We start from the raw sequence: 504,866 nt of genomic DNA on the forward strand, positions 1-504,866 counted from the left end.
AGTTCTAAGTCTAGGGGACTGATGACCACAGATGTTAAGTCCCATAGTGCTCAGAGCCATTTGTACCATTTTCGTCGAATTGGACGCAGAGGACATGAACTTTGGCCGGCCCATTCCCCGGATTTAACGACTGTAGAGCTCTTTCCGTTGGGAAAGCTGAAAGACATTATCTACAAGGACATACCAATTACAACCGCTGATATTCGACGATGAAGATCGCAGCCTGCTCTAACATCTCCGCTGAAATGCTAGCACATGTGCAGCAGTCGTTCCATACCAGACTGGAAGGGTATATTGCAGCTGCTGGTGATCAGTTTGAACACGACTTGTGATGGTTTAACTATTTCGTTACTGGTCAGAATCCACATAAATAGTGTACGCACTTATATTGTTCTTTAGCTTGTGCTATCGCAAGTACTGTAGAAGTATCGGTGTGGTAACTTTTCAAAGTACAATACCTCGTAAACGACTCTCAGTAGAATTTTGCAACAAACCGCACTGACATTCTAATTTACCCTACTTTTAGCGTTTTATTGTCAATAGGCATTGTTCCATTCCAAAAGTGTGTGTTTACACACCTTCTAAGTATTATTGCTATCTGTTGATTGGGCAACAATACGAGTGCTTGACTACCCGGACATTATGTGAAAACCGCACACATTTAGTGCTTTCCTTTTACACAATATTTGCGTTGTAAGTGTAAGTGATGAACCTTGTGTGTGTGTCTGTATGTGGGCGGGTGGGTGGGTGGCTGGGTGTGAGGTAATGAACAGAAAAGGCGATTTAAATATCTACGGTTTGTTTGTGAATGACGCAAATAGGACTGCGTGAGACGTTAATTTCATATAAATAATTTAGCAAATAGGATAGTGAGTAATATTGGTTCGTGGTCTAGCGATTGTCGTTTACCTACAGTATACAGTTTCTAATACATAAAACTTGTAAAAGCGAATTTTGGATATCACGAAAAGATCTAATAGCAATGAAGTGAATTTTAAATTCTTAGTGTGAATAGAAGGACACCTTCCTCGAAAGTATCACATGCAGGGTCCAGGTTCTGCTGGCCTCCCCATGAGGAAAATCTCCAGTGTCAATAAAAATGGAACGCCAATTACTTTGGTAATTTTCGCTTTATTACATCCTACGGCGTCATATCTTTGGGGCACCTCCGTGTATTCCCAGAGGGTATTCTTAGGCCAGAAGAAGCTAAAGGAACTATCTATGGAGTCAGATCTTTAACTTCGTTTTAGCCAACATTCAAGACATTTATAACTCCACCTCTGTCATCGGCCCATACACACAAACACACACCCAGATAGGAGTTGAGTTTCATAAAATGGACACGTTCGGAAGGATCTACAGCATTCAGCTAATAAATACCAGCTCATTTTGCACATAGATAACATTTCCTACTCACTATAAAGAATCAAGAACGCTGTTCTTGGGTTGTATTTCCAATAAACTTCGGACATAAATGAGTAAAGTCTAAAGTTTATAATTAACACTTTCAACTAGCTTGAAAGACTACCTTTTGAATGTTCTTTTATTGCTTACGAACTTTTCTCATAACTGAGACTTGCTCTGTATTGTGTTCCTTGTTTGCATCGACTATTACAACCTCTTCCTTTCTTGCGCTTTTCACATTTTTAAACAGCTTTCTGTGGGTGGAGTATTTAGCTACTCGGCCGAGCGACTGTGGCTCAGATGCTCCCTCGGAACTTGAGAAAAATTAAATAAACGAGGTATTGGTCCCGCACCTGGTGTGACTCTGAAGACCCTGGGGTTGACGATTGGTCTTGTGTTAGACACTGGAAGGGAATCCAGTGACTGGAGCATCCGAGTTACTATGGTGAGAACATGTAATACGATATTAAATACATTTTAATTTATACAGAGCCCCGTCCAAGACAGATTCATAGGTACTGAGTATCGCGTTCATCTACAAAGAATCGGAGCATAATACATGCAATCGAACCTTGTCGTTATATTTTCTAGAGAAGTATGATTGCTGCTTAACATTCCGTTGGCGACGATGTCATTAGACACTGAATATAAGCTCCAATGGGAAAAAGATAGGGAAGGAAATCGGTCGTGTCGTTTTCAAGGTAACTATATAGGCACTGACCTTAACCGATCTAGTGATACCACGGAATACCTAAATGTGTGTGATCAGGTGGGAATTTCAACACCACTTCTTCCGAATGTCAGTCTGTATTATTGACCACAACGCCAACTTGCTCGGAGTCATTCAGGGCTTACTTAACATCGTTATAGAATAATTGTGGAGCTGGTTAGATGGACTCCCCAAAAACATTGACTATACATTCTTGTCTCCAAAGAGAAACACTGCTACTAAACAGTGATCCTAAATGCTGTAAAAGATGTGTCACATTAGTCGGCGGTACAAGTATTCAGTTATACCGTGGATTAAAATACAAGATAGTAAAAGTGTTTTGCTTGGTAGTTGCTGAGGCAAACACAGCTTCTCATAACAAATGTAACATTCTAAGTTAAATAATTTTTTTAATCCAACAATATTCTACACCGGTGACCTTTAATGCTGAATAATTATGGCAGCATAATTGTCGTAATACGAATTTTTAGGCACTGATTTCACAGCCATGACATAGCGTAGAAATATCCAATAGTTTCATAAGGAAATTACTTCGTTTGGCAGCCTCCAGGAGCTGTTGTGTGAGGTTGGTGCGTAAGTTTGTAGTAGTGTTTTTGTTTTGCATGTTGGTATTCCGGTTGCTGTTTGTTTATTTGACGATTGTGTTGTTTTAATTTGTAGTTCACTGGTGGTATTTGAGATTACTGAGTGGAATTGTGGATGCTAGGAAATTGAGTACCAAGTGGAGAAATAGGAACATTTCCGACATAATCTTCTGTTTGAGTTCAAAAGAGCGGTGAAAGCAGCTGAGGCAGCCAGGAACACATGCGCCATGTATGGGGATAATGCTATCGGACAGAGCACGGCACGGCAAAGAAAATTATTTTTTCGTTTTAAGGAGGGTCGTTTTGACATTAGTGACTCTCCACGATTTAGGATGTCCTTTGATGAAGATCGTTTAAACGCATTAATCCACAGTGATCCACGTCAATGTACTCGAGAAATGACAATTGTTCAAAATGGTTCAAATGGCTCTGAGCACTATAGGGCTTAACTTCTGAGGTCATCAGTCCCCTAGAACTTAGAACTACTTAAACCTAACTAACCTAAGGACATCACACACATCCATGCCCGAGGCAGGATTCGAACCTGCGACCGTAGCGGTCGCGCGGTTCCAGACTGTAACGCCTAGAACCGCTCGGCCACTCCGGCCGGCAATGACAATTGTGATGAACTGTGGTCATTCCATCATCGTGCGACATTTGCATGCGGTGGGGAAGGTTAAAAAATCGGGAATATGGGTAACGCATCCTCTAAGCGAAAATAGCCAAAAAATCAGCGAGTGGCGGTTCGGTGTGGGGCGGCGATGAGGTGAGTGGACTGCTGTGTCCTGTTGTGGGGTTGTGAACCACTGATGGCTACGGCGGGACAAAGCCTCTCCGTCGTTCTAGGTCCCCGGTTTAATACACAATACAACGGTACACCAGTTGCTTTCGTAAAGGAGACATCGTGGTTGACAAGCCGGTCATACCAACTTGGTTTTGATCTCTCATACAAGGTGGCTGGTAGTGTTCTCATCTGAACAGTTACGTGTAGGTACCTCAGCACGTGGTCGCTCACGCAATTTGCTTTCGTGTGAAAGTGGTCTTAAGGTAATTGACGTTCGGAGCGATTTTTCAAGATTAAACATTAATGTGCGCGTACATGCGCACGCGCGCGCGCCTCTCTCTCTCTCTCTCTCTCTCTCTCTCTCTCTGTGTGTGTGTGTTGTGTGTGTGTGTGTGTGTGTGTGTGTGTGTGTGTGTGTGTGTGTGTGTGCGTGTGCGTGTTTGTGCGTGCCCATATTTTCTACGCCATTATTGAAATGTTATATTCAGATGTACACCATTATTCATCTTTAGAAGGATTTTTATCACAAACTCTGTGCGACGGCTGGCAGTTGTGAATAATTTACGGAACCTCACACGACGGGACAAACTCTGAAGAGATGGAGAATGAGTATATTAAAAATGAAAAGAAATCTACAGCGCTGTAAGAAACGAACTATGTTAAGAAGTACGGCAAACAAAATTCTTAACATAGCTTTAACTTCAAACACTATAAGGGATACTATTTAAACAAAAAATGTATATATGGAAGGTATTTCGACAGAAACCGAACTTATTACGAGGTATTTAGTGGTCGATTAACGACAAGATATGTTGGCCTGGAAGGTAGCTGTAAATAAATAAAAGGAAAACAGGATACAGGAAATCAATGATATTTTTTACCGCCCCTCTCTTAATTTTCAAGATAATGGGATGATATTTACATAGCACGTAGTCACAATCTGCGTGAGATAATTTTCAGTTTTCTCTGTCGTTTTCAACTGTTTTTATTCACTTCTGAACAAGGGGCGCGTTTTCGCGCAGTAGAAATCACTGATTTTGTTCAACAGCCGTACGGGGTGCTGCTCGCTTCGTTTAATAGGACAAAATGCTTTAGGATTGTCCGTGTGACGTACGAGGCAAGACTACCCATTCAAGGTTTACGATGTCAGTAGCTGTCGACACACTCAAATGTAATTTTTTAGTATCATATAAAAGAGCAGGGTTTTTGGTCAGTGAACATGTTTCAAGTATCTTCTTGTAGATGAAGTCATTGTTTGCTACTTCCACAAAATATTCACGTGGGTCATATCATCGAACCCAAAAGACATTCGTCAACACCTCTCTACGGCTTTCAGAGTCAAAGTTCTGTCTTCTTCGGCAACAGTGTGTGAAGTCATTCTATTTACCTTCTTTTCCATTCAGGCTTAACAAAATGAACCCAATCTCACCGTAACTAACTCTGTGTGGTAATAACATCACTCATTCCATTCTGAAGTAATGCAGCAAGATGTTCGCTGCTGTTTCCTTTGCCATTTTACTATAGTCGATCAACATTCGTGGTACACAATGAATGCGAACGTTTGTGTAGTCGAGCGTATCGATACTGCTAATAACTGCCGTTAGCTCTGAAAAGCTAGAAATATGTCAGCCTCCGCACCTGTCGGCACAAACGGCGGTATCGATGCCACGGGTCCAGAGTGTAGTCACCGCGTTAATGAGTCTAACCCTACAGATGGATCACTCTATGATGATCACATTAAGCTTCCATGTAGCTACAAAACCAGCATCAGAATTTGCTGATATCTTCCGTAGCATCCTCCAAACACATATATCTTTTTACTCGAATGTAAATAAGGATTTCACCTTCTGCAGTCGGGAATTCCATCACATCACGTTGGCTTAGTATGCACACCAATGCTCATAATGTCCTCCACGCTACAGTGAAGTAGTGCTGTGTCATTTTGGAGACGCACATTTTTTTATCGCCTTCCCTTACTTTCTGAGTTCCCCTAACATACGTATGAAGTGATCTGAGGAGATTACGCGGACTCGGAAACCATGATCTGCCATACTCCCTTCCACCCCCGCCCCGCTCAACAATTAATACACATATTGTTCTCCATGAAAATGGCGATGTTTATCGCCTGTGTCCCGGTGTCTGTGCTCTATCGTGTGCCTCAAGTAATTTGATGCCAATCGATCTTTTAAGTGCTTCCGTTGTGTCTTGGACAGCAGAGGTACGTTATTAGGAAGGCGGTGGGTAAGGTAACCGCCAAGTGCCCTATTCTGGGGCAATCGTGGAAGCCGCGGTTTCGCCAGGTGAGCGCTCCTGAGATTACTGTTACGGATGTGGACGCGGCTCGCCACCTGTTTATCGACCGGACCGGCCGGCTGCCTGCAGAAATTCCTGTTTGCCGGAAACTGTTTGGTCCGCTGCTGCGGGATCGGAAGTGGGCGCCGTGGCCGACGGCGGAAGCAATTAAGTGGCCCGCCGCGCCGCCTCGCTTTACGCAACGAAACGCGTAAGCATCCGCTGTCGTGGCGACCCGAACGTTCGGCTGATTTGCTAGGACCGAATCTCTGACGTGCACGTATTACGCGTTTGTAAACAAAGTCTCTAGATGTGTTTATTACCTCATCGCAGCTACCGTACACTGCCTCCTGCGGGATAGACCAGAACTCTAAGGGCCAATTTTCAGAGTCTACGTGGGAGTTTCCTGAACGTTTCAATATAACGAATCCTTGTATTCCAGTGGCTTGTTACAGAGAGTAATTCATTCAGTTTTTTATCTAGATTACCCGGCACTAGACAACATTCCATTAGAACTACTGACAGCCTTGGGGGAGCCAGGCCTAACAAAACTCTGCCATCTAGTAAGCAAGACGTATGAGGCAGGGGAAATACCCTCAGACTTCAAGAAGAATATAATAATTCCAATACCAAAGAAAGCAGGTGTTGACAGATGTGAAAATTACCAAACTATCAGTTTGTAAGTGGCTGTTTAGGTGCTCTGTATGAAAATCACTGGCTGTGCTGTGTGCAGTCTGTGGCTAGTTTGCATTGTTGTCTGCCATTGTAGTGTTGTGCAGCTGGATGTTAACAGCGCGTAGCGTTGCGCAGTTGGTGAACCGCCAGCAGTAGTGGATGTGGGGAGAGAAATGGCGAAGTTTTGAGAGCGGATGATCTGGACGTGTGTCCATCAGAGATAGTAAATTTGTAAGACTGTATGTCATGAACTGCTATATATATTATGACTTTTGAACACTATTAAGGTAAATACATTGTTTGTTCTCTATCAAAATCTTTCATTTGCTAACTATGCCTATCAGTAGTTAGTGCCTTCAGTAGTTTGAATCTTTTATTTAGCTGGCAGTAGTGGCGCTCGCTGTATTGCAGTAGTTCGTGTAACGAAGATTTTTGTGAGGTAAGTGATTTGTGAAACGTATAGGTTAATGTTAGTCAGGGCCATTCTTTTGTAGGGATTTTTGAAAGTCAGATTGCGTTGCGCTAAAAATATTGTGTATCAGTTTAAACACAGTCATGTATAATTTTTCTAAGGGGACGTTTCATAAGTTTAATAAGTCACGGCTGCAAAATACTAACACGAATGCTTTACAGATGAATGGAAAAACTGGTAGAAGCCGACCTCGGGGAAGATCAGTTTGGATTCCGTAGAAATATTGGAACACGTGCGGCAATACTGACCCTACGACTTATCTTAGAAAATAGATTAAGGAAAGGCAAACCTACGTTTCTAGCATTTGTAGACTTAGAAAAAGCTTTTGACAATGTTGACTGGAATACTCTCTTTCACATTCTAAAGATGGCAGGGGTAAAATACAATGAGCGAAAGGCTATTTACAATTTGTACAGAAACCAGATGGCAGTTATAAGAGTCGAGGGGCATGAAAGGGAGTGGTTGGGAAGGGAGTAAGACAGGGTTGTAGCCTATCCCCGACGCTATTCAATCTGTATATTGAGCAAGCAGTAAAGGAAACAAAAAAATGGTTCAAATGGCTCTGAGCACTATGGGACTCAACTGCTGAGGTCATTAGTCCCCTAGAACTTAGAACTAGTTAAACCTAACTAACCTAAGGACATCACAAATATCCATGCCCGAGGCAGGATTCGAACCTGCGACCGTAGCGGTCTTGCGGTTCCAGACTGCAGCGCCTTTAACCGCACGGCCACTTAGGCCGGCAAAGGAAACAAAAGAAAAATTCGGAGTAGGTATTAAAATCCATGGAGAAGAAATAAAAACTTTGAGGTTCGCCGATGACATTGTAATTCGGTCAGAGACAGCAAAGGACTTGGAAGAGCAGTTAAACGGAATGGATAGTGTCTTGAAAGGAGGATATAAGATGAACATCAACAAAAGCAAAACGAGGATAATGGAATGTAGTCGAATTAAATCGGGTGTTGCTGGGGGAATTAGATTAGGAAAGGAGACGCTTAAAGTAGTAAATGAGTTTTGCTATTTGGGGAGCAAAATAACTGATGATGGTCGAAGTAGAGAGGATATAAAATGTAGACTGGCAATGGCAAGGAAAGCGTTTCTGAAGAAGAGAAATTTGTTAACGTCGAGTATAGATTTAAGTGTCAGGAAGTCGTTCCTGATAGTATTTGTTTGGAGTGTTGCCATGTGTGGAAGTGAAACGCGGACGATAAATAGTTTAGACAAGAAGAGAATAGAAGCTTTCGAAATGTGGTGCTACAAAAGAATGCTGAAGATTAGATGGGTAGATCACATAACTAATGAGGAGCTACTGAATAGAATTGGAGAGAAGAGAAATTTGTGGCACAACTTGACTAGAAGAGGGGATCGGTTGGTAGGGCATTTTCTGAGGCATCAAGGGATCACCAATTTAGTATTGGAGGGCAGCGTGGAGAGTAAAAATCGTAGAGGGAGACCAAGAGATGAGTACACTAAACAGATTCAGAAGGATGTTGGTTGTAGTAGGTACTGGGAGATGAGGAAGCTTGCACAGGATAGAGTAGCATGGAGAGCTGCATCAAACCAGTCTCGGGACTGAAGACCACAGCAACAACAACACCATTGCACGGCATTGAAGATACCTCCTTGGCGGTACAGTGCCGTGTAGTACATGATTAAAATTGGGAAACGGTGCTCAGAAATGTCTGACTGTGGACGCGTCAGGACTCCCGAATATGTAGAAATACGTTCTCCATTTGTGGTAAATGTTAGGGAGCAAGTTTTTTCAGAAACTTTGCATAGTCATCAAAGAGACGCAGAAGTGCCTCAGTGGACACGACTGCACACAGAGTTTCGAAAATAATGTTTCGTAACTTCCTTGGACGTCCTTTTGCCAGTGATAAATGTTAACTAATATTAAATGTTATATGTACATATATTGTTGTTTGCAAACAGTGTCATTATTAATAGCGTGTTGAATTTTATCATTAGAATTATAATAGCTGCAAACCGCGCGAAGAATCGAGTGGTGAAGAGACGCGTAACAGCTGGATGGTACCGAGTGGATTAGACTTACGTTAGGGTCCACGACAAGAGAATGGCAACACGAAATCTTTCCGATATACCCACGAGCCTTGCACGAGTGTTGTATAAAAATAGAACGGACGTTCATAGATGCGAATTACTTTCCTCTCTTTATGTGTTGGTAGGTTTACACAAATTTCATTTCGTTTCATTTTGTACTACACGTTACGTTACATTAAACTTTTTCTTTTGTTACAAATAATTTTATGATTTTAATTTGAACAATAACAGTGTGAAATATAGCCCCATTTGTGTGTTTAACGACCTCCGACATGAATTTAGTATGGCAGGTGTTAATGAAATTGCAACAAAAAAATTAACAAATGCAGTATGTGATGTACAGGGTGGTTCAAAAAGAGTGCCAGTTTTGATATATCAAAGTAAGAAGTTTATTTTTACAAAATACACCAACAAAACACATAAACACGTTCATCTAACCTTCCCATTTCACGTCTGCAAAATGCGAGGCATATGATCTCTTCTGCGCTGGCAAGCAAGAACTCCGTCCATGAAATTAACTACACAGCAAGTTTCCACATCCATTTCGCTGACAACTCGTCAAATTTTCTTCTTCAAGTCATGGATGTTTCGGAGTTTCTTGGCATACGCCATTGACTTAAGATGACTCCAAAGAAAAAAAGTCACAAAGAGTTAACTCCCATGACCTTGGTGACCATTGATGATCAGCATTGCGCGAAATGAGGCGATCGGGTAATCGCTCATTGAGTAAGTCAATTCTTTTGCAGGAAGTACGGCAGGTGGCCCCATCCTGCTGAAACCGCAGCTCTTCAGTGTCCATTCCATCAAAATAAGAACACAAAAACCCCATTGTCATCGTAGGGTATCCGTCTCCATTGTTTGTCACAGCTTGTCCTGCCTCATCTTAAAAAAAAAATAAGGCCCGATGACGCCGTCTGACCAAAATCCGCACCAAACTGTCACTCGTTGTGGATGCGTTTCCCTTTCCTTGATCGTGCAAGGATTTTCTGACCCAGAGGTACGGCAGTTCTGTTTATCCACAAAACTGTTTGTGTGGAAATACCCTGCTTCACTGAAGATGATTTTTCTTCGAAGCTGTCGTCCTCTGGCGTCCTCTCAGAAGCCAGTCAACAAATAGTTGTCTCTGCTTGTGATCCACCTCTTTCAGCTGGTGTGTCAACTGAATTTTATAGGGGTGGTAATGGAGATCATGCCGGAGAATTCTCCACACTGAAGAACGGCTTAAGCCCAACTGTTGGGAACGGTTCAAATGTTCAAATGTGTGTGAATTTCTAAGGGACCAAGCTGCTAAGGTCATCAGTCCCTAGACATACACACTATTTAAACTAACTTAAACCAACCACACTGTCACGAAGCACCACAATGCTCTGCTCAATTCGGCCAGAACGATGACGCTAAGGACTTTTAAGGTTTTAAGACAACTCCGATCTCTCGGCTTGATTTGAAATGATACAGGCTATTGTAAGTTTACACCCTGACACCAGTCACTTTAACTTCTAAGCCTTTCAGTTGTCCACCCAGCCATGTGGCTGCTAAATTTATTCTGCCCCCTGACACTGGTTTTGTTACTACTCTGCGTTGGAGGTTATCACTTTTATATGAATCTTAAATTAAACTTAAGTACTGAAATAATTTAATGAAATGGTGACCGTGTCATTATCGTCGTCAATTATATACGAATGATTAATATATCAACATGGGATTAATCTTCTATAAAAATGGCAACAGTTTATTGATCATAAAATACGACAAACAATACAAGTTAATCGAGGTGACAAATAAGTCACACAGATAGAAGCAACAAATAATTAGCATTCCACTGGGTGGCGTTTGGTTGGCAGAGACTAAGGTTTATCTGTTTAATCTATTTACCATGGCTCAAAACATGGATAATGCAATCTGAAATTATCTAGTGCTGAATAGAATTTCATGGATTTATTCCACACAGAAGTTGTACTGCGTTGGTGCAGCTGGGAACAAGTGGTGAGACTGAGATGCACCAGGATGGAGGAGTGTTCAGGAAATCAGTCACTTATTCTCCTAGTGCGATGAACTTCGTTGTCGTCACCTTTATGTGCCTGTATGAGTAATGGCCTTTTGCGAGCGGACCGATTCCAAACGTTCATCGCATGCAATTCCCATCGCAATTTTCTCTCCCTGACAGGTTGTTATGGACCTTCGTTCACTGCCTGCAGCAATTCCTGTCAGGTTTGGTAGCGATTTTGATTAATAGATCGAGAAACACCTCTCCAGTCCCTCCCAGTCAGGATGTTTTCCCGACCACAATTCTGACGTCGTGTTTCAATGCCACGTGTGTTCCACCAATGCTTGCGAACACGTTCAACAGTTCATGGCGGAACATCAACCTATCCAGCAACTTCACACAACTTGTGGCCACGGGCACAGCCAAACACAATTGCCCCTTTGCGCCACTCTCTGACGCCCTTACAACAAATGTCTCACTGATCGCTACAGCCTTATGCTCACTTGAGCACGTGACTCGATATGTGCACCATCTGTATGAGCTCAACGATTCATCTGCGCATCTGCACTGGGGTGACTAATTTTTTGTCTGGCGAGATCATGATTATAAGAACGGTAACAGCAATCCAAATCGTTTTTGTGATAAGTTCACGAATGTTTCTACATATACATCTACACGGATACTTCGCAAATCACATTTAAGTTCCTGGCAGAGGGTTCATCGAACCACCCTCACAATAATTCTCTATTATTCCTGTCTCGTACAGCGCGCGGAAAAAACGAACAGCTTTATCTTTCATTGTGAGATCTGATTTCTCTTATTTTATTATGATGATCGTTTCTGCCTTTCTAGGTCGGCGCCAACAAAATATTTTCACATTCGGAGAAGAAAATTAGTGATTCAAATTTTGTGAGAAGATTCTGCCGCAACGAAAAACGCCTTTGTTTTAATTATGCCCACCCCAAATCCTGTATCATTTCAGTGACACTCTCCCCCTATTTCGCGATAATACAAAACGTGATCCTTTCTTTGAACTTTCTTGGTGTACTCCGTCAGTCCTGGATGGTAAGGATCCCACACCGCGCAGCAGTATTCCAAAAGAGGACGGACAAGCGTAGTGTAGGCAATCTCTTTAGTAGATCTGTTACATTTTCTAAGTGTCCTTCCAATGAAGCGCAGTCTTTGTTTAGTCTTCCCCACAATATTTTCTATGTGTTCCCTCCAACTTAAGTTGTTCGTTAGTGTAATTCCTAGATATTTAGTTGAATTTACGGCCTTTAGATTTGCTGATTTATCGTGTAACCGAAGTTTAGCGGATTCCTTTTAGCACTCGTGTGGATGACCACACACTTTTCGTTATGTAGGGTCAATTGCCAATTTTTTCACCCTACAGATATCTTTTCCAAATCGTTTTGCAATTTAATTTGTTTTCATCTTCTGATGACTTTACTAGTTTATAAACGACAGCTTCATCTGCAAACAACCTAAGACGGCTGCTCAGATTGTCTCCTAAATCGTTTATGTACGTAAAGGAGCAGCAAAGGACCTATAACACCACCTTGGGGAAAGCCAGAAATCACTTCTGGTTTGCTCAATGACTTCCCGTCAGTTATTACGAACTCTGATCTCTCTGACAGAAAAACACGAATGCGGTCACATAACTGAGACGATATTCCACAAGCAAGCAATTCCACTAATGCGTGAACCGTTAGTCACACGGCACACATCTAGTTTGTAGTCCAATCTGGCCCACACTAAGGTGCCAAGCCACACGTGAACCATATGTGCGGGCGGTGTGCAGTCCGAGGTTCTCAGAAGTGTACGGTACAGCGCAACATTTCATTCGGTATTGCGGTGTGACGTTTTCTGTCGGCACAACTCTCGTCAGTTTAGCAGAACAGTGCTATCAGAGCTGTTTATCCTTTGATATTCGTTCGTGTTATGAAAGACGTTCACAGGTCCAGTGGCTCTTTGCACAAAAAGTGGCACTGTACCGTTCTGTCATCAGAATCCTTTAAAATGAATGGGAATAACAGGAGACAGGAATGAGAATTCTCAGTTCACATAAGTGACGGGAAGTGCTTATTTTCTATGAAATGACATTACGGTATCATGCAGAGAGAATTTAAACATTTAGATGGCAATAAAAGAGCAAAAAATTACAACTATCATCAGATGGGATTCATTGTTCTGCACATCAAGCAGCACTTTGCGGTAACCTGCAGGCGTGGAACACATGAAGAAATTGCTGATAGGAATAGCAAATTTTCTGAATTTGCATGCATTATTTCACTGTCAGCTGCAACAGTTTTCGATCGAACAGAACGACGAGTATGGAGACTTCATATTGCAAAGTATGTTGGTTAGCTCAGGGGGCATGCCTGGAACAATTTTTCGATTTAAATCCGACACTGTCAAATTTATGAAGAAAAAAGGAGTGCCGAACATAATTAGAACATCGGGAATCAATTGCAGACCTCACATTTTAAGTGGAATTGACTTCACACTGTCCAGCGTTTGGCATTGCAAGTTGATTTTATGGAGCGCATTTAAAAAGGAAATTGCATTGTAGAAGGGACAAATCCAGTTCCTTAAGCTCACTGGTGTTAAAGAAAACGCGAGGACTGAAGAATTCATTGTGGTCTTGAAAGAATAATTTTTCCATAAGTTTTGAGGACACTGTCAGCCTTACATCAGTTTTCGAGCTGTTTTCAAGACCGTTTGCCATTTCAGATGAAAGCACTTCTGTGTATGTGCAAATGTAACTGAGTCTGAAGCAGATGCCAGTGTATAAACTTTTTATACACATTTTATGTGTTGAAGGTAGCCCCGTTTAGCGGTTATATTCCATAGTTCTTGCCTGTCTGTCTTATCGAAGGCCTTCTCTAGATCTACAAACGTCATTCAGGGGGGTAAACTGCATTTCCTTCTTTTCTCTATTAGCTGTTTCATTGTAAATACGAGTACGTTGTCAATACAAACTCTCCCTTTTCGAAAACCATGCTGTTCTTCTTACATGAGTTACTCTACCATTGGCTTTTAATCAGTTATTTAATATATAGTTGAATTTAATATACTTATACCTCTGTTATTTTTGGGTTTATTTCTATCCCCTTTCATAAATATGGAAGAAACAGTTGCCATTGATCATGTAGCGGGAACCTAATTGTAAGGCAACAGGTGTTTAACAGATGAAGAAGGAAGAGTCTGAGCAAAAGTCCCTCATTCCTTCTGAGTTCTGTATTTGATACCCTATGTTTCTCACGATTTTTTATTCTTTTATGTTTCGACATCGTCCACTAGATCATTTATGTATGCTGTAAACAGTAGCGGCCTTATAGCAGTTTCTTGAGATACTCTCGAAATTACCTTTATCCCTATCAGTTTTTTCCTGTCAAGAAAACGACATGTTGATTTCAGTGTGCAAGGAAATCCTGAACCAAGTCACAAATCTAGTCCGACTTCCAGTAAGCTCGAATTTTGTTCACCAAACGACATTACGGAACTGTATGGAATGCCTGCCAGAGGTCATGTAACACGGTATCAACTGGGCGCTTTTGTTTACGGTGCTCAGAATTTCATGGGAAAACATAACGAGCCGAGTTTCGCAAAACCTCTATTTACGGAATGCTGATTTTCATAGAGTTTATTTTCGTTCTCCAATAATGTCAGAATGCGTAACATAAAATATTTTTCATAATTCTAGAACAGATTAACGTCAGCGATATAGGCCTATAATTGCAATCAACTGTCCAACAACCCTTCTTGAAAAACGAAATAACGTCGGCTTTTTTCCAGCCGCTTCCCTTCGTCACTTCAGCGACCTACGATAAACTGGTGCTGGGAGAGCGGGTCGTTTCGTATAATCTCATCCGATCCGTGTGTCTTTATACAGGGTGCGGCGCGAAATCTGGACAAATTTCAATTCGAATTTCTCGCCATATCGCAGTTCCGCCAGAGGCTGCGATTGGCGTTCGTAAAAGCCATAGGCATCTAGCAAACAGTAAGAACCTCAAAATGGGATAGATGTTATGGGCCGGCCATGGTAGCCGAGCGGTTCTAGGCGCTTCAGTGTGGAACTGCTACGGTAGCAGGTTCGAATCCTGCCTCGGGCATGGATGTGTGTGATGTCCTTAGGTTAGTTAGGTTTAAGTAGTTCTAAGTTCTAGGGGACTGATGACCTCAGATTAAGTCCCATAGTGCCCAGAGTCATTTTTGATGTTATAGACAAGTGCGGAGTACACTGGAATAGTTCAATTCTTCCGGTAACCGAGATCAACTGTTTACGAGACTGTGGCCAAGGATAATGCTTCGCAGAAGTCTGTGGTTCACGTCCTAGGTGTTGTGTCCAGTGAAGGTGGTATCATGCCGCCACATTTCTTTGAAAAGTGACAAACTGTCACAAAAGAAGTTTATTTGGAAGTTTTGGCGAACATCGTGAAACCGTAATTGTGGCCTCGGGGAGACAATATGTCTTTGAACATGATGGTGCACTGGCTCATACGAGCCAATCAGTCCAAAACTGGCTGTCGGATGACGTTGACATGTTTTGGTCAAAGGAGTTTGGCCACCGAATAGCCCAGATTTGAACCCCCCTCCTCTGACTATTATGTTTGGAGCGTAGTCGAAAGAGTTGCCAATAAGACGAGGCACCATAATGTCGTGTCTCTACGAATCGCTGGCGAAGCAGCATTCGCGAACATGGACAGCGCTGTTTTAAAGAGAGCATGCGATCGCTTCATGACAAGTTTGGAAGCGCTCATTGCGGCTAAAGGGATTACATCGAGTAATGTTGCTGTTGAGATACCACTACTTATATGTAAAAGAATTTTCATTTTCATTTGTATTTTGTTTTAAAAAATTTGCTTCATTTGGCCGGATTTAAGCGCCGCACCTTGTATTGTTGATCGGTTTTTGTTGATTTTCTACTTCTCTCCTATCTCGGTTCGCCATTTCGGCGATCATGAAATGATTTAAAGGAGGAACCTTATTACGACCTTGCATGGTGAATCAGTTTCGGAAGGCTTAATTCAATATTTCGTCATCTCTCTGCCGTCCTCCATTTCGGTGCCGATATTGTAACTGCGCATTTGAACAGACTATTTCGATCCATAGGACCAAAATTGCTTTTTGCTCAGGTCAGCTGGCAAAATTTTACTTTTGATTTCTTCGAATGCTTCTCACATTGCTTCCCTTACGCCCTTTTTGGCTCCTATCAACTTTTATTTGGCAACAAGACTTTCATTTCGGTTAAACGTCTACTTTCTAACGGAGCTACTGAACCACAGTGAACATATCACATCCCTCGGAACCTTGGTCGTATGTGCTGCACTCAGATGCATTGTAAAACGCTAATGAATTTTATCCATTTGTGCTGCACATGTTCGTCCTCAGAACCGAGTATTTCATGCTAGCTACTCAGATATTGTACAATTTGTTTACTGTCACTTCTCCTAAACAAAATTATTTTTCTACTTCCTTTAATGTTCCTTGTAATATCTGCAGTCATTTATGCTGCAACAGCCTAATGGACACTGAGACCCCCACAGCGTTAACTGAATTAAAAATTTCAGGGCTACTAGTTACTAGCAGGTTTGAGACGTTGCCCTCACGAGTCGGTTCGTTAAGCGTCTGGTCGAAGTAATTTTCAGATAAGGCATTCGAAACATTGGCGCCAGTTTTACTCAGATGACTCCCTCTTCTACAGCTGGTAAACTGAAGTCCCCACCTATTATAGTTGCATGATCAGGAAACTTACTGGCAATATTCTCCAAATTTTTTTCTGAAGCCCTCTGCCACTAGAGATGCTGAGGCATGCAGTCGCTAAAAGCAAGCGATTACGATTATTCACGCATTTTGATGCTTACTTTCAACCAGATTATTTCACATTTGGATTCTGTAATAACCTCACTAGATATTATCGAATTCTATACGGCAATAAATACACACCCATACATCCTTGCTGTAAATTGTGAATTTAGGCTCAGTGTCGCTGGACGCTGTGCGCGTGCGTAGCTGAGGGGCCAGCGCGGCTGACTACCTTGTGGAGGACTCGGGTTAGACACCCGGCACTGCCAGGGATTTTTCCCTGGTGTGCACTCAGCCCCTTGAGACCAGCATAGGGGCAGAGTGCTGTTTCCAGTCAAAAAACAGAACGACAGAGAGCGGAGTGCTGACCACATGCCCCTCTGTACTACATCCAGTGACGTCATCGCAGAGGATGACACAGCGGTCGGTCGGACCGAACTGGCACGTCTAGGGCCAGAACCGGAACTTTTTACTTTATCCATGGACACTCTTGCAGTTTAGTAATATCACATTAGAATTTTCTCTTACTGTTCTGAAGGTAGCAAGATCTTCTCCGAGAGTAACGTGAATGATCTTTCTCCGATTACAAAGGTAATTCAACATTTGCGTTGTGGGAAGGTTCCAACAATCCGAAAAAAAATTTGCGCTCGTGACATGTGCTAACTGAGTAGCCTCTCCCTCTTGTGGAAGGATCCCAAAATTCTCCATCCTACAATCGATAAATTCGTATCCAAGAATCGTCTGAGCCACTAATTTAGACCTTCCACGCGGCTCCACATCAGAGAACTACAGTCGATTCTGAGAGCAATACTACGAACAATGAGCCCTACTTCCGCTGTAGTTGCGAGGCTAGCTGTCTTCATCAATTCGGCAAACCTTCTAAGAAAATCGAGGATGCCACCACCTTCATCCACGAAAGAAGTGGCTTACAATACACTTGCTCGACCGCTTATTGAGAATTACCATGCTGGATTAATAGAAGAGATAGACATCCAAAATGAGCGGCCCGTTTCGACACGGGGTTGTTTACTCGGCTCTACAAACTCCTGTGGCAGACGCCACGAGACAAGCGTTGTGCTCCACAGACAGGTATACCACTGAAATTACGAGAGAATTCGTTCCGCAAAGAATCGACAAACAAATTATTTCCTTCCAAATACGTCTCGTGAAATGACCACAAAGAGAAAATCCGGGAAATTCGCAAGTGGATCAGTGAAGGGTTAATCAGGTATTTGAATAGTAACCTTCCTTCCCAAAACCTCCGCTATACACTGAAATCGGCCATGACTATGGGTACTTACGTTAACGGAAGGGCATCGATTCCGAAGAAAATAAATTAAAAACATGTACACTACTGGCCATTAAAATTGCTACACCACGAAGATGACGTGCTACAGACGCGAAATTTAACCGACAGCAAGAAGATGCTGTGATATGCAAATGATTAGCTTTTCAGAGCATTCACACAAGGTTGACTCCGGTGGCGACACCTACAACGTGCTGACATGAGGATAGTTTCCAACCGATTTCTCAAAAAATGGTTCAGATGGCTCTGAGCACTATGGGACTTAACTTCTGTGGTCATCAGTCCCCTAGAACTTACAACTACTTAAACCTAACTAACCTAAAGACATCACACACATCCATGCCCGAGGCAGGATTCGAACCTGCGACCGTAGCAGTCGCGCGGTTCCGAATTGAGCGCCTAGAACCGCGAGACCACCGCGGCCGGCACCGATTTCTCATACACAAACTGCATTTGACCGACGTTGCCTGGTGAAACGTTGTTGTGATGCCTCGTGTAACGAGGAGAAATGCGTACCATTACGTTTCCGACTTTGATAAAGGTCGGGTTGTAGCCTACCGCGATTGCGGTTTATCGTATCTCGACATTGCTGCTCTCGTTGGTCGATATCCAATGACTGTTAGCAAAATATGGAATCGGTGGGTTCAGGAGGATAATACGGAACGCCGTGCTGGATCCCAGCGGCCTCGTATCGTTAGCAGTCGAGATGACAGGCATCTTATCCGCATGGCTATAACGGATCGTGCAGCCACGTCTCGATACCTGTGTCAACATATGGGGACGTTTGCAAGACAACAACCATCTGCACGAACAGTTCGACGACGTTTGCAGCAGCATGGACTATCAGCTCGGAGACCATGGCTGCGGCTACCCTTGACGCTGCATCACAGACAGGAGCGCCTGCGATGGTGTACTCAACGACGAACCTGGGTGCACGAATGGCAAAACGTCATTTTTTCGGATGAACCCAGGTTCTGTTTACAGCATCATGATGGTCGCATCCGTGTTTGGCGACATCGCTGTGGACGCACATTGGAAGCGTGTATTCGTCATCGCCATATTGGCGTATCACCCGGCGTGATGGTATGGGTGCCATTGGTTACACGTCTCGGTCATCTCTTGTTCGCTTGACGGCACTTTGAACAGTGGACGTTACATTTCAGACGTGTTACTACCCGTGACTCTACCCTTCATTCGATCCCTGCGAAACCCTACATTTCAGCAGGATGATGCAAGACCGCATGTTGCAGGTCCTGTACAGGCCTTTCTGGATACAGGTAAGCCGGCCGCGGTGGCCATGCGGTTCTGGCGCTGCAGTCCGGAACCGCGGAACTGCTTCGGTCGCAGGTTCGAATCCTGCCTCGGGCATCGGTGTGTGTGATGCCCTTAGGTTAGTTAGGTTTAAGTAGTTCTAAGTTCTAGGGGACTTATGACCTAAGATGTTGAGTCCCATAGTGCTCAGAGCCATTTGAACCATTTGATACAGTTAATGTTCGACTGCTGCCCTGGCCAGCACATTCTCCAGATCTCTCACCAATTGAAAACGCCTGGTCAATGGTGGCCTAGCAACTGGCTCGTCACAGTACGCCAGTCACTACCCTTGATGAACTGTGGTATCGTGTTAAAGCTTCATGGGCAGCTGTACTTGTACACGCCATCTGTTTGACTCAATGCCCAGGCGTATCAAGGCCGTTATTACGGCCAGAGTTGGTTGTTCTGCGTACTGATTTCTCAGGATCTATGCACCCGAATTGTCAGTTCTACTATAATATATTTGTCCAATGAATACTCTTTTATCATCTGCATTTCTTCTTGTTGTAGCAATTTTAATGGCCAGTGTTGTAGAAAAGTGTACAGCTAATGGCTATTATGACGAGTGGATACATTGCCCTGGTAACGACTGGTAGCAAATATGTGTAACTACAAAGATTAGTTTTGAAATATTACCTGAATTTGTCGACAATGAAGAGAAGCCGCGCGGGGTAGCCATGCGGTGTGAGGTGCTTTGCCACTGTCCGCGCGCCTCCACCCGTCGGAGGTTCGAGTCCTCCCTCGGGCGTGGCTGTGTGTTCTTCTTAGCGTAAGTTAAAGTTAGATTTAGTAGTGTGTAAGCCTAGGGACCGATGACCTCAGGAGTTCGGGCCCCTAGGGACTCACCACTAATTTCCAATGAAAAGAACTGCAGGTTAATGAAATTTTAATGCCGTAATTAAAAGACGGTAGCTACTCCTAAAGTGGGCAATTTATTCTTCAGTTCAATTGGATTTGACTCAGTTTAAGCTCATGTGGCAACTAGTATTACGTATATGGGCGACAACATTCATGACCACGCAGGAGCTAATTTGTATAGGCTAGAGATTACAAAATTAGTCAAATCCAAGACTGTATTGGAAACTTTAAAATTCATTTAAGTACTTCTAGAAAAAATCGAAACTGAATGAATTATTGCATTACGTGATGCTGTAATAATTAGGCAGCGTAACCTTATGGTATCTTTACTGTTACTAATTATGATTGGTTGGCCCTAACAAATAATTATAATTTACTTCCGAAAATATAACAATTAAATGTGAACAATTTCAAAACAACAATAATATACCAAAGCAACGCTAAAATACGATACCCAAGACACCGATACACAAATTTACCAAAACACATTAAAGTAATTACAATAAACGAACATAAGTTAAAATTCACGGTCTTTTGCCAGGTTCAATCATTTCAAAAGTTACAAAACATTGCTTTCAAAAGTTTCGGTAATTAATATAGTTGTAGTACAAAAATTTCGTAACGACTTTCATTCTATCGCTTGCGCCTTGTCCTGCGGTTACGCAGGGACGGCCATGGTTAACCGGATTTGGCATGTTAATTGTAAGGAGTGGCCGGATGCTCTTCCTGCCGCCACCCCATACCCCCCCCCCACCCCAGGACGGAATTAGTGTGCCCCAGCTGTCTGCATCGAGTGTAAATCGTGAAATAGTGTGAATGTGTTTCAAATGTCTGTGGGTCGTGTAACTGAGGCGGGAAGTGGGGACCAGCCCGGTATTAACCCAGTAGGATGTGGAAAACCGCCTAAAAACCACATCCCTGCTGGCCGGCACACCGGCCGTCGTCGTTAATCCGCTGGGCGGATTCGATCCGCGGCCGGCACGCCTACGCGAGTCGAGGAAGCAGCGCGTTAGCGCTCTCGGCTATCCTGGCGGGTTCGCAACGACTTTGGTTAATACATACGAAAGGAACTTTCAGTTTAAGACAAAATTTAGCTGTACTGTCTCCCAAAACTATAATCTGTTTTGTTACTGTATTGTATTCATAAGGTGATTCTTGGAAATTAGGATAAGAAGATAAGGACCATGTTTATGGTGACGACGACTTGGGTCAATGACCACTATATGATGATCATTAAAGTTAATACAAGTAATGTATTGTGCAAAAAAAAAGCTCTAAGATACTGACAAGTCTTATACAGAACTGAATGTCTAAAATGGTTCAGTCTTACTTACTCTACTGTAGCCAGCGGAAGCTGCTTTGCATCTTAAAGCAACAAGGCACTGCTACACGCGTAGCCATTGAGCAGTAACTACACCCTGATGTGTCCTCTTTCATCCGCAGCTAAATCACGTACATTTTCTGTCTCTGCTCGTTACTGGCTCGTGCTCTCCGCTCCTTCTTCAAGAGTCTCTTTTACTATTGAGACAATATCATGGCCTATGTAAAATTATATCCCTGACATTGCCAGTGTGTATACTTCGCGAAAGTTACAGCATTATCTCCAGTCGTTTACAAGAAACTAACAAAACTGAAATGGAACGCATATAACAAATAAGTTCCGAAAACATTTATATTTGTGTAAAGGAATGGCGTTTAGTAACACAAAAGCATTTCTGTATCACAGTGGTACATACCGTCACACTCCCAGAATTACCCTCCACCTCTGCCGTAAGGTGTCTTGAGGAGTATAGACGTAGATGTATTTTCTTTATCTACCTGACTTTGGTGCTCCCACTGACTAATAGAGTGTTCTTCTGTGTTTATCTGAGTTTGGCAGGAAAATCGGCCACTTGCCCAGCAAACGAGGTAGTCCATTTTGCCCCAAATTTATTATCAACAATGTGGAGCCCCTCAAAACTGTTGCTGAGGTGTAAAGGGACAACTGTGTAGCCAGTTCCAGCATTCGTCTCCACTCAGAGATATGCAAACCTACCATTGTTGCCACTCGCCCTCGCGAGAGAGGAGACCGGTCTCATTTTGTGTGTAGGAAGACGCACTGACATCGGGCTTTCTAGGACATTCCAGAGCACCAGAGATGCTTTCACCACCAGCGCTCCACTTCAGTGTAAGAGACGTGCTTAGGTGCCTGAATCTGGTTAATTATAGAATAATCAAGATATTACTAGGGGACTTTCGATCAAAAATTGCTAACCAGTTGATAAGCGACGAAGGCGTTAGGGATAAGATTTCAACACAATAGAAAAGGTGATTGTGAAATATCGTTGGGATGGGATAAAGGATTTTCAGGGAATGTGCAGTGTAGAATAATGCCGCTTTACCATATTTGTTTCGCGCCATCGTGTGGCGTGATGCGTGGTCACTAGGGGGGGGGGGGGGGGGGGGAGAGGAGCACCATTGACAGATACATTGAGTAAAACGACAGCAAAGGGTCCTTCTTAAACCGTAACCCCCCCCCCCCCCCCCAATCACCCTCTCCACTCTAAGTTCGACAACAGCCTCGGTGCCACTCAACCACCTTTATAGAGAATTTTAAAAATGTACCTGTACTGAGACAACCTGTGAAGTAGTCCTAAGCACCTGCAATCAGGCAACCCCTCGACATCCCTTCGATGCCAGATGCCTGCCAGCAGGTGCCTTGGACTACTTCACAGGTTGTCGCAGTATAGGTAAATATGTAAAATTATCTTAGAAGGATCCTATGTCGTCATTTTATTCATGCATCTCTCAATCTACATCTACATATACACTCCGCTGGCCACCAAGCGGTGTGTAGCGGAGGGCACAATTCGCGCCAAAGTCATATTTCTCCCCTCTGTTCCACTCGCGGATCGCGCGAGGAAAAAACGACTGTCTGAACGCCTCAGTACGAGCTCTTATTTCCCTTATCTTTGAATGGTCATCATTGCGCGATTTGAAAGTGGGTGGTAATAATATATTTCGGAATTTAGTGAGCAGCCCCTTCTGTTTAGCGCGCCGTCTATCTGCAAGTGTGTCCCACTTCAAACTTGCTATGAGATTTGTAACGCTCTCGCGATGGCTAAAAGTACCAGTCACGAATCTTGCCGCTCTTCTTTGGACATTCTCAATCTTTTGAATTAGACCCAACTGGTAAGGGTGCCATACAGACGAACAATACTTCAAGACTGGACGAACTAACGTATCGTAAGCTATTTCCTTTGTTGAAGGACTGCATCGCCTCAGGATTCTACCAATAACCCGCAATCTAGAGTTCGCCTTACCCGTTACTTGTGTAATCTGATCATTCCATTTGAGATCATTTCGAATAGTCACACCCAGATACTTGACGAACGTTACCACTTCCGAAGACTCGGCATTTATGTTATACTCGTACATTAACGGGGATTTTCGCCTTGTTATACGCAGTAGGTTACACTTACTAATATTAAGAGATCGCCGGCCGTAGTGGCCGTGCGGTTAAAGGCGCTGCAGTCTGGAACAGCAAGGCCGCTACGGTCGCAGGTTCGAATCCTGCCTCGGGCATGGATGTTTGTGATGTCCTTAGGTTAGTTAGGTTTAACTAGTTCTAAGTTCTAGGGGACTAATAACCTCAGCAGTTGAGTCCCATAGTGCTCAGAGCCATTTGAACCATATTAAGAGATCCTCATTGATTTGCTCACAACTTCTGTGTGATACTACTTTCCTGTAGACTACAGCATCATCGGCAAACAGTCTAATGCCGCTGTCAATACCATCAACCAGATCGTTTATGTAAATCGTAAAAAGCAGAGGACCTATTACGCTGCCCTGGGGCACACCTGAAGTTATGCTTGTTTCTGTTGAAGTCACGCCGTTCAGGACGACATACTGCTCCCTGTCTGTTAGAAAACTTTCTATCCAACCGCATATGTCATCGGATAGACCGTAAGCGCGCACTTTTTGTAGCAAGCGACAGTCGAGAAATTGGCATCAACCTGGGAGCCGGTATCTAGAGCCTGTTGTATATCATGCACAAAGAGGGCCAGCTGTGTCTCGCATGACCGCTGTTTCCTACAACCGTGCTGGTTTCTGCAGATGAGCTTCTCAGTCTAGAAAGGTCATTACGTCTGAACACAAAATAGGTTCCATGATTCTACAACAAATCGATGTCAGTGAAATTAGCCAGTAATTGTGTGCTTCCGAGCAAAATCGCACTCCCTCGTGATCATGCCACAGTGGGACGCAAAACAGGACGGCTAAAAATGCGTAAGTACCTTTTGCAGCATCGGATCTCGTTCATATTTCGTAGAATGGTTTTGAACTGTTCATAGTGCTTCCAGCGTGTGTACTAGAGCAAAATTTGTTGTCATGCTGCACATCAAACTGGTGTGATCGCATTCAATGGAGATGTAGCCACACGGTGTCAGAGAAGTGTTGAAACGTCCGCTGGTGTCAAAAACGTCGTCCTGCTTCTCATGACACTGCGAGCTGTCGTTTTCAAGAGCGAAATGTGTGGGAATCAACGTCCCAGGAAAAGCGATGGTTTGACTGACTCACTGACGCCCTTTACGCCACCCCTTGAGGCCTTTTCGTGTCTACTCGGAGCGGCGGTGTCTGAAATGTTTTCTCGGCCACTCACAAGAAAACCGCGTAATTTCGACCATGGGCGTCGCCGTTCTGACTATCATAGAGGCGTCAAAATAAGTGGTGGAATGTATATAACATGTGACGACCCTCCCATAATGTGACACGTACACGGAAGCGTTGGGCAGAATTGTGGTGAAATTTGGTGCCATTGTGATATGATTAACCTACTTTACATGAAATATGAAATACTGGAATCTGGCTTTTTTTTTTTTTTTTTTTATGTGTCCACACCTTGTTCTCTGAAGTTTCGTCGAGCTCAAGGAGGCGTCACAGGATGACATATTTTTGTATCATTACAGAGGAAAGTTGTAGGCACGTTTGAGCCAAATTTCAAATTTCTGCATGACTATGGGAGATAATTACGGGGTTTCGAATAAATGATCCTTTAATTTTGTTGCGCAGTGTAATTTGTGTGGGATTTCAGAGACAGCCCGCGGCATCGCCAGTGCCTGTGCGATCTGCTTTGCTTTGGGAAGATGTGCTTGCACGACGAAGGAGATGCACGGGTTGGAAATTGCTGCCAATAACGGTTACGAGACAGAGACGGAACAAAAGACAGGGAAAATAACAGCGACGACACTGCATGAAGACTGTCGTATCCAGCCTCATTGATTCTGAGGCGTCATCTACGTCACCTGCTACGTCCCATGACCCCTTTCAATGAACCCAATAAGTTAACGTAGTTTGTAGAAATACTTGACGCCGTTGGAAATGAGGGAAGTAATTACAGGTAATAGAGATGATGTGAGCAAAAAATTAGTAATGTTGTACCGACCATACAGTTCGGAGATGAGAATACGTGTTCTTTAAAATACTGCATTGATGTAACATTCCTTCGTACGAGTCAGGGATGCCGTGGGCGTGTTGTGGTAGCCATCGAGTACCTGTCCTGTGGCTAGACGTTCACATGTATACAGGATGGTCCATTGATAGTGACCGGGCCAAATATCTCACGAAAAAAGCATCAAACGAAAAAATTACATAAAACGAAACTCGTCTAGCTTGAAGAGGGTAACCAGATGGCGCTATGGTTGTCCCGCTAGATGGCGCTGCCATAGGTCAAACAGATATCAACTGCGTTTTTTTTAAATAGGAGCCCCCATTTTTTATTACATATTCGTGTAGTACGTAAGGAAATATGAGTGTTTTAGTTAGACCACTTTTTCGCTTTGTGATAGATGGCGCTGTAATAGTTACAAACGTATAAGTACATGGTATCACGTAACATTCCGCCAGTACGGACGGTATTTGCTTCGTGATACATTACCCGTGTCGTGTTAAAATGGACCGTTTACCAATTGCGGAAGAGGTCGATATCGTGTTGATGTATGGCTATTGTGATCAAAATGTCCAACGGGCGTGTGCAATGTATGCTGCTCGGTGTCCTGGACGACATCATCCAAGTGTCCGGACCGTTCGCCGGATGGTTACGTTATGTAAGGAAACAGGAAGTGTTCAGCCGTAAGTGAAACGTTAACTACGACCTGCAACAAATGATGATGCCGAAGTAGGTGTTCTAGCTGCTGTCGCGGCTGATCCGCACATCAGTAGCAGACAAATTGCGCGAGAATCGGGAATCTCGAAAACGTCGGTGTTGAGAATGATACATCAACATCGATTGCACCCGTACCATATTTCTAGGCACCAGGAATTGCATGGCGACGACTTTGAACGTGCCACTGGACACAAGAGAAATTACGGGACGATGACAGATTTTTTGCACGCGTTCTATTTAGCGACGAAGCGTCATTCACCAACAGCGGTGAAGTAAACCGACATAAGGCGCACTATTGGGCAACGGAAAATCCATGATGGCTGTGACAAGTGGAACCTCAGCGACCTTGGCGGGTTAATGTATTTTGCGGCATTATGGGAGGAAAGATAATTTGCCCCCATTTTATCGATGGCAATCTAAACGGTGCAACGTATGCTGATTTCCTACGTAATGTTCTACCGATGTTACTACAAGATGTTTCGTTGCATGACAGAATGGCGATATACTTCCAACATGGTGGATGTCCGGCACATAGCTCGCGTGCGGTTGAAGCGGTATTGAATAGCATATTACATGACAGGTGGACTGGTCGTCGAAGCACCATACTATGGCCCAAACGTTCACCGGATCTGACGTCCCCGGATTTCTTTCTGTGGGGAAAGTTGAAGGACATTTGCTGTCGTGATCCACCGACAACGCCTGACAACATGCGTCAGCGGATTGTCAATGCATGTGCGAACATTACGGAAGGCGAACTACTCGCTGTTGAGAGGAATGTCGTTACATGTATTGCCAAGTGCATTGAGGTTGATGGACATCATTTTGACCATTTATTGCATTAATGTGGTATTTACAGGCCTCTGATGCATTTGCCTGAAGTCAAACTTCTCGTCAACTAACAGATCCTTAATTCCCATTACTCACGCTGTAACAGCATGCGTTCTCAGAAATGATAAGTTCACAAAGGTACGTGTATCACATTGGAACAACCGAAATAAAATGTTCAAACGTACCTACGTTCTGTATTTTAATTTAAAAACCTACCTGTTACCAACTATTCGTCTAACATTTTGAGTCATATGTTTGTGACTATTACAGCGCCATCTATCACAAACCGAAAAAAGTGGTCCAACTAGAACACTCATATTTCCTTACGTACTACACGAATATGTAATAAAAATGGGGGTTCCTATTTAAAAAAACGCAGTTGATATCCGTTTGACAGCGCCATGTAGCGGGCCAACCATAGCGCCATCTGGTTCCCCCTTCAAGCTAGACAAGTTTCGTTCTTTGTAGTTTGTTCGTTTGACGCTTATTTCGTGAGATATTTGGCCCGATCACGATCAATGGACCACCCTGTATATTTGATCCACTTAATGAATGTTCGTCTCATATCGAGCAACCAGCCGACACAGGACCGAAAACCGCCATTATTAACAAAATAACCAGAGTGCTCCTTTTGTCTGGTCATTTCTGGATTTTGTGACAGATTCAAAGAGAAATAAATGCGTATGTGCGGGAATAGTATGAAGAATATTCATTGAATATTCATGATCATTATAAACACAATTATATCGAGTTTCCCGCCAAAGTTTAGGTCATGAAGACGTTTGAAGCAATAAACATGGAAATCCAGGAAAAAGAAGGAAAATGTATAGCTGTCACTCGTCTCTGCTAGAGTCCCTTTGAAAATTGCCATAAGTATTTCTTACTGATCACTGATAAAACCAATCCCGTGAGGCAACATTACCGCATGATCAAAAGCCGGTGTCAACTCATATCCTCCCAATTGCTTGCACATTATGGAAAATCACATCTGTCTTTGTGGCCACTGGACGTTTTCACTAATGCAAATTTGTTGGTCAACTAAAATTACGACATGTGTCGATATATCAAGTGATGGGATCATTTTTTTAAAGTTTGCGGACCTTACACAAAGGACGGGCATTGTTCAAAACCAGTGCTAACACCAGTTTCCGTCACGTTATCGAAGTTAAGCGCTGTCGCGCACAGCTAGGATTTGGGTGGGTGACCATGCGGTCTGCCGAGCGCCATTATCAAGCGGGGTGCACTCAGCCCTTGGGAGGCAAACTGAGGAACTACTTGACTGAGAAGTAGTGGCTCAGGTCTCGTAAACTGACATACGCCAGGGAGAGCGGTGTGCTGACTACATGCCCCTCCATATCCGCTTCCAGTGACGCCTGTGGGCCGAGGATGACACGGCGGCCAGTTGGTACCGTTGGCATTTCATGGCCTATTCGGGCGGAGTTTATTTTTTAGCCAGGTTCTTTAGGTGACCTAATGCCTCACACATTGCCCTCACATATCGGTATCATTTGACGCTATGTTTCAAATATTTTTCTAATGTTATTCAAACTGCTATAATTTCGAATCATATTGCAGCGAGAATTCCATGATGATTGCACTCTGGCCAACTTGGAATGGAATTTGACTACTTGTAAGATGTTTCATTACTATATAATAATCAGGTACGGACAGATAAGTAGGGAGACATCCACACGTATAGGGTCTAAAATGGTTTCTGGGGAAGCTAGGCCGTTTAAGGATGCTGTCGTGAAAAGCGTTGTACAGCATTAAGTTGGATACGACTAGTACTGAAGCAACGAGAATGGGCAACCAGGCATATGGTGACGAGAGACTACAAAGAATAGCCTAGCTAGGCAGTGGTCGTCAGGAGGAGACTTAGGCCTAACAAGAATGCACATTTAACACGGATGGTTTATTAAGAAAGAGGTGCTTGAGTCCTTCATAGGGGAAGCCTAACGGAAGACTACAATCTCTAGAAAGTCAGGATTTAGGATCGGTCTGTCGTGGGTCATGGCTAAGAACAGAGACGTCCTGTAGCCTCCCAGGCCCGCTACAGATAAACCTCAAAGGTTTTTTTTTTTGGGGGGGGGGGGGGGAGAATGAATGTTCGCCTTGTAGCACCGCACTATCAGCGCTGACACCGCAGCATCAGAACTGACTGCACGGTACGTGGATCCCCGCAACAATGCCCTGATCTGAGTGGAAGGTCTTGAGACTGTTAAAAGTTTATTATCAACAGATATGCTTTGTACGTTCCTCCCCCTTCACAAAGGTCCACGCGACGTTACGGTTTTGCCTGTGATTGGGAGCTTGGGTAATGGAGGAAGGACAAAAGAACAATTAAAATGTTTGACCGTATCACTTTCGGGTAGGAGAGAGCGTTGTACATAGAGGATAGTGTACCTAGGAACACATGATGTTTTCTAATGGGTGTTTCAATCTAGAGACTGATACTACTTTAGGGTAACTATGGGTCTCACAGAAAATTGTCATAAATGCTCATTGCTCTGGTCTATAACATTCTTCACGACCTTTCAATGATTCATTGTGTTGTACCCACTTCTAAAAACCTCCTTTGTCCGATTAAAATATAATCATTTTGCTTCTGTAGCAATGTAATAATTTTGTCGACTATCTTCTCTATTGCGCAAAAGGAGGTTGATAGGTCTATAGTTTTTTTATCTCTCGTCTACCTCTATTCTTGTGAAGGATAATAATTATGATTTGACGTGAAAGACAGACCTAGTCAGTGAAGACTGGCAACTGAAATTTTACTGTTCAATAAATAAGAAATCCTTAGCGTATAAATAAATGTATATTGATCATTTTCTTCACGGCGGGCACCACAAATTTGAAAAGAGACGTCATTCCGTCGGGCTGTATTTTAAAACTGCATTTCATTCAGCACCACTATAGTGAGCAATCAAATGGAGATGAGCAAGATAAAAAGAAGTAAAGTGTTAACTATTTCCGCCCACTTGTTTGTCAAGGTGATTTCGACTACGCTGCATAAGTTTCTCTGGGAAGCACTCACATATCCTCCACACAGCCCCCATCTCTCTCCTAGCGATTTTCATACATTTGGAGCCCTGCAAAAAAAAAATCGTGGTCATAGATTATTTTCCGACGAAGAGGTGCACGTCTGGGCACAATCATTGTTCCGTAGGCAACAGTACACATTTTTCTATGAAGACAATGACCGTCTTGTCTCACAGTGGGATTAACGTATTAACAATTATAGCTATTACCCTGAAATAATAAACAATTTACGTACTTTTTTTCTATTAGACTGCCCCTTATAGAAGGGAATAGGCCGTTCCTGGGTGTTAGACAGCATATTCTACTATTGCTCATAGTGTGTGAATTTGTATTTCGGCTAATGTTCCTCTTCTAAATCAACAGGATGGGGAAATTGAGGAATTACTGCTTTTTTCTGACATGGCAAGTAGAGGCGAGGTTTGTTGCCCATTATTGCAACACTTGTTTGAAATGCGGAATTTTATTCGCTAAAGACAAACATGGAGTGAATCAATAAGGAACCGACAGGCATATCTCTTATATATGAAGGATTGATGTGGAAGATATCAGACGAACGCTGTTGATGATGGCACACTTCGAACACATAACCAAGTAACCGTTCCCTATTCACAGTAATGTAAGTAAAGTAGAAATACTGGAAATCTTATTAGATTTATCGTCCATCCCGCACCGCCACCAATTAATCAGAGATTAATTACCTGCACACAGATCAAAACATAAGTGTGGTTGTCGGTTACTCACGACTCCAGCACGGCGACGTACGCGAACCGCGCGGCAGTAGTGTGGACTGCCTAAGTACCAGGTAATTGTGCAATTCTTTTCCAACCAAGAAATGTTATTTCTGCGTTAACGGTGAGGGTTAGAATGTACTACGAAGATAGTCGTATTTATTGCTGTTTCCTAACACATCGTGTAAACATGAAGCAAGTATAGGATTAAAAAGTTACAAGCAATTTCAGGTGGTGAACAGAGCTTCAACACACGAATGGGTATAGTCTCTGTGACGCCCTGCGGTGTGGTATTGTGAACATTTGGTTGGTTGTTAATTTTGATTGTTGCACCATAATTTACCACCTATTTGTTGAATAACTTTTTGTGGTACCTAGTTTCCTCATATAAAATTCCGTGGGCTGCGTATGTTGTGATCTGCAGCTAGCAGATATTGAACTTATTTTCAATATAAACATCGTAAAGGTGCTTAAAAAAATCAAACACGATTTACAAAATAAAACAGAGTGCACATCCCTGGCAATATAATTTATTGACGAATAGTTGTGCGACCGCTACGGTCGCAGGTTCGAATCCTGCCTCGGGCATGGATGTGTGTGATGTCCTTAGGTTAGTTAGGTTTAAGTAGTTCTAAGTTCTAGGGGACTTATGACCACAGCAGTTGAGTCCCATAGTGCTCAGAGCCATTTGAACCTTTTTTTTTTTTTTTTTTTTTAACGAATAGTTATCACGTTATGCTTTCGATCCACAACTGTCCACCACTGACAGCTCTACACACATACTGTGCATATAGAGACTATGCATGCATATTACCAATTGCAAAGTCACGATTTCTACCTCTTGTACATTATTTTCGACAGTGCTATAGCCCCACAGATAGCAAAAAACTCTTCACACAACGATCCTGTTGGGGATGTAAGCACATTTAAATTCATCCAGCTAAACAGCATTACATCATCAATCCAATTTATATTACCGATATTTCGCAACAATATTGTCTAGATTCTCTAGTAATAACAACAAAACATGACATCCTGGTGTACCTATCATGCCTCCTTTAATACTCTTAAAGAGCCACAATGACGGCACTTAATCATTCCAGTTCCGCTGTTTTGTGTGCCAGATGTCCACCAGAAGGATGGAGACAGTCCTTCGTGACTATAGTGTACAAAACAGCAATGCCCTCTTGAATTATAGTTTCTTGTTCTCGAATGTAAAATGACTATGTTTTGTTCGACATGTGACCTAATGGCATGAGATTGTATTCTCTAATGGTATTTCACATGTCTGACATGTTTGTAATACTCCCGTGCATTGTAGTTTATTTACAGACTCTGATTTGAACACAAGAGATGCTCTCGGCTCGTGTAAAATTGTCCATCAACCTGAAAGGAATCGTTTAATTTAGATGTTTTTTATTCCTTTGGAGTTTAAATTCTAGCTTTTTATTTGCTCTGATGACGATTTCGAAATAACAAAGACATACTGCGGTGATCGATAGTTTTCGCGGAAAAATAGTGAAAGTTTTTTTCCAAATTTTACGCAGCACAAATGTGTATATGGGGTGTACAGCATGACCTCTGAATTTTGGTGAGATGTAATCGGCGGCGGTGCTCTTCGTTGGATGTCTCAAAATAATTAGATGCAAGCCTTATCCTGCAGTTGAACGCAAAATCTGTACCAACTTTGCTCATAAAACAAAAAGAAAATGGACTGGGCCTTTTTCCACGGGAAGAGGACATTTATTATCATCACGATTGTGTTCTCCTTTTTAGTAGATACTCGATTATAAGAGATGTATTGACATTAAATGCAATTGTTATAGTGAATTGTTTTCAGGATGGGAGATGGTCAAGTATGTGTGTGTGTGTGTGTGTGTGTGTGTGTGTCTGTGAGTGGGCGGGTGGGTGGGTTTTTGCTCCAGGCACATGCGCCCGACGAGGGGGCGGCATGTAGGGTAGGGGGCTACCGCTAAATTTCCCTTTGGTGTTAGCAAAGAACTGCCGAATTGAGCATTCAGCCACGTGCCCTATCTTCGGGAGTGCTCCATCCAGAGCTGGGGAAGATTCTGCTCTCAGATACAGCAGGGGCTGTGGCTGGCATAGGTGGCGGAGGCAGTCTGTGAGCACATTATCTTCACTTTAAAAGATTTATTTCTTGGTGTTGCGTATGTGTTTTTATTAATAAATTTATCAAATTGTAATTTTGCACATTATTCACGCAGACCTCACCCCCATTTGGTACACGTTGAAAGCCCTAAAATCAACACAATGTCGGTAAGTACCGTCTTTTTTACTCAACAAATGAAGCGGAGACAACCATGGGCTGCCCGATCAACGTACAATTCCTGCATCCAACCACTTGCTGAAATGCTATTTCACTGCCATGTGACGTTCCAGAGTTGAGTTGTCAGCGTGGGTGGAGACAGGTAGTCCAAGTACTGTCAAAATGTAATATACTATCAAATGCCATGCTTCCTTTCGGGGTGTGGTTGGTGTGAATAAGTCTGGATATTCTCACAGGAGCTGCTGAAATGGATCTTCGTTCTCACTGCCAGCGGCGGTTATATTTAAACTAGTTGCTATAGTGGCATGAATCTTATGCTGAAAATCAATTATAATCAGCTAATATTGTATACATCAACTAAAAGATAAAAGTAGTTTAAAAAATCCACTGCTAAGATAGGGTGAGACACTGTGGTAGCTCTGAAGCTCCGTTACCATGCATTTAGGGGTTGAGGTTTACTGAAGGGCGATTTGCTCCGAAGGTAAGAAGGACTGTAATATTTGATGCTTTTAATATGCACTCCTATTGACGATGTTCTGGCTCTGCACACTGCAAGGAAAATGTGCTGGTACCTGAATTACTGTGAGTTACGTATTTGATGCAATTCGCGCACGCGCGCGCGCGCGCGCGTGTGTGTGTGTCTGTGTGTGTGTGTGTGTGTGTGTGTGTGTGTGTGTGTGTGTGTGTGGAGGGGGGGGGGGGGTGTTCTCTAGGTACCTGCTGCGTGTAGGGTAGCACGACGCCACTAAATTTACATCTTGCGTTAGCAAAGAACTACCGAATTGGGCATTCAGACAAGTGCCCCACTCTGGAGAGTGCTCCAGCCACAGCTGGGGAAGGTTCTGTTCCTGATACAGCAAGGTTTTGGCCGGCAGAGGCAGCGGAGGCAGTCTGCCTGTTCTCCAAGCAGCGGACGTTTGAAAAAGCGATTTGGAGATTTCTCTGGAATTTCGTTGTTGTTCCAAGGGCGCCCAGTCTCTAGAGAAATACGTTTAACAGGTTACAAGAAACAGCCTCTTCTTGCCTTTTGTCTATCTGTGAACGATTTCCACAGACTGTAGACAGTATATCAATGCCACCAGATAGGTCTCTTTGTGGATCACCATCAGCAAGATAGAACAGGTCTCTATCCCTACCTACGGTGAGGAGCGAGGGAAGAGGGTGGTCGGTGGGAGGGGGGGGGGGATGTAAGACTGCCACCAAGTTGGTTAGCTCGGGAGAACTATTGCCCACTCTGCAGTCTTTTGGGATGACGATTCTCCCCAATACATGAGTTGCATTATGACCATTCATTATGAGTGTTGGTTTTTTCACAACAATTTCGATGTGCAATGAGAACAGTGATGAATCTTTCATCAGTTGCAGTAGTGTGTATTGGCTTTGATAATCTGGGCTGCAGGGTGATTGTCGAGCAGGCGTCTGTAGCGAACTCTGGCATCAAACAGCGATAGATACAGCCCCCAGCTGTATGCTTACACATAATACACTTACTAAACTCCTCTCTGTCCAGCACCACCATCTTGCCTGTTGAATATATTTCCTGCCAAAAAAATAAAGATAGTTCCTTACACCTCAGTCTTTTTGCTGCTAGCTTGTAGTTGAAGGGTAGAGTATAAGTGAATCTGCCACTAGTTTTGAGTGGTATTGCAAAATTTTTCCCAGCAGGATAACACCACTTGTATGGCATCGGCAATTTTTGAGCTGTATTGCGATTTTAGGCAGTCCTTGTGTAGCGCTGTGCATATAGTTGTGTAACTAGGACCAATCTCTTTGATTCATTATGTAATTAGAACCGATCTCTGCTTCAGTTTCCCAATCAAAATAAATAAAGTACACTAAGCTAACCTTCCTCTCTTTTATCTGCACTGTGTCCATGTGTTGTGGGAGCACTTAGTCTTTCTGTCCCAGAGGACCAGGGTTCGAGTCTTGGAAAGGGCATCGCCATTTTTAATTTCCCGCCAATTCCAGGGTGGGGGCTGGAGCACAGCACTGCGATAAATAAATTCCCGCTATAATACGAAATTTCCGCCAATAGGGTAGGTGTAGAGGAGTGGAGACGAGGGTGGGGAGGGGATGAGGGCTGGGATCCCACGTGCAGGCAGAGAAAAACACATGACATCAAAAAATGGTTCAAATGGCTCTGAGCACTATGGGACTTAACTTCTGAGGTCATCAGTCCCCTAGAACTTAGAACTACTTAAACCTAACTAACCTAAGTACGTCACACACATCCATGTCCGAGGCAGGATTCGAACCTGCGACCGGAGCGGTAGCGCCTAGAACCGCTCGGCCACCCGGCCGGCCACATGACATCATCCAGGAGTTGGTGGAGGTGGGTAGGGGTGCTTTGGACTTGGTTGGGGTAATTAATTGATAAATTTAATTAATTTGCATATCAATTCGATGTCAAAAGTGTCCTAGCACCGCCCTTACCTATCACTAACATCTTTTCAGTATTTATTAACTACTTACCACACTACACCGAAGTATGCAGAATGCAGCATTCTTAAGGACAGGACGATGTGGAGTCTAGGCAGTGAATACACATAACATCACGAGTCGCAACACCTGAAGAAGATATAACTCCGTAGCTTGGTATATTCCCCGCAGCACAAAAATGTTTCTTGGTGTTTGACATTATATTTAATTTCACTGTGTACAAAATTAGGTTTAACTTTGTAAGTAGGCTGTTTAGGTTTTCATGTTGGTAACGCCATGCAGCGCTCTAGATGAAAATCACTGACTGTGCTGTGTGCAGTCTGAGGCTGGTCGGCATTGTAGTGTTGGGCAGTTGGATGTGAACAGCGCGTAGCGTTGCGCAGTTGGAGGTGAGCCGCCAGCAGTGGGGGATGTGAGGAGAGAGATGGCGGAGTTTTGAGAGCGGATGATCTGGACGTGTGTCCATCAGAAACTGTACATTTGTAATACTGGATGTCATGAACTGATATATATATATTATGACTTTTGAACACTATTGAGGTAAATACATTGTTTGTTCTCTATCAAAACCTTTCATTTGCTAACTATGCCTATCAGTAGTTAATGCCTTCAGTAGTTAGAATCTTTTATTCAGCTGGCAGTATTGGCGCTCGCTGTATTGCAGTAGTTTGAGTAACGAAGAATTTTGTGAGGTAAGTGATTCATGAAATGTATAGGTTATTGTTAGCCAGGGCCATTCTTTTGTAGGGATTTTTGAAAGTCAGATTGCGTTGGGCTAAAAATATTATGTTTCAGTTTAAGCACAGTCATTTATAATTTTTCTAAGGGGACGTTTCATATGTCGACCATTAGCCGAGGATACCTCAATGGAATCTTCTGATTTTTTCTTGTAGTTTGTGTAATTAGTGTAGCTTTTGTTTATTGCTAGCGCGTAATTATAGAGAGAATTTCCTTTGTAGTTGTAGTTTTTCATTGTTGTACAGTAAAACAGTTGTGACATGCATGTAGATTTGCACCAAGTATTTTGCAGCTGCGCTTGCAATTAACTAGGTATTATTTTCAGTGCTATGTTAATGTGTTTTCTTATTTTTGCTCTTTAAATTCTGCTTTTCTTGTTATCGTGTGAAATACGTGATAATTATGGCGTGTAAAAAACGTAACACTAGGCTCCAAAGTAAACTAAGAAATGACAGTGAAGACGAAAGCAGTGTGTTAGCGCCACCGTGTGATGAATTAACTAATGTTCAAAGTAGTAATTTGGAAATTGTGCATAGGGAAATGGAGCGGGCTGCATATAATGGTGTAGACAGTGAAACAATTGGTGAACAGGGAAGCATTATCGATCGATCGGTCGGCAACAGCTCGCCTCAGGAATCCGAAATGACAGGACACAATCTTGCAAATACTGTATATTCAGGTTTTGCTTCCTCGCCGTTTTCTCAAATAAGTCAAGACACATTTTCTGCTTTTCAAAATGCGAATATTGGCGGTTCAAATACACTGCCGAATAGCACTGAGGAACATGTTTCAGACACCAGTGCATTGTTATTACAATTAATGCAACAAATGGGAAAAAAGCTTCAAAAGTTAGACACAATGGAACAAAATCAGAGACAAACACAGCAACAGCTTCAAAAGTTAGACTCAATGGAACAAACGCTTGAACAAACACGTGAAGGTTTAACTGCTGAATTACTTAAAATCGAATCGAAATGTCAAAAAGTCTGTAATGACGTAAAAACACAAATTTGTGAGCATTTTCAACCTATTTTTTCGTCTCATGAAAATGCATTACAGAATCACGAAGCAGCCATAAAAGAACTGCAAACTATTGTTCATGAAAATCACGACACCTTGCAAGCTAAAATTGACTCAGTTGCATCTACCGATTCGGTTACGCAACTTGCAAAAACTCAGGAAAACTTAAAGGACACAGTAGATACGATTTCAACACAAATGGACACTCTGAAACTTGGTTCAGGAAAACACACTGAGGAAATCTGTTCACTATTGGAGAAAGTAGCCGAACTTTCGGATCAGTTCATTAACTTATCTACAAAGGTAGATGATGATCTGAATGACACAAGACCCGTAGCCTTCACTGACACAGAAGAGTATGAACAAATTAGAAAATTCAAACAAAATCAAAATCAAATCAATACACAGTACAAAAGAGAAATCTGGAAAGTACAAGATCAGTTGACGCAGGTAATACAAGAATTACATATTTCAGAGGACACTCGCGCTCCAATACGGGAAGAGGGACATAGAAATACGGAACAGCCACAAAATAATAACAATGGGCACTTCGGAAATTATGAAAGAAATTGGCAAGGTACACCGAATTTTGAGATGGAACCGCCGAAGAGAAGTAACAATGACCGATATGCGACTCGCCGACATGATGATTTTGACTATAAGCTGTTCATTACTACACGTAAATTCAAAACATTTAAGAATTCTGGCAACGACATTCATCCACAAGCATGGCTCCATCAATTCTCTCATTGTTTTCCTCCCAACTGGTCATTGGAGCACAGGTTAGAATTTATGTGTGGCTACTTAGAGAATGAACCAGCTGTAAGAATGCGGTCGGTCATTCACGATTGTCACAGTGAAGGAGAACGCCGGCCGCGGTGGCCGTGCGGTTCTAGGCGCTGCAGTCCGGAACCGCGGGACTGCTACGGTCGCAGGTTCGAATCCTGCCTCGGGCATGGATGTGTGTGATGTCCTTAGGTTAGTTAGGTTTAAGTAGTTCTAAGTTCTAGGGGACTGATGACCTAATATGTTAAGTCCCATAGTGCTCAGAGCCATTTGAACCATTTGAAGGAGAATTTTATCATGCCTTCCTCTCAGCATATTGGTCTGAAGCTACTCAAGACCGAGTAAAACATAGCATCATAATGATGAAACATTTCGAACAATCTGAATTTTCCAATCTTGTCAAATATTTCGAAGACATGTTACATAAGAATCAGTATCTTTCAAACCCATACAGCCCCTCGGAACTCATCCGCATTTGCTTAATCAAATTGCCTGAACATTTACGACATATTATTTTGGCAGGACATTGCAAAGACGACATTGAAGCTTTTCAGGGACTGTTACAAGAATTGGAAATTGACACTGACAATCGCGGATCGCGAAAACAGGAGCACAACAATTACAGGTCACACCCGTCACAATTCTGCGATGACATAAATAACTGGACACGACAAGGCTATTCTTACAGCATAAATCGTGACCAAAACAGACACCACCCGTATGACAACCGTTGGCAGAGTAGTAATAATTACAGGAAAAGATCACCTCTCCGCGATAATGACTGTCACAGAGACAGAGAAACAGACAATATGGGAACCAAAATAATTATTACCAAGGGAGACAGAATAACTTCAGACGCAACGGTCCACCGTGCAGTTCCGTTTCCAGGACAAATTCTTCACCACATTACCGACAAAAAAGAAACTATGTAAATTACCGACAAAACGACAGACCTGAATTTCATCAGAACTGGCGGTATTCAAACAGGGCAGGGCCCTCTCGACAAGGTGAATTTGTAGAAGTTAGATCTCCAAATCCCAATAACGACGCGCGCCAACAAAGAGACAATGGGCAATGACTCACACAGCTGGCAGCCACAAAACGTACTTATGAAGCTGACGACGTAGCTGCCATGGCTAGTAATTAGGTAAAAATGGAAGACATTAGGGACATCTTACTCCAGGAACACGACATAAAACAAAACATTACATATCCTGTAATTCACATTACAGTAAATGACGTAAAATTTACGGCAGTACTTGACTCTGACAGTCTCATTTCAGTAATTAGTGAAACAGCCTTTAACAAATGCAACAAATCAAACGATTGCCACACACTTCCGTTACGTAAGATTAAATAACAAGGTGCAGTCGTTGGAAAAAGTGTAGATGTACGCTAACAAACCAACTTAGAATTCTTTTGTCAAAGCCACAGCTTCTCTATGAACTTCCTTATTGTTCCATTATTGTCGACAGAAATTATATTGGGAGTAGACTTTTTGAATGAATACGAAGCGATCTTAAACTTTCACGATGCTGAAATAAGTTTAGAGAAAGAAGGTAAGTCAATAGCTTTGAAATTTGAAGATTGGCTCTCAAACCATGACGAAAAAATTAATCGGCTTTACCTCCTGTTAGACAACAATTCGGAATTTTCGACACTAACAATCACTCTGCAAGTACTGACAGGGATGATATCGACGGCGTATTTGACACTATTGAGTTATTTCAGAATAAAATTCAAACAATTGAGAAATGTAATGACACTGATAGGCAGGACCTTTTTGAGATTTTACAAGCACATTCCACAACTTTTACTCACAAAACAGGAACAATCAAGGGATTTCAATACCCATTTCGTGTTCGTGAGCATACTAAATTTTGTGTTAGACCATACGTAATTTGCCCGCATCTCGTGGTCGTGCGGTAGCGTTCTCGCTTCCCACGCCCGGGTTCCCGGGTTCGATTCCCGGCGGGGTCAGGGATTTTCTCTGCCTCGTGATGGCTGGGTGTTGTGTGCTGTCCTTAGGTTAGTTAGGTTTAAGTAGTTCTAAGTTCTAGGGGACTTATGACCACAGCAGTTGAGTCCCATAGTGCTCAGAGCCATTTGAACCATACGTAATTCCGGCACATTATAGGGACTGTGTTAGAACAGAAATACAATCTATGCTTGATGAGGGCATTATTGAGTCTGCAGTAAGCTCATACAACAATCCATTACATGTTGTTGAGAAGAAAAATGGATCGATCAGGCTTGTCTTAGATTCGAGACAAATCAATACTATCATCATTCCTGAAACAGACAGGCCGCAAACGTTGGAAGAACTTCTTCAAAATTTTAATGGTGTAAAAGTGCTGTCTTCTATTGATCTCAGATCCAGCTTTTATCAGATCGAACTTCATCCAGAATGAAGAAAATACACAGCTTTCCTTTGTTTCGGCGTTTGTTATCAGTTTCGGAAACTTCCTTTCGGATTGAACATTTCTTCGGCAGCATTCATTCGCGGACTAACTTCCATATTACCTGAGTTCTTAAAACGTCACATCACCTTATATGTGGACGATATTCTAATAGCAGAAGCCTCATGGGAACAACGTAATCGCATCCTCAACCGTGTGTTACGTATTTTTGCAGAATCTGGAATTACAGTTAACTTGGAACAGTCTGAATTCGTAGGTCAAAGGTGAGGTTTTTGGGACATATTTCTTCTGAAGGCATTCAGCCGGATCCTGAAAAGTTAGAAGCAATCAGAGCCATTCCAGTTTCATCCACAAAAAAACTAGTCCGCAGTTTTCTAGGTCTCGTAAATTTTTACTATGGTTTTCTGAACATGCAAATTATAATTACGCCAAAACTTTGTTCTCTCACTGGAAAAAATACTATTTGGAACTGGGACGAACAGACACAGCTGAAATTCAATTCTTTGAAAGAAGCGCTACTTAACGCGCCAATACTAGCTCATCTAGATCTGTCACAAGAATTCTGCCTTAGCACGGATTCTTCTAAAGTTGGTCTTGGTGCCCATTTATTTCAAGATGCTATAGAAAATGACACTACTGTTCAGAAAACCATTGTTTTTGCTAACCGAGTGCTAACAAAATCTGAAAAAATTATTCAATTACTGAATTAGAAGCTTTAGCTATCGTTTGGGCATTTAAAAAATTCCGTTTCTTTCTAGTAAGCACGTAAAAGTATACAGTGATCATCGTGCATTACAATTTCTTATGTCTTCAAAATTAAATCATGACAGGTTAAAACGTTGGGCATTGTTTCTGCAAGTATTCCACTTCCAAATAGTCTACATTCCCGGCAAGGAGAACATTGTTGCGGACGCACTGTCACGCGCACTGGGTGGGCTTGAGAAAAGTAACACAGAAGGCAACATTGAGAAAAGTTTCTGTATTCTTTACATTCAGAAAGTCGCCTTTGAAAACTTCGTCACCACATCTTTAAAGGACATTGCTCATGAACAAGATAAAGATCCGATTTGGAAAGACATCAAAAGTAAATGGTATGAAAAGATACATACAAAGATTCGGCATTATTATCTGGTTAGAAACAACATACTCTTCAAACGCTGCATGTTGATGACAAGCTATGGGTACTTTGCATTCCTGACGATTTTGTTAAAAGGCTTAGTTGGTACATTCATTTCAGCTATGCACATTTTGGTCCAAGAAAATATCATATTCTTCGGATGACTTGTTATTTTAACAATATGGAAAAGAGAATTCGAAGAGTCTTGTCTATTAGTAAACTTTGTCAAAAAGCTAAACCATCTACCATCTCACATCGTGATCCGTTATTTCCTAAAATTCCTTCTAAATTAAAAGAATTTGCTGCTGTTGATCTCTTGGGACCCCTTGTCAGAACATCGAATGGATATTCGTACGTTCTAGTCGTTGTTGAACTTACTTCAAAATTTGTTTATTTCACATGGTGACGTAAAGCCACTGGACGGTCTGTATCCAACGCCTTTGTTAAAAATTTCTTACGTGAAGTTGGACACGTTAGTAAAGTCATTTCAGATAACGGACCGCAATTCAGGTCTGCTGTTTGGTCACGCATGCTTCGGAATCATAAAATCAAACCTGTTTTTATTTCATTGTACTCACCACATTGTAACCCGTCTGAACGGATTGTGAAACAAATCAATAAGCTTTGCAGACTTTATTGTCACAGAAAGCATCAATATTGGGACAGATATTTACACTTATTTCAAAACGTGCTGAACGAAATGCCTCATGACTCCACCGCTTTACCACCTATTCTTGTACTGATGAATGAAGAACCACCGAACAGAATCAGAGAGATTGTACCATTTCCGAATACACGTAAACTTCGACACAAAGACATAATTGATTTGGCTATTAAAAATATAAAATCTGTAGTATACAAAAGTAGAAAACTACACGGTAAAGCAAATGCAAAGAAATTATATTAAAGCTCATTCATTGTCCATAAGAAGAAACACTTGATTCACAAATTCTTTCTGATTTACAATGGACCTTACAGAATCCGATGTATACCACATGATAATTGCGTTGAAGTTGAAACTCTGCGTACTAGGACGAGTAAAGGATTGCACCACATTTCACATGTGAAACCATTTATTGAGAGATAATCTGTTTTCTTTAACTTAGTATTTGCTACAAAATTTTTCACTTCACGTTACTAGTACTCTTTGTCACACTTAGAAACTGTTAACATGCAACTATGTTTTAAAGTTAACTATCCAGTCAGTAACCTAGGGAACTTATTTAGACAAGTAATTACAAATGCATTGTTATAGTGAACAGAGAACACAGTGTTACTGTGTGTGTGTACATTCTTGCTTGTTAGTTGCATGATTACGTAACGACTATAAGGCTTACATACTTAGAACATATACTGCTAATGAGATTTTAATGCAACATTTTGGTTTACTTGAAAAGACATTCTTTATTTGAAGTACTTTCTTTGAGATTAAAGATGACTTAGTATTTGATTTCTTTGGCAGCTACACGATTATATCATGACACTACTAATGTGTGACACAATTTACATTGTTGATTTTGTGCTGTATCTGTTTTATATCTGCACATTTTTTCTGAATTCTTCTGGAAAGTAAAACATGTTTTAGTAGTAACTTTTGTGGTATAGCTACAATGAGATAGCCTTTTTCGTAGCACAACAATACGTTACAGTATAGTACTTTCTTGATCACGGTACTGTACGTAATAACTACGATAGCTACACCCACAGCATTTCACTTTTGTTTATTACGAGATAAGTACATTGACTTCTACAGAACTTTGCTTACCGACTACGATAATTACACTTGCTACATTTTTACCCTTAAGTAATGACAGACACTTCCACAGAATTATCTTACAACAAGACGCTCAGTTTAACGCTACGGTACACGTATTTGAGTGATTAATTTTGTATTTAAAACATTTATTTTTTAAAATTTTTGAATTACAAGGATACAAAGGTTTCCCGTGATACATTTCATTCCATAGCTGTAATCTGTAACACCCGAGGGTATAATTACATTAATCCTCAGGGGGTACACGCCTACTTTGTGTACCATGTGTTTGGCAAGCACAAGGAGCCCTAGCTAATATGGTATTTGCTTATACAACTTTACACATCGGTATCATGTTTCTCTAACAGATAAATTACACAGCTATCTGATCATTTAACTGAGAGAGACAAACATTTTTTTTACTACGTCACTGACACGTTTACGTAATTACACAGCTGGATAACTTCACACTAGTATAACTTCACAATAGTATTTTGTCTGTACTGTGTGAACTGTTCATATTTTTTCAGAACAATTGTGATACTATGAGAGCTTTGAATGATGTGTTTGGTATGGGATCATGATTTTAAAGTACGATTGAGGTAGATGACACTATTGAAATGAGCAAAGATTTTTTTTAGGTTTTGAAATTATTGCAGAAAGCTACGACGTTTTTGAGATTTGGCTGAGTTTTTATGATATTATTACGATGACAGTGTGTATTATGCTGTTGAGGTATGTTCATGATCAATAAGCTGATGCTATATGAGGAATTAAGTCGGGTGATGCTGAGGGAATTAGACTAGGAAATGAGATACTTAAAGTAGTAAAGGAGTTTTGCTATTTAGGGAGTAAAATAACCGATGATGGTCGAAGTAGAGAGGACATAAAATGTAGACTGGCAATGGCAAGGAAAGCGTTTCTGAAGAAGAGAAATTTGTTAACATCGAGTATAGATTTAGGTGTCAGGAAGTCGTTTCTGAAAGTATTTGTATGGAGTGTAGCCATGTATGGAAGTGAGACATGGACGATAACTAGTTTGGACAAGAAGAGAATAGAAGCTTTCGAAATGTGGTGCTACAGAAGAATGCTGAAGATAAGGTGGGTAGATCACGTAACTAATGAGGAGGTATTGAATAGGATTGGGGAGAAGAGAAGTTTGTGGCACAACTTGACTAGAAGAAGGGATCGGTTGGTAGGACATGTTTTGAGGCATCAAGGGATCACAAATTTAGCATTGGAGGGCAGCGTGGAGGGTAAAAATCGTAGAGGGAGACCAAGAGATCAATACACTAAGCAGATTCAGAAGGATGTAGGTTGCAGTAGGTACTGGGAGATGAAGAAGCTTGCACAGGATAGAGTAGCATGGAGAGCTGCATCAAACCAGTCTCAGGACTGAAGACCACAACAACAACATATGAGGAATTTGATTATGCTATGTATTTATTATGATGAAATATTGAAGAAGTGTCTATGAATATGTATATGTGTAATAAATTAAGGAATAATGAGTAGTGGTTAGGGACTCTGGTTTATGAACAAGGATGTTAGAAGCCAAGAATCGTACTTTAAGAGTTATGAAATGTGTGTATATGCGTGAATGTATCACAATGCCGGCGTAAATTTTTTGGACGCTGTTATATTTGCAGGATTTTGTTTCTACACATTTGTAACGCAAATTCTCGACCTGTGAAATTTTTTTATATGGGACTGTCACTGTAGCGCAAACTGCTGTTGTAAATATTTTGGTAAGAAAGCTAAGTGACCTTGGGCGCCCAGCTGCGCCAGCTGCCTGGAGAAAAAGCCATTAGGTGGAGAAAAAAGAGGCCATTAACCCCGCTATTGACATTCCTTTGTAGAAAGCATCGCAAATACGACACGCTCATAACTTGGAAACATACAATTACTCATACTTTGTGCTACTTACTGAAATGTTTATGAATTGATGGGAAATATTCTTACATCTGCACACCTGATTATGACAAGTGTCTTTCTACGAGAGTTGAGAGAATTTCTACTGACTTATGAAATGCCACATAGCTATTGAATGATGTTTTATGCTTTGCTTAACATAGTTGCTTATTTCATTTGATATCTGGTTTCCAGCTGTATTGCAGCATTGGTTTTATAAAATAAAATTAAATACATTTGCTAATGTGAACACTTTCTGTCAACAAATCTATTAAATAATAATTTTATGATCCACATTCTTCGAAAAAGGAGCACTTGGAAAGGAAAGAACAATAGGGACTAATAACAGTAAGTGCATACATAGTTTTCTTTTCAAGTACTTGGTAATTTTTTTGTAGAATAAGTTGTGGTGCACCACTCTAATGACATAGACATTAAGATGTGACTAGACATTTCCCTTATCTGCATTGTTGTCTTTAGTGTACTATTTTTTCTGCTTGTGGGTTTGTCATGATTAGATATAAGTTATTGCATTTGCTGCTGCTGTTTGCCAGGCATAGTGCTACTGAATTTCACTTTGTATTACTCTGTTAAGCCAGTTTTACTACTGATTAATTTTTTTTTGTTTGCTGCACATTGCCTTATATTAGTTGTAATATCGCATTTGCTTTGATAATTTAGATTTGCTGCTGCTAGCTTTGCCAATTTGCATCTTTTTGTCATTACTGTTTGTGTTAATTGTTTTGTGCTGCTGCATTGCCTCGACCCTTAGTTTATGCATCTTTGCCCAGTAGATTTAAGTTAGCTTAAGAGGGGGTAGACTATATAAGAGAATGAGTTGCAATGAATTGGAAGAAATGCATTGAGAAGTTATATGAAAAAAGTGTAGAAAGCAGGTATAGATAGGACTTTTTGGAAATAATGAAGAATGAAGGGAGATCTCCAAGAAGTAAAGAAAGTTTTGTTTGCAAAATACTGCAGTAAAACAAACACTGTCCTTTCCGTTTGTGTTATTCCGCTATGTGTTTGTGTACCCTTGTGTATTTGTGTTCTTCCTGTCTTTATGTGTTAACCTGATGAGAGTTATGTTGTAGAATTTTTTTAATACTATGTTATTTACTTTGTAAAGATGTTTAGACATTATTTTCAAAAGCTATTCTGATCTTTTATGTATTAACTTATGTAATAATTCCTGTAACACTGATGTATATGTTTATTTCTATTCTTTTGTAAAGCCTGTATTACTACAAATTTTACCTGTATTGCTATGTTCTTTAATGATGTATATTCTACCTTTGTAATTGTATTCTTATGTTGTAAATTTATAATTGTATAGACACCAGTTCTTCAAATTAAGTTCCCTTTCACTGAACACGTTTCTGTTGGTCATAGTATATGCACAATATGTGAGACGTTGGGACTGTTAGTGTTTGCACGTGTGTTAATAATTCAGCAAGGGACTGGTTAACAGCATTCCTGGTTCTAAGGACATTTCAAAACAAATTTTTGTGAGTGCACAAGTGGTGGTTCATGGACTTGCTATATTATACGCAAGACTCTTCGATGGTGATTGTGCACCTGCACAGTTGCAACAGATGGCTGTGGGCCGTCTCTATAAGGACTGCAGTGGGTCTGTACCTTTGATGGCCCACCAATACCATACTCTTTACCAGGACTACAGTGGGTCTGCTCTACCTACCTACCAATAGTCTTCAAAACTTCGAATGACCCTGTTGTGGGTTTGCTCTGTTGTGGCCCATTACCTGTCTGCATGTCAAGAGTCAGCACTGTCTTTCCATTGGAAGGACAACACTACGTCTTCAAGACTGCATGGAAATCCACTACTTCCATGTGCATTTTCTTTTACTGTTCAGACTTTGAGGGAAAAAAAACACTGCAATTTTACTGTGATGAATGATCAGGACTGTCTTTATGGACTGTGAGAAAATATAGCTTTTGACGAACAGTGTATCAATAAATATGTGCATTTGATTTCTTTGTTATTGTAATTATGAAAAATTTTAACAAATATGTATTGGCCACTACCCAAAACAATTCGTAAAAGTTTTTTGTGGGGAGCATGGGGGCTATGTAAGTAGGCTGTTTATGTTTTTATGTTGGTAACGCCATGTAGCGCTCTATATGAAAATCACTGACTGTGCTGTGTGCAGTCTGAGGCTGGTCAGCATTGTTGCAATATTTGCTATTGTAGTGTTGGGCAGTTGGCTGTTAACAGCATGTGGCGTTGCGCAGTTGGAGGTGAGCCGCCAGCAGTGGTGGATGTGGGGAAGTGAGATGGTGGATTTTTGAGAGCAGATGATCTGGACGTGTGTCCATCAGAAACTGTACATTTGTAAGACTGGATGTCATGAACTGCTATATATATTATGACTTTTGAACACTATCAAGGTAAATACATTGTTTGTTCTCTATCAAAATCTTTCATTTGCTAACTATGTATATCAGTAGTTAATGTGTTCAGTAGTTAGAATCTTTTATTCAGCTGGCAGTATTGATGCACACTGTATTACAGTAGTTTGAGTAACGAAGATTTTTGTGAGGTAAGTGATTCATGAAATGTATAGGTTATTGTTAGCCAGGGCCATTCTTTTGTAGGGATTTTTGAAAGTCAGATTGCGTTGCGCTAAAAATATTATGTTTCAGTTTAAGCACAGTCATTTATAATTTTTCTAAGGGGACGTTTCAACTTTACCTGGATACTATAAGAATAGGTCTGGAAATTTTGTATTCTGACTCATGATACTTACATTTTCCTCATAGATTAACACAACTTTCCCTCAAAGCTGATCTTGATTTCACATCATCTATTAATCTCGTATCATGAACAGCTACTAATAATAGGAATTTATTCAATAAAGCGGTTCCCAATATAACTTTATTGATTTTCGCAACAATAAATGGCCACTGAAATTGATATCACAGCCCCAGATCGATGCCATGAAGTTCGATCCCTAATGTAGGAATTTCGGTACCATTAGCAGCAAAAAATTTATATGGTGATTGAACATTAACTTAGTTGGAATTACAGAAACATCCGTCCCACTGTCAACTAAAAACTGGATTCCCAGCTTTCTGTCAGTTACAAATATATGGATTTTGCGGCAATTGCATGGGGCAGCAGAACTTGCCGCTAATTCAGTTGGTGGGTCGCGTTTCCGTGTTTGGACCAGCTACATGGATGTGTGCATTTTTTTGGAACGCTGTCTAAAAAATAACAGTGCTTGCCCTTCGGGTTGTATTAATTTCGCGAGTTACTACGGCTATTATTGTATCAGCGATCGAAGTTTCTGTGACAAGACCTACCCCTATAAGCAACTGACAATGCAGCTAGTTGATTCTTTAGCCCCGAAATTCTTGTCATTATGTCACTTATTGTTACCGGAACATCCTGTTAGTTACAAGCACCAATTTGAATGATGAACAATTCGTTACAGGCATTCATTTCTATTACTCTATAAGTCATTAATTTAAAGGGCCTAAATGTCATCTCTGCTCCTAATATCGTCCCCTATGATTTCCATAGTTGCAAAGAAATATTTTATTGTGTGTGTTTGCGTGACCTCAGTCCATAGATTTGTTGAGAGAGTCCACTATAGTCAACTGTTTGGCCTGTGTTCTGTAGCGGCCATTGTAATGATTCCCTGAGATGTTCGTAACTTCGCCCTCCTTTCAATTCCTATTTTCGTCCAGAGGACGAAAATTGGAACTATTAACAAAAATTCGTTTTATTTTTTACTTTTTCCTATTGAAAAAGACAAGCGGAGAGGTATCGACTCGTTGTATAAAATGCTTGGTTTGTTGTCACTAGACATGCATATAACTTGACATGCAACACGTGTTTGGAAGACTGAAAATAACTTGAAAACATTGTTCATTCATGCCATTCAAGTGATTTATAAGAGTGAAAGAGCTTCGCAATGTTATAAAGGGTAAAACATTTAAATTAATTGTATTTCTGAGAAGTTTTATGGCGGAAAAATAGCGAACACTTTTTTGTATTTCTGTTTTTGCAGCGTTAACGTTTGTGTTAAAGACTGTCTTTAATATGTTATAACAATTTAATCATAAGTTACATACAAGTGAAGAATAAATTCAGGAGTATATATACCAATTTGTAGTCTTTTCCATAACCTTTCAGTGCTTATAAAGGTCCAAACCTACCAAAGTGACGAAATTTGGGCACCGTACGTTATAGCCACCTTTTCGAGTCCCTCTTCACTGACAATTAAAATGTTCTTTATAGAGCCCAGAAGTTTTTCTAGCCAGAATGACTTGAGGACTTCTTGCAACACATCTACTCCTGGCAAGGTTTGCCTAACGACTGGCTAGGCTTTCGGTCTCCCAAGTCAGTTCCAGTGACTAGTCTCTTAATGTGCTTTTCTTCGCTTTCTTGTAATATATTACGTCCAAAATATTATCGATATATTTTGGTTCTAATTGCGACACTACAAGGCTATGTTTAATCTCTTCTGTGACAATTTTACAAATGCTGAAGTGTGCCTGTGCTTGATAAAAACAAATTTGGGGTTTTTCACTCCAAAAACGTGGAATTTTGCTGCTAATCGTATTTGCCTCCAGTCGATTCTCGGACTTACTTCCTCTTGTCGTCATGTCTTCTTATTATCAGGTCGGCATCACCAGTTATAACTGCCATAGCGTGCTATATTTGGTGGAGCTCAAAAATATTGCTTAACAATGAATATTTAACAGTTTCCAATATACAACGCTAATTGCACAACGTCACTTACTTTTTTTTCAACATAGATCTCACAGAGCTTTTAAAAAAATCAAACATATTTCGTGATAGCATGAAACAGCATGTAGTGACAGTGAACTCTCAATTGTTTTTCCTGTTTTTACGACGAATAACTTTTCCGAAATTTCTCCCCGAATCACTGTGGTCTTTGCAAATGCAACTGGGTCACACCTCAAAACATTGTGCGTGAAATGGAAACTACAGCTCAGCTGACAATCTGGCAGCACATTATTAATCAGTCGCGGTGAAAACATCTGAGAGATAACGTGTACAGAGATAAATGAATAAATGTAAGATGGCTATCAGATTTGCGATGAACTTGCTGATAAGAAAACCCTGCAGAAATAAATTTAGAGAACCCAGTGTATACATTGCGCCCTCATTACTGGTACACGAAACAATTTCGTACATAAAATTAGATGTTCTGTATTTTTGCAGGAAGACGCTTATAGTTACAACACACAACGCACAATTATGATCTGAAGCGAAATAATTCAAATGGAATTGACAACATTTCATAAAACCTTGATGCATTCTATACAACAAATCCCTGCATTGTTCAAAAATCATAGAAAGGGCAGCCATACTCAAAAATAAAATTGAAGGTCACGTTCTCTCAGCCTGTGATACAGGATAAAAGAATTTTTAGAAGCTTGTCAGTAGAGAGGAACATTTTCAATCCAAAAAGTCTTAATTTCGTAGACAAAATATACAGGGCGTTTCAAAATTAATATAAGAGTTTTAAGGCTTTGTACATCTATTACATTCGGCTTACAGTTACAAACAATACATCAGATGTGTGAGCAACTGAAACAGTTTTCCTTACGAGTGTTCAATGTGAGCACAATTCGTCACCCATCGAGTCGGTAGGAGAGATCTTCTCAAACCTTGATCAGTGCGTCTGGAGTACTTATTGCAACAGTGCTGTTTCTAAAGTCGGGTAGATCAGCTGGTATCGGAGGCACGTTCACGTGATCGTTTACGAGCCCCCAAAGATAAAAATCGCATTGTGTCACATAGTATGTAACGTGGAAGTCATGCAAAACAGGCCCTGTTGCGGTCAGTCCAGCGATCTGGTACAACGTCGTTTAAGCAATCGCATACTGATTTAGGCCAGTGAGTCTGCGCACCATCTTGGTGCCAGGTGAAGTTCTTTGATTCGTCTTCTTCCAATTGAGGAAAGATCCGTAGTTCTATCGCATCAAGTTAAGAAACTCCATTACAGTTGCTTCACCGAAACAGAGAGGCCCATAAAATTTTCTCCGGTATATGGCGCAAAAAAATATTAAATTTAGGTGAGTCTCGTTGCAACTGTATCAACTTGTGTGGACTTCATGACCCCCAGATGTACACATTATGTGTGTTTACATTATGTGTGAAATGTCATATCATCACTGCAGACGGCACAGTCCAGAAAATCTTCATCGTTAAGCAGCGGCTTCTCGTTTGCAAAGTCGGCACGTGAACCGTAGTCTAAAGGCTTCAAAGCTTGTAACAACTGCACACCATAAGGATGTAGTTGTAAGCGTCTTCTTAAAAATCTCCGTACAGACGACACTGGAATTGCTAATTCACGACTAGCCTTCCGAACTGGCTTCTTGAGGCTGTGTTTGAAAGACTCTGACTCGGTCAACACGTCTTCAGTCACTCTTCGTCTTTTCAAACTCTTCCCTTTGCAGACATTTATACAAACACAACTATTTGAATTGTTCTTTCATTAGATGTATAATTTAAATTGTAAGTTGAATGTAATGAATGCTACAAAGTTTTAAAACAGTATATTCATTTTGAAACACAGTGTACAGTATATGAACAATATATGTTTCCTGTGCAAAAATACTTTTGTTGTTTTCTTCTTTATCTGTTTCAGTTATCGTTAAGAATGCAACAGACTTCTTAAATGAGCCCTGCACAGGAAGAATAAAGTGGCGTATAATGTGACAGAGTGTTAATGAAGTTTTGCGGAAAAATATGTACGGATTGAGAGCCAAAATAGAATAACGTTATACAACAAGGTGCATTCAAAAAGAAACTAACGGGAGGCTGTAAAATGAAAACAGCTGAAGGGATGGTAATGCCACTGCCTATGGAAGATAATGTGATATCTATTAGAGCGCTAATATCCCAAACTCACCGCTAGAGGGACATGGGCCCACATCCACATGACGAAAGGGCGAGCACGCATATGCGTCGACCATCCATTGCTCCCAATGGAGTTGAAAATCTACATGGGAGAGCAAAGAGGTGAATTGCGTTTCCTTATGGCGGAAGAAGTGCGGAGTACAGAAATTCATCGGAGAATGGCACAAATGTACGAAGATCACTTCATGTCCATTGCAATTCCGACGGTCAATTCGACCTCTGGGACGATGGCTGTTACTGTAACTCGCTGGTCTTCAATAACAAGGGAACCCACCAGCTGGACAATAGTATCGGTAGTGTGATGTGGCATTCCAGACACAGTGTATTCGGGCAACGACATCCGTTTTTCCTTGAGCTGCTTGTGTCGGGTTTTCCTTGAACTGCTTGTATCTCGCCTTGGTACACAAAGACCTATTGACAGATCACGTCAGCTCCCCCCTGAGATATTGCAGGCCATTTCGGATAAAAACAGGCTTTTCCGCCAGTGGAAAATTACACGCCATCCTGCCAACAAACGCCACCTAAACCGGCTGCGACGCGAGATAAAAGTGTCCGTGGAAAACCACAGAAATCAAACCTGGGCAGCAAAATAGCCACGCTTCGCACTGAAGATGGCCCTGCCTGGCGAATAACCAAGCAATTCTTAAGAGTAGGGCACCGTATTGCTCCTCTGCAAGTCGGCAGAGAGGTTCTCTGCGAGCCTGACGCCGAGGCTAATGTCTTGGCTGACAGCTTTGTAAATAACTTCACACCGATAGAGGATAAATGGTTCAAATGGCTCTGAGCACTATGGGACTTTTCTGAGGTCATCAGTCCCATAGAACTTAGAACTACTTAAACCTAACCAACCTAAGGACATCACACACATCCATGCCCGAGGCAGGATTCGAACCTGCGACCGTAGCGGTCGCGCGGTTCCAGACTGGAGCGCCTAGAACCGCTCGGCCACCCCGGCCGGCGATGATAACATAGACGAAGAGCACACACAAACTGTGCAACAGCGGTTGCCAACTTTCCTTGCAGAAGACGCAGGCGACGCTACTGAACCCATCACTGAGGAGGAAGTAGACGACCAGCTTCGCTCCATGAATAACAGGAAGACCTGCGGCTGTGACCAGGTGGAAGCTCTTACGCTGAAACAAGTGCCACCTGTGGCACTGCCCCCTATCACAAATGCCTTCAACTATGTTTTGCGGACTGGTGACTACCCTTCTGCGTAGAAACACGCCATTCCCAAACAAGGCAAAGACGCAAGGTTTCCATAAAACTATCGGCTGATAAGTCTACTCGCTGTTCTATGCAAAGTTTTCGAAAGAATCTATATAACACGGCTCAAGGAGCACGTGAACAGGGAGGGGCTGATTCCTGCAGAGCAGTTCGGTTTCCGGCACGGCCACAGCATGCAACACCAACTACTGTGTGTTGTAGAGGACGCGATGGGAGCTCTGGAGCGTTGAGACTGCTCAGGGGCGGTATTTCTTGACGTCTCCAAGGCCTTTGACTGCCTGTGGCCCGAGGACCTCCTCTATAAGCTTTTTGTACTTGAGGTTCCGACGCCACATGTCAGACTCATTGCATCATACCTGTGTGACCAGACATTTCATGTTCGTGCCAAAGAAGGCATCTCAACAAATAGGCCTATACGAGCGGGAGTGCCGCAGGGGTCGGTTCTCGGCCCCCTGCTGTACCCCCTGTATACATCCAACGCGCCACGCACCAACAGGGTATCCCCCACATTATACGCGGATGACACTGCACTCTACGCGCATTACCTAAGGATTGACGTCGTTCGCAGCCGCTTATAGGAGGCATGCGACCCTCTGGGGGGCCTCGGCTATGAAATGGCGGCTTATGTTCAATGCCACCAAAAGCCAGGCCGTCGTAATAACGAGACGTAGAGTACCCATGTACCTTCAGCCGCTGCGGATCATTGGAGGCCCCATCCTCTGGACTCGCACGGCTAGGGGTAATTTTCTATAGGTCCCTCATCTGGAAACCGCACACCCGAGAGGTCTAGGGGAAAGCGAATGGAATTTGTGTGCACTATATCCCCTACTAAACCCACAATCGACGCTTCCTGCTCACTGCAATATTACTCTCTATCTGTCACTGATGCGACCAGTACTAGAACACATGTCTTCAGTGTGGGTGAACGCAACTCCAAGTGGTGCAAGGGAGAGTTCTGCGACTCTCCTTGCACCTACCCCGAGACTACTCGACCAGGCCCTTGCATGAGGATACCGGGATCCCCATGATATGGGATCGCATGAAACGACTGCCCGACGGTTCCATGAAGCGTCGCGGCAGTCTGACAATCGGCTCATTTCACGTCTGAGAAACCAGGAGCACCGACGACGGACCACCACGTGGCCGACCTGCTTAGCAGTGAGACAGAAGGTACACAAACGCGTCACTGCTCCTGACGCCATGAGGAAACACACAAACGTTAGAGTAATAAAACACACGTAGAAGGAACACAGGAATAGCTAGAAAGAAAAACTTAGCCTGCACAAAAACAGACAGTAAGGGCTGTTCTTTAGGAAAAGACCGGGTGCCCCTTGCAACGGATGTTCAGTGCTCTCCTTACTCTTGTGCCATCCCTTGATGAACTTCCATCCCGCGCACTCCTTCCGCACTACATCTTTCCTGTTGTGATGAAGCCTCCATTTCATAGTTTTCAGCACGACTGAGTGCGGAGGGCGGTCGACACATATAAACGTTCAAAAAATCAAATGGCTCTCAGCACTATGCGACTTAACTTCTGAGGTCATCAGTTCCCTAGAACTTAGAACTACTTAAACCTAACTAACCTAAGGACATCACACACATCTATGCCCGAGGCAGGATTCGAACCTGCGACCGTAGCGGTCACGCGGTTCCAGACTGTAGCGGCTAGAACCGCTCGGCCACCCCGGCCGGCACGTATAAACGTGCACGCTCTGTCGTCACATGGGTATGCGCACTTTTCCCTACAGCTGTCAATCTGGGGCCTCAGCACTCTTATACGGACTGTTCCTTCTCCCATACTCAGTGACATTGCAATCCCTTCAGCGGTCTTTATTTTATCTTAAGCTCACTATTAGCAGAACTTTAAGACATTTATTAAATAGTGTTGTATTGTCTTTGCTTTGACTGTAAATCTGTGAGTTGCAATTTCTTTTCATTTAAATTCAAGCTCCTATTTCATATTGCAGTTCGTTCTTAACTACTTGTATGTTTCGACTGGAATAAAGCATTAAGCTGATATGTGGCCACATTTAAATTTACTATAAACAAGTGGCCGTTGAACTAAATCTTTTATCGTGTTTGTTTTCCTAAAATTGTTTCTTAACGAAGTAAATCTTTATCATGGTATCAGTTTTTTTAAAATCATACCCTGACGAGTTGTGCAGCTGATTGATCAAACTTGACTTGGAATGTGAGCACATTCTCTTCACTATAAAAGATTTATTTCTTGGTGTAGTGTATGTGTTATTATTAATAAATGTATCAAATTGTCATTATGCACATTATTCACGCAGGCCTCACACCTCACCCCCATTTGGTACACGTTGAAGGCCCTAAAATCAACACAATGTCGGTAAGTACCGTCTTTTTGACTCAACAAATGAAGCGCAGACAACCACGGGCTACCCAATCAGCGTACAATTCCTGCATCGAACCACTTGGTGAAATGCTATTTGGCTGCCGCGTGACGTTCCGGAGTTAAGATGTGGCCACGGATGGAGATAGGTGGTCCACGTATTGTCAAAATGTAATACTCTGTCGAATGCCGTGCTTCCTTTCGGGGTGTGGTTGGTCTGGATAATCTCACAGTGGTTACTGAAATGGATCGTCGTTCTCACTGATAGCGGCGGTTGTAATTAAACTAGTTGTCACAACAGCACGAATCTTTTGCTAAATATCCATCATATTCAGCTGATATTGTATACGACAACTAATTTAAAAATGATTTTAAAAATCCACTTCTAAGACAGAGTGAGACATTGTGGCAGCTGTGAAGCTCCTTTAACATATACACACATCAAAAAAGTTCCGGAACCTGTACTGAAAATTGGAATAGAGATCAACATAAACATCTTTTTCACCCTTTTTATTACTCAAGAAAACGACACATTGCATGTTGTACCACAATACAGCGAGGCCTTCAGAGGTGCTGATTTAGATTGCTGTACACACCAGTACCTCTAATACGCAGTAGCACGTCCTCTTGCATTGATGGATGCCTGTATTTGTCGTGGCATACTATCCACAAGTTCATCAAGGCACTGTTGGTCCACATTGTCCCACTCCTCAACGGCGATTCGGCGTAGATCCCTCAGAGTGGTTTGTGGGTCACGTCGTCCATAAACAGCCCTTTTTAATCTATCCCAGCCATGTTCGATAAGGTTCATGTCTGGAGAACATGCTGGCCACTCTAATCGAGCGATGTCGTTATCCTGAAGGAAGTCATTCACAAGATGTGCACCATAGGGGCGCGAATTGTCGTCCATGAAGACGAATACCTCGCCAATATGTTACCAGTATGGTTGCACTATCGGTCGGAGGATGGCATTCACGTATCGTACAGCCGTTACGGCGCGTTCCATGACCATCAGTGGCGTACGTCGGCCCCACATAATGCCACCCCAAAACGGCAGTGAACCTCCACCTTGCTGCACTCGCTGGACAATGTGCCTAAGGCGCTCGGCCTGACCGGGTTGCCTCCAAACACGTCTCCGACGATTGTCTGGTTGAAGGTATGTGCGACACTCACCGTTGAAGAGAACGTGATACCAATCCTGAGCTATCCATTCGGCATGTTGTTGTGCCCATCTGTACCGCGCTACATGGTGTCGTGGTTGCAAAGATGGACCTCGCCATTGACGTCGGGAGTGAATTGCAGTCAATTGCGCACAGTTTGAGTCGTAGCACGACGTCCTATGGTTGCACGAAAAGCATTATTCAACATGATGGCGTTGCTGTCAGGGTTCCTCCGAGCCATAATCCGTAGGTAGCGGTCATCCACTGCAGTAGTAGCCCTTGGGCGGTCAGCGAGGCATGTCATCGACAGTTCCTGTCCCTCTGTATCTCCTACATGCCCGATCAAAATATCTCCTACATGCCCGATCAAAATCGCTGTGGTTTACTGCCTTGCTGGGAGCCCTTCCTGGCACAAAGTAACAATGCTGACGCGATCGAACCGCGGTACTGACCGTCTAGGCATGGCTGAACTACAGACAACACAATCCGTGTACCTCCTTCCTGGCGGAATGACTGAAACTGATCGGCTGTCGGACCCCCTCCGTCTAATAGGCGCTGCTCATTCATGGGTGTTTACATCTTTGAGCGGGTTTAGTGACATCTCTGAACAGTCAAAGGGACTTTGTCTGTGATACAATATCCACAGTCAACGTCTTCAGGAGTTCTGGGAACCGGGTGATTCAAAACCTTTTTTGGTGTGTGGATTTAGGAGTTGACGTTTACTGAAAGGTGAGTTGCACCAAACGCAGAATTACTGTGTTGTTTGATGCTTTTAATGCTCGTATGCACTCCTATTGACGATGTTTTGGCTCTGCCCACTGAAAGGACAATGTTCCAAGGGCGCCCAGTCTCTAGAGAAATACGTTTAACAGGTTACAAGAAACAGCCTCTTCTTGCCTTTTGTCTATCTGTGAACGATTTCCACAGACTGTAGACAGTATATCAATGCCACCAGATAGGTCTCTTTGTGGATCACCATCAGCAAGATAGAACAGGTCTCTATCCCTACCTACGGTGAGGAGCGAGGGAAGAGGGTGGTCGGAGGGAGGGGGGGGGGATGTAAGACTGCCACCAAGTTGGTTAGCTCGGGAGAACTATTGCCCACTCTGCAGTCTTTTGGGATGACGATTCTCCCCAATACATGAGTTGCATTATGACCATTCATTATGAGTGTTGGTTTTTTCACAACAATTTCGATGTGCAATGAGAACAGTGATGAATCTTTCATCAGTTGCAGTAGTGTGTATTGGCTTTGATAATCTGGGCTGCAGGGTGATTGTCGAGCAGGCGTCTGTAGCGAACTCTGGCATCAAACAGCGATAGATACAGCCCCCAGCTGTATGCTTACACATAATACACTTACTAAACTCCTCTCTGTCCAGCACCACCATCTTGCCTGTTGAATATATTTCCTGCCAAAAAAATAAAGATAGTTCCTTACACCTCAGTCTTTTTGCTGCTAGCTTGTAGTTGAAGGGTAGAGTATAAGTGAATCTGCCACTAGTTTTGAGTGGTATTGCAAAATTTTTCCCAGCAGGATAACACCACTTGTATGGCATCGGCAATTTTTGAGCTGTATTGCGATTTTAGGCAGTCCTTGTGTAGCGCTGTGCATATAGTTGTGTAACTAGGACCAATCTCTTTGATTCATTATGTAATTAGAACCGATCTCTGCTTCAGTTTCCCAATCAAAATAAATAAAGTACACTAAGCTAACCTTCCTCTCTTTTATCTGCACTGTGTCCATGTGTTGTGGGAGCACTTAGTCTTTCTGTCCCAGAGGACCAGGGTTCGAGTCTTGGAAAGGGCATCGCCATTTTTAATTTCCCGCCAATTCCAGGGTGGGGGCTGGAGCACAGCACTGCGATAAATAAATTCCCGCTATAATACGAAATTTCCGCCAATAGGGTAGGTGTAGAGGAGTGGAGACGAGGGTGGGGAGGGGATGAGGGCTGGGATCCCACGTGCAGGCAGAGAAAAACACATGACATCAAAAAATGGTTCAAATGGCTCTGAGCACTATGGGACTTAACTTCTGAGGTCATCAGTCCCCTAGAACTTAGAACTACTTAAACCTAACTAACCTAAGTACGTCACACACATCCATGTCCGAGGCAGGATTCGAACCTGCGACCGGAGCGGTAGCGCCTAGAACCGCTCGGCCACCCGGCCGGCCACATGACATCATCCAGGAGTTGGTGGAGGTGGGTAGGGGTGCTTTGGACTTGGTTGGGGTAATTAATTGATAAATTTAATTAATTTGCATATCAATTCGATGTCAAAAGTGTCCTAGCACCGCCCTTACCTATCACTAACATCTTTTCAGTATTTATTAACTACTTACCACACTACACCGAAGTATGCAGAATGCAGCATTCTTAAGGACAGGACGATGTGGAGTCTAGGCAGTGAATACACATAACATCACGAGTCGCAACACCTGAAGAAGATATAACTCCGTAGCTTGGTATATTCCCCGCAGCACAAAAATGTTTCTTGGTGTTTGACATTATATTTAATTTCACTGTGTACAAAATTAGGTTTAACTTTGTAAGTAGGCTGTTTAGGTTTTCATGTTGGTAACGCCATGCAGCGCTCTAGATGAAAATCACTGACTGTGCTGTGTGCAGTCTGAGGCTGGTCGGCATTGTAGTGTTGGGCAGTTGGATGTGAACAGCGCGTAGCGTTGCGCAGTTGGAGGTGAGCCGCCAGCAGTGGGGGATGTGAGGAGAGAGATGGCGGAGTTTTGAGAGCGGATGATCTGGACGTGTGTCCATCAGAAACTGTACATTTGTAATACTGGATGTCATGAACTGATATATATATATTATGACTTTTGAACACTATTGAGGTAAATACATTGTTTGTTCTCTATCAAAATCTTTCATTTGCTAACTATGCCTATCAGTAGTTAATGCCTTCAGTAGTTAGAATCTTTTATTCAGCTGGCAGTATTGGCGCTCGCTGTATTGCAGTAGTTTGAGTAACGAAGAATTTTGTGAGGTAAGTGATTCATGAAATGTATAGGTTATTGTTAGCCAGGGCCATTCTTTTGTAGGGATTTTTGAAAGTCAGATTGCGTTGGGCTAAAAATATTATGTTTCAGTTTAAGCACAGTCATTTATAATTTTTCTAAGGGGACGTTTCATATGTCGACCATTAGCCGAGGATACCTCAATGGAATCTTCTGATTTTTTCTTGTAGTTTGTGTAATTAGTGTAGCTTTTGTTTATTGCTAGCGCGTAATTATAGAGAGAATTTCCTTTGTAGTTGTAGTTTTTCATTGTTGTACAGTAAAACAGTTGTGACATGCATGTAGATTTGCACCAAGTATTTTGCAGCTGCGCTTGCAATTAACTAGGTATTATTTTCAGTGCTATGTTAATGTGTTTTCTTATTTTTGCTCTTTAAATTCTGCTTTTCTTGTTATCGTGTGAAATACGTGATAATTATGGCGTGTAAAAAACGTAACACTAGGCTCCAAAGTAAACTAAGAAATGACAGTGAAGACGAAAGCAGTGTGTTAGCGCCACCGTGTGATGAATTAACTAATGTTCAAAGTAGTAATTTGGAAATTGTGCATAGGGAAATGGAGCGGGCTGCATATAATGGTGTAGACAGTGAAACAATTGGTGAACAGGGAAGCATTATCGATCGATCGGTCGGCAACAGCTCGCCTCAGGAATCCGAAATGACAGGACACAATCTTGCAAATACTGTATATTCAGGTTTTGCTTCCTCGCCGTTTTCTCAAATAAGTCAAGACACATTTTCTGCTTTTCAAAATGCGAATATTGGCGGTTCAAATACACTGCCGAATAGCACTGAGGAACATGTTTCAGACACCAGTGCATTGTTATTACAATTAATGCAACAAATGGGAAAAAAGCTTCAAAAGTTAGACACAATGGAACAAAATCAGAGACAAACACAGCAACAGCTTCAAAAGTTAGACTCAATGGAACAAACGCTTGAACAAACACGTGAAGGTTTAACTGCTGAATTACTTAAAATCGAATCGAAATGTCAAAAAGTCTGTAATGACGTAAAAACACAAATTTGTGAGCATTTTCAACCTATTTTTTCGTCTCATGAAAATGCATTACAGAATCACGAAGCAGCCATAAAAGAACTGCAAACTATTGTTCATGAAAATCACGACACCTTGCAAGCTAAAATTGACTCAGTTGCATCTACCGATTCGGTTACGCAACTTGCAAAAACTCAGGAAAACTTAAAGGACACAGTAGATACGATTTCAACACAAATGGACACTCTGAAACTTGGTTCAGGAAAACACACTGAGGAAATCTGTTCACTATTGGAGAAAGTAGCCGAACTTTCGGATCAGTTCATTAACTTATCTACAAAGGTAGATGATGATCTGAATGACACAAGACCCGTAGCCTTCACTGACACAGAAGAGTATGAACAAATTAGAAAATTCAAACAAAATCAAAATCAAATCAATACACAGTACAAAAGAGAAATCTGGAAAGTACAAGATCAGTTGACGCAGGTAATACAAGAATTACATATTTCAGAGGACACTCGCGCTCCAATACGGGAAGAGGGACATAGAAATACGGAACAGCCACAAAATAATAACAATGGGCACTTCGGAAATTATGAAAGAAATTGGCAAGGTACACCGAATTTTGAGATGGAACCGCCGAAGAGAAGTAACAATGACCGATATGCGACTCGCCGACATGATGATTTTGACTATAAGCTGTTCATTACTACACGTAAATTCAAAACATTTAAGAATTCTGGCAACGACATTCATCCACAAGCATGGCTCCATCAATTCTCTCATTGTTTTCCTCCCAACTGGTCATTGGAGCACAGGTTAGAATTTATGTGTGGCTACTTAGAGAATGAACCAGCTGTAAGAATGCGGTCGGTCATTCACGATTGTCACAGTGAAGGAGAACGCCGGCCGCGGTGGCCGTGCGGTTCTAGGCGCTGCAGTCCGGAACCGCGGGACTGCTACGGTCGCAGGTTCGAATCCTGCCTCGGGCATGGATGTGTGTGATGTCCTTAGGTTAGTTAGGTTTAAGTAGTTCTAAGTTCTAGGGGACTGAGGACCTAATATGTTAAGTCCCATAGTGCTCAGAGCCATTTGAACCATTTGAAGGAGAATTTTATCATGCCTTCCTCTCAGCATATTGGTCTGAAGCTACTCAAGACCGAGTAAAACATAGCATCATAATGATGAAACATTTCGAACAATCTGAATTTTCCAATCTTGTCAAATATTTCGAAGACATGTTACATAAGAATCAGTATCTTTCAAACCCATACAGCCCCTCGGAACTCATCCGCATTTGCTTAATCAAATTGCCTGAACATTTACGACATATTATTTTGGCAGGACGTTGCAAAGACGACATTGAAGCTTTTCAGGGACTGTTACAAGAATTGGAAATTGACACTGACAATCGCGGATCGCGAAAACAGGAGCACAACAATTACAGGTCACACCCGTCACAATTCTGCGATGACATAAATAACTGGACACGACAAGGCTATTCTTACAGCATAAATCGTGACCAAAACAGACACCACCCGTATGACAACCGTTGGCAGAGTAGTAATAATTACAGGAAAAGATCACCTCTCCGCGATAATGACTGTCACAGAGACAGAGAAACAGACAATATGGGAACCAAAATAATTATTACCAAGGGAGACAGAATAACTTCAGACGCAACGGTCCACCGTGCAGTTCCGTTTCCAGGACAAATTCTTCACCACATTACCGACAAAAAAGAAACTATGTAAATTACCGACAAAACGACAGACCTGAATTTCATCAGAACTGGCGGTATTCAAACAGGGCAGGGCCCTCTCGACAAGGTGAATTTGTAGAAGTTAGATCTCCAAATCCCAATAACGACGCGCGCCAACAAAGAGACAATGGGCAATGACTCACACAGCTGGCAGCCACAAAACGTACTTATGAAGTTGACGACGTAGCTGCCATGGCTAGTAATTAGGTAAAAATGGAAGACATTAGGGACATCTTACTCCAGGAACACGACGTAAAACATAACATTACATATCCTGTAATTCACATTACAGTAAATGACGTAAAATTTACGGCAGTACTTGACTCTGACAGTCTCATTTCAGTAATTAGTGAAACAGCCTTTAACAAATGCAACAAATCAAACGATTGCCACACACTTCCGTTACGTAAGATTAAATAACAAGGTGCAGTCGTTGGAAAAAGTGTAGATGTACGCTAACAAACCAACTTAGAATTCTTTTGTCAAAGCCACAGCTTCTCTATGAACTTCCTTATTGTTCCATTATTGTCGACAGAAATTATATTGGGAGTAGACTTTTTGAATGAATACGAAGCGATCTTAAACTTTCACAATGCTGAAATAAGTTTAGAGAAAGAAGGTAAGTCAATAGCTTTGAAATTTGAAGATTGGCTCTCAAACCATGACGAAAAAATTAATCGGCTTTACCTCCTGTTAGACAACAATTCGGAATTTTCGACACTAACAATCACTCTGCAAGTACTGACAGGGATGATATCGACGGCGTATTTGACACTATTGAGTTATTTCAGAATAAAATTCAAACAATTGAGAAATGTAATGACACTGATAGGCAGGACCTTTTTGAGATTTTACAAGCACATTCCACAACTTTTACTCACAAAACAGGAACAATCAAGGGATTTCAATACCAATTTCGTGTTCGTGAGCATACTAAATTTTGTGTTAGACCATACGTAATTTGCCCGCATCTCGTGGTCGTGCGGTAGCGTTCTCGCTTCCCACGCCCGGGTTCCCGGGTTCGATTCCCGGCGGGGTCAGGGATTTTCTCTGCCTCGTGATGGCTGGGTGTTGTGTGCTGTCCTTAGGTTAGTTAGGTTTAAGTAGTTCTAAGTTCTAGGGGACTTATGACCACAGCAGTTGAGTCCCATAGTGCTCAGAGCCATTTGAACCATACGTAATTCCGGCACATTATAGGGACTGTGTTAGAACAGAAATACAATCTATGCTTGATGAGGGCATTATTGAGTCTGCAGTAAGCTCATACAACAATCCATTACATGTTGTTGAGAAGAAAAATGGATCGATCAGGCTTGTCTTAGATTCGAGACAAATCAATACTATCATCATTCCTGAAACAGACAGGCCGCAAACGTTGGAAGAACTTCTTCAAAATTTTAATGGTGTAAAAGTGCTGTCTTCTATTGATCTCAGATCCAGCTTTTATCAGATCGAACTTCATCCAGAATGAAGAAAATACACAGCTTTCCTTTGTTTCGGCGTTTGTTATCAGTTTCGGAAACTTCCTTTCGGATTGAACATTTCTTCGGCAGCATTCATTCGCGGACTAACTTCCATATTACCTGAGTTCTTAAAACGTCACATCACCTTATATGTGGACGATATTCTAATAGCAGAAGCCTCATGGGAACAACGTAATCGCATCCTCAACCGTGTGTTACGTATTTTTGCAGAATCTGGAATTACAGTTAACTTGGAACAGTCTGAATTCGTAGGTCAAAGGTGAGGTTTTTGGGACATATTTCTTCTGAAGGCATTCAGCCGGATCCTGAAAAGTTAGAAGCAATCAGAGCCATTCCAGTTTCATCCACAAAAAAACTAGTCCGCAGTTTTCTAGGTCTCGTAAATTTTTACTATGGTTTTCTGAACATGCAAATTATAATTACGCCAAAACTTTGTTCTCTCACTGGAAAAAATACTATTTGGAACTGGGACGAACAGACACAGCTGAAATTCAATTCTTTGAAAGAAGCGCTACTTAACGCGCCAATACTAGCTCATCTAGATCTGTCACAAGAATTCTGCCTTAGCACGGATTCTTCTAAAGTTGGTCTTGGTGCCCATTTATTTCAAGATGCTATAGAAAATGACACTACTGTTCAGAAAACCATTGTTTTTGCTAACCGAGTGCTAACAAAATCTGAAAAAATTATTCAGTTACTGAATTAGAAGCTTTAGCTATCGTTTGGGCATTTAAAAAATTCCGTTTCTTTCTTGTAAGCACGTAAAAGTATACAGTGATCATCGTGCATTACAATTTCTTATGTCTTCAAAATTAAATCATGACAGGTTAAAACGTTGGGCATTGTTTCTGCAAGTATTCCACTTCCAAATAGTCTACATTCCCGGCAAGGAGAACATTGTTGCGGACGCACTGTCACGCGCACTGGGTGGGCTTGAGAAAAGTAACACAGAAGGCAACCTCGAGAAAAATTTCAGTATTCTTTACATTCAGAAAGTCGCCTTCGGAAACTTCATCACCACATCTTTAAAGGACATTGCTCATGAACAAGATAAAGATCCGATTTGGAAAGACATCAAAAGTAAATGGTATGAAAAGATACATACAAAGATTCGGCATTATTATCTGGTTAGAAACAACATACTCTTCAAACGCTGCATGTTGATGACAAGCTATGGGTACTTTGCATTCCTGACGATTTTGTTAAAAGGCTTAGTTGGTACATTCATTTCAGCTATGCACATTTTGGTCCAAGAAAATATCATATTCTTCGGATGACTTGTTATTTTAACAATATGGAAAAGAGAATTCGAAGAGTCTTGTCTATTAGTAAACTTTGTCAAAAAGCTAAACCATCTACCATCTCACATCGTGATCCGTTATTTCCTAAAATTCCTTCTAAATTAAAAGAATTTGCTGCTGTTGATCTCTTGGGACCCCTTGTCAGAACATCGAATGGATATTCGTACGTTCTAGTCGTTGTTGAACTTGCTTCAAAATTTGTTTATTTCACATGGTGACGTAAAGCCATTGGACGGTCTGTATCCAACGCCTTTGTTAAAAATTTCTTACGTGAAGTTGGACACGTTAGTAAAGTCATTTCAGATAACGGACCGCAATTCAGGTCTGCTGTTTGGTCACGCATGCTTCGGAATCATAAAATCAAACCTGTTTTTATTTCATTGTACTCACCACATTGTAACCCGTCTGAACGGATTGTGAAACAAATCAATAAGCTTTGCAGACTTTATTGTCACAGAAAGCATCAGTATTGGGACAGATATTTACACTTATTTCAAAACGTGCTGAACGAAATGCCTCATGACTCCACCGCTTTACCACCTATCCTTGTACTGATGAATGAAGAACCACCGAACAGAATCAGAGAGATTGTACCATTTCCGAATACACGTAAACTTCGACACAAAGACATAATTGATTTGGCTATTAAAAATATAAAATCTGTAGAATACAAAAGTAGAAAACTACACGGTAAAGCAAATGCAAAGAAATTATATTAAAGCTCATTCATTGTCACATAAGAAGAAACACTTGATTCACAAATTCTTTCTGATTTACAATGGACCTTACAGAATCCAATGTATACCACATGATAATTGCGTTGAAGTTGAAACTCTGCGTACTAGGACGAGTAAAGGATTGCACCACATTTCACATGTAAAACCATTTATTGAGAGATAATCTGTTTTCTTTAACTTAGTATTTGCTACAAAATTTTTCACTTCACGTTACTAGTACTCTTTGTCACACTTAGAAACTGTTAACATGCAACTATGTTTTAAAGTTAACTATCCAGTCAGTAACCTAGGGAACTTATTTAGACAAGTAATTACAAATGCATTGTTATAGTGAACAGAGAACACAGTGTTACTGTGTGTGTGTACATTCTTGCTTGTTAGTTGCATGATTATGTAACGACTATAAGGCTTACATACTTAGAACATATACTGCTAATGAGATTTTAATGCAACATTTTGGTTTACTTGAAAAGACATTCTTTATTTGAAGTACTTTCTTTGAGATTAAAGATGACTTAGTATTTGATTTCTTTGGCAGCTACACGATTATATCATGACACTACTAATGTGTGACACAATTTACATTGTTGATTTTGTGCTGTATCTGTTTTATATCTGCACATTTTTTCTGAATTCTTCTGGAAAGTAAAACATGTTTTAGTAGTAACTTTTGTGGTATAGCTACAATGAGATAGCCTTTTTCGTAGCACAACAATACGTTACAGTATAGTACTTTCTTGATCACGGTACTGTACGTAATAACTACGATAGCTACACCCACAGCATTTCACTTTTGTTTATTACGAGATAAGTACATTGACTTCTACAGAACTTTGCTTACCGACTACGATAATTACACTTGCTACATTTTTACCCTTAAGTAATGACAGACACTTCCACAGAATTATCTTACAACAAGACGCTCAGTTTAACGCTACGGTACACGTATTTGAGTGATTAATTTTGTATTTAAAACATTTATTTTTTAAAATTTTTGAATTACAAGGATACAAAGGTTTCCCGTGATACATTTCATTCCATAGCTGTAATCTGTAACACCCGAGGGTATAATTACATTAATCCTCAGGGGGTACACGCCTACTTTGTGTACCATGTGTTTGGCAAGCACAAGGAGCCCTAGCTAATATGGTATTTGCTTATACAACTTTACACATCGGTATCATGTTTCTCTAACAGATAAATTACACAGCTATCTGATCATTTAACTGAGAGAGACAAACATTTTTTTTACTACGTCACTGACACGTTTACGTAATTACACAGCTGGATAACTTCACACTAGTATAACTTCACAATAGTATTTTGTCTGTACTGTGTGAACTGTTCATATTTTTTCAGAACAATTGTGATACTATGAGAGCTTTGAATGATGTGTTTGGTATGGGATCATGATTTTAAAGTACGATTGAGGTAGATGACACTATTGAAATGAGCAAAGATTTTTTTTAGGTTTTGAAATTATTGCAGAAAGCTACGACGTTTTTGAGATTTGGCTGAGTTTTTATGATATTATTACGATGACAGTGTGTATTATGCTGTTGAGGTATGTTCATGATCAATAAGCTGACGCTATATGAGGAATTTGATTATGCTATGTATTTATTATGATGAAATAGTGAAGAAGTGTCTATGAATATGTATATGTGTAATAAATTAAGGAATAATGAGTAGTGGTTAGGGACTCTGGTTTATGAACAAGGATGTTAGAAGCCAAGAATCGTACTTTAAGAGTTATGAAATGTGTGTATATGCGTGAATGTATCACAATGCCGGCGTAAATTTTTTGGACGCTGTTATATTTGCAGGATTTTGTTTCTACACATTTGTAACGCAAATTCTCGACCTGTGAAATTTTTTTATATGGGACTGTCACTGTAGCGCAAACTGCTGTTGTAAATATTTTGGTAAGAAAGCTAAGTGACCTTGGGCGCCCAGCTGCGCCAGCTGCCTGGAGAAAAAGCCATTAGGTGGAGAAAAAAGAGGCCATTAACCCCGCTATTGACATTCCTTTGTAGAAAGCATCGCAAATACGACACGCTCATAACTTGGAAACATACAATTACTCATACTTTGTGCTACTTACTGAAATGTTTATGAATTGATGGGAAATATTCTTACATCTGCACACCTGATTATGACAAGTGTCTTTCTACGAGAGTTGAGAGAATTTCTACTGACTTATGAAATGCCACATAGCTATTGAATGATGTTTTATGCTTTGCTTAACATAGTTGCTTATTTCATTTGATATCTGGTTTCCAGCTGTATTGCAGCATTGGTTTTATAAAATAAAATTAAATACATTTGCTAATGTGAACACTTTCTGTCAACAAATCTATTAAATAATAATTTTATGATCCACATTCTTCGAAAAAGGAGCACTTGGAAAGGAAAGAACAATAGGGACTAATAACAGTAAGTGCATACATAGTTTTCTTTTCAAGTACTTGGTAATTTTTTTGTAGAATAAGTTGTGGTGCACCACTCTAATGACATAGACATTAAGATGTGACTAGACATTTCCCTTATCTGCATTGTTGTCTTTAGTGTACTATTTTTTCTGCTTGTGGGTTTGTCATGATTAGATATAAGTTATTGCATTTGCTGCTGCTGTTTGCCAGGCATAGTGCTACTGAATTTCACTTTGTATTACTCTGTTAAGCCAGTTTTACTACTGATTAATTTTTTTTTGTTTGCTGCACATTGCCTTATATTAGTTGTAATATCGCATTTGCTTTGATAATTTAGATTTGCTGCTGCTAGCTTTGCCAATTTGCATCTTTTTGTCATTACTGTTTGTGTTAATTGTTTTGTGCTGCTGCATTGCCTCGACCCTTAGTTTATGCATCTTTGCCCAGTAGATTTAAGTTAGCTTAAGAGGGGGTAGACTATATAAGAGAATGAGTTGCAATGAATTGGAAGAAATGCATTGAGAAGTTATATGAAAAAAGTGTAGAAAGCAGGTATAGATAGGACTTTTTGGAAATAATGAAGAATGAAGGGAGATCTCCAAGAAGTAAAGAAAGTTTTGTTTGCAAAATACTGCAGTAAAACAAACACTGTCCTTTCCGTTTGTGTTATTCCGCTATGTGTTTGTGTACCCTTGTGTATTTGTGTTCTTCCTGTCTTTATGCGTTAACCTGATGAGAGTTATGTTGTAGAATTTTTTTAATACTATGTTATTTACTTTGTAAAGATGTTTAGACATTATTTTCAAAAGCTATTCTGATCTTTTATGTATTAACTTATGTAATAATTCCTGTAACACTGATGTATATGTTTATTTCTATTCTTTTGTAAAGCCTGTATTACTACAAATTTTACCTGTATTGCTATGTTCTTTAATGATGTATATTCTACCTTTGTAATTGTATTCTTATGTTGTAAATTTATAATTGTATAGACACCAGTTCTTCAAATTAAGTTCCCTTTCACTGAACACGTTTCTGTTGGTCATAGTATATGCACAATATGTGAGACGTTGGGACTGTTAGTGTTTGCACGTGTGTTAATAATTCAGCAAGGGACTGGTTAACAGCATTCCTGGTTCTAAGGACATTTCAAAACAAATTTTTGTGAGTGCACAAGTGGTGGTTCATGGACTTGCTATATTATACGCAAGACTCTTCGATGGTGATTGTGCACCTGCACAGTTGCAACAGATGGCTGTGGGCCGTCTCTATAAGGACTGCAGTGGGTCTGTACCTTTGATGGCCCACCAATACCATACTCTTTACCAGGACTACAGTGGGTCTGCTCTACCTACCTACCAATAGTCTTCAAAACTTCGAATGACCCTGTTGTGGGTTTGCTCTGTTGTGGCCCATTACCTGTCTGCATGTCAAGAGTCAGCACTGTCTTTCCATTGGAAGGACAACACTACGTCTTCAAGACTGCATGGAAATCCACTACTTCCATGTGCATTTTCTTTTACTGTTCAGACTTTGAGGGAAAAAAAACACTGCAATTTTACTGTGATGAATGATCAGGACTGTCTTTATGGACTGTGAGAAAATATAGCTTTTGACGAACAGTGTATCAATAAATATGTGCATTTGATTTCTTTGTTATTGTAATTATGAAAAATTTTAACAAATATGTATTGGCCACTACCCAAAACAATTCGTAAAAGTTTTTTGTGGGGAGCATGGGGGCTATGTAAGTAGGCTGTTTATGTTTTTATGTTGGTAACGCCATGTAGCGCTCTATATGAAAATCACTGACTGTGCTGTGTGCAGTCTGAGGCTGGTCAGCATTGTTGCAATATTTGCTATTGTAGTGTTGGGCAGTTGGCTGTTAACAGCATGTGGCGTTGCGCAGTTGGAGGTGAGCCGCCAGCAGTGGTGGATGTGGGGAAGTGAGATGGTGGATTTTTGAGAGCAGATGATCTGGACGTGTGTCCATCAGAAACTGTACATTTGTAAGACTGGATGTCATGAACTGCTATATATATTATGACTTTTGAACACTATCAAGGTAAATACATTGTTTGTTCTCTATCAAAATCTTTCATTTGCTAACTATGTATATCAGTAGTTAATGTGTTCAGTAGTTAGAATCTTTTATTCAGCTGGCAGTATTGATGCACACTGTATTACAGTAGTTTGAGTAACGAAGATTTTTGTGAGGTAAGTGATTCATGAAATGTATAGGTTATTGTTAGCCAGGGCCATTCTTTTGTAGGGATTTTTGAAAGTCAGATTGCGTTGCGCTAAAAATATTATGTTTCAGTTTAAGCACAGTCATTTATAATTTTTCTAAGGGGACGTTTCAACTTTACCTGGATACTATAAGAATAGGTCTGGAAATTTTGTATTCTGACTCATGATACTTACATTTTCCTCATAGATTAACACAACTTTCCCTCAAAGCTGATCTTGATTTCACATCATCTATTAATCTCGTATCATGAACAGCTACTAATAATAGGAATTTATTCAATAAAGCGGTTCCCAATATAACTTTATTGATTTTCGCAACAATAAATGGCCACTGAAATTGATATCACAGCCCCAGATCGATGCCATGAAGTTCGATCCCTAATGTAGGAATTTCGGTACCATTAGCAGCAAAAAATTTATATGGTGATTGAACATTAACTTAGTTGGAATTACAGAAACATCCGTCCCACTGTCAACTAAAAACTGGATTCCCAGCTTTCTGTCAGTTACAAATATATGGATTTTGCGGCAATTGCATGGGGCAGCAGAACTTGCCGCTAATTCAGTTGGTGGGTCGCGTTTCCGTGTTTGGACAAGCTACATGGATGTGTGCATTTTTTTGGAACGCTGTCTAAAAAATAACAGTGCTTGCCCTTCGGGTTGTATTAATTTCGCGAGTTACTACGGCTATTATTGTATCAGCGATCGAAGTTTCTGTGACAAGACCTACCCCTATAAGCAACTGACAATGCAGCTAGTTGATTCTTTAGCCCCGAAATTCTTGTCATTATGTCACTTATTGTTACCGGAACATCCTGTTAGTTACAAGCACCAATTTGAATGATGAACAATTCGTTACAGGCATTCATTTCTATTACTCTATAAGTCATTAATTTAAAGGGCCTAAATGTCATCTCTGCTCCTAATATCGTCCCCTATGATTTCCATAGTTGCAAAGAAATATTTTATTGTGTGTGTTTGCGTGACCTCAGTCCATAGATTTGTTGAGAGAGTCCACTATAGTCAACTGTTTGGCCTGTGTTCTGTAGCGGCCATTGTAATGATTCCCTGAGATGTTCGTAACTTCGCCCTCCTTTCAATTCCTATTTTCGTCCAGAGGACGAAAATTGGAACTATTAACAAAAATTCGTTTTATTTTTTACTTTTTCCTATTGAAAAAGACAAGCGGAGAGGTATCGACTCGTTGTATAAAATGCTTGGTTTGTTGTCACTAGACATGCATATAACTTGACATGCAACACGTGTTTGGAAGACTGAAAATAACTTGAAAACATTGTTCATTCATGCCATTCAAGTGATTTATAAGAGTGAAAGAGCTTCGCAATGTTATAAAGGGTAAAACATTTAAATTAATTGTATTTCTGAGAAGTTTTATGGCGGAAAAATAGCGAACACTTTTTTGTATTTCTGTTTTTGTAGCGTTAACGTTTGTGTTAAAGACTGTCTTTAATATGTTATAACAATTTAATCATAAGTTACATACAAGTGAAGAATAAATTCAGGAGTATATATACCAATTTGTAGTCTTTTCCATAACCTTTCAGTGCTTATAAAGGTCCAAACCTACCAAAGTGACGAAATTTGGGCACCGTACGTTATAGCCACCTTTTCGAGTCCCTCTTCACTGACAATTAAAATGTTCTTTATAGAGCCCAGAAGTTTTTCTAGCCAGAATGACTTGAGGACTTCTTGCAACACATCTACTCCTGGCAAGGTTTGCCTAACGACTGGCTAGGCTTTCGGTCTCCCAAGTCAGTTCCAGTGACTAGTCTCTTAATGTGCTTTTCTTCGCTTTCTTGTAATATATTACGTCCAAAATATTATCGATATATTTTGGTTCTAATTGCGACACTACAAGGCTATGTTTAATCTCTTCTGTGACAATTTTACAAATGCTGAAGTGTGCCTGTGCTTGATAAAAACAAATTTGGGGTTTTTCACTCCAAAAACGTGGAATTTTGCTGCTAATCGTATTTGCCTCCAGTCGATTCTCGGACTTACTTCCTCTTGTCGTCATGTCTTCTTATTATCAGGTCGGCATCACCAGTTATAACTGCCATAGCGTGCTATATTTGGTGGAGCTCAAAAATATTGCTTAACAATGAATATTTAACAGTTTCCAATATACAACGCTAATTGCACAACGTCACTTACTTTTTTTTCAACATAGATCTCACAGAGCTTTTAAAAAAATCAAACATATTTCGTGATAGCATGAAACAGCATGTAGTGACAGTGAACTCTCAATTGTTTTTCCTGTTTTTACGACGAATAACTTTTCCGAAATTTCTCCCCGAATCACTGTGGTCTTTGCAAATGCAACTGGGTCACACCTCAAAACATTGTGCGTGAAATGGAAACTACAGCTCAGCTGACAATCTGGCAGCACATTATTAATCAGTCGCGGTGAAAACATCTGAGAGATAACGTGTACAGAGATAAATGAATAAATGTAAGATGGCTATCATATTTGCGATGAACTTGCTGATAAGAAAACCCTGCAGAAATAAATTTAGAGAACCCAGTGTATACATTGCGCCCTCATTACTGGTACACGAAACAATTTCGTACATAAAATTAGATGTTCTGTATTTTTGCAGGAAGACGCTTATAGTTACAACACACAACGCACAATTATGATCTGAAGCGAAATAATTCAAATGGAATTGACAACATTTCATAAAACCTTGATGCATTCTATACAACAAATCCCTGCATTGTTCAAAAATCATAGAAAGGGCAGCCATACTCAAAAATAAAATTGAAGGTCACGTTCTCTCAGCCTGTGATACAGGATAAAAGAATTTTTAGAAGCTTGTCAGTAGAGAGGAACATTTTCAATCCAAAAAGTCTTAATTTCGTAGACAAAATATACAGGGCGTTTCAAAATTAATATAAGAGTTTTAAGGCTTTGTACATCTATTACATTCGGCTTACAGTTACAAACAATACATCAGATGTGTGAGCAACTGAAACAGTTTTCCTTACGAGTGTTCAATGTGAGCACAATTCGTCACCCATCGAGTCGGTAGGAGAGATCTTCTCAAACCTTGATCAGTGCGTCTGGAGTACTTATTGCAACAGTGCTGTTTCTAAAGTCGGGTAGATCAGCTGGTATCGGAGGCACGTTCACGTGATCGTTTACGAGCCCCCAAAGATAAAAATCGCATTGTGTCACATAGTATGTAACGTGGAAGTCATGCAAAACAGGCCCTGTTGCGGTCAGTCCAGCGATCTGGTACAACGTCGTTTAAGCAATCGCATACTGATTTAGGCCAGTGAGTCTGCGCACCATCTTGGTGCCAGGTGAAGTTCTTTGATTCGTCTTCTTCCAATTGAGGAAAGATCCGTAGTTCTATCGCATCAAGTTAAGAAACTCCATTACAGTTGCTTCACCGAAACAGAGAGGCCCATAAAATTTTCTCCGGTATATGGCGCAAAAAAATATTAAATTTAGGTGAGTCTCGTTGCAACTGTATCAACTTGTGTGGACTTCATGACCCCCAGATGTACACATTATGTGTGTTTACATTATGTGTGAAATGTCATATCATCACTGCAGACGGCACAGTCCAGAAAATCTTCATCGTTAAGCAGCGGCTTCTCGTTTGCAAAGTCGGCACGTGAACCGTAGTCTAAAGGCTTCAAAGCTTGTAACAACTGCACACCATAAGGATGTAGTTGTAAGCGTCTTCTTAAAAATCTCCGTACAGACGACACTGGAATTGCTAATTCACGACTAGCCTTCCGAACTGGCTTCTTGAGGCTGTGTTTGAAAGACTCTGACTCGGTCAACACGTCTTCAGTCACTCTTCGTCTTTTCAAACTCTTCCCTTTGCAGACATTTATACAAACACAACTATTTGAATTGTTCTTTCATTAGATGTATAATTTAAATTGTAAGTTGAATGTAATGAATGCTACAAAGTTTTAAAACAGTATATTCATTTTGAAACACAGTGTACAGTATATGAACAATATATGTTTCCTGTGCAAAAATACTTTTGTTGTTTTCTTCTTTATCTGTTTCAGTTATCGTTAAGAATGCAACAGACTTCTTAAATGAGCCCTGCACAGGAAGAATAAAGTGGCGTATAATGTGACAGAGTGTTAATGAAGTTTTGCGGAAAAATATGTACGGATTGAGAGCCAAAATAGAATAACGTTATACAACAAGGTGCATTCAAAAAGAAACTAACGGGAGGCTGTAAAATGAAAACAGCTGAAGGGATGGTAATGCCACTGCCTATGGAAGATAATGTGATATCTATTAGAGCGCTAATATCCCAAACTCACCGCTAGAGGGACATGGGCCCACATCCACATGACGAAAGGGCGAGCACGCATATGCGTCGACCATCCATTGCTCCCAATGGAGTTGAAAATCTACATGGGAGAGCAAAGAGGTGAATTGCGTTTCCTTATGGCGGAAGAAGTGCGGAGTACAGAAATTCATCGGAGAATGGCACAAATGTACGAAGATCACTTCATGTCCATTGCAATTCCGACGGTCAATTCGACCTCTGGGACGATGGCTGTTACTGTAACTCGCTGGTCTTCAATAACAAGGGAACCCACCAGCTGGACAATAGTATCGGTAGTGTGATGTGGCATTCCAGACACAGTGTATTCGGGCAACGACATCCGTTTTTCCTTGAGCTGCTTGTGTCGGGTTTTCCTTGAACTGCTTGTATCTCGCCTTGGTACACAAAGACCTATTGACAGATCACGTCAGCTCCCCCCTGAGATATTGCAGGCCATTTCGGATAAAAACAGGCTTTTCCGCCAGTGGAAAATTACACGCCATCCTGCCAACAAACGCCACCTAAACCGGCTGCGACGCGAGATAAAAGTGTCCGTGGAAAACCACAGAAATCAAACCTGGGCAGCAAAATAGCCACGCTTCGCACTGAAGATGGCCCTGCCTGGCGAATAACCAAGCAATTCTTAAGAGTAGGGCACCGTATTGCTCCTCTGCAAGTCGGCAGAGAGGTTCTCTGCGAGCCTGACGCCGAGGCTAATGTCTTGGCTGACAGCTTTGTAAATAACTTCACACCGATAGAGGATAAATGGTTCAAATGGCTCTGAGCACTATGGGACTTTTCTGAGGTCATCAGTCCCATAGAACTTAGAACTACTTAAACCTAACCAACCTAAGGACATCACACACATCCATGCCCGAGGCAGGATTCGAACCTGCGACCGTAGCGGTCGCGCGGTTCCAGACTGGAGCGCCTAGAACCGCTCGGCCACCCCGGCCGGCGATGATAACATAGACGAAGAGCACACACAAACTGTGCAACAGCGGTTGCCAACTTTCCTTGCAGAAGACGCAGGCGACGCTACTGAACCCATCACTGAGGAGGAAGTAGACGACCAGCTTCGCTCCATGAATAACAGGAAGACCTGCGGCTGTGACCAGGTGGAAGCTCTTACGCTGAAACAAGTGCCACCTGTGGCACTGCCCCCTATCACAAATGCCTTCAACTATGTTTTGCGGACTGGTGACTACCCTTCTGCGTAGAAACACGCCATTCCCAAACAAGGCAAAGACGCAAGGTTTCCATAAAACTATCGGCTGATAAGTCTACTCGCTGTTCTATGCAAAGTTTTCGAAAGAATCTATATAACACGGCTCAAGGAGCACGTGAACAGGGAGGGGCTGATTCCTGCAGAGCAGTTCGGTTTCCGGCACGGCCACAGCATGCAACACCAACTACTGTGTGTTGTAGAGGACGCGATGGGAGCTCTGGAGCGTTGAGACTGCTCAGGGGCGGTATTTCTTGACGTCTCCAAGGCCTTTGACTGCCTGTGGCCCGAGGACCTCCTCTATAAGCTTTTTGTACTTGAGGTTCCGACGCCACATGTCAGACTCATTGCATCATTCCTGTGTGACCAGACATTTCATGTTCGTGCCAAAGAAGGCATCTCAACAAATAGGCCTATACGAGCGGGAGTGCCGCAGGGGTCGGTTCTCGGCCCCCTGCTGTACCCCCTGTATACATCCAACGCGCCACGCACCAACAGGGTATCCCCCACATTATACGCGGATGACACTGCACTCTACGCGCATTACCTAAGGATTGACGTCGTTCGCAGCCGCTTATAGGAGGCATGCGACCCTCTGGGGGGCCTCGGCTATGAAATGGCGGCTTATGTTCAATGCCACCAAAAGCCAGGCCGTCGTAATAACGAGACGTAGAGTACCCATGTACCTTCAGCCGCTGCGGATCATTGGAGGCCCCATCCTCTGGACTCGCACGGCTAGGGGTAATTTTCTATAGGTCCCTCATCTGGAAACCGCACACCCGAGAGGTCTAGGGGAAAGCGAATGGAATTTGTGTGCACTATATCCCCTACTAAACCCACAATCGACGCTTCCTGCTCACTGCAATATTACTCTCTATCTGTCACTGATGCGACCAGTACTAGAACACATGTCTTCAGTGTGGGTGAACGCAACTCCAAGTGGTGCAAGGGAGAGTTCTGCGACTCTCCTTGCACCTACCCCGAGACTACTCGACCAGGCCCTTGCATGAGGATACCGGGATCCCCATGATATGGGATCGCATGAAACGACTGCCCGACGGTTCCATGAAGCGTCGCGGCAGTCTGACAATCGGCTCATTTCACGTCTGAGAAACCAGGAGCACCGACGACGGACCACCACGTGGCCGACCTGCTTAGCAGTGAGACAGAAGGTACACAAACGCGTCACTGCTCCTGACGCCATGAGGAAACACACAAACGTTAGAGTAATAAAACACACGTAGAAGGAACACAGGAATAGCTAGAAAGAAAAACTTAGCCTGCACAAAAACAGACAGTAAGGGCTGTTCTTTAGGAAAAGACCGGGTGCCCCTTGCAACGGATGTTCAGTGCTCTCCTTACTCTTGTGCCATCCCTTGATGAACTTCCATCCCGCGCACTCCTTCCGCACTACATCTTTCCTGTTGTGATGAAGCCTCCATTTCATAGTTTTCAGCACGACTGAGTGCGGAGGGCGGTCGACACATATAAACGTTCAAAAAATCAAATGGCTCTCAGCACTATGCGACTTAACTTCTGAGGTCATCAGTTCCCTAGAACTTAGAACTACTTAAACCTAACTAACCTAAGGACATCACACACATCTATGCCCGAGGCAGGATTCGAACCTGCGACCGTAGCGGTCACGCGGTTCCAGACTGTAGCGGCTAGAACCGCTCGGCCACCCCGGCCGGCACGTATAAACGTGCACGCTCTGTCGTCACATGGGTATGCGCACTTTTCCCTACAGCTGTCAATCTGGGGCCTCAGCACTCTTATACGGACTGTTCCTTCTCCCATACTCAGTGACATTGCAATCCCTTCAGCGGTCTTTATTTTATCTTAAGCTCACTATTAGCAGAACTTTAAGACATTTATTAAATAGTGTTGTATTGTCTTTGCTTTGACTGTAAATCTGTGAGTTGCAATTTCTTTTCATTTAAATTCAAGCTCCTATTTCATATTGCAGTTCGTTCTTAACTACTTGTATGTTTCGACTGGAATAAAGCATTAAGCTGATATGTGGCCACATTTAAATTTACTATAAACAAGTGGCCGTTGAACTAAATCTTTTATCGTGTTTGTTTTCCTAAAATTGTTTCTTAACGAAGTAAATCTTTATCATGGTATCAGTTTTTTTTTAAATCATACCCTGACGAGTTGTGCAGCTGATTGATCAAACTTGACTTGGAATGTGAGCACATTCTCTTCACTATAAAAGATTTATTTCTTGGTGTAGTGTATGTGTTATTATTAATAAATGTATCAAATTGTCATTATGCACATTATTCACGCAGGCCTCACACCTCACCCCCATTTGGTACACGTTGAAGGCCCTAAAATCAACACAATGTCGGTAAGTACCGTCTTTTTGACTCAACAAATGAAGCGCAGACAACCACGGGCTACCCAATCAGCGTACAATTCCTGCATCGAACCACTTGGTGAAATGCTATTTGGCTGCCGCGTGACGTTCCGGAGTTAAGATGTGGCCACGGATGGAGATAGGTGGTCCACGTATTGTCAAAATGTAATACTCTGTCGAATGCCGTGCTTCCTTTCGGGGTGTGGTTGGTCTGGATAATCTCACAGTGGTTACTGAAATGGATCGTCGTTCTCACTGATAGCGGCGGTTGTAATTAAACTAGTTGTCACAACAGCACGAATCTTTTGCTAAATATCCATCATATTCAGCTGATATTGTATACGACAACTAATTTAAAAATGATTTTAAAAATCCACTTCTAAGACAGAGTGAGACATTGTGGCAGCTGTGAAGCTCCTTCAACATATACACACATCAAAAAAGTTCCGGAACCTGTACTGAAAATTGGAATAGAGATCAACATAAACATCTTTTTCACCCTTTTTATTACTCAAGAAAACGACACATTGCATGTTGTACCACAATACAGCGAGGCCTTCAGAGGTGCTGATTTAGATTGCTGTACACACCAGTACCTCTAATACGCAGTAGCACGTCCTCTTGCATTGATGGATGCCTGTATTTGTCGTGGCATACTATCCACAAGTTCATCAAGGCACTGTTGGTCCACATTGTCCCACTCCTCAACGGCGATTCGGCGTAGATCCCTCAGAGTGGTTTGTGGGTCACGTCGTCCATAAACAGCCCTTTTCAATCTATCCCAGCCAAGTTCGATAAGGTTCATGTCTGGAGAACATGCTGGCCACTCTAATCGAGCGATGTCGTTATCCTGAAGGAAGTCATTCACAAGATGTGCACCATAGGGGCGCGAATTGTCGTCCATGAAGACGAATACCTCGCCAATATGTTGCCAGTATGGTTGCACTATCGGTCGGAGGATGGCATTCACGTATCGTACAGCCGTTACGGCGCGTTCCATGACCATCAGTGGCGTACGTCGGCCCCACATAATGCCACCCCAAAACAGCAGTGAACCTCCACCTTGCTGCACTCGCTGGACAATGTGCCTAAGGCGCTCGGCCTGACCGGGTTGCCTCCAAACACGTCTCCGACGATTGTCTGGTTGAAGGTATGTGCGACACTCACCGTTGAAGATAACGTGATGCCAATCCTGAGCTATCCATTCGGCATGTTGTTGTGCCCATCTGTACCGCGCTACATGGTGTCGTGGTTGCAAAGATGGACCTCGCCATTGACGTCGGGAGTGAATTGCAGTCAATTGCGCACAGTTTGAGTCGTAGCACGACGTCCTATGGTTGCACGAAAAGCATTATTCAACATGATGGCGTTGCTGTCAGGGTTCCTCAGAGCCATAATCCGTAGGTAGCGGTCATCCACTGCAGTAGTAGCCCTTGGGCGGTCAGCGAGGCATGTCATCGACAGTTCCTGTCCCTCTGTATCTCCTACATGCCCGATCAAAATATCTCCTACATGCCCGATCAAAATCGCTGTGGTTTACTGCCTTGCTGGGAGCCCTTCCTGGCACAAAGTAACAATGCTGACGCGATCGAACCGCGGTACTGACCGTCTAGGCATGGCTGAACTACAGACAACACAATCCGTGTACCTCCTTCCTGGCGGAATGACTGAAACTGATCGGCTGTCGGACCCCCTCCGTCTAATAGGCGCTGCTCATTCATGGGTGTTTACATCTTTGAGCGGGTTTAGTGACATCTCTGAACAGTCAAAGGGACTTTGTCTGTGATACAATATCCACAGTCAACGTCTTCAGGAGTTCTGGGAACCGGGTGATTCAAAACCTTTTTTGGTGTGTGGATTTAGGAGCTGACGTTTACTGAAAGGTGAGTTGCACCAAACGCAGAATTACTGTGTTGTTTGATGCTTTTAACGCTCGTATGCACTCCTATTGACGATGTTTTGGCTCTGCCCACTGAAAGGACAATGTGCTGGTATTTGAATTACTATGAGTTAAGTATCTGATGCCGTTTGCTGAGTCTTTTACAAACATACGTTTCATTTAAGCACTGGACTTTTGCAGATATGCAATCCTTGAGGAAGAGGAATTGCGATTCACTTACTTTTGTGCAACGTATGTGGTATCCTTGATCCGTTGGTTGCGCTTTTGGTGTTTGGGTAACGGCGTGGTTGTTCGCACTTCGTAGTTCGCTTCCCGAATTTAACATAATACCAGCACCACGTGTAAGTGTGAGTTTTGTTGATCTCCGACTTCCAGCTACGCTCTTGAGGAGGTTGAACCACATTTCCCGACCTGCTTCAGCGTGGGTGGCTTCAGTCTGATGTTCCCGTGTGCTGTTATCTGTAACATCCCTGTGCACGAAAGAGTCTAGCTCTATGTTTGTTGCATGGCAATTATGTTGAGCAAGTGCCACAGGGGGAAAAAAAGCTGATTCGTCTTTTCTGCCAAAGCAGATAACGGTAAACGAATAGTTTGAGCGTTAAATGTTCCTTGGCAAAGAGAAGGATGTATGCCATATGCGCAGAGGTGGGGGGAGACAATACAGCTGCTTTATTCTGCTCGAGTGCTTGGAAACATTTTCTACCTAAACATGGCAAGTGTTGATACAACTGAATCTGATGTTTTAGATAGGCCTAGATAACGCAAACGAAACTTTGATAATTGGAAGAGAAATGTTGCTAAAGAACAATGGCGAAAATCATATAAGTGACAAAACCAAGAAACATGTGCCACGAAAAATTCTGTGATATGGATGTGACTGCATTATGAAAAATGAAAACGCCAAACAAGGTTGGTGCCAGTTTCATACACTGACAGACAGGGAGAAAAACAATCGTTTCACAGGACTTTATAAATTAGGTGAAGATAATTTGCAAAATGCTGTTTTATGGGGTCTCATTAGGAAAAGTGCACGTAAAAGGGCCTATAAGAATAAAAAGAAGTAATGATAAGGATGAGAGAAGGATAAAAGTAGCATATATTTATTCTTTGAAAAATGGAGACGATGAGGATAAATGTGAGCGTCTGAAATCGTTTTTAGACACGTTTTCTATCTCTAAGAATCGTGTAGCAGTTGCAAGGAATGGAGATGGGCCCACAGGAACCACAAGTCCTGCATGCTTCAATGATGAAGAGAATGCAGATGATAAACGTCAAAAAGTTTAGTGACTCTCAAACTGCTTCTGCAAACAATCATATTAAAATGTTTCCTCGGCGTACCCTAACAGAAGTTTCATTAGAAGTGTGTCATCTGTAAGGGAGATGTACCGACTTTACATAAAAGAACTTGAAAATAGATTTGGAGATAATCTAGGCCCACGTGTGAAATATGAAAAAGACTGGATATTTTCAACAAAAAGTTTAATATTGGGCTTAAACTACCAGTATCAGACTCTTGTTCATTAGGTGATGAATGGAAAATTAAGGGTGGAAGGCCACATCCTTATATCATTCGCTTACACCAAAGGAAGGCATATCAAAGTTACACGCTGCTTTCAGAAATTAAACGTGAATCACAATGTCCTTCTTTTGAATATAGCATCATAACATATGACCTACAACAAACAATGCCACTACCTAAAATACACACTTAAAAGTACTTTATTTCAGACAATTATGGTTTTATAGCCTCGGATTTCATGTATGTATGTAATAATAACAAAGGGTTTAAGTGTGTGTGAGCAAAAAACATAGTCTCTCATGGCTCCTATGACACCGTGTCTTGTGTGTACAAAATGCTAATACACACCATTATGGTGCAAGATAAAAAGAAATCGTGATTCTGTTCAGAGTCTTGCAGTGACCAAAATAAGAATATTGTAGGTTTTACATTATATTGCATACTGGTCCAAATCGGATTATTTAAAGAATTTAATCATTCTTTTCTCATACCTGGGCACACTTTCACATCAAGTGACAGTGGTTTGGTTGTAAACGAGAAAAATCTCGATAACAAGACTACTTTTATTATTGTGGATAACTGGAAGAAAATGTTAGAGAGTGTAGGATGAAAGTTTGACTTATATTAGTTGACATGGACAGTTCAGATGCTTTGAACCCAAAAGTACTGTTAAGTATAGTGATAAAAGCCAGTATGAGTGTAGGTAAAGGGAAAGTTCGCATCAGAGATGCTACATCGGTAAAAGAGTCTAAGGATGCTCTCGTATGTTCAAAAAACAACCAGGAAATCGTACAAAAAATCAAAAGCACGAATCTCTGACTGCAACAATGTTAAAAGAGGCTTTGACCAATATGCCACTATTTTATTGTGCTGGAAGAGAAGCCAATTCCCTGATGCACTGTGGCTTTACTGTCTCTTTTGCGTTTCATACCACCTGTTCACCGTAACATATACAGCAACTTGAAACCAGCAAAGGTGAAGGGACAAGAAGTGGATAGAAATTAATGAAGTGGCAGTCGAATTTTGTAAAACTGGTAGTCAGACATTTGTTTTATTCAAACTCTCCTAAAATGTTCGTAATAAGATTATATACACTAGGCTCCCTGATTGTATAACCCAATGTTGTAAACTTTAAGAGTAGCTTACTTTTGTAAAATGATATTCAAATTAATTTGGTCTTCAACAATTTCTCCAACTGCCATATTATTTTGAAGAGGGAATTTCTCCAAACTTTATTTTTGTAGCATAGCCCTTTCTCTCTCTCTCTCTCTCTCTCTCTCTCTCTCTCAGCATTGACATTTACTTTGTTTCCATCTGCAGTCATTGCATCAGAGTTGTTGGAAGAAAGAAAATTTTTTCAAAATGTCAACGAGGTTTGTTTTTCCATAGAAACTCCGAAGATTCCTTGTGTGCGCAGGGAAACCGTATTCATTCGAAATAGTAGATGCCGTTTTAATTCATGTTCTCCATGGGTGTAGGAAAAATATCATCCTACAACTTGTAATGACACAAGGTAGATTGCGCTCCTCTGGTTTGGAGCAGAGTGGAAGGTCTAAACACGAGACTCAGATGCCTCTGCAAGGGTATCGGATGCGAATTTCTCGATCTCTGCTATCGAGTGCAGAATTGTAGGGTTAGCCTTAAAAAGTCAGACCTGCACTACACACATGAAGCAGCTACAAGGGTAGCGGAATACATGTGGCATGCATATGGGTTTTTTTTTAGATTAGAGAAACCCCCTTGGGATCAGAGACGAACTGTCTGCCAAAATCGAAGTTACATCAGCCACAATGTTCTCAGATAAGGCTCGTTTCGCAGATAAGATCACAGTCTAACATAACAGTCGCGACACTTCGCCTCGATTTTGTTGCTCACTGGCCAGCAGTGGCACCAAGTGGCCACTAATTTAAACTGTTGAGTTCGGCGCGACTGTGAAAACGAAAGCGAATAGTAGTCGTTTGTTTTGGTTTGTACAATGGATTTTACAAATCGGAATGTAGTGTAGCGCAACAAATAGCAACAACAAGAAGAAGATACCATATTTGTCTTTTTTTAGGTTTCCTAAGGACCCTAAGAGGTATATACCATCATTTTACTAAACTGTGTCACAGTCTATGTTAGACTGTGAGTGTATCGTCAGGATTCACTTGCAAACTACATGTATACTGATTATTAACGTTCCATTTTAGGAGTAGAAAACGGATAATGAATAGCAGACGAGAACACTTATGAAAAATGACCTTTTTTACCTTTATAATAATGTTAAGTTTTGTCCGCTACACGTCGAACAAAACCAGCCATGAATACAGACAATAATAAACTCGCATGGAATGCAGGTAACCACATTCCAAATAAGACACCTCAACTGATGATCAAGAGGACACTGCCACAAAGGTTCGACATTCCGTCTAAAACTGCAAAACACTCCTACGGCACAGAAGTACCCAGTTCAACTCTCCATATATCAGTGCCAGATTCATGTGAATCGTCAACACAGATCTGCTTTGACGATGAAGTGGTAAAATTAAGTGCAGTTATTTGTGTTTAGAAAAATCGTGTGGAGTATCAGAATGTGCAGATCGCAAGACTTCGTGCAAAACTATTATGGGACAAGGAAAGTGTGTATCATTTAAAGTACAGACAGTAGCAGAAACACTATCAGAAGGATCAAATGAAGAAGGACAAACAAATTTTGAGGACTATAGGATCCCAATATGTAAAAAAAAAAGATGCCCTTGACTTGCTGTTAAGCCAGATTAGCATGCCATCTACAAGATGGAAAGACAAAAATAAGCTGTTTGCCGTTTTATGTTTCCATCAGTGTGTACCTCACAGAAGTACGTGGAAGACATAAAAATTAGATGTGGGATAAGTGACAAGATGTTCCACCTTCTAGTGTAGAAGGTACAGCATTTCTCCGATACTGATAAACTAGTGCATATGTCATTGGATGAAAAGTCTCTAATGGCAAATTTAACATACGACAGCACTTCTAACAGCGTTATTGGCTTTCAGGACTTGAGGTTTACACTCACAGTATATTTCTCCCACTATTTGGCAGTTGCTTGACCCACTTAGAATAATATAAAGATGTAGGTCGTACTTGTGGCAACAGGCGACAATGAGTAAAACACAGTAGACCTACAGAACAACAAATTGGACGTCGATCCCTTTTGCATGTACAGTAGAGGTACATGCCTGTGCTTCTTATGTGTGACTCTATGAGTTTACATCCAATTGATATCAACGTGGTACGCTGCAGTTCTAACCAACATCACAGTTGTTTCTTCACGAATCTGTTGTAGCTTGTCATTGGATTCATGATTTTTATACCTACTTGCGCTTATTTTAGAATCATTTTTAGAAATATCTATGTCTTTTGATTATACACAAACTCTTGAAGGCAAAAATAATTCAAATATTTCGTAAATCACTTAGGAAAGGAATGCAAAACAAACATTATGCTTACGATGCATCTGAACTCCTTTCTCGCCGCTTGGAATGCTATGTTCGCTCCAGCTGTCAAACGGTAACAACTTTTACTGCCACACAGGGTAGCCATGCAATCTCAGGCGCCTTGTCACGGTCCGCGCACCGCCCCCTGTCTGAGGTTCGAGTCCTCCATCAGGCGCGCGCGCGCGCGCGCGCGCGCGCGTGTGTGTGTGTGTGTGTGTGTGTGTCGAACTTAGCGTAAGTTAGTTAAATTTCGATTAAATAGTGTATAAGCTTAGGGACCGATCACCTCAGTAGTTTGGTCCCATAAGACCTTACCACAAACTTCCAATTTCCAACTTCTACAGCAGTGGGTGTCTCGACTGTTATGTTAGACTGTGGATAAGATATAGAAAAGGTTAATGTGATACCAGTTAATTGCAGGAGTATCCAAGGAAATATCCCAGAATTAGTATCGCTTATTGAAGGTGTTGTGTACATAGTTCCGCGTAGTCAGCAGGTACACAACTCTCCTACTAGAGTGCGCTCCGCTAAGCACAACAGCGCAGGCGCAGCGCTCGTCCGTCTCCGCACTACGATATGGCGCTGCCATAGCAACGGACCAAATTCTGCTTCCGCCGATCTGCGTATTAATATGTAACGCAGCCAATGAGATTGCTGCTAACATAGAACCTTTTCTCCTCGCGGATCACACTCATGCAGTGATACATGAACGCGCGAGGTATTACAATGAGTGTACAGACCTCCGATCAGTCAATCTGCATTTGTCTGCACCGGTCTGTACCAGTCTATAGTCAAGTTTCAGTCTGCGCCTAATAAGATTACCATACTCCTGTACATAGCCATGAAGATAACTGTATAGACACTTTTGTCAAGTATCAGAGATATATGTGAGAATAAGATTGAAGTACCAATACCAAAGGAACTTCAGATTGTCAATTGCAAATAGCATTCAGAACCAAGTTAAGTAATTTTTATGCTTGTTATTATTTTAATAAATGTGTGCAAAAATTAATCAAGTTCTGTTTAAAGTTGATCACCTTCAATCTGCCACTCTAAGCCTGCAAGTGGCATTTCTATCGTCTGACCTAACGGCAGAAGATAAACACGCCATGATAAGACCATGAGACATATTGCTGACACTCGCCTACTTCGTTAGAGCGACAAGTCAAATAATCTGATGGTGTGTGTACTGAAAGTCTTACAGTACGCACACCACAGAAGGTTATAGTACCCAGATAGTATTAGGAACAGAAAGATGGTTGAAACCGGAAGAGAAGAGCTACGAAATTCTAACTTTAGATTAGGATATTTATCATACGGATAGGTTAGTTGCCAATAGTGGTGGCGTATTTATTACAGCAAAGAATTCGATAGTATCTATCGACACTATCACAGTTTCCGCATGTGAATTAATCTGAGTGAAGTTAAGCATCAAAGGTCGGTCAAAAATGGTAATCAGATGTTTTTATAGACTGCCTGGGTCTGGAGCTCTAGTGGTAGAGTGCTTCGGGGAGAACTTGCAGAATATCATTAATAATTTTTCTGGGCATGCCACTGTAATAGGAGGTGACCTCAGCTTGCCAGGTATAGAATGGGAGGGCCATCAAAATTGTTGCCAGAAACAGGGATTTGAGTGATATTATTCTCCATGTGTTGCCTGAAAATTACTTGGAGCAGATAAGTAGGGAATCAACTCTTGAAGGTAACATCCTATTGAATTAGTTAACGTAGAGGAAGGTATCAGTGATCATAAGGATATGACAGCTATTATGATGACAGATTTTACAAGGAACCTTAAGGAAGGTAGGAAAATATTTTTGCTTAGCAAGAGTAACAGGATACAAATTGCACAGTTCTGAATGGTCAGCATCAAATATTCAGTGATGAGAATGAAGTTGTGAAACACAAACGGAAGAAATGCAAAAGCATAATTCAAAATTCCTTTGTCAAGTGTGTTTTGAGCAAGATCTTAAAGGGTAAGACACACCGTGGTTTAATAACCATATTAGAAATCTGCTACGTAAACAAATAGAGCTCTATCACAAGTTGAAGAGAAGTCAAAACCTGGCTGACAAACAACAGGCGAAAAAGCGAAAATAGGTATAAGGAAAGCAGTGAGAAAGCTGTTCAGTGACTCTGAAAGCAAAAGTTTGTCAACCAATCAGAGTAAAACCCTAGAGGCTTTGGTTTTACATAAAATCGGTAGTAGTAGTAGTAGTAGTAGTAGTAGATTTATTCATCCATACATCTCTTTTTGCAATGGCCTTGCCGCAGTGGATACACCGGTTCCTGTGAGATAACCGAAGTTAAGCGCTCTAGGGCGTGGGCGGCACTTGGTTGGGTCACCATCCAGGCCACCATGTGCTGTTGCCATTTTTTGGGGTGCAATCAACCTCGTGATGCCAACTGAGGAGCTACTCGACCGAATAGTAGAGGCTTCGGTCAAGAATACCACCTTATGACCGGGAGAGCGGTGTGCTGACCCCACGCCCCTCTTATCCACATCCTCCACCGAGGATGACACGGCGGTCGGATGGTCCCGGTAGGCCACTCGTGGCCTGAAGACGGAGTAGATCTCTTTTTACAAGGATACAGGACATCTCAAAGTATTTACAAATTTAGATCAATTTAAAATAAGCTAATTCGTATGCACATATATTTCCAGACTTCTAGTTAGAGGCAATCATTAGATTTACTCCTGGTATACGATACTTTTTTTTACAAATAACTTATTAAATAATGTAATGCCTCATTGTTCACTCATATCTCACTATCAGTCACTGCACACACTATCCACACAAACACTTCACTCACTACACACACACACACACACACACACACACACACACACACACACACACACACTGGTGATCTCTGGGCCATTTTCTGTACTGCCCATTTGCAATCCTGAAAAACTGAGTCAGCATCCATTTATAATGAGTGAGATATTGAGCTCAGAAAGAGGAAGAGGTATTAGTATTGTGCTATGCACAGCTTGGGGGTAAGTATTTCTAGAAAGGAAAGAAAGAAGGGAAAAAAACAAACAGTGAAGGTGTTATGTGGAATTTTGGATATTTTATAATAATTATTAATATTATTTATTTGTACAACATTTTTTTATCAAACCCATACTCTGTTTTAGCTAAGTAATCCTTCAATGCATAAAGTGTATTGCATAACAGCTACTTTTTAGCTGCCTTTTTAAATAAGTGTATTTTTGCAATTTCTTTAACCTCTTTTGGTAATTTATTATTCAGTTTTATTCTTTGGTAGAAAATGCTGTTTTGAGTTTCATGTTTATTTTTTCTTGGTAAATGTAAGTTTAGTCTATCTCTTGTTGCATGGTCGTGGACAGAGCTTGTAACCTCCCCACAGAAAAATAATAATGACAGTGGACCATGAACCAAGCGTAAACTCCCCACAAAAATAATAACTAAATGAATTTGTTAATATTGTAACCTCAGAACAAAATTGATTTTAATGTAACCTCTGAACAAAATCGGCTCCCATTTGTAATCTGTGTGCAGAAATGCATTCACATTTAATGTAACCTCAAAATTCAATTCGTAAATCCGGAAACAATAATAAAGAAACAAATTAGTAACCTGATAAATTTTATGAGGACAGCAGCGCTGCCCTTCGGCCCTGTATTCTGAATAAAAAAACAAAAATTCTTACCTCAATAAAAAACTGCAAATATATCTGCTCTTATGTAGAAATTTTTTGACACAGCAATGCTGGCGTGTATATATATATATATATATATATATATATATATATATATATATATATATATATATATATATATATATATATATTCTTGGAAGGAATGATCATGCATTGGAAATATTCTTTAAATTGAAATGAATGCTTTTCTTTAAAAAAGTTACTTTATATTATAAAAATTATTATTGGGGCATTTTTTGGAACAAATTAAATGACAATTAACATACATTATTAGATATGCGCAAGGCTGCTTCTTTACCTTCTACAACAATACCCATCCTGCGGAGTCCTGACCAGAGTCCCGAGCAGAGTAGACAGCCGACACGCGCCGACTCCTGCCGACTAAAGACTACTCAAGACTACTGTTGACTCGCGCAGACAAGCGCATACTAGCGACAAGCAACAGCTAACGACATACTACTCTCTGGTCAGAGACTCTGCCATGCCTCGCCCATTGCTGGCAAAGCATACGTCTTACATAACCCTCCACTGGGGTGGGGGGCAAAAATTTGGCAGCGATGGTGACTCAATTGGACTTGCAATGAGCAACAAATTTTTCTTAATTAACTATGTTTACAATCACAGAAAATATATATATATATATATATATATATATATATATATATATATATATATATGTGTGTGTGTGTGTGTGAGTGTGTGTGTGTGTGTGTGTGTATGTGTGTGTGTGTGTGTGTGCAGAACATGAAATAAAATATAGTGCACATGTACTAAGTACAGAACATATCAAGCAATGACAAAATGTATACACAATGAGTACAAAACATACACTCCTGGAAATTGAAATAAGAACACCGTGAATTCATTGTCCCAGGAAGGGGAAACTTTATTGACACATTCCTGTTGTCAGATACATCACATGATCACACTGACAGAACCACAGGCACATAGACACAGGCAACAGAGCATGCACAATGTCGGCACTAGTACAGTGTATATCCACCTTTCGCAGCAATGCAGGCTGCTATTCTCCCATGCGGACGATCGTAGAGATGCTGGATGTAGTCCTGTGGAATGGCTTGCCATGCCATTTCCACCTGGCGCCTCAGTTGGACCAGCGTTCATGCTGGACGTGCAGACCGCGTGAGACGACGCTTCATCCAGTCCCAAACGTGCTCAATGGGGGACAGATCCGGAGATCTTGCTGGCCAGGGTAGTTGACTTACACCTTCTAGAGCACGTTGGGTGGCACGGGATACATGCGGACGTGCATTGTCCTGTTCGAACAGCAAGTTCCCTTGCCGGTCTAGGAATGGTAGAACGATGGGTTTGATGACGGTTTGGATGTACCGTGCACTATTCAGTGTCCCCTCAACGATCACCAGTGGTGTATGGCCAGTGTAGGAGATCGCTCCCCACACCATGATGCTGGGTGTTGGCCCTGTGTGCCTCGGTCGTATGCAGTCCTGATTGTGGCGCTCACCTGCACGGCGCCAAACACGCATACGACCATCATTGGCACCAAGGCAGAAGCGACTCTCATCGCTGAAGACGACACGTCTCCATTCGTCCCTCCATTCACGCCTGTCGCGACACCACTGGAGGTGGGCTGCACGATGTTGGGGCGTGAGCGGAAGACGGCCTAACGGTGTGCGGGACCGTAGCCCAGCTTCATGGAGACGGTTGCGAATGGTCCTCGCCGATACCCCAGGAGCAACAGTGTCCCTAATTTGCTGGGAAGTGGCGGTGCGGTCCCCTACGGCACTGCGTAGGATCCTACGGTCTTGGCGTGCATCCGTGCGTCGCTGCGGTCCGGTCCCAGGTCGACGGGCACGTGCACCTTCCGCCGACCACTGGCGACAACATCGATGTACTGTAGAGACCTCACGCCCCACGTGTTGAGCAATTCGGCGGTACGTCCACCCGGCCTCCCGCATGCCCACTATACGCCCTCGCTCAAAGTCCGTCAACTGCACATACGGTTAACGTCCACGCTGTCGCGGCATGCTACCAGTGTTAAAGACTGCGATGGAGCTCCGTATGCTACGGCAAAATGGCTGACACTGACGGCGGCGGTGCACAAATGCTGCGCAGCTAGCGCCATTCGACGGCCAACACCGCGGTTCCTGGTGTGTCCGCTGTGCCGTGCGTGTGATCATTGCTTGTACAGCCCTCTCGCAGTGTCCGGAGCAAGTATGGTGGATCTGACACACCGGTGTCAATGTGTATTAACAAAGGCAGAAGTGCACACGCACTGTAGTAGTGAACATATCAGGAAATCACAAATGTATAGGCAATGAGTACAAATCATATTGACAAATGACAAAAGTGCACACGCACTGTAGTTCAGAACATATCAGCAAATCACAAAATGTACATGCAATGAATACAAATCATGTTAACAAAATGACGAAAGTGCACACGCACTGTAGTACAGAACATATCAGGAAATCACAAAATGTATACGTAATGAGTACAAATCATATTAACAAATGGCATAAAGTGCACACGCACTGTAAAACTCTTTACCATTTTTACAACAAATAAACATATCAAGGAGTGAAATAAAGTGCACACGCACTGTATAAGTCTTTAGCATATTTAGGACAACTGATCATATTAACAAATGAAAATGAAGTGCACACGCACTGTATATGTCATTATCATTTTACAAGAACTAGGAAAGGAATGGGAAGGATTGCATCATGGTTGTAGCACATTAGGTTGCACACAGCTGCACTGAAAGTCCATATCTTTCTACAGAAGCACAACACCAAGTGAGACAATGTGAAGTTCTTTTCCTTGAAGTATTAATCAGTGCAGCCAAGACAATGAAATGTCGTAATAATATTCCATGTTATCATTTTGGTAGTACATTAGGTACACCAAACAGTGGGACCATAATAATATTTCCATCGCTCAAGGTGGTGGACAGCATGTCGTGTCAACACCATGTTCTTGTAAAGTACACCAACGTAGAATTAGTGCAAAAACCAAATATTGTGCTCCATGATCATGAGGATAGACAGGACAAACGGATATTGCAGTAATTTCTGGTAATTAGGTCAGAAGGTGAAGGACATTAAGTCACATACTAGTCTTCATTGAGAATTACACTAGTCTAACAACTGATTTGAGTAATTGGTGGCATTCATCGCCCAGTTACTGAACATTTCTGTACCATGTATGAAGTATTACAGAATAATGTTCAGAAATTATCTGTTTACAGAGAACATTGGCACTCATTGGCCAGTTACAAACCATCAGAAGTCATCATTCAAAACAGGAGCTAATGAATGGCATGGTATTAACATAATTCACTTAGTTACAGTAATCATTGGCACTCATTGTCCAGTTACAAAACATATAGCAAGTATTGAATAGTACAAAACATTTTTCATCATTCAAGTGACATACGACATATTTAAAATAATTATTGGCACTCATTGGCCAGTTACGAAACATATAGCAAGTATTGAATAGTACAAAACATTTTTCCTCATTCAAGTGTCATACAACATATTTAAAATAATTATTGGCACTCATTGACCAGTTACAAACCATCAGAAGTCATCATTCAAAACAGGAGCTAATGAATGGCATAGTATTAACATAATTCACTTAGTTATAGTAATCATTGGCACTCATTGTCCAGTTACAAAACATGTAGCAAGTATTGAATAGTACAAAACATTTTTCATCATTCAAGTGACATACAACATATTTAAAATAATTATTGGCACTCACTGACCAGTTACAAAGTATTCTTATATTTTTATAAAACCTTATTCAGTGTTATTCAGAAGTTATCATTAAAAATGAGAGTCAATTATTGGCACAGCATTTATAGAGGATAACAAAATATTATTTACAGAAATTATTGGCATAGTATTTATGCATCATTACAAAATATCATTCAGTATTACTCAGAACTGATCATTCCAGTGACATAGAACATATTGAAAATGTAACATACTGTAACTATTATTCAACATCTGTGACTAGAAAATATTATTCAGTATTACTGAGAATTCATCATTCAAATGACATATTACTCAGAACTGATCATTCCAATGACATAGAACATATTGAAAATGTAACATACGGTAACTATTATTCAATGTCTGTGACTAGAAACATTACTCAGAATTACTCAGAACTCCCTTTTTGTGCTAGCAATGCATTGCGTTGAGATCGATAATTAATTACTGGGGCATAACAATATTTGCTTTTGAGTTATTGCTGCAAATGAAGATGTGTAACATCATTCGTCATGAGTCAGCTGTAGCAAGGTTATGAAACAAGTAGAGTATATGTGATCACATTCATAAATGACACAGGTTTAATGACCAACTGCTTATAGCACATTAATTTCATGAATAATTTCTCCTGCAATAAATACAAAATGGATCATTAAACTGAAAGAAGAAACGCATATTATGCTGAAAAGTAGTGAACTTCGAATTAACAGGTAGTGAAATGTGTATAAAATATATATGTTCTCTAGCTGTCCTTTCCAAAACCTTCAGTCATCATACCATGCGACATAAGACATACTGTCAAAACGAACTGCAACAAATACTTAAATAACTACATAGCATAAATACATAAACTTCAACATTATCCTCATCTGCAAAGAAAAACTTCATTATCCATATCATCATAACTCCATTATTATCATCACCTGTAAAGAAAAACTTCATTATCCATATTAGCACATTCTTCATCATTATTCATCACCATTCATTATCATCTGCAAAAAAGTCACTTCATTATTCATTATACAACTATTCCTTATTTCTACCATATTTCATCACTAAAACTAAGATGTGTAGTTCTGTCTGACAGCCTGCATCAATCGCCTCATATTCTGAAAGAAAAAATTAGTTAAGACTGCTATTCTACGATGTATATAGTATATTCTTGTTAATGCTTGTTAATTCTGATCCATTTACTCTTCGTGACGAGGTATTGCAGCTTCTTACGTTCATTCCGAAGGTGAAATTCCCATTTCTGCTTAATTTATTTCTTTTACACGTTATTTCTTTCTGAAAATGATGAACAAAGATTAATGTCTTGCATTTAAATCATATACCCACTAAATAAAAACTGGTTTATAGTAACATAATTGAGCATACAGCATAGCACGACAGAAAACGTAATGTGTCAAAAACATAGACAGTGTGCAGGTGCAAAAAAAATGTACAGAGTATCACAATGTAGCAGCAAAAAAAAAAAAAGTGTAAAATAGTCACGATGTTGAGATAACATAAGGCAAAATGTCAAAGTCAACTGGTATTTGATATATCTTAAATATTTGATGGTGCAAACAAACAAAACAGGAAAACAATCATACATACATGAAAAATGGAAAATATGCACGGTCTGATATATAACAACAAGGAATGTGACTTACTTTGTGTTCAGCTTGTATGTTGTGTAGTTAATAGAGGCGAGAATTGTAGACTTTAATGGAGAGAGAATTTAATAAAATTAATATGTCACTAGATAGAATTGCATAATTATTCACAAGACGTAAGTTTATCTGGAAAAATGTGCACGGTCTGATGTGTAACGACAAGAAAAGCGACCTGCTAACCTTACCTTGCCGGGCACTTGCCAAGAAAAAATATGATAATCATCAGTAAGTAGTCACATAAATATAATTGCATAAGTGGTCATAAAATGTGTTAGTTCATCTGAAAAAATATGCACGGTCTGATGTGTAACGACAAGAAAAGCGACCTGCTAACCTTACCTTGCCGGGCACTTGCCAAGAAGAAATACGATAATCATCAGTAAGTGTTCATGTGAATATAATTGCATAAGTGGTCATAAAAATTAGGAAATGGCATTACAGTGTGATAAATCATAAAGTATGTTCATTCAATAAAAGGTTTGATGTTGGAGACGTGGTGGTTCCCTTTGTTTTTTCTGGTTCTCAAAGTTTCGACGTGTACTACATTTGGGTGAGGAATGCTGCGAATTCGATATGGACCTGCGTGTAGAAGCTCAAATTTACTGCATCTACTCTTTCCTCTGTTGGATAAATAGTGTGTACGTGCTAATATCTTCTGTCCAATGTGAAAGTCACGGCGTGTACAAACCTGTTTTTTCTGTCTTCTCCAGCGCTCTGCAGCACGTTTGATGTTGTTCAGCGCAATTTCAATTATTTCATGGTGTCGTAGTCGACGAGATGTAGGAAAGGTTACTAATTCTTTAATTTTGTTAGGTGGTTCAACATTTTTCGGTATAACAGACGGAGATAGCATAGTAGATTCATTTGGTATGGAGTTAATTACATCCTGGAATGAGAGTATGTATGTGTCCCAATCAATATGTCTTTTATGGCAGTATATTCTACACAGTTTACCAATTTCTTTCATTAATCGTTCACAAGGGTTCGAAGAAGCATGGTACCTGGATATATAGATCGGAGAAATGTTTCTAGCTCGCAACATACGTATCCATATAGCAGATCGAAACTGTGATCCATTGTCGGAAATTACTTTCAACACATGCCCTACATGAAATAAAAAATGTTTTACAAATGCTTTCGAAACAGTTTTAGCAGCAGCTTTGCGTAACGGAGTGAAGGTAACAAATTTTGAAGTGAGTTCAACAGCGACAAAGATGTAGCAAAAACCTCTATTAGTTCTGGGAATCGGACCAAAAATGTCTACAGCGGCCATGTGTCTCAATTTAATCGGTACAATAGGATGTAACGGAGGAATATGTGAAGTCGTGTCTGATTTAGCTTTCTGGCAGATTTTACATGGCTCCAAAACTCGTCGTATACGTTTCTCAAAAAAAATGGTTCAAATTGCTCTGAGCACTATGGGACTCAACTGCTGAGGTCATTAGTCCCCTAGAACTTAGAACTAGTTAAACCTAACTAACCTAAGGACATCACAAACATCCATGCCCGAGGCAGGATTCGAACCTGCGACCGTAGCGGTCTTGCAGTTCCAGACTGCAGCGCCTTTAACCGCACGGCCACTTCGGCCGGCTATACGTTTCTCCATGTTGGTAAAATAACAGTTCTGTCTCAGTATAAGAAAACATTTTCTGGCTCCATAATGTGCGTAACTTAAATGAGTATACCAGACTAATTTGTTAACAAGTTCGTCAGGAATGCATAATAACCAATTTTTGCTGTCAGGATGAGAGCGGCGAAACAGAATATTATTGCATACAGTGTAATGGTTTCTAATGGTAACGTTATTCCAATCTTGCCAAAGGTGTTTAATTTCTTTCCACACGTTGTCTTTACTCTGCTCTTGTGCTATGTCTTGTAATGACGACGAAATGAAATTTTCAAATGCAACTTGTTGAACGTACATGACGCTGAAATTTGCTTTGCAGAAGTTGGTTGCGATGTCTTGCTGATTGTTGCTAAGAGAACGGGATAGTGCGTCTGCTACAATATTTTGTGTGCCGGGAATGTGAACAATTGTAAAATTAAATTCTTGTAAATAAAGTTTCCATCTACTTAATCTGTCGTGTGTAAATTTAGCCGAAAGTAAAAACTGTATCGCTCTATGGTCAGTGTAAACGGTAGTATGTCTTCCATAAAGAAAATGCCTAAATCTGGTAAATGCCCATACAACACATAATGTTTCAAGTTAAGTAACAGAATAATTGCGTTCAGCAGGTGACAGAATGCGACTTGCAAAAGCGATGTTTTTAATTACTGTACAACCATCTTCTTCAATTTCCTGAAAAATGTGTACGCCTAAAGCGGTGTTAGAACTGTCGGTAGCAATGGAAAAATTCCTAGTAAGATCTGGGTGTGATAAAAGTGGTGCATTCAACAAGGCATGTTTCAAATAACATTTTCGTGAACAAGATTCTGTGTATCTGAAGTATTGCTTACGTTGCTGGTAGATGCAACCTGTACTGTATCTAATCAAATTCTATCTGACGTGCTATTATTTGCAGGAGGATACTGTGGCATTTCAACTATTTGTACTGTTCTGTTATTTCTTCCTGACGTATTACGTTCGGGATGATACCTACTGTCTGGTTCATTCATGATAATATGTTGTTGCGGATGTTCTTGCTGCTGATAAGACCGACTGTTATTAAACGTACGCTGAAAATTGTGCTCATTATTTTTACGTCTGTCATGATAGTCATTTCTATACGGTGCACTGCGATAGGAATTGAAATAGTGTGTTTTCTGTAAGTAGTTATTTCCTTGTTGCTGTGCGTTACTATTTGTTGGAGCTGATGCTATACGTGCACGCGGGGAAACATTAAATCTTGGTTGACCTTGTACATTACATTGTTGGTTAGGTATGCTAACCGGCTGGCTTTCATGCTGTTGCGGTGAAAAACGTCTATTGTTACCAAAATGTGGTTCCTATTGCTGATAATTTTGTCGATACTGATGATTAAATTTTTGTCTGTTCTTAAAATTACGACGATAGTTGTCATTTCGGGAGTGTCTAAAGAGTACTGTCACTTTCGGTAAAATTTGTCATATCAGGTTTTCTTTAGTCTTTTAATCCTAGATAGAGCGATAGTTAAAGAGCTGTTTTAATAGATATAAAGGATAGTAGAAGAGAAGGCAGCAGTGCAGAAAACTAAAGATGAAACAGCACTACTACGGCTCGGGGCCCTGTGCACGCTACGACACATATTCATCGAAGCGTAATGAATCCCCTGAGGTCTATTACGCACTACAAATAAATTTTAGCTTCTGCGTTACAGGCAATGCCGGTGAAAATTCAAAAGCAAATTGTCGTATCCAGTCGAAAACGTGTACCTGTGCTCTGTCATTTTTAAATACCTTAGATTTTTTTACAGATACAAAGTGCTTATAATCAACGTTATCGTCACTGAATGTGTGAACAGGTTCACGATTGCATAAGAATCTGTTTGTCTGTGTCACTTCGTATTCTAAGTCACGTAGTCTCTGTAAATTACCTAAATTATACTGGCTGAGTGAGTCTGACAAATGTTCGCAAAGTGGCGTCTGCTGTGATGTATTAAACGCTGAAACAGTTTTCATCTCTGTTACCTCTTGCTGTAAAGTTGACAATTTTCTACATAATGTATTATTAGACGAATCTATCTCACTGATCGTCTGCTGTAAATTTTGGAATTCAGGTGTTTGATTAAACGAAATCGGTGAAGTATCGACTGATTTGCTGTCATTATTACTTTCAATAACATCAATACGACTGGCCAATTCATCATATTTTTCAGTCAGTATTTTTACCTGATCATCGTTTTTAGTGTCACAAGCATTAATCAGTTTTTGTATTTTACGTGTGGTTTCGTTCAATTTTTTAACGTCTGCTTTGATGGCATCGGAATTCTGTATTAGTTCTAATTGATCAAGTCCGTCGGTCATTGTCTGAAAATCTACTGTGTGTGTGTGTCTGTTTTTGTTTTAAGATCGGAAATTTCATCACGCAATTCGGTGTTCAACTGTTTGATAGTATTAATTTTGTCCGATACTGTAGCAATATTGTTGTCTACATACGTTTTTGCTTTCGTAAACAATTTACGTTTATCTTCCTCTGTCTGTGCGGTAATTGTTTCCATGACTTGTCGCTTTACTTTATTCTGTTCCTGTATGAATTTACGGAAACGCGTTTCACTGTTTTGTAGGTGGTGATTAAAACGTTCGTCAATTTGACTGTTCTGTTGGTCGAATTTCGCGTCTACTTTTGCATCCAGTGTGCGCGAAAGTTCTGCTGACATTAATTTAAACTCCTCGCGTAACTGTGTTGTGTTTTCAGAGCATTGTTTAGCGACTGCACTAATTTCGTGTCTAAGTGATTCTGTTATAGCTGTTTGCATATTCCTTAATTCTTGAGCAACAGATCTAATTTCTTCACTACTTTTCCTAGCACAAGCCTCAATTTCCACACGTAATTGTTCTTTAGTATCATGACATTGCGCGGCAACGGCTGTAATCTGTTCGCTAAGCTGTTTGGAATAGTTGTCTAATTTTTCATTAAGGTTGTCTTGTTTTTCATTAAGTTGTTTGTTCTGTTCACTAAGTTGTTTGAAATTTTTATTAAGGTTGTCATAGTTTTCCTTAAGTTGTTTGTTCTGTTCACTAAGTTGTTTGAAATTGTTGTCTTGTCTTTCATTCTGCTGTTTGAAATTTTCATTCTGTTGTAGCAATATTGCCATAATTTGATCCAAGCCAATATTACCTACTCTATTCTCAGTGCTGTTTAATGGCGTACCTGCAATTGTCACTTTTTGTGTAACCATTCGGTCGTTTTGTGATTCTTGAAAATGTTTTCCAGTCGGATGTGCACTGTTAGTCACTACCTCGGAATCAAATAAATCTGTCGTATTTTGAGTACACTGTTCATTTTCGTTAGAAAAAATTATCTGTTCATTACGTAAATTTTGCAAACCGGGTGTGTCAAGCTGGGCAGCGTTCATTGTAACAGAACGTCCTGCATCATCAATTGTCGTTAAATTAACAGAGGACACAATTGAATTTGTTTGCTCATCATTAGCATTAAAATCATTACTAGTGGTCGGTAGGCACTGATTGTCTACAATTAGGGGATTATCATCATTACACTGAGTGTCGCAAGTATTATCGGTCAAATTATTCGAGTCGGCTATTTCACTCATTGCACATCGCAATGTACTGTTAACAGTTTTTCGCGGCATTTTTACACAAATCAAAATTAAGCACAAAAGAAACAATGACAATGCAAAATGCAACAAACACAATTACAAGAAAGAGCAACAAATTGCCGATGATCTGTGAAAGAAAGAGTGACAAATTAGTAAATGCGTTGCGCCAGATGCAAACTACATTTAAGTAAATAAGAGCAGATATATGACTACTTATCAGAAGATTCACAAAGAAATACGATCCTAGCCGGATGTCGCCAAGTGTAACCTACCCACAGAAAAATAATGATGACAGTGGACCATGAACCAAGCGTAAACTCCCCACAAAAATAATAACTAAATGAATTTGTTAATATTGTAACCTCAGAACAAAATTGATTTTAATGTAACCTCTGAACAAAATCGGCTCCCATTTGTAATCTGTGTGCAGAAATGCATTCACATTTAATGTAACCTCAAAATTCAATTAGTAAATCCGGAAACAATAATAAAGAAACAAATTAGTAACCTGATAAATTTTATGAGGACAGCAGCGATGCCCTCCGGCCCTGTATTCTGAATAAAAAAGCAAAAATTTTTACCTCAATAAAAAACTGCAAATATATCTGCTCTTATGTAGAAATTTTTTGACACAGCAATGCTGGCGTATATATATATATATATATATATATATATATATATATATATATATATATATATATATATATATATATAAAATTATTATTGGGGCATTTTTTTGGAACAAATTAAATGACAATTAACATACATTATTAGATATGCGCAAGGCTGCTTCTTTACCTTCTACAACAATACCCATCCTGCGGAGTCCTGACCAGAGTCCCGAGCAGAGCAGACAGCCGACACGCGCCAACTCCCGCTGACTAAAGACTACTCAAGACTACTGTCGACTCGCGCAGACTAGCGACAAGCAACAACTAACGATATACTACTCTCTGGTCAGAGACTCTGCCATGCCTCGCCCATCGCCGGCAAAGCATACGTCTTACAAGCTATTTGTATAGTAATTACCAATGTCATTTTTGATGTGTACAACTGACTGGTAAATATATTCACATGTAGCAGTTAAAATCCCCAATGTTCTGAACAGATCTTTACAAAGAGCTCGACTAGTATTTTTGGTTATTATTCTTATGGCTCTTTTCTGGCGTTTGAAAATTGTGTTCATATTTTGTGCATTTGTTCCCCAAAAAAGAATGCCATAACAAAGAACTGAGTATAAATATGAATAATATGTAACTAAAAGCAGTTCGACATCCTCTGCTCATTCACTCGATGATCATATTGGCACTGAAACTAGAAATAACAGAGATAAGGCCGAAATACTGAATTCTGTCTGCCGAAATTGTTTCACCATGGAAGATCGTGGCATGGTCCTTCCTTTCAGTCAACATACTAACGCCGAAATGGCAGGTATTCGGATAACCGATCGCAGAATAGAAAAGCAACTACAATCGCTCAATAGTGGAAAGGTGTCAGGGACCAGAAGAGATACCTATAAGATTGTAGAAAGATATGTGAAAGAACTTACACTCCTTCTAGCAGCAGCTTATCGCAGAGCGCTGGAGCAATGAAAGTTACCCAGCCACTGCAAGAAACTGCAGATCGTTCTCATTTTCAAGAAGGGTCGTAGAACAGGTGCATATAATTATAGGTTTATATAGTTCATGCCAATTTAGGGTAGAATAACTGAACATGTTCTAAGCTCAAGAATCATGATGGTTTTGGAGAATGAAAAACCTCTTTTATAAAATCTACATGCATTCTGCAAACACAGATCTTGCGAAATTCATTATGCTCTCTGTTCCATGAGATCCATAGCGCTGTAGACAACGGTGCTCAAGCTGACGCCGAGTTTCTTGACTATAGGAAGGCATTTGACACTGTCCCACACTGCCATCTAGGGAAAAACATACGATTTTATCGAATAGCAGACCATATTTGCGATTGGATTCAGGACTTCCTTGCAGATAGCACTCAGCACGTCGCTCTTAACGGAACAAAATCGAGAGATGTAAAGCATATCTCCAGAGCACCCCAAACAAATGTGATAGGACCATTACTTCTACAATGTATATAAATGACCTAGTAGAAAACGTCAGAAGCTTTTAAAGATTTCTCAGATGATGTGATTGTCTATAAGAAAATATCAACGCCGGAAGGCAGTATCGATTCACAGAACGACCTGCAGAGGATTGATGAATGGATTACATTCTGGCATTTGACCCTGAACGTAAATAAATGTAGCATGCTGAGCATCCATAGAAAAAGAAATCTACTAACATCCAGCTATACTATTATCCACAAATTGCTGGCAATCAGTATCTACCATAAAATATCTAGGTGTAACAATCCAGGGTGACTTTAAGTGGAATGACCACATAAAGCACATAGCAAGAAAAGCATAGTAAAAGGGTTGAAGATGCATAGCTACTGTGGTGGTGATGTTTTTTAATTTTTGTAACTAATAAACATCTTTCATTATCATTATCTTTACAGAGAATTGATCACTGGCTGAAAATATATTTTTACACTGATATTTCTTGATAATTTTCAACATGAAGAATTTTTGAACTGATAGTACTTCAATGCAACATAACAAAAACACTTTCCTATACTTTTGTTGAAACATAAATTTAGGTTCTCACATTCCACAAATCAGTAAAATTGTATATTCTGAACACCACAGTAATAATCTTTTTTGTAGTAATAAAAATGTGCACAATACCATTTCTTCTGCAGCCGCCTTTATTATGCTTGTCAATGTAATAAAATAGCTGGTACTATGTACACAATCTGATCCTTTGCTTAATATGGCAATAATAATTTTAAGCAGTTTATATAGGCCTATGTATAACCAGCTTAATTCTGAAAATGTTGCTGATTAAATATCATAGTATGTGAAAAGGACACATTAAACATCCACTGAAATAACAACAGTGTGATAAAATGTGTTACTTTTGAACACTTGACTTGTATTAATTGGTACAAAAGGACAACAAATCATCATTTTCACAATATACCCGTCAGTATGAAAAATAGAATATGTTAAACTTCACCATAGAAATAAATACTTAAGTCCTTTTGTGGTGTTGAGGAATGTATTGCAGCCTCTGATGAGATTTTGCTACCGATGGATGGTTTAGCGGCTTTTACACAGTGGCTTCCAAGTCATAATTCCCATCGTAATATTTGGCTAGTACAATGGGTAATCCTGCAATATAATGTCTGCCTCCTTCACTCCCACTTCCCACTAGCTCCAAAATAATATTGCCACTTCTGCTTTGTTGACAAGTAGCTGCTTAATACTGTAGAATTATGTGTAGCCATAATTTCCCATCCAGCCACAGCTGTTTAACAATGATTGTGCTCATTTCAATCACCACAAAATACAGTATGTGGGCATCACATCACACAATGCTTCACAACCCTTCTGACTCACAAAGAAGACTGTTCTGCAACTTTTTCTCGCAACGTTTCTCCCCCTTACCCTTTGACAGGGGAAGTCCCTTTAGATTTTAACGCAGACCTAAAGCCATGACTTGTTACAGCTTTAAATACAAAGGTTCATTATACTTTTAAAACTAAGATCTACTTAACAACATATAAAGATTAATAAAAAAACTTATTTACAGCTATACATTTAAAACTTAGTTACAGATTATTGGTTGCATATTTTGCAGGTCGGTGGCAGCACCTCAGTGACTTACTGTACCCTGCCTTACTTTACCCTGCTGCTGTCATATGGCGTATGTGCCCTCAGTGCTATATCATCTCACTGCTTGCTTTATACCGGTTTTTACAATTGCTCTGATACTGCACGTATGACAGTGAATAATAAAATAATTTCTCTGAAATGAAATGGAACAAGTCCTACACCATGTGATACATACTTGTGTCATTACACATGCTCATTTCAACACAGATTGCCCAACTACAACACCAGATAGAATGCTATAGACCAGTGTATAATTGTTATATCATGTGGTTGAGTAATTGTTTGTGCAGTATTCTGATTTTACACTCATCATTATCAACCAAATGAAAAAACATGTTTCATCTAACATTTTTATACACCAAATGCTATAATAAAAATCACTTGCCAATTTATATCAATAACCAATTTAGTACAATATTACTCCATAACTTATCCATCATGCTACTTACATCATAAGCAAAGGTGTAAACTTATTGGTACAATTGTTTTTTTCCGTGAACATATAATTCACTGAATGTCTTTAAACACACACATCATACCCAGAATTCCCCTAATACATAGAAATGTTTCATGACATTACAATAACCTAAACCACATACTACTTTAAATCTTATTTTAGGAATCTGAAAGTAAGAAAATTTAGTATTGGCTTGGTTTCAACTCTTTATCCTTACAGTTGAGTAACTCAAAACATTTACTATTAACATCACTATTACTATAACCAGTACCACCACAACATCAAACTAATCTTATTATCAACCTAGTCCTATTTGTACTTAAATCTACACCAAATATATTATTCAATGAACCAATTTAAAATCTATTTTAACTAATATATAGATAGTGTTCATCATTACTCTACATCTGTCTCACAATTCATAATTACTAGACTGTCCATAATATTTGAAATATTTTGCTTTATGAAAGTCCTATCCTTCACTCATACTCGGTTATGTATATATCATTTACAGTACTATTTATGACTTTGAATTAATCTTTTTCTCTTTTCTTATACAATTTTAATGTCCATAATATTACTCACTCCATACTTCTTTCTTGATTTGGGAAATATCAAACAATATGCATTGGGATGTGGTATACTGGCCACATCAAAGGGTTCTTTACATATCCAGAAAAATTTGGATCTCAGCAGTAGTTTCTTTAGATTTTTCATGTGATTTTACCAAAACCAGTCACCTATTTGTATTTTGGTCAATCTACCCTGTGCATCATGCCTATTCTTAGGCTTAACCATTTGCTTTTTTTAAACACTCTCTAACCAACTTCTTTTCATCCACATCCATGTCCTTTCTAGTTGTAAATAGAATATTCTCAATGATATTTGCCTCTCTCATTCCCTTCATAATTTCAGTAGGACTAAACCCATTACTCTCATGACCTAAATTGTTTAACACATTCTCCATGCCAGACATATATTTTCCCTAAGTACTGTGTTTATTGGCACATAATCTCTGGCACAGCCTACCTATTACTCTCATAGAATGTTTGGCTGGATTACTTCCTGCATGGTAAGTTGCTATATACAGGGTGATTCAAAAAGAATACCACAACTTTAAAAATGTGTATTTAAAGAAACATAATATAACCTTCTGTTATACATCATTACAAAGAGTATTTAAAAAGGTTTTTTTTCACTCAAAAACAAGTTCAGAGATGTTCAATATGGCCCCCTCCAGACACACGAGCAATATCAACCCGATACTCCAACTCGTTCCACACTCTCTGTAGCATATCAGGCGTAACAGTTTGGATAGCTGCTGTTATTTCTCGTTTCAAATCATCAATGGTGGCTGGGAGAGGTGGCCGAAACACCATATCCTTAACATACCCCCATCAGAAAAAATCGCAGGGGGTAAGATCAGGGCTTCTTGGAGGCCAGTGATGATGTGCTCTGTCACGGGCTGCCTGGTGGCCGATCCATCGCCTCGGGTAGTTGACGTTCAGGTTTCATAACTAACCTTTTTCGTAGGACTCTCCATACAGTTGATTGCGGAATTTGCAGCTCTCTGCTAGCTCTGCGAGTCGATTTTCCTGGGCTGCGAACAAATGCTTACTGGATGCGAGCTACATTTTCATCACTCGTTCTCGGCCGTCCAGAACTTTTCCCTTTGCACAAACACCCATTCTCTGTAAACTGTTTATACCAACGTTTAATACACCACCTATCAGGAGGTTTAACACCATACTTCGTTCGAAATGCACGCTGAACAACTGTCGTCGATTCACTTCTGCCGTACTCAATAACACAAAAAGCTTTCTGTTGAGCGGTCGCCATCTTAGCATCAACTGACGCTGACGCCTAGTCAACAGCGCCTCAAGCGAACAAATGTACAACTAAATGAAACTTTATAGCTCCCTTAATTCGCTGACAGATAGTGCTTAGCTCTGCCTTTTGTCGTTGCAGAGTTTTAAATTCCTAAAGTTGTGGTATTCTTTTTGAATCACCCCGTATTTTAACTCTACTCCATGATCTTGCACACTACTTTTCCATTTCTTAGAGATAAAATGTGATCCATTATCCATTAAAATGGTTTTAGGTTTGCCTATTTGTATAAAATAGTCCTTGACCATCTAACCACTTACTGCTTTTCCAGTGGATTTCCCCAAGGGGTACAACCTGATAAATTTAGCGAACACATCCACTGCTACTAAAATGTAACAGAAACTTCCTGTTGCTCTTGGTAGTGGACCAAAGTAATCCAAAGCAACTAATTCTAACACATCAATGGACAATATAGGTTGCATAGGACCCCTGTTCTTTTGATTGGTCACCTTAGTTTCTTGTCATAAGTCGCTAGTCTGTATTCCCTCATGTAATCTCCTAGCCATGTTATTAAAATATACTGATTCCATTAACTTTTCTGCACTTTTTTACTACCACAATGCCCATAACTCTCATGGATCCAATCAGTTAAAGTGATCACATGTTCATCTGGCCAGCACACCTTCTGTACACCAGCTGTCTCAGATTTCCTTCTGAACAGTATGCCATTAAAAATACAGTAATATTGGGATACATAATCATTCCCCTTTTTACTAATTTCAGATTTTACGAATTTAAGAAATGGATCATTGTTCTGCCCCTTCTCAAGTTGCTACAGATGTTTTTGATTTCCTTCTGTGGCTTAGCTCCTTTTATTTAATGCATCCATTTATGCCCTTCAGTTCCCAAACCATCCTCATCGTCTTCCCTACCTGTTGGTAACCTTGATGATGTATCTGATACAATATTCCGTTCACCCTTTATATAATGTATTTCAGAATCGAACTGTTATAAATATAATACTCATCTGGTTAACCTTGAGAGATTGCAGGGCACTCTCATTTCTGATTAGGTGTCATGCCACTTAATGTTCTTAAGGAAGATGATCTTTATTACGATCTGACTTCATACATCATGATGAAATGGTGGGTAGTAGTTAATGCCCTTGTTTGTGTGCTCCAGTGAAGGAATAGGGGTAAGCTTTACCTGCATTCAAAGGAATAAGGTTGTAACCTCCCAACATATGCGCGCATTGCTTTTACCTTATACTACATCTCTCTCCACGACCGGCCCACCCTCCCGACTGCCCACTACTACTTCTACTACTAACACAGCTCCTACTGCAGCCCACACTGCTCTCTGGCCTGCGATTCTATTGTTGCTTACATATCGCAGGCAGCCCGTGAGGAATCCATCGAAGTTACATCTGCTCGATTGCGTTAGCAATAAATTTCTTAATCATGGACCTCTTACAAGGTGCCGTTTTAAACGACTACAGTAGAAGCGTACGGCAACTGAGGGCCGAGGGAAGCGCGTTTTCTCTGTGGAACCTGGGTGAAAACATTTCCAGACTGCCGAGTTCTGCAGTCTCATTGTGCAGACACGTTTGGATGGCGCCAGTCGGTCACCGGTCGCATCCAGGTAGGCTGACTAGCGCTGAGGATACTGCTGCAATGGCCAAAGCATTGAAGACCAGCAATAAAACAGAGGATGGGCCCTTGTTAGGCTGGAAGTCGATGAGACGACTGTGAGCGTTTCCATGGGACAGGTCACTGGTTCTCAGACGTCCAGACTATGCTACAAAAACATATTTGTGAAGCATGAGGCTTTTAGCGAGTTTATGTCCGCTCTTTGGAAACTTCGAAATGGACGCAACAGGGGAGATAACGATCTTTTTATGGAGGGCTGTGGTTCCATCCTGGTCATGTTGTTAGCAAAAGACATGGCATAAACGTGCGAGAAAGAGGCCGCGAAGCTGAATCATTTTTCTTTTCTCCCAATTAACTTTAAAGTCTCAGATTGGTCAAATAGGTGCATGCAGAGCAAGGAGCAGTCTCCCATCTTCGAATGCAGCGCTCCAGCTCATTATTCGCTTGTGCTAAAGTGGGAGTAGTCTAAGATGTAAATGTGCTTTGCTACCGAGCTGGCGAGAAAAGCAGACAGAAAGAGAAGAGACTCTTGTATTGGCGCTTCGCTAGTAAAGAACTGCAAGTCTCTACCTAAATGGTGAGACTTGTCTCCTTTGCTAGTGTGCCACTTAGAGCCTGTGCCAGTCACCTTCTGAACCGTCAGAGGTACTGCTTCTAGCATCGTGCACACAACGAGTGATGTGTGGGTGTACTTATTTGTCTTGAGTCAGTCGTCTGAACATTGGACATATTCCATCACGAATAGTCATGGGACGGAGTCAAATTGATTTGGCAGACCAGCAAACAGGTCCACCTACACAGGAATCCACTGGGGTTTCAGAGACTCATAGGGAAGTACCTGCATTGCGAATTAGCCGAATGCAAGACTGTGTTCTTGCATTTTTCGGGCGTACACCACTAATAAAACAATTGCTCCTGTCCATGACTTCAGCCGCCGAACGCATCATGGTGTGCCGCCCTGACCAGCAGTAGGGTAACGTATTTTCTGCTACGGTTTAGGGTTCCAATATACGTATGTGTCTCAGCACCCTGTTCTTTCGAACAATATTTTTATTTTTTGAATAGTAGAGTGTAGATGCTTGTTGGTGGTGTAGTTTTTGTGCGATACTCTGGATTCACGTGTATCAAGTCAGAGAAAGCGATTAGTGTTCTGGTTAGTGTCGTCTGTCGATCCTCAGCTGATCACTTTGTCCACCATAGATCCTATATTAGTGAAAGCATTTGCCAAATGAAAATGTTTGTGTAACATTTCTTTAGCCATTTTTTTTGTCTTGTGATGTTAAGAAAGAATAAATCTACTGCTATTTAGATCACAGCTCCTCCCTGTGTTCTGATTAACATTACCTTTCCATTTTTATTAAAGTCCAGATTATAAAAGAAAGTATCAAGCTTGCAATCTCTCATGTGTAAGTTTACATTTCGTTGGAAATGTCAGTGCCTGAAGATCAGTATATATTACCATTTTATGTCCCCATAAAACGTTTTAACATTTCTTACATGCCCATGTAATTGCTAACAGCTCTCTTTCTGATATAGTGTAGCTGTGCTCGCATTTACTTAACTTTCTACTAGCAATTGCTATAGATTTCCTTTCTTCTTTCCCATCTTTGTTCCATATTTGAAACACATGTGCTGCTCAGCCATAGGAACTGCTATCTGTCTTCAGGCAAAATGGTAGTACTAAATCTGGAAGATTCAAAATTCTTTCCTCACTCAGTTTAGCTTTAAGTTGGTCAAATGCTCCCTGACATTCTTCCATCCACTCAAAGACTTTATCTTTAGTTAACAAGCTATTGAGTGCTGGGCTGTTAAAACCTTGCTCAGACTTAAACTTCCTATAGAAACTGCATAATTCTGAAAATGATTTTAGCTGTTTCCTACGCCTTGGAACTGGGAATTCTTTTATAGCCTTCATTTTCTCTGGGTCTTTCCTGATTTCTTCACTCGACATCAAGTACCTACAGAGATAAAAATGGTTCAAATGGCTCTGAACACTATGGGACTTAACAGCTGTGGTCATCAGTCCCCTAGAACTTAGAACTACTTAAACCTAACTAACCTAAGGACATCACACACATCCATGCCCGAGGCAGGAAACGAACCTGCGACCGTAGCAGTCGCACGGTTCCGGACTGCGCGCCTAGAACCGCGAGACCACCGCGGCCGGCCCTACAGAGATAATCTCACTTCTAACAACCTCAGCTTTCTTTAACCTCAAAGTCATTCCACCTTTCCACAAAGCTTGGAACACTTCCCTTAGTAATATACCATGTTCCTCCCAACTCTTGGTAGCTATTAAAATATCATTCACATGTAATATAATTTTACTACACAGATCTTTTCCTAATACTCTGTCTAACCCTCGTGTGAATATGAATGCAGATATATTCAATCCAAATGGCACTACACAATAGTGACAGCATTTTCCACCAAACAAGTTAGAAATACACTTCCTATGTTCCTTATATAACAGGATCTACCAGTACCTGGCAGTAGGTCAAGATAGCTCAAATACTTAATTCTATTAAAATTTTGAATTATTTCATCCAAACTGTCAGGTTTGTCACATTTCGGTTCAATACTACCATTCAGCTTCCTAGCATCTAACACCACTCTCATTCCACCATGTTTCTTTCCAGCACACATGATTGGGTTACTATGGTTGTTATTACTTTTTTCTATCACTCCTAGTCTCTCCATCCTATCCGATTCCTCAGCTACAGCTTTCCTTTTGGTTATTGGGATCTCAAAAGTTTTCCTATAAAAATGTTCATGTGGTTTGATGGTCAACTTCCACTCAAATCTAATCAATCTGCCTGGTTCCTCTGAAAATACTTCCTTATTTTCCATCAGTACTTGAAATCATTCTGACTTTTGCTCATTATTAATTTCAGGTATTTCACTAACCTTTTCCCTGAACGTTTACTCTTTGGTTTTTAAATCATCCTTGCTTTTACATGCTGCTGATATTCTACATTGTCATAGTAATCTCCACGTGGTGCTTCTATAACCCTCAAAGAGCCTAATGGTTCTGTATCATCAACAACTTGTCCCATGAAATATACCTTCTATTCTTTACCTAGATATTTGAGAAACATTAATGCTTGTTCACAGTTAATAGTTACATTGTTGTCACTCATACAATCTGAGCCAAGAATCACATTCATGTTCAGATTAGGGATTACTAAGCATACACTTTCTGTCATACACATTCCAATTTTGAATGACAAATACACTTGTTTCGTAATGGGCTTACTCAATTTTCCTGTAGCACTAATTATCTTTAAACCAGACACAGACATCTACATCTACATCTACATTCATACTCCGCAAGCCACCCAACGGCGTGTGGCGGAGGGCACTTTACGTGCCACTGTCATTACCTCCCTTTCCTGTTCCAGTCGCGTATGGTTCGCGGGAAGAACGACTGTCTGAAAGCCTCCGTGCGCGCTCTAATCTCTCTAATTTTACATTCGTGATCTCCTCGGGAGGTATAAGTAGGGGGAAGCAATATACTCGATACCTCATCCAGAAACGCACCCTCTCGAAACCTGGCGAGCAAGCTACACCGCGATGCAGAGCGCCTCTCTTGCAGAGTCTGCCACTTGAGTTTATTAAACATCTCCGTAACGCTATCACGGTTACCAAATAACACTGTGACGAAACGCGCCGCTCTTCCTTGGATCTTCTCTATCTCCTCCGTCAACCCGATCTGGCACGGATCCCACACTGATGAGCAATACTCAAGTATAGGTCGAACGAGTGTTTTGTAAGCCACCTCCTTTGTTGCTGGACTACATTTTCTAAGCACTCTCCCAATGAATCTCAACCTGGTACCCGCCTTACCAACAATTAATTTTATATGATCATTCCACTTCAAATCGTTCCGCACGCATACTCCCAGATATTTACAGAAGTAACTGCTACCAGTGTTTGTTCCGCTATCATATAATCATACAATAAAGGATCCTTCTTTCTATGTATTCGCAATACGTCACATTTGTCTATGTTAAGGGACAGTTGCCACTCCCTGCACCAAGTGCCTATCCGCTGCAGATCTTCCTGCATTTCGCTACAATTTTCTAATGCTGCAACTTCTCTGTATACTACAGCATCATCCGCGAAAAGCCGCATGGAACTTCCGACACTATCTACTAGGTCATTTATATATATTGTGAAAAGCAATGGTCCCATAACACTCCCCTGTGGCACGCCAGAGGTTACCTTAACGTCTGTAGACGTCTCTCCATTGATAACAACATGCTGTGTTCTGTTTGCTAAAAAATCTTCAATCCAGCCACACAGCTGGTCTGATATTCCGTAGGCTCTTACTTTGTTTATCAGGCGACAGTGCGGAACTGTATCGAACGCCTTCCGGAAGTCAAGAAAAATAGCATCTACCTGGGAGCCTGTATCTAATATTTTCTGGGTCTCATGAACAAATAACGCGATTTGGGTCTCACACGATCGCTGTTTCCGGAATCCATGTTGATTCCTACATAGTAGATTCTAGGTTTCCAAAAACGACATGATACTCGAGCAAAAAACATGTTCTAAAATTCTACAACAGATCGACGTCAGAGATATAGGTCTATAGTTTTGCGCATCTGCTCGACGACCCTTCTTGAAGACTGGGACTACCTGTGCTCTTTTCCAATCATTTGGAACCCTCCGTTCCTCTAGAGACTTGCGGTACACGGCTGTTAGAAGGGGGGCAAGTTCTTTCGCGTACTCTGTGTAGAATCGAATTGGTATCCCGTCAGGTCCAGTGGACTTTCCTCTGTTGAGTGATTCCAGTTGCTTTTCTATTCCTTGGACACTTATTTCGATGTCAGCCTTTTTTTCGTTTGTGCGAGGATTTAGAGAAGGAACTGCAGTGCGGTCTTCCTCTGTGAAACAGCTTTGGAAAAAGGTGTTTAGTATTTCAGCTTTACGCGTGTCATCCTCTGTTTCAATGCCATCATCATCCCGGAGTGTCTGGATATGCTGTTTCGAGCCACTTACTGATTTAACGTAAGACCAGAACTTCCTAGGATTTTCTGTCAAGTCTGTACATAGAATTTTACTTTCGAATTCACTGAACGCTTCTCGCATAGCCCTCCTTACGCTAACTTTGACATCGCTTAGCTTCTGTTTGTCTGAGAGGTTTTGGCTGCGTTTAAACTTGGAGTGAAGCTCTCTTTGCTTTCGCAGTAGTTTCCTAACTTTGTTGTTGTACCACGGTGGGTTTTTCCCGTCCCTCACAGTTTTACTCGGCACGTACCTGTCTAAAACGCATTTTACGATTGCCTTGAACTTTTTCCATAAACACTCAACATTGTCAGTGTCGGAACAGAAATTTTCGTTTTGATCTGTTAGGTGGTCTGAAATCTGCCTTCTATTACTCTTGCTAAACAGATAAACCTTCCTCCCTTTTTTTATATTCCTATTAACTTCCATATTCAGCGATGCTACAACGGCCTTATGATCACCGATTCCCTGTTCTGCACTTACAGAGTCGAAAAGTTCGGGTCTGTTTGTTATCAGTAGGTCCAAGATGTTATCTCCACGAGTTGGTTCTCTGTTTAATTGCTCGAGGTAATTTTCGGATAGTGCACTCAGTATAATGTCACTCGATGCTCTGTCCCTACCACCCGTCCTAAACATCTGAGTGTCCCAGTCTATATCTGGTAAATTGAAATCTCCACCTAAGACTATAACATGCTGAGGAAATTTATGCGAAATGTATTCCAAATTTTCTCTCAGTTGTTCTGCCACTAACGCTGCTGAGTCGGGAGGTCGGTAAAAGGAGCCAATTATTAACCCAGCTCGGTTGTTGAGTGTAACCTCCACCCATAATAATTCACAGGAACTATCCACTTCTACTTCACTACAGGATAAACTACTACTAACAGCGACAAACACTCCACCACCGGTTGCATGCAATCTATCCTTCCTAAACACCGTCTGTACCTCTGTAAAAATTTCGGCAGAATTTATCTCTGGCTTAAGCCAGCTCTCTGTACCTATAACGATTTCAGCTTCGGTGCTTTCTATCAGCGCTTGAAGTTCCGGTACTTTACCAATGCAGCTTCGACAGTTTACAATTACAATACCGATTGCTGCTTGGTCCCCGCATGTCCTGACTTTGCTCCGCACCCTTTGAGGCTGTTGCCCTTTCTGTACTTGCCCGAGGCCATCTAACCTAAAAAACCGCCCAGTCCACGCCACACAACCCCTGCTACCCGTGTAGCCGCTTGCTGCGTGTAGTGGACTCCTGACCTATCCAGCGGAACCCGAAACCCCACCACCCTATGGCGCAAGTCGAGGAATCTGCAGCCCACATGGTCGCAGAACCGTCTCAGCCTCTGATTCAGACCCTCCACTCGGCTCTGTACCAAAGGTCCGCAGTTAGTCCTGTCGACGATGCTGCAGATGGTGAGCTCTGCTTTCATCCCGCTAGCGAGACTGGCAGTCTTCACCAAATCAGATAGCCGCCGGAAGCCAGAGAGGATTTCCTCCGATCCATAGCGACACACATCATTGGTGCCGACATGAGCGACCACCTGCAGATGGGTGCACCCTGTACCCTTCATGGCATCCGGAAGGACCCCTTCCACATCTGGAATGACTCCCCCCGGTATGCACACGGAGTGCACATTGGTTTTCTTCCCCTCTCTTGCTGCCATTTCCCTAAGGGGCCCCATTACGCGCCTGACGTTGGAGCTCCCAACTACGAGTAAGCCCACCCTCTGCGACTGCCCGGATCTTGCAGACTGAGGGGCAACCTCTGGAACAGGACAAGCAGCCATGTCAGGCCGAAGATCAGTATCAGCCTGAGACAGAACCTGAAACCGGTTCGTCAGACAAACTGGAGAGGCCTTCTGTTCAGCCCTCCGGAATGTCTTTCGCCCCCTGCCACACCTTGAGACTACCTCCCACTCTACCACAGGTGAGGGATCAGCCTCAATGCGGGCAGTATCCCGGGCAACCACAGTCTTAGTCCGATCGGGGGATGCGTGGGACGAGCTGGCCGTCCCCGACAAACCCCCATCCGGACCCCCACAGTGATGCCCATTGGCAACAGCCTCAAGCTGTGTGACCGAAGCCAACACTGCCTGAAGCTGGGAGCGAAGGGATGCCAACTCAGCCTGCATCCGAACACAGCAGTTGCAGTCCCTATCCATGCTAAAAACTGTTTTGCAAAGAACGTCTGAACTAATCTACAGAGAGCGCAAACAAATCGACAAAATTTAAACGGTTATTAGAATACAAGATTGCCTAGTAAATGCAGTAATGCTGCTACTAACGCACTGCTGACACACTGCTCGGCAGCGGAAGGAGACTACGCGATTTTACACTATTCAGGTACTAAAACGCGATGCTACAACTCGCAAATACTATAATACGCCCGAAATTTATGTATCAAACAATGCAAGTACCAAAAACACTCAAAGAAATTAAGAATTAAACTATGTAAGAAATGAGTGAGCTAGGAGTATACGACTTGCTGCTGCAGCTGCTTATCCAACGGCGGCAGGGAGCACACTGACTGACCAACCGACACTGGCCGTTCAAAACAAAAACAAAAGACAAACGACTACGCGAATTTACACTATTCAGGTACTAAAACGCGATGCTACAACTCTCAAATACTATAATACGCCCGAAATATCTGCAATATTATTATTCTGAGCCAAATATTTCCACAATCTCTCTACAATACCTGTTACTTCACTCCCTGTGTCTAGCAATAACTGGTTGTCCTAGTTTAGTTGACATATTTACTTCCTCTTCCCTCAATAAATCTTGTTCTATCGCTTCATCAGTCCATTCGGTCAACATACTGTGAACTATTTTATTAGTCTTATTGGTGATTTCTTCCTTCTGTCTAACTGATATCCATTTGGAGGTATCTGATTTCCGCTAACATCTGATTCAGCTGACCTCCCCTGAACTAAATCGTAACTCTTATCTAGGGGCTTCTTTCTTTTCTTACCTACATACTTATTTTGTGGTATGCACTGGTTTTTCCTTTCTTTCTGAAATTCATCTATGGCAGATCTCTCATCTTCCTTTATATATTTCCTCATCATTATCACTTTCATTTTACCTGCCCCTTTAGATTAAAAATATGTCTACTTGGTGTTCTGGGGTTTTTCGGTCTGTAGCTTCTACACAGTCTGATTCCTGGACTTTTTCCAACGTTCCCTGTTCAATATATGGTGGATGTCCTATTCTTCCTTGCCTACGAAATTCACTGATCGTATCTTGCTGACTATTTTCTCACTCTTTGCCTCATTTGCATCATATTTCAATAAATCATCACCTAGAAGTTCCCCATTGTCCATTACATTTATATTACATAGCTCAATTTCATTTACAGTAGCACATATACTAATAATCTCCTCATCCTTATCCTCCCTATCACTTTCACTGCCTTCACTATGATCGCTGGAACTGTCAATATCCTCTGACTCCTAACTATAATTCACAGTGGCAATATTACTCTGAATATTGTCTGCTGTATTCACATTACACCTTTCCTCCATTTTCTCTTGCCTATTCTTCACATTCTCTCCCTTTTACTTCCCATATTCAATTACATTTGCACCTAAATTGCATAATGTATCTATCCAGTGATCATATTCCTCAGTGTCTACATTACCAGTAGTGTCACTGGTTCCTATTATAACACTTCCTACTGTTTCATCAGTGGTACTGTTCACTGCTTGCTTTATGTATCTGCAGGCATCACATACTATCTCTCTGAGAACTCTACTTGGATTTTGAAATATTCTTTCCTTAGTTTTGTATTCCTCTAGTGGCAAAATATCATCATGTCTACCGGATAAGCCTTCCTTATTTTATGATACATCTGCAGCTCCTGTTCTCTAAAGCATTTCAGGCAAACCCTGTACCCACTTTAATGTAGGTTCCCTTTCTCTCTTTCCCCATTGCTTTATTTCTTTGTCAAACCAAGTGTAGTATTTATCATTTCTATTTTCAAATACACAATTAATTTTTGACTTTTCAATCTGCCTTTCACAATAAGATCTGTTCGTCTTGAACACTCTTTTATTAGTCTGCCTTTGCTGCTGTGGGGCCCTATCCTCTCTATCTGCTTCAGTTCGGCCCATCGCTGTTGCAGCCAGTTGTTTCCCTGATCATCATCTAAGTAATAGGTCCTGGAACTGTAACTACTTCTATATCCTCGCCTTCTTCCATCTCTCCTATCTCTGTCTGAGATCACTGCTCTTACAGTATATTGCACCACTTCATAAATGTCACTAGATGAATTTTACTTTTTGGGTCAAAGTTTTCTATTTCCATTCTTAACTGATTTTGGCTTGATATATGGGAGCTAACATACTTCTGTTCTATACAATGTAAAACCTTTTCTACTGATGATTTACTTTTATTATCTACTTCAGTATTTATTTTGGTAACAGTTTCATTTAATCTCTCAGCTACAGATTCTCCAAAGTCCTGAATTTTAATGTCAGTTTGTGTTTATATTTCCTGGACAGTAGTTTCTACATTGCATATTCTTTCCTGACAACTATGTGTCCTCTCACTAACTACCTTCACCTGTTTGTTACTTATTCATTTTCTTTCTGGTCAACAAACTCCGTTACCGCTTCCTCCAATTTTTCTTTTTAATGATTTGTAAATTAAACCCACCTTTTCGTCTAACTTCCTGTCCAGTAGTGTAAACTACCTGTTAGTCTTTGTACGGCCTGTTTGTGACTGTTCCTGCTTCAATAGGATATATAACTGCCTTGTCTACTTCTTTTTGGTCTGAACCTATTTTTTCCTGCTTTATATTCAAAAGTGGATACATAATTGAATCCTCTTAACTTCCATGGTCGATGTGTATTGGCACTTGCTTCACTGTTATAGATTCTATGCCCTCTGTACTTCATGCACTATCTTCTACACTGTTAATGTTTCCATTCCCACCAACTGCATCCAATATGTCTACCCCTCCTAATAGTTTATACTACTCTCCTATTGACTGCTTCTCCACTGTATTGAAAAACTTTCTAATATTATTTAAACAAAACAAGAAATTAATTTTTAAAATTTTTCGTACTCACATCTTCAAATTAATGTCCGAACACTTCCTATACACTGTTCTTACCGCTTTACCTCTTTAAAATTTTGAAAATGGTTCCCAGTTTTGTTTCCTAACTTCTGCAAAATAGTTGCAAGACTCGCCAACACATTCACTACATGCGATCTCCATGTACGAGAGTCCTGTCAGCAGGAAGCCATGTGCGATGCCTCACCCAAATCTACCCTTGTATGGATTAGTTTTCTCCTATAAATGGCCTTGGTTGGCGATCAGACTTGTAATAATAATGAGCGGACACTTGCATGCAGTAAGACCTCAGTGTTGATTTCACTAATCGCTCCACACACTGCAGAGCTAAGCTCTTACCACACAACCCTTAATTTTGAATACCTGTAAGTGATATAGTAAGTTGACAAGCAAACAAGGGGGAGGAGAGCACACAATGTAAGCTATAACCTCTGTGAAAAAGCGACATACACTGCATATGGACAATATGGATCCTACACATGTATTACTTTCGTTACTGCAGCAAAATACACTTTCATCAATACAGAATAAATCTATTTTAAACTTCAGACACTTTTATGTACAAAACTGTTGAGCAAAAAGATCCTGCTAAGGACTGAAGATGCATGGTTACTATGGTGGTGTTACTTTTTTGTGTACAATAAACATCTTTCTTTAACATTATCTTCACACATGATTGACCACTGACTGAAAATGAGTTTTTCCACTGATGTTTCCCAATAATTTTCAACATGAAGAAATTTTGAACGGTTAGTACTTCAATGTAACATAACAAAAACACTTTCCTGCACTTTTGTTGAAACATAAATTTAGTCTGTCACACGCCATGAATAAGTAAAATCGTATATTCCGAATACCACAGTAATAATCTTTTTGTAGTAATAAAAATGAGCACAATACATTGTCTTCTGCAGCTGCCTTTATTATGCTTGTCAATGTAATAAAATAGCTGGTACTTTGTACACAATCTGATCCTTTGCTTAATATGGCAATAATAATTTTAAGCACCTTATATAGGCCTATGTATAACCAGCTTAAGTTCTGAAAATGTTGCTGGTTAAATATCACAGTATGTGAAAAGGACACACTAAACATCTACTGAAATAACAGCAGTGTGATAAAATTTGTTACTTTTTAACACTTGACTTGTATTAACTAGTACAAGAGGACAACGAATCACCACTTTTCCAATATATCCGTCACTATGAAAAATAGAATATGTTAAACTTCACCATAGAAATAATCCTTTTGTGATGTTGACGTCTTTCCACTGGCCCTCATAATAACATTACCACTTCTGAAGCTTCGTTGACAAATAGCTGCTTAATACTGTAAAATTATGTGTAGCAATAATTTCCCGTCCATCCAAGGCCATTTAACAATGATTGCACTCATTTAAATCAGAATATAATATGTGGGAATCACACAACACGCTACTTCACAACCCTTCCGACTCACAAAGAAGTCTGTTCTGGAACTTTTTGTTGCACTGTTTTCCTGCTTTACCCTTCCATGGGGGAGTCCTTTTAGATTTTAACTTAAGCCTAAAGCCATGACTCGCTACAGCTTTAATTACAATGGTTCATTATACTTTTAAAACTAAGATCTATTTAACAATATCTAGAGATTAATGCAAAAAACGTTATTTACAGCTGAAAATTTAAAACATAGTTACAGATTATTGGTTGAAGACTTTGCGAGTTGGTGGCAGCACCTGAGTGACGAGCTGCCTTACTTTACCCTGCTACCGTCAGATGCCATATGCATCCTCAGTGATATATCACCTCACTGCTTGCTTTATACAGGTTTTTACAACTGCCCTACTACTGATCGTATTTTTTAAGCTATGATAGAGAATAACGAGATAACTTCCATAAAATGAAATGGAACAATTCCTACAGTTTGACGGATGCGTGTGTCGTTACATGCTACACACCATTAGGTGGCTTGCGAAGTATGCTGTCGATGTAGATGTGGAATGTCGGAATCTCAAGTGACAATTAATCATACATTAACCTTATGTTCTAGCATACTGTAACTCATTGCATTGCTGAATTAAAATATTTACGCTTTTATTTAACGATGATTGACTTGGACTTTCCAATCCTGTTCCTTGTCCTTGAGACCTATGTCTGCAGGTCGAAGTGTCCAGTGCAAAGCAGTTCCAGATACCTTACCCAGTTACAAGAACCTGGTGGTTATAACAAAAGTGCAGCTACCCACACGGACCATTGTGGGGTTTAATTATTGCCTGGCCAGCCAGAGTGGCCGTGCGTTTCTAGGCGCCTCAGTCTGGAACAGGCGACCGCTACGGTCGGAGGTTCGAATCCTGCCTCAGGCATGGATGTGTGTGATGTCCTTAGGTTAGTTAGGTTTAATTAGTTCTAAGTTATAGGCGACTGATAACCTCTGAAGTTAAGTCGCACATTGCTCAGAGCCATTTGAGCCAATTATAGAAATTTTTCCATATGTTATGGATTAGAAACGGGATGTGGGCAGAAAAGTTCAAACAAGCAATAAAGGCATAATATTGATTTTATTGTTAATCACCACTTACACAATTTGTTCAATTGTGCACCCGAGACATCAACGAGATTCTGCATCTGTAAAACGATGTGATCAACAATTGTTCATGGCATTTCAGGTGGGAGCTGAGCAAAGTTTTCCTCTACACTGGCCTTCAGTTCAGGCAGAGACTGAATGTATCCCTGGTAACCATGTTCCTTTAGATATCTCCAGAGCAAAATTTATATCGATTCAGATCAAGTGAGTTTGCAGGCCTTGCATCAGGAAAACTCTGGACATAATACGTTTGTGGAAGGTTGCATCAAGCAGATCTCTCAATGGGCAAGCGACATGAGGCATTGCTCCACTTTGCATGAAAACACTGGTTACCACCACAGTTGTGCTCTTCCAAAGCAGGAATCACAAGCTGTACAAGGAGGTCTTGATAACATGCAGATGTCATGGTACACCTGACAGGCCCTTTGGGTGTGTTCTATTCAAAGAAGAATGGTTGAGAATAAGTGTACTTGTGACTCTACACCTTACGGCCACATACCGCAAGGGCAATAGCTCTTCATGCACAACACAAAGTTTAACAATACCCGAAATTCATCAGTTCTGAATACTCACTGCATCCTGTAGTGTAAAATGTACCTTGTCACTCCATAGACCAGCCACATCTAATCATCATTGATCCATGCCAGAAACAAAATACCAAATTCAGAATGTTGTTGGAGATCGTGAGGTTTCAGTTGCTGCACTGTCTGTGTCTTGTATGGGTATAGTACAATAGACTACAAAACTTTCCCTTCAGTTGACCATAGGAAAGACGACTCTAGTGACACTGAACAGATGCAGACATACCCTGGGCATGCGCTGCATGGTGACAGGGGCGATTCTAGAAGTCGATCATGGGGGGGGGGGGCTAATGGGGGGGGAGAGACTTTGGGGGAATGGAATATCCCTTAACAAAAGGAGAGTTGGGGTCCTCCACCGACAAATTGGTAAAATTCGGTGTTGCTTAAAGTAGTTTTTGGTAAATGTTGTGTTCAGGGTAAAAGCGTGTCTACAGAATGTGTGTACCCAGAAAAATAATACAATTTGACCCAGGTGTCTGGCGATTTCGAAGTTTTTGTCTGGGGTCAACAATTTAAGTGTTGGTAGGCACATCCAGCATATTTAGCATTCTTGATATTCTAAGTGGTACTCATACATTAACATACATCCAATGTATATTAATAAATAATAATGTAACGTCTAGTAAGAAACAAAAACAACATATTATGTAGTAATGAGAAAATTATATGTATCATATTGTGTTATTGTATGAAATTATGTATTTTTTTTATCTATTTTTGAGCACATCTGCGTCGGCGAGTAATGAAACCGCCACAGACGATAAATGTCGAACAAAGATTAAAATAAGTAACTAGTATATAATACGTGATGAACATTAATTTCTTTGTCTTCTTCATCTGGGAGTCGAGCGAGTAAGATATCCTGTGTCGTAGTAGCGAACGCTAGTGTAGCATTCTTTTGTCGAGACTAAGAGATGTACGCCATTACGTGTGAATTCATAAAGGTGTGTAACAATTGAAATATTTAAATGTTTTAATAGAGTTATTTAAATGAAAACTTGCATTATTAATTGTTAAAGCTTGCTTGCCTATTATCCCATCCTGTTGAGACATTTTTCAGTTATACAAATATTATCTGTGGTTCTGAGCTGCGTGGCGAACGAAAGAGCCGCTGCCGCGGCGTATTCAAACGACTTCCAATATAGTCTATCGTACCGCAAGGAAGCGGTAAAGTAATAGTAAAATAATATTATTTCTTTTAGCTTCCAGACTTGCAGTGCAGATCAGCAGATTTTATGATGTGTTGCAGGTTGACGCGGGCTGCTGATAGTATATAATTCACAGTACAAATAAGTTAATGTACCTTCAAAATCTAATAGGAATCTTGCTGTGCTCCGTTCTGGTCTGGCAAACTTTATAGTGAAAACGTATTTTTTCAATAAGAGTCTCATGTTCTTGTGCTAGTCTTGGTATTGAATGGTGTTTTACCGAGAACAAAATCCACTGCAAAATTTTGTTGTTGAACGATCATACGAACTGTAACATCAGTGTTCATAACCAAGTAATTTCAATTTCAATAACTATAAAGTAGGGAAGATATGTTGATTTTAGAATGAGTTACAGTCACGAAAAAACGTTCCTTTAACTGTAGGCCAGATACAGAACAATAAGATCTCAATATATATATTTTGTTTTGTTAAAAGGTAATGATGATAGAGAAATTCAAAGCACAGCATTGCTAAAAAGTATTTCGCGGCTCTTTTCATATATGCATTGTTACGCTAATAATAATAATAATCAAAATAAATAGAAACGAACAATTACGACAGAGACGCGAAACTGGCGCCCAAAAACGCGGGGCCCGAATTTGCAGTGGCCACAAATATAAAATTTTTATGTATTTTCCTTTCAGTGTCTATTGTTATATGTATATATATATATATATATGTATGTATTTAGTGATAAATGTATGTATGTGTATCATGATTAATGCAATGTATTAATGAATGTGCAACCACTCTTTCATGAAATAACGTACTACTGCAAGCGAGTCAGAGAAGACGATCCTGATAGTACTGAGAAACTGTAACGACTACGTAATCCGGGGGCAGCCGAACCCCGAGATCAGATAAACTAAAGGTAAGACTACAGTGTAGTTGTCCTGTTTGTAGAAGCTGAACTCCAGTGAAGTGATCTCATATCGCTAGTGGTGTGCATATTGTGCGTAGTTTGATGTTAGTGTTATGACAGGACAAAGTTGATGGTAGATAGTAATTTTTAGTGTGCAGTGTAGTATAGATAAATTAACGTATTTTGTGTGCAAGTGGCAAAACTGTCAGATTTTGTGTTTGAGTAGGCAATTTAGGAATATGGTTAAATTGCGTAGTCAACGTCCGAGCAATATGGATACTGAGGAACAACAGTTAGTGCAGGAAATGTAGAACCGGGTACCTTAAGCAGTACAAGTACTCTCTTTGAGGATATAACATGCAAAAATGTGGGGGCAGGGGCACGGGAAGTGGTGCCACCGCCCACTAGTGCTCAAGGAGATGTAGAAAAAGAAATAGTACCACCACCAGAAAAGCAGGAACCAGAGAGTGGTAATCTGCCTGGTGGGTATTCACTTCAGGCTATATTAGAGCGTGTGTTAGATTACCAGGCAAAATTTGCGCAACAACAAGCTGAAAAGGACGAGAAAATTGAGATTTTACTCGCACAGCAAGCTGAGCGAGATCGTCAGCAAGCTGAGCGAGATCGCAGGCTAGAGGAAAATTTACTTGCTCAGCAAGCTGAGCGAGATCGTCAGCAAGCTGAGCGAGATCGTCAGCAAGCTGAGCGTGACCAGCAACTTGTGCAGACGTTAGAAAATATGAAAAAAGAGATTGCAGATATGAAACAGAATTATGAGTCGATACCTAAGGCCGTGCAGGAGTTGACGATACAGGTCAACAACCTGCAAGTAGCAAACGCTAACAGGGTAGACGAAATAGGTGTATTAGCCAACCGAGTAGAAAAGCTAGAAATAGATTCCACACAGCTTGTAGAGCAGAAGTGGAACGAACAAGCAACTAAAATTGAAACAGAATTCAACTCATGGCTAGAAGTGAAGGAGAGTGAGATTGACAAAAATATTAATTCTAAAGTACAAGCAGCCATAGCAGATAGAAATTCCGAATCGTTCAGTATCGCAGTAAATAGTCAGGTACAGAACGACGTGCAAACCATCAAACAAATACTCAGTGAGGATATTCCGCAGTGGCAAGTGAATGTTAACAAACGGATAGCCGACTTGGAAAAGGGTTTAGCACAAAGCAGAAAACATCTGGAACATGAAACTATGTCGCCAACAGCCAATGTTTTTGGCAACGCACAAACTTATACGCGACACAACAATGGTGAATCTGTAGTCGATAATGCGAAGAGCTGTAGCTTCGGTTCGGAGCACACAGCATATGTCCCAGGAGCAAACCCATGTAGTTCAAAAATATTAGTTGAAGAAAGTTTAATCAAAAATAGGCAGTTTCAAACGTTTACTACTGAACGGAAGTCAGTACACCCAGTAGTATTCATACAAAGCTTTAAAAATATCATGCCTAGTGTGTGGAACGAAGCACAGAAAATTCAATACGTAATGTCATACATTCAGGGTGATGCAGCGTTGTGGGCTACGGAAGTAGCGGACAGCTGCATGACATAAGAACAGTTCGAAAGAGCGTTTCTGTCGAAATATTGGTCGCCTTGTATACAAGAGCGGCTAAGAAAAGAAGTATACAATCCCGAACCGTACTCACCCCGTCTTGGGAATTTGAGACGGTATTTTGAAAAGTATATAAACAAAACGCGCTACTGGGACGAGCCTATATCACCAAGAGACATAATAAGACTACTAAAATCACATTTACCCATTCATATTAAAGAGAAATTAATACACGTACCAGAAAGCGACATGGAACACTTCCTGTCTGTTCTAGATTCAATAGACTTGATCCAGGAAGACGCAAAATCAGCGTGCGATCACTCGCGGAATAATGGATCAGGGTGTAAACATGACAGAAATAATAGTGCACAAAACCACAACCATGGAAATGGTGGGGGTGGTAACAAGCGGCAAGAGCATTCGCAAAATGGTAGTAATGGTAGAAGCCAGAACGGGTATGGGCAACCAACTTACAACAAAAAGCGTCGATTTGACGACCGGTACGAATCCGGAATGTCAGGGACCAACCGCTGGAAAAATGCGCGAGGTCAGTGGCATAGCAATTATAGTGATAGTAATCGAAATTGGCATCAGAATCAGAGAACAAGCCCAGAGCGACAGGGTAATGACCGGTATGACAACAATAGACCACCACCGCAAAACGCGCCTATTGCGCAGCCGTGGCGGCCTACAAATCAGAATGTACATATAGTGGAGGTCGCGGACAATAGCCGTCCAAGTACCTCACAAGTAAGCAATCCAACGAACTAGAATCGGCCTCGATATGCTCTCCATCGCTGGCCGAGGGGTGGAGTGAGAGCAACACGAATGATAATAATATACCTGGAATATGTATGCTGCGATACAACGACGGTATCAGTATGGATAAAGATCTACTGAACGAACCGCACGAATGTAAGAAAGATAACAACGAAAATGTGCAAGCCATAATAGAAGCGAAAATCAATGATGTTGCAGTGAATATAATCATCGATACAGGTGCCTCAGTAAGTGTAATGAGTATAGAGTTATTTAAAGCACTGGGAAAAGGACGTAGCATACCGACTTTCCCGGTTAATAACTGTAAGGTGTCTGGAGCCATAAGTGCACAGAGCCAATTAGTTAAATACCAGGTGCAGGTGGAGATTTGTAAGGAGGGCGAAGCCATAGTGAGCTCGTTCCTCGTTGTTAAAGGATTAAAGGTGGCCTGCATTCTGGGAGTAGATTTTCTCCGTGAGAGGGACGCAGTGATCGACCTCTCCTTGGGGAAACTAAGCATAGTTAATAAAGGTAGGGGGATTGAGTTGTCTATGATGAAATCGAAGGAGGTACTTGTGCCCTGTTGTAATCGGATTAATATCAAAGGTAGGAACCCCTGGGTACTACACCTCGATGATTTTTCACATGTAGCAGACCTTTATTACCCGAATTTAGAGGATCGAAATTTTGAAACAAATGTTGAGGCATTTCAAACCAAAGTGCAGGAATCCGAAGGTTTAAGCGATACACAAAAGCAACAGTTGACGCAGCTGCTATCGGAATATACTATGGTATTTACCGACCGACCAGGAATAGTCAAAGGGTACCACTATCACATAGAGGTGATGCCCCACAAAACATACTGTCGCGCAACTTACTCCATCCCTTGGTCGAGGAGGGAAGTAGTGGCCAAAGAGAAAAAAAGAAATACGACCGAGGTATAACTAATGAACAGAAATATAATGTAGGGGACCTGGTACTTATTCGTAACCACCCAAAATCCTCAGCCACCTTAAAACAGAATAGTAAGTGGCAATTGCTATATTCAGGGCCCTTTGAAGTAATAAGCGTGCCACATGAATGTAGCTATTTATTAGCGCATCCCCATACGGGGAAGATAAAAGGATTGTATCCACGTAAAGATGTAAAGTTATTTATTCAGTGACATGCCACTTATAAGGAGTAATAGTTGTAAGAAGATTTTCAATTGTGTTTTAGAGTATAAGTATGTTAGTATTAAGAAAGAAATTTGTATGTAATTAAACTTGGAGGAAGTGGAATCAGGAAAGCGAGCAATAGCATACACAGGGAAGATTTTGTTTAAAGACAATTAGAGTCATTAAAGTACTATATGCTCATCAAGCAACGAACAATCTTCTTGTTGATAAAGTGAGGATCCTTGAATCATTTTACAAAGGATTAATTTCTTGAATCATTTTCTATGTGTAGTATGTAAGTACAATTAATGATGCAATCTTATATAGTAAGGTAACAGTTGTAATTGTATTAGAATTAAGGAACCCTGAGAGAGAGAGTCAAATGGTTCAAATGGCTCTGAGCACTATGGGACTCAACTGCTGTGGTTATCAGTCCCCTAGAACTTAGAACTACTTAAACCTAACTAACCTAAGGACATCACACACATCCATGCCCGAGGCAGGATTCGAACCTGCAACCGTAGCAGTCGCACGGTTCCGGACTGCGCGCCTAGAAGAGAGAGAGTCTCTACTAGCCAAAAATTGACTTTGTAATATGGAACAATTATGTGATGTGATGTTTGCTGCCAGTAGTGATCTGAGAACGACACTGGAGCAGAAGCCATTCAAAAAACAAGCCCGTTCCGTGTAAACTGTAAACTCCGCTTTGTATGTATCGAAGCTTCAATTGAAGCCTGTGTACTTGGTACACGCCCTTGAATATTTAGTACGCGATACGCGAATTAAGTCAGTCAACACGGAACCTACACTGTAGTCATGTAGGAAAAATCATTAAAAATAATGTTAGTACTAAATGAAGTATTTATTGAGCAATATGCCCAAGTCAAGCTGTCATGCACATGGTAAAATCTGTTTGCTAGATGGGTGATAACCAGGCAAGCTACACTGAAATAAGGAAAGGAAAACTATGTAAAAAAAATCACACACCTTTAAAAAATTTACAAAAGGGCCATGTACGCCTAGTAATAGCATTAAAAGTGTGTTGTGACAAGGTAAAAACAATGGACGCAATGTAGATGAGAGTAATTATGCTAAGAACAGTTAAAATGCATTAAAAATAAACCGTGTGCATAAATAATTGAGGAAAGGACGGAATATTGTGTGTAGTAGGGACAGAAAATGACTGTTGTATCTGCACCAATATATACGTCGATATAGGTCAAGTGTTGAGTGACAGACTGTCATAGTGCAGTGCTCAACGAACAATAGACAGTGTATAAAACCAGTAGTTATTGATCCGTTCGGAGACGATTCAAACAAACATCGCTCGACGGACACATTTGGTATGTGTGTACCGAAACATTTTCGCGTGTTGAAAGACGCTCTGGCAGTGTATCAACCGTGAGAGTGAGTGAAAGTGTGTAGTACAATGTGCGTGTGACGAACCCTGAATACCAGTGTCACAATGCCACAAGAAACCTGTTATCACGCCAAAACATCCTGTGCATACCAGTGAAGCGACGGCTTACTGAACAATAAACACTTTTAAACAAGTTGCATTTTCTTCCACAGCTAGTAATCTGTGTCCTTAAAGACAGTACACCGTTGTGGAATGTTTGTTTCATGCGCTACGACGGGGAGCCATGCGGAGAAGCAGAGACGAGTGCCGTGCCGCCAGCCAGCCGGTCGCGGTAAACCACTGCAACTCGCCGACATCGGCGAATGGTTCGGCGCGGTTCGCGACTGCTTGGGCGCCACGTCAGCACGACGTCGCTGTTACTGAGAGCCGGTCGCCGACCCCAGCGACCGTCGGCACGCGGCGTTCCAGACGACGCTACTCAACAATTGCGTCGCGCCGCCTGCTCCGTACAACATTGTTGTCATTCAAATGAACTATCAACTATGTGGTTAATGCACTAATATGAACATGGCTTATTGGACACGAAATGACGTGACAAACATTTGTGTTTTTTCTTTAGTTACTCGATGCAGACTCAAAGTATTCATTGTTTCAATGATGTATAGATATAATATGTTTTCGTCATGTTAATGAAGTAAACTCGCACGAATGCTAGAACATTTTAAAACAATTGTCGTGAGTAAGTGCAGAGACGATTCATTATACTACTGTAAAACTGTTTAATGAGTGACTTTCATTGCAATACAGAACACAAATGTGAAGAAAGCGTAGAAGGTATATTGGTAACAAAGAGACTAAAAATGTAACATGTCATAAATAGCCTTTGTTATCTGTGAACATTGGATAGAGTCTGAACCTTTGTGATCAAACTGGGTATTAAAACAAACCAGGCGAGATGACCATGGCTCCGGCGCAGTTTTCCCAGGTTTTCTGATCGCACGTAGCACGAATGGGGGAGCCAGATAACTGTAATGACCCTGGGACTAGGTTTACGGTCACCTCGCAAAGTGTAAGAACAGTATAAAAAGTGTAATTAAAACTACAGTGCAAAAGAACTAAGAAGTGTAAAGTGAATGTTCCAACCGAAGTAGCAGACAATAACCAAACAGACGTTAGTGGCAGCATATTGCCGAACATTCTTAACGTTAGTCAATTGCTGCCAGGGGGCATTGTAACGTCTAGTAAGAAACAAAAACAACATATTATGTAGTAATGAGAAAATTATATGTATCATATTGTGTTATTGTATGAAATTATGTAATTTTTTTATCTATTTTTGAGCACATCTGCGTCGGCGAGTAATGAAACCGCCACAGACGATAAATGTCGAACAAAGATTAAAATAAGTAACTAGTATATAATACGTGATGAACATTAATTTCTTTGTCTTCTTCATCTGGGAGTCGAGCGAGTAAGATATCCTGTGTCGTAGTAGCGAACGCTAGTGTAGCATTCTTTTGTCGAGACTAAGAGATGTACGCCATTACGTGTGAATTCATAAAGGTGTGTAACAATTGAAATATTTAAATGTTTTAATAGAGTTATTTAAATGAAAACTTGCGTTATTAATTGTTAAAGCTTGCTTGCCTATTATCCCATGCTGTTGAGACATTTTTCAGTTATATAAATATTATCTGTGGTTCTGAGCTGCGTGGCGAACGAAAGAGCCACTGCCGCGGCGTATTCAAACGACTTCCAATATAGTCTATCATACCGCAAGGAAGCGGTAAAGTAATAGTAAAATAATATTATTTCTTTTAGCTTCCAGACTTGCAGTGCAGATCAGCAGATTTTATGATGTGTTGCAGGTTGACGCGGGCTGCTGATAGTATATAATTCACAGTACAAATAAGTTAATGTACCTTCAAAATCTAATAGGAATCTTGCTGTGCTCCGTTCTGGTCTGGCAAACTTTATAGTGAAAACGTATTTTTTCAATAAGAGTCTCATGTTCTTGTGCTAGTCGTGGTATTGAATGATGTTTTACTGAGAACAAAATCCACTGCAAAATTTTGTTGTTGAACGATCATACGAACTGTAACATCAGTGTTCATAACCAAGTAATTTCAATTTCAATAACTATAAAGTAGGGAAGATATGTTGATTTTAGAATGAGTTACAGTCACGAAAAAACGTTCCTTTAACTGTAGGCCAGATACAGAACAATAAGATCTCAATATATATATTTTGTTTTGTTAAAAGGTAATGATGATAGAGAAATTCAAAGCACAGCATTGCTAAAAAGTATTTCGCGGCTCTTTTCATATATGCATTGTTACGCTAATAATAATAATAATCAAAATAAATAGAAACGAACAATTACGACAGAGACGCGAAAATAAGACACCCATTTTAAGTTAAATTATATTTATTAGTTTAGATAATAAGCTATTTGCTGCTCTTATTCTTTTGTTAAGATGTGTTTGAAATACATTGCTACATATATTGCTACATAATTATAAAAAATTATTTAATCTGTTGAAGTAATATATTCGCTGATTTCTGAAGTCATTTTATCCATTGTAATATGATATTCCATTGGGAGGGGGGACCTGCATGGTTAGTTAAAACAACAGCAATCTCATTAATAACTTCCACTGGAAAAGGACACCTTTCTCTTCCATGTGCCACATCAAGCTCCAATTTAACGACATTCGACCTCTCCTTGGACGTTCCAGTCAGCTACACTCTCTCAATGCATCACTGTTATCGCTACTGATCATATAAAACAGTTTCACTAATGGTGCACAGTCTCTCTTCCTGGTAAACATACTATTCATTCACATTATGGCTTGTCAAATGACAGTGTGGAATCATACCATCATAAGAACACTGTACACTGCCAGATTTGCACCTGGTGCCCATAATTAAAACTATTTTTTCCAGTATAAAGCGGTTCTGCATTAATGCATTAGCGTATCTTCCAAGTCTGGCTGCCATACGATAATTACGATGCACACTGGAGACCTCTATGGGTAGCTGCACTTTAATTATAACCACCCAGCATAAGGGCCCTCGCAAATCACGATAGATATACGTTTTCAGGAAAATTTAATGCACTTGGTCCTTTACGTGTCGATAATTATAAATAAAATATTTGTTTTATGAAAGAAAGTTAGTAAACAGACAAATAACATTGGAAATTCAATAAATATTCATGCAGATACATGTGTTTTTTCATTATATTACCTTTCAAGTGTAATATAAGTTCAATAAGATAACCAATGTTGAAAAAAATATAAATGCTTAAAGATATTCTATCCAGCAGTCTATAGGTTATGGAGCTTGAATGTTGAGCACATGACGGTCTCTGTCTCATGCTCAAGATCGGAGTGTACCAGAACATTATCACATGTAAAACTTCTTTTACCATTTTCTCAAAACTGCCTGAGTAGTACACCTTACTATTTGCATATTATGTTATGTTAATGGAGTACTAAAAGTGTGCAACATTTTTAGAAAATACATTATCCAAATGTCTTGGCCTACCCCTGTGATTCTTGCAACATTTTAACCAATTCTTGATCCATATTGGTGAAGGTAAGCTTAATTTTTCTTTGCCATTGCACATATTATATTGCTGAAAAATGTACTTCATTCGAATGATTCACTCTCTTGCAATAGTTGTACAGAAAGTCGGTATAATACTGCAGCTGCTGTAGTTATTGATGATGTAGGTGAATTGAGAATTTGCATTTAGGCAGTCGGCAAAACCTGGGAATTCTAATTGTACTGATGCCAATCTTCTATCTGAAAGTAAGTGACTGTTGATCTTCCATTGTTGTAGTGGCATGGTAAGTTACAGAACATGGAACAAATAATTTGTGTGATTTAGAATCACCACTGTAGTTCCTAATTTTACTACAAAAGATGGATAAACAGTAAAAAACAAAAGACTACATAAGCATGTGGCTGTCAGAGTTGTTAACCACACTGCAGTTTTGAGATCAAAACAAACGCTCTATCCCTCGCATTGACTCCTCACACTAATCATGTGTGTCAAATGATACATCACCACAGCATGATATTCTACAATATTTATCATTTAACTGACTGGTTTTCAGCTGTTAGGCCATCACCAGGTACAAAGATAAATATATGTATCTGATGGTGCCTTAACAGTCAAAAATAATAAATACACAAGTGTCATTAGTTCTTCATTAAAAATGTACAAAATATTGTACTATGTACCAGTGAAACAGGTAATTGATGCATCAATCAATATTTATAATTCAATACATAGCCGCTTTATCTTATTCATAGTATTTTTTCCTTCCTAAATATTAAGTAACATAAACATCGATGGTACTTTCTCTGTCATTTAAGGAGACATTGTATAAGAACTTTGTTGAAATTTGACATTTTCTGTTTTCTACTCTATAATGTACTTTGGACTTTCCTGAAGATTTTGTTATGTAATATCTTGAAATCAGGCAATTGTGAGACCTTCAAATAATAATTTGAATGTTGACGTGTGACTCAAATTTCGCCACTATTCATATACTGCCACAGTTGAGCGGTCGTATCTTGGAAACTACACAGTCTAGAAGGCTGTGAATTGCTTTATTTTTGTGCCTTCTGCTACGTCTCAAAAGTTGACGTTACGTATAAACAAATCAGTCCTTTGTTTCTGATACTAGTTTTCGTTGAAAGTAGTGTGATTATCGGCTATTTTGCTTTTTATACATAACTAAAATGACTAAGCGGAAATGTAACTTCAAGAAACGAAAATTTGTGGGTAACAGACACGTGAGACCTGAATTTTCTTCTGAATTAATTGAAAACACGTGTGCTAGCAGTGAAAAAACCACGATAATGTTTCTGAAGTGACCATGCCCCCTAGTGTATCGAAAACGAAAGTAACTTTAGAAATGGATGAAAGTGGTGAAAGTAATGATATTATGGACAACGTCATTATTGATCTGCAAATCCTTGCACAAGTTCTTTCTGAAACTATCTCTTGCTGTCTTTATGAGGATATTGGAGTTGGAGTAGGTATTGTGTCTAAATTAATTATTAAATGTCAAAAATGCAAAAACGAAAAAGCATTTCATATTTCATCAAAATGTTCAGGTAATGAACTGTATGAAACTAATGTGAGATTGTTCATGTCCTTATATGCATTGGTAAAGGTGCAAGAGCTGGTAATGTTCTCTGCACTGTGTTCAATTTGCCAAAACCACCTTCAAGGTATAAAAATATGTAACAGCAATTGGGGACTCTGTAAATGCTGTGGCTGACGATTCAATGCTTGCTGCTACATCCGAAGCTGTTGAACAAAATGAGGGTGACACAGACGTCAGAACTGCTCTGGATGGATCCTGGCAAAAGCGTGGGTTAGTTCTAAAAATGGTTTCACATCTTCAATAAGTTTTGACACTGGATAGGTTTTGGATTTTGAAGTTCTCCGTAAGTACTGCCAGGATTGTATAGTGAACCAGAAGAACATAAGCGGCAGTGTATAAAAACTTATGATGGCACAAGTGGAGGAATGGAGGTAAAAGGAGCAGTTAATATTTTCCAGCGTTCACAGAAGGAGAGAGGTATCAGATATGTGACTTACTTAGGTAACGGAGACAGCAAGACTTTCATTGGAGTACAAAACAGTAAGCCATTTGATGTTACTATACAAAAACTTGAGTGTGTAGAACATGTCAAGAAAAGGATGGGAACACGTCTGCGTAACCTAAAAACCAAGCTGGGCAACACAAAACCATCTGATGGCAAGACAATAAAATGTGCTGGAAGACTAACGGACAAAGTAATTGATGTGACAATTTAGAGAAGATGAAAACAGCTGAGTGGAGCACTTTCTTACATCGAATACCAACCAATGAAAAGCAGTGTCATGCTTTGCGACCACCTCCACCAAAACTTGGTGTAAATATAGGCAAGCTGAAATTTCTGGCACCCTGCATGAATTTACATTAAACATTCTCTTCCTTTGGCGGTAATCGAGGCAATCAAACCTATTTACAGAGATTTGACAAATCCTGAGGTACTAAAGACGTGTTCAAATGGGAATACCCAGAATGTGAATGAGTCCTTCAGTAATATTGTGTGGTGCCATATCCCTAAAAATGTATTTGTTGGCCTTATGACTCTAAAGTTAGCAGTATCTGATGTAATAACTTTTAATGGTGGGTACTATGAAAGACTTAAGGTTATGGTGAAGTTAGGGGTAAGATTTGGACAGAACACAGCTAAAGGACTGGGGGAACTGGATGAGCTACATGTATGTGAAGCAGAGTTAGCTGCTCAGCAAATGATAAAAGAAGCAAGGAAGAAAAGGAGGAGGCAAGCACTGGGCTGTTGTGACACTGAAGAAGACACAGACTATGGGCCAGGGCAATTCTAGTGCATAGAAGACGCAGAAATGCAAGTCTATATAACTTTGTAATAAAAAAGTTTTCAACCTCAATATCTCTGAACCACATTTTTTGCAGTAAATGACCCATTTTCTAAAAAAGTACTGATGGTAGAGACATGAAATTTTCACAGCATGCCACGTATGAGATTCAACACGTATGGAACTAGAATAATTAAAATATCGTGAGTTTTTTGTTTTTATGTTCATTTATTTACAAAATTCTGTCAAAAATTGAATGTTTGAAAAAAAACATGCCCCACAATACAATTTTAGTAATAATTCTAGTTCAGTGGATCTAGAAAGGTGCATTCAATAATTATGGAAAATTGTAAGTTGGTGTCTTAAAAAGTTTCCAAGATAGTAGGTCACAAAATTTTATAATTTAATATTGGTGGCATAGAACATACAATGTCCCCTTAAGCTGACTTTCTCATTGCTAAAAACAAGGTTAACATATCTAATGAAAATCGCTTCATTAACTTATTTTCTTATTTAAGCACAGTGAAGGCTCTTTCTCTTTTCAGGTATTGTAATACCTAAATCATTTTTCTTGTTGTAGAACTTTCAATGGAAAAAAAATATCCAAATAATCATGGAACACTTGCATTGTTTTACACGAACAATGGAAAATAATAAGGGACGTCTATGAAGAGACAGAAGCACGAAATCTACACGAGCGGGCACACTAAAAATGAGTTAACTTTCGATGTTAGCAGATGACGACTGCATCCCCACCTCCCCCAACCTTCAACGCCCCCTCCCAACTGCAAAGTAAGAACTCTCTTACCAAGAAACTTTGATTTTGTCGTACTGTTCCATCCCACAGCCTGTCTGAATGCTGCCATTTGAAATGCAGTGTGGAATGCTTTGACGTTCTGTTGAATGTAATGTGAATCGAACTTAGGGATCCTTCACTAAAACACATTACATTCTCAGTAACAACTCTCTGAACAAAAGGCAACCGAGACACATCAACCCAGATGCAGCATAGCTTTAGGTTGGGCCACTTGCAATGACCTGTTGTACATAGTACATCTACACAAATAAATCATGGAGTGAGGATCACAAGTTAACATATATGAGGTGAACAAAAACCTGGAAGTTCGAGTTGGAGGTTTTGTAGCCATCACTGCCAAATATACACTCCTGGAAATGGAAAAAAGAACACATTGACACCGGTGTGTCAGACCCACCATACTTGCTCCGGACACTGCGAGAGGGCTGTACAAGCAATGATCACACGCACGGCACAGCGGACACACCAGGAACCGCGGTGTTGGCCGTCGAATGGCGCTAGCTGCGCAGCATTTGTGCACCGCCGCCGTCAGTGTCAGCCAGTTTGCCGTGGCATACGGAGCTCCATCGCAGTCTTTAACACTGGTAGCATGCCGCGACAGCATGGACGTGAACCGTATGTGCAGTTGACGGACTTTGAGCGAGGGCGTATAGTGGGCATGCGGGAGGCCGGGTGGACGTACCGCCGAATTGCTCAACACGTGGGGCGTGAGGTCTCCACAGTACATCGATGTTGTCGCCAGTGGTCGGCGGAAGGTGCACGTGCCCGTCGACCTGGGACCGGACCGCAGCGACGCACGGATGCACGCCAAGACCGTAGGATCCTACGCAGTGCCGTAGGGGACCGCACCGCCACTTCCCAGCAAATTAGGGACACTGTTGCTCCTGGGGTATCGGCGACGACCATTCGCAACCGTCTCCATGAAGCTGGGCTACGGTCCCGCACACCGTTAGGCCGTCTTCCGCTCACGCCCCAACATCGTGCAGCCCGCCTCCAGTGGTGTCGCGACAGGCGTGAATGGAGGGACGAATGGAGACGTGTCGTCTTCAGCGATGAGAGTCGCTTCTGCCTTGGTGCCAATGATGGTCGTATGCGTGTTTGGCGCCATGCAGGTGAGTGCCACAATCAGGACTGCATACGACCGAGGCACACAGGGCCAACACCCGGCATCATGGTGTGGGGAGCGATCTCCTACACTGGCCGTACACCACTGGTGATCGTCGAGGGGACACTGAATAGTGCACGGTACATCCAAACCGTCAATGAACCCATCGTTCTACCATTCCTAGACCGGCAAGGGAACTTGCTGTTCCAACAGGACAATGCACGTCCGCATGTATCCCGTGCCACCCAACGTGCTCTAGAAGGTGTAAGTCAACTACCCTGGCCAGCAAGATCTCCGGATCTGTCCCCCATTGAGCATGTTTGGGACTGGATGAAGCGTCGTCTCACGCGGTCTGCACGTCCAGCACGAACGCTGGTCCAACTGAGGCGCCAGGTGGAAATGGCATGGCAAGCCATTCCACAGGACTACATCCAGCATCTCTACGATCGTCTCCATGGGAGAATAGCAGCCTGCATTGCTGCGAAAGGTGGATATACACTGTACTAGTGCCGACATTGTGCATGCTCTGTTGCCTGTGTCTATGTGCCTGTGGTTCTGTCAGTGTGATCATGTGATGCATCTGACCCCAGGAATGTGTCAATAAAGTTTCCCCTACCTGGGACAATGAATTCACGGTGTTCTTATTTCAATTTCCAGTAGTGTAGATGTTGGAGTGCGGTGGAGGAATGTTGGACATGGATGGAAATACTCGGCCGTGATTTTCAAGTGTTTTATTATTCCCAGCTACAGTGCTGCATTCCTCTCTGTCTGCGTCACAGGGTCCTGCGATGCCAAGGACGCCACTTCGCTGTCTGCAAAACAGCTTGGCACAGAAGGGCTACCTCAGCAACCCGTGTAAAGTACTCTGGCGTGCCAGCCGTGTACAGCCGCGGAGTTTTGACGACGTGAGGATGCGCCGACAGCCGACTCAGTGGCCTTCACCTTGGGATGCCTCCCGCATGCATTGGGAGCCAACAAGACTGCTTGTGGTAGCGAGTCATTGAGTGGCCCGTCGCTGGCTGGCTAATGACCCCGCGTTAGCCTCAGAGGGTCGAACCAGTGACCCGCCATGGACTGGAACGCTGGCGCCCCATCTGCTGCTGCGTGTAGCTGGTGGTGTGACACGCCCCACCTTCCAGGAGAGCTGCAACACTTGAATTGCCCTCGCCCGAAAACTGGCACCTATTTATACATGGCTGTGTGCATCTGTTTTGCTAATGCTGCACTCCAAGTCATGTACTCATAAAACTTAGGTTGGGCCAGTGGGTCTCTTCTGCCTGTAACGTGCGCCATGCAAACCGCTGCATTCAATATTTTCAGCGGTTCCACGGCCCCGTGGCCTCCATTCTACTTTGCAACTGCTGGTATGCATAACTTACTGTCAACAGGCCGGTGCCTGGCTGTAACTTGTGTGCTCAGAAATACTGCACCGAATCTAACTTTCCTATATTAAACGGTGGTGCCGCTACAGTTTGAGCAAAACTGCTCAATCTTTTGGTGCAAAATACATCTGCACAGACAAATCGTCGCTTGTTGACTGGAAATCACTTCAAATCTGGCGTGCAAAACGCGTTTAGGTCAGCTGTTTGTTCTGTTTGGTGTTTCTCGTCTTTACAAACAGACTGCATTCTATAATGCCTGAGATGCGTCAGTGCTCTACCACAGCCACCTTGAGTAACTCAAGTTGGAGTCACTGCTGTGAAGAAGGCTTACTACCAATGTAGTACTGTAATCGGGGAAATACGAATTGTGATCGTTTTGTCTTTACTTGTTGTAAGATGTGCAACATCTAATACAAAGTTTCTCCTAGAAGTCCAAAGATTGCTGATCTGTCCATAAAGGCGTGTTTTCTTTCTCATGTGTTAGTTGGTAATGATATTAAAAGGCAGTGTGAGATTGTGAAAAGACAGAATAGTCTACACAGATGTAACATGTTAGTAACATTTGTGTATTACTTATACTAAGTGAGTATTATTATTAATTAAATAGCATTGATCAGAAGTCACACAAATATGTTATCAACTGTGAATTAGTGCCTGTACCCACAGAAAAGACATTGTCTGTCACATCGGGTCAAGCTCAGTGTGATATGTCCATGGTTTTCATCATGAAGATGTGGAAAACCGCAGCCTCTACTGTGCAACCCCTGTACATCACACAAGAAGAGCTGTATGAGACCAATGATTAGTATATTACAGGCAGTACCACAACACTTGCAGAGGAAGTATTTCATAACCTGCTTCAGGACCTTCCAGTACTCACCAAACCCACCAGTGTCACCAGGAAATGCACACACATTATTCAACATTATATTTGTATGACTGTGTCAACCAGTCACTGCCGGTTCATGTGAGCTAGCTCCGAAGAAGCACATCGTAGTGCAAAGAGAATTCGAGAGACTTCTGAAAGCATGTATTGTGACCTGGTCCAATAGTCCTTGGGCCTCGCTAATTCATATGGTAAATAAAAAATCCAGATAAATTGGAGTAGGACTCGTGGACTGAGGGTTTTGTGCAAGCTTAATTATGTACACAGTGATTTCATACATCCCAGGAATCGAGAGACTCTACGATTTTTAAGTGTTACTGATATTGACATAGGTCATATATACATCTACCCATTCTTGAGATAAAGGGGTCCCATCAGAAGTGCAGGTAGACAGGTACAGATACAGAAAAATATTTTTTGTGAGCTATAATTACAAATTAACAGTGTTCTTATTTTTTTCTTTACTTGTATTGTGAAACGTTTCCCCTTGCCAAATTTCATGAGTCAAGTTCAACAGGAAATACCCTACAGGTTTAGATGAGTGAGTTTGTGAGTATCAAAATATGTGACATAAATGGTCATATCTCTTAATCACATTGACTTAGAACCTTGAATCTACTACTTTGGCAAGAGACCATAGATCTTAAAATGTAACACAACTTCCAGTCTGATATGTCTACCCATACCTGAGAGAAGTGGGTTTTAGCAGTCGGACAGACAGACAGTTAACGATATGATCCTATATGGGTTCCGTTTTCACCAATAGAGGAACAGGACCCTAAAAAGAGTATTCATTGAGCATATTTGGAGACTGTAGAGTGCTAAATGCCTGCATTATTCCAGACCACTACACTGTACCCAACATGACTGATTTTAAAAGTATCATTAGCAATGCCAAAATATTCAGTGTTATAGACAGTACCAAGGCGTTTTCCCAAATTCCCATGGCAGTGATCACACCATTCAGATTGCCATATGGCCTCAGAAACGCCACCCAAACGCGACAACGATGTATGCATGAGATGCTTCACAAATTCCTGTTCATATTCTGCAATATGAACGACATTCTAGTTTTCTTGATATGTCTGCCAATGGTGGCACAAAAAAAATCCAGGTTGCAACGAAGGAACAAGTTTATCTATTAAAGATCAGTATCATGTCTGCTCCAATGTGGACTGAAACAAAAAGCAAAATAAGTCACTTCTTGAAATAGAACAATAGTACTTCTGGCTGCTGAAGGTCGGTTAGATTGTCACTTAGTCAAGTACATTAAACATACACTTTACAAAATCAAATTCCTGTAGGGAGCAAAATTGTGTAAGTCTGGCATGTAGCCACTGGAAAGTTAAACAAGAATAGATTTACAAGTCTGCTACAAAGACAGAGTCCCTGCCTTCTTTGGCAAGGAGGCAATGAACACTCTTAAGTCCACAGCTGGGGTCGCAAAACTGCAGTGATGCATGGAGGTGGCTCTCGAGTGAGAATCCTGATTGATGAAATCGTGGCAGAATCGGTGTCTGCCATTGGAAACTCACTCAGAGTCACCCAGTCTGGTCTGGTCGAAATGCTGCCCTAAATACCACTTAGCACTAAGTTTCAGCCATGCCTATTTTCAATCATATGTCTTGTGGAAGAGAATAGGTAGGTGTGGTCCACATCCACTTGGCACATGGGTCCCCTCTTGGTGGAGGGCCAGAATGGGGCCATCTGTCTTCTGGAAAACTATCCCCTGTTTGTTAGGCGTCTTCAAAACACTGAGGTGATGTTGGTTGTTGCCACTGCAGCCGTTAAGCCTCAGTATAGCATCCCTCTCCCCACCTGTGCAGTGCAGAGGAGATGGCAAAGCACATCTTGACGTCCCTGGAGGTGGCATGTAGTTTGCTGGCAGCCAGAGCAGCTGGGGGTGGGGGTGGGGGGGTGATGTCCACATACGTCGGTGTCAGTGCTGACATGGTGAGTGGAGCTTTTGAGGGTCCCTCTAGCAAGCTGGCTCCGATGGCGCATGGCTCTTTCTCTACAACAAAAGAAAGTGGTGGTATCTTTGTGTAAGGATAAGGACTATGGCGAGGCCATAATTAGACATGTTTGCAGCACAGTGTGCCATCCTGAAGTGTCTCCTTAGCCGTAGCCCTGCCTATTAACTCGGAAATTATTGCCAGGAACCAATGTGTGCAATTCTTAGTAAAATCGAGGGCCCACTCAGAATCTTTAAGTGAAAAACGGTGGTGCTATACTGCTGAGTAGGGGGGCTGTGAATTGTGAAGTGAAGGATAGACCATGAAGTTTCTTAGCAGGAGATGAGGCGTCCTGTGGGGTTGACCTATAGGATAACAGAAAAAGAGTGAGAGCCTCATCCAGAGGATGGTGACAATGTTTAGACACTGAGATTTAAAAATTTGGTCGATAAGTTCCACTAGTCCATTCTGGGCTGGGTGCTGTTGTGAACTAGGATGATGTCATTCTTGTCACAGAAAACAGTCAATTCTGCAGATTCAGGGGACATTGTCTATGACAATGGTGGAAGGAAGTCCTTCAATACAAAAAAGGGAGATCAGGCTTGTATAGTTTGACTAATAGATATGGCTAACATACAGGAAACATATGGGAACCCTCTGTCAGAGTCTTCTGCAATGAGCCAAGTGTGGTCTAAGAAATGTCCTGCGAAATCCAAATGAAGACTGGATCAAGGACTGGAAGAGTCTGGCTAAGCGAGGAAATGGTGTGCAGAGGCAGGGAGGGGATGGGGTGGGGGGGGGGGCTGCATGCTCTGGCAGATGGTGCAAGAGTGCTTCAGCAATGGTGATCACGTGGGAAATAAACTTTCAGTAGTAATTCAATTGTTTCAACACTGATTTCATCTGACAGGAGCTGGAAGTTTTTGTACTGCCTCAGTGTACTAAGGTGGGGGGCAGATGCTGGAAGCAGTGAAAATCTGTCCTAGATATTCAGCTTGATAAAGAAACAACACTTGTCCTTATTACATATTAGATTGGACTGTTGGTGGACCACGAACAGAGCATCCAAGTTATTGGCCAGATCTTAAGCACCTTTGTCTGCAATGAGAATGTCCTCTCAGTAATTTGCTGTCCTCAGTACATGACAAGTGAGATGCTCCAGATATCATTGAAATCTCTAACACCTGAAGAGGATTGTGAACATATGGAGCTGAATTTAGAGAAAGGTGTTAGAGGTACAGTTTGTATTGAGGGAGTTGATGTTGACTGGTGGGGCAGAGCTGTGAGTTTCTAACCCAAATGCATTAAAAATGTTTATGCCTGAGAACTGAGAGTTTATGGAGCATTCACCAACAAAATTCCGGCTGTCATCTTGTGCAACTGATTCTATACTTGGGCCATAAATTGTCCATTAATTTTTAAGGTCATTTCTGCAACTTCATGTTGTGGTATCATGGGCTGAAGGGGAGGGGACTGGATGCTATATTTTGATTCATAGTTGATAAAGGTCATGGCAGACCCCACATCTATCTGCAGGGAAATGGGTGAACTATTGATTTTGACAGTTAATGAGAGACTTTCTGTAGAGTGAAGGAACACTGATTGAATATATGCTATGTTTGGGTACAGCTCATTGATGTTGCCTCTCCCTATGTCTGCAGGTTCCAAGACCCAAATGTTTCTTCTCCAATTACATCTCTAATATTCTTCAGAAATAATAAGAGGTATATTACTTTAGTTTCAATTATACACTCCTCGTACAATTATACTGCATTCAGAAATAATGGATATACAATGTGTATAGAAAAAATGATATGCATCTAGCTTATTTGATTACACTAATGTAATTCTCTATCAATGGTACACATATTTTAGACAATGTGACAGTATCTGCCCCTCTCTAACCCTGTTCTCATCCTTGGAAAAAGCTAAGAGTATGCACATGATATTATCGAAATGCTGTCTCATTCCTGTAAGCTGTTCATATTTATAGCCATTTAATAAATACTTACTTGTGTGTGTGTGTTAAAATATTGTTTCATAACACATATTTATGTATACAACTTAGATGTTGTAACCCATGTTTCATTAAACCATTTTGACATTGTAACATATGTTTCATATTATCTGTTTTTGTTTATAAGATTATCTTGTACTTACTGGCATGCCAGCAAAGGATACAGTATAGAAAGATGTTTGTTATTGATAGTCATCTGTGTTACCTTTGAATATATCCTTGCAAGAAATTAGGTCACAACATGCATGCTATAGTGTGGTTATATGGTTCTAGGACGATGTTTTCGTCCTTAGATTATGATGTAGATGGATTACTTCGTATATGGCTTCACATATAGAACGAATTGTCGGTTGTAAGCAGCATTACAAATGATATAATGCTGATGCACAAGTAAGTAAGACTGTTTCTGTTGAATTTAAACACAGTTGTGATTATGTTTGATGGTTCTGCACGACATATACACGAATAGTAATACTCTTCCATATTGATGCATTTTTTGCAGGTGTTTGAAAATGACTTAGTGTTGAAATTGGCCAACTGCTCAACAAATAAAAGATATAATTGTACCACCTACTATGGAATAGATTTTCTTTCATAAAAAATGACGGAAGACTTACGATGCTCCCCTGCAAAATTAGTGTACACTGAGCAGCTGTAGTACCCAGGAAAGTTAATTACATCAGTTTCCTCACAGCCAGTTATTCTGTAGCTACATACACAACTCGCACAATGACCCAGTGCCAGAATGAACCCACCAACCAATCCTGTCAGACATTAAGACAGAAGGGTGTTTGTTAACAAAGGCTTAGAAAAAATGTCCCATGTGTGGCGCAGAGGTGATGCGATGCATCCACCACTCATTTTGCCACACTCCTGGCCCTACAGGGGAGTGTCAACAGGAAGCCACAATTTCAAAATCGAGAAGGATGCAAACAGGTAACAGTTTCTATAGAGAAGCTCAAACCTAAGTACACCTGTGAGGGTGCATTCCTTACTCAGCCTGCATCATCACACTCCAACATAGAGTACACACACAGAACAGAAGCAGCCCACCTATGCGCCAGTCATCTTTATTAGATTAGATTAGATTTACTTTCAATCCAATTGATCCGTAGTGAGGAGGTCCTCCAGGATGTGGAACATGTCAGAAAAACAACAATACATAACAAATATTTAAATAAAACAAATAAGCTAATGTACCATTCCACAGGTCCCAAGTGGAATGATTGTCATTTTTAATGAAGACTAAGAGTCATTTTACAAATACTAATGCACTGAATTTAAAATAAAAAAGTTTTTTATTTATTTATAAGGTAATACAACTACTGTAATACTTATTTACAATGAACACATTACTGCACTGAAATGGTGCAGAAGTTAGATTATACTAGCACACACACACACACACACACACACACACACAGTTCTGCAGGATGTTCTTGAGTTCACACCACATATAACTGTCTGTGCACGTTTTTGTGCCCGGAAAACTTTAGCTTGGCTTGATGAATTACCCCAAAAAATAATCCCATATGACATTATGGAATGAAAGTGAGCATAGTATGCCAGCTTTTTCATTTTTATATCCCCTATGTCTGACAAAATTCGCATTGCAAACAGAGATTTGTTAAGACGCTTCAGCAGTGGTGTTCTCCTCCCAGTTGAATTTATTATCAAGCTGTAATCCCAAGAATTTAACACTGTCCACTTCTTCTATCTTCTTGTCATCGTATGTTAGACATATACTCTTGGGACACCCCTTACAAGTTCTGAACTGCATGTAGTGTGTTTTTTCAAAGTTTAGTGACAAGGAATTGGCTAGGAACCAGTGATTAATGTCCACAAATATTTTATTGGCTGATCTTTCTAAGACTACACTTGATTTGCTATTTATTGCAATGTTTGTATCATCGGCAAACAAAACAAACTTGGCATCTGGTAATGTTACTGATGAAAGGTCATTGATATACACAATAAAAAGTAAGAGCACCAAAATGGAACCTTGTGGGACCCCACATGTAATTAGTTCCCAGTTGGATGATGCCTGATAGCTTGATACATGTCTCTTTCCTAATAACACCCTTTGTTTCCTGCCAGAGATATAAGATTTGAACCATTTTGCAGCATTTCCTGTTATACTATAATATTCTAGTTTACTTAAAAGGATATTGTGATTTACACAGTCAAATGCCTTTGACAGATCACAAAATATACCAGTTGCCTGCAATTTTTTGTCTAATGAATTAAGCAAATTTTCACTGTAAGTGTAGATAGCCTTCTCAACATCAGAACCTTTTAGAAATCCAAACTGTGACTTTGACAGTATGTTATTTGAGATAAGATGGTTATAAAGACGACTGTACAACACTTTTTCGAAAATTTTTGAGAATGCTGGCAACAGTGAAATTAGACGGAAATTTGATGCTATTTCTTTATCTCCCTTCTTAAACAGTGGCTTAACTTCAGCATATTTCAGCCATTCAGGAAATATTCCACTAATAAACGACTGGTTACACAGATAGCTTAATATGTTACTTAGCTCAGAATCACATTCTTTAATTAACTTTGTTGATATTTCATCATACCCACTAGATGTTTTTGATTTTAAAGATTTTATGATGGACATTATTTCTGTTGGGGTAGTGAGGGTCATATTCATATTATGGAAGTTACTTGAAATACCTGGTCTAAGGTAATCCATAGCAGCATCTACCGAACCTGACAACCCCATCTTTTCAGTAACAGTTATAAAATGTTTGTTAAAAAGTTCTGCAACACTATACACATCTGTCACCAATGTATCATTTACTCTTAATGCTATTTGTTCCTCTTCATGTCTGGTTCTACCAGTCTCCTCCTTCACTATATCCCATATTGTCTTTATTTTGTTATCTGATATGACTATCTTTTCCTTGTAATATATTTGCTTTGACATTCGTATTACAGTCTTTGAAATTTTGCAGTATTTCTTATAATGTGCTATAGCATCAACATTGGAAATGTTTCGGATTGACAGATACAGTTTTCTTTTTGTTTTGCAAGATACCCCTATTCCTCGAGTAATCCATGGCTTCTTTGTAGACTTTGCTCTAACCTTGGTAAGTTTTGGGGGAAAGCAGTTTTCTAATAAGGTAAGCACTTTATTAGCAAAAATGTTATATTTTTCATTCATGCCATGAGCACTGTAAACATCAGTCTAGTGAATGTCTCTGAGGAGTGTCCTAAAATAATCAATTTTTGGCTTACTGATTACCCTCTTGAGCTCAGATTTAACAGATTTTATATCCTGTTCAGTATTAACATTTAACAGAAGGAACTACATGTCATGGTCTGAGAGGCCATTGACTATTGGTTTTGTAATATAATTTTGTTCATTGGACTTTTCTATAAAGATCTTATCAATGGCTGTTTGTGAGCAAGTGGCTATCCCAGTGGGGAACTTTACAGTGGGAATTAAGTTGAATGATAGTGTTACTAACTCAAATAAGTTCTTATTGGGAGAGTCTTTAAGGAAATCTACATTGAAATCACCAGCAACCACTATTTCTTTGTTTTTGGTTGTTAAATGGGCCAGTACAGCTTCAAGGTGGTTGACAAACAGATTAAAGTTACCTGCAGGTGCTTGATATACACTTAATATTATGAAGGATTTTTTGTGAAATTCTAATTCTGTTGCACATGCTTCCATATGCTGTTCTAGGCAAAATTTATGAATGTCTATGTTCTTAAATTTATGACAGTTCCTGATGAATGTGGCAACTCCTCCTTTCTCCATTTCTGATCTACAAAAGTGAGATGCTAACCTAAACCCTGTAACACTTAAAAGTTCTATACCAGTGGTCACATGATGTTCAGAGAGGCAGATTATGTCAGCTGGGTTTCAAGACTCTTATTCATCTATGCAGATAGTTAATTCATTAATTTTATTTCTCAGTCCTCGAATATTTTGATGCAATAAAGATAGCTGACATTTCTCATTGACTGAGTTAAAATTGGGTGGAGTTAAAATATCTGCTGACAGTTGAAAATTCTTAACCAATGGCTGTTTATGCTGATGTAATAAGCTAGAATTATGTTTTTTGATTTCTTTCTCAAACTGATGGTTTGTCTCAGTTCTAACCTCTCTTAAAATTTGCTTTCTTTCTGTCCTCACTACCCTAAAAAAGGGTCTTTTCTGAATCCTATAACCACTGGTATTTTACCACTCATGACAGTGCCTCCCGCCTTTAACTTTCCTGCTATTTCTCCAGCCAATTTACCCTTCCCCTTCCTGTTGAGGTGAAGGCCATGCCTAGTATAATCCCACCTACTGAGAAAATCAACATGAACCACACCAATGTGTGACCCCGCATCCGACATGAGCAGCCGTTCCAGCTCCAAATTAACTCTCTAGACAGAAGAGTTCAAATGAGGTCGGTCATGGCGCCCAAGAACAGATACAAACTCAACACTAGTATGCTTCGATGCTGATGCAATCTTCGCCAGGTCACACTCTATATTGTACCCAGGATCTCTGTCAATACTGTTACCTGCCCCACCCACTATAACCACGGTGTCTTCCTTAGTGAAATCTTTGCAAAGTGATCCTAAATCCTCTGTCACCTGCTCCAGACCAGCACTAGTTTTAAAAAAATTGGTGACCTGGTATTCTGATCCTAGTTCATCCTGCAAAAGTTGGCCAACACCCCTTCCATGGGAACTACCTAACAACAACACTTTCTTTCTCTTTACTGATTTCCCTACATTCTTACTTTTCAATTTGCTGCTGAAAGTTTGTTGTGCCCTGTCTACACCTGCAACTGCTTGAGGCTCACCAGTTTCTAACTGAAGCAACAGGTCAAATCTATTTTCCACATTCACCATAAAGCTGTCAGACAAATTTCTAGGCCTGTTCCTCCTGTTGCCTGTTGCCACTTCCCACCTCTCTTTACCCTTCTCCCTCCTTAACCTGTCAAGATCTCCCCTGGCCTTGTCTAACTCAGCCTGAAGGGCGGCAATTTTCCGCTCCTGTTCTAGTATCTTCCTATCTCTACTACAAATGCTACAAAACCACTGATGAGTCTCATCTACTTCCCCTATTCCCACGCCACTACAGTCACCCACATGGAAAAAACTACAGCACCCATCACACCAAAGCCCCGACCTAACAATTCTACGGCAAGTCAAGCACTTTTCACTCATGATAAACGTAATAGTTTATTAAGAATAAGTCAGTTAAATTACAGATAAACACTAAAATATGGTTACACAAATTTGGCCTATACGCAACTGTGTGTAAACAAAAACAAAAGTGCAAAGTTTCTGAAACAACAACTTAAACTTTACGCTACTTTCCGGAAATGCTAGTTAGATAATGAAGAGGTAAGCTAAGTTAAATTGCTGGAGAGAGCAAGGAACAACTAAACGAAATTCTATAGATTTGCTTCAGCAGAACGTAAACAGAAAATACGACTGTACGGTCTTTTCGCGTTTTCTGCTATATTACGTAAAGAAAAATGAAACCTTTTATGGTAGACTTAAACGGCACACTAATACACTTATTTACCTCGTAATCAGTACTAATCTATATGTTTTATAATCTAAAATGACTTATCTTTACGAGACCACCAAAACTAGCGCTAGTCGCCTGGCTGCAGGGCTCATAAGGACAGGCACTCAAATAAAGTGGAAGTTCCACCTATATTGGGGCACCTAGTTTCAAAAAAAGGGGGCTGATGTGGCAGCTCCACAGATTTACTTCACCACCATGAGTAAAAGAGGTTATAACTGAATTATTGTTTGCATTGACGTGGTTACATTACTAGTTATTTTCGCTATGATCGTTTCTCATGCAAGTGTTAATTAATACTATTAGTTAGCATTTCCCACAAAAGCTACACCGCAGTTTCCTGGTTCTCAATCAATGGACGGACTGACGGACAGATGGACGGACACACACACAAGCAGCTGTACTGAGGAAAAACTGGATAATACACTCCTGGAAATGGAAAAAAGAACACATTGACACCGGTGTCAGACCCACCATACTTGCTCCGGACACTGCGAGAGGGCTGTACAAGCAATGATCACACGCACGGCACAGCGGACACGCCAGGAACGGCGGTGTTGGCCGTCGAATGGCGCTAGCTGCGCAGCATTTGTGCACCGCCGCCGTCAGTGTCAGCCAGTTTGCCGTGGCATACGGAGCTCCATCGCAGTCTTTAACACTGGTAGCATGCCGCGACAGCGTGGACGTGAACCGTATGTGCAGTTGACGGACTTTGAGCGAGGGCGTATAGTGGGCATGCGGGAGGCTGGGTGGACGTACCGCCGAATTGCTCAACACGTGGGGCGTGAGGTCTCCACAGTACATCGATGTTGTCGCCAGTGGTCGGCGGAAGGTGCACGTGCCCGTCGACCTGGGACCGGACCGCAGCGACGCACGGATGCACACCAAGACCGTAGGATCCTACGCAGTGCCGTAGGGGACCGCACCGCCACTTCCCAGCAAATTAGGGACACTGTTGCTCCTGGGGTATCGGCGAGGACCATTCGCAACCGTCTCCATGAAGCTGGGCTACGGTCCCGCACACCGTTAGGCCGTCTTCCGCTCACGCCCCAACATCGTGCAGCCCGCCTCCAGTGGTGTCGCGACAGGCGTGAATGGAGGGACCAATGGAGACGTGTCGTCTTCAGCGATGAGAGTCGCATCTGCCTTGGTGCCAATGATGGTCGTATGCGTGTTTGGCGCCGTGCAGGTGAGCGCCACAATCAGGACTGCATACGACCGAGGCACACAGGGCCAACACCCGGCATCATGGTGTGGGGAGCGATCTCCTACACTGGCCGTACACCACTGGTGATCGTCGAGGGGACACTGAATAGTGCAAGGTACATCCAAACCGTCATCGAACCCATCGTTCTACCATTCCTAGACCGGCAAGGGAACTTGCTGTTCCAACAGGACAATGCACGTCCGCATGTATCCCGTGCCACCCAACGTGCTCTAGAAGGTGTAAGTCAACTACCCTGGCCAGCAAGATCTCCGGATCTGTCCCCCATTGAGCATGTTTGGGACTGGATGAAGCGTCGTCTCACGCGGTCTGCACGTCCAGCACGAACGCTGGTCCAACTGAGGCGCCAGGTGGAAATGGCATGGCAAGCCGTTCCACAGGACTACATCCAGCATCTCTACGATCGTCTCCATGGGAGAATAGCAGCCTGCATTGCTGCGAAAGGTGGATATACACTGTACTAGTGCCGACATTGTGCATGCTCTGTTGCCTGTGTCTATGTGCCTGTGGTTCTGTCAGTGTGATCATGTGATGTATCTGACCCCAGGAATGTGTCAATAAAGTTTCCCCTTCCTGGGACAATGAATTCACGGTGTTCTTATTTCAATTTCCAGGAGTGTATACAAGAGATCCATGGTCTATGTGAAGCATTTTAAGAAGAGCACATTAATAATAATTAATAGGTTTCAGTATTTGCAAATAACTGAGCAGAAGTACCCAAGAACACGACCAAAATTACCTGGAATGTTCAATTCAAAGAATAGCTTGTGTAGAGATGGGTATGGCTCTATGGAGTTCATTGCTGAAGTTTTGAAATGTATAATCGCCACACATGTGAGTAGGAAATTAAGAGCTAGAGACAGATCGATTGGAATCAGAAGGCAGCTGCTAATAACTGTAAGAATCTATAATAGATTGCTGGTAAATTTCAGACAGGGAATTGAAAGTCCCCTGGTATTCAGAAACAAAATAAAAGAAGTGTTCAAAATCAGGCAGTCTATACTTTATTAGAGTACATGTAGGTCCAGGCAAATTTAAAAATGAAAAAAAATCATTGTAACCTGTCGTAATTGATACATCATGTAACTGAGACACCTAACTTCGTGTAATCCATTCAGATACCAATTTGTATAACTTGGCATGTATTGGATAGTATTTCATTCAATGCTTGCTTGAACACTCTTTAGATTAACATGGGAAAGCTACCATTTGTTAAGGAGCCACCCTTTTGACAATTTAGATCATTCTTTCCATCTCTGCCACTTTATTTACATTTTTTTTTTGGGTGGTGGGGAGTCTAGCTGCGAATGCTGACCACAGAAGAAGTTCCTCTTGCGAGTTGTTGTCTTGAACTAAAATATTCCTTGCACAAAAGTAACAACTGAAATGTACTTCTTAGACAGACAATGAGGGACCAGCTGTAGACTATAACTCTTTCATGTGGACTCACGAGATTTGTGGCAGCTTATTGCATGTACAGATGTCTGTGCAGCCTGATTGTTGCATGTGGACTGGACTTAACATTATGACCCTGAAAATACTTTGTTCAGTCCTGATCTATGTTATGTAACTATCAAAGAAATTGCTTGCTGCAAATATGTCATTTGGTCAATGATGATCACCACTGGCCTGAACTGATGATAGCATCATCTCCTGCAATATAAATATTAAATGTTTATTATACTGGTACACATATTAGTTGTGGTATTACTCACATCTTATATAATTTAGTCTAGACTTATTCTCTCCATTTGTGGATATTTTACATGGTAAGTAAGCAATGTTACAAATAATGAAGGGATAACATGGCATAAAGCGTTATTGTTATTGCTGTTACGATCTTCATTCTGAAGACTGGTTTGGCGCAGCTCTCCATGCTACACTACCCTGCAGAGTAAGTAATGCAATCTATGCCCATTTTAACATGCTTAATTAATTCATTCTTTGGCCTCTCTCTACAATTTTTACCCTCCACTCTTCCCTCCAATACCGAATTGATAATTCATTGATGCCTCATGTTGTATCCTATCAACCGATTCCTTCTTTTAGTTAAATGGTGCCATAAATTTCTTTTCTCCCAATTTCGATTCAGTACCTCACCAACAGTTGTGCAATCTAATCTTCTATTCTCTCGTTGTCTGAAGTGCTTATCATTCACATTTCATTTCTGTATAAGATGACACTCCATACAAATATCTTCAGAAAAGACTTCCAAAAAATTTAAATCTATATTTGTTGTTAACAAATTTCTCTTCGTCAGAAACGGTTGTCTCGCCATTGCCGGTCTACATTTTACATGCTCTCTGCTTTAGCCATCATCAGTTACTTTGCTGCATATATAGGAAAACTCATCTACTACTTTTAATATCTCATTTCCTAATCTAGTTCACTCAGCTTGACCTGATTCAATTCGACTACACTCCATTACCCTTGTTTTATTTTTGCTGGTGTTCATCTTTTGAACTTCTTTCAAGACACCATTCAACTGCTCTTCCAAGTTCTTTGCCACCTCTGACAGAATTACATCGCCATACTTCAAAATTTTCATTTCTTCTTCTTGAACTTTAATTCTCTCTCCAAATTTTATCTTTGGTTTCCTTTACTGGTTGCTCAATGTACAGAGTGAATAATATTGGGGATAGGCTACATCCCTGACTTACTCCCTCCTCAACTTCTGCTTCCAATTCATGTTCTGCATCTCTTATAACTGCAGTCTTGTTTCCATACATGTTGGAAATAACCTTTTGCTCCCTGTATTTCATCCCTGTTACAAGCAAAATTTGGAGGACAATATTGTCAGAGGCTTTTTCTAAATCTATGAATCTATAAAAGTGTGTTTACATTTCTTCAGTTTATCTTGTGGGATAACTCATAGCATCAGAATTGCTCATGTTTCTCTGGAACCCGAATTGAACTTTCCTAGAGTTGGCTATGACCAATTGTTCCATTCATTTGCAAATAATTTCTGTCAGTATTTTGCACCCATGAATATTTTAAGTGATGGTTCAGTAGTATTCACACTTGTCAGCACCCACCTTCTTTGGAATTGGATTTAATACCCTATTCCTTAAGTTGGAGGGTATTTCATCTGTGTCATATGTCTTGCACACCAGATGGAAGATTTGTATCATGCCTGGCTCTCCCAAGGATCCCAATAATTCTGAGGGAATGTCATCTATTCAAGGGGCCTTGTTTCGATTTAGACCTGTCAAATTTTTCTTACAGTATCATATCTCCCACCTCAACTTCATCTACTACCTCTTCCCTGTCTATAATATCGTCTTCAAGTTCATTTCCCTATAGAGCCCTTTCTATATATTCCTTCCATCTTCCAGTTTTCCTTACTTTGCTTAGCTCCAGCTTGTAGTCTGAGTTCTTGATATTCACACAGTTGTTCCTTTTCCCTCCAAAGGTCCCTTCAGTCTTCCTATTGGCAGCATCTTTCTCCTGTTATACGTACTTTTACAGCATTGCATTTACTTTTTCTTAATGGTGTTTCCAGGAGAGATGTCATAATGCCTTGTGGTGGCATAGTGATTCCATGGTGAAGTGTCTGACTAAAGTTCTAAAGATTTCAGGTTCAATCCAAGACGAGTCATAGGGTTTGTATCTGACAATTTTGACTTCTTTCAACTCTTGTAGTGTTCATTAATGTGGAAAATGCTGAGTCCTACCATGGTGCAGGATGCCGTTAGGGTATAGATCCCTGTAGAACTGTCTGGGAAAAGCAGTTTGAAGGTTTGAGGAAGCCAATGGAATATTGCCACTAGGTCTATGCCTAGTGAAGCAAAATCTTCATGTTGACAATATCTTTAATTACATAATTCTCTCTAATAATAGTTTCATTTTAAGCTCTTTTTCTCACCTACACTCAGCATGAAAGTGGACACAACAAATGTCATATTCATGAAAACAAGTCTGGCATCCAACATATGAGGTAGGAGGAAGTGAACCCCATACCAACGAAAAGTAGTTGCTGTACAAAGGTAACTTGCTCGAACACTAGCAACTGGTGTGATCACAGAGCGTTTATATGTGTGACACAAGTAATATGGATAACACAAAATGAAACAAGTATTAAGCATTTATCAAAGTAATATACACAGATATACTTAGCTCTGAGCGATGAATGAGTGTGGCTATACACTAAAGTAACGTAACACAATGAAAGCGAACTGTGTAACCTATAGAAGCTCAATCCGGACTGCTGTAACAAACAGTTTGTTGTTCAGGTTCGAGTCGGAATAAAGGCATGTTTCCACAGACATGAAATTGTTACAAGTGCCTCTCTCCACCACCACTCATGTAAATCAGTTTACACGTGGAAACATCATATTTGCACACTGTCCGGCCACTTACACGTAAATTACGAAAGTTGAAAAGCATTCTGCATTTTTGCTTGATTTCACTTCCTCCATCACTGCCTACAAGCTTCAGCAACTGCCCATAGGTGGATCTGCTCTCATTCTGCTCTGGTTTGTTCAATAGCACATATCCAGAATCGTTTGTTTATGTGTATGGAAAGTTAGCGTCATGCCAAAATAATGGGCTTGGTCTTCAACTAAGCAAATAAATATATTATAAAGTGACAAAATGTTCTTAAGGACTGTGATAGGAATTGGATTAAAAGTATTGAAACTGAGAGTGTGAACTTGCTAATGTTTGTATTATAGCAGAACAGTCTATACTGCAAAGGTCTTTTTTATTTCAGTATAATGATAATATATTAGTGTAAATATTAACGAGAAATGGAAATTTATTTCTGGTTAGAGATTTAAAGTACTCTTGACCATCATTAAAATTCTATATAAATATAACAGTGTTCATACTGGCACTATCATTTGGTAATGACTGTTCTGTTCAATAGTACAATGTTTGGTTATGATATTAAGTACCCTACCAATGAAATAAATGTTGTATATTTACAGTACCTGTGACCCATCAGAATATTAACTCGGATAATAAAAACAAAGCTGAACTGTTGAGACAAAAACTTTATTTTCCAATATACTGACTAACTTGGATAATAAAAACAAAGCTAAACTGTTGAGACAAAAACTTCACTTTCCAATGTACCTACAATGTATTGTAGATAAGAAAAATTTAGAAGTAGTGCTCTTCAGAATGCACTACACATATTGGAGTGACTCCAGTATCCACATATTTCTGTGTTACTTGTAATTTAATGTGAGCTGGCAAGGGATCTCGCATACTTGTATTAGACTTTTGTAAAGAACAAAAATTTGACTAAAAAAGATTTCAAAACTGATTTTACTCATTCGAAAATGATTCTGAACGAAACGTCGTTCTTGGCCGATTATTCAGTTGGTAGCGTATTGAAGGTTCCCAAAAGATTCCTACAAGCTGCCCATTATCATACCCAACATTTGTGTGTCTGATATTTGTTCATCAACATCAGTATAAGCTCTTCAGATAAAAACTGCTAAAATCCCATACGAATAATTTCACTTGCTGCCCTCCTGAATGTCGTGGAAGTAGCATTTACAACGCTAATGTGCATGTAAGCATAGTGGTGAGAGGAAGAACGTGTAAAAAAGTTCATGTATGTCTTAACCCGGGTTAACACTTTGGCACTCGGCAGTTGCTGGTTGATAATCACTCATTTATAGCTGCTGGGCTACAGCTGCAGCAACTGTAGATCGGCAACAATAGCGACAACTGGTCAGTGACTGTAGAATTGCTGCTGGTGATGAATTGCAGCAATTGACCAAGTGTGACTGTGCATCCGCTTTTATCCTCGAGCTGCAGAAGGATGCCCATCTGTGATCTATTTTGTGGATTCAGGAAGTAGTTCCTAGTGTTACTGCCCTCTGTAGTGTCTGAAATAACTATTGGCAATGAGTGAGGAAGCACAGTTTTTACCACACTGGAGTCGCATTCTGGAAGACAACGGTTCAAATCACCATCTGTCCAACCAGATTTTGTCTGTGATTTCCCTAGATCGCTCCAAGCAAATGCTGGGATGGTTCCTTTAAAACGGACATGGCCATTTTTCTTCCCTTTCATAATCCGAGCTTGTGCTCAATCTCTAATAGCTACACTGTCGACAGTGCATTAAACTCTAATCTTCCTTCCTTATTATTGGCAGATAGAATGGACTCTTTGCGGCTCTTGTTGCGAAAGCATAAATACATTACTATTTACGAATGCCATAAGGTTTCGACTTATTGGAACTTTGTGCGCCATGACTGGAGACTGCCTGGCTGGTGGTACCTCTGTAGCTATTGCTGTGCGCCATATGAGATGGTGTAGACAGCAGTAAGATAAATTTTATAAAGGAAAAAAAAATATCATTTGGTAGGTTGAAAGTAAGCAATGCTGTGAAAGCTGAGAAACATCTAAAATGAGTATGGTACAACTGTGATTCGGCCAAAATCGAACGATTAAATTGCGCGAATATAAATCACCTTTCAAGGTATCACAGACCTCGAGGTACGCTACAGATCAGTCTGTAACCACAACCAAATCGGTCGAATTCAGCCGAAAGCCAGATATACCGTGCTCATTTCAGCGATTCATGAAAATTACGGAAGAGGAAATCAGAACACAGACCGCCAGACACACCGAGTGGGGTGGCACAGTGATTAGCACACTGGACTCGCATTCGAGAGGACGACTGTTCAAACTCGCGTATGGCCATCCCGATCTATGTTTTCCATCATTTCCCTAAATCGCATCAGGCAAATGTTGGGATTGTGCTTTGAAAGGACAATGTCGACTTTCTTCCCCATTCTTCCCTAATCCGATGGGATCGATGACCTTACTGTTTGGTCCCTTCCCCCAAATCAACCAACCACCAGACACTGTTCCAAAGCATGTGGGTATTTTTGTTCTGTCCAAAGATATTATTGGATAATTTTGGCCAAAGATATGGAGAACATCACCTCGGTTTTTTGTCTGTGACAAGGAGGTGAAATTCCTTGGTGTGTGTGTATACAATTGTTCTGTACCGAGGTAGTGAAGGTTGTTTGCGTGTATTTATTATTTGAAATGGCATCGCCGGCGCCGAAGTCGCCGGAGCAGTCAGATAAGTCAAAGAAATACGATCGTCAGCTCAGGTCAACAACTTTCTGCACTTCATATTGCTCTTTTGTGTTGTTCATTTTTAGTTGCGCCTTTTCGTCGATAAAACATCAGATGTGATATTTATTAACGACTATTATTGTGCAGATTGTGGGGTGATCACGGTCAAGCTGCGTTGGAGTTATCGCAAGTATGCCTTATTAATGCAAATGGCTTGGGAACAGAAATTCTCAAATCGTTGGTGTTGCCAGGTATCGGCGCTTTTACAATTGTAGATGGCAAGAAAGTGACGGAAGAGGATATTGGATGCAAGTAAGCACAAACACAACGGCGAATAGTTTATAACAAACTGTTCAGCGTTTGAGTCTACATTAGCGCCAATTTTCTCTCTAGTTTCTTTCTAGATGTGGATAGCTGTGGTAAATCACGGGCACAGGTAGCAACACAGCTGTTGTTAGAACTGAATCCTGATGTTCGCGGTGATTATGTTGATGAAGATGTGGAACAACTATTAGAGAACAGCGCAGACTTTTTCAACAATTTCACAGTGGTGATTGGGTCATCATTAACAGAAAGGTAATTGTTTTTTTATAGCTTACATTGGTGATCCGTATGGATAATGAAGTCTAGAGTTGGATGCATTACCCTGGCAAGGTTGAGTTTGAACTCTGTTAGTATGGGGGTGTCATCAGCAAACATTAATTTTTTCGAAATATCTTTTAATGTAATGTTATTAGAAAATAGTTACTGTTCCTTAAGTAAAGGAGTGTAGCCAGCACTGAATTCTAGGACCACACATGCTATGCTCCCCTACTCTGAGCTTAGTTTTGTTGCTGTAGTAGGCTGTCACTGTGATCCTGATTGCAAGGAGGATGCAGTTAATGCCATAACATTTATGTTCTCAGGGAAAATCTTGGGGTCACACCAAAGCTTGGCAAAGTTCTCATATTATATGGATAACAAAAATTTTGTGAAATCTAACCTGGATTAAAGTTCAAGCAGGTATTCATTGTTGCTTTACAGCTTATAAATAAGTCTAGTTGTTGATAAACACATAGTGGAGGTGAGGCAATTGCGTATGAGATATATCTTTATGACCTTGAAAGTCTTACATTATCAAGTCCAGTACATTTTCTCCAAAAAATGGTGTTTGTTGCTAATAATAAAAATCAGTTTCAGCTGAACTGTGATGCAGCAGACACTGCAAGACACAAAAAATAATTTTAACGTAGACTTTTCTGGAATTATTGAACCTTCCAATACAACCCATCTGCATTGACGTACAACCTTGTCAGAATGAGAGACACAAAGCACTCCTTCAAACTGGGCCTCACGAAAGTTGCACCATCACTATAGTTACTATTTCTCTCATGACATCTCATTCATTAGCTTCACCAACTCAGAACCAAACTGACACCTCTGAACCTAGCATTAGGTCACAATACAAACCAGTCTTATCATCACAACCTATGCTCTAAAAACCAATAAAGAAGCAAAATAAATATTCTGACAGTTCTGTTCAACCTCCATTAGCACACATATGACATGGTGCACCATAACATGATTTCATAACACATCACATCTGATAGATTCAACTGGTGCCTATTTTGCCTTCTTGTGTAGGACTCAGAATGGAGTTTCTTTCATATGAGAATGCCTTCAGTATGCTCCCGTGTAATATAAAGCAAGCTGTTGCAAATTCCAATTAGCTTTAGAGAAAACCATACCTGAATGGTCATATGTAAAGATTATCTGATTGTGTGTGCGCAAAGACTGAAAATTCCTGGTTGCTGCATGGCAGCAAGGTGTATTCATTGATAAGCAGCTGAACAAGTAGCTGTGTATTGTAACTAGGTCTGTGTTGTGACCATCTTACATATCTAATTTCTGTGGATAATATCAAAGTATTTCTGTAAATACTGAACTCTCAGCAGAAAATAAACAGCAGCATTTTTTGATATTATGTGCCTTGATTCATTCATGTCTCCTTGATACGATCTGCAGAACATGATCAGTGAAGTCAATCAAAAAATTACATGCTGTACTAGATTGTTACATATGTGCATATGGCTGTACCACGAGAACAGAATTGTAAATGTTTTGCAATAAGCAGAACTGCAGATGCATTAAAATATCATAAACACCAGTTTTGGAAAAAAAAAAGGGTAGAAAAATATCAGTCTAAAAAAATAAAAATGAAGGTTCCTTACATGGAGGTGCTTCGGTAGGACACACAGAAAAATCCTTGATAGAACTTCAGGATAGATTAAACCTGTGTGCCAGACTGAGACTTGCACCCAGAGCCTTACATTTCACAGACAACATTCTTGCTGACAAGGGAACCTCCCCATCGAACCCCCCTCAGATTTAGTTATAAATTGACACAGTGGATAAGCCTTGAAAAACTGAACACAGATCAATTGAGAAAACAGGAAGAAGTTGTGTGGAGCTATGAAAAAATAAGCAAAATATACAAACTGAGTAGTCCATGTGTCAGATAGGCAACATGAAGGACAGTATTAGCTGATGAGCGCCGTGGTCTCGTGGTTAGAGTGAGCAACTGCGGAACGGAAGGTCCTTGGTTCGAGTCCTCCCTCGAGTGAAAATTTTACTTTTTTTTATTTTCGCAAAGTAACGATCTGTCCGTTCATTCATTGACGTCTCTGTTCACTGTAATAAGTTTAGTGTCTGTGTTTTGCGACCGCACCGCAAAACCGTGCGATTAGTAGACGAAAGGACGTGCCTCTCCAATAGGAACCGAAAACATTGATTGCAAGGTCATAGGTCAACCGATCCCTCCACAGGAAAACATGTCTGATATATTCTTTACGATACTGGTGACGGCATGTGCGTCACATGACAGGAATATGTTGTCGACCCACCTAACTTGCACACTTGGCGAATGGGTAAAAAGATTCTTCTACCTTACCCGATTTAGGTTTTCTTGTGGATGTGATAATCACTCCCAAAAAAGTGATGAAAACATAGGAGTTTGTCACATAAACTTCATCAAATGAATGCAACAGTTTCACAGTCGCACAGTTTTCCCTGTGCTCTGTCAAAACATATGTTTCTTACGTTTTCAAATGTTTCCGTGCGTAGACCGTCAAATCCTGTATATGTCCAAGAAAATCTGAACATGCCCTGGAATTTTGGAGAGCGAAGTTGATATGTGTGAGTGCCTTAACTTTGATAATTATCTGAAAATAAAAAATTAAACTTTTCACTCGAGAGAAGATTTGAACCAAGGACCCGTCATTCCGCAGCTGCTCACGCTAACCATGGGACCACGGCGCTCGTAAGCTTACACGTTCCTTGATGTTGCCTACCTTGCGCATGCACTACTCAGTTTGTATATTTTGCTTATTTTTTTCATAGTTCCAGACAACTTCTTCCTGTTTTCTCGATTGATATGTGTTCAGTTTTTCAAGGCCTATCCCTGTGCCAACTTATAACTAAATCTGAGGGGGGTGCGATGGGGAGGTTCCCTTGTGAGTAAGCTATCTCAGGGATGACTCTCAATCCTCTTTCCCCTCTGTGAGTAGCTCTTGACTTTATTTCAAACTGGGAAACTATTCATGTAATTTGCTAGAACAGTTGTCATAAAAGGATGAATACTGTTGGATAATGGTTTTCATCTGTCACTTTCAAAGTTAATTAATGTCAGTAGTGTACTAACAATGTTCCTTCATAAGTATATGGAATTTTTATATTGCTGTGTTATTTATGCAGACCTACTTCTGTTTCAGAGTCCTCATCCCTTTATCAAAAAAGTTGTGGGAGTTGGATATACCTTTCATTGTCTGTCGCAGCTATGGATTTGTTGGCTATGCGAGAATACAAGTTGCAGAACACACAGTAATTGAAACCCATCCTGACAACCAAATGCCAGATCTGCGGCTTGATAAACCTTTTTCTGCTCTCCAGAATCATATAGATTGTATAAATCTAGATTTAATGGAATATAAAGATCATGCACATGTTCCTTACGTAATTATACTGTATAAATACCTTCAGAAATGGAGAGAGCAAAATGGAGGCAGGTTACCAAATACTTTTAAGGAAAAGGAGAGGTTACGAGAAATGATTAGACAAGGTATGGTTAATTACTTATGTCTTTTGCACTTTTGCAATCTTTCTGCAAAATAATACATATTTTATGCTTCGTGACTTTTCAGAAATAGTAATATTTAGTTCACTGGTGTTTAATGGTAATAAATTTGTGTAATTTGTAGGATTATTCCAAATTAAGAGATATTAAGACTTACAGAAAGCCATTCACTTTTAGAAGTCTTACCATAAACTTCTCAAAGTAAAGCTTTTCACCAGCTACATATCTCTGAATGTGTGGTGACTTTGATTCAAGCGAAGCAGAATGAAACAAATGGCTACAGGAAGAAAGTAAATAGCTTTTTGTGACCTTGAAACAAAACTGTAACTAAAATAAAGGCAGGCAGTTCGAAAGTGCACAAATGAAATCAAAATCTGTTACTAGGTAACGTTGAATACCTTGTTGCTCTGACCCATACACTGTAACATGTATGGATCGAACTAGGTGCGCTGTCCACTCTGTGGTTGAGATATTTTTGTTCACATGTGTCCCGTTCTCATGTTGGTCCTGAGAGACAGCCACTGTGTGATGAGGGGTACTGCAATGATATACTCAAAATTTCAGCTGTTCCGACCACACTCATTTGGGTTTACATCAATAGAAATTGTCAACCATTCCAGCCAGGTGAAATCTACAGCGTATTGCTAGCCTCCACAGGCTGCTTTCACCGCATCGGCCTGTTGGGAATACAGCAGATGTACATACATCATGTTGTTGTTGTTGTTGTTGTTGTTGTTGTTGTGGTGGTCTTCAGTCCTGAGACTGGTTTGATGCAGCTCTCCATGCTAGTCTATCCTGTGCAAGCTTCTTCATCTCCCAGTACCTACTGCATCCTACATCCTTCTGAATCTGCTTAATGTATTCATCTCTTGGTCTCCCTCTATGATTTTTACCCTCCACGCTGCCCTCCAGTACTAAAGTTGTGATCCCTTGATGCCTCGGAACATGTTCTACCAACTGATCCCTTCTTCTAGTCAAGTTGTGCCACAAACTCCTCTTCTCCCCAATTCTATTCAATACCTCCTCATTAGTTATGTGATCTACCTATCTAATCTTCAGCATTCTTCCGTAGCACCACATTTCGAAAGCTTCTGTTCTCTTCTTGTCTAAACTATTTATCGTCCATGTTTCACTTCCATACATGGCTACACTCCATACAAATACTTTCAGAAACCACTTCCTGACACTTAAAACAATATACTCGATGTTAACAAATTTCTCTTCTTCAGAAACGCTTTCCTTGCCATTGCCAGTCTACATTTTATATCCTCTCTACTTCAACCATCATCAGTTATTTTGCTCCCCAAATAGCAAAACTCCAATACTTCTTTAAGTGTCTCATTTCCTAATCTAATTCCCTCAGCATCACCCGACTTAATTCGACCACATTCCATTATCCTCATTTTGCTTTTGTTGATGTTCATCTTATACCCTCCTTTCAAGACACTGTCCATTCCATTCAACTGCTCTTCCAAGTTCTTTGCTGTCTCTGACAGAATTACAATGTCATTGGGGAACCTCAAAGTTTTTATTTCTTCTCCATGGATTTTAATACCTACTCCGAACTTTTCTTTTGTTTCCTTTACTGCTTGCTCAATATACAGATTGAATAGCATCTGGAAGAGGATACAACCCTGTCTCACTCCCTTCCCAACCACTGCTTCCCTTTCATGTCCCTCGACTTTTATAACTGCCATCTGGTTTCTGTACAAATTGTAAATAGTCTTTCGCTCCATGTATTTTATTCCTGCCACCTTCAGAATTTGAAAGAGAGTATTCCAGTCAACATTTTCAAAAGCTTTTTCTAAGTCTACAAATGCTAGAAATGTAGGTTTGCCTTTCCTTAATCTTTCTTCTAAGATAAGTTGTAGGGTCAGTATTGCCTCACGTATTCCAACATTTCTACGGGATCCAAACTGATCTTCCCCAAGATCGGCTTCTACCTGTTTTTCCATTCGTATGTAAAGAATTTGCGATAGTATTTTGCAGCTGTGACTTATTAAACTGATAGTTTGGTAATTTTCACAGCTGTCAATGCCTGATTTCTTTGGGATTGGAATTATCATATTCTTCTTGAAGTCCGAGGGAATGTCGCCTGTCTCGTACATCTTGCTCACCAGATGGTAGAGTTTTGTCAGGACTGGCTCCCCCAAGGCTGTCAGTAGTTCTAATGGAATGTTGTCTACTCCCGGAGCCTTGTTTCGACTTGTACATCATACAGGATTTTAAGTTTTACTTACATTGGTTTTATGTCTACCAAATTATGTAATACATCTGCAGGGTGTTATCTGGCCTGGCTCATTCAGTAGGCATGCTTTGTACACATTTGACAAACCTCTTTTGGGAATGCTCAATTTTATTATGACAGTCCACCAGTGCGGTTTGATAAAATGTGGATAAGTTCCCAAATGCAGGGACTCCATAGTTGGCCATCAGCTGCACCAAAATATAACCATTATCTACCTGAAGATGCAACAGTACTGACATGAATGTGCTAGTTGCAAATAAAACACCTTCATACAGCTGTGATGGCTCTGGAAACAACTGTGGTTGTCTTCCCCAGAAAGTTGTTTTAATTGTTAAAGCTTTGATGTGTTCAACGGTCACAAGTGTTTCTGGCTGTTCCAGTTTCTTAACTATTCAACCAAGGGATATTATTTCTCCAGACTCTCAGCAGGCATTTTTGCTGTCTACTAATCTTCAGCTGCTTTCTTAGTGCTCGATTGTTGGACTTGTGGTAATCTGTCTGGCCCTGATAAAAACATGCACACCCAGGCCTTACAACAGCCAGACCCTTCTCTATCAGAAGTGTTATGCATTGCACATGCTTTTGAAGTCCACAGGCTGCACAGCAGACATTTTATTCTGGTTTAAGAACCTCTATTATGACTCCTGCAAGAATAGACTTGAGTAACGGGCTTCCACATTGGATCCAGGGTGTATACGCCCCAGGATAACAGGGACTACCACAACAATTTTTTTAACCAGGAAAAATACGGGAATTTATTGGAATTCCAGAAATTGTTCATGGTTTTAGTTTGTTTTTTTAATTTTGACTGATAAGAACTGATACTCTAATGGAGAGTTTTACGTTAGCCCTCTTCAGCAGAATAATATTGCAAAGTAAAACATAAACAAGAGAGTGGCACCAAAATAAAACTTTGGTGGCAAAGAAAATGCACCATTTACAACAACAGAACACAGTGCATCCACAAGTGTCTGCCGAAAGTATGATGTGTCAAAGGCTTTAGGAGGAAGACTATGCAATACAATTTCCTTTAAACAAGATCTTGTTTAAAGGAAATTGTATTGCATAGTCTTCCTCCTAAAGCCTTTGACACATCGTACTTTCGGCAGACACTATGCCTGAGAATGTACAATGAATTTCTTCAACCAAGGTGCATTTGACTTGCATTCGAAGCTTAACACTTTGAGGACCAACCACTGGGCCCAGAAGACCATCCAATTATGTCATTATTTAATATTTTTGTGTTTGATACATCTCAAAAGGTAACGCACACTTAAAAAGGCCAAGCTTCAAGATTAATTTTTCGTAATTACGTAAGCTCTTTCATAGATAACAAATAATAAAATAACGATGGCAAAATTATAATTATCCTAAAAAAAAAAGTGTGAGTTGAGAGGTCTAACCGGCTTTTCTATGGAAAAGTGAAATGCTCAACGGAACATGTATTCAGCCAGGTAACCCACAAAATGTTTGGCTCGTCAGAAATATTCAGCTGCTGCAATTTAAGCTGTGCTGCCTAACCACACCCTTGGAAAAAAACAGCAAAAAGTTGTGGACAATCAGTATTATAGGTGAAAGTTTATCTTTCCTTGCAGCTATACTTTATGTACATTAATTTAAACCATTAGGTTTCCCTATTTGTGAGTTTGCACTATTTATCAGTGATGTTGCTATTTGCTGACTACTTGTGTCCCATGCTCTGAATATCTGTTGTCATTGATCTCCGAGGTCATGTGATATGAACTATTATTGGCTGCCGTAAGTGCATAGCAATCTTGATTTCTGTGCTTCAGAACCTACCATGCTGTAATTGGTGGAATCCGTGTTTATACATTCATAATACAAAAATATGCAGTGTACCATAAGCCGTACATCAATGATCTTTCAAAATGTGTTGTTTTTTGCCGGGATTTGTTTCCTAAAGTGCAAGGAAGTTCTGTGCTGGTGTATAAAACCTTTACCATTCAAAGGATTGATAAGTTTTACAGTTCTGAGGGAAAATACAAGTTGTGATCGAAAAGTAACTGGAACTTTTTAGTTTCACGGGCTCTATACATGCGATTTTTTTAAAAAAATTTCATATTATTAGTACACATGTTCCTAATGTATGTTTACTTTTTCAGCTCTTTTGAATTTTTAGGTTATTTTTGACAGTCGAAAAGGTTATAGTTGTTTTCGTGTGCTCAGCAAAGTTTAACTTTTCAAAAAGATCGATCAAGGAATTTGCATTAAATTTTGTTTAAAAATGGAACAAAGTGCAAAACTGCATTTGAAATGTTGACTGTGGCTTTTGGCGAATCTACTGTGAGTAAGATTATGAATAGTAAAAACATTACAAACAGTGTCGAGAAGACATTGAAGACAACTGCCCTGGACACACTAGCACATCAAATACTGATGACAGTGGGAAAGAAATAAAGAAAATCACCATCAGAGAGGTTGCTGATGATGTTGGCATATCCTTTTCCTCATGCCAAGCAATTTTTTCGGATGTTTTGTACATGAAATGTGAAGCAGCAAAGTATGTTCTGAAACTGTTGAATTTTGACCAAAAATGACAATGCATAGACTCGGCTCAGGAATTACAGAATGAGGTTGACAGTGATCTAGAACTAATGAAGAAGTTTATAACACGTGTTGAAACGGATATATGGGTATGATGTTGAAGTAAAGTCCCAACAGAAACTGCTGACGAGCCAAGACCAAAAGAAATTTAACAAGTTTGATCACATTTGAATATTCTTCTAATTGTTTTCTTTGATTACAATGGGACAGTGCATCATGAATTCCTGCCATATGGTCATACAGCCAGTAAGGGAATACTACCTGGAAATTATGCACCGTTTGCATAAACCACTCATGGAAATTGCATCATGATAATGCTTCTGCTCACATCTCAATGCTTGTTCATAATTTTTTGGCAAAAACAAAACCATTATACAAAATTGTTAAGGCTTTCATGGCCACTTGTTGACAAACTATCTGTTGGCTTCTGCCTCGCATTCTTCGGCCAACGTTTGTCTGATGATTTTTCCTGATATTTCGCCAGCACGAGTGTTTGGAATTGTCGAAGCTTCACACTCCATTGCTGTTGGTTGACTTCAGCCGAGCTCTCAGCTGCAGACCATGTGTACCTCGTGCGCCAATGTCCAAGGGCTTCTCCATAGTCATTTCCGGTGCAGTGAAGCCTCGGACATTGGCGCGCCAGGTACATATAGTCTGCGGTGGCGAGCTTGGTTCCAGTCTGCCACTCATGCTGGAGAAAGGTCAGAAAAATCATCGAATGAATGTCAGCCGAAGAACCTGATACAGAAGCCAACAGGCATCTTGTCAAAACCATTATGTTGCCTTGGCCACTGTATTCCCGGGACATGGCCCTCTGTGACTTCTTTCTACTCTCAAGGCTGAAAAGAAGCATGAAAGGGTGTCATATTGCCACCATTGATGAGATAAAAACAGAATTGCTGAAGGATCTGAATACCATAGCAAAAGTGAGTTCCAGAAGCATGGCACAAGTGTATTGCATTTGAGCGAGATTACTTTGAAGGGGACAAAGTTGATGTTGATGAATAAATAAAGATTCCTCAAGAAAAAGAAAAAATCCTGTTACTTTTTGATCACACCTTGTATATTATCTCTTAACATGGAAAAACTGTAGTTTTAACCAGGCTATAGTGTACTTTCGGCCAGGAAAAAATGTATTTTGACTCAGGAAAAAGTAAAGTCTGTTTTTAACCAGGAAATGTGGAGAAATCTGGGATTTTTTTTTTCTTGTCTGCATATGCACCCTGTGGATCATAATGTGATAAACATGTCTTGCCTGGCAGAAGCATGCTAGCCCCATTTTACACCATCCTCTTGTTGTTTAGAGTTGGCAGATTCAGATGAACCCTAGCTGTCCAGACAGTTTTACATTGCATTCATGCTGTGAATGTACTCATTACCAAGTAGAATGTCATCAATATTTTTGTAAAGGGCCTAATGCAGAGAAGTGTCAAAGTGCAGCAGGTATCAGGCAACATGCTTTGTCAATTCAGATAAGTAATGTTACAGGCTGCATCATGTAGTAGTACCTAGGAAGATTGTGTAATATAGGATTACAGGAAGATCCAGTGATACACTACTGGCCATTAAAATTACTACACCATTAAGATGTCGTGCCAGAGACGCAAAATTTAGCCGACAGGAAGAAGATGCTGTGATATGCAAATGATTAGCTTTTCAGAGCATTCACACAAGGTAGGCGCTGGTGGCGACACCTACAACGTGCTGACATGAGTAAAGTTTCCAACCGACTTCTCATACACAAACAGCAGTTGACTGGCGTTGCCTGGTGAAACATTGTTGTGATGCCTCGTGTAAGGAAGAGAAATGCGTACCATCACGTTTCCGACTTTTATAAAGATCGGATTGTAGCCTAATGCGATTGCGGTTTATCGTATCACGACATTGCTGCTCACGTTGGTCGAGATCCAATGACTGTTAGCAGAATATGGAATCGGTGAGTTCAGGAGGGTAACACGAAACACCGTGCTGGATCCCAATGGCCTCGTATCACCAGCAGTCGTGATGACAGGCATCTTATTCGCATGGCTGTAACGTATCGTGCAGCCACGTCTCAGTCCCTGAGTCAACAGATTGGGGATGTTTGCAAGACAACAACCATCTGCACGAACAGTTCGACGATGTTTGCAGCAGCATGGACTACAGCTCAGAGACCACCGCTACGGTTACCCTTGACACTGCATCGCAAACAGGAGTGCCTGCGATGGTGTACTCAATGATGAACCTGGGTGCACAAATGGCAAAACGTCATTTTTTCGGATGAATCCAGGTTCCGTTTACAGCATCATGATGGTCGCATCCGTGTTTGGCGACATCGTGCTGAACGCACATTGGAAGCGTGTATTCGTCATCGCCATACTGGCGTATCACCCGTCGTGATGGTATGGGGTGCCATTGGTTACACGTCTCGGTCACCTCTTGTTCACATTGACAGCACTTTGAACAGTGGACGTTACATAGATGTGTTACGACCCATGACTCTACCCTTCATTCGATCCCTGAGAAACCCTACATTTCAGCAGGATAATGCGCGACCGCATGTTGCAGGTCCTGTACGGGCCTTTCTGGATACAGAAAATGTTTGACTGCTGCCCGGCCAGCACATTCTCCAGATCTCTCACCAATTGAAAACATCTGGTCAATGGTGGCCAAGCAACTGGCTCGTCACAATACGTCAGTCACTGCTCTTGATGAACTGTAGTATCGTGTTGAAGCTGCACACGTACACGTCATCCAAGCTAGTTGGTTGTTCTGGGTACTGATTTCTCAGGATCTATGCACCCAAATTGCGTGAAAATGTAATCACATGTCAATTCTAGTATAATATATTTGTCCATTGAAAACTCGTTTATCATCTGCATTTCTTCTTGGTGTAGCAATTTTAATAGCCAGTAGTGTATTTCTCTTTGATAATGGTGTGTCAGTCTCAATTACAAATCAGTCCACATATTTCAGTATTGATGCTGGACAACGTGCAAGCGGAATTATGAGGGTGTGAAAGATTAGTAGTTTCCAAAGGCCATACCTTTTGCCCCTCTCTCAAATTCGGTCGTGCTGCACTTGTTAAAGCCTTTCTCTCCTCCTCCCATTCCCTACTGTGGAAACACTTTTAGACCATCAACCCTACCAGTTAGACTCAGCAAAGACCAATGTCGAATCCTGCTTGACTCAGTTCACTCGTCCATCCAAACACAATCCACCCCCACAGCCCCCAAATCATCCCCTGTTAACTTTCCAGAATTTTTTACCTCAAACCTTGCCTTACCATCATTCTCCAAATCACTCAACATGCAAACTAACCTTACATCCTCAGAAAAAACCACCTAAAAATTGATCCCAACCTTATAATCTACCTGCAGACAAAGGCCCCACCATTGTGATGACCCTGTAGCCTCTATTTACATTTACACCATACTCTGTAAAACATTGTGAAGTGGATGGTAGAGAGTACTTTGCATTGTACCAGATATCAGGATTTCTTTTCATTCCATTCATATGGAGTGTGGGAAGAATGAATCTTTAAATACCTCTGTGCACTCAGTAATTAATCTAATCTTATCTTCACATTCCCTGTGGGAGCTAAACATAGAGGGATGTATTATATTTTTAAAGTCACCATTTAAAGCTGGTTCTTGAAATTTGTGAGTAGGCTTTCTTGAAACAGTTTGCACCTATCTTTAAGTGTCTGCCAGTTTAATTTCTTCAGAATTTCTGTGAGACACTCCTAAGGACTAGACAATCATGTGGCCATTTATGCTTCCTTTACTAAACGTTCAGTATCCCTCGTTAGTCCTATTTGGCATGGGAGCGACAAACTTGAGGAATATGGGTCAAATGAGTGATTTGTAAGCAATCTCCTTTGTTGACTGATTGCATTTCTCTAGCATTCTACCAACAAGCTGAAGTCTGCCATCTTCTCCAGCTACAGCCAAGCTTATGTGAGCATTTCATTCAAATCCCTACAGTGTGTTACATCCAGGTATTATTATGAATTGATGGTTTCCAACTGTGACTCGTCGACACTGTAGCCATCGGATACTATTTTATGAAGAGCACAGTACGTTTTTGAATATATCATGCAAGTTACCAATCTTTGCACCACTTTAAAATCTTACCAAGATCTGACATTTATTTGTGCAGCTTTCTTCAGCCAGTACTTCATTATGGGTAACTGCACCATCCGCTACAAGTCAATGGTTACTATTAATATTGTTTGCAAGAATATTAATACACATGTATAGCAGAGACCTCAACGCACTGCCCTGGTACACACATCTGTTAATGAGTCTCCATCCGAATTTTCTATGTACTCCCAACAAAAAATCCTCAACCCAGTCACAAATTGAAAAGTATATGTTTGGAATCCATTCTGGTCGGGGTGGAGGAGATGATTCTCATCTAAAGTTATCTCATGACATTTGATCTCATAATGTGTTCTAAGTCTTAACAACGAATCGATGCAGTGATATTGGACAGTAGTTTTGTGGATCAGTTCTGCTGGCCTTGCTATAGACAGAATCAAATAATGGAAAATCCAGGTTGGAATAATGAAAATATGGCCCAAATGCCGGAGTTGGCAGTAGAGTGCATGTGAATGAATGGTATGTGTTTTTCTTTTTTCTGACGAAGACTGTGATCGAAAGCTTATGCGTAAGTGTCCTTTAATTGTGCCTGTCTGCAACTTAACATGCCATATTTACAGTAAGTAGCAATCGATCTTTTCCTATATCGTTAATATTGTGAAAAGGATAGATTGCTACTCACCGTACTGTGGAGATATTGAGTTGCAGACAGGCACAACAAAAAAACTGCACACACACACACACACACACACACACACACACACACACACACAAACAACACTGTCTCTGGCTGCCAAGGCCAGGCCTGCCCTATAGACAGGTGTGAGCTGTGCTTGCTTCAGACTGCTGGACACATATTTTGTGTGAGGGTTGTACAGTAAACTTACGAGGGCTGGCTTGACTGCAAATTAATATAGAATGTTTAGGGTTTCATCAGGCCCTGGAACTTTGTTCAGTTTTAGCGATTTCAAATGTTTCTCAACACCACAGGTGCTAGCATCTAAATCACTGATCTTGCAGTGGTATGAGTATTAAACTGGGGCAATACCCTTGGATTTTCATTTGTAAAGGAACAGAATTTACCATTTCTGCTTTTGCTTTGCTGATACCTCACCCCCCCCCCCCCTCCCTCCTATTTCAGTCCCTGTTCCTGTCCTGACCATGAGTGTCAGGACACTAATTTAAGTACCACTAATAGCCTTAACATATGAACAAAATTTCTCTTGTTTTTGTGAGAGATCCTTTTACAATATTCTGCTGTGGTAGTTGTTGAAGGTTTCACACCTTGTGCTCTTGACATCTAAATTCACATTCAGCATCTCCCTATCTCTAGCCTTTTGCTTTGTTTTATATCTATTATCAGTAGTCTCAGTTCCTTTAAGTGTACCATAGTGTGTCCCTACCATCACAAACTGTAGTACAAAGTACATAACTATTAAGTCCATTGCCAAATATTCTTGTAAATTTGAACCACAATTCTTCTAGATGCTACTTTCCAGAGCTAAATGTTTTGAGCTCCTTATTGAAATAGGGAAATAGGACATTACTAGCTCTTTATCTGGTTTGCAGACAATACAAACCCTTCTGTGAGTTTTATTTGATCCTTGTTGTTGTTGTTGTTGTTGTTGTTGTTGTTGTGGTCTTCAGTCCTGAGACTGGTTTGATGCTACTCTATCCTGTGCAAGCTGCTTCATCTCCCAGTACGTACTGCAGCCTACATCCTTCTGAATCTGCTTAGTGTATTCATCTCTTGGTCTCCCTCTATGATTTTTACCCTCCATGCTACCCTCCAATACTAAATTGATGATCCCTTGATGCCTCAGAACATGTCCTACCAACCGATCCCTTCTAGTCAAGTTGTGCCACAAACGCCTCTTCTCCCCAATTCGATTCAATACCTCCTCATTAGTTATGTGAGCTACCTATCTAATCTTCAGCATTCTTCCGTAGCACCACATTTCGAAAGCTTCTGTTCTCTTCTTGTCCAAACTATTTATCGTCCATGTTTCACTTCTATACATAGCTACACTCCATACAAATACTTTCAGAGACCACTTCCTGACACTTAAATCTATACTCGATGTTAACAAATTTCTCTTCCTCAGAAACACTTTCCTTGCCATTGCCAGCCTATATTTTATATCCTCTCTACTTCAACCATCATCAGTTATTTTGCTCCCCAAATAGCAAAACTCCAATACTTCTTTAAGTGTCTCATTTTCTAATCTAATTCCCTCAGCATCACTCGAGTTAACTCGACTACATTCCATTATCCTCATTTTGCTTTTGTTGATGTTCATCTTATATCCTCCTTTCAAGACACTGTCCATTCCGTTCAACTGTTCTTCCAAGTTCTTTGCTGTCTCTGACAGAATTAAAATGTCGTCGGCAAACCTTAAAGTTTTTATTTCTTTTCCATGGATTTTAATACCTACTCCAAATTTTTCTTTTGTTTCCTTTACTGTTTGCTCAATATACAGATTGAATAACATCGGGGAGAGGCTACAACCCTGTCTCACTCCCTTCCCAACCACTGCTTCCCTTTCATGTCCCTCGACTCTTATAACTGCCGTCTGGTTTCTGTACAAATTGTAAATAGCCTTTCGCTCCCTGTATTTTACCCCTGCCACCTTCAGAACTTGAAAGAGAGTATTCCAGTCAGCATTGTCAAAAGCTTTCTCTAAGTCTACAAATGCTAGAAACGTAGGTTTGCCTTTTCTTAATCTACAACTGCCTCATGGTTATTGATACCAGTTTCTTTGTGGACAACCTCAAAAAGCCCAGGTTTGTTTCTTGTTATTAGACCCAATATTTTTCCGTCATGAATGGGCTTATGAACAATCCATTCTAAATAATTTCAGAGAATGCATGTAGTAAGGTTTCACAGGATGTAAATTTTCTAGTTACAGTGGGAGATGAGCCTAGTGGTCAATAGAAAGGTCAGATTGAGTTTATACCCACCAATGATACTGAGCCTTGCACACACAATCTTGCATGTGGTTTTAATTTCTGTGTTGGTGGATTTACATTTCTTATCAACTGCCACAAATACACCATCTCTATTTGTTAGCTTATACTTTTAATGTACACTTACATTTTCCCCAAATATTTCCCTGCCATCAATTTTAGCTTTTAGCCCATTTTGTGTATGTAGTATAAAGTGAGCACAGCTTTTAGGAATACTTCTAACACTGCCACTTTGTTGCTAATACTTTGACAGTTAATCACTTAAGATTTTAATATTCTCACCCATAGGATGCATTTCTTTGGATCTCGGATGGATACTTCTGGGTACCCTATGTGGACTTGATGGTACCCTATCTATCACTGTCTGGACTGGATGGAGAGTTGCCTAATCTAAAAAACTCTTGTGTGCTCCCACACAGTTAGCTATCTGGTAACAGTCTCTGATGTGTTGTGCACACCTTTCCATTTAGGGGAACCCTACAGTTCTCAGCCTTATGGCACAAGCCCAAAAGTAACAGCCTACCTTCTCACAGAACCTTCATACAAGGCTATCTTCTCAACTGTCTCTGCCAGTGGCTTGAGTAATCCAAATATGATCACAGAGCCCAGACGACAGGCATAATTTGTTCCAGTGTGTGCCACAGTGCGCAGTTGGATGACTTGTTCCCCCGGTGGCTGCCAAAATAGCTTCTTTGACATGTCGAAAGAGACCCCAAGAATACACACTGAGTGTAGTTGGTGTTCCTTTTTGTCCCTTGCTGCCATTTCACTTAAGAGGCATCATTGTCAGCCGCGTGTTTGAAATGCCAATAATTAGAGTCCTCCTGTTTTGCATTTGTCATGTTTTGATACTGGTCACAGCAGGTTTCCTGACAGCTGATGAGAGACCCACTGACTCAGTTTTGATTCCAATGAAAGACAACACATGCCTCGAACTTGTTGGTTGTGGCATTAGTATAATACCTTGAGCCTTCTGTGTTCCCTATTTCGGCGCACAGTGCACCTAACTCTACTACTGACAAGCCACTCTATTAGGTAGATGAGTAGTGATACATTCTCCACTTTGTGTAATGGAGGCAGGATCTGCAGGAGAGGATAGTATCTTTAGGTACCTCTGGTACACAACTCTCAGTAACTCTCCCAACACACTGATTCACAGCAACTTCCAATCATTTGAATGTATTGTAGAAATGATATATAACACATGAAGCTGGTGTATGATCAGTTTTAGTCAGAGATTTGTTAGACAACATTATGAGTACAGGACAATTTTCATGCAGAAAGGATGTTTGAAAATATTGTATACTGTGTGGGGGGGATTTGCGTGTGCTTATTTGAGCTGAAGACATTGAAATGTCTTGAAAACTACACATTGGATCAAAAACCAGTTACAATTCCATTTGTTTGCCTCAGAGGGGGAGAGTGGGAGACATCCATCAATACCGCACTCGACCCACCAACCCACCCCAAGCGTGGGTGACGGGGGGTAGCGAAGTTTGAAATCTTCAGTTGGAGCCCCCCCCCCCCCAGTTGTTTTTGCATATTACAATTCTATGGCAAAATCTTCATACTTTTTGTCTGAAGCATTTTCTTCGTTTCGCCATAGATGGCGCTAGAATCAGAGGAACGGAACTGTGTACACAGTTGTAATTTACAGCATGCCACTCAATGTTCCTTGAACATCCAACGGCAGGTGGGACAAACTTCTAATTGATAACTCCATTCACATTGTTTTATTCCTCCGACATATTGAACACAGGACTACTCGATACACTTCTGTGGCCATGGGTAGAGGTGAACACTACTCTGCTTTTCCAGTTACAGTCAGTGTTCAGATTTTGTACTGCCAATTTCAATACACTAGTGATCCACTTTTCAAAAGACTGCACACAGGACAAAAGCATGTCTGTGGGAATATCAGTAGAGACAGTTCTTATGTGGTCGACCATGTCTTTGTGGCCTTTTGGCACTTGCCATTACACCTTATCTTTTTAGTATACCCACAGAACGAAATCCAGCAACCTAGCAGATCAATTAATAGGGCCACCTCTGCCGATCCACAGACCAGTATAAACACAGTCTAATACCTACTATGCTTCAATTGAGTAATGTGCTGGGCAACCATCGTGGTGAAACCGCATACCCTGCAGTAGTACTAGTAGTTCCTGTTCCAAAAACATTCAGTATTTGCATCCATTCAACATGCTGTTGATAAAATACAGACCAATAAGTTTGTTCCCCATGATGCTGCACCATATGTTAATCGACTAAGGATATTGATGGTCAACTTGCTGTAACCAGTGTGTGAATTGTCTACACTCCAGTAGTGCACGTTATGCTGGTTAACCCTACCATGGTTTGTGATTGTAGTCTCATCAGAAAATAGTACCTCAGCAAAGAATGTGGGGATCGCTTGTATTTGTTGCTGTGCCCATTCGTAAAACTTATTGAAATTGATTGCATGAAGTTCTTGATACAGTGACACGTGGTATGGATGATACTTATGATGGTGCAGTGTTGTGACAATACTACCTGTGGACACACCAGAATGGTGGTGTAATTGCTGGGTGCTTCTCTGTGGGTCATGGTGAACTGCCACTATTTCTTTAGCTTCTCCTGTAATACATTTGCTCTGTTTACGTTTGCCGGTCAGACATAAATGAATGAGAGCAAGCTTTCTCTGGAAAATGCTCAGCATACAAGACAACAACAGCCTCAACATTTCTCATACATCGTTTGTAAATCAGTATCATTTCAATTTTTTCTTCTATGGTTGCTACATTCATTATCCATTTGCATCCCTGTTCTCCAAATGATAGATAAGTGTACAGGCAATAAACGCTGCACAAATATTGTAATGTTTAGAGCCACTATCTGTTCTACGTCTGCCCAATACGTGAACTTCAATCACAGTGTACTGCCAGTTATGATTTGTTGTACTTTGCTACACAGCCACAGTGGCACATCGAGTAGTCCCCTGTTTGATATATCAGAGGAATAGGGTTTCCAATTAGAAGTTATGAAATACTGGCCTGTCTTCCCCTCATAGCATGCAGATGGAGTCCCACATGCCATTGGATATTCAAGGGCCATTGAGTAGCATGTTTTAAATAATGATTGTGTATTCCTCCAGTTACAGCACCATTTGTGCTGAAGCACAGAAAATGCTTCAGAAAAAACATATGTAAATTTTGCCACAGAATCATAAAGTGCAATAAAAACTAGGGGTTCCAATTGAAGGTTTCAAAATTGCCCTTCCCACCTGCCCGCCCGCCCGCCACCTGCGCTTGAGGTGGGGTGGCGGATCAAGTGTGGTATCATTGGATGTGCCTCTCTGAGACAAACAAATTGGAATTATGACCTTTTTGGATCCGATGTACAGTTTTGAGATATTTCAATGTCTTCAGTTAAAAAACGTTGACGCATGGAGTGTTAATTACACAGTTATCCAAAGAATATAGAAAACCAAACAGCTAAAAGTTGCCTTTATGACTACTATAATCTTCGTAATAACAATCATGAAAATTCTCAATATATTTTATGTTTTTTAGTTCAAGTTGTTCATTTAAAATGAAATTTGGGTCTGTTGTATAATGAAAAAAAAAAAATCTCTCTCTCTCTTCCATAGGGTCCATATATCTACCTTTCTCTGCTTTGTGTTGAAGATTAACACTGTTTTCAGTTGTGTCTATTACACTTTTTCATCCCTTCAATGTGTAGCAAATGTTGAGGAGTTGCTTTTATCGGTGTTACAATGTTCTTTATATCACATAAATACCTTTTTACCAATTTATCCAGTGTATAGTTTACTGCAAACATGGCACTGTATTTTATTTATATCTGATTTGATTTGTGGTTTTGGATTATCAGGAAAGGTTTATGTCCTGTATTGGGTTGAATTGTATTACCATTCCAAAAACCAATTTTTATTCCTGCTTTATGAGATACATAGCTAAAGTTGACAGTTATGTGTCCAGTGTCCTATATGGTAAGGCTGACTATTTTGGTTCCTGTTTTTCCTTATCATTTATTAAGGTGATTTTTCCCACTTACCTTATAAATCTTATTATTCTTTTCTCTGTAGATTTTATTAACTATTTCAGGATTGTATCCATTTGCTATGGCTATAAATAAATTAATTACCAATAGTTAGAAAGAGTATAATTGATAGGTGTTTGCTAGTGAAAGTTAAAAAAAAAAAAATTAATGGCTCACAGTACTACAGTAATAAAGTTGACAAAGGAAGTTCAAATATCGTGTATCTGTCTGATTACACAGAAAAAAACATTAAATATTTTTCAAGGTAATAATACAATAAAGGTGCCAAAGAAAATTTAATAACTTACTTAAAAGGCACATAAAAACTGTCATATAAAACAATAATTTATCACCAACCCATTTTTAATAATCCATATTTTTAAAAATACCAATAACTTGATTAACAGAATTAAAAACACTAAGATTCTGTTAGAGAGTAATTTCTTTTACATACAAATGTCCCTCAAGACAAAAATATTTAATATTCTAAAGAACAAAACGTAACCCGTCAGAAATTGTTGAATTTTTAGCCAGGCAGGAATTGTTGAACTTACTGAACTTTTACAACAGTTCTAATCTTACAACTACTTCAGTTTTAATGGTAAAACCTTCAAGTGAAATATAGGCTTAGCCAAGGGCTGTAATGTGGTTGGAATATTACCTAACATTTTTCTTGAACATATAGAGAATAAACTTTTCAAGCAGCAACCAGTGCTATCTGGCAGCATAATGTATTGTAGATGTTATGTAGACGACACTATTATTTTGTTGAGTGAAACAAATGAAATGACATCCACTCCTCATTAGAAATTTATTGAACTTCACAGAAATATACAATTCACTATTAAATATGAAAAAAGAAGAGCATAAACTTTTTAGATGTCACTATCCACAATGAAAATGAAACTTGTACATTTAACAGTTTCTGAAAACCAACCATATCTGGTGGGTTAATACACAGTACCTCATATTATCCCATGACACATAAGAAAGTATTTTTTCATGCCATGGGAGACAGAATAATCTGCTTACCACTATATGATAAGAACATTGAAATACAGATAAGTACATTGACACACACAGCCCTATAAAAAGATACAATCTTTCATTAGTTAATAAAATCTGTGGAGATAAGGTAAGTAGGAGAAACAACCTTAATAAATGAAGGGGAAAAATATAAACCAAGATATGCAATCTTATCATATTTTGGACAAATATCTGACAAAATTATCTACATATTTAAAAACAAAAAAAAAAAAAAAACAGTAACAAAAATTGGTTTTTGGGCTAGCAGTACAAAGCCATCCATGTAGGATATAAAGCTGACCCAATACTCCACTACCACCAGTTGAGCTTAAATGAAATACAATGCAATGATTGCAGTAAATTTTACATGGGCAGACTGGTTAAAAAAAATGCAACAACAACATGATATAAAGATCATTGTTACACCAACAAAAGCAACAGTTCAATACTTGTGACACATTTAAGGGATGGAAAGTATTTAGCAGACGAGCTGCCGCTCTACACTAAGCAGAGAGGGAAATGGATCTCATGTGAGAGGATTTCACCCCCCCCCCCCCCCCCCAAAAAAAAGATGTTTCAGAAGATAGTTAATGACATATCTACTCAAGCAATATTAAGGATTACCATTGTCCCTGTACACAGTTGTCACCCTTGTACATCCTTCTTTCTAGCCTGATCTTCCTAATTTCCCAATTTTCTTAGCTGGTGCAGTCTCATTAAATTTCATTTGCCCAGAACTCACTATATCAGAAAACATGTATCTTTGTACACCTATAAATTATTTTTATACCTGCCACTATCATTATTGTTGGTATTCTTATTGTTGCTATAAGCACTATTGGTGACATCAGCTGCTGTAGTACAAGTACTGCCAGTAGTAGTTTATTAGTTCATAGTCAGTATTATTTACTCTCTTTGCCCCTTCAGACAATCAAATCATTCTAATACTATTTGTCATATTAAAACTGTTATTTCTTAAGTAAAAAAAAGACACCGTATGTAGGAAACTATGGTTTGCTGATGTGTGAGGGGGCCTGATGGCCTTAATCTTGTCAGGTTAAGTAAAGGTTAAATAAATAAATTTCGTTTTAACTTTGACTATAATATATAATGAAACTTTTTGTGATTTTTTTTGCAGAGATAATACTAGTCGTAATGACAAATCTTAGCCATTATATTTTGTATATTCTTTGGATAAGTGTGTAATTGACACTCTATGCATCTAATTTTGCAAGACAGAAAATATAATTTATAAATATTATATTTTGACATTTGTTTTATGATGTAACATTCGCTATTAACAAGACTTTGTAGGTTATTGCTTGTATTTTACTATAGTTTTCATACATCCTTTTTGCATGAAAATTGTCGTGTAACCATAATGTTTTACAGATACTGGAAAATGGTCCCCGACTGAAACCGTTAATGCAGTTAAAATTAAATTATACAGCAGCTTCATGTGTTACAAAATATCACTTCTACAATTTATCAATTATTTTTTTTACTATAACATAGTATAAAATACTTTAGGTACAAACTTAAAACGAACGAAGACTGCCCTGAAGAAGGCTGTTATAATACGATTGAAATGTTGGTTTCAAGTTTACGATTAAAGTATTTTGTACAATGACATGGTACAACACTCAGAAGAATTTTAGTTATCATGACACCAGCCGCGGAAGCCTACATAGTTACAGTGGACCTTAGGAACATCGTCTGACTCATCCCACATTCAAAATCAACTTTTGTGATGGTGCTGCTCTGTGGATGGTGCAGCGTTTTGCAGAACTGTAAACAAATGAGATTGAAATAAGCCCGCTGATTCTCTCTTGTTCTCTTTATCTGTTAAGCTAGTATTGTTACTGTTTCCCTTTAAGAACAAGCAGGCAAAATGAGATTTCTTTTAAGGGAACGGACAAAACTGGCATAAACGTTACTAATTTCCTGAAACTTTTCATGAGGTTATTGTCACTAAAAAACTCGAAAATAGTATTTATTTATGCTAAATGCAGATAATACAGATGCCTGTCGAAAGGGAAGACTAAGTGTAACACAAAATGTCAGTTATTATATATGCTACAGTAACTAAATCACAGACTAATAATTTTAGAACTCTTAAATGTCAGTAAACTTGTATTTAAAAGCCAATCAGTCCAGATTGCAAATGGTGTTTATTTTAATGGTATGGTAACCGGTTCCTGTCATACTTAAACCACCTTCAGACTAGTAATGTCTTTGAAATTAATAAAGTAGGCCAGGAATCACCTTAAATAACATTAGAGAAGCAACCTAGTTACAAAATAAATAAAAATGTATCGTATGTATGCCCATTGATGACGTGGAGTTACAAAATAAATAAAAATAAGTTTTATGTATGCCCATGTGGAGTCGATGCTCGGAAGTGTTGTAAGTGCAACAGGCACTTTCACCAGCTGCTGCCTAGCTCAGGGATACTAGTGTGTTATAAAGAGAGAACTCAGTCCATTGATCCATGTGTGCGATCTGAACTGATTGTTTTTTGTTAAATCAGAAACCTCAATTTACTATGAAGTAGGGTGTGCACAACATCCGTAAATTTCAAAAATATACATTAATTCACGTTGATATATACTGAATTTGGAGTGAAAGATCTCTGAACAGTAACTGTAAATGCAAACACTGATCAGTATAATCAATTACCATAAACTCGCTAATACACTGGCTGTATTTCAAAGATTTTTAGAACAGGCTATTACAGATGTCCCCTACTATGTAGCCTACATGGCATTTTGATAACAGGACATACTAACAAAGAACATTTATGTAATTAGCAATTGGTTTTTGTGGCATTTGCAAAGAAAGGGCTCACGTTTTTCAAAATGTTCATTTGTTCAGCCTTCTGTTAAGTACCTGAGCTACAGTTTCAGTAAAGAGAACCTTCAGTCCATATAAACAATACCTAAACCACAAAATACCAGTCAGTAAAAGATCTCCCTGTTTTTAGCAAGGATAACTATTGTGCCCAGTCCACCTCATGCGCGACTTCTATCGCCTACTCATTGAATCGGTTATGCCAATATGGGAATTCCATTTAATTGGTTTGACAATTTTCAGAAGGCATTTGAAACCTTGAAATCAAACCTTCATCCTGCACCCTGTGTAATTACATACAAGCCTCATTTATTATTCTGTCTGTGGATGCATCATTGCTTGGCATTGGGGCCATCCTTATAATCTTGCCAACAACAACATTATTGCATTGAAGTCCAAAACATTAAATCAGGCCCAGAACCATTAATCTCAAATTGAAAAGGAGGTGTTGGCTATTATTTTCAGTGTGCATAAATTTCACGTCTTAATGGCTAGAAGTTCCATTTAATTAAGAATCGTAACCATTATTATTACTGTTTGGGGCCAAGGCTCAGCTTCCAGACTGCACTGCCCATTTTCTGAATCGATCGGTCTAATATTTATCAAACTATCAGTACTCAATACAATACACTACCCTCCGTCCACTCAACATTCAAATGTGGACACCTGGTTTTGACTTCTCATGGGCCCAAACCCATTTTTCGACAGGCAGGAAACAGTCTGTTTTCAGATGAACAACCGAATAGAGCAGTTCTCGGCACATTTCCAGTCAATTCTAGAGATGTTCCAGCAGCATCTAGGTGTGATACACTTTTTCAGCATATCCACACAGGATGGTCGATCAAGTTGTCGGTGGCAACAGTACCACCAAGCGTACACTGCATCTTCGTCCCATAACATCAGTTTCAAATGCATCAATGCATCCTGCTACTAACACAAACAGATGACAACTCCTGGGGTTGTGGTGCCACCATCCCAGCAGAAATGGGTTTTGCAGCTACTCCACCATTCCCACTGTGGGGCCAACTGAATGTCTACTGGTCGCCCTTGGATGATGATGTCACATGAGCAGTCAGTCACTGTGCAGCCTGCACATCTGTTTATTGTGGTGGGCTCGTTTTCATTATGTTGTCAGGTTGCAGCAGATGACATCATTGATAGTGTGGGTCTTCGAAAACATTCTTGCTGTCAAGGGAACACCCCACACCATGGTTCTGGACCTCATTACAATACATTAGAGTTCTAGCAATTCTATACTCACAATGGCCTTAAGCATTTAATGATCTTACCCTTTCATTCCACTGGTAATGGCATAGCAGAACATTTTGTTTGTACTTTTTAAAGTCAAATGCCAAAAGCCACGGGGTCACATAAATCAGACTCGGCAGCTCTTTTTAGGTTCTTATAGGTCAATGCTCATCATCGTCATAGATCGGCAGAATTATCACCTAGGTGTCCTCGTAGAACGCTCCTTCTCTTAACATGACCCGAGTGAACCTGAAGATGAAGCAACACTGTTTAATGTGGGTGTGCAGTTTTTTGGTGGACTCTGGTTTGGATTCAGGGTGCCTTTGCCACCTCGGCCAGACGTCCCATTGTCCAGAGAGCCACTGCAACAGTGACACCAGGCCCTTTGATAGCTTGCTGCAGATGATGAGAGGCAGTCCTCCGTTCCACCTACCACAGGGGGGCTCTCATGTATAGTGATCTGGCTTCTCCATCGTCTTCAGTTGGCCGTTACAGTGCTAGGTAAGATATATGTAAGTGACAACATTACATTGCACATTTTGATCGTTGTTGAAATTATTTACATGATATTGGTGATGTGTGTGTGTCACATTAAAAAAAAATAAAAATGAGGAGATAGATTGCTACTCACTGTAAAGATGACACATTGAGTTGCTTGTTACAGTTCTCTGTGGGATTACTCTCCTTGGTGTCTATTCTGTCTCTTCTTTCCTGTGTTAATTCTCCACCCTCCAAACCACTCACACTTCTGACCAACACTGAATGAACAATCTCATCTGTGCACAACACATGGCTACGTGACTGCGCAGCTTGTTGATGCAGCATTTGATGCACCAAATCCTTCCTACTGATAATTGTATGTATTGCTATTGATTCCACTTCCTCCCTGATCTTCGCATATTTTACCATTTTATTTTCCACACCCACCCTTGCCACACAAACTTGTGATCCTCGATCTAACGAATTCCCCTTCCTCCTCTCCACCCTTATCACAATACATGCATACTCCCATCCCTCATCGAATCCTTTTCTCCCTCATCTCTGTATGTTTTTAAGATGCTCATATGTAGTTTCAATCATTTGTGCATATTTTTATGTATCTGTGGAGATTTTTGTGTGTGTATATGCAATTTTTTCCTGTTATCCAGCTACCCTCACAACCACTTACGCCTTAATTTACATATTTCAGCGTCATTCCCACTTCCCCTATGCCATTTCTGTCGCAATGGACCCATGTTCCATCTTTCTGCACCAGTTCAGAAAGGTATCCATTTCCCTGGCTAAAACTTAGTCCCACATCGTGGTTCTTAAATGCTACCTGAATCATGGAATCCTTGCCAACAGCTTAACCACCAAGATTCCTTGCTCTTGATCTCACCTCTCCTTTCAACAGTGACATTCACGTTCTCAGATTCTTCCAGTTCCTAGTCCTCACAAACCTGGTATTGCAAAAACACCCATCTCCATAGCACAGGCATCCCAGAACCACCTCTGCTCCCTCCGCAAGATACTGTTACTGTGCAGTCCATGCCACACATATCACATCTCTGAAATTGAGTCCTTTGCTCCCATTGAGTTCTTTGCTCTACAGCTGGAGGAGCATTCTGGACACCATCTCCATAAGTTTCCAACCAGTCTACTGCTACATTGGGGCACAACTATCCAAACCTTATCTTACCCACAGTGTTCCTCCTAATAGCATCCGGAAACTTGCCACATCCTGCAAAACTCCCTACCAACACTCCACCAAATTCCCGTGAGACTGTTGTTAACCTTTCCACCAAAACCCTCAGCTGCAGAGAATTTTGTCCTATTCAAAGGTCTCACCTATAGCCCTACACCCAAATTTAACAATGTTGGATTTAACAAAGACATACTCTACTTTTCTCAATCTCTACAATAGAAAAACTTCTTTGCCAACAATCCTACCAATGAAAGTCAGCCTAACCTGAACAGTGAACATTGCCCCTCCCAGTTCATACCACCAACCAACTGTGATCCTCCCCACCCCCCACCTAACCATCCCCTGGTCAACTTCTAGGAATTCCTTATCTCCAGCTTGGCCTCACTACCCTTCCTCAGGCCCCTTCACCAGAATACAAAGCATTCAGCAGAAGAAAGGACAGCCATACAAAACTCAAAACAAATCCTGACCTAATAATCCTATCTTGCAGACAAATGCATCACTACTGTTGTTATGAATTGCAATGACTACCTGGCAGAAGGCCTCTGCCAGTCACTTGACTTCTTCATCGAAACTTTGCCAGACTGATCCTATCCCAGAAGTCCAACATAACTTCCAATCCCTGCTTAAAGCCTCACGCTCTTTTCAGAACCTTTCTCCTGTATCCATTTCCCTTCTCACCCTGATGACAGTCCACACACCAACCTTGTACATGCTCCTCAAAATCCACGAACTCGACAATCCTGGATGCCCCATTGTAACTGGTTATTGTGCCCCAAATGAAAGAATTTCGCCCCTCATTGACCAACACTCCAATTGCCTGTTATCTAGCCTCCCATGTCAGAGATACCAACTACTTCATTCACCGGCTCTCCACCATCCTTACCTCTTTACCTAGTGGATCTCCAATTGTCACTGTTGACGCCACTTCTCTATACACCAACATCCCTCATGCCCATGGTCTTACCACTATTGGGCATTACCTTTCCTATTGCCCTTCAGACTCCAAACCCACAACCTCATTCCTGATGTGCCTTACCCTAACTCACAACTCAACTACTTTGAAGGGAAAGTATACAAACAAATCTGCGCCACACCCATGGTTACCTGTATGGCCCCCTCTCATGCCGACCTGTTTATGGGAGACGAGACCTTCCTAACCTCTCAAAATACCAAAACCCTAGTACCGTTCAGATTCATTGATATCTTCATGATCTGGACTCAGGGCCAAGACACTCTGTGTCCTCATTCCTTCACAGCTTCAACGCCTTCTCTCCCATTCACTTCACCTGGTACTCTTCACCCCAGCATACCACCTTCCTGGACGTTGACCCTCCTCTCTGATGGATCCATCCACACCTCTGTCTACAGTAAACCCACCAACCACAAACAGTACTTGCATATTGACAGCTGCCGTCTCTTCTACACCAATAAATCCCTGTCATACAGCCTGGTCACCCGAGGACGGCATATTTGCAGTGACAAGAACTCCTGTGTCCAGTATACTGAGGTTCTCACCAAGACCTTCACGGACAGGTACTATCCCCCAGATTTGATTTTGACAGGAAAGCTTAAACAGCTTAGGTCTCACCCGCCACTGCCTGCACCGAAACCGGGTTTATTGTGTGGTATTGCTCCCTGCATATCCAGTAAATTCGACTAATGCCCTTGATTAGTTCAAGGAGTCCCTTTACCAGTTTTTTGTTAGACACAATTTCTTCAGGTCTAGTTGTCCCAAAGATTTTGTATCTTTAGCTCTCCAATGCCATGCATTTGAAGATTAAGTGTGATGCAGTTTCTTCACCCTCATCACAGATCCTACATTTAGGGTCTTCTTCTGCTATACCCATTGTGTGTAGGTGTTTTTTGAAATTCCCATGACCAGTCAAGAGTTTGATCTCTTTCCTGTTCAATCCCAGGATTACAGAGCTTCTTTTAAAGCATGGCTTGGGTATAATTGCCTTATCATGTCTTTGTTTATGGACCTTGATCCAATATTCTTCGTGCTGTTTCCTAAGCCAGTTCCGTAGTTCTAGTTTATCACAGCCTTGGTGATTGTCAGGACAGGTTCCAGTCCAATAAATGGAGTCGTTGCCCCCATCCTGGCCAGTCTGTCGGTTTGTTCATTGCCACAGATCCCTGAGTGGCCAGGGACCCACAGTATCCTATTGCTTCTTCCTGGCTCCACCAGAGCCCTGTGACATTCTGCAACAATCTTAGATCTCATTGCAGGTGCTGACAGTGATTTCAGGGCTGCCTGGCTGTCTGAATAGATGTAGATGCTACGGTCCTTGTAGCACATATGCATATTCTCCTCCACACATGCCCCGATTGCAGTAATTCCAGCTTGGAATACCGAGGCCAGTTTTCCTAGAGAGGTGATGCTCTCCAGTCTTGGCTGAACCCCGTACACCCCTGCCCCAACGCCTTGGTCTGATTTCAACCCATTCCCCCAGATTTAGTCCACAAACAGATCTCTTGTGCCATTTCCCCACACTTGCCCAATCCTTGAACCACCCCCAAGAACCAGCTACAGAGCCTTTCGTCATCCATTGCCAGCCCAGACTGGAACAGCTGAACCACATCCTTCGTCAGGGCTTTGATTACCTATCGTGCCCCGAAATGAGGAACATCTTACCAAAGATACTTCCCACCTCTCCTGTAGTTGTGGTCAGTTGCTCACTCATCCTCCAAATCATCCTAGTTTGTCCCTATGCCATTCTCAATCCCAACCCATTGCCACAGGGATCATATCCCTATGACAGATTCAGGTGCAAGACATGACCAGGCCAGCACTTTCTATTCCAGTCCTGTCACAGGCTTATCCTACCCCATCATTGGCCTGACCACCTCTGAAAGCACTCACGTCATATACCAGCTCAGCTGCAGTCATTGCACAGCTATTTATATTAGTATGACCATCAACCAGCTGTCCACCAGGATGAATGGCCACTGCCAAACTGTGGCCAAGAGCAAAGTAGACTATTGTGTGGCATAATATGCAGCTGAACACAACATGCTCAATTTCAGTGGCTGCTTCGCCACCAGCTTTTCTGAACTGCGCAGATAGGAGTTATCCTTACAATACATTTTCTGCTGCAGAAACTATCCTGGATCCATTCTGTGGTAACATATTTTTCCCCACACCCTCCACCTCCTCTGTTGTCACCTCCTTCCTATTCTCATCTCCCGCCCTCTTTGTGTGCAGCTTCCTCTACCTACACACATGCATGTCTTTCCCCTTCTCCGCTTCTCTCATTTTTCACTCCCTGTTCCCCCGTCCCTCTCCCCACCTCCCTGCTCCACAGCTGCCCAACACTGTGCCTGTTGGCAGTCTAGTCCATGTACTCTCTGCCAGACAGCACTCTTCCCCTCCCCCACCCATATCATGCTATTCTCTCCCCACCCTTTATAGATTGCTGCTTCCATGCTATGTGACAGATGCATTCTGGTCTGAGCTGCTGGAGACAGTGGTGGTCATGTGTGTGAGGTGTGCTTGCATGTGCAAATGAATGTGTGCATTTCCTTTACTGAATAAGGCTTTGGTCAGATGCTTTGTGTATGTGTCTTTTCGTTGTGCCTGTCTGCAACTCAATGTGTCATCTTTATGGTGAGTAGCAATATATCTTTTCCCTGCATTGTTGATATTCCAATCTGGAATTTGATTTCATATTTAAAATTATTTGCTTCGTGTTATGTGGGGACAGACACGTTCTCACACACAAAAATGTCGAACGTTACAAATATAGTCTTGCACATATTAATCAGCTTACAAAAACAACTTTCACAAAATGTCACATAGGCTATCTGTCTGTAAGGTTTTTGCCTATCAGACCTTGCACATTCATTTAGTAGCATACTATGTACTTTTCCACTCTCATACATACATATAACTGTTACGTATCTTGGGAAACATCCCTCAACCAAGGAGCATTCTAACAATTGTCATTTTGCAGAGACAAAGTTATTGCCTGGGGGACCTGCAGTCATGTGATCAGTCATGCGTACCTGTCATTAATTCTTATTAAACTTCTTACATGATGGACTTTGACAACATTTTTAGGCGTAATTAAACTTCCGTTCTTGCTGCAATGATGCTAGGTGGTCTTATTACCTTTTTTTTTTATGACCTGTTTTATATGCCGTTCTTGAAAAAAGTCTCTGTGCATTTTGTTATTACACAAACCATGGCACAACTTTGCTGTCCCTTGCTACTGTAGTAAAACAATCCTTACATCTGATCACAGTCCATCAATACTGTTAAAAATACTGTTGTCAAATACTAAAATGATTTACCTTCATTACTGCTGTTTGAAAATACATATTTCTGGCAATATTTTTTACTAAAGTGGTCTCATGTGTTCGTATTCCGAAAATAATGTACTAAAATCAATAATTTTCTTCGTTAGGAAAATTACAGATCCACTGTTATGCAGAGACAATACTGCTCTGCAACTACCATCCAGATTTCATGGTGATAAGATCAGCCCCTCTTGTTTTTAATTCACATAACTTGTAAACTAAATTAAAATTGTTTAAAAAGCTCATATTACCCAAGTCTGTTTGCTCATTTAACATTTGTATTGGTTGCTTTGAGATGCACGACTGCAGCTTGCTCTGGTGATAACTTTGTTTCTGCAAAATGACCACCCTTAGAATGCCCGTTGGTTGACACATGTTTCCCGTGATTTGTAATAGTGATGTACGTGAATGAGTTTGGAAAAGTACACAGTATGCTGATGAATGACTGTGCAAGGACTTGCAAGATACCTCTTAGTAAGGTTTTTGCCTACAAGACAATTTGTCAAGTTGTTCTTGGTGTGTGTGTGTGTGTGTCCCCAAATAAAATGAAACAAACATTTTTAAATACGACACACATGTCAACAATATCATGTAAGTAATTTGAACAACTGTCAAGTGTAGTGTTATCACTAAATGTCTTACTAATTTATTGTCCTTTTGGTGTTACTTGCAGATGTTTGATAATAGCGTAAGGCCGAAACTGGCCAGTAATGTAATTCTACATCTACCAGTAATGTAATTCTACATCTACATCCATACTCCGCAAGCCACCTGATGGTGTGTGGCGGAGGGTACCTTGAGTACTTCTATCAGTTCTCCCTTCTATTCCAGTCTCGTATTGTTCGTGGAAAGAAGGATTGTCGGTATGCCTCTGTGTGGGCTTTAATCTCTCTGATTTTATCCTCATGGTCTCTTTGCGAGATATACGTAGGAGGGAGTAATATACTGCTCGACTCCTCGGTGAAGGTATGTTCTCGAAACTTCAACATAAGCCCGTACCGAGCTACTGAGCATCTCTCCTGCAGAGTCTTCCACTGGAGTTTATCTATCATCTCCATAATGCTTTCGCGATTACTAAATGATCCTGTAACGAAGCGCGCTGCTCTCCGTTGGATCTTCTCTATCTCTTCTATTTATTTGACTAGTGCATTAAAAGAGTAAAACTGACAGCATACAGTGGTTAAAATGGTTCCCTCATTTAGAAGATGCATTGAGGCCTTCAACCCATACATGAAGAAAAAAATGTGGAGAAACATTATAAATATAATTGTCTTATTCCTAGATTAAATGATATGATGTACTTGATTGCACACTCATTTATTTGTGCAACATTGTCTGATCAAGGCTTTTCCATGATAAGTACTGAAGAAAATATTTGCAGACCTCCATGGTCATATAGTGTGTCCTCGAGATTGCTGTATTGAGGTATACAGAATTCGAGAGTAGCATCTGGACTTGGGGCAAAGTTAAGGCTGTAAATTACGCAGTGACAACAGCTGTACCATCTAGTGTAAGAGACATACTTGATGATGATCAGAAGTTTTGTTTTGATAAAACTTAAGTTCATTTGGTGTTAAACTTTGTAAGTATAATGCTGGACTTTCAGAGCAGTCACTTCAAGCTCAGATAATGATGTGTGTTGGAAAGAGCTGTGATTGATCATTTGTTTTATCCTAAGAACTATGGAAGTATTCTGTATTCTGCTGCATCTAACATTATTGTCATATTTTGCGGTAACAACCATTTTGACATTCTTAAAAGATTTTAGATGTCTTTAGTCTCTGATTTACATAAAATAAGGTTTTTTGCTGTGTAGGTATGTTTCGTGATGAACATGGCAATGTTGAACTGGAAGAAAATTTTGAAGAAGCAATTAAGGCTGTAAATTATGCAGTCACATCAACAGCTGTACCATCTAGTGTAAGAGAAATACTTGATGATGATGCTTGCATTAACTTAACATCAAAGGTAAGACCAATAAATAAAACTGTTTGAAGGAGACAGTTTTTATTTTCATTGACAGTTTTTATTTTCATTATAATATACTGATAATTTGCACAGTTTCTCAGTATTTTTGTCTGTGAGTAAAGGAAGATTATGTTCCATTGCCCGTAAACAATTTAAATGCCTGTAATTTATAAATTAGTAGCTGCTAGATACTTCCTTCACATTCCTGTAAGTAATCACTTAAAAGTTATGGTTTCAGCATTGATTAATGGAAACATACTTTAGTTTACAATGACTTGCAAGCACTTAGACTGTTGGCCATTGAAGTTCCAGTACGATGTAATTAGCATGTGACAAATGTCAATGCTACTTATTTTGAGTACTAATGGTTACCATTTCAGCACAACCCCACACAATAGGTTGGAGTAATACAATTTACATTCTGTCTGCAAGGATAGATTTCATAGTAGGTTTCTCGCTCACTAATCATATTTAAATGTTTATTATTTTCTACAAGATCATTTTATGCCTCATATGAAAAGGAGAAACTTGTTATCAGCAGCTGTCAGAATTTGACTGCTGCAGGATCGGACCTATCAAGACATTCAACATTCCATGATATTGCTGCTAGTGTTGGTCAGGATCCCCTGACCATATTGCGATTTTGGAATCTAAGGGTTCAGGAGAACCCTATCCCAATGTCATGCTGAATCTTGAGTCCTCAAGCAATTAGTGCCCAAGAGAACAGACGACATATTGTTCGCTATAAATCATAAAGCTATGCCACGTACCTTGAATCACGGAACAGGCTCGTTGAAGGAACACAAGTACCAACACAGTCAGTGCACAGTTCCAGGAATGCCTTGGGCTTTCATGGCAGCAGGAATTACACATTGTCTATTCAGATGAGTTTCAGTTCGGTATCCAACATCACAATGGATGTATCCGTGTGTGTGGAGCCACCAAAGAGAATGAACATTGCCAGGTTGCATTTGTCATTGTAATACAGGCCCGGCACCTTGCATGATGGTTTGAAGCATCACTGGGTACACAATAGGACTGTTGATATTTTTAAAGATATCGGGAATTCGATATATGGATATTTAAAAAAAATATATCATTATCACCCCTCGATAAATCAAAAAAACTTATTGATATATCGATGGAAAAAAATATCAATGTGCTGCTCAAAAACAAAATCAGCTGAGAAACAAAATCAGCTGCACATTGTTAATATAGTGCCAGGTTTAGAGCTGTATATTTAAGCATTGATTTATTATTAGAAATTCTGTACATCAACAAACTATCAGCTTGCTTATCCCCCTTAGAGCAAGAATTGAAAAGAAAACAATGCACATTCACACTTGCCAATTATCACTTTGCTAACAATGGTAACTGCAGGTAAGTGGCACAATAAAAGGTGTCTGATGGGTCCATCGTTTGGTTTTGTCACATATCGGATTTGTTTGTAAAACTTCATGTTGACGTCCCTGTTATTTCATTTCTACAAAAGTCAGCAACCTAGCAGTTATAGCGTCAGAATTGTGTGGTGAAGTTAAACATTGCAGTTTCAGTTTGTAGTACTGAGCACCGATTACATAAGCATTTCTGATCATATGTCTCTGCCCACCACAAAGACCAATCTTGCCATTTAGATTTTTGTTCATCAGTTTCAGCAACTGTTTTTGAAGAATGCCAGTGTGAAGAAATAGCACACTAGTTGCATTAAAAATTGTTTTTTTAATGCAACTGGTGTGCTGTTTCTTCACATTCAACCCTCAGTGCAATTGGGCTTCTTCTTTGTGCCATCTATATGTGCTTCATACTGTCAAAGTAAAGGCTGGACAGGATGAAACCTCAAAAAGTAATAAGACTCCTTCATACAGGGAAAGTAAAATTAAGTTCTACTACAGTCTCAAAAGAAAAACTTCAAATATTTATCAAAAATTGCAAAAAATAAAAATATCGGCAGTTGATATTGCAATTTTGACATCGATATATCGGTGAAGAAGTATCTCTGATATATGTCAATATTTTTTTGGAAAAAATATCGATATATCAGTAGTTTATCAACAGCCCTAGTACATGACACGATCACCGGTGGGTTGCATAGCTGGTAATTTGGACAGTACATTCATTAGACTTGTCTCATCTGGTTAAGGATTGTCGATAGACTGGCATGCCACCATTCACCACTCAGCAGTCATCACAAGTGCGTGAACTGTGACATAAGGTTGAAGAAATAAGGAATGTCATACCTGGATTTGTCACCCAACCTCAGTTGGACTCGGTGCCTTGCTGGGTTAGAGGCACTGTTGCTGCCATTTCTCAGTACTAAATTTCACATGCTGTATACCCCCAACTCATGTATTCCTGTTACTATACTGTGTATGCACAATAAGAAAAATTTCATTATTTGCTGAAGTTGCAGTTTTAATAGCTAGGAGTGTACTTCCTGGGAACTGAAGGAAGAAGGGTAAGAGTAAAGAAATGTGGTAGGAACTATAGCTTCATCATGGGAAGAATTTAAACATGTGTAAATTATAAAGCCATTTTGATATTTTAAGGGACTTACACTAATCTAACATGCACTTAACATTAATTTTGTGTTTGTGTGTTTTAATATCGCTGACAGGATTATTAAATTGAAAATGAGTTATATTAGCAGCTGATGAGGTAAGATTCAGGGGATATCTTGTCAATTTTATGTGACTGTACTTTATGTACATTGCTATCATGAAGTTATAAAAGTTGTGAAAATGTAATAATTCAGAAAATACAGGGGTGAGGTGAAATGTTGATGGAGGATTCCTTTCCATAATTGAGTGTCCAGAAACATTGCATAGAATTGCACTTCGATTTCCATAACCTCTCCATGTGCTTCATCCATAAATTTCTTACAGTATGGGTATAGATGGAAGTCAGAGGGTACTAAATCTGGCGAATAGGGTTGCTGTTCTAACAAGTGTGTCAGATCTCTCAGTTTTTCATTACCATAGTATATTTCATTTTCATGATTTGTCTTCGGAGTAAATAAAGTACTAATTAAGCAAACCAAAGCATTTAGAATACTTTGTAAAGTCTTCTTTCTTTTCTTTCTTCTTTCTCGGGGCCTTTGTCCCGATCTAACGCGGGATCGGCCTTTTTATTACGGATTGGGCAGTGTTAATTGCAGAGGGTGGCCGGATGCCCTTCCTGACGCCACCCCCAACCCCCTGGGACGGAAGTACGTCTAGTGTAAGGGATGAAATAGTGTGAACGTTTTCAAATGTCTGAGAGTCATGGAGCTGAGGCAGAACTTGGGGACCAGCACAGTATTCGCCTAGCAGGATGTGGAAAACCGCCTAAAAACCACATCCAGGCTGGCCAGCATACCGGCCCTCGTCGTTAATCCGCCAGGCGGATTCAATCCGGGGCCGGCACGCCTACACGAGTCCAGGAAGCAGCGCATTAGCACTCTCGACTACCTTGGCGGGTAATACTTTGTAAAGTAAATTAATGCATCTTGTGTGTAGTGTCTTCGGAGGTGTTACATTCAGATGATGTTACACTTTGTTCCCTGTAAATTAACAACTTAATGATTGTTGTTCGTTCTGGCTGAATTGTGATGTACACAACCACAATACTAAATAGAAAAATAATTTCCATTTACACTATCTCCTTATCAGACAGGTTCCATATTATGGGTGAAAGTCTTCAATGGGCGTTCCCATCTGGCATAAAAACACCAATTGAGAATCTCCATAAACTCTATTAAAGTTAAAATTTGCCTTTATTTACTCATACGAATGATTTTAATTCCAAGGATATTTGAGTTATTTGCAACACAGATAAAATTACCATAAAAAGACATCAAATTTTACACAACATAGGTAATAGTTGCCGCCTGGTAGAATTTTGCGCAGAGCATAACTTAATCATAGCTAATACTTGGTTTAAGAATCATAAAAGAAGGCTGTATACATGGAAGAACCCTGGAGATACTAAAAGGTATCAGATAGATTATATAATGGTAAGACAGAGATTTAGGAACCAGGTTTTAAATTGTAAGACATTTCCAGGGGCAGATGTGGACTCTGACCACAATCTATTGGTTATGAACTGTAGATTAAAACTGAAGAAACTGCAAAAAGGTGGGAAATTGATAAACTGAAAGAACCAGAGATTGTACAGAGTTTCAGGGAGAGCATAAGGGAACAATTGACAGGAATGGGGGAAAGAAATACAGTAGATGAAGAATGGGTAGCTTTGAGGGATGAAGTAGTGAAGGCAGCAGAGGATCAAATAGGGAAAAAAAACAACGAGCGCTAGTAGAAACCCTTGGGTAACAGAAGAAATATTGAATTTAATTGATGAAAGGAGAAAATATAAAAATGCAGTAAATGAAGCAGGCAAAAAGGAATACAAACGTCTCAAAAATGATATTGACAGGAAGTGCAAAATGGCTAAGCAGGGATGACTAGAGGACAAATGTAAGGATGTAGAGGCTTATCTCACTAGGGGTAAGATTAGATACTGCCTACAGGAAAATTAAAGAGACCTTTGGAGAAAGGAGAACCACTTGCATGAATATCAAGAGCTTTGATGGAAACCCAGTTCTAAGCAAAGAAGGGAAAGCAGAAAGATGGAAGGAGTATATACAGGGCCTATACAAGGGTGATGTACTTGAGGGCAATATTATGGAAATGGAAGAGGATGTAGATGAAGATGAAATGGGAGATAAGATATTGTGTGAAGAGTTTGACAGAGCACTGAAAGACCTGAGTCGAAACGAGGCCCCCGGAGTAGACAACATTCCATTAGAACTAACTGTCAACCTTGAGAGAGCCAGTCCTGACAAAATTCTACCATCTGGTGAGCAAGATGTACGAGACAGGCGAAATACCCTCAGACTTCAAGAAGAATATAATAATCTCAATCCCAAAGAAAGCAGGTGTTGACAGATGTGAAAATTACCGAACTATCAGTTTAATAAGTCACAGCTGCAAAATACTAACGCGAATTATTTACAGACGAATGGAAAAACTGCTAGAAGCCGACCTCGGGGAAGATCAGTTTGGATTCCGTAGAAATGTTGGAACACGTGAGGCAATACTGACCCTATGACTTATCTTACAAGAAAGATTAAGGAAAGGCAAACCTACGTTTCTAGCATTTTGTAGACTTAGAGAAAGCTTTTGACAATGTTGATTGGAATACTCTCTTTCAAATTCTGAAGATGGCAGGGATAAAATACAGAGGGCGAAAGGCTATTTACGATTTGTACAGAAAGCAGATGGCAGTTGTAAGAGTCGAGGGGTATGAAAGGGAAGCAGTGGTTGGGAAGGGAGTGAGACAGGGTTGTAGCCTATCCCCATTGTTATTCAATCTGCATATTGAGCAAGCAATAAAGGAAACAAAAGAAAAATTTGGAGTAGGTACTAAATTCCATGGAGAAGAAACAAAAACTTTGCGGTTCGCCGATGACATTGTAATTCTGTCAGAGACAGCAAAGGACTTGGAAGAGCAGTTGAACGGAATGGACAGCGTCTTGAATGGAGGATATAAGATGAACATCAACGAAAGCAAAACGAGGATAATGGAATGTAGTCGAATTAAGTCGGGTGATGCTGAGGGAATTAGATTAGGAAATGAGACACTTTTGAAGTATTGGAGTTTTGCTATTTGGGGAGCAAAGTAACTGATGATGGTCGAAGTAGAGAGGATATAAAATGTAGACTGGCAATGGCAAGGAAAGCGTTTCTTAAGAAGAGAAATTTGTTAACATCGAGTATTGATTTAAGTGTCAGAAAGTCGTTTCTGAAAGTATTTGTATGGAAGTGAAATGTGGACGATAAATAGCTGAGACAAGAAGAGAATAGAAGCTTTCGAAATGTGGTGCTGAAGATTAGATGGGTTGATCACATAACTAATGAGGAGGTATTGAATAGAATTGGGGAGAAGAGGAACTTGTGGCACAACTTAGGAACTTGTGGCACAACTTGACTAGAAGAAGGGATCGGTTGGTAGGACATGTTCTGAGGCATCAAGGGATCACCAATTTAGTGGAGGGTCAAAATCGTAGAGGGAGACCAAGAGATGAATGCACTAAACAGATTCAGAAGGATGTAGTTTGCAGCAGATACTGGGAGATGAAGAAGCTTGCACAGGATAGAGTAGCATGGAGAGCTGCATCAAACCAGTCTCAGGACTGAAGACCACAACAACAACAGGTAATAGTTCCATGATAGACATCACTGGACAGTAACTTTGTTTCACTGTCTTTATAATCTGCAGAATTAAGTAGAATGAAAACATGAAACACATGATAATGTTCTTCAGATTCCATATTTTTCTCATTAGACCACTCAGTTAAAGTCTTAACACAAAGGCTATTTTGAATGCTTGCAAAAAACTGAATTTTGTAATGTTAGATGTAGTAAGACAAAGCACCAAACAGAGATAACTACAGACAGGTGCACTATTCTTGCACGTGTCCCCCTCTGGGATGGGGAGACTTCTGCAGGTGCACTCAGTGGCCTGTGCACACATTTCAGAACCACCTGGGTCTTTGTACCAGTGGATATGTCTCCTTGGCTCTTTGAGCAATGGCCACATGTACCTGGTGTGCACGGAAAATTGCACAGGTGTAAACGCACCTTTGCTCTTAGTAATGTTTACTTTTCTTGCAGAGGGTATAATTCTGCCAATAAATGTCCTGCATAAGAGCAGTGTTTGTAGGTGACACTCATGCTCTTGGTTTGACCCTTACTATTTGTATGGTGGCAGCTAAGAGTTATCACAGTTGTTACTGACCATATAATGTCAATGTAGGGTGACAATGCTGTCCTGTGGATGGAGTGTGATAAATATGTCATGTACAGGCTGCTCACTGAAAAACGTAGCAGTTTTTGGTTAAATATGTGGTTTAGTTACAAGCAAAAGTTCTCACTTCTGCATATGTTATGGCAATGAAAAACTCCAGAGATAACTTGGAGCTTACCGGCATAAATTGTCACTTCATGTAGAGTAGACAGATGTTGACTGGGGGAAACTGAATTTGAAAAATTAAATAGGACATTGGTAGTTTAATAGTGTAATTCAACAGAATACATGATTTATTAATATTATGTAGAGATTTTCATTTTAAGAAAATAATTTCCGTAATGTAAGTGTTGGACTCTTTAGGCTGAGAAATGCTGATGGAAAGCCATGTAGATTACAGCGAGCCAACCAGCCACCATTCAGCAATGTGCAGGAATGTTTGCATTTTACCTACTAATGTATATACTCTTCATGAATGTGAAGTGATGCAATAATTAAGGGGGCACACTAATGAATATTGTAGGAAAGTGACGCACACTAATGAATATTGTAGGGAAGTGATAAGCAACTTCCATGACTCAGGTGCTTGCCAATTCAACTAAAAAAATATCATTATTTGTTACCATGCATCACCATAACAGAACTTTTTTGCTTTAATAAAGAATGCTAGATGCAAGAATTTTAATGTAATGTTTAAATAACAGCAGCAATTCTGGGATTGCTAAAGTTAGTTGGTTTTAAAGAAGTTAAAATGGCTTGATCACAGATGCCATTTGGATAAAGTTTCAAACTTTTCAGACAAGAATTTAAAATACCTACAGAAAACAGGAAGGATGTAAGTGATAAAAAAAATACACTAAATTGGAATATGATACGTTACGTATCTAAAGTGTCAAAGCAGTAATGTCCAGTTGGTTCAGACTGGCACAGAAAGACAAAACGTCCACCTTCCTGAAAGTTATGTTATGGGTTTTCTTTTCTCACAGAAGAGTAATTTATTAATGACAAGTGTTGTCGTCCAAGGTAGAGGACAAGTCTCCTACCACACCACATTATACACTCTGCTCAGGATATTATTACACTCTGCTCAAGATATTATTACAGCAGAAATCGGTAATGCTCATTTGGTTCAGACAGGCACAGAATTCAAAAGGAGATGACTGCTATGTGGTCAGTTTGTGAGTAATCTCTCAAAGTTTTGGATGGTCAACTATTGACTTGTGGGAATGCTAGCAATATCAGGGCTTACCTTACCAAGTAAAGCAGTAGTTCATTAATCACAGTAGTAGTTCGTAACCCCGCCACCACCACATCACCCATTCTTCCAACTGGTATGATGTAACATGCCATGATTTCCTCTACTTTGCCAAACTTTTCCTTTAAGAGTAGCACTTGGACACAAGTGTTGTCAGTTATTTGTTGTATACGGTATATTCCAATCTGTCTTCTCGTATAATTTTTGCCATTTATGGCTTTCTCAAGTACCATGGTAGTTATTTCCCAGTGTCTTGACACTATTTTATTATCTGGTCCCATCTTATACTTTGTTTCTTTTTTGTCACATATTCCTTTCCTTGCTGATACTGTGGAGAACATCATTTCGATAAATTCAATTGATGAACAGCATATCTTCTGTAACATCACATCTCAAATGCTTCAATACTTTACTGCTCCAATTTCCTTGCAGTCCATGATTCACATCCATACAATTTAGTGCTCCAGACCTACATCTTGAGAAATTTCTGTCTAAAATTGAGTTCTGTTTTTGATACTATTCAAGTACTTTCAACAAGGAATACTAACTTTGCTTGTGCCAGTCTGGTTCTTATATATCCTTGCTTCATCTGTTGTGCTTGCTTTACTTCCAGTGTAGCAGGATTTTGTCACTGTGTGTACTGTGTTATCTGCAACTTTGTTAAGGGGAGCCGGAGGTGCCTATGCTGCCCATGTTAGTATTGCAGTTATGGCAGAGGGATTTTGGAGTATTTTTTCTAGTTTCCTTCCAATTATTTTTTTATTAATGACCCAATTTTTTTTACAAATAATTGCTTTATAATTAAACAAATGAAACTACTGAACATATTGCCAAATTCTAATTTACGGGAAATGGCTATCAAAGTTTCTCAATACATTCCTGCACTATAGGATGGATTATCAGGGTCTTCTTCTTCATCCTCCAAAAGCTTCCTCTTCTGTCTTCTTTTCTGGCCTGTTGTTCCATCATACTTCATATGCCTTTCTCTTCTTTCTGCTCCTCTTATCCTTTGTCAATATTTCTTAGTGCTCGTACAGTGTTCACCCCAGCTGTAAATCCTGATGCCTTCAGAACTTCACACTGTTCCCTTGGTCGTAGGTTGCTATTGCATCATAAATGCCAAAGTGCAGTGTTTTTATGCTTACAAACACCCTTTTAGGAATCACTTTCCAAATCAAATTGTTTATGCTCTCATTAGGATTCTGCGTCTTTCCGTGTAGACATTTGTGTAACAATTCTGGCTGTGCTAAGTCGTGAAAAATTGGTTTTATTGCATTTATCACAGCTGCTGGCAAACCATGTTTGTGATCATAATCCTTTTTTGCATTATATTTGCACCAGGAATCTTTTGGGCACAGGCTGTGTTGAGGGTATTCATTGGAAGAGGCAGTATGAAGGAACAATGCCCACACTGCTTTTCGCATGTCACTAACATTACTAGTATTTTGCCTTATAGCATACCCATAGTATCTCTGTAGACGTTCAATCACCTCATCAGTAAGCCTGCCTCTCCCTCTTATTGTCTTTCCATCACTGAGCTTACTTGAACCCAAAGTTTGTTTGAGCCTTCGAAGCCGTGCACCCATACGCTTTTGCACATGCCCAATGCATTCCAACTTTTCAACTACAAATTCATTTCCATATGGTTTCAGTTCCTCTATAGTCTTGAAACCTTTGGAGTCACTATCCCCAAGGTAGTATTTGTACGTAACGTTGTATCTGGGAACTGAACATTCAAAAATTTGTTTCACTCCATCCACTTCCATTGCTCCACTTGATCCACTAAAATTTGCCTTACAGGTTCCACTGTGCTCTCCTTTGATTTTATTTTTGCACCTACAATGTTTTGATAATATTGCAACATCTATCACTTTTGCACTATCACCACAAGTAGCAGTTGCAACCCCATTCAGGGATTTATGACCCCTCTTTTGCCAGGAACCATCTAATGCCACTACCAAATTCTTAGAACCACCGTTCATTTCTACAGATTCCTCCACTGCTTTCTTCATGGTTTTCAAAGCCACATCTTCAACAGAGGATCCTACCAGTTCACAGTAGTACCCAAATTTGCTTGGAGGCGATGGCAAGTTCATAATACCACAAAACAGTTTACCAGCAGCAGACCCTTTTCCAATGGATCGAAGACCATACACAAGTCGAACATTCACATCAAACACTCTAGATCATCCATTTTCACCAAAGAGACTGGCATGTGAATTGTAGAAAGTCACTTGATACTTGCAACTGCACAGATTATCTTCACTTCACAAGCTAAACCAAAGTGCTTTGTTATCTCTAGTTCCACTCCTACACTTGAACACATTTTGCACAGAACACTTTCTTTCAGCACAGAAGATAATAATCCAATATTCAGTACTTCGTTAATATCGTCACTGTCACTAACATATTCACGAAATCTGTCACTTCCACCGGTCAGCTTCTTGCTAGAAGAAGTCACAGGGCTATGGCTGGCCATGTGTTGCTTAGCAGAAGAACGCAGTTTCAGTAATTGTAGTATCGCAACTTGGTATTAGTGTTAATTTTCTTTTACCTACGTTCTTCCTCTTCTTATATACACGGTTACTAAAACGTGGCATCGTAACCAGAACAACGCTTTACACAAGAAGTATAATACTACCAACAATAGGCGCAACACTGAACTAATTCGAAACGGTAAACAGCAAAGAGACGATGTTCCGCACTCTTAGCGCTTCATTTGTCACAGAAAACAATGTAGCCAACCCTTGCACACTCGCTGTATGTGTAACATAAGGCACTGTATGCTTAACAGGCCGAGAAAATCCCAAGCAGTTCGCCAGGAAGTCAAGAGAGGGTGTTAGATGCATTCAGCGGCTGCCCATTTCCTTTGCAGGCGTGGGGGAAAACGGCAATAACTCCACTTCTAGGGCGAGTAGAACAATAATTCAAAATTTACATTAAAGAGGAATGTTCCAATTAATTTTCGGTAGGGGAAAGAAAAAAAATCGTAATTTTTTGGATTTGACCACCTCCGGCTCCCCTTAAGTTCATCACTAATGTTATGACTGGCATCCTCATTACTTTTGTCTTTTTCAGTTTACTTATAATATACATGGTTCAGTCATATTAATGCGACCACTGCCTACATTAGACATCAGTGTAGAATAACCACTCACATATGGCAGGTGAAAGCACTAACAATGGAGAGAATGTAAAGCATATTTAGGGACATGGACAAACAGTGCATCTGTTGTCATAATGAGGAAGTGGAACAATTTATATGACATCTGAAAGGGCATGATCATTGAATTTTAGACCAAGGGTTGAAGCATTTCCAAAATGGCTAATTTATAAACTTCACATGTTGCTGTGGGCAAAGTATACTGTGCGTAGCAAAATGGCATTATCCAAAACTGGCACTGAGGCAGCTGTGGTGCACCACAGGCCATATATGACATGGGCGAACGACAGCTGCAGAGATGTGTGTTGGTGAATATATGTGCAACTGACCACCCAGATGAACCAAGGGGCTACCAACAGTGTCTCCTCCATGACCATTCAGCCATTGTTGCTGCATATTGACCTCCACAGCAGGTACCTAGTTTATGCCCCTGTGCTGACTACCATTAATCGGCCTACAGAGGCTGGAATTGACTTGCCAATACTACATCAGCTCATCTACTGAAGTGGCTTCAGATGAATCGTGTTTTATGCTGTTGGCGTGTACTGTGTGAAATGTCTGAAAGCAAACATACTTCAACAGTTGTCAGAAGGGTCCAGGCAAGAAGAGGGGGTGTATGGCCTGAGGAATGTTTTCATGGCAACCAAGAAACCTAACACAACTGACCACGGTGCTGGTTCCACATCCCTGTCTGTACCTCCCAGGACCTCACGGACTCTGCAAAAGGTGGTTATTTAAGCTTTTGACAGTGTGTATTGTGTGTTCCATTCAAGAGACTCTGTAGCTCTTCCTTATTTTTCTGAGGATTTCAGACATCTTGTACCACTATCAGATGTGAAGTTAAAATTTCCTGTCTTTTTGCCTTTACCTTTCTGAAAGCCAGACCGATCATCATCTAAAAGATCCTCCGTTTCCTCTACATTCTTCTGGTCAACAACTTGATGCATAAACTGTCAAGCTGAGTGTGCAGTAATGCTCACTCCTCTTTGCATTTGCTGCCTGAGATCATGTCGATTTTCTTCCCAAAGTCCAGTGGTATGGTTTGCATCCTCACTGATTCTGCATGCTTTTAGTTGCGAACCCCCCCCCCCCCCCCCAAAGCCAGTAATCACCTATATTTCCTTCCAATTTGTTTTATTGTGCTCAACAGCTTTGTCATATTCTGACAAATACTGGACACACTATTAGACAGTTCCTCCTCCAACAAAGGTACTCATTTACTATTTCAATCAGCCAGTTCCCTTCCCCGTATTAAACGGTGAAATTTGCTTTGTGTTCTCACCTCTAATACTGGTGATAGCTGTGTAGTGTGGTCTCATATAGTACAGAATTGTCCGCACAAGTGAGCATAGCTGTACACAGAAATATACTCATATGGGACTAGGACATAATGAAATAAAGCACACATTTCTCACCCTTATTTTGGATCTGTACCTTGGACTAATTGATTGTCATGTTTTAACTGACTTGTTACTTTTCACATGAAACTCAGAATTAATTTTTGGATAACAAAGGGGAGTACATCTCTATTCTGAAAAGGAACATATTTGATGGGTGGTCGAGTCACTTTTTTCTGCATTGTTATGGGTACCCAATTTCTAATTTCAGTAACAGTTAAAGAATTGAAACTGGTTGGTTGGATTACATTTTGTTGGTGCTAAAGGGTGAGTGTTGTTGCTTTTACTTTTAAATTCTCTGAAAGACACACCACTGCCTCCCATCTACCTTGATTACATATTCCTTTTTGTTTCGTCACATATTTACTGCAGTCATTCACTATCTTTCTTGCACTTCCTATTGATTTAATTTTTAAGTTGCGTTGCATATTCCTTCCTTCTCCACATGTTTGTACTCCCCATTTCATCAGTCATTTGAAGTATTTCTTCTTCGTTACGTCATATTTTTTGTTGAAATATGTGTTAATCCTTTGTGGGGTATTCAATCTGTTTCAACTGACTTACTGTTGTAGTCATTATTTCAGTATTTATGTCCACATACAAATCTTATTTTTGATTCTGTTTTACTTGATACTATCAGCATTATTATGGAAAGCTAACAATTACCATATTTGAAAAGGCACAAATTAAGAACATTGAAAGATTGAAGGGATCAGGGATGCAGATAGATCCTATTTACTACCACTGTACAGTGTTTGATCCTGGATAGACAGTGCATTTGTACAGATTAGTTTGTTCATCCTACCTAAAGATGAGGTGCTCAACAGATGGAAATATTGAAAGATATGTTTCTATCCTAACCTAGTGTGGCACTTTTTCTCCCCACCAAATGCCCAATAGCATGAGAAATGCTGTGAAGATCAGTATCAGTCAGCTGTGGCCACCAGCAGTGTGATGATTACTGTTCAATGACATAAAACAATTAAAAAGGTGGACAAAAGAAACTGTGATGGACAGTGGTAATAGACATTAATTGTATTAGTGTTAAAGCAGTAGCCATATCATTTGATATGGAGGGTCAAAATAATTTTGAAGCTCCTTGCTTACAAGAGTACTGCATATTTTATGTAACAAAAACATTTCACTGTATTTTAAGCATACACTGACTTTTGGTGGTAGCCAATGCTAGTCCCAAGCAAGGCACCCTAATTGGCAGCTATATTGGTGATGCACTGGAGAAGACTCACCAAGAAACTAAATTCATTATTTGACTGGAAAATTTATGCAATTTTTACAGTTTCAGGAACTGTTGTAGCAGTGCATACCTATACCATTGCTACTGTGACATTTATTTTACATTATTAAATAAAATACAGTTAGTTCTGTGCGATCTGTATTGGCAATATTTTGTCAGTGATTAATTTTCTGCACCCTTGAATCATCTAGTACCAAGTTTAGATGTGTGGACTTCCTAGAAAGATACCTTAACCGCCTTCCAAAAGAAATCTATTACAAGTTTCTTTTATACTAATCAAAAACTCAAAATTATTTTCTGGAATAAGTCCTTTCTGGGCACAGGTTGTCTAATTCTTGTTTTGCAGTTTTAGATAATTGTTTTTGGAGTATTTAACAAGGTTGCCACATCTGTAACCTTCTCTAATACTTGTGCAAACTACTCAATAATTTGTCACTAATTCACTGTTATTTTGCTGTGCAGTAACTTGAAATAAAATGTGTTTTTTGCTTTCGTTAGAGCAAACCTTTCTGGATAATGGCAAAAGCTGTCCGTGATTATATTGACAACGAGGGTCAGGGATGCCTGCCATTGCGAGGAACATTACCAGACATGACAGCCGAAACTGAGCGTTATATTGCCTTGCAGCAAGTGTAAGTAAACAACAATTTGTCACAAATGTTGGGGGGACAGAAGGAAAACTGACTTCAAGAGGTTAAAATCTAAACATTCAGCTTCAGAAAGTAACCAAACATCTGGCAGGTTTTAGCATCCAGTTGTGAACAGCTTTTCACTTACATTGATTTTTTTCAATATTACTTAGACAGCTTAAATATTTTGTTTGCATAAGCATTAAACAGGTCATGTGAAGTTCTGCTGGTTAAATTTTTAGGCATTACAGGGTGCCTATGCAGAAAAGAAGGGAGATATATATATCCCGGGTGAAAGCACATTTTTTCCATGTTAAGTGACAATATACTTTTCCCAGCACTTTAGGAAGCAAAAACACAATGACTTTTGGAAAAGTCTTGCATATGCAGCAAAAGGTACACTGCATATTTTCATATTACAAAAGTATAAATACAAATTCCACAAAATAGCACAGTAGCTTCTGAAGCACTGAAATAGAGATTACACTGCATGATGTGCTTTAATCATAATGCTCATGTCACATGATCTTACCAGCCAGTGACAACAGATATTCAGATCAGAGGACTTGTGTAGTCATCCAATAACATCACTTAAGTAGCACAAACACACAAAATAGAAGTTAATGGTTTAAATTAATATCCGTACAGCATAGCTACACGATAAGCTAAGCATCCATATATAATATTGGTATTTTTTAGCATATGTTACCCTTAGAGATGTATCAAACAAAAAAAGTGCCTGTAAAATTTTAAATAATGGCATAAATGGATGTTGTTCTGGGCCCAAGTGGCTGGTCCTCAAAGCATCAAGTTTTGACAGAGTCAAATGCTGTGATTTCAGAAATACATTTTATGGAAAAAGAAATTTACTTTGAAAGTAACACTTCTTAAACCACCATTTGCAATATTTTACCTTGACCTGTTAGAAATTTAAGCAGTTTGTTGTTACAAAGTATTGCATAGTTTTCGTCCTAAAGCCTTTGACCAATTTCGCTGCAGGCATATGCCAGTGTTAACACTTTTGCTGTCTTAAATGGTACTTTCTGCAACGTAAGTTTTATTTTGGTGTTATTCTATCATTTATTTTTTATTGGTGCAGTATTATTCTGTAGCACCGGGCTAAAGTAAATTTCTTTGTTAGAGCATCAGTTCTTAAGTCAAAATTACAAAAATTTAATTAAAACAATGAAAAATTTCTGGAATTCTAAAAATCCCAGGTTTTCCCCCAAACTTTTTGTACATCTTACCTGGAAGTCCCATAAGCTTCTCCAAATTTGTCATAACCTTACCTTGCCTCTATTAAATTGTGCAGTTTGAGTGCTACAACATTGGGCAATAGTGAAACCACATATGGTTGTACTGAAAACTAAGTTAACAATTTGAGTAACTCACTTGTAAAAAAAATAATTCATTAATCACCTTGAAGGACTTAACACCACCCTCCCCATCTGTTAAAGGTATTTTTGCAGCCTATGTAACGAAACAGTTGTAAACATTTTGTGCTGAGAAATAAACCTAGAAAAAAAAAACCACCTCATTGGAAACATAGTTTACGCGTGATTTGAAAATATTCTCTTTTAAATAAAAACTGTGCCTATAAAGTTTTAGAATTTACTTGTTCACTTTATCTAATTAAATTTCTCTGGCTGTGTAATGTTTAAATATAACTATTTTGGTTGTCCCGTATTACTGCAGGTACCACAGCGAGGCAGCAAAAGATGCAGATGTTGTGTTCAGAAGAGTCCAGCAACTGTTACATCAGCTGAATCAACCAGCTGATACAATTACAGAGAAGGATGTTAAAACATTCTGTAAACATGCAAGTAATCTTCATCTTTTGAGAGGAACACGCATAGCTGATGAATACGATCCTAAAACAAACAATGCTCACAACATTGGTGTGCATTTATTTTTACCATAATATTTTATTTAAAAAATTGTATGTATATGACAATTTCTAAATACTGTGTGTGTTTCCAGCTATGAATCTTGAAAATCCAGAGTCTCCCCTGGTATATTACCTAATGTTAAGGGGAGTAGATCGTTTCTTTGCAGAATACAATGCTTATCCAGGTGAATTTGATGATCAAGTTGAACCTGACATTGTTAAACTTAAGGTATGTACGTGTACCTGGTGTGGTTAATTAGAATTTATTTACTTGAATACTAACTCAAAATTTTATTTACAGGCTTGTATATCAAAATTATTGAGTGAGTGGGGTTGTGGACCATTAGCCAAAGATGACTATGTGCATGAGATTTCTAGATATGGTGGAGCAGAACTACACTCAGTGTCTGCTTTTATGGGTTGGTAAACAGCTTCTTGTGATATTTGTGTTTGCTTATTTTTGTGAGTAATTTTTACTTTTTTTTTTTTTTCAGGTGGGTGCATAGCACATGAGACCATTAAATTTATCACGGGTCAGTACAAACCAGTCAACAACACATTTATATATGATGCAATCACTTGTAGTTCAGCAACATTTTCTTTGTAATAAGTCTAATTTATTATGGGAAAAGCCAAGAAATTAAATGTACAGAATTTTTATAAATATAAAAAATATTGAACATGAGCAAATTTTATTTTATGGACGAAATGTGTATAGCTGAACAATGTGGCCAAAATCTTGGGATTTGTGTTGTTGGATTTCATGTTTGACACAGGAATAGCAACAAGTAAAATGCTGATTGTTCTTACACAAAACAATGCAGCAAATTTTTTTAGACATTTCTGGGAATTGGAACAGAATTAACATATCAACACATGATGCTGTCTTTACCGATCTTGCTCATATTCACAAATTTAAGGCACAAAAGAGCAATGAATACAATTTCTGTGCATAGAACTCATTTTACTGTGACAGACTGCCTATAAACTACTTTTTTTTTTTTTTTTGCCACTTCAGGTTACATAATGAACCCACTACCTTTGCTGGATCTATCTTAGGATCATTGCAGGAAAATAATGATAGGTTATCCTAATTTAATATTTATTTAATTAATACAATTCGGTCTACAACTATAAGTTATTCCTGTCATTAAATTATTAAAAACAAACAAGCATACAATCAATCTGTACAAATAAAACAGGAAGTGAAGTTCAGGCGTAGAGAGCAAAGGCTGTGATAACAGTCCGTTCATCATAACAGCACCATGGTCTTCACTGGAGAAACTGTGGTATACATTTAAAGAAACCACAGATCTGACCACTTTAAGCACAATTAAAAATAATTTGCAACAACCTCCTAAGAGCCATTTTGATAGTGATTTTATAGAGAACTGTTTTTCCAACAGTACATGCTGAATCTCTTGACGGAACAACTATTTCCTTATGAATTAAGGCAATGCATAAAGAAGTGTCTCAGCATTTTACTACTCATAAAAGTCAAAGGAACTACCACAATGAGTTAACGTCAGTTCAATCAGGACTCAAAAGATCAGGTATATATACACACGCACACCCCTTCCCCTCACACCTTTACTCAGGTAGACCGAAAAGTGGAATTCATTAAATTCCTGAAAAACTTTGTCATATTAATAATAACAATGCCGTAAATGCACCTGTATGCACCTATATGACTCGTTTCGGCTAGTGGATATTCAGCGTATTTAAGTATGATAAGACCATTAAAAGCTACATATATGTATAGAAGACCAATCAATCAATCACCAACGTAACTCTTTCCAGCAAAATTACAAGGACGCAAATTAATTCATGCACAATACAAAAGTTAATAAAATAATCAAGTTTTAAAGTTTCTGGGAAACCGTCAAGATATATGGGGACTTTACCAAAAATCCATCATAAAAAAAATGCTGATAATTCGCTGGGTGATGCAATTTCTTCTGCAACATAAATGTAACAGTTACCAACTATAGCATTCCAAGTTGTCAAATAGCTTCAGGTAATTATCCAGCTAAATGAGTCTACCACAACTCACACAGCCAAACTGTTTTAACAAGATACCTAAAATCAAAAGGTGCAGCTTTCTTCATTTATTTCTTCTAATTTGGCTTTGAACAGTGCTACAACTCAATTGATTTCAATCTAAATTATCCATATACAACATGTTATGTACAATCATTGGTAAGCCATTCAATGTGAGTCGCCTACTCAAGTTAGCGCAGGAAATTGCACACCACCAAAATGTGGCACCATAGAATAAAAACAAATTTTCCTTAAACCCTTCTTCCTCTCTCCAATAATCACATAAGTTGGGACACAAAGAAACTGACATGAGAAAATGGCTTTAAATAAGTTTTTACAATTGAATGTGGCACACACAAAAGACAATTTCTGATTCTGAACTGGAGAGAAAGAGGGTAAGGAAGCTGCAAACAACAGGCTGACTCACAGTACTGCAGTTGGTAGGTGCTGCCATTTTGTTCAGTCCTTCAAAGCAAAAACTTCCCCAGAATTATTCCCATAAGTCCCATGGCAATAGCAGCTGCTAAATACATAAAAGGAAGTGGTGCAGGTGCCATTGCAGTAGTAGAGGAGGCCATCTGTGGTGAAAGATCAACATTAGAAATTGCACGACGAAGTCTCAAGATTTCCTCCTGAAAGAAAGAGAAAAAACATGAAGCATGAAACATTTATTAATGTTAACCTTCCCTAATATGTTAATACAACAACCACATTACCTTCAGTTGGAGGTTTTCTTGTCTTAAGTTACTTTCTTCCTCCCTCAAACGTTTCACTTCAGCTGCCGCTTTCATAAGTTCTCCATCTACAGCAGCATTAGGCTAAAAGAAAAAAGGCAAGATTATACAATGTCTATTGTGACAATTGAAAGTGTGTGCACGCAGGTGTTTTTTGTTTTTGTTTTTTTACCTTAGGAGAAGATTTTGCTCCGTCACCAATCCTCTTTGATTTCTCTTCATGGATGGCTGGTGACGCATCGACGTTATTCTCTCTTGAAGCTGTTGCTGGATCTACAGGTATCTCAAATACACACTTCAGCTTCGAATCCATAAGTGAATCTGGGTTGGCATCTTTCCACTGCAAAAGTATAAGAATAGATTTCAAAACATAATTACTTTAGCACTATCCATTACTCAAATTATTTTTTGAAAGTCAGTCAGATTCCAGTGGAATAATGAATTTTAAAATATCCTATGGATAACCCCAAAAATTGAGCTGGGAGGCACAACTCGTTAGTTTTAGAGTGAATGGTGAAATTTTTGAGATTTCACAACAAATGGCTCTGGGTACACTTCTACAAACTGAATTGATAAATATCTCTGGAAGAGCAGGATGCAAGGTCGGTTTATGAAGGATTTTTTTCTAATTGGGCAGGGCCAGATGTGCTGCTCCTCACTGGGTATATTCTTTGATAGTTTGTTAACAGTTCAAACGACTTTGAAACAAGTGTTTTACCAGTCATTTACATACACTGAGGTGACAAGGCATGGGATAGTGATATACAGATGGCAGTAGTGTCGCGCACATGAGGTATGCAAGGGGAGTGCATTGATGGAGCTGTCATTTGCACTCAGGTGAGTCACACAAAAAGTTTTCCAACATTGTTATGGCCACACAATGGGAGACAACAGACTTTGAATGGAGAATGGAGCTACACACATGGGATCCACAATGTCAAGAGTGTGCCGAGAATAACAAATTTTGAGCACTATGGACAAAGTGGTGGCCAACAGCCTTCACTTAGTGATCAAGAGCAGCATTGTTTGACTAATTTGTCAGTGCTAACAGACAAGCATCACTGTGTGAAATAACCACAGAAATCAATGTGAAGCGTACAACAAACATATCCATTAAGACAGTGTGGGAGAATTTGGTGTTAATGGGCTATGGCAGCAGGCAACCGACCCAAGTGCCCTTGCTGACAACATCCGCAATGCCTCTCGTGGGCTTGTGACCATATCAGTTGGACCACAGATGACTGGAAAACCATAGTGTTGTCAGAAGACTCCCAATTTTCGTTCTTATGGGTTTAGAGTGCGACACAGACTCCACGAAGCCATGGACCCAAGTTCTCAACGTGTGTGCAAGCTGATGGTGGCTCCATAATGGTGTGAGTTGTGTATGCATGGAATGGAACAAGTCCACTGGTCCAACTGAACCACACATTGACTGGAAACGGTTATCTTTGGATATTATGAGACCATTTGCAGCAATTCATGGACTTCGTATTCTCACACAATGACAGAATTTTAATGGAAGACAATGTGCCTCGTCACCAGGCCACAACTGTTCGTGACTGATTTGAAGAACATTCTGGACAATTCGAGCAAATGATTTGGCCATGCAGATCATCCGACACTAACGCCATCAACCATTTATGGGAGGTAATTAGGGGATCAGTTCGCATGCAAAATCCTGTACCCAGAACACTTTCAGAATTAAGGACGCCTATAGAGGCAGCATGGCTAAATACTTTGGCTGGGGACTTCCAATGATTCATTGAGAACATGCCACATTGAGTTGCTGCACTATGCCAGACAAAACGAGCTTCACCATATTAGGAGGTATCCCATGACATGTCACCTCAATATATACAACACTTGAAAACTGATACTACATGTAATGCCAACTCAAAGACTTTTGTTGTGGGTATGATAGTATTTATTTCAATCTGGCATGATTAGGAGTGAATTTCCTATTGCTGCTGAAACTCGTGGCTTCAGTGATACATATGAAGCAAAAATAGCAGTAACACTTTCTGTGCCACTGAATAACTTTCTTTTAAACCTGCTTCAATCAACTTTGTAGTGATATTCCTCTGTATTTTGCCTGTTCCAACAATAAACTTGGGAAACGAGCCAAAGATGAAGTGACCACTCTACCTCCTGGATGCACAACTTTTAGTACAGTTTTTATATACAAACAAACAAAAAGACTGCACCCATAAGCTTGAGAACTTAAGTTCCTTCCTAAGAACAGAAATGAGTGGTTTGTGGTGTTTTAGAGAGTGGGAAGGTGAGGACGCAAGACAAGACAATGACGCTTCCTACTTTGTACTCTGAAGAAGGAACTTTTTGGGTTACAAAAACTACGAGTAATGTCTATTCTGTGCCCACTGGCTGTACTGAAAGGCATCATCTTAATTTTGCTAACTGCACAAGGTACATGGTTTCTGACAGACTTTCTATGATCAATTCAGTCAGCAGCCGACATCTGTTGCATCTGCCAGTAACTTCCACCTTCAGTATTTTTTTTACACATCTGTCTCCTCACAAAACTGCTTTTAACAGATTCCCAGATTATTCAACCTTCAATCCTGATGATTGTAAACTGTATTAACAAATATGTAAGCTTTTGTCAAAAATGACAAAATTCGGAATGTTTAGCAATTTGGACCATCGACCACTAGTACTGCATATGAGGAGCTAAAAATTTGTATAAATCTATTTGGCAAGTGTCTCAATACATACACAAATTTCAACAAAATTGTAGATGCTCAGGTAGCTGTTGCATCTGCCAGTAACTTCCACCTTCAGTATTTTTTTTACACATCTGTCTCCTCACAAAACTGCTTTTAACAGATTCCCAGATTATTCAACCTTCAATCCTGATGATTGTAAACTGTATTAACAAATATGTAAGCTTTTGTCAAAAATGACAAAATTCAGAATGTTTAGCAATTTGGACCATCCACCACTAGTACTGCATATGAGGAGCTAAAAATTTGTATAAATCTATTTGGCAAGTGTCTCAATACATAAACAAATTTCAACAAAATTGTAGATGCTCAGGTAGGGAGGCTACACCAGCGGGCATGGAATTAGCCAGAAGTTATATGCCATACTTAGTATTTTTGACACTGCAGTGGAATTTGAGAGATGGCGTCAAAAATATCTGACCTAGCTATTGATCACAGTTTCAAAAGATCAAATGCAGTGTCCATAGAAACACAGAATAAAAACTAAGGGGATAGGATGTAAAAAATTTAGAAAAATTCAATTTTTCAAAAATATGCCTATTTTGTGTAGCACCCATCTTCCTGAATAGTTTGATGTATAAAACATATATATTTGAGAGAGTATAAGGCACATTACTTGGCCGTAAGTGTACCAAGATGCAGCACCACACCCCTTTGCACAGCATTCTTCTGTCATATGTAAGTGTATTTCACTCTGTAGAATTTGAATGATTCATGTTTGAGCCTGAGATTGTCATACGTGAAACAAAGGACTATTTATATCTGTACTTTGCTGCTATCAACGTGCATCGACTGAGAAGGCTGAGACAATATTCACCAGGAAAGAAATTATCTGCTGGGAAGGGAATAAATGGGAGACAAGCTACAGATATGTTACGGCTTCGCAGTAAGAAGCAACACGGGATTTGAAAAATATGAAGCAAGCAAGGAAGTGAATCATGGTGTGGGTACCAAAGGTCAATTGTTGGTGAAGAATATCACAGGAATTCTCTACCAACTGCTGTAATGGAAGCCATCATCAAACCTGTATTCAGGGACCTTGCAAATGAAAACTTATTGAAGAAATGTCTTCATCCCAAAACCCAAATGAAAGTTTTAACCAATGCATCTGGGAATGATTACCAAGTATCATTTTTGTGAGAAGATATGCACTTGCTATTTGTGTTTTTGGTGTAGTTTCATGTTTTAATGGTGGTGTACAAAGTAGGACTTGCGAATTAAGCCCGGAGTGAACTGCATCAAAGCTTTGTATGTAGTGAAAGTAGGTAAATCATTTTTGGAGATGATAAAAATCAAGAAGAGTGCATCATAAGAATGTGAAAAGGAAGAAAATTGACTTAGAAAGTGAAAAAGAACCTGCTTATGGTGCTGGACAGTTCTAAAAGAATGCCAAATACAGGCAGAAACTTCAACGGCCATTTTCCACACAACATGATTTCTGTACTTAGGTACATGTGACATCCAAAATAAATATCAGAATATTACTTTCAGACACTGTATGCTTATCAAACACACTCTCTCCTTAATGTAAAACTATACAATTTTCCAAATCTATTAGAAACTGTGGTAAAAAAAATTGAGATAATTAACAATAAAATTTGAGTTGTTTTTAACATGAAGTTTAAATTGTAACACTTCATTCATTTTTTCATAAATTAAATAAATTCTAGAGTTGCATATATCTGTAAGTACAGTTTGTATGCTGTGCAAAATGCATCGAAATATATCTCTTACTTATAAGAAAACTGTACCTACAGCAACAAATGCAGCCAATAGTAAGTGAAAAATTGATGAAACTTCACACATAAGAAATTTTATTTTGTTTGGTTTTTGAACTTCCACTGGTATGAGTGTGAATCCTGAATCCTTCCTACTCATGCTGACAAAGTTTTATGAATTTTCTTGTAGAAGTATAGACAGTGGAAATTGAAATGTCCTGTGGTGCCTCTCCTGCTCCAAGTCGGCCCATTTGACATCCTAACCCCCTTATGCTGAGTTATGTGACTAAACTAATCTATTTTTGTATTATTTGTTCAGAACCCCATTCAAGATCTTCAAAGGGAAAAAGAGTAAACTACTGTGCGTCCCATTGTCAATTTTGTGCATTGTGGACTAACTGACACAAAAAGAAACAATTCCACAAAATCTTACTTCAGAGATGATCCTCAGGAAAAAGAATTCAAGAATTTCAGAAATCTTGTGCTATCATTTTCAATGAACTGTTTCAAAAAGTTCCACTCAGTATTTACAAAAAGGTCTGATCAATATTTTAAGAGATTATTTCATTATTGTTGAGAAGGCCAAAATTGAATCGCTCCGAGCTTATTATGAAGAAAGTAGCTGGAATATAGAAAATCAGCATTTCTTAAAATGTGTCTGAACTACATTCAAATGAAAATGGTGTTGTGGCACTTGCAATTTATTGCCAAAATATGGAACCAACCGAACCCACAGAACCTGTGGTCTTGGCACAATTACATGGCCAGCAAGTTGCATTCATTCATGTATGACAATAGCTAGTGCATTGGGTATGTTTGCAAACCTTATTTAAAGACTACAATACATTGAAACTTCATGCATGCTGGTAAACTGAGATTGTTTCAGTGGCCAGTTCAAAAAGGTACATACAAGGTCTCCACTGAGTACAATATCAAAAATCTGGTGTGCATTTTACAGTATCAATGTTTCAGCAGTTCATTTTCCCAGACAGCCATTACAAAAATCGACAAAAACTTTAAGAATACCGCACAAGTGATTTTTGTCTCATCACTTCCCATGAATGACATTATTTCAGCTTGGTAACTATAAGGAACCCTGACATGAGAATTGGGTACCTCTACTAACAAGGAAAGGTTCCCAGTGGTGGGATCAACTTTTTGAAACCATATGTACAACTTTTTGAAATGCGATGTAGGTTAAGGTCCCATGTATTACACCCTGTGACAATTTACCCTGTTTGTGAGTAAAAAATAAATAAATAAATTTAATTCACATGATGGTCTAATGTTTTTTTTTCTTTTTTAAAAAAATTGTTGCACGGACTGCTTGCATAGCGTAATGGCTATAATATAAGTCTCATATGCAAGAGGTTGTGGGTTTGCATCTCTTCAGGCACTTCAAAATTTTCTATTTTTAAATCCTTATTGAAATTACTTCGATAATTATATTTATTCAATTAATTGGTTTAAATTTAATTTCTTTTATTTTTATTCCTCCGTCACATCATTGTACCACCATATTAACTTTTTCAATTTTCTCTCATTTTTTTATTCCTACAAATCTGTTCTACTTGGAATCTTTGTGCATGTGATTAACGATTTCAATGTATTAACATTGATTTAATTTTGTCCAATTCATCATTCTAATTTTTGACCACACTATCGCATTCATTATTTTTATTCCTTATTGTACTTTAATTTCAGTTTACTTGCAATCATGTCTTTCATTTAAATCTTCATCTGCATTACTTTAACCATAGTTCAATAAGAATTTAGGTTTTGCAATTAAATGTTTGTGTGACGATTGCCATCCAAAAAAATTTAAATCTTCAGAAGAAAATTACATTTTTTACACCATGCACACATAAATAGATTATTTCATTTTTCACTTTTTTTAACTGATAGACTGGTATTATCAAATGTTTAAATATTATGATAAATAAATAAAAATAAGTATCTAATTAAATTTACAAATGTACAAAAAGATTCAGTGGAAAAAGAATTATAGGAAGAAAAATTGGAACAATTTAAAAAGTTAATACATTGATTAAAATTATGTGACTAAGGAACAGAAATTAAAAAGTTACAGTTAAGCAAAGTAATTAAACAAAAATAATAATTAAAATCATTTCAATAAAGATTTAAAAATAAAAAATTCGCAGCAGCTGATGAGATTAGAACCACTTCCTCTTCCATGTCTGCCTTGTACTATAACCATTAAGCTAAGCAAACAATCCTTGAGAGGTTTCTTTTTAAACCTGTAGACCATTGTGCGGAATTCCAAAACGTTTTTTCACAAAAGAGGGTCCACCATAGTAAATATAGATGGTTTCAAAAAGTTGATTCCACAACTGAGAACCTCTCCTTTGAAGTATAAGCGTACTTAGAAGCCAAAACAGAGAAATAGGACGCTCTATATAGTGGCCCACAAGCAGACTTGGGAGACTGAAACAGGTCTTTCACTTGTGGCTGGACCTGTCTGGTTATCAGGTGTGACCCCTCTGTGATGTGGATTACAGTTTTTTACTAACTATTAATGGCAAAAACCTATGTGGACCAACACAGGCTTTTTATTTCATTGTATTATTTTTTTATGATTCTCTGAAACACGGCGGTGCGGGTCTACTGCATCGTTCCCCTACGCTCTGTCAAGGAGTATGGGACATCATCATCATCATCATCATCATCATCATCATCATCATCATCATCTGAAATATTGATTTGCACAAAAAACTGGGGTTACTTTGAGCCTTTCACAGGAAAAAAAAGAAACTGTGGAAATTTTTTGTATCACAATGAGAAAAAAAAATATCTGATGTCGCTTATGTACATGGGTTTAAAAGTTACTTATTTTACAGTAAATTTTTTTCAGCAATTTCCCCGCAATCTATCACAAAAATACTGCGACCAAAAGTGATAAAACCAGCAGGTTTTATAAACAAGCTACTAGACTATCAGGTTACCAAGGAGAGTTACCTAAACCATGTTAAGATAATGAGCCACAAATTTGGGAGAAAGTCTGTCATGACAAAATTTAGTGAAAACTGAGTACCTCTTTGAACAAAAATAGTGATCAATAGTTACAGAATGTTTATAATGGAAATTGGTCGACAATCTCGCCAAGATTCGCAACTTTACCACAATTATTCACTAAATTACACCACTTCAAACATGGCCAATCTTTTTGAATTGTTGGTCCATCATCTTCTCATCTTTTCCTCAGGAAGCTCCCACACACTAAGTATTATACTATGTAGTCTAGAAATTGTGTATCTTTCTTTGGGTGTTTAATAAACTTGCACAAAAAGGAACAAAATCTCGGTAAATAAAGTGGAGACCTCTGAATCACTTAGAATCTCAAAAATTCAAGAAAAAAATTAACTAAAGCACAGAGGCAAAATGATCTAGTTCATTATATTTCTCCTGTAAATAGTGAATTAAACTTCCAACAAAACCCATTTTAAACTTATACTCTTATGCAACTGCAAAATGAAGCAAAAAATTTTATTGTACCTATTCATTTTAACGACTAAAAAACTGTTTTCTATATGTGTAACTGAGTCTATTAAACAGTTATGACTAAAGCAGATGATACTAAAATATACTAAAATATTTTCTCAAAATTTTGTGAAGCACACTTTCTCACATTTTCATTTCACCTATTACAAAACAGTTAGGAAAGTCCAGAACAGCACAATGTGGGTTTCTGTTTTCTTATCAAAACATATACTGTTGTCAACATTTTTATTTGAGTAATTTATCTTGCACACGACATCTCAGGAAATAACACATATTGTGGGGTTCACATTTATTTTTATCACATTTAGTGATTCAAATGAGACACTTGCTAAATAATATATAGTAGGGTACAGAGTTTCTACCTAACAGGGTACTCAAAATTTTCCTGGCGTAAAAATAAAATATAACTCGACAATGAGAATTATTGCCCGATATATACTGTTCATTTCCTGGTAAGCCTTGTACATAAGTAAAATTTCTCAAAATTTGTGACTGGCAGTGTCTCTGATTAAATTCATGTGGGCTCCCTCAACCATAGTCCATAACATAAAAAATAAGAAGTGCAATATTTCTACCAACTTGCAGTAGCCCGAATTGCTGGTTCTTGCAGATGGGGCTCTTAGCATAAGACATCTAATTGTAATAGTCTTGTGAATCAAATCATGCAGCTGTCAGTGTCAAGGGCAAGGGCTATGAATGACTACTGCCACATTTACACATGCAAATGATTGCTTATTAACAATAAGCAGTCAGCAACCAATGACATTTCAACATCAAGGAATTCTGTACTTCCTCAAGTCTTAAATTCACTGGCTTAAAAGATCCAAGTAGTGATGTAGATCAAATTATTTATCCTGCTGTGTTTCAGCATGCTTCTCTGTACTAACATTTTAATAATACAGCAAAGTCCCATTAAGGCACTTTCATCTACGATGCTATTCCTGGTATAACACTTCTGACTCCAGTCCCACAAAAGCTTCCATTAGAGCTCATGTAAAGCATTTCCATTTACTGCGCTATTCTCCTGCGTAAAACATCCTGTCCCTCTGCAACTACACCTATATTCAGCAAGCCACCCTACGATATGTGGAGAAGGATACTTTGTATACCTCTTTTTTCCTCCTCTCGCAAATAATGTCTGGGAAGAATGACTGTTGGTAAGGCTCCATGAGAGGTCCGATTTCAATAACCTTGCCTTCCAGGTCTTTCCATGACTACTTGTAGCTGAAAGTAGCGTAAGGTTTGACTCTTCTATGAAGGTACACACCCCGACCGGACAATAAACCACATCATGATGCACGCTCTCCCTCTTGTAGCACCTGCCACTAGAGCTTGGTAAACATTTCTGTGATGCTTTTATACTTATTATATGAACCTCTGCTGAAATATACGAGGGTTGGAAAGCTTCTCCTCCTAAGTATCAATCTTACCATAACTTAAAATGTCAGATGACATGACCAAATCTGAAATCCATATCAGATAACAGACCTATTGGGAAAAAAGTGAGTTTTGCCACTAGTAATATTGTAGGGTATGTAATTGAGAAGACTACACAATCACTTTTGCTAATGATGTGCAAGGTAAGTGAGCCATTTCTCGGCACACTACTGCCACAGATACCTTAAAACACACAGTTTTGAACGTTCTTTCATTTTATTTTCAGCTCAAAAATAGCAAAAAATAGCCTACATGGTGAAATAAACTAGAAACTGTGAAATACGGTGACAACTGGCTGATTAAAACCTCTCTGATTTTTGTTTCCCAACTGCAGCCAATAGCTGCATAGCATAGTGATGTGACACTAATGGAGTGGCTTCTAGTATATAGAGTGATAAAAAGCAAGCTTATTTGGTAGCTTGCTCCAAAGTACAGCTGATGTGATTGGTATATAGAAAATGGGAAGTGACCGCAGAATCCACTTACGTTTAATTTATAGTTATACCTCATACACTCCTCACTACCATGCATTAAGTTTACTTACATTAGTTCTGCCAGGAGCCTGTCGACAGAATCTGGAACGTATTGTGCCTCTACTGATGGCAGCCAATGTAGGCTACTCAATTTACTATGAGAGGCACCACAATTAACAGGCCATGTTCAGTGAACAGTTGTGTGATCGCTTGTTCGTCATTGTTGCAGTCCACAATGGTGTTAAATGCACTGTGATGGCAGACAGATTGTTATAAATGTAACAGACTGTTGGGGCAGAGAAACACTGAAATAATATTAATTGGTATAAGTAAGCACTACAAGGGAAGGAAAACTTGTGTGTGTATATATGTGCCTTGATGAAACTAGCTGTGTTTACACTACAGCAAGCGAGGAGTTAGAAGTGGTGCACACAGTGGCAATACTGCAGAATGCTCAACTTCAACCACTCTACATCTACATCCTCATCTACATGCTGCACACCACTGTGAGGCTATTAGAGTTTCTTCCTGTTCCATTCAGGTATGGAGTGTGCGAAGGATTGTTTGAAAGTCTCTGTGCGTGCAGTAACTATTCTAATCTTAACCTAACAATCTCTGTGTGAGTGGTATGTACAGGGTTGTAGTATATCCCTAAAGTAATACTTATATCTCTTCTGTTAGTCCTATCTGGTAGGAGTCACACACACTTGAGCAATGTTCCAGGATGGATCACTAGAGGTCACTGCACTCACGTCACCAGAGTGTGCTGCACTGCTGTTAGTTACAAAAGGAAAACACAAACTCCCACATGTTGGATTCCGAAGCTTTTCACTGTACTTCACAGTTTTCGGTTTAATTAACCATGTTCATCAATTTTTGCTTTTTCCTGGGTGAGCACAAAGGAAAGCTCTATCAAAAACCTTGTTTGACATTTAATTTGTGATCTTAGCACGGCCAAAAACAGCTCTATTACCTTGTACCCAGACACCAATTTCAATTTTTTGACATTTTTACTTTCTGTTACACATCTGTGATTGTTTAAGAACTGATGAAATTCAATAACAGAAATTATTAAATAAACATGGTGTTGTACATTTCATTTTCTCATTTATACAGATTTTACACAATGTATTGGAGAGCAATATCGGGGGTTTTAACATTTTACTTGATTCTTCATTTTCTTCAATTTTGCATTTTTCTAAGTCTGGACCACATGAAAATGTAAAATAGGAGTTTCAGAGTATTTTAAATCCCTATATATGCACGCATATTAACGTTACACCTTACACAAGTAGCCACTGTGGACTCAAAAATTTCCAACCATTTAAGATGTGTTGCCACTCCATGTGCACTTAACCCACAGACTATTGAAAATGCTGCTTAATGAGATTTTATTGTACAACAAAATCAAAGTCAGCCTTATGTCGCAGCCTTTTATGGCTGCATGATAATGTCTTAAAATTACATTTGTTCTTTGGATTGTTAGTATGACAGATTACCATTTCCTCTGTGGGGAGAAAAAAAAATTGCATACCAACTTGATCATCCATATGAGCTCTGCTCTACTACAGAGTAGTATCAATGTTTTAAAATTTACAAGTTATTTCTGTACATACCACTGAATCCAAATTGAATTCTTCCTCTGGAGCAATCAGTGTCTGTACCATGAACTTGTGTTTATTCTTCTCATTCGGATCAAATTCAAAAGGCTGTAGAGTCACTGGAAACAATGAAAATTCTTCATTTAACATGCACATACCACACCATTTTTCACAAAGCGAAGCTTTTCCTAAGAATCGTGACTGTCAAATGCTCCTGGCACTTCACCACTACACTACAGATACTGTGGGAAGGGAGATGGAAAGCTTTTTTTTTTTCTTTTTTAAGATAGGGGAAAGGGTGCAAGAAAAAGTGGGGGGGGGGGGGGGGGGGAGAGGGAGATATGGGGACTTAAATGGTTTCTTTAATTTATACATACTTTACAGTATAAAGATACTGCTACCATAGTTCACAGATTCCTGTTTTGGTATCTAATTTCTTGATAAACGAACATGTCTAGTTACCTGAAACTTGGAGATGGTTGCTTCTAATGTCTAACTGAAATGCTTTGTAGACGTTGGGACACCTTTTGTTAGTTTGCACAATATCCTTTCTGATTTGAAACGATGCGGCTAGTTCAATTTCACTTCGGAGTTGCTTTAATGAGTGTGAACAATATTACAAAAAGGATACATTGCTACTCACCATAAAGATGACACAATGAGTTGCAGACAGGCATGACAAAAAGGCTGTTACAGATTTGAGCCTTTGGTCAAAGGCTTTTTCAGAAAGGATTAACTTTGAAATTTTAATCTATGTTAAATTTCTCTTTTCCAAAAAGCTTCTCTCACTTCGGCCATCATAATTTATTTTGCTGCCCAAATAACTAAACTCGTCTACTACTTCTGGTGTCAGATTTCCTACATTAATTCCGGCAGGACCATCTGACTTAATTTGACTACATTCCATTACCATTGTTTTTCTTTTATTATCCTGTACCCTTCTTTCAAGATGTTATCCATTCCAATCAACTACTCTCAAGTCCTTTGCCATATGATTAAATTACAATGTCATAAGCAAACCTTAATATTTTTATTTCTTCTCCCTGAATTTTAATTACTTTCCAAATTTCTACATGGTTTCTTTCACAACTTTAACAATGTACATATTGAATAACATCAGGTGAAGTTCACAGCCTTGTCAACTACTGCTTCACTTTCATGTCTGCTGACTAAATGCAGCCTTATTTCCATGCAAAAACCCTCACTTCCTGTATTATACGCTTGCTACCTTCCGAATTTCAAAGATTGTATTCCGGTTAACATTGTCAGAAAAGCTTTCTCTAAATGTAACAATGCTATAACATACATTTGCCTTTACTTAACCCATCTTCTAAGTTATGTCAAAGGGTTGCAGTAAGGTTGCTTTTACATGCTGTGCATAAAACAGTGGGTGACATTAGAAATACAAGGAATTACTAGTGAGACACTGATGAGTGTAAATATATAGAGAAGTAGAACAAGCAAAAAAGGCAAATATATCTCCTGCCATTGTATACAAAGAGGCATTGAAGCAGCAAGGGTATGCAAAGTGTTAAGAACGAAGAAAGAGAACAAAGCAGAGCACTATCACAATTGAAAGTAGGGAATTATATAAGGAATTGCAGGAACCCAAGAAAATTAGTCAAAGGTTAAAAACTGTAAGGACAGAATGGGAACAGGGGCACAAACATTTTTCAGGTAAAGCACAAAAGTTATTTGATTGTGTCATGCTTTAACATGCACACACAACTCCTGCCATAAGAGGAGGAGAGGGGATGTCCTTAACACGTGTTTTACATGACCAATTCTTTCCTGTTTTCAATGTACACCAAATATTTCCAATTTTCAGATCGTTTACAGAATGCGGTATCAGTTCTATTACTTATTTTTGTGTCTGTTAAATACTGATAATTGCACCAGTATTGGCCAGCCCTTATGCCCACACAAATTTAATTAATTTCTGAAAAAAATTTTCCTTTCTATCCAACCAATTATAATCTCCTGTTACAATGAAAATTGCAATTGTGATTAGAGATAAAACACAGAACATTACATTTAAATTCTGAAACACAACCTTCAGGATGCAAAATATTGGTACTATCTAGAGACATGGCACTGACCTTTTGACACTAGGGTATCAGAGTTCATTGCTCAGAAAGAGAAAGGGTAAGTTGGAGAAGATTAAAAACCAGGACGAGGGCGATTCAGCTGTTGTAAGGATGATGTAAAGCATAGGTGCATCCTTTTCATCATGCGGCCCGAGTGACAGGCCCTTCCTTCTCAAACTTTCCCAGTTTATACCTCTCCCGTTCCCAAGGAAGAAACAAGTAATACTGAAAGCTAGGATAGTGTCTGGTGTTTTATATGTGCGTATCAACAGTACTGATATTTCCCGTGCAATTCTGTCTCATAATTTTATAGTTTTTCCTCTTGATACAAAAGTTGCAGTATTTTACTTCACAATGGGAAACTTCTTCAGAATGGTACAACCATTCAATTGGCAGCAATCATTTCAAAGGTGCAATACAGGCTGATATACCTTTAAACTCAATATGCCAGCCTCGACAAAATCCTGTCTACATCTTTATCTATACTCCACAGGCCATCTTAGGGTGTGTGCTAAAGGGTACTTCTTGTACTACAATCTTTTGCTCCCCATTACTCATTCCATTCACAAATGGTGCGAGGGTAGAAGTTTCAGCAAATCTCTACATCAGCTCCAATTTCTCAGATTTCCTTGTCATGGTCATTTCACAAGATATATGTTGGAGGAATTAGTATGTTGCCAGGCTTCTACACAAACTTAGTGTTCTACAAAGAATTTAACTCCGATCAAACCTAATTTACCATATATCACTTTGTTATATCGTTCACAGTAATGTTTCACCTCTATCAGTGATGTGGTTCTGAAACATCTATCAAATTTGAAGGTAAGGCCCTACCTGGAACAAAATTACCACAAGGGAAACTGGCAGAGACTTTAAAACTCACCTATCATGGGAAAACCAAATAGTAGTATTTACATATTTGCTACGGGTTAACTGGGTTTCAGTGTTTGATTTTCAAGATGTTTTCAGTCCAGTGCTGCACCAACACTGCCAAAGAATATGATCATGTGTGATATGAAGCCAGTGTAGCAAATGGGTTAAAATCTCCATGAGAAAGAGCACAACACATTACCCTAAGATACAGGGTGTCTTTTTTATACCACCTTTTATTCAGTCACAGAAATACAATTTATATAACCCATGTTTCACCTTTTATGGCTGTAACAAAGGACTCATTTACACTAAATGCATTTCATTTAATTTCAAAGCATATTCAGTGGTCATTGTAACAATCAGATTTTTCTTACAGATCTGTATGGTAGGTTTGTATATAGTTCTGCTCTTTCACATTACTACAATTACAAAGTATTAAATTACAATGATTGCTCATTATTTTTTGCTTCCTACTGCATTCTTACTGTTCTTCCACCCATTCATTTTCAGTTTTTTAGAAAACTGCACTTCACTGACACAGGGTAGACATGTTTTCATATTGTAAGGAAGCATATGAATCTCATTTAGTTTGTTTTGATGTTGTGGGGTGTGATCTTCATTTATTTTTTTATCTGTTGTGTAGACCACTGCACATACGCACATGCTTGTGTACATGTGAGTATGCTCTGAAGTGCATACCTTAGGAGCTGTAACGAATTGTTCCTCTTCAATACTTTGAAACGTCTCTTCTACTGGGCACGTGCTCATATCTCTTGACGTACAGGTTTTAAAGCCCATGTTTATGAGACTTCTTTGCTTTGAAATATTGTTCCTCTCATACTGCTGAATACTAACAATTCCACCTGGGACACCCTGTGTATCACACGCATCTCGTACTCCCCCGCTCCCCCCTCTTTGTCCACCCCTTCCTCCTCCCTGTGTCTGTGCAGGAGATTAACCTCTGCTTTTCCCCTCTCCCCCTCCTCTCTCTGTCCCGTCTCTCTTCTCATCCCAAGTGCAGACTCTGCAAGCAGTAATAACATGGAATGCTGAGCGTGAAGAAATGTACAAGAAGTTGCTTCATGGAGGGATGAGAGATAGCTGATAACCTGCTACCCACACTGGACATGGTTCAATGCAAGAAACGGACAGAAACTGTCATGAATCTGGACTTAAAATTATGTAACAAAGAAAGCTGGTCACTTTTAAATAAATAAAGTGAAGTCTTCAGGCCTTATTTTCCCAGCTACTAAGTGTCAAGGAAATAACAATGGGGCTCAAAGATGTTAAAGCGGAAGGTGCCAGGGACTAATGGAATTTATCCTGAATCCCTCCTTTACTGTGGTAAAGGTAACAAAAAATGGTGTGTGGTGTTCTTTACTGACATCACGATGAAGGGGGAGAATCTCAAACAGAATGAAAAAGACCAACATCAGCACTATCCTTAAGCCAGGAAAAACAAGCAAAGTGCCAAACAACTATCATCCAATAGCACTTGTTAGCTCAATAAGCAAGCTTCTTGAAACAGTCGTTCACAGGAGAATTTTGGCTACAATACTTGAGAAAATTCTGATTGAACAAGCAAAAAATAAGTTGTACAGACCACATAATGTCACTCACAACATACACAGAAGCAGGAGTTCAAGACAATTTAAAAATATCAAAGCATTTATAGATCTCCTGGGAACCTACAACACAGCCAGTAGAAATGGTCTTCTATACAAACTCACTCAAGTAATGCTGTGTGTCAAACAGTCCAACTTATGCTTGCCAGCAGGTCATTTTGGATCATACTGGGTGATAAATAAGCTCTTCAAAGGTGCTAAATATTCAACTACCTCAGGGATCTGCCCTCACCCCACTGCCATTAACCTGATATGCCAGAAACCAGAAATTTGAATATGTTGATACTGGGTGCTGTCAGTGACATTGCAAATCTGAAGAAACGGAAGGCATCTGATATGGTGATAATGGTAACACACTTACAAAAATGGAGACTGATGCCAAACCCTACCAAGACACAGAAAGTTTGCTTTTATTTGTGCAACAGAGCAGCTCCAGATCTATTCTGGTGACTGACCACTTCACCACATCCAGCACCCAAAATACCAATGGGTTACATTGGACTGGACATTGTCCTACACAAAGCATAGGGAAACATTTGTCTACGTGCCACATTCTACACAAGCTATGCGGAATAACCTGGTGCTTCACTCCTGAGACTTCATGTACTTCAGCAGTTGGACTAGCCTACTGAGCTGCGGTATACAGTTCTCCTATATGATTCAACAGCAAACCATTTGCCACAGTGTTACAGAATGTCTGTATCATGGAACGAATCATGGAATTGGTTGTATTTAAAATTTAAACAGATCTGTAAATTGCATGTGTTATTCTTTGTATTTTATTTAAATACTACACTTAAGAAACCAAATAAATTAATTAATCTCCTTTCCCTCCCTCTTCTCAGCGATGGGATTTCAAGTTGCTTTGGGTTGAATTTCACAGTGGTGCTCCATTTGTTCTTTGAAGCTTCCCCTCGATCTGTTTTCACGAAGATCCTGCATGGGTTCATCTGGATCAAATGTCCATAGAAGGCCAAGTGGGTGTGTTTTCTGCTTGTTTGTGGAGTTTGAGAGTGTTGGTCTGTAAGCCTTTTATTTTTTTGTCTTATGCATTACAGGTGTGTTCTCCCATTTTGTCTACGATGCAGGAGAGCAGGACACTTGTTTATGGTTTCGCTAAGTGCAAGTTTGTTTCATACAGTTTGTGTCTGAATTCATGTTTTTTATCCTACAATGATCTAACTTCACTAGTGAGCCAGTATTCTTGAGCTAATGACTTTGATTTTTGTGCAGAATGTCCTGACTGTTCCATTATATATATATATATATATATATATATATATATATATATATATATATATATATATACACACACACACACACACACACACACACAGAAAGTGACAACCTGAATCGTCTGTTGTAGCTTGATATGAATACTTTGATACTTCTAGTGAAAGCCACCAGGACATGCTTCACTAAGTGTCATATACATGATGCCTTTTTTGTTTCAGACTTTTCCCCACAGTAGCAGTAACATAACTAGTACAGGTTATAGTCTTTTGTGACAAAGACAAAAGTCTTCTTTGGACCAAATGTGTTTCACTTTATTTCAAAGAATCTTCAGTGGTTACTGTGACAATTTGCTTTTCCTTACAAATCTGTTTGTCAGGATCATAAACAGTTTCATGTTACTGGTACTAAACAGTATTAAATTACAATGCATCACTCATGATTTATTGCTTCCTATTGACTCCTTCATAAGGCTATGTGGCTCCACACAACATGAAACATGTACATATAACCAGAGTCAGTGAAGCACAACATTATAGAAATTAAGCACCTGTGTGGAGAAAACATTAGGAATGCAGTACAGAGCAAAAAAATTGGTGGTAATCATTGTGATTTAATACTGTTTAATAGTAGTAATGTAAAACATGAGCACTGTTTACAAGCACGACATACAAATTTGTAAGAAAAACCAAATTTTTAGTGTGACCGTTTGAGATGCTTTGAAAAAGTGAGTGCGTTTGTTCTAAATAAGACTTTTTAAGTCTCAGCAAAGATTAAATATAATCCATATTACTTGGATCCTGAAGTGTAGTGACTGACAGAAGCAATTTAAAGTGTGCCACTAACTTCACATGTAGTATGTTTCAGTGTATTTCTGCACATATTATTCGTGCTAACATGGGTCATGGAAGACTGCCTTACTGCTGCCACCACTAACATATATTTTAACTACTTGGGAATGAATGATTTAGCAGACTGACCTGTAGCATAACAGAACAGCTACAATAGGTTGAAAGGTGATGGATGACAAGCTCAACAAAGGTCAATCAAGAACGATCTCTGCAACGATTACTGTATACTTTAAGAAAAGTTTCATCATATGCAAAATTATTTTTACTGTTACGATGAACTTTGGTGATTATGGCTACTTTTTCCAAATACCTTACCCATTGTGTGTTTGTTTCCATGCCACAATTATTTAACAACTATCTCAATACAGTGATATTAAACACGTCAGCGTCTTTTAGTTAAATTGCACTTCCAGTGTATACTGCTGCTGGCAGTTCAGTGTCGCTGGTCACAGCAAACTTAGTTACAGTATATGTTATCCAATGCGAATCATTCAAAATTATAGTCTTGGTTGTTACAAATACTTGTTTTTACCAAATGTCACGATTTCCATGGTTGGACATTGGGACCTAATAATACAGCTTGAGCTGCTGCAAGTTAAACGAATAACATCTAACTTCATTTATGAAGCATAAGACATTACAAACAAACAATGTGCATGGATACCTACATCCGACCTAGATCACTTTCTCATAATCATGCAAATCATTACTAACAGTAACAAAAGCCGCAGACACAGTAAATCTTGCTAAAGAGTGTGTGTGTGTGTGTGTGTGTGTGTGTGTGTGTGTGTGTGTGTGTGTGTGTGTGTGTGTGTGTGTGCGCGCGCGCGCAGCATTCAACAGAAAGAAATTTTATATATATTTATAACTGAACAAATTTTTCTATTGCTCACTTAACATCACTCACAATTTCTGAATTCTTTCCACATTAAAACGTCATGTGTCCCAACCAATAGTCAAAAGTGATAAGGGAATGCATTCCAATTATAAACTTTCCTCTCCAGGAATGAGAAACAGTTCTTAAACCCTATATAGTTTACCAATAGCACTTTTCTGCTTATTTCTTCTGTCCATTCAATCTTATTTCCAGTGTCCTAAATACAGGAACTTCAAATGGTTTTAAAAGATCTTTGTTAATTTGTGCTAGTACATAGATTTATATATTATTTTAGTCTTATTATAAAGGATTTTCAGGCCTACTTGATCTTTTAAGTTCTTCCATTTCCTGCTTAAACATATTTGCACAACTTATTGTTGTGCAAATACGTTTAAGCAGGTTCTCAGCTTAGTGCTAGCTTTTCACTGCTGCCACAATGTATGTGGTCTCTTAGGGCTGGTGGATCCCATTCCAGACTTATCACAGTGAATGTGAGGTGGTCACTTGGTTTCAAACACAGGACTCCATGCATTAAGCTAGTGACACTAACAAATATACCATTGTGTTAGTTTTACTTGGACTAAATATTTCAGTTCTAGTAAAACGATTTGACTTACATCTTTGCATTGTCAATTTTATGGTGTACTAGGCTTTAAACTAGTTTGCATTTTCATGTGAATAGAAGACCAAATCTGTTACTCAACCTACTGGGCAAGAAGTTGATCTCAGTTTCTTGAGTGTCACAAAGCAATGAGTCAAGCACTGAAAATTTGCCAAGCATGGGGGCATACACTCACTTTTCTTCTCTCAAAATGACCTAAAACTACAAAAAAATCTACTTAGACAATGCCAATAACAATTCTTTAGTCCACCAAGAACACCACCAACCCTGTTGTTGTTGTTGTTGTTGTCTTCAGTCCTGAGACTGGTTTGATGCAGCTCTCCATGCTACTCTATCCTGTGCAAGCTTCATCTCCCAGTACCTACTGCAACCTACATCCTTCTGAATCTGCTTAGTGTATTCATCTCTTGGTCTCCCCCTACGATTTTTACCCTCCACGCTGCCCTCCAATACTAAATTGGTGATCCCTTGATGCATCAGAACCAACCCTGCTGATACAAAATTAAATTACAACTCTGATGTATGAGAGTAAACAGTTATCAACCTAATGCTCTATCTATGAATGTAAAGTAAAATAAACAAGGACTCAAGTGTGACAGTGGAAAAAGAAAAACGACTCACAAGAAGCAAGTTACAAAATTACCATTACAAAGGACTAAGTGTTAGAGCACCACCATCCCAAAATCTAGATGTAAATGACAAGATTGTTTAGCATTGTAAGTGGTCTAGGTTAAGATTGGAAGGTCTGGTTGGAAGTCAGCAAAGCCAATGAATTCGAATTCAAAATAATAGAGTCATAAAAGACATCTGCAACGAAGTCCAAGGTCTAGGTTCATCAGTCCCAGTCTTCACTGCAAATACAATTATTAAGTAGCCTACATAAATCTTCCACATAAAATGATAACACTGCCTTACAAAATACTGAAATGTCAAACCCGTATTTTTGGAATATATTACATTCATGCACTGGCAACAACTATAAGAAACGGGGATGGGAGCGTAATTTAACTTTTACCATGAAGCTCACTTACTTGTTGTCAAAATATTTTTTTTACTTTTATTTTCACTCTCAGCTGTAGTAGTGGAACCCCCTCGCATTATTCATAGTTTATAATTACATAATGCAGGTTGTCTCAAAAAGTATGCTATAACTTCAATGTGTTATGGCAACCAAAATAATGATATTCACACATGTTTGGTTTATGTGAAATACAAACTCGCGTAAGTTTTGTCTTTGTGGGTTCCAGATTGTCCTGAGAGAAGCATAGTGACAACAGTTAGAATGATGGTTCACTGTGTGGAATGGTTTATTCAGACCAAATTGGGCACACAGGTTCAAAGGAATTCATGAACGGCAACCACCATCAAGGATGTCAATACACCATTGGTACAGGAATGTTATGCAGACAGGAAGTTTATGTTCTTTCCATATAGCTGGATTGGCAGGGGTGATCCAATTTCCTGGCATCCTACATCACATGACATTATACCGATGGATTTCTTTCTATGGGTTATGTCAAAGATAGACTCTTTGAAATGTCTGTTAACTACACCAATGACCGAATTGTTGCTACCAATGCCACACAGTTGATGGAGATATGTTGCAGCGAGTGTTTAAGGACTGGGTGTTGGGCATGCCATAAAAGTTTAAGATGATGAAACTGATTAATGGCATAAAAACTTTGCAAGATAGTGTCTCACATAAGGCAACATGGTGTTAATATCTTAATTAGTTTGGTTGCTGTAACACATTTAGTTAGTACTATGCATTTGGAGACACCCTGTATGCATCAAAACACTTGTCTAAGCCTTCTCCATTACCTATATATTCCGAATTTACCTTGTAATTTTCGTTTTTTATGATAAAGTGTGTTAAATATGACTTTACTGTTAAGTGTTAGACTATGTTACGGGGCAGTCTGTTACCACAATATTTAATTGACATTTACATTCTTTGGTTACACCAACTGTCAACCAAATCATCATATTTCAACCAAAGCTACACCTTGGGCTTTGCTACAGACCTGTGTCACCACAACCAAGACTTCAGGGGTCCAAAGCACACTAACTCTTCTTGTTTTACAAAATAATATCAAGGGCAAATATTAACTGAATAGTGCTTTTATGCAACTACAAGAATAACTAATAGGGATGCTACCTGGATCTCTTGATAGGAAAAAAAATAAAAAAAATTGGTTCATGGCATTTTTTGTCAGCATTTACACTCATATAGTCAATGACTACCACCATACCATATCTTTTGGACATTATGACAATGATCCCTGAACAAATAACTTACTATGGTAAATCCCTTCAAGATCTGACTTACACCAGAAATCAATTTAAGTGAATCTGACATGACTTTTTGTGGAAGTAGCATCTTTCAAGCACTGTAGAATCAGGAAGTATTTTAGTCTCTCATCTTCTTGTACTGGTAAATGTGTGTTACACAGTGACCACATAGTTTATTCAAGAGATTAAGAGTGAACTATATGAAGTCACCTAACTTGTTTCAAAAACACTCAAAATATTGTTCTATAATTTAACTTAGTTCAAAAGTCAGTGTAAATCCTTAGAGCGACGTGCTATCTTAGTCTACCATCCAGTAACCTAACTGTGAATTTTACTACACCAAAAAATTTAGGAATACAAGTAACTGTTCGTGAAAACAAGTGACCGAGTTCCGATGGTTTAGAACGATGGGGTCTCTGAGCGATAAGACACGGATGCAGCGAACAGATTATAGGGAGATAACAACAAATGTTAGATATTTTCAATCCCCTATTGCATAAAAAAAATTATAACCAAACTTAAGACAAGCAATTCTAAACTTCCATCAGCAGGAAAAAATGTACGCTAATTATTTTATCATTACTTACGTGACTATGATTGGCACACGTTTTACTGCATATAAATAAAAATCATTTATTCACCTGCTACATCAATTGATGCCTTTGCGTCCAGAACACCAGAATTTGGCCGCACACAGTATTTCTTTGGAGCTGTCGTTTTGATTTTGAAACACACCTTTTTAGTGGTAGGATTTGTTAGCTTCATATAAGAAGTAACCGGCGACGTGAAGGGTCCTTGTTATCAGAAGAAAACGAAACCATTAAATATCAATATAATGCATTGTTATCTTCCAACACACAAGAACATTATAATTGAATAGCTTTTACAACAGAAAGAAACTAAAAATGTCACTTCACTCTCCTCCCCACCGCATGTAAATTGACATAGTTTGCCTTTCAAAGCGCACAAATTCCACGCCTTGAGTAAACTTTGTAACAATCGCTCGTCAAAAGGGCGCAGTAACTGGTAAACCAATAACGAAAAACAACAACTATCTGATTTAAGGAATACTATTTCTCTTACTTCATTAGCAATGTTTACAGCACTTTCCGCTTACCTTGGAATTTTAGTTCATGTTCCGGTTCTATTATTAACACCTGTTCCGGCTTTGAACCTGGATTAGCCATAATTTAAGACTATGAGTGTACTCCGAAATTACAGTAAAATACTGTATGCGTAAAGAAATGGCTTCAATTCTAATCCCGGTACTGGCGATTCTAGTTTTCTAACCAATACGCATGCGTCATGACGGAAATATGGCTGCCTGAAATGACGTCACTCCAACTGCTAGACCCAGTGCAAACAGCAAAAATAAATTTGCTTCAGATCTAAAATTAGCAAAATAATGTTTCTTTCATAGATTCGCATCCATCAGGGCTCCTCCAAGTGAAAAAGGTAACGGAAGTACCGACTTCCATGATTCAACAATCGAACAGCTATCGACTTCATGATTCAAGTTGATTTTATTTATAACGATATCGTACACTATTGAGTCAGGAGTGAAAGTATTTTCCTTTTTATTTTTCCAGAAGAACTTGTCTATCTCTCTAGGACTTTCAATTTATCTATCATTTGAAGCTTATAATATCTGCAATTTTGACCATTATAATTGTTGCAAAAATATTTGTAGGAAGTCGTATTGGTAATTGTTGTTGGAAGGAAGACGTGTGTTGTAGCAGTGAACCGATTTTGAGAAGCAGTCATTGTGTCAGAGAGTTGGTTAATAGTTCTGTTGGAAGCTATTTGCCAGCTGAGATTGACGTTTTCTGTCAACCAGTGAGCGAAGATAATACCGTGTTCGCAACACGTATGTCACTTATCTGCGCTACTGGGAGGATTGTAGTGATATTTATCGTTGGATAGCGTGTTGATGGAATAGTTTTGTGAGTAAATTATACGAAGTGAAACTTACCTTTCGAAAATTACATGCTTTTTTTTGTTTACTACCGATTGTTTTTTTTCCATGTACTGTTTCCTATTAGTTCAGGTTATGGAAGTTATTTTTCAGTGACAATAAGTTTATTCAAATTCGGAGTAACACCAGCTCTTACTATGTTCAGTTTTCCGTAATTTGTGTTGAAACATATTCCTTTGGATGCGTCCTGTTTCTTTCGAGAACCGTTGTTCACAAACATTCCCTAATTACAGGAACCTACTACAGCCCCTGCGCCCTAGCCCCCGTCATGTCAGCAGGATCAACTTTACAGGTTTGAAAAAGTTCAATGCTTTTACAATTTGTGCAGTGTTAATACAAATACTTCTTTTAAATCATACTTTATGGGATTGTGACAGCTGCGAAAGCTGTTGCAGATCAATGAACATGAATTATATCACTGAGTCAGATAACTCATGAATATTTCGTAATACCTACCATGTTTTCAATAATGAAAGTGTTCATCTGATATTTATTGAAATATTGTGTTTCGTAATTTCAAGAATTACGAATAAAAGAGCCCTTGAGGGGACGAATATTAGATTAAAGCAGATCTATGTTTAGATGTATACATGTCAGAAGTAAATGATGGCTGACGAGTTACTGGGTCAGCAGACAGTCTTTCTCTAAACTTAAAGGAAGTAATTACTGTTATATATAGCCGTGAAAATTCAATAGACATAAACTTGATTAATGCATTGTACCCTGTACAGTCATTCATCATCTTTCCAGAATACTGTATAAAAATCTGTTCATTCCCAAGCTATGACTAGCCATAATCTTGCCACTTATGTTTTTGTTTGTGAGAACTCTGGATATTCATGATGATTCCCATCCACAGGGAGTACTCTAAAACTTCTGCTCTGTTACCCTGAAAATGCTGTCCCAGTTAATATTTGCAACTGTGTGGTGATGTTTAGGATTTCTTTTAGGCTACCTTACCTAAGGTTTGTTGATACAGCATTAGGTGAATCTGGAAACTGAAGATACTATGACAGTCAATGCTCCTAGATTGGCAGAAATAAATAAGTTGACGTGATTTTCCATACCCATTTTCTCCCCCCCCCCCCTCCCCTCGGCCTTTCTCCTCTTTCTGATTAACAGACTATTATGCCATTTAGTATAGCCGTCACCTGTCTAAAGTACTAACTATTTGTCAAGCTGATCACTGGACCTCATGCAAAATTGGTGGAGGCTAGTTGAGGTCTTATAGCTTTGTTGTGCTAGATCTTTGAGTCCTGTAACTACCAAATTGTCATATTCCAATGTAACCCCAAGCTGAGGCTATACTGCAGACCTGTCCAGTTTGTCATGGCAACAAGATTTCATTTGGGGAAAGGCAGGGGGGGGGGGTGTAGAGCCATGGTTGCCATAGTTGCCATTATTGCAGTATAGTATATAGTGGGTGTTGTTTTATGTTGCATTTGGCGCAATCAGTATTGAGGACACAAGTCACTAAACTATTATATTTACAAAACATTTAACAATGTATGCCTAGTACCTAGTAACTTTCAGTTAGTGGGGAAAGAATTGCATAGCCTATAGGCCTATTGCAAGTACAGCATGAAACAGTTGGTGCTTATTATCCCACACCCTCCCCCCAGTGACAATTATTGTGCCAGGAAGACCTTGATTCTAATACTCCCCACATCTCCCTCCATGAGCAATACACTACACAAAAGTTCTGTGAGGCTTGAGATGGAGTGTTGAAAGTAACACCCCCCCCCCTCCCCCCATTATCCCGACCTGCACCCTTCTGCTCAAGGTCTAGGTTTGGCATTGCTGACATTCGCGTAATATTTAATATCTGTTTCTTAATAAATAACTTACACAGTTCAGTTGCATAATTAAAAAGCAGGGCCTTATGTATATATGTTCTGTATCTCCCATGTATAATACTATGTATGCAATGATGCCGCGGTTTGTGGTTTCCTATCATCTGTTTTTATTGTTTTGTTGAAACTAGATGGGAAAGGAATGTCAGTTGCAGGTTAAATCTTAAAAGAATCAGGAACAACTGAAGGCCTAGTAGTGATACTTATGCCACATGTTGCAAACTTTGTTGACATGAGGTAGCTTGGGTCGACAGAAGCGTCCGATCCCACGCGTCGGCTTTGACCCGTGACGTAAGGGTGTTGTCGTGTGTGACGTCACGACGGCGCGGAGTTTGGTTTGAGTGTGGCTGTCTTCAGTTCTGTTTTATCTTATTTTATTTACTTTTCTTATCTGTTCGTTCTATCTCGTGAGATTTTTTTTAAAATTTAAAAACACTTATTACTTATTTTAATTATCTGTTTCCTCCAATTTCCGTTTTAGTTTATTATATTTATCTTTCTGATCTGTTCGTTCTATCCCGTGAGATATTTTTTTTTTTTTTAAGACAAAAAACACTAATCAGCTACTGAAGCATCTTTATCTTCTATGGGTTACAGGGGTTACGACCCCTGGGGAGGTGGGCTGTCTTCACTCTCTACAACCTCTGGTTCTTTCAGTTTATCCAGGTCCCATCTCCTTAAATTCCCACCTTTTTGCAGTTTCTTCAGTTTCAATCTGCAGTTCATAACCAATAGATTGTGGTCAGAATCCACATCTGCCCCTGGAAATGTCTTACAATTTAAAACCTGGTTCCTAAATCTCTGTCTTACCATTATATAATCTATCTGATACCTTTTAGTATCTCCAGGATTCTTCCAGGTATACAACCTTCTTTTATGATTCTTGAACCAAGTGTTAGCTATGATTAAGTTATGCTCTGTGCAAAATTCTACAAGGCGGCTTCCCCTTTCATTTCTTCCCCCCAATCCATATTCACCTACTATGTTTCCTTCTCTCCCTTTTCCTACTGACGAATTCCAGCCACCCATGACTATTAAATTTTCGTCTCCCTTCACCACGTGAATAATTTCTTTTATTTCGTCATACATTTCTTCAATTTCTTCATCATCTGCAGAGCTAGTTGGCATATAAACTTGTACTACTGTAGTAGGCATGGGCTTTGTGTCTATCTTGGCCACAATAATGTGTTCACTATGCAGCTTGTAGTAGCTAACCCGCACTCCTATTTTCTTATTCATTATGAAACCTACTCCTGAATTACCCCTATTTGATTTTGTATGTATAACCCTGTATTCACCTGACCAAAAGTCTTGTTCCTCCAGCCACCGAACTTCACTAATTCCCACTATATCTAACTTTAACCTATCCATTTCCCTTTTTAAATTTTCTAACCTACCTGCCCGATTAAGGGATCTGACATTCCACGCTCCGATCCGTAGAACGCCAGTTTTCTTTCTCCTGATAATGACGTCCCCTTGAGTAGTCCCCCCCCCCCCCCCCCCGGAGATCCGAATGGGGGACTATTTTACCTCCGGAATATTTTACCCAAGAGGACACCATCATCATTTAATCATACAGTAAAGCTGCATGTCCTCGGGAAAAATTACGGCTGTAGGTGGGAATTTAAGGAGATGGGACCTGGATAAACTGAAAGAACCAGAGGTTGTAGAGAGTTTCAGGGAGAGCATAAGGGAACAATTGACAGGAATGGGGGAAAGAAATACAGTAGAAGAAGAATGGGTATCTCTGAGGGATGAAGTAGTGAAGGCAGCAGACGATCAAGTAGGTAAAAAGACGAGGGCTAATAGAAATCCTTGGGTAACAGAAGAAATATTGAATTTAATTGATGAAAGGAGAAAATATAAAAATGCAGTAAATGAAGCAGGCAAAAAGGAATACAAACGTCTCAAAAATGACATCGACAGGAAGTGCAAAATGGCTAAGCAGGGATGGCTAGAGGACAAATGTAAGGATGTAGAGGCTTGTCTCACTAGGGGTAAGATATATACTGCCTACAGGAAAATTAAAGAGACCTTTGGAGAGAAGAGAACCACTTGTATGAATATCAAGAGCTCAGATGGCAACCCAGTTCTAAGCAAAGAAGGGAAGGCAGAAAGGTGGAAGGAGTATATAGAGGGTTTATACAAGGGCGATGTACTTGAGGACAATATTATGGAAATGGAAGAGGATGTAGACGAAGACGAAATGGGAGATAAGATACTGCGTGAAGTGTTTGACAGAGCACTGAAAGACCTGAGTCGAAACAAGGCCCCGGGAGTAGACAACATTCCATTAGAACTACTGATGGCCTCGGGAGAGCCAGTCATGACAAAACTCTACCATCTGGTGAGCAAGATGTATGAGACAGGCGAAATACCCACTGACGTCAAGAAGATTATAATAATTCCAATCCCAAAGAAAGCAGGTGTTGACAGATGTGAAAATTACCGAACTATCAGTTTAATAAGTCACAGCTGCAGCCTCGGGGAAGATCAGTTTGGATTCCGTAAAAATGTTGGAACACGTGAGGCAATACTGACCTTACAACTTATCTTAGAAGAAAGATTAAGAAAAGGCAAACCTACGTTTCTAGCATTTGTAGACTTAGAGAAAGCTTTTGACAATGTTAACTGGAATACTCTCATTCAAATTCTGAAGGTGGCAGGGGTAAAATACAGGGAGCGAAAGGCTATTTACAATTTGTACAGAAACCAGATGGCAGTTATAAGAGTCGAGGGGCATGAAAGTGAAGCAGTGGTTGGGAAAGGAGTGAGACAGGGTTGTAGCCTCTCCCCGATGTTATTCAATCTGTATATTGAGCAAGCAGTAAAGGAAACAAAAGAAAATTTCGGAGTAGGTATTAAAATTCATGGACAAGAAGTAAAAACTTTGAGGTTCACCGATGACATTGTAATTCTGTCAGAGACAGCATAGGACTTGGAAGAGCAGTTCAACGGAATGGACAGTGTCTTGAAAGGAGGATATAAGATGAACATCAACAAAAGCAAAACGAGGATAATGGAATGTAGTCAAATTAAGTCGGGTGATGCTGAGGGAATTAGGAAATGAGACACTTAAAGTAGTAAAGGTGTTTTGCTATTTAGGGAGTAAAATAACTGATGATGGTCGAAGTAGAGAGGATATAAAATGTAGACTGGCAATGGCAAGGAAGCGTTTCTGAAGAAGAGAAATTTGTTAACATCGAGTATAGATTTGTCAGGAAGTCGTTTCTGAAAGTATTTGTATGGAGTGTAGCCATGTATGGAAGTGAAACATGGACGATAACCAGTTTGGACAAGTAGAGAATAGAAGCTTTCGAAATGTGGTGCTACAGAAGAATGCTGAAGATAAGGTGGGTAGATCACGTAACTAATGTGGAGGTATTGAATAGGATTGGGGAGAAAAGAAGTTGGCGGCACAACTTGACTAGAAGAAGGGATCGGTTGGTAGGACATGTTTTGAGGCATCAAGGGATCACAAATTTAGCATTGGAGGGCACCGTGGAGGGTAAAAATCGTAGAGGGAGACCAAGAGATGAATACACTAGGCAGATTCAAAAGGATGTAGGTTGCAGTAGGTACTGGGAGATGAAGAAGCTTGCACAGGATAGAGTAGCATGGAGAGCTGCATCAAACCAGTCTCAGGACTGAAGACTACAACAACAGTTTCCCCTTGCTTTCAGCCGTTCGCAGTACCAGCACAGCAAGGCCGTTTTGGTTAATGTTACAAGGCCAGATCAGTCAATCATCCAGACTGTTGCCCCTGCAACTACTGAAAAGGCTGCTGCCCCTCTTTAGGAACCACATGTCTGTCTGGCCTCTCAACAGATACCCCTCCGTTGTGGTTGCACCTACGGTACGGCCATCTGTGTCGCTGAGGCACGCAAGCCTCCCCACCGACGGCAAGGTCCATGGTTCATGGTTCATGGGGGGCCATTGTCATGTATCCACTTTCAAAGTAGGCTTGTTCTACATAGATACGCTGCAAATGACTGTGAAGCGCAATCTCTTTGCCTAATTAAAATACAGTGTTTTATAATGCTGTTGGTGATGATTTTGGTAAATATCTAGTACATTACAGAAAGGATGCAGACAAATCTATGATTTATTGTAAGTTGTCTATTGTCTTTCTTGTTAAGTAGAATAATGAAAATGATACTTCAGTTTTGCGAAATTGTCTTTCAGCATAGACGCATTGTAAACAATTATGCAAGTTTTTATATTACTTTCCCTATGTTACTTCTCCATCAAAACATCCTTTTGAGGTAGCTGTTTTCTTTTCCTTATGCCTTGAATGGCTTCGTACACCTCATCTGGCATTATATCCTCATTTTAAGCGTCAACCATCTGTATTTGTTGAACTGTAGAAGCATTTCACACTGTGCTGTCTACCACGTTAACTGAGTTTACGTGGTGTTCACCCTCGTAAGGACATTCAGCAGTAATTAGTCATTGCATATTTGTCTACCTAACGCTTTGTCTCACAATGCTGTAGACATATCAGAGGCAGTAGCTACTCTGAAAGCAGTTACAATCTCAAACAAACTTGGTAAGTTGTACAGTCTATACGAACAGTTGGTGACATCATAAGACCACTGCCTAAGACAACAGAGTCACAGCAACGTGTGTTATTGAGCATGAAATGGGTAAGAGTTGCAGCACTAAGTCCCACAACTTGTCTAATTTCATTTTTCTTCTTTTTCTTGGAAATACGGAAGCGTCCGATCCCGCCCGTCTGCTTTGACCCATGACGTCACAAATATGGCGGAAACAAAAACAAACACACACACTTTCCACAAGAAGCCTAATGACACTAACGGGACAAGCGCGGGAAATGGGGTGTTTTGGGTGGGGGGCAAACTAAATATAAACAAATTTAGACGCCTTGCGTAGCTACAACGTGTAAGTGAAGACAGCCATGCATGAATACCCACCCACCTCCCCAGGGGTCGTAACCCCTGCAACCCATAGAAGATAAAGATGCTTCAGTAGCTGATTAGTGTTTTTTGTCTTTTTTAAAAAAAAATCTCACAGGATAGAACGAACAGATCAGAAAGATAAATATAATAAACTAAAACAGAAATTGGAGGAAACAGATAATTAAAATAAGTAATAAGTGTTTTTAAATTTAAAAAAAAAATCTGACGAGATAGAACGAACAGATCAGAAAAGTAAATAAAATAAGATAAAACAGAACTGGAGACAGCCACACTCAAACCAAACTCTGCGCCGTCATGACGTCACACACGACAACACCCTTACGTCCCCCCCAGGGGATCCACAACTCTTTTGTGGATACGTGCGTAGCGAGCACGGGACCCCGAGCTGATGTGGCCTTCCTTCCTTTCCGGGCTGCATACCTTCCCTTTCCGCATCCTTCCCCATCCCCCATCTTCGCCCCCCCCCCCCCCTCACCTCTGGCTCTTTCCTTCCCTTTCTCCCCCTCTTGGGGTATGGTTTGTGCCTATGCCCGGAGACGGACGCTTGTAAATGTACTACATTCTTCGCCTTCCTTGCTTGTAAGTCTTCATCTTTCCTTTGTCCTTATCTTTTCCTTACCTCTTCTCTCTACCCTTTTCTCCGCTGCAGCGTTTGAGACCTCTCTTCTTTCCTTTCCCTTTCTCTTTCTTCCTCCCTGTACGTGTCTGAAGGCCGACCCATGCACTTCCATGCGTAGCCGGTGACGGGGTAACGCGTAATTCCCCGCCCCGGGTAGACAGGTAGGACACGTACGTACCCCCTGGTAACGGCCAGGCCCAGGGAGGGGTGATTACCCGAGCTGATACCTTTCGAAAGTGCCGATTGGTCCCTCCGTCCGTTTGTCGGGAGGTGTGACCTGAGGTGTGAACAATCACCTAAGGCGGGAGTGCCCTCAGAGGGCCCCCACAAGGGAGGAGCGCGCAATCGGAGACGCCGGTAATCATGGGGGATTCTTCCGCAATGGTTTCCTCACCTTCCACTATGTCTGCTCACAAACGTAAGTTCACTGAGTCTCAGCCACAGTCAGTTCTTCCATCGTTGCCACAGTTCCTTGTTGTTTCTCGGTCTGACGAAGGTCACAACTTCTCCACGGTCAACCCTTTCATTATTCAGAAAGGTGTCGACGCAATTGCAGGTCCTGTAAAGTCTTGTTCCAGATTACGGAATGGCACCCTGTTGTTAGAAACAGCCCTCCAGGCACAAAAATTGCTGCGTACCTCACTACTACACACATTCCCTGTCCGGGTGGAACCGCACCATACTTTAAATTCCTCGCATGGAGTCGTTTATACACGCTCCCTCGATGGATTGTCTGACGAAGAAATTCAGCACTACCTGTCTGACCAGGGCGTAACGGCTGTTCATAGGGTTATGAAAAGGGTTGACACGAACACCATTCCAACCCGCACTGTCTTCTTGACATTTGACAAAGTTCAACTCCCATCGAAAATCAAAGCAGGCTATGAGATAATTTCCGTTCGCCCTTACGTCCCAAACCCTACGCGTTGCTATCGGTGTCAGCGGTTCAATCACACCAGCTAGTCCTGTTCCAATCCGGCCAAATGTGTTACGTGTGGCAGGGATGCCCATGAGGGTGCTTGTCCACCTCCATCCCCTCGCTGCATCAACTGTATGGGTGACCACGCTGCTTCCTCTCGAGATTGTCCCGTTTTTAAGGACAAAAAGCTCATCCAGGAAATTAGAGTAAAGGAAAAGGTGTCGATCTTTGCTGCTCGAAAATTATTCGCCAGTCGGCAGCCCACCGTGCCTCATAAAGGAAAATACAGCACTGTCCTTGGTTCTCCTCGGCCAACAAAGGAGGCGGCAACGCAGACTTGCGACCTCACCTTTAGTGCCACGGTCGTCAGATCGGCCAGCGCAAAGATCGCCCGTTCAACCTCACCACTTTCGCCTGCCCACTCTCTGGCTCACCCTTCGTCGAGTTCTGCTAAATCTCGGGCCCAAAAGTCAGACACCAAGACTTCGAAAAAAGAGCATACTCGTGAAGAGTTTTTACGTACGGCAACTTCCCAACCATCGGTTCCTCCTTCCTCTAAACATCATACTTCCAAGAAGGCTACAAAGAAACCCAGTTCCTCTCCTTCTCCACCAAGGTGTGTCCCATCTACAGCATCACCTGGCGGAAATCGCCCTCGGCCGTCTTCTGTGTCGCCGAGGCGCACTGCTGGCGGCCGATCAACCGGCCGGTCGCTGGTGGCAGGAGCTGCTCCTGACCAACCTATGGATCAGGATCTTCTGCCTTCGGCTGAATGCCATACCATGCTGTCGGTCGCAAGCTCAGAGCAGTCGTTGAGTTGACAGCGACCTTGGTCACATTCTTCCATTTTCTGTTCACCCTATGTCCATTATCCACTGGAATATCCGTGGTATTCGAGCCAATCGGGATGAATTGTCGATCCTCTTACGATCCTACTCGCCGGTCATCTTCTGTCTTCAGGAAACAATGCTGCGTCCCCATGACCGCTTTGTTCTCCCTCATTTTCAATCCGTCCGATATGATCTCCCCTCTGTTGAAGACACTCCAGCACATGGAGGACTCATGATTCTTCTCCATGAAACTCTCCATTATCACCCAATCCATTTAAACACTTCCTTCCAAGCTGTCGCCGTCCGTCTTTCCCTTTCCGGATACACGTTCTCTCTTTGTACTGTATACATTCCATCGTCCACACCAATGGCACGAGCTGATCTCCTTCATCTTCTTTGTCAGCTTCCACCCCCATATTTGCTGGTTGGGGACTTTAATGCCCACCACCCGCTTTGGGGATCTCCACGTCCTTGTCCACGTGGCTCACTATTGCTAGACGTCTTCCACCAAGCAGATCTAGTTTGCCTCAACACTGGGGTCCCTACATTTTTGTCTGCTTCCACGACAAATTTCTCTCATTTGGACCTTGCGGTCGGTACTGTTCCGCTAGCTCGGCGCTTCGAATGGTTCGCCCTTGATGATACTCACTCGAATGACCACTTTCCATGTGTCCTTAGACTGCAGCCTCAACTGCCCTACATGCGCCCGTGACGCTGGAAGTTTGCCCAAGCCGATTGGACACTTTTTTCGTCTCTAGCGACATTCGATGACCGTCACTTTCCCAGCGTCGACGATGAGGTCACACATATTACTGACGTTATTCTTACAGCTGCGGAACATTCAATACCACGCACCTCCGAATTGCCCCGGCGCCCCCCAGTTCCTTGGTGGAACGAGGCATGCCGTGATGCACTACGTGAGCGGCGACGTGCTCTCCGCGTTTTCCGCCACCATCCTACTTTGGCCAACTGTATCCGCTATAAGCAGTTCCGAGCGCGATACCGTCGTGTCATCCGCGATAGCAAGAAGGCAAGCTGGAAATTCTTTATTAGCTCATTTAACACCTTCACTCCCTCCTCGGAAGTTTGGAGTCGGCTTCGACGGTTCTCAGGCGCGCCTAGTTTCTCCCCGGTCTCTGGGCTCACTGTCGCGCATGACACATTAGTGGACCCCGTCGCAATTTCTAACTCGTTGGGTCAGCACTTTGCTGAGATTTCGAGCTCTTCAAATTACCCGCCAACATTTCTCCCGAAGAAACGTGCAGCGGAAGTGCGACCTCTTGCTTTCTCCTCTCAAAATCGCGAAAGCTACAATACTGTTTTCTCCTTGCGGGAACTCCAACATGCACTCTCTTCTTCTCGCTCCTCCGCTCCAGGACCGGATGGTCTCCACGTCCAAATGTTGCTGCATTTATCAACCCATAGTCTGCGTTACCTCCTTCGCCTTTATAATCGAATTTGGACCGACAGTACTTTTCCCAGACAATGGCGGGAAGCTATCGTCGTTCCTGTTCCGAAACCTGGAAAGGACAAACATCTCCCCTCTAGCTATCGCCCCATTTCTCTCACGTGTAGTGTATGTAAGGTTTTGGAACGTATGGTGTATTGCCGTTTAGCTTGGTGGCTGGAGTCCCGCAGTCTTTTAACACCTGCCCAATGCGGATTCCGAAAGCATCATTCTGCAGTTGACCATCTTGTTGCTCTCTCCACTTATATCATGAACAATTTTCTCCGGACACGCCAAACAGTAGCAATATTTTTTGATCTGGAGAGAGCATACGATACCTGTTGGAGGACAGGCATCCTCCGCACACTGTTCTCTTGGGGCTTTCGAGGTCGGCTGCCCCTTTTTCTTTGCGAATTTATGGCGGAGTGCACATTTAGGGTGCGGGTGAACACTACTCTCTCCCGTACTTTCTCCCAAGAAAACGGGGTACCCCAGGGCTCCGTGCTGAGTGTTGTACTGTTTGCCATTGCCATCAATCCACTTATGGATTGTCTCCTTCCTGATGTCTCGGGCTCCCTCTTTGTGGACGATTTTGCGATCTACTACAGCTCTCAACGGACCAGCCTTCTTGAACGACGTCTTCAAGGATGTCTTGATCGCCTCCACTCTTGGAGCATCGAAACCGGCTTCCGTTTTTCTCCCAGTAAGACCGTTTGTGTTAATTTTTGGCGACGTAAGGAGTTTCTTCCGCCCTCCTTACATCTAGGTCCTGTCAACCTTCCGTTTTCCAACGTCGCTAAATTCTTGGGTCTTATGTTTGACAGAAAACTGTGCTGGTCCTCCCACGTTTCCTATCTGTCGGCTCGCTGTCTGCGATCCCTTAACACCCTCCGTGTCCTGAATGGTACCTCCTGGGGAGTGGACCGAGTGGTCCTTCTCCGCCTCTATCGCGCTTTAGTGCGCTCAAAATTGGACTATGGAAGCATAGTCTACTCCTCTGCTCGGCCGTCTATTCTTCGGCGTCTCGACTCTATCCACCACCGTGGATTACGTTTAGTGTCTGGAGCTTTTTACACCAGCCCTGTGGAAAGCCTTTATGCTGAGACTGCTGAACCTCCGCTGTCCAATCGGCGAGCAGTCCTTCTGAGTCGTTATGCTAGCCATCTGTCTTCCATGCCTGCTAATCCAGCCCATGACCTTTTTTTCGACGCCTCCTTTGATGTAGGGTATGCAGGTCGCTCCTCCTCCCTACTACCACCGGGAGTCCGCTTCCGTCAACTACTCCATTCTCTTTCCTTCCGCTTTCCTAAAACCTTCTTGACAACTTGGGGTACAGCACCGCCTTGGCTCCGTCCCCGGATCTGCCTGCTCCGTGACCTTTGTCGTTTCCCCAAGGATGGTACCCCTTCACTTGTTTATCGTCGGGCATTTGCTGCTCTATGTGCACAAATCACGGACACCACATTTATTTACACCGACGGCTCGAAAACATCGTTAGGTGTAGGGAGTGCCTATATTGTCGGCGACACCCCAAATCACTTTCGGCTTCCCGACCAGTGTTCGGTTTATACTGCGGAGCTTTACGCTGTTCTCCAGGCTGTCCACTACATCCGCCGCCATCAGCGGATACAGTACGTAATCTGCTCAGATTCTCTCAGCTCTCTCCTCAGTCTCCAAGCTCTTTACCCTGTGCACCCTCTGGTCCACCGGATTCAGGACTGTCTGCGCTTGCTCCACCTGGGGGGCGTCTCGGTGGCGTTCCTCTGGCTCCCGGGACACGTTGGTATCTGTGGAAATGAGGCGGCCGATATTGCAGCCAAGGCTGCAGTCTCACTTCCTCGGCCAGCTATTCAATCGCTTCCCTTCGCCGATCTACGGAGCGTTCTATGTCGACATGTTGTCCATTTATGGCACATGCATTGGTCGACACTTACCCATAATAAATTGCGGGACATGAAAGCTCTTCCTTGTGCTTGGACCTCTTCCTCCCGACCGCGTCGTCGGGAGGAGGTAATTTTAACTAGACTCCGGATAGGGCACTGTCTTTTTAGCCATCGACATCTTTTAAGCGGCGATCCTCCCCCACTCTGTCCCCACTGCTCTCAGCTGTGGACGGTAAGACACCTTTTAATTGAGTGCCCCTATTTTAATCCGTTACGCTCCCGTCTACAGCTGTCGCCTGATATATCGTCGATTTTAGCAGATGACACGCGCTTCGCCGACCGCGTTCTCAAGTTTCTTAGTGCCAGTGAAATGACGTCAGTCATTTGAAGCTTTTTTTTTTTGGGACAACCAACCCCTTTCTGTAGTGGATTTTTAAGCCTTCCTTCCGCTTTTAGTTTCTCCAATTTTATGACTTTCGTTCTCATTGCTGCTGGTTTTAAATTTCGGTTTTTTACTGTTTCCTAAGTCACGGACCAGGCGCTAATGACCATAGAAGTTTTGCGCCCCAAAACCAAAACAAAACAAAAAACAAAAAAAACCTTACGTCACGGGTCAAAGCCGACGCGTGGGATCGGACGCTTCTGTCGACCCTTTTTCTTCTTTTTTTTTTTTTGTGAAAGTTGATTTTGTAGTTTTGAATTTCCATGGCCCCTCTGTACATCCAAATGTGATAGTGAGTGGATCTTGATAAAACTGTAGTACAGGGAAATGAATTGGATGGTTGCCTGATCCCTGTGCATGATTACTGCTGCTGATACATCTGTTTCCCACATGACAGTTGCTCAAGTGTGCCTTGTCTGGCATTAACACTTCTTTTTTGTAGTTTCTGTGTACACTTGACCACAGGTGGAAGAAATTTTATGTACTCCTGCTGTGACAAGTGGTAGGGGTAGGTCCTTTGCAGTGTCCAATATGTGCCCACTGTTCTTGAAGGGTTAAAATCCATCTCAGTGCGTGATGATGTCTCCAGTATTGGAAGGTTAAATGATTGGTAGAGAAATATAACTTGGACCACATCCTAATGTCCATAAAACAAAAATCATAAAGTACATAAAAACCAGCTGTGAAAGTCTGCATTGTACGAGAAAATTACTCACTCCTAGGAGCTGTTATGCTAATAAATAAATATTGCCTGACACCACCTCAATTCAGCAATATGAAGATGGTATCTGTTCTTTCGGACATGTCCCTGTTGATATTTATCAATGCCTGTAAGCAGCTAATGGTCTGGATTTCATTGTAAGTTCAGTTGAGCAAGGATGAGTATCTGCAAGTCTTTTTAGGCATTCCATATCCAGCTGAAAGGGCACATGATGATGATACCCTATAGAGCTACCAAATTGTGGGTTTACTGATTGCTATATTTTGCACTTTGTTCCAAACAATCCCAGACATTTTCTACATGTTAACATTGGGTGATATTGCTCGCCATTCAAGGTGCAATAGTGTGGCAGTGTATTTGTCACATCAGAAGCATGTGTATGCAGCCCTGTGAGCATGACTCAGAATACATCATCACGTGATCACAAAGAATGGTGAAATGAACATTTTGATTCACATTCTTAATAACTTGAATGGGTGGCCCCAAATCATGGTGGTGGGAGGAATTACAAAACCACCGCTGGCCTGAACTAAACCCTCCACACACTGAATTAAACACCTCATTGAGTCATCTGTGACTTGATGCCTTGCATAATTTGAAAAAGAGGCAAAACTGAGACTTGATAGATAATTCTGCGTACCTTTAGACACCTACTATCCAGCTTCTGTGTTGGTTGGCACATTGAAGAATTGCAATTTAATCTGTCACTGTTATATTCAACTTTTTGGGTGGTACCCATCTCCAGATATCCATTGAATGTGGTTCCTTTCACAAAGTTCGGTTAGAAACTGACTGAAATGTATCTGCGTTTGCTGAGAGCAGGAATTCCTGTCATTTTTTTTGAAACCAGTTGTTATTGCCAAGTCGTGACTCTCATATCTGATCCATGTTGGTCAGGACTCTTGTTCTTGTGCCAAAGCAACACAACTCGATTGGTACAGATATGCATTTGTAGACATGTTGTAAGAGCCAGCATTGATACAACAAAAAATTAGGGAACTTCATTTGCAGTTGTGGGCATGTCCAAATACATCATCTATCAGGTCTCCATATTGTCCCAATTTACTACGCTGCTGCCATAGAATCAACTGGTATGTACAAACCCATTCACTGCCATGACTTGTCATATGTGGGTTGTTTTTTACCACCTGGAACCAATTTATCATCATCATATACGGTGCTCCAAAGTGACCAGCGCGGTCTTTTAAGGGAGTGATTAATATTTTGTCTGATGAGCTTAAATTTCTGTTTAGTTTTCTTTTTACTCTTGTTTTCAATTCTCATGACAAATTTTCATTTTATGTTCTCACTTCCTCTCAGACATTTATGAATAGCTATTCTTCTTTAATAACTGTCCTTATTGTATCTTGGTTCTGTTATCATTCTGTTTGATAAGTATGTGTGCTATTTGGTATGTTTTTTCCCTTTGTTGTCTTCATTTCTTGTTGTTTTCACAAGTACCTTAAAAGTACCTCAATATTGAGATTTTAATCACAGTTTGCCTTAGCCAGAATTATAATTATCCTTTCTGTTATGGTGCAGGACGTATCTTACTATGTATATCAGAATATAGCAAGATAGTGTGTACAGTTCCCGATTTCTTTTTGTTCGGTTGTATTGTCTCTCATTTTGTGATGATAGAAATAGTACACAAATCTTATAGTAGTTGCAGAATATTTTACTGTACGTGGAATTTCATCCCCAGTCATTTCAATTAGCTTTTTGATATTGTCGTCAGGTCTGCAAGAATTTAATGAGAAAATAGGCTTTTTAGTGTAGTCATTGACTCTCTCTCACAGTGTCTTTTATGGATTGTAGACTTCTTCAGTAACGTTTAATATTATTTTCTCTTATCTTTTCTTGCTGTACCAGTAATATCTAACAAAGTCGTGCAGTACTATAAATCACTGAACTTTCATCCAGGGGAAGCAGGTTTGGGATCCTCATCCTGCCCTTCATATTTAAATTTTGCATTGTTGCCCCAAAAATCCCAAGGGAAATGCTGGGGTTGTTCCTTTGAAAAGGACATACCAGTTTCTTTCCCTGTCCTTGTTGTAAACAAGCTTGTGTTCCATCACGAATGAACTCACGGTTTTTTAAAGTTAAAAATCCAAATTTTCGATCCTTATGTTTAAATAATTTTGGCATGATGGGCATAATCTTAATGACAGTATCAGTGACTGCTTCAAGTACATCATTCAGCATAGGTTATAAGGTTTTCTCTTGTTTTCTCTTAAACTCTTTTTATGTCTTTTGATGTACCTGCATAATTTCCTGAGGTGTCGGGGAAAATGTTAATCTAGTTTAATTTTGAAGAGTTTGATGACTGCATGTATAATTTGGTGCCATTTATTCAAGTATTTGCTGCAAATTAGTAACATTTGTACAGTTTTCAGTGGGTCTACTCTTTTTAATTTTTATTGGTAACGCTGTTGAATAGATCATTTGAATGCAGGGTGTCAATTCGTTTATTACTAAGTGGTGTTGACAAATGGACAGAGATGGCTGACCATGGTCTTCAAGCATAAGTTAAAAGTCTCAGTCTTTCATTTTAAGTTCCATTAGTATTGTAATAGGACTATTTAAGTTTGTGGTAAGTGTCAAAACAGGCAGCTGATCTAGTCAGTTGACCTTTTGTTACAAGCAGTCCATAGCTGTTTGCTGCCGGCCGCTGTGGCTGAGTGGTTCGAGGCGCTTCAGTCTGGAACCGTGTGACCGCTACAGTCGCAGGTTCAAATCCTACCTCGGGCATGAATGGGTGTGATGTCCTTAGGTTAGTTAGGTTTAATTAGTTCTAAGCTCTAGGGGACTGATGACCTCAGATGTTAAGTCCCATAGTGCTCAGAGCCATTTTGAGCTGTTTGCTAGATTCGTGATTGCACTATCCTCAGCACTGCCTTGACTCATATGTCTGAAAATTATTACATAAAATAACCTTCCCCTAATCAAATTAGGGTCCTTTCCTGTTGGTACATGAAATTTTGAAAATCATGAAAAGCCTAACAAATATTTAAGAAGTTCTCGCGCGAGACGTCGGATGTCATAGTGAAAACTCCACAATATTTCATCAGCACAACTGGCAGACATCGTCAGGTGCGACAAATACACTGCTAAGGCATGACTAGAGCCCCCTATTTATGCCAGTCTTAGGCAGGAAGTGCGCATGCGAGGAGGCACCAAATTCGATGGCCAATAGCAACGATATCAACTGATAGCTAGAAGGACAGCAACCCCACCTGTAAGACGAAGAACCAAAGACTTCAGCGCACGCATGAAGGCTGCCACTGCTGCTCTGCACTGCCATTGGCCACCCCAGCGACCTCTGTAGGAAGCCACAAGCAAAAACGCGCGTCCGCGTTGGCGTGTGACCGTCGTCCCATTGTCAACAGAATATTTATGTTGCCGGCGAATCGTCGTCCGTCGTATGACCAATAGTATTCCTCTCTGCTCGATGCGACTTCAATATGGCCACTGCTGTATCCCAAGCTGTACTGAGCTGAAAGCCTGTGTGTCTGTTTACAAGATTCGTCGAGCTACATATTTCCACTGCTTCCTGAATAACACTATCCCAGTATGAACTCGTCGATGCGAGAACTTTGGTGTGTTGATAATTCATAGAATGGCCTGTACTGAGACAATGCTCGGCCACTGCAGACTTCTCTGGTTGCTCCAGACGAGTGTAGCATCGGTGTTCAGTACATCTCTCTTCAACAGTTGGACAAGTTTGTCTGATGCACGACATGCCGCAGCCACAGGGAATCTCATAAACACTGGGTCTTCTTAGGCCAAGACTGTCCTTAGATGAGCCCAAGAGAGCTCTGAGTTTTGCCGGCGGGCAAAAGACACATTTAACTTTATGCCCCTTCAACAATCTTCCTATTTTTGAAGAGACACCGCCGAAGTGTGACAAGATGACCATTCCCCTTTGTTCTTTGCCTTCTTCCATTTCCTCACGATGGGTAACCCGCCCCAGGTGTAAGGCATGGTGAATCTCCTGTTCGGAATATCCATTTTGTTGGAAGGTGGTAAGCAGATGGAGTAGCTTATTGGATAAGCTGTCCGAGTCTGATATGGCTCGTGCTCTGTGAACCAATGTCCTAAGTACGCCACTTCATTGCGAAGGATGGTGACAGCTGGTGGCCTGTAAGTATAAGTCTGTGTGTGTTGGTTTACAGTACACTGTGTGACCTAATGTGCCATCTTCTTTTCTCCATACCAACATGTCCAGGAATGGAAGTTCGCCGTTTTTCTCCATCTCCATAGTGAACTTGATGTTGGGATGAAGGGAGTTACAGTGCTCAAGAAATTCATTCAGCGATGCAGTGCCGTGAGGCCAGATAACAAAAGTGTTGTCCACATATCGCCAAAAACATGTAGGTTTCAAATCCGACGACTGGAGTGCTCTCTCCTCGAAGTCTTCTATAAAAAGATTAGCCACAATGGGTGACAAGGGACTACCCACTGCGACATCGTCAGTCTGTTCAAAGTATTGTCCATTGAATAGAAAGTACATCGAGGTGATAACATGTTGGAATACTCCATCTGCGTACCACTTTCCAACAAAATGGACATTCCGAACGGGAGATTCGCCATGCCTTACACCTGGAACGGGTTACCCATCGTGGGGAACTGGAAGAAGGCGAAGAACAAAGGGGAATGGTCATCTTGTCAAACTTCGGCAGTCTCTCTTCAAAAATAGGAAGATTACTGAAGAGGCATAAAGTTAAATGTGTTTCACCCGCCGGCAAAACTCAGATCTCTCTTGGGCTCATCTAAGGACAGTCGTGGCCTAAGAAGACCCGGTATTTATGAGATTCCTTGTATGTCGTACATCGGACAAACTTGTCGCACTGTAGAAGAGAGATGTACTGAAAACTGACGCTACACTCGTATGGAGCAACCAGAGAAGTCTGCAGTGGCTGAGCATTGTCTCAGTACAGGCCATTCTATGAATTATCAACACACCAAAATTCTCGCTCGACGAGTTCGTGCTGGGACAGTGTTATTAAGGAAGCAGTGGAAATACGTAGCTCATTGAATCTTGTAAACAGAGACACAGGCTTTCAGCTCAGTACAGCTTGGGATCCAGCAGTGGCCATATTGAAGTCGCATCGAGCAGAGAGGAGTACTATTGGTCATACGACAGATGACGATTCGCCGGCAACATAAATATTCTGTTGACAATGGAAGGACGGTCACGCGCCAACACGCATTTTTGCTTGTGGCTTCCGACAGATGTCGCTGGGGTGGCCGATGGCAGTGCAGAGCAGCAGCAGCCTCCGCGCATGCGTCTAAGTCTTTGGTTCTTCGTCTTACAGGTGGTGTTGTCCTTCCAGCTTTCGATTGATATCGTCGCTATTGGCCGTCGAATTTGGCGCCTCCACGCATGCGCACTTCCTGCCTAAGACTGGCATAAATAGTGGGCTCTAGTCATGCCTTAGCAGTGTGTTCGTCGCACCTGAAGATGTCTGCCAGTTGCGTTGATGAAATATTGCTGAGTTTTCACTATGACATCCGATGTCTTGCTCAAGAACCATATATACAACATGTCTGTCTGGAAAGCCTCGAGCAACACATTTAAGAAGTTAGCTTACTGTAGTTGTAAACAAACATTTCACCTTGATAGCAGTAACTCAGTGTTTTAGGCTCATTATTTGCATATACCCAGGTAATTCTGCATCAGATGGATCAATTTTAAGAGTCATCCCCCACCTGACCATCTCCAGTTTGAATGAAAGTATGTTCATATCTTTTGTACAAAAGAAAGTAACCTATTGAAAATCTGAACTCCACATACAAAAAATTCAAGGTTTCAGGAAGCTTTCTATTGGAGACTGTAAAATATCGCATGCACGCCATGAGTGTTTAGCCTGATATGATGGCTTAATATTGTAACCAGTAGTTAATGTAAGGGGAATGTTTTGATCAGGTGGACCACTTTTTTGTGCCAAACATATGGTTAGTGTCAAGACTTGATTCACTGGTTTTGTGCTACATATGTTGAAGGTTGGGAGAGATGAATTGCAAAACTATTTCAACCAATTTGTGACTGCTGTTTTTTGTGAACAAGTATCTTGAGTGCTCTTTAGTAGTTCCACAGCTAGAACATTTTTATCAATTCTACCACACTGTAGCAGTATTTGGTAAGTATCCAAGAGGTTAATGTCGAAACATTCCATCATAAGTTCTTACATCCAACGTGTGCAAACTTTGGTGTCATGTTGCTAAATATTATCACCTGGTTGTTTTTTCCTTTTTATTGAAATGAACAAGGGCTTTTTGTGATAGAATTTTTTTTTAATACATTCTAAATAAGGTTAACAAAATGAGTGTGGAAATTCTGTTGTCAAACATGCACAAACTTCATTATATTTAATGTTTGAGGAAAGTAAAAAATAAAGCTGTCATCAATCTGCAGTTTGGTTTGAACACCACAGTGCTTTACTAAGCTTGATCCTTGCCTTGTTCCAACCTCTGAACCGACTTATCCAGCCAGCTATAAGCGACCGTACTGTGTAACATTTACTCCAAACCTCTAGTGCAACTCGGTATTCTCCACAACACAAGTCATCGCCAGAGATATAGGAAAAAAAATCCATGTAACAACCATGGTTTGAACTGCAGACCTTTGTATTTGTAGTCTAGTTTTTAAATATGGGGATAAAAATAATTCAATCAGCCTACAACTTGTCTAAGATGATTGTGGGTGCAAACTTCTTAAAGCATTAGACATATCGTACTCGTCTCTAGACACACAATGGCTAACTTGCACTGCATTTTAATTGTTGGTGGCAGCCACCAAGAAGTAACACATTTATGGCCAGGCTGCCACCAATAATTGAAACACACCCACATAAGGGCGTGTATATAAAGGGGGCAAGGGGATGTTGAGTATGTGCGCAGTTTACTACTCGAAGAAATATATTTGTAGGAAAATGTGTGTGTGTGTGTGTGTGTGTGTGTGTGTGTGTGTGTGTGTGTTTGTTTGTTTTTACATCTCCTAGTGATTTGGTAGCCTTTTCTTCTCCTTGTGCTATAACCAAGATACTAGTGACTGACACACACACACACACACACACACACACACACACACACGGTCGCTGTCATCTCTGTGTGCTAAGGCCCTACTGCGTCTGATATGAGCAGCAGTCTTTGCTGGGGAGAGTAGTGGTGACGAGGGGTGGAGAGGGGGAGGGATAGCAGTGTTGAGGTAGGTTGGGGGGGGGGGGGGTGTAGAGGAATTCCAGTGCTGTCTGTGGGAGCATGCAATGATGTGATGGGAACTTATCACGTGGTGATCCTTGTGGCAGTGACCAACTTCCAGTGATCCGTCACTTCCTTCCACCACCAGGCAGCTTGACTACCATGTTGGGTGCTTCAAAGAGACAACTGGCAGTTGTTTACCTCTGTTGTTACCTTTGCCCCCATCTGTTTAGATTTCATTGACAAGATTTTGCAAAACATGTCGTGATCGCCCACAGCACAAGAAATGGTATTCCACTTTCTGCAGGTCCTCTTCATCACTGACCAGTGCCGTGATGGACCAAAGAAATTGCAATAGCTATTCAGGATCACCAAAGAACCATGTAACATTTCAAGTGACAACCTTCACAGAACAGCTTGACCACTTTCAACTGACTTCTGAGTCTCCTCCCTGGGAGCATATGCCTCTTCATCCTAGGTGTAGGGCTGCTAAAGATCCTCAACTGTTCTGGGTCTCTTCCTTCAGGATCATCTGTGTACTGAAGCATCAGCTCTTGCTGAACACCTAGCGATCCAGCTCACAGTGGCACTGGCATCCTCTGCCTCTTCTTATGCAGCTGCATTCTGAATGCATAAGTGACAATTTGAAGACATTCTGCCCCTCAGCATCTGAATTGCATAATGTACCTTTCACTGACTAGGAATTGCTTCAGGCACTTGCCTTGTCTCATAATATTGCTGTGGAGCCTGATTACATTCACAATTAGATGATACAGTATCTGTCACTTGAGGTAGTACCATTGTTTCAATACTTTAGTGAGGCGAAAACCCAACGTCTGTCACTAGTTATCACCCAGTTAGTTTCGCCAACATGCTCTGCAAACTACCTGAAAGGATGATTGCCTGCCGATTATCCTTGCTTCTCGAATCTCAAGGCCTTTTGTCCCTCCATCAGTGTGGTTTTGGGGAGCGACAATCCGTGATCAACTATCTGTAAATAAGATGATGTAACTTACCAAACGAAAGCGCTGGCAGGTCGATAGACGCATAAACATACACACAAAATTCTAGCTTTCGCAACCAACGGTTGCTTCGTCAGGAAAGAGGGAAGGAGAGGGAAAGACGAAAGGATGTGGGTTTTAAGGGAGAGGGTAAGGAGTCATTCCAATCCCGGGAGCGGAAAGACCCACCTTAGGGGGGAAAAAAGGACGGGTATACACTTGCGCGCGTGCACACACACACACATCCATCCACACATATATGGTATTCGTCAGTTTTTATCCCACTGGTTGTTCTGGGTTAGACTTGGTATTTCACTCAGCTCTCCACAGCTCCAAGATAACAGCATCCCTCTGGCCTCCGTGCCATGTTCCCTACAGCATCAGTCGGCCAGTGACCGCATGTCAGGCCAATGGTCACCCTTGCATTGCATGTTGATTTCTTTTGCGTTTGGTACTCCTCTCATTGTATATCCTTGGCTAAATGCTAACTCCAAGGTGCCATATGATGGGCCTCCACTTGAACCCTTTCCATGGTTTCCATTTCTCTCCTGCAAATGTGCAGGTCTTGCATTTCAGTCGTACCACAGTCCAGCCTAACCTAGAATTGTACTTCTGTGCCCAGTTGCTGGACATTGTTGTACAGTCCCAATTTTCGTGAGTCCTCTTTAACAGGTAGCTGAATTGACTGTTCCATATTTGTCAACTAAAGACTAATTGCTGAAAGCTTAACCCTCTCTGCTTCCCTAGCCATACCTCTTGGGGTGTGTATTGCACTACTCTTCTTTGTATCTATTGGACTCTGGCCCAGTCCCACTTAGACTGTGGTTGCCAGATATATGGCTCGATGTCCTGACTGAGTCCTGGGAGACCCCTTGTCTGCTGTAACCTATGTACTGATCCAGTTCGTATACTTTTACTTCTCCATAAGTCGTTTTTTCCAGCTGCAGCATCAGTATTGCTTTCAGTGCCTCGCTTTTACCACCCTTGCATATTTTCCTCCTCCAAGCACATTCCTGGTGAACATTACTAGCTCAATATGAGTGAATCCTTGACCAGGGTAATGATGACCTTGCTGCTTATGTTTAGTCCTGTCCCTCCAGTCAACCAGTTTTTTTGCAAGACAATATCTGTTCTGGTAAATTTTTCTTCCGAATCCCTTGTTATCTCTGACAGAATGACAGTGTCATTGGCAAAATGCAAAGCTATTATTTCTTCTCCATGAGCTTCAGTTTCCTTCCCAAACTTCTCTTTGGTTTCCATTACAGCCCCCCTGGGGGCCTGGGGGTTAGAAGGCCTGAAGTATTGCTGCCTGTCGTAAGAGGCAACTAAAAGGAGTCTCACACGTTTTGGCCTTTATGTGATGGTCCCCTGTCGAGTTTAATCTCCATTTTTCAAAATTTTCTCTTAGAGCGAGCCAACTGGGGGAAGGGTGCCTAACATGGTGCATTGTGTCCATCATGCACTGAGACCTCTTGCATCCTTCGTCGACATGGATCTGCACTTCTGCTCATTCTCCAGCTGTTGGGCGAGGTCACCCACCTGGGTGTGTTTTCCTCCATCCAACGTGCAGTATCACTTTCTGCGCTGACTGTGATAATGGATTTCTTATCTCGTTTGCGCCTGACATCCAGCATAGTAGCCAGTCCATTGTGGTGGGGCCGCCATGTACCCTGTTGGTTGTAGCCCCCTGACCACACAGGGATTGCTCTGCTGATGCCTGCACCATTAACTCTTTACATATGCCAAGGAGTAGATGCCCATCCCCCTGCAGCATCGAGATTCCTGGCAATGGCCATCCTGCCAGGTGGCATTTGCTGCAGCTGTGTGGCACCTGTGGGGAGGGCCCCTGGTCGTAGGGGGTGGCATCAGGACAGATTACAAGCAATGAAACGTAGTACATAATCTCTTGCTGGTGGTCAAACACCAGCAGTCTCTAAGCGTTCATGGGCTCAATTCAATGCACAGAAGTACAATCCCAAATCGTTCCCCTCCCTGGCCACACCATGGGAGGGACACCAGGCTAATGATAGCAGTGTATCTTATTCGCTCTAGTACCTTGTGTGTTCGAGATCTGATGGGGAATCTTTCATGCCAATGATGCCTCAGTTTTTTGTTGAGCATTTAGAGGACAAGTTTGGGGAGGTGGATGGATTGTCCAAAATGCGATCTGGGTCGGTCTTGATCAAAACGGTATACTCTGCCCAGTCACAGGCTCAACTCGCCTGTGACAAGCTGCAGGATGTTTCTGTTTCCATCACGTCCCATAAGAGCTTAAAAATGGTCCAGGGTATCATATTTCACAGGGACCTTCTTTTGGAGTCTGACGATATGCTGCGCGCCAGTTTAGAATGGCAAGGTGTTACAGTTTCATCTGGCGCATCCTCCTGGGTCTGAGGGAAGTTCGGCTATATGTCTTCCTGCTGTACTTCCAGCATCACCTGTTGGGCTTGTGGACATCCTTCACATCCCAGTACTCCATGTGTCCTGCCTCCCGTCTGTGTCAACTGCGGAGAGCACCATTCGCGTTGCTCGCCAGACTGCAGGATTCTCCAAAAAGAAAGGAAAATAATGGAATACAAAACCCTGGTCTGACTGACCTACACTGAGGTTAAGAGAAAATATGAGAGGCTACATTCTGTGCATACGACGTCAACCTACGCTGCCGCTACAACGGTTCTACCATCTTCCGTTGTGCTGCATACAGTTGGCTCTCGGAGCCGTCGGACTCCACCTGCCCCCTTGATGGTGGGGGGCACTTCCCTCCCTGTTGCTCCTGCACCACCTACTTCGGGAGCAACACCAACCCAACCATTGGGGACGTCAGTCCCCACTTCTCAGCTGGAGAAGCATACATCTTCTTTGGCTCCTCTCGCAAGGAATGGGTCCCTTGGGTCACTCCCTTCCCAGGTTCCTACCAGTGGCAAAGCTGACACCCACCAGTGGCTGAAGCAACCTCAGGTCCCTGAGACTGAATCAGTGAAGCCCTCCCAGCTGGAAAAACCTAAAGCGCAGCGAGAGAAACCAAAAAAGAAAAAGACCCCCAAGAACCAAGGCACTGCGGTGGCACCCACACCGCTGCCAACTACAAGGTCTGCATCTGAGGATGAAGTGTAGATTCTGGCCCCCACTGAGGACCTAGATCTCGCTGGGCCCTCAGACACAATGGATGTTGATGGCACAGGTACTCGTCCGGTGGTAGCAGATGACCCTGAGGTGTAGACTTGCCTCATTGAGTGTTCCATGCCTTCCCAGTCTCATGATTACATCATCCACCAGTGGAATTGCAGCGGTTTTTTTTTCCACTACCTGGCTGAGCTACGGCAACTGTTAAGCTTTACACCTGCTTTCTGCATTGCCCTCCAGGAAACCTGGTTCCCGGCAATGCGGACTCCTGCCCTCCACGGCTATAAGGGATATTACAGGAACCTTAGCAACTATAATAGTGTGTCAGGTGGAGTTTGCATCTATGTCCAGAACTCGGTATGTAGTGAACATGTGCCCCTCAAAACTCCTCTTCAAGCTGTGGCTTTCAGAATACAGACTACGTAGGAAATAAGTCTGCAACATATATCTCCCTCCAGATGGTGCAGTACCCCTGGACTTATTGGCTACACTGATTGAGCAACTCCCTAAACCTTTCCTACTTTTGGGAGATTTTAACATCCATAACCCCTTGTGGGGTGGCACTGTGCTTACTGGCAGAGGTAAGGATGTCGAAAATTTACTCTCACAACTCGGCCTCTGCCTCTTACATACAGGTGCCCCCACACATTTCAGTGTGGCACATGGCACATATTCAGCCATTGATCTCTCGGTTTGCAGTCCTGGCCCTCTCCAATCTCACTGGAGAGCGCATGATGACCTGTGTGGTAGTGAACACATCTTCCTATCACTCCCCCAACCTACCCAGATTGGCTTTAAACGAGGCAGACTGGGTAGCCTTCACCTCTGCTGTGACCGTTGATTCTCCCCCACATGGTGCCATCAATGTTGTGGTTGAGCAGGTCACTACAAGGACTGTTTCTGCAGCGGAAAACGCGATCCCTTGTTCTTTAGGGTGCCCCTACCAAAAGACAGTCCCTTGGTGGCTGCCAGAAGTTGCTGAGGCTATTAAAGAGCATCGGTGAGCTCTACAGTGACATAAGCGGCACCCTTTCCTAGAGCACCTAATAGTCTTTAAGTGGCTCCATGCCCACATTCGCCAGCTTATAAAATGACGGAAACAGGAGTGTTCGGAGAGGTACGTGTTGACCATTGGGTGCCATACGTCACCTTCCCAAGCCTGGACGAAGATCAGATGTCATTTTGGGTACCAGATGCCAACAGGTTCCCCTGGCATTAACAAACGCAATTGCTGAGCACTATTTCGAGCCTCTGCGTCAGAGAGCTACTCCCCAGCCTTTCACACCCTCAAATGGCAGATTGAAAGGAAAGCCTTCTCGTTCACTACATGCCACAGTGAACCCTATAATGCCCCATTTACAGAGTGGGAGCTCCTCAGTGCCCTCGCACATTGCCCCGACACAACTCCTGGGCCGGATCGGATCCACAGTCAGATGATTGAACATCTCTCATCTGACTACAAGTGATATATCCTCATCATCTTCAACCAGATCTGGTGCAATGGCTTCATTCCATTACAGTGGTGGGAGAGCACCATAATTCTGGTGCTCAAACCGGTAAAAATCTGCTTGATGTGGATAGCTATTGGCCCATCAGTCTCACCAAAGTTCTTAGTAAGCTGCTGGAACATATGGTTTGTCAGCGGTTGGGATGGGTCCTGGAGTCACATGGCCTACTGGCTCCATGGCAGGGCGGCTTCCGCCAGGGTCGTTCTACCACCTTTCCATGTCCAGGTTGGTGTCTCTCATAGTTCCCCCCCCCCCCCCCCCCTCCCCCCATATTCAGGAGAATGGCGTTCCACAGGGCTCGATTGAGTGTGTCTCTATTTTTAGTAGCTATAAAGTCTAGCAGCAGCTGTAGGGCTGTCGTTCTCACCTTCTCTGTATGCGGAGGACTTCTGCATTTCATACTGGTATACTGGTCCTCCAGTACTGGTGTTGCTGAGCGGCGCCTACAGGGACCCCTTCACAAGGCGCAGTCATGGGCTCTAGCCCATGGCTTCCAGTTTTCAACCGCAAAGTCATGTGTTGTGCACTTCTGTTGGCGTCATACCATTCATCCGGAACTAGTACTTTACCTTAATGGCTATCCACTTCACTGTGGTGGAGACATATCGATTCTTAGGACTGGTTTTCGACGCCCGATTGACTTGGCTACCTCACCTTCATCAGCTTAAGCAGAAGTGTTGGCAGCACCTCAATGCCCTCCTCTGGCTGAGCAACACCAACTGGAGTGTAGATCGCTCTAAGCCACTGCAGCTCTACAGAGCCCTTGTTCAATCCCACCTTGACTATGGGAGTTTGGTTTATGGTTCGGTGGCACCCTCAGCATTGCGTTTACTTGACCCAGTGCACCACTGTGGCATTCACGTAGTGATGAGAGCTTTCAGAATGAGTCTGTTGACCTGTGTCCTGGTGGAGACCGGAGTCCCACCATTGCAGATTTGACATGCACAACTGCTCACCAATTATGTTGCATACATTTGTAGTTCTCCTGAGCATCTGAATTACCGTATCCTTTTTCCACCTGCAGCAGTTCATCTCCCGCATCGGTGGCCCAGGTCAGGGCTAACAATTGCAGTACAGATGCAATCCCTTCTGTCTGAACTGGAGTCTCCTTCCCTTTACCACCTGTACTTGAGGTCCAGTCACATACACCTCCATGGTGTACACCTCAGCTGAAGCTTTGTCTGGACCTTTTGCATGGCCCTTAGGATTCCGTTAACCCCGCCGCTCTCCGCTGTCCCTTCCTCTCGGTTCTTGACATGTTCCGGGGCCCTGAAGTTCTTTACACAAACGGCTCAGTGGCTGATGGTAATGTTGGCTTCACCTATGTTCACAGAGGCCATATTGAACAGCATTCCATGCCTGCTGACTGCAGTGTATTCACTGCAGAGCTTGTGGCCATATCTCGTGCACTTCAGTACATCCATTCCTGTTCTGGTGAGTCGTTTCTTCTCTGTTCTGACTCCCTGAGCAGCTTATAAGCTATCGACCAGTGCTACCCTCTCCTTCCTTTGGTAGCAACCATCCAGGAGTCCATCTCTGCCCTGGAATAGTCCAGTCATTCAGTGGTGTTTGTTTGGACTCCAGGATACATCGGAATCCCAGACAACGAACTTGCCGACAGGCTGGCCAAACAGGCTACGTGGAAACCGCTTCTGGAGATAGGCATCTCTGAAATCGACGTGCGTTCTGTCTTATGCCGCAAGGTTTTTCAGCTTTGGGAGACAGAATTGCATAATAGTACGCACAACAGACTGCGTGTCATTAAGGAGACTATGAATGTGTGGAAGTCTTCCCTGTGGGCTTCTCGCAGGGAATCAGTTGTCCTTTGTTGGCTCCGCATTGACCATACATGGCTAGCACATGGTTACCTCCTCCGTCGGGAGGACCTACCTCAGTGTCGCTGTGACTCACAAATGATGGTCGTCCACCTCTTGCTGGACTGCCCACTTTCAGCCACTCTGCGGTGGACTTTTAACTTTCCCAGCACTCTACCTTCAGTGTTGGGCGACAATGCCTCAACAGCAGCATTAGTTTTACATTTTATTTGTGAGGGTGGGTTTTATCAATTGATCGAAGTTTTAGTGCATGTCCTTTGTCCCTCTGTGTACTCCAGCCTAGTGCTTTTAGGGGGAGGTTTTAATATGTTGCAGAGTGGCTGCTTCTTCTTTTTATTCTCATGGCCAGCCAGCCATGGTAATCTGCTTTCTTGTTTTAATTTCTTCTACCTCTTTCTTGCATCTCTCTATGGTTTTCTTGTCCTCTTTTTGTTCTTTGTAGTGTTTGTTGCCTTTCTGCCGTTCTTCCTTCCTTTTGGTATTGTGCTCTGTCTCGTTTGTTTTCTTCTCTCCCCTGTATGGTTGTTTTAACAGGAACAAGGGACCGATGACCAAGCAGTTTTGCCCCTTTCCCCCTTTTAAACAAACCAACCAACTTTCTTTTACTGCTTGCTCAGTATAAACATTAACTTCGAGGATTGGTTACAACTCAGTCACACTCCCTTCTCAACTATAGTCTCCCTAGAGTGGAATCTAATCAGTATTGACAAAAGCATTCTGAGAATCTGCAAATGCTTATAAATGTGGATTTGCCCTTCTTCAACCTAACTTCTAGAATAAATCATAGGCAGTATTACCATGCATGTTCCTACTTTTTTTTAAATAATAAAGTTTTATGACTTTCTACTTGAATAAAAAAGTAGCTGTTTTCTGTTATTGTTGTATATGTGCTGTTAATAAAGCCAGATTAGGTAAACAACAAAAAATGATGACATCAAGAGTGGTACAAAAAGAAGTAGGATATTCCCACCTTGATTTGTATTGAGTGTTTGGGTGGGCGTATAGATCCTTAGTTTGTCGTGGAAGGAGCTTGGTCCTTTATCTAAGTGAAGTAACTGTACTGTTAGAGAGTAAAGACACCCAAAGTTACAAGAGAGCTTGAGTAGATGGTCATACTGCTCAAGCTTCTCTAAGAAATGGCAGTAGGATATATCCTGTAATGTAGAATAATATTAAGTGAAGAAGGATCATTTGAGAAAGTATCACTGGTCTGTACAAGAGAAGCTTTAGAAGATTTTACTGGCAAACTTAATTCCATTAAGCTACTAACAAAAAGCGCTCTTCTCATCGAGACTACTGCAGCTCAGCAACAACAAAAGCAATGAAAAATAAAAATAACATGGAGTAGCTAATCAGTTGAGCTACCTTCAACACAAAATTCAGTTAAAGATATTGTGAAATGCCAAAATAGACATACACGCAATAAATAATGGTAACCAGAATGAATCACAAAGGTGTGCAGTTTAAGGAAACACTTGATATGCTACAGAAAACTACTTCATTCATGTTAACTTGGAGTACAACTTTGTTATCTGAGTCTCCTAAGGCAGGTTTGATTGAAAGTAAGGCCTGTTATCCCAAATCTTCTAAGGTACTTTTAATTCCAGAGGTTTCGCCAATCTTTAAATGTAAAGACTATACACTGTGTGGACGATGTAGCCAACTTGCTCTTGAAACAGAAATGATATGTGTATCCTCACCAGTTATGTTAACTGCACAGATAAATGTTCATCTGTCATTGGGAATGCTCAGAGTTTAACTAAGCAAAGAAAATATTATAATTAAAATAGCAGTGCACAGACCATATACTGAAATAAAGATCATCTTCAAGGCAATGCAGCCACCTGGGTTTACTACATTGTTTGTGTCCAAACACATTAAATCAACTGCTATTACAATGGGAGCAAGACTTCAAAAAATCGGGACACATTCATAGTAATTGTTGACCTAGAAACAGTGATCAGCAGTGTCAAATAGTGTTAAATGCTCGAAATTCTAAAAAAAAAAGTGTGAAGAAGAAGTGAAAGTTATAAGAAAACATAGGTAATACATGATATGTACAAAAACCAAAGGGAACAATAAAAATGGAGATTAAAACTGGTGTAAGACAGGGGTGTAGTGTTTATCCACTACTTTTTGAGATATACATTTAAGAAGCAATGGGAGAAATAAAAGGGAGGTGCAAGAGTGGGATTAAAATTCCAGATGAGAGGGGTATTAATGATATGTCATGTATGACATTCTTATGCTCAGTAAAAGTGAAGAGTTACAGTACCTGTTGAATAGAAGGAACAGTCTAAAGAGTGCAGAATATGAATTGAAGATAAACCAAAGAAAGATGAATTTAATGCAGAGTAGCAAAAATGAGATTAGCGATAAACTTGACACCAAAACTGGTGGTCAATAAGTAGCTAAAATGAAGGAATTCTGCTGCTTTGGGAGCAACTTATACATTACAGGTGAAGCAAGGAAGGCTTCAAAAGACACTAGCACAGGCAAAGAGAGCATTCCTGACTAAAAGATGTCTGCTGTTGTCAAATGTCACCCTTAATTTGTGAATGAAATTTCTGAGAATGTATGTTTGGAGAAAAGCATTGTGTGGAGAAAAACTGGAGGAGAAGAGAATAAAAGTGTTTGAGTTGTGCCAGGTACTAAGAAAGATGCTGAGAATTAGATGGCCTGATAAGAAATGAACAGGTTCTCCTCAGAATTGACAAAGGGAGAAACATAGGATACTGACAAGAGCAAGGGGCAGAATGATAGGATACGGGCAAGACATCAAGAAATAACTTCCATAGTGCCAGAGGAAACTGTAGAAGGTAAAAGCTGTAGGGGAAGGGCTAAATGGCAATACTTCCAACAAATAATTGAGGATGTAGGCAGTTATTGCTACTTTGAGATGAAGAGGTTGGCACAAGATAGGAAGTTGTGGGTGATTGCATCAAACCAGTCAGAAGACTGACCAAATGTCGTCTCTCACCCCCCCCCCCCCCCCCCAAACACACACACACACACACACACACACACACACACACACACACACACACACACACACAGAGAGAGAGAGAGAGAGAGAGAGAGAGAGAGAGAGAGAGAGAGAGAAGGGGGGGGGGGGGGGAGGTGGTAGGTAGGTTAGCCAACTTGTGGTAGAGAACTGTGACAACATCCAGGAGTGTGTGGACCAAGCAGTGGAGCTTATGAACAAAGCCTCTGATGCATCAGTTCTAAAATCTGACTTGTTTTAGGAAACAGCATGTTGTGTTGTGTAACTGTGATTGTCAGTCCGTGTTGAGGAAGATTCTGACACCTTCCATATACTGTAAATCTGGTAGCCTTTAGGATAGTTGGAGCAAAAAGCAAAAGTCTTTTTTGCTGCTTTCAGTAAAATTTGAACTGCTGGCTGTTATACTGACTCATGGAGGGAAGAAGAGTTAATGCCCTTTCTAAAGCCAGGGCACATGCAAATTGGGAGCCAAAGATGCCTGTAGGGATAGTGTGGTCAGTGAATGATGATTTTAAGGAAAATTGGGAAGAGGTATCTGATGGGAGTACAAATGTCACAAAAATTGTAAGAGGAAGGGAGGGGCCAGCCGTTCGTAATGTGTTTTATAAAGTGATTAGCAATTTACATTAACTGTGGTGTTATTTTAGGTTTCATGTTCCTTTAATTTGGATGTTGTATTCAGATGACCTAAAACATTTTGACTACCTGTGTGATAGCATGTTGCTCCACCATTAGCACACACTGCAGCAGTGATTTTACATAACATGGGCTTGATAAGTCCTTGGTAGGTTTCCAGAGATAAGCGGCACCAGATGTCTATGCACAGGTCATGCAATATTCCCATGAATTATGATCCACTGGTTTGTGATGACAGAACTGATTCTTACAGTGTCCCTGATGTGTCGACATGTTCAGATTAGACAAATTTGGTGGCCAAGACATTGGAATTAGTTCACTATCGTGCTCCTCAAAGGAGTCCTCATCAGGGGAAGACATAAAACTCGGAGGGGCGCAGCTGGTCCGCAATGAAGTTCATGTAGTTACACGTATCATGGTGCCTTTGGTTCTTTCTACAGGACCTATGGAAGCCAAAGAGGATGTCCTACTTAGTATAATACTGCATCTGGGACACTGCATGTTTTGAACAGGTTTTTGGCTGAATGAAGGCATGTCCAAAAGTGACAGTGAGTCGGGTGTAACAAACTGTATTCGTCTGATCAGGCAACATGTTTCCATTGATCTGAGGCACGGACGTATATAGGGGGGGGGGGGGGGGTGTCTGGCCCTCCCCCTTCCTTAGTTTACACAAAAAATGCCGATATTAGAAGAATACCCACTTTTGAAACCCCATGCCACAAAATAGTCACGCACTGCACTTGGTTGACGTAGTGACAAGCCATAGAGGAATGAGGCTGCAAAAAATAGCTGTGTCCTGCAGTGGGGTGTCTGCCCTCACCCTAACTGTGTGCAACGGAAGTGAGTACAATCTTGCCAACCGTAGCGGAATTCCGCTAGGCGTATTGGAGTTTTTTGGCCTTCGTGGCGTAGCGGCGAAATTCTGAAATTGTTAAAAATGTATCGGAAGTCATCTTTCTTTGGCGAAATGTAAAACCCTCGTAAATTTTCACTGCCAAGTACAAAACAAGTAATACATGCACGGGATTGCAGATGCCGAACAGTCTTTATCCATGATAACAGACATTAAAACTAAAGGACTTATTACGCTACTCGCAGAAACGTTAAGCGACTTGTTGAAAGTATGACTAGACATCCAAAACAAGAACCATTACTGATCATTGTTGTATTTCGTACACGATTACAGAGGAACATTTCCGTAAGTTTGAAAAATGTATCAATTGTTGATAATGCAGAAGGTCAATGTTGACCTGATTAACACTTGCACTTATACGAAAACAGTTAAAACTACTCTACAAAATATTTGGAATGAAAGTGAGTTCTCAGTCCTTTGCGAGCAGGCAAAGCAGATGAGCTCAAGTAACATAACTGTTCCAAGAACGACTGGAAGGCAAACCCATTGCAGCATTGTACCAGGAGAAATTGCTGAAATATATTATCATTGAAATGTATTTTACCCTTTTACTGAACATTTGATCGCAGAACTTGATGCTCGCTTTAAACCACATGAAGAAACAATCGAAGGAACTCAGATGCTTCTGCCTGAGAAAACCAATAATGACTCCAGGACAAAAGAAAATCTTAAGAAGTGCAAATATTTCTTGGTGAGAATGTAGGAACAACAATTCTGAGTGAATACGAGATATGGCACAATCACTGGAAATCTGTAGAGGAAAAACCTGTCACTGCTATAGAAGATATTGATCAGTGTGATGAACTGTTTTTCCCTTCGATATAAAAGCTTCTTATCATGTTAGCCACACTCCCAGTGTCAACGGCGAACCCGGAAAGATGTTTCTCGACTATGAAGAGGCTAAAAACTTACTTAAGGAATAAAATAGGAGGTGAAAGACTTACTGGTCTTGCTCTAATGAGTGTTCATTGTGATCTGGTGGTGCAACTAGATTGTGAAGAAATTATTAGTAAGTTAGCAGCAAGACGTAAAAGGCTAAATACAATACTTTAAATTAAAGTAATTAATGTTTATTTTTAAATTAACTTACGACCTGAAGTTACAGCAAAATGCCAAACTGTCACAATTTAAATGCAAAGACTTATATAATAATATTATTGCTTGATATAAATGATTAATAATGGTATTCAAAAATATATAATTACCTCCTATGTTAGCTTACAATTAATTGATTTTTTATAAATAAATACCTAAACAGCTACAATACATATGTTTTATTTAAAGACACTTGGATCAATTAGTGTTTCTCTACAGTTTTACCCGCATGTAATACGGATGCTAACGTATTTGTGGGTTTTTAATTTCTCCTTGATTGACTCTATTGGCATTAACAGCAAAACCTTTTTATGTGGTGGGCAGAGACAGGTTTACCTTCCTAAATGATAGTGTTGGACATTCCCCCCCCCCCCCCCCCCCACACACACACACACACACGCACACGCAAAAGCTGTAAGTACGTTCCTGATCTGAGGTCCTATCTTTGTCATACCATGCTGACTGCAGTTGTAATTGTTGGTGTCAGGTGAACATGGAAACATGTTGGGATTATCTGGCACTGAGCTCCGTGTCAAACAAGGTGCACTGAACAGGGTGCTCTGAAACACTTTCACCTGCACAATCAGGTCTGCCACATATTGCTGCCTAGCTGGCAAGCCTCTGTCCTCCCCATTCTCTGATGAAGTGTAGATGTCCAGCACCTTGTTACCTGCTCATAGTTTCACCATCCTTCAACCATATTCCATAGATACTCATAACACTAGCACACGAACAGCCATCCAGCCTCACTGTTTTCTGAGGCGCTCTTTCACAGGTGTCAGGCTATAGCAATCTAGCCTTGTCGAAGTTGCTTCTGTCAGTGGAGTTCCCTATTTGTGGCTCGTATCATCACTAAAATGATTCCCATTCATTTCTGCTCCACTGATATACTCTCCTTACATCACTGCATGTCCACATTGCCACCAGGCAGTGTTCAGATTCATGGTGGGCAGTGATCATGATGTCTTGGACGATCTGTGTGTATTACTTATTAACATATGTTTGAAAATTCAGTCCAATATCCTTAACACTAAGATTTTGAATAATAGTTAGTAATCTGATTTTGTGAAGAGCCAGCTACACATACAGGAGTTTAAGAAATATGAGAACACCATGAGAAATGTTGGCTTGAACATAAATGCAGTGCTAGCCAAGCCTGCAGATTGAGCTATTGTATTTAACCATGAACAGCATCTGTGCAATGTCCTCAATATGTTGTAAGTGTCACTTTTGCTCAGAACAGTGTTCTGCATAATCGTGACTGCTTTATGTTGGAGCTAACTGACTTCAGATGTGGGCAAATTGTTGGTGCTTGTATGGTGGGTGCCTCCATAGCTGAGGTAGCTAAAGTGTTTGGTCCAAGACAGGAGGAAACACAGCATCAGTCGTGCCTTTTTTTATCTGTTCATTGCAGATCCAGATTGCTTTCACCTCCTATTTAGCTATTTTAAGTGGAATTGTATTCAAGTCGTGATAGCTCATTGTAAATCAAATTTCACATGGTGCCCTATTGCCAAACATATAATTACAAAACTGTTTGTTATTTGTAATAGCAATGTGGTACTACGTGTGATTTTTTTATCACTTGAATGTAAGTGCACGAAAGATAGGTACACGGTAGCTGAAGTCAATCTGCAGTAAACAGATTTTAAAAAAATTATAACCGATGTTGCTCTTCCTCCTGTCTTGGATCTCATTAAGATATTCGTGCAACATGATGTTCCCGATGGAAACGAACCTGAAGAAGTGTTAAGTGTTTTAAAAGGGACCCTATGGAAAATGTATACCGCATGGAGGTTAAGTAGCAAAACATCAACTGCTAAGTCACAATGTAGACAAAAATGTTGTAATGATCTTGACAGATAGTCAGTGAAGAGCGTTGTGATATTAATAAGAGGACGGCTGCTGCAAAAGTCACTACAGAACTGAATGCTGTGCTTGTGAACCCTGTCAGCACCAGAATGACTCAAAAGGATCTCCATAAGTAGGGAATTGCAGGGCAATCTGGAATTTCAAAACCACTTATCAGTAATGCAAAAGCCTGTAAAGGGAAAACGTCATGTTGAAGCCGTAAAATGTGGACTATGCAGCAATGGAACAGTGGCAATTTGTTGAGATGAATCTTGTTTCATAGTATTTCTAACTTCAACCCAAGTTTATTTCCTGATAGTGAAACATGGTGAAGGTTTGTTGATGGTTTGCGCAGCCTTATTGTGGTATTCCATGGGGCCTATGGTTAATCCACAAGGTTGCATTACCGCAAAGGGTTATGTGGCTATTTTGGTTGGTCAGGTCCATCCCATGATACAATACTTGTTCCCCAATGGTTATGCTGTGTTCCACAATGACTGGGTCCTTGTTATGTGGGGGAAATATTGTGTGTAAACTTGTTCTTGAGTGCTCAGCTCACTTATTCTGAATTGATACTAGTTGAAATATTTTGGATCTCTAATGTTTTGTTTCAGTCCATTGTCAATTGAAATGATGAAAGAATAACAGTGTGCAGTAGCAGCGTAGGAACCCTCAGTGAAGGGTGAACCCCCTTATAATTGTGTGATTTTATAAATTTAGACAAGATTGCTACTCTACTTGTTGTTCTTTATCACATGCAGCTACAGCTGCTTCTCTGCAGCTTTTGTCTGTGTTGTGCAGTTGTTAATATAGCTCTGTGTTGTATTGATATTGATTGGAATTTGTTGTTGTTATACTGTGAATCTATTTTACAGAAGGCCATTGACTTGGTCACTAAAGCAACAGAAGAAGACAAGAATAAAAACTATGAAGAAGCATTGAAGTTATATGAACATGGTGTAGAATATTTTCTCCATGCTATCAAATGTAAGTGGTGGTAATCATGTTATGAAGAATTTATTGTTAGTGCAGAATGCTTGCCGAGTAATTACATAGAGTGGGAAGAGTAACATCAAGTATCGAGCAAGTGTAGTTAGTAACATCAAGTATCAAGCAAGTGTACTTAAATATCCTAGCAGTTAACTTTCTCTGTAATGCATGTATGTGATAGCTGAATTAATATTTATGGGCTGCTAGGTATGGTATGGATCCCCACAAGTGTTTTACATGCATCATGCTTTATTGACACTTGCTCCAAAATTTTATTTTCTGTACCCCTGTCACCTCATGTGTGTTAGTGTTCATTAGTGTCACTTGATAATATGAGAGGCAACTGCTGCTTTACACCAATTCTTCTCTATTCCACTGGAAACTTTTTTAAAAACTGTTCTTTTTTGTTTGTGCCATACTTCATAGTAAATTTGAAAGTAACTGGTGTGGAACAGAGATCAGAAAGAAACACAAGTTCCTGTATTCATATAAAAAAAAGTCCTAGCAGGCAAAAAAGAGTGATTACCATGAAATAGATTCCATTGTGAATGCAAGATCCGGCAGATGACCCGACAAAATTCCACCAAGATTTTTGTCCATCCTACTCCTGAGGATATGTCTGCGTGTGATTTTGATTGCATTGCTGCATCAGATGCTGCACTGCCACACTTTTTTCCATAAAGGAAAGTAACAAATTCACTACTTCATGAATCTGTCTTCACATTTAGCATTAGCGTTCCTGCCAGACAATTTTTACTACTTACTGAGACCTAAGAATCAAATATTTTAAGCCACATTGTTCCAAGTACTGTTAAAACTCGCTTCATAGTGCAGACAAATGGAATGTAACACCAACCAGTGATATATTTCAGTAAAATAGCAAAACTGTCAAAGTTGGGCAGAAGTTTATCTTTATTTAAATAGTGACCAGTTTCAGACTTTCGTCCATTATCCAGCTGTCTACCCAAGTCCCACCATAGCACCATCATGTGCTGGCCAGTGCTGTGTGCAGCAAAACAACGTGCAGGACTGGATTACCGTACAGCAATAGTATCTTGCACTCAGCCACTCACACAAGCAGAAGTGGCTAGCATACACACTTTATAGTGTTATGATAGGACTTACTTGGATAATTTGATAATGCATAAAAGCCTGAAGCTGGTTGCCATTTAAATGAAAACAAACTTTCGTGCAACTTTGACTGTTTTGTAATTTCATTTAATTATAGTAAGTTGCTGCTTTTGGCCATCTAGCATGCTGGAAATAAGTAAATACTTATTTGTTTGTTTTAATCAAGAACCCAGAAAGCTGATTTCTCTTTTACAGTGGGTCCTCTTTTACAGTGGGTCCAGCATTGTAGTAACTCTTGTTAGATTGTTGCTGTGTAGATGAATAGTCTGTTGGATACTACATCAAGTACGAAATGTAGCATTGTGAAGATAACACTTTCTCCTACTCACTGTGAAATGTTATCATTTTCATTTTACTGTATGACTTCCAAATACTTTTCCTTTCGTGTGATCTCTGAACATGTTTACATTACTTCATCATGCTTCCTATCTGTCACTGGCTGTAGACAAAAGAAAAACATGTGATGTCTGTGTGTTGTGAAATGTGTTTTTTTGTATGGGACACATGTCAAGACTTGAAATAAAACTTTATCAGAATAACACAGAAATTTCCTATTATTTTGCACACAGTGCTGTGATGCAGGCTCTTAATACTCACTATTATTTTTGCAGTTTACAGAAGAATATACAATTTCCTTGATCAGACTGTGGAATTGTCATTCACAAATTCTTCAGTACAGTGACAGCACCTTTAATGAACCAAGTGTTATGAAGAATATGTTCCCGTAATTAAATTTATCATAAGTTTTTAATCTCAGGTAACATCTCGCCTGGACGTAGAGTTATGAGTACTGTGTAGGATGTTTAAAATTTTCTCATCAATGAATGGTATATTTCTGCTATAAATGGAAAGTTTCAAGCTTATGATGGTTTTTGTAAAAGATAATGAAGTTCTCATAAATGTACAGGGAAGAAATAAATAGATTTTCAATTTTTATAACAGTAGATGACATGACACCTTTTGTTTGGTGACACTGATGTTCCTAATTATTTTTCTCTGCGGCCCTAGTACTCACATGACATTTATTGAGTTACTTCAGAAAATTATATCATATTAAATAACATAATTCAAGAAAATGAAAGTTGTATCTCATCTCCCTGATGCCCTTTTCTGTGACACATAACAAAATACACATTGCAAATACTTGTGTAATTTATGTGCCAAGTAATTTCTTTCCAGTTTAAAACTTTGGTCAAGATTTCAGCCTAAGTGCTTGGTATGTTTTGCTTCTGTTATATCCTAATCATTACAACTAATTCTTACATCACTCGGCGCTGATTATTTAGTTCCAAATTGCATCATCTGGGTTTTTGTGACATTTGACTGTAGTATATTTGGATGAAACAAAGATTCAAACTTTTCTAACTATGTCGACACTTTCTTAAATTTATAAGGCTCTTCATTTTCAATTAGAATTGAAATATCATTGGCAACTAAAACTAAAAGGACACAAATAGTAAGTGGTTGCTATTGTATCATAGAAATAAATAGGGACCCAGTATTCAGCTCTCTGGGATCCATCAGGACAGTTTTCCATTGATGAATTTGGTGTTGCAATTATCTTTGTTTCCGATGTGTTAAGTATGAGTTGAACTACTGTAAAGCAGTGTTCCTTATCACATACTTCTATATGGAAACTGTTCACCGCCCCAAGTGGAAGATACATGCTTTTGTTGGTGGCCCCTTCACAATATTTGCACTCTTGACTGTGACAAACTGACACTGCAGTGTTCATCATTGACCCATCAGTATAGACAGTATCATGAATTCAGTTAAATAAAAAAAATCCATGTCATTCGAATATTTATTTTCATATACAAGCCGACTTTTGAATTTTCCTTCGTGTGAAGCCACATGTGCCAATGTGAAAGAAGAGATTTTTTTTAGTATTTTACTTTTAGTGTCGTTTTAGATTATCTTTCATTGATTGTTTTGATACCCATGTGCATCATGATACATTGTATATGTTCGAACATTTGCGAGTGCTGCGAGAAACTCTTACTCTGTCAGCTGTAAACTTAATTTATGCTTTTCTGGCAACAGTATTATCATGCTAAAACAGCTGTTATCTAATTTAATTCCATAATTACTTCAAAAAATAGATACATTTTTGAGATTTTATTGGATGCTTACGAACATACATTTTTGAGAATTTTCGTAAGGTAAGTGTGTTCACCATAACATATTTCATAACGAATCAGCATTTGTGATTTACTGTTATTGTTCAAAGAATCATCCCCCTGAATTTTGGTTGTGGACTTTCAAAAAATAAATGATGTGATGTGGTGGCCCTCAACTACGTACCCTCAGACTCAGAGTTGAAATATTAAGTTTTGCCTGGTTTCGTTGAGCAGGGGCTGGGATATGTAGTTGCCGCATTACAAGCCAAATACTGCTGAGTCTACAGTATACAATATGAATATACACATGAATCGAATGGTCGAAGGTTCCTATCACTCGGCAATTGCGAATTTTGGATGTAACGTAGAAATTCATAAATGAAGATTGCAATTAAATAAAATCTGCAGGTACTATTTTTAACGACTTTAAATGATGAGTACGATAGCAGAAGTACCTTTAAGAATGCCGTTTATGACTGCAAACACTTACTGGTGTCAGTGGTCCAGCAATTGAATAAAATACAAGTTGAATAACAGGGAAACAAGAGATTCCTACTTCACGTGATTAGTTATTAACAACAACATAGCTCACGAGATATTCACTTCTAAATGCATACTACGTATTCATTGCAGAAGCCACGGAAGTCAGACAAGTGCACAAGTCAGCAATATGAAATATTTCTATCTCCCGCGACCGCACGCAAACTGCTCCACTCTCCAAGTCTTTCCAACGAGTCCTGTGTGACTCTACGCTGCGCCATCCTGTTCAGTACTCCTCCCCCACTTCCATCAAGTCTCCCCATTAACGAGTGCTGTGATTGGCTAGAGTACTCCCGCCATTTCTTCAAGCCAACGCACACTCACCAACATATTGAAACACATACGAAATACTGGATTTACAGTTAAATAACTTGAAATTAAATAAATATTTCTGCAGCTGAACCATAAACACGCTCAGACACGCATTATTAAATACATAAACAAATCAAATAAATATATATCATAGGAATATAAACAAAAGGTTGGCCAGTAGCCTAATGTCTATTGCTTTCCAAAACACAGTAAATATTTAACCAATTTCTTCATGAATAGTATATGTTGTTGTGGTCTTCAGTCCTGAGACTGGTTTGATGCAGCTCTCCATGATACTCTGTCGTGTGCAAGCTTCATCATCTCCCAGTACCTACTGCAACCTACATCCTTCTGAATCTGCTTGGTGTATTCATTGTGGATGATTTTTACCCTCTATACTGCCCTCCAATACTAAATTAGTGATCCCTTGATGCCTCAAAACATGTCCTACCAACCAATCCCTTCTTCTAGTCAAGTTGTGCCACAAACTTCTCTTCTCCCCTATCCTGTTCAACACCTCCTCATTAGTTATGTGATCTACCCATCTAATCTTCAGCATTCTTCTGTAGCACCACATTTCGAAAGCTTCTATTCTCTTCTTGTCTAAACTATTTATTGTCCATGTTTCACTTCCATACATGGCTACACTCCATACAAATACTTTCAGAAACGACTTCCTAACACTTAAATCAATACTCGATGTTAACAAATTTCTCTTCTTCAGAAACTCTTTCCTTCCCATTGCCAGTCTACATTTTATATCCTCTCTACTTCGACCATCATCAGTTATTTTACTCCCTAAATAGCAAAACTCCTTTACTACTTTAAGTGTCTCAATTCCTAATCTAATACCCTCAACATCATCCGCCTTAATTCGACTACATTCCATTATCCTCATTTTGCTTTTGTTGATGTTCATCTTATATCCTCCCTTCAAGACACCATCCATTCCGTTCAACTGCTCTTCCAAGTCCTTTGCTGTCTCCGACAGAATTACAATGTCATCGGCGAACCTCAAAGTTTTTATTTCTTCTCCATGGATTTTAATACCTACTCCGAATTTTTCTTTTGTTTCCTTCACTGCTTGCTCAACATACAGATTGAATAACATCGGGGAGAGGCTACAACCCTGTCTCACTCCCTTCCCAACCACTGCTTCCCTTTCATGCCCCTCGACTCTTATAACTGCCATTTGGTTTCTATACAAATTGTAAATAACCTTTCGCTCCCTGTGTTTTACCCCTGCCACCTTCAGAATTTGAAAGAGAGTATTCCAGTCAACATTTTCAAAAGCTTTCTCTAAGTCTACAAATGCTAGAAATGTAGGTTTGCCTTTCCTTAATCTTTCTTCTAAGATAAGTCATAGGGTCAGTATTGCCTCACGTGTTCCAATATTTCTACGGAATCCAAACTGATCTTCTCCAAGGTCGGCTTCTACTAGTTTTTCCATTCATCTGAATAGTATATATCGGATATAAATAAAGACATAGACGAATAAATATATTTATAAGCATGCTGCTACCGTTTTTTCATGTAATTGTGGAGTAGTTATGGCCTGACGCGATCAATAGTTATCGGCCACTTTGACCTCCAATAACTCATGTACTATTCAAGTTATATGCCTGTAATTCAAACCAATTTAGGTTTACACTAATAGCTTTCTAAAGACACGTCAATCAACAAAATTTGATGAACCGTTTAGATTTTGGAAATTCGTTGCTGAGTGTTACTTGTATAATTTACAGTCGGATACTAAACTTTAAACTAATAAAGATATTGAAAATCTGATTACACCATCAGAATCGCCATGCAAATAATGGTAATGTGCATGTTCCTTTCTAAGGTATCATGATTCCTCTGGCTATTATTAATTTCTACATGAGCTGTGAAATGTCCGCTATTATGGTTTCACAAAGTCTGCCATCTTTGGCACTCTCGGCATGCACAACTTCTTCATCGACGCAAAGCACAGTCCTCGGCACCGCATCAACATGGAATTCCCAGCCATGGGGTCGGCCTGGACCACGCGCTGGGGCTACCCCTCTTGCTTTGGCTAACGTTGGCACCACACGGCTACTGACGAGCTGCAGTCTGCCGAGCGGCTCCCGTGTGTCCACGCCAACTCCGAATTTTCAGAGCGCCACAACTCGCCCGTTATCTCATATGGTGTATATCATCATGATTAAATCTAAATTTCTGAGCATTTTGGTTGGGTAGATACGAGTGGTGTGCCTAATCTCTTTCATAGTGCATCAGAATTTGTGCTCTAGTTACAGTAGCAGATATAACTAACAAATTGTGTTGCATTTAGTTTTGCCTTTCAGTAGGAGTATATGTTACTTGCATTTATCATAAATTAACAACCTTGGAAAAAGTTTTTCTTTTGTCTTAATAGAAATCTTGTTTAGAGGGAATTAATAATACTTCTACCTTAACAGATCCAAAGATTAAAAGTGAATTGGCAGGCTTATTTCAAAGTTAATTGTTTACTGTTCAGTAAAATATTACACCAGCTGCATTTCAGCCCCTTCGTGAACCCAGTACTTTAATATGGGATGAGTTAGTTGATATTTGTAAGCAGATGGAAATCACATTGTCTACAAACTCTTGGAAGCTGCTACAAGTGGATATGTTGGGAGAGTTCCCGAGAGTCATGTACCAGAGAAACTAAAGGTGCCTCAAGTATTATCCTCTCCTGTGGATCTCTATAGGAAGTACAAGCTCTGTCTGCACTCATCCACTTGACTGTAACATGTCAGTGGTAAGATTAGGCTCCCTATATAGGGGCTACAGGGACCAAAGAGAACTGAGTGCTATACCAATCCTCCTAACCAACACATTATGAGGTACTGTCTTGCATTAAAGCTGAAATTGTGCTAGCATACTAATTTCACCTGTTGGGAGCCTACTGTGTCCTCTGTGAAAGGAGGCAAACGCAAAAGGTACCGTCTATTAATCATCAATGTACTGTGAATCTACTAGGGGAAATGGCAACAAGAGATAGAAAGACACGCCCAGTGCACTCATTGAGTATAGCAACTGGCCCCATTCAGCATGTGAAAGAGGCTATCCCAGGAGCCACTGGGTGAAAAGGGTGCAACAAACTACAGATTGAAGGGCTTGTTGGAACGAACAGTGCTTGTCTGGGATCTGAGATCACATGTGGATCATTACAGCAACTGGCAGAGGAGGTTGACGGCACCAGTCTTGCTTGTAGAATTTCAGCTAAGTTCAAACTCTACAGCAGGGACTGCAAAGTTTCTGTGACTTCCTAAACTTGCACCATAGTAATGAGAACTACAGGGTCCCCCTAAATGTCTCAGGCATGCACCACACATTAGAGGCTGTCACCCAAGTGGCTGACTGTGTGTGGTATGCACACAAAGGTTTTTTTTAGCTTAGGCGACTCTCCATCCAGTCCAGAAAACAATAGCTGCAGGAGACACAGAAGTATCAGTGTAAAATCCAAAGAAATGCCCCTACATGTTAGAGTATTAAAATCCTATTGGTTAAATGCCATAGTTTTACCGATGAAGTGGCAGAGTTAAGCCAGGTTTACAAATGCAGTGAAAACTATGTCACTTGTCCACCACTTCAGTGGCATCACTGAAGCTGCATTTGGAAGTGCCAAAATTCCTGTGGCATGACTTCACTGATACCACTTTTAGCCATGCCATGAGAGTTAAATTTGCTTTAACTTGGTAGTACCGTTTTCCTCCACGCACCACCAATTGGCAGTCTTTCAACTGCCATCTCAAGGTGGCTGAATTTCGAAGCTCCATTCAAATGTGTCAGTAATTGTTTGTGTGAATAATATTGCCAGATGTGTGTATCAGAGTACCTAAAATGTCTGAGAATTGTTTGTACAATTTATTGAATTGTACAAGGAGCGACCACAAAACCGAATGCTACAGGTACAGAAGTTTGAGCATTTCTTGAGATGGTGGATGGTATGTGGGAGTGTTTCCAAAGCCTACATCGGTGAACAACACAAAGTGTTGACATTTTATGTCACTTCTTTTATATGTTCTTAGGAAAAAAAATATGCACTTAACTTAAAATATAAATGAGGTAGTTTCTGAAAGTTGGATAAAATAGTTCCATTACTGTACTCAGTGCATACAAAAATTTGATCATTTTATACAGTGTGGTAAGGGCTCAGTTATAATGACAACAAATTGATGAGGCTAAAACAGATTGAGCCAGAACTGTATACCTAATGCTGTGTATCAGGTTTTTAATAGAACTCAAGTGACAGCTGTGAAACTACTCGAAATTGGCTTTTTTATTATTAATTGGAAAGTAATTCACAAATGGGTCTTCTTTTAAGAGTGCTGCATCCATTATAACTTTCTTTGATGTCAGTGTGTTAATTCTGTCTAAAATCCATTTTCAAAGCCAAAATTTATGCTTTCTCTTCTTATTATTGAATTATTGGCTGAGTTCTAATGCCATAACATGAATAGCAACACTGATGTATTTCTTGATCTCCAAAACGCATCCCCCCCTCTGCGGGTCCAGGGGCTAGAATAGGCCCAAGGTATCCCTGCCTGTCATAAGAGGTGACAAACAGGAATCTCACACTTTTCGGCTCTGTAAGTGGTGATTTAAGTGCTGGAAATTTCGGCACATGTCTACCCGCTGCACTTCCAGTGCCACATGTAGAGAATGTGGACATCCACTGCATCCGGATACTCCCTGCGCACCCTTTCCCACTTGCATCAGCTGTGGAGAGCAGCACTACCCCTGCACAGTGCTTGAAAAGGAGTGGAAAATCATGGAGCAAAACATTGTATGGTTTGACCTGCCACTTTCCAAATTCTACAGAAGTGTGGGCCATATGGGGAAGGACACCTTATGTGGTGCAGTTATCCATAGTGCCCTTAGATTCGATCTCCTGGACCTCTTATCATGGCTTTGCATCTCCACTTGCAATTCAATTATTTGGTTGAGTACACTTCAGGGTATGTCATCTTCTTCCGTTGTCTCCTGTCCTCTTCCACCCCCATGACAATATTGGATTTCTCTGCACCAAGTATCCAGCACGGTAACCAGTCCGTTGTGGTGGGGCCGTCATGAACCCATTTGGTGGTAGCTCCCTGACACCACAGGGATCGCATTGCTGATGCCTGAGCTGTAAACTCCCCACGTATACCAAGGAGTAGATGCCGGTCCTCCTGGGGCATCAGGACACCCGGCAACAGCCATCATGCCAGGTGGCCTTTGCTGTGGTTGGGTGGCGCCTGTGGGGAGAGCCCCTGATCGGAGTGGGTGGCATCAGGGTGGATGACCCTCAATGAAGCAGACTAAGTCATCTCTTGCTGGTGACGGTACAGCACCAGCAGTCTCTAAGAAGGGTAAGATCGAGTACAATGCTGACAGATATGACCCTAAATCGTTTCCCTACCTTGCTACACCATGCGAGGAACGTAGTGCTACAGAAAGAAGAGAGCCATATTCACCTCGGTATTTAGTCTGTAGCAGAATGGGCAGGGACTCCTTTCTACCTACGAACCCTCAATTTTTTGTTGAACATCTTGAGGATAAGTTTTGGGAAGTGACAGTGGAGTCCAAGATGAGAAGCGGTGCAGTCTTGGTTCAGACAGCATCCACAGCCCAATCCTGAGAGTTACTCGCTTGTGACCGGCTGAGTGGTATTCCTGTTTCTGTCTCTCCCCATAGAAGCCTCAACATTGTCCAGGGTATAATTTTCCATTGCAACCTCCTCTTGCCGTCTGATGACGAGCTCTGCACCAATCTAGAACGGCGGGGTGTTCATCTCATCCAGCACATTTACAGGGGACCCAAAGACACCAGGGTTGCTATCAGTGCCTTCATCTTGGCCTTTGAGGGTGATTCATTGCCTGAAAAGATCAAGGTGATGGTTTACCGCTGTGACGTTAAACCATCCGTCCCTCCTCCTATGTGGTGATTTAAGTGCTGGAAATTTCGGCACATGTCTACCCGCTGCACTTCCAGTGCCACATGTAGAGAATGTGGACATCCACTGCATCCGGATACTCCCTGCGCACCCTTTCCCACTTGCATCAGCTGTGGAGAGCAGCACTACCCCTGCACAGTGCTTGTAAAGGAGTGGAAAATCATGGAGCAAAACACCCTGGACCAGTTGACTTTCCAAGAGGCTAAATTTAAATTTGAACAATTACACCCCGTTCGGTTGACATCCACATTCGCTGCAGCTACGTTACCATTGCCATCAGAAGTACCAGTTGTACCACACACTGTGCCACAAACAGTGGGCCCTCCGGACCTCCCTGAATACATCCGCCCCCTTGGTGGTAGGGGGAAAATCTCCTTCCATTGCTCCCAAAATACAAAATACCTACTTCGGGAGCATGCCCCCCCCCCCCCCCTCCCAAATGCAGGGGACATTGGTCCCCTCCCTGCAGCTGGAGAAGCAACAGCCTTCTCCAGCTCCTCTAATCTGAAAGGGGTCTCTTGGGACCCTCTCTCCCAAGGTCTCCACTAACGCCACAGCATCGCCAGTGGCTAAAGGAGCCAAAAGCTGCGGGATGAAGAGCTTCACGGTCTTCCTCAGTGCCTGAAGCTACTTCGCAGAAGTCCTCCCAGCAAGCCCCTAAAGAGAAGGGACAGGGCAAGCGAACAAAGAAGTCTGTTAAGAAAAAGGACCCTCCGGTGGCCCCAATACCATCACTCCCTACCTGTTCAGCACCTGCAGGTGAGGTGGATATCTCAGCGCCCCTGAGGACGTGGATCTCACTGATGCCTCATCCACAATAGGAATGGATACAAATACTCAATCCGTGGCAGCAGGTGACCCTGGGGCGTTCCCAGCCTCCTTGCATGCTTTATGCCTTCCCAGCCTCACAATAATGTCATCCTCCAGTGGAATTGCTGCGGTTTTTTCCACCACCTGGCTGAGCTACGGCAGCTGTTAAGCTTTACACCTGCTTTCTGAATTGCCCTCCAGGAAACCTGGTTGCTGGCAATGCGGACCCCTGCCCTCCGCAGCTATAGGAGATATTACAAGAACTGTAGCAACTATGTGTGTGTCAGGTGGGGTTTGTGTCTATGTTCTGAACTCAGTATGCAGTGAAGCTGTGCCCCCTCCAAACCCCTCTTGAAGCTGTGGCTGTCTGATAAGGACAATGCAGGAAATAACTGTCTGCAACGTGTATCTTCCTCCAGATGGTGCAGTACCCATTTACACATTGGCTGCACTGATTCATCAACTCCCTAAACCTTTCCTACTTTTGGGAGATTTTAATGCCCATAACTCCTTGTGGGGTGGCACCGTGCTTACCAGCCGATGTTGAAACTTTTCTGTCTCAACTCGGCCTGTGCTTCTTGAATACTGGGGCCCCCACACATTTCAGTGTGGCTCATGACATTTACTCTGCCATTGATTCATCCCTCTGTAGCCCAGGACTTCTCCCATCTGTCGACTGAAGAGCCTACAATGACTTGTGTGGTAGTGACCACTTTCCCATCTTCCTGTCACTCCCCCAACGCCATTCCCTCCGGATGTCTACCAACATGGGCTTTAAATAAGGCAGACTGGGAAGCTTTCACCTCTGCTGTCACCGTTGAATCTCCCCCACAAGGTACCATCAATGTGGTAGTTGAGCAGGTCACTAGAACGATCGTCTCTGCGGGGATAAACACAATCCCTTGTTCTTTAGGGTTCCCCCGGCGAAAGTATGTTGGTGGTCGCTGGAAATCACTGAGGCCATTCATCAAAGAGCATCGACGAGCTCTATAGTGACATAAGTGGAATCCTTCCCTAGAGCACGTAACAGGTTTTAAACGGCTTCATGCCCACATTCGCCAGCTTATAAAAATATGGAAATAGGAGTGTTGGGAGAAGTAAGTTTCGACTATTGGGTGCCATATGTCACCTTCCCAAGTCTGGACAAAGATCAGACGTATTTGCGGGTACCAGACCCCAACAGGTGTTACTGGCATTAACATGAATGGCGTGTTATCTACCGACGTAAACGCAATTGCTGAGCACTATGCTCGAGCCTCTGCGTCGGAGAATTATCCCCCAGCATTTCGCACCATCAAACAGCGGATGGAGAGGAAAGCCCTCTCGTTCACTTAATGTCATATTGAACGCTGTAATGCTCCATTTACAGAGTGGGAGTTCCTCAGCGTCCTTGCACATTGCCCTGACACAGCACCTAGGCCATATCAGATCCTCAGTCAAACGATCAAACATTTCTCGTCTGACTACAAATGACATCTCATCATCATCTTCAACCAGTTCTGGTATGATGGCGTCTTTCCATCGCAGTGGGGGGAGAGCACCATCATTCCAATAATCAAACCCAGTAAAAACCTGCTCGATGTGGATAGCTATCGGCCCATCAGCCTCACCAACATTCTTTGTAAGCTGTTAGAACTTGTGATAAGTCAGCAGTTGTGTCGGGTCCTGGAGTCACGTTGCCTACTGGCTCCATGCGATGGCGGTTTCCACCGGGGTCACTCTACCACTGGTAATCTAGTTTCCCTCGAGTCTGACATCCAAACAACCCTTTCCAGATGCCAACACATGGTTGTCGTCTTTTTCGATTTACAGCAAGCTTACGACACAACCTGGTGACGTCATATCCTAGCCACATTATATGAGTGGGGTCTCTGGGGCCCGCTCCTGATTTGTATCCAGAATTTCCTATCACTCCGTACTTTCCGTGTCCAAGTTGGTGCCTCCCATAATTCCCCCATGACCAGGAGAATTGGGTCCCGCAGGGCTCTGTATTGCGTTTATCTCTATTTTTAGTGGACATTAACGGTCTAGCAGCAGCTGTCGGGCTGCCTGTCTCACCTTCTCTGTATGCAGACGACTTCTGCATTTCGTACTGCTCCTCCAGTACTGGTGTTGCTGAGCGGTGCATGCAGGGAGCCATCCATATGCCGCAGTCATGGGCTCTAGCCCACAGCTTCCAGTTTACAGCCATGAATTTGTGTGTCATGTACTTCTGTCAGCATCGTACTGTTCATCCGGAACCAGAACTTTACCTTAATGATGATCCACTCACCGTAGTGGAGACATATTGATTCTTAGGAGAAACCTGATTGACTTGGCTTCCTCATCTTCGTCAGCTGAAGCGGAAGTACTGGTAGCTCCCTCAATGCCCTCCACTGCCTGAGCAACACCAGCTGGGGTTCAGATTGCTCTACGCTGCTGGAGCTCTACAGAGCCCTTGTTCAATCCCGCCTCGCCTATGGGAGTCTGGTTTATGGCTCGGCGGTGCCCTCAGCATTGTGTTTACTTTACCCATTGCACCACTGTGGTGTTCGACTGGCAACAGGAGCTTTTACGGGGAGTCCAGTGACCAGCATCCTGGTGGAGGCCAGAGTCCCTCCATTGAAGTTCAGGTGTGCACATCTGCTCGCCAGTTATGTTACACACGTTTGTAGTTCTCCTGAGCATCCGACTTACCGTCTCCTCTTCCCATCCATGGCGGTTCATCTCCCGCATCGGAGGCCCTGGTCAGGGCTTACAATTGCGGTTCACGTTCTTTCTCTTCTGTCTGGAGTCCTTGCCTTTATCACCTATACTTGGAAGTCCATTCACGTACACCTCCATGGTGTACACCTAGGCCAAAGCTTTGTCTGGACCTTTCACATGGTCCTAAGGACTCAGTTAACCATGCGGATCTCTGCTGTCACTTCCTCTTGATTCTTGACATGCACCAGGATCATGAAGTGGTTTACGCTGATGGGTGATGGTCACGCTAGCTTCGCTTATGTTCATGGAGGACATATTGAACAGTACTCCTTGCCAGATAGTTGCAGTGTTTTCATACCATCTAACGGTGGGCATTTAGCCTTCTTTCAGAGGCCGCCACCCTCCCTCCATTTTAACTCTGTCGCACTTTCTTTGCATTTGTTTGTCTTGGTGGTTGTCTTTTTCCCTACATGTGTCCACCTTGCCATGTCTTTTTGGGGTGGACATTTTAAAGTGTTGCAGAGTGGCTGGCTCATCCTCTTTCATTATTGTCATCAACCAGCCCAGACTATCTGCTCTATGATTTTAACACCTCCTCCTTGTGGTGTATGTTTTCTGTTTTTTTGTTCGTTCCGTTCGTTTTGTTTTTAGGTGTGGTATTGGGTGTTTTAGTACCTTGAGCTTTGCTTGTGTCAGGGAAAAGGGTCTGATTACCCTGTAGTTTGGTCCCTTTATACCCCAAACCAACCACCCAAAAAGCATTTGACTCAGTACTGTACCAATGCTTATTATCAAAAGTATGATCACACAGGGTATCAAATGAAATTTGTGACTAGAGTGAACAATGGAAAATCCAGGATGGAATGTAACAATACCAGAGAAGGAAAGTTGCTACTCGCCATATAGCGGAGATGCTGAGTCGCGATAGGCACACCAAAAAGATTCACACAATTATAGCTTTTGGCCATTAAGGACTTTGTCAGCAGTAGACACGCATATACACATGCACTCACGCAAACGCAACTTGCACACACTTCTGCAGTCTCAGAGAGCTGAGAGGCAGTGTGGTTTCAGCTCTCTGAGACTGCAGACGTGTGTGCAAGTTGCGCGCGCGCGCGCGCGTGTGTGTGTGTGTGTGTGTGTGTGTGTGTGTGTGTGTGTGTGTGTGTGTGTGTGTGTGTGTGTACAGTGTCAATAAGTAGTGGTTGGAATCAGACAACTTGTACAAATTCACAATTGTAACTCTTTTTAGGGACATGAAATGAAACAGTGACATAGCTTCAGGTGGCCAGTATTTGATTTATTGATAGAATAAAAGGGAAAAAACAGTCAATATGCAAAGGACATTGCCTATAGATCACTTTTGCAATCTATAGTAGAACATTGTTCAAGTGTGTGACTGATATTAAATAGGACTAACAGGAGATAATGAACAGACGGAGAAAGGAGCATGAATGGTCACAGGTTTGTTTGACCCATAGAATAGTATCATAGAGATGCTAAAGAAACTGAACTGGTCCATACTTGTTGGCTGCAATAGGCAGATGATGTGCTTTGTTGGTGCTACACACCTCTTGATTTTTGACTGAGATAAAGTGACGCTCATGCTATTCACACGTTTATTTATATGTAAAAGCCAATTTCAGAATTTTTCCTATGAATGAGCCCACGTGTGCAATAATTTCATTGCTATAATGACAAATAAGAAAATAGGAATGTGGGTAAGCTGCTATGAACAGCATAGTGAACACATTATCACAACCAAGACAGACACAAAGCCCACACCCACCACAGTACTACAGGTTTTATATGCCGTCTAGCTCCACAGATGATGAAGAGCTTGAAAAAGTGTATTATGGGATGAAAGAAGTTATTCAGATAGTTAAAGTAGATGAAAATTTGTGATCAGGAAATGGAATTCGATAGTAGGAAAGGGGAGAGAAGGAAAAGTAGTAGGTGAATATGGACTGTGGGAAAGGAATGAAATAGGATCGGGCTGATAGAATTTTGCTCATAGCATAATTTAATCATCACTAACACTTGGCTTAGCAAACGTAAGAGAAGGTTTTGTATCTGGATGACTCCTGAGATACCAGAAAGTTTCAAATTGATTATGTAACAGTTAGACAGAGATTTAGTGACCACACTTTAAATTGTAAGATGTTTTCAGAGGCACATGTGGATGCTGACCATAATTTACTGGTAGATCAAAACTGAAGACACTGGAAAAGATAAGAAATTAAGGAGATGGGACCTGGATAAGTTTAAAGAACCAGAGGTGGTTGTGGGTTTCAGAGGGAGCATTAGGCAGCAGTTGATTAGGACAGAAGAAAGAAATATGGTAGAAGACGAATGGGTAGCTTTAAGAGATGAAATATTGAAGGCAGCAGAGGATCAAGTAGGTAAAAAGACTAAGGCTAATAGATACCCTTGAATAACACAAGAGATATTGAATTTAAGTAATGAAAGTAGAAATATATAAATGAAACAGGTGATAGAGAATACAAACATTTAACAAAAAATGAGATTAACAAGAAGTGCAAAATAGTTAAGCTGGCATGGTTGGAGGACAAATTTAAGGATTTGGAAACATATTTTGCTAAAGGAAAGATACACACTGCCTAAAGATCTCTTTGGAGGAAAGAGAAGCAGCTGTAGCAATATCAAGAGTTTAGATGTAAAAAGAGTCCTGAGCAAAGAAGGGAAAGCAGAAAGATGGAAGGAGTATATAGAGGGTCTATACAAGGGAGATGTACTTGAGAACAGTATTGTGGAAATGGAAGAGGACGTAAATGAAGATAAGATGGGAGATGTAATACTGAATGAAAAATCCTACAGAGCACTGAAAGAGCTAAGTCAAAACAAGGCCCCAGGAGTAGACAGTATTCTGTTAGAACTACTGATAGCCTTGGGAGAGCCAGCCATAACAGAACTCTTTCTTCTGGAAGCAAGTTGTGTGAGACAGGCAGAATACACGCAGACTGCAAGAAGAATATAATAATTCCAACTCCAAAGAAAGCAGGTGCTGTCAGGTGTGACAATTACCAAAGTATCAGTTTAATAAGTTATGGTTGCAAAACACTAACATGAATGCTTTACAGAAGAATGTAAAAACTGGTAGGAGCCAACCTCGGGGAAGATCAGTTGGGATTCCAGAGAAATGTAGGAATATGCGAGGCAACAGTGACCTTACAACTTACCTTAGAAGATGTGTTAAAGAAAGGCAAACCAATGTTTATAGCATTTTGAAGACTTAGAGAAAGCTGTGACAATGTTGACTGAATAGCCTCTTTAAAATTCTAAAGGTGGCAGGGATAAAATACAGGGAGGAAAACGCTATTTACAATTTGTACAGAACCAGATGGCAATTGTAAGAGTCGAGGGGCATGAAAAGGAAACAGTGGTTGAAAAGCAAGTGATGCGGGGTTGTTGCCTATCCCTGATGTTATTCAATCTGTATATTGAGCAAGCAGTAAAGGAAACAAAAGGAAAATTTGGAGTAGGAATTAAAGTCCAGGCAGAAGAAATAAAAACTCTGAGGTTTTGCTGCTGACATTGTAATTCTGTCAGAGACTGCAAAGGACTTGGAAGAGCAGTTGAATGGAACTGACAGTACCTGAAAGCAGGATATAATATGAACATCAACAAAAGCAAAACAAGGAAATGGAATGTAGTAGAGTTAAACCAGGTGATGCTGAGGGAATTAGATTAGGAAATGAGACACTTAAAGTAGCAGATGAGTTTTGCTATTTGTGCACCGAAATAACTATATTGGTAGAAGTAGATAGGATATAAAAGGCAGCTTGGCAATGGCAAGAAAAGTGTTTCAGAAGAAGAGAAGTTTGTTGACGTCGGGTATAGGTGTAACTGTCAGAAAGCCTTTTCTGAAAGTGTTTGTATGGCATGCAGCCATGTATAGAAGTGGAACATGAATGATAAACAGTTTAGACAAGAAGAGAATAGAAGCTTTTGAAATGTGATGCTGAAGATTAGATGGGTAGATCAGATAACAAACGTGGGGAGAAAAGAAATTTGTGTCACAACCTGACAAGAAGGGATTAGATAGTAGGACACATTCTGAGAGGTCAGGGGCTCACCAGGTTAATCCTGGAGGAAAACTTTTGACGGGGTAAAAATTGTAGAGGTAGACCAAGAGATGAATCCAGTAAGCAGATTCAGAAGGACATAGGTTGCAATAGTTACTCAGATGTGAAGAGACTTGTACAGGATAGAATAGCATGGAGAGCTGCATCAAACACGTCTTCAGACTGCAGATCACAACAACAACATCAATGCAAATAAACCTGCATTTTTTGAGAATTTTCAGGAGTTACCATTGGCCAGTTCATAATCTAATTTGCAATCAATTGGCATTTGCAATTTAATTACTGTAGCAGATATTGAAACTAACATATTGTGTTATGTCTCTGTTTTTTAGTTCTTTAGTGACTATAATTAACTCAAAAAGCTCTAGGAAATTAGTAATTTTTACCTCTCTGATCAGGGTGTCATTGCCGTCCATCATGTAATGAAAAAGGTAGATTCCTCCTTAGGCCCACCCTCACTCTTTTCCTCACCTTTGACAGAGTGGTGCCTTCATCGAAGAATAGAGCAAGCTTTGAAATTATCACAGTCCGGCTGTACATTCTGAACCTGACGCACTGCTACCACTGTCATTGATTCAACACTAGAATGTCTTGTTGACACCTAGCCAAATATGTAACCTGTGGTGGGGATGCGCACATGGGTGATTGTCCGCCTCCTCCTCCCTGCTGTATCGACTGCAATGGCGGCCATGCTGCCTCCTCTTGAGATTGTCCCACATATCCTGATGAGCGGGCTGTCCAAGATATCCGGTTAAAGGAATAAGTGCCTTACCCAGTCACTCACAAGTTATTGGCTAGTTGCAAATCCTGCATTCTCCCATCTGGCATCTATAGTTCTGTTCTTGTTACCCCTCACTCCATAAAGAACACATGGCCCCGCAGACATGCGACCTCCAATTCAGCTCTGAGGTTATGAAATCACCCAGTGTCAAGGTAGCATCGCCACCCCTGCGCCCAGCTGTGCAACAAGCCAGCAAACTCTCGTCTCAAGGAGCAAAGCCACCAGCTACACAACTAGTAGGCCGGAAAGGACAGAAGGATACTCCCTTGAAGACTTCCTATGTCCCTCCAGTCAAACGACACCCAAGCCTTCCTCTAATTGGAAAGGCTCAAAGAAGTCCACCAAAGGCAAACAGTCTTCTCCTTCGCTGACTCGAAGATACTCTTCGACGGTGTTGCCATGTGATACCTTAGCCCGGCCAGCCTCCTTGTTGCTGGTACGCACCACCAACCGTTTTTCAGTGTTGGACTTCACAGACCGACCACACAAGCAGGCCGATGCTTCTGTGAACCCCATGAAGCAGGATCCTCCTGCTTCTGTGCTCTGTGGTAGCTCACTTCACAGGCTGTCACTCGTCAGCTACTGAGGTGACACCCCTACATCTCTTCCTCATCATTATTCTCCTCCAGTGGAACATTTGTGGCCTTCAGTCCCACATGGAAGATTTACAACTACTTTTAGTACCGGCATCCCCTTGTACTCTGCCTTCAGGAAATGAAATGGCGCCCGCACGACCACTTTGAACTTTCACATTTCTTACTGGTTCATTTTTGACCTTCCCCTTGAGGTTCGCATTCCATCTCTTGGTGACATCATGTTGCTTGTACAGGATGACATCTTTTCCTTCCCCTCCTGACGTTTCCCTCTGTACCATTTATGTCCCTTCATCATTCGATGTCACCAGGGCAGACTTCCTATAGCTTATTGGGCAGCTACCTTCCCCATTTTTGCTACTTAGTGACTTTAATGCGCATCATCCCCCCTGGGGTTCTCCCAGGACCTGTCAGAGAGGTGCCCTCTTGGCTGACCTTCTTAAACAACTTAACCTCTTCTTCCTTAACACTGGGGCACCCACTGTCCTTTCTGACTCCTATCACACCTATTCCCATTTGGACCTATCCTTCTGCACTGCCCAGCAAGCCCATTGTCTTCAGTGGTCTGTTCTTTCTGACACCTGCTCGAGCAAGCATGTGCTATCCGTTTGCTGACTCCTATCCCATTGACGTGCACACCCAAATGGCAGCTTACTAAGGCTGACTGGCAGCTTTACTCCTCCCTGGTGACCTTCGCAGACAAAAATTTCCCCAGTTGTGATGACCAGGTGGAATATCTCACAAATGTCATCCTTACTACTGCAGAATGTTCCATTCCTCACACATCCTCTTCACCACATTGTGTCCCAGCCCCTTGGTGGACTCAGGCATGCCGCAATGCAATACGCGCACGGAGATGTGCTCTCCTCATTTTTAACCGTCATCTTACGATGGCAAACTGCGTTCATTATAAACAGATACTTGCAAAGTGTAGTTGCATTCTTTGGGATAGCAAAAAAGCTAGCTGGATTTCATTCATTAGCTCTTTTAACAGTTCCATCTCTTCCTCTGTCGTGTGGGCCAACCTCTGATGGCTCTCCGGACCAAGATCCATTCCCCAATTTCCGGCCTGACAGTAGCAGACAATGTCATCGTGGACCCTATTGCTATCTCCAACACATTGGGCCTCCATTTTGCGGACTTTTTGAGCTCTTCCTTCTATCACCCTGCCTTCCTCCATCCCAAATAAGCGAGTACTGCAATCCCGCCTTTACTATGAGGGAGGGAGCTAGACCATGCTCTCAGTTTATTCTGATCCTCTGCCCCATGGCCAGACGTCATCCACATTCAGACGTTGCAGCACCTTTCTCTTGCGGGCAAGCACTTTCTGATTAACACGTACAGCTGCATCTGGGCAGAGGGCACATTTCCTGGACGTTGGCGGGAAGCCACCGTCATATCCACACCCAAGTCTAGTAAAGACAATAACCTTCCTTCTAGTTACTGCCCCATCTCTCTGACCAGCTGCATTTGCAAAGTGATGGAACGTATGTTTCATAATCAGCTAGTATGGTGGCTCGAGTCTTGCATTCTACTGACGAATGCGTAGTGTGGATTTGGAGCACAGCATTCTGCAGTGGACCCTCTCATCACTTTGTTCGCCCATGTCTTGAATGGTTTTCTGTGGAAATCCCAGACTGTGGCCATGTTTTTCAATTTGGAGAAGGCCTACGACACCTGATGGACAACTGGTATCCTCTGTACTCTTTATATGTGGGGGGTCTGTGGCCGCCTGCCCTGTTTCCTTCAGGAATTTTTAAATGACCGAGTTTTCAAGATGCGTGTGGGTTCTGCCTTGTCAGACACCTTTATCCAGGAAAATGGTGTGCCTCGGTGTTCTGTCCTGAGCATCGTCCTCTTTGCTATCAATGTTAACCTTATAATGGCCCAAGGACCTCTCACGGAGCGGTGTCTTCACCAGTGTCTTGATTGTCTTTATTCCTGGAGCGTCGACAATGGCTTTCGCTTTTCCACTGACAAAACTGTCTACAATTTGTGGCGACGCAATTGGTTTCTCCCACCATCTTTACATCTTGGGCCTGTTGCCCTTCTGTTCATTGAAACTAAGAAATTCCTGGATACTCTCTTGGTCTTCCCATGTGTCTTACCTGGCAGCCCACTGTACGTGGTTTCTCAATGTCCTATGTGTCCTCAATGGTACTTCCAGGGGGTGTCGATCAAACCACCCTCCTCCGTATGTACCAGTCCCTTGTCCATTCGAAACTCGACTATGGGTGCTTTGTTTATGCGTCTGCACATCCGTCCCTCTTATGCCGTCTCAACACTATCCACCATCGTGGCACCTGTTTGGCCACTGGCGCCTTTTACAGTAGCTCAGTTGAGTGTCTGTATGCTGAAACTGCTGAACTACCATTGTCCTACTGCCGTGACTTTCACCTCAGCAGGTATACATGCCTTTTGTCTGCCATGTGTGGCCAACGATCCTATGCCTCCTCTTTTGATGATTCCTTTGATCGCCAGTATGGGATGTGACCCTCTTCTTTGTTACCTCCTGGAATCTGCTTTCAGCACTTGTTACAGCGGTTTAACTTCACACTACCTGCAACTTTCCTGGTGGGTGTGAACCCTTCACTATCTTGGCTTCATGAAGCAGCCCATGTTAACCTTGGCCTTTATTCGCTTCCTAAGGACACTACTCCAGCCCCACTCTATTGCCTTCAGTTTCATGACGTTCGCATGGAACTTCGCGATAGTACCTTTTTATACACTGATGGCTGTCAGACTGACCGTGGGGTCAGGTGTGCCTTCGTCATTGGCACCCATGTCTTTTGGTATCAGTTTCTGGCACGCTACTCAGTATTTACAGCCGAGCTCTTCGTCCTGTATCAGGCCATGGATTACATCCAGTGACATATCCCTTTCAATTGTGTCCTCTGCTCAGACTCACTGAATGCCCTTCAAAGTCTATGTGCACTGTACACCGCCCATCCCTTAGTGCAGCGGGCCAAGGAAAACTGTCATGTGCTCACTCTTCATGGAGCCAGTGCGATGTTTTTGTGGGTTCCTGGTCATGTTGGTCTGCCAGGAAACGAGGCTGCTGCCAAGGCTGCAGTCCTCGTACCTCAGCCCGCTAGTCCCTATATTCCCTCCAATGCTCTCTATGTTACCTTCTGTAGGGGGTGGTGTCCCTTTGGCATTGCCAATGGTCCTCCCTTCATGGAAATAAGCTCCAGCTTATTAAGCCTGTCCCAGCAGCTTGGACAACCTCCTCAGCTCTCCCGCCAGGAGGAGGTCATTTTAACTAGACTGTGTATTGGGCACTGCCTTTTTATCCATTGTCATTTGATAAGTGGTGATGCCCCACCACTCCGTACACATTGTGCCCAAGCTTTAACTGTCCTCCACTCCCTTTCAGAATGCTCATTTTTTAACCGTTTACGTTCCCGCTTGGGTTTGCTGTCTGAGTTCTCGTCCGTTTTAGCAAATGGTGTGTGGGCTGTCGACTGTGTTTTATTTTTTATCTGCCACAGCAATATGGTGAAGGCTATTTAATTTTTAGTTTTGGACCTCCGTTTCTGTATGGTGTTTTTTTAAAAAAGCCCTATCTCCAGGTCCCTCTTTTTAGCTGTCTTCTCTTATATCATGTAGGACTGACGTATAGTCGTTTTTTGACACCTCTCTATCTTCGTGTTCTGTGGTTTTGACTTGGGCGCATATGACTCCAGTTGCTTTTTTGCGCCCTAAAGCAAAACAAAACCAAAACCAACACTCGTCTACAAGAAGAGTAGTGGAAGTAATCCACAAAAATACCATGTAATATCCTTGACATAAATTTGTTGTAGAATCTTAGAACATATTGTGAGCTCAACTTTAATGAGGTATCTGAAAAGAATGACCTCCTCCATTCCAACCAGCATGGATTTCGAAAACATCGTTCGTGCGAAATTCAACTCGCACATTTCTCACTTGACACACTGAAAGCTTTGGATCAAGGCAGTCAGGTAGATGCAGTATTTCTTGATTTCTGAAAAGCACTTGACTCAGTACCATGCCTACACTAATTGCTCAAAGCAGCATGTTATTTGGAGGGAGTGTCATCATCAGAAATCACTTCTGGTATGCTGCTGGAAAGTGTGTTGGGACTCTTGTATATTAATGATCTCGCTCTAAATATTAATAGTAACCTCAGACTTTTTGTGGATGATGCAGTTATCTATAATCAGTTGTCTGAAAGAGGATGTGTAAATATTCAGTCAGATCATGATAGGATTTCAAAGTGTTGAAAGGTGGCAACTTGCTTTAGATATTCAGAAATGTAACATTGTGCACTTCACACACACACACACACACACACACACACACACACACACACACACACACTACCCCATGACTATAAGTCAGTGAGTCACAGTTGAAATCGGCCAACTCGTACAAATACCTGGAGTAATACTTTGCGGGGATATGAAATGGAATAATCACATATGCTCAGTTGTGGGGTAAGCAGGTGTTACACTTCAGTTTATTGGTAGAATACTGTGAAAGTGTGATCAGTCTACAAAGGAGATTGCTTACAAACCACTTGTGTGACCCATTCTAGAATATTGCTCAATTGTATGGAACACATACCATATTGGACTAGCAGGGGATATTGAACGTATACAGTGAAGGGCAGCATGAATGGTCACAGGTGGGTGGTTTTTTTTTTTTTTGGAAAGTGTTACAGCAATCCGGAAGAAACTGAACTGGCAGACTCTTGAGGATAAATATAAACTATCCCAAGGAGGCCTACTAACAAAAGTTCCAAGGACCGATATTAAACAATGATTCTACAAATATACTGCAACCACCTGTGACAAGATTAGAATAATTGCAGCACTTGCACAAGCTTTAAGTCAATCATTCTTTCCTCTCTCCATATGTGAACGGAATGAGAAGAAACGCTAATAACTGGTACAGTGGGACGTACCCTCTGCCATGCACTTCACAGTGGTTTGCAGAGTATAGACACAGATGTAGATAGATACAAACTGTCCTGAGAAAGCCTTCAGGAACTGGCTTCAAATGATTGCTAATAATATACTACAACCCTCTATGTTGCTGGCATAGAGATCATGAGGGCACAATTAGATAACTACAGTGTGCACAGAAGCATTTCAAAAAGTCATTCTTCTCGTGCTCCATTTGTAAATGAACAGGAAGATGTGTTATTAACTGGTATAACTCAGTCATGCACTTGATGGTGTGCAGAGTATGGATGTATATGTCATTTGTAAAGATGTAAGGAGTAGTTCACCAAAATAAATACTATTGTCAGATTTTTATGATGTTCCTGTGATCATTTATCTTTATCTAATGTGGAGCTTATCTTTTGTATAAATTCTTTGATGTCATTTATAATGCTTTTTTGATTATTGACATTCAAATTGGTTTTTAGAAATTACATCTTTCATTGGTAGAGATGTTTAGATTTTTTTGCTTCAGTCTTTTCAAATACTCTAGGCAAGACTGATAGTAGAGTGAGAGGGTGATAATTCCTCATATCTTCTGCCAGTTTCTTTTTGAATAAAAATTTAATCGTGGCATATTTCAGCACACTTCAGAAACACCGCTACTTGAAGGACCGGTTTGTTATAATGGAGAGTTGTTTGTAAAGTAATCACATATGCCCTTGATTACAGATGTAGATGTTCCATCTTACCAGCTGATTTTTTTGTTTTTTAAGGCAGCATTGTATCCATTGCACCTCTTTTGAGTAATTTTTACCATTTTGCAAATGTGTTCTGGTTGTTATCCAAGTTTATGAAACTAATCTTACCCTGATATGCTGCCATGTCTGCATCCAGCCTTTTGTTACAGTTGAGTAAATTTGATATGTGAATAGGTTTCACTAAGATATTATTTTTAAATCTAATTTTCAAACTCTTGCACTCTTTACTTCAGCTTTTAATTCTCAATGAGCAATAGACCACAATGCTTTCATCTTATGTCTGTGTTATTTGCCAGTTTTTTAGCTGCCAATACAACTCGTCCAAATACAGATGTATAGTAATCAGCATACATGATGAAATTCCAGTTTACTGGTTATTTTCTTTTGCTATGTTTAGAATGAATCTGAATTTCTGAATTAAGTCAATATTTTCAACACATCTAAATTTAAAGACTGGAGCATAGCTCCCCCTTATCTACCCTCTACTGCTGCTGCCATAAAATTAAATTTTTTATTTGCTTACATACAATCTTCTGTTAACCATTACTGATTTAAGAAGATAATCTTGATGTTCACACTTTCAAGAACCATAATTTGAAATTCAACAGTTTAAAAATATTTACAATTTTGGAGTTCTGCAATTAAACAATTGATATTCCAATATGCTAGTAGACCATTTTTATTCTTGCCCACAAACTTAAAAGCATATTGTCTTTGGAATTTGTATTTAATGTTTCCAAGTAACATCCTGAATTTATCACCTACATCAGAATGTTGTGATGTTTTGCTTCAGAAGATATGAATTAGCTAATGAAGATTTAACAATATTATGAGAAGGAAAGTTGCTACTCACCATATAGTGGAGATGCTGAGTTGCAGATAGGGAGTCACACACACACACACACACACACACACACACACACAAAATTGCAGTCTCGGGTAACTGAAACCACACTTTATCAGACAGTACCTTAGAGAAATCAGAATGAGGAGATTTTCATCACTCTGATGTTCAATTTAAGATAGTATATGTGATCGATAGTAGTATAACTAATGTCAAATAGTGAATAGTAGATAGTCTGCATGTTAATTAGGTATAGAGCCAGGTTAGCAGTTCATGCATTTTGAGTATGTGGAACTGCGACATGTTTTATTCTTATTTTACTTACTAAGTTAGACATGTCATATATCTTCCCCTTCCCTCTCACTCTTATCCCCTCCCAAAGAGCGAGCATCTTAAAACGAATTTATGAGAATAGATAAAATTTCATTTCAGATGAAGCACAAGGTGAAAAGGCAAAAGAGAGTATTCGTGCAAAATGTCTACAATACTTGGACAGAGCAGAAAAGCTGAAAGAATATCTTAAGAAGGGAAAGAAGAAACCTGTTAAAGCTGGTGAATCAAATTCCAAGTAAGTGATATATATAAATATAATTTTGCCTCAGTTGTGTAATGTGCTCTGTAATTCACACCTACATGCTCGGCAGGTAGTTATAGAACCACTTTATACTATTTTTCAGCAGTTCCACTGTCAAATAGCAAGTGTGCAAAAATAAACACCTAAACCTTTCTATGCGAGCTCTGACTTCTCTTTTTTTTATTATGACGGTCATATTTCTTATGTAGATAGGATTTGACAAAATACTTTTGCACTCAGAGGAGAAAGTTGGTGATTCAAATTTCGTGAAGCGAAAAATGCCTGTGTTTTAATGATGACCTCTCCCCTACTTCGCAGTAATGCAAAATGAGCTGCCGGTCTTTTAACTTTTTGTTCTCTGTCGATGCTATCTGGTAAGAATCCTACATTGCACAGCAATACGCCAGAACAGGAGGGACAAACATAGTGTCGGTTGTCTCTTTAGTATATTTGTTGCATTTTCTAAGTATTTGCCAATAAAACTCTTCAGTTCACCTTCCCCACAACATTTTCTATGTGATGCTTGAAGCTTTAGTTGTTCATAGTTAAAATCTTTGGTATTTAGTTGAATCAAAAACCTTTAAATTTGTATGATTCATTGTGTAACTGAAATTAAATGGAATTTCTTTAGTACTCGTATGAATGGCATCACACTACTTTCCCAGAGTCAGTCGCCACTTTTTGCACCATGCAGATATCTTGTCTAAATCATTTTGTAATGTGTATCGATCCTCTGACAATTTAACTAGATGGTAAGTGACAGCATCCTTTGCAAGCAATCTAAGAGGGTTGTTCAGATTGCCCCTTAAATCATGTATGTAGGTAGGAACAGTTGATGGCCTATCCCTGCTCCTTAGGAATAAGAGATATCACTTTTGCTTCACTCGGTGGCTTCCAGTCAATTACCATTAGCTGTGACCCGTCTGACAGAACATCATAAATTCAGTCGCACAACTGAGATGATGCTCTGCAGGCACGCAGTTTGATTAGAAGCTGCTTGTGATGAATGGTACCAAAAGCCTTCTGGAAGTACAGAGATATGGAATCAACTTGAGATCTGCTGTCAGTGGTATTCATTCTGTTGTGTGTAAATACAGCTAGTTGTGTATCACAAGAACTGTATTTTCTGCAGGCTGTGTGTCAATAGATCATTTTCTTTGAGGTACTTCACGATGTTCGAAAACTGTATATCAAACACATTGAAGATTGTAGAATCATTATGATTATTACTTTGAATTGTGTCACATAGCGCATATAAACCAATAACAGCATTTTAACATATATAATAAAGATCAAAAGTAAAAGAATAAATAGGTTTTTTTTTTTTTTTTTTTTTTTTTTTTTTTTTTTTTTTTTTTTGTCAAAGACTAAATATTTTTACCTTAATCACATCATATTCTTCAAATTAATATGTATCTTGAACTGCACACTTTAAGTAGCCTGTGTTCTTCCTCAGGGTTCAAGCTATTTCCGTACCAGATTTCATTGAAATCAAGTCAACGGGCTATTTATAAAAAGTAATAGACAGTTGCTTTTGCATTTATAATATTAGTATGGATAAAATTTTCAGTTGTGGCACCTATTTTCCATGATCTGTTTTTGATGAAATAAGGCCTATACAGTGACCCAAGCTCTACTCAGTTTACCTGTGAAAACCCCATGATAATTTGTCTAGTTACTTTGGAGATTTGCATGTTCAGACAGACAAACGCAATAGCTTTACAGATTTATTATTAGTATAGACTGGTGTGACCTGTGCAACTTTCCAGTTTTTAGGCATGGCTCTTTCGTACAGTGCGTTAAAAATGGACCTATTTCATTAGCATACTCCAAAAGAAACCTAATTGGTATACAATCTGGACTGAAAGACTAGGCTTTATATAGCGACTTAAGTTGCATTGCTACACTGAGGGTATCTGTTTGTTAGTTACACGCAATGGCAGCTGTTCTTGATACAAATTCTGGATTATTTACTACATCTTCTTTGCTGAATGAATTTCGGAAAACCATGTTCAGTAACTCCTCTGTAGGGGCACTGCCATCAGTAATATTTGCTATCACACAGTGAAGATATTAATTCTGTCTTGTCTCTGGTATACTTTACATATTATCAGAGTCTCTTTGGATTTTCTGCCAATTTTGGAGCCAGAGTTTCATTGTAGTGAGCTTCTATGAAATGTCACCAATCTTGGAGATTTTGCATTGTTTTAAATGCAGCATGATTTTTTGTTGCTTCCACAACAGTATCCTGATTTGTTTTGTGTACGATGAAGGGTCTTTTCTGTCTTTCATTAATTTACTTGGTATGAAACTACCAATTACCATCAACAATATTTCTTGAAATTGAACACACACCTGGGCTATGCATGCATCTTGGAGGGAAAGTTTTTATCTGCTGTTTTAAATAGTTATATTCTGTGTTTTATTTTTTATTTGAATGTTACAGTATTCAGTTGTGCTGTTATGACACTCTTGTATTGTCTCTATTTGCTCAGTATTGTTTATTGCTAAGAGCTTAAAATACATTTTCACAACCATTTACACTTTGTATGGGTTCCTGAAAAAATAACTCAAAATAATTTTTGGAGAAAGCATTTAGTACAGCATTGGACAACAGTTTATCCTTACAATAAACTTTTCACCAATATATCGAGGGCAGATTAAGTCGCCACCAACTTCAATTGTACGAGTGGGGATACCTATTGAAAATTCTTTTACTTCCACAGAGTTTAAGCACAAATTGATGCTATGCACATCTGAGCTTCAAATAATTATCCTACATTAGCAACATTACTCAAAACATTAAAACTGTCCACTGTGATTGCTTCTTAGTAGTTACATTCATGTGGCAAGGAAAAGTTATTAGTGAATAGTAAGTTTTCCCACCGCAAAACTGAAATAATTTTTGGACTACTACCTACTTTGGCCTTGTATGCTTACAAAGTGACCAGTGTGCTCCATCTCTTAAGTAACCTCTATTCCAAATGCTTACCATCGCTCAAATTAACAGCAAGCAAAACTGTAACTTGCTTGGTGTTCAAGGAGCTGGTTTGTACAGACTGTCATGAAAGTGATTGTACGTTACTATAGTGATATTTAGAAACAAAATGCATTGTATTAAAAACTTGTAAAGTTTAGACTTCTGGGGAAAACAAAATTTCATAACATTCCATATTTCTGATGAGTACAAACCTTAGGAGCATCACCTTGTGAAAGCCTGATCTGTGCTGTGCTTAGTGGCAAAAACTGGGAAACTAAATCTGCAACATTTGGTTGGAGATGATGGGATGGTTGTACCTGGAGCTCCCATACTTAAAACAATGGTTAGTTATGTATACTGAAAATACATTGGACGTTTCAAAATTAGCACTCCAAAGAGTAAACAGAAATGTATAAAACCTAGGACAACACAGTGCCCCTGGTGGCAAACACAGAACTCAGCCATGGTTCACTCGCAAACGTATGACAGAACTTCACAGACACTATATTACTTCACTGCAACAATGTCGCTAGATGGTGCGAACAGTGTTCACGTGCGCAACGATGACGATTGACGTATATAGCAGTTGCTACATCAGCCCCATTCGTTGAAGTGGAGCATCAGTCTTTGTAGCAGACCAGAATGTGCACGTCATCTGGACCAGGTTGTAACCTCAGGACCACATCATCGTCATGCTGCAGAGTGCGTAATTGGGACCATCTTGTTGAGCTATGGCTACTCTAATTTCCATGGGCTGAGATATGACAGCTACTCAAGACAGTCTGCCACAAGTTGTTAATGCCCGAAATGTGATGAATGTTAGTGCTGAATTGGCTAATAAGGCGGTACTGTCCCTCTTGAACACTTTATGATCAATGTTGTGACAAACTTGCTTGCTTTGATCTGCAGTCTGAAATATTTGATTACATCATTAATAGCCAAGAGCTCTTGATTATAGATACACCATCTCCGTTGCAATGGCAATAACTCACGATAAAAATACGCAAGTGGCTCCCATGCATTGTCTACCCATTGTTGATGACCATACCAATAGCCTGCTGCCTGGCAATCCACCACTAATAGAGTAGCATAGACTTTGGGGAGTGCCAGCAGTACTGTTTTTACCATGCTTTGTTTCATCACTTCAGATGTCAAACATCTCCTCGGTTCACTGCTCTGGGGAACTGTTCTTGACTTTCAGCCCAGCAAGTGCTGCAGTCAGTGGTTCCTGTTGTTTTTCCACCTGTGATAAATGCTGACAGTAGAAATTCGGCATACCTAAGTACATATGAAGTTCTCTAGTTTGTTGTCTGTGTACACAACTTCAAAATGGCTTCGATTTTACTGTTCAGTGGCAGTGAGCCTGTTGAGAGTATTCAGTGTCCTAGAAATTCAACTTCTGGTTGTCCAAACACGCATTTGGCCATTTTCATCACCACACCATAATGTTCTAAACACTGGAAAGCCTACCTGAGATGTCAGCGGTATTAGGCCTTGGATGACAAAAACGCAAGCACATTATCTGAATATGCAAATAAAAGTGGTAGTCCACACAAGATCAAACATTCAAAAATACAAAAACAATTGTCAGTGACCTATTATTTCGAAGGCTTTAAAAATACTATACCAATAGGCAAACACCTGTCTTTGGATTGTTTTTTTTTTTTTAGGGAGGGGGCAGATAACCACTGTCCTTCATTTTTATAATGTCTCCGAGTTTTGATGTTAGTATTTATTTATTTGTTTGTTTAGTTAGTATTTAGTTAATTAACTGGATGGGTTTCCTACCTGCGGATATACAAGTGCATGCTCATTAGAGTATCATCCACTTTGCCAAGGTTACAGGCCATATACTGAGATGCTAAACACTAGTAAAATGTCTACAATGTCAGATACCTGAATATATTCACACTGACAATTCAACATTGCACAAAGAAAATGGCAGCATGTTCTTCGTGATACATTATGAAACTCATTTCTGTCTAATTTAAAACTCTGCCTACCGGCTCTATTGAGCCATTCATCAGAATGACATCATTGGCAGATAGGATGACATCGCACCCAGTCAGTACTGAATGATTCTTCTAAGTTGCATCAGGGAGTTACATAAAGATGATAAATACCTTTCATATAGAACTTAAAATTTAAGACAACTGTCTTGTTAGGCAGTATGGATACATTTTTCCATTCTAAGCCCTTTCAAGATTTGGTGACACTGAGTAGCTTCTTAGTCCCATAATTTGCCTGTTTCCCTGTGTTTTTCTTCTTCTTCTTCTTCTTCTTTTGGGTAGCTCAATGTCACAGGTACTAGAACAAACCTTGGACATTAGGCGTGTTGGTCGATGAGGTATGTGATAACATCATTAAAATTGTCTGAGAACTACAGGAAGCGCCAAAAATAAATTTCTGTAAAAGTATAAAAGAATGTGTCAGCATATTTACCACTTCATGAAATGACTCGTTCTCGTGCAAGTACAGTACATTGAATGTACACCACTGGAAAAAAGATTGTACACTCTTTTAAAGGTTTCCTGTTCATTCAAGATTTATTGTTGCAACAGTGCATATGGAGTACTTGAAATGATTGCATTTACAGATCAATAGCACAAGTGGTTCTGAGGTACCAGGTATCGACCCATGCTGAAATACACATACTAGTACATAGTGCAGCAATGCAGGCACTGACTCTGGCATCCAGTCAATGGTACACACGATGAATATTGTCTGGATACACTATGCCATCCTGTTTGACCTCTTCATGAAGCTTTGTGAGAGGTGTTGCCTGACTAGTCATACAAATCAGTTCTCTTCCCAGCAAATCCCATATGTGCTTAATTGGATAGAAGTCCGCATGTTGTGCTGGCCAGGGAAGTTGCTACACGCCTTGCAGAGCTCAGTGAGTTTCATGGACAGTGTGTGAGCAAGCATTATCCTGTTGGAATAAAACATCACTTTCCTGCTATGAGAATGACAAAAGAATGGATGAAACAATGTTCTGCACATACTGAGCACTGGTTAACATCCTCTCCTGAAACACCAGACGTCAACGAGAATCGTAACTTGTTGCACTCCAGACCATGAGATCTGTTGTGGGGCCAGTGTGTCTTGGACGAATGCTCTCTCTGAGACAGTGCTCACAAGGTCTATGTCGTACATGCCAACAACCACCACTTGCATGCAGGCAGAATCGGCTTTCATCAATGAAGACCATGACATGCCATCCCATGTTCCAATAGATCCCATGTGACATCAGTCAAGCCATGCTCTTTGGTGCTGGGACATGAGTGGAAGATAGGCTAGAGGCGTGTGTGCCCGTAGTCCAGCTGCTAATAACCAGTTTGTAACAGTTCATGTTGACATGTTTAGTTTCACGACCCCTCCTATCTGTGCTGGAGTAACTGTATAATCTGCCACTACTGCCCTGACAGTACGACGATCCTGGTGGGCGATTATGCTGTGTTGACATCTAGAACCTCGTCTACGGGTGTGACAATGTTCACGTGACTACTGAACCTATAATCATTGCACAACTGAAAAGCACGTCTGACTTGGGTGGCAGTTACCAGAAAGAACCAACCCACCACTCGAAAGGGCACAATTCGACCCCTTTCAGACTTGCTCAGGTGGTTGTAGGAAGCAAGAGTGCATCTCCATAGCATGGTTGCCTGTTTGCTTCATATGTTTGCTTCACACTGAGCCTCCTGGCTGTGAGCATTCCTTACTAAAGTGTAGACACAGATGGTACTCTGGTAGCTATGCCACTATCTGTTTGTGGATGTTGTTGAAACCATTATCAGTACAGGTGGCAGTACAGTACAGTACAGGCGGCATATGCTGTCGTCAGATCAAAATTGACGTCATCTTTTCAGATGCACTGATTTTTTTATTTATTTTTTTTCTAACAATGTACTTCTGTCAACACTATATTTGTCAAGCAAAGACATGATACAATCATCAGTTGAACATTTTCCAATTCGCATGTCCCATGCCATGTTAACCTGTGACTACAGAAACCTCAAATTGTATTTGTAAATATTTCCATCACACAAATATAAATTGACATGAGTTGGTGAGATTATGTAACATGATGATCACCTTAGTTCATTGATCTTGTTGATAGGGTGTTAGGGACTGCACATTATCTAAAAAAGTCATTGTTTATAAAACACTGTATGAACTAACAAGGAATATTACGTGACTATGCTTCGCACATCAGGTTATTTTAAGAAGGATGTCAAATGTGTGTACAGTTTCAATGCACATTTTTCACAGATAGAAAAAGTTGGTGTGGACATGCCACAAGAAACACGCATTGTCCCACGGAAATTTGCCTGCACAATATCCTGAACCTTTTTCCTGTGAGGAATGATAGACTTAACTACAGTTCCTCTGCATACTGCTTTTGTAGAAATTGAGAAGTAAAATTGTACATTGTGTGTATCATGTCAGTGCCATGTCTGTGAATGAAGCAGAAATATATGTTTAATGTGTGGTTCAGTGAAAAGTATCTTTTAACATATAACTTCATAGTAAATAGAAGGCAACAGCTGAATGTACAAGTGTATCTGAACAGTTCATAATAATAAAATGAGGGATGGTTTCATGCCTGCAATTACAAACTTTTGTTGAGTAAGTAACCTGCACTCTCAACTAGCTCAGCAGCTTGTATTACTTGTATATCCATACTGATTCCTGTAACTGGCGTCGTTTGTGTGTGTTCTTGTGTTATGTTCACTACAAATAATAAAAACTATCTTTTTAGCGAATATTATGGGGGTTGTTTTGCACTGTGAACTTTGGCTATCTATCCAAATGTTGAGTTAGTTTTATCCCAGTGGGATAAAATGACAGCACAGCTACCTGACATGAAAGGGTTTGTAACAGTGGTTTCTTATTGAATGTGTTCACTCCAGAACCAGTTACGTTAAATCACACATGCAAATGTTTGCTACATCTGTAAGGAGTGTATGAAAATGCAGTAAGTATGTAGTTTCGTTGCGTTTGCAGTGCTGAAAAATGTGCAATACAGCCATTTTCCACAGCCTTTGCTCCACTGTCATTTCTGACAATAAGTGTACATTGATCAACTCATTTATGTAAACTGATACATTATGACCAGGGTATTTTGCAAAATGATGTCAGCTGTAATACTGTAAGATTATTGTTCCCAGAAAATTTTCTAAAGTTTGTTTTGTGTGGCCCACAAAGACTTGTTCAAATAAAAGCCCATGGTATGTTCTGGACCAGTACGAATTTAACATACAGATTTAAAGAGCGTTGTCACTGAGAATGAAACATTTTGTCTTCACTACAAAACAAAAGCCCAAATTTCAGTATCCTGTCCATATAAGAGCATGTAATGACTACTTCAATAACAAAGAACAATGTCTAATTATGAAACATGTATGTTGTTTCTACAGTCTCCATCTGCTAACAGAAAACAATAATCCGAGAACTTATATACCCTTTGACAGTGCTGGTTGGCTACTGATGTAATTAAAATATTTTAAGATTTAAATAACTCGGAACCTTTTTTTTTTTTTTCTGGTTTGAGCTATCCAGGCACAACTTACAACCTGCCTTCACTGCTTCACTTTTACTAGTACTTTCCCTAGTTTCCAAACTTCAAAGAAAATCTTCTGCTTACCTTGCTGAACCAGCACTCCAGAAAGAAAGAACATTGGAAAAAAGGCTTAGCAATATCTTATGAGATTGTTTGGAAAATGAATGTCACTCTGCCACAAAGTTGTGGATCTTCCTGGCAGATGGTTTGAGTCCCATTTGATACACAGTTTTAATCTGCAAGGAATTATCAAAAGGACACATTCTGCTGCAGAGTGAAAGATTCATTCTGAAAACCATCTTCCGGAGTTTGGCTAAGCCATTTCTCACCAGTACCTCTTTTTTCTGGAAGTGTTAGTCTATCATGTTACGTGAGAGAGATTCTGTGAAGCTATGAAAATAGGAAAAGTACTGGCAGAAGTGAAGCTGTGAGGACGGATTGTTAGAGCACTGCTCACAAAAAATAGGTTTCCAGGATCAAGTCCAGAGGTGGTAAATGCTGTATATTTGTCAAGAAGTTTTACTGTTCACATGATTTGATTTTATTTATATATTGTGTTTTTATGGAAAAAATATTTTAGGAAATTTGATAAAAATTTCATTTTTGTTTCAGAAATGACGAAAAGAAAAGTGACAGTGATAGTGATTCAGATGATCCTGAGAAGAAGAAATTACAGAGCAAATTGGAAGGTGCAATTGTGGTAGAGAAACCTTGTGTTAAATGGTCAGATGTAGCTGGTCTTGAAGGAGCCAAAGAGTCTCTAAAAGAAGCAGTAATACTTCCAATAAGGTTTCCACATTTATTCACTGGAAAGAGAATACCATGGAAGGGAATTCTTCTATTTGGGGTATGAATTCTATTATTTGGTTCCTCAGTATAGATTCTTATTCTCTCCCTTTCTCTTTTTTAGTATTAAGTTGGCATCTTTGTGCACTGTTAAATTACACAGCACATAAGTGCAACATGGATAATTGGCACATGTTGTGAATCTTATATAGTTGAATTTCATTTGATAATGTGACTAATGGTTTAGGTTAATCATACAGAGTATGTGTGCTTTTACCTGTAAGTTTTTGTCATAAGAAAGGCAGTGTTGTCACAGGTATTTCAAAGCTTTAACCTTCAGTAGGTTGACACACAGTTTACTGTTACACGGGATAATTGTTGGTTTAGTTGTTGTAAAGTGTATGTATCTATGTTGATACCAGAACACCGACCAACAAACATGGTAGATTGTGAATGAACCCTTTTACAAAAATAGGATGATGGTCCTCTGTTGTGTGGGATACCTGATTTGTGTGTCACTGTTGTCAAGAAGTAATGTTTGCTTCATTCTACAGCAAATAAATTATCTAACTCAATCTAAGCAGTGCATTAGTGAAATTTTTACTTTCATTGTTCTGATGTTCTCAGTGTGTGTTGTTACTTTATTTTCACTGTCAGATAAAAAATGAAATTACACATGCTGCAGATTTAGTGTGGCAAATTTCAGGCAACATTAAAAAATTATAATGTTAGTTTTTTCTGGCATAAATTTGCTACACTGTTTTGTTTTATCAGTGTCTAAACATTATTTTGAAAAAGTGCTAGCAGCATATGCTAATGAGATGGCTAACTTGAATATTGGGTATCAGTGATATACTTCATATTGAACAAATGATAAATTGAAAGTTATTGTAACACAAATAATATGTTGAACAATGGAAACTCCAGGTATGAGTATCAACAATGTAGCAAAAAGATAGATTGCTACTTATCGTAAAGAAGACACATTAAGTTGCAGACTTGCACAGTTAAGACACTTACATAAAGATTTCAGCCACAGCCTTCCCTAGCAAAAGAGAAACACACAAGCAAGCACATATCATTCACACGCCTGCCAACTCCAGCATCTCAGGCCAGAATGCAACTATAATGTGAGATGCAAGCAGGGGACAGGGAAGGGGAGGGATAGTAGTGTACAGGTGGGGAGAGAGATGAATGCTGTCTGGCAAATATGTAGGGACTACAATGCAATCAGGCACAGTGTCAGGAGGTAGTGGGGCAGTTAGGTGAGGAAAAAGGAGTGAAAAAGGAGAGGAGTGAGGAAAGATGGGCAAGTGCATTGGCAGAGGGTGTCAAAACAGGATGGGAGACAAAAACAGGGAGGAGATGATTGGATAGACTGGGGGGGGGGGGGGGGGGGATTATTGTGTGGAGGGTGAGGGCTCAGTAAGCGATTGTTGTAGATTGAGGCCGGGATGATTATGGGAATGGAGAATGTGTTGTAAGGATAAATACTATTTGCAAAGTGAAGGAGAAGACCCATATGGCTCAGGCAGTGAAGCAGCCATTGAAATAGTGTATTATATTCAGCTGTGTGTTGTGCCACGGGGTAGTCTACTTTGTCCCTAATCCAGCCTCCCATGTCAAAGACACCAACCTCTACCTTCAATGGCTCTACACCATCCCCACCTCTTTACCTCCTGGATCCCTACTTGCCACTGTTGACACCACCTCCCAATACTCCAACATTCCCCATGCCCATGGTCGGACTGTTATTGAACACTACCTTTCCCAACATCCTTATGACACCAAACCCACTACCTCATTCCTAATACACCTTACTAACTTTATCCTGACCCACAAATAATCCTCCTTTGAATGGAAGGTGTACAAACAAATTTGTGGCACAGCCTTGGGCACCCATATGGCACCCTCCTACACCAACCTATTATGGTCTCTCTAGAGATGACCTTCGTAGTCTCCAAAAATGCCAAACCCCCTTGTCTAGTTCAGGTTCATTGATGATATCTTCATGATCTGGACTCAGGGCAAAGACACCCTGTCTTCGTTCCTTCACAACCTAAACACCTTCTCTCCGATCCGCTTCTCATGGTCCTCCTCAAACCAGCGTGCCACATTCTTAGATGTTGAGCTCCTCTTCTTTAATGACTCCATCCATACCCCTGCCCAAATTAAACCCCCAATCACCAACAGTACCTGCATTTTGACAGCTGTCATCACTTTCACACCAAAGAATCCTTCCTATACAGCATGGCCACCTGGGGATGGCATATCCACAGTGACAAGAACTCCTTTGTTCAGTATGCTGAAGGTCTCACCAAGGCTTTCACAGACACACTATCCCCCAGACCTAGTCAGCTAAAAGATCTCACATGCCATTTCCCATCAACCCCCCCCCCCTCCCCCCAATCCTCCCACCACCACCACCACCACCACCACCACCACCACCCACAAAGGAGAGTCTCCTTTGTCACAGCTGAACCAAATTCTTTGCCACAGCTTTGATTACCTATCATCATGCCCTGAATGAAGGTCATCCTACGTGAGATACTTCCAACCCCTCCTTAAGTGGTGCTCTGTCATCCACCCCACCTCCACAACATCCCCAACCCATTGACACAAGGATCAAATTCCTGTGGAAGACCTGCCCAAACCACCCAACCAGCACTTCCTCTTCCTGTCCAGTCACAGGTTTATCTTACCTCATCAGGAGCTATGGGATCAGCTGTGTCATTTACCAGTTCTGCTGCAATCATTGCACAGTCTTTTGTGTTGGTATGACTACCAACCTGCTTTCCACCAGGATGAACAGCCAACACCAAATTGTAGATCACCCTGTGGCACAACATCCAGCTGAACATAACATGCTTGATTTCACTACCCAAGCTGTCTGGATGCTCCCCTCACCACCAGCTTTTCTGAACTGTGCAGATGGGAGTTATCCTTACAACACTTTCTCAGCTCCTATAATTATCCCGGCCTCAACCTACGGTAACATACTGTCCCCACACCCTCCACCAAACAGTTTCCAATCCATCTGTCGTATCATCTCCTCCCCATTGTCGTGTTGCAACCTCCATCAATGCACTCGCCCGCCTTTCCCCACTCCTCTCTCTTCCCACTGCTCTTTTCCCCACCTGTCTGCCCCCATAACCTACTGACACTGCACCTGTTGGCATTATAGTCCCTGCACCCTCCACCGGACAGTGTTCATCTCTTTCCCCCATTCATACACTACTGTCCCTTCCCCACCCCCTCCAGATTTCTGCTTGCATCCCACATGACAGATGCATTCCAGTCTGAGATGCCAGAGTTGACAGTCGTGTGCATGCAGCGTGCTTGCTTGTGTGTATGAATGGTGTGTGCAGTGCTTTTTTTCTAAAAAGAAGTTTGAGGGTACTCCGACATTGGATATAATGCAGCAAAAATTACTTATAACTGAAGCATGGGATACCACCCGTCTGCATTTAGCCATGGCGTCATCAGCATGTCGAACTACAAAAACATGGTATCGGACTCTTCAGTTGACTTTAGAGCTCAAATGAAGCAGGCGATAATGAGAAACACCCAAACATACAAGAGAATGTGGTATCGAACACTTCAGTTTATATCACCTCAAATGAAGCATGTGATTCCCATCAACCCCTGAACAATAAATGGTATTGTACACTTCAGTTGACCTATAATACACCTCAAATGAAACAGGCGAGTCCAATCAACCCTCTGACATACAAAACAATACAAGGAAATATTACCGAACACATATTTTAACCTATAAAACACCACTAAAAGACACAATACAACAAATACCATCCATACATATTATCAAAAACAATAGAAACTGCACTACAAAAATCTTATGTAACCTTGTTTGGCTCCAGAAATGGCATTGATGACGGGTGGTATCCCGTGCTTCAACTGACCCAGTTTTTAATACAGCTGAAAATTTATTTAACTATAAAACTACTGTGTAACTTACATTAATAGCATTACAACCATTTCCAAACTGACTTTAGTTCATGGCTGCTGTTGTCTTCACGCCTTCTTACTTTACTCTTGCTGTCAGTAGCAAAATGTCTGCCTTTCATGAACCAATAGCGTGCATAGTCAAATGTTCAAATGTGTGTGAAATCTTATGGGCTAAGGTCATCAGTCCCTAAGCTTACACACTACTTAACCTAAATTATCCTAAGGACACACACACACACACACACACACACACACACACACACACACACACACATGCCCGAGGGAGGATGCAAACCTCTGCCAGGACCAGCCGCACAGTCCATGGTACATAGTCCATGGGCTGGAACAACATCAGTGGAGGACCAACCAACATCGTAAAAAAATTACTTTGCCGACGAAAAAGTTTAGGGGTACGCATCCCCCAGCATTCCCCCAGAAAAACAGCACTGGGTGTGTGTTTCACTTTTGCTGATGAAGAGAAGGCTGTGGCCATAAGCTTTATGCAAGATTCTTTTAATTGTGCCTGTCTGCAACTTAACATGTCTTCTTCACAGTAAGTATCGTAAATATGTAGATATATAGGCCATATTGTACTTTCTAAAAACTGTTTGGACTAATTACTCCTTGAAGTTTGTTATTCTCGTGCGAGTCTGGCATTCACACTGCTGTTTGGCAAATAGCCTTCATTGTTGTTGAGCATACGTGTGTGTGTGCGTGCGTGTGCGTATATTTTTTCCTGAATTTAAGAATGAAAAACTGGGGTGCATTGATTAATTGTACTGCTCAGTCTCCAACAATAAATCCCGCTATACTACAGCTTTGTTATGGCCTCCGTCTATTCCCCATCAGTTGCACATTGGAAGTGAAGTATTAACAACATGTTAACTTGTTAACCCTTTGACTTCTGGGGACATGTTAACTTGTCATGCCTCGCCGTTCCCCTGGCGTGCCCAACGTGTTTAAGCGTGGCCCCTGGGTTTTCTCTACGGCGCTAAGGACATGTTGACATGTACTGTGCCAACGGCCTTTTCACCACTAGGGACATGTTTAGGCGTGCTGAGTCACAGCTACCTGAGTGCGACAGACGTGTAAATACACAGAGCTGTCTTTCTGCCGTGCTCTTCCAATAGCTGTTCAGTGGTCTGACTGTATAGTTTGAGAGTGCATATATGTTTGTTGCTGTGTTCCCTCTTTGCAGAATTCAGCTTTGCTTCCCATGTTTCTGTCAGTTTAACTGTTTTCTACAGGAGAAATGTCATGTCGCCTTGGCTGCACAGAAAAAGAAATCCTAGATATTGTCATTAGGAGTGACAGTGGGGTGTGAATTATCTGACGTTGCTAGCAGTGATGAGTCTTCAACAGAATGTCAAAGCTGTAGTCCTCAGCCCTTTACATCAGAGAGGAGATCAAGAATCACAGTCAGCAGTTCCTCTGAATCCGAGGAATCAGAAAGTGATAGTGAAACGGTTTAGAAAAGAGCGCTCTTAAGTGACACTTTTTATTGGAAAGGAACTGATTTCCAGCCATTAAACTATTACTTTGATGACTCGATTGCAGGACACAACTGTCAACTACATACTGACCCAAGAATTCTTTCATTTTTTTGTGATTTTTATGTCTGAAGAACTGTTACAATTTATTGCAGATGAAATAAATCAATTTTATGTTTACACCAGAGAAAATACTACAGAATCTGTGAATTCTCGACTGCCAAAGCAGAGAGAAACTGGATTTGAGGAAATGTATTGTTTTATTGACATTTGCCCTCTAATGGTGCAAGTTAAGAAGTTAAAATTGATTATTGGTCAAGTGATACACTTTTCAACATGGCAGTTTTCAGCAAAATTATGTCCCAAGACTGTTTTTGTATATTTCTGAGAATGCTACACTTCAGTGATTACTCTGTGAGCACGGGAGAAGACGGTCTGTTTAAAATTAGGACGATTGTTGACAAAGTTCGTAAGACATTTTGTAATTTGTTTCATCCACATCACAAGCTTTGTATAGCTGAAAGTCTCCTGCTGTTCAAAGGACAATTATCTTTTAAGCAATTTATTCCAAACAATCAAAAAGTAGATTTGGAATAAAGACATTTGTACTGTGTGACTGTTAGATTGGGTATATTTTAGATTTTATTGTATAGGTAGGTGCAACAACAAAAAATGGGTTCCATAATTAAGGGAAAAGTGGTGATGTAGTGGCAACTCTTATGGGACCGTATTTGGAACAGGGTTGTATTCTATATGTCGATAATTGGTATTTCAGCCCGGACCTGTTCCTCTGGCTTCACAACCATGGAACAGGTGCATGTGCCGCTGTTCTTAAGAATAGACGCAACATGCCAAAACTGCAGAAGAAATTAAAATCAGAAGAAACAGAGTTCAAGTCCACTGACAAGATACTTGCTATCAAATGGTGCGATAAGAGAATGGTGTGCTTGTTGATCACAAATCACACAACACAAATGGTTGAAATAGAGAAGATTGACAAATACTGGTGAAAAAATAAAGAAACCGCAATGTACTGTAGATTACAATTTGAGTATGTATGCGGTTGACCGTTGTGACATGTTACTGAACTCAGTGGAATCAGTGCTTAAGACTGTGAAATGGTACAAGAATTTTTTTATTTTTTATTTATTTATTTATTTATTTTCACATTCTCGATCTGTGCATTCTAAATGCTCATGCTCTCCACCAGTTAGTAACAGGGCGAAAAATGGCACTCGCAGAGTTTCACCTTTCTCTTGTAAGGGAGATTTTAGAAAAAATGCTACAGAATCGAAAAAAGCTGGTACAGGCAGGTACTACAATGACGAGAATCCTCTGCAATTCACAGGGAGAAATTTTCCAGCTGTTATTGTGAGTGAACATTTGGCGAGAAGTACACTAATGTGCAGATGCGTGGTTTGCATGAAACAGAAGGTGTACCAGGAAACTAGATACCAATGCAAAACTTGCAACGTTCCATTATGTGTTGTACCCTGCTTTTAGACTTATCATATAGAGAAGCACTACTAATCATTGGGAACTAAATCTGAGAAAATGTATTGACACTTCTGAATGAATTACTTGAAAAAAGTAAGCAAAGAACATTTTTAAAAAAATACCAATCTGTTTTTAACTTCACCAGTGACGGTCCGAAGCCAGGATCGAAAAGAAGGATGGGAAATACATGCAGCAAGTGTAAAATTATCCAAACAGTGCCTCACATCTTCATATATAGCAGTTTGCCGGCAAATGAACAGTCTTGGTAATTGAGATGGCGCAACATCTGTACTGTGACAAATGTAATTAGGTAGAGTACATTGCGCCAGTATAACAAAATCCATATATTAATCTATGTACGATATATTTAAATTATTAACACGTAACATAGACAGTTATATTCTTTTATCCTTAGTAGTACAAATACAGATCACATTTGGTCTACTTGTACAAAACCTGTTTCCCATAACTGATTCCAAATGCCTTTGATCAAGAAATAACATGCCAAAAAAGAAGTATCGAATATATCTTGCTTTCATCTTTTCATAAAAATCAACATCTTTTTGACTAATTTGTAGATTATTGGAAAATAATAGGGGAATAAAAATTTTTATTCCATATCTTTATGCTACCAATCTATTGCACTCTAAATTTCATTTTCATCATGCGTTCTCTCCGCTAGATACGCGTATCCGAAGTTTACATTGTTTTTGAGTCTGATTTTCGCACCCAACTTTCATTCCAATTACACAGCTTTAAATGTTTTATAGAACATAGTTTTTTTAGCAAAATCAGAACGAAAATGCCACATTTTTGACATTTTTACAAAATCTTCAATTTTGCGCTTAATTTATTCAGTACTGGAAAGTGATATACAAATGGAAACTTTATATTTGAGAACCTTGTGTAGTTAGGTTACTACATACCAAGTTTCACGTTCGTCATAGCATTAGTCGAGTAGATGCAAGCAGCCAGACTTCAAAATTTTATATATAAATTTCAGAAGTATTCAGCACAGGGCGGGTTGTGCAGCATGAGCTGCTCTGAGTCCGGCAGCGGCTCCGAGGGACAAGCACTGAGCCCAGGTAGCCGGATTGCACCACAGGCCGCAGCGCTCAGCACACCCAGTAGATGGTGCACCTCCAGCAGTCAAAGGATTAATTATGGCTAAAAGTTCTCATTATCACTCATACAAAGCTAAAGAAAAACTTAGTTGTTGAAGAAACAGAGAATGTTGGAAACTGTGCAGCAGGAAGAAGTGCGATGAGAGCAAGGCTTCTATTCACGACTGGCAAAAAGCAAACTGCAGCTTCAAGAAATGAATGATAATAATTGCCAGGCATTTTGCATCCAAAGCGAAGCATCCAGACCTCAGAAAAAGGCTCTCATTCAGATGAGAAGCGACAAAATGGATGTGCAGCAGCTGGTGAAATGTGCCAAATCAAATGTGACAACTCAAAGCATTGGCTTTAGCCGATGAACTAGGCATCACCGATTTCAAAGCTAGCTGGAGCTGGCTTTCAAAATTTTTCAGTTGAAATGGCTTAGGCTCCCGTAGGGAAAGCTACCATCTCTCATTGGCTTCCAGGTGATTACGGGGAAGAAACAGTGAATTTTCATTGCTGCATGATAAATTTGTGCTGTGAACATTCCTGCATATTATTGCAAATAGGTAACACGGATCAAGCACGTGTATTTTGAGGTGCCACTGAAAACCGTGAACAGGAAAGGCAGATCCAGCGTAATGAAATGAACTGGCAGCAGTGAGAAGCAAAGGTGTACAGTGATGTGTGTAACTAGTGATTGACAATTATGTGATATTTGAAAGGAAAACGATTTTGAAAATATCGGTGAAAGGCATATTGGCGAGAGCGAATGTATGCTAAATTTTTGTGTAGGCAGAAAAGCTTTTGAATTTATTTATGAACTAGAAAACCAAATAGAAAAATACCGTAATTCTTGATTTTCTAGTTGCTGCAGCTGCAGCAGCAGCTGCTGCTGCTGTTGTTGTTGTGGTGTTCTGTCCCAAGACTGGTTTGATGCAGCTCTCCATGCTACGCTATCCTGTGCAAACCTCTTCCTCTCCGAGTAACTACTGCAACCTACATCCCTCTGAATCTGCTTACTATATTCATCTCTTAGGCTCCCTCTACAATTTTTACCCCCCTCCAAATGTTCCCCTCCAGTACTAAACTGGTGATATCTTGATGCCTCAGAATGTTTCCTATCAACTGATCCTTCTTTTAGGCAGATTGTACCACAAATTTCTCTTCTCCCCAGTTCTATTTAGTACCTCCTCATTTGTTACGTGATCCAGCCATCTAATCTTCAGCATTTTTCTATAGCACTACATTTCAAAAACTTCTATTCTCCTCTTGTTTAAACTGTTTATTGTCCATGTTTCACTTACCTACATGGCTACAGTCCATACAAATACTTTCGGAAAGAACTTCCAGACACTTAGACCTATACTCGATAGTAACAAATTTCTCTTCATAAATTATTTTGTTGCCATTGCCAGTCAACATTTTATATCCTCCCTACTTCAACCATCCTCAGTTATTTTGCTTCCCAAATAGCAAAACTCATTTACTACTTTGAGTGTCTCATTTTCTCATCTGATTCTCTCAGCATCACCTGAATTAGACTACATTCCATTATCCTCATTTTGCTTTTGTTGTTCGTCTTGTATCCTCCTTTCAAGATACTGTCCATTCTGTTCAACTGCTCTTCAAAGTTCTTTGCATTACAATGTTATTAGCGAACCTCAAAGATTTTATTTTGCCTAATATACGTATTGAATAACATTGGGGATAGGCTTCAACCCTGTCTCACTCCCTTCCCAACCACTGCTTCCCTTTCATGCCCCTCAACTCATATCTGCCACCTGGGTTCAGTACAAATTGTAAATAGCTTTTCGCTCCCTGTGTTTTACCCCTGCCACCTTTAGAATTTGAAAGAGAGTATTCCAGTCAACATTGTCAAAAGCTTTCTCTAAGTCTATCGCTACTATGAAAGTAGGTTTGTCTTTCCTTAACCTATCTTCTATGAGGTGTCATACAGTCAGTATTGCCTCACGTGTTCCTATATTTCTCCAGAATCCAAACTGATCGTCCCTGAGGTCGGCCTCTACTGGTTTCTCCGTTCTTCTGGAAAGCATTTGTGTTAGTTACTTAAGTTTTTCAGTGCTTTGTCAAATTCTTCATGCAGTATCATATTTTCATGCAGTATCATATCTCCCTTTACGTCCTCTTCGCTTCCCATAATTGCCCTAAAGTACGTCTCCCATGTACAAACCCTCTACATACTCCTTCCACCTTTCTGCTTTCCCTTCCTTGCTTAGGACTGAATTCCATCAGAACTCTTGATATCCAAACAGGTGGTTCTCTTTTCTCCAAAGGTCTCTATGATTTTCCTGTAAGCAGTATCTATCTTACCCCTATGCTTCTACATCCTTACATTTGTCCTCCGGCCATTTGTGCATAGCCATTTTGCACTTCTTGTCAGTCTAATTTTTTAGACGTTTGTATTCCCTTTCTCATGCTTTATTTATTGCATTTTTATATTTTTTCTTTCATCAACTAAATTCAGTATCTCTTGTGTTAAGCAAGGATTTCTTGTAGCCCTCATCTTTTTACCTACTTCATGATCAGCTGCCTTCACTATTTCATCTCTCAAAGCCACCCATTTTTCTTCTTCTTTTGTATTACTTTCCCCTGTTCTTGTCAATCATTCCCTAATGCTCCCTCTGAAACCCTCTACAACCTCTGGTTGTTTCAGTTTATCAAGGTTCCAATTCCTTAAATTCCCACTGATTTGCAGTTTCTTCTGTTTTAATCTGCAGTTCATGACCAAACAATTGTGGTCAGAGACCACATCTGCCCAATGGAAGTGTCGTACAATTTAAAATCTGGTTCGTAAATCTCTGTCCAACCATTGTGTAATAATCTGAAACCTTCCTGTGTCTCCAGATCTCTTCCACGTATGCAACCTCCTCTCATGATTCTTAAACCAAGTGTTAGCTCTGGTTAAATTATGCTCTGTGCAAAATTCTACCAGGTGGCTTCCTCTTTCATACCTTTGCCCCAGTCTGTATTCACCTACTAATTTTCCTTCTCTTCCTTTTCCTACTATTGAATTCCAGTCCCCCATGACTATTAAATTTTCGGCTTCCTTAACTATCTGAATAATTCCTCTTACCTCATCATACAGTTCCTCAATCTCCTCCTCATTAGTGGAATTAGTTGGCATATAAACTTGTACTACTGTGCTGGGTGTGGGCTTCATGTCTACCTTGGCTGCAATAATGTGTTCACGATGCTGTTCGTAGTAGCATATCTGCATTCCTTTTTTCTTTACTCATTATTAAACCTACTCCTGCAGTACCCCTATTTGATTTTGTATTTATAACTCTATATTCACCTCACCAGGAGTCCTGTTCCTCCTGCTACCGAATTTTACTAATTCCCACTATATCTAACTTTAACGTGGTCATTTCCCTTTTTAAATTTTCTAACCTACTTGCTCCTCCCCTCCCTATTGACGCTCATTTTTAGCGTGGGACCAATTGCGAAAATAATTAATGCTACTTTCTGTGTGGAAATGAATCAGTAATCGGAAAAGTGGGAGGGGAAATGTGAAGGAAGTAATAAATAAGAATAGGTAGATGACATTGAAATGGAAGGGGTTGGATACAGAGCAAGTGGCAAAAGGATGAAGAAGAATGGTCTCCTCAAAGGGCATTAATCATTTCAGCAGACATCAGGTACTTACTTTCAGTAGAAAGCTTACTCCTAGTTCTAATGAAATCAGCTGCTAGTTTGGATGATTGATTATTTTTCGTGCAAGTAGAAAATATTAGTGTAGTGCATTTCTTCCGCAGTTTGTGCAAAATCTGGTCAGTATATAAGTGACTATGATTTAGCAATGAGCACTTGTGTAAGTCTGGTACAACTTCGCTGTGACAAGCTGGATCTCCTTTCATCAGTAATCTAGAAAGTGATAGCCATAATAGAGAAAAATCTTCTTTATTTCTCTTAATGTTAATTCATGATGTAAAATCCTTAGTGTTCATTGATGACATAAATTGGCTTCTGACCCTCTCAAGGGCAGGATGGAACGATGTAAGAAATGTGCAGTAACAAAACTTTATTAAATAGTGATATGGTTTCAATTAAAGTAAGAAAATGTGTAGGTAGTATCCATGGAGAGGATTCTACTTACTATAATTGAAAGTAAAGCAAACAATTGTTACTGACAATTAGTGTGTTAACATGTGCCATTAGAGTGCAACTCGTTATGAAGAAGAACACTGTCAGATTAGGACATTGCACTGTTGGGGAGAGCTTGAATGGTTTGTGAGTGGTGTTGCTTCCTAGCATTAAACGGAAGAGGAAGGGGATTAAACATAACAAAAATTGAATCTCCTCTCTCTCTTTTATTTCTCAGCAGATAGATGCATTCCACACTGTTACACGAAACTTCATTACAGTAAAACCCCGTTTTTATGTTCCCACATTTTACATTTTCCTGCTTTTTACCTTCATTTTTGTTGGTTCCAACAGAAGTCCTATTTTTTTTTTTTTTTTTTTTTTTTTCCAATACAATTATTTCCTGTCATTAAGGATTCCATGTTACAACATTTCCTGGAAATGACGTTATTATGACCTTTAACATTGATTTTCATACAGATTCCTGCAAAAAGTGCTTTGTAGTCCTGCTCAAAGTCAGCCTTGGAACAAAGCAGAAAACACAGACTATATGCAAAGTTACTGGTCACACAACATAGTGTTAAGCACAGTATGCAAGATTTGCTTAAAACACTAAAGTAAGCAGTCTTTGTAAACAAAGGTCAGTAGGCACAAAATCTACAGCTTGTTGCCAACATGGTGGTCACTCATTTCAGAGACGATCTGGGTGAGAAAGAGGGTGGAAATTATCATGTTATGGAGCATCTTGAGGAGAAATGTTTACGTCCGTCATCAGGTTGTACAAACTTACAACTGCTCACACCTAAAATGGATTAGTGTGTTCCAAGTGAAAGTAACTACAGTTCTCAAAAGCCCGTTATAGAGACGGCCTTCTTCAAAAATGGTGTTTATTTGTACAAATTACTCTGAAATTAAAGTAAAGCTGTTGTAACACAATGCAATGATGAGAATGAAGGTTGCTACTAGATTAATTACTATCAGATCGTTTAAGTTGTCACTATTGAAAACAGAAGACAATCGATGTGAAATGTTCCGAATCATGTCACAAATAGAACTAGGCAAGAAGTCTTCTTGTTTCTAAAAAAAATAAAAATGATTACTGCATAGTTAATTAAGAATTCTGAAACAAAATGTGCTATTAAATTAAACTTCACTAACAGTGGTCAGTAAAATTTATATTCTAATTTTTCCATCCAGTAACTGCTTCTTTGAATGCAACAAGCGAGCTGTAATTCTAACAATGATACTTCGAAGAAAAGACCGTACCAGTGATAATAAGCAAACAACCACTAGTATTCTGTAGCAACCTGAATCAGGGCCTAAGAGTGAAAAGATTAGAAAAGATAGGAAATGTATTTTGGCTGAAGAAAAAAATGACGTTTCTGTAATGTGTAGGTTCGAATGTTGGACCTCGAGTTCAACTAACGAAGGAACCAGGACTTTCTGCTTCCAGTCTGAACTCGATTATGAGAAAACTGCTCAGCATCGAAATTAATGCAAGACAGTCTGGTTCAAAGGCAAAAATAAAGTCGGCCATCAGCATATGATCATTTGGATAAACTTCTTGCATAGTGGTTTGTTAGCATGAGCATGACAGGAATTAGACTTCATTGCAACATACTGAGAGAAAAGGTGCATCAGATTGCTGCAAAAGTGGGGATCACCAGCTTCACATCAAATGGTGTTGATAGTGGGACTGTGGACCAATGGAAAAAAAATTGCAAAATATCTTTAAAGATTATGGTGTAAAAATTATTTTTAATGTTGATGAAACTAGTCTTTCTTTTTTACAGCTTATTACTAAGTAAGACCTTATGTTTTAAAGGTGAGAAATGCCGTGGTGGCAAACTGAGTAAGCAGAGGATAGCCACTTTACTTATGTCCAGTGCTGATGAGTTGGAAAAATTAACTCCTTTCATAATTGGTACAACACTGCATGAATGACCAATTCCATCTTCCTAAGATGGGGGCAAAAAATAGGAAAATAATACTGCACCTTGACAGATGTCCAGCACACTCTGACAATGTGCAGCTCAGAAATATTAAGTTAATGTTCCTGGCTCCTAATTGTACAAGTGAGGTTCAGCCATTAGATCCATTTATTTAAATGGAAATATAGAAAAATGTTTGTTCAGAAAGCTTTATTTGTGCATGATAGTGGCGTGGAACCAAAATCTATGACCATAACACTTTTGGATGCTATGTATTATGTATCCAAAGCCTGGATGGATGGATGTGACTGGTTACTATTTCTAACTGTTTCTTGGAAGCAGGGTTTGAGTTCACAGAAAACACACTGCAACCTCTGGAAGAAGATTTGTCTGAGCCTACAGATTTTTCTGTGATTAGACACATTGTCTATGTTTCAAGAATATTCGTCACTTGAGAGTACCAACAGTAGATAGCATCATTACCAACATTATAAAGAAAGGAAGAGAGAGGTGATTGGTGAAGAGGATGATACCAAAAACCAGTTGTGCCAATCAGTAGAGAAACTATGGAAACCGTCAACATATTGAGGCAGTACATTAGTAGTGCATCAGGTGACAATAGAGCGTTTGATGCTTTGTGTACCGTGGAGAGACAAGCAAGCTCACTACAGTTAAAAAGGAACAAAAACAATTATTTCAGATTTTTAAATAGGCAAAATTTAAATTGTTCTAATTTCATATTTTGAACAATATAAAGAGAATGACGGTAAGAGTAACTTATTCACTTTCACTTGTTGTGTTTCCTATGCTTTCCCATTTTTTCAGGCTTGACACAGGTTCTAGAAATCAGGGAATATTCAGGGAATTTCAAACTGTCAGGTAAATCAGGGAAATATTAGGGAAATTTGAAAGAAAAAAAAACACTGTAAAAATCCCATTTTTGTCTCGGTAGATGAAATGGTTTGTTTACTGAGGTGTCATGCATCGTCGCTGGCTGGGTGCAGCTGAGTAAATGCGCTGCTTTCTTACTCCCTCATTACTACTACTTCTCCCCTCAGCTTGCAACCAGTGCTGCCACTACTTCTTGCCACTAGCTTGGCAGCTGCCGATAAGAGGCAGGGAGGCGTGAGGAGTGGTTTGTTTGAATCTGATTTTCAGATACTGTAGATGCAGCGGCCAGAGACAGCGGTCATGTAAACTTGAGTTGAGTCTGAGTGATAGTTTCAATGTGTGTATGTGCTCTCGTTTTCTGACAAAGGCTATGGCTGAAAATTTAGTTGCGAGAGTATGATTGTCTTCTCTACTGCCTGTCTGTGGCTCAGCAATCATCTTTATGGTGAATTGCTACATATCCTCATTATTATTGATTCTCAGAATATTTGAACAAGTTATCTGTTGCATGGATTGATCACCGTGGTCTCAATTCATTAACATGCTGTGTGTGGCTCGTAAGTAGCTGATCACACGAGTGGATTTCCACGATACGCTAAAAGCGGAGGCCATTTCTGCAGGTATCTGTAATGGATTGGGCCTGCTGATCTGAAGCCCGTTGTTTCCCACTAACATGCAGGCCCTGCCTGTCAGATCTAGTCTCACCTATCTGCCTGCAGACCGGGTCTGTTTGTGTGTGGCATAATGCAGCTGATGTTCAGGATTTATCCATGGACCCAGGACTGCGGTGCTCCTAAGTGGGCCAGAGGCTACAGGCGATGGATTTCAGGAGTTGTGACTGTCTCACTGCAAGTACATTGTACAGTGGCGTTTTATAGACATTTTACTAGTTGCAGTACATTCTTGGCACTTCAAAAATAGTTTATATGCTAGAAAGTATGGTCAATAAGAAGAAGAAGAAAATTGTGGCGGTTTGTACGCTATGTACCCATATATTTCTCAAAATAAAAATCACACACCACCTGTAAAATAATAAATGTAATGAAGTGGGTAATAACTGCCAATATAAACACAGTAGAACCAACATTTTATGGCAGTCACCTTCAGTGTTGGTTTACACAATTCTTCCCCACCCCACACACTTCTTTCAATAGGCCTACTTTTTTGTGAGGTTATTTCTGAAATCAGTGAAGATATTTTAAGTTCGCCTTGCAACCCCAAGCAAATAAGTATTTTTGTCACCAATGTGTTTCATTTTAGTGAAATAAAATATCAGTTGTCTTAATGAAACACACACACTATTTGGCATGCTTCCTCCATCTAAAAAAGGTTAATTACAAAAGATGTTTATGTTAGTGCTTAAGATTCTTGCTCTCATCAGGAAATGCAATTTCCTTGCAAATTTTATTATTATTATTATTATTATTATTATTTTTTGTTCATTTATTATTATTATTATTATTTCCAGTCCACTGAAAAGTGTGAAAAGCAATTTTTACTCTCTGCCTACAAAGAAGAGGAAATACCAGTACACTGAAGCACACAGCTACACAACTCAATTATTTCTTTTATTTATTTTTTTCAATGTGTCATTCTGATCCCTAACTTGGCAAGCATCACAAACATGTTCAGCATGGGAGCCTCATAGCTTAAAATGCTTAGAAGGGGAGAGTGCAGGATGGAGTCCACTGATTTGGGATGAACTGTGCCAGTAGAATCAAGTTCCAGGTTCCTAGAATATCTTGCCTGAGTTGGCCATAGGAAAAGGTAAAATCCCCTCTAAATGTTTCTGATTAGCGTATCAGAGATTTTTGAGCAACAGTGGTCAAGTCAGTGGCAGGGCACAGTGGTCAAGCACCCTGACTGGAAATTCTCAAACTCGGGTTTGTTTCTAACTTTTACTTATTTTTTTAATTAATTGATCTCCATCTTAACAGGACTTGTTTTAAATGATACATTTCTGGTGGTTCACGATTTCAGTTGTCTTCCATAGCAACATTCTGTAGGTAAAAATATCGAAATTACAACTTTTAATGAAAATTTTCTAAAAAATTTCACCAATATTCTCCCTTAAACATTTCCAGTTAAAATAGAAAAGGCATTATCACTGATGGTTCTATTGCATGTTTGAGTCCTGTAGCAATAGCTGTGGGTCGGTCTCTCTCTCTCTCTCTCTCTCTCTCTCTCTCTCTCTCTCTCTCTCGTGTGTGTGTGTGTGTGTGTGTGTGTGTGTGTGTGTGTGTGTTAACCTTAGGCCACTTTCAAGTTAATACAACTAGAAAATCTAGAATGTTATTTATGTGTTTATTATTAGTAAAAAATAAAATTTCCCAGTACTCAATGTATTCATAATGACAAAGGCAGTGTTATTACAAAATGCAAAATAATATGTACAACATTACTATTACTGTAAATATCAACACCAAAACAATTATCTTCTACATAAATTGTAAAACTGTTTGTTATTGGACAAATTTTTCTGAAGAATGAATTTTCTCCAGAAGTTTCTCAATGTGCTTCAGGTAATTGAAAAACTCAATGCAGCTGTATGTGAAATTTATATTGGCAAGCAACAGTGTTTTCAGCTTTACAACTTTAAATTGTGGTTGTTTTTTTAACACTCTACAGGTACATTAGTACCTCACAGTGATCGTCTAAATTCTACCACCTTAGAAAAGATGCTGAATGACAATATTTGAGAGGAGAAATATTGAAACATTTCCAATGATTTCAAATGAACTTCTTTTCACTCATTATTCCACTGATCAATTTTGTCTGCAGTAGCAAATTGCTCAACATAAACAAATTCACTGAAAGTGGCATTATCATTTATATTTGTTGATTCGTAGATGCAGCTCTAGTCATTGGCATATATATTTCAACACCACTCCATTTTAGGACATTGTTAAGCATGCTCCTTACAAATATCTCATACACTTAAGATCTGTTAGTCTGTGTTATAGAAAACATATTCTGCTTTTTGGAAATCTACTTCCACCTCACTTTCATCTTCTAATTCATATAGAGCACATTTTACAACACCTGGGATAAAATGGTTCTCCTTTTTCTTTCTGTCATATTTTCTTTCAACGTGGAAAGAGCCTTGGCTCCTTCAACACCTGTATAAACTCAACTTATATCTGGAGATCGGCTAGTGGAAAGTTGTGGCTCAGTTGTGGATAAAAAGAATAACAGCTTTTGCCAGTGGGGTTTCAAAACAGAATTTTACTGTCACTGGACAGTTTCCCTGTCTAATCCTTCAAAAAGTGCAAGAACTCTTCAAAGTGCTCATGTTAATGCTAATCATCTAGTGTTACCATAACCTAATAATTTCCTTTACTCAACCTCAGCAAAGCAGGGGAAATCGTTCAGTGATTATACTCATACAGTACGTGTGTGAAGATGATGACAAATTTTTGTGAACAACCATTCCTATATCAATAGGTAAAGAATTTGCACCAGTCTTAATTGTGCTGTGCACTATATGTTCTGCATATCCAACCCCAAGGATTCTTTACCATTTTAAATTTGTGAAAAATATTTCTTGTTCCTTTATGTGCTATCCCATCAAAATTGCTATTGGTACAATCACTACAGAACACAATTATTGTGCTATCTAGGTTGTTTTTTGCAAGCACATCAGACAGGTAATTGGTAACAATATTTGCTATTTCCCCAGGACGTTCATAAAGTTCCAAAATTTGGACACAGATGACCTGTAATGGTAAAAAGTTCCTAATCGCACAGGAAAAATCTTTTTCTCCCTGTGATTGGAAGCATCTGTAAACACTGTAACATAACTGACTTCCTGCAACTGTTTTTGTAACATTTCACAAGACTGAGAGGCAAATACAATCACAACAATGGCTTCAGTGTTTGTGCAACTTCAAGAGAAATTCTGTTCAAATAAATTTCTTACTACTTTCGAAGTACAGTCATTTGAGTGAAAACTATGATTTTCTTCAACCACATGATAAGCCCAGGCTCCTTCAATTGCAGCCAAGTGCAGTTTGCAGTCTGTTGCGGAATTTGGCTGGAAAAATGAAGTTACACTTCCGGATGACACAGCAGCAATATCCACCATTTAATGTTTACTTGCACTTGGATGTTGCTCAGTGTCGCTCTTCCCTCTAAGGTACATGCAAAACTCAGTGTTACAAATGATGCAGTGAACTGCAGAATTGGAAAGTGTTTTCTTTGTGATTGTGTTCGTATGATAGAAGATAAATTATAAGTAAAAAAGACTTAAATATTTCATGATTTATCAGCGCAGTGCAGCAGTGAACACACATTTTCATTTTGGCATCTTGAATCTCTCACGGAACTGCCAAAACGATGCACATCACACTCAGACTGTCACTGAGAGAATGGAATCGAATTATCAAAGTGAAGTGTGGGAAACAAAACAATGTCGACAGTATGGTCATTTAGATGATTTGTTACTCATAACAAATTTTGTCCATCAGTAACATAACTTTCATTCTTAGCAATTATGAGCATAAAGATTTAAAATTACATAGTATAACATAGAGAATAAAATAATAAAGCCACTTTCTAATAAAATGGGACAGAGAAGTGACCTGACGAAATCAGTTGGGACACTGGGAGAGCAATTTGAAAAATGCTACTGTCCCATTCAAAATGGGACATCTGGTCACTTAATCTTACACAGCATAGTACAGTTTAACCGCTGTGTGGAAACTTTAGCCCATGTATTTTATGTATGCGAGAGCCTGTCAGTAAATTTGGTCCTCCAGTTGTTGGCACTATCAAGAAATTACAACAGCAATATAAGAATGTTGTTATTACTTACTCCAAGTCAGGAAAACTAACAAAAGAGGTTCAGGCAAAAGTTTTGGAGACTGCATTAAAACCATTGTTGCTAACAACAAATTCCTTCTAGTGGTGGATCGTGGGGTGGCCAAGCAGATTTCTCATTGTGTTATGATGCATAAAAGACTCTAAGATGCTCCTGAATTGCTACAAGGTTGAGAATTATTGTAAGAATAAAATGCAATTATAATACACTCAGTTGTGCAGCATCAGTTTACTGCTCCTGATGCATGTTATTCATCGAAACTGACAGAGGAAAGGCCTTCATTTAAAAGCTTGAATGAAGTATACTTTCCTCTGAGGCATATTTTGGAAAAGTGTTCTTGCTCAAAAAATAGTGGAATAAAATGTGCATAGTGTGAACAATAGAATTTATTTCTAGAATTTTCAGTAGTTTTACTCTTTAATAAATCACCAAATTATGCAAATTAACTGTTTAAATATATTAATTAATTATAGTAGTCGTGACTGAAGGGAATATATAAATTGAACTATTTAAATTTTATAGTTCAAAGCGTGGGACCGATGGCCTTTGTAGTCTGGTCCCTTCAACCCCCACAAACCAACCAACCAGTTCAGAGTGTAACATTGGAGGGGGGTAGGGGGGGGGGGAATACAATAACAGCAAGAATTGAACCAGAGCTGGCAAATTGCCAGTCGGTGCACTTGTCCATTGCACTCACTAACTTGGCCATTGTTGCTCAAAAATCCGCCCACAATCTACTCGAAAATCTTTATAGTGTTTTTTTACCTTTTCATGTGGTCCCCCTCAGGCAAGATAGTCTAGGAACTTAACAGGGCCATCTACGTGCTTCTACTCACACATTTTGTGCCATATTGGCCTTGCGCCATCCATTTTTGGTCATAATAAAAAAAAGTCTCAGTGTTATTTATGTGCGTGATTCACTTGTAAATGAGCTCTCCTTTTTAATTAGTCTCGCAAGGAATAAAAATTTCTGCAGCTGTAGTGGTCAGATGGTAATGTTCTGATTGTGTATATATTTTTAAAAAGTGAACAAACATAAACGAAGTGATGCAAGTATTAAGTTAGAGTTCAAATCCAATAAAAACAAAAATGGCAGAGATAAACAGGCAACAGCTTTCCCTTTAAACCATATACTTGACACAGTCATGTTTGTGAGCTGCTGCTACTGCAGCAAAATTTGGCCTATATGTTCATCGCTCTTCCTCTGTCTGGGACATTTCTAGCTAAACATGTTATCACTTGGAGAGCCATCAATATTATTATGTTGTCATATGTCAGCCAGTGTGCAATACATGTTCTGTTTTTTGTATTAACACTACTGTCAGAAAGCTACCAGCAATTATAAATCACAAACCAGAAGTCTGCACTGAGGACACACATTACCCAGTCACAGAGCAGACACTGCAGCAGTAGGCATGTCTTTGATGTATTCTTTGACACAGAACCAGTTTCTGCATAAGTATTCCAGAGTTCTACCAGTGAAACATGCTCTACAATACTTGCTTTATTTGGGAATGAAATCCCCTTCAACCATCTAGATACAGCTTTCAGAGGTTTGCCTAAATCACTTACTTAAGGTAAATGCATGGAGAGCTTCTTTGAAAATACAGCAGTTTATTTTCTTCCTGTCAGAATTTGTACTCCATCTCTAAAGCCCTTGTCATCACAAGGCTATTAAAGATTGCTCTTCCTTTCTTCTTAACTTCTTATTCCATCAGTGCATCTGTAAGAATTTTCTGCTTAATCCTTGAATGCTTTCATATTATTGTTGTTGTTCCAGTGTCAACCTGGCTATCTGTGTTCATGTTTCCCTGCTTGATCTGTAGCTGAATGAATTTCTTATCTTAGTCAGGCTTTAGCAATGATGCATTAAGGCAGACAGGGTAGTTCATAAAGAACCATTTGATAAAGTTGATTTCCAGCTACGTCATGTGTGATGGTTTTGCATTGTGTTGTTAAAGCAGGTCTTATTTCTCCCAATATTACTTGAATAAAGGAAAGAAAGACCAAGAGAACTGAGCATGTAAACAGTATGTATATTCGTTAGCTAAACTACCGAAATATTATGTATTTCATGTAAAATTTGTTTTCATGAATATTGAGAGCTCTGCACTTCACATGATAGACATGTGGCAGTCTTTTCGCATGACAGTGTAGGCTGTGGCTCAGTGAATAAGTACCATACTATAAATCCAAAGATCTGGATTTTAATCCCCAGTCAGTAGCAATAATTTTAGTGTATGCAAAAAATGCTGAGTTGCTCACTGATTCAGACTCCACTCTAAACTGTAGTTTCCCATCTAACAAGCTGAGTCAGTCAGTTCAGTAGTTGGAAGAAAAGACCACATCATCTTGAAAAGGACCACGTCTTGTAAAGCACTGGGGTGTTCAAACCAGCTTCCGGTTTGAGAACAACTTTACTTTCAGTGTGCATTCGGATTAGTTGTCTGTGAGTAACTTATCTCTATCACCACTATTATTTCACGATTAATTTTCGCACATCCTACATCGCTGTCCTGGGATGTTCTGTACAGGAAGTGAATGGCAATTTTTTAAGTTGTTGTATTTGTAGTATAACACCCAATTGTCTTCATTACTACTCAGAAGCTACAGAATTGTAACTGTATGATGATTACATGTAATAAAATTTATTCATACTTATCAACAACAGTTCAGCCATTGTTATATTCTGTTATTCATTTTGAATGTATGTATTTCTTCCAGCCACCAGGTACTGGTAAATCATATTTAGCTAAAGCTGTAGCAACTGAAGCTGACAATTCAACATTTTTCTCCGTTTCTTCTTCCGACCTGGTGTCTAAGTGGCTGGGAGAATCTGAAAGATTGGTGAAGAATCTGTTTGAGCTAGCTAGACAACGCAAACCAAGTATAATATTTATTGATGAAGTGGATTCATTGTGCTCATCACGTTCTGACAATGAATCAGAATCAGCAAGGCGCATAAAAACAGAATTCCTCGTTCAGATGCAAGGTAAGTCAGCAATATTTGTACATAGTTGCTGAATAAGAAAATTACAAGGCCTGCTTCAGATCAGTTAGTCTATACGACATAATAAATAAATGTAAGGAGGTATAGGGGTGGTTGGCAGCTATATGACTTTTATAGAGCTGAATGACTTATTGCCAGAATGGTAATACATATTATCACCGCCACAAGTGTTTTAACTTCAGAAGTAAGGCATCACATAATCTGTAAATACATTTTTTTTTATTTATTAGAAGGGTCTGAAAAGTGAAACTATGTGCTTTATATACAGATGATTCACACATTTCCTAATTGTAGCTCTATGAATCTTTGATCTTCTACCAGAAAAAGGAGGGGGGAAATAACTGGAGTCACCTATCGTACATGTTTTCCGCCATTGGTTTACTGCGGAGTACCAAAGTGACATGAGGGCAACAAATGAAATGGCCTATTGAGATCACTATAAAAAAATCAAATAATGAAGTTTTCCATCAGACACTAAAAGATGGTGCAGGGCACTGTTGTCACCATATAGAATCAAAGTGAGAAGTTGTAAATGAGTTGTGCAGGCCTCCTGTGGGTCATTCCTTGGCAGTTCAACCATAAAAGAAAGATTTTATCGCTCAACATCTCAGAATTGAATGAAATGGGGCTCCCTATGGACCCAAGTAAACAATAGCAAATTTTAGTATTTTCTCTCTCTGTTTCCATTTTTATGCTACTTGAATGATCGGTAGGCTTGTCATTTTGAGCATTGCGACAGCAATAAAATGACTCCTGCTTACATTTTGAAAATAACTTTTTTGTTTATTAATCATACAAACAATGTGAAACTTGGAGATTGCACACTGTAGTCTAAGGGTTGTGGGAAAAAATGTCTCAAACCTATAAATAAAACCATTGACACAGGGAATATATCCAGGGTGAAGCGAAATTTGCGCACTCGGGCTTCACAGCGCAACTCCTCACAGGCTGACGATAAAAATAATGTCTCTCACAAGATTTTGTCCAGCGAGTACATCGAGCAGAAAAAGGACATTAAAGAGTGGCAATCTGGCAACACTGTAACCACATGTATGGTAACTATCTCTGTCGGCATATATTAGTTGTGCTGTACAGTTGGTGCAGTGAACAGAGTTTTATGTTAGCATGCAGGAGGTCAAGGTTTCCAACCTGCGTTGGGGCGCTTTTTTTTTTTTCTTTTTTCTTTTTTTTTTTTTTTTTTCTAGTTTCATTCCGACATTTCCTGTTGTAATATGCACCGTTTCTTAGCTCACATGTATTCTAAATTTGTGATATTTTGTAAGGAATAGACAATTGAAACAAATAACCTGTCATAAGACTTAATAACTACAAAATCAATATCAGTTTCGAGATGTTAAAGATGATAGCACAATACAGTAACACAACATCTACTTGTAATTTATACTACATGCAATATGAGCACTCAGATGTCGCACATTAGCAACTAGTGACAATAATAATGTTCATATTAATGACTAAATGACCTTAACAAACAGAATACATTGTCCCCAGAAAAATAGGTGCTCAAAGCGTCCTCCCTGCATATCCAAACATTGCGCAACTCGCTGTATCATTCACCTGTGGACCCTTTGCAGCAAAGCTGCGTCCACAGTAAAAAGAGCAGCATGAACACGCCCTACCAATTCTTCCACATTCGTGGGCGGAGTAGAATACACTTGCTCGTTCAGGTGTCCCCACAGGAAGAAACCCAGGGGAATTAGGTCGTGTGAACGTGGTGGTCATACAACAGGACCTCCACATCTGAGCCATTTCCCTGGAAATGGTCTGTCCAAATATTGTCTCATATTAATTCCAGAGTGTGGAGGTGCACCATCATGTTGGAACCATATCCTCTGCCCAACATGTAGTGTAACGTCTTCCAGTGCATTAGATAGATAGTTTGAGACGAATGCATGATACCTTCGTACAGTCAACCAGTCAGGCAGCATGTAGCGGCCCAAACACCTATCACCCCAATATTCTGGCCCAGATGTTGATACCAAATCGAACTTGATATCCACGGTCGTGGGTGACATGCAGGTCAACCTCACACAATGGTGGGCATTGTGCATATTGAACACACTCTCATGAGCGAATGCTGGTTCATCCAACCATATTATGGTGTTCACAAAGTCATCGTTGGCTTCCTTTTGTTGTTGGAACCATTCACAGAATTGCATCTGCTGATGACGATCTGCTGGATGCAGGTTTTGCTTGAAAGCATAATGATAGGGGTGCAGCCCATGCCCGTGCAGCACGTTAATGACCGGGCATTGCAAGACATGCAGCTGCCTTGCTGTGCTACGTGTACATTGCTGAGGTTCTTGGTGTATGACCTCCAGAATAGCTTCCTCAGTAGCTGGAGTATGGCGAGTCAGTGGATGACCTTTTTCACACAATGCTGTAAGGAGAGAACGTAACACCCGAAGGCACAGCTCCAGAAGACGAAACATACTTTTATCTGGATGGTGTCGACAAGGATATCTAGCAGCATATTCATGAATGGCAACACCAGTCCGGTTATCAGATGCACGAACGACCAGAAGCATATCCACATATTCATTGTTTGTGTATGCCATACGTCTGCCACACTGGTTTTGAAGTATACAATGAGAAAATTCGATATGTGTACACATGTACACTGCAATCTGTCATGGGCACATTACTTCGCTCGCAACTAGTCCCTGTCTGGTGGACAGCACATACAGTATAAACACGCCGTCAGTCCTGCGCATTGTTCCATCTAACGGCATTGCCCGTCTGACAGATATTGTTGTGTATGATTCATCCCGACACCGCTAATTGTGAAATGTTCAGTTTCGAATTACACTGTTTCCCTAATGGTAATAGACGTGATGTTTCCACAATCCTATTGATAGAGTAATAATATGAGAAATGGACAAAACAGCATATGGTTACCAGAATCATTGTTGAAAGACATAATTAGTGGGATCATGGTGATAACATATACAAATAGTAACACAGTGTGGACATTATTTGCAAAGCACGTTGCTAGTCCTACTGGTAATATAAGGCCCAACAAAATGTGATGTACCTGAACAAGGTAAGAATAATAGTTGCTGCTAATCTTCGAACTACTGGAGGAGGGTATAAGGAAAACAGGTTTCGCATCTACGGTAGTAGATGAAATGGTGTGAATAAATTCACGCCCACAACATGGAAAGAAGAGCCTCTTTCAAAGTTGACTAATCTTCCATTTCTACGATTGCATTATGTAAGTACAAATGTTTTGTAGAGGACCCACTGCAATCGCTGTTGACGATTAAGATACCAGGTACCATACCACCTGGACTACATTTACCAAATAAAAAACGTATGCCTCGACTCAGATCGAACCATCGTCATCCTGCATGCTAATCCAAAATTCTATCCAGTGCACCAACTGTAATGCACAACTAAAATGTGCTGTCAGAGGTAGTTGCCATACATGTCGTTACAGTGTTGCCAGATTGCCACTCTCTAACATCTTTTTTCTGCTGGATGTACTCGCCAGACAAAATTTTGTGAGAGATTTTTTTATCGCTGGCGTGTGAGGAGTCGCGCTGCGAAGCCCAAGTGCATGAATTTTGCTTCACCCTGAAATTTTAAATCATTAAACTCATAAAAGAAACTGACATGATTTAAGAGAAGCTCAAATTAATTCAATTTTTTAACATTAAGTGAAATTTGTGACATTGACATAATTTTCTGTATAGGGCACATACACTGAGAAATACAACAGGGCACAGCAGTTAATAGCAAATTCTCATCTTTGTTTCTTGGCGATCTCTGATGCTGCAGTAGCTGTAAAATATTTTGCAAGTATCTGCTTCACCAGAATTTGTTGCAGCTTGCCGATTTCTTGACAGTGTAGCTAATGATTTGGTAGTGGCAAGAGAAATTTCAAGAAATTAGAGTTGACCCAGTGTTCTCTTTCAGAATTACTTATTTATTCCATAATACAGTTACAAAATTGCAACCAAACAGCCTCACAAAAACTGTCCGAAAACTGAAAGACCACGATGGCTGATTCGCCACTGCTTATATATTGGTTTAACAGTCACTGGCTAAGTTGTCCATTATTGCAGGAGGGGAGGTGGGAGTGATCCACAGGACTACCGTCCAATGTCTCCAATATTGATTTGTTGTGGAATCTTGGAACATATTCTGAGCTGAAACATGATGAGGTGTCTTGAACGAAAAGACCTGCTTGGTGTGGATTCTGAGGGCATCGATTGTGTGAGGCTCCTACTAGCACTTTCCTCGTATGACATGCTGAGGGCTTTGGATCAGGACAGTCTGATAGATGTGGTATTTCTTGGTTTCTGAAAGGCATTTGACACAGTACCACGCCTACGCTTATCGTTAAAAGTATCATCATATGAGCTGTCAAGTGAAATTTGTTACTGGATTGAGGACTTCTTGGTAGAGAGGACACAGTGTGTTATCCTGGATAGTGTGTCATTGTCAGATGTAGAAATAACTTTTAGGTGTGCCCCAGGGAAGTGTGTTGGGACCATTGCTGTTATGTTGCATATCAGTGAACTTGCAGACAATATTAATAGTAACCTCAGGCTTTTTGCAGATGCTGTAGTTATCTATGATGAAGTACTGTCTGAAAGAAGATGTATAAATATTCAGTCAGATCTTAATAAGATTTCAAAGAGGTGTGAAGACTGGCAACTTGCTTTAAATGTTTAGAAATGTAAAATTGTGCACTTCACAAAACCAAAAATGTAGTATCCGATGACTATAATGTCAATGGGTCACGTTTGGAATTGGCCAACTCGTACAAATACCTGAGTGTAAAACTTTATAGGGATATGAAATGAAACAATCACATAGGTTCAGTTGTGGGTGAATCAGGTGGTAGACTTCGGTTTATTTGTAAAATAGTGGGGAAGTGGAATTAGTCTGCAACGGAGATTGCTTACAAATCACTTGTGCTACTGGTTCTAAAATATTGCTCAAATGTGTGGGATCTGTACTGAATAGGACCAACAGGGGATATTACACATACAGAGAAGGGCAACATGAATGGTCACAGGTTTGACCAATGGGAGAGTAATACAGAGATACTGAAGGAACTGAACTGGAAGACTCTTGAAGATAGACGTAAACTATCCTGAGAAAGTCTCTCAATGAAGTTTCAAGAACTGGCTTTAAATGATGACTCTAGTAATATACTACAACCCCTGTGTATCTCTCACATGGGGATAATGAGGGTAAGATTAGAATAATTATTGCATGCACAGAGGCATTCAAGCAGTCATTCTTCCCTCACTCTTTATGTGAATTGAATGGGAAGAAACCCTAATAACTGGTACAATGGGACATACCCTTTGCCATGCCCCTAATTGAGATTTGCAGAGTACAGGTGTAGATGTAGAGTGCAGACAGAAAATTTATGGATTACAATCCGAAACATACAGACTGGTATCATGAAATTACATATTAATTCATTCTTCTCACATTGCAACATAAAGTTTTATGTGACTTTTAGCTTTTAGTATTGAAATTCATATAATCAGTTCAATAACAATGTTTTTTATAAAGTTGCTTATATCATTAAGATTGTTGTTGTTGTTGTGGTCTTCAGTCCTGAGACTGGTTTGATGCAGCTCTCCATGCTACTCTATCCTTTGCAAGCTTCTTCATCTCCCAGTACCTACTGCAACCTACATCCTTTTGAATCTGCTTAGTGTATTGATCTCTTGGTCTCCCTCTACGATTTTTACCCTCCACGCTGCCCTCCAATGCTAAATTTGTGATCCCTTGATGCCTCAAAACATGTCCTACCAACCGATCCCTTCTTCTAGTCAAGTTGTGCCACAAACTTCTCTTCTCCCCAATCCTATTCAATACCTCCTCATTAGTTACGTGATCTACCCACCTTATCTTCAGCATTCTTCTGTAGCACCACATTTCGAAAGCTTCTATTCTCTTCTTGTCCATACTAGTTATCGTCCATGTTTCACTTCCATACATGGCTACACTCCGTACAAATACTTTCAGAAACGACTTCCTGACACTTAAATCTATACTCGATGTTAACAAATTTCTCTTCTTCGGATATGATTTCCTTGCCATTGCCAGTCTACATTTTATATCCTCTCTACTTCGACCATCATCAGTTATTTTACTCCCTAAATAGCAAAACTCCTTTACTACTTTAAGTATCTCATTTCCTAATCTAATCCCCTCAGCATCACCCGATTTAATTTGACTACATTCCATTATCCTCATTTGCTTTTGTTGATGTTCATCTTATATCCTCCTTTCAAGACACTGTCCATTCCGTTCAACTGCTCTTCCAAGTCCTTTGCTGTCTCTGACACAATTACAATGTCATCGGCGAACCTCAAAGTTTTTACTTCTTCTCCATGAATTTTAATACCTACTCTGAATTTTTCTTTTGTTTCCTTTACTGCTTGCTCGATATACAGATTGAATAACATCGGGGAGAGGCTACAACCCTGTCTCACTCCTTTCCCAACCACTGCTTCCCTTTGATGTCCCTCGACTCTTATAACTGCCATCTGGTTTCTGTGCAAATTGTAAATAGCCTTTCGCTCCCTGTATTTTACCCCTGCCACCTTCAGAATTTGAAAGAGAGTATTCCAGTTAACGTTGTCAAAAGCTTTCTCTAAGTCTACAAATGCTAGAAACGTAGCTTTGCCTTTTCTTAATCTTTCTTCTAAGATAAGTCGTAAGGTTAGTATTGCCTAACGTGTTCCAACATTTCTACGGAATCCAAACTGATCTTCCCCGAGGTCCGCTTCTACCAGTTTTTCCATTCGTCTGTAAAGAATTCGCGTTAGTATTTTGCAGCTGTGAGTTATTAAACTGATAGTTCGGTAATTTTCACATCTGTCAACACCTGCTTTCTTTGGTATTGGAATTATTATATTCTTCTTGAAGTCTGTGGGTATTTCGCCTGTCTCGTACATCTTGCTCACCAGATGGTAGAGTTTTGTCATGACTGGCTCTCCCAAGGCCATCAGTAGTTCTAATGGAATGTTGTCTACTCCCGGGGCCTTGTTTCGACTCAGGTCTTTCAGTGCTCTGTCAAACACTTCACGCAGTATCTTATCTCCCATTTCGTCCTCGTCTACATCCTCTTCCATTTCCATAATATTGTCCTCAAGTACATCGCCCTTGTATAAACCCTCTATATATTCCTTCCACCTTTCTGCCTTCCCTTCTTTGCTTAGAACTGGGTTGCCATCTGAGCTCTTGATATTCATACAAGTGGTTCTCTTCTCTCCAAAGGTCTCTAATTTTCCTGTAGGCAGTATCTGTCTTACCCCTAGTGAGACAAGCCTCTACATCATTACATTTGTCCTCTAGCCATCCCTGCTTAGCCATTTTGCACTTCCTGTCGATCTCATTTTTGAGACGTTTGTATTCCTTTTTGCCTGCTTCATTTACTGCATTTTTATATTTTCTCCTTTCATCAATTAAATTCAATATTTCTTCTGTTACCCAAGGATTTCTATTAGCCCTCGTCTTTTTACCTACTTGATCGTCTGCTGCCTTCACTACTTCATCCCTCAGAGCTACCCATTCTTCTTCTACTGTATTTCTTTCCCCCATTCCCGTCAATTGTTCCCTTATGCTCTCCCTGCAACTCTGTACAACCTCTGGTTCTTTCAGTTTATCCAGGTCCCATCTCCTTAAATTCCCACCTTTTTGCAGTTTCTTCAGTTTCAATCTGCAGTTCATAACCAATAGATTGTGGTCAGAATCCACATCTGCCCCTGGAAATGTCTTACAATTTAAAACCTGGTTCCTAAATCTCTGTCTTACCATTATATAATCTATCTGATACCTATTAGTATCTCCAGGATTCTTCCAGGTATACAACCTTCTTTTATGATTCTTGAACCAAGTGTTAGCTATGATTAAGTTATGCTCTGTGCAAAATTCTACAAGGCGGCTTCCTCTTTCATTTCTTCCCCCCAATCCATATTCGCCTACTATGTTTCCTTCTCTCCCTTTTCCTACTGACGAATTCCAGTCACCCATGACTATTAAATTTTCGTCTCCCTTCACTACCTGAATAATTTCTTTTATCTCGTCATACATTTCATCAATTTCTTCATCATCTGCAGAGCTAGTTGGCATATAAACTTGTACTACTGTAGTAGGCATGGGCTTTGTGTCTATCTTGGCCACAATAATGCGTTCACTATGCTGTTTGTAGTAGCTAACCCGCACTCCTATTTTTTTATTCATTATTAAACCTACTCCTGCATTACCCCTATTTGATTTTGTATTTATAACCCTGTAATCACCTGACCAAAAGTCTTGTTCCTCCTGCCACCGAACTTCACTAATTCCCACTATATCTAACTTGAACCTATCCATTTCCCTTTTCAAATTTTCTAACCTACCTGCCCGATTAAGGGATCTGACATTCCATGCTCCGATCCGTAGAATGCCAGTTTTCTTTCTCCTGATAACGACGTCCTCTTGAGTAGTCCCCGCCCGGAGATCCGAATGGGGGACTATTTTACCTCTGGAATATTTTACCCAAGAGGACGCCATCATCATTTAATCATACAGTAAAGCTGCATGTCCTCGGGAAAAATTACGTCTGTAGTTTCCCCTTGCTTTCAGCCGTTCGCAGTACCAGCACAGCAGGGCCGTTTTGGTTAATGTTACAAGGCCAGATCAGTCAATCATCCAGACTGTTGCCCCTGCAACTACTGAAAAGGCTGCTGCCCCTCTTCAGGAACCACATGTTTGTCTGGCCTCTCAACAGATACCCCTCCGTTGTGGTTGCACCTACGGTACGGCCATCTGTATCGCTGAGGCACGCAAGCCTCCCCACCAACGGCAAGGTCCATGGTTCATGGGGGAAGATCATTAAGATTATTAGTTAGGAAATGTTCCTGATGTATGTGTTCTCTCGATAAATGCAAACAGAAAGCTACCTTCACTTCTTGTGAAAGGTATTCTGGACTTACAAAATGAGAACTGTTTGTTTTATGTTATGCAATTAGTAACATTTGAATCTGAGCATAGATGTAATGAAATTACTGATAGTATAATAAATTTAGCTTTAAAATGATCAGATAAATTCAATAAGAATGTTACAAAATTCATACAAGCCTGTAAATATGTCAGCCTGAGGTCAAGACATGTCATACCGATATTGGTTCGTTTCAGCTGCTCTGAAAATTTTTAATTTCTTGCACTTCATATTTTACAATGTTAAACAAGAGGAGTTCAAGAGGGATGGGAACTGGGTAAATATCCTCTTATTTTGGTCAGTGGAATGAAAGTAAAGGTTCTGAAGGATACATAAATTGTATAGTAATAATTGGTCTGTAACACAGCATTTGAGAATAAATGAACCCAATGTAGAAAACCCTACTTCCATTTCTGGATGTATTCGCATTTAAAATTTGATCACTTTTGGTGTATATTGGCAGCCGAAATCAACCATATTCTTTCACATTGCTTTTTCCCTGTGCCTCCAACATCTTTTATACATAGTAAATGTTTACAGCGTAAATCTCTTCGACAAAAAACTTATCACTAAATGAATTACTCCACGTTTCAGTTTGTTTCCTCTTTTCAGACTTGGTTCTGTTAAGAAACCTTTTTCTTTAAAACGATTTTGTACTTCCTGCTGAACATTCAGAAAGTTCAATAGTATTTTGAATGTTTTGTCGGGACTAGCTCAATGGCATGGGATAATTAGCAACAGAGTTTTTTTTCTTCTTTGTACCTTGGCGTAAATTTTTCGTTATGTTGTCAACGAGCAAATCCATATCTCATCAAGATATATAGCTTGTAAATTCTCCAAGCTGTGGTGCTTTTGGATAATGATGAAACTAAATGCAGCAGAATATGATGGTACTGTGCAATTTAGACATCATTCAGAATATTCCAGTCATTCCAAAATGAGAGGATGGGAGACTTTCAGATTTTCAGAGAAGTGTATGTGCTGTTTCCAGAAAAGAGTCATAATTACATTTACTGTATGTGGTGCAGTTTAAAAAAATTATGTTAACTTGAGATTTCCGTAAATAATGTCAGTTGAGCCTATTTAGTTTATCAGTTTAATGACTTAAAATGACGGTTAATTCAAAAGCGGGACCTGGATAAACTGAAAGAACCAGAGGTTGTAGAGAGTTTCAGAGAGAGCATAAGGGAACAATTAACAGGAATGGGGGAAAGAAATACAGTAGAAGAAGAATGGGTAGCTCTGAGGGATGAAGTAGTGAAGGCAGCAGACGATCAAGTAGGTAAAAAGACGAGGGCTAATAGAAATCCTTGGGTAACAGAAGAAATATTGAATTTAATTGATGAAAGGAGAAAATATAAACATGCAGTAAATGAAGCAGGCAAAAAGGAATACAAACGTCTCAAAAATGAGATCGACAGGAAGTGCAAAATGGCTAAGCAGGGATGGCTAGAGGACAAATGTAAGGATGTAGAGGCTTGTCTCACTAGGGGTAAGACAGATACTGCCTACAGGAAAATTAAAGAGACCTTTGGAGAGAAGAGAACCACTTGTATGAATATCAAGAGCTCAGATGACAACCCAGTTCTAAGCAAAGAAGGGAAGACAGAAAGGTGGAAGGAGTATGTAGAGGGTTTATACAAGGGCGATGTACTTGAGGACAATATTATGGAAATGGAAGAAGATGTAGATGAAGATGAAATGGGAGATAAGATACTGCATGAAGAGTTTGACAGGGCACTGAAAGACCTGAGTCGAAACAAGGCCCCGGGAGTAGACAACATTCCATTAGAACTACTGATGGCCTTGGGAGAGCCATTCATGACAAAACTCTACCATCTGGTGAGCAAGATGTATGAGACAGGCGAAATACCCACGGACTTCAAGAAGAATATAATAATTCCAATCCCAAAGAAAGCAGGTGTCGACAGATGTGAAAATTACCGAACTGTCAGTTTAATAAATCATGACTGCAAAATACTAACACGAATTCTTTACAGACGAATGGAAAAACTGGTAGAAGCGGACCTCGGGGGAAGATCAGTTTGGATTCCGTAGAAATGTTGGAACACGTGAGGCAATACTAACCTTACGACTTATCTTAGAAGAAAGATTAAGAAAAGGCAAAGCTACGTTTCTAGCATTTGTGGACTTAGAGAAAGCTTTTGACAATGTTGACTGGAATACTCTCTTTCAAATTCTGAAGGTGGCAGGGGTAAAATACAAGGAGCAAAAGGGTATTTACAATTTGTACAGAAACCAGATGGCAGTTATAAGAGTCGAGGGGCATGAAAGGGAGGCAGTGGTTGGGAAGGGAGTGAGACAGGGTTGTAGCCTCTCCCCGATGTTATTCAATCTGTATATTGAGCAAGCAGTAAAGGAAACAAAAAAAAAATTCGGAGTAGGTATTAAAATTCATGGAGAAGAAGTAAAAACTTTGAGGTTCGCCGGTGACATTGTAATTCTGTCAGAGACAGCAAAGGACTTGGAAGAGCAGTTGAGCGGAATGGACGGTGTCTTGAAGGGAGGATATAAGATGAACATCAACAAAAGCAAAACGAGGATAATGGAATGTAGTCAAATTAAATCGGTTGATGCTGAGGGGATTAGATTAGGAAATGAGACACTTAAAGTAGTAAAGGAGTTTTGCTATTTAGGGAGTAAAATAAGTGATGATGGTCGAAGTAGAGAGGATATAAAATGTAGACTGGCAATGGCAAGGAAATCTTTTCTGAAGAAGAGAAATTTGTTAACATCGAGTATAGATTTAAGTGTCAGGAAGTCGTTTCTGAAAGTATTTGTATGGAGTGTAGCCATGTATGGAAGTGAAACATGGACGATAACTAGTATGGACAAGAAGAGAATAGAAGCTTTCGAAATGTGGTGCTACAGAAGAATGCTGAAGATAAGGTGGGTAGATCACGTAACTAATGAGGAGGTATTGAATAGGATTGGGGAGAAGAGAAGTTTGTGGCACAACTTGACTAGAAGAAGGGATCGGTTGGTAGGACATGTTTTGAGGCATCAAGGGATCACAAATTTAGCATTGGAGGGCAGTGTGGAGGGTAAAAATCGTAGAGGGAGACCAAGAGATCAATACACTAGGCAGATTCAGAAGGATGTAGGTTGCAGTAGGTACTGGGAGATGAAGAAGCTTGCACAGGATAGAGTAGCGTGGAGAGCTGCATCAAACCAGTCTCAGGACTGAGGACCACAACAACAACAACATGATTCAGGGTACTTTGAATTTCAGATTTTTATCAGGAAAGAATTAAAAATTACTCCTTATTCTTTTTCTTTTTCTTTTTTTACCCCCTGTACAAAGACCAGTGATGCAGGTCTCTTTGCTATCCTGTCCCATGCAAGCCTCTCCATTGCCAAATAACTACTGCTACCTACATTCTTCTGACCTGGGTTCTGTATTCATCTCTTGATCTCCATCTATGATTTTTTTACCTCCCACACTTCCCTCCAATACTAAATTCATGATTCCTTAATGTCTCAGAATGTGTCCTACCAAATGATCCTTTCTTTTGTTCACATTGTGCTGTAAATGACTTGTCTCCCCAATTCCAGTCAGTACTTCCTCATTAGTTACCCAGCTAATCTTCAACATTCTTCTGTAGCACCATATTTCGAAACCTTGTATTCTCTTTTTGTCTAAACTGTTTATTGTCCATGTTTCTCTTCCATACATGGCTACAATCCAAACAAATACCTTCAGAAAACACTTCCTAATGCTTAAATCTATATTTGATGTTAACAAATTTCTCTCCTTCAGAAATGCTTTTCTTTCCGTTGCTAGTCTACATTTTGTATCCTCTATATTTCAGCCATCATTAGTTATTTTACTGCCGAAATAGGAAAACTCGTACACTACTTTCAGTGTCTCATTTTCTAAGCTAATTCCCTTTGCATCAGCTGATTTAGTTCAGCTGCATTCCATTATCCTTGTTTCACTTTTATTGATGTTCATTTTTTATCCTCCTTTTGAGAAACTGTTCTTTCTATTCAACTGCTCTACCAAGTCCTTTTGTATCTTTGACAGAGTTACAGTGTTTTTATTTTTTCTCCTTGAACTTTAATTCCTACTCCAAATTTTTCTTTGGTTTCCATTACTGCTTGCTCAATGTACAGATTGAGTAACTGAGATAATGGCTTAACTAAATACAACAGAACATGATGTTACTACACAGTACCCCCTCCCCCAAGACTCATATAACTGCTGTCTTGTTTCTGTACAAGTTTTAAATAGCTTTTCAAACCTGTATTTTACCTCTGCTACCTTCAGATAGTACTCCAGTCAACACTGTGAAAAGCTTTCACAAATTCTATAAATGTAGGTCAGCCTTTCCTTAGCCTGTCTTCTAAAATGACTCATATGGTCAGTATTGCCTCCCATGTACCTACATTTCTGCAGAATCTAAACCAATCATCCCTGAGGATGGCTTCTGCCAGTTTTTCATTCATTTGTGTTGTTAGTACTGTGCAACAATGAGTTACTAAATTGATAGTTTGGTAATGTTCACACCTGTCAGCATCTATTTCCTTTGGAATTGGAATTACTGCATTCTTCTTGAAGTTTGGGGGTATTTCGCTCATCTCATATATCTTGTACATCAGGTAGAATAGTTTTTCCATGGCTGGCTTTCCTAAGGCTATCAGTATTTCTGACAGAATGTTGTCTACTCTGACGGTCTTGTTTTGGCTTAGATTTTCCAGAGCTCTGTAAAATTTTTCTTGCAGGATCTTGTCTCTCTCTCTCATCTTCATCTACATCCACTTCTCTTTCTATAATATTGCCTTCTAGTTTGTATCCCATGTATAGACCCTTTTTATACTCTTTCCACCTTTCAACTGTCCCTTCTTTGCTTAGGAATGGTTTTCTGTCTGAGCTCTTGATATGCGTACAGCTGCTCCTTTTTCCCCAAAAGCATCTTTAATTTTCCTGTAGGCAGTATCTATCTTTCTCCTAGTGAAATAAGCTTCCAAATTGTTACATTTATACTGTAGCCATTCCTGCATTCCCTGTCAATCTCCTTTTTTAAAACATTTGTATTCTCTTTCACCTACTTCATTTGTTGCATTTTTAAATTTTCTCCTTCATTAGTTAAATTCAATACCTCGTGTGTAATCCCAGGACTTCTATTTGATCCTCTGCTACCTTCACTATTTCATCTCTTAAATCTAACCATTCATCTTCTACTGTATTTCTTTCCCCTGTTCTAGTCAGCTGTTGCCTAATGCTCCCTCTGAAACTCTCAACAACCGCTGATTCTTTAAAGTTATCCAGGTCACATCTTAAGTTCCTACCATTTTCCAATGTCTTCAGTTTTGATGTGCAGTTCATAACCAATAAATTATGGTCAGAGTCCACATCACCCCGTGCAAATGTCTTAAGATTTAAAATCTGGTTCCCAAATTGCCAGTATCTCCAGGTATCTTCCACGTATGTAAGCTTCTGTCATGTTTCTTAAACCAAATGTTAGCAATGATTAAATTATGCTCTGTGCAAAATTCTACTGGACGGTTTCTTCTTTCATTCCTTTCCCTCAGTCCATATTCACCTACTATTTTTCCTTCTCTTCTTTTCCCTACTATCGAATTCCAGTTCCCCATCACTATTAAATTTCATGTCGTCATAAATTTCTTCAGTCTCTTCATCTATGTAGTTAGTTTGCATGTAAACTTATACTGCTGTGGTATTTGTAACCCCGTATTCACCTGACAAGAAGCCCTATTCCTCCTCCTACTGAGCATCACTAGTTCCCAATACATCTAACATGACCCTATCCCTTTCCCTTTTTAAATTTTCTAATCCATCTGCTATTATTTGTTATGAAAACTTAAAATGAGAAAGGAACAAAAAACCCATTAATTTTATTTTCCCAAGGGATAGCTATGCATTGTAAATTATTTTGGAAAAAAGATTTACCTATCCCCTTATGTGATATTTTATCATCCTTGTACTATATAGTGTATACAACCTCCAAATTTCAGATTGCTTAGGCGATTAATACAAAAACTGTAAGTTATTTTCAGAATATTAGCAAATGTAGTTGTGTGCCATCACAATGTTAAAAATGACAAAACCCTCCAAACTTTGAAGTACCATGGAATGAAATGGATATGGAGAGAGACAAAATATTAAAATCTGATATGGTTACTTACCTCCATACACAGAAAGAATAAGTAAAGTTCATCTACATCTGAGATAGTTGAGATGGCCTTGAATGACTTCACATGACTTTACTTTATACCCCTATCCAATCTACGAATCATACTCACTTGGTAAACAATTCAAAATATCCATTCTATACAGCATAAGGTGGTGCAAGTGAGCAATGAAATCGGAAGTCACCCACTGAATCATGCAATAGAATCTGACTTGCATATCTAGCTGATTAAGAGTTCCCAGTTTGCAGGTATGTTATAAAACACATGATTTTTCCATGTGCCTCAAAACATTAGTCGCAATGATTGAAGTCCTGCTTTGGGAGGCTCATATATGTTGTTCCAGTAACTGTACCACAGTTTAAACCAATGACTCAGTTATCACAGATTCACTGAGAATAGTGAAAACAAACGGGACAATATTAAATTTGAATACTTAAATAGTATAAATTGTAACAAAACTATTATATACCACCTGGTTATAGATAAAGTGTAGCTATTCACAGAGGTCCAGTATGGGCTGTAATTATCATATGGTAGCGAAACTTGGTAGATATGTTAATGTGGAACCAATTTCTGCTGGAAAAAAAATTAGTTCCAATTGTGGCAAATGCGATGCTGCATACTGTTTTGTTTGTATGATGTACACACTGTCATTTGACAAGCCATAATGTGAGTGAACAATATGGCTGTCAAGAAGAGAGAGTGTGCACAGTTTGTGAAACTGTCTTACGGCAGCAATTACAGTGCCGCACTGAGAGAGTTGCACCAACTGAAAGGTTTGAGGAGAAGCGCGATGTCATCAAATGGTTTAAATATGGTGGTGGTGGTGATGAAATTTGTAAACATGCATGATCCTGGTGTGGCACTTGAAAGAGGAAAGAATCATATGCCAGTGGAAGTTATTGATGGGGTTGCTGTTGCTGTAACTGACCATGCAGCACATGCCCTGGGTAGTGATAGTGCTCGTGCAATGTCGCGAGAATTGTCCATCCCAAGGTCAACGGTATGGAAAGTTTTGTGGTGTATTTTACACTTTTATTCATCCAAGATCCATACGGTGCAGCAGTTGAAACCTCATGATCTACATCTACATGGATACTCTGCAATTCACATTTAAGTGCCTGGCAGAGGTTTCATCAAACCACCTTCACAATTATCTATTATTCCAATCTTGTGTAGCGCACGAAAAAAACGAACACCTATGTTTTTCCGTATTTTTCCGTACAAGCTCTGATTTCACTTATTTTATGATCATTTCTTCCTATGTAGGTCGGTGTCAGTAAAATATTTTCACATTCGGAGGAGAAATGGGTGATTGGAATTTCGTGAGAAGATTCTGTCACAACGAAAAACGCCTTTCTTTTAATGATGTCCGGCCCAAATCCTGTATCATTTCAGTGACATTCTCTCCCATGTTTTGCGATGATACAAAACGTGCTGCCCTTCTTTGAACTTTTTCGATGTATTCCACCAGTCCTATCTGATAAGGATCCCACACCGCGCACCAGTATTCTAAAAGAGGACGAACAAGCATAGTGTAGGCAGTCTCCTTAGTAGATCTGTTCCATTTCATAAGTGTGCTGCCAATAAAACGCAGTCTTTGGTTAACCTTCCCTACAACATTTTCTGTGTGTTCTAATTTAAGTTGTTCGTAATTGTAATTCCTAGGTACACTCCTGGAAATTGAAATAAGAACACCGTGAATTCATTGTCCCAGGAAGGGGAAACTTTATGGACACATTCCTGGGGTCAGATACATCACATGATCACACTGACAGAACCACAGGCACATAGACACAGGCAACAGAGCATGCACAATGTCGGCACTAGTACAGTGTATATCCACCTTTCGCAGCAATGCAGGCTGCTATTCTCCCATGGAGACGATCGTAGAGATGCTGGATGTAGTCCTGTCGAACGGCTTGCCATGCCATTTCCACCTGGCGCCTCAGTTGGACCAGTGTTCATGCTGGACGTGCAGACCGCGTGAGACGACGCTTCATCCAGTCCCAAACATGCTCAATGGGGGACAGATCCGGAGATCTTGCTGGCCAGGGTAGTTGACTTACACCTTCTAGAGCACGTTGGGTGGCACGGGATACATGTGGACGTGCATTGTCCTGTTGGAACAGCAAGTTCCCTTGCCGGTCTAGGAATGGTAGAACGATGGGTTCGACGACGGTTTGGATGTACCGTGCACTATTCAGTGTCCCCTCGACGATCACCAGTGGTGTACGGCCAGTGTAGGAGATCGCTCCCCACACCATGATGCCGGGTGTTGGCCCTGTGTGCCTCGGTCGTATGCAGTCCTGATTGTGGCGCTCACCTGCACGGCGCCAAACACGCATACGACCATCATTGGCACCAAGGCAGAAGTGACTCTCATCGCTGAAGACGACACGTCTCCATTCGTCCCTCCATTCACGCCTGTCGCGACACCACTGGAGGCGGGCTGCACAATGTTGGGGCGTGAGCGGAAGACGGCCTAACGGTGTGCGGGACCGTAGCCCAGCTTCATGGAGACGGTTGCGAATGGTCCTCGCCGATACCCCAGGAGCAACAGTGTCCCTAATTTGCTGGGAAGTGGTGGTGCGGTCCCCTACGGCACTGCGTAGGATCCTACGGTCTTGGCGTGCATCCGTGCGTCGCTGCGGTCCGGTCCCAGGTCGACGGGCACGTGCACCTTCCGCCGACCACTGGCGACAACATCGATGTACTGTGGAGACCTCGCGCCCCACGTGTTGAGCAATTCGGCGGTACGTCCACCCGGCCTCCCGCATGCCCACTATATGCCCTCGCTCAAAGTCCGTCAACTGCACATACGGTTCACGTCCACGCTGTCGCGGCATGCTACCAGTGTTAAAGACTGCGATGGAGCTCCGTATGCCACGGCAAACTGGCTGACACTGACGGCGGCGGTGCACAAATGCTGCGCAGCTAGCGCCATTCGACGGCCAACACCGCGGTTCCTGGTGTGTCCGCTGTGCCGTGCGTGTGATCATTGCTTGTACAGCCCTCTCGCAGTGTCCGGAGCAAGTATGGTGGGTCTGACACACCGGTGTCAATGTGTTCTTTTTTCCATTTCCAGGAGTGTATTTAGTTGAATTTATGGCCTTTAGATCTGACTAATTTATTGTGTAACCGAAGTTTAACAGATTCCTTTTAGCACTCATGTGGATGACCTCACACTTTTTGTTATTTTAGGGTCAACTACCAAGTTTTGCACAATTCAGAATTTTCTCTTGCATTCTGACACGGATAGAAGGGCACGGTTCAAAGATGGTATGTCCGGGAAACATTCTGTGGAGTGACAAGGCACATTTTACACTATCGGGTGCAGTGAATATACAGAACTGCCGAATTTGGGATACTGTTAAACTGCTTGTTGTGCTCAAAGAGCTGTTGCACTCTCTGTATGCTACTGTGTACAGCATGTGATTCCTGCTTTGGAAAAGCACAACTGTGTGGAAACCACTGTTCTGATGCAAGATGGAGCAACAGCTCATGTTACTCACACAGTGAAAGATGTGCTTGATGCAGCCTTCCATGAACATGTTATCACCACAGGTTTTCAGATGCATGGCCTACAAGATCACATGATTTGAATCCATGTAACTTTAAGCTATGGGAATGTATAAGAGAGAGAATTTACCAAGGACTTTGGTCTTTATCTGGCCTGAAGGTCAGTAACAGGAACAGATTTCTCCGAGGAATCGTTGAACAGGTCATGTTACGGATGCGGCATTTCATAGTCTCCAGTGCTCATATTGAACAAATTGTGTAAGTAGCTTTTAATAATAAAAATCAACATTGTTCCTTTCTCACTTGTTTGACCTTTTCTGCCCACATCCTGTTCTTAATCCATTACATACGGAAACATTTCTGTCTGTCCTTCTTGCATACACAGTGCCAAATTTGCACCAGTGTAAATCAGTTTCACATTCTCGCATTAAGGTATCTACCATGTTTTGCTGTCATGCAGTACTTACAGCCCACACTGAATCTGTGTGTTTAGCTTCCCTTTGATTATAACTACCAAATACCTTTCATTAGTGCCCACTCCTTGTATGGAAAAATGACAAATGTTGCATTTACTGTGTTCTGCAGTCTAAAGTGTGGTGAATTTGGAGAACTTAGTATCCGTGCTCAACACAAATGCAGGCTACTGATAACCTAAAATTACCAAATGAAAATTGATCTCACATATGAATCATACCCAACAAACATCAAATCTGTCACTTACAGTCATAGCGATCAGGGTATTGTTTATGATCAATTTGTTGTACAGGATAAATCAGTATGACCTGGTGACATTGTATCTTGTAAAGATGCACTTTGAGAGGTGTTCTGAAGGACTTGTACATATTGAGTGGTATTAATTGGAAGTCAGGTGTGGGTTATGGGATGTATCTCCTTGTATTATGCTGATTCAATAAGAATTGCTGCAGTACTCTCCCTGCTGCAAAATCTTTCTAGACTGATGACAGTGTCTGGCAGCACCTTCTGATGGTAATTCTATGACTTCCCCTACATTTCAAATAGTTTGACATTTGTGAATCACACCGTTTTAGTTCTTTTCCTGTTTTCATGTGATTGTAATGTTGTTTGATAGCTATGGTGAAGCACAGTAGCATTATGTAAGCAAAGGAATATTTTCTGTCATGATTAATTTACCAAGGAAGTACAATCAGCTTTAAATTTCAGATCATACAGATACTGCTTAATACTGAATGGAATTTGATTACTTACAGGTGGATTTCATATCGTACACTGTGTACAGTTGCAGATACACTGGCGAGAAATAAAATTTAAGTATCTGTCTGGGGAAATAAGTACAGAAGCAGCAGTCACAAGAAATGAACAAGGGGGCAGTCCGTAGAGCTGCATAATGAATTTAATCACATAGAATATTTATTAACTTTGATATTTTCAGTTCTTAATAGTAATTACGTAGATATAAAGGAAATGTGCTCTCAAATTACTACAGTACGTACTAATTTGTAAGCTCCATTTATTTTTAAGATTTCAGGAACAGGATTAATGTTAAGAGTTAAACTGATTTTCTTGTGGTCAAGAAAGGTGCAGTCACATTTATGAGGACTGAGGAGTATAAGTAGCAAATACCCAGTTTATAGACTTAACAAACTAAACTGACAGTCTGTGTAATTCTGGTTGATTAGTTTGTGGCTTTTCTCGAAAGGAGTACTTAAGAACTTTCGCATCATGAAGTTCCTATTATTTTAGGATCGAAGGTGACAAAAAGTTATTTTAGTAGAGTGTCTTAAAACTAGTTAAAATCAGCCTTGCCCTCCAGATAGTAAACTGGCAGATTGAGTTTGCATACTAAAACATCTCTATAAATGTTTGTGTACTTAATCAAAAAAGTAAAATAAAAAAGAATGTTGTTAGAGGCCAGTTTAAACAAACAATGTGAGTTAGGGATACAAAGCTACTAAAATATCTGCAAGCGTTAACCACAATTGACTGCTATGAGGGAAAACTTACTTCATGCCAATCAAAAGAAACAATGTGATGACCAACAACAAGTGAGATGAATCCAACTGTTCCATTAGTTTCAAAAGGTATTTCACTCAATTTTGTATACGAGGAGGAGGAGACTGCACAAAATATTGGTTATGTCTTATCTGGTGGTATTTTCTGTGTTGTTGCAACATGCTAATGTGCATGGAATTAACTAAGAATATCTGGAAAGTTAATGGAGGCTGTCAGACAATACTATCTCTTAGGTAACTGACCAGAAATCCTTGACACCAGATGGTTAGTGGGGAAGTGTCAGTTATCTTATCATGGCAATACTACAGTGCTTGGCAGCTGTTCATGGTAACATTTGTTTCGTAAAAATCTAAAAGTTGACACTATTTACCATTCTAGGCATACAGTCACAGTATTTTCAGTAAACAAGAGGCAGATCTTTATTTACAAAAAAAATAAAATTTTGATACTAGCCAGATGTGAAGGGTCTTCTCAATCATGAAGCTATACCTTTGACAGTTTGTCACTGAGATAGCTCTGCCGGGTACATGTTTTTGGAGTAACAGGTTTTCATGCATGCACATCAAAAACTGCATCCAGTGTAAGAGAATCACTGAGAAGCACAATGAAGTACAGTTTGTCTGGTGAGATATTTCTCTCATGCACCACCAAGAAGTGAGGAAGAAAAACAGAACAGTCAACATAATTTTACAGGATCCTGTCGTGTGCTAATAGCAAACAGTGAATTCAGCAGTAGTATCAGATCAGACAGTGAAAGTGGAGAATTGACTTGTTGCTTTGGGAGCATGCCTTGTTATGTGTACTTTTGCAAGAGCTCTACTTTGGGACAAATTTTCAAAAACATAATGGTGGTGAGGCATGAGCTGTAGAACAAAAATGGGGTGGATGGAATACACTGCAGTCAAGCAAGTTCTCTTCCACACAGTTTACAAATAAAATTAAGTTTTATGTGGAAAAGAATAATAGTTCACATTTGTTTATAGATGCTAAAGTGCACTGAAAAATTTTAAAAAATCATTTTATTGGCAGGAAAAATTATGGCAATTATTTTTAGGATTACAGTGTTCAGTACGCTCAACTATTTGGAAAAGGGTAATTTAATAACTGGCTCTTATTACGTAAAGATATTGGCCCACTCACTTGGTGAGTTGAATTAGAAGTAACAAAGATTAGTGTGCATAAATGTTATTTTGCAGCTGGGTAATTCATCTGCCCACACATCAGCTATTGCATTGGGACAAATACATGACTGTGATTCTAAATAGTTTCTGACGCACATTGTTCCCCAGTTTTTCTATATGACTTCCTTTTCTGTTTGATAACTTCAGAAACTAATATGAAGAGAATACCTTTTGCTTAGATAGAGAGATCTCTGTGCTGTATGATTGTAACACAGAGCTTTTTTAAAAATATTTTCTGAAACTGTAAAAAAAAAATTGGGAACACACTGGACAAAATGCGTTGTACGAAATGGAAATGTCATTTTAGGTCCCCCCCACTCCCAGTGAAGAATATTAACTGTCATCTTCTCTCCCCTTACGCTCTTTTCCGAGCCTCCCTCCCTCCCTCCCTCCCTCCCTCCCTCCCTCCCTCCCTCCCTCTCCCTCTCCCTCTCTCTCCCCCTCTCTCTCTCTCTCTCTCTCTCTCTCTCTCTGTGTGTGTGTGTGTGTGTGTGTGTGTGTGTGTGTGTGTGTGTGTGTGTGTGTGTGTGTGTGAACTTTGCAAAAGAACCTTGGTAAACTTAGGTATCGATTGTTGCCTTTTGTTTTTCTTGCTACTGACTGGTTTTTTTCCGTGAATTTCCACTCAGAAAGCATTGTACAGTTTTGAAAGTTCATACCAGCTATATAAAGTGACATTTAAACTAAATTTTGTATTTACATGCTTAGTATGCATGACAGGTTTGTCCTTCCTGACCTAATATTGGTTCTTAGAAGTGGAGTAAATAAACTAAATTCAGAACAAAGTGCACGGGTTATATGAGGTTCACAGGGAAATCTGGTTTTAAAGCAGTGATCATCTTCTCTTCCCTAGCATTGATCCCATCATAAGGGCCCAATTGTTTTCCTGATTTAGCAAACTTATCTTCATTTAACTTTGTGACCAGATGTCCTTCTAGTCGCCCTAGTCATCAATTAACCTGATGAATTGTGTAAACTTTGTTTTTTGTGTATTATCATATTTTCTGAAGTGGTGGGTGGTGATCAGCCAAGCATCTGCCAAAATGAGTGTGGAAAAGCACCCAAAAAGCACTCAGGCTGTCTGATATACCTGATCAACTGTCATTAATATGCCATGCAGATTTTTTTTCAGGCACTGAAAGTAATAGGATGAAAATGAAATATATTTAACTAAGATGAAATTTGACGTAGGTTCTGATTTTATGTTTCAGTAATGACAGTTCCAGCATGGAAACATTAACAATTTCACTGCCATGCAGCTGTTGTCACCTCAGGCCAAAAAAATTATTTATTTTTAACCACATATTGAATATGTTCAAAATGTTGTGAAGTGCACCCTGAATGTATGAAAGCTCGAAATGCTTCAAAGGAGGGCTTAAATTGTGAGGTAACCGGCATCCTCATGGCCCAGAAGTGAAACCAGCTCCAAAGAAGTTGTCATTGTGAGCCATGAGGACGCCGGCTACCTCACTGTCTCACAGGACGATAAGGGAACAGGGTATAAATTATATGAAAATGCATCAAATTGACTGTTATTAATTAGGTAAATGTAATAAACAGTATATAAACATATGAACAAAAATTATTTTTATTACAATTTGTGTGTTTTTGAAAAACAGGAAATACAAACAAATTCATGACATTTCTTACAGATTGTGGTTGTCTCTGCTACAAGTTTCTGCATTTCATTTCTTCCTTATCTCTTGAAATCTTCCAAGTAACAACTTCTGCACCTCTTCCAGATTTTTTCTATTTCGCTCGTCTCTCTGCATGCTCTGTACTAGGGTATGGCTCCTGAAACTTTTAGAAGATTGATTGGGAGTCAGTGTATCAACGTTGTTCTTCAAGAGGCTCATTATTATTTCCTGCCTAAAATTCTTTATAGGAATATTTTGTACAAAATGTGAGCATTTACTACTGCTGTGTTGAACATAATTTCAAATGCAGCTTTGTGGTACCATCTTATTGTTTCCTCCATCTTGACATCTGGTCTGACACATCGATTCCTTGCTTTGCTGCATTATAATCCAAAATGGCAGCAGGTCAAATATTTCCTCGCTGGTTTTCTTGCTTTTCTTCCTAGTGGTTCACATTTTGATGCCGTGCTTAGTAGTGAGAAACACCACATCTATTTTGTCTTGCTGTTTTGCTACTCTTACTCCATTAGACTGTCTTCCAATGAGTTTGCCTTTTCTTGTTTGTGACATCTTGATGGTGGGGGGGGGGGGGGGGGGGCAGATGCTTTCTGTTTTTTCTCAGGGTACCTATGATGTTGGCAATTTATCTGGCAAATGCCTAGCTAATGACACACTCGTTTTATAATTGTCAGCAACAATAGTGCGTCCCTTATCTACATATTTTTTCCATTAAGTCTAAACCTACTTTTTTTGCAAGATTTTTACTGACAGTGTACAGCCGTCCAGTGCAAAGAATCATTCTCAGCATGGAACCAGCTGGGTTACATCTTTGAATACCTTGATTCCGTATCTGTAGGTCTTGCTGGGGATGTACTGACGAAATAAGTCATCCACGAAAGGGCGCCGTTGACTCATTGACTGCTAGCATCTATCCCGGTTCATATTGCGAGAAAAATTTACTCTGGATCACGTCGAGAACTTTTCAGGTCTTGAATATACAATCAGTTTTATCTGCAGTTGCGTTGTCCTCGAAATGGACGAACCTCAACCACAGTTGAAATCAATTATGATATGTAGTTCTAGCAACTGGGTTGTCCCTGTAAGGAACACTTGTACTCCAATAGTTGGTAATGTGTGGGTTATGAACTAGCCCCTTGTACATAATCACGCCAAAGAACTGGTACATCTCATAAGCATTTGTCTCCTTCCAAGCTGTTGCCCTTGCTTTACCATGGGTCTGAGCAGTAGACAAGAATTGTACAGAATTTCTGTTTGTTTCAGTAACAATTAACACTACAATATTGTCCCCAGTGAAAGTTCTGAAGACTTGTGTAGGTTTCAGATCCCTCCGATTCTTGGGGTAATGTGGGTCATTATATTCAAAGGTTTCCATACTTTTGAATTGTATGTTCCTCAGTGTGCTACAGCCCACTTCAGCACAGTTTTCATTTTCACTTCCTTCTAGAAATTGAGGAGAAATAGGTTGTGTAACGGATGGTTTATTATCTTCTTCCAATTCCTCGTCACTTGCATTCTCAGACACCAATTGTTGCTTGGGTGAGGAAGCTTCGTTGAGTGCGTAGTCATCATCATCATCATCATCATTGTTCCAAGAATGAGATTTTCACTCTGCAGCGGAGTGTGCGCTAATATGAAACTTTCTGGCAGATTAAAACTGTGTGCCCGACCGAGACTCGAACTCGGGACCTTTGCCTTTCGCGGGCAAGTGCTATACCATCTGAGCTACCGAAGCATGACTCACGCCCGGTACTCACAGTTTTACATCTGCCAGTATCTCGTCTCCTACCTTCCAAACTTTACAGAAGCTCTCCTGCGAACTTGCCCGCGAAAGGCAAAGGTCCCGAGTTCGAGTCTCGGTCGGGCACACAGTTTTAATTAACAGCTCTTCCTCTGTCAAGATATCAGACTTATCTTTCCATGTCTGATTACCAGTAGAGCGTCCGAGGCTTGTATCTACACCACGCTTCATCCCTGACCTACCATTAGATGCACCATTTCCTGGACAAAGAGAGCAAAGTAATACTGTCAAAATATACTTGGTGTTTAGCAAGTGATTACAGAATAATTTGTTATGTGCCAAATGGCTACCTCAGATATTCTTCAGTTTCTTATTCCAACACTTACGATCACTCTGCCATGTGGTTATGCAAGACTAATTAAACTATGAAAACAATGTATCAAAACCATGTCACACGGAGGGCAGGGTTTCACAAGTAAATGAATCTGCAACTAGCAGCCACTGCACATACTATTACAATGTTACTCCAGAAGGCCACAGAAAAGGCAGATGTGGGTTTCTTGCAAGGCCAGCCTGTTCCAGAGTCAATTGAATGCAACTGAAGCTGAGGGGGCCGGCACCCTCATGGTCTGTGAGAAAACTACTTCTGAGGTTACCAGTGTCCTCATGGCAGTGAAAGTGGTAAACAAAAATTAGGATTTTTTTGGCAGTATATGATAGGTGGATGACACATTTAGAATGTGTATCACCTATTAAGTGTGCCTCTGCCCTAACATTTATGAATTTTTGTTCTGAGTGATTTCTTCCTTCTTTCTCCTAGTTGGATGGTATAGGGAAACCATTTTAATCTTTTATAAACATCTCTGATAACAAGTGAATCAAAAGAAAAGTATAACTACAAAAAAATGGGATTAAATGACAGGTAGCCCATTGTGGCTCAACTGGAGGCTTATTCCTTCTTGAGTAATAGGTCTCTAGATGTCAGATGACAATGGTGCGATTGCATTACTACCCATTTTACATGTAGCTGAAACAGTTTAGTTGAAGCAGGATCAACTGCATTATCTTTTGTATTTGTACCTGTAATGCTACATTGCTGAGTGCTTTGTGCTTCAAATTTATCATTTTTGCAGGAGTGGGTAATGATAATGATGGAATATTGGTTCTGGGTGCCACAAATATTCCATGGGTTTTGGATTCTGCCATCCGCAGAAGATTTGAGAAGCGAATATATATTCCTCTTCCAGAAGAACATGCTAGACTAACAATCTTCAAACTACATTTAGGAAATACAGCACACACACTCACAGAGGAAGACTTCAAAGTACTCGCAAACAAAACTGAGGGGTATGTATTATGATACCGATTTTGTGTGTGTGTGTGTGTGTGTGTGTGTGTGTGTGTGTGTGTGTGTTTGCTTGCTATATTTATGCTGGAAAAATTCATAGTCATAATTTTTGTGTGTGTGTGTGTGTGTGTCATGCAAAGGAAAGAAAATAGCTAATTCATATTGTTTCTCATAAAACTAATTAAGTTGCTGTTGCACTGTTAGATTATGATATGCAGAAGAACTTTTGGAGCATACCTCCAATTTTTTTCAGGTTTACACCAGTAGCAATTTGAATGATTTATGGGTAATTATCATATAATGAACAAGAATATGTTTACTGTCTCTTTGAGCTTATTAATTCTTCATCCACTTGATGTTGAATATTTTTGGTCATTTCGCTAATGATTTTCTTTGAATATCTGGAAGGCATAGCTTCTTATAGCCAATTCAGAATATAGTTCCATTGAGTTGGTGGTTGTTTTGATGAGCTGTACCTTTCTGAGAAACAAGATATGCATGGCTTTCTCAGAGGCAGTATTTTTTTCCTACTAAGCCCAGTGTTCTGTCTCTTGTAACTCATCTAAGTTTATATAGTCCCAAACCAACCTTGACACAAAGTATTTTCCATATAAAATAGAATATTCAACAAATAAATTATTTTACACAGGCCAAAAAATGTTAACAACAGGATGCCCAATATTTTAATTATTTCTAATGCCTTGAACTTGACAGTTGGACGAATTTAACAAGATATCCTTCAAGAGGACATCCAACAACTCTGTCAATCAGTGTCAAGCCAAATAATTGCTTGCAAAAGAAAGCAGATGTTGACAGATGTGAAAATTACCGAACAGTCAGTTTAATAAGCCACAGCTGCAAAATACTAACACGAATTCTTTACAGATGAATGGAAAAACTAGTAGAAGCCGACCTCGGGGAAGATCAGTTTGGATTCCGTAGAAATACTGGAACACTTGAGGCAATACTGAACTTACGACTTATCTTACAAGAAAGATTAAGGAAAGGCAAACCTACGTTTCTAGCATTTGTAGACTTAGAGAAAGCTTTTGACAATGTTGACTGGAATACTCTCTTTCAAATTCTAAAGGTGGCAGGGGTAAAATACAAGGAGCGAAAGGCTATTTACAATTTGTACAGAAACCAGATGGCAGTTATAAGAGTTGAGGGACATGAAAGGGAAGCAGTTGTTGGGAAGGGAGTAAGACAGGGTTGTAGCCTCTCCTCGATGTTATTCAATCTGTATATTGAGCAAGCAGTAAAGGAAACAAAAGAAAAATTCAGAGTAGGTATTAAAATCCATGGAGAAGAAATAAAAACTTTGAGGTTCGCCGATGACATTGTAATTCTGTCAAAGACAGCAAAGGACTTGGAAGAGCAGTTGAACGGAATGGATAGCGTCTTGAAAGGAGGATATAAGATGACCATCAACAAAAGCAAAACGAGGATAATGGAATGTAGTCGAATTAAGTCGGGTGATGCTGAGGGAATTAGATTAGGAAATTAGACACTTAAAGTAGTGAAGGAGTTTTGCTATTTGGGGAGCAAAATAACTGATGATGTCGAAGTAGGGAGGATATAAAATGTAGACTGGCAATGGCAAGGAAAGCGTTTCTGAAGAAGAGAAATTTGTTAACATCGAGTATAGAGTTAAGTGTCAAGAGGTCGTTTCTGAAAGTATTTGTATGGAGTGTAGCCATGTATGGAAGTGAAACATGGACGCTAAATAGTTTGGACAAGAAGAGAATAGAAGCTTTTGAAATGTGGTGCTACAGAAGAATGCTGAAGATTAGATGGGTAGATCACATAACTAATGAGGAAGTATTGAATAGGATTGGGGAGAAGAGAAGTTTGTGGCACAACTTGACCAGAAGAAGGGACCGGTTGGTGGGACATGTTCTGAGGCATCAAGGGATCACAAATTTAGCATTGGCGGGCAGCGTGGAGGGTAAAAATCGTAGAGGGAGACCAAGAGATGAATACACTAAGCAGATTCAGAAGGATGTAGGTTGCAGTAGGTACTGGGAGATGAAGAAGCTTGCACAGGATAGAGTAGCATGGAGAGCTGCATCAAACCAGTCTCAGGACTGAAGACCACAACAACAACAACAACAACAACAACATAAGGAGGACCAATGTGTTATTCACTTGCTCACTTTGCGAAGCTCAGATTTCTCTTGAATAAATCATCCATTTTTTCTGAATTTGTAGTCAGCTGTTTGTCTGTACAAATATATCGCATCTGTCTATTTCTGTCTCCTTCAGGTAATTCCTTTGTGGTACAGCTTTTTTTCTTGGAGTGTATTTTGACCTATTGCTTTGGATTGTATTACCTTGACAAATCCTATATCATTTTGAGATGATCCTTGGATGAATAAATATAAATAAATTATATTAGATAGCAGTAATTCTGGTTTTTCCTGAATTGCATTGAAGATAATTACAATTTGTTGGAGGAAATATGTTTTTTAACTGAACCTGACAGTTTCAGTTGTGTACCAGTTTGTTCCCATGTGTTGCCCCGAAACAAAATGTCCTTGTATATGGGGTGCTTTAAGTCAAATCAATTAATGCTGTGAGGTTAACTCTAAAAGCATTACATTCTGTGATTGGGTCATTGTTACTCTTTCTCTTTTCTTCTGGCTACACTTCTCGCAGCAACAACTTATTCATCCCACCTCAGACACAAACTGTGTATGCAGGGCCAGACAGAATCTGTTGTATCAGAGGATTCCTTCACAACCATAAGCATCACATCTTGAAAAAACACAACTTAAAAGTACTGCTTCCATTCCTATTCCTATACCATTTCTCCTCCTCCTCCTCCTCCTCCTCCTCCTCCTCCTCCTCTGCCCTTTTTAGGGTTCTATGCCTCAATCAGTAAAAGAATCACTCCGTTGTCTGTCTTTCCATGTGTTACGACCCCTTTTTCTCAGGAACATGTAGAGGTACCAAATTAAAATTTATTTCAAAGACTGTGGCGTAACATGTCACTTCTGTGGAATAACATGTTCCACTTTTAACCACTGAGGCCAACAAAAGCTGTACATGGAAACAGGAAACATTGTGTAGATATGGGTTAAGATGGGGTGTAAAAGGCATCAGCTCAGAACATCAAGAAGTCACGACAGCAAGTGTGCATCTCCACCTGTTGTGGAAGGCCGCTTATGCTTTGGCATCACTGGGCCTTGGAAGTTATGGAAAAGGGCATGGGCGATAATGACAACGCCAGAACAATTGAAGATTATTCATGAGACTTTTATTCCGCAATATCACGTCTGTACGTGGTAATCTATTTTGAGCCATAGATTGAGAGAGATCTGTTCTCCAACAGTTGTAAATGAAGTTGTGTAGTGGAAAGATTGTGTTTATAATACAGAAGAGATACCAGAAAAGTGACTTGTCATTTCAGTGGTGGACTACTCCCATACTTGATTATCCTCTTATTCTAAGAGCTCCAGTTTGATGCAGTCATGCATAGTTGCCCATAAAAATGAAGTCAGGCCTGAACACACCCCTGAAAAGACCAACATGGAGGAGCAGTATATAGTCAAAAGAAAATTGATCAATGAGTGTTCCATGTTCAAATAGCTGGAGGTCAGTATGCCAATGCTATATTATGCCTTCTCAAACCATAACACCTGCACCACCAAAACGTTCATGTTCAACAATGTACCTGGGTGCTTTGTGTGTTACATACCATATGAGGGTATATCCGACAGTATTACTTTTGCATTTGGTATAGTTGTCAATCTGTAGCTTTAACTGAATGTCATCCGAAAGGTCCCTGCTTGGACCCTTTCCAATGGCTCCTTACGGAAAAATGAGAGTCGTGCATTTCTGTCATCATGTCACAGTTCATCCTGACCCAGAACTCTACTTGAATACACAGCACTTGGATGTTGCTACAGAACCCCGATTTTTGGGACTTCTCTTTGATATAAAATTGACATGACACCTACATACTAAAGGCTAGCTGCAAGTGAAAATTTAATGCTCTCTGCAACCTCATGCACACCTCTTGAGGTGCAGATAGTGCTACTCTACTCTGTATTTACTGGGCTTTGGTTTTATCCCCTGTAAACTATGCTTTCCGTCCTGTGAACCATGGGCCTTGCCGTTGGTGGGGAGGCTTGCATGCCTCAGCGATACAGATAGCATAGGTGCAACAACAATGGAGGGGTATCTGTTGAGAGGCCAGACAAATTTGTAGTTCCTGAAGAGGGGCAGCAACTTTTCAGTAGTTGCAGGGACAACAGTCTGGATGATTGACTGACCTGGCCTTGTAACTTTAACCAAAACGGCCTTGCTTGTATATTTTTTATTTACATGTCAAGTTCCATAGGAGCAACTTGAGGGGAAAATTCTCTAAGGCCATGGAACGTGTCAGTACATGAAATTACAGCATAAAAGTAATAACAGATAAAAATAAATTTTTATGAACCCAAAGAGGTCAGTCCATAAGTTTAAGAAAACGCAATAAACAATACAACAAGAATCAGCTTAATTTTTCAAGGAACTCCTCGACAGAATAGGAGTGACACATGAGGAAACTCTTCAGTTTCGATTTGAAAGCGCATGGATTACTGCTAATATTTTTGAATTCGAGTGGTAGCTTATTGAAAATGGATGCAGCAGTGTACCTTTCTGCACAAGAGTTAAGGAAGTTGTATCCTAATGCAGGTTTGATTTCCGCCGAGTATTAACTGAGTGAAAGGCTGCTTATTCTTGGGAATAAGCTAATATTGTTAACAAGAAATGACATAAGGAATATATATATATATATATATATATATATATATATATATATATATATATATATATATATATATATATATATATATATAAAGAAAGATGATGAGACTTACCAAACAAAAGCGCTGGCAGGTCGATAGACACACAAACAAACACACAAAATTCTAGCTTTCGCAACAAACGGTTGCTTCGTCAGGAAAGAGGGAAGGAGAGGGAAAGATGAAAGGAGGTGGGTTTTAAGGGAGAGGGTAAGGAGTCATTCCAATCCCAGGAGCGGAAAGACTTACCTTAGGGGAAAAAAAGGACGGGTATACACTCGCACACACACACATATCCATCCGCATATACACAGACACAAGCAGACATTTAAAAAAAAAAAAAAAAAAAAAAAAAGGTCTGCTTGTGTCTGTGTATATGCGGATGGATTTGTGTGTGTGTGCGAGTGTATACCCGTCCTTTTTTTCCCCTAAGGTAAGTCTTTCCGCTCCTGGGATTGGAATGACTCCTTACCCTCTCCCTTAAAACCCACCTCCTTTCATCTTTCCCTCTCCTTCCCTCTTTCCTGACGAAGCAACCGTTTGTTGCGAAAGCTAGAATTTTGTGTGTTTGTTTGTGTGTCTATCGACCTGCCAGCGCTTTTGTTTGGTAAGTCTCATCATCTTTCTTTTTAGATATATTTTTTCCACGTGGAATGTTTCCCTCTGTTATATATATATATATATTGAGAGGCCAATGTCAAAATACCCAGGGGTCAACAAGAGGTTCATGAATTTACATCACTTATTGCCCGAATCTCCTGTTTCTGAGACAAAAATACCCTTTTAGAATGGGAAGAGTGCTGGTACTGCAAATGGCTGAAAGCAAGGGGAAACTACATCTGTAATTTTTCCCGAGGGCATGCAGCTTTACTGTATGATTAAAAGATGATGGCGTCCTCTTGGATAAAATATTCCATTTGGATCTCCGGGCATGGACTACTCAGGAGGACTTCGTTATCGGGAGAAAGAAAACTAGCATTCTACGGATTGAAGCGTGGAATGTCAGAGTCCTCAATTGGGCAGTTAGGTTAGAACATTTAAAAAGGAAAATGGATAGGTTAAAGTTAGATGTAGTGGGAATTAGTGAAGTTTGGTGGCAGTAGGAAGAAGACCTGCGGTCAGGTGAATACAGGGTTATAAATGCGAATTCAAATAGGGGTAATGCAGGAGTAGGTTAAAAAACTAGGAGCACAGGTAAGCTACTACGAACAGCATAGTGAACACATTATTGTAGTCAAAATAGACACGAAGCCCACGACTACCGCAGTAGTGCAAGTTTAGATGCCAATTAGCTCCGCAGATGATGATGGTGATGAAATTGGGGAAATGTATCATGCAGTAAAAGAAATTATTCAAATAGCGAAGGAGGGAGACAAAAATTGGAAGGGAAGAAAAAGTAGTAAGTGAATTTGGAATGGGGATAAGGAATTTTGCACAGAGCATAGCTAACAATTGATTTAAGCATCATGAAAAAAGATTGTATACGTGGAAGAGGCCTGGAGACACTGGAAGGTTTCATATAGATTATATAATGGTAAGACAGAGATTTAGGAACCAGGCTTTAAATTGTAAGACATTACCAGGGGCAGATGTTGATTCTGACCACAATTTATTGGTTATGAACTGTAGATTACAACTGAAGAAACTGCAAAAAGGTGGGAATTTAAGGAGATGGGATCTGGATAAACTGAAAGAACCAGATATGAGGGTGTAGAAAGTTTCAGAGAGAGCATTAGTGAACAATTGACAAGAATGGGGGGAAAGAAATGCAGTAGAAGGAGAATGGGTGGCTTTGAGAGATGAATTAGTAAAGGAAGCAGAGGATTAAGTAGGTAAAAAGCCGAGGGCTAGTAGAAATCCTTGGTTAACAGAATAAATACTGAATTTAACTGATGAAAGAGGAAACAATAAAAATTTAGCAAATGGAGCAAGCAAACAGGAATACAAAACTCTCAAAAATGAGATCGACAAGAAGTGCAAAATGGCGAAGCAGGGATAGCTAGAGGGCAAACGTAAGGATGTATAGGCATATATCACTAGGAAAATTAGAGAGACCTTTGGGGGGGGGGGGGGGGGGGGGGAGAGAGAGAGAGAGAGAGAGAGAGAGAGAGAGAGAGAACCACCTGTATGAATATCAAGAGCTCAGATGGAAAGCCACTTCTAAGCAAAGAAGGGATAGCCAAAAGGTGGAAGGAGTATATAGAGGATCTATACAAGGGTGATGTACTTGAGGGCAGTATTATGGAAATAGAAAAGGACATAGATGAAGATGAAATGGGAGACGACATACTGCGCGAAGAATTTGATTGAGCGCTGAAAGACCTAAAACAGAACAAGGCCCCAGGCGTAGACAACATTCCATTAGAACTACTGATAGCCTTGGGAGAGCCAGCCATGACAAAACTCTACCATCTGGTGACCAAAGTGTATGAGACAGCCAAAATACTGTCAGACTTCAAGAAGAATATAATAATTCCAATCTCAAAGAAAGCAGGTGTTGACAGATGTGAAAATTACCGAACTGTCAGTTTAATAAATCATGACTGCAAAATAGTAACACGAATTCTTTACAGACGAATGGAAGAACTGCTAGAAGCTGACCTCGGGGAAGATCAGTTTGGATTCTGTAGAAATTTTATAACACGCGAGTCAGTACTGACCCTACAAATTATCTTAGACGATAGATTAAGGAAAGGCAAACCTACATTTCTAGCATTTGTAGACTTAGAGAAAGCTTTTGACAGTGTTGACTGGAATACTCTCTTTCAAATTTTGAAGTTGGCAGGGGTTAAATACAAGGAGCAAAAGCCTATTTACAACTTGTACAGAAACCAGATGGCAGTTAGGAGAGTTGAGGAGCGTGAAAGGGAAGCAGTTGTTGGTTAGGGAGTCAGACAGGGTTGTAGCCTATCCCCAATGTGGTTCAGTCTATATATTGAGCAGCAGTAAAGGAAACAAAAGAAAAATTTGGAGTAGGAATTAAAACCCATGGAGAAGAAATAAAAACTTTGAGGTTTTCCTGATGACATTGTGATTCTTTCAGACACAAGTAAGGACCTGGAAGAGCAGTTGAACGGAGGATGAAAATCAACAAAAGCAAAATGAGGCTGATGGAATGTAGTCAAATTAATGCTGAGGGAATTAAATTAGGAAATAAGACACTTAAAGTAGTATATGAGTTCTGCTATTTGGGGAGCAAAATAACTGATGATGCTCAAAATTGAGAGGATAGAAAATGTAGACTGGCAGTGGCAAGGAAGTTGTTTCGGAAGAAGAGAAATTTGTTAACATCGTGCATAGATTTAACTGTCAGGAGATCTTTTCTGAAACTATTTGTATGGAGTGTAGCCATTTACATAAGTGAAACATGGACAATAAATAGTTCAGAAAAGAAGAGAATAGAAACTTTCGAAATGTGGTGCTACAGAAGAATGCTGAAGATTAGATGGGTAGACCACGTAATTAATGAGGAGGTACTGAGTAGAATTGGGGAGAAGAGGAATTTGTGGCACAACTTGACTGGAAGAAGGGATTGGCTGGTAGGACACATTCTGAGGCATCAAGGGATCACCAGTTCAGCATTTGAGGGAAGCGTGGAGGGTAAAAATTGTAGAGGGAGACCAAGGGATGAATACACTTAGCAGATTCAGAAGGATGTAGGTTGCAGTATTTACTCGGGGATGAAGAGGCTTGCACAGGATAGAGTAGCATGGAGAGCTGCATCAAACCAGTCTCTGGACTGAAGACCATAATAACAGCAATATCAAAAAAACTATGGTTATTAAGTTTGTGGCATCTTTGGCTTTGAAATTATTGGATCCAGTACAGTATTGTGAAATAAGACTTAAGTCACTGGCACTTTGGACTAGTCCCATAGTGAGTCTGTGTGTTGAAGTGGGGATTTTACCTTGCAGGTTCCGGAGGTACCAACTCTTTCTCTCTTGCACAGTAACCATACAATTTCTTATTCATCAATTTTTTCATAAAAGGGATGTCAACCCCTTGATAGCCTTTCTCAAGTGAGAATGCACTTTGAGATGCTTTTCCAGGACCCCAACATACCTTCTTAGGTTCCCTGTGTATTCCTACACACTCCTTGGTTAGCTACCTACCAGGAATTGATACCAATCTACTTCAAGGATCTACAGCTGTCACCCCACCCCAGTGACCTTCCAGCAACTGTTCCTATCAGTTCCTCAAGAGAACAGTGATGACGGGAATTCGACTGCATGTACCCACCAGCTGGCCTTATTTTACTATTCTTGGTCCTAATGATGTTTAATATGTTTTGTGTCATGTTTACTGTTATGAATTGCCCAGATAGAAGGCATTATTTATTCCCTTCCTGCTGTAGCTGTGCATTGGATTGACAGGGTTTCAGATGAGACCTGGGGGACCCATTGTTTGCACTCTGACCTTCACACTGGAAACCTATCTTTCACATCTTTTCAAATCATTCCTCATCTCTGGCATTTTGGTGCCTTGATATTATTACTTGTACATACTATAACAGTTAGACTAAATTATTGGATGACGCCACTAACTCTAGACAAACTCGCTCATAAATGAGTGACTAACAACCTCGCTGTTTATTCCCTTAACCCCCCCCCCCCCCCCCTACAAAGAAAAAACCAAATATATTTTGTAAACAAATCATATTATTAACATCTGACTGAGTACAATGTGTGACAACATCCAGCCACCCATCATCTGAATTCTCTCTGTCGCAAAAATGATCCAAGAAAATTTCATGAAATAACATGCCATGTTATATTAAAATATGGTCATGATTGCCCTTACTTTCTTTGTCTGTGGAATGTAAATTATGATATCAGACTTCAGCAAGCTGAAATCCTGATGGTAAGCTGGCATCAGACCCACATTTTAGAGTGCTTAACAGGTTACAGTGGTTTACAGAATTTTAATATTGACATATGCAGATAAGAGAAGTGGATTAGTGACTTGTGCATGCAGATAGCATTTCTCTTATCCTCACAGACCTCTGTGTGCAGCAGTTGACTGCATCATGGAGAATTTGGAGTTGGAACTGCTGCAATGGCACTGAGGGCATGGTGTGCTTAGACTGCTAAGGCAATCCACTGCAGATGAAGGATTAATTTTAAACAGTTAAGAAGTGGATGGCTTTATTTAAGTCTGTCATATTTCCTTTGAAGGTGATGCACATGGATATCATCTCAGGCCCTGCATTTGTGAAGTACTCAGGTGACTGATGATTAAAAGTGTATGAAATAGTTAACACAGTAAGTGTGAGACAAAAGAGCATTTTAAATTTTCCCTGAAAATTGAGATAGTTTTGTGTAAAATGGGTGCTGAATTTGTTGAATGCTGACCAAAAGTGAATGGAAAAATAATTTCTAATCAGTATCTAGACCATTTAAAAAAGAATAAATTGATTTTGTGTACTGATTTGTTACCTGCTCTACCAGTTTCCATAGAAATGAATTGTTAGTCACATCGTTCGAAAACCAGTCACAGATATTGAAACAATAACAGGCAAATACTATGCATGTTTCAGGATTGCAGGAGAATCCAAATGTCACCTTTCATCATTAGAAAGTACTTGCTAATGCAAAGGGTTGGTTTGAAAACCACAACACTTTACTGTGCTTGATCCTATTGGAGGTGGTTTGCCTTTGCTTTTCTTCGACCTTTGAATTGACTTAGCCAACTAATTATAGGCAGACCTACAGTTTAACATGAACTCAGAACCATGGTGCAACTTTGCATTTTACACATTAACAAATGATTGCTAGAGGTGAAAGAAACAATAAGTGACTTCAAAAATCCGTGTACCTAATAGGGATCCAACAAAAAACTGTTAGATTTGTTGTCTGGCACAAGCTGCACAATTTAAATAAATAAAGGAAAGATGATTTGTGATGTAATTGCATGTGGATGTCAGCAGATATGCCACTACAAATGTTACCTTTTTGTAGATATTAATTACTTTTTCATTTTGTTTCTTTCAGATATTCTGGAGCAGACATTAGTATTGTAGTGCGAGATGCACTCATGCAACCAGTTCGCAAGGTCCAGACTGCAACACATTTTCGAAGAGTTCGAGGTCCATCACCTATTGATCCTAATGTAATAGCAGATGACCTACTAACTCCATGTTCCCCAGGTTGTCCTGGTGCTATAGAGATGACATGGATGGATGTTCCTGGTGACAAACTATTTGAACCGCCCGTGACAATGGTAGGTAAAGAAAACAGAAGAGTATGTTTTGCTATTCCATTTATTATTTTTATAAATTTGACTTCCTCCCCCCCCCTCCCCTCCTAATATTTGGTAACAATGAAAGGTTACAAAGATCTAATCCTGATACCTTAGTTGGACACTTACACGCCATTAGCCTGTTCATCCTATTTCAGTACTCAGTACATTGAAAAATTATTCCAAATTGATAAATCCAACAGTGTTGGCTTTTTCTTTCTCTCTTTTCTTCCGTCTTAAAATTAAGATCATTCTGCAGTTAATTTTTCTCTGTCATTTTTTGTTGTGAGTATCGTAAAGGAAAGGCAAGAACGATATAAAATTATGAAAATCAGCAGTTACCAATTAAGTATATAACAACACCAAAAGCATATTTCCTGCAGAAAAGCTGTTGAGAGTTGAATATGTAGAGGCAAAGTGTTAAATAAAATTCTGGGAATAATCTGCATGAGGAATAGTGCCTGCCATATCATTGGATTGGGGAAGCTATATGTGCACTGAGGGTCGTGCCGAATGATTAGCATCTCAAGGAACACAGTCAGTGGTGATAGGATTCATGTGTGGTAATGTGATGCTCTTCAGTTAGAGGCTGGGGATGATTTTTAAGTCCTGCATTCCATAAATTTTTTGTGTGCATTAGCAGTGTGAAAGTGGAACATTGTGTCATGTCTTAGCCAACTGAATTTGTAGGAAAAACTGTAAAATGAAGCTCAGCCTTTATGACATGGTGGAAGCACTGTGCCGGGTGCTCTGAATATACTGGACTGACGTAACAGCCCCTCAGCAAGCTGTGATATACTGTCTGAACATGGTCAGACCAGACAAAATAAGGAAACTATGGAGCAAGAACTAAGAGGCTAGTATCAACTGAAACAGTGTTGAGTGACTGTGTGTGTGTGTGTGTGTGTGTGTGTGTGTGTGTGTGTGTGTGTGTGTGTGTGTGTGTGTGTGTGTGTGAACAGTGTTAGGGGCCACAGAGTTTAACATCTTTTTACTCAACATCGGGGAGCCATTGAAAAAGCACCTTGCACACCCAGTCAAGGCATGATGAACTTTCTATCGGCACATGGTCCTCACTCAATACATCACCATCAGATGCACCTCTGCAGCAAACAGTGTGTCCCGGTGAGGAATCGGGAATCCCTGAGAATGTAAATCTACACTGCACACTATGTACATATGTTGACCTGACAAACAGCTCCCAAATCAGGAGACATCTAGAGTAACATCTGTAGACTACAACTCCTTATAACTGCGCCATGGTGCCCTAAATAGACATTTCTATTCTTCACTGCCCATTCTGAACTCAAAAACAGAAGCACAGGAAACAGAGAGCATTTGAATGTCAGTTAAAGCTTGCAAAACAAGAAGCATAACAAAGGTTTCAAAAATGATGAATTTTTTTCAGTGATACCGCTTCTACTATCTAGCAGAAACTGTATAGCCTGTAGATCCTACAGACATTTGCGGAAGCTGTAGATATACATCTGACTCCCCAGAAAATCATCACAACTGGTGTAACGTAATATTACAACTGGTGTAATGTAATATTATGTCTGCTTGCACATTTCCATTTCCTGCAACTGCCATAATATTATGACAGCTGCATGCTAAGTTTTAGGTTTTCATTTATTTGTTGGATCCATAAGTACATACTGGAATACAATACAAATGTCTTTCGTACAACTTTTAATGAGGAAAAAATAAAGGTTCATTTAGTTACCTTGGTGATCGCACATTAATAAAGATAAAAGTAAATATGGTACTGAAACTTCCCTGATCTCAGCAGAACACCTCTTTGACCTTGCCTAAGAATAGTTCTGTTCATTGTGTGCCTATGTGATCACCATGAAACAAATTATTGATTCTCAGTAGACCCTGTGGTTCATTCACATTCGTTCAGCTTGTAGTGGAAGTCTGTAAGTGAATATGGTGATGCAAACAATATTTTTAAACATAAATCGTCAACCTGTACCTGTAAGTATCTGGTTACATGTTTTGGGATTACAGAAGTGTCTGATTCCACCCATCTGCTTTGACCCATGCTGTCATCAATATGGCGGAAATGGCTATTCTACGTGTCTCCAATATGGTGCCTATGGTGTCACTACATACACACGGCAACAAACATGGAAATACATATAAATAAGACAATAACATCTCCCTCCAAAACTGCAGTCAGACTAATGGGACAAATGCGGGAAATTTGGTGGTGTTTTCTTCTTCTTCTTTTTTTTTGAGACAGTCTAAATATAACAATTAAAAAAATAAAATAAACACCACAATCCCAAAACACAAGATGACAGAAATAGATTTACGACATTCCTTTACACCAACAAAAATCTAAAGGAATCTGACACTTCCTGTGACCTATGTAGGTCAACCACAGCTGACGATACTAAAACACTAACACCTACAACTAAAACTACAAAAATTGGAATAGGACAATTCCCTTCATCTCTATAGGTCAATCACAGCTGATGGTACCAAAACACCAATACCTATAACTAGAATTACAAAAATTGGAATCTGTCATTTTCCTTAACCTATAGAGGTCAACCACAACTATTGATACGAAAAAAACCAACACCTACAACTACAAAAAATAAATCCAAAACCACAACACCTCAATAATCTAAAAATACACATCCCTACATACATTAAAACACATTCAATACACAAAACATCACAACTCTAGAAGAATTGAATCAAAAGAACAATTACTTACCACCAACAAATTCTGGCACTGCAAACTTGGTCACACACACACACACACACACACACACACACACACACACACACATGAACACTGGCACATGTTCCCATCCCTGGTCTGAGGTAACAGACCTCTGGTCAGCCTCATGTTCTCACGACAAATACTCAGCGATCGGTCCAAATAACTGGATGAATTTAATAATGGATAACATGTCCTCCCCCATCTTCGACTGCAATATAGCACTGTTATATTTCATCATCATATCCATGCCTAACAACAGAAGCCACACAATAAATTAAATGTCTTACCACACAACAAACAGCAAATCAATAACACCTAATAAAACCGCCAAACACCAAAAAATTAACTTATAACTCACTGAAAAAACTTCCAAACCTTATGTCCCAAACTACAAACACTGCCAACGACTTAACGCATCCAACACCAAGACTGAAATGAATCCAATACAACACATTACACTCAGCACATACACACCAACAGGAGGCACCATCAGACACAACAAGATGACATCTACAAACACATCCAACTCATAAACTCCGCGCTGTAATGATGTCGCAAACCGCAACACCCTTACATAACACACAGGTCAAAGCAGGCGGGTGGAATCACTCTCTTCCACTGACCCCATGTTTTCTGTGACTATTTACTTTGTGCAGTTTTATGACCCAGTCTCTGTAGTCCTCCTTTTAGTAATATGTAGGCTGGCTTGTTCTGGGCTATAGAGAGATTGTTTTTCAAGCACCACCTCCCCACCCTGTGTAGAGTGCCACAGCCTTTGGTTTTTAGTTCTCTTGTCGAGTTGGCTGACACGGCAACAAACAGGTCAATGTTTGCAACAACACCGCCAGTGTGTGTATACCCAACCACCTCTGTTACGAGGTGCTCGATGGAAAGACTCCGAAAGATGAGGCCACAGGTTGAACCTGGTGGGCACCCAATTGTGATTCCCTAGATAATTTTGTTTAATCACCTGCCATTCAGCTGTGTAGTCTGCTATTATTACACTAGTCTATTAGACTAGAATAGAGTTGCTGCAGGGTATATAGGCAGACAAGGAAAAAAAAATCCCAGATTTTTCCCAGTCAAAAAAACCCTTGTTTCCTACACATCAAAATACATTTCATCAATGAGAAAAACACACTTTTTCTGTTATAAGTAAGTCCCTCGGAGCTGTAAAAATATCAATCCTTTGAATGAATGGTGAAGGTTTTATACAGCAGTGTAGAACTTAGAGAATGAAAAAACTCGGCAAAAAAAATATAAATAAATAAATAACTTTTGGAAAGATCTGTGATGTGCAGCAACATTTACGCTGCATATTTTCATATTACGATATGCTTCTTATTTTCGTATTCATATTACAAAAGTATAGATTCAAACAGCACATTAGTTTCTGAAGCATTGAAACAGAGATTTAAATATGCTTTTGTAAGCCAATCATAGCTGGTGTCACATGATCTCGCCAGCCAATGACAGCAGATATTCAGAGCATAGGCCACGTGACATAGTCGGCTAATAGCAACATCACTGTCAAGTAGTGTGAACACACAAATAGGAAGAATTAATGGTTTAAATTAATGTACCATAGTGCAGCTGCTAGGAAAGTTAAGCTTTCACATATACTGTTGGTATTTTTTGCGTGTGTTGCACTTTAAGACACACCCTACAAATGTGCCAGCAAAATTTTAAATAATGACATTAATGTCTGGTCTTCTGGGCTCAAAATTCTTCTAAGTGGCTAGTCCTCAATGTGTTAAGTTTTAAATGAGAGTCAAACACTCTGGGATTTAAGAAATTCATCACGCATTCGCACATGTAACATAATTCGTCTTGCGTAAAAGGGCATGTACTTTGAAACTAATACTTTTTAAAGCACCATTCGCAGTATTTTCCTGCGACCTGTTAGAAATACACTCATGCTCATAAATTAAGGATAGTTGCAGATTGTGGTGCCACACAACGTGGCACTGCACAAAACTGGTGCTAATAGCATAGATACATAGGGAACACACACGATACAGATCTGTAAGTCCACGGTATTGGTAATAAGTTGAGAAAACCGTCCCGAAATACATGTGCTTCAAAACGCCACTGTTTCCTGCGCATGTACCCCGACATCAATATGGGATATGATCACCATGCACACTTACACAGGCCGCGTAACAGGTTGGCATACTCTGGATCAGGTAGTCGAGCAGCTGCTGGGGTATAGCCTCCCATTCTTGCACCAGTGCCTGTCGGAGCTCCTGAAGTGTCCTAGGGTTTAAAGACGTGCGGCGATACGTCAACCGAGAGCATCCCAGATGTGCTCGATGGTGCCACTCCATTCACTGATATCTTCTGTTTCAAGGAACTCCTCCACGATGGCAACTCGGTGGAGCCATGTGTTATCATCCATCAGGAGGAAGGTGGGACCCACTGCACCCCTAAAAAGGCGGACATACTGGTGCAAAATGACGTCCCGATACACCTGACCTGTTACAGTTCCTCTGTCAAAGACATGCAGGGGTTTACATGCACTAATCATAATCCCACCTCACACGATCAAACCACAACCTCCATAAAGGCCCCTTTCAAAGACCTTAAGGGGTTGGCATCTGGTTCCTGGTTCACACCAGATGAACACCCGGCAAGAATCACTGTTCAGACTATACCTGGACTCGTCTATGAACATAACATGGGACCACTGTTCCAATGACCGTGTACTGTGTTCTTGACATCAGGCTTTATGGGCTCTCCTGTGACCAGGGGTCAGCACCTTGCAGGTCTCCGGGTGAATAAACCATGTCTATTCAGTCGTCTGTAGACTGTGTGTCTGGAGAAAGCTGTTCCAGTGGCTGCAGTAAGGTCCCGAGCAAGGCTACCTGCAAGTACTCCATGGTAGTCTTCGGGCACTGATGGTGAGATATTGGTCTTCTTGTGGTGTTGTACACTGTGGACGTCCTGTACTGTAGCGCCTGGATGTCAAACCGACCAACTGGAAGCAGGAGAGGCACCATAGGACATTTCAATTTCCACTGTCCTGAATATAGTTTGATGGCATCCAGTACAAAATATACACGTTTCAATTCCACAGACGGAAATACAGTGATGTGCAATAGAAGAATGCTGCGTAAAGAGGTGTGGTGCTGCACTTTGTCACACTTAACATCAAATATAACATGTCATACAATACCTCGGACATGTATGTTTTATGTATCAGACTCTTCAGAAAGATGTGCACTACAAAATGAACATATTTTTGAAAATTCAATTTTTTTTAAATTTTTGACGTCCTATCTCAAACACTCGAGGGACGCCACTATCTACTATTGCCCTGGTTTGGAAATATCATAGGTACGGTTCTGATGCACAGAGCAGTCTGAGTTATTATAGGGAAGAGGGTAGTCTCCATGTGACCTGTGTTTACATTTAGTGATTTTGTCGTTTCCTCTTTGTCGACTGCACTCACGTCATATGAAAACAAAATTGATTTCCTTGGCTGGGAGCTATCGTTTGAATTAAAATACTGTCACATAATTATGGAAGGCTAAAATATGTTATTAGTTTCAGATTTTATTTTATTTCCACCTTTCCAACAGTCAAGCATTAATTGCCATGCAGAACAATGAAGTTATTTTTATCGATTTGCTGAAGAAAAATTTTCTTTTATTAATCTTTTCTGCTGAGGCAGTCAATATATTTGAAACAAGGGTTTAATTTCAAACTATTGGCTAGTTTCAGCTGTTAGGTGCATTTCAAGTGTACATTTTCATCTTCTAGCATGTAAGGCGTTATGCCAAAACAAAGAACCAGACATGAGATAACAAAGTACTGGTACCCAAGGAAATTTACATCCCAAAACCACACTGAAAAGCTTAATATCAGGTAGACGCCTACTTCACTGGGAATCTGGGACTCGTTCAAAAATCAGCTCTTTGATGATGAGCCATTTCTAAGAATTTATAGCCAAGAAGATCACACTTTTATGTTGTTATTAAAAAAATTACTGGCACATTTGTGTGATATATCTTAAAATGTAATACATGCATAAAAGACCAACATTGTATGTGAAAGCTTACCTTCTCTTGCAGCGTATTGGCCTTAGAGACCAATATTATATGTGATAGCTTTGCAATTTCTTGTAGCATATATATGATGGCAGGTCGATAGACACACAAACACACACACAAAATTCAAGCTTTCGCAACAAACTGTTGCCTCATCAGGAAAGAGGGAAGGAGAGGGAAAGACAAAAGGATGTGGGTTTTAGGGGAGAGGGTAAGGAGTCATTCCAATCCCGGGAGCGGAAAGACTTACCTTAGGGGGAAAAAAGGACGGGTATACACTCGCGCGCACGCACACACACATATCCATCCACACATATACAGACACAAGCAGACATCTCACAAGCTTGTGATATATGTCTGTCGACCTGCCAGCACTTTCATTTGGTAAGTCACATCATCTTTGTTTTTAGATATATTTTTCCTACGTGGAATGTTTCCCTCAATTTTATATATATATATATATATATATATATATATATATATATATATATATAAAAAGAAAGATGATGAGACTTACCAAACAAAAGCGCTGGCAGGTCAATAGACACACAAACAAACACCTGACCTGCCAGCGCTTTTGTTTGGTAAGTCTCATCATCTTTCTTTTTAGATATATTTTTTCCACGTGGAATGTTTCCCTCTGTTATATATATATATGAAAGTGCTGGCAGGTCGACAGACACACAAACACACACACAAAATTCTAGCTTTCGCAACCAACGGTTGCTTCGTCAGGAAAGAGGGAAGGAGAGGGAAAGACGAAAGGATGTGGGTTTTAAGGGAGAGGGTAAGGAGTCATTCCAATCCCGGGAGCGGAAAGACTTACCTTAGGGGGAAAAAGGACGGGTATACACTCGCGCGCACACACACACACACACACACATATCCATCCACACACACATATATATATATATATATATATATATATATATATATATATATATATATATGTGTGTGTGTGTGTCTGGGAATTTTTTTTCCTTGTCCGCGTATACACCCTGACAGAGCTTCACTTATTAGCTCAGTTAAAAATGGGATAGTCTGTGATGCTAGTTGTTTAAGTTAGTGTGAGTGATTGTCATTTGGGCCTTATGCTTCTTTATAGATAGAGAGAGAGAGAGAGAGAGAGAGAGAGAGAGAGAGAGAGGGGGGGGGGGGGGGGGGGGGGGAATTCCACGTAGGAAAAATATATCCAAAAACAAAGATGATGTGACTTACCAAATGAAAGTGCTGGCAGGTCGACAGACACACAAAAATACACACAAAATTCAAGCTTTCACAACAAACTGTTGCCTCATCAGGAACATCAGGAAAGAGGGATGGAGAGGGAAAGACGAAAGGATGTGGGTTTTAAGGGAGAGGGTAAGGAGTCATTCCAATCCCGGGAGCGGAAAGACTTACCTTAAGGGGAAAAAAGGACGGGTATACACTTGCGCGCGCGCGCGCACACACATATACAGACACAAGCACACATATTTAAAGACCCGTCCTTTTTTCCCCCTAAGGTAAGTCTTTCCGCTCCCGGGATTGGAATGACTCCTTACCCTCTCCCTTAAAACCCACATCCTCTCGTCTTTCCCTCTCCTTCCCTCTCTCCTGATGAGGCAACAGTTTGTTGCGAAAGCTTGAATTTTGTGTGTGTGTGTGTGTGTGTGTGTTTGTGTTTGTTTGTGTGTCTATCGACCTGCCAGCGCTTTCGTTCGGTAAGTCACATCATCTTTGTTTTTAGATATATTTTTCACACGTGGAATGTTTCCCTCTATATATATATATAAAAACCATTAACTTTTCCTGTTTGTTTGTTCGCGCTACTTAACAGTGATGTTGCTATTGGTTGACTACACCACGTGTCCGAAGCACCAAATATCCGCTGTCATCAGCTGGTGAGATCACATGACATGAGCTATGACTGGCTTACAAATACGCATCGCAATCTCGATTTCAGTGCTTCGGAAAGTAACATGCTGTGTTTGGTGGAATTCAAATTTATACTTTTGTAATATGAAAATATGCAGCGTACATGTTACTGCACATCAAACATCTTTCCAAAAGGTGTTTTTTCCCTTAAGTTTTGTTTTCTAAAGCACCGGGAAATTCTACGCCCATGTCTAAAACCATAACCATTCAAAGGATTGGTAACTTATATAGTCCCGAGAGAAAATATTCTGTCAATTAACAAGGAAAAACTATGTTTCCACCTGGGAGAAAGTGTATTTTTAACCGAGAAGTCTGGGAATTTTTTTTCCTTGTCCGCGTATACACCCTGACAGAGCTTCACTTATTAGCTCAGTTAAAAATGGGATAGTCTGTGATGCTAGTTGTTTAAGTTAGTGTGAGTGATTGTCATTTGGGCCTTATGCTTCTTTATCTTTTAATTTTGTTTTCACTAGTGCCAGGTCTTCCTGTGTTGAAGGGGCAGATAACGGTCTCTGTTCTGAATTCTGTTTCTACTAGAGCTCTTACATTGGCTTGATGTGGTTTATCTGTGTTGTAGCTGTCATCGGGAGGAGCTTGAAATGCAGAAATTCCACTATATTTCTCCATTCCCATCCCATCATCCCAGCTAAGTGTGGCTAGCACAGTGTTTCTAATTGCCAGGTCGTCATTTTATATGGTACTCCCCATAAGTTGTTGTTTAATGGTGTTTGGAAATACTTGTTCCAGTATTATCTTTTTGTATGCAGTAGCAGGGTTTTGCCTCCCCCAAACTGTTCTACTTGTATCTCTCTCTCTCTCTCTCTCTCTCTCTCTCTCTCTCTCTCGCTCTCTCGATCTCACTACTGACCTCTGGTAGTACGTGTATTTGGTTCTCGAATGCCATTTAGATTCTGCTGAGTTTGTTCAGACAGAGTATTTTCCTTTTGCTCTTATCGATTAATGTTGGGAGTGCTTTATCCTGTGCCTCTTGTAAAATCTCTGCCAGTCTGTGTTTCTTATAATCAATGCTGCCTTCAATCTGGGGAAGCTTACCCGTCGCTAGAGTCCTGCAATTTCTGCCAGGTTGCGTTATTAAACATCAATTGCTTGTTCTGTGTTGCTTGTCTCATGTATTAACATTTGTGACTGGCATTGTTTTCTGTCGCATACCTACCGTGATGTGATGAGCCCGATAAATTTTATATTTGTTACTGCAGTGTCAATGTTTGCGTTTGCTCCCACCCTGTTGAAGTATGAGGTCAAAAAAGTATTGGGAATATTCGTTTTTTGGAAATGATTTTATTTATTTGTCCACATCAATGTTATATCCTTCAAAGTTGTCCCCATTAGCTGTATGCACTTATTCCAGCACTTCCTACAATCCCTGAAACATTTATGGAACTCAGTTTGTGAGATAGAACTTAGCTCATTCAGTGATGCGCTTTTAATTTCGTCTATGCTTGTAGAATGAAGGCTCTTTAAGGTTCCTTTATTTTTGGAAATGTAAAAAAAATAACATGAGGTCATATCTAGTAAATATGGAGGCTGGGGAATCATTACAGTGTTCATTTTTCACCAAAAATTCACGATCAAGCAATGAAGTGTGAGCAGCTGCATTTTGCACAAATTTTACTGACACATGTTTATACCCAAAACACCTGAAAAGATTTCATGGCATGAGCCAGTTGATATGCTAACGTCATCAACTAGATCTCTGATTGTGATTTGTCGATTGTTCATAATCATTTCTTTCACTTGGTCTACGTTTTCATTGGTTGTTGTTGTGCTGTGGTATCCAGAATGCATCATCTTCAACGTCTTCACAGCAATCTTGGAAACGCTTATACCACTCGTAAATCACTGATCCATTTATAGCAGATGCACAAAAAGCAATATTCAACATTTCTAAAACTCTGTTACATTTTATTTCAATTTATAGCAAAATTCTCTGCTCCCTCTGCTCCAAATCGGTGAGACGTACTCGTAGGCAAACACATGTAACCTTCTTGACAGCTGATGACTAAGTAAAAATCTAATATGGCTACCGGTGTACAGCTCTGTTTCATACACGTTTCCCAACACAACAATGAAAAACTGCACTAATTGGGGCTAATACAGCCCACAAAATTCCCAATACTTTTTGAATACACCTTGTATGTATGGGATTCTCCTTCCCTGTTAACAATGTAAAAGTCGTTCATGTGTATCTTGTCATTAATATATTGCCATTGTCGTGTATCTATTCATGACGAGTGCCATAGTGTTGAATATGTGTTGATACCCATAGTTTTAACTTTTTACATAGTTTATGTTGTGCAATTATCTTTGTCTGTTCTCTCAAATTTCCATCACAACTATGTGGTCAGAGCATGGTTGTGACATCTTTGTAACAGTCCACTGACTGTTGATTAATATGATCACAGCTTTTGGATCGATGCCCCCTGTGTTAGCTGTTGCATTGTTTGCAAGACCAGTCAGTCATGCATTCCTTGTGCATAGATCCTGTAAGCACACCACATCTGCACACTCCTCATCCACAATATTTTCCAGCTCCATATTCATGACAGTACCCCATATAACATTTAATTGGAAAAACTTCATGGGTGCTTGGTGAACACCAAAGTATTTCCTCCCTGTCCTGTTGAGGTTGAAGACTATGTGGCCATGCTCTGTCACAGGCCTATGTACATTTGGTCCGGGTTGAGCCCTTCCAATTTGCCATGAACAGTCTCTCCAGTGGCAGCTCTAGAGTATACATTCTGGGTGTTCTCAAATTTTTATATTCAGATAAATCTGATAGTGTGAAATTAATAGCCTCTGCTGTATGAGAGTTACGCTTATCAAGTTTATACAACTACAGCCACTCTCAATAATAATACGCAAAACTTATGTGACAAAATAAAAAATTGTTTTTGCGGACTGTTGTTGTTTGTTCATAATTAAGTACAGTTCAGGCAAATAACAAAATAATGTGTAAGCTTTCGCAACTCTCCAATCACATTTTTGTATAAGAAGGAGTTTTCGTGCTTTTTCCTCTTTTTTTTTTTTTTTTTTTTTTTTTTTTTTTTTTTTTTTTTTTTTTTTAACAAATGTACAAGATCCCTAACAGATGTATTAGTTCAAAATTTACTTCCGAGCTGAAAATCAGATATTCTTATACTCCACCCACACAACAATGTGTGCTATCTGTACACTTCCTTGTTAAATGTTTATCTGTAGTCACACTTATTTGATTTTGTCACCCTCTCAGTCAAAGGATCTGTTCTCAGAGGCCCGAGCTCCTTTGCAACTAACTTCTAGTAATTTACTTTTCTGTTCCCAGAATGAGATTTTTACTGTGCAGCGGAGTGTGCACTGATATGAAACTTCCTGGCAGATCAGAACTGTGTGCCGGATCGAGACTCTTAACTAGGGACCTTTCCCTTTCGCGGGCAAGTGCTCTACCGACAGAGCTACCCAAGCACGGCTCAAGGCCCACCCTCACAGCTTTACTTTCCTCTTAGCATTTAAAACAGATTCAACATAGTTCATGTTTACACTGCACATGAAAGCTGATTCTCGCACGTTAATAAACCAACTCCAAACAAAAAGTGCCGTTTGTGGAAATGATTAAATTCAAGTGGTAATGTCTACTAACATGGTCACTTGACTAGAATGCAAACGAGGCACTGCAACCCTTAAGTGCCTAAAGCACACCATCATCGATCCCACATTTAAGTGGATATCAGAGAAACCAGTGATACAGCTTTTCATGAAGTTTCACGTATGCAATGTGAGCCTACAGCACAGATAAACCGACTCACCATAAGATCAACAGATTTCAGAAGCATGAATAAATGCTACAATCTCACAATTGACAGTGATGTTCTTTAGGCCCTTATGATTCGCAGTGCCTCAAATGGATTACTGTATGATAAAACTCATTACTTAATATATTATAAATCATTCGTAAACTCTCAAAAAAAGGTTTACTGTCAGTACAACTTTAACAGATACTGATGTCCGATCTAATTGTGCTATAGTATATAGTGAGTGAATTACCATATCTGGGGAGTGTGCTATCATCTAACAGGATTTATGCCGAGTGAACAGGGATAAAAGTCTGCCGCAGTGTGCTACCACCTGATGGCACAGACATAAACTTCTAGTTGAGTGGCAAAGGCTAGCTGTGCACATCGTGAACAGTGCACATTGTTTATCAGATCCGTATGTATTTGGCCTGTAATGCAGTTATGTCACATGAGTTGCACATGCACAAGTGATCCTTAAAACATGCACAACTGAAGGTGTGCTTGTGACTCTGATGGGAAGTTTCATGGGGTGGAGAGGAGCAATAGTGCATTAGATTTAAGTGCCATATCTTTCAGACTGCAGAATCTATGTTACATTTAACAGCGCTTACAGGAAAATAACCAATAAATCCACAATGTCCTGAAAGTTGGGGCATTCACGTGCTCTTGTGTTCTTACACAGCAGCTACTGCTGGCTCCCTCCAACCAAATTCAACCAGTTTGAAGATTTTCAAACTTTAAGATAAATTTGGTCTGATTGTTCACTAGAGGGAAAGGATGTTGTGCTCCCTTTCAGGTGCATTGTGTGTGTTAATGGAACATTCACTGTTCCAATCTGTTAATGCACATATTCTCCTCTAAGGGCCCACAGTCATAGAACTAATTTTGTTGGATTTTGTGAGTGTTTCCATGTTCTGTTTCCACATTTTATGGTTTCTGTTTAGATTCTTCTTCATTTGTGTTTGGCAGGTGTTTGGTTTTGTGTGTTGTATTATCTGTGGTCTGACAAATCTGGCTCGGTGTATGTGTTTACATGCTGTTGCCATTATTAAGTAATCCCATAAACATGGTTTGTCTGCTACCTTTTCTATCATTGGTGATGCAATCAAGATTCTGTTGTGGGAATTAATTTACTGCATATGGTGTTTGCTGTGAGCATCTTGTGTAGCCCCTGATACCAAGTGTACTGGCTTGACGTGTCAGCTTCTTTTCATCACTTCATAGTCCTTTATTCTAGGGAATCTGTTGCTATTTTTGCAGTCTGCCAGCTCCCTCTGGTTACCCATCTGGTGCCATGTAGTGTGTTGTTGGTTTGTGTGTGTGTTCTTACAAGAACACCATAAGTGCTGTAACGTGATTTCCCAAAAAAATCACTCATTGGAAGAAGGATTAAAAGTGAACTCTTGTCTCGGCTTATTTGTAGTTACTCAACTGTTTGTGAGAAAACAAGGGTCAAAGTTTACAACGTTACTTCAGATACCTGTTAGTGCTTGATGAGTTCAACCGAATCAGTAGCACTGCAGCTAGCCTCACGGCTTCACACTTTTGCGCTCTGTGTTCAAAACCCAATTACTGTTTTACTACTGATGCATATAGAAGATTACTGTACGAAAGTTCTAGAAATAATGTTGTCCTCATTAACATACTAGTTGTCCGTCTGGTAAATGCTTTTTAAAAAAGCATGAATGAGAAAATTATTTGAAATTGTTTTCATTTAAATTCCTGTGTACTTGTGGTGATGGTGTTGCTGCATACTTGTTCCTGAGAATTGGGTTTTGATCGGCCAGTAAGTGTAGCCATTATGCTTGTAGCCTGTGAGGAGGGTCTTGAATTCAACTGATTATGACTTGCCAAGCTGGTTTTATCCCTTTGAGAGAATCATTTCAGGAAATACACAACTTCTGAGTTAGTTCTCAAAGTGAACACACAGCAATAGAGCCTTCCACAAAATTAAAATGAAAACAACGAGACCAAGCCTGTAGTAGGGACCTCACGAACCACTCTTAAGGATGAGTCTATTACGGAAGAATCTGGGGAATATTCTAAACAAGTGAGACACTTGTGAGCCCTGAAACCAGAGAATGACTATGGTTGCCACAGGTTCTGAAAATCAGGGAATTTCAACCACATCAGGGAAATTTGGGGGGGGGGGGGGGGGGGACACTGGAAAAATCTCATTTTTGTCTTAGTAGATGAAATGGTTTGTTTACTGAGGTGCCATGCATTGTCGCTGGCTGGGTGCAGCTGAGTATGTCCGCCGCTTCCCAGCTCTCTCAATCCTACTGCTTCTCCCCTTCCTACCACTCCTCTCAGCTTGCAGTCACTGCTGCCACCACTTCTTGCTGCTAGCCTAGCAGCTGCTGACAAGTGGTTTGTTTGGATCTGATTATCAGAGACTGTAGACACAGTGGCTGGAGATGGCAGTCATGTGCGAGGGTTGTGCCAGAGTGATTTTGTGGATTTGTGTGTGCTCTCATTTTCTGACAAAAGCCACGGCTGAAAATTTTGCTGTGAGAATGTGGTTGTCTTTTCTACGTGCCTGTCTGTGGCTCAGCAATCGACTTAATTGATTCTCAGAGTATTTGAACAAGTTGTCAGTTGCATGGATTGATCACCTAGGTCTCATTTCATCAACATTCTGTCTGTGGCTCGGGACTAGCTGGCCACGAGTGGATTCCCACGACGGGCCAAAATGAGAGGCCGCTTCTGCGGGTTTCTGTAATAGATCGGGCCTACCAATCTGAAGCCGTTTGGTTCCCAGCAGATTTTCATAGTTTATGCATGGACCCAGGACTGCAGTGCTCCTCAGTAAGCCAGATACGTGGGTGATGGATTTCAGGAATTGCGACTGTCTCACCACAATTACAGTGTACAGTGTGGCGTTTTAAAAACATTTTATTTGTTCTAGTACATTTCGACACTTCAAAAGTAGTTTTTATATGAGGAAGTACGGATGTTAAGAAGAAGAAAATTGTCAGTCACTTGCAGTTTGTATGCTATGCACTCATGTATTTCTCAAAAGAAAAATCACACAATACCTGTAAAATAATAGATACAACACAGTTGCTAATAACTGACAATAACAAACATAGTAGACATAACTAACACCTACTTTTTCTGAGGTTATTTCTGAAATCAGTGAAGGTATTTTAAATCCGTCTAGCAACTCCAAGGAAATGTGTATTTTTGTGACCAAATGTGCTTTGTTTTATTGAAATAAAATAGTGTCAGTGGTCCTAATGAAACACATACACCATTTGGCTTGCTTTCGCCATCTAAAAACAGTTCATTACAAAAGATGTTGATGTTATTATTTAAGATTTTTACTCACGCCAGAAAATGCCATATGCTTGCAAGTGTTTTTTTTAAATAAGTATTTCCTCATTTGCACTATTGTTACTTGTACCATAACTGCAAAGACAGGTTGTCAACTTACATCTTAATTTACTCTTGAGATCTCAAAATTTGTCAGGGAAAAATGCTAAAACTTGTCTGGGAATCAGGGAATTTCACTTGGGGAAATTTGTGGCAACTCTGATAAACAATTGATGCAGTGTACTACTTTTATGTGGAGCTTGCCGTTGGTGGGGAGGCTTGCGTGCCTCAACGATACAGATAGCCATACCGTAGGTGCAACCACAACGGAGGGGTATCTGTTGAGAGGCCAGACAAACGTGTGGTTCCTGAAGAGGGGCAGCAGCCTTTTCAGTAGTTGCAGGGGCAACAGTCTGGATGATTGACTGATCTGGCCTTGTAAAACAAACCAAAACAGCCATGATGTTGTGGTACTGCGAACGGCTGAAAGCAAGGGGAAACCACAGCCTTAATAATTCCCGAGGGCATGCAGCTTTACTGTATGATTGAATGATGATGGCGTCCTCTTGGGTACAATATTCCGGAGGTAAAATAATCCCCCATTCGGATCTCCGGGAGGGGACTACTCAGGAGGACGTCATTATCAGGAGAAAGAAAACTGGCGTTCTACGGATCGAAGCGTGGAATGTCAGATCCCTTAATCGGACAGGTAGGTTAGAAAATTTAAAAAGGGAAATGGATAGGTTAAAGTTAGATATAGTGGGAATTAGTGAAGTTCGGTGGCAGGAGGAACAAGACTTTTGGTCAGGTGAATACAGGGTTATAAATACAAAATCAAATAGGGATAATGCAGCTGTAACTTTAATAATGAATAGGAAAATAGGAGTGCAGGTAAGCTACTACAAACAGCATAGTGAACGCATTATTGTGGCCAAGATAGACATGAAGCCTACGCCTACTTCAGTAGTACAAGTTTATATGCCAACTAGCTCTGCAGATGATGATGAAATGTATGATGAGATAAAAGAAATTATTCAGATCGTGAAGGGAGACGAAAATTTAATAGTCATGGGTGACTGGAATTCGACAGTAGGAAAAGGAAGAGAAAGAAACATAGTAGGTGAATATGGATTGGGGGTAAGAAGTGAAAGAGGAAGCCGCCTGGTAGAATTTTGCACAGAGCATAACGTAATCATAGCTAACACTTGGTTTAAGAATCATGAAAGAAGGTTGTATACATGGAAGAACCCTGGAGAATACTAACAGGTATCAGATAGATTATATAATGGTAAGACAGAGATTTAGGAACCAGGTTTTAAATTGTAAGACATTTCCAGGGGCAGATGTGGACTCTGACCACAGTCTATTGGTTATGAACTGCAGATTAAAACTGAGGAAACTGCAAAAAGGTGGGAATTTAAGGAGATGGGATCTGGATAAACTGAAAGAACCAAATATGAGGGTGTAGAAAGATTCAGAGAGAGCATTAGTGAACAATTGACAAGAATGGGGGAAAGAAATGCAGTAGAAGGAGAATGGGTGGCTTTGAGAGATGAATTAGTGAAGGAAGCAGAGGATTAAGTAGGTAAAAAGCCGAGGGCTAGTAGAAATCCTTGGGTAACAGAAGAGATACTGAATTTAATTGATGAAAGGAGAAAATATAAAAATGCAGTAAATGAAGCAGGCAAAAAGGAATACAAACGTCTCAAAAATGAGATCGACAGGAAGTGCAAAATGGCTAAGCAGGGATGGCTAGAGGAAAAATGCAAGGATGTAGAGGCTCATCTCACGAGAGGTAAGATAGATACTGCCTACAGGAAAATTAAAGAGACCTTAGGAGAAAGGAGAACCACTTGCATGAATATCAAGAGCTCAGATGGAAAGCCAGTTCAATCTGTATATTGAGCAAGCAGTAAAGGAAACGAAAGAAAATAATTTTCAACATTTTTATGCTGCGACAGCAACTGATATTGTTTATATAAGAATATACAGCCTACAGTTGCAGGTTCACTTTATCGTTTACCTAGGTTTCAATGTTAGTAATAACGTCTTCTTCAGAAAATAAAATATTATTTAAATGTTTGCCTAAAACAGGCCATGTCCTAAGTCAACTTTATACAACTTGATGCATAACCATAAGGCTTTGTCACTTCTATTAAACAAGCTTGTTTAATATAACAAGCTTGTTTAATAGAAGTGACAAAACCTTATGGTTATGCAGCAAGTTGTATAAAGTTGACTTAGGACATGGCCTGTTTGCCTAAAACATTTAAATAATATTTTATGTTCTGAAGAAGACGTTATTACTAACATTGAAACCTAGGTAAACGATAAAGTTAACCTGCAACTGTAGGCTGTATATTCTTATAAACAAAAGAAAAGTTCGGAGTAGGTATTAAAATCCATGGAGAAGAAATAAAAACTTTGAGGTTCGCCGATGACATTGTAATTCTGTCAGAGACAGCAAAGGATTTGGAAGAGCAGTTGAACATAATGGACAGTGTCTTGAAAGGCGGTATAAGGTGAACATCAACAAAAGTAAAACGAGGATAATGGAATGTAGTCGAATTAAGTCGGGTGATGCTGAGGGAATTAGATTAGGAAATGAGACACAAAGTAGTAAAGGAGTTTTGCTATTTGGAGAGCAAAATAACTTGATGATGGTCAAAGTAGAGAGGATATAAAATGTAGACTGGCAATGGCAAGGAAAGCGTTTCTGAAGAAGAGAAATTTGTTAACATCGAGTATTGATTTAAGTGTTAGGAAGTCGTTTCTGAAAGTATTTGTATGGAGTATAGCCATGTATGGAAGTGAAACATGGACGATAAATAGTTTAGACAAGAAGAGAATAGAAGCTTTCAAAATGTGGTGGTACAGAAGAATGCTGAAGATTAGATGGGTAGATCACATAACAAATGAGGAGGTATGGAATAGAATTGGGGAGAAGAGGAGTTTGTGGCACAACTCGACAAGAAGAAGGGACCGGTTGGTAGGACATGTTCTGAGGCATCAAGGGATCACAAATTTAGCATTGGAGGGCAGCGTGGAGGGTAAAAATCATAGAGGGAGACCAAGAGATGAGTACACTAAGCAGATTCAGAAGGATGTAGGCTGCGGTAGGTACTGGGAGATGAAGAAGCTTGCAGAGGAAAGAGTGGCATGGAGAGCTGCATCAAACCAGTCTCAGGACTGAAGACCACCACAACAACAACAACAACATTTGTGAAATTGGATGAAATTAATGAAACACAAACAATAAAATTCAACGAGTCAAAACTATTGGGTAAAGAAATGGGAGAAAAAATTATCAATCATATAAGCTGCAGGGTGTTTGCTGAAGAAACTGTAGATGAAGCAGGTGAAGGGCATACTTGCATGCATTTGTCAAACAACAGTCTTCCAGGTCACCATAAAGAAGTGAAGATGAACCAGAAATTGACCCATTTCCATTAGAATTATTTTTTAATAAATGTACCCACATTACTTTCCTATAATGTTAAATTTTGTGCAGGAAGTCCATGAGACAGAAGAACGTTATTTCGTTTTTGATTACAATTAAAGGCAATAAGGCTTAACAAACTTCATCCAAAATACACATTGAAAATGATCAAGTCAAAAAGCACATACAAACCACAAAATAGTAAACAGCTATAACAATGGAACAACAAAGTGAAAGAACAAACAACAAAAAATATAATATAATCCTTTTGCGGATCTACAAACCTTTTGAAGAACACAGAAAGAGCAGAGAACATGTTGCAGCAGCAGGAGATGGTGGTAACAGCTTTATTGCAATCCAAAGATTTTTAACTAAAGCTTCACAAATGTGGTGTGATGCCTTAAAGGCAAAGAATAGGATTTAGTAGTGACATGTTACCAAATAAGTCAACACAGGGGAAAAAAGTATGTTCGAAGAATTACTCCAAACCACAGAGGTGTTTCAATATCATATGTCTGCTATAATTCTGCACTTCAGCCCTAATTTTGTGATCAAAACAGATAAAACTGAATGTGAATTTTGTCACACCAAGATGAAAAAGTTGTAGAACTTGCTGTCAACCAATTAAATAACTTGACACATTCATACATCGCCCAATATGGTGTACCTCTTTTCGGAAAACTGCCAACAGTCTTCATCTGCCTTCAAGAACTTAGCAAAAACTTTGGTTCTCGAGTGCAACAAGAGGTTAACAAACTAATGAAACAACATCCGAACATGTACACAACCATCACAAAATCCAGTACACTGACGAAAGAAACATTCACTTAGTTCTTGGATAAAGTTATGCAACCATATGTTAAAAATTGAACCATCATTCTTCATATTGATTCATGGATGAAGGCAGTGTACCACCATGTTCATAGAAAATGATTCCTCCAAAGTGCTTGCTGCTCTGTGGACACTGTGACACATTTTACATATGCTTTTACCAGCTAATAAAACATTTCATCTGAAAACTGCAGAATTGCTCTATGTTCATTGCACAGCAAAGGGATATCGCAACTAAATGCAGTGCAGTAAAAACCTATCCATTGATTCATAACCAGTTGAACAATCAAATTCTCAGAAAAAAAGGGTCCGTTACATGCAATTCGCCTCAAAATTATTGCCAACATGTGAAATGTTTACACATGTTAACAGCATTTTCTTGCCCGAGTGACTGTGGCAGACCTGCCTTCTCCTGATGTTCATGGTATTAGGAATTCATACGTTTTGGATGTTTCTATGATTTGTATCATCCAAGGGAATGGACCACATCTTTCTGAAGAATAAAATGTAAAAATTAATATAGGAATGAAATATAAGAATGTATAGAAGAATTAATATGAGAATTTCAAAAGATTGTGCAATGCCACCGCCTTGGTAGAAATTGTCACATGCTAAAAGGCACCTAAAGTACATTGGAAACTTTGACTGTCATTTTCTCAGAACTGGTCGAGTAACTATAGATAACCCGAGACATGGATTCACTCATTTTGACCCCTCTTCCATTGTGTGAAGATTCTGATAAATTGGGTTATGGCACTTGCTGTGTTCTCATAAGATCAGATACGCAGATGAACATGCAAACTAACAACAAACCACACAGCACAAGACGGGTGACGAAAATGAGCAAGCAAACTGCAAAAATGACAGATACACTAGAAAAAAGGAATATAACCCAAAAAGTACATCAAACCAGTTCCTCTATTATCACCTTGTGGGCTGTAGATCTCATGGCCTTTATTTTAATATTGTATTGTGAGCAAATGATTGCCTTAGTTAAGGTATCCTTAACATTGTGTGTATCTTGATTGTTAGTAGCTACGAAAAATAGAACATTTATTTGCTTCACTTGTGTCTGTTGTATCCGAGCTTCTACCTAATTTTCTGACATCCTTGCAGTGCCAGCTGCAACCACGATTGCGAAGGATGTGGGAAGTGGGCTTCCTTTGCTTTACCATACAGTCTCCCTTCCCCTGTTTGTTAATGACTTCTGCATTTATTACAGTTCTTCAAACATAAGTAATAAAGAATACCAACTACAGGTTGCCATAGGAAAGCTCAATATTGCACTACTTACATTATCCGACTGCTCATCCACTCCTGGACCTTTATTTGCGTAATGAGCTAGTTACAGTAGCAGAAACATAACCACTCTCTAGGACTAGTGTTTGATACCAAACTAGCAGAACTGCCTCATACATGCCATCTGTAACTGGAGTGTCAGCAACATTGCTCCACATTTTTGTGACTTGGTAAAGCTCTCACATTGTCCTGGTTGGAATACAGAAGCCTCGCGAATGCATCAGCAACCCCATTGGTGCAGTGCCTTTGATGTCCAGTTCATCACTGTGGGGTCAAACTCCAATGTGTATATGTCCCGAGACAACCGGGAGATCCAGGAAAAACCCGGGAATTTTTTAGAATTCTGGGAATTGTTCATTGTTTTAGTTTTCAGTTAAATTTTTGTAATTTTGACTGGTGAGGACTGATACTCTTTGTCCCACTACTGCAGAATAATACTGCAGCAGTAAAACCTGAACGAGAGGAAGAAACAAAAATATAAAGTAAGTTGCAAAGGAAATTCGCAGTATACAACAAAAAAACACACTGCTCATAGAAGCGTCTGCCAACAGCAAAATGTGTCAATGGCTTTAGGAAGACTATACAATGCTTCATAACAACACATTGCCTCCAATGAGCGTGACATCACAACTGTTAACATTAGTTTCGTTTGAGCAGTTGCGGGCTGTTGCGCATGTGCAGTTGAGTCGTGTGAGTAATACCTTCTCCCGCTTCTGGCTACAGAAGTGTGGCTGTTAGCTGTATAAGCAGTAGCAGCAAGCAGCCAGACGCTACCCGCAAAAATTTTATTGGCGCGCCCAAGCTGACCGATTCATGCATGCGCAGCAGGCCTGGATCCATGGGCCAGGATGGGGGACCGAGGTATCTGCCCTGGGCGGCAATTTCAGGGGGTGCCAAATTCATGTTCTTTGTAAAGAAAACCTTGTTTCACACAGCATCTAGCATCCAGTGCACATTGATCTATCAATTATTCATAAGATTTTGAAGCGCATCCCTCTTGGTTTTTGAACACATTCTAAGTTTATTTCTGAATGAATCATAAGTTGATTTTTGAATGTGCGCATAGTGGATGTGAAATCTCTGCCAGGGAAGTCCCTGTTGCATCTAGAAACAAACTTTCCTGCAGACAAAAGGGAACGGGGCCACAAGAGCTGAGCGGAATAAAAACGAATGGGGGGAATTCCAATTGCTGTTTGTTTATGTGGTTGACTGGGTTTTCGAATGATCGGTGTTGTTATAATTACTAGCGAAATCAATAGATTCAGACTACCAGAGTGGAAATAAATGACTAACAGAAATAACAGGTAAGAAAGATTATGCATTATCTTCTCGGTGTGTCCAAGCAAAAGAAATTTTGACGGAAAATTTTTGGCCAGATCAATACAGTAGTAAGGGCCAGTTGTACAGTCACTGGCTAGCAGCCGCTTAAGTTCTATTCTGGGAGCAGTGTGGAAACCGCGTTGTACAAACACATAATAACGCTTAGCCGGAGAATAAATGTGGGATAACTAAACTAATGATTGAGACAGGGTTAGTGTAGTTAATTGGAGAATAAGTTTTGTCACTGGCTTGAATAGTTATTGAATCAGTGATAACAAGATTGATTATTAGAATGAGGAAGGAGAAGAAACAGGGACAGCACACAAATTATGGAAGAATATGACAATTCCAAATTTATGTAGAAAAATTTTACTACTACTTTTCGATCTCTTGCTTGAGAAACTGGAGCATATGCATAAACTATTTCCTAACATAAAGCTTTTTGCTTGCAATAGGCCTAATAGGCATTTGATATTGGTACTACCTGAATTATATTCTGTCATGTTATAAAAATGACCATTTGTGCCCAGTCTCACTTATTTGGTGGTTTGTTATAATTGCTGCAATATTAGAAAGGCCTATTTCATTTTATCTAGCAGACAGTGACAAAAGAGATGTAATCAGATTGAGAAATCATGCCAGTCTTTGGTACTATTTGTATTGACAGCTTTTTCAGTATTTGACAAAAACATTTCAATTTTTCATGTAGTGAAAGTTTGACGAACTTTGGTAAGGTAATAGATCCTTTCACAGAAAGGAAAGCATGCCCTGTAAAGCTGTAGCAAGATTAGAGGGGGAAATAATGCTAAGACCTAAGGATTGAAGGAATGTGTACTGTCTAGCTTGCCTCTTGTCTTTACTGGTTTTATGTATCCTCTATTTAATATTATGTCACACAAAACAGCAAGTTATTCTGAATAGTTCATGATATCCTGGTTACAAATAATCCATTCAGTATTAATTTTGTGTGTGCGCGCGCGCGTTTTAAAAAAAAGTGCCAGGATGTCACACCAACCGACTGGGAGCAGGAGAGGCACCACAGAACATTTTAATTTGTCCTAAATATAGTTTGTTAGTATCCATTACAAAATATACACATTTGAATTCCACAGAGCGAAATACAGTGACGTGCAATAGAATAATGCTGTTTGAAGAGGTGTGGCACTGCACTTTCGCACACTTTAAGACCAAATAACAGGTCTTACATTTCCTCGAACATATATGTTTTATGTATGAGACTCTTCAGAAAGATGTGCACTACAAAATGAACATATTTATGAAAAAAATCGTCATCCTATCTGAAACGCTTAGTGATTTTGCTGTTTCCTCTTTGTTTACTGCTCTCACATCAAATGATTCAAAAAGAAGAAGAAGGAAGAGGAGGAGGGGGGTGCAACAGATTTCTGTGGCTGGGAGCTATCAAGTGAACTAAAATTTCCACCTTTCTTACAGTCGAGCGTTAATCGTCTTGGAGAACAAAGAAGTTATTTTTGTCGGTTTACTAAATAAATTTGACTTTTATTAATCTTTTCCGCCAGAGTCAGTCAATTTATTTGAAATGAAGTGTTTAATTCTAGACTATTGGATAGTTTCAGCTATTCGCTGCCTTTGAAGTGCACGTTTTCATCTTCTAGCACATAGGCCACTATGCCATAATAAAGAACCAAACATTAGATAATACAGTCCAAGAAAATTTGCATCCTGAAAATCGCACTGAAAAGGTTAATATCAGGTCGAGGACTACTTCACTGGGTATCGGGACTTATGAATGTGCACTTAAAGCTGAATTATGCATTTTAGTATGGTTCACAAAATCTGGATGCTCTTGGAGTATCCTCTAACGTCTTCTTTCTTCTATGACGTAATGTAAGAGCTCTTAATGTTTTTCATGTACAAACATACTTGCTTCCTACGTCATCGTAGCTGCACAAGCATTGTGCCCCCTATTATCTGGTGCTCTCTGGCAGCTGCTGAAACGAACCTATTTCTAACAGGTTGTGGGAAACTATTGCAAATAGTGGTTTGAAAAGTAGTACTTGCAAAGTATATTTCCTTTTACACAACATGAACTATATGCGAGAATGTGCAATGAATTTCTTAAATTGCAGAGTGTTTGACTCATTTAAAAATCAAATTGAAAATTTTACTGGCACATTTGTGTGATGTATCTTAAAATGTAACATGCGTAAAAAAGATCAACATTATATGTGAAGCTTTGATTTTCTTGTAGCAACACAATGTATATTAATTTAAACCATAAACTTTTCTTAGTTGTGTGTACCCGCTACTTAACAGTGATGTTGCTATTGGCTGACTACATCACGTGTCCTATTCTCTGAAAATACGCTGCCATCGGCTGGCGAGATCGCATGACATGAGCTGTGACTGGCTTACAAAAGTGCATAGCAATCTCAATATCAATTCTTTGGAAAGTAACACGCAATATTTGGTGGAATTTGAATTTATAGTTTCGTAATACAATAAATACACAGCATACATGTTCCTGCATGTCAAAGATCTTTTCAAAACTTTTTTTTTTTTTCCAACTGAGTTTCATTTTCTAAAGTGATAGGAAATTCTATGCCGGTGTATAAAGCCATAGTCATTCAAAGGATTGATAAGTTCTTCAGTTCGAGGGAAAGTATGTGGTCACTTCAGACAGAAAAAGTGTATTTTTAACCAGGAAATCTGGGAAAAATCGGGGAGCTTGTTTCCTCATCCGTATATACACCCTGAACTCGCGACTGACACCTTTCAGAAGAGTCCTGTAGATAGCTTCCTGACAGATGTGAGACACCGCTGTGCAGATTTGATGGCTTCAAATAATACTTAACTATGCTGTCCTTGTATGTAACCTCAAAGACTATCCAAACCACCGTTTTCTCTTCTCGGATAAAAGCACATGACCTCCATAAAAACAAAATAAAAACTAAAAATGTATCAATGACCTGTTTATAATGTGGCTGGTAATCACTAAGATTATCATCAGCCAGACACAACAGAGATTACTTTTTAACGAAGCAAAGAAATGAGCAGGTTTCAGAAATGGGCAGTGGACTATTTGCAGGTCACTAATTAAATTATATAATTGGACAATTAGCATTTTATTTGGGGTTCATAGATTTAACCTTCAAGCAGGCACACCTCTGTATGAGGTGCATCACTCACAAATAACTTTTTTTGTACCGTTCCATTGGTGTTTTACAATTGCGAGCCCATACTATTCCTTCATTATTGCTTCAGCTAACAGTAATAAATTGTGTTGTTATATGTCCAAGTGAGCAGCAGTAATATAAGATAAAAAGGCAAGGTAGGTGATAAAAGTTTACAATCTGTGCAAGAAAATGATCCAGATTCCAAGCTATCAGCACAATCTCTCAATGAAGCGGTTATCCATGAGATAATTAGTAATCAAAGAAGTGGTTGGCAGAGATCTGATGGTCATTACTGTGGGGTAACACTTGTATGTGGCAACAGTGTGGTACAATGAAAGGTTCATTTTATTATTGTTGAATTAAACAGTGATTTAGCTCATATAATGTTCATTGATTTTATTATTGTTTCGATAAACTAAGAGCAAACTGTCCACCCGCTCGCTAAATGGCGCACCTGCTCAAGGGTTAAAGAAATTTTTTGACTCAGTTGCAACAAAATCTTGCTGACAGCCCTTGAAAAGCAATGTACTGGTTCAACTGAAACTAATATACTGAAGATTGTACTTGCCAGTGTTATAGCTTCCATTAGAATTCATCAAGATAGTGAGAATGAGGAATCCGTAAAAGAAATACTTTATCACTAAAGCTAGTCTCAGCAGTCCTAGAGGTATGGCATGAAAATAGATGTTAAAATCAGTAATAAGATGACTAAATAATATATCACGATATACTGAAAAGAAAATTATACAAGGGACAGTCATAAGTTGTAATTACCTCAAAAAAATAGTTTCTTGTTTGTTTGCAGGTTCATGTTGTGGCACACATTGAAATCCCCATTCCACAGTACCATATCATGCCCTCACATAAGCCAAACAAAATGGTGTAGCCCATTCATAAACTGAAGTATTGTGCTGCAATCCATTTTCTGCTTTTGACGGGGAACAACATTGCAACATCCATACTGAAGTGGTTGAATGCCAACAATGCACCATCATAACACAGCTATTAGGTGGCACTGATGCTTGCAACAAGATTAAACACGTCTGAATAATGAAACACTAAGTTACAGTTCATATCTCTGTTAAGCACCGGGAATTGCAAGAGAAGTGGTGGCCCTTGTGCTCAAAGAACAGCATATCACAATCAAAGGGATAGTGGAATAAGTGAAAGTCAGTCATGGATCAGTTTTAAACATCTTGCATGACATTTAGAACATGACAAATGTTGCCATCGGCTGGGTTCTGCAACTCCTCATACCCATTCAAAAATCCCACCAAATCAGGGCAGCAGTGGAAATATCTCAGCTGTTTCAGGTCAGTCCAAAAGAATTCATTAGCCACCTAATCACCAGGGATAAATGTGGGGTGAATCACCATTACCCTGAAACAAAGTGGAAATATGCAAATGCACAACTACTGTAAAAGGCTAAGACCCAATCCTGGGCAGGCATGGAGATGTTGAGTGCTTTGTGGGCTGCCATGGTGTGGTGCTAACAGATTACGCCCATTAGGAGCAAAGTGTCACTGCCACATACTACGAAAATCTCTGATGAGGTTATGGGGAAACTGTCCCAGGTATTTGTGCTCTGCAGCAGTGCCCCAGCTCATTCTGCACAGAACACGGGTACATATTCTGCTTTTTTGGGCTATCAAGTTTTACCTTGTTCCACTTTTCTCCTGTTGTGATACCCAGACACTTCTTACTCTTTCTTTTTCTGAGGAAACCTTTGTGTGGTAGTCATTTCCAGAATGACAATGACAATGGCAGTGGGATATGGACTTCTAATGCGCAAGTGGTTCAAAAACGAAGGGTCACCCTAAGAGCAGTGGAGGAATGCTCATTGGGTATTACTAGGAAGGGAAGGAAACACAAGTGTATTAGGGAAGAGGTTGGAGTGTAAGATGTAATTAAGACTGGGAATGCTTTGTTCCAAGCTATAAGAAAATACAGTCTAATCAAAGGTGATGAGATGATACGTGCATTAGCCATATGGATGCTTATAGCTGAAGATCATATTGGATAATAAATAATTGCAAGGGTAACAACTCACTGTATAGTCAAAGCATTGAGTCATTGATAGGAATATAAAAAAGATGTAATTTTGCTGAGCTTTCAGACGAGAGAGTGCGTGCCCCCTTCCCCAACTCTTCCTCCCCTTTTCACACACAAAACATAGCTGGGGTCAGGGGTTGTGCTCATAGAGTGGGTTAGGAGAGTAAAGGAGGAGAAGAGAGTGGCTGATGGCTGGGAGCAAGAGGCAGCAGTTGCACAAGATAATGATGTGGCACTGAAGAGTTCACTCTGGTGCAGGCATGGGAGCTGTAAATATGACATAATGATGTGGATTGGGAGATGGAGGTATAACTGAGGAAAAAGGAAATTGCAGAGAGAAGGGTTCAGTGAAGAGGGGGGGGGGGGAGGGGGGCATAGGTTATTGGCTAGGGAAATTGCGTCTAGGAGGTTTACAAGATCGGATGATGTGTTGCAAGGGCAGTTCACTTCCATTTAAATCAGAGAAGGTGGTGTTGGGGTGAAGCATCCAGATGGCACAGTTTATGAAGCAGCCACTGAAGAAAAGTAAGTTGTTCTCAACAGTGTGATGCACCACTGTGACAGTTTGGCAGTTGCCATTCATTTGGGTGGGCAGCTGGTTGGTAGTCATGTTCACTTAAAATGCTGTGGAGCAGTTGCTGCAGAGCTGGTATACATTATGGCTGCTTTCTTAGGCAGTCCTGCTTCTAATGGGATAGGATATTCCAGTGACTGGAGTGGGATGTACTAGGTAGGTGCATTTGACTGGTCTTACACTTGGATCTTCCACAGGGGTATGACCTCTGTGGCGAGGAATTAGGAGTAGCTGTGATGTATGTGTCGCCTATGATATTTCATAGATTTTGGGACACGTGAGAAGTAGGTGTGTGTGTGTGTGTGTGTGTGTGTGTGTGTGTGTGTGTGTGTGTGTGTGTGTGTGTGTGTTTTGATACAGGCTTTGTATGATCGATTCCTGAACCAAGTCAACTAATAAAGAATCATCACAAGTGTCTCATCTGCTCCTTTACTGAGTAAGAATATTTGATTAGTTAGTAGCACATTATTTGCTGTGTGAATGCTCGGCTGCTCCAGTTCTGTGTAGGAATATTTGAAAAGGTAGCACCACATTGTATATGTTACGTGGGTGATCTGTATAATACAGAAAAATATGAAATTCATAATGCACAACGTGAGTGAATTATATTCACCATGTATGTAAAATTAGAGTATTTGTGGCTGGTTGCATTCACCATTGACAATTCTTAATAAGTCTCCAATGAGCGTTGTGCTCTTTTAATTCAAAATTCTGTTCAACATTAAAATTGATTGATTTCAGTGAAGCAACTATGCAATTTTCTCATCAGCCAGTTTTCAAGGAAAAGTTGATAATATTATTCATTTGGCCAACTATCTTCTAATCTGCTTAATACCTCTAAAGAAAATTGGAGTGCAACAGAGGAAAATGGATGGTGCACTGCCATTTAACAAGATTTGAAGATCCAAGATAGCTTTCAGGATTGAATGTATCACATCACAAATATATCCACCTGACTGTTGATAGGTCCCTTAACAGATCCTCAACATTACTAATGAGATAACCAGTCTCCTAGTGGAACAAAAAACCTCATTCTGCAAACCACTTTCACATCCAGACAATCATCAGATAACCCAGCCAACTATTGAATGATGTTGGGGAATAGGTAAATAATTTGAGAGGATAGGAATAGATAATGGAAAGAGATTTCAAGTTTCAACAGAGCTTCCACTCCAGCCTCTATGAAGAGTTGGTCTGAAGAATTTATGGAAGGACCCAATCAAAAAATATTCTTGCTGCAACTCTTTAACAATGTCTTGTTAGAAGGGCAGTAGCCTGGCTCCTAGAAGAAAGCAAGAGTTTCTTCCTGACCAGATGCAGTAATTGTATTTAGAGTAACTTGCAAGTCTTGTAGACTTACATTTTGACCCAGTAGTAGTAGTTAAATTTTTACAAGGATACTGAATTTACCATGGTATTACAGTTTAAGAACAAACAGATTAAAGTATAATTCTTATATACAGGCATTTACATACTTGTCAACAACAGGACAGTGTAGCCTTTTGTAGAAATCATACCAGCAATTGCCTGAAGTAATTCATATTTTGATTATCAAATACGCCGGGAGAAACTCAAGAATCACAATTATGGTCTTAACTGGCCAGTTTGGTAGGGAATTATCAAAAATGCAAACAATTCTTTTTTGCCATATCTGTTTAAAAATTTGTCGCCTTTTAACTATGTTTTTTAATGTACTTTGTTATCTGTCTCACCTTTTTCAAGGGTCACCATGGCTCCTCACCCTGTAAACAAGGTGTTGTGGTCACCATTAACTTATCTGTATTAACTATATGACAGGACCATGTTGCTATATCTTGAGGATACAAAGTCCATGTCAGCTGGAAATCTTAAACACCTGTCACTATAATATAAATTCACTTGCTGCTGCTTTTATTACGCATATATTTCACCTTCATTACGTACATTCCATGTTACAGCATAAGACTTTAACAAAGTACATAATACATAGTAGCCTTGCCATTTTTCACTTGTATGTTATCTTTGAGTTTTTCTTGACAAGTGACATCAGGATCACTACCTTCCGTAGCGAATCTCCGAAGTGGGATGACTTATTTATGGTCTAACTGCCCCGACCAGCAAGTGTCTCCAAGTGTAGGAATCCAGGTGCTCATCACACCTGCCTTGCAGATAGGCTGCATCCATCTTCAGTCTCATGACATGCACGAAAGAAAAAGAAAATTTCCCACACAATATGCAGTCCAAAACGAACCCTTACGTACTAAAATCACAAGATGCTTGCTCAGGGTCATGACTACCATTTGTTGGTTAAAGAGACAGAGGGAGTAAGTGATATGTTACCCCTCAATATTCATGCTTTTTTATGCTGAAGGGAGGAAACAGTGGCAGTGGAAAAGAGGCAGGAAAGTAATAAGTACTGGAAGATATTAGACAGTGGTTGTATTATGGAAAGAGTGGAGGAGACCTTGGCAGTGGGTGAGAGTCAGTGATGATGGGAGACAGTCTCTATGACAGTGACAATGGGGAAGAGAGAATAGTGACAGTGAGAGGAGACAGCAACAATGAGAATGAATGAATGAGATGATGATGTTTGGTTTGTGGGGCACTCAACTGCGCGGTCATCAGTGCCCGTACAAAGTCCCAGTTTTTACACAGTCCTTTTTCTTTCCATAATCCAATCTAGTCGCTCTCAGAAATGATGATATGATGAGGACAACACAAACACCCAGTCCCCGGGCAGAGAAAATCCCCAACTCGGCCGGAAATTGAATCCGGGACCCTATGATCCAGAGGCAGCAATGCTAGCCCCTAGACCACTAGCTGTGGACAAATGAATGAGACAGTAGCAATGAGAGAGAGGAGAGTAGTAGTAGTGGAAGAGGAGGAGGGGGATAGAATGAGAGATTGTGGCTGAGAGGTGGGGGGGGGTGGGGGGGGGGTGCTGAGGAAGGTGGTACCCCCACTTTTTAGTCAATCTTTTACACAGAAACATATTCACCTTTTTTTTGTATTCAGATAGCAGCATTTTTCCATTAGTTGATAAAATGCATTACTTGTAACAAAACTAACCTCCAGTCTGCAGACTAATTTTTATTTGGAAACTTGAAGCTTACATGGTGAAAAGAACCAAACTTTCTTTGACAATAAAAAAAATATTTTCTTCTGTTGCTTTAACTTACCAATAAATTAGTCATCCTGAATCCATGGTTGAGTAAATAGTTATTTACAACCTAGTAAATTGATTCCTTCCATATTTTTGAGGTACAGTAAGTCTTATATTCGAAATCTTTTTTTAAGTTGAGATTGTATGTAGGATGTTGTCGATCACAATGATTTTGAAGTTGTGTGCACAAACTTGTCTGACTATGGCAGTCATATTTCCTTGGAGTGCCTGTAAAACTGATCTATTAATAGGATAATCCCAAAAGTAAGGTCTCCAATTTTTTTATAAGCACATAGACCTGTTTATTCCTGCAGTGGTTTACATCTATTTACAGCGTAAACATTTAGCTATTTTTCGACATATCTGTTGATGCATGGCAGTTTTTGTATGCTCATGTCATACCAGCTCGCCGCCATGCTGTTCAGAAAATTATGAACCTCTTCTTTCACCTCGTTGTCAGAGCTGAATCGCTGGGACCACAATTAACGCTAACAGGTACTGTGAGACTCTGAAAAAACTCAACCGGGCAATTCAGAACTGGAGAAGAGGAATGTTGAGCAAGGGCATACACATTTTCCATGACAACACTCGCCCACATATCGCTCGGCAAACCGTTGCTCTCCTGCAACAGTTTCAGTGGAATGTAATCACCCACCCTATAGTCCTGACTTGATGCCCAGTGACTATCCCCTGTTTCCTAGGTTAACAGAACATTTGTCCGGAAAGCGATTCAGCTCCAACGACGAGGTGAAAGAAGAGTTTCATAACTTTCTGAACAGCATGGCGGCAAGCTGGTATGACATGGGCATACAAAAACTGCCACAGCATCTACAAAAATGCATCGACAGAAATGGTGATTTGTCTAAAAATAGCTAAATGTTCAAGTAAACTAATGTAGAAATAAACAGATCAATGTGCTTACAAAAAAGTAGGAAAACTTACTTTTGGGATTATCCTCGCAATAGAGCAGATCGATATGAAATGCCGTTTCTGCTCTGATATACTTTGTGCTGTGCACTCTATCCATCAGTATTTCCCCAGCAGAAAAAAATTGTTCAGATTATTGAACACACATTTCTTCCATTATAGCAGATATGGAAATTAGTATCAGTCTGCTGAGTTCCTGGCCATTTTGGACTGGTGGTGAAAGAACCTTTTGGGAAATAGACTTAGGCATAATGTGTGTTTCTCTGCTTGCAATTAACCACAAAATGGGGACTTTCCTAGTTTATAAGTGTAACATTTGTAATAAACTTTCATATTTATCAAGTTTTCTACCTAAAAGACAAGGAGAAAACATGAAGTGTTGTTCCAGAAACTATCAGTGCCGTCCGCAACATGAGAGAAGTGGAACATCATGTGATTTATAGTAACATTTAACTGTGTAAAAGATCTTTCCTGGCTAAAGCTAAGAAGAAAAAAGCTTCTGTGAATTGGGGTGAGGAAATAATAAAAAAAAATTACCTGAGAAAATGACACTAACACAGAACTAAATGTAGATATTTACAAATGAGTTGGAAACAAAGCAGCAGTCAACTTCTGTATTCCAAGATGAACCAAAACATTTGTTCACAAAGTGCTTCCAAGACAATGATCGCTTGTTTCTTTCATTGCACTGAACATGTCACTGAAGTCAGTGCCAAGTGGTTATAAAACAATTATTTGCCACAGGTCATGGGAAAAAATAGAAAAAACAACCAAAACATCACGACATTCTTCACAGAGTTAGCTGTGCTATTTTAAATCAAACAGTTGATTATTTGACGGAGAGTAACATTTAATTAATATTGTTTCATCTGTATACACAGAAAAGGTAACAACTAGGAATAGGAAATGACAGTATGACTCAAAACACCAGAGAACTTCTCAATGCATTTCTCCTAACTCGTGACATCTTGATTCATGAGAGTTCAAGGACAACAGCAGCCATGGACCTCTGTGGAATTGACCAATTTGCAGATTTATAAATGGAGGTGTGGCCTGAAACACCAAGCAGCATATGAGAAAAATTTGATCGTTTCATTTGAACAGGATCATCACATGACGAGAGCAGAATAGGGCTTTGCTAAAATTGTGTATTGATGGCAATGAAGAGGAAATGCTGGGCTTGAGAATAATTTCATGGATGATCCAGAAAATGAAGTGCATCATCATATTTGTGGACTGTGGAAGAGCTTTGAAAGCAAAAATACTATAGGTATAGTTTGCCATTTTTAATAATCGTGAAGGATTTGAAGGAAGTTGGCATCACCTACTAGTTGTTCTTTGCAGGTTACTAGTGCAGATATGAGTGAAAATGGCAGTAGGTTAGTCATTTTGTGGGGAGGTAAAAAGTTATTACAACAAATTCATAAATACTAAGATGAACAGAACAGATTTTTGTTATCAGCCACTTCTAAGTAAACAAAATTTTACATATAATGCATACAGGATGAAGAAAAATTCAAGCACTTTGCAGCGCACTTCCTCACACACTAGCGATACAGAAATGTCTCTCACAAAATTTTATCCTGCTCATATTTCCGACAGTGAATGGACATTAAAGATTGGCAATCTGGCAGTACTGTAATCACACATACAGTAACTACATCTGTCAGGATGTAGTATTAGTGCTGTGCAGTTGGTACGGTGGATAGCGTTTTGCTTAGCATGCAGGAGGTAAAGGGTTCAATTCTGGGTCGAGGCATACTGCTTTTGTTTGCCAGTTTCATTCTTCTGTACAATACTGTTTCTTAAGCCACATGTATCCAACATTTACATAGTACAGTGTTGTGTGATGGCGAACATAGCAGGAACATGGTCACACACATGAGAAATAGACAGTTGAAACAAGCACACACACAGTCATAGGACAGAATAACTACAAAAACAGCATCAGTTTCAAGATGCTAAAGATGATTGCACAGTTGAATAACTCAACATCTACTAGTCATTTATCTACATGCAGTACTTCCTCTCAAATGTAAGATATTGGCAACCAGTGACAATAATAATTTCCATGTTAATATCACAATGTGTTTAAAAAAGAATTTATTGTCCTCGGAGCAGATTATCAAAGCGACACCCCTGCACGTCAAAACATTGCACAACCCTATGGATCATACAGCTCTGGACTCTTCGCAACATAGCTGCTTCCACCAATGCAAGAGCAGCATGAAATCGCGCTATCTGTTCTTCCACATGTATCAGCGGAGTGGAAATCACATGCTCCTTCAAGTGTCATGACAGAAATAAATCCAGGGGATTTAGGTCGAGTGAATGCAGAGGCCATACAATTGGACCAAGCCATTTCCCTGAAAATGTTGTTTCTAAATACCGTCGCACATTAATTCCAAAGTGTGTGGAGATGCACCATCATATTGAAATCGTAACCTACACCAAACGTGAAGTCAAGTGCGTTAGGCAAATAGTTTGAGGAATGCTCAATACCTTCGTACAGTCAACCGATCAGGGATCCAAACTCCTGTCTCCCAATTTTCTGGCCCAGACGTTGATGCCAAAGCGAACCTGACATCCATGGTTGTGGGGGTGATGTGCAGGTTAACATGAATGGTGGGCATTGTGCATATTGAAGACACCCTCATGAGTAAACACTGCTTCATCTGACAGTGTTTATGAAGTCAGCATTGGTTTCTTGTTGTTGTTGGAACCATTCAGAGAATTGCATCTGCAGATGGCGGTCCATAGGATGCAGGTGTTGCATTAAAGAATAACAGACTATGCTTGTGCAGAATGTCAACGACAGTGTATTGCGAGACACACAGCTGCCTCGCTATGCTACACGTACTTCCATAGGATTCTTGGTGTATGATCTCAATAGCTGGAGTACAGTGAGTCCATGGACGACCTGTGTCACGAGATGGTGGAAGGAGAGAACCGGTCTCATGAAGGCGAAGCTTCAGATGAGTAAACACATTTTTATCTGGATGAAGTCCATGAGGATATCTAACAGCATATTCATGAGCAAAGACACCAGCCCAGTTATTACATGCATCAATGACAAGAAGCATATCCACATATTCATCATTTGTGTATGCCATACATCTACCACATTCTTTTAGAATATAACAAGAAGAAAATAAGATATGTGTACAAATGTATATAGAGTCAGTCATGGGCGCGTTACTCCTCTAGCAACTAATTCTGTCTGGTGAACAGCACATTTAGAATACATACATCATTAGTCGCAGTGGACTGTTCCACCTAACGTGAATCACCTTCTCTTAAAGATTTTGTTTCTGCATGGTTCATCCCGACATTCTAACTGTGAATGTTAATTTTCGCATTGCACTCTTTCCCATGGTGATACTTACTAAAAACAGCATGCACTAATCAGACTCAGTGTTGAAAGGATTAATTAGTGGTTTGAATGGTGATGATAAACACAAATGGTAACATTTGGAAATTACTTGCAAAACATGTTGCTAGCCCGATTGACGTAAGGCCTGAATGAAATGTAATGGACCTGAATGTAGCAAGAATAATCGATGGGACCATTGGAGGAGGGTACACAGAAAACAGGTTTGAAATCTAGTAGATGCAGTGATGTGAAACAATTTGCGTACACAGGGTGCAAAAAGGCTTGTTTAAAAGCTGTCCAGTGAAAACGATCGTATTTCCAAGTGCAAATGTTTTGTAGAAAACGCACTCTAATCTCAACCCAGAATCGAATGCTCGACCTCGTGCATGGTAAGCCAAAACGCTATCCACTGTAAAACACTACTCCTCTATACTGATAGACATAGTTACTGTACATGTCATTACAATGTTGCTGTTTGTCTCTGCGTGCAACCCCCCCCCCCCCCCCCCCCACTGTCTTAGCATTCGTGAATATAAACTTCAGAATAAAGACAAATCGTAGACTAATTCAATGGAAACAATAAAATGTTAGTTTCTGAATAGAATTTAAATTGGGTTTAGTTCTAAGTTATTTCTTCATGTAAATAAATTGTTTTAGAATAGATGTTCTGGCAGATAATCAAAAATACGAGCAGTTAGAGCTTTGTGTTAATGCACACAACTGCCACAACTATCTATTTGTTTTGCAGGTATAACAACCAGGTTTGAGACAACAGCAGCTGTAGATAGTTAATACACTGCTCAAGTTATGCGGTCAGGACTTTGTGTTTAACCTGGTAGCCATACTCCTAGGAAATAGTTAACACTAACATTACATTGTTTGCAGACTCAGTCGAAAGAGGGCAGCACAATTCAATTTGTTTCCAGAATTGCCATGAAGTTTAATTCTCTTATGTAAAAAGTTAGTTATTAGTTAGAGTATCATATTTTGTACTTTTTTGTCTACATGAGTATAAATGATTTTCTCTTCTTTTCTTTCCATGTTGCCATTTGTCACATAGAATGACATGCTTCGATCTTTAGCGACATCCAAACCAACACTAAATGAAGAGGACATGGCAAAACTTGAGAAGTTTAAGGAAGATTTTGGCCAGGAAGGTTAACTGCAGCTTTCAGTCTTCATCTGGCTGTTTCAAGAACTTTATATTTTATGAATCACGGTCTCCTTGAACTTTTTTTTTTTTTTTTGCATGCTTGTAAAAAGCTGTTGCAAAGCAAGAGTGAATTGTCTGTGTGTGATATTCTTGTACTGAACAATGCATAGTTACAGTAGAATGGAAGGGCAAGGAGGCAGTGCCAACAAAACTGTATACTGTTGAATTTGAAACATCACTTCGTGCGCATGTGTGGAAATTATTTTGGTAAATAAGAGCATTTAGCATGTGTAGAGCCATAACGGGCGTGTTCTCCCTCTGATTAAAGCAAGAGGTTTCAGTCTGAATGAAACCGGAACATGACCAGAAGAGTTAGTTAATATTTGTTGCATTTTACTTCTGCCTAAAAATATTTAACTTAAAATTCTAGAAAGGATGTAAAGAGATACTGATTTTGTGAGCTTGTGAGTTGCTTGTCTTCACCTAAATGATGATATTTTCTTCCTTTCCTGGGAGAGAAGAGGGATCCACAAAACTGCATCAATGATGAATTCCAGGTTAGAGCAAACTTGCTATAAAAAATACAGAAAATTTCATGTGTTTAACTTCAGTTTCATTTTTTTATGTCCACTTACTAAAAGTTAATTTTTATGTATATTTTATACCTGTCTTTCCCTTTTAGGCAATTTTTGTGTTATATTGTGATGTACATAACAAAGATCTAAGTGTGAGCTGAAGTATAGCAAACCATGTTCTTTAGTGTGTGAATGTTTTTATGTTTATTTACGTGTAACTTTAATGTTGTATGACTCCATTCACGGAATAAAAACTTGTACAGTCATATGGCTAATAGATTCAGTATATAAATTGCTTTAAGAGTGGGGTGTTTTACATCTCCATCTCTGCTTCAGTTCATCTCAGCTTTAATGTAAGTTTTTACTGCTCTTGTTATTAGAGCAGAATTCACTCTTACATGTTGCCAGGAATCAAATATTCCACAAGGGTGATAATTTTTGTTGTTTAGTTGTTTTACAGTGATATTGCTGACAAGGAAAGAGCAGTGTGTAAAACCACAGGAATGACAGTAAATAAATTTTTATGCGTGTTACCTGCTTGTCCATTTAAATTGTGTAAGACTGTTAAAAGTAACACAGAGCCAGTAATGCCAATACATACTGTTCCACACAGCATAAATTAGAGTATTTTTGAAAGAAATAATTTTATTTCGTACGATTCAATATCGTGATATAGCTGCTCATTGTGCTGATATCAGAAATACACTTCAACAAGCTTGTCAGAAGCTTGTATATTATGAAAGATGTAAGTTAAAGTACTAAACTTTGGTAATGAGATATTTATATTGTATTGCTATAACACTTTGATCTGTACATTGTATAAATTAAATCAGTAAATGTCTCATCTAACAGAAAATAAATAAATATATATATATATAATGTTACATACATAATTACACGGAGCTATTTATTTTGTTTTAAAGTACCTGCAGTCACCGTCACTTGCATATAAAGGTACCCAGTTTCATGGAGGGCAGTGCCTCAGATATTCAGAATCAAAGTAAATTACTGAGATTGTGATGTCATCACGAAATAACCTCACAATTCCTTCTGGCATGCTAAGTAGTTGTGAAAGTTTACCATGATCAATACCATATTCAGTTCCACCTAAAGCATTTCTAAGTAAATGAGTAGCAGCATTTGTATCAATAGGTTTTTTCTTCAGGCCTTCCTTACGCTGAAGTAACATTTTATTTATTTCAGATATACGCATATTTTTTCTAGGTAACCGAAAGGGACTTAAAGTCACTTTGCCACTCATATGTTCACCTACAAGTCTCACAACTTGCAATGGTGACACTAAATCCCAAAGTCCGTCTGAAGCAATAACAAGAAATTTGTCTCTTGGTGTAAGCCGATAATGAGTGACATCTGGACAAGCTGTGAGATACGGTGGAGTGTAATAATGAGGAGCTAAAGAATTTTCTCCAAAGTATGGTTTGACAATATGATTGAGAATATCCCTGCTCCATTTGTATCTGAAATCACCCAGAGCTCTCAGAGGAGCTAACTGGCCTAAGAGTCGTTCCATTTTTATGACAGTATCTCTTTCATTTGGTGGGTGCTCTTTCAGTATCCTCTCAACTTCACTTCTGTTATCAGAATTATGTTCTGTTGTCAACTTCTTAGCTACCCATGTACCACCATCATTTAACACACCTATGACACCAACACAGTCACCAGCACTTGCTATATGCAAATGTGGTCCATCTATATGAGCTACACATGCAACTGCTCCAGACATGGCAACTGTTAATGTTTCTATATTAATCCTGCCACTCTGATCCTGTAATGCTTCACGAGATATATCTTCATCTAGTCTCAAAAAAGCTCTTTCCATGGCTTCTTTCATATGAAAGTCCATATGAGATGTTTTTGTACTAGAAAGCTCTTTAACAAAAGTTAAAAAACTGTTTTTGTATAATTCACTCAATTCTTCTGTTAACACTACTTTATCATTATACTCTTCTAATAATTTGATACATTCATCATTCCCCAGTGACTGTAGGTACCTCTGTAGATCATCTGGTGGAAGTAGACAAGCAGCTATATAATGAAGAAGTCGTTTGGCAACAACCTGAGCACAAGATGGTCCACCATGACCATCAAAAACTCCTACTAGCATTCCTGTGGGTAGGGAAAAAAAATTAAAAAATTTTTTGAGTCCACACATTTCAACTCTGGTAGCAATGTGATTAAAACTTATAATAGAATACACAGCTTATTACATACAAAAATACTGAAATTAGCATACTATCATTTGTTATTCAAGAACTGTAACAGCAACACACTAGACCACATTTGCAGTAATCTGCCTTTAATTTCAGAGTTAAGTACACTCCCTTAACAGATTTTTTTTTTCTTTTGTCCACTTTTGTGCAAGAAGAGAAATAAAAATTTACTTTAGAAATAATTTAGTGCTGTTCAAAAATCTGATGAAGTGTATGTATGAACACAACACAGTTATACATCACATCATCTGTATTAACTGTGTGCATGTCAGGAGCTCTTATTCCTGCTGCCTTTTTTAACAGTATCACTAACTTTGTTTTCTATTTTGGAAACTAAAAATATAACAATGCTGTCATCAGGAAATGTTTTATTCTAAATCATGATACTGTAACAGTAAACTCATTTATGTAATGCAGACAGTAAGAGAATAAAGTAAATGCAATGTTTGTTTAACAAACTATGAGGAGGGTTCGAGTCCCGGTCGGGGCACACATTTTCAACATGTCCCCAATGAAGTACATCAACGCCTGTTTGCAGCTAGGGTGTCCATTTAATTATCATTTCATTTCTAGCAAAGCTGCACGGTCATCCACGGTAACTGTTCGTTCTGGAACAGATACTACCGTCATACATAGTTAAAAAATATGGCTTCCTGGCCATTGACCTTCTTGTGCGAACGCACACGCTATGCCCGAACTCGTACGGGACTTGGTAGATTAATCTGCCATGAGTACTGAGTATGATGGGCAAACATCTATTAGGCGCACTACGAATGTAGTGGTGTGGACATGTTGGGAATGTGGATCTCACGGGGAGCGTGCAAGGGATAAGTCCCTGCAGACGCACTATCCTCTGTGCCCGCGGTGGCTCAGTTGGATAGAGCGTCTGCCATGTAAGCAGGAGATCCCGGGTTCGAGTCCCGGTCGGGGCACACATTTTCAACATGTCCCCAATGAAGTACATCAACGCCTGTTTGCAGCTAGGGTGTCCATTTAATTATCATTTCATGAGGAGGTAAGTTAAGAAAAGTAAATACATAAAATTACTTGAATACGCAAACTTTTAAATCAACCTACTGACAATATGTGAAAATTCATTTATAACATACCTACAACTACTTCCTCCTCAAATATAAGTAATTGAACATATTCCTTCAATAAGGGGACAGAGAGGAAGGGGAAGACATTCACCGACAACACTTTTTACCTCTGTCTTATGCTAAACTTTTCATATCTATATATCCACAACATTTTTTACCTCTGTCTTATGCTAAACTTTTCATATCTATACATCCACAACATTTGAAAATCATTTTACATATTTCAATCTATCTTTGCCAATTCAACAAACTCTGCTTCTTCTAGTGTCTGTCTATTCCCAAATGCCATAGCATATCTTTACGTTCGAATAATATTTCCCTTCATCTGGTATGCTTTCCACACTTTTTCACATCCACTTTATTTTTGCAATATAGCCTATGTCATCTTATGAAAAAACTTAATGTTTTTAGACATTCATTCACTGCATTTTCAAAAACTACTTCTTTCAATATTTAATATCACTAAATTTCTTTTGTTGAACTTTTTTATTCACCTGGGCTATTTGTCCATCTTATTTATTTTTCCCCTTGTTAGGTACCACAATTATTTCACTTCTGTACTACATCTTTGCCAATTTTAACATTTACCAATATGGTAACAAAAGTTCTAGTATAATATACTTAATTTAGGAGTAAAGGTCCTCCACTGCCCAATATATCGCCTTTATGATTGTTGACCACCTCTCTGATGACTCCATCCATGAGCCCACTAACCACCAACAGCACATGCATTTCGACAGTTGTCACAGCTTCCACATCCAAATATTATTCCCATTTAGCCTGGCCATCTATGGACAGCATACCAGGAATGAGAAAAATTCCATCGCCCAGTATGCTGAAGGTACCATCCTCCAAAACCTAGTCTGCAGATTTCCCAAACCATATCTTCACACTCCCTAATACTCCCACAACCCCAAAGAATCAGCTGCAAAGGAGCAGCCCCTTCATCATCTACTATCACCCTGGACTGGAGCAGATGAACTATGTCCTTCACCAGGTAGGGATGTCCTGTGCGCAATCCTACTTAACTCTTCTAACGTGGTATTCTGCCAAACATCTGACCTACCAACTTCTTGGTCCATCCTTATGCCACTCCCACTCCAAACCTGTGCTGCAGGGGTCAAATCCCTGTGAATGGCCCAGCTGCAAGACCTGCCATTTCACCCACCCAGCACATTCTGTGCTAGTTCTGTAACAGGAATTTCTGCACAGGATTTTATGAGGGCTTTACCACCAACATCCTGCTTTCTGAATGAAACTGTGGCCAAGAACGGAATTAACCACAGCTGCTGAGCAAAACATGCTCAAGTCCAATCGCTGCTTCAAAATCCATGCCATCAGAATACTTCCCTTCAGTAAAGCTTTTCTGAACTACACAAAGCTTTTCTGAACTACACAGATTGGAGTTACACTTGCAACACATTATTCACTCCCATAATCCTCCTAGCCTCACTCTTTCCTAAACCAGTGCACGCATACCCTTTAATCAAGTTTCCCCTTCCACTGTCATGTCATCCCCACACATCATCATTGTGCACTGCATCAACTCACTGGGTTCAGTGCCCATGTGTCAGTCTTAGACCATGGCACCTGCTGTCCTCCCTCCAGCATTTCTATACCGTGTACCTGCTGCCGCCAGCTGCCTGTCCCGAACACCTCGTCCCGCTTCTTTCTTCCTCTAGTTCACCCCAGTCTACCTGCTGATCTGCATATTCAACCAGCACAATGTAGCTGTACAGGTTGTGTGTGTGTGTGTGTGTGTGTGTGTGTGTGTGTGTGTGTGTGTGCGCTCTAGCTAAAGCTAGCAATTTTTCCCGTTCTTTCCGAGCCCCTTCCATTCTGTCACAAGATTCAAACTTCTAACATTATGAAGTTCTTTGTAAAGGAACTGTATATCATCAAAGGAAGTGCTCATGATGATCTTACATAACACACGTGTTGTTGGTTGTTGTACTGCACTTTCTGCTTCTCTACAGCAGTAGTTCCAGGGGCCTCTTGCTGCCCCATCGCAGATTCTTTCCCATTCCTGAGCGGCGTCACACCTCAAATGTAACATATTGACTCTGTACACTTTGTTGAAGGAGCTGTTGATAAAACTGGCTATTTTTCCTCCCCCAGCCCAAGAGGTTCAAGCTTCAATGGATAATTTTGAGCTAAGAAACAAATTTACTGTTTAAAATCCTGCTGAGATCATAAGTCACATAGCACCAGCTGCTATTGTTGTTGGTTTCTTGGCTCATTTCTATCCAGCATTTAAAGGAACCAGTCCCAGCATTTGCCCCGCATCATTTAATTATATCTAAAGCAGGAGTGCCATACAGGTGTTTAAATTCAATTTCTCCTGACTACAAGCCCCTTGTTTTAACAACTGCAAGTAAAAATAGAGCAACTCCCAACTTTTTTCCAGATGTAGGCACAAATAATAATAAAAGTTGCAAATCCTGACTTTTGGTACCAAGTAGTGATATAGCAGGGCAACACAATTTAGATGCGTACTTTTATTCTCTTCTCACAAGTTTTCCAATGCCTTGGTTGTCATATTAAACCCTTTTCTACACAATATAAATTTGTCTTGGCTTTGATCCTCTCTCTGCAGTCTTTTTACATATTTGTCACTACACTTCATGTTATATTGTCTCCTTTGTTCATTCATTGGTATCCACTCTCCTTCTGTATCCCTAATTAGAAATATTTTCATATTCTTTCCAACCTTTGTTGTCTCCTCATTCGCCTTTTGGACTCAAGTTATATAATTATGTTCTCTCCCATTACACATTATCTTCGCTCTTTTCGTGAGTATGTTTTATGCTATCTAAGCTTTAATTGCGTATCTTCTTAATACAGAATTGGTCAGCCTTTGACATTGCCCCAAGAGCTAAACTTGAAAGTACCCAACTGTGAATGTAACTCTCCACTAGTCCATTATTAATCCCAAATACATAAACATGCGTCCTTGCTGTCTGTTGTATTCTGCTGGATAATATAATCTAGCGAGCTCATTATATGTGAAATATTAACTTTAGAAGTTTTTCTATCTTTTCCTTAAGTACAGTTTTCATCAAATCATAGATTGGGTTGTCGCCACAGTATGTTCTAGGTGTTGTCCTATTTGGGATGGTACGACCTTCCCATTCTCAAATGTCTGAATTGACTGACTTTGACAAACTCTGAAACACAGTGGGACTCAGCATTGTTCCTATTAACTGACATTGTCAGAGGTGAAAGAAGTGATAGTTCACAGATAAAAATCTGGAATGCTGCAGGAGCCTGCACATCTGTAAATGGAAATACCACTACGACAACACTGAGGATACCTGTAACTAACATATTTCAGCAGAAAGAACAAACAGTGAACCTGTATGGCATTAATGACAGAGAACTATATTGTGTGTATCCTAAAAGCCAAGACAAAAATGTAGGTGAATTATTCCAATGTCAGTTGTACAACTGTTGTACCAAGTGGAAGACAGGATCAGGAGAAGAATTAAGAGTATCATCCCAGATTAATATAATGGGATATGTACCAAAGTGACCACAACCATGTCAGCAAATTGCCTAGCCAGCCACCAATTACTTTCAAAAGGTCATTTGGAAGCATAGGACTACGAAGATTTTCAATGTGACAACTAACCTCTTAGAAAAAAGGAGATCATAAGTGCCATAAAATGTGAAGTTAACACATTGTTGCCAGAGTACAGGTACAACTCGGGCAGTGCAGTTAGCCAGGTGGTGCCCTATTCTTGATAGCACTGTGTGTAAAAAATTGTAGCTGCCATTGCACTTTCTATGTTGATAACCTGTAGGCAGTACTCTGCATTGTGCTACCACATAAGTGTTCAAATTCTGAACTGACAACAGAACTCTGTTGTGTGTTGACAATCTTTATTTCGTCCCATACTGCTTTCACCTGCTATCTGTATCTTTGTTGGCCCGCTGCTCACTCTATATGGTTTTTATGACAGCATTGTCTTCAGTGCTCTGGAAGAAGAAATCAATGAGTCTGGTTTAGATGGAAAAGTTGGATTCTGAGTGGGTGTGTGCACAGGTAAGTAATAAATAAAGAAAGAAAATAATGTACTGAAGTGTGTCAAAATTTTGTATCACCTAAGTTATTAAACATAAATTAAACAACCTTTCCAAGTTAGACCCAAGGCTGCTACAACCTCTTCAAATAATTATCTTGAAGGGTAAAATCTTTGTATGAATTCCCTCAACCACCCAGTCATTTCCTCATTGATGCTATTTTTACAGTTTAATTAATGTGTCACTTACAATATTACATCTGGATGAATCATAAACATGCTATGAATCTAATGTCTTTCCTTCATCAGATTTCCTGCCCGTAACACAATATCATGTACTCTATTAACTGCAAGTACTCTGTCTACTTTCAATTGCATTATATCAGGATCATTCAGTAAGTAATGCCCCACATTTTTTAAAAAGCCGTTAATATACAGAGAAAAACATCCTTGTTGGTACTTCACATTTGATATTTGTTCTGTGCGTCAGCGAAGTTTTGAACCGTTCTGACAGGTGGCAGAGCCGTAGTACAGTGTCAAAATGGCGTCTACGTACGACACATTACAATCAGCGTGCTGTTATCGAATTCTTGTGTGCAGAAAAAGTAACTGTGGTGAACATCGATAAATGTTTGTGTGCAGTGTATGGTGATGCTGCAGTTGATAATAGTACAGTTGGGTGATGGGTAAAGAAAGTTACAGCCTCAGGAAATGCAGGAACAGAGCTCCATGATCAGCCACGCTCGGGTTGTCCTGTCACAGCCACTGCTCCAGACATGCTGAATCGTGCGGATGCCATTATTTGTGCCAACCAGCACATCACAATGCTGCTTTAAGGTTCTCTACGGGAAGCACACTTTGAAGATGAAGTGTGCGTCAGTCATGCAGTGAAAACATGACTACACCTACAGGACAAAAGCTTTTACCAGCAGGGAATACATGCTCTTCCACAATGTTGGTGTATGACCATAGAATGTTATGGAGACTACGTAGAAAAACAGAACATGGACAAAACATGTTGAGTTACATTGTCACCAAATTCTGACTCTTAACAATAAATACATTCTGAGAAAAAATGTGCATTATTTATTGTACGACCCTCGTAATAGATCCCTGGCATTTTACTAAATGACCAGGTAACTGCTATTAAACTCTTACTGACTAGTAGCAGAAGATGACAGCTTTTTGATTACTTGTGCCAGGAAAAGAGCAGTTGTGTGTGCTCTGACAAAATATTGCAAAGTTTCAGGGCACTATCCAAAGCACAAAGTTTTCAATATATCACCTCACAAACAACAGTAACCAGTGAAGCCTCCTGCTGGGATGAAAATCTATAAGAGTGTACAGTGGCCAATAAAGAGTTTCAAGTCAGTAGCATAGCTACTGGCAGTGTCAACCAAGCCAAAGAGGCCTCAGTGGAAAAATCTGATGGAAAGTATCCCACAACACAGGGGAGGGTTGACTGCGTTTTTTTCCATGGAGTTCTGCCAAAAATGGTAGGGTAAAGGTACGGTGACCCCCAGGTTTTCCAAGGTGTGGACTGGGTGGCACCAGCACCACCAGACCCTTCTAGCATAAACTCTCGGCATACTTCAGGGACTATTGTTAGGCATGGCAGTGGAACGTTTTCTGTTTTGGAGAACAGTGTTCTCTGCTTTACTGCCTGGACCATGAGGGAAGTACACACCTCCATATATACATAAAAAACCTCAGCCTCAGGGTGTGCTACATGCTGATAAGGTGAATGGCTGATGAGGTAAAACAGTCTCTAGAAGGCCACTTCTGGGGTGTGTGTGCCACCTCTTAGTTGTAAAAGTGTTCCTCAGGCAGAAAGAGTTTGGGTCAACATTTATTTCCCTAGCAGTTCATGGGATTCCTATGGAAGGATCTAAGTTCACACTTGATTCCTATGGAGGGACCTAAGTTCACACCTACTCGTGGCAGGATGGGTGTCCTGTCAGGTGGCACCTACACCCAGCCAATAGAGAGGAGGACTCAGTTGATCAGTCTGCCTGAGTAGTAGTCCCAGAATTATAGTAACAAGGCAATAGTCGTCAATATTACTTTCTTTGTAATCAAGAGTGCAGAGGGAAACTTTGAAGTCTCCCCTTTCTATATTCACAATACATTGGAGGGTATTGCTGGGTCCTTAAAAAGTCTTAAATAACTTCATAATGCAACACTTCTACTAGAAACTGCTTTGTCAAACAAAGTATCTAAGCTTTTGTGATACAAAGCCATAGGTGACTACTGTGTTATGATTGAGCTGATTAAGGCCCTGAAAAGGCATGGTCATGTGCTCCAATAATGGAAATGGACCATGAGGAGATACATAAAGAATGGAAAAATATGGTTGTCACAGAAGTGCAGAACTGTGTGAGGAGAGTCAATGGCACATTAGAAAGTCATTTATTCTACCATTCAATGCTTCAGAATTACTTGAACATATTCTTGAAGGCTATAGCCAACCATTCGTTCTCAACCCAATGCCATGCTTCAAACATCAAAGATTTGATCATACCACTATAGCATGTAACAGTAGGGCTATATGTGGAAATTGTGGCGGCTAAGCTCATGAATCAGGCAGCTCTTGTATACACTTCCTCCAAAATGTATAAACTGCTCTAGGGATACCCCAGTATAGAGCAGGAAGTGTGGAGTTTCAGAAGTTGAAATTTATGAGATGCGTACCCTAAGGTGATACTGCTTTTACATCGGCCCTTCAGAAGACAGTCACCAAGTGTGATGCCTCCACACAAACCCAGACCACAGATTCAAGTATGAATACATACTCTTGTCAGTATACCTGTGGAGGATAAGCTACACTTCTACCAGAAATGATTTGAAAGTGATCAGTGACTGACTTGGAACCTCAATCACATAACAATGCATGCCATCAGAGGCATTGCCTCTCTACACACACAAGCAATTCATCCCATAGATAAGGAAAAATCATTTGGAATCGAAGAAAGTGGCGGCCAAACCATTGGATTGGTGAGCACTGTCCCTTTCCAACGGCGATTTTATGACTGGAGACACTGATATCCCCATGGAGACCTGGACACCATCCCTTGTTCCCTTTGGTCTTTTGGGTAAATCATGACTGCAGAGACAGAAGGACCAGGAAACTATTACTAATCAATGACTCGCACAGGGACTTCCCTATTGCTGTTCAACTCAAATAGGTACCAATCTCATTTAGAACCACAGCGCCTGGTCCGGCAGAGACCGTACTGCATCTGCTTACAAGAAACTCAAAGTCACTCACACATGCATTAAGGGGCTACCATCCCTACAGAATGGGCAATGTTACTGCACCCAGGGCTACGGGCAGAGTGGCTGTTTTTGCCGATGATAGACGCCACTCCTTTCCCGTCCCTCTTACCACAGCCATATAACCAGCTGCAGTGAAAGTTCTCATATCTGTTAAAATCACAGTGTGTTCTTTATACCTTCCACCTCATGATCCATTGGATGCAGATGCACTGACAGAAGTCTTCTAGGCACTTCACACCCATTCCTCCTTGTAGGTGACTTCAAAGCACACAATATGTGTGAGGCTCAGCTATCATTTTCCAGTGGTCAAATTATCGAATGCCTCATCCATTCAGCAAATATCTGTCCTTTGTACTCTGGTCAGTGACACACTTCATACAGCTACTGGGTCTTTTTCAGCCACAGACCTTTGTTTTTGTTCCCCAGCTATTGCACAGACAGTCAGTGGGGATGGCCATTTTCTGACTTGAATTCATCTTCTGACTAGGACAGTGGTGGACAGGAGACAGCAAATATGGATGGTTCAAAGGGCAAATTCATTGTGATACAGTCAGCCGGTCACCATGAATAACAGGACTGTGCCCATATCATCAGTGTGATCCAATGCGCTGTAGCAGATTCCATTCTCCAGTCTAGCAACCACTTGAGTTAATTGCCTGTCCATTGGTTGAATGACCTGTCCATTGGTTGAATGATGAATGTCACTCATCAATCAGAGCCATGCCACAGCTTTGTGGAAATTTAAACACTATCCAACCACTGAAAACCTTTATGCCTTCAGGTCTGTGAGAACACAAGCAAGGCGTGTGATGAAAGAATGGACCAGCATCTTCCATTAACCAGTCCACTTTCACTGTGCAAGTTTGGGACTCAATAAGACGCATTTCAGACAAGGGCAATGCACCTTCCCTTACGACCTTGTTGAGAAATAGGATCTTGGTACACCTACCTTGGTGAATCCCTTTGTACAGTCATTGCATCATCCAGACAAACACGTGTGTTCCAAGCATTCCATAGGACTGTGGAGATGAGAAAGTGCTGCTTCTTCTCATATAATGACATAGTCTACCTTCTTCCATTCTCCTTGTGGGAACTGAAACCAGATTTCTTCACAGCCAGAGATACTGCTGCAGGACCAGATCAGATTCTTTATGCCATGCTACGTCGTCTATGCCCTGAAGCTAAAGACAAGCTCCTATCTTGTTTCAATAAGATCTAGTTTGATGGACAGCACCCCAAGACTTGGAAGGAGCAAGGATCATACCAACCCTAAAAGTTACAGGAGTGTAGCGCTTACCTGTTGTGTGGGTAAGAGTCTCGGCTGCATGATGAACCACCACCTTGTCTGGCTCCTTAAATCTGGTCACTTGCCCTTAACAACTTAATTCTCCTAGATAAATCAGCACACGATTCCTTCTTACGCTGATACCACTTGATTGGTGCATTTTTTGACCTTAAGAAAGTGTAAGACATTACTTTGGGGGTGGGGGGGTGTACAATATCCTTCAGCAACTTCATGAGTGGGGACTACATGGACCTGTGCCATTTCTTATCCAAATCCTTCCTAAAGGACTGGTCTGATTGCTATGTTCAGAAGAATGGGGTCTCCCAAGGTAGAGTACTCTGTGTCACTCTGTTTGAAATAGCTATCAGTGCCATCAAACTTCACAGTCTTCTACTCTTCTTCCAATCTTATGACAACGAGGCAACTATAGCTGACGAGGATGGAAGCTTGGACCAATAAAATTGGTTTCAAGTTCTCACCAGAGAAGGCCATGTGTCAATTTCAAACGTGCTCATCAAAGTTTTAGCCAACCAGAGCTCACAGTGGGTAATATTATTTTACATTTTAAGGACAAATGTGCATTTTGAGGCGTGAAGAGGCCGGTGAACAATCATTCTGGGTTCGGTGGCACCTTCTCCTGGCTTGACAGGGCCTGAAAATCTCAGTGTTGCCTCAGTCATTGATATTTAGTATGGCAGTCCACCCCAGCTTTGAGCAGCTGTTCACGAATCTGCCCCATGCGACCAAGACATTCAGGTACATGTTACTGACTGTCTCAAGGCTCTGGATAAATCAGACATTGGAGTAGACACCCAGAGATGGAACAAATTGCTGCCCCGGCATCTTCAGAGGCCCAAAGTGATTTTAAGCGTGATGCAGTGCAAGAAAACTTTTACCCCAGATTATGTATTTACAACTCTTGTTTTCTTCCATTTTCAGAATGTGACAGTTTTGTCATTGTTTATATGATGTATACCAGCAAGGGAATGCCCTTGGTTGTTCAACTGTTTTCCCCAATAAGTGCATCTTCCGGAACAATTTACAAATAGTCATGCGAAGTCATATGGCATTATGATGGCACTGGAGCAGATTCACAGTACATGGTTTCTTGTATATTCTGACTCGCTAAGTGCACTACAAGGAGTCCAGAATGTATCTGGTAGACCCGTTGATTCAGGTTATGCACAACTCCTTACAGCACTTCCAACACTATGGCAAACAGGTGGTCTTTTGTTGGGTACCTGCATACGTTGGGATAGAAGGAAATGACACAGCCGAAGAAGCATGTCGGAATCGTGTTGTATGTTAATGCACCATCCCCTTGCACACAGTCTTCTCATTATCTGACATGTGAATTGTGCATCAGTGGAAAACAATGGTCAGAGATGGTGGAAAACAAACAGTTGGTCACTGAAACTGATGATACAAGCATGACAGACATCACACCAACCTCATCGATGGAAGAAGGTGCTACTCACAAGGTTTCCTTCTCCGGCAGGAGAAGAGTGTGTGTGTGTGTGTGTGTGTGTGTGTGTGTGTGTGTGTGTGTGTGCGCGCGCGCGTGCGTGCGTGTTATATACTGACATCAAGGTAGTCCTCAGATTGGCTGGAGATCTACCCACCATCCTTGCTGACAGACACTAGTGTTACACATGTTGTGAAACTCTGAACTGTTGGGCCTCATCCCTAAAATGCTACGGAGGAGAAGCTGACTTTAATGTATTATAATCTTCCCCCCATATGGGGCAGCCTTTTTCCCCTCCCCCATGTGAATGGCATGCTGATTTCTTGTCAGGGTGCTGATGACCATGATGTTGAGTGCTCTGCATCCATCATCATCAGCATCACCACCACCACCAATCTATCTATCTGTACTAATACTGATGTGCAGGTGACATCAAAGAGGAAGATTGACTACTTCTCCACTTATTCAAAAAGTAAGTGTATATACAGCTACACACTGAGCAATTAAGTGCATTTTTCCATCTTTCTTCAACTTCATTCTACATTTACATTTAGTAATTGTTGTAACTGTTTGTAACCACCTTAAATCCAGTGTAAAAGCAGTAAAAGATATCTTACAGCTGTATAATTTGCACCTATGTCACCCCGTTCATATGGTTGGAGACAACAGTACTCCTAGTACTATATGTTTCCAAAAAAGCAAGGAAAAATTACAAAAATATGGAGAAGTAAAATGTTATATTTTATGATAAGAACTGTATCCAATGTGTACAGAACATAAATAAAAACACATTACAGACAAAGAATTTACATTGGAACATGTCTGAAACATATAAAATGGATCCAAGTTTGCTGTAGTAGAAGTAATGCCAGTACAAAGTGTTAATATCCATGACAGCAAAGTGCAATACTGTTAATAACAGTTTCTGTAAGTGAATGCCATTCTACTTGCACAGTTGTTACAATGCAGCAATGATATGGAGAGGGATAGGGCTGTCGACAAATGTCAGCACACAGTAACCCAAGTTTCATACATCGGTATCTGTTTCAAACCTGTAAACATGTCGAGTTTTGTGCTTATGAAGTACGATTTGCAGACAGCATTGGTTTTCTGTTATCATTTGAAGAAAACTGCTGTAGAATCGCATCAAATGCTTGTCTTCAGTGAACATGCTCTTGGGAAAACACAGTGTTTCAAGTGGTTCAAAAAATTCAAAAGTGGTGATTTTGACTTGAGAAACAAGAGCGCGGGAAACCACCGAAAAAGTTCAAAGACAACGAACAGCAGGCCTTATTGAACAAAGATGATACTCAAATTCAACAGGAACTCTCATAACAATTGAATGTGATGCAGAAAGCAGTTTCTCTTTGATTGAAAGCTATGGGAAAGGTGCAGAAAGTGGGAAAATGGGTTCTGCATGAACTGAATGAAAGACAGCAAGCAAATAGAAAGACCACTTGTGAAATGCTGCTCGCCAGATACAAAAGAAAGTCGTTTCTGCATCGAATAGTGACAGGTGATGACAAAGGGATATATTCTGAGAATCCTATTTGGAAAGAAGACAATGCTTTGTGTTTGGTGGGATCAAAAGGGTGTCGTCTATTATGAGCTGGTGAAACCAATAACACTGATTGCTAAAAACAGTAACTGATCGATTTAAATCAAGCGTTAACTGAAAAAGACCGGAATGTGGGAAAAGGCAACACAGAGTCATATTGCTCCATGATAAAGTCCCATCACACACAGCAAAACCAGTCAGGGAAACAATCAAGGCATTCAGTTGGGAAATATTACGGCATGTGACTTATTCTCCAGACTTGGCTCCTTCCAATTATCATCTATTTGCATCACTGGGACACACTCTCGTTGAATAATGCTTCAATTTGTATGAAAATGGCTCGTTGATTGGTTCACCTGAAAAGAAGTGACTGTCTTTTTTTGTTAGTGTGGCATTTATAGCCTGCCGGAGAGGTGGGAGAAATGCATAAAAAGCAATGGAGATTATTTTGAATAAATATTGTTTATCAGTTTCAAACAACAGAGAAATGCATAAAAAGCAATGGAGATTATTTTGAATAAATATTGTTTATCAGTTTCAAACAACAGACATGTAATTATTGCAACCCAATTGCGGTTTCATGCTTTTACACCTGGTATACTCCCCAAGCCACCTAATATTATGTGGTGAAAGGTTTGTGACCACTGTGACTTGCCTGATTTCCCATTCCAGTTACAAATGACCTATGAGGAGAATGACTGTTGATAAGCCTCTGTGTAATCTCGAATCTCTCCAATCTTACCTTCATAGTCTATTCATAAGATATACGTAGGAGGAAGCAATATAATACCTGAGTGTTCAAGTAATGTACAATCTCAGATTTTTAGTAAACCACACCGTGACTCAGAACACACTCTTTTAGCAACTGCCACAGAAGCTGGCTAAGTGTCTCCCTGTCGATTATGCGCTTACTAAATTAACATGTAATGCAACACATTATTCTTCTTCGGATCGTTATTTCCTCAATGAATCCTATGTGACACAGTCCCAGCCTGATGGGCAATAGTGAAGTATTGGCTGAATGAGGGTTTTCTAAGTCACCACAAATAGTGGATTACACTTGCTGAGGATTCTTCCACAGAATCTGAGTCTGGCATCGCCTTGTCATATTAGTTCTCATACTGGATGAGGATAAAAATGAAAATTGTCCTTTTAAAAGAATCATCCCAGTATATGTCTTAAGTTATTTAGGGAAACCACAGAAAAACTAAATCTGGATGGACAAACGGATATCTCATCCCAGATGAAAGCCCATTGTCTTAAACACTGCACCATCCCATGCTGTTTGTAACAGAACAATCCCCTAGTGATGTGTTTGTGTGCCTATTGCAAATTCTGCCTCCAGTGACATTGCTGGAAATGAAACTCAACTGCTCCCCTCCATTTCCATGCAGCAACAAAAGACTGGGTCCTCTCTAACTGCAGTAGAAATGAAGTTGTGATGCTCTGCAATTGGCCTAACATTGTCTCCAGGGATTGTGACACAAAGATTACTTTCGTGCTGCCTGTAACAATGGGCAACCTTCCTTTTGTAGTGAAACCCTCCCCCCACCCCCCACCCCCCCCATAACCTATCAGACCTGAACTGGTTATAGGCTTAATTGAATCCAAGACACCTCACCATGGTCATCATTGCTCTCCCTAATAACAGATTCAGCTTTTGCACTCACAATTCAAATACTGTGGGTTTCTCTGCTGTTGATCTGCAATGAAGCTCCTGAGTAGCACATCTTACTCACACCGCAGAGCTGCACATCCTTCCAGTTTGTCAATGGTCCTCCACTACAGTAGTCTCCTTTGCAGTCAACATCACTAATGCACACTTGTGATGGTGACTGAGGTGATAGGTCTTTTACAGCTTTAAATGGCAAGGTCACAGCATCCTGCACACTTGTGCAATGGCACTTGATTCAAATGTAGCCCATTCAAATCCTGGTATTAGTATTTTTCTGGCAAGGGAAAGAGAGGTGCTAGCATAAAATCCCTGATCCCCATACTTTACACTGATATCCTGGATTAATTTCCAAACATCTCTGTAATGTGTCATGGTATAAAGGCATATAATACTGTAGTTGATAATCAGTCAGTCAGATGTAGTCATTAAAGTCATTGGTCCCACTGGTGCTACCCAGCAGGAGTGGGCTACGTGGGCACCATGTTTCAGCCTCCTATATAACAGCAATAACACAACAAAGTCTATACACATACTTACTGCAGTCATCTATGTGAGGTAGTTGCAATTTGTACACCCGACATGCAAACTACCCATGTGGCACTAACTAGGAAGATTTGCACCAAGCCCGATCACACAATTAAATTTACAGGCGTTGAAAACAAAGTGCAGAGCTAGTAGTTTGCATGTAGTTTTATTGTGTGGCATTAATGGAGTTACAACACCAACTTCTATCGCTTTGTTTTCTTATATCAGGGTTTGAAGTGTGATGCTTTCCAAGAATATTAACTATTAGGCAGATGGATAAAGTATGCAGTGAAGTGGTGCTCAGAGGAATAGGGGAGAAAACAACTCTAAGAAAAACCCTTACCAGAAGGGGTTAGTGGATCACCCGATGAAACCAACTGAAAGAGTGATACTTTATGTTGTCCTCTAGCTCTTGATTTCTTATGCTAACTTCCCATTTTCACATCACTACTTCACCCATCGCCACCTCTAATCTGCTTTGCATGTACTAGCCTTTGTCTGCCTCTACAATTTTACCCCTTGACTACTCCATCTCGACACTGATTAATTAGCAAAGAATCCATCACTTACACAGAAAGTAAATTTTGACAAATCAAGCACAGAAATGTAGTATGAGGTGCTCTCCATTACATTCTGTTTTATTCAGGCTCTCTCTCGCATGGGGTACAGATACCTTCAGTAGCTGCCAACAAAAGCTACACAGTCTGTTGATCCAGTGAAGGTATTTAACAGGAAAGACCTGCTAGTAGTGCAGAAAATAAATGAACTGTTCTTTCGTGTACCATGTAACTATTTCTGCGTATCTTTGATTAGAATATGCAGAACAGATTATGAGAACACTGTTGGGTAGTCACATATAGATAATAATATAGATAAATAGTGTGGCACTTAGTAAACAGAAAAATGGTAACACTATCAAACCAATTGCAAAAATGAAAATGAACAAATGCGCAGCAAACTTGTCCCCTCCTCCTGGTGGCTTGACACAGATGTCTTCCCTCTCTTATTCTTTTCAGCACATCTTCATTCAATGTATTATCTGTCAAATTCAATGTATTATCTGTCAACTCAATTTTTAAAATTCTTTAAATGCACTACACTGCAAATGCATCTTCCTGTCTTTCTCATGGTACACAAGCTGGGCCCCAGACATATGTTTGCAAAAACTTCTTTAACAACTGAATGTTGTCTTGTGTACTCTCACTTCTTAGATGGGAAAGTTCTTTTACTTCTTTTACATCGTCATCCCCAATGTTGATGTTAAATAAATAACTGCTCTTCTTTCTATTACTCTCCATCATTTTCTTCTTAGCTTTGTTTATCCTTAACCTACATTCTGTCAATGTATGCCATCTAATAGTATGCTTCCAGCTGTTCTGGTGAGTTGTTATTTCCATTTTATGCGTAATATTTCGATAACCAACCTGGCCATCATCTTTAGGTGCTGAGAGTCTTGCTGTCAAGTGTACTCGCTGCCTGGAATCCAACATTCAGAACTATTGTGCATAAAATTGAAACAATAACTGGACAGAAAACCCAGAAGCATTCAAGCAACCAATTGTGTTCAGAAAACTCAACAGGTTGTATGCTATCTATTTCAGTCAACAGACCTTCCTCATCACCTTTACTATCTGCATGGGCTATGTTGTCTGTGACTCTTAGCATTCATATCTGTCACCAATGCACTTTTCATCCCGTTCTAAAATTTTCTCTCTTTTCTTTCATTTCTTCAACATAAATGACTCTGTCTTACACCACCAGCAATACAAATTTATCTATTTTCATTTTTACTTTTATTACTGAAGCTTGTTCTTTGCAGATTATGACCCATCTCTGTCCTTCAGCCTCACTTGTCTCATGATAGCAAACACATTATTCCAAACTTTGATGTAAATACTTTCTCTAGGTCTACATAGGTATCTTTATTTTTATTCATCTATTTCTCATCATGGAGCATAATGTCAGAATTCCTTTTCTGGGAAAAATTATGTTTCACACACAGAGTACAATTGTTTTCACATTTACCTGCTCATGTGTCTGGCAGTGTCATGGTAAGTCTTTTTCTGGAAATTTGATCTTTGACCTCTAATTTCAAGCATTTTTGATATGTAATCTAGGCTTTCACAAAGAAGTTTTGTCATTAGCTCATATAAGCATCTACTTGTTATATCCTCCATAATTCAGTTGCCCCAAACTTAAATCATATGTTGCACAACTCATGCCTTGTTTGAGCTTAGATCATTTATATCTGCCCATTTCTGATCATAGTACAAAACCATTTATAACTACCTCCTCTTCTACCATGCTTTGGGACAGTTGTTCTCAAGCAAGCCTCTGATGTACTCCCGCATCTACTGGTCCTTTGTTCTGCACTTGGTAGGGGTTTTTCATTTGTACCTCATTAGCTAAAAACTTCTCCAAAGTTTGACGCAATGTCAAATTGTCCCACTGTGGTCTCTTTCTCATACATTCTGGTTCAACCTGATGCACTTTCTGTTAATTTCATTCCTAAGACACCTACACTGCTAGCTACTATCTACTGCTCTCAGTATTCTGATTTTTTTCCCATTTATATGTTATAACATTTCCCAAGTCATTTCTGGTTTTTGTGCCTCAGCTTTTACAACATCTGTCCTGCCTTAATGATTTCTTTCTTTAATTCTACTCATCATCAGTAAACTACTCTCATTATTTTTATTAATCTCATTCTATTCTCAAGTTTCAGTATTCCACTTCATGGTATACTCCTTTTTCTTTATCTTCTCAAATTTCACCTTCCTTCAGTTCATCAGTACACATTGAGATCTGAGTATATGTTTACACCTAGCAGTCTGGTATTTTATTATAAATCTTTACCTAATGACTATGTAACCCACAAGATATTTTTCCATGTCTTAATGTATCTCCCAAATATGAGTTTTAAATGTCATGTTCACTACAGTCACATGAATCTCTTGAAGTATCCCTTCCCTATCATTTCCCCCACCTTCCAAAGTCCACATTCTCTGGCAATTATGCCTTTCGCTTTCCATCCTCTTCCCTATTACAGTGTTATAATCATTTAGCACTTTGCTGATAACAGAAAGGAGAGAACATATGAGGAAACAGAGGAATTGGCAAATATGCGAAGTGCAGACTGTAAAATGGGATATTTGGAAGTGGATGAATTTTGCTTCACTTCAATCCTCAGCAAAAGAATTAGTCATGTGTGTTGTGAACTGTAAGTCACAATGTTACCTGTCTCCCTATTAACATAGACATCAACTCCTTTTGCACCACTGCTGAGGCTGCTGTTATTACCTTACAATCATCCGTCCTCTTTGCATTTCGCTTTGCTCCTCACTTCCCACAATTACCAAACTAATGATTCTTTGGTGCCTAAGGAAGTGTCCTTTCAACCCAAAGTCTGTAGTTATAAGGGATAAAATATTGCCTATGGCTTGTACAGAAACCAAAATGCTGTTATAAAGACGTGAAAAGAGGCAACAGCTGAGAAGGTGGGTTCAAATAGATGTAGGTTGCATTCGTTGCACAGTATCAAAAACTGCTTGGGAGGCACCATCATCATTTGAACCAACACACTCCATACACAACTAAAAACAGCAGCATGACTAAAGTATTGGTCTGTGTGATTAAGGACTTTAAGAGATCAGGATGATGTGGGTCATGCAATAACAGTTCACATTATGTATCACAATGCACCCCAAGAGCAGAGGAATGTCCTCTGCAACAAAGGAGAACAAGAGAAAGGTCTGCAGATAATGTCAGCTATTCACACTGAAATGGACAAAAAGTTCAGGATTTCTTCACCACATCATCATCTACAGTGACTATGGAACAGACAATACACCTACAGAGCAGGGTGTTAGTGAGACAATGTAAGGAATCTGTGATGCAAAAGCTGGTGAATAATTAAGTGATCATTTTAGTGCAGTAAGGATTGACATTTTTCTGTGATTACCCATTATAATAGTAATAGAAATAATATAATAGAGGTAAATTATATGAAAGCATAATAGTAGTAATATTATGGATGGCAGCTGCATTGGCAGTAGCAACAGCATCGGTAATATTGCTATTTTGATTTCATTTTTAACCATGGTAACATTATTAATTCACCTGAAGTGAATGCAGAAAGATAATTATAGACAGAAAATATGGTCTATTATGGAATACTACATGTTGTTGTTGTTGTTGTTGTTGTTGTGGTCTTCAGTCCTGAGACTGGTTTGATGCAGCTCTCCATGCTACTCTATCCTGTGCAAGCTTCTTCATCTCCCAGTACCTACTGCAACCTACATCCTTCCGAATCTGCTTAGTGTATTCATCTCTTGGTCTCCCTCTACGATTTTTACCCTCCACGCTGCCCTCCAATACTAAATTGGTGATCCCTTGATGCCTCAGAACATGTCCTACCAACCGATCCCGTTGTGCCACAAACTTCTCTTCTCCCCAATCCTATTCAGTACTTCCTCATTAGTTATGTGATCTACCCATCTAATCTTCAGCATTCTTCTGTAGCACCACATTTCGAAAGCTTCTATTCTCTTCTTGTCCAAACTATTTATCGTCCATGTTTCACGTCCATACATGGCTACACTCCATACAAATACTTTCAGAAATGACTTCCTGACACTTAAATCTATACTCGATGTTAACAAATTTCTCTTCTTCAGAAACGCTTTCCTTGCCATTGCCAGTCTACATTTTATATCCTCTCTACTTCGACCATCATCAGTTATTTTGCTCCCCAAATAGCAAAACTCCTTTACTACTTTAAGTGTCTCATTTCCTAATCTAATTCCCTCAGCATCACCCGACTTAATTTGACTACATTCCATTATCCTCGTTTTGCTTTTGTTGATGTTCATCTTATATCCTCCTTTCAAGACACTGTCCATTCCATTCAACTGCTCTTCCAAGTCCTTTCCTGTCTCTGACAGAATTACAATGTCATCGGCGAACCTCAAAGTTTTTATTTCTTCTCCATGGATTTTAATACCTACTCCGAATTTTTCTTTTGTTTCCTTTACTGCTTGCTCAATATACAGATTGAATAACATCGGGGAGAGGCTACAACCCTGTCTTACTCCCTTCCCAACCACTGCTTCCCTTTCATGTCCCTCGACTCTTATAACTGCCATCTGGTTTCTGTACAAATTGTAAATAGCCTTTCGCTCCCTGTATTTTACCCCTGCCACCTTTAGAATTTGAAAGAGAGTATTCCAGTCAACATTGTCAAAAGCTTTCTATAAGTCTACAAATGCTAGAAACATAGCCCTTGTATAGACCCTCTATATACTCCTTCCACCTTTCTGCTTTCCCTTCCTTGCTTAGAACTGGGTTTCCATCTGAGCTCTTGATATTCATACAAGTCGTTCTCTCATCTCCAAAGGTCTCTTTAATTTTCCTGTAGGCAGTACATATTTTACCCCTAGTGAGATAAGCCTCTACATCCTTACATTTGTCCTCTAGCCATCCCTGCTTAGCCATTTTGCACTTCCTGTCGATCTCATTTTTGAGACGTTTGTATTCCTTTTTGCCTGCTTCATTTACTGCATTTTTATATTTTCTCCCTTCATCAATTAAATTCAATATTTCTTCTGTTACCCAAGTATTTCTACTAGACCTCGTCTTTTTACCTACTTGATCCTCTGCTGCCTTCACTACTTCGTCCCTCAAAGCTACCCATTCTTCTTCTACTGTATTTCTTTCCCCCATTCCTGTCAATTGCTCCCTTATGCTCTCCCTGCAACTCTGTACAACCTCTGGTTCTTTCAGTTTATCCAGGTCCCATCTCCTTAAATTCCCACCTTTTTGCAGTTTCTTCAGTTTTAATCTACAGGTCATAACCAATAGATTGTGGTCAGAGTCCACATCTGCCCCTGGAAATGTCTTACAATTTAAAATCTGGTTCCTAAATCTCTGTCTTACCATTATATAATCTATCTGATACCTTTTAGTATCTCCAGGGTTCTTCCATGTATACAACCTTCTTTCATGATTCTTGAACCAAGTGTTAGCTATGATTAAGTTATGCTCTGTGCAAAATTCTACCAGGCGGCTTCCTCTTTCATTTCTTAGCCCCGATCCATATTCACCTACTATGTTTCCTTCTCTCCCTTTTCCTACACTCGAATTCCAGTCACCCATGACTATTAAATTTTTGTCTCCCTTCACTATCTGAATAATTTCTTTTATTTCATCATACATTTCTTCAATTTCTTCATCATCTGCAGAGCTAGTTGGCATATAAACTTGTACTACTGTAGTAGGTGTGGGCTTCGTATCTATCTTGGCCACAATAATGCGTTCACTATGCTGTTTGTAGTAGCTAACCCGCACTCCTATTTTTTTATTCATTATTAAACCTACTCCTGCATTACCCCTATTTGATTTTGTATTTATAACCCTGTAATCACCTGACCAGAAGTCTTGTTCCTCCTGCCACCGAACTTCACTAATTCCCACTATATCTAACTTTAACCTATCCATTTCCCTTTTTAAATTTTCTAACCTGCCTGCCCGATTAAGGGATCTGACATTCCACGCTCCGACCCGTAGAACGCCAGTTTTCTTTCTCCTGGTAACGACATCCTCTTGAGTAGTCCCCGCCCGGACATCCGAATGGGGGACTATTTTACCTCCGGAATATTTTACCCAAGAGGACGCCATCATCATTTAATCATACAGTAAAGCTGCATGTCCTCGGGAAAAATTACGGCTGTAGTTTCCCCTTGCTTTCAGCCGTTCGCAGTACCAGCACAGCAAGGCCGTTTTGGTTATTGTTACAAGGCTAGATCAGTCAATCATCCAGACTGTTGCCCTTGCAACTACTGAAAAGGCTGCTGCCCCTCTTCAGGAACCACACGTTTGTCTGGCCTCTCAACAGATACCCCTCCGTTGTGGTTGCACCTACGGTACGGCTATCTGTATCGCTGAGGCACGCAAGCCTCCCCACCAACAGCAAGGTCCATGGTTCATGGGGGGGAATACTACATAATAGGCTATAATGTAAAATAAATAATTAAGATAAATAGTCATCATACAAAGAAAAAAAAAGACAGGATAAATTAGTGTAGAGAGCTGCTACAAACCACTCTTCAGACAGAGTAAAAAACAATAACGCCTATTGTGTTTGCTTTTAACTTGCTCATTTCTCCTTTTGAAATTTTCCAGCTTCCTTAGAGCATTCAATCTTCCAATATCCACACCCCAATTTGCAGATCGTCGTCTTATTTCATCCTCCTTCCAATACTTCTCTATTGGCTAGTCCCCAACAAGACATCTGTAAAGCGGACTAGTTTACTTCTGAAATTTTTTGTGGTCGCAGACATCATAAGAATATTTGAGAAGATTGCATGTCCTGTGGATACACACTGTGTGCGTGTAAGTCACCTTCTGAGGGGCACTTTCCTACCCCAAGGGCAATACGATACTCAAAACATATACCTGCTCCTCTGGTTTCACTTTTCTGTTCAGTAGCAGAATGATGGTGAACCCTTTTATCAGAATTATTTGGCAACCATTGCCATTTTATTTTTAACTATATGCAGAGACTTGGACCAAATTCCAGGTACCGTAGTATTCCATGACAGAAATCTCAAGACAGATCTGTGTGCACTATCAAAATGAGCACATGATAAAGGGTTAACACTCAATGCATCCAAGTAGTATTCCATGACAGAAATCTCAAGACAGATCTGTGTGCACTATCAAAATGAGCACATGATAAAGGGTTAACACTCAATGCATCCAAAACCTAAGTGGTACTGGTGGGTCATTCTAGGCTTATTAGTCCAAATTATCAGGAATCTCTACCATCTAACTGTGAATGGGACAAATATCAACTTATCTCCTTCTGCAACAGGTCTAGGATTAATAATAGAAGAAAATCTAAATTGGACTGAATGGCGCGTCTCCATGTCCCATTTTTTAGTTGTAAGTCTTCTTACTGATTTGATGCGGCCCACCACGAATTCCTTTCCTGGACCAACCTCTTCTTCTCAGAGCAGCGTTTGCAACCTATATCCTCAATTATTTGCTGGATGTATTCCTTATGTCCTCCTCTACAGTTTTTGCCCTCTACAGCTCCCTCTGGTACCACGGAAGTCATTCCCTGTTGTCTTAATAGATGTACTACAATCTTGTCCCTTCTTCTTGTCAGTAGTTCCTTTCCTCATTCCTGATCTTATCAGCACACCTAATTTTTAACATTTGGCTGTAGCACCACATCTCAAATGCTTTGATTCTCTTCTGGTCTGGTTTTCCCACAGACCATTCCTGATCTTATCAGCACACCTAATTTTTAACATTTGGCTGTAGCACCACATCTCAAATGCTTTTGATTCTCTTCTGTTCTGGTTTGCCCACAGACCATGTTTCACTACTATACAATGCTGTGCTGTGTTCCAAATGCACGTTCTCAGGAATTTCTTCCTCAAATTAAGTATATATTTGATACTAGTAAACTTCTCATGGCCAGGAATGCTCTTTTTGCCAGCACTAGCCTGCATTTGATGTCCTCCTTGCTCCGTCTGTCATTGGTTACTTTTTCGTCTAGGTTAACTTCATGAACTTCAATTCTGACGCCCTACAAAAATATAAAAAGCTCATCACTCTTGACCTGAAAAATAAACATGTACAAACACTTACACTTCCAATTAATGACTACAGAAATGTTATCCTGCAAGGCCTTTCTCAGCAAAGCTCACAGCACCTGGAACTGGTTATGAATGCCTGTGTTCATTATATCTGTGATGAACAACTCTCTGATCATATTTCACTATCATATGCACAGCTATCCTGGTTGCATGCAGACAAGCACAGAGATTTCCATACTCTCTCTCTTCTCTTTTAGTATCTTGCATGCTGAAATAAATACACGAGTTAGTTTCCAAAAATCTCCACAGATGGCAGCAGAATACAGCTTGGTTTTTCCTGGTAAGTAGCAACATCTGCTTGCCTAACATGTTATCTGTGAGAAAATGGCTACTGTGAGGAAGTTGGAGTTTGGACGCACGATGAGCGTGGACGATTTTGCGATGTTAGAAGAGCTATTAAACAGTGATTTTGAGTGTGATGGCAGTGAAAGATCTAGATTACCACAAGACAGATTATGAAAGTAATTTCAGCAGCAATAATGAAGAAAATAAGGTAAGTAGTGTCACTAACCTCATATTTGCCTTTGCCTGTATTCAATGGTATCTACTGTAGTTAACATGTCATACATGCTTTGGAGAAATGCAGATGTTATTTGCTGTAGTTACCACATTATACATGCAATGGATTAATACAGAGAAGTAAAACTGATAGTTATGTACTGTAACATTCTCCTGTGCAAAGGTTTGTGTGCATGTTCCATTTTAAAGTGGGTAGCTTGGTTGGTTAGGTAATGTAATTTATCTACAAAATAATTTTCAACATATGTTTGATTAAGGTTTATCAGTAAGAACTTTAGTACAAATTTATTTCTTTTTTCTTTTAGAATAATGCAAGTCCTAAGAAAGGCAAACAGAGGCTGTCGCAGAAAAAAGGAAGAGGGGTATGAACCAACAACAGAAATGCCAAGAAGCTCACAATAGAGGTTTAGCTTATATTCAAGAACAAGGGAATGGCAATGGGCATTACAGCCGCAAACCTAGTCCTGACTGTAACTACAGAAAAAGGTGTTTCCAAATATTCAACATGGGAGAGTGAACGGATATGGGAAATTACGACTTCCAGAATGCCTACCTTCATGATTGCTTACAACCAACTGAAACAAAGAGAAAAACAAAGAAACTGACAGTTCATCAAGACTGAGTACTGCTATAAGGTATTCCATGATGTCATCTAGTGGAAAGCACACTGAAATTTGTAAGACTGCTCTTTTGAATATTCATGGACTACAAAGAAGTAAGGATCATTTAGAATACTTAACATCCAAAATAAAGGAAGTTCATAGAACCCCCTCTGGAGATGTAAGGGGAAAACACCAGCATCATCCTAAAAAGTATTAAGAGTGAAGATATTGAATTTGTTAATACTTTCATAAATAGACTGCCAACATGTGCCAGTCATTACAGAAGAGTTGATAGTCCAAATAGGAAATTCATGAGCATGGAATATGCAACAGAGAGCTGTTATGATAAATACAAAGAAGAATGTGAACAACTACAGAAATTGCCTGCGTCCAGAGATAAATTTTGACAGATTTTTGTAGGAGATCACAACATATCCTTTAAAAAGGATCAGACATTTGCAGCACATGGATTGCCTACACATTAAAATAGAAAATGCAAAAAAGGAGAAAGACCAAAACTTATCAAAATCCTTATCTGCTGAACAGAGTTACTTCAGTACATAGCAAAAGCAGAACAGGATGTTATAATGCTAGCTACAAAAGAGGCAGAGAAAGATTGATTATGTCATTACGTTTGATTTGCAGCAGGGTCTACCAACTCCCAAACTTTCAACTGGTCCTGCTTTCTACAAAAAGAAATTCTTCTGTTACCATCTCAGTGTCCATTCTTGTTCATAAAAACAAGATATTTCTGTGTGTGGAATGAAGGCACTGCTGGTAGAGGAGAAAATGAGATTGGCAGTTGTTTACTGAAGCACTGTGAGGGACAACTGTGGAGGCCAAGACAAAAACTGGACCATTGTTGCAATATGGTTGAAACTTAAAGCAGAGGGTAGATTCAAAACTGACACACACACACACACACACACACACACACACTTCTGCAAGTAGGGCATACAATTTTGCCTTCTGATCATGATTTTGGCATTGTTAAGAAATATGTACAGAATCATTGTCACTATGTATTCTCGCCTAAGGAGTGGATAGAGGTCTTGAAGAAGTGTCAGAAGAAGAAACCTATGATTGCGTAACATATGACCATAGGTGATTTTGTAAAAATTTCAAACTTGCGGGACAACTTCAATCAGGCTTGTAAAACAGGTTCTGGAAAAAAGTTTGGAATTATAAATGTAAAAATGGAGTTGTCAAGGCAGGAATCCGAAAAAAATGAAAGTATGTAATTAGTACCATTCTGAAATGGACACTGTATCACTAAGGCAAAGAGGGTGTCCAGTACAGTTTCTCAAAGGCTTCAAATGTTCTCTACCAATCCTACAGAGAGGTCCAAAACCCACTGACGCAACCAAATTGGATGATATTCTATCTTCTTTACCATACATACCAAAAGTATAACATGCTTATTACAAGACATTAAAAACAGCTGAGCAATCCAAGGCAAACAATGAGAGCAGTGACAGTGAAATTTGAGTACCACTATTAGTGTTTTCAGATATTACAACTGTTAAATTTAATTACATGATATTGTGTCATTAACATGTTGGCTTAAATTATCATCAACTAACTTCATGATGTCAAATTTTCCAGTGGGAAATGAACACTTTTAATGCAATGAATAACATGGTATCTACATTTTACGTTCACAAATAACATGGTATCTACCATATAATTTGTGTCAATGTGTTATGTATTGCTTCTTTTTTCCAATAAAAAAATTATTTCCAATTTGTAACCTTGCCAGTGCATTCCTTAATGTTCAAATACTTAGTTAAAACTTGAAGAAAAGATATAACATAGTAAAATACGTTGTTATATTTTTTTTGAAACTTCATATTCTAATATCTACAAACCACTAAAATTTCAGTTACCATGTTTTATGCCCGAGCCCCTCATTTGTTGTAGCTATACACACTCAAATCATTTTACTACTATTTATCATATTAAAACTGTTATTCCTCAGGTGATTTTGATGTGCAAAAGATAGTGTATTTGTGAAAATCTGGTCTGATGTAAAAACCACCCTGGTGGCCCTAATGAGATCATGTTAAATAAATAAATAAACCCTAAATCACATTGTCATCACATAACAATAGAACATGAGCCTGGTTTCAGTGTCCCCTAAAAATATAATATGTGCCACTAGCCCACTGCTCCTTTCTTTGTGTGTCTCCTGATCCTGACTTCGGATTTCCTGCCTTTCATCACCTGCACATTTACATTTTATTTTTTCTATTCCTCATTCTATCTTGAAGTTATGTAATAATGGTATTCATAGAGTAACATTATTAAACAGGTCTCTTTAGCCGTGTTCTAGTTACTGTTTCAGTAACCAGTCACTCCTCCTTTGGTCACAAATATGGATAGTATTTTCCTGCTCTTTCTCTTAACTTTAACTTTTATCATGAGTGAAAGACACTAAGAATGTTCTACTTATTTAATATTAAAACTACCCAATCAGTTATTTGGCACCTATTATTAGTCCTCTGACCATCAACACAATTATGACATAGGACTATGCTGAGTATTACAACCAATACATTGATTTTCTTGACTTCCTGACATTAAATCTATACTCAATGTTAACAAATCTCTATTCTTCAGAAACACTTTCCTAGCCACAGCCAGTCTACATTTTATATCCTCTCTACTCCGACCCTCATCAGGTATTTTGCTCCCTAAATAACAAAACTCATTTACTACTTTAAGTGTCTCATTTCCCAATCTAATTTACCAGTAACCAGTATGAAAGTTCATAATGTATTTATGTAGCATGTCGTATAAGTTCTAGGATTTCTTGAAGAATGGTTCTGTAAGATAGGCATAAAATTAATAATCCAAACCATTTAGAATGTTAATCTCCACTTAGATCTCAGATTTTAGCTGACAGCAAATTTTTGTATCCAGTGAAGTTTTGTTGTTGTTGTTGTTGTTGTTGTTGTTGTGGTCTTCAGTCCTGAGACTGGTTTGATGCAGCTCTCCATGTTACTCTATCCTGTGCAAGCTGCTTCATCTCCCAGTACCTACTGCAACCTACATCCTTCTGAATCTGCTTAGTGTATTGATCTCTTGGTCTCCCTCTACGATTTTTACCCTCCACACTGCCCTCCAATGCTAAATTTGTGATCCCTTGATGCCTCAAAACATGTCCTACCAACCGATCCCTTCTTCTAGTCAAGTTGTGCCACAAACTTCTCTTCTCCCCAATCCTATTCAATACCTCCTCATTAGTTACGTGATCTACCCACCTTATCTTCAGCATTCTTCTGTAGCACCACATTTCGAAAGCTTCTATTCCTTCTTGTCCAAACTGGTTATCGTCCATGTTTCACTTCCATACATGGCTACACTCCATACAAATACTTTCAGAAACGACTTCCTGACACTTAAATCTATACTCGATGTTAACAAATTTCTCTTCTTCAGAAACGATTTCCTTGCCATTGCCAGTCTACAATTTATATCCTCTCTACTTCTACCATCATCAGTTATTTTACCCCCTAAATAGCAAAACTCCTTTACTACTTTAAGTGTCTCATTTCCTAATCTAATCCCCTCAGCATCACCGGTTCCAAATTCACGTTAAATTGTGATTTCGTACCATCGCTCTCATGTTTCTGATTACACTGTTTCAAGGACAGGGCTGAGTATTTTACACCCTAACCAAGTAATGTAGTGGTGCACCTCTGTAGACCCCCTCCCATACTTGTTAATCAAGTGTACCACCACAAAAATTTGTCTACATTGTAATATTATGATCAATTAGTTGGTTTGATAATTGTTCCAGAATTTCAGATACAAAAAACCTGAACTATAGAACAATAGGTAACAACAACACTGACTGATCTTGACTACCATGTTGGGCCGACCGAAGCGTCTGATCCCACCCATCGGCTTTGACCCGTGACGTACGGCTGTTGTGGTGTGTGATGTCACAACGGCAAAAGGAGCAGCAACCATGCAGGGTTTGGGGACAGACAAAAAGCACATACAGGTATACAGGTTCCAGGTTTCCACTGTAATGGGAATTAGCACAGCACAAAGTTGGACAGGTACTTTTCTGTAGCTCCATAAGCACTGTTTGAGGAAGCTCTGAGAAAAGATTGGAACACTATTTCAGAACAACAGAAAAAAAGTGATTACTAAAGGCAAAGATTTTCCACCGCATTCAACAACGTTAGATCTGCGGTTCAGTAGATTTGCAATCAATCACTGCTATAAATGTGTGATAATTTTATAATGAATGAAAACTTTACACAGACTGCAAGCAGCAAGGACAAATGCCCCCTCTTGTAGATGCCCATGCAAGGACATAATTATAGGATGGACAGATTTTTGTATATAAATTGAACACTTACAAACATATTAAAAATGCTGCTTTTATAATGTACACAATACTTTTTATATGTACATAGATTTTTAAAAGTTATACTGCAAACACACTTCCTGCTGACTAAGAATATCTACTATTAAAGGAAGTATATTGACTTCAATTTTCTATTGTTTTTAACAGGTGCATTATCATCAATTAAAAACACATATGAATGTGGTTTTGCACCACAAGAATGATGATTTTTTTAAAGTATGCTGATCATGAGGTAATAGGGCCTACCAACAGCAGTAATGTACATGGGTAAAATCCCAATTTGTGGAATTTGGCAGTGTGTTTCTCACTCTCTCTGTGTTTATAATTTTATGCCGCCTAAATCAATTTGTGTACCAATACATATACTCTGTAATGGTATTTGTTGTTAATAACAGAAGCGAATTGTAGATGAAATCTGCAATTCTCAACCCCAATATTAGGAGTAAAACTTTTCATATTGGCTATGCATCCCACTCTACAGAGTTCAGTTTTTTTAGTAGAGTAGAGTTTTTTACTCTGGTGCAAAAGTGTACAGTAAACATCTGACAGAAAACACTCAAATATTTAAACAAAAGGTAAAAGATGCTTGGACAGGGGGCATTTAAATTCAGCACATCTCATTTGTGTTAAACAAATCTTCACTCTGACAGTACATAGACAGCTGTCTGTGATCTGTGTAAAATTACATAAATACTTTGTTTGATGAATGTAACCTATTAGATAAAAACAGCAGCTGACTAGTATAGGAGAAGAAGCAGTGGCTTTTCTATATAAAGGAGTGCCTTTCTCTCTCTGGACAACCAAACATAAGGCAGTCAATAAATAACACTCACAATTATGTGCGTGTGTAGATTAGCACTAGTAATAATTTATTGTTTGTACACCATACTGTACAGATATGGCCAACTGCGAGTATTCTGCCCGTTAATATGTAACTTGCCTCATACATCCCTCAAGGCTCTCCTTTTTATTATGGAGCTTCGAGAGCACAATGGATGGATGAAACGAACAATCACTCAGTATGTCCCACGGGTAAAAATTGCATTCTGATATAGTACACTTTAAATTTCGATACGTTTAACTTTGTGAAATCGAAATCTATGAAACGTTACCTGTTGTCATTAAGCAGCATGCTTCTGATCTGGCATCTTCTGTTGGGTTATTTGAAGCAAGCTGGTTGGAATCATAAGATTTAACTGAACCAGGACTGTTAAACTCTTGGGAATATTCATTTTCACGCAGGATATTGGTCACCTATTCAATTTATTACGTATTTTACAAAACTTAAATGCAAAGGAAGTCACAAAAACTGCTATATGGTCGTATATCCATTCAATTATGTACATACCTCTTGCGGGGACAGTTTCGGTAGGTGCCCAAACTTATTTGAATGGTATTTCATAAAACGTTTGTGAAGTGTTATAACGCTTCTGCAAAAACTTTCTTTGCTCGGTGCTACAAGCAAACATTTACTTATTTCTGCAGTTGAAACGGAGAAATTTCTGAAGCACTGATTTATCATCTGCCTAGCTGTCGGAACTATTCCCATCTTGAAGAAATACAATACACACACAAGAAACAAAACAAAACAAAAACAGATTTTCCAAATGTATGCACCCTATCTAATAGAGGTTGTTACTTGGTAAGGAAATCCAATACCATAGTGTACTTTCCATTTACAAACCTAAATACACAGAAGGTAGGAATCTGTGACTCAAATGCAAATACTTTTATTCGGACTCTGGCTACAGTACTAATCACCATCTATTTCCTATTGCACTACAGTAAATTCATCATCAGCTTTCTTCAGCCTAGAGCACACAATCATATAAATTAGATCATTTAGTTTTCTTTATATAGTTAGTATCTAGCATTTGCACAAGTTCTCCGTGTTTTATTATTTAATGTAGTAAATAAGGTCAGCCAACATAAGGAACTAAAAGCCACTACAGTCGATCCTACAAACGGAGAAAATTAAGCCCCGTTTCAACGTGCAACGAATACTTCCACAAGACCGCAGACACCCCTCCCGCAACCAGGTTTCCACATTCATCAAAAGTGACGCCACATAGCAGTCACACGAGCGGCGTTACATCTACTAGGTGAAGAAAAAATGCCGCATTTGGCGGTCGGCGTGCGATGCCTCATCCCAAGTCAAAACAAAAGTGTAACTCCCAAAAACTAGTCCCGCCAATAAGTTTAATAGAAATGCAATTTAAAAAACGAGGCTCTGTCAACGCTGTAACTATGTGCAGCGTGGACAAGAACAGGTAGCATGTACTTTGCTCAGTGCCGGAGCTGTCCCACTAGCTTAGTAAGACAAGGCAAGGCCTTGGGGAACGGATTTGGAGGAATATTGACATTCGAGTCGTGATCGCGCGCAAAAAAAAAAAAAAAAAAAAAAAAAAAAAAAATCCTTAAGTTCAAGCATCAAATAGTATCCAGTTTACACCTCTTTCTTTCTGGTATTGTTACCTTTAATTAAATATTGGACATAACATGAACTTATAGACGTAAACGACCAATTTTTTTCGTCCCTAATATAAATAAAGCCAATAGAAAATAACAGTGGTGCAGCAAAGTCCTCTGTATACCAAGACATACAAAAAAAAGATGATAGACGGCTACACTTGATTGCACATTATGCTACACACAATTATTCCATCTTATACGTTTGACATCCAGGCGCATCTTCACAGAGCTGGTACATACATGTACGAGCAACGTTCATTTTGATGAAGATATTTGAGACTACCTTGGATTTGCAAACACTTCGCTACTCGCTGGATTATGTTTTTATGTAAATCCGTTTGTGGAGTACTATAAACTTGTTGTGTCACCACAAATAAAAATCTATTGGATTAAGATCTGGGGAATGTGGAGGCCAGAACATTGGACATCAACAAGAAATTCATTTCCCTGGAAACGGTTCTTTTAAATAATTACGCTCATTCATTCCAAAGTGTGTGGTGGTGCACCATCATGGTAAAACCTTAACTATGGCCAAACACCAACTGGGACGTTTTCTAATGCATCAGGCAAAGTATAGCAAAGAAACGTATGGTACAGCGGCGCATCCAACTTGTGCAGCAATAGGGAAGGCCGAAAATCACTCCCCCCACGATTCCAGCCCACAGGTTTGTATTTTGTAAAAGTGGCGCACTATGTATCGAAAGATGGCGCCGTGTGTAGATAGTGAACTATGTACCTATGAAAGTAAAACTAAAAATAATTTAGAAAAGTGTAAAAAGTGTTAATTTTTCTATATATTGTGATAAGTGTATTTCATGCTTCATTGTATCAAAAGTTACTGAAAATAATGAGGAAATATGAATTACTCGTGTGATGCAAGCATGTCTTCACATGAGTACAACCGCCATGTAGTGTCTGAAAATTCAAACGCGGAAGGAACTATGCTCCTGCGAAAAGAGAGCAAATAAAAGTATGATGTGTTTTAGTTGTAAGACTATTTATCATCCCAGCAAGAAAATCTGGTTCTGCTCGAAATGAGAAAGCAAAGAAGTAGGCCTAAAGCTGAATGAATACAGATCCATTACCGAAATTATTTCAGAGCTACTTCAGGGAATATCGCACTTAAAACAAAAAATAATACAGCATGAAGCATTTAGTCCATTGAAAGAACTCAATAACGGTAAAACCCAAAGTAAAACGAATGGAAACGAAAATGTTTGTGCAAATCTTTGCAAATAGTGTTCCAAAAAGACAAAGATTGGTCTCGTATATGTCTGCGGCAAAAACACATTTCATTATCGATGAGGCAAACTAGATCCCTCACTAAAGAATAATGTACATTATGTACAAGTGTGGAAGTGTGAATTATACAGACCCAATAAGGACAAAAGTCCAGATCTCTCCGAGATTTCTGATATAAACATCGCAAATAAGTGATCGCCAGTCATACAAGTGAAAAACAGTTCTAAGGATTATAGTGTTTACAGTTATGAAACCGTTTCATCACAATTTATAGGTGAAGGCACACTTAATTGGCGTACGACAGACATTCAAATAAGTGGTGCTAAGGTGAATAACAGCTCTGAAGATAATCAGTCCGATCAACACACAGCTACTCCCCAACACCATCACTCACAATCTCAAAGCTCCAAGGACGAAAAATCAAGAAGAAAACTGATACTTATTAACGACAGCCATGGGCGCGGAATCGCCTCTCATATACTAAATGAGGCATCTACAACAATTGCTGCTATGGGATGCATCAAACCAGGTGTAGGTTTAACTGAATTATTGAGGAAACATGCAAACTCGGTAGAAGTAGGTAAGTTACCCACAAATGATTACGTTGTGCTAGTTCGAGGATTGAACGATATCTTTAAAAACGAAACATCAAATGCCTGTCAGGAACTAAAGCAATGTTTGGGTCACTTAACTCGGGTCTAGTGAAGCAGAGGATACAACCCATCGGCTTTGACCAGTGACGCCAGAATTGGCCAGAGAGCATTTATTACGCAGATGAAAGAGCTGACAAGACTGTCCAGAAACAAAGGAATACGAGAGACGAAAAATATAGTTGACATATATCAAGGCAAGTAGTATTTTCACATTATGGATATCACGTGTTTGTATTGTGTTATTTCTGTGTTGTTCTCAACATCCCGCATCGTCATGATCTACCACCAGTCATGCATGAATCATGAAATAAGTGCAGCTAATGAGCTATATGAATCAACTGTTAAATATTTCAAAAACGTTACTATAGTGAATATAAGCAATATTGGCCGCCGATTTCACACGACTCATGGACTGCATCTAAATGGCCCGGGAAAACGACTTGTAGCGAATAAAGCGCTGAGTGAAATAGAAAATAAGCCTCAAGAGATAATCGCATGGTCAATATCGTTAGACGAATGTCAGAAATCTGTTTCTAAGGCTTTTTTAGGCTAAATGAAAGTCTGGTGATAATCCGACTTGTAATAATTTACCAAACAGTCCGAGTTTATGGGGAGATGCTAAGCTATCGAAGTGTAGCTATGAACCAAGAAATACCGGTAACAGTAACTCTGTGTGTTCCACCAAAATATCAGTGGTCTCAGATACAAACTGGAGCATCTAAATCTACAGTAACAGTAACTCTGTGTGTTCCACCAAAACATCAGTGGTCTCAGATACAAACTGGAACATCTAAATCTCGACATTATTGATGCTGAATCTGTAAACCATGCACAATTAATATATCTTACAGAACACCCTGTGACAAGTGGAACTGAAATGCCTCAAACTAATGGAAACTCACTTGCAGCCAGCTATTGTGGATCCATGAAGGAGAAAGGGGGAACTGCAATCTATGTTAAAACTAATGAAAAATATAAATCCCTAGACATAAGTACTTACAGCGTAGATTCTCTCTTTGAAGCCTGTGGAACCGAAATTACTACAAATAATAAGTCAGTTATAATTTTGGCAGTTTACAGGGCCCCCGCAGGGAAAATATGTATCTTTCTAAACCATCTGGAACAACTTTTGGACCAAATATGTTCAAAACACAAGGATTTAATCATCATGGGTGATTTTAAGATTAACTTCTTAATTACAAATAACAGCAGAAGAGAACTAGAACACCTGATGGAACCATTTAACGTAATTTCAGTAGTTAATTTTCCCACTAGAGTGCTTGTAAGAGCCTAATTGATAATATATTCCTGGGCAGATACAGAAGCAGCAGTATTATTGTAAGTCAAATTCTCAATGATCAATAACGATAACTTAGAAATATTCAGCCTTCTCGTACAGCAGATCGACTGGACCCCTGTGTTTATGGAGAGGAATATTAATGAAAAGTTTAATCTGTTCTCTAATGAGGTTGTGTCATTATTTCCGAAAATACTCTTGAGAAACCATCCTCAGGCCACAAAATGGAAACACTGGATTACTAAAGGGATCAGAATTTCCTGTAGAAAAAGAAATTTTTATTAATCCCTAAGATTATCTAATGATCCCATCAAAAAGGAGGTCTATAAATTGTACTGTAATGTTTTAAAAAGAGTAATAAAAAAATCCAAAACTATGTACATAACATCTGAAATTGATAATTCAAACAACAAATCAAAAACCATCTGGCAAGCTATAAAAAGCGAGAGTGGTAAAATAGTAGAGTACATGACTGATGTAGAATTAATTCAGGATGGAAATATTGTAAAAAATACTGAGGAAGTTGCTAATATCTTCAATAAGCATTTTTTAACAGCTGCAGAAAAAATTGGCTGTGAAGGCTCAGTTGATGATGCAATAGCCCTTCTGCATACAGCTAACAATGCCAGAGTTTGTCAGAGCAGATAACTCCCATAACAATTAGATCAATAAGGCAATCAGAGATTTTAAAATATCACCAACACACTGCGTAGAAAATATCCGAATTGGTTGGAAATTGGAGATGTGATGTATATGTACAGACAAACAAATAAACAAATGGTTACACATTCATAAAAATTGGATGATATATTCAGGTGAAAGAGCTTCACAAACTGGGCAAGTCAATAACGCACTGGTCAACCTCTGGCCTTTATGTGAGTAGTTATTCAGCTCTATATTGATTGATAGTTGTTGGATGTCTTCCTGAGGGAAATCATGCCAAATTCTGTCCAGTTGGTGCGTTAGCTTGTCAAAATCCTGAGCTGGTTGGAAGGCCTTACTAATAATGCTCCAAACGTTCTCAGTTGAGGAGAGATCTGGCGACCTTGCTGACCAAGATGGGGTTTGGTAAGCACAAAGACAAGCAGTAGAAACTCTCGCTGTATGTGGGTGGGCATTATCTTCCTAAAATGTAAGCCCAGGATGGCTTCCCATGAAGGGCGTAACATATCATCGAAGTACTTCTGTTCTATAAGGGTGCCATGGATGATAACCAAAAGACTCGTGCTTGAATGAAGTGGCACCGCAGACCATCACTGCTGGTTGTTGTGCAGTGTGGCAGGCAACAGTCAGGTTGGTATCCCACAACTGTCTGGTGCGTCTCCAGATAGTCTTTGCTGGTCGTTGTTGCTCATTGTCAAGCGGGAGTCATCACTGAAAACAATTCTGTTACAGTCAACGAGAGTCGAGGCCGAATATGCCCGACATTACTTACATACGGGCTTGTTGGTGGACAGAGATCAATGGTAGTTTACGTAAGGGGCACCGTGAGCCCAGCCCCTTTAGTGTGAGCCGCCTATTGATGGTCTTTGTGATCGCTGCAGCTCCAGTTGCGCATCGATTCCATGATAATGATGAATCCAGGGCTCTGAATACTTCTCTGATGATTGCTCAAGTTCTGTCATCTCTCAAGGTCAATCGTTTTTTTCTTGATGATATGTTTGGCCATGGTTCACTCATTCCTGCCAACATCGTCATACAGTGGCATCCCTCCTATTCAAATGTCGTGGGATTCGCCGAGTTCTCCAACCAGTTTCTTTGAGCTCAGCTATATATCCTCAAATGCTGACATCTGCACATATTGTTCACAAGTCTGTGTATACGGCAGTGGCGGATTTACATATCGGTCCACTAGGCACGAGCCTAGGGGCAGTACATTAAGGGGGGAGGAATTTTTTGCTCTGTACTCATTTTAAACTTTTATGTATCAAAATAACTGCACTAGCAATCGACAAAATTTTTTAATATTGTTAAACAACTTGCTAGTTTAAATAAGCCTTAAGAAAGAAAATCGACAATACAAGCTGAGATATATGCATAGTTTACGTGATGACTGTATGGAAATTTAACATTAGGTTTCTGTCTGGTATCATCTTGATGATTGTTCAAAATATTTTGAAGTAAGCTAGCAGGACAGCAATTTACAATACAATGCTTGAAACATTATTATTCTGAGAATGTTGTCGGCTTCTACTTAACCCTACCATATTTTACCCATGAAAATACCGGGACCCATGAAAAGCTGTGATAAACTAATCAGCAGTTTCTTAAATGCTGTAACATGTGTGGGCCTCAGTATGTAAAACCCGACTCTACTTAAATGTCTTGTAGAACTTACAGGGAAGTATCAAGTCAACTCTCCATTGCTGTAATTAATGTGAAAGCTCTGTGGTCTTCAATATTTGATCTTTGATTTTATTACACCTATTTAAAAAAACATGTTGATACTGGGAATGTTTTACATTTTTAAACACATGTTTATACGAAAAGAACATAAGCAGAATTTCTAATAATGTGTGAAATATACTTCACAACAGTTAAAAATTTTTTATTTTTACTTAATTAACTTTTTGGCGGAGAAAGGAGAAGAAACCAACTTTCGTGTGTCTCATTTGATGTGCTGCAGCCTGCACGATATCAAAGTTCCCACTCTGTACAATCGAATAGTATGTGGCATTGCTAATTTTATATTAAACTTCTTAAGTCAGCTTTTTTTCTTCAAGGAAAGGCTATTTTTATTTTATGTTGGAACAAAAGGTGCATTTGGGTGTAGACATAACACCAGTACTCACACAAATGACAACACACCACATCAACTGCCAACAAGACTACTTAAGCTTTGTAGTCTGTCTTGTCTGCCCACAGTAACCGCTAAAATGTTATAAGAAGAAGTGGGATAAGAGTCGATCCAGCACATCTCACTGCATGAAATTGCAAAAATTACTTGCTTTTTAAATTAGAAAGGCTGTGTCAAGAATATTCAGAACATATTTGCATCCCAGCAAAAATTCCGGCGACATGGGAAACTGAAGCCAAAAAAGGGACTGTCCCATTTTCTTTACAAGACGAATTCCAGCTGGTAGGTGTGCTGCTACTGTTCATGACAACAGAGAAACAGGCGACAATGAAATTAAATTATTCTGCATTGTCGTTCTTTCATAGCACAGTTATGTCGAGTAATCCGAATTGATTAGTTAATCGCACTGTGTTTAAAGGAAAACTCTTTGTGCTTGTGTGCCGTGTTTAAAGTTAAAAAGCCTTGTGCTCGTGTGCGGTGCAGTACGACTGGAACTGGATACAGTCTTTCTTTCTTTGCTTTTACAAATTTTTTCTTTTGTTTTGACTGTTGGTTGACAATTTTGTAAGTGCCTTAACATAAATAACAGTGAAAAAAGCAAACGTGCAAAATTATGTGGGGCGGGATTTCGGAAATTACCGAAGGAAAGGCGAGAACGAGAAGCCAATGTTCTAAAAATGCTTGCCAGAGGATGAATTTTTCGCCAAAAATGTTGCTGGGTCGACTTTGAGTTCAAGTAGTATGGATAATATTTCTGGCACTGCAGCTGTTGTGAAAGAAGTAAATACAGACGAAACAAATGTTAAAAATGAAGAAAAGCAAATTGTTCCTGATTTCGACTTTGACGAAAAAGTAGATGCCGAGTGAGACATTACAAAAAGAAATAACCTCATTAGTGATGATCCTGCAGAATGGTGTGTCAATGAATCAACAATCGACATTCTCTTACAATGTAGCATTAGTCAAAAGTGATTTTTCTAATTCAATAAGATCAATAGGCAATAAAACCAGATATTTGAACAAAAATGTATTTTACCGTAAACGTTTAAATGGTGAACCAACTTTGCGTGATTTTCTGGTGTACTCCCGTAGCACTGGTGCTGTTTTTCTTTTGTGCACCATGTAAATTGTTTGGAGGTAAGGCCGTAATTGCTTCTTACGGTATTGCAGATTGTAAAAATATTTCTAATATTTTATCCCATCATAGGAATTCACTTGAACAAAAAAATTCTGAGTCATCATTCTTAACAAGAAAAAAGTCACTTGGAACATTAGATAACCATTTTGCGTCATATGTTGAGACAGAAAAAATGTGCTGGTGCAGTGTGTTGAAAGGTTTTTTGCAGTAGTGAAGAAGCTAACAAGTTGTGGACTTCCCCTACATGGACACGTTGAAAGATTCCATTCATTACATAATGGTCAATTAATGAAGTCTCTTGAACTTATAGCCGAGTTCGATCCTTTTCTCACAGAGCACATTGAACAATATGGAAATCGAGGGCAGGGATGTACAAGTTACCTTTCTTCAACAATATGTGATGAAATAATAGAGTTTCTTTGTGAACGAATAAAAAGAATTTTCATAAGTGAAATAAAACAGGCCAAATATTTCTCTATAATAGTAGATTCTACTGTGAACATTTCACATGTTGATAAATTATCTTTCACATTAAGATATGTGAACAAGAAAGTTGAACCTGTTGAACATTTCCTTCTGTTTTTACCAGACCTAGGAAACAAGTCCGAAAACTTAGCTGTGGCTGTACTAAAAGTCCTATCTGCAAATTCCATTGATACTATTGACTGTAGAGCCCAGTCATATGACAATGCAAGCAATATGTCAGGAACCTACTCTGGTTTGCAGGCAAGCATTAAAGAACGAGATCCGAAAGCGCATTATGTGCCTTGTGCAGCACATTATTTGAATTTAGTCGGCACTAGTGCTGCAAGCTGTTGTTGGGAAGCATGTTCATTTTTCAATGAACCTTTATAATTTTTTAACTGCTTCTTCACAGCACTGTCATAAAACTTCTTTCTTTCATAAACCAAGAAGCAAAACGGTAAAAAGTTTATCAAAAACATGTTGGTCAGCAAAAGAGGAAGCAGGTGTAAGTCTATATGAAAACTGCGAGGGCGTTATCAACGCCCTCAAACATATTGCCAATAATATGTTTGAAAAACCACTTGTGTGAAATGAGGCTTCAGCTTTATTGAATCAACTCAGCAGACTAGAAACAGTATTCATGATGACGGTTTGGAAGTGTAAATCTGAAATTGAAAAGTGTAAATATTAATACTAAAATAAGGCAAGAATTATAGAACCACATGTAGGATTTATTGTATCTATTTGTGGCATGTTCAACTATTATGAAAATAAATCCATGGAGATTGTGACTGATATAGACTATGAATGCACATGTAAAAGATCACGAAAACGCAAACTTCATGATGATGAAGAAGTTTTTCTGACTGGAAGGAAAAAATGTAGAGTTGTGACATTTCTTCCAGTACCTGACAATTTGTACGCCGAATTAGTGAGGAGGAAGGAAAACTATAGAACACTGTTTGAGTCCTTCACAGATTTCTGTTACCTTATCAACAATTCACCTGACGATATTGCTGAACATGCGGCAAAAACTCCAAGCGTCATATGACACAGATTTAGAGCCTTCCTTCCCTAGTGAATGTGTACATTTCGCATAACTTTTGAAATCTTCTGAGGTTAGTAATATACCAGTTGAAATGAGTAAATTTTTACGAAAAGAGAAGCTACAGTCCATGTTTCAGAATGTTGATAATGGCCGTAGAATATTTCTATGTATGGCACTTACAAATTGTTCAGCAGAACGCTCGTTATCGGCTCTTAAAAGACTGAAATCGTACCTACGTTCTACGTTGCCTGAGGTGAGATTGAACACCTTGTCCATTCTTCACATCGAAGATGACCACCTAAGTGATAACCATCTGAACTATGAAGATGTGATCAACGAGTTTTCTGCCATCAAAGCCAGACGCAAACTTTGCTGACTGGCGAGTTTCTTTATTTATTCATATTAGTTTTAAATATTTAAGTTTATAATGTGATTTTTATTATAACTTAGAGCACATTCATGGGACTTACAAACTATATATTACCTGCTTATTTTACAATTGCCGATGGCAGGACGCGGAACTAAACCTCGTTTACATGCAGACGTGACTCAAGGCGGCGACAGTACTAAACAATACCCAAATGACCCAGGCCGCTCAGTGCTATACAGTCAAGTCATACTGATACTGTAGTGTATTACAACTGATGCGTTTCCTTGGCGTCTGCTGAAATGTATAGTTATTGCGGAAATATACGTTATCGGAGAGTACTCTCAGATGAAAAAGTTGATAACGTGGTTCAGTTCGGTCGATAAATAATTGAAAGCATTGTTAATACCGTTAGAAAGAGCTATAGTGGGAGCAGTAGCTGCAGTACAAAACTGTTCAGCCCTTACCTGGATTAAAGGTATTGTGTACACTTATTATGCAGCATCTAGCTACATAGACCCTAATGCTTTACATGTTAACTATTATTATAAATCAAATATGATTTTTCCACACTAGTCTGTAAAATTATGTAATAGCAAATGCAGTTCTGTGTTTGTTCGTCTGTATTTAATTATTAGTTCGTGCACCGAAATCTCTATTTCATTTTCATTTCTTATGCCTTCCTGTAGATTCACGTATTAATAGCGAACGTGTTTTTTTATCTGCTACACATTCCAGTTATTAGAGCGTGTGCGCGCGGGCTCTTCTTCCCGTGGTGGCACATTGGAGTGTGAATGTATAGTGCGAGAGAACTTACTGTCCTCCCCTTCTTTCCACTCACAATAACTAGACGGAACAAGTTGTCTGGTATAATTGTTTATTACATTAAACGTTACAACTTGCACAGGCAGCGCGCCAACTGCGGCTCCTGGCTTAGCTGGAAGACATACACGCCCGTCCGCTACGGGGTCTCGCAGCTACCTGCTCGGCCGTTACAACGGCTAATCCTACCTGCGCGCGCAAAGGACCTGGGGGGTCCACTTCCGCACATAGGTTGCAAATTCTTCCGACAGGGAGCAGACTATACTGGACAGTCTGGCCTGGCCAGTTTGAAGCTGCCACTAGATGGCAGTTGGAGTGAGTAGCAGAGTCCAAACATACTCCCACTCTAAAATGAGTTTTCTCATTTTACAAATACCAAAATTTTAACAAACAACAAAACCAAAACACGTAAACAATAAAAATATAACTAGGCACAATATCAATACACATAAAAGATGAATACACTAACATTTGGGATGTCCACATCACCAAAACACCACTGTCACGCTGCATGTGGAACACGATGGGTACTAACATGTAGGACACAAAACAATAAACTATTAATGTTATACTGCATAAAAACATGAAATCAATACTAACAGCCGGCCGAAATGGCCGTGTGGTTCTAGGCGCTGCAGTCTGGAACCGCGAGACCGCTACGGTCGCAGGTTCGAATCCTGCCTCGGGCATGGATGTGTGTGACGTCCTTAGGTTAGTTAGGTTTAACTAGTTCTAAGTTCTAGGGGACTAATGACCTCAGAAGTTGAGTCCCATAGTGCTCAGAGCCATTTGAACCAATACTAACAGCAGTTAGTCCACAAGAAACATCCACAGCTTCCCAAGCTGATTTGATGAATTATGAGGTTATTCCAGTGAATGGCAATTTGGCAGTGGCTCTGTATCATATACCACTACACAGATCTGAGGGAACAATTAACTTATTCAATGTTTAGGTAGGGGACACAATTTTGCTATGGGCCTCTTAATCTGCCCATTAGCAGTTTTTACCATTACCACATACACACACTTATCAGTACCGGGATACAGCTGGTCAATGACACCCAGCCTCCACACCAAGGGAGGCAAATTATCCTCCTTGACCAGCACATGATCGCCGATCTGGGGTTGCCAGGCTCTTTCCGATGTCCATTTTTTGCGTTGCTGCAGATCATGTATGTATTCTGTGGACCACCTCTTCCAAATGACTGATGCAACTGCTGCACAAGTCGCCATCTGTGCAACCTGTTGGCGGGAACCTCAAGGACAGAGGGTTCAGGATGAGCACAAAGGGGCTGTCCGATTAGGAAATGACCAGGAGTGAGAGCAGCAGGAGAATCTAGGTCATCAGAGAGAAGACACAACGGCCTTGAATTCAAGCATGCTTCTATCTGAATTAACACAGTAGTCAGTTCCTCAAATGTTAGCACTGCATTTCCCATGACACGTTTGAGATGCGACTTCATGCATTTGATTCCTGCCCCCCAGAGACCAACAGAGTGAGGGGCACGAGGTGGAGTGAACGTCCAAATGATTCCCTCTCAGGTCGAAAAATTCACCACACCTTCAACAGTAGCATCATTAGAGAGAAAACGCTTAAGCTTATTGTCTGCACCTACAAATGTGGTGCCATTGTCACTGTACATGTGAGAAGGTTTCCCTCTTCTTGCAATGAATCTCCTGAGGTCAGCCAAAAATGAACTTGTTACCAAGTCACTAACTAATTCTAAGTGGATGGCCTTGGTTGCCATGCAAATGAATAAAGCAATATAAGCCTTGGTGGTAACTTTACTCCGCCTTCCACCATGCTTTACAGCAATAGGGCCTGCATAATCTACTCCACAGTGCTGGATTGGATGAGACTGGTTTACTCTAGCTGCAGGTAGCTGACCCATGAGTTGAACTGCTGTCTTGGACTTAAGCCTAAAGCATTTTAAACATTTTCTGATAACTCCCTTGACTGTGTTACGCCCATTGGGGATCCAAAACCTCCTACCCAACATAGCCAACAAAAGTTGTGACCCAGCGTGCAACAGATTTTCATGTTCAATGAGAATTTTTGTCAAATGATGCTTAGGCGGAACGATAATAGGATGGCACTCATCATATGGTACATCAGCATTCATTAATCTCCCTCCCACTCGTAAAATACCTGTGGCATCGACAAATGGGTGCAAATCCCTTAATTTGCTATTATGTGGAATAGGGGAACTGGCCATCAGCAAAGCGATCTCATTACCATATTCATGCATGAATGCAGCATATTCCTTCTGCAGATTCGGTTGCCTTTTAAACCTCCTCTCAAGATGCGCCAGACTCTGAGATGCTTGTTGTCCTGATTCGCCTAAGGATTTACAGTCAGGTTTCACTGGTAGTCGAACCACAAATCCCCCTTCTTCATCTCCTGCCGTGTGGTGCTGAAAGTGAGCCTCACCTATTTTATCCTGATTACTAATCGTTTTCGTAGATAGTTCCTCTAACTCCCAACATCTGCAGGTTGGCGTCTAAATTTACACCTCTAACAAAGCACGAGGTCACTGTGGAACGAGGCATGTTGCATGAAGCTGAAGGCATCCTACAAGACAAAATCCAGCCAAATTTTGTTTCGACCAGTGAGGGATGACTTGGTTTCACCAGCCTTTCCTTACAAACAACGTCAAAGAAAACCTCAGCACCAAGAATTAAATCTACTGTGGCAGGCTTGTTGAATTCTGTATCAGCGAGCGGAAGATTACATGGGACACTCCAGGACCTTGTGTCTATCTTGCTCGATGGTAGGTCACTGGTGACATGATCTACGACAGCACAAGTGGTTCTGATATGAAAATCGTTGACCCTAGACGACAGTTCAACATCACAAGTGTAAGACACCGAGGCTGCAAAGGCATTGTTTATACCCTTCACAGGAAACGAATGTTTACTTCGTTTCAGTTTTAATTTCTCTGCCATGCCCTTAGATATAAAGGATGACTGACTCGCACTATCTAGCAGAACTCTGCAAACCTGCTGTCTACCCATGCTGTGTTTAACGTTGACAACAGCTGTTGCTAACAAAACATTACAATGGATGTTTGCCTTCCCGTTCGTAGCTTTATGGGCCAAGGAATAGCCTCCTGGTTCACTATTTTGCCCATTCCTTGGTTCAGCAGGCTTGTGGAGCAGTATGTTGTGCCTTCCTTTACAGGTCTTACAAAGAGAAATCCTGCATTTAGTCGAGAAATGACCAGAGCGGATGCACAAAAAACAAAGCTTATTTTTTGTCACATATGCCCGCCACTCATCGACATTTAGTGCTTGAAACCCTTTGCATTTAGTGATAGGATGAGTTTCACTACAAAAATTACATGATTCATCAGCATTAGCGAGATGAACCCTCCTCACATGTCTTGTTTGATTTAAATTATTGGCATTTCCTTGCAAATCCCTTGAGGTGCTATCCCTGAACCTGATCAACTCAAGGGCCTGACATTTTGTTTCCAAAAAATCTATTAGTTGATTTAATGTGGTGAATGTCGACCCAGACATCTTTACCTCCCACTCATGACGATCTGTGGGTCGCATACTGGACAGAATCTCTTCCGAAAGAATAACTTCATGAAGTGGAACATCAGGTTTGAGAGCTTCTAAGGCCTTCAAATGGCTGCATACGTGATTAATTAGTTGCCTATAATCGCTCGCTGCGCCATGGCCGACTGTAGGCAACGCCAACAAAGCCTTAGCATGTCTGGCTGCAATTATTTTTGGGTTATTATACCTCTGCGTAATAAGTCCCCAGGCTATCGCTAGATTTTCTGCTGTGACAGGTATATGTTTCAAAAGGTCTTTAGCTTCACCTCGCAAAGACGAATTAAGGTAGTGAAGTTTTTGAACGTCATCAATTGAATTGTTTTTCATAATGAGACTCAAAAACGTATCCCTGTATGATGACCACTTAAGGTAGTCACCTTCAAAATTTGGCAAGTTAATAGCAGGTAGTTTCAAAGAACTGACACTGCCTGATGGATTCGAGCCCAAAGGCTGCGGAAGCTGGGTGTACCTCTTCATTGAACCCTTGATAGTGGATTCAACAAAGTCCCACGAATCCTCGAATTCTGCCCTGTCCTTACTATGATCTGCTGATTCGTCTTCAGTTTCCAGCCGTATTTGAGACGACTCAAAATCAGTCAGAATCCGAGTCAGTCGATTTAATTTTGATTCCAACATTTCGATGCTGGCACTGTCTGCAGACTGCACAAAGCTCGCTAAGCGCGCGAGAGCGGCCTTTGCTACACCTCTCTGCTTGACTAATTTTGTTTTCTCTGAGGGCTCCATTTTAGGACCAGGAAGATGATAGCAGGAAGCCAACAGTTGCACTTACCAGGCTGCAGCGGCAATACGAGGCAGTACGGACTGGAACGGCAACGGCGTCACGGGCACTGACAGCTGGCGTAGCAGGCAGGCGCTGCAGTCTCCTACGGCGCGAAGGTTCGGCGGGAGCACGAGGTGACGTCACCGATGATGCTGACACCGACACGTTTCTGTGCCTCTCGCGTTTGATTAGAGACACATTAAATGTTCACAAATATGTCCCCGATCGTTGTTGTTAAGGCTGTTATTGTCGAAGTCCCGAACAGGCCTTGGGACACTTGATAGCAGGCAACAACGAAACCGATAACGTGCGCAGCTTACACGTGGTTTTTTAAAAGTTCACAAATACCGGAAAACAAATCCGCGCGAACGTAAATTCCGCGTGGTCACTAATCCGGCCCGGAGGACCAAAAAATGTGCGCGCGGTCTCTTCTTCCCGTGGTGGCACATTGGAGTGTGAATGTATAGTGCGAGAGAACTTACTGTCCTCTCCTTGTTTCCACTCACAATAACTAGACGGAAGAAGTTGTCTGGTATAATTGTTTATTACATTAAACGTTACAACTTGCACAGGCAGCGCGCCAACTGCGGCTCCTGGCTTAGCTCGAAGACATACACGCCCGTCCGCTACGGGGTCTCGCAGCTACCTGCTCGGTAGAGGTGGCAAAAAATAACGTAACTGATAGAAATAACCGATTACTGAAAAGTAACGGCTACTGCAATAACCGTTCCTCTGATACAGGCAGTTATTTCAATAACTGTCCAATGTCAACAGTGCCTCGCGCCATCTGTTGACCGAAGATCGTACTACGCTTTCCCGTCAACTCATCGGAGATCTGGCTAGGAACTATGGAGAGGGTAGACCATTTGGAAGGTGTTCTATAGGCCATGGGAATAACTGTGAGACTGCGCGCCATCTGTTGATAAGAACTGTGTACTATATCATGCGTCTTCGTTACTTTTAGCACAAACAATTAAATAAAGTTAATGTCCAAGCGGCGGCTGATAGGAGCTGCAGTACAGGCATTAACAAGTACGGTCGTTCCCTTAAGCCACCGCCTCATATGTCAATTTAGTTTGGACGGGCTGTATAAAGAGAGGTACCATAAGGAATTCGAGTGACTATGGAAATAACTGTCAGAGATCGGTATTTTCCTCTGGCAGTTATCTTTATTGGCTCACAGTTCTCGCTCTCTGGCAGTTATTGGGCTACCATTACAGGTAACGGAATAACTGTGTGTCTGTGTTACTGATACAGTGACTCCAGTCTTAGACCCCGGTGATATTACAGAGACGATAGTTACTGGAGCGAACAAATATTTACGTACTTCTTCGGAAATAGCCGCTGGCCATCGCGAATGACAAATAACATGTCAGAAAGTATAACATAATACAGTTGAATATAATAATTATTATCCTCATCATTTGTCAGAAGATTGTCAAAATATGTGAATATATCACAGTAACTGCTAATATTTACAGAATTGATACACTGTCAGAATAAAACACAGTTACGCACTTTTAATAAATTTATCATACACAGAATACCCGATCTTGACTGTTGCAACCAAGTGCTGTCAAAACTGAAATATAGCAGAATTTTTACCTAAGCTGGTCTATCAGTCTCTGTTACGATATTCATCTACAGAGTAGAAGGAGGGGTCAATAGAAGCGTCTGATTCCACCCGTCTGCTTTGACATAAAGGTGTTGTGGTGTGTGAATGTCATTACAGCACGGTGTTTATGAGTTGGTTTTTGTGTGTGTTTGGGGGGGGGGGGGCTGCCGATCTATTTTGCAGTGCCGGAATTTGCTGGTGGTAATTAATTTTTTTTCTAGCTGTGATGTTTTGTGGATTTATGGGGTATTGAATGTGATTTAATTTATGTAGGGATGATTGATTTGTGGACTTTTGGGATTGTGGTTTTATTTTTCGCAGTTGTAGGTGTTGGTTTTTTTGGCATCAGTAGCTGTGGTGGACCTATATAGGTCACCGGAAATGTCCGATTCCCATTTTCATAGTTGTATGTGTTGATGTTTTAGTATCGTCATCTGAGGTTGACCTATGTAGGTCAAGGGAAATGTCCTATTCCAATTTTCGTACTTTTAGTTGTGGGTATTGGTGTTTTGGTATGGTCACCTATGGTTGACCTATATTGTTCAAGGGAAGTGTCCGATTCCTGCAGATTTTTGTTGGTGTAGCAGAATGCAGAATTTCCGGCATATTGATGACGGGTGGAATCAGATACTTCTGTATCAAATAGTCATTCAAACACAGTGTAAACCGTGCTTTATCTGAAACCAAGTTTTTAATGGTTGCTGACTTGCTGGCAGTTTATTGAAAATGCATGTTCCTGAATATTGGACGCCTTTTGGACCAAGGTAAGTGATTTTAGGTCTTTATGTAGATTGCTGTTCCCATTTCTAGTACTGATATTATGTATTGAGCTATTGGTTGGAAATACTTGTAACAAATTTCGTTAAGGAATAAATATACTAGGAAGCAGGGGGTTAGAATACAAAGTTCCTTGAACAGGTTTCTACATGATGTTCTTGAATTTATACCACAAACGATTTTTATTACACGCTTTTACATGCGAAAAACTTTTGCTACGTTTGATAAGTTACCACAGAATATGCTCCCTTATGAAATAATAGAGTGAAAAAATGTGGTATGCCCTTCCCAACTGAATTTATTATCGAGTTGTAGTCCCAGAAATGTAACACTGTCAACTTTTTCGATCTGCATGTCTTCATATGTTATAAACATGCTGTAGCTGGAGAAATCGAGCAGTTTCCAAATCTGACATAAAACTTGGATTAGCGTACTCACACTTTCCCCACTAGGACTAGCTTTTACAGCACAGGAGTAAATAAATCTGTCACATTACGTATATTTTTTGTTGTATTACAAGGCTGTACACTTTATTCTATTATGTGAGCAGCACAAGAAATTAAGCTTCGAATTTAACCCTAGCATTACCAACGTATTTTTTGTTACATGTAATACCAACGGGGGGGCCTCAAAGGCCCATAAAGAATACCACAATTTATTTTATCATAAATCAAGTTTATTTACTTCTGATACCTCTAATAACAATTCAAAATGCTTAAACATTGTTTTTGTATACTGGATAATAAAAGATGTTATTATAATAGGAATAAAATGAACAAATCACGAGATTCAGTTTATATATTTTTTGGAATAATGTTTCAAAGTAGTGTTTTCTTATAAAAACGACTTTTTTAATTCGATACACTACATGAAGCAAACAAAATTTACTGTCTCATTCTGCAACGCATTTTTCACACAACACTGTCTTCCTGCAGTGTTTCCCACAGACGTGTTTGTGGCACTGAGAGCAGGTAACAGTTGACGTTCCCAGCTTGTTGTACTTGATCTTTTTAGATGCAGCTTCTTGGCAGCATAGGTGGCACCGTCCACGTGTTCCTGGTTCTGCTGTTGAGGATGATGGTTCTACAGAGCAGCTGAGCTTCCGTTGTGTGATGCTTTCCATTGCCATTATTACTGGCTTCTGAAGTCCATACAAATTTTGTGCCCGTTTACCTACTTGAGATCTTATTAGTTCGAGACCTAAGTTAGTGATAAAAACTCTTCTGCGGTTTAGCAAATTCTTTTTCCAATTCGGAAAGTTGAGGAGGAAGAGTGAATATGCATTTATTGCTGCTATGTCAATGAGTGTGTAGAAGAGGGACAAAGGCCATCTTCTTGTTCCTCTCTTTGTGCTGTAGTGTCTTGCCATCTGGTCTATGGTGTCCACGCCTCCCTTTGTAGAATTATAAAAAAGATTTATGTTAGTCTTTTTTGAGTCTTCATTCAACACCCCTTCTGAGTGATAAGTTGAAAGCATCAACAGCAGTCGTTTTGGCTTCTCGCGGACTAGCGTTGATGCAAGAGTAACTGGTGGCCTCTGTGTCTGAGGGTCAGTATAAGCAAAGATGGAAGAGTGTAAACTGCGGCCAGTTGTAGTCTTCAGCTCTCCAGATATGTGTCGTCTGTTAGACTGTAGGGTGCCAACAAGTGTGAGGTGAAAATCATTCCATAGAGTCTCAGCAAGCTCCACTGAAGTATAGTACCGATCTGTGGTAACATTACGGCCTGATTTTTCAATAGGTTTTATTAGTCTCTTTACAATTTCCATCAGTCCATTTGAATGCTGTGTATTTCCTGACTTGCCTGTATAGATGTCCATGCTGATCACATATCTAGTCTCAGAATCAGACAGCATTCGAATTAGAATGCCGTATTTTCCAGGTTTTTCTTTTAGAAACACTTTGAATGGACAGCGACCACGGAACAAAGACAACATCTCATCCACTGTTGTATGTAGACCAGGAATGAAATACCATGGAAGTGAAGAATTGAAGCTTTCAAAAATTTCCCTCATTGGAGCAAACTTGTCAGTCTGGCGACGAATTTCTCTTGTGTTCTTATCATCAAACCTCAATATTTTAGTCAATTCGAAAAATCGGGTCCGACTCATTGATCCATAGTACACTTGTCGGCGCTGAAGCAAAGACCATAAATCTTGGACAGGTATCTTATTGTCATGATTTGAACCCATGATTAGCAAGAGTCCTATATAACAAAATAACTCATCTTCATCTGTGTGCTGAATACCTAGTCGAGAAGCCTCTTCATTTGAGTGTAGTTTTATTAGATTCATAATTTGAGGTGTAAAAAAGAGCTCTATAGCCTCTTTCGGAGACGCAATTCTTCCTTGTTGTCCTAGCCCCATTCTTTCTCGCACTATATTTTGTACAGAACGCCGATATTGTCGAGATGGCTTCGTAATATACTCTCGTCCACTTTTTGCAATGAATTTATCACATTCCGTATCATTATCATCTGGTGGATTGGCTTCAACCTCATCTTCATTCTCAGATGATGAATCAGTTCTAATTTCTTCCACATCATCATCCACTTCACTTTCCTCTAAATCTGATTCGTTCAAAACTTCTTCTAGCACTCTTTCAATGGAACTATCACGTAAACGATGTCTACTCATGTTGCTGGTTCAACAGCAGCAGAAACACTGAAAATAACAATGGTCCGCTTCATAATAATATGTCTGAAGGCAACAATGCCAAAATTCGTTTCATGGTAAGAATTTGAAACGAGAGACTCAACCTCGTAAATCTTTCCTTGCTATTACCAACGGGTGGCTTCTAAGGCCCACAGAGAATTAAATCAAGTAAATGAATTTTAATTTCATTTTTATTCCGAAATTCTGTAATGACTCAATAGTACATTCAATAACGAACAATTACCTTTGCTTTCAAGTTCATATATCAAAGGGTGTGGATACAATATAGAAAAACTGAGTCAGTGGGCCTACGAGGCCCCCCCATTGGTAATGCTAGGGTTAACCTACAGTACTCAGTTTACATATTGCTTCATACTTAAAAACGCATGTTGTTAATATTTTACTTAAACAGTGCTGTGGCGAAGTTCCACGTACTTTCTGTCGCAGCTGCGAAAATAATATTTCTAATAGCGACCAATAACCTACAAACATATAATATGAAACACTAATAATCGTTCTAACATCAACTAAAATGTACCCGGAGTTAGTAAGTTAAGGTTATGACACGATCCATACGACATTTCTGCCATTTCACACTACTCACAGTTATACTGATAACTAAACTGATGGATTCCAACTATGTCGTTATTTAACTGTAGCCCCTCGGAGTATTCGGTATTCGCTAGCGAAAAATAACTTGGCAGTTATTAATAACCGTTAACGATAACGGTTATCAAAGAATAACTGGAACTGTGATAACGGTTACTCCAGAATAACCGTTTGGCCCACCTCTACTGCTCGGCCGTTACAACGGCTAATCCTACCTGTGCGCACAAAGGACCTGGGAGGTCCACTTCCGCACATAGGTTGCAAATTCTTCCGACAGGGAGCAGACTATACTGGACAGTCTGACCTGGCCAGTTTAAAGCTGCCACTAGCTGGCAGTTGGAGTGAGTAGCAGAGTCCAAACAGAGTGTAAAATGATAGTTTAATTTTAATTTTGAACGCATCTCCGTAAAAGTACGTATTAATTTCTAATTTTTGATACATTCGCTTCAATTTTCATATAGTAACACAACTTTTTTGTTTTCATTTTCAACGGTTTCGTGTAAAATAACATATTAAAAGTGAATGTATAACAAAAATCCATTGTCTCCTGCAAGCTCTGCTGAATTTTTAGGCCATAAAAGAAAAGTAATTTCCTTATGTACGTTTCTGTTGTCTTTCGACAGAAGGATGTGTTATCACAAAGAAGTTTTAAGTTTGTTTTATCTGCTGCTGTGCACCAAGTACAGTTCAGGAACTATATTACATTTTGATTGAGCATGACTTGATCGCTGATGTGTCCTTCAGAACAACGAATAGCAGATTACAGAAACACCTCATAGCGCTCCCACCCAAAACAGCAATTGTGAAGTGCTCAGATCATAGTCAGTATTAAATCGTGTTTTTTTTTTTTTTTTTTTGGACTGGGGAGGGCGCATGTAATACAGTGTGCCTATGGGCGCAAAGTTTTTAAATCCGCCACTGCTATGAGGCATAGTTCCTATCTGACTTGAGTACACAGTATGAAATTCACAAAGACGATAAGTCCTGATTTCGACATGTCCCTTATTTACAAACATTGTCAGCTGTGTGATGAAACTGCGTTGTAATATCACACATTCATCCTTCAGTTGCTAAAGTTTACAATTTTGCATTGTCTGTTGACTGATGTGTGATGAAACTGCACTGCAGTACCACACATTCATCTACCAGTTGCCATAGTTTACAGTTTTGTATTGTCTGTCGATACTTGCACGAATATCAGTTTGTGACCAATTTGCATAACACCATTGACATGTATCGTTCTGTTCTTTGTCTTAGAATGTATTTACACACAATAAGTAAGTAAAAAATTACTATCATTATATCGAAATGAAAATATCTTAATAATATGACTGTTCTGTGGTAATAGGAATCTTAGCAAATCCATGCTCTCTTTCAGTACTTTTAGATTGTATTGCCATTTCAAAGAATGTTGTGTTGCCTCATTAGAAATAAGTCATAATAAGTACTGCTGAAGTCTAGAATGAGATTCTATCACAATATTTTTAGAAAATTTTTCCACCAATTTTCAATTGGTTTCACATCACGCAAATTCAGAAAACGAATGATTGCACACTGTTCAAGTAAGGAAAACGTCGCCATTTTAAGTATTTAAAACAGTTCTCATTCTCGCCGCTGGCAGTAAAATTCCATCTGCCATCTCTGGGACGTATTGACAATGAACGCGGCCTCATTTTAAAACAATTCGCATGTTTCTATCTCTTTCCAGTCCGGAGAAAAAAAATCGGAGGCCTTAGAACTTGAATGCACCTCATACAATGGCATTGAACCTGTTTCATGAGATTTGACATGAACTTAACGTGGTCGAGATTGACCATACATGCAATGTAGGCATAACATCAACTATTAAAATGTATGTCTTTGGTTCTCCCTTGGGTCTGAACGATCTAGAAAATACTGTATGGTTCACTGATGAGGCAGCAAATAGAACAGTGGAAGAGTGCAAGAAATTTACTGCGTGTATACCTTTAAAATTGCATATGAGACTGTGAGGACATGCGGCGAATTGTTCTGAATGCTATACAGGAACTTATTCTGGTACGGACTACAACGGGTAACAATTCACACATTCAAGAAGCTCATGAGGAGAACGAGATCACCATTAATTCTATGAGTGTCGTGCTCTCCATCGACTCAGGAAGAAGGTGTGTCAAAATAGTGTTACTGTGTCTGCTTATGAAAATGTAAAATCACTTTTAAGTTGGATGAGAAATAAATGCATTTTTACCTCATAATAGGTGTATGATTTCTCTTCACCCTGTTCCCCCTTTGATAGTATACAGTCTGTGGTATTCTCAAAGCACAGGAGATATAATTTTAGATATATTTGCTGTATGTCTTTGGAAGTGGACACAGTCACATACCTCCTGCTCGCATAAGCCAATTCGTGCTGCACAATAGGTGTAATCCTGTGCAGCCATTCTATGTATTTTGTTATCTTCCATCTTACATTTCGCCTCCTTAATAGCATGTATCTTCAGAAAAACTAATGTAATTTGTGCCTTGTACAGCCTCTATACGTACATATGTAAAGCAATAGGGGATAGGTTCTTTATAAATATCAACAACAATGATGTACGGTAACTAATTTTTTTCATTTATTCAGTTCACATAGATACAATTTTATTCTTGATATACAGTTCAGTTCTTGAGATGCAAGTTAGTTCTTCAGGCACAGTTCGGTTCTTAATGTACAACATAGTTCTTGAGGTACACTTTGATTCTGCTATTCCAATGCAGAGGTATGTTTTAACTTACAAACTACAACAGTAACACTGATTGAGAATTTTTTACCATTTTTAGTAGCATCGGATGAGAATGTTTACAGTTTTTCCAGATATATAAATCTACATTAAAAACTAACACATATATACTTTTTTCACTACTACAACTAAATTCCTCAGTCCCAGTAGCACAGCTTTTACAATAATTCTGATGGACTGTGTACACTTGGAAACTAATTTCCACAGCCCCCATAGCAAATGCTTTTACAATAATAATTCTGATGGGCTGTGAACTATCTACATATATAAACTTAAAAACTAATCTGACTTGAATGGTTAGTGGCAGGTGAAAACTTAAATACTATTCTATTTACAAGATCTATATATACATTCCATATCAATAAATAAACATACAAATATTTTTTTCTACTTATGCTTTTCTAATATATATAGATATATTTTTTCATGCTTTTTTTAAACTTTTTCCGCACATGATGTCCATAAACACATACATTTTTCTTTTTATCTTTTTTCTACACATGGTGTGTGTGTGTGTTTGTGTGTGTGTGAGTGTGTTGTAAATATTTATTCATTTATGTGTACTGTGTGTGTTGTAAATATTTACTCATTTATGTGTACCATGTACACACACACACACACACACACACAAAATTACTTACACTATGATAAAAGGGTCATCAAACTGCTCTGCAGACTCTCTCTTTCTCTTTCTTTCTCTCTCACTCATTCCCTCCTTCTCACTTAATCAGTCTCCTACCCCTGCTTTCGCTACAGGCGAGTAGTATGAGTATAGAAAAGTTTCATTCCTGTCATCACAGATGAGGCAACAGGCCGATTTTAGACTGCAGCACAGTGTACACCTCCTATCCTCTCAGTCAAATAATAGTTTGCCGTAGCAAACGTGGCAGGTGTGGTGCAGCAGCGCGAACACCACTGTACAGGTACTGTATATAGTCTTTGATAGAGAGAACTCTTGATGCCATACGACGCACACCCTTAGCCCATCTCTGGGTGACACCTTCCAATGTGTGATATGCATACATTTTTGATCATAGACCTACAAACTCCACAATCAGCAATCCATTAACCTCGTCTTCAACAAGGCTGATAACCTTCTTGTTTTGTCGTACAGTACCAGAAGGATTATCGACCATATGTGAGGATCTGTCGAATTCATTAATGTGGTACCTCATTACTTCACATGGGTCACAGTTCTTCACCCAACAGATGAAACTATCTGTACCCATATAAAGTGATTTAGGGTCTGCAGAATGAGATTTCGCAAACTCATAATGAAAGTGGTACATGTGGAGTTTTTATAAGTCTAGTATGCACATCTCCACATAAATGGGCTTCGTAAACTCTACTACATTCTTCGCCATCTCGACAGCAACGAAGTTCTTATTCAGTATGGTGACCCACTTAAAATTTGATCTGGCAATGCATTTTCTTACGCCATAACGCCCATCCCATTCGGCTCTAATCAAAATTTCACGTCGTTCCCTCACATTCACCATTGTTTTGCCAAAAATTGAATTATTCATCGATTTATAAAAATCTTTTTTAAAGTCACATGTTGCGGAGGCTCTCTGTCTCGTATTCAAATCAATATACTCCTACAACCAGGGGGACGGCGTGAAGGAGATAGCCTGTGTGAGAACCAGTTCCATCCCAAAGCTGAGACACTGCTGGAGATTACAATAGTGAATAATGATCTTCGCTTATTCCTAAACGTTGTCATCAATTTTAGGGTGGAGGCTCCTAGCGGAACTAGTTGATCTGGACACTGCGGCAAATCAGCGTGTGCATCATGCTAACTAATAGGGTATGTGAGTTTTGCCTCCATCACATAGCCTACATCACAATCAGCCTCAATACTCCCCATGATTTTTCCACCTAAGCCCTTGCATTCGTCTTCGGACACCCATCGAAACTCACCAATCGTCATTGATTGTTGTGTGGCGTGCCCATGTAAATTATTTACATCCAAGTACCTTATGTAACTCGAAACAAGGGAAGCGTTGAGCCTGTCACCCTTCCATGGGTTATTTGCCTTCACATTCCTATGGACACATTGGCAATTCCGCCATGAATCACTCGCTCAAAGAAAAGAAGCATGTCAACATCGGTCAATAATTCGACGCAGCACTTCGTTTTCTTGAGCATTGCGTCCCAAAACAACTCAAGTGCCATGTAATAAAAGACGGGTCCAGAGAATATGTTGTCATTCATAGACTCTGGAATTTCACGAAAATGTCAGAAAGTGAGCCCACGTCCATGCCCATGTAAAGCCGTGCTTACTCTCCTAGAGTGGAGATGTTGAATTTTCGCCAGACATTCATTGTATGCCCATACTCTGCATCTGTTGTGGCATCGCCTGTGAGGTTGCTGGAGAATGCAGTTATGTCAGGTAACCTGGTTTCGTTGAGTACTGCCATACTATCATACTATCCACATACTCGTATGGAAAAACCCCCTTCCTAGTCACAAGTTGAAACTTTTCCCCATCGGGAAATGCAGCTCGAGTGATATGGTTATCCTATCAAGGCAGAGTTTCAACGACTTTATCGAGTGGCGCCTACATAAAACGTGGCACGTCAAGGAAGAGAAGCGTAATTCTTGGCGTCATTGATTTGGAGAATGAAATGTATTTCTCGACGTTCTAGGGTAGGCCGCTGACCCGATCTTTCTCCATGCCCAAATCAGCCCAACGATCAACTAGAAAGTCAGCGTCATACCCACTTACACTATGGAAGAAAACGGGTATGTGCCTTGGTAGCTGGTACTTCAAATTGCATATATATATTGTAAGCTGTGCCACAGAACTTCTCCATACGATGACAGTGGTCCCCACGGGAAGTTTCCGCTTTTTTATCTAACGGCAGCTCATAAATATGACAGTCAACCGCATTATTGTACAAATATTCATTCTCCTTCGATTTGGTCGTGGGAATGTTGTTGCTGTAAATCTTATCAACCTCCCATGAAAGTTTTTCGAGCTCAGTGAGCAGCCAAACCGCATGATTCTCCCTGCCATAAGATTTGTAGCGGTTAAGACTGGAATCATAGGATGATATAATTTGGTTCCCGTCTGCAAACAATGGTTCAAATGGCTCTGAGCACCATGGGACTCAACATCTGAGGTCATAAGTCCCCTAGAACTTAGAACTACTTAAACCTAACTAACCTAAGGACATCACACACACCCATGCCCGAGGCAGGATTCGAACCTGCGACCGTAGCGGTCGCGTGGTTCCAGACTGGAGAGCCTGGAACTGCTCAACCACACCGGTCGGCTCCCGTCTGCATATGGTACGTGTTTTTCTGTAAGGTGGTATGTGAGGTCGTAGGGTCACCTTCACAGCGGATCACAGGAGCGAGGAGCCATGCAAAGTCGCCATACACTACCAACGGGCATCACTCCTGGAAGTGAGCATTTTTAGACTTTATGAATTTGTTATCAAAAGGAATTGAGGCCCTTAAGCAAATATGCTTTTTATGTTCATGTTTACTCAACTGAGAGAATAGGAGTCGAGAATGTCATTGAGCCAAACATAATGAGAATATTAACCTTCAGAGAAGACTAACATCTTTGCATGCATCTTACGCTCATCGGTAAATTTTGAGAAATGGAGGGGCACGACGACTATATGCTTGTCCTGTTCACCTGGCTTGCTCTTCTTCTCCAGGACACAAACATGAACCGATATTCCGGTATTCTGCGCCTAAAATTTAGGTATGTCCTGGATCTTGACGGGAAACACGATATCATGAAAGTTATAACAATTATGAATGACAAGGTATCTGCCATATTCAGGCATGCATTCTGGATGTATCTTGTAAACAAAGATTGACCATGCACAACAAGCCTGATCCTTTCTGTTATCGACATTAATGCATGCCCTCTTATTAGCTACGCCTTTAGATAGCTTTATACAGCTGGACCCCCATTTACCGGATCATAGACATGTGTATGGATGCCCAGGTGTAGTATTCGGCTGAGTGCTTTAGCTGACTCTCGCACTTTCGTCTCAGAAAACCGGTCCATTATAACATTCAAGGTGGATTCACGAAACCTCTCGGCGATCGGCGTGCTCCGCGTTATCATGTCATCCCGCCAAAGATAATGAAGATTTGTCTCTTCAATGCCGGAGGAAACTTTGAGGGGGTCCGACAGTTCGACTCAGAGCAACAACACTGCATTTAATGGCAGGATACCGTGGATCATTGACTACTTTAAGGAGCTCCATTTTCACGAGAGGAAGGCACACCCTTAGAAACCCGATAGAGTAACGGTACCCTCCTACCAGATTTTCCATCTTCTTGAACGAGAGTCGCTCCTCAAAGGCGTCTGCATTCACCGAGTATTCTAACTGCGGTATGGTGTCACTGACCTGATATCCTTCACTGAAAGGATGGGAGATGGAATTGCCACTAGTCACAGGATCATCTTTATTACCAATACTCTAACTACAACTAGGTGACGAAGCTGCTTGCGGTGTTGTGTTGAGGGGTATAAGCTGTTAACTCACGAGATCGGCGAGAACGTGATGGCGGAGGAGGAGGAGGAGGAGGAGGAGCTGCTGCGAAATAGAGGCAGTACGAGCAGCCTGGTTGTTGCAGCCCTGAACCGCTAGCCTGAAGGAGAGTGGTCCATGGACGCCAGAGCGGTGCTGGGGTGGAGGCGGCAGCGGCGGCGGGGTTGGGGGCTGCGGGGACGGGAGTGACGGCGGCGGCTTTGGCTTCCCGCGCGGCGACTAGCGGCGCTCTTGCTAACGAAGTATGTCGCACAGGACCCCTCTAGATATTACAGGCTTCGCCGCCCCTGACGCAGCCACTATAGAATAACGAAATAAAATTAAGCACAACGTTCTAGACGTCAGCTGCTGCTGCAAGGAAAGAAAGAATACTGATTATTTGTAAGCGGAGTGAGTATGTATTACCTACTTCGCTCTGGCTCCTTGGCAGCTCCCTCATCCACTGACGATGACGAAGGTCTTCCTCCATCTCCTCCACCCACTGTTGCATTTCGTCCTTGTCTGAATTTGGGAAGATCCCCTATATCGCCTGCAACAATAGGGATTTCCGATAATAAAAACGTTACACATAGAAACTACGTGAAACAAATATATATTTTGTAGAATATACACTCACAAGAGATCTGCAGTGGCCCCTGCGTATCTCTAGTACATAACCCTGCTTGTCCCCCTTTTTCATTTGTCAGGAAAGCTTCATGACAATAAAGAATATACATCATATTACATATACGCCGAAATTTAATTATGTGTACACAGTACTGTGGAGTATATATAATAATGTTTTTCTACGCCTTTAGATAGCTTTATACAGCTGGACCCTACATTTACCGGATCATAGACATGTGTATGGATATCCGGGTGTAGTATTCGGTTGAGTGCTTTAGCTGACTCTCGCACTTCCATCTCAGAAAATCGATCCATTATAACATTCAAGGTGGATTCACGAAACCACTCTGCGATTGGCGTGCTCCTCGTTACCATGTCATCCGCCCCCCCCCCTCCAAAGATAATGAAGATTTGTCTCTTCAATGCCAGAGGCAACTTGAGGGGGTGCGACAGTTCGACACAGAGCAACACACTGCCTTTAATGGCAGGATACCATGGATCATTGACTACTTTGAGGAGATCCATTTTCAGGAGAGGTAGGCACACCCTTAGAAACCCGATAGGGTTCTTACTGAAATCGAAAGAAGTAACGTTTATCGATTTTGATCCTCGAAATCATATAGAACGACACACAGCGTAAACTATGAAATTTTTAAGAAAGGAATTACATATACACAACATATACAATAAAAATACGAAATTCTTAGTGAAAAAGTATCATTTATCGATTCTGGTCCTTCAAAATCATCTACAACAATATCATACTACGTATTCGATGACAAGTTTGTATGCTACTTAGGATGATATTCCTACTACTGCTGCCGCTGTTGAACCTCTGCCTCCAACGCCTAAACCTGGACATGCATGCTACGAAACTTTTTTTAACTTTGAAATCTGAACACACAATGATTTCGCACTACAACACTTTTTTTACAGAAATATACTTCGAAATCTGAACTTGAGACGGCGAAACTTTTTACGAAAATGTACACTCCCAGATCCGACCTCACGCTATGAAATTAAATATATGATGCTGATGTTTGGTTTGTGGGGCGCTCAACTGTGCGGTCACCAGCGCCTGTACAAAGTCCCAATTTTTACACAATCCAATCTAACCACTGTCACGGATGATGATGATGAAGACAACACAACACTCAGTCCCCAGGCAGAGAAAATTCCCAACCCAGCCAGGAATCGAACCCAGCACTCTGTGATCCATAGGCAACAACGCTAACCACTAAACCACGAGCTGTGGGCAAGTAACTCTATGCTTACCCAGTAATTCACATTGCCGCCGGAGTTTGCCGCCACCGACATTGCCATTGCCGCATGCTGCCGCTGATCGCTTGATTATTTTCCAGATAAAACGCACACAAATACACACACACATACACACACACACACACACACGAGCGAGAAAAACACTGTCGAGCCGACGCCGCCGCGGATGATAGCAGAATAAGAGCGACTGCGCCATGATGAGGATTCATATTACCTCTGCCCCCCTCCATCCGCCATTTCACCTAGGCAGCCAATAGGAGTGCAGCGTTCTACCCCACCTGCACATGAATGATGGTCTGAGCACGCTGGACAAGTTCGTGGTGGTCTGCCGGCCAAGGTTTTCGCGCGCTCGTGGTTATGGCGGGAAAAACCCCGCCTCCAGCCGCCATTTCACTCCGTGGCGAGCTGCTGCCGCTGACGGACGCGCCGCCGCTTTGTGGGTCCCGATTTACGACCGTGCCTCGTGTAGCAAATTACTGTGATAGTGTATTTAACAATATGTTTTTTACGTGATGTAGGTTCGTCTTCAGAGTTTCGGCGCAGTGTAATTGCACTCATTTATTTTAGTTTCAATTTATAAACGATATTCCCGTGCGATGTATATTTTTGAATGTATTTTGGCGTAATGTACACTCCTGGAAATTGAAATAAGAACACCGTGAATTCATTGTCCCAGGAAGGGGAAACTTTGTTGACACATTCCTGGGGTCAGATACATCACATGATCACACTGACAGAACCACAGGCACATAGACACAGGCAACAGAACATGCACAATGTCGGCACTAGTACAGTGTATATCCACCTTTCGCAGCCATGCAGGCTGCTATTCTCCCATGGAGACGATCGTAGAGATGCTGGATGTAGTCCTGTGGAACGGCTTGCCATGCCATTTCCACCTGGCGCCTCAGTTGAACCAGCGTTCGTGCTGGACATGCAGACCGTGTGAGATGACGCTTCATCCAGTCCCAAACATGCTCAATGGATGACAGATCCGGAGATCTTGCTGGCCAGGGTAGTTGACTTACACCTTCTAGAGCACGTTGCGTGGCACGGGATACATGCGGACGTGCATTGTCCTGTTGGAACAGCAAGTTCCCTTGCCGGTCTAGGAATGGTAGAACGATGGGTTCGATGACGGTTTGGATGTACCATGCACTATTCAGTGTCCCCTCGATGGTCACCAGTGGTGTAAGGCCAGTGTAGGAGATCGCTCCCCACACCATGATGCCGGGTGTTGGCCCTGTGTGCCTCGGTCGTATGCAGTCCTGATTGTGGCGCTCACCTGCACGGCGCCAAACACGCATACGACCATCATTGGCACCAAGGCAGAAGCGACTCTCATCGCTGAAGACGACACGTCTCCATTCGTCCCTCCATTCACGCCTGTCGCGACACCACTGGAGGCGGGCTGCACGATGTTGGGGCGTGAGCGGAAGACGGCCTAACGGTGTGCGGGACCGTAGCCCAGCTTCATGGAGACGGTTGCAAATGGTCCTCGCCGATACCCCAGGAGCAACAGTGTCCCTAATTTGCTGGGAAGTGGCGGTGCGGTCCCCTACGGCACTGCGTAGGATCCTACGGTCTTGGCGTGCATCCGTGCGTCGCTGCGGTCCGGTCCCAGGTCGACGGGCACGTGCACCTTCCGCCGACCACTGGCGACAACATCGATGTACTGTGGAGACCTCACGCCCCACGTGTTGAGCAATTCGGCGGTACGTCCACCCGGCCTCCCGCATGCCCACTATACGCCCTCGCTCAAAGTCCGTCAACTGCACATACGGTTCACGTCCACGCTGTCGCGGCATGCTACCAGTGTTAAAGACTGCGATGGAGCTCCGTATGCCACGGCAAACTGGCTGACACTGACGGCGGCGGTGCACAAATGCTGCGCAGCTAGCGCCATTCGACGGCCAACACCGCTGTTCCTGGTGTGTCCGCTGTGCCGTGCGTGTGATCATTGCTTGTACAGCCCTCTCGCAGTGTCCGGAGCAAGTATGGTGGGTCTGACACACCGGTGTCAATGTGTTCTTTTTTCCATTTCCAGGAGTGTATTTCAGTTCCATATGCCCCTGGGAAGACAGTGCAGCGTTTTGTGTCGAGTGTATTTGAAACAAATTGTTTAAAGCAACATTTGCAAATGTACACTTTACCTAATTTGTTTATGCGGGCAAATTTTCCAGAGTAGTAGAGGAAGACTGCGAAGTTTCACAAGTGTGCTGCGATCTTTTTTTGGAGTCTGTGGTGATGTACATCGCAAAACTGAACCAAACTACTGCGCAGAAATCTTTTTGAAAGTGTATTTAGAGACCTATTCAAATGGATTTAGTAATCCCCAAGCAGTTTGTGCTCAAAGACAAAGTTATTTCCAGCAAAAGCGCGCGAAGTGTCTCAGGAATGGTTTCACAAGTCTGCCGCGATCAGGAGTCCATGTTCAAGGGCGGTGGTGATGCTCCTTAGAATTGTTTGAATATTCTTGTGTCATCTGTAGAGCTGTCACTTTCTTTGTGCAGTGGTGCAGTTATTTCCTGTGACATCGTCAAGTTATGTAAGTGACAATATTCCGCACATTGATTAAATACTGGATGTAATAACTTCTGAAGCAGTTCGCATTGAAAGACAAAGGGCATCCTTGTGTCAGGCGTGAGGGGAGAGGCAGTGGATGTTTCCAACACGACAGGGAGCGATGAGCTATCGCGTCCGCCTCATATCCCCTACATTACAATCATGTGACTAGAATTAATTGACCTCAGCAGTATTTCTGGATCGATTCTTAGTCAGACATTTGCCCTGGAAAGAGTTCTCTCTTGCGCCACTATTTCGCAGGGGTTTACTGGGTAAACGCTGCTTTGTTTGTAGTTCGGTCTGACAATGACCGACGGCACATGCAGGCCTGGCAGTGGCATGCTACAGGATGAGAGAGAGAGAGAGTGAGCACATGTTTTGACAGCAATTTCTCGGGTATCAAGTATCAAAGGGTTGCCACCACCTGATGCTTTTGTTCAGGTATTAGTGTGACATCTGGTTCGTCAGTCCCATGTCCCAAGTGGACACTCTTGGACCACAGTGCGTGGTGCAGCTAAATAACTGAATTCGTCTCTAGCACAGAGCTGCCAGTTTCCAGGTACAGGAGGGGGGGGGGAGGGGAGGGCTAGGGGATTTACAAGATGGGGAGGACTTAATTAACTGATCAATTTACTTAAGTCATCAATCAGATTGATAGAATGGAAGGAGACTATTCAAATAGCTCAGGTCTGGAAGTGTACCTGTATCAGCGAGTGGGAGGTGAGAGTGTTGGAGGTTTCCAAGGGGATTGGGAGGAAGAGGGGAAGAGGGTGGGGTGGGGGAAGGTTTCTAAGCAGGACTGAATATCCCCAGGAAGTCATAATCCACTTACCAAAACAATAGGTTAAGGAACTGTGAATCAAAAGAAACAATAGGATTGCCGCTGAACGTATACTTACCCCTGATGTAGGCAACCTGCACTAACAAATTGTCCTGATGCCACCCTTGTTCCACTACTGCCCTAACAAACCTTTGAGGCCTTGAAGGATACTTCTCATTACATCTACAACTACATAGATACTCTGCAAGTCACTGTAAGCTGCGTGGTGACAGGTACCCTGTACCACTATTTGTTATTTCCACTCGCAAATAGAGTGATGGAAAACGACTGTCTGTAAACCTACGTATAAGCTCTAATTTCTCGTATCTGATCTTCATGGTCCATATGCGCAATATATGTTGGGTGGGAGCAGAATCGTTTGGCAGTCAGCTTCAGATGCCGGTTCTCTAAATTTTCTTAATACTGTACCTGAAAAGAAAGCCGACTTCCCTCCAGGGATCCCCATTTGGGTTTCAGAAGCATCTCTGTAACACTTAACGTTTTGTTCTTACCTACTGGTAACAAATCATGCAGCCCTCTTCTGAACTGCTTTGATGTCTTCCTTCAGTCCAACCTGGTATGGATCCCAAACACTCGAGCAACACTCAAGAATAGATCGAACAAGAGTCCTATATGCAGTCTCCTTTACAGGTGTACCACTCATTCCTAAAATTTTCCCAAGAAAGCAAAGTCGACCATTTGCCTTTCCTACCGCAGTTTTCACCTTCTCATTCCACTTCATATTGCTTTGCAACGTTATACCCAGGTTTTAAACGACTTGACTGTGTCAAGTTTAAACTAGTAATACTTTATCCAAACATTACCGGTTTCTTCTTATTATGCCACATTATGCCAGTCATCAGATCAACTGGAAATTTTGTCTAAGTCGTCTTGTATCTTCCTGTAGTCACTCAACTTCTACACTGTACTGTACACAATGGTATCATCAACAAACAACCGCAGACTGCTGCCTACCCTATCTGGCAAGTCATTTATGTATGTCTTTTTCTGTGTGCGAGGGTGGCTTGATGGTATTTAAAAAAATTGCTTTGCTTCATGACGTTAGTGGAGATAAGATTTAGTTTTCTTTACGTTATTTGTCACATTTTATTACTGAATAATGAACATATCTATATGTCTTCATAAGTATATCTTCACCATAATGAGATCCCTGGGCTATGATGCCAAGTCATATTGTACACTCCTGGAAATTGAAATAAGAACACCGTGAATTCATTGTCCCAGGAAGGGGAAACTTTATTGACACATTCCTGGGGTCAGATACATCACATGATCACACTGACAGAACCACAGGCACATAGACACAGGCAACAGAGCATGCACAATGTCGGCACTAGTACAGTGTATATCCACCTTTCGCAGCAATGCAGGCTGCTATTCTCCCATGGGGACGATCGTAGAGATGCTGGATGTAGTCCTGTGGAACGGCTTGCCATGCCATTTCCACCTGGCGCCTTAGTTGGACCAGCGTTCGTGCTGGACGTGCAGACCGTGTGAGACGACGCTTCATCCAGTCCCAAACATGCTCAATGGGGGACAGATCCGGAGATCTTGCTGGCCAGGGTAGTTGACTTACACCTTCTAGAGCACGTTGGGTGGCACGGGATACATGCGGACGTGCATTGTCCTGTTGGAACAGCAAGTTCCCTTGCCGGTCTAGGAATGGTAGAACGATGGGTTCGATGACGGTTTGGATGTACCGTGCACTATTCAGTGTCCCCTCGACGATCACCAGTGGTGTACGGCCAGTGTAGGAGATCGCTCCTCACACCATGATGCCGGGTGTTGGCCCTGTGTGCCTCGGTCGTATGCAGTCCTGATTGTGGCGCTCACCTGCACGGCGCCAAACACGCATACGACCATCATTGGCACTAAGGCAGAAGCGACTCTCATGGCTGAAGACGACACGTCTCCATTCGTCCCTCCATTCACGCCTGTCGCGACGCCACTGGAGGCGGGCTGCACGATGTTGGGGCGTGAGCGGAAGACGGCCTAACGGTGTGCGGGACCATAGCCCAGCTTCATGGAGACGGTTGCGAATGGTCCTCGCCGATACCCCAGGAGCAACAGTGTCCCTAATTTGCTGGGAAGTGGCGGTGCGGTCCCCTACGGCACTGCGTAGGATCCTACGGTCTTGGCGTGCATCCGTGCGTCGCTGCGGTCCGGTCCCAGGTCGACGGGCACGTGCACCTTCCGCCGACCACTGGCGACAACATCGATGTACTGTGGAGACCTCACGCCCCACGTGTTGAGCAATTCGGCGGTACGTCCACCCGGCCTCCCGCATGCCCACTATACGCCCTCGCTCAAAGTCCGTCAACTGCACATACCACGTCCACGCTGTCGCGGCATGCTACCAGTGTTAAAGACTGCGATGGAGCTCCGTATGCCACGGCAAACTGGCTGACACTGACGGCGGCGGTGCACAAATGCTGCGCAGCTAGCGCCATTCGACGGCCAAACCGCGGTTCCTGGTGTGTCCGCTGTGCCGTGCGTGTGATCATTGCTTGTACAGCCCTCTCGCAGTGTCCGGAGCAAGTATGGTGGGCCTGACACACCGGTGTCAATGTGTTCTTTTTTCCATTTCCAGGAGTGTATTTGTCGTTCTTGTCTCATATGAACAGGATGATTGCTGCACTTGTAAATGCTACAAATGGGTTTTTTATTATGTGTCTCATATGTATTAAAATATTCAAGGCTTTGTGTTTCAACACTCATCACAAATTAAAAAATTTTAAGTGATTTTAAGTATGTTGTTATGTGATTGTTAGGCACTAATTTCAAGTCCTTCATGTACCACTTGCGGTGAACGATGGGAACCTTATGTCCAACATTTGAAGAGTTGACAACCTTCACTTGTTAAGTTGAGGCTTGTTTGGATTCTCGTCCTCTCACACCACTATCTTGTGATCCTTCTAACCCCAAGTCCTCACCCCAGGTCATTTCCTGATTGGAACCGCTATCACAAGTACCCCTCAGCTTGCTCACAAGATGTGTACTACTGCATCAAGGATTGCAGATCTTTTTGCAGCACTGGTCATCTGACTACCTACATCATCTGCAGCTGCGGTCTAAATGGACGACCCCAGTCGGTATGTGTAGCCTGCCGCATTGGTCATAGTAAGGGAAGATAACCTGCCACCCTTATGCTGGAAGCTGGCCGTCATTGCAGGAGTGCACCTTGGGTGCAACAGAATGGCACGGGTAGCCACTGTTTGCACACCACAAGGGGTTTTCAAGGGACCAATCTGCAAGCTATGTCCTTTACTGAGTGAAACGATACAGAAGTGAACAATGTATTTGTGTTTTTTCTTTTCTTGTACACTTTCTTTCTCTTGTTCTGTGCTTGCTTTGCAGCAGATTCAGTGAATTTCGTCATTCTTTATGTTTGAGTGTATTCTTTGTTTATGTGATTGTGTTTCTCAGGTACCAGCTACAAACTGAAGTAAAAGAAAAACTGGTTGAAAGACGCAATGGTCTAAGTTTATCCATATGTTCTCCTTTTACACTTTATCAGGACTTGCACCATTTTGGAAGGAAATTAAATTCCTTCGGCAGCCGGTATGTTTGGTCGCTACAGTCGACAGAGTCCCTGAAGAGTGTTGCCCGCTCTCTAGTTATTTGCACTGAGGGACAATGGCCAGGACGCCATACCTCCGAGGGCAGCTAACGGGACTCTTGCCACGGTGGGAGGGAGAACAGTTATGAAGGAGCACTGAGTCGGGCGGCTGTTGCAGGTCAGGGCCCACGCGCCTCATATGCTGAAGGGCGAATATTATCTTTTCTTTTGTGTGTGTTAATGTCAATAATAAGTGCTTCTCTATATGTGTTGTCGTTCATTGCAATCCGAATGAGTATGAACCGTAACACAGTCATTTAAACTCGTAGTCCTCCAGTAAAATTGGCGATTGAAATTTCGTTCTGTGGACACTAGCAACTTTTGTAGTGAAGAACGAGTTAGATGTACTGTATGAAGGACTCTTAGGCAAAGACTTCTGTGAGAGTTTAAGAGTAATCGTAGATTACACAACAAAGACGCTATGGGTCAAGGGCGGACCGGTACAGTTACGGGCGAACAGGAGCCGAACTGTCGATTCTTATGGACTGGGAAATAACCGCGCAGAGAAAATCGGGTCGCGAGGGCGAACGCGACTCCAGAGGTATCAATAGGAATCCCAGGAAGATCAGACATGGAGCCAAAAGAGAAGAGAGACCTCCAAAGAGAGGAACCAGGAGAAACAAGAATCGATAGGGCATGCATCTAAGAGAAACAAGGAGCAAAGATGAGCAGCAGGCGAAAAGACAATGTACGAATAAGCCCACGAGAAGCAAAAAAATTAAGGATTAAATTGCGGAACATAGATCTGACAGAAGGAGTAGTGGAAAAGCAACAGTTGCAAATGGAGCATACTTAAATGCAGCCTTGGTACCGTGCAGAGAGACACATTTGTCGCGAGTATTTTGAATACCATGGAAGAAAAAGTCGTTTTGGAATGTAACAAAGTAAAAGCAGAAATAGTACCTCGCATAGAAGAAGGTAAGGAACATAACTTACGTAGTATAGTTTCAGTGGACCAAGAGAAAAGGTTGCGAGTTAGCAGATTAAAAGAGTGTTGCATATCATGATTTATGTCACCAGCCTGGAGATAGATTAATGTACACTGAGAAGGTGAAGCATGAGATTAAGTTAAAAACCAATATGGAAGAAAGTGATGAAAATCTTCCCCTATCGACTACCAGAAGCACAAAAGTAAGCCCTCTGAAACGAGGTAGATGCGACTTTAAGGGAGGATATCATTACGCTGTCCGCGGCTCGTGGTCTTGCGTTAGCGTTCTCGCTTCCCGCGCACGGGGTCCCAGGTTCGACTCCCAGCGTGGTCAGGGATTTTCTCTGCCTCGAGATGGCTGGGTGTTCTGTGTCTTTCATCATTTCATCCTCATTCACTCGCAAGTCGCCGTAGTGGCGTTAAAGAACTTGTGGAGCGGCGGCCGAACCGCCCCACGAGGGGTCTCCCGGCCACCAATGCCATACGCTCTTATTATTATTATGCTGAGAACAAGTGGGTAGAATTTCTTGTTATTGATGATTCCAAAGAAGATAACACCTTCAAGGAAACGAAGGGGAGAATAGTGGCAGATCACCAGAGATTGTGTGAAAACAGTATTGGCACTGCATATCTGCTACCCCATACTGATGAGATTGTAATCAGCTTAGAGAAAGCCAAGTATTTCACCACTTTCGACTGTGCAAAGGGTTACCACCATATACTTCCGAATGAGGACGATGGAGAGAAAATAGCCTTCTCCACTCTTGATGGACACAATGAATACAAAAGATTACCAATGGGAATAATAGATAATGTAGCCACTTTTCAGAACGTGACAAACACAGTACTAACCAAACTTCAGGGAGGTTCATATATTTAGACGACGTGGTCGTGTTCAGAACTACCTTAGAAGAACATAATGCCACCTGGAGAAGCGTTTGAGAGGTTACAGTTGTACCATTTAAAATTACAGGTTGACATGTGTGAGTTCCTAAAAAAAATAAAAAATAAAAAAAGAGGTAACTTGCTTGCAGTATGTAATAACGACGGATAATTAGTGTGATAGAAAATGAGTGTGACAAAAGAGTGTTCAAGACCTAGTACCATTAAGCAATTAAAGAGCTTCCTAGGGCTTGTATCATTTTATCGTCGTTTTATCAAGGACCTGAGTTAGATAGCTAAACCGTTATATGAATTACTGAAGAAAGGAGCAAACTACGAGTGGTCGACTCAGCAGGGAGCAGCTTTCCATGAATTGAAAGAGATAAAGTTAGCCCCCGGTTCTCACAATATCCTGCTTTTATGAAGCAGGTCATAATTACAATGGAAGCTAACGAGCAGTCGATCTGTGCCTTATTGAGTCAAGGAGAATTATGACGGGATTTTGCCAGTACCTTTCAGAACACTGAGCCGCACCAAGAGAGAAGAAAGTATGATTAAGCGAGAAGTCTTAGCCATAGTGTGGACAGTGAAGCACTACCGACATAATGTGTGTGGACGAAAGTTCACTGTATGTTCTGATCACAAACCCTTGAAGTGGTTGGCTCGTGTAAGTGATCTGCCATCCAAAGGAGTGATATCAGGATTTAACTGGCACAATACGAATTTGTTTTAATACGTGAAAAGGGATCGTAAAACATGCTAGCAGATGTATTTTACGGGATATCAGAAGACTCAACTGCAGTCATTAGGATTGTGGAAGATATCATCGAGGAAGAACAAGACGACCAGCATCTGGTGATTAGTGAAGAGAAGAAAAGAGCCATTCTGAAGCAATTCCACGTTTCGCTGATAGGTGTATACCAAGGAATCAGCTTCACATATGACAGTATTAAAAGACATAGATCATTGAGAGATATGAAGAAAGACGTATAAGAGTACATTAAAAGTTGCGAGAGTGGTCTGAAGAGCAAGGATACGCAGAATAATGTGAATATGCCCTTAGGGCTGACAAAATACCTAATTAGGTATTTCTTTGCTGTGATATCGACCTAGTACGACTGCTCCATATAACAGAGGAATGGAATATGAGGGACATTCAATACGTAACACAACACTTTTTTATGAAAGCGGGTTGGTTTTAATCAGTGTTTCAATACACCACTATTATTCCCCTCTCTTTTGACTATAAAACCCTCTTTTTCAACATAATCTCCGCACAATGCGACGGCCTTACACCACCTTACTAGGAGGATGATAACATTCTACAGGTCGACGTCAGAGCCAAAATTTTGCTGCATCAATGACTTCCCCATCATTCATGTACCGCTTCCTGCCAAGTGCACCCCTCGTTGGGCCAAACAGATGTAAGTCAGAAGGTGCGAGATCTGGGCTGTAGGAAGGATGAGGAAGTCCAATCCAATGAAGTTCTGTGAACTCCTCTCGGGTGCACAGACTTGTGTGAGGCCTTGCGTTGTCGTAGAGAAGGACAAGTTCGCTTGCACTTCTGTGGTTACAAACACACTGAAGTAGATTTTCCAATTTCCTGAGGGTAGCGCAGTACACATCAGAGTTGATCGCTGCACCATGAAGGAGGACATCAAACAGAATAACTCCTTCAGGGTCCCAGAAGACCGTCGCTACGACACTACAGGCTGAGGGTGCGCCTTTGAACTTTTTCTTCGAAGGAGAGGTGATGTGCCGTTTCGTCTCCGGTTTGAAGTGATGAACCCATGTTTCATCGCCTCTGAGGATATTCGAGACATAATTGCCATGATCACCCTTATAACGCGCAAACAATTCCGCACAGATGGTCCTTCGTTGCTTTTTATGGTTTTCTGTTACGCGGCGAGGAACACAGCGGGCACAAATCTTTGAGTTCGCCAACTGTAGTTTGTCAGCACTACCAAGAGAGATGTCCAGTTGTGCAGAGAGGTGTCTAATTGCGATCCGTCAAATGAGAGTGTCCGCATGTTCGAAACTGCAGGAGTCACGACTATGTGCGGCCAGCTGGCGTGTGGGAAATCAGACAGGTTTGCGAGATCTTGTTGGGATGATGGCAAGGCCTCGCCCAACGACTCATCATGCTTTTGTTCACTTCCAGGTCTCCATAGCGTTCTCCAAGCGCTTATGAATATCTGTGAAGCTCTGGTTTTCCGCCAATAGGAACTCAATGACAACTGTGCGTTTGGATCGTACCTCTGCTACAGACGCCATTCTGAAGACTACACTTAAAGCCGCCGCCTATCAGAACTTCATGAAACAATAGGGACTGAAGCTGGAATATTCCACGATGTCCCACAACAAATTCCGCTTTTTACAACCGAAACTGGCTGAGAAAAAAATGTGGTGCATCTCTTATTGACCGCCACTCGTATATACATCCTATCTCTTCAGCCAGGTCTCACGAATTTGTTGTAGCGGATACTACAGCCGATACTGACACAACAGTGCTAGTCTTAGCACAGAGAATAATTTGCAATTACGGAATACTATCAGTGTTACTGAGTGATCAAGGAACAATTTGCTAAGTGACATCTTGAAGAGGGTCTGCTGTGTGCTGAAAATCGAGAAAATTCCATCTTGTGTATACGATCCGCAAACAAACAGAGCACACAAAAGGAAGCATCTACCACTAACATGATATCTACATTATTATATCTGTGCGGATGTGTTTTGCCACATTTGTATATCACACCACACCCCATAACTGTTTCAGTTCATTTGGGTTCTGGCCAAACTACGGTGATTACATAACAGAACTAAAGGAAAGGATGCACCAGATACATCAGATATCAGGGTGTTACTATAAGGAATGCATGGAGAAGAAAAAGTAGAATTATGATCACATTGAAAGCCCTAAGGAATTCAAGGCAGGGGACAAGGTATTATTAGATATCGAAAGTGTGAGAAGAGAGTTGGATGAGAAATAAATAATTTTATTGTTCCATATCAATGCTTGTTTTCTTTCTTTCTGTGAGACCCACGTCCTTAGCAAGTAAGTTTATTGGTTATATTGTACCTGAGACACATTCAACTGGAACTGTCTGAGGAACATACCTCAGTCTTTGAACATGGTTTCGTCTGATGTGTAAGGCTACCTGCCTCATTAATAGACGAGCTTTCACCTCACCTGTGTGGAAGCCACTCAAAGTGACAGCTCAGATGCGATGTGTCATGTACCAGCCGAGTGCATGTGGCCACCGGACCTGAAAGTGACAGCCAGGGGCGATGCATGTGCAGGATTGTCACTGCTGGACGAAGTCCAACGCGTGTTATTCAGAAATTATTGTTTTAAAGCAACCTACCTTATAGGCATGTGCAGTGCAATGTGGATGTACCCACGCCTTGTACACAAATACATTTATCATATTTTAACAAAAAGAATGATGATTGAGCGTTGAAATAATAACTTTCGACATTTTTATAATAAAATAAGTTAATTTATTATTGAATTCAGAATTTTTTAACTGTGTTTGCGAAATACCAGTTTATACATGCATCATTCAGTTTTCACATTATAACAGTTTACAGATACATGACTGAGATTTACATTTTTTGATGAAAAATATCAAAGTTCTGATATTTGCAGATATGTTGTTGTTGTTGTGGTCTTCAGTCCTGAGGCTGGTTTGATGCAGCTCTCCATGCTACTCTATCCTGTGCAAGCTTCTTCATCTCCCAGTACCTACTGCAACCTACATCCTTCTGAATCTGCTTAGTGTATGCATCTCTTGGTCTCCCCCTACGATTTTTACCCTCCACGCTGCCCTCCAATACTAAATTGGTGATCCCTTGATGCCTCAAAACATGTCCTACCAACCGATCCCTTCTTCTGGTCAAGTTGTGCCACAAACTCCTCTTCTCCCCAATCCGATTCAGTACCTCCTCATTAGTTATGTGATCTACCCATCTAATCTTCAGCATTCTTCTGTAGCACCACATTTCGAAAGCTTCTATTCTCTTCTTGTCCAAACTATTTATCGTCCATGTTTCACTTCCATACATGGCTGTAGACTCCATACAAATACTTTCAGAAAAGACTTCCTGACACTTAAATCTATACTCAATGTTAACAAATTTCTCTTCTTCAGAAACGCTTTCCTTGCCATTGCCAGTCTACATTTTATATCCTCTCTACTTCGACCATCATCGGTTATTTTGCTCCCCAAATAGCAAAACTCCTTTACTACTTTAAGTGTCTCATTTCCTAATCTAATACCCTCAACATCACCCGACTTACTTCGACTACATTCCATTATCCTCGTTTTGCTTTCGTTGATGTTCATCTTATATCCTCCCTTCAAGACACCATCCATTCCGTTCAACTGCTCTTCCAAGTCCTTTGCTGTCTCTGACAGAATTACAATGTCATCGGCGAACCTCAAAGTTTTTATTTCTTCTCCATGGATTTTAATACCTACTCCGAATTTTTCTTTTGTTTCCTTCACTGCTTGCTCAATATACAGATTGAATAACATCGGGGAGAGGCTACAACCCTGTCTTACTCCCTTCCCAACCACTGCTTCCCTTTCGTGTCCCTCGACTCTTATAACTGCCATCTGGTTTCTGTACAAATTGTAAATAGCCTTTCGCTCCCTGTATTTTACCCCTGCCACCTTTAGAATTTGAAAGAGAGTATTCCAGTCAACATTGTCAAAAGCTTTCTCTAAGTCTACAAATGCTAGAAACGTAGGTTTGCCTTTCCTTAATCTTTCTTCTAAGATAAGTCGTAAGGTCAGTATTGCCTCACGTGTTCCAGTATTTCTACGGAATCCAAACTGATCTTCCCCGAGGTCGGCTTCTACCAGTTTTTCCATTCGTCTGTAAAGAATTCGTGTTAGTATTTTGCAGCTGTGGCTTATTAAACTGATTGTTCGGTAATTCTCACATCTGTGAACACCTGCTTTCTTTGGGATTGGAATTATTATATTCTTCTTGAAGTCTGAGGGTATTTCGCCTGTTTCATACATCTTGCTCACCAGATGGTAGAGTTTTGTCAGGACTGGCTCTCCCAAGGCCGTCAGTAGTTCCAATGGAATGTTGTCTACTCCGGGGGCCTTGTTTCGACTCAGGTCTTTCAGTGCTCTGTCAAACTCTTCACGCAGTATAGTATCTCCCATTTGATCTTCATCTACATCCTCTTCCATTTCCATAATATTGTCCTCAAGTACATCGCCCTTGTATAGACCCTCTATATACTCCTTCCACCTTTCTGCTTTCCCTTCTTTGCTTAGAACTGGGTTTCCATCTGAGCTCTTGATGTTCATAGAAGTGGTTCTCTTATCTCCAAAGGTCTCTTTAATTTTCCTGTAGGCAGTATCTATCTTACCCCTAGTGAGATAAGCCTCTACATCCTTACATTTGTCCTCTAGCCATCCCTGCTTAGCCATTTGCAGATATATGTTTCAGATAAATGATTGGCATTTACATTATATATATATATATATATATATATATATATATATATATATATATATATAATGTAAATGCCAATATATATATATATATATATATATATATATATATATATATATATATATATATATATATAAATTTTAATTGGGTGGAACTCACATACTTAAAACTAGTTATGACTGGATGGCTAGTGGCAGGTGAAACTTACAACTAAAATGTGATCTATAACCACTCACACAGAAGCACATATGAAGTGCAAAAACTTGGTTTTTTCTTCATATACAGGTACAAATGAAGTGCGAGAACTTGCTTTTTGTTCATATATTAACTAGTAATATGAATGAAAAATATTTACATTAATAGAGACTTTTGTTGAAATAATTTTTCAGTTTTAATATTTTTTTCGTTTTTATCATTTTCTTTAGCAAAATAATCAATATACAGGGTGAGTTGCGTAAGACGTAACACCCCCTTTATTCTGGGGGCGAATGCACGTATTGGCATGCGGTTTTCGGCCAATCATAGCGGACTATGGGGCACATACGTTGGTACATGCACAATAATCACAACGTTTATATTGACCGAGATAATGAGGCAAGTACATGTTTTTTAAATGGGACGCTATACTTTTTTTACTGTCATTCGAACACTCTGGAAAAGACGTGTATAGTGATATAACGCATGTTGCTGTAGTGATTTAAACTTTGCTTAAAAGAGGGCGGATGAGGATTTACCTTCGTAGCGTAGGCCGTGTATGTTGCATAGAGCGCGGCAACATGGCCTGCAGGTCGCGCAAAGCGTGTTTACAGTCTGCAGTCGCTTCCGACCGCCTCGACCTTCAATCGTACAATATTTCCCAGCGTCTTTTAGGCGAAGTTTGAATCACAATAGCAACATGCGTTACATCACTATACACGTCTTATCCAGAGCGTGCGAATTATGGTAAAAAAAGTATAGTGCCCCATTTAAAAAAACATGTACTGCCTCATTATCTCGGTCAATATAAACGTTGTGATTTTGTGCGTGTTCCAAAGTATGTGCCCCATAGTCAGCTATGATTCGCTGTACACCGCTTCTCGATACGTGCAATCGCCCCCGGAATAATGGGGGTTTTATGTCTTACGCGACTCACCCTGTATATTTACACAGACATACACTTAACAGAGGCTCCCACACTCATTTGCACACTCAGGCATACATGGAAGCATGCAGACTGATACACACCACACAACACGGTCATCCAATATTTACACTATGATAAAAGAGCCGTACTATTTCCATGCATAGCCCCCATTCACATGCCCATTCCCTCTGTCTATCAATCAATCAGAGTCCACCACCCCTACTTTCTTTTCTAGTATATAGTGTGAGTATGGGAGGGTTTCCACCCCATCCTCACAAATTACTCTTTTATCATGATGAGGAGACAATCTGACTTTAGACTGCAGCACAGTGTACATGTCATGACCTCATGATCGAATGCTAGTTTGTTGAACCATGTGTGGACGAGCACCTTGAATGCTGCGACCATACAGGTATTGCAAATAGTTCTCAACCGTAAGAACACAAGATGCCATGCGTCTAACACCCTTTGCCTGCCTCTGAGTGTATGATATGCATACCTTCTGGATGTCAATCCCACAAACTCTACAATCGGTAAACCATTCGACTCATCTTTCATGAGACTGATAACCTTATTCTTCTGAGGAACAATACCGTAAGGATTATCGGCCGCATAAGAAGACGTGTCGAATTCTTTACCATTGCACCTAATTACTTCATATGAATTGCAGTTCTTGATCCAGTAGATAAAGCTGTCTGTATCCGTATAAAGTAACTTTGGTTCTACGAAATGAGGTTTCGCAAACTCATAGTGGAATCAGTACATGTAGAATTTGGAGATATCCAGTATGCTCATCCCCAAATAGACAGGCTTCATAAACTCTACTGCAGTCTTCGACATCTCCAAAGCAACTAAGTTTCCATTGAATATTGTGGCACACTTAAAATTTGGCCTCGCTATACATTTTCTCCCGCCATAACGCCCTTCCCATTCGGTTCTAATCAAAATATCGCGTTCATTTCGTACATTCTGCATAGTTTTCCCGAAAATGGAATAATTCATTAATTTATAAAAGTCTTTTTCAAAATCATTACTCGCGACCGCCCTCTATTCGGTATTTAGTTCAATATACTCCTTCAACCACGGGGATTACTTGAAGGAGATTGCCTGGGTGACTCTAACAAGCTTCATCCCTAATCTGAGGCACTGCTGGAGGTTATGATAATGAATAATGTACCTCTGCTTATCTCCAACAGTAGCCAACAGTTGAGGGATGGTACTTCATTGCGGAATTTGTTGCTCTGGACATAATAGCAAGTCGCTTGTCTCTCCATGAAAATTATTAGGATAAGCGATGTCTGCCTCAAGCACATATCCTACAACAGAATCAGCTGCAAGATCCATTATTTGTCTACCTAATGCCTTCAGTTGGTTTTCAGGTACCCATTGAAACCCTCCAACCGGTAGTGGCTGCATCATGGCATGCTCATATAAGTTGTTCACATCTGAGTACAAAATGAAACTAGAATCAGGGGATGCGTTGAACTCGACACCCATCCGCAAGTTATTTGCCTTGGCGTGCCTGTGAACACATTGAAAAAGTCCCCCACGGATCCCTCGCTCAAAAAATAGAAGCATTGCAGCATCAGTGAAAAGTTCAATGCTGCGACCCCTTTTTTTGAGCATAGCGTCCCAGGACAACCCAGGTGCCGTGTAATAAAAGACGGGGTCCAGAGAGTACATGGTCATACATACACTTCAGAACTTTTCGAAAAAATCTGCAAGCAGACGCACGTCTGTGTCCGTGTATAACCTTGCATATTCTCTCGAATTGGGGATGTTGAATTCCCGCCAGACATTCACTGCATCCTCATAATCTGCTGTAGATATGGCATCGCCTGTGGGAGTACTGGTAAATGCAGATATGCCGGGACGCCTGGTTTCATTGAGTTTCGTCATACTATCAACATATAGCGAAGTGCTGAACGAGAAAATGAGCGTCATACTCGCTCAAATTGTGAAAAAAGACGGGTATGTGTCTAGGTCACTGCACCACAGAACTTACCCGTAAGATGACAGTGGTCTCTATGAGGAGTTTCCGCTTTTCTATCTAAGGCCAGCCCGCAGGTATGAAAATTAATTTTCATACATTTCATCATCACGCGCACCGCATCCTTTGAAGAACAATCTAATAGATGTATGGCTAATAACTCTTCAGATGAAAAATAATTTAAACACCTTAAACAAATATGCTTTTTATAGTGATTTTTTGATAGTTGGGTGGATAGGAGTTGGGACATATCTTTGATCCAGATGTAGTGATAATTATCGCCTACAGAGAAGAGCAGCATGTTTACATGCAACTCTCGCTCACCTGCAAATTTTGAGAAATGGAGGGGACCAGCTACTGTGTGCTTCTCTTGCTCATCTGACTTGCTTTTCTTCTTCTTCTCCAGGCCATAAAACGTGAACCAATTTACCAGTATTCTTAGCCTCAAAATTATGTATGTCCTGGATCTTTACGTGGAACTCAATACCATCCAAGTTATGCTGTCTATGAATATCTCTGACTTTGTAACTGCTGGGACACTCGGGATGATCTCTGTAATGATACTTTCTCTCGCAAGCCAGAACTGACCATGCAAAACAAGCATTATCATACTGATTTTCCACATTAATGCATGACTGCTTATTAGCTATATCTTTAGGGTGTTTAATATAACTGGACCCTCCATTTATTGGATCACAAATGTCGAAGCGTGGTATACAGCTGAGTAGTTTAGCGGACCCATGTACTGCCATCTCGGAAAATCAGGCTATAATAGTGCTCAAGGCGGATTCTCGAAACCACTCAGCAATGGATGTGCTCTGAGAAATAACGACATTATCGCCCCATACATAGTGCAGAGTCGTTGTCTCTGTGTCACCTTGATGTTTAGGGTGGGTGACTCAATTCGCAGTATAATACTGCACTGCGTTTAATGGCATTAAATCTCGGTTCTTCGAGGACTTTGAGGAGCTCGGTCTCCAAGACAGGGAGGCACGCCTCTAAAAACCCGACAGGGTCGCGAAACCTCCCTCCCGGATACTCAATTCTAGTGAACGAGATGCGTCCCTCAAAAGACCTTGTAACCGCTGAGTATTCTAGAGGAGTCATTACGCCATTATTCTGATCGAAATCACTATCGATAGGTCGGGCGAGAGCACTACCATTAGCCACAGGATAATTGCTATTACTATTGCTACTACTACTACTAGAACTAGGGTTCCAGCCGGTCGAAGATGGGGCCGGCGATGGCACATCATCTATAGGGAGGGGTATGCAGCTAGGCACACGAATGTTGCATTGGCGGTGGAGGTGAGCTGGTTGAGGAGGATGCGGTGACTGGTGGCTGGAGAAACCAGGCTATAGCAATGGCCCTTGGGGTGCGTTGCTCCCGCTACTGGCCGGTGGGGTGGGAGACCGTTGCATCTGTTGTTGTTCTTCATCCTCTCGTGCCGGTTGCGTTGCCCAGGGGCGCCAGAGGGCTTGAGGTGGTGCGGGGAGCAGAGCTGGTGCAGCTTCTGCTGCTGCCGCATCTCGTGCAACTCTGATGCGGGCTACACATGGCACCACATGTCTCTGCAGATGTGTGCCCCCGATTCCTGCGCCCACAACCACAGCTCTAGGTATACGGCCTACGCTGTGTGATATACCTGTAACATAAATAAGAAAAAAATATAAGTTTAATGATGTAGATTTAAAGGAGCATATAAATAATAAGACTAAATAATGGTAATTATTTGCTCTAATGATAATGTTGAAAACTATTCACCTTCTCCGCTCTGGCTCCATGGTTTGAGCAACTCATTGCCACATTCAACCAGGTCTCCCACCCACTCAGGCAGATCGAGCTCCTCCTCCTCCTCTAAAAACTCCATAATTTGATGGTTTTCTGGAGTGGCTGCCATTTGACCCTGCCTTGCATGCCTTCCTCGGTGCCTGAGTATAATATCGAGTATGGAAGGAAATCTCTGTAGAGAAAGTGCAATGACTTAAATGGTGCAGCAATCAGCGGTACAAAACAGATATGGCACGTAACACAGAACACATAGACACAAAATCTGTTAAATGACCTAACAATCTTTATAGAGGGCGGTCCAAAACAGATATAACGCGTAACACTGAACATATAGACAGAAACAAACTGTTAAAAGACCTAGCAAACTGTATAGAGAGCGGTCCAAAACACATAAAACACTTAACATAGCACACAGAGAGACAAACAATCTGTTAAAAGACTTGGCAAACTGTATAGAAAGCGGTCCAAAAGAGATATCACATGGAGACACACAGAACATACAGACACATACAATCAGTTAAAAGACCTGACAAACTGTATAGAGAGTGGTTCAAAACAGATGTAACAGAGACACACAGAACATATAGACACATAAAATCTGTTAGAAGACCTGGCAAACTGTATAGAGAGTGGTCCAAAACAGATATAACATAGATACACAGAACATATAGATACACAATCTGTTAAAAGACTTGGCAATCTTTATAGAGAGTAGTTAGAAACAGATATAACACGCAACACAGAAGACATAGACACTTACAATCTGTTATAAGGCCTGAAAAACGGTATAGAGAGCGGTCCAAAACAGATATAACGCGTAACACAGAACATATTGACACAAGGAATCTGTTAAAAGAGCTGGGAAACTGTATAAAGAGCGGTCCAAAACAGATGTAACAAAGAGACACAGAACACACATAGATATGAGCACACACACACAGACACACACACACACACACACACACACACACACACACACACACACACAAACACAACACAACACAAAATCTGTTAAAGAACGAAGCATTCTGTATAGAGTGCGATTCAAAAGATATGTAACGTACCATCACTGAGTTAAAGGATGCAGATATCAGAGCACTGAAAATGTACTTACCAGGTAATGGAACTTCGTGCACACGAGATCGTTTGCTGCTGCTGCTGCTGCTGCCACTGGCACAGTCGCTGGTGCTGCCTGTTCGCTTCACAATGACTGAATGCACAATCACGTCTACATACACACATGTACCGAACGAAGTATAGGAGTAAGATTGTGTTGTGGTCTGATTTATGTAGGTTCTATGACGTACAGTCCGGTGACTAGCGCAGTAGTCAATAGGAGAGCAGCATTCTAGGGGTGGGGTGTGGTACATCATGAAGGAACACTGCACTCCTAGGGGGAACGTATGAAACTTGTCATTTGGTCACTGAATATAAAAGTGGCACTTAAAATTGAAATGGGATGAAGTACTTCGGTAATTCATAGGTTACATGCACGATGTGAGTGTTACTTTAGTTAGAATATTTGCAGAAGACTATGTCGGTGCGAGTATAAAGGTCTCGGCTGGTGGGCTGATGCGGCGTGTGTCCAGTTATAAAGCATGGGAAAGAGAGAGCAGATGATCTTGTGTCATCACCCGACATTACGGTAGTGCATTTTGGTGGCCATGATCTGAACTAAGTCAGTTGGGCTCTGGAGCTCACAGTGAACAGACTGGGTGCAGCCATCTTGAATAAGGGTACTTGTGTCATCACCTAACTTCAGGAGAGCGCCCTCTGGTCTTATCGATATGAACTAAGCCAGTTGGAGTCCAGACCCAGTGGGGAACACACCTACTTGAAATTGGTTAAATAATAAAGACAAGTACTTTTTCCCAACATTTTTTTTGCTTAGTAGAGATAAGAGTGGTGTGGTGCATTATCCTACTGGAATTTGAATTCCGCGCCGTATTTCTGGGGGAGGGGGATGTGGCACACCAAACTTCCTACCAAAATCCGCCATCTTGGTTGACGTTACAGCCGCCATCTTCGATGGCGTCATCGTTGCCATCTTGGATAATGGTACTGTGGGGTGGTATGAAAGTTGTTCCAATAATCACCTCCTCTCCCCCCTCTCTGATTCCACCTCTCCCTCCCTCTGTATGTCCACCTCATCTTCCCACCTCTATCTGCCTGTTTCCTCTACACCATTCCCTCATGCTCCCCATCTCTTCCTTCCACTGTTTGTCCATTTACTCCAGCTCCCTCACTCTGACTGTATCTTCCTCTCCCACCCTCTGACCATATGTTCCTCCCTATCTCTCTTTCCATCATTGCCTCACCGTCTTCCTTTTCCATCTTCTCACTATCACTCTACGCCAGGGAAGGCAAAGAATTTGGGTCTCGAGACATGCCCAGCGCGAAAACACTCAGCCTTGCTTCATTTTTCCCCCACCGCCACACTTGCGCTTTCTGAGCAAGATGAGGGGGGAGAGGAGAAAATAGCAACATGCTGCATTTAAATGGCAGTATAGTCGTACTGCATATGACATGGTTTTTCATTTTATGTTGCATAATCTTTACCAACTGCACCAATAATGCTGAAAACCATATAAAGTTGAGAATAATTAAAATGACTCCAACCAACTGCAATATTTACATTAATCTCTGTTTCCTTGTGGGGGATATTTAGGTTGCTTTAACTTTTGTCATTAACAGTGAATGAGTAAAGCTGATAGCTTGAATCCTTAGTTATTTAATAACGATAAAATTTATTAAATAATTTTTAAAGTAACTGTTGCAGCAGAACCATTAAAGACAATCAAATTATTATTTTCATCAGTTATAGTAATTTCTAAATCCAGAATTCTTATATAATGAACAAACGATATTTTGGTTCTTAAATTATAAGAGTACCAAATTCTAAAGTAGGTTTAAAACAAGCAATAATGTTAGTTTCTCGATGAAAATATTCATCTGTTTTTTCACAAACTTTCTATCACCTAAACTGAAATTTATATTTTTTAAATCAAAAGGTATAATTTTCAGTAAATTATTAGCAACGATTTTTCCTTTAGATGGAATAATTTGATTATTAAATCTTAATACTTTTCCAGTACTATGTTCTATATCAATAAATAAAGTATCATAACTTTCAATAAAAACTCTATTTAAAACTTTATCTTCTTTAGTATATATATCAGGTTTTTGGGCTGACTAATTTTTTCAAAATTTCTATAACAATTTTGACAATTAGGAATTTCTATTGTTTCCCATCATAATATCAATTATTAATTTTTGAAGTAATATTTGGAGTTAAAAAAGTTGTATTAAATCAGCTATTACAACATTTTTATAAGTGTCTCTTGAAGGAACTTATTATCGTTTTCAGAAAACTGAACACTGCAAATTAAGACAAGTCATTTAATACTAATAAAAATTTATGTGATTAAATGACAGATAGGATCGAAAAATAAAAATTCAAAAAATTAAATTAATAGTGAACGATCTATGCTTTTACCAAAATATATTCGAAATGACTTAGTGGGATACGTGGATGTCGAACATAATCAAAAATTTGAGAAATTTTACAACAAAAAAATCCAGAAAAAGCAATAGAATATATCTTGATACATCATGCTCATCAGTTAATCGATAAATTAGCAATCAGTCATGGAGAATAATTATCTGGAATTAAGAATTTTCACACTGAAATTTTGGAATAGCAAAAGTGTTAACAAATCAATTTAATGTTTTCAGTACCAATAATCCTGAAGGAATTCCATATTTGAACTATTTACTCTTTGCTTTTTGTGAATCAGAAAAATATGGAAAATGATTAGTAAATACATCAATTAGCAAATTACAATTCGAAATACATATTCCTAGTAATAATTAATGGGGTCCAGGAATAAATTTAGAAGAAAGATTATTTAGAGGAAATACAGGAATAAAACCATTAAACAAAGTTTGTAAAAATCACGAAAGTGTGTATAGAGATAATATAGAATCTTTGAAAAAAGACACAAAGCGATATTAATTAAAACCAAAAGAAAGACTGTATGCTTGATTAGGAAAAAAATTAACTACTGTTGTGATTAGAGGAATATTGTTTGGAGAAATAAAATTTGGAATATGTTTGAATGAAAGTAGCTTGCACAATTAAAATTTTAATTAATTTGTTTTTAAATTGTTAATTTTTAAAATGTTTATCGAATTTTAATGTGCATCAATGAATAATTTTCCAAGTGATTGTACTTTAATGATAGATGCTAAAACAAAGCCTAAAACGATTCAAATTAAACTAATTAATAAACACATAGTACTGATAATTTTTAACTGATGATCAAAAGAGAAAGGAAGATTAAAAAATAGGTGGAAATTTGCTTTTAACATCAGTTATTCCAACTGTAAAAAATAATTACTGAGCAGCTTATAAAAAAGGAAAAAACAGGTTCTGGATTAACAAAACACAAAGGAGATTTTATTCCATGATTATTGGCTCCATCACATGCACTTGGTCCATTAATGGTGGTACAGTGGCATTACATCATCTGTTCACAATAACCAAAAATTAAAAAAATTAAAAGAATAAAAAAATTATTAGGAAATATAGAAGAAAGGTTGTGCTAAAAAAAATTCCAACAAATAATAGAAAATTATAATAATCCTTTGTGTAATTTTAAGATAGGAAGTGTTGCTGAAGAATAAAAAATTAGATATTTTAGAGAAATTAATGAATTACCAAATGCACTGGAATATCTTAAATATGGAATATAAAAATTTAGATATTTCTTATAATTTTGGTAATTATTGTAATTGTTGTTATAAAACGAAAGATATAAAATTTGTTTTTGATTCATTTGGTTCAAGAATATCAAATAAGTTAGTAAATTATTTGGGAAAAATTATATATATTGTAATGCTGAAGGAATTGAAACTTGTAAAGGGTTTATTTGTCGTCTGTCATGTTTATTTGGATAGCAACTAAGATGAGATAATCATATGTTTAATCATATTTTGAATCTAATGAAGGGACATTTTTAGCAATGAGATAAATCTGAGAAACACTGAGAAAGTAAACTCAGAAAAACCAAAAAATGATTAGAATAAAAAAATAAGGATTTTTCAATCAAATATTAAATAAAAATAAATTGGTATAAAATATAATATAATCAAACACTTCAACAAAAATCTAAATAATATTTATAATGCATATGCAGAATTATAATAAAAGCTTTTCCATCGTTAGTAGATCCAAAAAATAGAAAGGATAATGAAACAGTTACAAAATTAATCAAGCGACATTTTGAAAACAAATAAAAGCTATACTGATTTTAAAGGTAGAAGCCGTGCTGATACAAAAGATCCTGTAATGATGTTGTTACCAAACAATATTTTGGACAAGAATTTAATAATCATGCTACTAAAGCGGAATATACAAATATTTTATTGAAGATTAATAACTATGTTACTAAACAATAGACAGAAAAGAATTAAAAACTACTTTTACAATTTTTTAAAAAAACAAATAAAACTGATAATAGAAGACGATCATAAAAGGGTAAATAATTTCAATTCAGTAATTCATTATGTTTTACAGTTATTTAGTGAGTTAAAAAAAATGGTCTATGATAATCATATATTCGAATTTTCATGTATAACTGGAAAGCAACAAAAACCACATACCTCAAATGGCTCTGAGCACTATGGGACTTAACTTCTGATGTCATCAGTCCCCTAGAACTTAGAACTACTTAAACCTAACTAACCTAAGGACATCACACACATCCATGCCCGAGGCAGGATTCGAACCTGAGACCATAGCTGTTGCGCGGTTCCAGACGGTAGCGCCTAGAACCGCTTGGCCACCCCGGCTGGCTAAAACCACATGGTTTCGAGTGTGTATTTAACCCGAAAATTTTGTTGTTATTGGTAAAAGTATAGATACAGATATAGATTTAATAATTTACACATTTCGTTCAATGTGTTTCATTATTTTTAAGAAATAATTACTGACAACCAATCAATAAAAATGTTATATAAATCATGTTTTCTAACTATAAAGTTAAAAGAAAAGTTAAATCTGTTCTAGTACAAGTGAAAATAATTTTATTTGATGTCTAAAAAGTAAAAAAGTTACTTATAGCCATTACTTGAATAGCACAACAACAAAAAGTGGCAGACAAACAATTGTGGGAATTTATTCAATACAGAAAATTGAAAAGATTAAAATTGTTACGTAATTTTCTGGGTAATGGTTTCCAACATTATTATTGATCAATTGCAAAAGGTAAAGGGGAAAAATTTTAAAGGAAAATAATGTTTCTTTCGTTATAGGTGATTTATGACAGGCTGATGAAGTAGAAATGAATTGTGGAAAATTATAATGAATTTGAAAAATAAATAAAGGATATAAATATTTATTAACTGTTATTGATGTTTTCGATATTTGCTTGAGCTGTTCCAGTTAATGTTCAAACTATTAAAAATTTATTTTGAAAATTATTTAGGCCTAGAATTCCATTAAATTTATAAACAAGTACTGGAAAAGAATTTTACAATAAAGCATATCAAGAACTTATGAAAAAGTATATTAGTCATTATTCTAATTTTTACAGAGTTAATAGCATCTTTTGTTCAAAGATTTAATAGAACACAAGACGAAAAACTGTCGAAAAAATTTGCTTTTCAAGTAAATTATCAATGCATGACTATATTTTATAAATTAATTGACAATCATACACCGAATATGACAATAAAAATGAGACCTACAGAAGATAAAGAAATATTATGAAAAGCTTACCTCACATAATTATAATAATAAAAATGAACCAAATTATAAAATACAGATAAAGATAGAATAAGTAAATTAAATGGAACTTTTAAACAGAAATGGGCAATTGGCCAACAGAAATTTTTTAAATTATAAGTCCTGATTACTATAGTACAACTATATACAAATTACGAGATTTGAATGTAGAAGGTATTAAAGGAAGTTTTTAACAACGAGCATTACAAAAACCAAATTTCCCATATTTGGGTACCTTATAGAAAAAGTTTTAAAAAAGAAAGATTGTAAGATTTTTTATAAATGTTTAGCAGTTGATACTTCCCATAACAGTTGTATAAATAAACATATACGTATTTTATAAAAATCATCCTCCTTAAAATATTTTTATTTTTTATTTTTTTAATTTTTTTTATATAAAGAAAGTAACAAATAAAAGGAATCCGTCTTCAGGCCACTAGTGGCCTACCATAAAAAAGTTTTAATGATTATTGATGAAAACATTATAACTGGTGTAAAACTACAGGTATTGTTCAAATTTTAGAATCTGATGATCCCAAAAAAATGTTTCTGACCATATTAGAGATAAATATAGCATTAATAATAGTTATTTAGAGATGAACAAATCATTCCCCTTATTAAATGAGCATACACATGCTATGTTTATTATTTAGCTGGGTCTATACTCATTAATTATGAAATATAAAATAAAACAAAACGAAGAATTTCGAGGTTGAGTTTCCAAAAAAATTTTACCATCATTTCGTTAATGTGGAAAATAAACATTGAAAAAGTATTAAGGAAACTATATGTATGTATTACAGAGATGTATCGAAGTCAAATAACTCATCTGGAGAATTTAGAAAATGAGAGACGACCACATGCAAAACTTATGTGACATAATTGATACTACTACAGAAGTAATACAAGAAAGAAACACAGGAATAAATAGGTCATTAGCCTGTATTGTTCCTCAAAGTAACGATGAAAATTTAAGACTAACGTTCATTCTCTTAAAATTACTTGATGATGAGTGGAATATAATTATTATCTAATTACAACACTAAGAAAAAAATTTCTAAGAGACTTATATAGAATTGGAGACAGACATACAAATTGTGAAGAATGTTAAGACTCAATTATGATCACAATTAACGAAATTTATATCTAATAATAAATGAAACTTTGAGACTTGTTTGTTATCATAGTTATTTCAGTACTTCGATCAATTAGGCATACGAGCAATTAATTAGCATTATAAATAGACTTCATCAATAGAAGTGAATATTTAAAATTTATATAACGTTCATAACGACTTTTATAAACATTTAATAACCTGAACACACTAGGTCTATCAATTTCAAGCAATTCTGATTTACAATTCTCAAATAATTTTTATTTACTTTATTTTCACTAACTTCCACTTGAATATGAGAATGCACACTATCTTCTTTAATATAAATTTAGCAGTATTTAATATTATAATCAATAACAAACAGTGTTATATTTTCTATAACAAACACTATTTATTAAATAAAAAAATAATAAACAAGTAAATATTAATAAAAATATTTTATCGTCATGTATTAGAGCTTCCAAATCGTTAAGTACTTAAATTTCAAAAATAATATTATTTCTTTTATTTCTTTTTCATTTATTATAATTTTAAATGGTATCAGAATCTTTAAAATCCAATAGTTATTTATTTAATAATGGAGAGTTTTATTCATGTAATTTGTCCTTTGTGAGAACAAGAAGAGTAATTAATAACTAGATTTACCTTCGAAAACACGTTTTATTGACTGCATAAAAAAGAAATGACAAGAATATGGAAAAAAAAGAATTTAGAACACGAAAAAGGAATTATTGAAACACACAAACCAAAGTGTTATATGGAAGTTGAATTTGTCTGAAATAAATTTGTTCCTAGTGGGAATTTGAAAACACAACAAATTGATTCATGATGAAAAAATATAGAAAACTATCCATAATTAATTTTTATTTTATAGTGTTTCTAATATTATAAACATCACACATATATTCATTACAAAGTAATTAAAATTTTAATTTTTAAATATAAGTATACATATGTAAAGTGAGATGTTTTAATTTTTACATTTTATCTTTTTCTGTTTTTCAGTGTTTAGATTTAATTCTTTTACTTTGAAATTTTCATTTGATGAAGTATCTGTTCTGTTTCTGAATATAAATCTTTTAATATCGTTGGTGGTTAAAAGAGTTTTATTACATTCAACAGTATATATTCATGTTTATGAGATCTAATGACATTGACTTTTCTGTATTGTTTTATATCATCTGTAAAACATTCTTATAATCGTAGGAAGAAATTTCTTTATATACTCAAGATATCTATACTCAAGATTTCCTCTACTCTACAATAACAAATTTTGGTTTTTAAACCAAACTTTTCTAACATAATTATATCAGAATTTTCTTGTTCCATTTTCCATAAAACTTTTTTATTAATTTGTGGGAACCCATAAACATCGTTTTCTTTAAATTTGCTAATATCAAACCCTTTGTCATTGACTTCATATCCATATAAAAATCATCTGTTCATAAATAATAGTTAAACAGATCTGTGTCCACATAAAACAAACCGATATTTTCTCCATATTTTGGTTTCATAAGATTTAATGTAAATTATTCATTTTTATTTTTGAAAATCTAATATAAATAGGTTTATTATATTTGATTTGTTTTTTTCGTTAACTTTTAAAAATATTTTTCAAAATCCTTCATTGACATTTTTCCCTTTTCAGTATTGAATCAAATTCCTTTTTTTAAACCAATCAGATTATCCAAAACACAGATACTATTAGTATTTGTTAATTTTAACCCAAGCTTTAGACATGATTTAAGATTTCTATATTGTTAAACATATTTTCTTTATTATTTAGTGTAGTTAAAAATTCATTGACTCCTTCTGACGCCAAAGACAAATCTTTATGTAAATCATGTTATTTTTTTGTATTCAAGATCGACTTTTGTAATATATCCATTTTTATAATCATCTGGTGTATACAGTATTTTTTTGGAATTATATATTTTAAATCTGACCACTTGAAAATCTAAATAGTAAAGATCCTAAATGATAAGGTCGAGAAAGATTTAATGAAATTTAGAGTGGACGAAGGCTAAACTATTGTGGTAACCAGAGAGGACTGAGAGGGCAAGGACAAATTCATATTAAGGGACAGGATATTGAAACAGTGGAAAACTTTAAATATTTGGGAAGTGTATTAATGATGAATGCTCCTTTGGAGAAAGTAATTAGCAAAAGAATACAACAGAGTAGTACATTTTTCCAGTGTGTGAGGCGCTTAAAATCGTATTGTAATCATTTAATAAATTTTGTTTGATTTTAATCATTTTTAAAATTGAATACATAGGTAACCCTGGGACAGAAAAATTCCAAGAAGGGTCTAGTTTATAAGAACTAAAACAAGTGACTTTTGGAAATATTTGCTAATGTTAAGATTTCAAATATATTGTATAAATTACTATGTCCTACATTTTTATGTTAAATTCCAGTAAACTAATTTTGTATTTCGATAATTTTACTTTTATACAAGATTTATTAAATTTCGAATGAAATTATTCTTTTTTAGATAATGTTGTTAATTTCAATTTTTCTTTAAAACACATATATTCATGTGGCTAAACGTCTAGATTAATAATTATATCTAATAATTCAGCTCCAAATATTTTGCTCATCATCATCATCTTCGTTTCCCCTCTATCCAGTATCTGTCAGGTTGAGGTATCAATGGCATTACACCACTTTATTCTGTCTTTGCACCATTCTGCTTCCACAATTTGGTTCCATAACATGTTTCTCCTCCTTAAACTCATCTTTATTGTATCACTACATCTTTTTTCGGTCTTCCGCTTGGCTTCTTGCCCTCAATCAAGAAACTCCATCATTCTTCTTGCTATTCTTCCATCTCCCATCCTCATCACATGCCGAGACCATTTTAATCTAATCTTTTCAATTTTCTCAGGCAACTCCTCCACTCCAATTTTCTTCCTAACATCTTCATTTTTCACTCTGTCTCTCCTCGTCTTCCCTAGCATACTTCTCAGAAACTTCATTTTACTGGACTGTATCCTACTCTCGTCTCTTCTACTCATAGTGCACGTCTCTGAACCGTAAATTAGTATGGGTGTGAAGCTGTTACTATTTGCTGATGATATTGTGATGTGGGGAACAAGCAGTAAGGAGGTATGAAAACAAATAGACATCCTAAATGATAAGGTTGAGAAAGATTTAATGAAATTTAGAGTGGACTAAAGCTAAACTATGGTGGTAACCAGAGGGGACTGAGAGGGCAAGGACAAATTCATATTAAGGGACAGGATATTGAAATAGTGGAAAACTCTAAATATTTGGGAAGTGTATTAATGATGAATGCTCCTTTGGAGACAGTAATTAGCAAAAGAATACAACAGAGTAGTACATTTTTCCAGTGTGTGAGGGGATTGTTGTGGGGAAGGGAAGAGCCTTTGAGGTGGAAGCTGTTTCTCTAAATTCTTTTCTTTGAAGATTATCAGATATGTATCGATACCTGACAGTAAAAATCTGAAAGTATCAGTAAATTTCAAAGTTACATCATTTTCAACTATTTTACTAAAAGAAATATACTTCTGTTCATTTTTTGATAGAGTGTAAGTATCTTTATTATCTACCCCTAATTCATTAATGAACAAATGGACATCCAATTTTTTAAATTATGAAGATAAAGTGGACTAAAATTTCGATTTTTTACTATTGATATTATAATTTTCGTCTGTGGCCAAACTACATTACCAAGTTAAATGATGATGATCACTTACTTTTTTTCCACCAGTGAATATACACTCCTGGAAATTGAAATAAGAACACCGTGAATTCATTGTCCCAGGAAGGGGAAACTTTATTGACACATTCCTGGGGTCAGATACATCACATGATCACACTGACAGTACCACAGGCACATAGACACAGGCAACAGAGCATGCACAATGTCGGCACTAGTACAGTGTATATCCACCTTTCGCAGCAATGCAGGCTGCTATTCTCCCATGGAGACGATCGTAGAGATGCTGGATGTAGTCCTGTGGAACGGCTTGCCATGCCATTTCCACCTGGCGCCTCAGTTGGACCAGCGTTCGTGCTGGACGTGCAGACCGCGTGAGACGACGCTTCATCCAGTCCCAAACATGCTCAATGGGGGACAGATCCGGAGATCTTGCTGGCCAGGGTAGTTGACTTACACCTTCTAGAGCACGTTGGGTGGCACGGGATACATGCGGACGTGCATTGTCCTGTTGGAACAGCAAGTTCCCTTGCCGGTCTAGGAATGGTAGAACGATGGGTTCGATGACGGTTTGGATGTACCGTGCACTATTCAGTGTCCCCTCGACGATCACCAGTGGTGTACGGCCAGTGTAGGAGATCGCTCCCCACACCATGATGCCGGGTGTTGGCCCTGTGTGCCTCGGTCGTATGCAGTCCTGATTGTGGCGCTCACCTGCACGGCGCCAAACACGCATACGACCATCATTGGCACCAAGGCAGAAGCGACTCTCATCGCTGAAGACGACACGTCTCCATTCGTCCCTCCATTCACGCCTGTCGCGACACCACTGGAGGCGGGCTGCACGATGTTGGGGCGTGAGCGGAAGACGGCCTAACGGTGTGTGGGACCGTAGCCCAGCTTCATGGAGACGGTTGCGAATGGTCCTCGCCGATACCCCAGGAGCAACAGTGTCCCTAATTTGCTGGGAAGTGGCGGTGCGGTCCCCTACGGCACTGCGTAGGATCCTACGGTCTTGGCGTGAATCCGTGCGTCGCTGCGGTCCGGTCCCAGGTCGACGGGCACGTGCACCTTCCGCCGACCACTGGCGACAACATCGATGTACTGTGGAGACCTCACGCCCCACGTGTTGAGCAATTCGGCGGTACGTCCACCCGGCCTCCCGCATGCCCACTATACGCCCTCACTCAAAGTCCGTCAACTGCACATACGGTTCACGTCCACGCTGTCGCGGCATGCTACCAGTGTTAAAGACTGCGATGGAGCTCCGCATGCCACGGCAAACTGGCTGACACTGACGGCGGCGGTGCACAAATGCTGCGCAGCTAGCGCCATTCGACGGCCAACACCGCGGTTCCTGGTGTGTCCGCTGTGCCGTGCGTGTGATCATTGCTTGTACAGCCCTCTCGCAGTGTCCGGAGCAAGTATGGTGGGTCTGACACACCGGTGTCAATGTGTTCTTTTTTCCATTTCCAGGAGTGTATTTCACAGATAAAAGATTTTTCTGAATTTCTAAAATTTATTTTATCTTCTTTAGTCATTATTATTGGATCATTTTCTTTATATAATGTGTTTATTTGCTTAGATTTTTGCTTTAACATTTTTGTAAATCTTTGTTGGGTGTTGTTACTAATATATTCTATGGGGGTTTATAATGTACGTTAGAGTATGCTGGTGAAGTGTCACTGTCATAGTGTAAACTAATATAGTTCATGTAAAAGTCTTCTGGACATCAAAATGGAGGCAGACAGATACGAAAAAAGCCGCCTATACTGTCGCAGTAAGTAAAAACTAAATTTACATCCATATCGACAGATAAGCTATAGTCATGGCGATATATTAAAGTGTGACCCATCTTTCTGCCATAGAACCAGCACCCAGCATTATGCTGCTACCAGTAATGATGTAACTTCCCGGATCCATCCAAAATCATCTGAAGATGAACCTGAAAGGGTTCGAAAACCGGTTCATGTAATAAAGCATTATTATTGAAATAAGTGACTGGTTGCAGTTGTGTATAACTTATTTACATCAATATACAGTCACGGTTCTAAAATATCTGTAATGGATAAGCATAATCTGTTGATACCACGCCAGGTAATTAGAACAATGCGCGAATTTCGGCAATGTAAACTTAAACTAACGAAAACAATCCTTGCAATAAGATTTAACAAAAAATGTCTCTCAGAAAACGTGACTCCAAATTATATCAGAATAAAAATAACGAGTCAAAGTATGTCAGCCAAGATAGCAAAAGCACGATGTGAAATTATTTGGTTAAAAACTGAAATCAGGTCTCTTTACAAAAAGAAAGATCTGCTCAATTCAAAGCTGTATAATATGCACTTAGAACTTAGCCACAAACTTATTGCTCATGTCTTCATGGTCTTCCTAGACTATGTCAATATATATGTAAACAAAGAACGTATTATTATCTCACATAGACACGAGAAAAAGATAAATGCTCTAATTTCAAAGAATGCAGTGAGGTCCCCCAGTATCTCTTCTGAAACATAAGTTTTTTGATAAAGTGATAAATACTACAGGAATATGCTTCAGTAGTAATGAATTAAAGCTGCTAAACAAAGGCCTTAAGCACAACATTGCCCCCTCACTAAATAAAAGCAACATTAAAGACCTCATAGTTAACACAAAAATTGCATGTACAGCAGCTAAACTAAAACACAATGAACAAAATGCTGTAGCTCATAAGGCAAACAACATCATTATGAGACACATTCACCAGAACAAAATGTACAATAAGATGAATACCGAACATAAGATATTATGTGACATAAATAAGAAACTTTTAGTTGAAAATGCCCTCATTGTCAGAGCAGACAAAGGTAACACAGCTGTTGTCATGTATGAAGCAGACTATATTACAAAACTTGTGAATTCTTTAGAAAGAATAATATAAAGGAAATAGCATATGACCCTACTCCCAAATTCCAAGATAAAATTAAAAAGCTACTTAAAAACTGCAACTTCTTGTTGACACTATTAGAAGCAAAGCACTGTATAGTAATGAATCCAAAACTGAGGTCACAGCCTAAGATCCACAAACCAGAATGTCTGATACGTCCCATTGTGAACTCTATTAATAGCCCAAGCTATTAAATCACCAAAAAACTTAATGATATTATCCACAAGGCATATGTATTTGAAAATAACTACTCCATTAAAAACAGTTATGAGCTCATCAATAGTATAAAAGATATCCCCATCCCAGTCACAGCCTAATTTGCATCTCTTGACATAGTAAACCTATATACAAACATGTCTGTCAAGGAAACAGTTTAATAAGGAATAACTTACTGAAACATGGGACAATGGGTAGAGCTGAAATCTACGAACTCGTAGAGATCCTGGAACTCATATTGTCACACAACTACTTCCTGTTCAACAACAAGTTTTACATTCAGGAAAATGGACTGACAATGGGTAGTAGTCATGCAGGCTTGCCAGCAGACATATATATCAATAACCTGGAAAATAACTTTTTCAGGTCCCAAACCCAACTAAAAGATAAGCTGCTTTATTACAAACGCTATGTTGATGACACACTCATTCTGTTCAATGGAGAAGCAGAAGAAATAGATAATCTAGCCAAAGAACTTAATAAAATACACAATAAAATCCAATTCACAGTAGAACATGAAACACCAGAAGGCATTAACTAACTTGATCTAACAATCTCAAATAAAAATCAGAAGCATAAATTCCAAACAACCACTAATGTTACCATACACAAATCCTCTTGCCATCCAGACCAACATAAAAAAGCATTCTTCAGAACAATGGTTAATCGCATGCTTAAAATCCCAATGGACACAAATGAAAGACAAAAAGAAACAGAAATTATTAAATCAATTGCCTCCACCAATGGGTACAACCCTGTAATAATAGATAAACTAATCCATACAGCAAAACTAAATCAACCAACTGCTGAACAACCACCCACAAACAAGAAAACCACATTTGTTAGCCTGCCTTTCCTAGGAAAGATTTCTCACCAAATTGCCAACCTCTTCAAGACATACAACAAAAAAAATAAGTTTCTTCACCAACAACAAAGTACAAAATAAAATCATACACAGCACCAAAACCACTATACAACAATATCAGAAGTCAGGTGTATACAAGCTCACTTGCAACTCATGTCCAAGCTTCTACATTGGACAAACTGGTAGAAGCTTCACAACAAGATTTAAAGAACACATGGATGCACTCCGTCTTAACAACCTGAACAAGTCCAGCTTTGCCTCACATCTTGCCCAACACAATCATTCTGCAAACAACATAGAACAGAGTCTCCGAATACTACATTTTGCTAACAAAGCCACAATACTTGACCTTCTTGAAGAAATTGAAAGATTTGTCTACACAAATACAGCCCCTGACTACCTACTCAATGATCAAACTGAACTGAGAAACAAATTTTTCCTTCAGAACTTTGAAGATCTACTAGTTCAAAACAAGTAACCACCCAACGAACCCTACACCGGCTCCCCAACCCCCCCTCCCAATGACCCACCCCCTCCCTCGCCTTACATCCTAACCACAACGGTGTCAATGTAATATACTACCACAGAATAAGACATGTACCATATCTCCAAATGTTAAAGCCCTCCATTGCTAACACAAAACAGTACTTTATACATATTAATTCTAGCTGGAACAAACAGAAGCTGCCTTTACCAATATCCCAGATCTCTCTAATGTTAGACTAAAAATAAGTCAACAGTTAAAGAATTTTTGTTCATGATTTTTAAAATATTAAATGTACAGCCATACAAACAGTTTTAATCCATTATAATCACTATAACTCTTATACAATTACCTTTAGCTAAAATAAACAGAATTTGCACTTGATAATACTCCAGATCAAGTTAACGTAACAACAGAAATAAGCCAAAAGTTCATCTGAAGATTTGTTATTAATTTAAATATACAGGTCCTAGTCATACAGACAGCTGCACCTCACTGCAGATACAATAACTCTGTATTATTGATTCCTTGGGATTCATGTTAATGCCAAACATGATAATTGCTAAAAAAAATGCTTGTAACATACAAGTAGAAATAACATGTCAGATCACCTGGAATTGGTTCTTGTAGTAATTTATTATTATTATATCTAGTGCTCTCATGTTATCGCCATTCTGATAAAAAACTTGCCCTTATATCGACTTTAACACATGTAAAGAACAACAAATTACATCTCTGTACAAAGTTGGCTTATGCCATATCTCTCTGTCAAGATCTTTGTTATAAGCAACAATTGTAAAACGCATCCTGGATGCTGGTAAAGTGTCACTGTTAAAGTGTGAACTAATATAGTTCGTGTCAAAGTGTTCTGGACATCAAAATGGAGGCAGACAGATACGAAAAAAGCCGCCTATACTACTGCAGTAAGTAAAAATTAAATTTACATCCATATCGACAGATAAGCTATAGTCATGGCGATACATTAAAGTGTGACCCATCTTTCTGCCATACAACCAGCACCCAGCATTATGCTACTACCAGTAATGATGTAACTTCCCGGATCCACCAGAAATCATCTGAAGATGAACCTGAAAGGGTTCGAAAACCGGTTCATGTAATAAAGCATTATTATTATTGAAAAAAGAAACTGGTTGCAGTTGTGTATAACTTATTTACATTTATATTTATAGTGTATTGAGACAAATCCAATTTCTTCGTTTGTATTTCTTCCATTTCTGTCATTTTATTTGTTGACCTTTTGAAATAATCATTTAAAATTCTTGTTCTTAATAAACTTACTTTATTTGTTTTAAAATTATGTACTTGTATTTCTTTTGTCTCTTAAAACTACAATAATGTCTTATATTAACTTTAACCGATCTTATTTGTATTAAAATATTTTCAAATTTTGTAAATACTACTACTTTGATCTCTGTAAAAAAACCTGTTTCTAAAATATTATTAGTGTTCTTATTTCCAAATATTCTAGATTCTATCTGTTTTGTTAACTTTTCTACTATTATACTCATTATAATCTTATTTTTAAAAAACATACACTGATAAATTTTTCTCTTAGCTTTTTGTTTAATGTCTTGATATTTATCTAATACAAGCTTATGAAAGTAATTATCATTTATTTTGTTGTTACTATTATGTTTAACGTTGTCTCTAATAATATAAGGATTATCATTTTAAATAAAATCAATTGATTTTTGTTTATTAAGATCTGAATACTTTTTAAATTTTTTCTTTTGCAAGTTTTTTTGACTTTCGTTTTTAGTTTAATCTCCAATCCATTATCATTATAATTGATATTATCGGTGTGTTTTTCAAATAAAATTTATAAAATTTGGAAAATTTTTCAAATTTTTTAATTTACAAATTGCTTGAACTTCTTTTAATGTTTTATTCTCCAGTCGTTTATTATTAATATTACCCTTAGAAATTACAATAAGATTGATTAAATTTTGTTTATTAAGCTTGGGTTTTTATCTGCTTGTTTCTAAATTTTTTGTAGGTTTTTTATAGCATTATACAGCAGTTCAATATCAATATAATTCTTCATTAAATGTTTAATTATAATTTTAATTAATTTTCTGTTTTTAACTTCATAATATCGATTTAAATTATCTAATTAACAATAATCGCAAAGATCATAAAAAGTGAAATTGTTTGCAAGATAGTTATTCCAATCTGCCAATTTTTTTTATTTTACCATTCATTTCTTAAGAAAAATTAGACTTTTTTAAGCTATGTTTATGTTTAGAAATAAAAAGTATTAAAAATTGAGGAATTCAAAAGTTAAAAACTTAAAGAATTTTACAATTTAGTTTTTCTTCTGTGTTAGAATTGATTATTTGTAAAAATATTAAAACTAAAAATTACTGTTTTTGATATTGATGGAAATTTAAATTCAGTTTTATATCGATTTGGCCAGTCATCCCATATCGTAACTATCAATATCTACCTGAGAATGATAATAATATGCACCTCTTTAACGGCCATGATCTAAGGAAACTAGTTTGTGTTTCTCAGGATGTATCCTTTCTACAAAGCGATTTTCATTTAAATGCCTGTCCATCAAATGAGAAAGAACTTACCTTGCAATGTGGGCAGTATGTAGTCAAGTCCACTTAAAGTGCGAAATCTGCAATCCATTCTGGGTGTTCTAATTTTCGTTCTGGCACTCCTTTTCCCTTCAAAAACTCGTAACAGGCTTTTCAGTAAAGTATAAAGTCTCCCTACTCTTTTTCACTTCCACTGAAAACTGGTGCACCTGAAAATGGAATAATGCGTGTGGCTTCAGAAATTTTACTATTCATGCCACCAATTTCTTCTGCTCCCTACCTTCAGATTAAGACAAAGTGCTTCTTGATGTACAGAACAATGAATCGCGTCTTTAGATTGTTGTAATTTTTTGCTCTTTCATTGCTAACTGTTTCTGCATGTTACCGCAATGTCGTTTTGTAGCAAATAAGTGGTATGCATTGCTTAAGCGAATTGAGAATTCTCTCCCTCTCTTCTGTCATTCCCATTCATTTTAATGTATCATCACAATAGATCGCTAGACTTCCTCTTTTTGTGGTAACAGCCACTGGACCTGTGAATGTCCTTCATACCACAAACAGTGAAGCTTAAACAGTGCTGACATCATGATTCTGCCCAAACTCAGAGAGTTGTGCGGACACCAAAATGCCATACCATAATGCTAAATTAAATGTCACACTGTTCCGGGTTCTTTTGAGGAGGACAAATCAAAGCCAAGTGACAGGCTGGGCCTTGGTCCGCACACAGCCCGCATATGCTGCACACGTGAAATTTGGCATGCTGCAGATGGCCCTGCTCCACAGCTTACACTAGCCTCATGCATGCCACCTTCCTCCCTCTCTCTGTCGATTTCCTACATTAGCATATATAGCCCCTACAATACAGTTCAGTAAAGCAGGCCAATACTACCCCCATCACACACCTCACATCCAGGGCAGGCTACACAACATCGACTTAATCTCCTCCCAAACAGGCCACGAAGGCCCAACGGCACCGACCGCCCGCCATTTCATTCTCTGCCCATAGGCTTCGTTGGATGCAAATGTGGAGGAGCATGTGGTCAGCACATTGCGCTCCTGACCATATGTCAGTTTCCGACACTGGAGCCGCTGCTTCTCCATGAAGTAGCTCCTCACTGTGCCTCACAAGGGCTGAGTGCACCCTGCTTGTGAGCAGTGTTCGGTGGACCAGATGGTCACCCATCCAAGTGCTAACGACAGCGCTTAACTTCGATGATCAGACAGGAAACGGCGTTACGACTGCGACATGGTCGTTGGCACACATCAGGGACTTAAAATACAGTTACTAGCTGCTGACGTAAAGGCTGCCATGCA

General features: G+C 40.1%; 4 protein-coding genes and 1 non-coding gene across 7 annotated transcripts; 3 read left to right on the forward strand and 2 right to left on the reverse strand.

Moving 5' to 3' along the window:
• The first annotated feature begins 156,317 nt into the window (after positions 1-156,317).
• LOC126253324 (NEDD8-activating enzyme E1 regulatory subunit) lies at positions 156,318-206,563 on the forward strand. The gene is made up of 10 exons (XM_049954589.1): positions 156,318-156,464; positions 156,577-156,741; positions 156,823-157,005; positions 160,179-160,525; positions 189,367-189,518; positions 203,870-204,003; positions 205,696-205,898; positions 205,981-206,117; positions 206,190-206,307; positions 206,383-206,563. Exons 1-10 carry the CDS (start codon positions 156,397-156,399, stop codon positions 206,493-206,495), a joined length of 1,620 nt encoding a protein of 539 aa, XP_049810546.1. The 5' UTR covers positions 156,318-156,396; the 3' UTR covers positions 206,496-206,563.
• A 410-nt stretch (positions 206,564-206,973) lies between these two features.
• LOC126253362 (vesicle-associated membrane protein-associated protein B) lies at positions 206,974-232,083 on the reverse strand. The gene is made up of 6 exons (XM_049954639.1): positions 231,729-232,083; positions 231,253-231,405; positions 220,167-220,270; positions 208,835-209,002; positions 208,645-208,746; positions 206,974-208,560 (listed from the first exon to the last, which is right to left on the reverse strand). The coding sequence occupies exons 1-6, from the start codon at positions 231,796-231,798 to the stop codon at positions 208,396-208,398; spliced, it is 762 nt and encodes a 253-aa protein (XP_049810596.1). The 5' UTR covers positions 231,799-232,083; the 3' UTR covers positions 206,974-208,395.
• Positions 231,979-403,455, forward strand: LOC126253342 (vacuolar protein sorting-associated protein 4). Of its 3 annotated transcripts, none has more exons than XM_049954620.1 (9): positions 231,979-232,066; positions 232,820-232,878; positions 269,285-269,396; positions 295,363-295,498; positions 304,660-304,894; positions 327,365-327,632; positions 354,029-354,242; positions 365,027-365,255; positions 402,255-403,455. In XM_049954620.1, exons 2-9 carry the CDS (start codon positions 232,855-232,857, stop codon positions 402,354-402,356), a joined length of 1,320 nt encoding a protein of 439 aa, XP_049810577.1. In that variant the 5' UTR covers positions 231,979-232,066; positions 232,820-232,854; the 3' UTR covers positions 402,357-403,455. The 3 variants fall into 3 exon arrangements, with proteins under 3 accessions (XP_049810577.1, XP_049810570.1, XP_049810585.1); XM_049954613.1 differs by lacking the exon at positions 231,979-232,066 and adding an exon at positions 232,153-232,554; XM_049954628.1 differs by lacking the exon at positions 231,979-232,066 and adding an exon at positions 232,153-232,478.
• Positions 403,456-403,600: 145 nt separating this feature from the next.
• On the reverse strand, positions 403,601-436,398 carry LOC126253332 (pyruvate dehydrogenase [acetyl-transferring]-phosphatase 1, mitochondrial). The gene is made up of 3 exons (XM_049954600.1): positions 435,573-436,398; positions 435,337-435,478; positions 403,601-405,049 (listed from the first exon to the last, which is right to left on the reverse strand). Exons 1-3 carry the CDS (start codon positions 435,771-435,773, stop codon positions 403,887-403,889), a joined length of 1,506 nt encoding a protein of 501 aa, XP_049810557.1. The 5' UTR covers positions 435,774-436,398; the 3' UTR covers positions 403,601-403,886.
• On the forward strand, positions 406,011-406,085 carry Trnat-ugu (transfer RNA threonine (anticodon UGU)). The gene has a single exon. It is a non-coding gene; the product is annotated as a tRNA-Thr (tRNA).
• Positions 436,399-504,866: the final 68,468 nt, after the last annotated feature.

The sequence above is a fragment of the Schistocerca nitens genome, chromosome 1 (genome assembly GCF_023898315.1).
Source record: "Schistocerca nitens isolate TAMUIC-IGC-003100 chromosome 1, iqSchNite1.1, whole genome shotgun sequence".
Lineage (NCBI taxonomy): Eukaryota > Metazoa > Arthropoda > Insecta > Orthoptera > Acrididae > Schistocerca > Schistocerca nitens.

Coding starts and splice junctions, on each gene's coding strand:
- LOC126253362 (XM_049954639.1), bottom strand. CDS start 231,798: ATGGCTAATCCAGGTTCAAAGCCGGAACAGGTGTTAATAATAGAACCG. Junction 220,271..231,252: donor GGCATCAATTGATGTAGCAG/GTGAATAAATGA, acceptor CATTGTTTCCAG/TGACTCTACAGCCTTTTGAA. Junction 209,003..220,166: donor AATTCAATTTGGATTCAGTG/GTATGTACAGAA, acceptor ATACTTTTGCAG/TGGAAAGATGCCAACCCAGA.
- LOC126253324 (XM_049954589.1), top strand. CDS start 156,397: ATGGCATCGCCGGCGCCGAAGTCGCCGGAGCAGTCAGATAAGTCAAAG. Junction 204,004..205,695: donor TATATTGCCTTGCAGCAAGT/GTAAGTAAACAA, acceptor GTATTACTGCAG/GTACCACAGCGAGGCAGCAA. Junction 206,308..206,382: donor CTCAGTGTCTGCTTTTATGG/GTTGGTAAACAG, acceptor TTTTTTTTTCAG/GTGGGTGCATAGCACATGAG.
- LOC126253332 (XM_049954600.1), bottom strand. CDS start 435,773: ATGGGAATAGTTCCGACAGCTAGGCAGATGATAAATCAGTGCTTCAGA. Junction 435,479..435,572: donor CGAAACTGTCCCCGCAAGAG/GTATGTACATAA, acceptor TAAATTGAATAG/GTGACCAATATCCTGCGTGA. Junction 405,050..435,336: donor ATGCTGCTTAATGACAACAG/GTAACGTTTCAT, acceptor CCCTACCCACAG/GAATGCTAGTAGGAGTTTTT.
- LOC126253342 (XM_049954620.1), top strand. CDS start 232,855: ATGTCAGCAGGATCAACTTTACAG. Junction 232,879..269,284: donor CAGCAGGATCAACTTTACAG/GTTTGAAAAAGT, acceptor TCTATTTTACAG/AAGGCCATTGACTTGGTCAC. Junction 269,397..295,362: donor TTTTCTCCATGCTATCAAAT/GTAAGTGGTGGT, acceptor ATTTCATTTCAG/ATGAAGCACAAGGTGAAAAG.